General features: G+C 41.7%; 2 protein-coding genes and 1 pseudogene across 4 annotated transcripts; all 3 read right to left on the reverse strand.

Annotated features, from left to right (window-relative positions):
- Nucleotides 1-97,643: 97,643 nt before the first annotated feature.
- Nucleotides 97,644-447,523, reverse strand: agmo (alkylglycerol monooxygenase). Of its 3 annotated transcripts, none has more exons than XM_048549597.2 (13): nucleotides 447,245-447,521; nucleotides 411,401-411,531; nucleotides 372,522-372,673; nucleotides 250,223-250,326; nucleotides 244,783-244,878; nucleotides 233,336-233,402; nucleotides 221,453-221,518; nucleotides 211,225-211,304; nucleotides 201,171-201,305; nucleotides 195,438-195,554; nucleotides 192,702-192,784; nucleotides 189,644-189,737; nucleotides 97,644-99,461 (listed from the first exon to the last, which is right to left on the reverse strand). In XM_048549597.2, the coding sequence occupies exons 1-13, from the start codon at nucleotides 447,365-447,367 to the stop codon at nucleotides 99,405-99,407; spliced, it is 1,305 nt and encodes a 434-aa protein (XP_048405554.1). In that variant the 5' UTR covers nucleotides 447,368-447,521; the 3' UTR covers nucleotides 97,644-99,404. The 3 variants fall into 3 exon arrangements, with proteins under 3 accessions (XP_048405554.1, XP_048405547.1, XP_059510504.1); XM_048549590.2 differs by lacking the exon at nucleotides 97,644-99,461 and adding an exon at nucleotides 177,810-177,884; XM_059654521.1 differs by lacking the exons at nucleotides 97,644-99,461; nucleotides 211,225-211,304; nucleotides 233,336-233,402 and adding an exon at nucleotides 177,810-177,884 and having other exon boundaries at nucleotides 447,245-447,523.
- A 41,087-nt stretch (nucleotides 447,524-488,610) lies between these two features.
- meox2a (mesenchyme homeobox 2a) lies at nucleotides 488,611-533,179 on the reverse strand. The gene is made up of 3 exons (XM_048563491.2): nucleotides 532,466-533,179; nucleotides 527,424-527,602; nucleotides 488,611-491,691 (listed from the first exon to the last, which is right to left on the reverse strand). Exons 1-3 carry the CDS (start codon nucleotides 532,950-532,952, stop codon nucleotides 491,467-491,469), a joined length of 891 nt encoding a protein of 296 aa, XP_048419448.1. The 5' UTR covers nucleotides 532,953-533,179; the 3' UTR covers nucleotides 488,611-491,466.
- Nucleotides 533,180-574,545: 41,366 nt separating this feature from the next.
- Nucleotides 574,546-576,492, reverse strand: LOC132206637 (basic proline-rich protein-like; annotated as a pseudogene).
- Nucleotides 576,493-576,716: the final 224 nt, after the last annotated feature.

Genomic DNA, 576,716 nt, shown 5'->3' on the forward strand with positions numbered 1-576,716 from the left:
AGTCCCTGTTCATAGTACCATAATATAGCTTGGGTGGACCATATAGATATTGGAATGCAATTATTAAAATAGATGGATGAACATGAGTGTATCTTCTTAGCTCCATTGTGTTTTTTTTTGGAATTTGTTAAGTTGTTGTAGGTTTGCGGAAGTGTTTCAAACATATCATGAGTCAATGTAATATTTTTGAATTTTGCCAACTGATTCAAAGAAGTGTTTTCACTTCATCGGTCTGATGGGTAAATATTCTCATTGATTTAGTAACATGAAGCAGAATCTGTAAGTTAGTAACTGGAGACCCAGGAAATATTCCAGATGGGTAAAATAAAGTAAACAACTGCGGATACTGAATATCTGAAAAAAAAACAGAAATTGCGAGAGAAACTCACCCGTTCTGGCAGCATCTGTGCAGATAAAGAGTGGTGTCCCATAGGGCTCTGTTCTTGGGCCTCTGCTCTTTGTAGTTTTTATCAATGACTTGGATGAGGAGGTTCAGGGGTGGGTTAGTATGTTTGTTGATGACACAAAGGTTGGAGGTGCCGTTGATAGTATCGAGGGCTATTGCAGGCTTCAGCGAGACATTGACAGAATGCAGAGCTGGGCTGAGAAATGGCAGATGGAGTTCAACCTGGATAAATGTGAGGTGATGCATTTTGGAAGGTCAAACTTAAATGCTGAATATAGGAATAAGGGCAGGATTCTCGGTAGTGTGGAGGAATAGCGGGATCTTAGTGTTCAAGTGCATAGCTCCCTCAAAGTTGCCACCCAAGTGGATAAGGTTGTTAAGAAAGCATATGGTGTTTTGGCTTTCATTAACAGGGGGATCGAGTTTAAGAGCCGCGAGGTTATGCTGCAGCTCTACAAAACCCTGGTGAGACCACACTGGGAATATTGTGTCCAGTTCTGGTCGCCCTATTATAGGAAAGATGTGGAGGCTTTGGAGAGGGTGCAAAGGAGGTTTACAAGGATGCTGCCTGGACTGGAGGGCTTGTCTTACGAGGAGAGGTTGACTGAGCTTGGACTTTTCTCTCTGGAGAGAAGGAGAAAGAGAGGTGACCTGATCGTGGTGTACAAGGTAATGAGAGGCATGGATAGAGTCGATAGCCAGAGACTTTTCCCCAGGGCAGGATTGACTGCCACAAGGGGTCATAGTTTTAAGGTGTTAGGAGGAAGGTACAGAGGAGACATCAGAGGGAGGTTCTTCACCCAGAGAGTTGTGAGCATTTGGAATAGTTTGCCAGTGGTAGTCGTGGAAGCAGAGTCATTAGTGACATTTAAGCGACTGCTGGACATGCACATGAACAGCAGTGAATTGAGGGGAATGTAGGTTAGGTTATTTTATTTTTGGATTAGGATTATTCCACGGCACAACATCGTGGGCCGAAGGGCCTGTACTGTGCTGTACTTTTCTATGTTCTATGTTCTATGTTAACGTTTTGAGGCCAGTGACCCTTCTTCAGAACCCCTCAATTCAGAAGTCAGTTTTGAAGAAGGTTCACTCGATGTACTCCTAGCAATTTCAGTTTCTGTTTCAATATTCTGGATGGGGGATTCCAATTATTTCTTAATAAGTCGATTGTATCTATCTGTGAGATGGGGCAACAGGTTGGAGAGAGGCACTTACATTCTTAGTGGAGTACATCCTAATAAAAGGTAAAAGATTTGTGTTTGAAACTGTGTTCCAATGACCAAATCTGGGAATTCAAAAATTCAGAGAGAGGTGTCATGATAAATGTTATGAATATACATTTTTGTAAAAAAAAATGAGTTTCATTGGATATGAGAAATTAAAAAAGGCTGCTATAAGTCACCTAATTATACAGTTAGAACCTGGGTGCGGATCACAGAGAGGTATAGCCAGACTTACAAAGGCCCTTGAAATACTAGGCATTTGCAAAGTGAAATAGTATTGTCAGAATTCAACCTCTGGAAATAAAAACAGAAGAGAAGTAATTCAAAGAGAGTCGGCATAATTAATTTAATTGCTCTTCAAAATTTTTCGGAATTAAACATTCGATTGTTTTGAGTTTAAAACTGCATTTTAAAAAAAACCTGGCTAAAAGAAGTCGAAGTGAGAGGTTTAGAAGGCTTTTGCCCAAGGGAGGACAATGGCAAAAGGTACACAGAAACCAAATACTTTCTGATGAAGGTATGTCAGACTGTGTGGAAGTGCCAAAACCACGGGACTAATGAAGAACAAGAAACACCTCTGCACCTCAAAGCCATCTTTCCTGCTATTCCACCCATAGAAGAAACCAGCAACCATCCAACTCTATGTAAGCCATCACACCCACTGGATTTCAATTCAAGTATTAACTTTTTACTTCAACAACAAACTTCTCAAGCAATACGCCCCAATGGTATACTCCAGATGATTACTGAATTGTCCTTTTCATAAGATCTTTCCATCTTACCCGTACATGTTGCAATCTGAGTGCTGTAATTTATTGTCAACAACAATTCATTGTCTTTATCTTCCAAAGTCCTTAAGTATTAAATTTCAAAAACCTAATCTTTAACTTCTTTAAGTGAAAATTTGATTATAGGCCTGCACTAGTTTGAACCATTTGGATAATTGTAACTGGCAGAAATGGTCTAGCACTGAATCAATCAGCAAGTGAACAGAGTAGTAATCACATTTAGACAAACAAATAGATAAATTTCAGCATACGAAGTTGATAGTGATCTGGAAAAGCCAATATTTAGAGGGACTATGACCTGCATCCATCCTGTGAAAGGGACAGAAGGAAAGCAAATGGCAGTATAAACTTGCTTAGAGGAGATAACAAATTGTATTTGGAGGTGGCATTCCCAACTACAGTAGTCAAAAAAGGCAACCTTGGGTCAATGTAAATGGCCAGTATCCTTGTCCCAACCCCTTTGCTTTCTCTTCTCTGACATCTAAAGCCTTGAATCTGGCACAGTTCATGTAGCATCATTGGGTATGGAAGAAGGGGAGAAGCAGGTTAGTGTGGACATGAATAGAGTCAGATGGTGAACCTTTCATTCCTTTTTGATGTTGAGAAGGGACCACTTTCTTCAGTGAATCTGGGGTTTCCCTGCTGTGGAGGAGTAAAGTTGAAAGACATGAGATGAAGTGATTGTGGAGGAAGAAATGGAATTACCTGCTGTAAAGCACAAAAGGAAACTCTGAATTAGGGAAAGCATTTTGTAGATGAAGACATAAGTTAAATGGAACACAGAGCAAAAGTTAAACAACTCTGAGAAAGGAATCAAAGGCTTTTATTCATTTTAAAGGCAAATACTTTGGGTTCGGTCCTATGCATGAAAATGTTTTCTCATCTGTGAAGGATCTGCAAATGAAAGCCTTTTTATATTTGGGTTTTCTGTTTGTTTCCAAGGTGAGAATTGGTTGATTATCTGTTCAACTCATTACAGACCCTAGGGTAAGCTGTTTGAGTTTGTTATTACTTGGCTGATGCATGGATTGTGTTTTTTAGCAAATGAGTCCTGTTTGGAATTTTGAACACTTTAGGTTGTGTCTCTTGGCCTTGAGAACTGGAAATATAACATGTTTGACAATTTGTGTTCATAACACAAGGCAGTGATCTATATGTTAAAATTTTGAGGTTTTACTTTTAACTAAAAAGTGTAATCTTTCATTCCTTTCAATTCTGTTTTCTTAAAATATTTCAGAAATATAGCTGAAGAAAAGCAAGTTAAAGTTGAAGGAAGAGATAGTAAGAACTACCAATGCTGGAGTCAGAGATAACACAGCGTGGAGCTGGAGGAACATAGCATGCTGCCTGGCCTGCTGTGTTCCTCTGGCTCCTCACTGTGTTATTAAAGTTGAAGGAATGTACTTTGGGCTGAAACTTATGTCTCTTTGGCTAACTCCAAGTTGTGTCAGGCTTTTTGGAAATTTTCTCATTGTAGTGATTAGGACCAGGTGGCTCTCATTGATGACAAGGCTTTTGATTGGGGTTGTTAACCTGGGCCAATCATGAAAGCCTTGGCTGACCAATATAACCAGGAGATTAGAATTTCCTCAATTGAGGGCTGAGTGGGTCAGGGCTCTGGCCCTCTTTAACCTTGATTATTACCTACCATAATCCTATGTTGTTACTCACATCTAGTTTCTGCCCCATCTTCCCATTTGCTGTTTCTGAAACAGCTCACCATTGCCAGGATATCGGAGAGAACTTTTTGGGTAACTGAACAATGGAAGTGTCATCTTGTACAAAGGAACTGGAGATGAATAAATGCATGATTGAAAAACATCCACAAAAGCATCGAGGATTCAAATGCAATCTGAGAAAGGCAAGAGACTGGCCAAACACGAGCATTGAGTTGCAGGGCCTCATTAGCTACTGCAGTACTTGTAATGCATGTTAAACCATGTAAGCTGAAGTGCTGCTCATAATTCATGACATGCCAGACAGACAAACTCGGGACAGTCTAGAAAAGGGAATTTTTGGTTTGCATACAGAGATTTTCTTTATTGATCACGTACATGGATAGCTTGCACATGATGCCACCAAAATGTTACAACATATCGTCCAAAATCTACCCTTCCAAACCACATGAGCAGCAAGATATTGGCCAAGCTCAGAACTTCAAGCAGCAGCTTCCTTTAAAAACAGTTCAACTCAACAATGCACTATTACATTCTGAGTGCAGTTCTTAAAGAATAGTAGAACTTCCAAATTGCATACTTGCAAGTTATGAAAAACATTACACGAATTCTGTTAGTATTGTAAAGACGCAAGAAACAATAGCATGGGAATAATTTTACCCTTGGGTCCAATTAACGAACAAAGTTGATTGAACTTTACGTCTGTGTTTTATGTTATCACTCACTCCTTAATGAGACTTGTGACTCAGAACCACTCATTGCTGTTAATTGTTCTTCACAAACCTATTAAAGCCAACCCAATTAAAATGTGGACTCAGTAAAATCAGTTATCTCTCTTAAAAGAATTTTAAGTCATAAATACTGTTAACAATTATTGAATATTCCTTATCTTTGTCATGTGTGAATTTGTACAAAAGAAAATAAAATTAATTTCCCCAAAAAATTACAGAATTAATGACACATTATAGGACTAACATAGAACAGACTTTTTACATTTTTTGTCAAGCTTGCAAATTGCTTAATCGGTGCAAAAGAAATTGAGGAGCACAGTAGCCAGCAGATATGTACTCATGACGTCAAAGAAAGGCGCAACTTTTGATCTGGAAATTTTGCTGCAGCTGTTAAAAAGAGAATTAACAAGTGAATCCTTTGGGCTCACACTCCTCCATAATGTCTCATGCGTTATTCGTGCCAACCCACGCCCCACTTTTTTATTCCCATGTTTTTTTAGAACATGTCTGCAAATGTATTCCTTTCTACATACCTCCATGGTCCCTCATGTCCACCTAGAGCCCTCCAACCATGTCTCCGCTTGGTTCTATGTGCCATCTCAGTGCTAAATCATTTCAACTGATGCCTGCTACCCACCTTCTGGAGGTGTGTGCCCATGACCTGGCAGTTGCCATGATTTCTACAACCTGAAACACTCTTATGTGTTTGCTTTGTTTGAGGGTCCAGGTGCCTTAGAAAGCTTGTTACTGGGTGACAAGATCCACTTTTACCTTGGTTAGAAAACACCATTACTCAACCCCAACTGATGTGGAGCGCAGATACGTGATTTGATCAGGGTAACAGTAAAGCAGAAGATTGAGGTGCTGAAGATACATTTCCATTGCCTGGGTCAAATTAGATGGGAGAGGGTGCATGTGCCCCCTAGTACAGTCCATTCAGAATGTGCTATATTCTGGCATGCTGAGCGCTACACCATTAGAGGAGGTAACAAGTTGATATGCTGCATGCTAAGGAAATGGGAGAAGGTAAATGGTCTTCGCAGGATGAGGATACTGGGGAGCAGGAAGCTGTCTTTGTCCTGGATAGAGTTCAGTTGTATCAAGCACAACAAGCAAGACAGGGCCTGATTGATATCCAGTTGCTGTAGTTGAGTGTTAGGTTGAGCAGAACATCATGTAAAATACAATAGCCATTGGTCATGATGCCAGTAATTATTTTGCATTGTGGAAGTGAACCCCAGTCTTCGTTCCTTTTGACAGTTTTCCCTTTCCACAGCTGTAAATAAAAGCTCACTTTTGGAATTACCCAATTGTTGCCTGTATGTTATGTTCCTCTCCTGGACAAAATGACAAGATTCAGTCTATATTGGGCAGCTTAGTGGTGACCTAGAGAGAGTGTGTAGACGGAACATGGCCAAGGACAGGTTAATTGTATGGAATGGTGGTTAATCAGTGATTAGGGAGACAGAATCAAGTTGTACATTTAATTGAGTATCAGCTACTCCACAGCAATCCTGTGTGCTGTGAATACAGTGTCTTTGTGGCTGTTGTGCCATTACATTGTTGATGAGGCACAGCATCAGATTGTCAGTAAAAACTGAAAGAACTGTGGATGCTGTAAATCAGGAACAAAACCAAATTTGATGGAAAAGCACAGCAGGTCTGGCAGCATCTGTGAAGGAAAAAAAACAGAGTTAACGTTTCGGGCCCAGTGACCCTTCCTCAGAACTGATGGTGGCTGGGAAAACGACAGTTTACATGCAGAAAATAGGGAGGTGGGTGGGACAGGGAGTAAACAATAGGATAGAGCCCAAAGAGAGAGAAAGGCAGTTGGACAGATAAAGGAGTTGCTAATGATCAGGTTGGGATGCTAAATAGTTGTTAATGGAGACTATTAGTGACTAACAGGGGGTGTGTAATGGCAGGCTATGTGGTAGCAAGGCCTGTTGTGTGGGGTAGGATGCTGGGACATGGGAGAGTTTAGGCCCTAAAATTATTGAACTCAATATTGAGTCCGGAGAGCTGGAGGATCCCTAAGCGGAAACTGAGGTGTTGTTTCTCCAGCTTACTGGAACACTGCTGCAAGCCAGATACAAAGATGTTGGCCAGGGAGCAGGGTGGTGCGTTAAAGTGGCAGGCAACGGGTAGTTCAGGGTCTTTTTTGCAAGCAGAATGTAGATGTTCTGCAAAGCCGTCGCCAAGTCTACACTTTGTTTCTTGTGTCCAACTGTCTTTCTCTCTCTTTGGGCTCTATCCTATCATTTACTGCCTCCCCCCATTCCCCTCCCTACTTTCTACATTAAGACTGATGTTTTCACAGCCACCTTCAATTCTGAGGAAGGGTCACAGAACCCGAAAATTTAACTCTGTTTTTTTCCCTTCACACATGCTACCAGAACTGCTGAGCTTTTCCAGCAACTTTGTTTTTCTACCAGATTGCCAATGCTTGTCTGGGTGATTCGGGCCTTTCCAAGATGGTGGGGGCACAGCGAAGGCTGGTTATTCATGTGTGTTGAGTAATTCTTGGAATAGCTTGTGGTAAGAGGGAGGAAGTTTGGAACGTGAGTGACACTATGGAGAGGGCCAGATAGTTAATGAGGTAAAATATGGCGAGGAAACTCATTTGGCCTCATGCTGAGAAACCCTCCATAAAACTCAATGCACCTCACAAAAATGTAAGATTCAGGTCAATACACTAAAACATCAGTAAGAAGTAACTTTTCTTTACTTCTTTCGAAGTAGCAGGTTGTTCCTGACTCCGACAGTAAAAGCTCTCTTTTGGATAAATTAGACTGACCACACTGAGGTTTAGCATCTTCATGCAGAATTGAACTGCTTTGGAAATTCCTGCTGAATTTTTCTTCCATTTTAATTTTGACCTACTGCACCACTCTCTCCAAGAAACCTTGATGCATATCTGCCTTTTGTCTCAACCTTATATATGATGAGGAATCAGAATACTTCAGTGTTTCATTGACATTTTATTGTCCGTAACAATGTTGTGTGATTATTTGTTTATGCACATGGATGTGGTCTCCTGAATCTTGGAGTTTTATATCTGATCACCAAACTTTCACAGATTTCAGTCATGGCAAGCTTTTTGCCAGTGTTGAAAGAGTTGCTGTTTGTTGAGTTTAAATTCTGTTTTAAAACATATTAAAATTTTAAATCAATGGTTCATAATCTGCTTTGACTCTTTGACCTGACCTTCTGTTCTGTATATCTAATTTCTTGAATACTTTCCTTGAATGATTTCCATTTTGCTGGATACTTTCCCTTTGTAGAATCTTCTCTTTGAAGGAACCATTAACATACAAGTTTTCTTTCTCCTGTCCCAACAGATAAAATCCTTGGCAACGTCACATCCCTCGCACCAACTACTATATGGTTTCTAACTATTAAATTCTGCAAAGCTCAATACCTGCAGCATTCTGCTGGATATAAAACAATTCCCAATGCTTCTATTGATTCCCCCAAACACTCAGGACGACAAATAAATCTCTCCCATTCTTTAAATAAATATCTTCTGGACCTCAAAAATGTGTCGAATGCTTTAATATATTGTACTCTGCAGTAATTTCTTCTACACTTTTAAAAATCATGAAATATTGGACACACAATACATAAAACATGCTTTATTGAGAATAGAAAGCACTGGTGAAACTCAGCAGACCTGGCAGCAACTATGGAGACTGAAACAGAGTTAATGTCTCAAGTCTGATATGACTCTGTTTCAGGCCACACTGACTGAATGTGCTACTGTATTATATATGTAATCCTGAAGCTGTACTATACCAGTGCAATTACTACTTCTGGAACAGCTACTTCTGGTTTTGCGGTGGACATTATGTCACCTCTGTGGGTTATCATACCAGACTAATGTGGCTGAGTACCTAGTGTGGAGCTGGATGAACACAACAGGCCAAGCAACATCAGAGGAGCAGAAAAGCTCATGTTTCAGAATGCAGAAATGCATTTTCTGAAGAAGGGTCCAGACCCGAAACGTCAGCCTTCCTGCTCCTCTGATGCTGCTTGGCCTGCTGTGTTCATCCAGCTCTAAACCTTGTTATCTCAGATTCTCCAACATCGACAGTTCCTACTATCTCTGAGTATTTAGCGTTTCCCTGTACTGAAGTATTCAGATTCAGTATCTCTGCACTTCAGATTATGGCTGGTCTGCACAGTTCATTCTCCCTGTGGCCAGAAAATTTCTGCTTTTCAATCAACTCTACCTTCAAAGTCATCAGATGCCCTGTTCTGACTATGGAGATTTCTGTTTTCAGCTGTGTCTTTTAGACTGTGTCTTAACTTTAGATCCTGGTTGTAGATGTTTTATTTCCATAGCTGACCCTGTGCATTATCTTGTGCTTTAAGCCAATCCTGCCACCAGCACATTCAGATACTGGTCAGGAGTATGATTTGCTGTGAGTGCCTACATATACGCTGTCCCTGAACCTGCGTGGTGCTCAGCAACTCTTAAACTGCAACTCTTCTTAAGTTACATTTGCCCATCTTAGGTTATTAAATAAAACTCTCTCATTTAGATTTAGGACCTCTCTCTCTTGACTTGCTTCTTCTAGATTGGTGCCTTTTTTCCTACTCCTGATGTCAGAGTAATGGTGAGGTGCATCATCATGATTTATATGAATCACATTAAACCCCATGGCCCTGTCCAGTACAATGACAGTGGGGGATTCAGTGATGGCCATGCCATTAAATGTCAAGGGAAGTAATCAGACTATCTCTTGTTTTAGATGGTCACTGCCTAGTACTCGAGAGGCAGAATGTCACTTACTACTAATCAGCCAAAGCTCGAATATTGTCAACGTTTTGTTACATTTAGACATGAAATTCTTCAGTCTCTGAGGAGTCCTGAATGCTGCTAACATTAAGCAATCATCAGCACCTCTACATCTGATCTTATGATGGAGGAAAGGTTGCTGATAAAGGAGGTGAAGGTGGTGAAGGCTCAGACACTGCCCTGAGGAACACCTGCAGTGATGTTCTGGGACAGAGATGATTGACCTCCAGCACCCATTGACCATCTTGCTTTATGCCAGGTATGACTCCAACCAGGGGTGCTTATCCCCTGATTTTCATTGAGTTAAATTTTGCTAGGCTCTCAAACATTTTACTCAGTCACATGCTGTCTTGATAATTATGGGCTGTCACTCTCACATCTGGATTTCAGCTCTTTTGTCCATAGTTGGACCAAGGCCATAAAGAGCTCAGGAGCTGAGTGGCACCGATGGAACCAAACTGAGTGCCATTGAGCAAGCTATTACTTAGACTTTTGATGTTTACCTTACATTACTCCATCTCATTGCTGAATAACATCAAGATTGGGTTGATGATGTGGTAATTGCCTGGTTTGGATTTGTCCTGATTTTTGCACAGTGTTAAGTAGATGCCAGTGCCATAGCTTGCTCAGGGACATAGCTAGTTCTGGAGCACAAGTCTTCAGTATTATTGCCAGGATGTTTGCAGTATCCAATATCGTCAGCTGTTTCTTGCAGACAGTCTCCATCATTACAAAAGATTTAAGTGTCTAACTCCAACATCTGTATCTGGATCCATGCTAATTTCTACTTGCGTTCTTCCTTATTCACTTTACTTCCACCAGCAACTTGGCACACAGCCTATATCATTTAAGATTTTGGATTTCTCTACAAATATCTTAAATAGCTTTGTCCCACCATGTCTCCTCAACAGTCTACAAAAGTACGTGAACGCATTTATCTGAATGCCCTCTCACTCTGATCTCCATTGCAACTCTCCTTTTATCTTGCTCTTGCTGTCTTAGTGGTAGATGCCTCATTCATACTAGTTTCAGAAATTTCAGAATCTCCTCTTGACGTATACTACTTTTCTAGGCTTCTCAATAAACTTTGTACTTATCTACACTTGTTATCCTTCTTAATTCTCATGCCAATATTTGAAGTTAATTCTTTCCAATGTTAAGTGGCTTGGTTTGTTTTCTTTTATGTAAAATAATTGTTAATATGCAAATGAATTACATTTCATGAACCATGCTAGAAGAATGGAAGTGTAATTGTTGTGTGAGGATAGGATCAGTTTAAAACGCGATTCGCCTCAAATATTAATGGTCAAACGACAATTATTGTCGAGATTAACATTGGCTGGCCTGGGTTTGGGAACGCGGGAGATTGAGGAGCAATCTAGTAGAAGTTTATAAGATTGTGAATGGCATGGATAGTGTGGAAAGTATGAGGCTTCTTTCCCAAAGTTGAGGGGACAATTACTTGGGGACTCAGGATCAAGGTGCAAGGGGGAGTGCAGTTTAAAAGAGATGTACGAGGCAAGTTTTTCACAGAAAGGGTGGTGAGTGCCTAGGACATGCTGCCAGAGGAGGTGGTTGAAGCAGACACAACAGCAACATTCAAGAAACACCTGGCATGAATACATGAATAGGAAGGAAATAGAGGGGTACTGATGGTGTAAGTGAAGACAGTTTTAGTATGGAAGGGCAAAATGAGGTGGCACAGGCGAAGGCCCAAAGTCCTTTTCCAACGCTGTATTGTTCTTTATAATTTGTTCTATGTTAATTTGGAGGCAAGAATCAATTGTCCACCATAGAACCAATAAATGAAATGAGGATGTGAGAATATTGACAAGCATTTTTTTTTAGTAATTTGCCATGTCATATTAGATACGAAGAGATATTTACTGTAATTTTTGGATAAAACTGTTTGTATAACAAATTGTTACAAATAATTTTGAATATAACAGCAGAAATATATTATTCTATTCAGTAAGTATATTTATATAGAATTTAAGTAATAACTACATTGATATCAGTTTAACCTTGTAGCAAGTTATTTGTGAACTGCACCATCAGAAGATTGGCATTTTTAAGAAAGAAATGATTTTAGAAAACACTCCCAGGGATAAATTTAGATTTTCACAGGATTTGATGAGATTTCAAAGCAACAGCTTCGGTAAAAGCTTTAATGATTGGAGCTAAAGCTGCAATTATAATTAAAATTTGAAGTGCGAAAGAAAATCAGCAGGAAATGATATCCAATGAAGCATGTGCTTATCCAGTTACCTCATAAATGCTGGCAAACAACAAGGAATTAATTAATTCATCTTTTGTGTTTCAGACAAATTAAAAGTCCACATGTTGTAGACGATTATTATAGTTTCCAACTTTATATTATCATAATGATGCTTCCTAAGAAATGTCTTTAGTAATATTGCTTTACAGTTCATGCCTTTGCTTGTTATGCTGTTGTAGATAATCCAGCGTGAATCAACTATGTCGTTTAACCATAGAAGGAAACCATGTTACTCCTCTCACTTCAATTTAAATAATTCTTGATCTAAAGTGGCACAATGGCGTGCACCACTGCCTCACAGCGCTAAGGATCTGGGTTCGATTCTACCTAGAGGTGACTGTCTGTGTGAAGTTTGCACGTTTTCTCTGTGTCTGTGTGGGTTTTCTCCCACAGTCCAAAGATGTGCAGGCTAGTTGGATTGGCCATGCTAAATTACCCATAGTGTTCAGGGATGTGTAGATTAGGTTGGATATAGGGGATGGGCATGGGTGGGATGCTCTGAGGGTCGGTGTGGACTTGTTGGCCTGAAGGGCTTGTTTTCACACGGTAGGGGTTCTCTGATTATTTCATGAAATCTTTGGTTGCAATTACTATTCTTCAACAAAATATAAGGTTCCAGAAATTGCATTTGGTTTCTTTTCTTGGGGTGCCATGCAGACAGCTAAGTTCAGTGCTCATTACTTTGTATAGAACATTATCCCCAATTACAATCACAACTGTCTGTCACTTCACTTTTGTTAGTGTGTTGAAAATCTTTGTGGGAATCCCATTCACTATTAAAGGGAATAATAAAATGTGAGGCTGGATGAACACAGCAGGCCAAGCAGCATCTCAGGAGCATTACACAGAATGAATTCAATGATAAGAAACAACACCAGTTGTCTGGGTGAGATATTACAACCTGATTAGGTTTTTGCCAGAGTTTAACCAGATGTGTTGCTGGGTGCACGAATCAACAAAGAGATTTCCAGCATGAACCAAAACAGTGACCCTTCTTCTTATGAAATTTTAACTCTGCTTTGTCCCCACAAATGCTGCTAGACCTGCAGAGATTCTCCAGCAGTTTTTCTTTTGGCTTAGATCTTCAGTATTCACAGTTCTTTGTTTTATTATAATGAGATTTAAAATGCAGCCTAACTATTATTAAAATAATTGCATCTATCATGGGACATTGAGTATTGGTTTTAAATAGATTCAACTTTAATAGAAACTTCTGTTGGAGAAGTTGAAACAAAATATTTGGGTTTGAAAAGAATGTATTAAAACATGAATGTATATATGCTATTGGGAAAAAATGTAGCTGAAAGGATTGTGTTTAAACATTAAGGGTTGTAAATTTAGCTCCATAATTTAGGTCCATAAAATATTGTCTGCAATAAATGACATACTTGCAGTGCTAGCCACATCAAATGCTGTTTTGGACAGGTTGTTGATGTATGCAGAGGAACATGCACCATAATGATGCTGAGTAAGCAGATTGTGCTGTTAATCAGTGTGTAACCCTAATTTGATGGGATTCCATTCCCTCAATATCCAGTTTGTGTGTGACCACATCTAACCTATCAACTTGAGGGCCTAAATACTGATGGCATTCAGTGGGTCTGTGACAGACTGCTATCCACCTGCATTCTCACCACCATAACACACCACATGGTGGTTGCTGAGCAGGAAAGGGTCCATTTTTGACATCCACAGCTCACACGCGCATACACACACACACACACACACACACACACACACACACACACACACACACACACACACACACACACACACACACACAAAAGCCACACCGACACACTGAACGCGAGCCAGCAATTTATTTAGGTAAAACCGGACAATTTGGTGGTTCATTCATTTTAACATTTGTAATGATTCAGGGAATGATGGGGTTTGATTCCCACCACACTGTCCCCATTTAGTTATGATAAAGGAAATTTTAAATTCAAACCATGCCAGGTTACACACTAATACTATCTAATCATCCTTGTGCATTTCCTTAATGCCTGTCTTCAATTGTTTTTACTTATCCTTTGTGTCCTTTCATAGTAATGCCATGGTAGCTATAGCATGGTTAGTGGAAAGCTGCTTACTTGCAATGGAGGAGCCTGCAGGTTAGCCTGCTGATTGATTTCAATCTCTGGGCATTGTATCCTTCTCTTCGCACTTCACAGTCTCAATCTGGGTAATAGCACAATAGTAATCTTAGCTGCCTGGTTTACATGCAATAGCAAGAGCACTGATAGTGTAATGGGAGGACTAAGCTTGCGATAGGATAGCAAGCTCATGTGTCACAAGTGTAATGCCATAACTCTGGGATAGTGCCTCTGCAATCTTGTGATCACTTTGAAGTCAAAGTATTGGATATTACAGGCACTTTGAATGCTCGTGCTCACTCCTATCATGTTGGAACTCTGAATATTTGTGGCTGCAAGCTGAGCTTGTGCGACTTCATTCTGAGCTTCCACGATAGAATCCAAGCACTAGGGTAGTGCTGCAGTAGCTGAGAGTCAGCTGCTGCATCACAGTTCAGATGTTATTGTGTTATTGGAGCTTATACTGCTTCCATTGGAAGCTAAATGACATTGAATGCAGCTTCTGATCACTCTGTCAATGCACCAAATCATAGTAAATAGCCACCATCACCCTCCCTCATTTTAATTTAATGGGGCCCCTAATCATTTGTAGGAAATGTTGTATGTGACCTTATCTATCAATAGGTTTGTATTTCAGTTCCTGTCTGCCATGGCCTTACTGCAGGTATGTTACTTGCACCCATTCAGCTCACCACATTCAGCTTCCACTTCTGGATACTGTCTCTAAATTATAGGCTGAAACCGACAACTGCAAATGTGAGACCAAATGTCGCTTCTTCTTCACTGCCTTCCCGCTTTTCCAACTCATGCATTTCCATCACAATCTTGCCAGGATGAAGCTCATGGGTATCCGAAAGGAGAAAATTACAGGAAATGGTGGAGAGAGGCGTGGATCTGGCCTTGCTTGTACCATCTGTAGCTTGTAAGTCAAAACAGACTGAGCACTGAACGGGCAGTGGGATGTGAGAATGTGGGTTAGGTACAACCATGTCATCCTCTTTACTGGTTTCACTCCCAGCACTGGCCACATTTCTATCTGGGTGAGGACACGATTTTGTGCCTGCATCCTGCTGAGTCAGCCAGTGCTGCCTTTGTTAATGCCCTCACCTTACCCTGCACTACAGTACGTCAGCGAGTGTTGAGAAATGTGATTGAGTGACCTGGCTGTTATGGTAAATGCACTGGGATGAAGCTTACAGCTGAATTAATTTTATCAAAGGAAGGTGAAGATTTGATGGTTATGTATGAGTTGTAACCGATAGATGTCGTTGGTAGGTGAGTGATAGGGATGTGGTGCTTTGAGGTTAGCAGTATTGTTAGTAGCTTATGGGTTTGACAGTGTATTAACTGAGCTTGATTAGCATCAAAATTACTGGCCTTGTAGCACTGCATTGAAGGGGTTTGTATTACCCTCCATGAATTCTTGGCCCAGCTGACTCCAGAAGATTTGTCTGAAAAGCTTCCCGAGCCCCTGCATACAGATGGTGTCAGCCCTCCTCATAACATTCTACACCAAGCCTCCATTACATTTTTGTAACATTTTGAAGCTCAGTTTGTCATGTTGCGCCATTGTTGTGTCTTTCCTTCTGCAGTCTTCTAGGTCACATACTAGAATTAGCAAAATGATCACGTGGGTTCCTTATTTGAAGAAGACACAATGTAGAGATAACACAATGTGGAGCTGGAGGTGTATAGCAGGCCAGGTAGCATCACAGGAGCAGGAAAGCTGACGTTCTGGGACCCAAAACTTTCCTGCTCCTCTACTGCTGCCTGGCCTGCTGTGTTCCTCCAGCTCCACCCAGTGTTATCTCTGACTCCAGCATCAGCAGTTCTTACATTTGGCTTTGAACTGAATACAAGTAATGGGATGATTATATTATATCCTGCCGAGGTAGGTATCGATCAAGAGTCATTTAAAATACATTCATTTAAAAGATATTTGCACATTATATCACAACATTCTTCATATCAATATCTCACCATTAACTGCTTCATTTTAAAAAGATTCAGTTTACCTTCCTCGGGCTTGCCTCATAATTTTGCACACCGTGTACTCACTCAACAACTCACTTTGTGATGACTGCAATTCACATAAATTTAAATAAACAAGCACCATGCAATGCATCTATTGAAAGTAATAAGAACAAGTTGATCATGCATTGCAAATTCTGCACCTATTTTTGGAAGTTATTGAATAATGCCATCTATATTTCAGGCTTGAGCCATTTGAAATTAGCTTTCTTTAAATACGTAATCTTCTGAAAAGATGACATCTGAAAATGTAAAGGTCATCTTCCAGCTGCTCCACTGGCCACCTCAGGCACATACTATTTATACACAATGTTCATCAGCGGTCATCAAATAAATAGAGGTATAATTAAGTAAAGCCTTTTGATTTAAAATGTACTATGGACGCAGCTGGCTGGTTGCATTTAAAAGTTTATTGTAATGTCAAAAGCAGCAGGTGGTATTGTGACAGGTGGTTTTGCAAAGTTCTTTGACTTTTTCTAAGATGCAGAAATTCTCATTTTGTTTTTGAGATATCACCGTCTCATGGTATAAAGTTTTCATGGATTCTCTGTAGAGCAGCACAAGCATTTATTCCATATAAAACTTAGTTACTCAGCTAAACAAAGAGTTGAAACAGGCAGAATTGGCCAACTGACCTCCGTCTGGTGCCTGTGATTCTAAGAAATGCAATCCATCACTTTTGTACAGTCTGGGTACAAATGATTTCGTCATTCAAATTGTTCATCTAACTCGAAGATGGTCAATTCTTTTTATATAACAATATCATAAATCCTTTTATAAGGAGCACAAATGCACAGAACTGCTGCCAACCTTCTTCAAATATCCCAATAAAATAGAAATGTGTGATGCAAAAACATCTCCAGAATACTAGGAGAGGCCAGGAAAGAAATTTTATCTGTATTCTTGGCAGCACAGTGGAAAACTAAGATGATGGTGGGTCGGCAAAAGTTGAGTTGTTGCCCAATTCTTCTATCGCCCCTGCCATTTTTCCATCCAGTTTGGGATGAAATTACAAATTAAAATCCATCACCCTGTCTTGTAGCTTTGGCCAATCACTTGCCAGAAGCTGAATCCAAACGCAAAAGAATATGAGCCAATCATTTGTTCTCTCCTTCTGTCATTCTATAATGCAAAAGTGGCAAATATCTCCCATAAATTATAAGATTTACCAGCATTTCTTGATAAAGAGAAAAAGTGAGCTGTTTGTCAGCAACTACAAAGGTCAAACAACCAGATATTTCTGCAGTGACAAACCTTCTTTCTCAGGATCTGGGTATGTAAATGCTGATATGTACTCTATCTGGCAAGAAGATGTGCTGTGGTCATCCAAACGTACAAAAACAGGAAGGAAAGCAAGTACTGAGAATAACAGAGTCTGCAGATGAACAGCCAGGTTCAGTGAGTGGGCAAAAAATTTCCTACCCATCAACTACAGCCAATTAACTGATAGCTGTAATTTCCTTTTTTTTCATCATTTAACAGATAGAATACAATGTGGGAAAATATGAGGTAATGCACTTTGGCAGAAAGAATGGAGAAACTTAATATTATTTAAATGGAGAAAGACTGCAGAAGGTTACAGAATATAGGGATTTGAGAGTCCTTGTCCTTCCAAGTTCCATAAATAATATGGAAGCCAACTGGAATGCTGGTTGTTATTTCAAAAGGGATGCATCATAAATTTAGCTAGGTTTTACTAAAATTATACATGGTATAGGTCCTATGAACAATTTTGGGCCCCTTATCTAAGGAAAGGCATGCTGGTACTGGAGGCAATCCATAGAAGGTTCACTAGGCTGATACCAAGTATGGAGGAACCAGTTGCAAAGGAGAGATTGAGTAGGTTTGGCCTGTACTCATTGGAATTTAGAAAAATGGCAAGCAACCTTATTGAAACATGATGCAAAAAGTATACAAAGGGATATAGAGATTAAGTGAGCAGTCAAAAATTAGTGGTTAGAATGTAATGTGGGGAAATGTGAGATTGTACACATGAGCAGAAGTATAGAAGAGTTGAATATTATTTAGATAGGGATCGACTGCAGGAAGCTGTAGCACAGAGGGTTTTGGGGGTCCTCATTCATGAGTCATGAGTGCCTCATATCAACATGGTTAATTACCCTGTTAGCCCTTATTTCAAAGGTACTAGAGTATAAAAATAGGAAGGTCTTGCTAAAACTATACAAGGTACTCGTCAGACAACAGCTGGAATACTTTGTGAACCACACAGAGGGTGGTATGTGTTTTCTCTTTTTTCCATAAATGTCAATGGATGCTGGATCAATTTTTAAATTTAAATCTGAAATAGGCAAACTTTTGTTAAGCTAATGTATGAAGAGGTATGGGCCAAAGGAAGGTATATGGAGTTAAGTCACATATCTGCAATTCATAGAATCCCTACAGTGTGGAAACAGGCCATTCAGCCCATTCAGTCTACACCAAACTTCCCAAAGAGCATCTCACCCAGACCTACCCCCTACCCCATCCCTGCAATTCCCACCCTTGACACTGTGGGCAGTTTAGTATGGCCAATCCACCTAACCTGCACATCTTTGGACTGTGGGAAGAAACCAGAGCAGCCAGAAGAAACTCACAGAGACTCAGGGAGAACGTACAAACTCCACACATACAGTCACCCAAGACTAGAATTGAACTCAGGGTCCTGGTGCCGTGAAGCAGCAGTGCTAGCCACTGAGCCACCATGCTGCCCCAATTATCTCATCGAATGCTGGAACTAACTCAAGGGGCTGAATGGCTTACTCCTTTTCCTATGTTCCTACAAAACAGATTTGGTCCCCTTATCTAAAGGCAAGATATACTGGTATTGGAGGCACTTCAGGGTATGATTTAGGATTTGGAGGGATTTGCTTTTGAGGAGATGCTGAGTAGGGCCTGTGCTCATTGGAATTTAAAAGAATGAGAGATGACCTCAGTGAAGCATATAAGATTTTCAGGGCTCTTAGTGGGATAGATGCAGAAAGGTTATTTCCCCTGGCTGGAGAGGCTAGGACCAGAGGGCATTTTTCAGAATGTGGAGTCACACGGTCGGATGGCACCTGGATCTGGACTTTGGTGATCTGAGATTCCAAGAGCATTGGAGGTACCCCCAATGAGACCAGAGGAGATTGATCCAGTGTGGGGAAAATGTGTCAATACAGAGAAGCTTGAGCCCTTATCGGAAGTGTGGTTCCTGCATGGCTACTCAATTAAGAAAGACTGCAATGGTTGGACATTCAGCGTTTTTTTTTGCCTTAACTCTAAGCAAGAGTGCAATGTTGCTCTTTTAATGTTTTTTCACATGATACTAAGAGTGGCAGTAATGTTTAACTTTTTCTTTCTACCTTGTTCTTAAGTTTTTGTACCTAGGGGACTTGTACCTAAAGTGGCACTGTGTGTGCCAACATTGAAAACTCCTCACTGTACTCCTGTACTTTTGCACTTGAGCACACGTGACAATAAAGTCTGAATCTAAACAAAAAACTAAGATAGAGATGAGGAGGAATTTCTTCCCTCGGAGGGTAGCGAATGTGTGAAATTATTTACTGTGGAGCACTGCAAAGGCTAAATCATCAAGTCAATTCAAGGCTCAGGCAGGCAGATTTTTAATCAGTAAGGGAATCAAGGGTTATAGGGAAAAAGCAGGAAAGTGGAGTGAGGATGATCAGGTGAGCCACAATGTCATTCAATAACACAGCTGTCTTGGGCTGAGTGGACTACTTCCACTTCTATATCTTATTATCTTATGGTTTTATGGTTAACTGAAACCATTCACATATACAGTTAAATCAGCTGGGAACTGAAACTTGACTGAACCTTGGCAGTATGATGCTAAATCGATCTACTTGATTGTGCTTTGATATGGCAGAGTGTAATCCTTGCAACTTTCTTGTCTGGGATCACTTGAACTTCAATAACCTCCAAAGAGCCTACACCATTGCCAGTTTGCTGCGTGATATCTGAAACTTAACATTTTCCTTCCTTTTGGTCTTATATATATTTAATCCTCTGATGCTTAAGTCCCAGAAAAGGCTGTTGAGTTTGAATACCTTTCGTGCTGACCAGAAAGGTTTTGAATTTTTAATTCTCTCCTTGTGACACATTCAGTTAATTGTCTCCAGCCATTTAAACTTGATTTACATACCATTTCTTCACCAGTAATGCTCACCTTCAAACCATTTGAATTTGCACCTGGAGTTGTGAGTCATTATTCAAACAACTTTAAACTATACAATTAGGGACTATTAGCACTTAAGGCTCTGTTGAATCTTAAACCATTTTAAACCAATTTAGGACTGATTTACACCTTGAGATGAAAATTTGTCTCCAGATTTGTTACTATACTATACATGTGAAAGTACATTAATAATGATTCACACTTTCACATTATCTTCTAGTCATAATTACTGGTGATTTCCATGTTTCTTTTTCCCCAGTATCCAAAACCTGGAAATTCCAGTTTCATGTTCACTGAGACTTCCATGAATCTTTGGTAAAGTTCCAGCAGGGACTGTGATTCACTTGCAGGAATCTCATCCCATGACCATATTTCAACTCCAGCTTTGTAAGAACTGAGCATTACAATGTATTCTGACCAAAAGTACCTGAGTCCAAGAGCCCTGGAGGCCTTTGGCAAGGAAACAGGCCCTTCAGCCCAACTTGCCCATGTGGCTCAGTTTTAACAATCAAACGACACCCATTTGCCTGTGTTTGGTCCATATCCCTGAATACACATTCCATCTATGTGCCTATCTAAATGTTTCTTAAAATGATGAAATTGTGGTTGCTTCCACCACTACCTGTGGCAGACCTTTCTAGACATTCATCAGCCTTTGTGTGAAAAAATTGCCCTTCTGAGCTACTGCTGTGATGTGCCAAAATCTGAAAGATACTTGACTGGGAATTTACTCGTGTCTAGAACACTTTTCTGTAATTTTTTAAGATCTTGTCACTTCTACAATTTACCAATCATCCTCTTCTTCACAATTATTTTTGGTTCATGCAAGCTCAAAGCAATTCTTTCAACTCGGTAAATTGTGACTCTGTGTAAAAACATTCAGAGAGACAAATCCAAATTCTGCAGTAATTTTGGGATTCCCTTCAACTTCATAACTGTGTGTGCAAGGTATTTGCAATCACAATGTGTGTCACTATCAAAGTCCCAAAAATCCATCCCAGGATCCTTTTTCCTAGCCATAACAAAAAGGTATTGTGGACGGTGTCTACATTGTAATTGTTACAACTCTATAAATTTGACAATATTGGGCATGACAGAAGACCAATTGTCCAGGCATGTGACATATTTATTGTGGTTGGCATATTGTGTTGTGGAGGTCAGACAGAGTTTGTTATGACTTTGTCTGATAATTAACACTGACAGAAGAACCAGCAATCTAGGAGAGTTGAATTTATGTGCACAAAGTGTGCGAGCAGATTATTAATGATACATGTCGAATATTGACAATACGTGAAATAGATTAAAGACTGGAAGTTTTTAAAAGTGTCCGTTTAGAAGGGATGCAGTGAATTGTAAAAGTACTACGAAATGGTAAAGCTGGTAATGAGAAGAGCCAAATAAGACTGGGATCTGGGAGTTCAAAAGAGTTCAATATACTGGACAATACTTAAGGTGCTGCTGAAGAAAGTGTGAAATTAATGAAGCCATTGTGCAATCTAAGCGATAAAGAAGAGGCTAGAGGAATGAAACACAAATGAAAGAATAGGGAAATTAAAATAAACATTGAAATAATTATTGTTTAAAATATCCAAATGGTAACGCTTCATTTTTCTACATGTCAGGAAGCTTATATGTTGGATATTTACAACTGAAGTTTAGGTATTTGATACAAATGCCTTTATAATGCTCCACAATTAGGCTCCTTGAAAGAAATGCAAAATTCATGAAATGCCCTTATTTAGGGAAACTGAAAGCCTATGCTAATAATAGTAAGCCATCCTTGATAATATTTGCTCAGAGAATTAGGTTTATTATTTGTTGTGATAAAAACAAACAAAAACACTTGGAAGCTAGTGACAGGATTGGACAGAGTCAGCATGGATTTATGAAGGGGAAGTCAGGTTTTACAAATCTGGAAGGATTTTTTGAGATGTAACGGCCAGATTGGATAAGGAGAAGCCAGTGGATGCAGTTTACTTGGACTTTTCAAAAGCTTTCATTACAAAGCCACATAAAAGATTAACGTAAAATTAAAGAAGAGGGGATTGGAGCTTGTGTGCCAAAATGGATTAAGAACTGTTGGCAGACAGGAAACAAAGCGTCGAAACAGAGATAATGGGAACTGCAGATGCTGGAGAATCCAAGAAAACCAAGTGTGAAGCTGGCTGAACACAGTAGGCCCAGCAGCATCTCAGGAGCACAAAAGCTACTTGGCCTGCTGTGTTCATCCAGCTTCACACTTGGTTACTAAAGAGTAGAAACAATCTTCTTCTAAGTGGCAGGCAGCGACGAGGGATTTCCACAGGGATCGCGTTTAGAAATGAGCTGTTCATAATATATACCTATGATTTAGACAAGGAAAATATCTTTAAGTGTTGAGTGGCATTATCACATGCTAAATGGGACAGAATTTGAACAGATCTAACAAGTTAGACTAGGCATTCACAAGGCACTGTGGGTCAACAACAGCAGCAGAATTGCACTCCGACACAATCTACAAACTCATGGTCCAGCTTATCTGTCATTCAACTATTACCATCAAGTCAGGAGATCAGCCCTGATTCAATGAAAAGTGCAGGAGGGCATGCCAGGAGCAACACCAAGCATACCTAAATATGTGGTGTCAACTTGGTGAAGATACCAAAAAGGAATGCTTGCATGTCAAGTGATAATGGGAACTGCAGATGCTCCCCACCTATACTCTCCTCTCCGCCTATCTTCTTTTCTCTCCATCATCGGTCCGCCTCCCCTTCTCTCCCTATTTATTCCAGAACCCTCACCCCATCCACCTCTCTGATAAAGGGTCTAGACCCGAAACATAGCAGAGGTTCACCTGCACATCTGCCAATGTGGTATACTGCATCCACTGTACCCGGTGTGGCTTCCTCTACATTGGGGAAACCAAGTGGAGGCTTGGGGACCGCTTTGCAGAACACCTCCGCTCGGTTCGCAATAAATAACTGCACCTCCTAGTCGCAAACCATTTCCACTCCCCCTCCCATTCTTTAGATGACATGTCCATCATGGGCCTCCTGCAGTGCCACAATGATGCCACCCGAAGGTTGCAGGAACAGCAACTTATATTCCGCTTGGGAACCCTGCAGCCCAATGGTATCAATGTGGACTTCACCAGCTTCAAAATCTCCCCTTCCCCCACTGCATCCCAAAACCAGCCCAGTTCGTCCCCTCCCCCCACTGCACCACACAACCAGCCCAGCTCTTCCCCTCCACCCACTGCATCCCAAAACCAGTCCAATCTGTCTCTGCCTCCCTAACCTGTTCTTCCTCTCACCCATCCCTTCCTCCCACCCCAAGCCGCACCTCCATCTCCTACCTACTAACCTCATCCCACCTCCTTGACCTGTCTGTCTTCCCTGGACTGACCTATCCGCTCCCAACCTCCCCACCTATACTCTCCTCTCCACCTATCTTCTTTTCTCTCCATCTTCGGTCCGCCTCCCCCTCTCTCCCTATTTATTCCAGAACCCTCACCCCATCCCCCTCTCTGATGAAGGGTCTAGACCCAAAACGTCAGCTTCTGTGCTCCTGAGATGCTGCTGGGCCTGCTGTGTTCATCCAGCCTCACATTTCGTTGCTTGCATGTCAAATCAGCATAAGCAACAAGTGATAGAGCTAAGTGATCCCACAACCAAGCATCAGATCTAAGCTCTGTGGACCTGCAACATCTAATCATGAATGATCATGGTCAATTAAAAAACTCACTGGAGGAGGAGACTCAAAAACTGTCCAGTACTGGAAGACCCCAACACATCAGTGTAAAAGATAGGGCTTAAGCTTTCACAGCAATATTCAGCCTGAAGTGCCGAGTGGATGATCCATTTTGGTCTCCTCCAGTGATCTCCAACGTTACAGATATCAGTCTTCAGCCAATTCAATTCACTCCATGTGACATCAAGAAATGGTTGGAGGGATTGGATACTGCAAAGACTGTGGGTACTGACAACATACAAGCAATAGTGCTAAAGGCTTGTACTCCAGTCAATAAGAGACAATCTAACCATTGCCCCTTGATATTGAATGGTGTTATCATCGCTGATGCCCCTTCTATTGACATCTTTGGGGTTAACATTGACCGGAAACTCAACTGGACTCACTGTTGAAACAGTGGCTACAAAAGCAAGTCAGTGGCTGCAAATACTGTGAAAAATCTCTGCCTGAGACCTCCTGATTTGCGAGACCCTTTCCATCATCTCTAAGGCACAAGCGAGTGAATGATGGAATACTCCTCACTTGCCTGGGGAGTGCAGCTTCAATAATCTTTGTGATGTGACTGTGCCTTTAAGAGAGATATGTTCTGTGATGCTTCTTTTGCAGAAGGTGGTGACAAAATGTCTCCTTCAGACAGGCAGCTGGTAAACAGCCTCTGAGTTCGATTGCTGGCTGGCAACTGGAAATTAAATCTGCTCTAAGAGTGAAGTCACAAATAGTGAGACCTTCTCTTAAAAATCAAAGGAGCCACATTGTTTCTTTCGTCTGAACTGAAGAGAGACAGCATATGAGACTCATAACTATTTTGCTGAATTACATTGGAACAGTTGGTGATCAGCGATTAAATAATACATGATTTCTGGTATTTTAATAGAGGAAAGATATTCTGTTTGTATTTTCACTACATTTTAAGAATAAAGTGAGTTTTGATTAATGCCGAATGGCAGACTGACTGAATCGCATCTGGAACACAGTACCTTACACTTGCCTTTCATAAATAAAAATGTTAGGGTCTAGGCTCTGTCCTTGCAATACTTTGTGGGAAAGGAGACCTGGTTCATAACAAATTGGGAAAAAAATGGGAATCAATATTTGTTCACCATTTGGATATGTCCACTAGATTTTGAGAGACCATTCCATGATGCTATATCATCGCTAAAAGGATTATAGAAACGTTACTCAACTTTTTTTTTACTGGATACAGACTACCCACAGAAATACAATCGAATCAAGGATCAAATTTTACATCAAAGTTATTCAAGGAAATTATAGAGGCTCAGGAAGCAAATGATGTAAATCAGCTGTGTATCATCCAGAACCACAGGGAGCATCAAATTTTAAAGTCCATGTTGACGGCCACTAGCCATGACTGTCCAGAGGATTAGGATAATGGAATTCCATTTGTAAATTTTGGAAATTAGGGATGTATCTAATGAATCAACCAAATTCAGTCCATTTGAATTAGTTTATGGATATGAAGTAAGAGAACCACTTAAATTAATGAAAGAAAATTTGAAGACTTAGTGTTCAGACGATATCCGTCAGATTTTAAAGAGAGATTAGATGGAGTGGGTGAGTTGACTAGACAGCAGTTAAAAATAGCACAGCACGTGATAAAACAGGAAGCAGACAAGAGATCAAAAATCCATTGTTTCACTAGTGGAGATAAAGTGTCAGAATTATTACCGGCGTAGTTGAATCTTCAAAAGCAAGGTTTAGGAGACCTTACCAAATCGAAAGGAAATTGAGTGGGGTGAATTATTTGTTAAGAATTCCAGAAAGAAGAAAAACTCACAGAGTATGTCAGAATATGCTCAAATAGTATTTTGACAGGCAAGGAAAGTATAAGGTGAATATGTTAGATGCTGCAACTCAAAATGAAGAAGCAAAGCAAGTGGTTCAAGAAGGCAGCTCATCATCACCTTCAAGCACAAGTAGGGACAGGAAATAAACGCAGTATAATGTGGATGCATGTGAGGTTATTTACTTTGGTAGCTAAAACAGGAAAATAGATTACTATCTGAATGGCAACAGATTTGGAAAGGTGGAGGTGGAACGAAATGTCAGTGCCCTTGAACAGATTATCTCAGTTGGCTGGATTGTTGGTTTATAAAGTAGGGTGATGCCAACAAAGTTAATGTTTCGGGTCCGGTGACTCTACCTCAGAACAGATGGTGGCTGGGAAATGTCAGTTTATATGCAGAAAATAGGGAGGTGGGTGGGGTAGGGAGCAAACGATAGGATAGAGCCCAAAGAGAGAGAAAGACATTTGGACAGATAAAGGAGTTGGTAACAATCAGGCTGGGAGGATGAGTAGTTGTTAATGGGGACTGTTAGTGACGAACAACAGGGGGTGGGTAGTGCCAGGCTATGTGGTAATAGTGCCTGGTGTGTGGGCCGGGGAGCTGGGGTATGGGAGAGTTTAGGCCCTAAAATTATTGAACTCAATATTGAGTCCAGAGGGCTGGAAGGCCCCAAAGAGGAAAATGACATGTTGTTCCTCCAGCTTGCATTGGGCTTCACTAGAACACTGTAGCAAGCCGAAGACAGACATGTTGGCTAGGGAGCAAGGTGGTGCATCGAAGTGGCAGGCAATGGGCAGTTCACGGTCTTTGTTGCGAGCAGAACGTAGATGTTCTGCAAAGCGGTCACCAAGTCTATGTTTCATTTCCCCAATGTAGAGGGAATCACATTGTGAGCAGTGGATGCAGGAAACTAGATTCTTGGACATGCAGGTGAAATGTTTGGTCCCTTGGATACTGGGGAGGGAAGAGGTAAAATGCGCAGGTGTTACACCTTTACTGGTTACAGGGGAAGGTGCGGTAGTGCTGTGGGGAGGTGTTGGGGATGAAGGAAATGTGGACCAGGGTGTCCAAGAGAGAACGGTCCCTGCAGAAAGCAAACAACAGAGGGGAGGGAAATATGTGTCTGGTGGTGGCATCTTGCTGAAGGTGGCGGAAATGGCATCGGATGATCTTCTGGATGTGGATCCTGGTGGGATGGTAGATGAGGATAAGGGCTACCATATTGCTGTTGCCGGAGGGAACAGGAGGGGTGAGGGCCGAAGTGCAGGAGATGGGTTGGACCTGGTTGAAGGCCCTGTCGACAACAGAGTTGGGGAATCCTCGATTGAGGAAGAATGTGGACATTTCGGAGGCTCCCTTGTCGAAGTTGGCCTCATCTGAACATATACGACAGAGACTGAGGAACTGAGGGAATGGGATGGAGTCTTTGCAGGATGTGGGGTGTGAGGATGTACAGTCCAGACAGCGGTGGGAGTCAGTGGGTTTGTAATGGATATTAGTGGCCAGTCTATCCCCAGAAATGGAAACAGAAATGTTGAGGAAGGGAACGGAGGAGTCAAAGACAGGCCAGGTGAAAGTGAGGGCAGGGTGGAAATTGGAGGTAAAGTGAAATTGAGGCAACTAATTGAACGTCGACAGTTCTCAATGAAAAGAACCTCCCTCTCCTCCGCTTCCCGCTGACTCTATCCCCTCCCCCATACTCCCTACCTCCTGTCGGGTATTCACTATCCCTTCTAACCTTCTGCTCTCCGATGGTGAATGCGCTCTGCTCAGCAAAAGCCTCAGCTATTTCCCTCTGTATCCCACCTGAATGAATTTCAGGCACGACATGACGCCGAACTGTTCTTCCACCGTTTTCGCCTCTGTGCTCACTTCTTTGTACAAGAGTCCTCTCCCTGTTCCACACACCCCTTTGCCCAACTTTAACACTCTCCCTCCACCTGGACCCCTCCCTCCGGCCTTTTACCTGTACTCGATCTTTTCATTGAGAACTGTCAACGTGATGCTAGTCGCCTCAATTTCACTGCCCTCTCAACAAATCCAACCTATCTCCCTCCGAACTGACTGCACTCCATGCACTCAGATCTAGCCCTAGATTTGTCATCAAGCCTGCCGATAAGGGTGGTGCTGTTGTTGTCTGGCGTACTGACCTGTACCTTGCAGAAGCTGAGCGCCAGCTCTCAGATACCTCCTCCTACCTTCCCCTGGACCATGACTCCACTATGGCACATGGCGCCATTGCATCCACTATGGTTAGGGATCTCATTTCATCCGGTGATCTTCCCCCATCCGCTTCCAAGCTAATAGTCCCCCAACCCCGCACAGCTCATTTCTACCTTCTGCCAAAAATCCACAAACAGGACTGTCCAAGTAGACCCATTGTTTCAGCCTGCTCATGTCCCGCAGAACTCATCTCTTCCCACCTTGATTCAGTCTTCTCCCCCCGATCCAATCCCTACCCACATCCATCCACGATTCATCTGACGCCTTACACCAGTTTCAAAGCTTCCAGTTTACCGGCTCCAGCCACCTCCACTTTACCATGGACGTGCAATCCCTTTACACATCTATTCCCCACCAGGAGGGTCTTATGGATCTCCGCTTCTTCCTGGAACAAAGACCTGAACTATCCCCACCCAACACCATCCTCCTCCACTTGGTTGATCTTGTCCTCACCCTCAATAACTTCTCTTTCAACTCCTCTCATTTTCTTCAGGTAAGATGGGTTGCCATGGGTACCCACATGGGCCCTGGTTATGCCTGTCTCTCCGTGGGGTATGTGAAACATTCCTTGTTCCAGTCCTATTCCGGCCCCCACCCACAACTCTTTCTCCAGTACATCGATGATATCATCGGTGCTGCTTCCCTCTCTCATCTAGAATTGGAAAACTTCATCAACTTTGCCTTCGATTTCCACCCTGCCCTCACTTTCACCTGGTCTATCTCTGACTCTTCCCTTCCCTTCCTCGACATTTCTGTTTCCATTTCTGGGGATAGACTGGCCACTAATATCTATTACAAACCCACGGACTCCCACAGGTACCCGGACTGTACATCCTCACACCCCACTTCCTGTAAAGACTCCATCCCATTCTCTCAGTTCCTCCATCTCCATCGCATATGTTCAGATGAGGCCAACTTTGACAAGGGACCCTCCAAAATGTCTACATTCTTCCTCAAATGAGGATTTCCCAGTTCTGTTGTCAACAGGTCCTCAATCGGATCCGACCCATCTCCCGCACTTGCACCCTCGCCCCTTCTCTTCCCTCCCTCAATAGCGATAGGGTTCCCCTTATCGTCACCTACCAGCCCATCAACATCCACATCCAGAAGATCATCTGACATCATTTCTGCTGTAACCAGCAAAGGTGCAACACCTGCCCATTTACCTCCTCCCTCCCAAGTATCCAAGGGACCAAACATACCTTCCAGGTGAAGCAACACTTTCCCTGTACTTCCCAGAATCTGGTCCACTGCATTCGCTGCTCACAATGTGGTCTCCTCTACATTGGGGAAATGAAGTGTATATTTGGCGACCACTTCGCAGAACATCTGCGTTCTGCTCGCAAAGAAGACCCTGAACTACCTGCTGCCTGCCACTTCAATGCACCACCCTGCTCCCTGGCCAATATCTCTGTCTCCGGCTTGCTACATTGTTCCAGTGAAGCCCAATGCAAGCTGGAGGAACAACACCTCATTTTCCACTTGGGGACCCTACAGCTTTCCGGACTCAATATTGAGTTCAATAATTTTAGGGCCTAAACTGTACCATGTCCCCCCGCCCCACACACCAGGCCTTGTTACCACACAGTCTACCACTACACACCCCCTGTTGTAGGTCACTAACAGTCCCCATTAACAACTATTCACCCTCCCAGCCTGCTCGTTAGCAACTCCTTTGTTTGTCCAACTGTCTTTCTCTCTCTTTGGGCTCTATCCTATTGTTTACTCCCTACCCCACCCACCTCCCTATTTTCTGCATATAAACTGGCGTTTTCCCAGTCACCATCAGTTCTGAGGAAGGGTGACTGGACCCGAAACGTTAACTCTGTTTTCTCCTCCACAGATGCTGCCCGACCTGCCGAGCTTTTCCAGCAGCTTTGTTTTTGTTGCTGATTTACAGCATCTGCAGTTCTTTTAGTTTTTATTGATGCCAACAGTATAGGTTTAATCCCCATCATTCGTTGAGGTTACCATGAAGGACTCTCCTTCGCTTCCTCCCCTTACTTGAGGTGGTCCTCAAGTTAAATCCCCACCAGTCGTGTCTCACTAATGAGAGAGCAGGCCTACAGACCGGTAAGACTATGGTGACTTGGCTCTTTTATGTAGCAATTCTCTATGGCTTACTCGAAATTTCTCACTTTGATCAAGTTTAAAATGGTGGTTTCCTGCCTTCTGCAGCCACATTGGAAGTTTTCCCCATTTGTGGGGAAAGAAAGGAAGTTTTTCTGCCTTTCACCATCCAACACACAATTCACATACTCTTGCATAATTTTTGAAATAAATCTGAGATTGTGGTCTTCATAAACCTTCCTGACAAAATTGTGGTTTAAATTATGCAATCCAATACGTAAAGTCTAAATATGTTTCTAACTCTCTTCTTCTGTTAGGGTCTTTCTTGTGATCTTTTAAAATTTCCTTTTTGCCCTATTAAATAAACTCTGTGGGTTGATTGGCATTGTAGCGCTAGTGTTAATTAACGTTATGATCTGTCTGCTATAGCGATATCCTGCAGAACTTGTTGTAATGGCCATGATGTTTGTTTTGAAGATGCAGTCCTCCTTTTCAATTTATCCTTCGCAGCCCAATCTTTCGAGCATTTATTGTGAAGTATTCCCCTTTGCCTTCAAGGATTTTACAATTCATTCTTCTTTTCTCAGAACTCTATTTCATCCCAGTGTGACAAGTTTTTACTCTCTTCTTATTTTGCACTGTTTTTTTCCTCTGTACCTCTTACCAGTTCTGAAGTGAAGTTTACCCGCTGGGGTGCTGCTTTCACACTACTTCTACTCCTGTGAAATCTAATGGTTGCTTGTCAGTTTATATATTTTAGCTATTGACTGATTGTGTCTTCTTACAGTGATAATATTCTTGAAGTGGCAAACTACTTTACTTCAGAATTTTTTTTCCCCAAGAATAAATGGATTCCCAATCCTATTGTTTCCTTGATGTATTTCAGAAACTGCATCCAATGCTATTTCCCATGGCCTCTTGGGCTCCAGGTTATCATACACTAACAGGTTATGTTTGGGATATACTGCTCGCACAAATCCTCCTTACTATTATGTGTCTAAGGGGCTGTCTAATTATTAAAAACAAAGGATAGGTCATTCATGAGTGTTAACAAGTGAAGGTGCATGTTTAACATAACAAGACACAGTGTGTTGTTTGAAAGCAAAAAATGCATGTATATTGTGATCAGACTCTGATGAAGGGTCTAGGCCCGAAACGTCAGCTTTTGTGCTCCTGAGATGCTTACTGCTTGGCCTGCTGTGTTCATCCAGCTTCACACTTTGTTATCAATGCAAGTATATTCACTAGTTAGGCATAATTACCTAAGACACACAGGATGATGCATCTGTCTGCATCTGCACCTTCTGTTAGACTTCTCAATTCTCTACCAAAATACAATGTGATACCATCGGATTTGTTGGAGCTTAAGTAACTTCATATTAACACTTGCAGAACCATTACTTTATATAACACATGTTATGGTTGACTCGTTTATTGTAGAGGGTGTCTGCTGGAGAAGAAGCCCGAAAGGGATGACGCTACCAAAGAATAAAGAAATCATTGATGTTTCCTGCATGCCTAGTACAGAACTGATGATCTCCTTGTTCAGAGATGAATAAAAACTGCAGAAGCTGGAATCCAAGTAGACAAACAAGAGGCTGGAAGAACATGGCAAACCAGGCAGCATCTGGAGGAAAGGAGCAGTCAATGTTTCGGGTATTATTCCTCTACAGGACTGGATGTGGGTGAGGGGGAGCTGCAGATAAAGAGAGAAGTGAGGGGCCGGTAGCAAAATGGTGGTGATAGGTGCACACTGGTAGGAGGCATGACCTGTTTGGTCGATGGAAGAGATGAATCAGGTTGGTGGCTAGAACAGAGGGTCAGAAGGTGGAATTGAAGGGGAGAGGTGGGACTAGGAAGGGAGCTGGAGGATGGGTGGGAAGGTTACTTAAATTTAGAGAACAATTTTGAGTCCTCTGGGCTGGAGGGTGCCCAGGCAGAAGGTAAGGTGTTCAAATATCTGAGTCTCTGCGACACTAGAGGAGGCCGAGGATAGACCTGTTGGAGGAGAGTGGGGTGGACGGGGAGGTGAAGTGGGCAGTGACCGAGAGGTTAGGTTGGCCATTATGGGCCAGTGAAGATGCTCGGTGAAACGGTCACCTAATCAATGTTTGGTTTCACTGACATTAAGAAGACCGCGTTGGGAGCACTGAATGCAATAGGCTAGGCTAGAGGAGATGCAGATGAAGCTCTGTCTCACCTGGAAGTCTGTTGTATTTAGTGCTCCCAATGTGGTCTTCTCGACATCTCTGAGACCAAACGAAGAATAGATAACCGTTTCACCGAGCATTTTCCCGGTGACCGCCAATTTCAACTCCCCACCCCACCCCCCTCCGACATGTCTGTCCTCGGCCTCCTCTAGTTTGCAGCAATTCAGAACACAAATATGAAGAGCAACACCTTATCTTCTGCCTGGGCACACTACAATCTGGAGGACTCAACATTAAGTTCTCCAATTTCAAATAACCTTCCCACCCACCCTCTGGCTCGCTTTACAGCCCCACCTTTTCCCTCCTATTCCACCTTCTGAATCTGCCTTCCAGTCACCAACCAGATTCACCTTTCCCATCGACCAATCAGGTCATACCTACCACCAGTGTCCATCTATCACCAACATTCTGCTTCCACTTCTCCTCCACTTTATCTGCAGCTCATTCTATACCCACATCCAGTCCTGAAGAAGGGTAATACCCAAAATGATAACTGCTCCATTCCTCCAGATGCTGCCTGGCTTGTTGTGTTCTTCCAGCCTCCTGTTTATCAACCGTCTGATGGTCTTCATGTGCTGGCTACAGACTAGCTGCTTAGTAAGGGAATGGCACTTTTTGACTCATGAAAACTCCTCTCATATTTGGTTCAACTTTGCTACATGAATTTTAATCAAATAGCCCTGGATCTGGGGCAGTTGTTGCCTTGACACAAAGTTGGCAGGTTTTCAGTCATTCTATTCATGTCAAAGTGAACATAGTTTGAGTATTTGCAAGTATGGCATCTGTGACCAAAATGATGCCAATGTGAAGTGTAGATTTAGAAGTACTCCAGATATTACCATATACTGATCCCTGAAAGAAACTGGTTAAAAATAAATTGAAAGCTCTATGACTTTCACAGCTATTGATAGTGTGAGACCACCTGCTACTCATGGACAGAAGTCTATTTCCAGAAGTCACCACAATTGGCTGCACAACCAGTCACAGGAGACTTGTGAATTTAGGCTAAAATAATGAATCATTTTTAGTGTTAGCCTTTCGGTCTGGCTGTATTCCTAATTGAGACTGTTGAATCTTGGTGAGATATCAAAGCAGCATGGCACACTTGTTCTGACAAGAACATCAGAAGACAATGTTAAAGAAAGATGTAATGTGCAACTTGCATTTGCTAATGTGTTTCTAACAGCTAGATTAGGGCATTGCATTAGAACCACTTACATTAGAACATACTTCAGTGAAATCCAAATGAGATCGGAACCTTTACCCGATGCCACTTTTATGGGATTTAGCTAGATAGGGCATGCATACCCAACTTTCCTTCATTGGAAAGAATAACCCTACTGCTCACAAGCACGTAGAAAAATAAGACTTTCCTGGAAGGAGATTTCTGTTGGTTTACAATATCAATCAATTTAATTGGAAATTATTTTTTTCTGTATTACAACAACATAATTATCAAAACAATGGGGTGTCTCTGGCATTATTGTGCTCCTCACAACATAATGCTAAAGAAAGGGCTGGTGCTAGTAGAAGAGTTCAGAGGAGCATAACTGACATGTAGAAGGAAGACTCTGATTTCCTGACAATGTATGTAGCTGCATACCTAGCTGCTGGAGAAATTTGTAACAGATGCACCTGGGTAAGCTTCACTTGTAAATGTGTTTGCAATAATCCAAGCATTTTACCAAGACCCTGTACCAGTACCACTCCCCACTTTAATCATAAATGTAGCAAGTAGTTAATGGGAGGATACATTTCCCTTGACAACTGTCATAAATATACTATGTTTATTATAGCAGGCAATTAGCTTATTGCTTTCATTTGCTGGTTTTATTACTGTATTTGTGGCAATACATAGGTGTGGAATGAAAATTAGCATTTTTCAAATGTGTAGATGAGAATTTGATGCTTACAGCAAACGGCTTAAGCTATCTCAGTAATTACCAAGCATGTTTTGTAGATTTAAGAGTTCCAAAGCTTCTGTCCTGAATGCAACTCTTAATAGTGATTGTAATGAGGTCAGCCAGGTAAAATCTGAATTTCCTGATTGGGGCTGTCAGTCTGGTTCAATCAGGGAACCCTTTCTGACAGGTGTAAACAGGAGTGTCAGAGGTTCTGTTCATTCTGAGAGCAGGCTCTGAGGAAGCTGGATCAGTATCAAAGACTGTCCATGTGTAAATAAAGGGTTACCTGGTGACAGGATACCAGCCTCCGTGGATTTATTTCAATAACAGGCACAATCTTTCCTGTAGACAAACAGGAGGGTGAAAGAACACAACAGGCAACATCTGGAGGAAAGGAGAAGTCAACATTTCGGGTACTACCCTTCTTCAGGACACAGTTTAATAGTTCCAAAGCTTCAGTCCTGAATGCAACTTTTAGTATTGATTGTAATGAGGTCAGCCAGGTGGAACTTGCGAAGGATGAATTCCTCAATCCTGAAGAAGGGTAATACCTATAAGTTGACTTTTCCTTTCCTCCAGGTGCTGCCTGGCTTGCTGTGCTCTTCCAGCCTCCTGTTTGTTTAGCTTGGAATCCAGCATCTGCAATTTTTTTTAACAGTTTTTACTGCACTGAAAGACACTATTATGTGAGAGTCAGTGAAAGAAACAAGTAACAGGTAGGAGAATAGGCAATGTTAGCTAGTTAGTCAGTTTACCTCTGTATTCTCAATCATTGCATCACAGCTATAAAAACAAAACTACCTCTTTCAAATGAGTTATTTTAAATAAGCAAACAAGCTGCTACAAATGTTGAAGTCCAATATCTATCCTTCCAGTGAAACTAACTTTATCAAACAGTACCTGACGCATCTGCTATTATTACAAAGTAGTCATCATGTTCCCTCCTGAAATTTTCTATAGAGATCGAAATATTGCTTTAAAGCAGTTATTATATAATTTTATGGCATAATATCCTAAATATCCTTTGAGCTTAAGCCACTATTCCTATTGAAGCCACATATTGATGTTCTCTGATAGTTTTATACACATTTATGACAATGGAGAAAAAGATATATGTGATCCATAAAGTATCATTAGTTGAAAATGCACCTTATTCATTTAACAAAGCTATAAGAGTACAGAAAGTGGGCTTTTCAGGTATGTTATCATGAAGAGTGCACTTGATTGGCACTTTGCTGACAAAAAGGATTTTCACTCAGGTTATTTTAGTTTCAGTCTCCTCTCCTCACTAAAGCAGAGCTATTAATCTCCCGCATTGTTCTTGCTCCGTTAGCATTTCCTTTTTGCGTCAGAGATATGACTTTTTTTTATTTGTTACAAACACTTTCAACCAAGTTGTGAATAGATTTGATTCTGATTTAAGAATCATCATCTCCTTTATCTCAAATGATGTCGGGAGATTTTTTCTTTAAAATTCTATTCCACAAACCATGTTTGAACTAATTAAAATAATCAAGTGAAGGTCAATGAAGGATTAGTCCTTATATAACAGAAACAACTACATGAAGTTTACACAGATTAATTGGCTACAGTAATTTACTGAATGGTGTCAACATCTCCGCAGTGGCTTTATGAAAAGTATTTCATGTTGTTATACAATGAAGCCGATCCACGTGGCTGACTTGAATATATATAGATTTTATCACTGTGAATTTATTTAGGAATGTGCTGGCCTAGAAAAAGATTTTGTACTGGACTGCACTATGATCAAACCTCTGCCTGAATGCACCAGATACACCCAATACTGGACCCAGGACCTCATTTAATTGAAACCAAAAGAAATGCTGACACTGGAAGTTAGAAAGAAGAAGAGCAATTGCTAGAAAGGTTCAGCCGGTCTGACCGCATTTGTGGAGAGAAATCACAGTTAATGTTTTAAGTCCAGCGATCCTTCCTCAGAACGGTTTCCCTTTTGGAATATCTCCCTTAATGTGAATTAAACATTTTAGGAAGGAATCCCACTGGCTTCTCAATGTCTAACATGTTGTCGTGTCTGAGGCTATACTACAAAACAGGTCAAGAACATCAATTGCTGACGAAAACAGCAATTTGGGGCAGTCAACATTGGTCCATTGATGAGAATTCCTTCTCAAAAGATGTTTGACACTTCCCTGATCACAATACCTTGGTTTTCTTTTGTATAAATTTAATCAGTGGAGCAGTTATTATTTTCAAGTCTTATATAAACTTATGGTTGAAGCCAAACATCTCCAAAAATCTCAAGAATTCTAAATTGTTTTAGAGTCACAGTGCTCCACTAATGCTTGTACTTTTGCTGTTCTTGGTAGTAACTTGTCCTGCTCTATTACATGTCTTAGGTAGGTTACAATGCCTTTAAAGCTCAGTTTTGGCAAGGTTTATCACCAAATCAGCTGACTATAAGTTTCAGTTACAGTGCCACTGTATGTCAATTTGTCATCAAGATATACAACGAACAAAAGAACCGCAGATGCTGGAGATCTGAAACAAAAACTGAAATTGCTGGTGAAACTCAACAGGTCTGACAGCATCGATTGGAAGAAAGCGGAGTTAACATTTTGAGTCTGGTAATTCTTCATCAGAACTGTTAGCAGCTATGAAAATGTGGTATTTATTGTGAACACAAATTTCAGATGAGGATGGTAGATGGGGGGGATGAACGGATAGATGGAGACAGTGGTGGGGGGGGGCGGTATATAAAAAGGGAAAATAAATAAAGAGATTATGGATAACAGGTCAGCATAGGAGAAATCATAGCAGAGTTAACCGTAGGAGAGGATGAATGAGCTGTACTGAAAGCAATTCATCTAATGTGATAATAGGCCTAGGAGCAGATGAGAATGTGGCACCATTCAAGCAGGTTGTTTGTTCCTGGATGGTGCCAAGTGTTGTGGGAGCTGCACCATCCAGCAAGTGGGCAGTGTTCCATCACACTCCCAGCTTATTCCATCTAGATGGTGGACAGGCTTTGAAGAGTCAGGAGCTGAGATCCTTGGTCATTGCCTGGCATTTGTGTTGTGCGAATGTGTGAGTTATGTCTGCCTTCTTAGCCCCTGCAATTAACTCTGTCCAATTATCTAATTATTCATTTATTCTATCTCCAACTTTTCTGTCAATTATATCAACCTAACCTTGGTTACCTTTTGTAAGTTCATCAGGGATAAATCGCCCTCTTTAGAAAAAAAAATAACTGTTAACGTCACTTTGGTTTAAAAAGTTTTACTCTTTTATACAAGAAACCTGAGAATTGTCATTACCCCACTTCCAACTACATGGCTCCATCTTTGAGTTATCCTGCCCTGTACCAGCGAAATATAGAGCTGAACTCCAATGCAAAGATTCCAGCCAGGCTAATTTTGCCAGTAACCTCATTAACTCTCTCATTAATATCATCACAATAATTTATCAGTTCATTATCTCATATTAAGAGTATGAGATTTGTTACAAAGTCCACATTACTCTGAACACTGATATAATCTTTCACTTCCTTTAAAGATAATCCTCATTTCTACTCTCCCTGACCAATCTCAAACGTGACTAGATTTTCTTGCCCAATCACTTAACGAACTTATGTCCCTTTGTACTGTTTGTTGTGTTCTTATGAAAGCTTACTCTTCCACATAAATTTATGTACTTTTGTAAAGAAAAATCAAATTAACCAATAAAACTAAAACAAACCATACACACCTTTAAGTGTTTATTTTTCAAAATCAACAAAAACTATTTGGGCCAAGTGAAACAAAACAAACCATTAAAAGCACAGTAACTTCAAGTAAAGTTACAGTATTTAATAGAAAGGTCTTTGGTGAGGGAAATGATGCATAGTATCGAATTGCACCCTGAGACACTATGTGACCGATGAATACCCAGAGGGAAATGATACATTCTCAGCTGGGTACTCATCTGTCACGTAGATGTTCCAGTGTGCCAGTAGATACCATATACATTCTTTCCATGGACAAGTGACCACGTAACCATGATAGGGGGCAAAAGACAGGTTAGACTCAGGAATAGACATATCAGGAGGTCTACTAAGTTACCCAGCCCCCCTTGCACCATGCATCTATATAACTGTACCTTGTTAACAAACTGTGATGGATTACACTTCACTCCCTCATCCAAGTTATTGACTGTAAGTAGCTGAGGTCCAAGCAATGAGTTTTGAATCACTCCAACAGTTCTGTCCTTTAACCTCACCTAATTTCCAATCTCACGAGTGCTAAGTGTTAAAAGTGTTAAAAGAGTGCTGTATCTAATGATCAATGGACCAATTTCTTGATTTGTTGGGAACAGACTGCACACAACCTTTTCAAAGGGACACACACACTTGGTGAGCCATCTAAAATCATTATATCAACTAATCGATGTGATTTTTCCACTCTCATGAAATCTGCATTGTAGTGCTTCCCAATATATTCCTATTTCTGGGGCATTTTCCAAGATGACTCCTCATTCACACAACTAGAGGGCCACTAAGATGATTAAAGCTCCTATTATGGGAAACTCTGAGGCCTCACTGTCATTTTACTGTGGTTGAGTACTCCCAAGTGCATTTCAGTCATTTGCCTTCTGCTCCCAGAGCTTTGAAACTCTCTAGTTATTAAATTCATGAGGTTAATGTGACCTCACAGCCTCCTTCTTGCTGGCATTTTGCACACATGCAACAATTAAGACACTGTCATGTCTGCACTTTGTGTAAAGACTTATCTTGATATTATGTGGACAATGTAAAACAGTTGATTGCATAATTGATATGATATCCTTGATTCTGAAAACAACTTTCTCAAGATAAAGACAATGGCACCAGTTAGAAGTAAAGAATGTAACTTAATCATATCTCCAAATATCAAGCACTCAGTACTTTGTAGACACCCATTTTGCAGGTATCCCACAACAGGGAGATAGCTTCAGTGAGACGCCAAGCATTGGCGAAGCTCTAAACACTTAATAGACCTTCAAGCAGCAGGTGAAGCATTGACTGACATTGAAGGTGAATAAGTAACAACAGGAAGAAGAGTCCAGGATTATGGCGGCAGCTTTGGCCACAAATTCATACCTGACAGAGTGCGACTGTCAACACTATGAAGTTATCCTTTCAGAGGCTTGACTGCTCCATGAATGGAAGGTGAAGAATACGTAGTCATGTTGCTCTGACATTTCTGTATGTATGCAAAGTTTTGAGGAACAAACATAAAATGTATAGAACTTTACGAAATACTGCAGCTGGATTCCAAGGACGAAGAGTATAAGTAGTGAAAACAAGGACAGAAATTGCTGGAGAAACTCAGCAGATCTGGCAGCAGCAGTTGAGAGAAAGTGTTTTGCTCACCATCACCGTGGCCACATAGCCAAGGGTTTCAAACTCAGCAAATAGCAGACGTATATTGTGTTATAACTCTGTCAATGTGGATTATGGGAAATTCAGCCCTTTGTGTCTCAGTTGTGATATTTTGATGGATAATAGTGAATGAAATGGCACACCAAGATTTCAGGTTTAAGGCATTTATTGTAAGAAATAAATAAAATAACCATTAACTGAAAACAATCCTTGAGGACAATTTCCCTTTCAAAAAACACAATGAAGTAACCAGATTCATATTCTCAGGCTAAAAGGAAAAAAAAAATCCAAAGTTTGCTTTTCATTTGACTTTTGAGTAGACATTGAATGTTCCCAGAATCAATCCAAAGTGATTCTTAGCTCTTGAACGTGTACTGCTGTACTTTTCCTAATCTGGGGGCTTTTCATTTCAGAACTGTCCTTCACTGGGAGGTTTTCATTCTCATGGAGTCTCTTCCGCTAGCCCTCGTTAAACAGCTTTTCTAGCCTCACTTTAACTCTCCATAAATTTGGTCTTATCAATCTGAGCAAGAGATAATAACTGAATTTCTGCATAGCAGACAACATACACATGGCTTTGGCCTATCTAGGCATATGTAGAATAGTGCTTTGAGAAACATAGCAGATCTGGCAGCATCTGTGAAGAGAAAGCAGAGTTAGTGTTTCAGGACCTGAAATGTTAACTCTGTTTTCTCTCCTCAGATGCTCCCAGGCCTGCTGGGTTTCTCCAGCAATTTCAGTATTTGTTTCAGATTTTCAGCATCTGCGGTTCTTTATATTTTCTTTTTCAGAACAGTGTCTGTTCAATTCTGTGACAGTCTAGGAAAGGCTCTAATCTGATACTTCCTCTGTACAATCACCAGGAGAGTTCGAACTACATGAACCGCCTAGCCATATAGAAGTGCTGATTTGTCATGATCAAACTGTCTTTCATCTTAGAAATAGAACAGGCCAACTCTTCACAACCTGATACTTTCAACACTGTTCTGGGAAAGTCAGAACCTCCTGATTGTGAACACAGAGATTGCTGCCAGTGTCTCCAACTTTGAAAACCTTACCATTGCCTCAGAAAAAGCTGCACAGTGGCTCAGTGGTTTGCACTGCACCCTCACAGCAACAGGGACTCGGGTTCGATTCCAACCTCGGGCGACTGTCTGTGTGGAGTTTGCACATTATCCCCGTGTCTGCGTGGGTTCCCTCCCACAGTTCAAAGATGTGCAGGCGAGGTGGATTGGCCATGCTAAAGTGCCCATAGTGTTCAGGGGTGTGTGGATTGTGGGGAGATGGGTCAGGGTGGGATGCTTCAAGGTGGGGTGTGGACTTGTTGGGCCGAAGGGCCTGTTTCCACACTGTAAGGAATCTAATCTAAAAAAACCAATCTGTGCTGTTGTTTGATCTTTAACGATCTCAGGAGCAGTGTTGTCAAGTAGATTTCAGAAATAGTCAAGTGAGGTCCCTCTATTTCACATTAAATTTAAAGGCTGAGTTGCAAAACATAACAATCTGTGGATGTCAGTTTGCTCGCTGAGTAAGGTTAGTTTTCAGACGTTTTGTCACCATTCTGAGTAACATCATCAGTAAAGCGCTGGTGTTATGTCCCGCTTTCTATTTATGTGGTTAGGTTTCCTTGTGTTGGTGATGTCATTTCCTGCATTGGTGATGTCATTTCCTATTCTTTTTCTCAGGGGATGGTAGATTGGCTCCAAATCAATGTGTTTGTTGATGGAGTTCCAGTTGGAATGCCATGCTTCGAGGAATTCTTGTGCGTGTCTCTGTTTGGCTTGTCCTAGGATGGATGTGTTGTCCCAATCAAAGTGGTGTCCTTCCTCATCTGTATGTAAGGATACTTACAAAGATGTCATCCATGTAGCAGACCCAAAGTTTGGGTTGGATGACTGGCAGAGCTGTTTGTTCGAGTCTCTGCATTACTGCCTCTCCTAAGAACCCTGATATCGGAGATCCCATGGGTGTACCGTTGGTTTGTCTGTAGGTTTTGTTGTTGAAAGTGAAGTGGGTGGTAAGGCATAGGTCCACTAGCCTGATGATGTTGTCCTTGCTGATGAGGTTGGTGGTGTCTGGTGTATGTGTCTTCTGTTCTTCTAATAGTGTCATCAGTGTTTCTTTGGCCAGGTTGATGTTGATGGATGTGAACAGGGCTGTTACGTCAAAGGACACCATTATTTCATCCTCTTCTATCTTGGTGTCTTTGATGGTGTTCAGGAATTCTTGGGTGGAGCAGATGGAGTGGCGTGAGTCTTCTACTAGGTGTTTTAGTCTTTGGTGTAGTTCCTTGGCTAATCTGTAGGTTGGTGTTCCAGGTAGCGAGACTATGGGTCTGAGAGGGGCTCCTGGTTTGTGAATTTCTGGTAGTCCGTAGAAGCATGGTGTGTTGGATCCATCTGGTTTCAGTTTTTGGAAGTCTCTCTTGTTTAATTCTCCAGATTTTTGAAGTTTATTGAGTAAGGCTGTGATTCGGTTCTCTAGTTGTGAGGTCAGGTCTATCGCCACCTGTTGCTAAGTGTCAGTGTCTGCAAGCAGTGCGTTCGCTTTCTCAATGAAGTCTGTTCGGTTTAAAATGACTGTCAAGCGTCCTTTATCTGCAGGTAGGATAACGATGTTTTTATCTTTATTGAGTCCTTTTAGGGCTACCATCCTCTGAGAAAAAGAACCGGAAATGACATCATCAACACAGGAAATGACATCACCAACCCAAGGAAACCTAAACAGATAAATAGAAAGCGGGACATAACACCAGCGCTTCACCGGAGGCTTGCTGTTGATGTTACCTAGAATGGTGACTGATTCTCTGGGAACGAACCTTCCAGCTCAGTGAACCAGCTTACAGCTGGAACAAAATAAAGACCCACTCTTTTGTGGACCGAGAAAAGGAGAGCACGACTGTGTTGGCGGTGGAAAGAAGACGTCGTGTTGGCAATGCACCCTTGCAACCGGTGGATCTTAATGCTGCTTTGGCCTAACGCTGGTTCAGGGGAGCAGCCAACCTGCAACGATGGCTGCGGCAAGTGCTCATGCCCCAGGTCAGGGGGTCCGGAACACCATCCGTGTTTCCGTGAAGAAGGTGGATGAAGGTGCACCTGTGGACCGCACCTTCTTCGTGAAGAGGGTCCTGTTGGACTGTTGTGGGTTCGCTGCTACGGACATTTACTGCCTGCAGGATTTCCCCGGAGGAGGTTTTTACGATGTGACCTTCAGGAGTGCCAAGCTTTGCGAGCGCTTCCTGGAGGTTTTCAAGGAGAAAGGAGGTGAGGGCCCCCTCTCTGTATTGACCGCTTTCCCGCTGTTTGTGATGCCAGCGCAGAGGAGCCGTATGATGACTGTACACATGTACAACCTACATGTGCCAGCAGTTGATGTCCTGACCTTCCTCGGAAGGTACGTGAAGGTGGAAGGGGACCTAGCCGACATCATGGACCCCTTTGGCATCTGGACCAGTAAGAGGCAGGTCAAGGTGACACTGAGGACGGGCGTGGACGGGAACATTGTACACCCACCGTCCAGCTTCGCGATCGGCGGGAGCAAGGGCTACTTGACCTATGCAGGGCAACCTAAAGTCTGCCATGCCTGCGGTAGATCAGGTCACGTGGCGGCCAACTGCAAAGCCACCATCTGCAGGGAGGAGGGACACCTTGCAAAGGATTGCCCACAAGAAAAAAGCTGCAACCTTTGTGGGGAAGCGGGCCACCTCTATAGGGCATGCCCGCGACGGGGGACCACCTACGCCCAGGTCGCTGGCAGGGGCAATGCGGGGCAAGCCCCCCCCGGAGGAGAGGAAGGCACCAGGGCTCTGCAAGGACCACCCTAATGTGCAGGAGGACCAGGTCGTGCAGGAGGGCCCAGCCCCGCAAGATGGGCCCGAGGCCAGCAAAGCACCCCTGCAGGCTCCGCTCCCCCCCGACAACCCAGAGTCGATGGAGGCGGCGACAGGCGACCCAGGGGAGTGGACAACGGTCCAGAAAGTGAGGAGGAAGGCGCGCCGGCGGGCCCAGGCACCGCAACCATCAGGCGGGAAGAGGCAGCTACAGGGGGGGCTATAAGAGCTCCTCTGGCGAGGGAGATTCGGAGGACGCCCGCCCAAAACAGAAGCTAAAGATCTCCAGGGAGAAGGAAAGCAGCACCCTGCTTCCAGGTGACGGAGGGCGTCCTGAGGCTCCCTTCGACACCCAGCCACACACCGCTGGGGCCCTGGAGGGCCCCCCGGAACCTTCAGGCGGGAAGGAGGAAACAGCGTGTCCCCAGCCTGGCCCAGAGCCGGACTCTCCTGCTTCTGTACCTCAGACGGGGGGATGCCACCCGGAAGGCAGCACGGATGGTTTCCTGAGCCCGGAGAGCGTCCAGCAGTTAGCCTGGGCAATGGGCACGAAAGGACAGATGGAGGGGCTGGACCTTGGACTTGGGGAGGGTACTGCGGTCACTGCCCACAATGGGGCAATGTGGCCCGCTTCCCCACAAGCAAGCATTAATGTGCGCAGCGTCAAGTCCACCGCAAGATGTGTGTCCTCGTTGGCCTACGTGACCACCGTCAAGGCGGACCTCCTGTTTCTGCAGGAGTGCGGGATACCGCACCTCAGCAGGTACAGGAAATGGTCCTGCGCCTGGACCAGTGGGCCTTCGATCTGGTCGGGGGGTAACGACTGTCGCTCCTCGGGCCTGGCTATTCTGCTGCGGGGGCGCAACTTCACCATCTCTCAAGTTCAGGAGGTGGTGGGGGGCACCTCCTAGTGGCAGATGTCACCTACGGGAATGCTCCCGTGACACTGAGCAATGTGTACGCCCCAGTGGTACGGACTGAGCGGTTGGCAGTCCTGCAGCGGCTTCCACCCCTGCTGGCTACATCCAGGCCGGTCATCCTAGGCGGAGACTTCAACTGCAACATCGATGCAGATGGAAGATCCGGCGTGGGGACAGCAGGTGGGGGGAGTCAACTGGACGTCACGTGTAGATTCCTGATGGGCATGGTGAAGGACGCCAAGCTGCTCGACGTCTTCAGCACCCCTGCAGACGGTGCGCAGCGGAGATACACCTGGTCGCGGCCAGACGGGTCTATCCGCTCAAGGATAGACTTCCTGTTTGTGTCACGGGCATTCTCGGTCAGGTCCACTGGCATCGAGCTGGTGTTCTTCTCTGACCACTGCCTCCTGCTGGACGACTGTCACTTATAGGACGACCAGCAGGCCGGCAAGGGGACGTGGAAGCTCAACACGACTCTGTTGACCCCAGAGAACGTTGAGGAGCATAAGAGGGAGTACACTGGTTGGAGAACCGTGAAACCCCTCTTTGTGTCTCCAGGCGACTGGTGGGAGACGGTGAAGGAGAACATCAACAAGTTCTTTGTCCTCAAGGGTGTTCAGAAGGTGATAGAGATGGGGGGTGGGGAAGCTGTCGCGACTCCAGAAAAGGGTGCAGAACCTGCTCCTTCTGCAGTTGATGGGGGTCGATGTCACGGAGGACCTCCATGAGGTGAGGGGCCAGCAAGCCTCGCTGTTCGCCGCGGAGGCCTCCAGGATAATCTTCCAGTCCAGAGTCCGCTCCGTGGAGCAGGACAAGATGTGTTCGCGTTTCTCCTTTCAGAAGGTGCACAAAGAGAGCTCTGTGCTTAGCCGGCTGAAGGAGGACGACGGCTCGGTGACGTCATCTCGGCCTGACATTTTGAGGATCAGCAGATCCTTCTATGCTGGACTGTACGACGCGAAGCCCATGGACAGCACGGCCTCCGAGTCGTTCCTGTCGTCTATCACGGAGGTCTTAGACGACGGCACGAGGGAGTGACTGGACCGGCCGAGCTGACCAGAGCCCTCAAGTTCTTGGAGAAGTATAAGACTCCCGGGAGTGATGGCTTACCGGTTGAGCTGTATTCCGCTCTGTGGGACCTGTTCGGCCAGGACCTGCTGGAGGTGTACGATAGTGTGCTTCGGGCAGGGGAAATGTGCAAGTCTATGAGGAAGGGCATCATCACCCTCATTTACAAGGGGAAGGGGGAGAGGGAAGAAATTAAGAATTGGCATCCCATTTCACTATTGAACGTGGAATACAAAATCCTGGCCAAGGTCATTGCCAACCGGGTCAGGTCTGTCCTGGAGTCGGTGATTCACCCTGACCAAACTTGTGCTGTGCCGGGCAGGAAGATCGCTGAGAGCCTCGCGCTCATCAGGGATACGATCGCCTACGTGCAGGACAGGCGGGTGGACACCTGCCTCGTCAGCCTGGACCAGGAGAAGGCCTTTGACAGGGTCTCTCATGCTTACATGAGGGACGTCCTCTCCAAATTGGGGTTGGGCGAAGGCATCCGCAATTGGATCCGGCTGTTCTACACCAACATCGTTGGCGCAGTCTCCATCAGCGGGTGGGAATCGGACAGTTTTCCCGTCAGATCTGGAGTCAGGCAGGGCTGCCCGCTGTCTCCTGCTTTGTTCATGTGCTGTGTGGAGCCCTTCGCCGCATCCATCAGGAAGGACGTGAGCCTGAAGGGCGTGACTATCTCAGGCAGCGGAGGCCTTCAGGTCAAGACCTCCCTGTACATGGACGAAGTCGCCGTCTTCTGCACCGATCGTCGGTCGGTGAGTAGGCTGTCGGACATCTGTGGCCAGTTTGAACTGGCCTGGGGTGCCAAAGTCAATAGGGGTAAGAGCGTGGCCATGTTCTTCGGGAACTGGGACGACTGCTCCTTCATCCCCTTCACCGTCAGGACAGACTACCTGAAAATGCTGGGTGTTTGGTTCGGTGGGGCTGGGGCATGCACTAAGACTTGGGACGAGTGTATCACCAAACTGAAGCAGAAGCTGGGCAGGTGGACACTCCGGTCCTTCTCCATCGCGGGCAAGAACCTGGTTGTCAGGTGCGAGGGGCTTTCGGTACTGTTGTATGTGGTGCAGCCCTGGCCTATTCCCTGGACCTGCCCCGCTGCGGTCACCCGGGCCATTTTCCACTTCATTTGGGGATCGAGGATGGACCGGGTCCACAGGGACACCATGTACAAAGACCTGGAAAACAGGGGAAAGGGCGTACCGAACACCACCCTCGCCCTGATGGCTACCTTTGTGTGCGGCTGCATCAAGCTGTGCGTAGATCCTCAGTACGCAAACACCAAGTGTCACTACTTACTGAGGTTCTACCTGTCCCCGGTGTTGCGAAGGATGGGCCTGGCCTCGTTGCTGCGAAACGCTCCGAGTAGTTGGACCGTCCCGTACCACCTGTCCTTCGTGGAGAAATTTTTGAAAGGAAACACCTTTGACCACAAGGCAGTCAGGCAGTGGTCAGCACGTAGTACCCTTGAGACCCTTCGGGAAAAGGAGAGGGTGGATCCCGTCGTGTGGTTCCCCACGCAGACTGCCAAAGTCGTTTGGCAGAATGCCTCATCGCCAGAACTTTCAAACAAGCACAAGGACATTGCTTGGCTGGCGGTGAGAGGGGCTCTGCCAGTGAGATCCTTTATCCATGCCCAGGATCTCTGCGCCACCGCATGCTGCCCTCGAGGTGGCTGCGGGGGGGGACAAGACTGTCGATCACCTCCTTCTGGAATGTGCCTATGCGCAGGAGGTCTGGCGGGGGATGCAGTGGTATTTGTCGAACTTCGTCCAGAGCAGCTCCATGACATGGGACTCCGTGCTCTACGGGCTGTTTTCCTGGACACACACCGAGACCAACATCAACTGCGCCTGGAGGACCATCAATGCGGTGAAAGACGCTCTTTGGTCTGCCCGCAACTTGCTGGTCTGCCAGCTGAAAGAACTGACCCCGACCGAGTGTTGCAGACTGGCACACTCCAAGGTCCAGGACTACGTGCTGAGGGACGCACTAAAGCTTGGGGCAGCCACCACCAAGGCGCGGTGGGGAAAGACCACCGTACGAAACCCCTCGTCCAGAATAGAAAAAAGGGCCCTGTCTGGTAACTGGGCCCAGCTGGCACCTTCCCCAACTCGTCAGGGGGCCAACTGGGACTGTGCGGGGAGGCGACTGCCGGGGTATTTTCTTTGCTTTGTTTTTTTTTCTTCTTTGTTTTGTTTTTGCCTTTAGTTGGTGTATGTACCCCCTGGGTAACCCGGAGCGGCTTGCATGACTGGGTAGGTATATAAATGTTTTATTTTTTTGTACATTCTATGAATAAAGTATATTTTTTCAAATAAAAAATGTGACGAAACATCTGAAAACTAACCTTGCAGCTCAGCGAGCAAATTCACATCCAGAAACTCAACCTGAGCTACAAATCTTCTCAAAACTCACGTAACAATCTTATAAACTTCATAACTGTAATATTGCAAATTGTTCATAGTGACTTGAAAGTTGAAAATCAATGATAGAAATTACAAGTTTATTTCCTCTGTACCTCTACATTATCTCAATAAAAACTATAATCTATCCTAAAAATGCCTGACATAATACAATCGCATCTGTTCTGTTTCTTTTGATTTCTCATTAAATCCATCGGAACATTTTCAAAGCAATGTATTTCATCAGAATATCTTTGCATTCCCTCAGCTCACTAGCATTTCCATTGAGATTTTAAAGTTTGGACCATTATGATCGTACTATGGTCTGACAAAACGTGGCAGATGGTAGAAAATTAAAGCTCCTTAACTTTAATATTATGTGGTCAACAGTCTGTGTACAGCCCTAGACCAGCATTCCATCAAGGTAAATGATCTGATACTGTGCAGAATTGAGGAGGGTGGTAATTTTCAGGTGCAGTTAATGTTCCTGGGTTTTGCATCTTTGTAACTAACATAATCAGAAGAGTCATCAGTTGAAAAATCAAAATAGTTTAATGCCTTCTGCATTCCAATCCAGAATGAAAATGTTGCTGGAATGCAGAGAAAGAGCAAACAAGTAAGATTAATTGCTTCCTTCTTTCAAAGAATGAAGATACATGGTCGACCAAATGGCCTTGTTCAGTGCTGTAAGGTTCTATTTGCCTACCACAAAATATTTTATATGTATTTTGAAAAAAAAAGGCTATTACACCTCCTGGATTTTCAACATGAAGAAAATACCAATGTTTACTTCAATACGACCATTGCAGCATCAACGTTTCTCTGAAAATTGAATCAATAATGTACCATGGATTGCTGGAAAAGATTTCCTTTATTGACAATCACTCAACCATCATGCCTGAAATTGTTTTTTATTTGTATTTCTGTAATGATTCCAACCTAAATCCTTTATTTCTGACTGTTCATTTATTCAGCTTTTAAGGTCAGGCACCAACTGCTTCCGCCATTATATTTATCTTCCCCACATAAATAAATCTTCTGTTGCTAGGGTAAGTAACTCAAAACAGTCTGGTGCTGAAAATGTCAACAATGTACACAAAATGTAGTCTTTATCCACAGTATCTTCAAACTGAAACGAGGATTGCAATGAACACAGATCACAATTGAGAATAGAGTCCATGTAAATGACAGTATGAGCAAATCTAATACTAAAATTTATTTTGAAAATTTTTTATTATCGAGATCAATGTAAAAGTTATACATAATATCAATGGAAATTAAAGACTTATCCCTTCATTGGAAAAACTTCCTATTTTAAGCATTTATGCCAATTTGAGGTAATTTCTAAATTACCAAAGTACTGAAGTTAGATGTTATCATTCCTGGGACAGTTCTAAAGTTGTTGAGATAAAAAGAAAACAAAGAGATGCTGCAAACCTATCTGCCTTGCATTAAATCAGGCTCATATTTAAAGGAGTTGAAATTCTATCACAATACAGTTCAACATACAATTTGCTGAAAGCTGTTTAAAACTTAAGCTACTTGCATCAGGTAAAGTAGATAGTCTACATCCTATCTTCCACAGAGCAGGTCCAAGCCCAAATCTCCTCTATGATCATGCTGTTACACATAACAGAAGAGGGTGAAGAGTTGTAAAACGTCTTTGTTATTTTTTCCTCATGGTTACACAACATTGCACTGCCTAGTTGTCCTACTGACCTCTCCAAATGTCCACCCACCCCATCACTTCCAATCCTCGCCTAGAATCAACAAATCTTTCCTCTGTCAAGGGTCACACCTTCCCAGGGAGCAAGCAATCATTCATAATGCAAAACTAAACCCATCTGCTTTGTTGTGGACCAGTTAGGGATGTTTGCCTCACTGCACATCTCTCATCCCTCCAAAAATGTGGCCTGAGCTCCTTGAGGCTTTTCACTTAATTCCTCCTTGCAATTTCATTTTGAAATCTATTAGAATCCTGGATGACACTTTATATTAATTGGATTACATGTTTCATTGCAATGATGTCAATTAAGAGAATACGAGACAGATTGGATCTATCACATGCACTAGTTTGACAGATCATAACTTTTAGAGAATAGAATTTGTGAAGGTGAAGAAAATAAGTGTATAGTCCAAAAGGCCAGATGGCTGGTCCCTCATTAGAGGGAGATAACTGGTGGTAGTTTAACCTGGGAATCATCACACCTCAGGCATGGGGAGAGATTGATATTGAGGGACCCTTTAGGTAATGTCAGTCAATATAGGAGATAAACCTGCCTTGTTGGTATCACTCAGCATTGCAAACCAGCTAACAGACTGCTATAGCAAAGATATTATTCATTGGGCAGGGTTCAGAAAAGATTTACCAGGCTGTTCCCAGGGCTGGAGGGATTGAGTTACAAGGAGAGACTGGATAAACTGGAATTGTTTCACTGGAGTGCAGGAGATGGAGGGGTGACCATATCTAAGATTATAAAATCTTCAGAGGCATAGACAAGATGAACAGTAAAGATGTTTCCCTTAGGGTGGGGGGAGCTCCAAACAGGTGTTTCAGGTGAGAGGAGAAAGATTTAAAAGGGACCTGAGGGGTAGCTGTATCATGCAGAGGGTGATTCGTATCTGGAGAGAACTGCCAGAGGAAATGGCAGATGCATGCACAACAGTTGCAACATTTAAAAAGACATTTGGATGAGTACATGAATAGAGAGGTTTCAGAGAGATATGAACTAAATGCAGGTAAGTGGGATTTGTTGAATTTGGGAAATCTGGTCAGCATGGACAAGTTGGGCCAAAAGGCCTGTTTCAGTGAAGAATGACTCTTTGACTCTATAAAACCCCATTACATAGGAATTCTGTAAAAGTAAGACAATAACTTCAAACTATAACCATTAAATATATAATTTAGACTCTAACAATCTGGATTAACAGGAAGTAAGCACTATAAAATAAAAATAATGTGGTGGAACACACTGCAGATTCATTCCAAACGTTGATGACTCTGGGTCCCCAAATTAAATTCTTTCCAAGAGATTTCACTTTCAGAGATCCAGACTTGGAAACATTTTCAACTCTCTGACTGAAACTGTCTGAACAACTGCACATACCTTAGCACTTCAATCTATTGCATGAAGACTGTGTTCCCGAGGACATTTGAAACTGTACATGTCTAATTACTGTCACAATTTCTTCTTTTATCAAAGGGTTAGTTTCAGCAAACTGTGATCGAATCTCAGATAACAAAGTGTGAAGCTGGTGAACACAGCAGGCCAAGCAGCATCTCAGAAGCACAAAAGCTACGTTTCAGCCCTAGACCCTTCATCAGAGAGGGGGATGGGGTGAGGGTTCTGGAGTAAATAGGGAGAGAGGGGGACGCAGACAGAAGATGGAGAGAAAAGTAGATAGGTGGAGAGTATAGGTGGGGAGGTAGGGAGGGGATAGGTCAGTCCAGGGAAAATGGACAGGTCAAGGAGGCTGGTTGATGCAGTGGGGAATGGAACGAGCTGGGCTGGTTTTGTGATGCAGTGGGGGAGGGGATGAACTGGACTGGTTTTGGGATGCAGTGGGGGAATGGGAGATCTCCACTTCCCCCACTGCATTCCAAAACCAGCCCAGCTCGTTCCCTCCCCCAACTGCATCCAAAAACCAGCCCAGCCTGTCTCCGCCTCCCTAACCTGTTCTTCCTCTCACCCATCCCTTCCTCCCACCCCAAGCTGCACGTCCATCTCCTATCTACTAACCTCATCCCACCTCCTTGACCTGTCCGTCTTCCCTGGACTGACCTATCCGCTCCCAACCTCCCCACCTATACTCTCCTCTCCACCTATCTTCTTTTCTCTCCGTCTTCGGTCCGCCTCCCCCACTCTCCCTATTTATTCCAGAGCCCTCACCCCAACCCCCTCTCTGATGAAGGGTCTAGGCCCGAAACGTCAGCTTTTGTGCTCCTGAGATGCTGTTTGGCCTGCTGTGTTCATCCAGCTTCACACTTTGTTATCTTGGATTCTCCAGCATCTGCAGTTCCCATTATCAGTGATCGAATCTCTGTTAGCTACAACCTGCCGTGAACCTCCATCATCCCCCCCTCAGCTTCATTGAGCTATAAGTAGTTCCAATTGTTTTCCTTTAACTCCATTTCCATAGCATGGAGCCACCACTTCGTAGGTATCTTCCTGAAAGTAACTGCTGAGAGTTTCCTAAAAGCAGCGCTTGTGCTGCATGACTATGTGTTCTGCTTCGGCACTCTCCCAGTTCCAAACTGCTACTAACTTCTCTTCCAGCAAAAACAGAGACGACCTGAGACCAGAGAACATACTGAAACTCCACCTGTCTGTGTGACAACACAGCCTACTTTGAGATATCTTAATCTGGAATTTCAAATTGTGTGATATTACTGAAGAAGTTAAGATTCTGACCTATGACAACTGCAGAATAGTAATGATTTCTATTAAAAGTTAACGGAGGGTGATTTGGCTGAATTTGTTCAGGAGACAGGGCTACAAACTGTTTCCCCACATATTGTGAGATTATTAAATGGGCATGAAGAGACCAGATGGCTGGAACTACAGTGATGTAAATGATACATGGGAACCATCCAGTTATGGAAGAGTCAGATACTACTGCTGTTCTGGGCGATAATATTGTCTCTAGTACCTGCAGACACCTTCTCCGACTGCTCAGCAATGTGCCCAAATTCTGATTGCCATTAACAAATGAAGGCTAAGTTAACATGACTGTAACACGTGCATTAATAATATTCATCCATGCCAGTTTGCTGTAAGTTTCTCTGAATGAAACAATGATAAGTGACCACATTGTACGTATATAGTAGGAGCTGCCGATGCTGGAGAATCTGAGATAACAACGTGCAGAGCTGGATGAACACTGCAGGCCAAGGAGCATCAGAGGAGCTTCTTGTTATCTCACATTATATGTATGCGAGTTCTGCTGTGCTTGGATCATTCTTATGCTTCCATAAATTTCACACAACTCACCTCATTGTAAAAGAGACTGGGCTGTATTGAATGTAAGCTGTCAAAAATGTCACTGTTGGTTCGCTTTCTAAACCGTAACCCTCAGACTATACAATACATAACGTTCCTACCACCAGCACCCCAGTGCCTCTGCCAAACTGGAACACTCTGCTGTTCCATTGCAAATTTCTTTCATTTTCCTGTGGAAGGCAGCAGAAAAATAGCTAAACTTTCACCTGATAATACGAACTGCAGATGCTGGAGAATCCAAGATAATAAAAGGTGAGGCTGGATGAACACAGCAGGCCAAGCAGCATCTCACAGGCACAAAAGCTGACGTTTCGGGCCTAGACCCTTCATCAGAGAGGGGGATGGGGTGAGGGTTCTGGAATAAATAGGAAGAGAGGGGGAGGTGGACCAAAGATGGAGAGAAAAGAAGATAGGTGGAGAAGAGAGTATAGGTGGGGAGGTAGGGAGGGGATAGGTCAGTCCAGGGAAGACGGACAGGTCAAGGAGGCGGGATGAGGTTTGTAGGTAGGAGATGGAGGTGCAGCTTGGGGTGGGAGGAAGGGATGGGTGAGAGGAAGAACAGGTTAGGGAGGCAGAGTCAAGTTGGACTGGTTTTGGGATGCAGTGGGGGGAAAGGACGAACTGGGCTAGTTTTGGGATGCGGTGGGGGATGGGGAGATTTTGAAGCTGGTGAAGCCCACATTGATACCATTGGGCTGCAGGGTTCCCAAGCAGAATATGAGTTGCTGTTCCTGCAACCTTCGGGTGGCATCATTGTGGCACTGCAGGAGGTCCATGATGGACATTAAGCAGAGGTTCACCTGCACATCTGCCAATGTGGTATACTGCATCCACTGTACCCGGTGTGGCTCCCTCTACATTGGGGAAACCAAGCGGAGGCTTGGGGACTGCTTTGCAGAACATCTCCGCTCGGTTCGCAATAAACAACTACACCTCCCAGTTGCAAACCATTTCCACTCCCCCTCCCATTCTTGAGATGACATGTCCATCATGGGCCTCCTGCAGTGCCACAATGATGCCTCCCGAAGGTTGCAGGAACAGCAACTCATATTCTGCTTGGGAACCCTGCAGCCCAATGACATCAATGTGGACTTCACCAGCTTCAAAATCTCCCCTTCCCCCACTGCATCCCAACACCAGCCCAGCCTGCCTCTGCCTCCCTAACCTGTTCTTCCTCTCACCCATCCCTTCCTCCCACCCCAAGCCGCACCTCCATCTCCTACCTACTAACCTCATTCCGCCTCCTTGACCTGTCCGTCTTCCCTGGACGGACCTATCCCCTCCCTACCTCCCCACCTATACTCTCCTCTCCACCTATCTTCTTTTCTCTCCATCTTCGGTCCGCCTCCCCCTCTCTCCCTATTTATTCCAGAACCCTCACCCCATCCCCCTCTCTGATGAAGGGTCTAGGCCCGAAACGTCAGCTTTTGTGCTCCTGAGATGCTGCTTGGCCTGCTGTGTTCATCCAGCCTCACATTTCATTATCTCAAATAAAATGACTACTTGTTAACTCTATAATAAATTATTACTCATTGATTTGAGAATTGAAGTTCTGAAAGCCAGAAGCTATTTTTTTTTATCATGGATAAGCAGTGCTAGAAGATGAGATGGGGAAGGTATTCAAGCAATTTATGCAACGAGTCTTGTGACGCAGTGGTGGTGTTCTTATCTTTGAACCAGGAGATTTGGATTCAAGTCCTGCTTGATCCAGAGGTGTGTTGTAATTGTTTTGAATCTAAGTTTAAATGTAATCCATATGGGCACAAAATCAACAATAAAACTTTTGACCCCAGATTCAACTTCTACCAAATTCAAGCCACATTGTGCCAATCAGTGATCAATTCCAACAAACCAAAAGACCACGGACTGAATTTATTACAATCCACCACAACAGGTTTTACAGCCAGAAGAAGCATTCCTGCAGCAAGAAGAAGGGAAGCCAATTGGAATTGTTAACAAGGCAGTTAATGAAGTGGAATTAAATTTACCTCTGGTCATTAACTAAGTAGAGACTGGGAATAATGGCTTCTTAACCCAACGGGTGAAAGTTTACGACCCATTGTCTCAGCCTGTTCCTGCCCCACCGAACTCATCTCCACCTATCTGGATTCCATTTTCTCCCCTTTGGTCCAGGAACTCCCTATGTACATCCGTGACACCACCCATGCCCTCCACCTCCTCCAGAACTTCCGATTCCCTGGCCCCCAACACCTCATTTTCACCATGGACGTCCAGTCCCTATACACCTGTATTCCACACGCAGATGGCCTCAAGGCCCTCCGCTTCTTCCTGTCCTGCAGACCCGACAAGTCCCCCTCCACCAACACCCTCATCCACCTAGCCAAACTCGTCCTCGCCCTCAATAACTTCTCTTTCGATTCCTCCCACTTCCTACAGACAAAGGGGGTGGCCATGGGCACCCGTATGGGCCCCAACTATGCCTGCCTCTTTGTAGGTTATGTGGAACAGTCCCTCTTCCGCACCTACACAGGCCCCAAACCCCACCTCTTCCTCCGGTACATTGATGACTGTATCGGTGCCGCCTCTTGCTCCCCAGAGGAGCTCGAACAGTTCATCCACTTCACCAACACCTTCCACCCCAACCTTCAGTTCACCTGGGCCATCTCCAGCACATCCCTCACCTTCCTGGACCTCTCAGTCTCCATCTCAGGCAACCAGCTTGTAACTGATGTCCATTTCAAGCCCACCGACTCCCACAGCTACCTAGAATACACCTCCTCCCACCCACCCTCCTGCAAAAATTCCATCCCCTATTCCCAATTCCTCCGCCTCCACCGCATCTGCTCCCACGATGAGGCATTCCACTCCCGCACATCCCAGATGTCCAAGTTCTTCAAGGACCGCAACTTTCCCCCCACAGTGGTTGAGAATGCCCTTGACTGCGTCTCCCGCATTTCCCGCAACACATCCCTCACACCCCGTCCCCGCCACAACCGCCCAAAGAGGATCCCCCTCGTTCTCACACACCACCCCACCAACCTCCGGATACAACACACCATCCTCCGACACTTCCGCCATCTACAATCCGACCCCAGCACTCAAGACATTTATCCATCCCCACCCTTGTCTGCTTTCCGGAGAGACCACTCTCTCCATGACTCCCTTGTTCGCTCCTCACTGCCCTCCAACCCCACCACACCCGGCACCTTCCCCTGCAACAATAGGAAATGCTACACTTGCCCCCACACCTCCTCCCTCACCCCTGTCCCAGGCCCCAAGATGACTTTCCATATTAAGCAGAGGTTCACCTGCACATCTGCCAATGTGCTATACTGTATCCATTGTACCCGGTGTGGCTTCCTCTACATTGGGGAAACCAAGCGGAGGCTTGGGGACCGCTTTGCAGAACACTTCCGCTCGGTTCGCAAAAAACAACTGCACCTCCCAGTCGCAAACCATTTCCACTCCCCCTCCCATTCTTTAGATGACATGTCCATCGTGGGTGTCCTGCAGTGCCACAATGATGCCACCTGAAGGTTGCAGGAACAGCAACTCATATTCCGCTCGGGAACCCTGCAGCCCAATGGTATCAATGTGGACTTCACCAGCTTCAAAATCTCCCCTTCCCCCACCGCATCCCAAAACCAGCCCAGTTCGTCCCCTTCCCCCACTGCATTCTAAAACCAGCCCAGCCTGTCTCCGCCTCCCTAACCTGTTCTTCCTCTCACCCATCCCTTCCTCCCACCCCAAGCCACACCTCCATCTCCTACCTACTAACCTCATCCCACCTCCTTGACCTGTCCGTCTTCCCTGGACTGACCTATCCCCTCCCTACCTCCCCACCTATACTCTCTTCTCCACCTATCTTCTTTTCTCTCCATCTTTGGTCCGCCTCCCCCTCTCTTCCTATTTATTCCAGAACCCTCACCCCATCCCCCTCTCTGATGAAGGGTCTAGGCCCGAAACGTCAGCTTTTGTGCTCCTGAGATGCTGCTTGGCCTGCTGTGTTCATCCAGCCTCACCTTTTATTGTCTTGGATTCTCCAGCATCTGCAGTTCGCATTATCAGGTGAAAGTTTAGCTATTTTTCTGCTGCCTTCCACAGGAAAATGAAAGAAATTTGCAATGGAACAGCAGAGTGTTCCAGTTTGGCAGAGGCACTGGGGTGCTGGTGGTAGGAACGTTATGTATTGTATCGTCTGAGGGTGACGGTTTAGAAAGCGGACCAACAGTGACATTTTTGACAGCTTACATTCAATACAGCCCAGTCTCTTTTACATTCCCCTCTCTGATGAAGGGTCTAAGCCCGAAACGTCAGCTTTTGTGCTCCTGAGATGCTGCTGGGCCTGCTGTGTTCATCCAGCCTCACATTTCATTATCTTGGATTCTCCAGCGTCTGCAGTTCCCATTATCACTCACAGTCATTTTATTTGCATAGCTATTAAGCTGCAGTTCCTATATTATGTTTACAACATCAGTTTCTTCTTTTGTTTGCCATTTGCTGCAACATTCATATAGTAAGAGGCTTGTCGCTATGATATTTTCCTATAGCTGTTTCTTCTTTTGCAGTAATTTCAATGTGTCCAGCTGAGAGCTGTGTTGGATGTGGAGGCAGAAGATGGGTTCAGAAAGAAGAAATGTATGGGCATATAGTAGATGACACCTCGATTGAGGATCCAGAGAAATTTGCCTTTATCATCTCTAATTTGTGAGGGAGGCTATCATGGGATTAATGTCCAGTTACTCTGGCAAGTTCTGTTTTTGTTAATTCTCTCTACGTATGGCTGACGTCCAAATAATATCGAACAATTGAGTAAGCTGTAAACATAATCTGATCCTTCTGCCTCATCACAGATCTGTCGCAGTAATTGATAATAAGCTGCAGACTACAATGCAATGAAGATGGACCTTCTGTCCAATCTTGTGTTTAACAGCTACCTTAATGGAAGGGATAAGTGTGATGATGGCCTAATGCTCCTCAATGGAGATCACTTCACTTGATTGTGATGTTACGTATCATTGAACTGAGTCACAACATAAACCCTGTTATTAATTCAGTCATTTTGACTCCTACCCAGATATACAGCTGTTGCCCACTCTGTCCCAAATATAACTGCCATTCCCTGTCTCACAACTTTCAGCAGTGTGTCTGAAGGCTCATTGACACGGCTGCAACATCAGATTTACGAAATTTTTGCGTAAGCCTATCACTGACTTGGGTGGCTCATTCTGTAGTAACTTAAAACTCATCAGAAGATAGCCCCCTTGACTGGTTAATAATTTAACTGGTTTACATTGGGTGCACTGGATACTTGGCACCAACCTTCCCCACCTCAGCAAAATTCTGGCACGGCAGGACGCAGCAATTAATTGTCTACTCAAAAGCTTCAAATGGCCCCTGAGCAATCTCTTGACCTCACGCCCACTGCTGTTAAAAATTTCTGCAATAATTGCAGGTTTCAACCACCCCCAAGTTATTTTGCTTGTGTCTGAAAAGCAGCAGTCCTCTGGGCACAACTGCTATCAGTCTAAACTGTAACAATTTATGGTTCTTGGTGTTGAAAATGTAAAGAAAACACAGAGTGTCCTCCAACCCCTGCCAGCAGGAATGCATTGAGCTTCAGAAGCACCATCTTCAGTGGTGCTATGGATCCAAATTTCAAACTAACTGTTTCTCTCTCCACTGATGCCACCTAACCCACAGAAGACTTGCAAGGTTTTTTTTGTTGTATTTCCCATTTCCAGCATCCACAATAATTTACTTTTAGTTTACATGATATTTCTCTTTTAAATCAACCACCCTTGTGGACACTGTGGTTGGGGGTGAGGGTGGGTGCAGGGATGTTTAATGCCTAATAATAAAAAAGAAGGGTGGGGCATGGGTTTGGGGAAGGCGGGGTGTATTTGAAGGTGATAGGTTGAAATAACAGAATGCATACACCAAATGCATACAATAACAGAATGCATACACCAAATTTGAACTCTGGTTTGGGTTGATTTTTAACAAATAATATTAGCAAAGATAATATTAGCAAAACAGCAGCAGAGTGCAGGGAACTGCTGACAAACAAGAGTGAGGTAGACAACAGAGAAAGATGCAAAACAAAAAGTAAAATTTTCTGCTGCTCATATCCACTTTTGAGGGTTTATGGACGGGGAGGGGTCTCCTGATCTCTTGGTAAAGGAGTACCCTGGACTCTGTTTATTCAAGCAAGGTCGGACAACTACACTTCCGAGAGGATCCTGTGAAAGTAACCACTACCCTCAACCATTTGTCTCTGGCTACTGCTGAAAACCTATTGATGGTCTCTCAGTCAACAGTACATGATGCATGAGTTAGCAAATGGATGGATGGGCTGCCAGAGTTCGTAATTATACAGACTTCCTCTGTGATTACAATAAACACAATGAGCAGGCACTCAGATTTGTCTCTGACCAGTTTCACAAATGAATGTGCCACTTGCACACATACAGCAATCTGAGCACCTCCAGGTTAACAATCCCAAAGGAATCAATTCCATGAACATTAGCCAGTGTGTTTCCAAGCAAAAGATCCACACAGATCCATGCTACATTCCTCAACAGCGAGCAGGATGCTTTTTTGACTGAGTCATATTGCAGATTGGAGTACAGGGCGATCCAACAGCTTGAACCTTCAGAAAGTCAATCAAATAGAACCAGACAAATAGGCATTCCTGCTGACCCTCCATCAGCCCCACAACTTCCACTTGCAGAAAGCAATTCTTTCACAAACCTCCCACTCATTCATTTGTTCCTTTGCCGACTGTTCACATGTGTTTCGTCCCCTGTCACAAGAATAGACTGAGACCCAGGCAGCTGTCATCCTTGCTCCAGCTGCTGAGATTTTTTTGCTAATGATTACTGTGCTTTGAAACAGTACATGTACAAGGGAAGACTCAGCCATCCAGACACCTGATAATATGTTGCATGCTGACTGGAAGGAATGGGGAAGAAAATGAAGGAGAATTGATGTGTTTTGAATGAAGTTTGCTACTTACCTTCAGTATCACTCTCTTCAGGGTTGGCCAAATGTCACAATTAGCACTTAGTGGTAGGGAACAGCTTGGGACAGATCAATAATGTGGTACAAGGTCCATTTCTGAAGAAGGGTCTAGGCCCGAAACATCAGTTTTCCTGCTCCTCTGATGCTGCTTAGCCTGCTGTGTTCATCCAGCTCTACACCTTGTTGCCTTAGATCAAGGCCCGCATGTAGCCATTTGATTAAGTGATGCTCAATAGACTAGGCCAAGCTATCCATCAATGAAGGCATCCTCCAAATGTCTTGGAACATCAGCCCATGAAGGCTACAAATGGCCTTTTCCATCCTCTCTTCAGCCAATGCAATTCAATCCATGCGACATCAAGGGACTGTAGGAAGCACTGGATTCTGCAAAGGTTATGGACCTTGACAAATTTCCAGAAATTGTACTGAAGACTTGTACTCCAGAAAGTGCCACTCCCTTAGCTCCAGGCATGTAGTGGACACAAAAAGCAGATTAAATCCAACCCAGCCTATCACTCCCAATCATCAGAATGGTGTTGGAAGGTGTCATCAAGCAGCAGCTGCTCAGCAATAACCCGCTCAGTGATGCCCAGTTTGGGTTCTGCCAGGGTCACTCAGCTCCTGGCCTCTTTACAACCTTGGTTCAAACATGGAAAAATGAACTGAATTCCAGAGGTGAGGTGAGAGTGACAGCCCTTGACATCAAGTCTGTATTCGATCACGAGTGGCATCAAGGAGCCCTTGCAAAGCTGGTGCCAATGTGCATCAGGGAAAAACTCTCCTTGGTTAGAGTCATACCTGACACACAGGAAGATGATCATGATTGCTGGTGGCCAATCATCTCCTCTGCAGGACATTTCTGCAGGAGTTCCTCAGAATAGTGTCTTAGGCCCAACCATCTTCAGCTGCTTCATCAATGATAATCACTCCATCATCTGGTCAGAAGTGGGGATGTTCACTGATTATTGTACGATGTTCAGTGCCATTCATGACTCCTCAGATACTGAACCAGTCCATGTGCAACTGCAACAAGATCTGGGCAATATCAGGATTGGGTTGACAAGTGGCAAGTGACATTCATGCCACATAAATGCCAGGCAATGACCATCTCCAACAAAAGACAATATAACCACAGCACTTAACATCCAATCACGGCACCATCACTGAATCTCCCACTACCAATATTCTATGAGTTAAAATTGATGAGAAATTCAACTGGACTCACCACATAAACACACCTATTCAAAGAGTTTGTCAGAGGCTAGGAATAGTACGGTGAACAACTTACCTCATGACTCTCAAAAGCCTGTCCATAATCTGCAAGTCACAGGTTTGATGGAATACTCCCTATTTACTCAGATGTTTCACACTGGAGCATTACAAGTCATGAGTAGCTGTCTTCAAGATACATTATACAGTACCTTTCTTGGATCTATGTAAAGACACAACAAAGCATCAGGTAAGTCCTACAGCAGATGAATAGCTGTTTAGTGAATGGACATGGAAGTCCTGGGAGCAGTGTGGGAAGCTCAGGAGAAGCCATGTGCCTCAGGTAATTCAGGACAGCTGAAAGTGATGTTTAAAAAGCTCATAAGTAATATATACTGCATGCAACACAGCAAGAATGGAGCTCGAGGAAAGTCCATTTTAACATGGTGATGCTAGGTATCAGCGATAATTGGGAGATATACATGTACAAATGTACTGGAGTACAGTTTCAGACCATGCAAGAACGGTCATCAACCAATTGCTGAGGCAATTCACAATGGAACAGCTCACAAGAGAGAATTTCAAGATCAGTTTTGGTTAAATGTAGTACAATTTGTGAGGTTTAATGAGATTTGATGACTATTTGTATCATCTGGGGGAAGTTGCTGAGAAATCCATGGGATTTGTAGCGTTTACAATTATAGTCGATTCCCATTTTTACCTCATGTTAATTCTGGGACTCAGAAATAAGGTGTATGTTTTTGTAGATTAAAATACAGTTTTAGACCAGTAATACAAAGATTATTGTTGTTTGTTGAAATCAGGGAGACATTTATGGCTTCATTCTTAAAGACGTCCTCTGGATTTCAGTGTTGCCAACTTTAGAAATAAGTTACGGGTCCCTAACTAGATCATAGCATAAATTTGGCACTTTGGCCCATTATCAAAACAAGCTTCTGTTGTATATGTGATGTCAGGAAGAAATATGTAATTAAAGCTGTTGCTATCATTAAGATGATCAAGCAATCTGACTGTGACATATGATATGTGGGTCAGAGATAATTGATATTGTCACAAGACTGCTGGAAATCCCAAGTTCTTTATCTCTGATTGTTAACAATGAAGGTATGCCACTGATCTCAATGATTTAATCTGTTCATGGTGTCAGTAACACATTCTGTGTCAAACAAGCTTCACTCTTCTCACCCTCCTGTATACAATGCTCGCTAGTTCTCCAAGGAGCAGCCGAAGACTTATGAGGGTATTACAAGATGAGTGCCATATATTTGGTAAGGGCATTTATGTAGGGCATCAGTATCCTGGAGCGACATTTTGATGAGGTCATGGTGATGCACATCACTGAGCAGAAACAACACAGTGTGGGCAAAATTAAGACACTCACTCTAAAAGATTTGCATCAGCAATTGACATTAACATACAAAAAGGTTAGGTTAGTCCTTACCTGATGTAACTAGAAGTCAGATCCTAGTATATCTATGAGAGATAGTTGGAACTGCAGATGCTGGAGAATCCAAGATAACAAAGTGTGGAGCTGGATGAACACAGGAGGCCAAGCAGCACCTCAGGAGCACAAAAGCTGACGTTTCGGGCCTAGACCGTCAGTTCTTGTGCTCCTAAGATGCTGCTTGGCCTGCTGTCCTCATCCAGCTCCACACTTTGTTATCCTGGTATTTTTATATTTGTCACATCCAGCAGTGTTCAATATCAATATATAATGATGTTAAATTGAACTCTAAGCCTTAAGACAGTTCTTGACGTTGGCTTGTCCTTCACCAGTCAACTTCAAACCCAAATCCGTGATGCACCATTTAACCATATAATAAATCAAAGGTGACCATTCGGCAGATACATCACAATGTATAAGGATTTAAGTGAGTATAATGGAGATGAATGAATGTGGAGATAAGTGCATGGAAAGTGAATAATGGCTGCTCTTCAAATTCAGTGGGCAATAAAATGTGATGTCAAGGAATACACTGACAACACAAAATGCACAGATAGAGTACAAGATGTCGGTGAATTTGCACTTATTGACCTGCATAAGGTCAGCTCTTGCTGCACTGAATTTAGGCACAGGGCACAAGTATAATTGCTGCTGATCAGATCGAATTCATTCTCTTTGCAACAGCAGCAGCTATTTTTCTTCCTATTTCTGATGAAGAGTATTCCCTTTCTACTCCTATCATCCACTGCAGTGCATCACACGAGGTGTCATTAACGGAAGGCACAGGTCCTAAATGTCCTTAGTCTCTCTTGTAATCTTGCTCCCTTCTTTCAACATAAGCCAAATCATCCCAAATTTCTTGTCTGAATCACTCCTTCCATAGCTAAATTGAGACGGTGCCATGTAAGCTCATAGTTGTACATGTATGTAACATAAATGCTCATGATATCCAATTGCATGCAATGTCAATCTGAAGTACAGGAATGAAAAACATACTTATAACGAACTGCCTTCCAGGTTTTCAAACTACTAATGCCCAATCCTCAGAACCCACCTTTGCTTTATAGCTCTGCCTTCTGTTTAGGAACATTATTTTGATACTGAGCTAATATCTGTTTTGTATTTTTTTCGTTAGGAAATGCTCTGATATGTTGCAATCTAATTTCTTATGGCCAACAAATATACAACCAATGAGAAATGTACCAATAACATTAAACATACAAGGGTCAGGGAGAGAGTTTCAGTCAAATTCTCTTAGTAACCTTGGTGGGAGATCAATTGACAGGCAGAAAAATGGCACAAACAACTGTTAAAAAAAAATTCAGTACAAGAAGCATCCCGGCCCAAAATGTCAACTTTCCTGTTCTTCTGATGCTACCTGGGCTGCTGTGTTCCTCCAGCTCCACACTATGTTATCTCTGACTCCAGCATCGGCAATTCTTGCTTTCTCTCAGGACAAGACATTTGGCTTTGTTTGAATAGACGATTAAATCTATAGGCCAAAACAACCATACTGCATTATTATTCATTGCTATTGTTTTTTCAGGAGTTTGTTTGGCCAAAGTTACAGTGTAAAATCAAAACACACCCCACACAAATTTCAAGTGACTTCATATTTAAAAGAATCATAACATAATGCAGTGAAGAATGAGACTTTGTAGCTGTTATGCCTGTGCCAACTGTTTGAATGCATCCTGAAGAAGGGTCACTGGAATCAAAACATTAACTCAGCTTTCTCTCTGCCAATGTTGCCAGGCCTGCTGAGTTTCTCCAGGCATTTCTGTTTTTATTTCAGGTCTTCAGCATTGTGTTATTTCAGAGCAGGCCCTTTTCCCTATCCATTCTTCTTGATCTTCCAGTTTTATTTCTTCAGAGAAAGGAAACAAAAACAAGTTGCTGGTTTTAATAGAAGATAAAGGGCTTCAAGAGTTAAACAACCAAAAAAAATTGCAATCATTCATTTCTTTCTTTCTTGCTTACTTTCCTTCTCTCTTTCCTTCTTACCTTTTTTTTCTGTTTCTTCCTTTACATACCATTTTTAATGTTTCTTTTTGTGTTTGAACATGGCACCAGACAGTGGTGATGTCATACAATGCTTTTCATTGCATTTTGTAATAAAATACATGTACCAATGAATAAATCAAATAACTGGTCTCATTTGAAATCAAGTTGGAGTTCACAATCATTCAGTTGACACCCATGTCCCTTTATTGATCTCAAGTTGAACCAGTTGGAATTAAGAACCAGTTGTCATGTTGGCACCAACCACCAGAATGGTAACATTTATGTTGTATCATTCCAAATAAAGTTTGAATTCAAAAATGCATGTACAATACAAAACATTTTCTCCACTATCTTGTAAGTGTTTAAAATGACAAGAAAATATTTTTAATTCTCCCGTAATGCTATGCACAGGAGCTTCAATTTTAACTTGGGCTGAGTAGGACATAGGGCTGGTCAAGTGATTGTCAGGATCATTGGAACTTGTTGACATGAGGTTAGAGTAATTTTAGCTGACAGGTAATTGAGCATTGAAATCAGGGTCAGAAGGACAGGAAGACTGTGGTGTTAGGCTTCTATATGAGGTCATCTCTTCCTGCGCTGAATTCAGCCACAAGGCACAAATATATGCGCTGTTGATCAGTTCAACCTCATTCTCTTTGCCAGAGCAGCAGATATTTCTCCTTCCATTTCTGAGAAAGATCCTTCTATACTCGTCCATTTCTTCTACCCAAAAATACAGCATTTAAATGGAAAATTTCTGGCTTTTTCTAGGACTTTCTGGGTTGTTTTACCTCGTAATCTTGGTAAGGTCTGACCTGAGCATTTACTGCAGCGGCTGAGCACCAAAATATAGTTTGGTCTGAGTTACGACTTTTGATTTAAAGTGAGGCCTGTGCCTACACTGTGTGAGGGTCAAATAATTCAGCAGGACATTTCAGGAACTGAAAACTTCAATTCTCATCAAATGTAGTGGAGTCATATTTATATCAAGACCATGGGTTCACTTTTGTCATGGGAGGTATGTGAATATTTGCAGCTTTGTCCATGGATACTCATTGAGTCACTCCACTGTTATGCAGGCCTCCCGAGAAAGAGCACCTCACAACCACCTCTTCCTTCCCACCCATCTGCTGGCCCCCACTCCACCATTTTACTTGCTTCACCTACTCTCTCCTAATCTGAGGGGGCGCTCACCCATTATTTTCTTCTCTCTTTTTTTGATGCAGATCTAACACAGCAGCGAAACGCAGAAGAGGAGGAAACTGTTAGTGAACAGGATAATAAGACCCAACTCATTTAAAATCATATTTGCACAATATTAATTTCCTTCTGAACATGTCACACTCCTTAGAACATCATGCTGATGGAGCATGAGAAATGAGAGCAGGCCCTTCATGAGCACACTGCAGAGACGCAGCCAGGAGTAGATCCATACTGTGAGATATCTGGTCTGGGACAAAAGCCAACTTTTGTTCTCTGCAGCACAAGAAGCTAACTACTTCTCCTGAGCCTGGCTATCAGTTAGATGAGGCATGAGAACTGGTACCCACAGGTAATTCTGCACTTTTTTTCTGAGGCCCCATGACTGTCGTTCATAGAGGCTCCAAAACTCAGCCAGTGCTCTGACCCACAACACGGTAGTTCAGAATGCAGAGCACTTCAAAACAATGTTCCCTGACATCAGAAATCTTCACTGTAGGCTCTAAACCTTACCGTTTGAGAGCTCCTCACTTGCTTTTTAACTGCTGATTCTGATATTTACTGCACTTTGTCTCAGCAGATATATTTTGTTTTCTCAACTTACCAAATAGGAGCTTCGTTTATTGTGTAGGTGATAGATTTTGCCGTGCTAGAGAAGCTACTGTGGCATCACTGGGATTTGGGGTGGTCTGCTTACTGAACCTAGCCCTGAGTCTGGCATACACCATCTTTAGGTGCCCCATGCGATCTGTACCAGTTGTGTTTCTCCTTTTGGCCTTAAATGCAATGACAAGTTACTTCAAAACAGTCAGATACATACAGAGAATGAAGCTGGTAGTAACCAGCAGGAGAAATTCAATCTCTGAAAATATTGTGAGAACCTTTTAATGATGTGTGAGCGTCTGGGCAAATTTTACTCATTAGTCATATTTACAGTGCTCTTCCAGTGCCAATTAAGCACAGGACACAATGAAAAACTTCTGGGCAAAGATATGTTATTGATGTAGCCTTGGACAAAGCTTTGCCAATTAAAATTATTAAAATTCTCATCTAACATTAACATTTTGTAACCCATTAGAAGGAACACCTGAGCCTTAGTTTATCGGGATGGTTTGATAAGGCAGAGATGTGACAGGAAAAGAAATGTCACAGATTAACAGACCTTTGTAGGTATAAAGCCGATTACAATGCCTGGTATTATGATCCCAGCTGATATTGTTACGACATAAGTCAGATCTCAATCAGAAATCTGGTTTAGAGATAGTAAGAACTGTCGATGCTGGGGTCAGAGACAACACAGTGTGCAATTGGAGGAACACAGCAGGCCAGGCAGCACCAGAGGAACAGGAAAGCTGATGCTTCGGGTTGGGGCCCTTCCTCAGACATGGTCCTGACCCAAAACGTCAACTTTCCTGCTCTTTTGGGGCTGCCTGTCCTGCAGTGTTCTTCCAGAAATCTGGCTTGATAAGTTCTTCATTAAACCCATTCAAACACACAGAAAACCCATAGCCAGTAACTCAAAATTCATAAATCCAAAAAATAAATGACATTAAATGTATAAAAATCACATATTTTACGTCTGACTTAGCCACATTTTCATGTTAAAAATGAGCTTCCACCTTAGATCCCATCAAGAATCATGAATGACATTGGGAGCAGGATTGAATTGGAGCAGGAGTAAAATTTGGAGTTACAGCAGGAATTAAGCTGACAGTGATAACTGAATTGTAGCAGGGACTATGATAGGACATGGCCTGCATTAGGGATGGAATCGGAGTTTGGTAGGAAAGCTTAGGAGTTGAAAATTGGGATCAAAATGATCAGTTTCCAACTTTTTGTAGGGAATAAGGGGTGGAGGATGCAAAGTCAAAGCTGGGTCATGGGATAAAAAGCATCATTTTGGCAGAGAATTGAAAAGGAATTCATACTCTACCCAAAAAGAGCATCCCTCCTGTTCCAGGTCACCCAAGAATTCACCTAAAATTTCATGTTTGTATCACTGACAGCTTGGGTGTCACTAGTTTGAAAATGGAATACTTGAGATCTCCCACCTACAAGATATTCCAGTTAATTTGGTTGTTTGTTTACTTGGTGGCATTGGTGGTACTGAATGTGAATGACTGTTACCTGATTTTAAAAGTAAATGACAACATAGCTCCCTCATGACATGACTTTTTTAGAAGTTCAAAGTTATATTCAAGATAAGCTGTTTGGTCAAGTTGATTACACATCGTGTGTTGCGGGCTACCAATTATGAGATGTTGAGATAGTCATTGTGTTCTTTTGTTTCAGAATGACACATATAATTGGATGATACTCTTTTGGAATAGCATTGATTAATGTTATTCTGAAATTTTTTTTGTTACTTTTCAGACAGAGAAGTGTTTCTAAATCCATAAAAAAAGTCAGATCACACTGGCACTGGATGTCACAACTGTCCAAGACATAACCTGGATGTGAATTTTACATTTAATTTCCTGCACTGTTCCACCAGTACTAACTGGGAAATTTGTCTTCTCAGATGCTATCAACATGCAACAGTAACATAATTATGAAAAAAATACTACTGGGGCCAGAACTATGTTATTGTAATTTTTTTCTGGATTTGTTCTTGCAATTTACGATAGCCACACTTTCTTCAGTTTGCTGCAGCATTAAAACACATTCCAATCCACCTATTAACGAACACAATCAACTGTGAAAAAAACCTTACAAAGGTTATACAAATGATCCTACAATCCTTTAAATACTGGGTTAATAGATTAATAAAAATGCAGTCCACCAAGTGATAAATGTGTGATAATTTCAACACGAGCTAGGAAAGGTTCATCGTTCATTACCCTTTCAATCTTTTGCATGGCTATAAGTAACTTACACTGTGGAGAAGTGCATAATGGTTATGAGGCAATTAGCTGCAGTTAGGAATATCTACTGTCTAACTGCATGAGGCATCTATTATTCAATACAAGTTGGAAATTAAATGCTACATTTGAAATGTCAAATGCGAACACTAAACTGAAATATTTGGATGAGACATTATATGTTTGGAACACATTTTAAGAGCCTCTGTCATGGTTTGCTCATTACAGTCTTAACTCAAATTTTATTATTTGGGTTTCATGGTCTAGGAATATAATAAATGATGAAAGTAACACTTCTAGCAAATTGCAAGTTTGATGCTTACACCAGTTAAAATTATGGGAGAATCTCTAACAAATCCATACATTTTAAAATAAAAGCTATTCACTGCATCAAAACCACTTGATACATGTTGGAATTACAATGTCCAACTATTTCCACAACAGCCCAAGCACAAACATATATCTGCATGTTTATAACATACTGGATTAAAATGCTGGACATTGCTGAATAAATGATTTTTCAAATGGTTTTCATGGATAAAGATTTCTATTTGAAGAATCTGACCTTATTCCAGAGTATGACACCAACCAGTCACCTTTGCCATGACAAATTCACTCTTAACCAGATTGATAATCAAATTGGCTCTTTATGCTGATCAAGTTTGATTAAAAACAACATAACCAATGACATAAGGAAGTGTATCATAGGGCTGCATCGCTGCTTTTTTTGCCATTGAGTTTTGTGGAGGATTTTTCACTGCAATGATAAGTGAGCTTTCTCTTGTATCTTGGCCAACTGGCCTCATTAATTACCCACGCCAACTCAATGACACCCTCATTAAAGGACCAGTGATGTATTTCCAAGACAGGATGCTGAGTGATTTGGACAAAAGTGGTGTTCCCATGTAACTGCTGCCCTTGTCGTTACTAATGGCAATAGATGTGGATTTGGAAGATACCGTTTCAGGAGCATGGTGAATTTCTTCAACATATCTTGCAAATCATACAGAATGCTATAACTGTGTGCCAGTGGAGGAGAGAATGAAATATTTATGGATACAGTTCTAAACAAGTGGGCTGCTTTACTCTGGATGAAAGATAAAGCTTTTTGAGTGTCATTAGAGCTGCACGCATCTAGTCAATTGGGGACTATTTCATATACACCTAATTAGTGTCATGTAGATGATGAAAAAACAGTAGGGAATGAGGAGGTGAGTTACTCATTGCAGAATTCCTAGCTTCTGACCTGCTCTTGTAGCCATAGTTATTTATATTGTCAGTCTAGTGCAGTCTGGCCTGTGACAACCCCCAGAAATATCTATTGTCTGAGGTTCAATGAAAGGTATGCCATTGAATGTCAAGGTGCAATAGTTAGATGCTCTTTCCTTGGAGATGGTTGTTGCCTGGTGTTTGTGTGGCATCAATGTTACTTGCTATTTTTCAGCTAAACGCTGAATACCATCCAGATCTTGCTGCCTGTGAAGGTGGCTGCTTCAATATTTGCATTCCTCTTGCAATCAGTCAAATGTGGCCTTGATGTCAAGGGTCATCCCTTTCAACTCCCTTGTGAAGTTCAACTCTTCTGTTCATGTTTGAGTTGAAGCTACTATGAGCTCAGGTGCTGATTGGTCCTGCCAGAAGCCAAACTCCAAGCATCAATAAGCAGGTTATTACAAAGCAAATGCTTGTTAATTGACCACATACATGCTCTAATTGGCAGAAGATCTAGAAGGTCCACTATTAACCTCCTTATTAAACTTAATTTCTGATGTGGTGATAAGGGGGTGGCTATCTCCCTAGTGTCAACATGCCCATTGTCTGCCCTCCCAGCCACTTTCTTCTCTGCTTCTTGGAAGGAGAAACTCACGGACATAAAAAATTATAGCACAGGGTCTATATGCTTACATTATAAGCAAACCAGGAAGGCAGATTGATTCTAAAGTTGTATCAGATTCGAAAGATTCACTCTGTTTCTCTCTCCAAATATGCTGCTAGGCCTGCTATGTTTCTCCAGCACTCTCCGTTTTCATCTGAGAAAAATCCATAGCTTGCAGTTCAGAGAAAATAAGTCAAAGGAGCACCAGCTGTTCCCTGTTAGGATATGAGAAGAAATAGGAGGGGAAACGAGAGAAAATTCCAAGTTCAGTGCTTAGAAAAGTTAAACCTTGGAGGAAGATTGGTTTGGGAGAGGGCCAGACAGCTGAACGAACGCTTTTGATCTTCAAAACTAAGAAATCCTTGAAGTCAAATGTGGATAAATGTGAAGTATTGCATTTTGGTAAAACAAAAAAGGGCTGGGCTTATACAGTTAATGGTAGGGCTCTGGGTAATATCGTCAAACAGAGTGACCTAAGGGTTCAGGTACATAGCTCTTTGAAAGTAGCATCACAGGTAGACAGGATGGTTAAGAAGGCATTTAGCTCCCTTGCCTTCATTTCTCAGACCATTGAGTATAGGAGTTGGGACAGCATGTTGAGGTTGTATAGGGCATTAATGAGACTACTTCTGGAGCACTGTGTACAGTTTTTGTCACCCTACTGTAGAGATTATATTACTAAATTGGAGAGGTTTCAGAAAAGATTTACCAGGATGCTGCCAGGACTGGAAGGCGTGAGTTATAAAGATAGGCTGGGACCTTTTTCTCTGGAGTATAAGGGGTTGAAGGGTGACCTTGGGAGCATAGATAAGGTGAATAGCAAAAGCGTTTTCCCGAGGTTGGGTGAGCTCAAAACTAGGGGATATATTTTTATGGTGAGAGGAGAAAGATATAAAAGGGACCAGAGGGGCAAATGTTTCGCACAGAAGGTGGCTTGTATGTGGAATGACCTGACAGCTGATGTGATAAATGCAGGTACAGTTATGACATTTAAAAGACATTTGGACAGATACATGAACAGGAAAGTTTTGGAGGGATATGGGCCAAATGCAGGCAAATGGGACTAGTTTAGCTTGGGAAACAAAGTTGGCATGGACAAATTGGCATGAAAGGTCTGTTTCCATGTGATATGACTCCGTGACTCTACTTCTGTTGTAGGTGACAGTATATACTCATGGCATATTTTAAGTCAGGGATTGCATCAATGAATTCCTATTTAATCTTCAAAACTGGGCAGTAAGCCTCACCCACACACATTACTGTTGCCTTATCAAACTTTCAACAGGCAGACTGGTTTTAGCGATGATATTGCAGAAAATGCAAATAAAAGTTAAGATCTGCTATTGCTGAGACAGCAATTGAACATACAGAGAAACAGTTTTATTCAGCTTACTTTCTATAATGAATATCATTTTGTCCTTACAAAATTACTTTAAAGAGAAATGGCTCTCAAATAGATCATTTTGTTTGGTCGAAAAAATAACTTTGATCTCACTTAAAGCTTTTGACTATCTTTCTTAATATCTTTTAAGTGTAATGATATAAAATTTTGCTTTATGATTCTCCCCGTGATGTATTGGTGAATGTCTAATTGCATTAAAGACACTAATATAAATACAAGTTGTTGTTGGTATTATAGTCATGTGCAGCCAATGACATCTGTCTGTGAGGTTGTGTGACAACTGATTGACATGGCTCTCGACACTATAGTGCTCCTTTCCTTTATTAGGAGATTTGTGTCTTCTCGACTATGGAAATTTTGGCTAAGATACCTGCTGCACTCTCTCAAGGATCTCAGGGTCTAGTTGATAACATTGGATATCAGAGATAATGGGAACTGCAGATGCTGGAGAATCCAAGATAATAAAGTGTGAAGCTGAATGAGCACAGCAGGCCAAGCAGCATCTCAGGAGCACAAAAGCACAAAGGGCCTAGACCCTTCATCAGAGAGGGGGATGGGGAGAGGGTTCTGAAATAAATAGGGAGAGACAGGGAGGCGGACCAAAGATGGATAGAGGAGAAGATAGGTGGATAGGAGAGTATAGGTGGGGAGGGGATAGGTCAGTCCGGGGAGGACAGACAGGTCAAGGAGGCGGGATGAGGTTGGTACATGGGGAACGGAGGTGCAGCTTGAGGTGGGAGGAGGGAATAGGTGAGATGAAGAAAAGGATAGGGAGGCGGAGATGAGCTGGGATGGTTTTGGGATGCAGTGGGGGAGGGGGGGATTTTGAAGCTAGTGAAGTCCACATTGATTTCATTGGGCTGCAGGGTTCCCAAGCGGAATATGAGTTGCTGTTCCTGAAACCTTTGGGTGGCATCATTGTGGCAGTGCAGGAGGCCCATGATGGACATGTCGTCTAAGGAATGGGAGGGGGAGTTGAAATGGTTCGCGACTGGGAGGTGCAGTTGTTTGTTGTGAACCGAGCGGAGGTGTTCTGCAAAGCGGTCCCCAAGCCTCCGCTTGGTTTCCCCAATGTAGAGGAAACCACACCGGGTACAGTGGATGTGCAGGTGAACGTCTGCTTAATATGGAAAGTCATCTTGGGGCCTGGAATGGGGGTGAGGGAGGAGGTGTGGGGGCAAGTGTAGCACTTCCTGCGGTTGCAGGGGAAGGTGCCGGGTGTGGTAGGGTTGGAGGGGAGTGTGGAACGGAAAAGGTAGTCACGGAAGGAGTATTTTCTCTGGAAGGCAGACAAGGGTGGGGATGGAAAAATGTCTTGGGTGGTGGGGTCAGATTGTGGATGGTGGAAGTGTCGGAGGATGATGCGTTGTATCCGGAGGTTGGTGGGGCGGTACGTGAGGATGAGGGGGATTCTCTTAGGGCCGTTATTGCGGGGGCGGGGTGTGAGGGATGCGTTGCGGGAAATGCGGGAGACACGGTCAAGGGCGTTCTCGACCACTGCGGGGGTAGCGTGGGGGAAGTTGCGGTCATCAAAGAACGCAGACATCTGGGATGTGCGGGAGTGGAATGCCTCATCCTGGGAGCAGATGTGGCGGAGGCAAAGCAATTGGGAATAGGGGATGGAATTTTTGCAGGGGGGTGGATGGGAGGAGGTGTATTCTAGGTAGCTGTGGGAGTTGGTGGGCTTGAAATGGACATCAGTTTCTAGCTGGTTGCCTGAGATGGAGACTGAGAGGTCCAGGAAGGTGAGGGATGTGCTGGAGATGGCCCAGGTGAACTTGAGGTTGGGGTGGAAGGTGTTGGTGAAGTGGGTGAACTGTTCGATCTCCTCTTGGGAGCAAGAGGTGGCTCCGGTACAGTCATCAATGTAACGGAGGAAGAGGTGGGGTATAACATTGAATATGCCGTTTTACTGATCAAAAGCCATCCAGGGGCTTTAAAATCGAATCCCATGAAGCTGCAATTTCTGCAAATATTAGATGAAGCAAGTTACCCAGAATTCATCTGACGTCTCGATAATTATAGGAGGCAAAAACAAGCTCCAAACATTATTCCTTACTTAGACAGAATTATCATGAAAGGAGGATGACTTCAAATTCCATGAGTCTATTCTCTGAGATGAGCAGGACACTGCCTTCAGATGGAACATAGGGCCAGCACAACAGTTGAAAGGTAAATAGGTGTGACCCACAGTCTAAACATAATATGAAGTTACAGCATGCATAATGTTGATAAAAAATGGAATGATTAAAAACTCAGGGTCACAACTTTTTTTTTCACAGTTTTGTTGATTCTGTGGGTGCCATATTGAATATAAAATGGTGTCTATGCTGCAAGCTCAGACTTCTGGCCTATTTTAATTGTGATACCAGTGTACACAGTTCCAATTCCTAGTTAAAAACAGTATAACACAATACCAATTCTCTTAATAACTAGCTATCACAGTGCTTTCGTGATGACAATACTGAAATAAAAGCTTGTTACAAATGAACTTTCCAAACTAGTATCATAAATCAATTCATCTAATATTCCATATTAATGTCAATTAAGCCCTTTTGTTCATTTTGTCCATTCATAGTGCATATCATTTTGTACATTTGTCTGTCCTGGACTTGCTTTTGGGCAATGATACCTCAGTGGTTGTAACAAGGCTGATGCTGATTTTATGTGAGGAAAGCGGCAGATGGTCTTGTAGGATAGCCTCAGGCGTCACCATATTTGAAAGATAACAAAGTGTGGAGCTGGATAAACACAGCAGGCCAAGCAGCATCTCAGGAACACAAAAGCTGACGTTTTGGGCCTAGACCCTTCATCAGAGAGGGGGATGGGGAGAGGGTTCTGGAACAAATAGGGAGAGAGGGGGAGGCGGACCGAAGATGGAGAGAAAAGAAGATAGGTGGAGAGGAGAGTATAGGTGGGGAGGTAGGGAGGGGATAGGTCAGTCCAGGGAAGACGGACAGGTCAAGGAGGTGGGATGAGGTTAGTAGGTAGGAAATGGAGATGTGGCTTGAGGTGGGAGGAGGGGATAGGTGAGAGGAAGAACAGGTTAGGGAGGCAGAGACAGGCTGGGCTGGTTTTGGGAGTCATCCAGCTTCACACTTTATTATCTTGGATTCTCCAGCATCTGCAGTTCCCATTATCTCTGATACCATATTTGAAAGGCCTGACTTTATTCTTTGCCATCTTGGCAGTCTGTGCCATCTGGTTTCAGAAATGAGTGAAGTTGAATGCTGCTAATGTGACAGAAGTTAACAAAGTTGTACTCTGTTAAGTATGTAGTATATTGATACAGTACATTGCATGATGTTTCCGTTAGGTGGCGGTAGAAATAAAATTAGTTCAAGTGCTACAGGAGCACAATGTGGTCCCTCAGCAAAAATGATCAAATTGTAAAATTAGGCAACTCAAGGCTGAAATCAAGATAGAGGATAACTTGCATAAGGGGAAACCAAGCGGAGGCTTGGGGACCGCTTTGCAGTACACCTACGCTCAGTTCACAACAAACAACTGCACCTCCCAGTCATGAATCATTTCAACTTCCCCCGTCACTACTCCTCAGACGACATGTCCATCCTGGGCCTCCTGCAGTGCCACAATGGCACCACCCAAAAGATGCAGGAACAGCATCTCATATTCCGCTTGGGAACCCTGCAGCCCAAGGGTATCAGTGTGGACTTCACAAGCTTCAAAATCTCCCCTTCCCCCAACCACATCCCAAAACCAGCCCGCTAGACCCCGCCTCCCTAACCATTCCTCTCACCTTAAGCTCCACCCCAATCTCCCACCGACTAACCTCATCTGGTTTCCTTGACCTGTCTGTCCTCCCTGGACTGACCTATCCCCTCCCTAACTCGCCACCTACATTCACTTTCACTGGCTCCTACCCTGCCTCTTTGATCTGTCTGTCTCCTCTCACCCTAACTTCTCCTTTATCCATCTTCTGTCCGCCTCCTCCCTCTCCCTATTTATTTCAGAATCCCCTTCTCCTCCCCCATTTCTGAAGAAGGGTCTCGACCCGAAATGTCAGCTTTCCTGCTCCTCTGATGCTGCTTGGCCAGCTGTGCTCATCCAGCTTCACACCTTGTTATCTCAGATAACTTGCAGGGGATGTTTTTGGAAGGTTGGGACAGTGATTTTTATTTTACTGTTAGAAGCAGCAAGTAAACAGCTGCCCATTTAGAAAGACATAGTCAAGCAAAAGAAAACCAGTGTAGCACAAAGCAGCTCAGGGGTTGGCACTGCTGCCTCACAGTGCCAGAGACTTGGGTTCAATTCTGATTGTCCGTGTGGAGTTTGTACGTTCTCCCCGTCTCTGCATGGGTTTCCTCCGACAGTCTAAAGATGTGCAAGTTAGGCGGCACGGTGGCTCAGTGGTTAGCACTGCAGCCTCACAGCGCCAGGGACCCAGGTTCGATTCCAGCCTCGGGTAACTGTCTGTGCGGAGTTTGCACATTCTCCCCGCGTCTGCGAGGGTTTCCTCCAAGTGCTCTGGTTTCCTCCCACAGTCCAAAGATGTGCAGGCTAGGTGGACTGGCCATTCTAAATTGCCCATAGTGTTCAGGGGTGTGTGGGTTACAAGGGGAAGGGTCTGGGTGGGATGGTCCAAGGAGTGGTGTGGACTTGTTGGGCCGAAGGGCCTGTTTCCACACTGTAGGGAATCTAATCTAATCTTATCTAAAATTGCTCATGATGTTCAGGGATGTGTAGATTAGATTGGTTTATAGGGATGGGCCTGGGTGGGATGCTCTGTGGGTTGCTGTGGACTTGTTGGGCCAAAGGGCCTAGTTCCACACTAGGCATTCTATAAGGGTGGCGTAGCATGGGCAGGTGTAGCACAGAGTGGGCACTGTAGCAGCAGACAAGGAAAAATTGGACTCTCATTAAATTATATTTATTTTTAATTTTATTTTAAGTTAATGAGAATGGCACCTATGCATGGTGATAGTACACACTTTCCAGTGCATTTTATATTGAATACACATGACAATAAACAATTCAATTCAAATGATTCAATACATTTCAAACCATGGGAACTAGTACATGTTGATTTCTTTGAAGTAGAAAAGAAAGACCATCTTGTTTAGCTGAATAGCTGGTGGATAAATGTTGAGTCTGCAGCTAACATCATGATGTCCAAAACATTTGGGGTTTTGTGACGAGACAGTAGGAGCTGCCAATGCTGGAGTCTGAGATAACAAGGTGTAGGGCTGGATGAGCACATCTGGCCAGGCAGCATCAGAAGAGCAGGAAAGCTGATGTTTCAGGCTTGGGCCCTTCTTCAAAAATGGGGGAGGGGAAGGGGGCTCTGAAATAAATAGAGAGAGGGTGAGGTCATGATAAATGGTGGATAGAGGAGCTGATAGGTGGAGAGGAGACAGACAGGTCAAGGAGGCGGGGATGAAGCCAATACAGGTGAGTATAGGTGGGGAGTTGGGATGGGGTTGGTCAGTGAGGAGGGGGAGGCGGGTAGGTGGGAGGAAAGACGGACAGGTTGAGGAGGCAGGGATGAGGCTAGTAGGTAGGAAGTGGGGGTGGGGGGTGGTTGGTCAGTGAGTTGGGAGGAGAAGATATGTGGGAGAAAAGATGGACAGGTCAAAGAGGTGGGAACGAGATAGGCTGGTCTTGGGATGAGATTGGGGGTGGGGAGATTTTGAAACTTGTGAAGTTAGCTTGTGATTTTTGGGTTCCCAGAGGTGTTGGTGTCCATCAATGGCTGGTAGTTTGCGTCAGAAGACTTTGAAATACTTTGGAGTAAGAATGGAGTAAAACATACCCTCATGTCATGTATCATCCAGTACCAAAGAGAGAGATGGTGACATTGCACTCGCAATCCACGCCCATAGGGTGTGGGTTACCAGGGCAGTAATAAGGCCACTGTCTCACCATCTCTCTCTTTGGTACTGGATGATACATGATATCAGAATATGGTTCACTCCATTCTTACTCCAATGTATTTCAAAGTCTTCTGACACAATATTACGTTAAAATAGGCCAGAAGCCTGAGCATGTAGCATAAACATCATTTTATACTCTAATTGGCACCCACAGCATCAATCAAACTATGAAACCAAATTTTGTGACCCTGAGTTTCCAATCATTCCATTTTGTATCTACATTATGCATGCTCATACTGTGGTTTGCACTTATTTCCCTTTCTACTGTTGCGCTGGTCCTATGTTCCATCTGAAGGCAGTGTCCTATTCATCTCATATAACATATGCGCTGGAGACATCGCAGAATATTTAATGACTAAATGAGGACTGGTGCCAGTAATGGTAACTACAGTTGATTGTTATTAAAAAAAAAATCTGGTTCAGTAACAAAAACAAGAAGTTGCTGGAAAAGTCAGCGGGTCTGAGAAAAGGTCTCCGGACCCGAAACTTTAACTGCGATTTTTTTCTTCACAGATGCTGCCAGGCCTGCTGAGCATTTCCAGCAACTTCTCTTTTTGCTTCTGATTTACAGCATCCACAGTTCTTTTGGTTTTTATCTGGTTCAGTAATGTCCTTTAAGGAAGGAAATTTGCCATCCTTATACGGTCTAGTTTATTTTTGAAGCCAGAGCCATGACAATGTGTTTGCCTCGTAACTGTCTTCTAAAATGGTCTCGCAAGCTAGTCGATTCATGGGTAACTATGTATAGGCAATAAATTTGTCTTTGATGCTCACATCCCACATAAGAATTCATATTTTAAAATTTATTTGGGGCGGCACGGTGACTCAGTGGTTAGCACTGCACAGGGACCGGGTTCAATTCCAGCCTCGGGCGACTGTCTGTGTGAAGTTTGCACATTCTCCCCATGTCTGCGTGGGTTTCCTCCCGGTGCTCCGGTTTCCTCCCACAGTCCAAAGGTGTGCAGGCTAGGTCGATCGGCCATGCTAAATTGCCCGTAGCATTCAGGAGTGTGTGGGGTATAGGGAGATGGGTCTGGGTGGGATGCTTCAAGGGGCAATGTGGACTTGTTGGGCCAAAGGGCCTGCTTCCACTCTGTAGGGAATCTAATCTAATCTAATCTAATCTAAAATACAATTGCAGAAAGAAATGTACACAGTGTGAAAACTTATTTGCAAGGTGATGAGGCAGGGAATAATTTTATGTTTCTCTTAGGCATGGTTTGGACAAATTTCTGTTGTCTAACTGAATAGCTCAATGGTCTACTCTAGGTTACTCACCGTTAGGACAAGATTTAGTGTGCTTAAACCTGATGTAATAGCAAAGTAACAGCAGAGACAGGCAGAGTGAACATGAGTCATGATTCTTGATGCAGGAACCTTCAAGTGTTTAATGCCAGTTATAAGGTCATGATTAAGAAAAAGAAACAGAGCTGAGAAGAAGCATTCAGTTGAAGTTATTTTAAAAAATCTGGGTAAATTCATATGCCTCGTGGAGAATGTCGAGAATCTCCAACTGGGTCATTTTTTCAATGAGAAATTCTGACAAAAGGAAACAATGAGAAATTCCCTATTGTTCAAATTTCTACTATAGTTCCAAATCAAAACCACAAATAAATTGTGAATTTGTCCATATCACAAGACCCCGCAGCCCAGTGAGGTCAGATCTTTAAGATAATTTAATCAATGACATGAGCTGGAGATTGCAGTGAAGGTTTAACACAATCAAAATGGTTGAAGACCAAGCTCAAGCTAATTTGAAATGGAAGAAATGCTCAAACAGGAGAAAATAGATTAACTCCATTAATTCTTGTTAAATAATACTTTTGTTCAATACATACTTGTGTGAAAGAAAACCCAATGGTTAGCTATTGCAAATTATCCTGAAAGTATTGATCAAAGAATGTTTCAGTTGCGATTGCAACAGGAACAAATAGGCAGACCAACCAGTCAGTTTCCAGATAATATTAATGTTCATTTATTCATATTGTTTTCTGGAAATTTATACACATATATTTTTTAACTTTAATGTATTTTTTTAAGGAGGGAAGAAGTGCAATATATTGCAAGCGGGCTATATTAAGTTTGTTCTCAATCATAATTTATAATATGGTGAGTTCTTAATTGAGTTCCTGATGTATTGCAGGTTTCTATAGGTACAAACAGTTACAGCATCTAGTGAGGTCTTAAGTTATGTTCTGCATTGCCTTTAATGTTGGAGAATTGTCAGTTCGAACGGTAATGTGTAATGAGGTTTTAAGTTATGTCCTTCATTGTTTTTAATGTTGGAGAAATATACAATAGTGGTGGAGACAAGGGAGAAATTTAAGCAGACAAAAATGTAGCAGAGGTAATCTGTGTACAAATTTGCCTTCCAGCGGTGAGGATCTGCCTTCCAGGCTCATATTATAAGCTACGGTTACTTCCTCAAGATCTTCGTATCTATTCTTTTCTGAACTTTAGAATTATAAAGGGTAAGCTGCTACAATGAATGGGACTTGTTTAGGGAAAAAAAATTGTACTAATTATCCTGATATACCTTGACAGTAAAGATTACCCTTCAGGCTCCTCTTGATCTGTCAACGAATGCTCACATCATCTTTGTTGTGATGCCCTTCAGCTGATGTCCTTGCAGAGGAGTGGCCATAATCCATGTTAGGCAAAGAATAAACCTTTTGCTCAAAACACTGGATAAGGGAATAGATGAGCACCTACAGCCTGCAAATTTGGAAGTCACATGGAGAATGACATGTAGAATTTGCATTGCCCTAGGACTTTAAAAGGTAGGAACTTGCAGTGGCACGTAAACACCTTTTATTGAGCCCTATGCTTCAGGGAAACCAAAAACAAGGTAACATTGAGACAACAAGGTGTAGAGCTGGATGAACACAGCAGGCGAAGCAGCATCAGAGGAGCAGGAAAGCTGACGTTCCAAGCCTATGCCCTTCTTCAGAAAAGCAGTTCCTACTATCTCTGCAACAAGGTAACATTGCATGGCTCTAGCAATAAATTGCCCAGCTGTCGTTCATTAAAGATTATATATGTGTCCTGGAGACTACATATCCATTTGGTGGTGGGAGGTGGATGGGGGATAAGGGAATGGTAGGGAGGTATGTAATGAGTAATTATGCAAAGGATAATTCTGTTTCGAAGGAGCTTGTGGTAATTGTACCGAGAATCGTGACAACTTCTGGCTTTGAATTGAATTAAATTGCCTCTCCCTTCGGCCCATATTGCAAGGTGCCACTAGATGGTGCTGTAGTTGAAACAATTCAGTGACACGCTGGGGTGTGAATCCTGGAACTGCCATTACCTACTTCTTTAAGTACATAAAAGCAAGTTTTTAGCAAGATATTTAACCAAGATAAGCTTCTGTGACAGAAGTTCAATAATTAACGCTAATCTCACATGGCTGTCACCACCATATCTCTATGGCTGTCCTTAAGAAGTCGAAACTTTCTTCAAATTAATATGGGCAAACTAAAACTATCCCCTTCAAGTTTCTTTTAATCATGTTAGCCTTGTAGCCCTGAATGCATTAATGGTCCTTGTTGCTATTTTAGTCTTCGCCAGTGATGCACAACGTTACTAAGTCGTTCACAGCTTTCTCATCCACATTGCAGCTGATGCTTTGCAAACCTTGGCCACTTCAGTAACTCTGCCACCGCCTCCACCACCAGAGCACAGATGCGCATTTTTATTGCTGTGCTGCTGAACGTCTCTACAGATCCTCATCCCTATTCCAGCCATAACTACAAGTCATCAGGAATGCCATTCTCATATGCTCACCCATAATAAATCCTGCGCTTACCCAATTAAAGTCCATTCTGAACTTCACTGGTTTCTGTGTCTCAGGAAATCATAGAATTATTAAGATGTTGTGGCACGAGGTGACCATTTGGAGATAGGGTTGTATACTGGCAATGTCACTAGGCCAGTAATTCAGAGGCCAGCTTAATGCTCTAGGAACATCGAATTGAATTCCATCATGCCAGCTAGTGGAATTTAAGTTTTTAATAAGTCTGAATGTAAAGCTAAGTACAGTAATGATGACAATGACAAGTATTTTGAATTGACATTAACAGCCTATCTGATTCACCAATATCCTAACATTCAGTTTGGTCCATGTTTTGACTCCAGATTCTATGTTGACTCTTAAATGCAGAGGTGAATATTGAATTACACTGATGCATGATTCTAAACATACTTTGTATATAAATAGAAAGGTTCTGCATCACTAAATTAAGCAACTTACAGAAATAAAAATTATGGGTGTCTTTTCTCAAGTCTCAAAACCAAGTAAGGATTCCCAGTATTGGTTACTGAACCCAAGTCTAATGGCATACAGCAACTAGAGACATCCACTAAAAAAAATATACGAACAGTTGGAAAGTACAGCTTGCACAAAACCAAAGGCAAATATTGGCAGATGCCATTGGATGAGTAATTAATACTTCACAAGGTCTAGACAGCCCCATATTCCACATGGATGGCATATTGATATATGGGGAAATAGATTCGAAGATTAGAGAGTACATACAGTCTTAAAAGGCTAACAAACAGAAAGAATGGAATGGAATATAGAATATCCTTTTATTGTGACCGTAATGTTAGGATGCATTGTTCGTAGCACTAAGAAGATGGCTTAGATTTGAATATGGCTTAGAAGTTTGTTGAAAAGTTTTGGAAAAGAAATTTGTTTCAAGATTTGTAGACATACGTGGAGTTATTTCTTCAAAATAAGTGATTAACAATTCAATGTGGACATTGGAGAAATTTTTTAACAAGCAGTTCCTAAAATCCCATGGCAAGTGAAAACTGCTTGCTTTGCTGTCTACCCTGCTGAGTTTGTTTGTAAACAGTGACTAGCTTGGAGGGTTTCTTGTTTTATTTGGTTCCAGAGGGAAGCCTCTTGAGAACAAGATGCATTGGAGAAAAACATGCTAAGAACAAACTGCTCAAATGATTTTTTTTCTGATAATTAACTCTTTGCTTCAGTTCAAGGTGAAACCCATTTGTCCTCTTGGGAAAAAAAACTACCGAAAGAACATTTCAAGACTGACTTTCCTGAGCAAGCTATTTTTTCAAGGCTTCAGAGACAAAAGTGCATGATTAGTGACTTGATCACACGTGCTAAAATATCAGATATCAAGGCTCCTCGGTCATAATCATGTAGGAATCTAAAATAAGGTAAGCTATGGTAAGATGGGTGGCAAAACTGAATGAGAGGCAAGGCTCATTTCAAAGTGGGGAGCAACAAGTTTTATTTTTATGCTTTTTACAAGCAGTATGATGAGTTTCTCTCTCGGCTGCACAAATCACCAATTAAGGAGATTATGGGTCTAGACCCGAAACGTCAGCTTTTGCGCTCCTAAAATGCTGCTTGGTCTGCTGTGGTCATCCAGCTCTGCAATTTGTTATCTAAGGAGATTATTGCTTGTTCACCACCTTGTTTGCAGCTACCTCATTAATATGCAGCTTTCTATCTTGCCAAATAAACTAGGCATCAGGAAAACCCGACATAGAAACCAGAGTAGATGCTAAGTGATTTCAGCTCACCACTTGCTCCAAAGAGCCTCCAAGCTGTGCATCACCAACCTGCAGCTAAGGCACAGGTACCAGCCGAATGGACCCCTCATCGATGGACACTGACATTTAGCAAGCCTTCATGACCATTGTAGCATCTCTTCAATAAAACAGTTTCCATGCAATTAACAAGTAACAAGGAAATAACAAATCGATATAATGCTCGAGAATCTCAGCATGTATTGCAGCACCTGTGCAACGCAAAGAAATAGAGTTATCATTTCCTGTCCAGTATAACTCTTCCTCAGAGCGGTTAAGTTAACCGGACGCCTCTGAAGCCCCTGACTGCAATTCAGAGTGTGATTCGGTGGCATGGTGTCTCGGTGGTTAGCACTGGTGCCTCTCAGTGCCAGGGACCTGGGTTTGGTTCTACCCTCGGGCAAGTGTCTGTGTGGAGTTTGTACATTCTCCCCATGTCTGCATGGGTTTCCTCCAGGTGCTCCAGTTTCCTCCCACAGTCTAAAGATGTGCCGGTTAGGTGGATTGGTCATGTTAAATTGCCCCATACTGTTCAGGGATGTACAGCTTAGGTGGGTTTATAGGGGGAATGGGTCTGGATGGTCTGAGGGTCGGTGTTGACTTGTTGGGCTGAAGGGCCTGTTTCTACACTGTGGGGATTGTATGAATCTATGAATAAAATATCAGTGCATTCTGGAAGCATATATTTGATTGCAGGGTACAGCGCTACTAGCAGTGAAAGGCTACTGTAAGGACATGTAGTATGCAGCAAAAGACACCCAGATCATGATCTGGACCAGCCTGCATCTCAGGGTGGCTCACTTGTTCACTTAGCACTTGTTCACTTAATGCCTACTTGCATGCTCACAGCACCTAGGCCTTACCAGACCAGTTAGCACAGTCACACAACCAAGCTGCTTGATGTGCTGATCAGCAGTCCCCAGACAAGTGCAAGAACACCTTACTGTATGACAGCATATTTCATCAATCTTACATCTGCTCCATGTGTTTTATGTTGCAAAAACACTGCATTGCAGCAAGCAAGGAGCAATGTCTCCAAATCTTAACGGAGAGTTATGACTGAAATCCATGGAGAGACCCATTAGTTAGGGTGCTCTGCCTTAGTAAGTCAAAGGCAGCCTTCAATATCAGTCCATGGGATTGGCAACTGTCCAGAACCTGCTTGTGGCAGTTCTGGTCAGGTGGGGCTCTGTGCCTTTGCTGTCCAGGGAGTGGGATTCCATCATGACCAGCCTGGGCTATTGGTCTAGATACTTCTCATCTGGGACTGGTGTGTGTTTGTGCGGGTGTGCCTGTGTGTGTATGTAACATTTCAAGTTATTGAGCAGGAGCGGGCAGGAGTCTGAGGGTAAGGTTTTGAAGGTGGACAATGTTTTCTGCAAAAGGGAATGATCTAAATAATCATTCTGAAAAGGACTATGAGGGACCGGTGGATACTCGTAGTGAGGAGTACCCTATCTTCAAGGGGTTGGTAGGAGTGTCGGGGTCGGGGGTGCGGTGGATGAGGTAAGGGGTTTACAGTTAATGATTACACTTTACATGATCATCTCGTATGCCAGGTCTGTGTGGGCAGGTGGAAGCGCATGTTGATGGCTTGCGTGGATACCTGGGAAAGTGGAAACCTGAGTTTCCAGGAAGGGCTGTTAGGAAGAGGATCTTTGAGAAGTGTGACACAACATCTGGTCATCCTTAATATCTCTGTAACAGTGGCTGTCAGATTGATGTAACCTGTCACTAATTGCTAATAAGCAATAACAAGGACCTTGTTAAGTACAAGAAACTTTCCTACTTTGATCAGGAAGTAGTGTTCCCCTAACTACGCTAGGCTAAGCACGCCTGGACATTTCCCGGACTTAATCATGGTGGTAGAAAATTTCATTGTGAATTGGTGAGCCGTAACATGATACAACAAATGACATAGACATAGCGGCAATGAGTTGCTGTCAAGCCTCACCTCGGTGGAGGGGGAGCTGATCTGACATTGAACGAATCCCCCAAGCTTGCTCCCCACCTTGGTGCATAACTAACTCTATTTGTTTGCCACATTGTTCCACCCTCCGGCAAAATTTCTCAGACTTGGGAATTCATCAGGATGCTGCTTTGAAGTGCACTTTTCAAAACATGTTCCCTGCTCCACTTCTCGATTCATCTCAATGGGTCTGAGAAGATTCTGCCCACACAATACACACAGTCACCATTGGAACTTCAAAGGGACATTACCTACCTTTGCGTGAAATACTTTATTGATCCCTGGATAGGTATAACTTGTTGGATTATTGCTAAGTACACAGCTGCATTTTAGAGTTCATGCAAAACACAGCAGGCAGGAGAACATATTTTTCGGTCCAAGACCCCTGTGAGTGGGCTAATTGAGCACCAGGCTGAACAACTGATTCCTGTGCGGCAGCTGTCTTCAATCTATGCGCGAGAGAAGCTCACAACTAAGGAGAATTATAACCAGCACTAAAAAAAATCTGGTGAATGCCCAGGGCACGATTAGGAATGAGTTGAGAAATAGTTCCTGAGCTTGAATAATATAAACGCAGAAACAGCTGAACGTGCCTTAACCGATTCCGGGAGGATTTGCCTTTTGATTTGAATGATCCTTCAATAATGAAGATGTCAGAGTCAACACAAAGGCTGAGAAATTCTAATACAACATAAAATAAGTGTGCATAGGACAAGGCTGCAATTCACATGCTTGTCAGTGTCCCAGGCAGCCTGTAACATTCGTGCTGCGAGCTCATCATAATGAGACATGCACCACCCAGACACTGCCAGTGATATTCGATGGTCCGACACAAGATTATGCAGGATTTCAGGGAAGCCCAACTACGAGCAGGGATTTGGCGATTGATACTCATTTAATAAGAACGTAAAGGCCTTCAAAAGAACAAGCAAATTGGCTGGTGAACAGCAGCAGGAATTTAAGGCAAAGTATACTGGCTGCAATTTGGGAGGCTCAGACCATCATTTGGGATTGGGAGTGGTAGCAGCTAGGAGGATGTAGTCTGGAGGAGTACTCCTACATTCCCCAGGTCCACAAGCAAATCTGAAAAATAAATTATAACAGTATCCTTCGAGCCACTTCCAGCCCAGATTCTTCCCGAAGGACTTGTGCCTTGACAGTTGGTGCAGACATTAACGTCCAAATATCCCCACAGCTTCCGGTTCAGGACTCTTAAGATTCTGCTGACATAATTGGAGTGATCTGCATATTTAAAACAGAACTCTGCCTCCTTTCTAAGATAACAGGGTGTAGAGCTGGATGAACACAGCAGGACAAGCAAAATCAGAGGAGCAGGGAGGCTGACGTTTTGGGCCTAGGACCTTCTTCAGAAATGGTCTAGGGTCCAGGCCCAAAACATCAGCTTTCCTGCTCCTCTAATGCTGCTTGGCCTGCTGTGTTCATCCAACTCCACACCCTGTTATCTCAGATTCTCCAGCATCTGCAGTTCCCATTATCCTTGCCTCCTTTCTACATGTCTCCCATTCACTTGGAGGCAGCTCCATGATAATACTGTCGGTAACAGGCTTTGAAATTCCTTGAACCTCCCACAATAAGACCACCTGCTGGGCACCTGACATAATGCAGGGCCCTCTTTCACTTCCTTAAAATTGAATTGCTGCATACAAATAATGGCTACTTGGCCTTTTCACTACCTTAAACAGCTACCCACTCTGTAAGGATGTGTGATCGTTGATGCAGGAAACCCCCCCTGTGCAAAAATCACCACAGCCTGGGAATATTCAGTAGGGCTGCCATGGAATTGAAGTCCTGTCCTCTCCTATCCTGCTTGCCATTATCCATGGGGACTTTTGTTACTTCTGGTGTAGTCAATGAATTGATGATGTGGCTGGCACAGTGAAGGACTTTAAATAAGAAGTTCTCCATTTCTTTCCACAGCTGTCACCTAAAAATAGCCTGTGGAGTAAATGTTACTTTGAGCTTGCCAGCTGTTTTGAGGCCCTGTATGTGTGGTTGCTGCAGGTGGCATTGCTTGGTGACACCCTGTACTTCTCTTTCAAAATATTTGTGAAGAAGGCTAACTTACCTTTAGTTTCTGGCTTTCTGTCTCCCTCCTTTATTGAAGAAAGATTTTATAATTGCAGTACTCCAGCCTTTTGTGATCTTTTCAAAATGTAGGGAATCCACTATATTATAAACCTCCTTTTTAATCATTCGAGGGATGTGGTCATCACAGGCTAGGCCAGCATTCATTGCCAATTTCTAATTGCCCTTAAGAAGATGGTGAGCTGCCATCTTGTGATGCCACAATCCGTCTGGTTTGACTACACCCAAAGTGCTGTTAGGATAGGGGTGCCTGGAATTCTACCCAGCAACAAATGGTACTATATTTCCAAGTCAGGATGGTGCCTTGATTTCCACAGAAGTGAATCACCTTCAATGTATTACCTCCTAAAGAAATGGGCTTTGCCTTGCATGTGGTTGGATTTTTCAAATTCGAAGTCTGTCTTCCATTTTGGAAATGACACCAAGTTTCCACGACTCTGCAAAAATCTAGGCTCTTGAATAAAGTGAACTGCGGATGATTGACACTTTACCATTGTCACAATCGAACAGCCAGAGCCCAACATCTCCTACAGGAGGCTGCAAATGCCTCCTGCTATCTACGGAGAGAACCTGAACCTCTTCACAGGTGACCCCCTCTGAGCTCCTGCTAACTGATTCCGTGTCGAAAGAATTTAATTGGATGCAAGAATTTAACTCTTGTAGAAAACACTTCTCATGTGGTTGCTCTGAAGGCGTCTATTGTGCCTGCTGCTTTACTGTTGTTCCTTTGCCTCATCTGATCACAATTAAAACAGGCTCAGAACAATGAAAGATAACAAAGTGTGGAGCTGGATGAACACAGAAGGCCAAGCAGCATCTCAGGAGCACAAAAGCTGATGCTTCGGACCTAGAGAACAATAAAATCTCAGTTAAGTTGAGATCAATTTTCTGTCCTTATGCTTGCCCTTTCCACACAAAGATTGCACACTTATTGCTGGTATTTCTGTTTTGACAGAAACATAAATTGCGTTGGATACTTCAATGCAACATGGTCCCCCTACTGGCATAAGATCAGTTAGTACTGGTTGCTTTGGTAAGGACTGCCAGAAAATAACATTGACACCACTTTCAACAGAAGTAGGTAGAAACTTGTGATTGTAAGGCCCTACTGCTCTGTTTGCACCGGGACAGTGGCCTGTTATTTCAGTTCCTCACTGAAGGGGATAATCAACTCATAGAATCCGTATAGTACAGAAAGAGGCCACTCAGCCCATCAAGTTTGCGCCAATGCTCCAAACAGCATCCCACCCAGACCTAAATCCCTGACCTCGTCCTCATAACCCATGGCTTTTTATCTTGGTTAACCCACACATCGGTGGACACTACAGGGCAATTTTTAGTATGGCCGATCCACTTAACTTACACATCATCAGACTATGGGAGGGATCCCATGCAGACACAGAGAGAACGTGCAAACTCCACACAGACAGTCACCCAAGGCTGGAATTGAACCCTGGTCCCTGGCACTGTGAGGCTCACTCATAAACAGGCACCATAACAGACAACTGTCAGGTTCAAGTGACACACATATATCATCAGCTTTAAGGTCATAGATAAACAGCATTGGAAGGCAAACAGCAGAAACAAATCAAAGCTGAAGCTCAAATTCCTGCAGATTGCTTGATTCTTGGCAATGACCTCTTTATATTAGCTACTCTCTGTAACTCATTTCCAAATAATCCTTTTAAAAGTGTCTTATTTAAGAAATTAAAAATCCGATACACACACACACACACACACACACACACACACACACACACACACACACACAGGGTAAAAATAACAAAGGGACAAGAGAGCTTCTTTGGGAGAGAAGGGATCGAGGAAATCCATGAGGGTGTTATTGGCCAGCCTTGTTTCCTTCAACAACTTATTTCAATTGACCTATTGTATGCTTTCAGGGGTAGTTTGTGTTAGACAAGAAGTTTAATCTTATATTTGTAGCTTCCTTCCATTTCAACTTGCTTTAAAAATTTGAAAAGACACAGAGAAAAAAGGTACAAAACTATTGAATAAAATATTGCTGTAATGTTTCAGTTGTCCAGAAACCTGTATTTCATTTTCCCAATAAGCGTGATATGTGAGCAAAAAAGGGTTATTGTACATTTTCTTCAGATTTAGAAAACTGTTAAAAGAGCTGAACTCTCCCTCGAGAACGTGTGCCCAGCAGAAATTCATTTATGTCAATAAGTCAATACAATGAAAAGTCAAAGTGCAGCAGGAACTTTTCATGGCTCTAATGCCAAACAGTGGAAAGAGACAAAGGCAGGAACCACACACTAGGAGGCAAATCCAAAATAAACTCTCAAAATGCAGAAACCACTCAGTCTACACTGTTCCAATTTCATATCATCCAATACAACTCTTAACCACCCCTAATTTTTACATCCATTTGTGAGCTTTACTTCGAGTTCATAAGAATGTTCACACGATTGTGTCTAATTATCTCAAGGTGTCAGCTCAAGCAATTGCCAACGTCTTTGGTATCATGCCTGTATCTAAGGAAATTGATGTGTCTCTCCTAACTTTTTCTTTGAAAATATATCACGTTATACTTAGCACTGCACTTAATATTCTTGCATTAAATCTTATCAGCCATATGCATTCCCATTCCACTCACTTCTTTGGAACTTTCTCACAGTCAGTCATGTTGTCTGTTCTCTGCAAATTTTGAAATTGTGCCCTGCATACCTAAATCTAGGTCATTAACATAGATCACGAAAAGCAGTGGTCCTGTTCCTGACCACTGGGAAGCCCTAAGTATATCCCTTCTGCAATCTGAGAAACAATCACTCACAGCTACATTGTTTTTCAACACTAAGTCAGCTTTGCATTTATCCCACTAATGTCCGTTTTATTCCATGGGCATCACGACTATTTGCAGTCTATTATGTGGCACTTCATTAATGCCTTTGGAAGTCCATATACATCGAATCAACTATATTAATCTCATTAACCCTTCCGTTACTACATCGAAACATTCATTCAGATTGTTCAGACATGATTCGTCTGGATAAATGTAAGATTATACATTTTAGACAGAGGAATAAAAATATAACTTATTGTCTAATTGGAGAGAAGCTTCAGAGTACTTTGCTGCCAAGGAATTTAGATGTCCTCGTGTATGAACTGCACAAAACTAGTCTGCAGGTATAGCAGAGAACAAGGAAGGCAAATTGAATTTTGGCATTTATTGCTAAAGGAACAAAGTACAAAAGTAGGAAAGTACATGGCATTAGTGAGGTCACATACAGTTTTGGTTCCCTCACTTGAGGAAAGATGTATTTTGTATTGGAGACAATTCAGGGCAGGTTCACCAGATTGATTCTAGAGATGAGGGATTTGTCTTGTCAAAAGAGATGGAGAAGGTTAGGCCAATACTCTTTGAAGTTTAGCAAATTAATTGAGATATATCAGATATGAAAGGCAATTGGCAGATTAGACTTAGAAAGAGCGTAAAGCAATCTAGAGGTCATCTTTTTTAGAATAAGCATACTTAATATGAGGTAGGGTGAATTACTTTTCTTAAAGGATCATAAATCTGTGGAATTCACGATCTCAGAGTACAATGGATGTTGGGAAATTGCATAGGAAATGGATAGAATTAATGGGGTCAAAGGGTTATGGAGAGCAGGCAGGAAAGTGGAGTTTGGGCCGATATGAGATCGACCAAGATTGTGTTAAATAACAAAGCAGGCTTGAGGGACTGAATTGCTTACTCCAGCTTATGTCATTCTTTTGTCTTTAGAATAATCAATGCTGACTTTCTCTAATGACTCTATACTTGTCCAAGTAACTATTAATGTTTGACTTGGAAATTAATTGGTCATAAATTACACTTTTCTACTTCCAGTGTTACAATATTTGAAAATCCTGTTTGTCACTATTTGGTGGCAGATAAGAAAGAACAAGTAGTACACAGTTATCTTTTAATACTTTATTATAACATAATATTATAACATTTTATGACATAATAAAGTATAAGAAGCATATTTTAGATCCAAACTTTACAAAGCTGTGCAACTCATTTAAAAGAAAGCAGGACTTTACAATGATTAAAGTAAATTGTAAAGTGAAACTGGATTTAAATTTCACAGTGACAGTGACAGTGGTGCTTCCTCCTTTAGAAAAAAGTAATTTTCATATAGGGACAACATACAGTTAAGATTGTAGTTCGGGAATGCCAACTCATTTTGTCACATGAGCTGACGCTTGTGTTAAAAGTTACTGCCACCACCTGCTCTAAGCGGAAAAAAGTTGCAGGACCAGTTTGGATGAGTGTGATACAGGAAAGCCACTTCCTGGTCTAAACAGAAGAGTCTCATGATTAACAAATTCTAGTTTATTGCATGTTAGCAAATATTGGCAGGTTGTATTGACAAAATGGACACTTCCCCATTTTCCTTTAATCGTAGTCATAGTCATAGGGTCAGACAGCACAGAAACATACGCTCAGTTCAACCAATCTATGTCGAAAATAAGCCCAAACTAAGTTATTCCCATCTGCCTGCTCTTGGCCCATACTCCTACAAATTGTTCCTATTCATGTACCTATCCAAATGTCTTTTAAACATTGTAATTGTTCCCACATACACCACTTCCATTCGTCAAGTGAGATTCATAGTATTGGGTCTCTCATGGTTTGGAGTGACTTTTCTCAGGCTAGTTTTCACATTATGGCCAAACATTGCTCATCTGTCACAAGAAACCAACTCTGTCACTGCAGATAGCCTGAGAGGTTAGTGATCCTTGAAATGTAATATTGCAAGTAAGTTGTTGCACTTCAAAGTGGACAATGCTGAGGCGAATGCGCAGGGCATGTGAAAGGGCCTGCACACATCACTCCACACTTACACCCACCTTGTAAAAGTATGGAATTAGTGATGATTACATGCACCTCTATAGGGAAAGGTACAGTCTAAAGCTTTTGAGAAGATTTGTAGCTCAGGTTGTGGATGACATTGCAGACTCGCTTGCCGAGCCAGTGGGTTTGGTTTAAGACGTTTCGTCACTCTGCTAGGTAAAATTGGCAGTGCACCTCCAGGGAAGCGTTGGGGTCTCATTTGTTATTTATATGCCTCGGTTTTCTGGAGTGGTTGACATCACTTCTAGTTCAGTTTTTCAGTGATTTGTATGTTGGGTCCAGTTCAATGTGTTTGTTGATGGAGTTCCAGTAGGAATGCCAGGTCTCCAGGAGTTCCCAGGAATGTCTCTGTTTGGCTCTTGCTGTTAAGGGTTATGTTGTGCCAGCCGAACTTGTGTCCTTCTTTGTCCGTGTGTATTGAGACCAGTGAGAATTGGTTGCGTCTCTTGGTGGTTCCTTGGTGTTTGTGCATCGTTATAGACAGTTTTCTTCCACTTTGGCCTATGTAATGTTTCTCACAGTCCTTGCATGGTATTTTGAATGTTACGTTAGTTTTCTTGGGCATGGGATCCTTTACCTTCATCAGTAGCTGTTGCAGGGTGGTTGCTGGTTTGTGGGCTACCCTGATATCTAGGGGTCTGAGTAGTCTTGTGGTCATCTCTGATATGTTTCTGATGTACGCTGGGGTGACTACTGTGTCTGGCCATGTTGTGTCTTCTTGTGTGGTCTGTCACAGAAGTAACAGTGGATTGTGCTTTTTGTGTGTCCATTCCTTTTAAAATCTCCATGGAAGTGCTTCTGTTCTAGATTGCGTAATTCCAGGTTGCTGCAGTGTGTTGTGGCCTGTTTGAATAATGTTCTGATGCAGCTCCATTTATGGGTGTTGGGGAGGTTGCTGGAGTAATTAACTATCTGGTCTGTATGTGTGGTCTTTCTGTATATGCTAGTATTGAGTTTCCGTTGTTCTTACGTTCTACCATTATGTCTGGGAAGGGTTTCAGAGATAGTAGGAACTGCAGATGCTGGAGAATCTGAGATAACATGGTGTAGAGCTGGATGAACACAGCAGGCCAAGCAGCATCAGAGGAGCAGGAAAGCTGATGTTTCAGGCCTAGACCCTTCTTCAGAAATGGTTTATTCTGCAGGCAGGTACTAAGAAATGTAATGTGGCCATAGTACCTGGTTTGCTTCAGGATGTATTCGAGCAGTTTCAAGACCAAAGAGATTACGACAGAGTTGCAATGGGAGAGAGACCCACTAAGGTTTTTCGGGAGGGTAACTTCTTCAGGGTAGACATCCTTAGAAGCAGCTTTGCACTGGGGTTAAAATTGTTCCAGAGATAGTAGGAGCTGCAGATGCTGGAGGATCTGAGATAACAAGGTGTAGAGCTGGATGAACACAGCAGGCCAAGCAGCATCAGAGGAGCAGGAAGGCTGATGTTTCGGGCCTAGACGCTTCTTCAGAAATGGATTCTGAGGAAGGGTCTAAACCTGAAACATCAGCCTTCCTGCTCCTCTGATGCTGCTTGGCCTGCTGTGTTCATCCAGCTCCACACCTTGTTGTCTAGGAAGGGTAGTAGGTTATTGTTCTCTTTTATTTTGTGAACTTAATTCCTGTGCGGATGTTGTTTATGTATCAGTGGGTTTCTTCTAGTCTTGTGCATTTGATAATCAGAAATGTGTCATCTACATAGCGGATCTAGAGTTTGGGTTCATTCTAACCTTTACAATAACTGAAGAAGGGTCCTGAAACATCAGCTTTCCAGTTCCTCTGATACTGCCTGGGCTGTTTTTTCCCTCCATCCCCAAACATTGTTATCTCATTCATTCTGGAATTGCGTTTTAATTAGATGACCTCTTATGTCTCTGAATAAATGACGCATTATTTTGGTTTGCTCTGTTTATTAGGTCACCTAATCTATATCCTGATTCTCAGCCTCATCTTCAGGAAACTGTTGTCATTCCCTGAAATTTTATCTGAGCCAATGATGCCTACTCTTTGTTGATTCAAGTTGTGAGGGGCCAGAATGGTCCAATGGTGTGGGACACCCTTTCTGGACTATATTCTGCTGCAGTAGAGGTCCAGGCAATGAAACTTCATCTTGAGGAAGGCTTTGCCCTGCTCCACTACGGTCTTGTCAAAATGTGAGAAGTGATGTGTCTTCATTCTACCCCAGCCTGATAATTCTGTAAAGGTGTCATGAGCCATGTATGGAGGGGGTTATCCTTGTGTTCAAGGAATTATTCCCGCATGGATCAAGGACCTTGGAAGGAAGCAGGAACTTGTGAGTTCTCTGATACATATGAGTCATGACAGCTCACAAAATATCTTGGTCAGACTCCTGATTGTGGCATCAATAGTCACAAATCATTTGAGCTTTGATGGAGTGGAAGCATTTTCTGTTGACAAGCTCTTCAAGATGCTGATATGGCACTTTCAAGGCAACATCAGTCCTGTGGGAAGCCAGCAATAGTGGAGAATCCCACTCTCGAGGCAGTGCTCGTCTCTCCTCATCGCTGAAAAGGATAGGAAGAGCTGTGCTCTCGAGAAAATAGCAACATTAAAACAACAGCCCGGGTTACATTTCAGTGCGGAGGACTGGGAGATGCACAAAGGTCACCACCTTTCCTTGGCATGAATTTTCAGGGAAGCTGTGACCTTCATAGCCATGTTGTTGCAATTACCATGCAGTCTCCCTGAGTGCAAGTCCTGATCCAACAGATGAAGCAGTTCGGAAGTCACGTTCTGGGATATCATTAATTGCCACAGCTCATCATCAGTTGCAGAGTCATCGGCAGCAGGTAGATTGGTGATAATGAGGAAGCTTTTCCCTGTCGTTAGCTCCTACACCATACATTCACAGACCTTGTCCAGTAGCCATGGTATTTCGGACTCAGCCAGGTCAGTTAGCAGTAGAGCTACTGAGATTTTCTTGGTGAAATTCCCCTTTTCATTTTCTGTCCTTGCCAAACTAAGTGCATCCTCCCAGCGTTATTCAACATGGAGAAGCACAATTTCCTCAGCTAGAGGTTTACTTGCCCATGAGACTTCATGTTGTCCAAAATAAATATTGATGACTCCGAGGACAAATCCTTTGTGTCTCATTACCACTACGGAATCATTTTTGGTGGATATAGTGGAGAAAAACTTAGCTTTTGGCTTTATGGTAGCATTTTTATAGCAGAATAAGGAGGTTGAAAACCCATCCCACACAATCTGACTACTACTTTCAGCCTAAATTTTAGATTGTTATCCAGTGGGATGATTATGCCTGGGGGATGTGGGTAATTCCCCACAATTCCCTATTGGGCTATAGGAGCCCAGAGAACTGATAAAATGATAAAAGTCACGGAAGGTGCATTTCATCATAGAATCCCTACTGCATGGAAGCAGGCCATTCAGCCCACCAAGTCCACACTGCCCCTCTGAAGAGTATCCCACCCAGACTCATTCCCCAACCCTTTCCCCTGTAATCTGGCATTTCCCATGTCTAATCCACCTAACTTGCACGCCCCTGGACACTACAGGCCATTTACCAGGGCCAATCCACCTACCCTGTACATTTTTGGACAGTGGGAGGAAACCCACACACACACAGGGAGAATGTGCAAACTCCACACAGACAGGCGCCCGAGGGCAGAACTGAACCTGAGTGCCTGGTGCTGTGAGGCATTAGTGCTAACCGCTGAGCCACCGTGCCTCCCCTTATTTATTAGTAATCAGTCTGATCACATTGTTATGAGTGCTAAATGTTATTTTTTGAAACAGGTGCATTTTATACTTTTTTCTTTAATTCAAAGTAAAATGGAACAGTGAGGAATGTGACCTCCTATGAAATCTCCCAGGAGAAAAGCACATGTGACCTGTTTACCATTGAGAGAGACAGGCCCAAGAAAAGAAAATCTCTCTAAAATGAGGTGCGTAAAAGCAGGGGCAGCTGTTCTTATTGCATACAAACTTACAGACTGCCAATGTCAGCAAGGACAAGATGGAGAAGGCTCACACCAAATGATACTATGCTAGGCAGAAGAAGAGCTTTCAGATTAACCTCCGAGCAGAGGAATGGTGAAGGCGACTCACCTGTTTGAAGAAACAAACTGCGTGGAATGTTAAACACCAAAGAAACACCAGAGTGCCTGTAAGTCCATTCAAATGTGCTTTGTAAGTTTTGTTCAAAAGGACTGAAAGCAAAAAGGGGCTTGGATGTTTTACACACAGGACTACAGCTCTGCTGAGAATGCATGCAATAATAAATGCAGTGTGAGGTTTCACTTATGTTAAGAAGTTACTGAGGAAATCCTTTTTTGCAGTTTAGCGTGTTGGCTGCCTACTTAGTAATTTTCAGTCAATACTGATTTTAGTTCATTACAAAATTCTTAAAGTGTGAAATTTTATTATGCAATTCTATGAATTTTTTTAAATTAGCAGTTAGTGATCAATAAAATCTATTATCGAAGGAAAAAGAGTGAAAATACAACAAAAATGACTTGTAATGTTTTTAAGAAGGGCAGCACAGTAAACTATTCTGCTGCAAGATTATCTCTGTTTCAAAGAGAAATCCCATATGAAGTTTCAAATTTATTACTACAGTGAAGTCTAGTCATTAACAAGGCTATGTGAACTGGATTTATACAAGATGCTACTCGTTCAACCTTCAGGTTCAATTGACTCATTACTCATAGTCAGTATAGCATGACAGAACTGGATCCAATTTAAAACTTCAATACTAACATTGTTTGAGAGTGGGAATGATGTGACAGCTCCATTACCCTGGGTTTGAATTTTAGGTCCCAATGTGGGCAGGCGGGTGCAGAAGGCCATGCCACGTGCTGGCATGCCAGTTTATCTGGCTCCATTAGGCCGCTAGACCATTTTCGTGGAGATCGAGGCAGTGTATTGGCAGGTAAGCAATGCACCAAGTAGGACTTATTGTGGGCGACCAGGTCGGCTGCCTCAGAGCAACACTGAGCGGGCTTTAAGGCTCTTCATGTCTGGCTGGCTTAGCTGCAGCAGCAGTGCACAATAAAGCCCTGACTGTTGAAAGGATTTCTTTTTAAAGTTAATATTTTAAAATGTTTGAAACAGGCTAGCGCTGCCATCTTGAGGCACCCTCTGTCTTCATTAGTCCAAAGGGTAGCTGACTGTTTTTGCTTAGTTCAGCAATCACCTATTGGCTCTTCTGCTACAAGGATCCATCTGCTGTTGTGAATTGGCTAGTGGATTTGATCACTGGCTACTAATTAGTCACTTCAGGAAAATTCACTGATAGGTGACTTCCCTCCACAGCATGGGGTTGTGAGTCCTGATGTGAGGTCCTGAAGCAGGTGAGGAATATCCTGCCTCCTATTTCAATTACCAGGCTATAACCTATAGTCACAGCTTGGAAACCTGAAGTTAAAATTAGATTTTTGACAAATATACTAAAAGCTTGAAAAGAGGTTAGGATAGTCAATAAGTAAAAACCATAAAGTCAACTTAGAGAGTCACATTTCTAATAAAGGAACATTTTAATAATCCTTTGACTAGCATAAGCCAAAAAGGAGCAAAGAAAAAAGTACGTCTTTCTTAAAATACACTGAGGGCTGTTTCCTCAGCATGTTGAACATACAAAGTTGGAAGCTTACAATATAATTTTGAGCCTAAGTGGTATTCAGTTGCTCCAATCATCGTTCAGGGTCTCGCATTTGATAGTGAATTTAAAATGTCCCCACACTCAAAGGATTTACAGATCACTACTGGGGAGTGGAATGGTTCTGAGCAAAAAGGAGGCTAAGTAAGTGACATGAATGTGGGCTAACACATTGTAATTAGTGACCAAAACCTAATCAAATCCATATTAAAGTAGACAAAGAAAAGCAGCAGCTACGTCATGAAATATTGAACTAGAAATTAACTTGTGCCAGTAGGATGAAAGAAAATCTCACCCAGATTAACCACTGAAAAAAAATGCTTGTTAAAACAATAACCAGCAGTGTCATCAATTTAAATATGAGGTAGAGAATGTTAAATATATTCTGACCAGGTTATGATTAGATATTTTCTGATTAGGAGTAAATGGCAGCACTATAGCCAGGGGTCCATTGACACATATCGAAAGGTCTGATCAAAAATGAAATTTACGAAGAAGCATACGAGAAATACAAGTGAAATACCACAGAAACAAACTAAAGAAAGTTTTAAAAAATGAAAATAAGTTCTAAAAGATATATAGGATGCTTAAGGGCTATGAAAACACGTTGGCAATTACCATAAAAGACAATAGTGAGGTCCTTTACCCCAATGGAAGAAATAAAAGGATGTGTAATGGTGTTTAAAGGAGCCATGTCTTTCCTTGGAGATGAACGGATCAGCATGTATTTCAGTGTATAGCGATTGTTATAAATATTTTCTGTTTCTACAGAGAAAGGTGAAAGGTAAATACTATGATTATCTTCCAATGAATGATAAGTAAAAATCATAGTCCAAAACTCCAAAGTGAACTGGAAACATTACCAACTAGTCCTTTCATCAGTTTTCCTGATTTAGTTATTGCTAGAAAAGACAAAGAAAACATAATTTTGCAAAGTGGGATCGAAAAATAGTATGTAGATAGACACGCAGAGCTAAAATCAATCTCTGGATCTGAGATACAAGTGTAAACATCTTGCTACAGAGCTTCATCAAATGTTTACTTCCATCAAATTAGTTTTTAAAATTATGGATTTTTCTTTTGAAATATATTAAACAACATTTAAGGTTACTTTCAGCTTTTGTTAATTTTATGCAAACCTGTTAAGAAAGTCTGTGCAGAGGGTCAAGAACAAACTCAGGGAATGCACATTGGCAGTTCATTCGTATTGTTCTCAGTCATTAGCTTATTTTAAGCAAGTCAAAAATCTGAGCTTGTATAACCTCTGTTTAAATGTTGTAAACATTAGTACACTTGGAATTAAGTTCAAGAAAATTTGTAGTCAAAATATACTGGAACATGAACTACTTTAATCTTCTTATGCAAACTATCACAGATTATTATTCTTACTGATTTTTGATTCTAAGATACCAAAAGATTTTCGGCTCTATTACAATCAGAAAGCATATCTTTTCTCCAATAAAATGTTACTTTGTAAAATTATTTATTTTCCATTAGTTTGTATAGAGCCATGTCACATTGAATAGTCTGTCTGAGCGCTTTGTGAGTGACATTGCATGTTGCAGCTGCCCATGCTGCAGTGTTGTTTAGAAGCTGATTCATTCTCACACTGGTGTCCATTGGTATTTGTCAGATTTTCATTGCACCTCGCAAACCCCAGAAGGCCAAAGACAGAGAAAATCCAACCTGTAACAAAATATATAATTTAATCACCTTTACTCTGCTTCCTGCACATATATTTTAAGATCCAATTGTCAACGAGCTTCATCAAGTAATAGTTTACATTATTTCAATACCCCACTCATTCCATGACACCCTCTTTATGTAATATATTACAGCTCCTCTAGTTGACTTCTGACAGTATGTTATTGCAGAAATTAATAAATAAAATGTATCTCTTTCCTTACCAAAAGAGAAATAATAATTAATTCAAATACAAAACAAAGATTACTTCCAGAAAAAAAATTCTTATATCAATGAGCATTTTGAAACATGAAATGTAGTAATTGTCTTTCAATACTGGGGTTTCTTCATACTTATCTCAAAGGTCGCAGTCTGAGGGGTACCTTATAGAGGTTTATAAAATCATGAGGGGAAGTAGCCAAAGCACTTTTCCTAAGGTAGGGGTGTTCGAATCTAGAAGGTGTAGGTTTAAGGTGAAAGGAGAAAGATTTAAACGACAACTTTTTCATGCAGAGAGTGGAGCACGTATGGAACGAGCTGCCAGAGGAAGTGGTAGAGGTGGCTACAATCACAACATTTAAAAGGCATCGGGATGGGTACATGCATATGAAGGATTCAGAGGGATATTGGCCAAATGGCTGGCAAATGGGACTAGATCAGTTTAGGAAATTTGGTTGGCATGGATGAGTTGAACCGAAGGATCTGTGTCCGTGCTGTATGACTCTGACTAGATAACTACCATAGCGGAGTTGGAACTAAACAAGGTAAAATGGTTTACGTCACTCACCACCACTTCAGGTATAAAGAGACAGAAAAAAGCTGGAGGAAGCAGGAGGTATAGCCACTGTATGCCTCAGCAGGGGTTGATGCCAACAAGTGAATTTCTTTGTCATCCATACATACTTGAATCGATGCCATTCTGGTTTATTAACACTTGCATGAACTTTTATAACAAAGGTTTGGTATGGATGTGGAATTAAGTGAAGATAAATCGACATTAAGTTGGAATTGTGACATCAGCCTGTCCTTTTCCATGATTCAACGAGGCAAGAATGAAAGTGAGTAATGAACTCCTTCAATTTGTAGGTAAGTAATTAAACAACATGTAAAACCAATTAAGAACTGCATTAATCAGTGCACCAGTCTTCAAATCTGTCATCAACTCGCAAGGGTCATTGAGTGTGCAGCAGGGAGGATCTTCGTTGGTGAAGCTGTTCAGCTGGGAAAGCACTATCTGTGAAATGCAAGAGCTCCAGCCGTGGTTAAGTGAAGGTTATGAAACATCAGCATTCCTGCTCCTCTGACACTGCTTGGCTTGCTGTGTTCATCCAGCTCCATATCTTGTTATATCATTTCATGATCCTTTAGCTTGAATTTTCAGGATCGTTTATTTGCTGCATGTTTTGGATTTCATTTCATAATTGAAAGTTCGGAGATCTTTTCCATACAACCCAGGAATAATGAGCTTGAAGTGAAATCTGAGGTAAATTCAATTTCATTTACACTTACAGAAAATTCAGGTTTATTGCTAAAGTTTGAAGCACTCTGTTAAAACTTGGAATGGTTGTGACATAATTTCAGATTAAGGCAGTGAATTCAAAGGTGGCACCAATATTTTATACAAGTTACACTTTGATATGTCATCACAGAAAAACCAATTGTTCACAAATGTGGAGAGATGTGACCTTCTGCAATATGCACAAAATTAAACTCAGCTGACGTAGGCATTGTTAAAACAAAGACTCATCACAGTTCCCTACTCTAAACCACAATGCTCAAAACTTTCAAGGAGGCAGACAAGCAGCTGTTGACTTTTGCAAAGACCTGGATCAAAGATGGCAGCAGCAAATTTGATGGCTGGAAGAAAGCAGGGGAAGTATGGGAGGTGAGGTTGGTGATAGGGATTAAAAAACTGGAATATACTTGTACGAATAATGTGACCTCATAGTTAGAAAGAGGATATGGGAGAGGATTGGTGACATGCAGGGCAGGTCTCAACTTGTGGGTTCTAGTAGGCATTGCTGGGCCTCTTGCACAACAAAGAAAATTACAATATTTTAATACCTCATTCATTTCTTGGCATGTTCTGACTGCCCTTCACCCATCTGTCAAAGTAGTGACGGTTTGTGTTAAAATTGAAGGTCAGATATCAATATGATCTGCATGCCTACAGAAGGGCACTGCTGGCTTTTGAGCGTGTGAGCTAGCCACATGCCCAAAGGATCAAGTAAAATTCTCAGAAATAGCAAGAACTGCCAATGCTGGAGTCAGAGATAACGCAGTGTGGAGCTGGAGGAGCACAGCAGACCAGGCAGCATCAGAGGAGCAGGAAGGTTCACATTTCGGGTCAGGACCTTGCTTTAGAAATTGGGGGAGGAGGAAGGGAGCTCTGAAATAAACAGAGAGAGGAGGGATGTGGGTGGGGAAGGTAGGTAGGATGATGATAGGTGAAAGCAGGTAGGCAGTGGTGAGGATTGGTCAGTGAAGTGGGTGGGGTGGATAAGTGGGAGAGAAGACAGATAGGTTGTGTCAGGTCAAGGAGGTGGGGATAAGAGGGAGGGTTGGTCACAGAATGAGGCCAGGGGTGGGGAGGTTTTGAAGCTAGTAAAGTCTACATTGAGACCATTGGGTTGTAGGGTCCGAAGGCGGAATATGAAGTGCTGCTCCTCCAGTTTCAAGTAAAATTCTTGACTGTCAGGACCATTGATTTTCTGGCCCATAAATAACATGGGATACTATAATTGCCCAACTGATTGCTATTTACCAAGTGGTAGCAGTATGTCAAGCTTGGCAGTGCCTTATTTGTTTGATTTAGCTTCACTTTTAAATTTCAATTTTGCCTCAGATACATGCTGTGACCTTTCAATTAACTGGCTTTAGTCTGTCGTTTGTCACAAATCCTAAAGATAATGTACTGGCTGTTTGCAAACCTTATTACCTGTTGTTTTGAGTTTTAGTTACAGTTTTATACCACATTTATCATTGGACACTGACATTTAAGGACGGCATTCTCTCTCCAACAAAATGGTCATAGCTTGTTGTTTAAATTATTCAAACAGCTTTTTGTTCAAAAAATAGATTTTAATTCAAATTGACAAACAAGGTATCACTGCACACTTTTCACAATAACATTATATTGATTTGTTGAATTGTGTTTCTCGAATCTAATACCTCCATAAATGTTTTAACTTGAAGATGGGATATTAATTTCCAGAGCACTGACTCTTAACTGAAGACAGTTCCCTTGAGACCCAATTCAAGCAGGAAAAGAAAATGTTTATTCCACAAGCACAGTGAGAAAGGAAATCTTCTTGTCTCCCATTTTAGTCAGACAGTTGTAGTTTCAGTGTAGCATGTGAGAATTTGTAGCATACATCAGTAATGCCAGTGAGCAAGTTGAACACTGTATACTGATGTAAATGTAAAGCTGTGTTGCTGTTTACTGAAAAGGGTTATTGCAACATATTTTGCAGATTTCTGGAACCAATTTATTCCATAAACAGAGCTTAAATGTTACAAGGTGAGAAGTTGTTTTGCATGGATAGGTTTCCTATGTCTGCCAAATAAGCCATTTCCAGCAAGGTCACAGATGCAACCACTTTGACAACTGGAGCACTGGAATAATGGGACATGGGGATTTATCTGGCTAGGATTATAACCCTACTTAATTCTCCGCACCAGAAATCCTGAAATTGTCTTATTGTCCCTAAAGTCTTTAGTTAAAATCTGATGAACATCCCTCTTGTCTTCTTGCAGTCTTAATTTTAACCTGCTCTTCTGAGCAGACAGGGAAGATGTCAATTTGAAACCAGCACTGTCTCTTGTTAAATCTGAAGGTTGAGATCTGATAATGTTGGGACAGGATCCTTCTTAACCAGTAGTCAGATTGGTGAAGGAGAAGAAAAGGGTCTGAGCAACAAGAGAGTAAAAGTATACGCATTTTGAAACATTTTACAATACAACACAGAGGCAGGAGGACTGTTCCTTCTTTAAAGATGGTTGCAGTTTGGAAGCTGCCCTGAAAGAAGACACCAAGTGGATAAGGAAATGGATTCCCCAGTAAAACGATTATGAGAGCAGGGGCAGTCCAATTTGGTTTGGTTGCATCAACTGCAATTCAGGGTACTGAATGCATTCCATATCTCCCAAAACCCCATTCTCACAAATCAGTTCTTCAGCACAAATCTGCAACCACAAGGTCCAGGAGATGAAGCCTGCTCCACTGGAGCTTTTGCCACTTAGCAGGGCCTTTTGTAGGGGAATACCTTTGCACAAGCACAGGCTGGGCCACAAAAATCGGCCCAGAGCTTTCCAGAAGCAGAGAAAGAGGAGATATCAGGGAGGGCTGACAGTGTGCCCATGGATTGTGACTATTCAGAATCAGACAGCTTCCCAAAACTATGCAATTGCCTCATGTCTATTCCCCTCAATACTCCATTGGTGGCTGATGCAGGAGACAGTCTACAGTGCACAGTCAGATCACCAATTTCCTGTGGAAGTTACAGTGCTTGGAAGGGGGCATGAGGACCTAAGAATCATTTTTCTTTATTCTATTTGGCAGTGACGTTGGCAACACACTATCGTGGCATAGGTTATGATATTGCTATTGCAATTCTTTTCTTTCTTGTTGGTCATGTCTAAGTAATCGCCCTCAACAAATTTCCATCAACCACTGGGTATTGTATGACCTGGGCAGCTCCCCTTTCTAAGCATTAAACATTATTTCACCCTATTAGAATTACAAAGTTTCTGCTTTCCCTCTTGCCATTTGGCACTATGCTGTTGCCTGCCAGTTACAGGCACTCTCTGTTCATTTTGGACAAACAACTGACTGGGACAACGCACATGTGGCTTGGGAGTTAATTGCCAAGTGTCACTGCAGCACCAGACCTTCCACGATCAGAGCTTAAACGTGACCGAACAAGGGCTATTGCTTTTTGTCATGTCCAACGTCAAACCGGTTTCAGCTCAGGGTGAGCTTCAAACTGAAAGGCTGATGGCAGCCATTCTGTTTTCCCTAAACCATTCGTTTTAAAGGCGTAAAAAGTATGAAGACAATGGAAGTGACTTAAATATTGCACAATATATATTTTAAAGCCTTCTAATTCTTTTTAATCTGTTGTAAATCTACTGCCATCTAAGATATTATGTGCAGCTGCACACTGTCTTCCCAGCCCTAAATGCATGCCATTTTAGTAGTTTGATTCAGAGAAGTGTTTTACTTGTTTACAATCTGTTTAAATAATGGCCTTGACTTCAACTTCAGGGCATCCCCAGAGATCTGATTTGCTGAAATAAGTTAGAAGCTCAGAAGCTCTGAAATCATGAAGCGGGACTTCTAGATCATCCCTAAACAATTATTGTGTGAATATGGAGAAAGTGGAAAAAAAAGTGATTTAAATAAAAACCAAGATAGAATCAGTGGCAAAGAACAACCACAACCTCAAGTTTTATGTCAAAGTTTATGAAGAACAAGAGATCAGAATCTCTCCAGGGAAATGCAAGCAAGTCTTTAATGAATTAACTGATCAAACTGACACTGAACACAAATTTAAGTCGGCGGAAGTGAGAGGAACAGAGGAAGCTGCAGGCTGATTGGAGGATGGAAGACAGGTACAGTGAAGCTCAGCTGGAGTGAGATGCAGAATTTCAGGAGTCACATGGAAGTGGGGCATTCTGACCAATAGCAGGATTTATATACTTAAATGCCTCAGGCTGTTCATAACCTGGGGCAAAGAGCAGAGGAACTCACTCATGAGATTTGTTTAGCAATTTGAGAACATGTGAGCTCCTCCACTGAAAAAATGGCCTAGCTCAGGGAGAATTCTACATGCCATAACACTGAATGGATGCAAGAACATTACGTGACAGAAGCAAAATACATGTTACATTCTGTCCCAGGGATAGCCATGTTGTACTGCCAACTCCCCAGGCTGCTGATTTCCTTGGATATACCACGAAAGGGCTCAATGGTGGCGACAGTGTCATACCTGCCAGTGAATTTTCATCTTTGGCACCTCTGACTGAAGCACCATCTAAACAACAATGCTCATAATGTAAGCTGCCACAATATTGGCACTGGGCAGGCTGCCTATGGTTGTACCCTCATTGACACTGCAGTCCCAAGAATGGCACTGTAGGCATCTCAACCTCACACATAAGCCAGCAAGCAGCAGCTTCCACTCTTGCCTCACCCACAGTAGGTGAATCCCATTGGAACAAAGGTGTACCAATGGTGGCGGGCCAGTAATTTTACTCTGGATTCACTTGGGTGAACGGTTAGGCTTCCTGTTCACTGATTTACCCAAAATATAACAAGATGGTTCACAGTAATGGTGGGATTTGTTTTGTGCTTTCACTGAAGCACTAGAACGATGCAGTGGGTGTGTGACACGGTGCTGGGTAAGTGGTGCCACTCTGAGGCCGGTGGTGATGCATTTTCCAGGCATTGCAGGGGAACAGCAGATGTATCGGTGTGGCAGGCATGTCAGTTATGGCCACTCCTTGTGGGAGGGGGGGGGGGGTAGCGCTGAGCCAAATGCAGGCAAGGATGTGTTGTGCTTAGGAGAAATGTTAGGATCCATGAAGCCAAACCTTTCACTGACCTTTTAGACATCCCACTAGAAGATTTTGCAGAGCAGGATAATTGGGCTCCACAATATCTTCCTCCTCCTTGTCCTCCAAGTACCAGGTATATTTGACAACAAGGTGTCAACCTGGTGAAGCTTCAACACAGGACTCCGCCCCCAGACTGTGTCAAACAATATAAGCACCAAGTAAAAGGCAGGGTTAAATGATTCCACAACGAATGCATTGGAAAAAGCTCTGCAGTCCTGCTAGATCTTGTTGTGAATGGTGGTGGACAATTAAACAGCTAGCTGGAGGAGAAATCTTCACCAGTATTCCCATCCACAATGATGCGGATGGGCAGTGCATCAGCGCAAAAGACAAGGTGAAGCATTCACAGCAATATTCAGCATGAAGGGCCGAGAGGATGATCTATTCTGGCCTCCTCTGAGATCCCCAGTATCAAAAATGTTGGCCAGCAGCTAATCCTCTTTACTCTATATCAAGAATGATAATCAAGAAGTAGCTGAAAGCAATAGATACTGCAACAACTATGGGCCCAGACAATGTTCCAACAATAGTACTGCAGACTTGTGGCCCAGAATTTGGTGCACCCTGGGCCAAACTATTCCATTACAGTTACAATACAGTTACGATGTTATAGACAATTGTCCGGGTATGTCCTCTAAACAAAAAGCAAGATATACTTAACCTGCCCCAGCCAATTACTGTTCCATCAATCTACTCTTGACCATCAATAAAGTGATCGAAGAGGTCAAGAAGCAATACTTCCTCGAATATAATCTTTTCAATTATGTTCAGATGGGTTCTGCCAGGGCCACTCAGTTTTTAACCTCATTACGGCTTTGGATCATACATGGGCAAAAGAATTTAAATCCAGGGCTGAGTTGAGAGTAATGACTTTTTGAGATCAAAGCTGTTTTTGATAGAGTACGGCATGAAGGAGGCAGAGAAAAATGTGGGTAAATGGGAATCAGGAAGGGTTTACCACAGATAATAAAAGGGTTTACCACAGTTTTACATTTATAGAATCCCCACGGTGTGGAAACAGGCCATTTGCCTAACAAGTGCACACGAACTCCCTGAGGGGCATCCCATCCAGACCCATCCCCTATCCTGTAACTTTGCATTTCCCATGGCTGATAGCCCTAACCTACACATCCCTGAACACAGTGGGTAATTTGGCATGGCCAATCTACCTAATTTGCACATCTTTGGACTGTGGGAGGTAACCCACGCAGACAAGGGAAGAATGTGCAAACTGCACACAGACAGTTGCCTGAGGGTGGAATCGAACACAGATCCTCCATGCTGTGAGGTAGCAGTGCTAACCACTGAGCCACTGTGCTGCCTCTAGTTCTCTAATTTGGACTCATACCTTGCACATAGGAAGATGGTTGTGGTTATCGGAGGTCAGTCACCTCAGCTCTAGGACGTCTCTAAATGAGTTCATTAGGACAGTGTCCTGAGCCTAATCATCTTAGCTGCTTCATCAATGACTTTCCATCCATTAACAAGGTCAGAGTGGGATGTTTGCTGATGGCTGTAGAATATTCTGAACCGTTTATGACTCCTCAGATAGTTTCTGGCCAGCTCTGTTGTGTACAGTGCAGGAGATCACCGCCACAATATAAATTCTTGAGCAATAATACTGGAGGACACTGCCCAACTGGTCAAGGCACTAGAATTGTGCCTTCAGGAGTCTGGTGACTTACTCAGTGGTGTCTCAGACAGTGGTTGAATGGACCCTGAATCTCCACTGTCGGGTTATGCACATTATGAATAGTGACCTCATCCATGGTTAATCCTCATCTTCCAGCAACCATTCACACAGTCTCTCTGATCGCATGAACAACTGCTGCAATTACATTTGCCTCAGCTCAAATGTGTCATGGCATGTGACAAGCTGTATACCATCCAGATAATGACAGAATTAAATCCCTTCCTATTAATAAATGCAGATGACTTCTCTGCTGGGGCTTTCATAGCCAGGTGGCTACAGTAAATCACACCATATTTGAATGCATCCTGTCATGAAGTTAAAGGTCATGGCCTGAAAGGTCCCATCACTCAGGAACCCAATCTGCTCTGTGCCCTCTCGTACAGCTCATCTGTCACATTTCTGGCGCTGTGGTGGGTGGACACTTATTTAATGCCACTGAAACCACTGCCGCATCTTGAGATTACCCAGAGACAAAGAAGTTCAAGACTGCCATCACTTACAGGGCCACTGTTACATTCCTGGAGACATTAGAGAGCAACCCTGTAATGTTGCAAACTTAAACAAAAACACCTAACGCAGCGTATTCTAGTGACTTCAGTTCCTTTACGTATACTTGCACAAATGTCAACAAAATTAACAGTCAGCTAACTATCCTGTTGGCTCAGATAAGATGAAATGATTCAAAATATTAAAATATCTTAAAGGCTCCATCAGCTTTTTGTTTAAATGTTGCATTGAATTGGGATGGGCGCGAAGATGGAAGGTCAATTATGCTATGGGTGATGTGAAGGTCAAATGATCTGAAACTACCTGTGAGAGCAATTATTCTCAGGGTGGCTTTGATAAATATGAGATATATTTAGGGTACATTCTATGCAGGTATATGTATAATACTCAGCTATATAGACACAAAAACAAGTCAGACATATGATACAAATTAAATATATTTCTGCCATATTTAACAGACAAAATTATTTGTCATACAGTGAAACTTTTTGATGTAGTTCATAGGGTAGAACATAATCCCTCTTGAAAAGCATTCTTGTGAGGTCGGGACGGCTTCTTTGTCCTCTAGGGAACTTACTCGCTGTTTGTCGGGAATGGGATCATCTGAATGGTTTGTTTCAAATGGTTTGAGCTATCCTGCACAGCTAGTTGTGCCAAACCAGGCCCACTACTTTCCAAGTTATTGGGCTGATGGGAAGAAATAGCGTTTCCTCCAAAAACAGCTGTGTTCCTGAGAGAGTGCAGACGCCGAGACATTCCTCTGCTTACTGCCTTTCAACTACCTGTTCTGGTCACAGGCCTTTCGGTGGAGAGGGGAGCAATGAGGTTAACCACAGGCACCCAACTGTTTCAATTAGGTAGCACAAACGCTGCACAGTAAAAAAAGCCTTTGATCCACAACAGTTCAGCAAGAGAATGTCTACCATTCACTGCCTTTATCATTACATTCCGGTGTATAAAAATACTTTGTGACCCCCATTCAGCATCATTTGACAGGAGTCTAGTTGCAATTTGCAGCTACTTGAGCTACAAAGGACCATTACCCAGGGATGGCTTGACAGTATTAAAGAAGAACTCAAGATTATTTGTTCACATGAGGACATTCAGAAAAGAAATCGGAACATGATAAGAAGTAATTTTCAAGGCAAGTACCAAAATTAAAAGCGTTATGGCAGGATATTATGTCCATATTTTTCTCGTGACACACGGGTTGAAAAAGCACGTTAGTGCCTGAATCCTTGTACTGTATAGGAATGATATTCAATGACTCTAAATCCACACAGTGTTCCATCCACTCCTCGAACAGAAGTAGTAACAGACCCATTCACAATGTAGGGGGGAGATTGTATCTTTGTGAAGGATTACTTATCTAAATTTCCCACTGTTTGACAACTTAGCAACACGAGTGCAACTATCATTGACACAATGACAGCTATTTTCAGTTTATTCAATATCCCAAACAGATAGCATCTGGCAAAGGATCACAATTGACTCGTAAAACATTTGAAGACGTGTACACTAAGTCCAGAGTGACTCAAATCACATTGTCACCCCACAATCCTCGTCCAAATTGTCTAGAATACATGGTACATATTTATCAAATGTCCATCAACAAAACAAGATTGTCTCATTGCATTGCTACATTTTTGTGCAACATCAAAGGAGTACAGATTAGCATCCCAGAACAATTTAGCATCCCAGAACAGAGGGCAAGTGTGAATGACCTTACTCAGCAACCATTAATCTGAATATCCCAAGACAGAGGACCTTTTCCAGCAGATTTAGAGTAAAAAGAAAAAGATGAGCAATAGCAAACAGACAGATAACTAGGCTGTGCACTGGGTAGCGAGTACAAATTAAGAATACATATGCTTAAATACCAGCAAACATTTCCAGAGCCAGCCCAGAGTCATTACAAAGTCATTTGTTAACCTGGTGTGACATTGCAAAGGAACAGAAGCTAACTCAGATCAATGCATGACAACCAATCATGCATGAAGAGAGGGAGGAGAAACAACTCATGGTGATTGCTCAGTTACGTTGAGCGACAGTATCTAGCACCAAGAACACCAAGCTGTCAAACACATGGAAAGAACACTGCATACCTCTCCGGAGGAGTAGATGACAAGTATATTTGACTCATTTTGGAAGGCCAAATTTGAAAGCAGAATACATGGTTAGTGGCAAAATTCTCAGCAGTGTGGAGGAACAGAGGGATTTTGGGGCCCACATCCATAGATCCCTCGAAGTTGCTACCCAAGTTTATAGGGTTGTAAAGAAGGCGTATGGGGTGTTGGCTTTCATTGGTAGGGGGATTGAGTTTAAGAGCTGCGAGGTTACGCTGCAGCTCTATAAAACCCTGGTTAGACCACACTTGGAATATTGTGTTCAGTTCTGGTCACCTCACTATAGGAAGGACGTAGAAGCTTTAGAGAGGGTGCAGAGGAGATTTACCAGGATGCTGTCTGTACTACAGGACAGGTCATATGAGGAAAAGTTGAGGGAGCTAGGGCTTTTTTTATTGGAGCAAAGAAGGATGAGAGGTGATTTGATAGAGGTTCACAAGATGATGAGAGGCATAGAAAGCATGGATAGTCAGAGACTTTTTTCTCAGGCGGAAATAACTATTATAAGGGGCATAATTTTGAGGTGATTGAAGGAAGGTGTAGGGGAGATGTCAGAGGTAGATTCTTAACACAGAGAGCGGTGGGCGTGTGAAATGCACTGCCAGTGGTGGCAGTGGAGTCAGATACTTTAGAGATTTTTAAGCTATTCTTGGACAGGCACATGGAGGATAGTAAAATGCAGGGTAGATTGATCTTAGTAGGATAATAGGTCAGCACAACATTGTGGGTTGAAGGGCCTGTACCGTACTATGTTCTATGGCCCAGGTTCTATAACAGGATGAGTTCTCAAACGTCCAACGGGTTACATTAGAAGTTGAATTGTTATTGTCTATTCTGATTTTCCCTGTTGGCATCATTATCAAATTGACAACGTGTAAATATTCAACCAATTATATCTGAGACAAGAAGGAAATGTGAAATGTCTCACAGAGTATGTCAGTCTGCCTTTAAAGAGATATACTCATGATGTCATCATTACCTCATAACATGTACCCTGAGAACATAAAAGTCTCACATTCCATCTTAATTCAGGTTACTTGAAGCATGAAATGCTGAAAGAAGTATGTCACTCATTGTAACTGAATAGCTTGATGTTAGCCCAGGCATCGAAATGTCTGTGAATGTAATATTCATATATATTAGTGAGCTGTAATCCTATTGGCTTCTTCAATCCTGCATTATTCACAGCTACAGTGCTAAGTTATGGGGAGTAACATATGCTTCACCAAAGCAGGTAAAGGCACTCATCAGGATGAGATGAGATTTCTCAGCTTTCAGTTCCCATTGCTCCAATTTCCTCTCATTTTGGCTATCTAACTCCCTTATAGAGAGGTGCTCAAAGATCATCCAGTGATGAGGCTTGTAACTCAAACTTCCAATGACACAGTGATGTGCAAGGGGTTTACTAGGGAGAACCTAAAAATAGTTAAAAGAGAAAGGACATTCAAGTTTTTACAACTACCCCAATGTACAATCAGACTGCTATTGTTGAAATACAATCAATGGATACACCAAACATGCTCATTGTTGAACCAAAGATATGGGGGAGCAGAGGAATGGAGTTACCACCACCTTTAATTCACCAGAATGTTTTGCTGGCATTGAAGACCAGTTTACCTCAATGGCCTTTGTGTAGCAAAAGTCACCATATAGTTACACACTCCTCATTAACCACAATCTACCCTCAGCAGGGTCTGATTGACCTGGCAAAAATTCTATAAAGATAAGAACTAGCAGCCACAATCCTTTTTCAATACTATATCAGAATGCAAAAAATAACTTTCAATTTTATGCATTTTTAACATTTTGACATTAAAAGCACAGAATCATTCGTGCGACTGGCACCTACGCATATTTTGCTTCGGTGGGAATAAAGAAGATTTTAAAGCCAAATACTCTGTTGCTCATTTGAACAAGAAAACACTGCTTGTGGTAACTTTGGAAACAGTACTGTCCATTTATTTTCCTTTGACACCACAGTGGTACAGGCCTGTCAGAGCACAAGGCAGATCAGGCTTTAGATTATGGAAGTGACTGACCAGCAGAAACAATTTCAACAGTGACAGTGTAGACATGGAATATCATCATTTACAATGGTGGGTTTGTCAATTTTGCCACCTCAAAGCTGGGTCACAAGTTGAGATCTGCTGACTGAGCATCCAGAGGCTACGAGCTATTTGGTCAGGACATCTCAATTTCATGCTGGCTAGTGTATTTATAAGAATTCTGAAGGATTACTTCAACCGTTTAAATATATATTCTGAATTTACTTTAATTGAATGACAGGAACAGATCTTTGTAACAATTAAGGCATCAGTTAATTGTTTGGACCCATACATTTGCGCAATAACTGGACAACAAGTTAAACCTCTTGGAATTCTGAGTGTACAGAACGCTAGAGTTTCAACAGCATCCTCTCTGATTTACAAGGCAGTGATCTGTTGTTTGGAAATGTATCTGCAAAGAATGCAACAGTACTCAGAAAAGAACATTTTCCTATTTTAACCGTAGGCATTTTGAGATGATAAATATAAAATTAAAGAGACAATCTTGGATAGGAGAATTGTAAACCCCAGGCAAAATGGAAATAGCAGGTACGGTAATAACCACATTTAGCAATCTTACCAATTTAACAAGTGTAATAATAAAGTGCCATTAATTCAGTTTAGCAAGCATTCATCACCCTTAATAATAATGTAAAGTGTTTTCCATGCTTATCATGAAAGTTTATTACATAAATTGCATGTGTTACACCACTGACTTTTTCACTGGAACTTGTTTTCATTCATTACTTTTCACAAGTTTGGCTAACATAACCACCTAATTCAACTGGTTGGTGCAAGCAGGGCATTATGACAATGGAACATTTTCTATTGGAATCAATCATGAATGTGTGAAACTTTTGAATGCTAATATCCTTCCATGAGAAAGTGGTTTGCTAAGCTCAGGAAGAGAGAGCATTAAGAGAGTTTCAGTGGGGTGAGAAGACTGTCACCAGCTAGGAGTTATTTAAGAACACTGCTTCATCACTGAATTCATGCGAATCAACCTTCTCCTGCTCACTCTTAATCACATTAGTGACAAACTATATGCTGAAATATATTAATAGTAATGCTGCTTCTACTATTTGTTTCTTAAAAGTGGTGTGTCAAGTATGTTTGTTTCCAGAAGATTTCAAGCTTGCAAAAAAAATGTAGAGCATGTCAGCTCGTAAAACAGTACACCATGTGGAATACAGAGTTGTATGGACACTACATCCAGTCCAAAGTAAACATACTAAGCCTACCTTATCCTGAGTCCAAAGTCTGTGAGTAAGATAAAAATGATTGACAACCGCAGCAAAAGGAAAATTTTATCCCTAATTTTATACAGTGCCAAATAAAATGTTCTCAATACAACATGGGAGCAAAGCAGACTGCGGAAACTGAAGAAGGGTCTCGACCCGAAATGTCAAACTTTCCTGCTCCTCTGATGCTGCTTGGCCTGCTGTGTTCATCCAGCTTCACACCGTGTTATCTCAGGTTCTCCACAATTGGCAGTTCCTACTATCTCTGCAGAAACTGGACACTTGGTTTTCAAAAGGAGTTTTTATTTATTTTGTGGCATGGACATTGCTGCCTGGCCAGCATTTATTGCCTGTCCTGGTTGCTCTTCAGAAATTGGTGTGACAGTGAAGCACTTTAGCCATGGTCAACTGAAAGTCTATTGTCCATAGCACTTCTTCCCTGACTACTGTACTGCTTGACAGGAGACGGCCAACTTCTTGGAAGACACTTGACTTGGTCTGCACTTCATTCACCTTGTGCGGCACATCTCTGGCGCTGCCCAAAGCTGCAGTTCGACTTTGCACCTCTGAAGGCAACAGCATTACCAGTGCCAACCATATCAGCTGCCGGAACTCTAACAGGGTTCACGAGCTGCCTTCCGCTCAGCTGGGTTATCCCTTCTCAGGACAGTGAGCCAACTCAAAACAGTGAAAACTCCAACATCGAATCTACCAGCACAGAGACGGCTCTTGTGCGAACAACAAGGTCTCAAGCAGCTCAGGTTTTCACAGCAGATTGCTGCCGACATCTGCAGCCTCTTAGAACAGGACTTGCCTCTCAGTGGAACAGATGCACATGCACAGAGCAACATTTTTGGACAGTTAATTGTGAGGCATGGATGAAGATAGGCAGTGGGATGAGGATGATTATTGATTGTTCAGACAGGGATGTGAGGTGCTTGGAGAGAAATCAAAGCAAAAGAAAATTCTGAGAGATTCAGGCTGTGGGAGTTGAGAAAATGTCATGCCATTCATAAGACATGTCCCTCCTCAGGTCCTGGTGCACTGACTCCAAGTTGGGGAAACATCCCATCATCCCTTTTCTGATGAAGGGTCTAGGCTTTTGTGGAGCTTTTTAGGAGCTTTTGTGCTCCTAAGATGCTGCTTGGCCTGCTGTGTTCATCCAGCTCCACACTTTGTTATCTTGGATTCTCCAGCATCTGCAGTTCCCATTATCTCTGATCCCATTTCTGCTGCTGACTTCCTTAGCTATGTCTGTTTGATAGGAGAGGCTGCATTCTTCTTCCTTTCCTCACATCACTGCAGCCTCTCAGATAAGCAAGATATCCAAATGGGAGGAAGAAATTCAGGGATTCCAGGCCTTGTCTCCATTCCTGTGATGGCTATGTCCAGCTGAGCCTTTCTGACCTGCCATCCTTTAAATGGAGATCATCCTTTTGACAAAATTGCCACGGCAACTTGCTAACCTTTCCTGACCTGTTTCCAGGAACTGAACATAGTTTGACAATGCTGTGGCTCAATGAAATAGTGTTGGAAAAACCAAAATTTTGGATCTTGGCCTACCACCAGCCCCACTGTCTGGTGAGGGACTAAGGTGGGAGAAGTCCATTCTTGAGTGTGGTCAAGTTGAAGTTGACAATGGCTGCCCACTCCAAAAGTTGCCTGGAAGAAGAATATTTATAACTGTCAGGCAGTTGAAGCTAAAGTGAACTTTTGGAATAGTATAATTGTGCCTCTGAGGCCAAAGCTGGAAGATTTCAGCCCCATTCCAGAGTCGTCCAGCAAGTGGGGAGACCAGGAAATTGTCTCGAGATAATCAGTTGTCATCCAATACCCAGGATGGACACCAGCTCAGTGGAAGTAATTCAGAAGGTTTAGGTTTGCGCTCCAATCTAAAAAGTCCGCAATTTCGGCTCTCAATTTGGGATGACATATAAGGGGCCAAGTAAGTCTAAAAGGTGCCAGTAAATGTCTCCATTGTAATGGCACGTGATACCCTTTAGCCTTGGATGCAGACCAATGATAAGTTATACTGTGGAGATAAAAGCTACAAGGGGAGCACCTCAGCTAGTATTCCCTTGTAAATGGATAAACAATATGTTAAGGCTTGCTCAACAGCAGGAAGCATGGCCTTCATGAATTTTATGAATTCAATTCACAAATAAAATCAAGCAACCTGTGTTCCAACTGGCAGCCATGTCTCCCACATGAGAACAGTAGTCTACGGTTCAAATGCACTTCACTGGCTGTAAAGCAGTTCAGGACATGCTGAAGTCGTGGAGGTTGCTGTGTAAATGCATGTCTTTTACTTAAAGTTGTTGCAAAACTAAGTGTAGAGTCAAATTTGGCTGCAGCTCAATTCACACTGGGTGCTCAATTTAGTCATAATTTCTGCAAACCACAAACTTACCTTTGGAATTTAGTTGTGATACTAATAATGTGGAATAAAAATGGCCTTGACTTAATAACCACCACAAATGAATCTAATTATCAAGAACATAAATAAAAAGAACAAAATGGACCAGTCCAGTGCAAAACCTCCTTGCAGTCTTCAATTCGATCTCTTCAAAAAAAAATACGTTTGCATCAAAGGTACAAACACGGCTGGTATGGACAGCCAAAAAGGAATATTTCGTGGAAGTGCCATGAAAATGTCCAAAACTATCAATGTTTTACCGAGGCTCTAATTAACATATTTCACGTAACAGCCAGTAGAGGGAAGAAAATGAGATTGGAAGTGTTCGTGGGATATTAATGAATGGATTGAAAATAGCATACACAACATGAATAATCATCATTTCTTGTAGAAAATTTAGCTCCCATCACATTCTGTGATTTCGTCTATTTCTGTGCCCCAGACTTCTCATAAATATCCAGATATTTGGAACAAAGATCAAAGTGGCTGATCATAGCACTGGAGAAACCTGCAGCCATCTGTTTTACTAGATCATAAAAATTAAAATGTAGCCTGTAAACTTAATTTGTAAAGAAACCACGCAGAACATTTGTGCAGCACCGCATTTGTTAATAGTTCGAATCGGTTAAGCTCAACATTTTTTAAAAAGCTGTGCATTGGTAACAGAGCCTGGAAAAGCGTCAACCTTGGTTAACACCTGAATTAATATTATTCAGTTAAAGAAACATCTGTTTCAAAGCCATTCACCTTATAACTATTGCTTGTAATGACAGTAATAAATAAGTCAATTCTTTGAAAGGAATTTTGAAATAGCAACACAAAGGAAAATACATTGAAAGGAAAGAAGACCAAATTCATTTGTACTTCCCCAAAAAGTGAAGTTCTCACCATGATTTCAAGGCATATTGAACCCTTCGCCTTTTTGTTCAGAAATGATTTACTTAATTTTTATTCCTGGTTTAACTAGAAGTCAGAATCAGAATTAAACTACATCAAGGTTTATGAGACAGGAAATGCATATTGGGTTCAATATTCAGTGATGCAGGGAGGGAGTGGGATATTTGTCAGGAGCTGGTCAATCCTAATACTCTGACAAGGCATATCAAGGTAAATTTAATAGCATGATCTTTCACTACATTTCCCATTCACAGTTGTTATTTCCAGACTGACAATAAAATTTGATGCACATGGCCTTATTTAAATATCATAACCAGCACAGGGCCTCTCAGGAATCAGTTACTCATCCAAACCCATACTCGCCACCTCGGACGTGAAGTGGGTGCATTCCTGGAGATTAGGTCAGGCTTTCCATTTTTAAGCAGTTTAACAACCTCTTCCCCACATATTGTCAAGTCACATCTACCTGGTGGTGAAGTAATCTTGCTACATCAAGTTGTCAAAGCGAATCACTCTGGATTGAACACATCTATTAAAACTCTCCAGATTTGATTAGATACTCTCCAATCTGAGGGTTTTTAATTCTTTTGGTGTGGGAAACTATCTATCGATATTAATACCTGTATCAGAGCCCACGTGTTGAGAGCCATCAAAAAGAACACAATGCTTTCATTGCAGAAAACCTTCTTGAAATCAATGTACAGCAACAGAAACCAGATAATTTTGGTCATCTGTGTGTTAGCATGGATCTTTCAAATGCTCACATTATCAACTTTAAAACTAATGTTTTAAATAGAAAGAATTAACCATTAACATTTTGGTAGGGCGATTCTGCTAGTGGAGTGGTAAAGAAGATTTCAGGTTTGTTAGAGTGGGGAGACTGAGACCTTATTGTGCCATAAACAATAGGGAAGGAGTCATAAGTAGATGAAGGACTTGTGCACTGAAGCGGAAAGGCCACTCAAATGAGCCTTGAGGAAAATTAAAGCAAGATGGTCTGTACTGAAGAAGTCCATCTAAGAAGGATCTAATCGGTATAAGTATTAATGGTAAAGTAACTGGGTCATTCACTTCTGCAACTGATCACATAATGTTGCCTGACTGAAATCAATTGCCTTGTCATGGATATTATTAGGTGTTAAATAGTGTTCCTTCCTAGTGCTTCAGATGGATATTGGTATTCCCATAGCATTTTATGACAATCTGGCAATTTTTATTTTAATAGGGTTGCTAATTATTCAGGAGTCAGGTATCCAGGAATTACAAATAATTAACTGCTATGAGAAGCCCAGTGAGAAAAATCATAGATATTAAACACTGCATGTTTCTTGGTAATTTCCTTGTCTTCTCTTACTGCTCCTTCACTGTTACCTCTGATACCCGTAGATTCCCTTCAGATTCTCCTCTGCAGGCTGTACCTCAGCAACATCATCCAAAAACAAGACTGTTAATTTCCAGATTATCACCTGACACTGTGCCTGCCTCAGCTCAATTTCTGTTGAATTTCTTGTTCATGCTTTGTTATTTTCTGATTCAATTATTCAGCACACTAGTGGCTCTTCTTCCATTTTCTATCTGAAATGAACTTGCTTATAGAGCCATATGACACAATTTTAAAGTGTGGAGCTGGATGAACACAGCAGGCCAAACAGCATCTCAGGAGCACAAAAGCTGACTTTTTGGGCCTAGACCCTGAAGGGTCTAGGCCCGAAACGTCAGCTTTTGTGCTCCTGAGATGTCGTTTGGCCTGCTGTGTTCATCCAGCTCCACACTTTGTTATCTCGGATTCTCCAGCATCTGCAGTTCCCATTATCACTGACTCAATTTTCATCCCACTTCTTACTTAGCAATGCCTATTGATGCTGCTTTCATTTGGATGAGGTGGGGCAGCGTAAGATGGGGACAGAGGCAGATTACTGTTGAGGCAGATAGAACAAGGTGTAGAGCTGGATGAACACTTCAGGCCAAGCAGCATCAGAGGAGCAGGAAAGCTAATGTTTCGGGTCTAGACACTTCTTCAGAAAATGAATGACCTTGATGTTGAGGCAGCTTGGATAAAAGGTTCCCCTTTGTTCACTAAGACATCAGCCAAATCCTAGAGAAGAGTACAAAGCTCCCCAACTTTCATTCCTTAACTAATTGGTATCTCTCACCCACTCATACTTCTGACAAAATAACAGATATGACTCAAAAAGTCACTTACAATAAACACTTACATCATAAGTGCCATAAGGGAAGGAGTCATAAGTCATCACTCTTCGATAAATTCATAAACCTGTCAAAATAAACTGATTATTTCTTGAGCAGCAACTCATATAAAAGAGAAAGACAGCGATGTAGAGACAGCAGTATGTCAGCCCAACAATCTTGTTATCTGAAAATCGCCAGTGGCAGAAATGGGAATGAGGATCATGTTCAGATGCTGATTTCAGATTACTTGACTGGACAGGATGTCTCCCAAGTGAGAGTTCAAGGTGATGCCACCTCCAGGAACACATCCAATCAAAGGTGAAATTCACATGCCTTCAATAAAGAACTCAAGTTTTGTGGTCATTCATTTCATTACTGTTTGTGTTGCAGCATACTCAAACAGGCCAACATCCCCAGCAAAGGCACTGACCATTGTTGATCAACTACGAAGGGCTGGGCACATTGATTGCATGACCAACACGAGACTCCCCGAGCACATGCTCTACTCCCAGCTTTGATAAATGGCAGGCGTGACCCAGGTGGACAAAGAAAGTCTTTCTCCTCACCCTCAAGGTCTCACTGGCAAAGTGCGACATTCCCACAGACACCTGGGAATCATTCAAAGTGGAGCAGGAGAGTTGAGGAATGCATTGAGCACCTGGAGACTTGCTGTCAGGAAGAAATGGAAGCCAGGCGAAAATGGCAAAAGGAGCATGCTGCCACACCGATGCCCCACCCACCCCTTCCTGTGACCACAACTTGCCCCAAGTGTAACAGAGCCTGCAGTAGCTGCGTTGGTCTGTACTGCCACCTACAGACTCATCCTGAGAGTGGAAAACAGTCACCCTCATCTGTGAGGGCCTGCAGATGATGATGAAGATGGCTGATACTGGGCCCTATGTTTACAGATCCATACAATGACAGACATGCACGTCAAGGAAATTAGCTTTTTAGATTTAGATATAAATTTTTATTGGCGTACTCAAGTACAGAAGTACAGGAGTGCAGTAAAAAGTGAATAATATTCTCATTAGTCACACATGGCACCATCTTAGGTAAAAGGTACCTAAGTATAAAAAAAAGGTACAAGGTAGTAAAAGGGACAAGGTTAAGAAAAAAGTTAAGCATTACCTTAATGGAATAAGTAGAAAAATAAAGAAATAAGGTATGGTCAACATTAAAGCAGTTTTAAATATAAACTGGAAAAATAAAGGAATAACATTAAAGTTAGAAATTAATGGATTTTGAACTTCAGATATTTCTGATTGAAGTGAGAAGGTTCTGAAGAAATTTATTTGTCTTTAATCTGTCATGTTCAGAATGATAATGGTAAAAATCAGCCACTTAGAACAATGGCTAAATTCCCAAATTGTATCAGATTTACATTATAACCAATGCATTCATTTAAAATATGAGTATACCAGCAACAGCCAGCTCCAGGCAGCAAAATACTTCTCCTCTGTCCAAGTGTATCAACACTGTATGTGAGATACAACATGCAATTTCATGCTTGGAGACAGATAAAACTGGAAAGCACACTTTCCAAGATTAGTGTTGTTTTTAATTGCCTGATGGGATCATCAATAATACAGATTTTGATTGCTTATAAAGGGAGGAGAGAAAAAAAGGAAGAGAGATCAGTGTTTAATAAAAATCATCTGATACTTGACTATTTGGTCTGTAGCACAAAAGAAAATTGCAAATGCCATGGTAAGAGTGTGCATGTTTACCTCATAGGCAAATTAGTTGTGGCTGTAGTAGACATTTCTGCATCTAAATTGTATTTGGGAACATTTGAGTATTGTTCAATTTCCCCATGCAATGTTGCAGGAAATATACGTGTCCTCTCTGATGACATTATGATAATGAGGCACGATGAATCAGGAGTAGACACTTGAGTTTGAAGTCCTCCTCAGGTAAACTTATTCCTGGAGAAAACTCGTGGTCTAATTTTTGTGCAATTATTGTTCATTCTGGAGTGGAAGTGATTGCCTTGTTGAATAATAAGGAGGCTGATGAAAAGAAATTCAATGGTGGAAAGCAGAAATAAAAAGCAAAAAAACAAACAACCGCGTTTGTTAGCATCTGAAACGGTAATTCCAGGGTAAATTTTCAGATGCATTTCTCTTAAACTGGGATTTGCTTCTGTGAGCCACCTAAGATCAAATGGAGAAGGCAGAATAGGCAGTTCGTCCTATTGTGACATCAATCCCCAACTGGGATTTCCCATCTATCACTCCCACGGAGTCCAGGAATCCATTCACATGGCTTTCTGTGGTCCTCATCAGGAAGGTGGCAGTCAGACCCAGGAAATGTGCGTTTCATCCATGGACAGAGCAGACTTTGAAGCAACTCCTATCCTTCCAGTTGAGCCCTAAAAACAATAACCACGTAAAGGTTTTTAATGGTACAGCAATTTCATTTTCTTTTGGGAGGGGAAGTGGAGGCGAGTCCGTGCCTTTTAATGTGGCTCTTTTGGTGTTCAATCATTGATCTTTTCAGTTACTGGTTCAGTTCCAAAGAATTGGACTTAACTCTGTTTTTCTCTCATGACAAATGCTGCCTCATGTGCTCAGCTTTGCCAGCACTTTCTACTTTTATTTCAGATCTCCAGCTTCTGTAGTCTTTTGCTTTGCAAGTTCGCTCTATAATCAATGGCACTTCAATTACATTGCGTATATATGGTGCTACTACAATAAAATAATCTAAGGCAGTTGATTCTGTTGTTGATGAAGATACCACCCTGTTTTAAACTTAAAATCCAATATCTCTTTGAGAGCACTTAAGAAGAGTTTAAGAGGTAGTGCAAGGGGTTAATCTTTTTTTCTACACAGCCTGCTGAACAGCTGCATTGACAATTCAAATGAAAACAGCCCTAAATCTGACTTGTCACGCTGATGATATATCACTTGTAATGGGACGTTTCCAACACTTTTCTTCCATGTGGCTGCTCACAGTTATACAATACACAGCCTGCATCTGCACCTCATTTCTCTGATAACAACAGAGAAACCACCCACTTAATAAGAATGAATTGCAGAGAACCATGTCCCAAAATCTAATAAATAAAACAGATTTATTCACTGATAATGTCGCTGTATGAAACAATCGGAAATTGTAACCGGTCAGGATAGTCAAGATGATTAATGCAATGAGTGTAGTGCCTGCATTTCCCAGTGAAATGGTGAATTATTTTGGTCCACTTGAAAGATATATTTTTAAGTTGGTTGTCAAACCTAGTAGAGACAACTGTGATAAACATATAACCAGCTTGCCAAGAATGTTATTGTTAAATAAAAAAAATCTCTTTGAGCAGCAGATGTACAAAGAAAATTTGGTGTTCTTTGTCCCAGGGCTCAGTCGATGATTCATTATATAATTGAACAGAAATTAATCTTAATAAGAATGCAATATTTTACAAAATGCTCTCTGAGAGATGCTGCAGTCTCCAAGTAAAATGCTCTAGGATGGAATGCATTTGAGGCATGCAATATTAGGATTGCATCGATAGGCAGCCCTATGCTTAAGTACTTGTTACACTTTGGAATTCCAACATTGGTGTCAGGGTAGTACTTTAACATGTTAGAGTTCTATAATGAGGTCAGGATAACATGTATAATTGTAATATCCCATCATAAACCCTGACTAAGTATACAATTGATTGAATTATTTTGTTAAAAACATAACATATTAAAATAAAATTGACTCAGAATACTTGCAAAAGCAACATTTTGTGGTGTTAAAGTGATCACATAACCACTACATGAAGTGTGGCCCAAATATATGCAATCAAAAATCAGGGTGGATAAGCAAGAAAAATACAGCAGAAAGTAGTTCAATTGATACTCTCAATTTAAGGCAGGACAAGAGACCAGCACAAGTGTAGTTTAAGAGACAAGTCTGATGTAACTACAACGGTTTCAGCCAACATGCTGAGTAGACATGGCCTTCTCCCAAAATTTACCCAACATGGATGCCACCTCCAATCAATTTGGTTCATTTCACAACTTTTAGAAGTGGCTGAGGGTGCTGTATACAAGAATAGCAATGAACCCAAACAACGTTTTAGCTGTGACAGTGAAAATGTGCAGTTAAGTGCCAGGACTGTCCCTAGCCAAGTGGTGCTATTGCGTCCATGGTTATTTTAAACAACCTGTTCAGACAAGGTGTGATACAGCTCTACAGCAGATAGGTGTCAAACTGAGGTGTTCTGGCCCAGTGATAGGGACACTAACATGGCACATCAAGAGCTGCAGTGCATCCATAACATTGGCACTCAGTTGAACAGGTTGGAAACTGTTCAGCTGTTTCCTAACCACGATACCAGGACAAAATCTACTCCTTTGACTTTTGCCAAGTTATTGTCATACTAATAATTTGTAAAAATGATTGAAAGAATCTTCAATAGTGGCATGAGTTTATTTCAAAGACACTCGATTCAGATGTTGGAATTGACACACTCGAGCTACAGTATGTACAAATTTTTTTTAAAAAATGCATTGCAACAGCTCAAAATCATAAATGCCACTGGATTATTTCACAGTCCAGCTGGGACCATATAGCTTGTGAGTCACCCTGGAACACCAATATCACAAATGCATTGTTTCAATAGACTTGTGAATATATAAGAAAGTTTCACATGGTCAGGAAGGAGAGATCACATCTGGAGTGAGACAGTCTGAGTGAGTTTGGGGCATTTGAAAGCAACGTGGGAAGTTGCTGCAGGAGAAAGAGGTGCATTTTGCATGCTTTGCTTTTGGTTCATAACTTGTAAGATTTCTTTTAAAACAGGATAAAGAAAAGATCAGGGACCTAATGCGAAAAAATGACGTCACAAGTAAACCATAAGTTTGTTTGTTCGTGATAATTACTACTAATTTGACTATCTATTATAGGTTGCTCTCAGACTGAAGGTGAAGAGGGGACACATTTATAGGTACGAAGAATTAGGTCATTAAAACAGAGATGCCTGGCCAGACGATGTGTTGCAACTTCATGATGTGGGAGCTGGTGGACTCCTTTGTGGTTCATAGTGATCACATCTGCAGTTAGTGTTGGTTGCTTGACGAACACCAGCTCAGACTCGATGAGCTGGAGTCTGAGCTTCAACTGCTGAGATACATCGGAGAGGGGAACATTTACCTGGATGCTGTATTTCAGTAAGCAGTTCCACCTCTTAGAGTAACTGCCTCAAATTCGATCAGTGCTCAGGGAAAGGATGTGACACAAGCGAGGCAGGTAGAGAGATCCAGAAGGTAATGCTAAAGGAGACTCAGCCTTTGAGTATGTCTAACAGTCTTGAGATTCTTGCTTCCTGTGTAGGTGAGTGTGAGGGCTTTGGGGAGAATGAGCAAACTAATAAGTGCACTATGGAAGAGGGAGTGATTAAAGAGGAGAGGAAAAGAAATGTATTTGTAATTGGGGATAAAATAGTCAGGGGAATAGACACCCTTCTCTGTGGCCAGGATTGAGAGCCCTGAGGGTTGTCTTGCCTGCCTGATGCCCAGGATTAGAATTTCGGCTACAGAGAAACTTGGAGTGGGATGGGAAAGATTCAGGTGTCGTGGTCCAAGTAGGTACCAATGATATAGGCAGAGAAAGGAAAGGCATTCTGCTAAGGGAATATGAACAATTAGGGGCTAAATTGAAAAACAGCCCCAAAAAATATAATCATTGGTGGATTACTATCTGAAATACGAGCAAATTGACACAAGGTTAACAAAACTAAACAGGCAAACACATGGTTCAAAGATTGATGTGGGAGAAACTAGTTTGAATTCATGGAACATTGGCACTAGTCCTGGGGAAGAAGGGAGCTGTTCTAAACGGGTGGGTTCCATCTGAATCTTGCTCGGACTAGGTCACATAACTAAGGCTATGGACAGGGCATTAAATGAAATAGTGTTGTGGGGGGGAAGATGGTGTGGCAATTAATGAGAAGGGGAGCAGTTAATACCGGACTGAAGGTGTTATACTTAAATGCACAGAGTATATGCAACAAGGCACAGGTAGATCTCCCATAATGTGATAGTTGCATTCTTGCATGACCTCGCGCTGTAGAAAATCGCCTTAGAAAATCACATTATACGGAAATCGCTGTTGCTTATAGCAGAAAGTTTGCTTAATCCAAACTGTGTCCATTATTCATCAATCACGTTACAGCCAATTTGCGTTAACAAAACACGTGTTATGTTAGAACTACCTGTAAATAAGCTTGTGGCTCATGTTGAAACCAACAGGTATGATGCTGTAGGTATCATAGAAGCATGGCCACAAGGGAATGAGAACTAAATATTCAAGGACAATATCCTATCAAAAGGCCAGGCAGATGGACAGAGAGGTTGGGGTTACCTTGTTAGTAAGAAATGAAATTAAATCAATCGCAAGATTTGATACAGTCGGAAGGTGGAATCTATGTCGGTAGAGTTGAGGAACTGCAAGGAAAAGGCCATGGTAGAAGTAAATACAGTGTGGAGCTGGAGGAACACAGCAGGTCAGGCAGCATCAGAAGAGCAGGAGAGTCAATGTTTTGGGCCTAGACCCTTAATTGTGTACAGGCCTCCTAGCAGTAGTCAGGATGTAAGGCAGAAAATAAATCAAGCAAGAGAAAACAGGAACAAGAACAAAGTTGCTGGAAAAGCTCCCTGAGAAAGGGTCACCGGACCCGAAACATTAACTCTGTGTTCTCCTCCACAGATGCTGCCAGACCTGCTGAGGTTTCCAGCAACTTTGTTTTTGTTCTTGATTTACAACATCCACAGTTCTTCTGGTTTTTATTCAAGAGATAGAAAAGGCAGGGAAGAACGGCACTATTACAATAATCATGGGGGACTTCAATATGCAGGTGCACTGTGAAAATCAGGTTGGAAGTAGTTCTCAAGAAAAAGAATTTGTGTAATATCTGTAGGTTTTCTTTTTGGAACAGTTTGTGATAGAGCTCACGAGGGAACTGGCAATTCCGGATTTAGTGATTAGAATGAAGCATACATGATTATGGAGCTGAAGGTGGAAGAACCCTAAGGGGGTTGTGACCACAATCTTACCGAATTCACCATGTCGTATGACAGGGAGAAGCTGCACAGCAGAAATTCATCCCAAGGGAGATGAAACATCCTAAGGAGAGGATGAGGCAACCATGGCTGGTTCATTGAAGTCCCCCATGGTTATTGTAATAGTGCCGCTCTTCCCTGCCTCTTCTATCACTTGAATAAAAACCAAGTGGAGTCAAGGGCAGCATAAAAGCAAAAGAAAAAGCAAACAATAGTGGTGAAGACTGGGGGAAGCCTTTAAAAATCAACAGAAGATGACTAAAGAAGCAATAAGGGAAGAGAAGATGGCAGGTGAGAATAAGTTAGCTACTGATATAAAAGAAGATTGCAAGAATATTTTAGATATATAAAATGCTTTCGACATAGAAAAATATTTTAGATATATAAGGGAGAGATTAGAATGAAAATTGGATCACTGAAAAAAAAGCTGGAGATGTAGTAATGGGGGACAAAGAAATTGTGGAGGAATTGAATAGGGGTACTTTGCATCAGTCTTCACGTTGGGACATATCAGCAGCATACCAGAACTTCAAGAGAGTCAGGGGGAAAAGGTGAGTGTCGTGGCCAATAGTAAGGAGAAGGTACTGGGGAAGCTGAATGGTCTAAAAGTGGATAAACCACCTGGTTAGCTGAAGAGATTGTATAAACATTTGTGGTGATCGTTTAGGAATCATTGGAGTCAGGCAAAGCCCCTGAGGACTGGAAATTGGTTAATAAAGCAACTCAGTTTAAGAAGGGAGGGAGGCAGAAGACAGTAAACCATGGCTGGTTAACTGACCTCGATGGTTGCTAAGATTTTAGAGTCCCTCACTAAGGATGAAATTGCACAGTACATGCACGTGCATGATGCAATCAGGCTGAGTTAGCAAAGTTTCATCAAGAGGAGGTCATGCCTGACTATCTGTTAGAATTCTTTGAGGAGGTAAAGAGCAAGTTAGACAAAGGAGAACCAGCGGATATGATCTATTTAGATATCCAAAAGGTATCTGACAAAGTACTGCACAGGAGGCTGCCAAAAAAGATAACAGCCCATCGCGTTAGTGAAAAGGTATTGGAACAGTTCGAGGATTGGCTGACTAGCAGAAGGCAGTGAGTGGAGACAAAGGGGTCTTTTTCAGGATAGAAGCTGTAATTAATGGAGTTCCACCAGGGTCTGTGTTGAGATCACATTTATTCACGTTCTATACTAAGGATCTGGATAAAAGAACTGAGGGCATTGTTGCTAGGTTTGCAGGTGACAGAAAGGTAGATGGTGTGACAAGTCATGCTGTGGAAGTAAGGAGGCTGCAGAAGGACTTGAACAGGCAAAGAAGTGGCAGATGGAATAGAATGTGAGATGGTGTGAGGTTATGCACTTTGGCAGGAGGAAGAGCGTGTCAACTATTTTCTAAAAAGGTTCCAAAAATCTGAAGCAAAGGGACTTGGAAGTCTTAGTTTAGGATTCTCTTAAAGTTAACATGCATGTTCAGTTGACAGTTAGGAATATGTAACACAATATTCGCTTTCATTTCAAGAGGGCTAGAATACAAGAGCAGAGATGTACTGTGGAGGCTGTATCAGATTCTAGTCAAACCACATTTTGTATACATTAGCTTTTTTGGGCCCTGTATCTGAGGAAGGATGTCCTGGCATTGGTTGGGATCCAGAGGAGGTTTATAAGAATGATCTTGGGGATGGAGGCCTTGTCATATGAGGTGCCGTTAAGCACTCTCGGTCTACGCTTGATGGAGTGAGGGGGGATGTGTTTGAAACTTACGGAATACTGAGAGGTCTGAATAGAAGTTGTTTCCACTCAAAGGAGAGACCAGCAGCTGAAGGCACAGCCTCAGAGTGAAGGGATGACTTTAGAACAGAGATGAGTTATTTCTTCAGCTGGAGGCTGCGGAGTCTATGGAACTCATTGCCAGAGAGGGCTATGGAGGCCAAGACATCAATGTATTTAAGACAAAGGTAGATAAGTTATTGAGTGATAAAGGGATCAGGGACTATGGGAAGAAGGCAGGAGAATGCTGTTGAAAATCATTTCAGCCATGATAGAATGGCAGAGAAGGCTCAAAGGGCCAAGTGGTCTGCTTCTGCTCCTAAGTCTTAGAGTCTTTTATTACATTCAGCACTGTCATGTAACAAGCAGCTAGAGAAGCCAACACTTTGTTTACCATGCAATCCATATTAAAGTCCGTATACATCAGCACTTCAAAAACAAGAATGAACATCGAGAATGTTTATAATCACAAATTTGCATCCCACTGCAAAGAATGTTTTGGCAATCCAAACACTGATGCTATGATGACGCCCCTATGTATATCAGAGTGAAGCTTCATGGTAATACCACTCACTTACTAGAACATGTATAGCTCTGAAAAAAAACATTATAACAAATAAATTCTAATTGGCACTTCAGTTAATTTACCCAATCTTGCTGTGACTGAATTGAGTTAATTTGGGCAAAATACAGTTCCTGGCAATGCATTAAACCACGGAGAAGAAAATTAACAGCCATTTGACACATTCTTTGTGCACTATGGCTACTTTCAACCCCCAGCTGTATAAATATGCTGCAGTGCCCAAAACGTTGATGCTTTAGTAAATTTTTCAGGGGAGCAGTAAGTGAATCTGTCTAAAAATTCTTTTAGAATTAATTTATCCCTTTAGTAACAGTATTAATATTTTTAAACTGGATCCATGATAAGTAGTTGTCCTTGATAACTAATTTTTAAAATGTACCAGCCCATAAACTATGAATGTTAAAACAATGTAGCAATACATTAGAAATAATCATGCCATAAATTTCTTGAATATTGCCTCACAAAGCAATTAAAGTAAGCGCAAATATTTACAGTAACTGTAAACACACTATTGTTCCATGCTTCTTATCTTCTCCACCATTGTATCTTCCACTGATCCAATCTGCCATGTCATTGAACATGTGGTTTTGAGATTAAGCTGAATGAAAAAATAAATGGACCCGAATGCACAGACACTAAATACATTTTGAGAAAGTAGGTATCCTGCATAAACTCAGACTAAAGAATCCAAACGCATTTCAAAGAGGTACATCTTTCGGTCCCAGTTTAAATCTCCCTGAAAATTGAGGACATCGACTAAATAGTCAAATCAAGGAGATAAAAGACAAGTCAGTGGGAAAATTCACTCGTACTTTTGAGAAAAATTTTGTTGTTTACTGCATTCTGTTTGAAGCCTAATTTTAGGTGTTAGAAATTTTCATTGTTGAGAACAAAAATGGCATATGACAAAAAAGGATCTTGGGATTTTTTTTGAGAATCTGTTGGGTTGATTTTCTAATCAGTAACAAATTTACATGAATAAAACACATAAATGTGATGATACTAATTTGAAATATGAAGAAGAGACAAAATGTGTGACAAAGAAATGACAACAGGAAGCCTCGTTGTGCCGATAGTACGGTGCTTGGATCCCAGTGAATTGCCGTTAAACAATGTAATTTTAAATTCAAGAGCTTCTTTTATATTTCTGATGAATTTTATTTCAAGCAAAACACTGGAAACTAAAATCGTTACATGGCTAATATTTTGCGACTTTTCACAGAAAGACAACTGATAGATTGTCCGCAATTAATAGAAATTTAGTAAAGCTACTTCTAGGATTTTAAGAAAGATAGCAGTTTTAAGAAACTTAATTTTGTGAAAAGCAACTGCAAAAAATTGCAAGCAGAAGCGATTCAGACCTTTAAGCACATACTGATAATATCACAAGATATTTAATTTTGTGAAAAGACAAAATCATGAAACAAAATCATGAAGTAGTTATAAATATCACCAAGGGTAATATTTCCAAGGTTGGGAAATGGAATGAAGACCGATTCATATTCCTAGCTTACAAACTACAGCTCTTCAAATGTAATTCAATTTCCACAGACAGGGCTTATATTGCAGGGAATTGTTAATTTAGGATTATCAGTTGAATTACATGACTGTTAAGGGACAAAATATTTTCCCAAAGCAAGCATCAAGCATCAGCTAGGTCAACAACAGTGCAGCCAGATAAACAGTAAAACTCCCACTATTCTGGCTGAACAATGTGCAGTAACTTCCAAGCAAAAAAAAACACCCCTTTGCACTCTGTGTTTTACATTTCCCAGACCAGTAATATTTATGAGCTCTTCCAGCAAGGAACACTTGGTGCCAGATTTTGATCTGTGCTTCTGGCTTTAACAGCAACTGGACTAAAATGTTTCAATGACCTTGAGCCAAAAGTCACCAGCCAATTCCTGGTTTAGCAAGCTTTCCACCCTCTCAACCTGCAGCTGGAATAAAGAATCACAGTTTTACATAGTCACAGAATAATAGAATTATTATACTGTAGAACGAGACCATTGGCCCATTGTGTCTACACTTTTGCTCTTACCGAGATCAACTCTCAGCCTTTTCCCATGGTCTGGCAAAACTTTTCTCTTCACATAATTGTTTATTTCTCATTTGAAAGCCACAATTTCCATTTGCTTCCACCACATTCTCAGGAAGTACATTTAAGATCCGAACCACTCACATTTATATAAATGCTTTTCCTTGCATCACCATTCCTTCTATGCAAATCATCTTAAAATCAGTGCTCTCTGGTTTTAATCTATCAACAGGATTTTTTTTTGTTTTTCTATTTACTCTGTGTAGATCTTTCATGATGTTGTACACCTCTACCACCTCTCTTAAATCTTCTCATCTAAAAGAAGAATAGCCCTAGTATCTCTGATCCATTGAAATAGCTGAAGTTCCTTATGGTTGAAACCAACCTCATGATCATTTTCTGCACCCTCCCTTTGCTAGCTTACTAAAAAGTGATGACCAAAATGTGCAATAATCCACAACACCTAAACTGAAAACACAGGTTTATCTTAATTTATCTGACTTTTTTTACTCCATGTACCTATTTAGAAAACCCAATTCTGTATGATCTATTTTCTTGACCCGTCCTGCCACCCTTAATTATTTGCACGCATATACATCCAAGATCCTCTGCTCGATCACCCTCTTTTGCTAGTCTCCAATTCTCTGGCGCCACTTCTGTATCCATACAGGATTGAAAGATTAAGTTCAAGGCTTCCACAATTACTTACCTTAGTATCCTTAGACAACCTGTCTAATATTACTTCTTTATCCTATCCATTGTCTCAACAACCTATTTTCTAATAATGATTAGGGCAACAACATCAACTTCAATAAAAACAGATGCAACGTTTTCATTCAGTGCCTCAGCCATCCCCTACCTCAATCTTTGCATTTTGTTTATGCTCCCAAACCACACTGATTCTCCTTAAACTACTTATAGAACATAAAACATAGAAGAATACAGCACATTACAGGCCCTTCAGCCCACGGTGTTGTGCCGCCCTATTATTCTACAAAGATCAATCTACCCTGCATACCCAACATTTTACTATCTTCCATGTGCCCATCCAAGAGTCGTTTAAAAGTCTCTAAAGTATCTGACTTCACTAACACTGCCGGCAGCACATTCCACACACCCACCACTCTCAGTGTGAAGAACCTACCTCTGACATCTCCCCCATACCTTCTTCCAATCACCTTAAAATTATGTCCCCTCATAATAGCCATTTCCGCCCTGGGAAAAAGTTTCTATCTATGCCTCTATCTATGCCTCTCACCATCCTGTACACCTATATCAAGTCACCTCTCATCCTTCTTCGCTCCAATGATAAAAGCCCTAGCGCCCCCATCCTTTCCTCATAAGACCTGCCCTCCAATCCAAGCAACATCCTGGTAAATCTCCTCTACGCCCTCTCTAAAGCTTCCACATCCCTCTTGTTATGAGGTGACCAGAGCTGAACACAATATCGACTGACAGAATGCATTCCGCTTTGTGTTAACTGCCAGTCTCAATGCATACTCTCTTTTTGCTTTTCTGTTTTTTTCTCTCTAAATCCTGTCCCAACCTGCTACTTTCAGTCTGGTTCTCTATTATCTACACTTTAATATTGAGGTATTACTTAACCTAGAGTCAGTGTAGGTAATTGAACACAGGAAGAACATAAGAACTCACGGTTGCCTCTTTCAATTTTATGGCTCTTAGCACACAACCACTTAACAGCCCACTCAGCACCGCTGCAATCTAAGTGAGCACGTAGTACAAAGCTTAGGTACTGCCTCTGTCAAAATGAACAGGCATGGTCAATTGTGAATTACAATCCCCACACCCTGTTTTCAAGTCTGATCCTATTCACTGTCTATAGCAAATAGATCATAGAGGCCTCAGACTCCCAAGCATCAGGGAACCAATGCATCATATTTGTTAGGGCCTAGTGAGGACTTGTGATTGCCTCCTCTCTTCTGGGTCAGTGGAAACTATATTTTTATAGTACATAGCAATCACACTTCAATTACAACCTACTTAAAGAAATCAAAATTAAGAAGCCATATTCATAAGGCCCTCTCGAGGAGAAGAAATAAGCATTTATTTCATACCATCTCCAAAAATAATTAAAGTACAACCTCAAACATGGACACACAAAAAAAGCAATAAGTTTAAAAAGAAGGGTTAGGTGAGGGTACAAGTAACTGTGGTCCAAAATTCTGACAGTCCTCAAGGTATCAGATTTTAACCAGAGGCCCAACTGTTTGGCTGCTGTCTTGTTTCTATCAAAGTCATGACATTTGTAGAAGTTGAATCCTCAGTAAACAGTCTTTGATCCAAAGAATCTGACAGACACAAGTAGAAAGACTTTCTTCCAGTTCTTACTGACAAAACCATTTCTTGTTGTCTCCTGCTCAGAAATAACTGTTGATAAATGTTCATTTATGTACCACTGACTCTGCTCATTCTCCTTCAGAGCTGGCTAACTGGCAGCCGAGCTTTTCATGTCCCAATATAAGAAATAAATAAGAGACTCAGATGAGATTGTTGATATTTCACTGAGTTATTATCATTTGTTAAAAATGTTAAACTTGATACAGCTGACTTAGGGGTTCCCTGGATTTGCTCCCACGATCAGGTGATCACAGCATCCGTTACGGGTCAGTATTTGACCTGGAAAACATCATATTATTTTATGATAGTTTTCAGGGATAATGATTAGATGATAAAAGTTGGATATTGATATTACATTATTTACTACCACTGTAGCATATTACACCAATAAGATTTTCCAGCATATTTTGTTTTTATTGCAATGTATCACATTGCCAAATCCGGTTCAATGTAATCTCACTGCTGCTCAGAGATCTACGATCAGCCCGATCAGTGAGCATAGCGAGGCATAACCCGAACAACTTTGTTTGTAAATGTCTATTCACATACAGGCTCTAGAAAGCACTAAAACTAATAAGTCAGTACTAAGTGATCAACAAATTTTAATGAGTAACAGCTAACAAGGTATAGAGCTGGTGGAACACAGCAGGCCAGGCAGCATCAGCAGAGCAGGAAAGTTGATGTTTCGGGTTGGGACCCTTCTGCAGAAATCGGGGAGGGGAAGCGGTTCTGAAATAGAGATGGGGACAGTGATAAAAAGGTGGATAGTGGTCAGTGAGATGGGAGGAGTGAATCGATGGGAGCGAAGACAGACAGGTCAATGAGGCGTGGATGAGGGGATGGCTGATCTTGGGATGAGGTTGGGGTGGGGAAATTTTGAGCTAGTAAAGTCCACATTGAGATCATTGGGCTGTAGAGGTGGAATATGAGGTGCTGTTCCTCCAGTTTCTGAGTGGCATCATTGTGACACTGGAGGAGGCCCAGGATGGACATGTCGTCCAGGGAGTGGGAGGGGGAGTTGAAGTGGCTCGCAACCAGAAGGTTTTGTTGTTTGTCATGAACTGAGTGCAGGTGCTCCACAAAGCGGACTCCGAGCCTCTGCTTGGTCTCGCTGATATAGAGGAGGCCACATCGGTAACAGCGAATAAGTAGTTTATGGGAGATACCAGGATAAATGTAACTGAGTGCTTCAGACTACCACCAGCTGATGTTCCTGTTTGACTACATGATAATCAATCCAAGACATACAACACGAGGAACAAACACAAACAGACCTCCCACAATCAATGTTCCTTTTCTGATTCAAAGATGAGCCAATCCATGGGGACTATGCAATACAAGAAGCTATATATATAAAATAAAGTGACTATTTCTACCATCCAATGTTGTTATATGACAGTAATCATGGAAAAATCAGAGTTAAAACATTTGCATTTTATATACCCTTCTGAGGTGAGGGAAAGCACAATTTGTTCACGTGCCAAGCCTTGAAAATTTGTAAACATGGTAGCTGCAGTAAGAACGTCATCAACGCCACTTTTCGAAATTGAAAACTGGCCTTACTCTGCATTGTTTTAAAACAACTTTCCTCCAGAAAATAATAGCCTACCTGTCAACATATCACACTGACTTTTTCATCAGTAAGAAAAGCTAATACTATCTCTTTAAACATACTGGCAGCCATTTTTTTTTGCTGAAGGTTTTGCAGCCTCTGGAGGCTAATTTGAGACCGTGCTCTCACAGCCTGCAACAACTATCAATGACAGGAAACTTTCATTGTTAATTCTTGAAGTGGCTCTGAATCCTGGTTCCCAGAGGTAAAAGGTGTGTCGCTAGGGCCCTGAGAACAACAGTAAAGGAAAATCAAAAAGTTATGGAGAGGAAAAATAAGACATTCTGCATGCTTGAATTCCCATGTGTGTGCTATCCTCGACTGTTCACATAGCAACCCTAGTAAATAAGTACAGGAAGATTGCTTGATTCCAAAAACAACAGTAATTCAGGGCAGGAAGCAGGAAGATACCTCTACCTTTGTGAACAGCATGGAATATTTGAATGATTAGTCTGGTGAACCTGAAACACCCCACGTATTGTAAATTTAGTTAGCAGACTGGCTGCTTCCATCAAACATTCAGAAGCTAGACAAAAAAATGAACTGTCTCAACTACAATGTTGTATCTGAATTGAGGCATCAAAAATTTCAAAATGAAAGGACTTTCTTAATGCTATCTACTCAAAGGACCCTTTCTCAACTCTCCCATCAGAGGAAATAGGTTCTCTACCTATCCCATTAAATTGAAGCATGGAAGCCAAAAGCAGGTGTAGGCTATTCAGCCCTTTGAGCCTGCTCTTCTATTCAATATCATCATAACTGATTCTCTGTCTTAATGTTATTTTACCACTTTGTTTTATACCACTTTTTGCCTTTGAAAATCTTTCTCGGATCCGTTAATCATCTCAAAGACCACAATCGCACCTTTCCTTAGTTTTCAATGTTCAGTTGAATACTGGCCTGTGTAATACGGCATTGAAACAGGCCCTTCAGCCCAAACTGACTTTTGCACTGTCTTCATAATGCTCGCATACCTCTTTGATTCATCTGATGGTCCAGCACAAATTATTTTTCTCTCTCAAGCTGACAACTCCAACAGCCTTTTCCAATGTGAACCATTTAATTTCACCAGTGACTCTTCATGCTCCTTTCCTTTTTTAAGCTCACGTTGTTTGGTCAGAGCATATTTACCTCTTTATCTAATTTTTTGGCTACCTACCCTAATGTCAGATGTGGTTCTGTGTCATATTTTGTTTTTTTTTAATGCTGTTGTGAATTCCCTTGGAATGTTTTATTCTGTTAGAAGTACTATTGAATAAAAACTTGCTGCTGTGTTGCACAGAGCATTTTACTCGAGGAAAGTCCAATTGCTTGGTGATTTTTTTTGTGATCTGCTTCGCACTGCAATTGATCATGTTGAAATAGTTCACAAGTGAATAAATTAAACATAAACAGGAACCTTAAACAACTTTCCCATTGCCACTGTGCATTCACTAGTAAAAGTGAGGATCTCTTCGTTTATTGTAGTTTAGCAGAAATCCTGTCTGGCTGATCATTTTCCATTTGCATGGATGGTTGCAGATGGAAGCATAGATAAAGTCTAGGTGTATTTAAATTTGCTGTGTATCTTCTTTTATTCCATAAATCTATTCCACACACTGAGCACATTTTATGAACTTTTATAATCACGAACCCCAAGGCTCTCACTTTTCTTGGTCAGTTGCCTCTCCTAGAGGTCTTCTGGGCCAGCACTGACACTGGGTTTTTGTCATTTACACTACAAATTAAGTCGAAGGAGTTTATGGTGGATGAGGTAATGACTGGGGCTATGGAGAATGTTTGCTGCCCCAAATAACTCTTTATTACTTGATCCGAACATTTGAACAGTTTTCTGGATGCTCAACACAGATGATTTGCAGTTTCAAGCGAAAATAGATGAATGTGACTGAGGAGGCTGACTCTGTTGAAAAATAGACTACTGTCATAATTACCGGGTAAGCAAGAAAAATGGTAGATTCTTACTTGTGACAATGGAGGGTGCAGTTAGTAGTTTATGTCCTAGTGATGGTATTAGTAGGAGGGTGTGGCCATACATGCCCAGCTGTGGAAGTCTGGGGCATCATCCAAACCTTCAGACAGATGTGCATGATAGTTATACCTGATGTATTGTGCAGTGGATGAACAATGGGTACTTGGTAAAATAGTTAATGACGACAATGTAGTCATTTTCATGGACATGAAAACAGTCAGAAATTATTTTAGCCCAAAATAGGAAGGGATGTGGCATGCTCCTCAACTCTTAACAAACACTTTAATGTTACTGCTGATACCCAGCCAACATGCTGATGTTCTTGTGAGTCTTCTCATATAGTTTATGCCTAAGCGTGAATGGCTGAAGAATATAAGGCCGCAAAGATGATCTTTGTTCCCTTAAAAAGGTCTCCTCAGAGATGTCAAGCTTATTTCCACATCTCCCCCCCGCAAAAAAATGGCGCCATATGTTCACAGTCATACTGTATTGAACCAGGTCACCTTTCGATTATGCATTTTTAAAATTGTTCCTGTGGTGTGGAAGCATTTGCTGTTTCTTTTTGTAGCTACTGACATTTGGCTGCTGTGAAATGGCACAGGTCAATTTGGAGTGCATCTTCAAGTTCAATGTCAATGAAGTCAACTCGCAGATTCAAGAGGGTGTCTTCTGCATTCACCAGTATGGACAAGCTGCTAAATGCATCAATGTGACCATCTCTTTAACCGGCAAGTACTAATCACACAGTCATAACAGTGTATCTTTATCAGGAAATGCTGCAATTCTTGACCACATGCCGCTTTTCATCATGTCACTTCCAATGGCTTGTGGTCGATCTGTATCAAATCTTTTGATGAACAGATAAAAAAAAAAGCACGTGAGTCCAAAATGTAAAGTGAGTGTTTCTTGGTCAGTTTTTGAGTAGGTGGTCTAAGCTACAGAGACAGCTTTCAAAGCAAATGCCATCAGTTTGCCATTTTATAGTGTGCACACTTCCCAGACCCTTCTGTAAGGCATCTAGCTCCAGGGTAATTGTCTCCCTGATATAAAACATTACATGGCTGGACTGTTTGGCTGCTTCATAGAGACACTGATGTTCATCACATCATTGGAAAAATGCATCCATCCTAAATAATTCTCCTAGTGATTCAGACTTCTGAGCAAATCTGGGAACAAATAACAAAGAAATATAGGGACCAAGGCATCTTTAAAGATCATCCTTGTCTTGAAGAGTTGGCGCGACTTTCACATTCTTTATTTTACTTGGAACAAGAAATGTGCTCAAATGACTAGAAATTAAACCAAAAATGTTATAGGTGACACAGTGGTGCAATACTTCTAACAGTCGCATTCCAATCCTTCATTGCCTGTACTTTCTATCAATGAAGTGCAGATTGTGGTAATGCACTTCCTTTGCTCATCCAACCACAGGAATGTCATCGGTGATACAGATGGATCCTGGTCCGGTGGACATAATGCAGTCCGTCTGAACTTAAAAGAAATCCTGGCTAGCAAATAGCCTGAAGAGGAGTCGTTAAAAACAGCATTGTTGAGCTGAGTACAGAATATATTGTACTCTTGGGACTCCTCTGTAAGAAGTACTGACCAGTAACTGTGTTTGGCATTGAACTTCAAGAAGAGATTCCAAAATCTGACTTAGATCTCCTAAGCATAATAATTTGAAAAGGCATCATTTTAAAGTGATGCTTGGGTACTGACTCAAAGACACAATCTTCCTGATGATACATAATATTGAAGTACATCAGTCTATGTGTTGTTTGAATGATTCCAGGTCATTCCATCTTGTCTTGTTCAAATATTAGTTGATTTTTTAAGTGGTGTAAGGCATCACATATTTTTACTTATGGACTGTAAACTAAAATAGACATTGGATTCTGCCATATAACTGTGCACAATTGCATTTTTTGGAAGAGCAGAGGGGAAATTCTGAGGTAGAGATACCATGAGTCTTTGAGTTGCAGACAAAATGCCTGACAACAGCCCAGGGATTAGTCCGACTGCAGTTTTTTACAAGTCTATAAACAGGGTGGTCATAAAGATGTTAAATTAGTTAAATGTTATTGGAAAAGTGCATCCTCTCTCGGTCATCCCCTTAGTGATTCAGACCTTTGGGAAAAATTGGCAGTGGAGGATTCTGATCAGGAAGGTAGGTTATTTGAGTTTCCACAGCAAGTAATAGAAAAGGGAATAGAGAGAGGATCAGGAAGCTAACTTCAGGCACAGTAGATAAGGGGACACCTATGAGGGGGAGGGGGTGTCAATGCAAGACTTGGGATGATATACTTAAAAGCATGCAGTGTACAAAACAAGATAACACAGTAACACAGATTGAAACTGATGCTGTGGATATCACAGACACATGATTGCAAGGGAATCAGGGCTGGGACCTAAATATCCAGAGATATGTACCCAGTCAAAAAGACAGGAAGATGGGTGGGACAGCAGAATTGCCTTGTTTGTAGGAAATTAATTTAAATCAATAGCAAGAAGTGATATTGAGTCAAAACGTATAGAATCTATGTGGGTAGAGTTAAGGAACCGCACAGGAAAAAAAGACGCTGATAGGAACTATGTACAGGCATCTGAGTAGTGGCCAGGATGCAGGGCAAAAAATCAGGAGATAGAAAAGGCATGTAAAAAGGCACCTTTGTAATAATCATGGGGACCTCAAAGTGCAGGTGGACTGGGAAAATTGGGTTGGTAAAGGATCTCAAGAAAAGGAATTTGTGAATCTTTGGAGCAGCTTGTGATAGAGCTCGCCAGGGAACAGGTAATTCTGGATTCAGTGATTTTTCATGAGGCAGACTTAATTAGGGAGTTTAAGGTGAAGGAACCTCTAGAAGTCAATGACCACAATATGATAGAATTCACCCTGCAGCTTGAGAGGGTAGAAGCTTGAATCAGATGTAACCATATTACACTTCAGTACAGCTAACTACAAAGACTTGAAAGAAGAGCAGGCCAGAGCTGACTCGAAGGGTAATCTAGCAAGGAAGACATAAAATAATAATGCCAGGAGCTTTGGCAGGGAAGGTGGGGGTGAGGTAATTCACGAGGCTCAGCAGAAATTCATCCTAAAGAGGAGGAAACAAACGAAGGGGAGAATCAGGCAACCGTGGCTGAAAACTCAACAAGGAAAAGAAAAGCATTCTTTGTGGTGAAGATTAGAGGGAAGCCAAGGATTGTAACGCCTTCAAAAACCAGGAAAGGATAATTGAAAAAAATCATTAAATGTGGAGAAGATTAAATATGAGGGCAAACTAGCCAGTAAAATAAAGAAAGATTGCAAGGCATTTTTTAAAATAAATATCTAAAAGGTGAGAGAGAGGACACTGGGCTACTGGAAAATGAGGCTGGAGAATTAATAATGGGGAACAAAAAATGGCGGAGGAACTGAATAGATACTTTGCATCAGTTTTCACAGTTGAAAACATCAGCAACATATCAGAATTTCAAGAGAATCAGGGATTAGAGGTGAGTGTAGTGACCGTCATGAAGGAGAAGGTACTGGGGAAGCTGAAAGATCTGAAGGTGGATAAACCATCTGGATAAGATGGACTACATCCCAGATTACTGAAGGAGATAGTTGAGGAGACTGTGGAGGCATTGATGGTGGTCTTTCAGAAATCATTGGAGTCAGGGAGGGTCCAAGAGAACTGGAGAATGGATAATGTAACATCCCTGTTTAAGAAGGAAAGAAGTCAGAAGACAGGAAAGTATAGGTCGGTCAGCCTGATTTCAGTTGCTAGTATGATTTTCAAGTCGGCTGTTAAGGATGAGATTGTGGAGTACTTGGACGTGCATGGAAAGATAGGGTCGAGTCAGCACAATTTCATCAAGGTGTGGTTATGACTGACAAATCAGTTAGAATTCTTTGAGAAGATAATGAGCAAGTTAGACAAAAGACAGTCAGAGGATTTCCAGAAGGCCTTTGACAATGTGCTATACAGGAGGCTGCTGAATAAGGTAAGAACCTATGATGTAAGGGCCAAGGTGCTGGCATTGACAGAGGATTGGCTGACTGGCAGAAGGCAGCGAGCAGGGATAAAGGGATTTTTTTCAGGATGGCACCCGGTGATTAGTAGAGTTCTGCAGGAATCTGTGTTGGGATCACAATTATTCACATTACGCATTAATAATCTAGACAAAGAAACTGAGGCGTTGTCACAAAATTTGCAGATGACAGAAAGGTGGAAAGACAGGTAGTGTTGAATAAGTGGGGAGGCTGCAGAAGGATGTTAACAGGTGTGGAGAGTGGGCAAAAAGGATCCTTTATATGCTGATGTACCATCAGCTATTATATGCTTTTCCCTTAAGCCTTAATGCTTGCCTTATCTTTAGTCAACCACAGATGGTGTATCTTCCCCTTAGAATTTTCCTTTCACACAAATATACTTATTCAGTGAGTATTCTGAAATGTGCCCTTAAATACCTGCCACTGTTACTCTATTGATCTTTGTCCAAACCTCATAGCCCAATTCACTTAACTAGCTCAGTTTCATGCACACATGTTTGTTCTTAATTAAGTTTAAAAGACTAATCTCAGACCCATTCTTCTCACTTTCAATACAGGTACCTAGGATTAAATTTACTCTGAGGTTGTTAAATAAATAATACCAAATCTAATATAATATGCTGCTCTATGAAACTGCCTTGCAAACATTGAATAAACTCCTCCACCGGACTGCCATTGAGAATCTGATTTTTCCAGTTAATGTGTAAATTAAATTGAGCCATTGTTATAGCAATTTCTTTATCACAAGCCTCCAATAATCTTGTTGTATACTTTGTCCCCCATTGTGGATACTGTTAAGGGGCCTTTGCTTACTACCACTGATGACTTATTTTCCCTACAATTCCTCAGCTGAATTCTACCAAAACCAATTTTATATCCGGATCGCCCAAAACAAAGTCATCTTCGGCTATGTTTTTAATGCCATCTTTGATCAAGAGTGTAACGCCTCCATCTAGCTTTCTTTCCTTCTTGAAGGTCCTGTACACCTAATATTCAGGACTTCATCCTTGTAATCCAGTTGTGTCTCTATAATGCTATCACATCATATTAATTTATTTCAATGTACATCAATTCGTTTTCTTTGTTATGAATGTTACCAGATTTAGATAAAGAGCCTGAGATAGTAGGAACTGCAGATGCTGGAGAATTTGAGATAACAAGGTGTAGAGCTGGATGAACACAGCAGGCCAAGCAACATCAGAGGAGCAAGAAGGCTGACGTTTCTGGCCTAGACCCTTCTTCAGAAAAAGGGTCTAAGCCCGAAACATCAGCCTTTCTGCTCCTCTGATGTTGCTTGGCCTGCTGTGTTCATCCAGCTGTACACCTTGTTATCTTAGATATAGAACTTTCTGTTTTGTATTTTTTTAAATTACCTTTGTGATATGTTGTTTTCACTGCTGGTGTGTTCTTTAGGTTTTCTCTTTGTCTCTCAGTTCCATAAGAACTAGGAGCAGGATTCTCGAGCCTGCCCCACCATTTAATAAGATCATGGCTGATGTTTTTGAGACTCAGCTCCACTTACCTGCCTACTCACCCTAATCCCTAATCCTTCAGTGTTCAAAAATTTATCTAGCCTTGCCTTAAAAACATTCAGCGAGCTATCTTCAACTGCTTCACTGGGCAGGGAATTCCACAGATTTGCAACCCTTTGGGTGGAGAAGTTCCTCCTGACCTCAGTCCTACATCTGCTTCCCTTTATTTTGAGGCAATGCCCTCTATTCCTAGATTCACCTGCTAGCAGAAACAACCTCCCTGCCTCCACCTTATCTATTCCCTTCATAATCTTATATGTTTCTACAAGATCTCCTCTCATTCTTCTGAATTCCAATGAGTATAACCCCAGTCTACTCAGTGTCTCCTCATAATCCAACCCTTTCAACTCTCGAATCATCCATGTGAATCTCCTCTGCACCCCTTCCAGTCCCAGTATATCTCTTCTCAAGTAAGGAGACCAAAACTGCACACAGTACTCCAGGTGTGGCCTCACCAGGACCCGATAAAGCTGCAGTGTAGCCTCCCTGTTTTTCAACTCCATCCCTCTCGCAATGACAGACAAAATTCCATTTGCCTTTTTAATTACCTGCTGCACCTGCAATCCTACTTTTAGCGATTCATGCACAAGGACACCCAAGTCCCTCTGCACAGCAGCGTGTTGCAATTTTTTACTATTTAAAACATAATCCATTTTGCTGTTATTCCTATCAAAATGGATAACCTCACACTTGTCAACATTGTACTCCATCTGCCAGACCTTTGCCCACTCACTTAGACCATCTGTATCCCTCTGTAGACTTTCGGTGTCTTCTGCACACTTTGCTCTACCACTCATCTTAGTGTCATCTTCAAATGTTGACACACCACACTTAGTCCCTAACTCCAAATCATCAATGTAAATTATAAACAATTGCGGTCCCAACACTGATCCCTGAGGCACACCACGAGCCACTGACCTCCAACCAGAAAAACACCCATTTACCCCTGCACTTTGCTTTCTACCGGTCAACCAATCCTCTATCCATGCCAACACATTACCTGTAATACCGTGCAACTTTATCTTATGTAGCAGCCTTTGGTGTGGCACCTTGTCTAATGTCTTCTGGAAATCCAGATACACCACATCAACAGGTTCCCCATTGTCCACCATGCAAGTAATGTCCTCAAAGAATTCCACCAAATTAGTTAAACATGACCTACCCTTCATAAACCCATGCTGGGTGTTCCCAATGGGGCAATTTACATCCAGATGCCTTGTTATTTCTTCCTTAATGATAGATTCAAGCATCTTCCCCGCTACCGAGGTTAAGCTAACTGGCCTATAGTTACCTGCTTTTTGTTTACTTCCTTTTTTAAACAGTGGCGTCACATTGGCTATTTTCCAATCTGTGGGAACCACCCCAGAGTCCAGTGAATTTTGGTAAATAATTACTAGTGCATTTGCTATTACCCTCATCACCACTTTTAGTACCCTGCGATGCATTTCATTAGAACATAGAACATAGAAAAGTACAGCACAGTACAGGCCCTTCGGCCCACGATGTTGTGCCGTGGAATAATCCTAATCCAAAAATAAAATAACCTAACCTATACTCCCCTCAATTCACTGCTGTCCATGTGCATGTCCAGCAGTTGCTTAAATGTCACTAATGACTCCGCTTCCACGACCACCACTGGCAAACTATTCCAAATGCTCACAACTCTCTGGGTGAAGAGCCTCCCTCTGACGTCTCCTCTATACCTTCCTTCTAACACCTTAAAACTATGACTCCTCGTGGCAGTCAATCCTGCCCTGGGGAAAAGACTCTGGCTATCGACTCTATCCATGCCTCTCATTACCTTAGGGCCAGGAGACTTGTCTACCTTTAGCCCATTGTCTACCTTTAGCTTGCCCAGCGCTGCCTCCTTAGTGATAATGATAGTTTCTAGGTCCTCGCCCTCTATAACCTTCTTGCCATCATTTTTCGGCATGTTATTTGTGTCTTCCACTATGAAGACAGACACGAAATAACTGTTTAAAGCCTCGGCTATTTCCTAATTCCCAGTTATTAAATTGGCCTTCTCATCCTCTAAAGGACCAATGTTTACCTTTGCCACTCTTTAATGATTTAGATATTTATAGGAACGTTTGCTGCCTGTTTTTATATTCTGAGCTAGTTTACTCTCATAATCTATCTTACTTTCCTTTATAACTTTTTTTGTGGCTTTCTGTTGGCCTTTAAAGATCCCCCAGTCTACTAGTTTCCCACTCCTCTTTGCTTTTTTGTATGTGTTTTTTTTTCAGTCTGATACTTTATTTTCTTCGACATCCATGGCTGGCCCTCTCTTTTCCTACAGCTCTTCCTTATCATTGGAATATACTTCTGTTGAGCATTGTGAAACACTGTTTTGAAAGTCCTCCACTGTTCCTCAATTGACCCAGCATAAAGTTTTTGCGCCCAATCTACTTTATCTAACTCCTCCCTCATTCCCTCATAGTCTCCTTTGTTTAAGCACAGGACATAGGTACTGGATTTAACCCTCACACCCTCCATCTGTCCTTTAAATTCGACCATACTGTGATCACTCCTTCTGAAAAGATCCCTAACTGCGAGATCATTAATTATTCCTGTCTCATTGCACAGGATTAGATCTAGGATAGCTTGCTCCCTCATAGGTTCCATTATATATTGTTTGAGGAACTTATTGTGGATTTATTCCATGAACTTCTCCACAAGGCTGCCAATGACCGACCTGGTTTTCCCAATCGATATGTAGATCAAAATTCCCCAAGATAATTGCTGTACCATTTTTATGTGCGTTGCCTATCTCTATGCTTATTGCCCACCGCACTGTGACGTCATTCTTTGGTGTCCTATAGACCACACCTGTCAGTGACTTCTTCTTCCTGCTATTCCTAATTTCCACCAAAATGGATTCAACCTTTTGTTCAGTAAATCCTATGTGATCTCTCACTCCTGCCCTGATATCATCCTTAAAAATCAGAGCGACACCACCTTCAACATCTTCCTGTCCGTCCTTCTGAACACTTTGACACCCCTGGGTATTTAACTCCCAGTCATGACCATCCTGTAACCATGTCTCTGTAATGGCCACAAAATCATGCCCATTTGCCATGATTTGCACCGTCAACTTATCCACCTTGTTTCGATTGCTCTGAGCATTCAGATAAAGTGCCCTTATGCAGTTTTTGCACCTTCTTTTTGGGTCCTATCACCTGCATTACTAACAGCTCTTGAGTTCTCCTTCCCTTTAACTTTTTTCTTAATTTTCAATGGAGTTGAAGCTTCCTCATCACCTGCTAAGCTGTTGCTTTGCCTTACATTAATTATTGTTCTGCCTGTATGCTTAATCCCCCCCTTTCCCCTACTGAATATTTTAAAGACCTATTGACCACCCTATTTACTCTTTCCACAAGAACACTGGACCCGGCCCTGTTCAGGGCAGTCCATCCCACCGATATAGATCCCTCCTGTCCCAGAAGTGATGCCAGTGCCCCATGAAAAGGAACCCCCCTTTCCCACACCATTCTTTTAGCCACATGTTTACTTCCCTGATCCTCGCCTCCCTATGCCAATTTACACGTGGCTCGGGCAGTAATCCAGAGATTACGATCCTTGAAGATCTGCTTTTTAATTTTGTTCCTAGCTTTTCATAAGCCCGAAACAGGTCTTTATTCCTCATCCTGCCTATGTTGTTGGTACCTACTTGGGCCACAACAACTGGATCCTCTCCCTCCTTCTCCGATACTCCAATCTATATCCGGTCCATACTCCAACATTCATTTACAATGTTATTATCTTGTTCTCCTCACTCAACTCTACCCCTTGCTTTGCTGCATCTGTTCAAGCTTGATGCTTCAACCCCCCGGTTATTTAAAGTGCTCTCTACTTCCCTAGTTATGCAGCTGAATAGAACATTAGTCCCAGCACACTCAGGGGTAAACCAACCTTACGGCACAAATCACTATTTCCCCAGTACTGGATTTTTAAAGTGTTCAACTGTTCAATGTTTGGCTGTTACTTGTGTTGTGTTGGGTCTGTGCAGACCTTTATTCTTGAGTACAACATAAATTTTAACGGCCTGCTTTCCTGCATCAGACACACCCAAATCTTGAAACAATAGGTCTGTATGCGGTTCAAACATTTTAAATTTTCTTAAACATCTTAAATTGGATGCAGCAGAAATGGGTGTGGAGATCTTTGAACTGAGTTCCACTCACCAATTTAAACACCCCTTCTTTACCCTTATTCTGGTATGGTTGGAGGAATGAAAATCTGGGCCTAAATGGAAAGAAAATCTGGACACCTGAATGACAAATGTAAAAACTTTGGCTTGTTAAAAAAGGTTGACAGGCACCCATAAATTGAATAAACAGCAACAAGCCTGTTTAGTAAAAAAACAGAATAATCTGCGGATTTGTGCATATATAAGCTGGAAATATATCATATAGTTTTAAACTTTGAAACAAGAAGTTAGACTCATCCACTGCATGTGATATAACCATTTGAAGCAGACTTCTCATTTCCTGAATCAAACTAATTTCACATTGATGGTGCAAAAAAGGCAAGTTAAAGTAATCAGACCTTTGTCTCACTGGTTTGCTGTAAATAAATTCAATAAAGTTTCAAACAGCATACACATGGAGTTATTAATCCCAGGAGACCTGTAAACTGATTATTTTTCCCCCTTACTCACACTTCTAACCTCATAACAGGGATGAGCCAATGTAATTCTTTTCTATTTACTTTCATCTTGTAAGCAAATATTTGGATACAGTGTAGATAACAGTTCAAGTATCATTTACTACCAAAAAAATGGTTTTTCTTCTTTCTGCTGATTCTCTCCCTATATTCTAAATGTAGTGACTGTTGCAGTATAGTCGTATGGTACAGAATAGAATTCTGGAATTGTTGCATTCTATATAGCTGTGACATGCCTACAACCCAAATTATTCTCCACAAGTTTACCATCAGTGTATGTCTGGTGCATCATAACAGTTTAAAATGATGCAGATGACATAATATGATCTTTCCAATTAATTCCATTGAGACAACATGAGGGAAAGGAATGCATTCCAATCCCAGCACTCATTGTTGCAATTGACAGAATGCCAAGGCTCTGAAGTTTTTGTCAATTTTTGTCAAAATCTAGCATAAACAACAGGAAACTAGGCAGTAATATGTTTGTTTGTGTCAGTTTTCACGAGCAGCTCCTTTGCACATCCTAACCCTACATCTTCTGCACCGACCTGGAAAGAATGTATACTGCAATTCACTTACAATGGCACTTCCAAAATCCTACTTCGCCAGTCTCTGGTTGTCCAATTACCAAACATTTCGGCAGCTAACTGATTTCCTTATACATATGACTGTACATTTTAATCTGTACAGGCTAGGAGAGTGGCAAAGAAGTAGCAGATGGAAAACAATGTGGGAAAATGTGAGATTGTGCACTTTAGTAGGAAGAAGAGGAATAGACTATTCTCTAAATGAGAAAGATGTCCGAAGCACAAAGCAACTTAGGAGTCTTTTTTTAGCATTCTTTTAAGGTTAACATGCAGGATCATTTAGCAGTTAGGAAGACAAAAGCAATGTTAGCATTCCTTTCAAGAAGACATGAATACAAGAGCTGAGATGTACTGCTGAGACAGTTTAAGGCTTTGGTCACACTGCATTTGGAATATTGTAAGCAGTTTTGGGCCCTGTATCTAAGGGAGGACATGTTGGCCTTGGAAAGCGTCCAGAAGAGATTCAAAAGAACAATCCTGGAGTGAATGGCTTTTCACTCGAAAGCGTATGGACATTTTGACACCTCCAGTTCATTTGACAGAACTCCACCTGCTTGCTGTTCTACATGTTCTAACTAAATGTTGCGTGATGAGAATAGAAGACAGCATCACTGTCACTCTGTGAGCAGGGGGGACAGAATGCTGTTGTCTAATCCAATTATGCCAACACTCATTGGCTATGTATGCATGAGTGGTGCAGAAAATCTTGTGGTGGGGGAAGATAGGCAGGAAAGCATGGTTCCCAGAAACTTGACCTAGAACATACCAGATGTAATGGGCTGCTGAACAATTATTCATTCACCGCAGATCAGAAGTATCTCTCTGGGTCTCTGGTCACCAAGAATGAAGCCAACCGATCTGATCATTTCCCCTGGAGATGTATCACTGCCAAGAATGAATGGTCCTTGCTGAAGGTTGTCCTCCAGGGGAAGGGAGGGCAGTGGAATGTCCTTCTTCCTGATCAAGTCTGCCTGGGCAGCCATCACAATGAGGGTTACATCCGAACACTGTAGTGAATCTACTGCCCTTCAGAAAGTCAGTCGACTTCATATAGTTGCTGAAAACTCAAACTCATAAGCAGACCAGGTAGAGGAACTCTGCAAGGCCTATGGACATCAGATTGTGTGTGTTGTATGAGGTGATGGTTCTGAAAGGGTTCATGTCAGTGACTGCATTAAGGACCACCTATTTTTTGATGGCACACAAAACTGGGTGGAAGATGAAAAGTCTCGCATTTGGTCTTGATGGAAACTGGTATGTCTTCACGATAATTTTTGTGAATTATGCCTCATGAGTCAATGTAACTTGTACCTTGTGCTGTCAGGTACCAATCGCATTTTGTTGCTGGAACAAGTACCCTTTCTTATTACGGCTCAATAGTGGTTTATCCTCTACTGCTAGTAACCAACCTCAGCATAGGATAGGGGATTGACCTGGTTCAGAGAAGGGTGTGCAGATCAGAGGACTTTCACATGGGTTTTCTATGCTCTGGCCAATGACCCTATTAACCAGTGATAGTAGGATGCTGGAGAAAATGAGATAACAAGGTGTACAGCTGGATGAACACTGCAGGTCAAGCAGCATCAGAGGAGCAGGAAGGCTGATGTTTTGGGCCCAGACCCTTCTTCAGAAATGGGGGAGGGGAAGTGGGTTCTAAAATAAATAGGGAAAGAGGGGAAGGCAGATAGAACATGGATAAAGGAGCAAATAAGCGGTGAGGAGACAGACAGGTCAAAGAGGCGGGGGTGGAGCCAGTAAAGGTGAATGGAGGTGGTAAGTTAGGGAGAGGTGAGGTCAGCCCAGGGAGGATGGACAGGTCAAGGGGGTGGGATGAGGCTAGCAGGTAGGAGATGAGGGTGGGGCATGTGGTGGGAGGAGAGGTTAGGTGGGCTGGTTTTGGGATGCGGTGGGGGCTGGGGAGATTTTGAAGCTTGTGTAGTCCATATTGATACCATTGGGCTGCAGGGTTCCCAAGCGGAATATGAGTTGCTGTTCCTGCAACCTCCAGGTGGCATTGTTGTGGCACTGCAGGAGGCCCAGGATGGACATGTCATCTAAGGAATGGAAGGGGGAGCTGAAATGGTTCGCAACTGGGAGGTGCAGTTGTTTGGTGCGAACAAAGTCTAGGTGTTCTGCAAAGTGGTCCCCAAGCCTCCGTTTGATTTCCCTGATGTAGAGGAGGCCACAATGGGAGCAGCAGATACAGTATACCACATGAGCAGATGTGCAGGTGAACATCTCTTGACATGGAAGGTCATCTTGGAGCCTGAGATGGGGGTGAGGGGGGAGGCGTAGGGGCAGGTGTAGCACTTCCTGCGGGTGCAGGGAAAAGTGCTGGCTGTGGTGGGGTTGGAGGGGAATGTTGTGCGGACAAGGGAGTCACAGACAGAATGGTCCCTCCAGAAAGCAGACAAGGGTGGGATGGAAAAATGTCTTTGGTGGTGGGGTCAGATTGCAGATTGCAGAAGTGTCAGAGGATGATGCTTTAGATCCAGAGGTTGGAGGGGTGGTATGTGAGGACGAGGGGGAATTCTGTTTTGGTCATTACTGGGGGGAGGGGTGTGAGGGATGAGTTGCCGGAAATGCAGGGGACACATCAAGGACGTTCTCGGTCAATGAGGTGGGGAAGTTACGGTCCCTGAAAATTGAGGACATCTGAGAAGTTCAGACTAGAATGCCTCATCCTGGGAGCAGAAGTGGCAGAGGTGAAGGAATTGGGAATAGGAGATGGCATTTTTGCAGGAAGGTGTGTGGGAGCAGGTAAATTACAGGTAGCTGAGGGAGTCGGTGAGCATGAAACGGATATTGGTTTCCAGGGGGTTGCCAGAGATGGAAACAGAGAGGTCCAGGAAGGAGACAGAGGTATCAGAGATGGTCCAGGTGAACTTAAGGTTGGGGTGGAAGGTGTTGGTGAAGTGGATGAACTGTTTGAGCCCTTCATGGGAGCGAGAGGCGGCACCGATACAGTCATCGATATAACAGAGGAAGAGGTGGGGAATAGGGCCAGTGTATCTACAGAAGAGGGATTGTTCCACATATCCTACAAAGAGGCAGGCATAGCTTGGGCCCATGCGGATACCCATAGCCACCCCCATTGTCTGTAGGAGGTGGGAGGAATTGAAAGAGAAGTTGTTAAGGGTGAGGATGAGTTCAGCTAAGCAGATGAGGGTGTCAGTGGACGGGGGCTGGTTGGGCCTGTGGGACAGGAAGAAGCAGAGGGCTGTTAAGCCATCTGCATGGGGAATGCAGGTGTACAGGGACTGGACGTCCATGGTGAAGATGAGGTGTTGGGGACCAGGGAATTGGAAGTTTTGGACGAGATGGAGGGCGTGGATGGTGTCACACACATAGGTGGGGTGTTGCTGGACCAAGGAGGAGAAAATGCAGTCGAGATAAGTGGAGACACGTTCGGTGGGGCAGGAGCAGGCGGAGACAATGGGTTGACCAGGGAAGTCAGGTGTGTGGATTTTGGGAAGGAGATAGAAGAGGGCGGTGCGGGGATGGGGATCAGTGAGGTTGGAGGCTGTGAGTGGGAGGTTGCTTGAAGTGATGAGGTTATGAATGGTCTGGGAGATGATGTTTTGGTTGTTGAGGGTGAGGTCATGATCAAGGAGGTGGTAGAAGGAGGTGTCAGAGAGCTGGCGTCTGGCCTCAGCGATGTAGAGGTCAGTGCGCCACACTACAACTGTTCCTCCCTTGTCTGCGGGTTTTATGGTGAGGTTAGGATTGGAGCAGAGGGCTGCACGTTTTATGGGGGAGATGTTGGAGTGGGTGAGAGGGGTGGAGAGATTGAGGCGAGTGATGTTTTGACAGCAGTTGGAGATGAAGAGGTCGAGGGAGGGTAGGAGGCCTCTACATTGCCGAGGCCAGACACCAGCTCTCTGACACTTCCGCCTACCACCCACCTACGCTCACCTTTACTGACTCCATCCCCGCCTCTTTGACCTGTCTGTGTCCTCTCCACCTATTTTGTCCTCTTATCCACCTTCTATCCGCCTCCCCCTCTGTCCCTACTTATTTCAGTACCCCCTTCCCTACCCCATTTCTGAAGAAGGGTCTCGGCCCGAAACGTCAGCCTTCCTGCTCCACTGATGCTGCTTGGCCTGCTGTGTTCATCCAGCTCCAACACCGTGTTAGCCTTTTAACCAGTCCAGGAAGCAGGTGATGGAGGAGGTGACCGAATTTGACTGTTCACCACACTTTCACAGATATGTCAGTGTGTCCCTGGAGAGGAACACATGGGGTCCAATGTACACTTCATGCCTTCGTGTGACTGTTAGTTTTCCCAGGGACATGGACTGCATCATGTACTTTAAAAATATACTCAGAAGCTTCCTTTGACATTTTACTTCAGTTACAAAGCACCCTTAGAGGCTGTCAATTTCAAGTTCATCAGCATTTTAAAGAAATCAAAGGAGGGTTGGTGGCAGCAGTTTACTGCAACAACCAGCCAGCAACGACTGGTGTTGCAGTGTACATCAGGAGGGTCATGTACAAGCATTAGCAAATTTTGAGAAGATTTGTAGCTCAGGTTGAGGTTCTGGATGTGAGTTTGCTCGCTGAGCTGGAAGGTTAGTTTTCAGACGTTTCGTCACCATTCTAGGTAACATCATCAGTGAACCTCCGGCGAAGCGCTGGTGTTATGTCCCGCTTTCTATTGATGTGTTTAGATTTCCTCGGGTTGGTGATGTCATTTCCTGTGTTGGTGATGTTATTTCCTGTTTTTTTCTCAGAGGTTTTTCTTGTTGTCTGAGAAAAGAACTGGAATCGACATCACCAACACAGGAAATGACATCACCAACCCAAGGAACCCTAAACACATCAATAGAAAGCAGAACATAACACCAGCGCTTCACCGGAGGTTCACTGATGATGTTACCGAGAATGGTGACAAGACGTCTGGGAACGAACCTTCCTGCTCAGTGAACCAGCTTACATCCGGAACAAAATAAAGACCCACTCTTTTGTGGACCGAGAAGAGGAGAGCGCGACTGTGTTGGAGTTGGAAGGAAGACGTCGGGTTGGCTGTGCACCCTTGCAACTGGTGGATCTTAATGCTGGCTTCGGCCTAACGCTGGTTCAGGGGAGCAGCCAACCTGCAATGATGGCTGTGGTGAGTGCTCGTGCCCCCGGTCAGGGGGTCCGGAACACCATCTGCGTTTCCGTGAAGAAGGTGGATGAAGGTGCACATGTGGGCCGCACCTTCTTCGTGAAGAGAATCCTGTTGGACTGTTGTGGGTTCGCTGCTGCGGACATTTACTGCCTGCAGGATTGCCCTGGAGGAGGTTTTTATGATGTAACCTTCAGGAGTGCCAAGCTTTGCGAGCGCTTCCTGGAGGTTTTCAAGGAGAAAGGAGGTGAGGGCCCCCTCTCTGTATTGACCGCTGTCCCGCTGTTCGTGATGCCAGCGCAGAGGAGCCGTATGGTGACTGTACACATGTACAACCCGCATGTGCCAGCAGTTGATGTCCTGACCTTCCTTGGAAGGTACGTGAAGGTGGAAGGGGACCTAGCCAACATCATGGACCCCTTCGTGATCTGGACCAGTAAGAGGCAGGTCAAGGTGACGCTGAGGATGGGCGCGGACGGGAACATCGTACACCCACCGTCCAGCTTCGCGATCGGTGGGAGCAAAGGCTACCTGACCTACGCAGGGCAACCTAAAGTCTGCCATGCCTGTGGTAGGTCTGGTCACGTGGCGGCCGACTGCAAAGCCACCATCTGCAGGAGCTGCAGGGAGGAGGGACACCTTGCAAAGGATTGCCCACAAGAAAAAAGCTGCAACCTTAGCGGGGAAGCGGGCCACCTCAATAGGGCATGCCTGCGGCGGGGGACCACCTACGCCCAGGTCGCCGGCAGGGGCAATGCAGGGCAAGCACCCCCGGAGGAGAGGAAGGCACCAGGGCTCTGCAAGGATGGACCCGAGGGCAGCAAAGCGTCCCTGCAGGGTCCGCTCCCCGCCCCCGGCTGCCCCGACAACCCAGAGTCGATGGAGGAGGTGACAGGTGACACAGGGGAGTGGACGATGGTCCGGAAAGCAAGGAGGAAGGCACGCCGGCGGGCCCAGGCACCGCAACCGTCAGGCAGGAAGAGGCAGTTACAGGGGGGCAATAAGAGCTCCTCTGACGAGGGAGATTCGGAGGAGGCCCGCCCAAAGCAGAAGCTAAAGATCTCAAGGGAGAAGGAAAGCAGCACCCCGCTTCCAGGTGACAGGAGGCATCCTGAGGCTCCCTCCGACACCCAGCCATGCGCCGCTGGGCCGGAACAGTCAGGCGGGAAGGAGGAAACAGCGTGTCACCACCCTGACCCAGAGCTGTACTCTCCTGCCTCCATACCCCCGACAGGGTGATGCCACCCGGAAGGCAGCAGGGGCGGTTTCCTGAGCCCGGAGAGCGTCCATCAGTTAGCCTGGGCAATGGGCATGAAGGGACAGATGAAGGGGCTGGACCTTTGATTTGGGGAGGGTACTGCGGTCACTGCCCACAATAGGGGTACGAATTGCGAGCATTAATGTGCGCAGCGTCAAGTCCACCGCAATATGTGTGTCCACGTTGGCCTACCTGACCACCGTCAAGGCGGACCTCCTGTTTCTGCAGGAGTGCGGGATACCGCACCTCAGCAGGTACTGGAAATGGTCCAGCACCTGGACCTGTGGGCCTTTGATCTGGTTGGGGGGTAACGACTGTCGTTCCTCGGGCCTGGCTATTCTGCTGCGGGGGCGCAACTTCACCATCTCTCAAGTTCAGGAGGTGGTGGGGGGGCGCCTCCTAGTTGCTGATGTCACCTACAGGAACGTTCCCCTGAGGCTGATCAACGTGTACGCCCCAGCGGTACGGAGTGAGCGGTTGGCCGTCCTGCAGCGGCTTCCATCCCTGCTGGCTACGTCCAGGCCGGTCATCCTAGGCGGAGACTTCAACTGCATCATCGATGCAGATGGAAGGTCCGGTGTGGGGACAGCAGGTGGGGGGAGTCAACTGGACGTCACGTCCAGATTCCTGATGGGCACGGTGAAGGATGCCAAGATGCTCGACGTCTTCAGCACCCCTGCGGACAGAGCGCAGCGGAGATACACCTGGTCGCGACCAGACGGGTCTATCCACTCTAGAATAGACTTCCTGTTTGTGTCACGGGCGTTCTCAGTCAGGTCCACTGGCATCGAGCCGGTGTTCTTCTCTGACCACTGCCTCCTGCTGGACGACTGTCACTTACAGGACGACCAGCAGGCCGGCAAGGGGACGTGGAAGCTCAACATGACTCTGTTGACCCCAGAGAACGTCGAGGAGCTTAAGAGGGAGTACACTGGTTGGAGAACCGTGAAACCCCTCTTTGAGTCTCCCGGCGACTGGTGGGAGACGGTGAAGGAGAACATCAAGAGGTTCTTTGTCCTCAAGGGTGTTCGGAAGGCGAGAGAGAGGTGGGGAAAGCTGTCGCGACTCCAGAAACGGGTGCAGAACCTGCTCCTCCTGCAGTTGATGGGGGTCGATGTCACGGAGCACCTCCGCGAGGTGAGGGGCCAGCAAGCCTCGCTCTTCGCCGCGGAGACCTCCAGGATAATCTTCCGGTCCAGGGTCCGCTCCGTGGAGCAGGACAAGATGTGTTCGCGTTTCTTCTATCAAAAGGTGCACAAAGAGAGCTCTGTGCTTAGCCGGCTGAAGGAGGACGACGGCTCGGTGACGTCATCTCGGCCTGACATTTTGAGGATCAGCAGATCCTTCTATGCCGGACTGTACGACACGAAGCCCACGAACAGCACGGCCTCCGTGTCATTCCTGTCGTCTATCACGGAGGTCTTAGACGATGGCACGAGGGAGTGGCTGGACCGGCTGATATCCCTGGACGAGCTGATTAGAGCCCTCACCTCCTTGGAGAGGAACAAGACTCCCGGGAGAGACAGCTTACCGGTCGAGCTGTATTCCGCTTTGTGGGACTGGTCGGCCAGGACCTGCTGGAGGTGTACGATAGTGCGCTTCAGGCAGGGGAAATGTGCAAGTCCATGAGGAAGGGCATCATCACCCTCATTTACAAGAGGAAGGGGGAGAGGGACAAATTAAGAATTGGCGTCCCATTTCACTATTGAACGTGGACTAAAAAGTCCTGGTCAAGGTCATAGCCAAATGGGTCAGGTCTGTCCTGGAGTCGGTGATTCACCCTGACCAAACCTGTGCTGTGCCGGGCAGGAAGATCGCTGAAAGCCTCGCACTCATCAGGGATACGATCGCCTACGTGCAGGACAGGCAGGTAGACACCTGCCACGTCAGCCTGGACCAGGAGAAGGCCTTTGACAGGGTCTCTCATGCTTACATGAGGGACGTCCTCTCCAAATTGGGGTTCGGGGAGGGCATCCGCAATTGGATCCGGCTGCTCTACACCAACATCGTTAGCGTAGTCTCGATCAACGGGTGGGAATCGGACAGTTTTCCCGTCAGATCTGGAGTCAGGCAGGGCTGCCCGCTCTCTCCTGCCTTGTTCGTGTGCTGTGTGGAGCCCTTTGCCACATCCATCAGGAAGGACGTGAGCCTGAAGGGCGTGACTATCCCAGGCAGCGGAGGCCTTCAGGTCAAGACCTCCCTGTACATGGGCGATGTCGCCGTCTTCTGCACCGATCGTCGGTCAGTGAGTAGGCTGTCGGACATCTGTGGGCAGTTTGAACTGGCCTCGGATGCCGAAGTCAATAGGGGTAAGAGTGAGGCCATGTTCTTCGGGAACTGGGACGACCACTCCTTCATCCCCTTCACCGTCAGGACAGACTACCTGAAGGTGCTGGGTGTTTGGTTCGATGGAGCTGGGGCGTGCACTAAGATTTGGGAGGAGCGTATCACCAAACTGAAGCAGAAGCTGTGCAGGTGGACGCTCCGGTCCTTCTCCATCATGGGCAAGAACCTGGTTGTCAGGTGCTAGGGGCTTTCGGTACTGCTGTATGTGGCGCAGGCCTGGCCTATTCCCTGGACCTGCGCCGCTGCGGTCACCCGGGCCATCTTCCACTTCATTTAGGGGTCGAGGATGGACCGGGTCCACAGGGACACCATGTACAAAGACCTGGAAAACAGGGGAAAGGACGTACCAAACGCCACCCTCGCCCTGATGGCCACCTTTGTCTGCAGCTGCATCAAGGTGCGTAGATCCTCAGTACGCAAACACCAAGTGTCACTACTTACTGAGGTTCTACCTGTCCCCGGTGTTGCGAAGGATGGGCCTGGCCTCGTTGCCGCGGAACGCTCCGAGTAGTTGGACCGTTCCGTACCACCTGTCCTTCGTGGAGAAATTTTTGAAAGGAAACACCTTTGACCACAAGGCCGTCAGGCAGTGGTCAGCAAGTAGTATCCTCGCGACCCTTCGGGAAAAGGAGATGGCGGATCCCGTCGTGTGGTTCCCCACGCAGACTGCCAAAGTCATTTGGCAGAATGCCTCATTGCCAGAACTTTCAAACAAGCACAAGGACATTGCATGGCTGGCAGTGAGGGGCTCTGCCAGTGAGATCCTTTATGCATGCCCGGAATCTCTGTGCCACTGCACGCTGCCCTCGAGGTGGCTGCGGGGGGGACAAGACTGTCGATCACCTCCTTCTGGAGTGTGCTTATGCGCAGGAGGTCTGGAGGGGGATGCAGTGGTATTTGTCGAGCTTCGTCCCAAGCAGCTTCCGTGACATGGGATTCCGTTGCTCTACGGGCTGTTTTCCCGGACACACACCGAGACCAACATCAACTGCGCCTGGAGGACCATCAATGTGGTGAAAGACGCTCTTTGGTCTGCCTGCAACTTGCTGGTCTGCCGGCTGAAAGAAGTGACCCCGACCGAGTGTTGCAGACTGGCGCACTCCAAGGTCCAGGACTACGTGCTGAGGGACTCGCTGAAGCTTGGGGCAGCTGCCGCCAAGGAGTGGTGGGGAAAGACCACTGTATGAAACCCCTCATCCAGAATAGAAAAAAGGGCCCTATCTGGTAACTGGGCCCAGCTGGCGCCTTCCCCAGCTGGTCAGGGGGCCAACGGGGACTGTGCGAGCAGACGACTTCTGGGGATTTTCTTTGCTTTGTTTTTTTCTCCTTTGTTTTGTTTTTGCCTTTAGTTGGTGTACGTACCCCCTGGGTAACCAGGAGCAGCTTGCATGACTGGGTAGGTGTATAAATGTTTTATTTTTTGTACATTCTATGAATCAAGTATATTTTTTCAAATTTAAAAAAAAAGCAGCAAAACGTCTGAAAACGAACCTTCCACCTCAGCGAACAAACTCATCCAGAAGCATTAGCAACTGATGATGGAATATGTGCTTTGAGTGTGCGGTAGTCACTTCATGCTGTCAAAGGTGCTCATGTTGTTCATCACTTACTGGGGAGAGCACAGGAACTGTTTTATTCTGCAAGCTCAGAAAATGATTGTGTTCCCATTGGGAAAATACTTTTTATGCAGGAAGAAGTGTCCACATACTGATAGAGGAATCCCAGATATAAGGATTATCACCAGTTTGAACAGGAAATCATGGAAATTGCCAGAGGTCTGGGACCAAATGATTGAGAGACTGGTGTTACTGTGATATTGGATAGATTTCAGACGAGTAAGGCTTGTATCCTTGAGGCAGTCACTTAGCATCACAACATGATCTTCCAGTACAGAGCCATGTATCTCATTTTCCCTTCAATTCCTCTTTATTATGAAGTAACCGCCATCAGTCACATACGTGCATGTACTGTGTGGTAATATCGCTGAAACCAGAACATCTACCAGTGCACTGCCACTCACCTCTGTGGACACTCATTCCAGATTTAACTCAGCGTCAAAATCTGGTGAGCATATCATGAAAATTGTGATGAGAGGGATTTCAGAAATTGAAATGTCCAACAAAAGCTGTTGCTGTGTGAAAGGTTTTCTTTGGCATTGTTTGTTCATATCTAATATATTTTACACAAACCGAGTCATCAACCTCTCTCTCTAGTTGTGCCAAACTCCAACTCCATAGAAGCAATTGCATTCTTTGCAAATGAGAACAGAAGGAATAGGAGCAGGAGTCGGGATCTGGCCCATCAAGCCTATTCCACCATTCAATGAGATCATGGCTGATCTTCTGTGGGCTCAGCTCCACTTATCCACCCTCTCACCATAAGCCTTAGATTTTTGAACAATAAAAGAATTATCTTTGCCTTAAAAACATTCAACGAGGTAGCCTCAACTGTTTCACTGAACAGGGAATTCCACATATTCAAAACTCTTTGGGTGAAGAAGTTTCTCCTCAACTCAGTCCTAAATGCAACATTTTTGCTTCTATATCTAACAGCCTTGATTTTAAAAAGTATTATTTTCAAAAGGTTCAAGATATATGTATGTCCACCCAATGATACTGTAAATTAATATATCAAATAACACCTTCATCACGCTCATCGTACTCTGAGAATCATTTGCAATGGTTTGTCATCCTACACGCACATCATTATTGCTGGTATCCCTACGGATGTATCCTTGACCCCTCGGTGACTTCTTCAGCATGCACAGAGTTATTTTCCATATGTGGAATGACAATACTCAGCTCCAACTCACCACCATCTCTTGACTCCTCCACTCTTGCGCACATATCTGAATGCTTAAGCTTCCTCCAGTGTTTCTGGAGCAGAAATTTTCTTCAATTAATGATTGAGAGGAGTGGATTCATTAGGTGGAATTTTACAAGTACAATGAAGTAGGTTTGCGTTGATATAGGTGAGAGTGAAAACACCAACACTAGCAGCACCATCAGCATCTTCCTCTTCGCCACATGCTGCTTCACAAGGGAAAGGAAGTGGATATAGATCCAACTTTAAGGAAACGAAACACTACATACAGGGTTTTAATGTTAAAAAAACTTAATTGGTTTCGAAATCCTTTCTTTGACAGAGCCTCATCTCAGCAGATCTGCCCTCTCCAATTGGTCAAGGAACTTGCAAGTGGTAATCTAATACAGTGACTCAGTTACAGGAACCAGGGCAAAACCCATTCCAGCTATAAATGGGTACCTGAGCCCCAGAGGTCATTTTGTTTGGACAGGTGCTATCAACTTAGAATGCTGTCTTTGGCCTTTGAGCACTCATTGTTATAATTAACCCCTGCCCTGGCTGACGTCCCACATCCCACTTTCCATTAACTTGATGTCATCCAAAACGCTGTCGTCTGTGCCTTAAACTGTACAAGTTCTGTTTATTCAGTATCCCTGCATGTGCTGACCTACACTGGCTCTCAGTTAAGCAAGGACCAGTTTAAATTTCTTATCCTTGCAGTGATTTCTAAAGTTACTATGGCTTTACTCTTGCCTATCTTTGCAATCATCTGCAGTCTCACAACTCTTAAATAAAATACATTTTTCTAACTGTGACATCTCCCACTTTTAATCAGTCTACTCTTGGTAGCTGTGCCAACGTCTTCCTCGAACTAAGCTCTCGACTTCGGCCTTTCAACCTCTTCAGATTTCTTCCTTTCTTCCTTTCTTTCTTTCTGTCTTTCTTCAAGTAGGTCCTTCAAAACACTTCATTAGACATCCGTCCTAAAATCTCCTTAAGGTTTTGGTACTTTTTAAAAAAATTCCTGATCAAGTATCATTCTTATTACATTTCCTACATTCAATACAATTTCATTTTTTAATGATTAACAGGGTGAGGATTTTGCTGGCTAAGCAGCATTCATTGCCCATCCCTAATTGCCCAGTGGGCAGTTCAGAGTCAACCACAGGATGGCAGTTTCCTTCCCTAAAGGACATTAATGAGCCATATGGGATTTTCCCAATAATTGGCAATGGATTCATGGTCATCTGGGTCCCCAGAACATTATCCATTATCTGGATAAACAATCCAGTGATACCAGAGGGCCATTGCCTCCCCATCAAAATAAATACAACTTGTTGCTATTTATAGTCAATAGCAGTTTTGTGGCTCTCGCAACCTTAGCTCCATGATTTCAAGGCCATCTTGAGACTGGACGCATACATCATTACAGCAAGGTCAGACTCAGAAATGACTGCAGTTAAAAATTGTTCTCCTTCAGTCAAAGTGTTAAAAAGCACAACCAACTTGTTCTGATAGTCCAAATTACGAGGATGTTCTCCTCATCTTGTCCCTGTTGCTCTTTCTGCGAAAAACATAACAGCAATTTAACTGGTCTTTAATTTCATGCCTTTTTTGTGAGATTGTAGGAAGACCTTTTGTCTTACAACGCAAGTCTGCTTTCACTTTGGATCTTTACAAGACAGGCTTTACATCCTTACCTAAATATTAATTATGAGGCACCATCAAGGAGATTAGCTTAGCAAATTTTCAGGGTGCTTTTTATGGCTTCAAAGCAACCAGCTAAGATTGTTGTTTCTAGAAATTTGACCAGCAACCAAATAGTCAAAAGAATCAGTTTGGCAGCAGCGTTGTGAGGGGGAAAGAGGGAAAGTAATATTGTTTACTGCTGTTTGCAGAGGTCTGCGTGGACAACAGGAATTTACACCTAGAAATGTTATATGAAAGAGGATGATTAAGTGGAACAATTAGTTTGAGTGGAATCTGGACTTCTAAATGCCCAAATATTTAGAAGCCAATAACGGGCTAAGGCTGCAAAATTTAATGGGAAAGCAATGTGTGTAAACTGAGCTTACCAGATTGTTTCACTATTTAAACTCCAATCAAAGTTAATTAAATATATAAATTTAATGTGAAACAGTAACCTTGTTAATCTGGCTCAGAGGTATAAGCAAAAGGGAAACGGGGTTGATTCCAAGCCGCAGATAAAACTTTGTTGACTTAAAAACTACATTCTCAGGAGGAAATTGGAAAATTTGTAATCAGCTCAGCAAGTTTAATGGATGCACATTATTAAGTGAATGCAACTGAAAAAAATGAAAACAATTTGTATTTTTATGGCATTTCATGACCTTAGGGTGTCCCAAAGCAATCACATCCAATTATGTATCTTAACAGTGCAGTCACTGTTGTAATATAGGGAAATGTAGCAACTCATTTGCATGCACCATGGTCCCACACAGAGAAACAGCATAAATATCCACATAATCAGCAATGTTCTTTGAGAAACAAATACAGAGTAAATAAATAACAACTATTTGGATTTATATTGTTCATTCAACAACACCAACATACTTACACAGCACCCATGAAGCAATAAAATGTGCCAAGATTCTTCTCAAGGGCATCATAAATTAAAGTACAACTCTGAACTACATGAGGAGATGAAGATTGGAATCTTCCCCTCCCGGCTGCGGCAGAAGAAATGCACGCATGGTGACAAATTAGGGTGAAAATTGTAAAAATCAGACATTCAACGTGGAGAAAAAAAAAATCTCAGTTTCCTCCTCAAGCCTTAAATATCGAATTCAGGATCTCTTCTGCAGTGACATAAGCAGTGACTATATTATGTCCATGCATTTGCATCTCATTAAAGCCCCAATTCATCTTCTTTGCATCCCACTTCCAGTTCCCCTCTCCAGGAGTAACCACCAGACACATATTCCATCTCTCTCCCTTGTCAACATTTCGCAGAGACCATTCCCTCCAGGATACTCCGATCCACTCCTCCTTCACTCCTGACACCTCAGTACCTCCTAATGCAATTGCAGAAGGCTTAATACCTGCTCATTTACTTCCTATCTCCTCACCATCCAAGGCCCCAGATACATCTTCCAGGTGACGCAGCGATTTATCTGCACCTCACTCAATCTTGTCTTCTGTATTGGCTGCTTACAATGGGGTCTCCTCTACCCTGTGGAAATGAGCCATTAACTGGGCAGCTGCTTTGCAGAAAACCTAAATTCTGTCTGCCAAAATGACCACGAGGTTCTGATTGCCTACCACTTCAGCACACCGTATGCTCCCTGGCCAACATTTGTTTCAGGCTTGCTATAGTGCTCCACTGAAGCTCAGCACAAGCTGGAAAAATAGCACCTCATTTTCTGCTTGGGAGCACTGCAGACTTCAGAACTCAATGGCGAGTTCAATAATTTTAGAGACTGAGCACCATTTCTATATCCTTTACCTAAACCCACACCCCAGGCCCTGTCAGGGCATGGGCTGCTTTCAGCACAGCCCACCCATTTTCACCTGCTTCTTTCCCCCTGAATACTATCACCCATCCCTTTATCTGCCTCACTGTCTTTCTCTCTCTGCTCCATGTTCACCTATTGTTCACTCCTTACCCCCACCGTCCCTTATCTTCAGTACCTTGTACCACCTTTTCTTAGCTACCATCAGTTCTGAAGGTGGCTCACTGGACCCAAAAAAAACTCTGCTTTCTCTCCACAGACTCTGCTGGACTCAAATCAATCCTGCAATTCCTGCAGTTTTAGTCTCACAATAGCACTGTGACAATTCTCGCAACAACATGCACACCACTTCACACTTTTAACACTTGACATGGGAGCTAATGGACATCTACTCCTGCACACTTCTTCCAGGCTGCTTTATGAGCTGAGGCAGTCACACATCCCATGCATTTCTTTGTGTTGACATGGACACAAGCAGCTTATGGCTCTTCACTTTCTTCACTTAGCGCACACTCATTTTAGTGCTTACTCAGAGGCTGCCAGCCACCGTCTGCTCCACTTTTCTTATCCTTCTTGATTTTAGCACCAGTTACAGGCTGCCAGCCCCTGCAGATCAGTTTGCTTTTTAACAGAGAGAGAGAGAGAGAGAGAGAGAGAGAGAGAGAGGACACTCATTTGTGGGTTGAAGAGGAACAACAGTCAGCCCAGAGGTATAGTCATAGCTAATCAATGAGTTTGTCCAACTTCACTATATGTGTTGCCCAAGTGCAAGCTATTCAGGGATTACAGATCAGTCATTGAGGGCGCTGTTGTGAGGTATCAGTATGAGATGTGGGTGATGACAATTTTTCCTGTCATCAGATATGGGAGGGATGTAGTATGATGGAATTAAGAGCAATTAGAGGAGACGTGGGAGTAGGAAAGGTAGTGGTGTGGTGTCGCAGTGAGGGTGTAGCAAGTTCAGAAGACATGATGGGTTAGTATTTTGGGAAGATGAGATGGTTGCAGCCCTGGAGTGGACATAGCACATGTGAAACTGAGGTTTGTAGACCATAAGCCTCTGTGTGTGTTGGCAGAATTAGCAGTGCTGGCCCTTTGAGTGCGAGTTAGCAGAGAGAAAATGGTGACACCTATCTTTGTGGAGCACAGAAGATCACTGATTTTCTAATGGCATTGCTGTGCTCTTTTATTCAATGGGACATTCACTGAGCCATGCTGCACTTTCTTCCCACGCTGACTGGGCCTGCTTAGACAGGCTTCCTTTGGTGACAAGCAAGAACAAGGATGACCCTCCTCTCCACCACCCCATCCACCAGCACCTTCAGATCCCTATTTTGGAAGTTGAGGTTAGCTTATTTGTCCTCTGTGATGTCAACAAAATCAAGTACTTCAGTTTGAGAGATATCTTGGCTTTCACGGTCTGATGTACTGTGCAGCTAACTTCAAATATGGTGTCAGTGGCATATACGTTGGAATGGCCAGGCAGTGGCCAATGCTTCAACCTTATTCAGGGTGCGTGATTCAGCAAGAAACGTGTCCAACAACTTGGGTGTATAGTTAACATGGAGAAAATGTGCCAAGGCTAAAGCCGACTGGATGTCATAAAGCCATTCACCATCACACTCTAACAGCAAATGGGAAAATTCATCCATCGGGTCAGATGACCGAAGGAGTGACTCGTGAGAGGAAAGTGACACAGAGAAAGACACAGAGAAAGGCACAGAGACACAGGATGGGCCTCCAAGACTTTAAAGCCTAATCAACTGTTGGCATAGCTTCAATGGTGGAGCAACTAAATTTGGGATATGCAAGAGTCCAGGATACAGATACCTTTGAAGTTCAAGTGGAGACAGCAAAGCCAGATAGAATTTGAAGATAAAGATGAGAATTTTAAAACCAAGATGCTGCCTCAGCAGAAATCACGACAGGCCAGTAAGCACAGGGATGTGGGGAAATAGGATTCGGAGTATAGAATGGGAAACTAGCTGGGAGGGTATTAGAACACTTGCAACTGGATCAAGCTGTCATTCGAAGTGGTTACAGTCAAAATTCACTCCTCATAGGGAATGAGGAGCCAAAGTGATTGACAGCCTATCATCTTGTTTTTTGGATCCTAGATCATAGAATCCCTACTGTGTGAAAGAAGGCTCTTCAGCCCAACAAGTCCATACTGACCCTCAGAGTATCCCACCCAGACCCATTTCCCTATAACCCACCTAACTTACACATCCCTGAACACTACGGGCAATTTAGCATGGCCAATCCACTTAGCCTGCACATCTTTGGACTGTGGGAGGAAACCGTATCCTATCATGTGCTGTTTTCCTTCTGGATTGAGAGACAGGCAGATAGTAAGGGAGATGGAAATTGGTAACATTGCTGTTATTTTTGGTGGAGGTGGGGAGGTGTCCCATGTGAGGGGGTAGGCAGTGAAAAGGGCATGCATTACTGGTATTGGTGGTTGGGTGGATGAGAATGAGTGAGGGAAGATGTTGTGGACAATAGTGAGTGGGAGAGCATGGGCCTTGGTGGGATGTGAGTACAGGAGCAGTGATAGAGTAAGTGTGCCATGTTGAAAAGCAAATGGTGGCACAATGCAGGCAAAGTAGAGAAAGCCATTAACATTTTTTCCAAATTCCTGTAGGCATGCATGGTCTGATGTCATGACCTTCACTCTTGATCCTTGGGGAGGGAAAGCGAGATTCTGCACGTGAATCATCATGCCCAGCAAAGCTTCCAGGTCCCTCCCCTCAAAGTTGGCACCAAATTGCCCTTATCTACCATGTGTGGGTCCAATGTCAGGAACTGAGCAGGTCAGTTTTGGGCTGCCAGTCCACAATAACCTTTTAAAGATGGCACTGGTGCCAGGGATTCTGCTCAATTTTGGGATACCCTGGTAGTGTCATATTGTTGGCGCATAGTAAGGTGAGGATGCGGTTGGAGGTGAGGGATGCCATAGAGTTGGAGCAGATAATTAATGAGACAAGTTTGCTGATATTCAGTGAGAAAACTCAATCAACCGCATAGCAAAACGCCATCCAAATCTACTTGTCACAATTGGCACTTAGTCAAAAAATTGGCTGATTGAGCCCAAATCATCATATGTGGAAGTATGGTTCACACTTGAGAAAGGAAAGATACGAGTATACAATTCTAGCCTGAAAAATTACTGTTTAAGTCAAAACAGGAAACTAGTTTCAGTAGTTTAATTATTTACAACAAAACATTCAGGCATCCGTAAACATTTCAATTAGTTTGGCTAATAAATGAGTTCAAAAATTAGAAACCAAATGTGCTGGAGAAACTCAACAGGTCTGGGGAGAGAGAAGACAAACAGAGTTAATGAGCTAAATCTCCCCATTTTGAATTGGTATTTTGACGATTACGATTCATGGCATCCAGTCTTGGAACTCTATGGTTTGGGGCAACCTTTCTCTGGTAATTGTCCATTCTTTACTTCATTAACTCTTCCTGTGCTGCTATGCCTTACAATTTACCTGGGGCACAGCACGGACCTTGGCTGCTATTTCAGTCTAGGTTCTCTTGGGCTTCTCATGGAATTACGCAGCACAAAAGGCAAAAATGCTTGTCACTGCCAAGGCCTTCTGGCACTCATGCCATTGGTACTATATTTAAAGCCCAGCTGCACATGACTTCAGATGCTGCAATCCAGGACTGCCCTTCACAATGTGGCAATCAACCATCATGACCCAGAAAAGGAAGCTGGCACCCTGCTTGGTTGATGGGAATGTAAGTAAATAGAATGGTGGACCCTGAAGGAGGCTTTACCACTAGCAACAGCAAGTCTGAATGGAAGTAGCAGCTCAGGTCAGCGCTGTGTGAGACCTGGGTAAAATGCAACACACTGCAATGCAAGATGAAAGTCAACGATCTTCTGTGCTTCTACAAGGGCAAGCATCATCATTTTTTTCTCTGCACAAGTACAGAGTCAGCACTAATTCTTGTTCTACCACTGCTCACAGCTCTCACCAAGGCTTAATGGACTACAATCCCATTATTGCATGCATCTTATCCACTAAACAGTTCTTGCCCACCTCATCCTCTCAAATTGGGAACCCACCCTACCCTTTGTGCTTCCTCCTCACTCGCTAGGACACCCCACCACCTCTCCTATACCCGTATCACCACTAATTGTTTTCCATCACTTCCACCATAGTCATTCCTCCCTTATGTCTGATGTCAGGAAATATTGGCCCATGACCACGACAAGAGAGTCGAGCCTAATGGGCAGTGATGAACATAAGGCTTCTCGCTCCATATGAAGAGGAGATTATTAAACTGGCGGGTGAAGTACATGACTGCTTATTGCGGGGAGGCGGGGGATTGGGGACATTACAATGGACAACCAACCCAAGAAGTTTCATCATGCAGCACTGTGATGCCCTTCCATTACAACCAGTGCTAATTCACTGTATTCACTTTTATCCATCTTACACATCTCATTCCCTCTATTCTCCCATGCAGGCACTAGCAACACCAAGGGAACATCTGCCTGGAACCAGGACAGTGCTAAACAGCCTCAGCTTCACCTCTATCTCAGAGAAAGAAGCTAAAGAACCTTTCACTTGCGCCCTCCAGCAGCTCTGAGACTTCTATCTCAGTGGCTTCTCTTTCTAGATCTTTTGGTCACACCCAAGTTCAGGCCCTAAAACACTTTTGTCATCCCCAGTTTACCCCCAAAGCCCATGAATTTGTGCATTTCCTTGCTCTTGTTAGCCGTTCACTCTCCCCATAGACAGGCTACAGTGATTGGAACTTACAAAAATCTCTCCTCCTGGAGGTAGCCATCCTCTCCTGTACATTGAGATCCTATGCTTCTATCCAAACTGCCTCCTTTCATTGTAATTATTCCCTCAGTGTACCAGTCCAACAAAACCCATCCCCAGATTTGAATCGTCCCTTCTTCACAATGCTCCAAGGACTGCCCCCTTATAAACCCTCTGAATGTTATTGAGCAAGCACGCCAATGCTATTATGGGCAAGCATCTACAGTGGTTTCCACAGCTCCCCAGCCGACGTGTCTGCAATCCCTAGACCTGTAGAACTGACCATGGTGAAATCCCCAGACTGAAATGACATGGATCCTGGGACTCTGGTCAGACAAAGTGCCAGTCTGATTGTGGTCAATCTCCTTGACTGACTGTGACCATTATCCACACTCAGGATTGTTCTTCCACAGATTTCAGATGTGGAAATTTGTTTGAAATTCATGCTGCATGTTTGTTGTGTCAGTAGCTGGCACACGCTGTGGCTGTGATATTGACACAGCACGGTGTGGCACAGTTGTATGTCCATCCCCAAACATGACAATTTGCCTGCTTCTCACTATGCACTATCAATCAATGCAAGCCACAGCAGTTGACAGCACATAACTGAGCAGAAAGGGAGTAAGTTGTAAGAGTCATAATGTCCAACCAGCACAGATGCATGAGATGCATTTGTGTCCCTCCAATATAATGCAACCAGATAGAAGCATGTAAGTCATTGATGTCACTGATCTCCAAAATCCAATCCTGAAGGGCTGAAGTGGGGTGAGAGTCGAACTGATATCAAGCATGCTGACACGGTGAAGAGAAAACAGAGTTAACGTTTCAGGTCCGGTGACTGTTCCTCAGAACTGATGCTGCCAGACCTGCTGAGCTTGTCCAGCAACTTTGGTTTTGTTCCTGATTCACAGCATCCACAGTTCTTTTGGATTTTGTGCTGACATGGTGAGGCTGATGATTTTCCAATTGCGAGGATGAACAGTGGAGGAGAATGGTGCCCATGGAGCGTGCAGAAGCACTGAGACAAAGAGTTCAATAAAAGTTGGGAGAAATAATTGAGTTATGAGTTGCAGTCACTAGGTATGTGCTCTGACTGACATGTTGGGAATTGACACCATCTTATTTCTCATGGAGGAACCGGAGAATTGGAGACGTTTTAGGAATTAAGCAAGTAAAGGGCGAAATGTCTAGAAATAAGGTTTCTGCTTAATAGCCAAATTCTGAAATCAATATTTATAACTTCAGGACAATATTGGGCAATTTCTTTTTGAGGTTGAAATTCTGAACTTTTTATTCTTGCCATATTTTTCCAACTCTTTTGCAATTGTCCTTCATGATCCATGGCAGGGATATTCTGTGCAATGGCTTGAGTACATTAATACTGTTCCTCTACTGAAGGAGAGTCGCACTGGAGTCAAACAGTTAACTCCATGTCTCACTACAAATGTTAATAGAACCATTATGTTTCTCCAGTACTTTCTGTTTATATGTCAAAATTCGAGCCATGGAAATATTTTACTTTTGTTCCAGAACTTATAGTTCCAATAAGGAAGCCACAAATAGCAATTTGTAAAGTATTCAATACGGAATAGAAAACTCTCCGCCAAAACAATTAGGTGCGGAGTATCATATTGCAATTTAATCAGTCTTCAGAGAGCAATACAGATCTTTGCATCCAATACAATATCCCTACCTGGTCAGGAAAAAAAATTCTCACTGTGTTCGTAAATGTACAGAATCCATTGGATCCTTTCACATCTCCTGACTTGAAACTGACCCCACAGTACTCTCATCAATCATTAGTTGGGAAAGGTTTTTAAAAAAATGTTTCAAGTCATTGTTTTCACCAAAACTAATTGAGTTTTTATTAAACATGGCACAGCATTTTGCACTTTGGTTATGGAAGGGAAGATTTCCTCTATGTACTACTTGCATTAAAAAACCCTGCAAATTCCTTCTTCATTAGTTTTTTTTACTGTGAGTAGCACTATCATCTTTACAAGACACATTGTAAGCATGACTGAAGACAGGCACTAACTAATCCAATGTAAAAAAACTGAACAACCACAGTCCCAGGCAAGAAAAAATGTAAAAAAAAGGCAGAAATATTTTTAGCTTTCTTACAGCAAAGTACAGAGGATTCTTTTGACTACAGGAAAAGATTCACTTCTTCTACCTTTCCTCTCCTGCAACGAGACAGGCTAGAGCATATGTGAACTTCATTTACAGAAATTAGGTACAAATACCTGCATAATCTATACATGTATACAAACACCGAGAACTTGAAAACTCACTAATTCATGAAAAATCTTCTGCTTTTAAGGTCTTTAAAAGCTTTACATTAGATAAGGTCCACTTTAGTTATAACCGATGCAAGGAATGAACTGGTTTTGACACTGCTACTTCCTTGAGAAAGCACTTCATTCAATTCAAGTAGTTTACTTTTAAATATTTTTAATGAACCTATTAAAACATGTTATAATACATGTCTGGAGAAGCTGGGTCTTGAACACAGACTACCTTGTGCAGGGAAAAAGAAACCATCATTGTGTCGCATCATGTCTACTTCACTTTGTTATGATGCCAAGATTACAAGGAATCTTTGCTTAAGGGAAGTATTTGGCTCTAAATGGCATGAGCATGAGATAACAAGGTGTAAAGCTGGATGAACACAGCGGTTCAAGCAGCATCATAGGAGCAGGAAAACTGGAGAATCAGAGATAATAAGGTGTAGAGCTGGATGAACACAGCAGGTCAAGCAGCATCACAGGCATGAGTGTGGTTCAATGAGCTACTTACTCTTTTCAGGTCAATTCAGACAATTGTAGCCACTTATAAGCTCTTTTGATATCCAGGAATAATTACACCTGTTCGTGGGAAGCCCATGCTACGTGGGAAGCCTAGAAACGTTAGGTATATATGCTGATATCAAGCAAGCAGGGGGTGGGTTTATGTGGTGGTGACACCTCCCATCAGACCCACTGGGAAAATTGCCCTACAAGGTCATCCCTTCTTAAACCTTGGCCCTCTTATCTCTAAAACCCACCGACCCCCTCCCAACGGAGCTTGCCATCTAGGCCCGGTTGATAACCGAGAAGTTCACTCAGTCCAGCTACCCTAAGCTCTTTTTCTTCAGGCACAGCCATGTTGAAGCAATGACCTCCACTCGAACCTATGGCTGCAATGATGACTGAGCTGCTAACCATCCAATTGGCTGGCAGCTTTCAAAGGCAGGTTTCCTCTCCAGATGGAGACAGACATTTCACATGACACCCTTCCCCCCATTCTTCTCTTCTTTCATGTCACATCAGTACACAATGTCTTTCATAGAATAACACCATCTGTTCCTATTCCTGGCAATGGGGTGCTCTTGCCCTCATTCAAAGTGTGTCTCTATAAACTGGGAATCTTTGCTCACCACAATCTGATCTTGATAGAAGAAGTAATAAATTAATGAAAAGGCTAATTCTTTCACAGGAGTTCAACATGGTATGGATGGCCACTGAAAGAAGGCTATTTTGGATACGGGGGAATACAATACAAATTGACAGAATTGTGCTGAAGTTTAATAAATTAAACAATTTGGACAGATTGCTTCAATTAAGTTTGCATCCACTTGAGTTTAGGAGGTTAAGTAATAATCTAATTATTGTTTAAAGTTACAAAGAGAATCACAGAATCCCTACAGTGTGGAAAGAGGCCATTTGGCCCATCGAGTAGGCACTGACCGTCTGAAGAGCATCTCACCCAGACCCAACCCCCCACCCGATCTGTGTAAACCTGCATTTGCCTGCAATTTTCTAGTCATTTCAGACAATTCGGCATGAAAACTCCACTTCACCTGCATACCTTTGGACTGTGGAAGGAAATGGGGCACATAGTATAGAGTGCTAACCATGTGCCACCATGATATGGTTCATGCAGAAGAACTGATCACATTGATGGCTCAAAGAATAGCACTCTCTCCTCTGAACATGTGAACACAAATGTAATGTTGCCACTTCAGTGCACAACTGTGGGAGTGCTACGCTGTCAGAAGTAAGTTGAGACATAAATCAAGAACCAGTTTGCCCAATTTGTCATAAGAGATCCTATGATACTTTTTCAAAAAGGAGTACGGTAGTTCTTTTCAGTTTTCTGGGTGAAATCTGTCCTTAGCCCAACACTGTCAGAACAGATGATCAGGCAATTATCTCATTTCTTATGCCAAATACCAGCCACATTTCTTTGATTACAATGTTGGCCACAGAGCTATATGGGAAGTACTGAGGTCATGAAAAGCGTTATATAAATGTAATAATTGCATTCTGGTGGAAAAATCCAGGAGAAGAGGCACCAGCCTTAAAAAATAAGCATTTTTGGGTGTGAAATCAGAAATTACCTTTTGGCAAAATGATTAATGGTGATCTGCAATCCCTTGGCTGTGGATGGTGAGGGTCAATTACAATTTATAAGGCTGAAATTGATAAAATTTTGAATAGTATGGCTATCAAGGGATTTTGGTCTGTGTGAATTGTATTGGGCTGTAGATCAGTCATCAGTTCCCAGATTAAACCACGTCCTTTTACGGTCAACGGAAGAAAGTTTAATTTATAAGGCCTCAATGATGAATTGCTGTTAAGTAAACGTTTGTACATTTTTCCATAATGTACCTTCTTTTCAGGTAGTAGTAGCAGCAGCAGTGCTGGATCCTGGACTTTTTTGTCTTTTTCTTTCATTGTAAAGCTTAATTAAAAGGTTGCAATAAGTAGACTACGGTGTTTTCTATTCCTTGAAAGGTTTTCTGCACATTCAATTGGCATTATGTGTTTTTCGTCAAGAAGTCACAAAGAAATGTGAGTTTGACAGAGAGTAATGAGTTGTGCCTTCAATGGAAAGTGGAATGGGCCAGGGTATAAAACAGGCTGCTGATCTGACTCGGTGGAATTTACTGCCCCACACCTGTGTATTTGAAGGCAGCGTGGCTCATAAAATAAAACAGGTGGCCTTCCCACCCACACTGACCTGTCTCTAATGTTACAGCCGAGGGCAAGTTGTCAGACAGCCCACCCAACCATGGGCCTATTGTAGCTCCAAGTGCTCAAACAGTGGCCTTTTTAGGGCGTCTCAATCCACCCACCAACAAGGGTAGCTTCGCAGCTTTTGTTTGGTGACAATTAGAGAGTTTAACACTTTTTGTAGGGGGAGGGTGTAAAAAATCCATTGTGCCTCTCAGGGGAACCCCATACTGTAACTCTTCTGTCCTCACCAGTTCAGCCTGGCTCCCAATCTTTTCCCCTTGTTCACTGGACCTGGCCAGACAGGACTGTGTAACTCAGACTTACCTAACGTCCTGGCTCCACAGCCTAGACTTTCCAACTCCAGGCTAATAGCAAGATGTGGGAAAATTCCCAACTTGGACTGCCTATCACAGGGTGGAAGGTATTTCAGTGTGCAAACACAGGCTGCAATTGGACTGGTCTTGTTAGAATAATGTTTGGATGTTGCCACTGGGGTGGCTGATACAAAGATGGGCTGCTTAAAATTCTCACCTTTGTGTGCGAGATTTCATCTCAATACGGAAAGATACTTTGACCCTTCACCCTCAAACACACTATGGTCTATCTATACAATGTCTTGATCCTTAGACTGCCTATATCCATCCCACTCCCAAACCCCATGGCTCATCATATCACCCTCTGTCAAACTATCGCCCCCATTTATCTCCTTATGGCTCCTCACAACAACTTCACGCCAGATTGTTGGCGTTCGATCCCTATTCACCCACTATACATGTTATAGAAGCAATGAATGAAGTTCATCGCAATAGGATGTGTCAAAGTGTATATTTAAATGTGAAAATAAGTCATTCATTTATAATGTTCCATTAAAAAAAACTCCTTTTCACTACAGTCTAACCAATGTGCTAATTATTCAGGCCTTTTAAAATATCATGAGCTAAAACTGCAGGCACTTGAAACCTCAGAACTTTGTGAAAATCAATACTGTAATAATGACAGCAGAGATCAGAGCTAGATACACCAATAAAGCAGGGGTTCAGATGTTTCAACTGAATAATAGATTTCAAGGAGTGAAAGGGGGCATGACTGGCCATAAGTTTCATTTAGAATGAATAGCTTGGCATATGAGACATGAGGGACCAGTGTTTAAGAATGGATTCATATGGAGGCATCAGGAGGACCTTTTGAATTTACATTTCAAAATGTTCCCTCAGACAGATTCTCTTCATAGCACTCCTAAAGACTTTAAAAAGTTGTCCCAACTTAATGAGAATTGTGGAGGAGTGGAGCTAGGCAGCTGGACAGGGCGGGAGTTTTAGGTAAAAACTGAAAGAACTGTACATGCTGTAAATCAGGAACAAAAACAAAGTTGCTGTAAAAACTCAGTGGGTCTGGCAATGTCTGTGAAGATAAAAACAGAGTTAACGTTTTAGGTCTGGTGGCCCTTCCTCAGAACTGATGGCGGCTGGGAAAATGTTAGTTTATATGCAGAAAAATGGAGAGGGGGTTGGGGTGGGGAGTAAATGATAGGATAGAACCTCAAGGGAGAGAAGAACAGTTAGACAGAATAGAATAGAGGTTAAAGTACCATTTGTTTTTTGATTTATTCAATATTGCTGCATATTAGTAATTCTGTGATCTAAGTAAAAAGACAACAAAATCCTCCATACTTTAACATTTACCAATCACACCTCTCAACAAATATTCCGTTTTTTGTTTCTTTCTGTCAAAGTGGGTAATTTCATAGTTCCCTACATTATATTCCAACTGTCACCTTCACACTTCATCAGCTGTATATTCTTTTGCAGCATCTTTATATCATTCTCATAACTTCTATTCCGGGCGGCACGGTGGCTCAGTGGTTAGCACTGCTGCCTCACAGCACTGGGGACCTCGGTTGATTCCACCCTCGGGTGACCGTCTGTGTGGAGTTTGCACATTCTCCCTGTGTCTGTGCGGGTTTCCTCCGGGTGCTCCGGTTTCCTCCCACAGTCCAAAGATGTTCAGGCTAGGTCAACCGGCCATGCTAAATTCCCTATTATGTTCAGTGATGTGTAAATTAGGGGGGGTGGGTTTGAGTGGGTGCTCTGAGGGTTGGTGTGGACTTGCTGGGCCGAAGGGCCTGTTTCCACACTGTAGGGATACTATGATAATTTAACTCACATCAAATCTTAACATACGTAGCAAACTTGGATAGGTTACAATAGTTCATTTCTTTAAAACTATAGACAGATCGGATCATTTGAATGTTCGCATTCTTGAACTGGTCCCAGCAGTTGCAGAACAAAGGGCTTTGGTAATATGTCTATCTTATCAGCAGTACTGAATGAAATACTAATTTCCTCCTTAAAGCATCCTCAGCAGGCAGAGCTGATGTCCTGAAGTTGTGAATGATTGTCAGGAAATATGAACATCCATTTTCGTTCAGGCTCCCCAGCTCAAGGGTTTTCATACATCTGATTGTTATTGTATGGATTTGATAACTGGCCAATGTAAGTTGGCAGTCCAAATTGCCCTCATATTTCTCATCCCTGAAGTCTTTCGGCATTATGAACATATGAGGGGAAAGAAATAGAAGAATATGTGGGCTAGCAGTTACAGGCCAGAAATAAAGGTGATTGGTAAAGAACCAGAAATGACACAACAAATAGCTTTATTGAGCCATGAGCAACTTGTACTTGGAATGCACTGCCTGAGAGGTTGGTTGAAACAAGTTAATTAGGTAACTTTCAAAAGGGAATTGGATAAATGCACAAAGGATAAACTGCACAAAGGATAAACCTGCAACGGTTGTAGATTCACCAACTTTAGGTACATTTAAGTCGTCATTGGATAAGCATATGGACGTACGTGAAATAGTGTAGGTTAGATGGGCTTGAGATCGGTATGACAGGTCGGCACAACATCGAGGGCCGAAGGGCCTGTACCGTGCTGTAATATTCTATGAATCTTCTATGAATCTATTGCAAGGATGCGGGGAAACAGAGGAGAAAGCGGCCACCTGGACTTCTCTTCGAAAGAGCTAATGTTGACTTCATGGGCTAAAAGTTCACCTTTTCTCCTCTGGTATTCTGTGTGAATAGATGAGGACTATGTACCGAATCTTGCAACTTTGCACTAGTTACAACCTAGAAGCAGAAATTGGTGGGATGAATTTAACAGGAATCAAGGAACTGTCAGTTTGATGAGCTTCATGGAGTCTTCTCTCCTTAAGCTCTGTTGAGTTTTCTCCCACAATTATTTGCAGCTCATCTCATCAGCCATGCACCACATCTCAAATGAAACTTGTGCTATTGTTCCTCTCTCCAGAGGCAGTTGTACACATCAGTGCTGGGATCTCTAGGGATTCCAGACCCCACGGTCACCTTTTTTAAAACCCAGCCATGCACCAGGTCAAGCATTGTCAGCCAGGAGTTCCCCTTCACTGTGCATTTAATGGGAAAGGAAACCAAAAAGAAATGTGTCTCAAGTCACATGGATGGTACTGTAAAAATGCAGCACATTTGTAAACTTATTGCAATTTAAGAACTAAGAGAAAGCGTCATTTAAGGTCATCCAATCTTAGATCCCTGGTGAAGGGAGTGCCACACTTTACTCAATTTCCAAAATATGTTAACATCTTCACGTTGTTTAAAGTGAGACCATCACAGACTGGAAATCCTTCAAATTGTTGCAAATATTGACTTTCCTTCAGCAACAACAAAAGTGAAGAAATGTAAAAGCTGTATTTGCTTTTGGAAATAGACAGGTACTTGCTTAGCTTTGAAACTGCAACATATTTACACACAAGGAGTGATCACTGCACTTATTTTGAATATACTGGAACTGGATTTTAATTAAGTCCCATCTGGTTTGATGCGCTCAACGCTTCATTGTTTTATTATTTTCCAAAGATGAAGATGACGATATTGAGTAGAAGGAATATCACCTTCATGTTGATACAGTGGTACAGGGCTGGACACAACAAGCCAGGCTCTGTGGACATCCACTTCCAATAGATCAGAGTTGGGTGAAGGCACTATTCATGGTTGAAGGACAAGCAGCCCCTGTTTAAGCACAAAAGCAAATGCAGTTTGACATTTCTTAATTTTTTATTCAACAACAGGAAAAGAAAACTACAAATGTTAAGGAGTTTACAACATGAGACACTTCCACATTCAACAATAACAAAATGTTATGCTATCTTGATTATTAGGGAACAAGTAGTAGCATAAAGGATGAGTTGCCTCTGTTTATTAAACTACAAGACAACTGAACACATGCCATGATAAAGTGCTAATATATTGGCAAATTCCATATTCTATTCACAATGATGAGTCACTTATGTTACTTTTGTATCATCAGATGTTTCTTTTCCTTCCCTTGCACTCTGCCTACTTTAAAAAGCTGGCAAAATTTAACCTGGTGTGCAACTGGGCTTGAAATATGGCACCTGTGGTGGAAATCCTGGAAGGTCCAGCAGTAGTGAGCACTTCTATCACTGGTGAGTGCAAGATAATATGCACACAGTGTTGTAGAGTCATAATGAAAAAGCCAGCAAAAAAAATTGTGTGAGCCAACACACTAAAGTTGATGGAGAGATACCCTCCAATGAAATGCCCTGAAATTGACACTTAGCTGATTTTTGGGAAAATCCTGCCTACTGTATTTTATAGTTCTCCTGTTCCGCACAAAGTGAAACTGCTCAGATTGGTTAATATTTCCTAAACCATTTGGAATCCCAGAAACAGCAATCACCTCTGTGCCTTTTTTTTTCAAAAGGCTGTGCCCAGTTCAAATAACTGCTCTGCTTAATTCAATCCCTCTAATCCCTCTGTTTTTGTAACCCAAAAAGCTGCAGTATTCTTTTGGGACTATAGTAACCAGGACTGTACAATGTCTTTCAAGTGTGATCACACCAATGATTTATTGAAATTCTTTACTCACTGCATTGTTGTGATAGTTTCAAATTACTTTTCCATCAGGACCCCAGATATTGTCCAAAGAGGACAACACCTCCAGCCCTCACATTTTCCACAGATGTAATTCTTTTTCTTTTTAATCAAAACTTCCTACCAAATACTTTTTTCTCCATATAAACACCTTACAGTGCTCTGCACTGAACTGCATTTGCCATCATTTAGCCCAATTTTCATAACTTAAACCATAATGGCTGCCAAACTTACTGATCTATCATTTCCTGGACAATCTTTATTTAAATCAAATAGCGACATCTGCCTTTCTCCTTTCCCAAGACTCTTGGAGTATTTAAAGATTGCTAGAAGATTTGTGTCAGGATTTCTTCAATTTTAGCCTTGCCTCCCTTATGAATCCTCACATGCATCTTATTCAGATGTTGAGATTTACAGAGTTGTTCAGCAACCATCTTTTAGTAAAGCTAAAACTTTTGTTCCACAATATTCTTCAATCACCCTTTACAGATTAAACATTACCTGTTTGTAACACCGGAGTTCAAAATGATATTTGACATTTTGCCATGTTCAATTTGATTTTCTTTGCCATTGGGTTGTCTTCTTGTATACTCCTGATATGTAAACATTAGGTATCAAACTCTTCAGTCTGTAATTTCTTGTATCACGTTTGAAGCAAGACAAATATCATTCAATATTCGGGAATATTCACCATTTTTCACCAAATTTTATTGTTTTCCTGTTTTCCTATTGAATGGAAGTACTGAGCAGAGAGAGTTCTGACGACCTTTTCGCATTGACATATACATTATCCTATAAGACAAAACCATTTTTATAATCAGGGTGCACAGTTCATGCTTGTACAGGCAAAGGAGCAGTAGCCAATCACTGTCATTCGAACTTGCAGTGATATCCAACAGGCCGATGGCAGGAACACTAACATGCAGGAAGAGAGAAAGCAAGTAAGCCGATTCCTGTTCCTGTGAGATTTAAATTAAAATAATTACCTACAGAATCAATTTTAGACTTGCAGTCTCTACCCGGTCCACAAACATGCTGTCAACTGACCAATGTCCCACTGGATCTCAGGACAGTTTAACGGGAGGAATCTCAAATTTAGCTTGGAAGCTCTAGAGACATCCAGTAAGCGGCACACAGTAAAACAGGAGGGACATCACTATTCCCTTCCCTCCAAACTGGTATTTAGGTGACTTGTTTCATAGACTGGGAACCTGCTGTATCCGCAGCTTGCTCAAGTTGAGCCCATCCATTTTCTTTGGTCTCTCCCTGACTGTCTCTCTTTTGACACTGGCATGCAGTCCACCTTTTCTGCTCCTGACCTTTTGGGCAGTTTTATTTTAAGAAACAATGTAATCTTGTCACATCATGGTGAGAACTGATGCTTTGCATATTTAGAATATTGCATTAAATATGTTGGTCAGCTATATTGAAGATTTGTTTAAAAGTTACAAATTTTCTGGCATTAAAGAGAGAAAAGCATCTCCATTTTTGTTCAAACCCACTCTTTGATGTAAACAATGTACCCTTTGAACATTTTAAAAACAACTGGCTATATTTTCTTTTATCCACAGTAATGAGAACTTGTCATGTTTGTAAAATGGACCTTATACTCTTGTTGACTTTTTGTGACATGAATCAGTGGAAGGGAAAAAGCACTTATAATTATGATGATCAGATGTCTTATGTTGTTGGAAGCTACTTCATTAACAGTACTATCTTAAAGCAGTTACCATATCCGCTACCTTTTCCTAAACTGGCACGGGTTTATTCAATAGTAAAACAAATTATGAAATTGATTATTAGCTGGCTGAAAATTGAGTTTACCATTTGGTTAACCTTGTGAAAACAAAGTTAAAAGAAATTGACTTGATGTATTAATGCATTAACATCGAGTGGTAAAATGGCAAAGTAATACCAAACAAAGTGAAATCAAACCAAACATAATTGGAAAATTATACATCATTTATTCAAACAGAAATATAAGATTTAAGAATGAGCACTAGCCTTTCAATAGATGATGACTGTATAAGGCTTCAAGTGTGACTATATAGTTTAAAAATTTTCCTTTCCCACCAGAAACTAACTCACGTGCAAATCTCATCAATCTATTAAGTTAAAAGCAGACATACCTAATTGTTTCCAGAAGCTTTTACATTCACTGAAGGAGAAAAGGAAGCTGATAATGAGCAACTTTTTAACAGGAGGTGGCTGCAAGCAACAGCTAGTTATGTTGGTAGAAATAAAAAGCAATTTTACGGTCAATTGGTTAGAGCATCTGGAATTGTAACGTTCAGGGCAAGGTAATGGAAGGTTATGGAGCTCACACACAGTGCAAAGAACTCCACATTAACACATCTGAGGATGAACCATCGCAAATCTGGGGATTCTAAAAAAAATGCTAGCTCTGTTTTGGTGTGGTCTCATAGCCACTTTCAGTACATGTAAACATCGGCTAGTTGTAAATCCCTTCGAAAAGTCTTGTAGCACCTTTGAACATTTGGATAAATTTACTATGGATATGCATCCCTCCCACTGAGAATGGCCTTGCTTGAAATGTCAAATTACCGTGTTAAGTGCACCCCTAAGTGAACAAAGACAACTTTGAATTTATAAATAGTGGAATTTCTTTGACTTATCAGCATTATTTTCAAGACTGTAACATGCAGATAAAAGTAATTGTTTCTGTCACCAATTGCAGATGACTCACGGTAATGTAATTCTGAAGGTGCTGTAGAAATTACTATTTAGACCTGTTCAGTCTCTGCAAGAAATTCTATTCCTCTCTAGGCCTGGACACATCATGCTTGAAAGCAAACGTTAACATGGTATGAAAATTGGTCCTACCAGCATTCCACTGAGAATTGAATTGGGACTGGCAGTGGATGGCAGTCCACTCCAATCCAGTGTCAATGCAGCGTGAGTGGGGGACATTCCTGGCTTTAGGCAAATCTGCTTTCTCAACACAGCTCTACAATTACACACACTCTAACAATGGTTATGATCCAATTGCCACCAGTCGGGGCAGGATCATCATTCCCAAAAATCAGCAGACTTATGCCCCTGTCATCCAAAAGTTGTGCCAACAATGCAGGACTTTTTATATTTTGGTCACTTGGTCCTGAGGAGAAACAAGTAGCCACTTCAACAAACAACAACACAGCCGTTGGGAGAGATTCACATCCATCAGCTGCACTGCAAAATAAAGATGCACACGTTTGCCTATCAGTTCTGTCAGTAGAATGATTAAGCAAAGGAAACAATTTGGCAAAAGAGTCAGAATTAACTGCCCAGAGGTTGGCTCTTTATATTGAATACCTCGATACAGCAGTTCCAAACTTGCATAAATTAAACCTAATAATGAAAGTGCGTTTTGTTGGCCTTTTTCACCAACATTAAAATGCAGCCTAATTATAGAAATTATAAAAGTTAACCACCAGAAATTGTTCATAGCACAAATGGTTTTTAAACCAATGCGATCCTACGGTCGTGACTGTGGTAGGAAATGCAGTATGCTCACATTTCCAACACTAATCGGCTTATTGGCAATTTTTCTCATTTTTCTATAATTCATGGATGATTCATTCCTCCAGATTTGTTTTCTTCACTTTTAAGTCTTATATTTTTCAAACCACGGGTGGTTTCAAAAGTTCTTTATTAGTTCTGTTTGTTATTTGGTATTCACCCTCATTCTATCACTTAATGGATGACCACAGACCCAAAATTTCCCTGTTCCACCTGACAATCACTTTTCTCCTGAACCTTCAACCTCAATCAAACTAATTTCAACAGCACCTTTGAGCCGTGTAACCAATGCCATGAAGAACAGCAGAAAGATCAAAAAAACACAATAACCTCCACATTCCTCTCATTATCATGCTGTATTCCACCATTAACATTTCCTTTCATTCCTTCATAGCTGGAGTTCCCTATCTAACATCATTGAGGGAAAATCATTAGCACAAAGACTGAGGTACTACAAAGGAAAGGCCCACTTGTCATATTCAATAGTTTAAATTATTTTCTAATCAACCTGTTCAGAGATGATATTATACACCTTTGGAGCAGCTGGGACTTAAATCCAAGTACCTGGCTCAGAGGTAAGGATACTACCTGTGGGTCACAACAGACACCCCGTTTCAATGGTTTCACTGATAAGTATTTATGTTCATTTGTTGACTGATCTAAATCCACTCAGTTTAATTGATTACGCCTGGGTGTAATTTCCTAACAGCTAAAATAAGCAGAGCTCTCAGAAAAACTTGAGAAGTCAAAGCAGTGAACACGGGCGTAGAAATCATGCGACGGCTGAGATATTTCAAAGCACTGTAAACAAATGTATTATAGAATTTGAACTAGTATGATCTGCATTGCTCTGGGTTGATCAGATAAAGCACAGCGTTGAGTATACAACAGCATCATTACTCAACAAGTCAAGAGAAAAGATTGCACATACTGATAGGTGTGAGGAGGAAATCCAATGTTTCTTTATTTTGCTTTTGCAACATGGCATAATTTTGACTTTGAGTGATAATACAAAATGGGTGATATCAAACTGATCAAAAATAGAAGTTGCTGGAAAAGCTCAGCAGGCCTGGCAGCATCTGTAAAGAAAAAAAAAATCAAAGTTAACGTCTTGGGTTCAGTGACCCCTCCTCAGAACTTTGATTTTCTCTTCACAGATGTTGCCAGACCTGCTGAGCTTTTCCAGCAAACTTCTGCTTTTGTTCCTGATTTACAGCATCCATGGTTTTTTTGCTTTCAAACTGATGCCCTTCTACTTCCAAAATTTATTTCCATTGATTTCAAATGTATAATAGGATACAGATTTGCTGTTAGCAATTTTGTAAGAGTGCCAATAGTCAAAAACAGTCCTTCTATTTCAGGAATGTTATAATGTGGCAGATCTGCTTCAAGCTCTCCCATGATGTAAACTGGTGCAGTGTCTTCGTTTCACAGCTTCTAGAATCACTGCCTGATTCTCACTATGAGAACAGGAGCCATCATATATTCCCACAGCCAAATTTGGTGACAGAGAGATAAAAACAGAAAATTCTGGAGAAACTCTGCTGATCTGGCAGTATCCATAGAAAGAGAAACACAGAGTTAATGTTTCAAGCTCAAAATGTTTCTTCTTCAACATCTTCAGTTTTGAAGAAATGTCGCATTTGTCTCCCCACAGATGCAGCCAGACCTGCTCACTTTGTCCAGTATTTTCTGTCATCTTATTTCTGATTTTCAGCATCCACAATACCATGCTTCTATTCTGTGATAGGAAGATGTGGTTCTAAAGCACAAATATGGTCAGACAAATAGTTTGCATTGCAACAACACAGATATACGTTACTGGCATTGAATTCTTTTTTTTACAGTATTTTTATGCAGGAGGTCAAAACCTAAGAAAAGGTGAAAATTACTGCAGGCTGGAATGTCACAAGAAAGCAAGGTAAAAGAAAAGTTTGAAATAAAATGATGAGTTTTTTTAATGGTAATGTAATCAAAGTCTCTGGAGCCTTTGAGAACCACTTTTCTCTTGCTGAGCTGGTGAGAATAATGACAGCATGATCAATTAATCAAAAGCCAAAAATCATATTGGACAGGCCTTCCATTGATTATTCTTATTCACCAGTGGCTGCATGACTATTCCATCAAACCTTGGAACCCATTTGGCCTTTGTTGGAGCCACTGTTTTGGGAGACCAGCGCAGGTTGCGAGGTTCCAGACTTGCAGCATCTGAAATGGTTCCCAGCTGGCCTTAATACATGCACCCAGAGCCTTTAAACCAGGAAAGTCTTGACAATCATAAGAACATCTGTCTCACTTGCAGCAAGATACGCCAAGTAACTGACCTAACTTCTCATTTGCGTGGATAATCAAATGGAACGTGTGTGAATGCATGCAAAACTCACTCCAGCATATAGAAGACATCATGCCATCCGATGAACCCACTGCCTCACATCAACTTCAAATCGCAACATTTTGCATGGTTTTATTGTACATTAGGTTAACAGAATAAAATATTTAAGTGTATAAAATTTCCACAAGTTCTGATGAGCGTCGAAAATAATGTCAATGAACTGTTTGAAGAACGAAATTACAAGTCAAGATTATAACAAGTTATACTCTGAAAATTGAGTTAATCATCTATAATATAGAGGCATATATTATCATCTTTCAGGGTGGTGGAAAAGGATGACGTATAATCATCTTTGATTAAAATACATGAAGTGTTACCCTGGAAAATTCCAATCAAGTATTTATTCTGTATAACTGTGGCATGAATGTTAAATGATTACTGAAACACCCAGGGAACTTAAATGGCAGATTATTGTAATGATAACATTCACGACGGTCGTTGAAGTTTATTGTTTCTTCCTGGTGGAACTGTTTTTAGCTTATTTCCATCTGGTTTCTATATTTCTTCTACTTAGAAAAGAATGAAGAAGCACACAATTTTGTGAGCATAGTTCACGCAAAAATCTAACCATTCTTTTAATAACTTCAACCTAATGGCAAAACAGCTTCTAGTGTGTGAAAAATCCCACTTCTATCAGTTATCAGCGGTTAAATAAAAACAACAAAAGACTAATTCTGAAATAAACAAGCCTTCCGTTCTTTGGGGTTAAAGTCTTCACCACCACCCAATGGAACAGAAATATTACAAAAATGCATGATTTGAAAACCCAATCAGCTGATCATGTAAATACTGATTGAGCATCTCTTCTTCAAATCCAATAAATAGTCTGTGTTTTGTTGCTAGGTAACGCTCTGAAATGCCTTTAGCTAAACGTTGAAAACTAACAGCTCGACCTGCACTGACAATTCCAGGCTGCTTTGTTTTTCCCTCAATATTTACATAATACAGCAACCTGCAACATTGCTGTTTTCAAAATTTGTCAATACAACTGACAGTGGAGAGAATTCATTTCTATTAATATTTCTATTTATATGGTCTATGATACTAAACACAGAGGTGGTACTGAAATTGAAATTTGCTATAAGGTTGGTTCTGAGATGTTCCTGCTTTCACCAATTAGGTGACAGGTTTTCACTAAAGCTATTTCCTTATACATGTACCATGCTTGTAAGGGGCTGGCAAGATGATTCAAAGTTCAAAAGCAAAATACTGCAGATACTAGAAGGCCACGATAAAAGAAACAGGAAATGCTGGAGAAACTAGTTGTCATAAAAGGCCACTTACTCAAAGCATGGGTTGAATTTTTGCCACAGGGCTGGATGAGCAAAGGCAACTGGGGTCTGTTTTTAGGTTGGAATCTAGTGTCCAGCTAGCAATCAATCAAACTTAAGAGGTTAATGGAGGTGAGGCCTTAACTAATATGTGATGGGCTTTCTGGTCAATTTTAGCCACTTGGTATCGATCAGATTTAGACTCTCCATGGTAGCTTGTACCAACATTTGTTGGATGTATAGAGGGAGAAATCTGCTGACTTTGTCAAAGTCTTCCACAGAAGCAGAAAGAAGTGAGAACATTGCCATAAGGGAGTTGGAAATCTGGCACCCAGTGCAGGTTGCCCCTTACTTCACCAATGCCAATTTGTGTCAAATGTTGGAGGTGTCAGGGAGAGGATGGGAGTTGAAAGCGGTTTCATCAGGCAACAGGACCATCCTTTTGTTCAGCATTATATCCCTTTGCCACCTCCTCCTTCGATGAGTTGTCACTTTCCACAGCCACAATGGCTTCATCACACCTCACACCTCTCTGGGGGAACCAGTCTGATGGACAATGCAACAGACCATAATAATGACTGATACCCTTATAAAGGAGGTATTAGCAGACTCCAGGTAAATGCCAGAAGCTCAAATGGCTGCTCACTGGTTGCCCAAATGAGCAGGTGACATTTGTTTCATCACTTGTGTGCTTCTATCTGGAGCTCTCCTAACAGGGTCATATGTCTTTAGAGAATATCCCTTGTCCCTTTGGATCCAGCCACAGACTTGGGAGGACAGATTGAAGATCTGAGACAGCATGACTTGGTAAGTTAAAGGTAAAGTCACCATAGTTTTACTGGCCCATACGGCTTCTCTCTCATTGGAGAGGTACAACTGGTGGAGGTTTAACCTGAGAGTCACGATAGCTGAGGTAAGCGGGGAGGTTAGAAGGAGAGCCCTTCATGGTAACTTCAACTGGTGCCAGAACTGAACCCATCGTTGATCGCTGTCGACATCACGCTGTATCACAAGCCAACCATCCAGCCTGACTTGGAGAAGGATGACGGACACATGACAGCAAAGTAAGTGCACACATGGCAGAAATTCTTGCCGTGTTGCAGACTAACTGAATGTTGAGAGTGGAAACATGTCCTGCAGAAAACTTTTATTAGCTACTCACTCGGCACGTTGATGCCAACGTGGGTGCAACTGATAATTCCCCTGCACTGGCAGTGAGGGAGGGGGCAACTCAATGCCCTCTGTCCCTGCAGGGCCATGCCTGTTGAGGCATGAACCTGTTGTTTCTGAGGGAAAAGGCAGTGAGAAGTGGTGGTATGCAACAATTTGCATGATGCCACCAAGGTCCACAGCTGATATTTGCAAGGAGGCAGAAATGAAGATGTTAAAGGCTACAAGCAAGGCAGGTGAAATCTGAGGCCTCAGCAATCAGGAAACAGACTCTTGGCTGCAGGGTCAGGCCTCCTGGAATACCAGTTGTTGTGCATCTCCAGCTATCTTTATCTTAGGTATTCGCTCCTGTTTGGGTTTGACATCTCTTGCCTTCTTGCCCCTCCTACCTCTTCCATATCATCTGTTTCCAACACTTTCTTTAGAGATATTATCATTCATTATCACAGGATCTAATTTAGATAGTTGTATTCCCAATGCTAACTGCAGCCTTCCTGTTGGACTAGTGGTTCCTAGTTGCTAATCACAGGCTTGTTTCTGCTCTTCTTCCTCCAATAGCTCAGAAATTCATGGTCCAGCTGGAAGACAATGGTGATTGCCCTGGGCCAAGAACAACCCCCAACAAGTGCTACAGCACCCTGTTCCAGATCCTCTTATAAGCAGGTCTAATGTCCATTAGACTCTAATGGAGGAGCCCTGACTGGCTCCTTATTTTTTACCATTCTCCCATTCTGCTCATCTGAATAGAAAAGAATCTCTTGTGCCCCTTTCGAACTTTCATGCTTTAACTTCAGCAAACTCCTCACTTGCCTTTAAACTGCATGAAGTGTCCTCAATGCAGGAGAGTGTGGGACTCTATCCCACCCTGCTTAACAATGTGGATACCTGGGACAGCATTCTGTAACTAATACACTGGCTTGTGCTGGTCTTTCTCTGAACACCTATCCCATCCCCACCTCTATTTCTACTTTTGTGGGTGGAAGGAGAGGCTGAAAATGTAGTCTATTAGCTTGTTTATCTCACAGATATTCCCTGGCTTGAGTGTTCATACTGCATTCTATTTTCTGAAAAGTTCAAGTCATTCTCCAAATTCTGAAAATTGACAATCAACAATCTCAAAATTGTTTTAGTGCAGAAGAAAACTATTTGTCTCATCGTGTCTATGCCATCTCCCTGAATGAGCATTCCACTTAGTGCTATTCTCCACACTTTTCTCTTTAGTGTAGCACATTCTTCCTTTTCAGTCAGCAGTCTGATTCCCTACTGTAGGTCTTGATTAAACTTGCCTCCACCACATTCTCGGGCTCTGCTTTCCAGATATTAACAACTCACTGCATTAAAAATGTTTTCTTTCTTATTTCACTACTGCTTCTTTTGCCAATCACTTTAAATCTGTGCACCCTCATTCTCAATTCAGTTTCTCCTGATCTGTTCTGTCCAGCCTCCTCATGGTTTTGAATACCTGTATCAAATCTCCTCTCAACCTTTTCTCCTTGGAAAAGGAATGATGACTTTTCCAAACTATCTCCATAACTGAAGTTTCTCATCTCCAGAATTCTCATGAATCCCTTCTGAATTCTCTCTAGAATGAGTGGGACCCAAAACAGGATGCAATACTGAGACCAAACTAGTGCCCTTTGTTCCAACCATCTTGCTCTTGTACATAATTCCCTGAATAAATATAGCCTCGGATGCTATATGTTTTATTAACTGCACTCTCAACCTGTTGTGCCACTTTCAATGACTTCTACCCAAATATACGCTGGTCCTTCTGCGCCTGCACCCTCCTTTACAGTTCTACCTCTCCTTTCACATTTTTCCTTCATGTTCTTCCTACCGAAATGAATCATTTCACATTCCTCTGCACTGAGTATTATCTGGCATCTGTCCACCGACTCCACCAGCGTGCCTATATTATTTTGAAATTCTATGCTTCACCCTCACAGTTTAAAATGCTTCCGAGTTTCACACCAGCTACACTGGGGAACTCTATTCTGGCCCAAAAAACACTACTGCTTCCTCTCCCTTAGACAATTCGATCCCCAGGTTGTTACAATATCTTATGTCCCATGAGCTATACCTTTGGCATTTCTGCTGTGAGGCATTCTACTAAATGCCTTCTCGAAGTCCTTGCATACACATCAACAGCACTGCTTTCACCAACCCTTTCTGTTACGTCTTCTTTCTTGCTGAACAGGGAACACAATTGCCTTGAACACCTATACTGTGACTCTCTCCAAAGATGTTGCCAGACCGGGTGAGTGTCTCCAGCAGTTTCTGTTGTTGTTGTTTGTCCTGAACACATTTGAGGAACCCTTTCTGCTCTTTACACTGCAACTATTTCAGCTTACATTCAGATAATACCAAAATACAACTGCTCCATAACTTTTGCACTTACCTGTAAAAACTAAGAAAGAACACTCTGTCAAGCCTTCAAATGAAATGCATATATTTCCTAAACACTTGGGATTTAAAACATACTTAGGCAATTCATTAGAGTTTTGCTGGTATAATAATTTTTTATCGACTTTAGGCCAGCTTTTAAATTCAAATAAATGATATGAAAGAATATTAAAATATAGAAGTGTACCAAGTAGCCGAGGGAAAGCAAAGTTTGAATGATAGGTATTGTGATTGTTTAATCTGGGGGAATTCATTAATTCAGTAATCTTAAAACACAAATGATTAAGTCATCTCTGATTTGCAATGAAACCCTTGAGTTATAATGTTCTGACTCAGTATCCATTCTTTTGTTTAAATAATGTATGCTAAAATTTCATTTCGCCCATTTTCATGTGTAGGAGTCATGGCTCACGACCTGCCCATGCATGCTGCCATTAAGACTGGTAGAATACAGGCTTGGTGCTGCCTCCTCATTTCCCTGATTATATGGTTGGTCTGAACGATACTCATTTACTGGCTGCCTGTGTACTCAGCAGAGACTGAATATTGTGTGCTGATCTCATGTGGTACAATCAAGCTCTTAAAGACAATCATTCTATCTTAAATGGAAGAGAAATGACGCTGACCCCATGTGACTGACTGCATTTAGGGGCTGCAAAGAAATGGAGCACTGGGGAAGACTGAAGCTCCCAGGTTCACAGCTGCAGAACGAGGGATTTTGATCATGAAAGTGGATTGTGGGCCAGCAGTCACGTTTACTGGGTAGAGGTAGACAATGCTCAAGAGCCACTCACCAAAGGAACTGGAAACTGGTAGAGAGAGAGAGATCAATGCAAGAAATCTGGCCCGAAGAATTGGCCAGCAGTGCCTCAAGAAATCTGATTACGTCACGTTTGTAGTCAACCTCAATGAATGAGTCTTTAAAACACTTCATATTCCCTACGTGGTTATCATCATCCATTGCACCACCGCCCTGACACTCACCTATCAGGACTTCCTGACACTCAGGGTTCATGCCTAACACCCAGATATACCATGTTACTCTCACAAACATTTCAGAGTACAAACTTAACATTAGCTCTTTCTGTTTCTAAAGAGGTTCAGCTATTTAGCCATAGCAGACACATAACCCAAATACAGCACAGCAGAATCACTGAGATCTTTCCTTCATTAAAGCAGGATTTTAAAAAAATCTTCTATTCTGATTTTCTTCCACTGAAGTCCTTTTAGGCTCAGTACACTGCAGACAAACCTACTTCCAAGTACCAAAGCGAGGGCATTGTTGGAGGACCAACATGTCTCTATTAACACCTTCAGTTGCAATATTATTGGATCTTTCTTATCTTTTCCAGAGCCAGAATGCAAAATTCCATCATGATTATTGTTTTAAGGTTACAAAGGAAAATTGGGCTTGTGCTTGACGTTAGAGTGACATGCAGAAACATGGCTTGAATGAAAGTTCAGTACCACGCCCACTACTTTGCAATCCTTTGCAATCTCCCAGAAAAACTCCATTGCACTTAATTTCCGAGATAACAAAGTGTGGGGCTGGATGAACACAGCAGGCCAAGCAGCATCTTAGGAGCACAAAAGCTGACATTTCGGGCCTAGACCCTTCGTTCTTTTTACAGCCATTTCACAATGAGCTATTGAAGCTATGATACTGTGATCAGTAATTACTGGTGTGAAATAATTTCAATAGTAATGCAACTTTAAACATAAACACTACTTTCAGCAGTTTAACTTTTCCTTTCTACCACTGTATTTGGTTAAATGAAGAAAAAGTTGCTTACTTTAGTCACCAGCTTTAAAGGGCCAGTCAAGGAACCGAGCTCAAGAAAAAGAAAAATGCAGCATCGGACGATTTCCAAAATAGCCACTTCAGATCTGTTGACATTGGAAGAAACACAATTAGTGATTCGTGAACATTAACAAAACTAAACTGAAAAAATAAGCAGAACCATGCATCTTTACACATAACAGTAAAAATGAAGACACAAAAGTGATCTACCATAGCAAAATAGCAAAAGATACAAAGCATGTGAAAGTGAATGAGACTGATGTAATGGAAGGAAGTTTTAAATGACGGATTTGGACCATTTTCAAATTATTCAATTCTTGTACATATCACAACTGAAAAACAAATGATAATTATACCAACAGCTTCAGGCTGAGGTGATTTTCATACCATAAGATGCAAAGTCAAACTGCTTAAAAAGACATTATTTCCAGGAGAGGAAACTGGTGTCAGGCCATTTTGCGAGGGATGGATATTAACATAATGTCACTTTAGAAAGTCTATGGATTGTCTCAAGTGGTAAGTCAACTCATTAGGAATCTTTTCCTAGTTCAAATGGGAAAAAAATTGAGAAATGACAGACAAAAACAGAAATAGAACCCATGTGCAGGAATAAGATTGCAGATCAGACAGAACATGATAGCAATGCTTCATGTTTGCTATAGTCAAAGAGGTGCCTACACTATAGTATAGAACCGTCATATTCAAACACCAAAAACAATACACAATACACATTGTGATAACAAGGTGTAGAGCTCTACACCTTGTTATCTCAATTTTCCAGCATCTGCAGTTCCTACTATCTCTGAAACAACACATGTTGTCATCCTTTCAACTTAGCATTTAATTAGGAGATACAGAAGAAATTCATGTTACATCTGAGTGGAAATTTCCTTGCAACTGTAGCCCTGGGTTCCAGTGCTGCTGCAATTGTACTGACAGCATTTCCAGTGGATACTGTTCTGCATTTGCATCTTGGATGAGCCAGATTCTGAGAAACAGTTTGATGTGTCAGGTCTTTGAGAAATGGTCAGTGACATCTTGAGGCCGTATACGGTCTTCAATATCCTACTATGTCTTCTTTAATGCAATACACTAAAACATATGGCATGCTGTATTTGAAGTGATTTTAAACTGGGTATAAAGGTCAGTTATATATTTCTTTTGGAAACTGAAAGTGTACAAACAGGTGGTTTGATTCCTGTTAATGGATGTACTAGAAAGGAATTAATCAAAGCGTATGATGAAATTAGACATCATGCCTTTCTGGCATCACTCCATGATTCTTCCTTTCCTCAGGTATTGGCTTTGGCTCAATGTTTTGGCCCATTTCTGAAGAAGGGTCCCGACCCAAAACATTAGCTTTCCTGCTCCTCTGACGCTGCCTGGCCTGCAATGTTCATCCAGCTCCACGCCTTGTTATCTCAGACTCCAGCAGCGGCAGTTCTTACTATCTCGCAATGTTCCTGTTCTTGCCTTTGAGTCAGAAAGATATAGGTTCAAGGCACACTCCAGAGTTTTGAACATTTATTCTAGGCTGACTAAACAATACAATATATTCTGATCCCAACTGATGTTATTACAGGACACATCAGATGCCAGACAGTAATCTGGCTTGATCTATCATATTTTGATGTGTTTTGGTTTTAACAAAGTGGTTTCTGACTGAAACATGGGCAAGCAATGATGCCGATTCTGCTTCAACAATAAAACAAGCTTATCCACAAAAAGAAAGGTGGGCAAGATAAACTAAACCAATTCACCAACATATATCAGAAATTCAAATATTTTAAAGATGCAGTAAAAGTATAGTTCCATTAATCCTGAAGCACTCCTTTAGAAAGTGAAAGAAAAACCAACAGCTTTTGTATAGCGCCCGAGACGCATCCCTGGTACAGCAACTAAAATACCACTCATACAATATTCATGGTAGATTCCCTGTACCTACCACCTCAGTAGGTTTAAGGCATTTGCGGCTTTAACATTTAGATTGGAATTACAGTTAGCTTTTATCTGGAGCTACCATAAACCTGAATGTTAAAGTACTCAGCTTTAAGTAACATGTTTGGAGCTTTATCCCAACACTTCTGGTCTGGGGCGAACACTAAATCCTCATTCTAAGTTCCACTATATAAACTTCCCTTCTCAGGAGCATTGGTTCTCACAGACATCCTATTTCAAGGATATCACAGGACTACGCCACACAAACTAAAGAAGTGAAGGTAAAGGTCTCCCTTTCTAAGCTATGATACTTTCTTTAAGTTTAAAATATGGGTCCAGGCAGCTCTACCAAATTTTGAGGCCCCATTATTTACCTTCCTGGCTCACAAAACGATCTAAAATAAACATAAGTCCATTAATGGTGCATAAATCTCATTCATTCTAAAGTCACCTTGAACAGAAATCATCATTACTACATAAATACTTACAAGTTACTGATTATCTCTAGATACAAAGAAAAACCACCAGTTACTAATTCAAAACCCAGAATCGCAAAACCATGACAAATAATATTGAAGGAGCGTATCAAACCTACAGTTAGCATCACAAGTACTTCAATGATGCACCTACATAAGGCTGTAAACCCAAACCTAGATCAAGCTAAGAATTGTGATCAGAGATAATGGGAACTGGAGATGCTGGAGAATCCAAGATAACAAAGTGTGGGGCTGGATGAACACAGCAGGCCAAGCAGCATCTTAGGAGCACAAAAGCTGACGTTTCGGGGTCTAGGCCCGAAACGTCAGCTTTTGTGCTCCTAAGATGCTGCTTGGCCTGCTGTGTTCATCCAGCCCCACACTTTGTTATCAAGCTAAGAATCGGATAGGATTGGAATAGATGAAAATCAAGAAGAACAAATTTCCACCTAATTCCAATGAAAGCCATGTGCCTTCTGCATCTGCTTTTGGAATGCAGCTAAGAAGAAAATCAACCCCAACATAATGGAAATGAGAAATTAATAGGAAGAAAATCATAAAATAAGGCAATAAAGAGAGAAGGCCAGTAGGAAGGAAGACTGATTATTCTGGCAACAGCAAAAAAGTGTCTCTTGCCTGTTCTCCATCATCAATCCAATAGAACTCAACGTGAGTATTATATATCCAATTCCCAAGAGGATTGTGAACTCTGATAGAACCTATTTAAGCAAGCAAAAACAAATTCTCGTTTAAAAGGAAACAAAGGTTGACATCATTGGATTAAAAGTTTTAAACATATTTAGAAACAAGTCTGATTCAAAATTATATGGCAATTTAGAAATACACAGCATGTCTTCAGGGCATAACAGCACGGCATCCATTTAAAACACATAAGCTAAGTTACAATATGTTATTTCATTTGACAATCCTATTCATTGTTACATCTTAATTTTACTTTGTTTGCATTGGGAAGATAGGACCATTTCAGATCATATTCATTATGCTTCAAGGTGCTGAATGTTACTCAATGTACCACGAATAAGTTAAGCTAAATTTCTTAATGTCGCAATATAGAAATGGGAACCAATACATCAAAGAAATAGAAAAGAAGAAAGCTCACTGTATCTTACCAAATCCTCAGATAATTCCAAAACACTTTACAGCTAACAAATTACTATGATTTTATGCAGACAAATGCATTTTTAGCAGGGTAATGCCCAACACGAAGAAAAAGGACAATAACCGACCTGGTTAGTGCTGCAGAGACAAGTTGTCATCTTGCATCGGGACACACACAATTTCAAATTTCAAAAGATCACAACTTATTACACTACAAGGGAAAATGGTGATAATTGATTGGCAGGTCAATTATCATTGGCTGAGGCATTGCCATGAACTCTGGGCTCCCCAAATCTCCTGGACAATTTGAAAAAGCATAAACTGAAATAATTCCTTTTGCTGTGGTAACGATGTCAATTATGTAAGCTGTGTGTCCCAATGATTGGCTGACTGAATAGACAACAGGTTCTTTTGGTTCTGTGCGTTAAGCAGAACACAGATCATATTGAACTAGCCTACACTTGCAAACTCAAAGCAAAGATCTGTTTGCTGAAAAGATAGTAGGAACTGCCAATGCTGGAGAATTTGAGATAACAAGGTGTAGAGCTGGTTGAACACATCTGGCCAGGCAGCATCAGAGGAGCAGGAGAGCTGATGTTTCGGCTACAATCAACTTAAGATAGTGAAGTTTAGAATACAGATCACTCAAACTTGCTCAAGGTGGCATAGTTTATATGACAGAATGCGTTCTTTGAGATGAATTAACATGGGTTTTATCTTTAACAAAGCTCAGTTACACTCCTGTGCAGGACTCTAATCTGAGGAATAGAATCTGAGAGACTCTATTCAAACTGCCATTTGGAAAACAATAATTCATGCTTATATCCATCTTTTGTTTGCTTAAATCAACATATTGAGGTGCCCCTGTATCTGGATGCTCCATGGGTGTTATAATAAGTTATGAAGTTGGAAGGGCTGAGAACTTTCTATTTCTGCACAGGCCCAGGCAGCCAAGCTGCTTGAAAAAAATACCAGAAATCCGAGGATGAAATAACAGGGATGGTCACTCAGCTTCAGAGGTATTCATGAGTTCTCCTTTCTTTTGTGTTCAAAGAATGGGCATTTCCAGAATGTAAAGGGCATTAATATCAGCACCTAAATCTTTGAAAGTTAACTCTCATACAATTATGTAACTATTTCCAAACCTCTGGTCATTACAATGACATTTTTTTTGTTTTGAACATACCGTAATCATAAATTTGTACAAATGCTCATACGAATTAGGGACTGGAGTAGGCCACTCAATGCTTTGAACCTGTTTTGCCATTCACTAAGACCATGGCTGACTTGATTATTCCAAATTCCCTTCCGCAATGCAAGCTTTAACTTCCCCGCTTTTCAAGAATATATCTACCCCGCCTAAAAATTTTTAAGGGAACTGCTTCCACCCCCTTTTGAGTTTCAAAGATTCAGAATTCCCTTTGGGTAAAAAAGAATCTCTGTTTATTTCTTACATGGGGATGATTCCACATATTTAAACAGTAATGCCTAATTTTAGATTTTCCCACAAGAGAAAACATTCTTTCCATATCTGCCCTGCCAAGACCCCCTAAGAATCACACATGTGCAAATCAAGTCTTATTCTTCCAAGTGCCGGATGGATACGAGCTTAGCCTATCCAACCTCTTCTTACCAGACAAACTGCTCATTCCAATATTAGTCTAGCAAATCTTCCTTGAACTGTTTCCAGTGCATTTATATCCTTCCTTGAATAAGATGACCAATACTGTACACAGTGCTCCAGATGTGGTCGCACCAACATGCTGCATAGCTGAAGTATAGTTTCCCTACTTTAGTAATCAATCCCCCTTGCAAGGAACCACTATTATTTGTTTTCCTAGTTATGTGTTGTACTCACATACTAACACTGTGCAATTCATGCCCTAGGATATCTAGGTCCCTCTGTATCTCAGACAGCTGCAACTATTCACCTTTAGAAAGTTTACTTCTTAAATATCATTGCAGTCAAACTGAAAAATTTCACCTTTTCCCACATTGTACTCCATTTACCAGGTCTATGCCTACTTATTCAACCATTTATATCCCCTTGTGGCTTTCATATATCCTCTTCATAACTTTCTTACCTACCCATCTTTGTGTCCTCAGCCAATTTATAATTCTACCTTCGGTCTCTTTGTCCAAGTCATTAAATAAACTGAAAAAAGATAAAGCCTCAGCACTGATCCCCATGGCACCCAACTCATTGATGGCAGAGTGTTCCCTAAAGTATTATAATAAAGTAAAAATACTTACAGACTTATGAGCAAATATGTGTAGATAAATACCCAAAATGAGAATAAAATGCAGAACTGCATACAATTGAAGCCAAACAGGGATGTGGGGATTATGTGGAATTTCATTTCCACTAATCTGAAAAAAAACAAGAAATTATTTTAATTGAGAAAACATTTGTAAACGATGTTGATACTCACTGTTGTAGTCAGAGACATTGTTCCCTTATGAATTTTGCTTCATTCTATGTGACGTCAAGAAATGGCAACACTCTTGAACACCAAAGTCTATAGGTCACATTCATATCTCAGCTGCAGTATTAAGCACCAGAATTAAACAGCTCTGATGAATGTTCATTGACTTGAGTTAACAACTCTGCTTTTCTCTTCACAAATGTGACCTGCTTTCAGTTTCATTTTTTAAAAATTTCAGTTTTCCAGCATCCACATTATTTTACTCTTGTGCCATAATTTGCCAATAAAATATTTGATTTCCCAACTGATTCCCATTGTCTAAAAAAAGCCTACTTGAGAAAATTAGTACTGTTTCAGCCTCCTTTCAATAGTCAGCAGTGATAAAATGATCAATCAAGGATTCCCACTCACCAAAATCACTTGCTCCCAGGCACTCCAGCAGGAGTTCCTCAGGTCAATGTTATTTGACCAATCATCCACTTCATCATTGACAGATCAATTTACAATTGCTTCGAAAATGAAATAGCCTATTACAACTGTAGTAGGACCTAAGCAATATCAGGTATGGCCTCATAGCTGGCAGGTTGCCCTCATCCCATGCAAGTGCACAAGAATCGTTGGCTGGCTATCTCCAACTAGAAAATCCGAAACATGTCCTTCAGTCCTCAGGGATATATGCATTACTCGACCCACAAACACCAAAATTGTGAGTTCACTATTAACCAGATGCTTACCTGGATCCCCTCATATTCACACCACAGCTACGAGGGCTGGGCAAATGATGCAGCTCTTGACTCGTTACAGCATTGCCATCATTCACAAAGCTCATATTTGAATATAATGGACTACGTGTCACGATGAACTCAGATGCAAGAAGATCCAAGAATATCAAAAACATCCTCGGAAAAGTAGTCTGTTTCATCAGTGTCAGAATCATTGGACTTAATGGGCAACCTTCCATCCATTCTTGGGTGCTTTGCAGTGACTCTAGAAGGTCACCTTCACTCACACTTCCACTGATTGTGAACATCATCATCATGAACAATACAATGTTCAAGAACATCACCATCTCCAAATCTCACACAGCCTTGACTTGTAGCAAGATTATTAATATTTCACTGCCATATATCATTATGAGAGTTTCATAAGGACTAGTTGGTTTACGAAAGCCAATATCACTGACTGAAGACATTGTGGAATGGATAAGAAAAGCAGTCTTTCACACTTAGCCAAAGTTTTGACCTTTTTTCACATGGTAACGTTCCAGCAAAGATCAACAATTGGACTCATTTCAATTAAGTGTTTTCCTCACAACTTAAGTTTTAGTTTTATGATTTTGCACTGCAACATGTTTCTAGGTAGCCAATCCATGAAGTAGCAATCACTTTAGAAATCACAGTGGATACTGAAACAGCATTCTTTATTTTGGACTTCTTTCTTTGTATTGTGTATGTGTCCGAATGAGGGAGAAGAGACTCAAAAAAACTCAAAAATATCTCATACTGTGGTGAAAATATATTACATAACAATTCTGCGCAGATCTTCTTGTGCAAAATTACATGAAGCCAACAGTCAATATCTGCTGTACTTCTCAGTAATCTTTCACTTCAGTGTTTTCTCCACTTCCATGTGGAAGTCCTGTTTTATGAAAATTCTAACAATTCGGAGTTTTCAGCACTTCTAAACAAAGCTTTTGTAGGGCAGGGCTTCATCAAACTTGCGAGACCAATTTCCTCTGATTGTACTTTTTGGACTTTACATTGGTTCCTCTGTGGTTAGTTGTGAATGTTTTCTTAAAAGCATACTTAACCTTTGCCCTATTAAATAAATGGGAGCCAGTTCGTGATTACAGCAGTTTGAGGATTATTTGTCAAGCGCCTTCGAGATACAATGTTGCAAAATAACCACATGCTTCTACAGAATGCGCAATGACAAATTTACGATTATTTGTATATGAGCAGTCATCAAAAGAAGAGCTCTGTATTTTTGCAAACTTCCCAGTATATGGTATAGAATAACGAACAAAAGATTTTAAGTACTGTGTAGCTGTCAGTCTGTCTCAAGCCGGTCAAATTGTACAGGTGGTTGAAATCTTGAATCGGAGCAGTGGAAGGTTTGGATTAAGCGAGTACTATGTGGGCCCTGGAATGCAAAACAGGCAGAAAAGCAGGAGATAATGGGAACTGCAGATGCTGGAGAATCCAAGATAATAAAATGTGAGGCTGGATGAACACAGCAGGCCAAGCAGCATCTCAGGAGCACTAAAGCTGACGTTTCGGGCCTAGACCCTTCATCAGAGAGGGGGATGGTGTGAGGGTTCTGGAATAAATAGGGATACAGGGGGGGGGGCGGACAGAAGATGGAGAGAAAAGAAGATAGGTGGAGAGGAGAGTATAGGTGGGGAGGTAGGGGGGGATAGATCAGTTCAGGGAAGACGGACAGGTCAAGGAGGTGGAATGAGGTTAGTAGGGAGGAGATGGAGGTGCGGCTTGGGGTGGGAGGAAGGGATGGGTGAGAGGAAGAACAGGTTAGGGAGGCAGAGACAGGTTGAACTGGTTTTGGGATGCAGTGGGTGGAGGGGAAGAGCTGGGCTGGTTGTGTGGTGCAGTGGGTGGAGGGGATTATCTGGGCTGGTTTTGGGATGCGGTGGGGGAAGGGGAGATTTTGAAGCTGGTGAAGTCCACATTGATACCATTGGGCTGCAGGGTTCCCAAGCGGAATATGAGTTGCTGTTCCTGCAACCTTTGGGTGGCATCATTGTAGCACTGCAGGAGGCCCATCTAAAGAATGGGAGCGGGAGTGGAAATGGTTTGCGACTGGGAGGTGCAGGAGCTTTATTTGTTGTCAGCCTCAGAGGTAACACTACACCTCTATCAACATACTGGGGGTTACCATTGACCAGAAACTATCAGCTAGACCATCCATATAAATTCAATAACTACTGGAGCAGATTAAGGCTGGAAACAGTGCACAAAACAACTAACCTCCTGACTCTCAAAATCTTGTTCATCATCTACAGTGTATAAGTTAGGAATGTGATGGAATACTCCCCACTTGCCTGGTTGAGTGGAGCTCTAACAAACTCAAGAAATTTGACACCATCCTGTACAAATGAGCCTGCTTGTTTGGCATCCACAAATTTCAGTCCTTCCACCATCAACACTCGATAGTAGCAGTATATACCATCCATAGTACACACTACAGAAATTCACCAAGGTTTCTTATATAGCATCATTTGAACCCACAACTGTTTCTATCTAGAAGGACGAAGGCAGTAGATGTGTAGTAACACCAGCACCTACAAATTCCCTTCTAAATCACTCACCATCCTGACTTTGAGATATATTGTTCACAGTCGCTGGGTCAAAATCCTGGAATTCCCACCAGGGTTTGAGGGTTTACTTACAGCTCAAGGACTGCAGCAGTTTGAGAAGGCAGCTCAACACCACCTTTTTGAGAGCAACTAGGTATGGGGCAATAAATGCTAGCCCAGCCAGCGATGGCCAAGTTCCATGAAAAGATTTTTGAAAAGTCAATGTGTTTCAGTGACACCCACAGTGCCATTATGGAGTTGTTAAGCCAATAGTACAATCCTATCTTATTCAATATTTTTGTTATACAGTGATAGTAATACATTTATTACATGTTTACCTTTTATAATCACACAGCATCATTGCCAAACTTCTTTGTATATGTGTAATCTGAGGTTTTTAATTTGAAATTTGGAAGTACATAAGCAGTTAAACTCTGCAATAATGATATGAATTAATGTTGCTCTTGTCCATTTCTGTCATTTGTATGCCTGACACCAGAGTCCCAAAACAGCTGATCATTTCTGAGTTCAGCCAGAACAGGAGATTCCCAGGAGATGCTCTGGGGAGAACTTCAAAGCATCCTTAAAACTGGTCCAACATACACATTGACTCATGGGACATCTGGTTTCTGGCAACCAAAAATGTAAAAGCATCTTTCGGGAAGGCAGCAAATACATTGAGAGGTTTCATCAGCAATACACAGAGATGAAGTCAAGTTGACGGAGAAGACTTCAAACAACCTTTCTTCCCAACCATCCAAGCAGCACCTACCCCACATATGAAAAAGTCTGCAAACTTTACACTGGACTTCTTAGCATCCGAGAATGCACAAAACTGAAAGTTGAATCAAGTCATCCTTGATCCCAAGAGAAGACATAAGGGAGAAACAGACGTTGCATTGTTGTGTTGACTGTGCCATCTTTTGAAGGATATGTGGGTTGTGCCATGAAACAGTGACCACGCTTGTTCTTGTTAAGTACATGCACATGCTGCGCATTACTGTATGAAGATTTGTGCTGCAGTTCAACAGACTCAGAAACTCTCCCAAAGACATATCAGCAAGTCAGATCTCGCCATATAGAAGGATTTAGACTTTGATAATCAACCTGTATTTCTCTGTTATGATTACCAAGTCTATTAAGTCCTGATGTGGGGGACTTAAACCTGAAGTTCCTCGTCCAGGTGTTACCACTGTGCCGCAATTTTTCCTATTTGACAGGCAAGGCTTTATTGTTTCATAAATGCTGCTGGTTTAGTTTACAGCCACCTCGTTTTTTGTGAGAGATTCTTGCTTTGAAATTTAAGACAAATCATTAGAAACTACTTTTGTTACATTTTGTTCTAACTAATGCACAGGACCTCACTAGATTTTTAATCAATAACACTTCTAATGGGTTATGATATAAATATTTTCATTGAGGGTAGGAATTACTAGGTATTAATTGAACATCACCAATAGTACTGTTACCAGTCATTATGTCCCGATATGTATCTTTCCAAGTATGAGCAAAACAAAAAGAAAATCCTTTCAACATCTATTTCAAATCACCTACTTATGAATCTCCGAGACCGCATCATCATTATATGATTTCTCCTTATTTTGAAAACCTCTTTGTAATGTTTTCCGTCAGAAAATATCATCAAAGTTAAATGTGGACAGTTAATGACTGGAGTAATTTAAAGATATCATAGAGGCATATAGTCCTACAGCAGGGAGACAGGCCCTTCAGCCCAAATTGGTCCATGTCGACCAAAATGTCCATATGCACTAACCCCATTTCTCTGCACATGGCCCATAACCTTCCAAACCTTTCCAACCCACGTATTCATCCGAATGCCTTTTAAATGTTGCTAATGTACTCACCTTTAAATGTTGTTAGTGTATCCTCCAAAGTGTACACATAAACAAACACTTTTAAGAAGAATTGTGCAGACAGTGTTTCCAAAACGCCTTCTCCCTCTACCCCAAACCACGTGCTTTCTCTAGCTCGTAGCTACATTAAAGTCACTGGGGATTAAACAAGGCCCAACCTTCACATCAGCAGCTAGACCCATTCTCAAATATGTTAAGTAACCAGCAACAAGTTGACATATCATTAACATTTTAATATTGCAAATTTCTTGTTTCTGAAATACTTGAGTTGTGCTATAATAAGTGGCACAGCATGAACTAACTATCCTAGATTGAAATTCTATACCCAGTCCTTCCCCTTCCATTTACGTAAGTAATACTTTTCATTACATACTGCTGGAATGTCTTCAAGGCACCCAAGTCTGGGTTTGCCTGGTTGCCATCCTGGACCTTTGAAGAGGACAGAAATTTTGTTGCATATGCCAGGGGTTGCCCAAAATGTCTTCAAAATGTAAAGCAAGTGATGGCACTGGAGGAAAAAAAAATGAAATGTGAAAAATTAAATAAAATCGTAAGATATAGCCACTATTGTAATCAGTTCGGGAATGAAAGGTTGTGGGGGACAAAAAACAGTCATCAACACCACTTTCCTGTCAGGTCATCCATGATCTCATTGAATGGCAGAACAGACTCGATGGGACAAATGGCCTACTTCAGCTCCTTTGTCTTGAAGTCTTACTTGCCTCATTTTTCAAAATGCATATTCAAAGTTGTAAGTTAAGAAGCCTCATTGGTGAGTAGGAGAGGAATTTTAACCCCACAGCACTGGGGGTGCTGGAAGGGCAAGAGGTAGAATTACTTAAAAATTATCCAACCTAACACCATCATGCCCACTTCAAACTTTAAGAGAAGCAACTTGGGAACAGAGTTACCAGGTTCCCTCTCAGAATGTGAGTCAATCACTAAAATCTTTTAAGAAAGCAGAGTTCATCCATTTTGATTCCATTTTACTTTTAACACAGGAGGGACAATGAAGTATCTGATTAGATTTGATTAGATTTCCTACAGTGTGGAAACAGGCCTTTCGGCCCAACAAGTCCACACTGCTCCTTGAAGCATCTCAGCCAGACCCGCCCCCTATAACCCACACACCCCTGAACACTACATGCAATTTAGCATGGCCGATCCACCTAACCTGCACATCCTTGGACTGTGGGAGGAAACCGGAGCACCCGGAGGAAACCCACGCAGACATGGGGAGAATGTGCAAACTCCACACACAGGCGCCTGAGGTGGGAATCGAACCCGGGTCCCTGGCGCTGTGAGGCTGCAGTGCTAACTACTGAGCCACCGTGCTGCCTGTATCTTTTTGGAATTATTTGTGGATCATGAGGAGTAAAAGGATATGCCTCAGTCTCAACATTCTTGCTTTCATATTCACTGTAACTGGTTAGCCTACATTCCCTGCACAAGATTTGATCCAACTGCAAGCTCTACTGTATCCAAATCATCACCCCTCTCCAACATTATCAGACTTACCTAACATTTACTCCCTGGCCCTTTCCAGTTCGACAGACTGCCAACCTATTAATCAGGCTGGCTACATATGGGAAATTTTTTGAAAATATCTAAAATGTATCCAGCTGTTAAATTTGAAAAGACATGTGGGAAAGCCACACTTCTGGATTTCCCTCTGAAAACGTTCCCCGCTTTTGCAATTTTCAGCAGGGACTAAATATTAGCGTTAACAGTTTGGTTAATGTCAGAAATCATATCAAAGTCATTGTTATCAACATACTTATGGTCTATTAGTTTATTTTTATAAATTGTTGTCTTTTCTTGGAAAATACGTACAACATGCAACAATCCATCACTAATCTGAAAAAAACATGCTCTCAAAAAAAATTACACATTGAATAAGATTGTCTCCACTCACAATAAGACACTGATATATGCAAACGTACTGTGAGAATCAGTTCAGGAGAATAGATATAAAACAATGGTTTAGGTAGTACTATCATATTTTAAGCTGTGTTCTCCCTACTAGCAAAATTCTAGATGCGAAAATGTCAGTTGTAAGCTACATTCCTGAGGGTGGAAAGATCATTACCATTGCTAAAGTCAGTAACAAGAACAGAAACTGCTAGGAAAACTCATCAGGATTTTTCAAGAAATTTCTGTCTTTGTTTACAATTTCCAGCATCCGCAGTTCTTATGTTTTTGTTCCTAAGGTCAGCAAGATACCTTTCTTGAGATGTCAAGTCCCACAAATCTATTGGGAACTTGCAATATTACAAGGACCCTTGAATTATATGAAGGAGACTGGTAATACCATTAATAGATAATAAAATGTGAGGCTGGATGAACACAGCAGGCCAAGCAGCATCTCAGGAGCACAAAAGCTGACGTTTCGGGCCTAGACCCTTCATCAGAGAGGGGGATGGGGGGAGGGAACTGGAATAAATAGGGAGAGAGGGGGAGGCGGACCGAAGATGGAGAGTAAAGAAGATAGGTGGAGAGAGTGTAGGTGGGGAGGTAGGGAGGGGATAGGTCAGTCCAGGGAAGACGGACAGGTCAAGGAGGTGGGATGAGGTTAGTAGGTAGCGGGGGGTGCGGCTTGGGGTGGGAGGAAGGGATGGGTGAGAGGAAGAACCGGTTAGGGAGGCAGAGACAGGTTGGACTGGTTTTGGGATGCAGTGGGTCGGGGGGAAGAGCTGGGCTGGTTGTGTGGTGCAGTGGGGGGAGGGGACGAACTGGGCTGGTTGAGGGATGCAGTAGGGGAAGGGGAGATTTTGAAACTGGTGAAGTCCACATTGATACCATATGGCTGCAGGGTTCCCAAGCAAAATATGAGTTGCTGTTCCTGCAACCTTCGGGTGGCATCATTGTGGCAGTGCAGGAGGCCCATGATGGACATGTCATCAAGAGAATGGGAGGGGGAGTGGAAATGGTTTGCGACTGGGAGGTGCAGTTGTTTTTTGCGAACTGAGCGGAGGTGTTCTGCAAAGCGGTCCCCAAGCCTCCGCTTGGTTTCCCCAATGTAGAGGAAGCCGCACCGGGTACAGTGGATGTAGTATACCACATTGGCAGATGTGCAGGTGAACCTCTGCTTGATGTGGAATGTCATCTTGGGGCCTGGGATGGGGGTGAGGGAGGAGGTGTGGGGACAAGTGTAGCATTTCCTGCGGTTGCAGGGGAAGGTGCCGGGTGTGGTGGGGTTGGAGGGCAGTGTGGAGCGAACAAGGGAGTCACGGAGAGAGTGGTCTCTCCGGAAAGCAGTTCCAGTTCCCTCCCCCCATCCCCCTCTCTGATGAAGGGTCTAGGCCCGAAACGTCAGCTTTTGTGCTCCTGAGATGCTGCTTGGCCTGCTGTGTTCATCCAGCCTCACATTTTATTATCTTGGAATCTCCAGCATCTGCAGTTCCCATTATCTCTAATACCATTAATAGCATAACTCTACATTTTCTTGGAATTTTGCAACTCTCCCATTAATCTCAACAGAAACATACAAATAAGGAACAAGAGAAGGCCACTTGCTTTCTCAAGCCAGTTCACCATTCAATAAGACAATGACTGATCTGATTTTAACCTCAAATTGACTTTCTTCCATATGCCCAATAATCTTTCAATCCCTTGAAAACTAGCCCCACCCACATATCAAACACAATGGTGATCCTTATTTTATACATCTAAGTCAGTTTACGATTTGATGCTACTTAGATTTTATAACAATGCGTAGGTATTCTGGCAGTGATGAGATTTTAAGCCTGAGAGTTTGGGAAAAAAAATTCGACTGTCAAAATCAAACTGCATCTAACGGATGACTTGTATCCCTTACTAGGAAATGTGGTTATATATTAAAGACCTGGATGAAGGATCTGAGAGCATTGCTGCTAAGTTTGCAGATGACTCAATGATGGGTGGAGGCCAGGGAGTGCTGAGGAAGTGGAAAGGCTGCAGGATATGGACAGTCAAGGAGATCAGGCAAAGGAGTGGCAGATGGAATGCAATGTGGGAAAGTGTGAGGTTATGTAATTTGGTAGGAAGAATAGAAGCAGAAAATATTTTCTAAATGGGGAAAGGCTTTGGAAATCTGAAACACAAAGGAACTTGGGAATCCTAGTTCAGGATTCTTTTCAGGTTAATATGCAGGTTCAGTTGGCAGTTATCAGGCAAATGCAATGTCAGCATTCATTTCAAGAGGACTAGAATACAAGAACAGACATATATTACTGGGGCTGTACAAGGCTCTGGTCTGACTGTGTTTGGAAAATTACAAGTAGTTTTGGGCCCCTATGCCTAAAGAATGGCATTTGAGGGGGTCCAGAGAAGGTTTACAAGAATGACCCTAGGGATGAAGAGCTTGTTTTATGAGGAGTAGTGAAGAACTCTGGGTCTGTACTTGATCAAGTTTAGAAGAATGAGACATAATCTGATTGAAACTTATGGAATACTGTATTGAATGGAGGAGCGGGTATGGAGCAGATGTTCCCATGAGATGGAGGGACTAGGGCCTGAGGGTGCAGCCTCAGAGTGAAGGGATGACTCTTTAGAATGGAGAGGCTGAAGAATTTCCTCAGCCAGGGGGTGCTGAATCTGTGTAATGACTGAATCTCAGCCATGATCCAATGATGGAGCAAACTCAATGGGCTGAATGATCGAATTCTGCTCTGATGTCTTATGGTGCTGTAAATTTGTATACTGGGTGCATTTCAAATCATAAAGGAAAACGGCTATTTGAACTCACCTACTCAGTGCTTTGTTTATCTCAGTAAATTGTTTATCATCATGTCCCATGAGCATAGAGCTGTACTTGAGCAGCAAATTATTGTTTAATACAAAGCTCAATGGTCAATTAAATCCTATTGGGGAGATTGTACTTCTTTTTCTTGAAAAGGTCCTGCAGTTCTAGATGGTGAATGCGTCATCATTTTAACTCTCAGTCCACCAAGTGCCTCATGCTGTATTCTCATTAAAAAGTACAGAACTAAGTTGGCAATTGTGAAGTTGATGCACAAGGTAGGAAGATTTATATTGCAAATCATCAATTTTGCAATTTCAGGAAAATCTGCGCCTTTTTTCTACGTATGAGAATCTGAGATTTGGATACAGGCACAAAATGGCTGCTGGTGCAAGTTAGCAACAAAATGGCTTCTAGCCCAGGAACTGTAAATTCTGCGAGAGCTGCTCTTTTAAACTGGGAACTCTGAGTTTTGCTAGAACTGCATAAATAATGCAGTAATGATTAGAAAATGCAGTACTAGCCATTCTAGCTGACCTTCAGTAGCTAATATTATGGCGCTATATGGCAAGACAAAAAGTAACCAAAGCATTGTGACATAAGTTGTTTACCAGTTAATACTATTGTATTATGTAACTGTCAATGAAGCAATATCATGTATTGATTGGTCATTGTTTGAATACATTATGCAATCACGCCATGTGCCCTGCTTTAAGAAAAGTATAAAAATGTCTTTGTATTAAGTTGTGTGTGCAGCTCCTCCGAGGAATACAGAAGTGCTCAATTTCTGTGTTTTCCGGATGATCTGTACCCGGTCGATTGAAGAAATAAAGAGTAAAGTCTTAAACAGCCAGAGCGACTGTGAGTGTTCATTGAATGAGCACGGAATCGAGAGACCCCACCGGGGGTCTAGATTTACACCTAAGCTACTTAGGCTTTTGCCTGCCTCTTTGCACATCCTTGAGCGTGAAATTTAGAATGCTGTCTGAATTTTGAGTTCCAAGGGTCAACAGGACAGCAAACAAAACCAGCACAATCCATATTGTTTTGAAGTGCGTGGTGCAGTCTTGTGACTCAAACTAGGCTGCACCACTAAAAGTCATGTTTCTGAAACAGGAGGACATAACACCTCGTTCTCAAATAAGACTCCTTTTGCACTTTGGATTGTTGGTACTGCTAATTAGAATGTCAGCTTTATACATTCTAACGATTCCAAAGCATTACGTTATTCTGCAAAATGGAAACTTGATAAACAACAATCGGCAGCTTAAGGGCCTCAATTGTAGGGATAAGAGTGGGCAAACCTCATCTATCACTACCCTGCCTGGCATATTGCCAACATGTCAGCAAAAAGACTTCCTGGGAAATTGTACTGGGCAGTTACCTTTCACACACCTGCAGTCCTACTGATGGGGAACAGTAAAAGACTGAACCAATAACAGCCAAATAAATTGATTTTCTTGAACTTTAAACACAAAGCAGGTCTTTTAATGGGTTGCAACCTAATCAGAAATATGGCACATATCGCTGTTGGATCAAATACTCCACTGCAAAAGTATAATGTGCAAAACATGTTCAGACGGAAAGGGTGATGAAACAGGAGTGAGTGCAATCTCAGAGGGTGCTGTGGAGGGGGGGAAAGATGGCATCCACAACTCAATTCCAGTATCCCTAATCCATCCTCAGGGTCCAAAAGTTTTAGTTGCTCCTTTTAATGGTGCAGGTAGATTTGGGTCACAAAGCTTCATCCAGACTTGGCCAGTTCCATTGGAGAGACAGGCATGATTTGGACCTCTGCAATTTTAATGGAGTTGATCCAGCTTTTCAAACAGTTGTGGTTTACGCCACCTTAGAAGTGTCAACAATAGCCCTCATGCTAAGGATACGTCACCCACCCATCTCCTAAGGCCTGTTACACCCTCCATGTTAAGCTACATCATTTCCTACACTCTGTGTAGAACCAATGCATACTATAGTGAGAATAGGACGTGCTACAAAAGCTTTACAGTAGCAATAGTAGAAACGGTAAAAACTTGAAATGTCTTAATTGAATATAAATAGGGGCTATGCAGTTAACAGAAGAAACCAGAGAATGAAAAATGTCAAACAAACAATGTTTTCTCAGGAGTTCAGTTTTATTTTTAATAATCTAATAGATGTCTGGGCTTTCAGCCAAGCAACATAATGTGAATGGTCTGGAGTGGTCAGGACTGTATCGTTCAAAGTGCAGTTGGCAAACCTGAACAGTCTGGTGCATGTTAGCGTGCAGCTGTGGAGTTCAAAGTTCATTAAAAGCAATTTTTTTTATGAATTGAAAATGTGCAGGCCTTTACATACTGAGAAGGTTGGAAGTGGCTAACTGAACCTATTTGATATTGATGCAAGTTGTGCTGCCGATCTTTAACTCAGCAAAGATATTTGCAGCACACCTTTGGGATTCTCAACTGGAGAGAGCAGCTTGAATCACGCAAAAGCCTGGCAAAGAAAGGGTTTTCCTAGCAGAGGATGAAACTGATTTCTGAAACCTTGGGAACTGCAGAAATATAAAGGAAACTTATGAAAGATGTAACCCCCTCTCCACCCTTACCCTTGCTCCAAGCCCACAGGGTTTGGACTCTTAACTGAAGGACTTGCTGAGGGACAGCACAAATATGTACCTAGTACAGAGGAAAGAGACCCGCTTTTTACAATAACATTGATGCAAGTGAATAAGGAAGTGAGAAGCAGAAATTTAGTTCTTTTAATCTGGAGATTGTGCCCAAGACGTCTAAGGTCTCGGGGGATGAAAAGGTGAACAATTTAGCACAAACAGAGGATGAGGCTCACACTCCAGCATTCTCCTACACATCACTTCACAGGACACACACCTTACAGCACCAATCATTTAAAAACCGAAAGAACTGTGGATGTTGTAAATCAGGAACAAAAGCAGAAGTTGCTGGAAAAGCTCAGCAGGTTTGTGAAGAAAAAATCAGAGTTAATGTTTCGGGTCTGGTGACCTCAGAACTGATGGTGGTTGGGAAAATGTCACATAAAATGCAGAAAATAGGGAAGGGAATTCGATAGGGAGTAAACAGTAGGATAGAGCCCAAAGAGAGAAAACAGCAGTTAGATACACAAAGGAGGTGTTAACGATTTGACTGGGAGGGTGAATAGTTGTTAATGGGACTGTTCGTGACTAACAATAAATAGCGTGTAATGACAGGCTGTGTGATAACAAGGCCTGGGGTGTGGGGTAGGAGGCTAGGAAACGGCAGAGTTTAGGCCCTAAAATTATTGAACTTGATCTTGAGTCCAGGGTCCCCAAATGAAAAAATGAGCTGTTGTTCTTCCAGCTTGCGTTGAACTTCATTTTAACACACCACCCTGTTCCCTGGCCAGTATCTCTGACGCAAGCTTGCTGTAATGTTACAGGGAAGCTCAATGCAAGCTGGACAACACCACCTCATTTTCCACTTGGGGCCCCTGCAGCCCTCCGGACTAAATGTCAAGTTCAATAACTTTAGAGCCTCATCTCTCCCATGTCCTAGCCTCCTAACCCACACACCAGGCCTTGTTAGCACATAGCCTGCCATTACAGAGTACCTATTGTTAGTGACTAACAGACCCCTTTAACAACTATTCACCCTCCTAAATAGATAGCTATCACCACCTTTGTCTATCCAACTGCTCTTCTCTCTCTTTGGGCACCATCCTATGGTTTACTCGCTACCACACATACCCCTCCCTGTTTTATGCAGCTAAACCAATGTTTTCCCAGCTACCATTATTTCTGAGGAAGGGTCACCCGACCCGAAATGTTAACTCTGATTTTTTTCATCACAAATGCTGCCAGATCTGCTGATCTTTTCCAGTAGCTTCCGTCTTAGCTCCAATCATTCCTCTTTCTTTGGTTATCTCCGCACATAACCTCTTGTGAACAGCCAATACTTGTCCTCAGAAATACGCCCCTTGCCATCCTACTGAAATATTGCACTTCCTTACTTCACATCATCACTTTGCCATACTCACAATTCTGCTTTTGGAGAGTCCACAACTTCAGGTTAAAGGTAGAGAACTGGGGAGGAGTAGTGCAAAGTGGGAGCCTCCTAAGACAACATGCTTGACAACCACTAACAAAGCATGGCAACCCCTGATCTACTCAGAAGGAGTTGTTGCTCCAAGAGTTCCTGCAAATGCCAGCCAGGATTTGCTGAGAAAACATGAACATTTTGAGGCACCAAAACTCAAAAAAGAGCCATTCTCCTGCTTACAAGCAGAGTACTGGGGAACTCATTCCTTCAAGTTAGACCTCTGGGTCAATGCCCTCTGTCCATGAAGCAGCATGTGGTAGAGAAGAAGGCAACTGGTGTTGCTATTGGAGCTGCTATTCCTTTTGTTCTTCAAAAGTTGCAGGAGATTTTTCAAAATCATAGTGAAAGCTGACAGCAGTGAAATGAAGATCAATGTACAAAGACCCGCAAACTGGTAAATTGATTTCTGACAGGTTGAATAACACCAGACAAGAAAGGAGATGGCTCTTTCAAATGAAGTGCTTACCTAGTGGAGAGGCAGCTATGAGGGTTCACTATTTGAAGGCTTCCCACTCTGGTAGTTTCATTGAACAGGCAATGCTGTGCATATACTAGCCTGTCCCTGTTTAGTTGCAGATACCACTGAACCAGTGAGTTTTTATTAACGTTAGAATAATGAGTTAAATCTTCAGTTATTTATATCAGTGACTATTTCAATTGTTTACCCTGTCAGTTGTAGTGTGTTTTAGCATTTTCCTGCAAACCTGATGGGTTAAGCCTGGTACTGGGTCATTTCATTGGCTGTCTGACCCAGGGTTACCTTTCAGGCAACACCCTAAATTCTCCACCAGACCTGTACCCACCTTCCCTTGACAGCTCAATCTCTGCTCAGTGTCTATTGGCCAAAGGATACAAATGTCACATTAGATTGAAGGGAGTAAGCATTTTAAAGAATGAACTTTTTAGGCATCACTAACTAGGACAGTGTTTGATACCCATCCTTAATTGCTTTTGAACTGAGTAGATTACTAATTACAGAGAGAAGTTATGGGTCTTGTAGTCTAGTATAGGCCCCATGAGGTAAGGCCATTTGATTTTGTTACCTTAAAGAAATCAGTGAACTAAATAGGTTTTTACACCAATGTTAGTAGCCAATGTTACTAAGTCCAGTTTTATATCTAAGGTTCGTTAGCTGAATTTAAATTTCTGCATCTATGATGGGATTTGAAACCTATTTCCCACAGCTTTGGCATGCATTTCTGGTTTCTCATCCAGCAATATTATTTCTATGTTTTCATTATGTCTCATTGAATCAAAACTTATTTAGCATTTGGTGCAACCAAAAAAAATTGAAAATGGTAGAAAATTCATTCAGAAATTACAGAAAACGTATAGATTGTCAATAAGGCTGCTCACTGGGTCAAATATATGATACTGCTTCAGTTTTTAAAAATAAATGCTGAATCTATTAGCAGTCTTTGTGTGAAAACTAGTTTGCATTATCTTTTTCAACTTTAGCCCTCATTTTAAATTTGCATTCTGTTAAATTATCTCAAGGGAATAATTTTAGCCTCCAACATGAAAAGCAATTTCTGATACAATACTGTAACAGAAGAGTATGATCTTGAATCAAACTATACAGATAATTTTAATAATACAGTAAAATATTTGTGTTAAATTAAGAAAATATGCACCTGCACCCAGAGAGGTTCAAATGCGTTGATTGGGTGAGTCAAGCCAAAGATCACTTTCTCATTCTCTGGCGCAAAGGTACCTGTTTCACCAAAGAGAAATAGATACAGCCATGCATTATTCTGCTCGATTCCCTATTTACTAAAATAATGGAACGTTAATAACTTTAAGGATTCATTTTGCTGCAATGTATTTGCTGCAGGTTATAAGCCAGTGAAGAAGTCTGTTACTTCTTATGTTTGATAGTTAAACATTGGAAGAAACTCTTAAAATCACTTGTTGTTCATTAAGTTAATTGCAGTGCAAAAACTAAACATTTTTTAAAAACATTTAATAAAAATTAAAATTTTACTTGCTTTAGTTCACCCAAATAAACTGTGAAGTTGGCTTTCTTGAAGCCCTTCCTGTAGGAATGGGTTTGAGCTAATAACGTCATTTATTATCAGCCATTAATGAACAACAAATGTTGTTCATTAAGTTAATTGCAGTGCAAAATAAGAATTTGCAGGAATCTATCAGAACATTTTCAAAATGCTTAATGCTTTTGAAATGTAAGAACTGCACTGAAGTGATGGGCTCAGCCAGTTTTCATACAACCGGATTCAAATAATTCAGTCCGTGAAAATTTGGTGAAATCAGCAATTATGTACCATTTATGTTATTGTGTTTAACTTGATGAATCACTATCACATAAACACGAATGAGGCTATTTTCATACATTTCATGTTTACTTTGACATCTGATTCTGGAGCTCTACTGTCGGTGCTAAATGAAAATTTTCTTGAGGCCACTGTTCCAGAAAATAATCCTGTCACTCACTCATCCTCTTCTTTTTTTCTGATGAAGGGTCTAGGCCCAAAACGTCAGCTTTTGTGCTCCTAAGATGCTGCTTGGCCTACTGTGTTCATCCAGCTCCACACTTCGTTATCTTGGATTCTCCAGCATCTGCAGTTCCCATTATCTCGGATCACTCATCCTATTCTGTTTGTTTAGTCATATCACTTTGTTTCCTCTTTTCTGCCCCTTTCTTCCTCCATTGCCTTGATCCCATTGTCTCCCCTGCATTTTTGTTTTCTCACTAGTGCTTATCATCTGCACACACCTATCCCCTCTCTTATGGTTTGCCAAGCATTACATCCTCTGACACACATTCTCCCGTTCATCTCTTGCATCAACATTCTCCTTCCTATATCCTCCCATGCTTTGATCTTCTCCTCAATTTGACCCCATTCCTTGCGTCTGTCTTCCCTCCATCTTCCTCTTCTCTTCCCCTCATTCCTTTCCATCTCCTCTCTTGTTGGTCCTCACTTCTATCAATGGCCAATAATGAATCATCTTATTAGCTCAAACCCATTCCTACAGGAAGGGCTTCAAGAAAGCCAACTTCACAGTTTATTTGGGTGAACTAAAGCAAGTAAAATTTTAATTTTTATTAAATGTTTTTTAAAAATGTTTTGTTTAAATTAATATATGTCTGATCTGTATTCCTAGCTTCAAATGCAGGATTTGAATTCTTGGTTTAAAATGTTAAATACACTCCAAACAAAATAAATCTACAGAAATTCTCAGTCTTGAATCCTTCATCCTCTTCTGACATCACCTCTCAATGTGGTCCAGTCTTTTCACATTCTTGTACTCATGTATTCCTGATCCCCTTACCCTCTATTGGGAAGGTCACATATTTACTTCTGTACTTTCTGTTGTACTCCTTTTCTGAACGTATCTGTTGTTGCTAAAATTCTCACACACCCCTTGTCACCTCTTGAACCAGCTATTCCAATGTTCGGGATCTTCTTGTCCTGCACCCTCAATAGGAGCAGATGGGAGCTATTCACCCAGGCAAGCCTGCTTCATCATTTAATACAATCATTCTGATCAAACATCCCGATGCCTTTTACAAACCCATAACATTTTACACCATTGGTGGGCAGAAATCTTTCAATCTCTACTTTAAGCATGCTCAAAAACTGAGCTTCCATAGCCTTCTAGGGTAGAAAATTCTAACAATTCACAGCTGTCTGAGTAAAAGAATTTATCCTCATCTTGGTCCTAACTGGCAACCCCTCTATTTTTAATTACTCCCCCCAGTTAACCCTTAAGTTCCCATCCCATTGACAAGCTAGTTTAAACCCAATTCCAACAATACTAGATACCTCCTTGTATGAATATCAGTTCTGTTCATATGTTTGTACACACTTCGCCTGCCTCAGAACCTGTCCCAATTCTTCAGAAATCTTCTACAGCAGTTCTCCAGCTACATAGTCGATCAACCAAATCTCCTGTTCTTATGTATATGACACTGGGATTAATCCTGAAATGACTACACTTGAGCTCGAATTGCTTAAATTTCTTTCCTAACTCTGTGGATTCTGCTTTCACGATCAGATCCCTATTCTGATCTATGTCATTGGTACAAATCTGGATAAAACAAAAAATCTGTCTGATTCTCCTCCCCAAAACAATATCCTGCACTTGCTACACATGTTGGCACTAGAACCAGGGAGACAACACATCCTCTTGCAGTCACATTCCATGCCACAGATAAGCTTGTCTGATCCCCTGATTATGGAATCCCCTATCACTATTGCACTATTGCTCTTCCGTTCTTCATCCTCCCTCAAGTACAACCAAGACACCTTGTGGTGCCACAGTCTTGGCTCTGCCTGCACTCCCCTAAGGAACGTTGTTGGTCTTCCATTTTTGGAAACTGACTACAGCAATCAGCGAGCACAGCTAACTTAGTGGACTTCTGGACTATGTGCCTAGTTCTTCTACATTGCCTGATGGTCACCCCTGCCTTCTTTGCCTGCAACCTGTAACTCGTGGTGTGATAACCTTCCGACACATGCAAGGTACATAGCCCTCTACCTTGTGGATGCACAACAGAGACTGTAGCCATTGCTGAAGTTCCAAAGCCCAGAGCTCAAGTTTGTGCAGCCACTCGCATTCCTGCAGATGCATTTGTCTAAGACATATTTTATGTTTATGACTTCACACATTCAGCAAGATGTACACTGCATTTGGGCAAGATGACCTACCATCCTATAACAGTAAAAACTATTTGTTACCATAAGTGTAAATTTATGATAAAACCATAATGGAAATCTGACTTCATTTATGTTAACATTATTATTTTTGTGTTACTTTATGATTTTAGTTTATTTTGGCTTGACTTGACTTTGATTCACTTTTGTCATGTTCCTTAATGTAATCTAAGACATTATTCTTCATAAATAACTTTTTTTTCAGTTTTAAGCAATTTAAACTCACTGGCTAACAGAACCTCTCACCAAACAATGCTTTTCAAGTTGACTTATGATGTTATTATTCAATCTTTGGTCAAGTCAGTGTAGCTGCTCCTAGGTCACCTTTGATAAAGGTGTCTCCCATAGGTCAGGCTGTGTCTGCTCCTGAAGGTCCTGAGCCAAGCCCTCATTTTAACTGCTGCCTCAGTAAAGGCGTACTCTGCAGGTCCTACTGTTTTCACTCCTACAGGTTTTGTAGTCTCCTGGTTTTCATCTCTCTCATTCTTCCCATAAATTTCAACAGATACAAAACATTAGTGCATGTAACATATACTGCAAGAGATCTAACTCATGCACTAACTTAAGTGGCAAATGAGGTTTTTTACATGAAACAACTTCAAGTTAAACAATTATAGTGAGACAAAACTGCACAAATGGGAGAACAATGGAGGCTAGGTCAGTGAGAAACATTCAAGAAAGAGTTTGTTTTTGATATTAAAGGCTTCAAGTTGGGGAGAAAATGGAAATATGCATTGAGATACAGGATCAACCATGATCATATTGAATAGCAGAGGAGGTTTGAAGGGTCTATCCCTGGTCCAAATTTCTATGTTATCAAATTAGCTGGGAAAAAAATCACCTAATTACAGGACAGGAAGTAATCTTTTTAATAATAGAATTTGTGTGACAGCTGTGTAAGAGAAATGGTGGCAGAACTAAATTCCTTGAAGTACATCAGTTGGGTGTTGTTTTCAAGATTTTTAATGCCTATTTTCTACATTAAGTGAATTGTTCACCCAAATGGCACAAAGAAAGATGTCCGCAGGAAACTAGGCTTTTGAGTAAAGAAGTGAATTTTAATGGCGCAGATTATTATGACTTGTATGAGTCACAAAAGTTAGTGTACAGGTGGAGATTTTCCAGATAGCTTCATGCAGAGTCTGGCTAATCATTCATATTGGCAAAAAGTAACATAAATGTGGCGCAGGCAATTGCTTTGCATGGGTTTCAACAATAGCCTATTTGTAAGTAGTATCTGGCCATACTCAGGATGTTAACACCCCCGTGTCAACATTTTTAAAAGATGTTTTGCAGCTAAGGAGCCAAAGACTTTTCAAAAACACAAAGGACACAAAAATGCCTGTCAAGAGCAAAGGGCAAAAAAAAAGAATAGTGCTTTTCCATCATGTAAAAGTCCCACCCAATGGACAGAAACACACATGTTCTTTATTTCAGCAACAGTACATGAACCGAAAATTAACTGATAAATGGAATTCATCATACTCAATTTTTTTTATGTTTCGTCTGCTTGGAATAAAACAACTTTTGCACCAAATCAAACAATGTCTTGCCTTATGTTAGCTCCATCAGCTGCATAAAACCCAAAGGATTAGAGGACTAAAAGATTTGTTGCTACATACCGATGCTTGCAGATGCAGGGCATTGTGAATCAACAAATGAAAGATAGCTAGGCAGTTTCAGGGAGTGACTGGCCCCAGTGAGTATTACAGGCAGGGAATGAGGACAAAGTTTTCAAAGTTTCAGTGCAAGTAAGATTAGAAATTTGGTGCTAATTAGTACAGGATTTCATCGAGTTACCACTTTTCACCCTTATTTTAATATTTCCATCTCCAAATTGTCCAGAAATGAGGTCAATGGAAAACTTCAAAACTGAGATTGATGGACTTTTGATACACAAGGGCCAGAATACTTTCAGGCTAATGAAAAGTTTCCCAAAAAGGGAACCAATTGGGACATGCCCATCAATTCCATGAGGGAGGCCTGATGAAATGAAATGCAAATCAGATATTTAATTGGGCACTCTCAGGCCATCCTATCCACCAATTAGAAATCAGCAGATCACCAGTACCCTGGGTGCCAGAGGAATAAGTTGTCCTGGTGGCACTACATTAGTCTGATGTTCAGATCATGGAGGCATCCAATGCAAAGGTAAATGAAGGTGGAAGTGAGTCATATTATTAGGGTCATGGGGTAGAATTGTACACTGGGTCAATGGAAGGCCAATGGGATGTTACTAACTCTTCTAAACTATAATGGAAGATAAGATAACCCATTTATTCCAGGTATTAATCTGCTAAACATCTTCTAAACTGCCCATAAGACATTTGCAATCTTCTCTAAATAAAGAGGCCAAAACTACGTATATTCAAGACCTAGTCTCACCAGTGCTCTATGTACCTGAGGAATAACATATTCACTTCTATGTTCAGTATCTCTCATATTAAGGATACATTCCATTAGTCTTCTTGATTGGTTGCTGTAACTGTACACTAACTTTTGTGACTCATGCTGCAAAACAATTAGAATGCTCTACACCTTGAGTTTTTGGCATCATTAGCCATTCTAGTAATACTCCGCATATTTTTCCTTCCTATCAAACTTCATGTTATATATCATCTGCCATATTTCTGTCCACTCACTCAACAAATGGGGAGAGTAATTAAATACCACCATGTTCACTAGAGAAGTAGTATTAGACAAACTAATAAGAGTTAAAGACAGGTAAGTCCCCTGCCCCGATGACTTGCATCCTGGCATCCTAAAAGAGGTAGCTACAGCAATGGTGCTTTCTTTAGTTGTAATTTTTCCAAAAACAGTTCGATTCTGGAGAAGTACCAGAGGATTGGAAAACTGCTAATGTGACACTCTGTTTAAAAAGGGAGGGAGGACAAAGCAGGTGATTACCAAAAAGTATTGGAGTCATTTATTGAGGAAGTAATAGCAGAACATTTGGAAAATCATAATCTAACCAAGTAGAGCCAGCATGGCTCCATCAAAGCTAAATCAGATCTAACTAATTTATTCAGAGATAGTAGGAACTGCAGATGCTGGAGAATCTGAGATAACAAGGTGTGGAGCTGGACAAACATTGCAGGTTAAGCAGCATCAGAGGAGCAGGAAGGTCACATGTCACCAACCTGCAAAAGAAGCACCTTATTTACACTCACTATTTTCTGCTCATGAGGCAATTCTCTGTCCATGCTAACATAATACTTGCAACATTGTGGGCTGTTATGAATTAGCCTGAAGAAGGCCCGCAATTTCTGAAGAAATTAGGCCCGAAACGTCAGCCTTCCTGCTCCTCTGATGCTGCTTGGCCTGCTGTGTTCACCCATCTCTACACCTTGTTATTTCTAACTAATTTATAACAGCTTTTTGTTAGAAGTCTTAACAAAAGTGGATAAAGAGAAAACAATAACTGTGTTGTACTTGAACTTGTAGAAGGCATTCAACAAGATACCTCACCAAAGGCTAATTCATAAGAGCCCACAATGTTGGAAGTATTATGTTAGCATGGATAGAGAATTGGCTTATGGGCAGGAAATAGTGAGTGTAAATAAGGTGTTTCTTTTGCAGGTTGGTGACCTGTGACCAGTGGGGTTCCACAGGGATCAGTGCCAGGACCACAACTGTTTCCAAAATATATAATGAGATGGATGAAGGAAATGAATGTAATGTCACCAGTTTTGGAGATGACTTGAAATGAAGTGGATAGGCAGGCTGTGAGAGGGATACAAATAGTTTACAGAGAGATATTGATGGGTCAAGTAGGTAGGCAAAAAGTTGGCAAATGGAGTATAACGAGACAGTATAAAATTGTTCATTCTAGAAGGGAGAACAAAAAGGCAGGCGATTTTTTCAGTGGAGAAAAATTTGTAGGAAGCTGTAAGTCAAAGGGACTTTGGTGTAATTCTGCATGAAACGCAGAAAGCTAGCACCCTGATGCAGCATGTAATCAGGAAGGCTAATGGAATATTGGCCCTTATTTCATGGGGATTAAATTATAAGAGTAAGGAAGTCTTATTGTAACTGCGCAAGGAGGTGGAGAGATCATACATGGAGTACTGTGAGCAGTTTTGGTAACATCATTTAAAGAAAGCTATCATTTCGTTGAAGGAAGTTTACAGAAAGTTCACTAGGATCACTCCTTGTCTCGAGGGATTATCTTATGAGCAAAGGCTAGACAGGCTGGGAGTGTAATCATTGAAGTTTATAAGAATGAGAGGTGATCTCATTAAATCATTTAGGATCAACATGGGGCTTGACAGGGTAAATGCTGAAAGGATATTTTTCCTCACGAGCGAGTCCAGGACCAGAGGACATAGTCTCACAATAAAGGCGAGCCAATTTAAGATGGAAATGAGGAGGAATTTCTGCTCCTAGAGGGTTGAGAGTCATTGCTATAGGCAGCTGTGGGTGCAGAATACTTGTATATATTTAAGTTTGAGATGGTAGATTTTTGACCAATAGGAGAATCAAGGGATATAGGGAAAGGGCAGGAGAGTAAACGTGAGGAATATTGAAACAGCCATGATCCGATTGCATGATGGAGCAGGCTTGAGAGTGGTAGAATGACCTACTGCTCTTCTTATTTTTTAAAGTTGATCTGATCAACTTATTTCTTTATTTTTCTAATTTATTCCTATGTCTGTAATGCTGGATTTTATATTTCTTGATTTTTCATTTTTTCCCCTCAGAATTTGTACTAAATAATCTGTACCTAGGTAGCTTTGTACTAAGATAGCCCCATAAGTGGTGACTGGTAGTGTACTCATTCGAGTACACATGACAATAAAGTTAATTCTAATTCTAATTCTTTAACTCAGTGCAAACTTGCTATGTTCTCTTCACCACATACTTTCTTACATAGCTTTCTCTTATCTATAAGTTTAGCCAACAGGTCTTTCTTTCCACATCTAGGTCCTGGTTGTAAATTGTAAAAAGCTGAGGGCCCAGACCAGATATGTGCAGAACCCCATTTGTTACGTCCTGTTAATCAGAAAGAGATGCATTCATACATAATTTGTTTTCTGGCAGTCAGCCAACTTTCTATCTCTACTAATATGTTATTCCCTACACCTCCAATTTATGCAATAAATGTCCATGTTTCTACTTGTATTATACCTTTCAGAAACCCAAGTATAGTATGTCTCCAGTACTTAGGGGTACTGTAGTCCTTTATCCAAAGCACATGTTAATCCTTCTAAGAACTCCTTCAAATTGCTTATATATGATTTCCCTTTCACAAAACTAACCTGAATCTTCTCCATTAAGTTCAGTTTTGTTGGGATTTCCTAGGCCTTTTCTAAGATATACCTCCTTAATGACAAACCCTACCCACAACAAATGTTAAGTGTATTGTATTTTCTTGCTTCTGCCTCTCAAAATTCTTGAGTAGTGGGTTTATATTTGCTGTTTTTCAGTCACATGGAACCATTCCAGTATCTAGCAGATTTTGGAAAATCAACACCAACGTATCTACTACCTCAATCGCTACTAATTTTACAATTCTAGGATGAAATCCATCAGGATCTGAGAGTTTATCCTTCCCACACCTTCAATAGTTTACTCAGTACTATTTCCCTTGTGACTGTAATTTCATTAAGTTCCTCTCTTCCTTACCACCTCCTGAAATGAGGCTATTACAGGTAGTTCTCTTATAACACCATAGTTGTGTTCTTGTGAGACCTCGCACTGTAGAAAATCATGCTTATAGAAGATCACGTTATTGGGCAATTGCTATAGCTGTACAGCACAAAATTCACATTAACCAAACACTGTCCACTTTTCATCAATCATATTACAGCCAATTTGCATTGATGAAACACACATTATAGTAGAACTACCTGTATTGGAACTTTTTTTGTACCCTCTATGGCGAGGACAGAAGCAAAATGTTTATTCATCTCATTTGCAACTTCCTTGTCATGGACTATTAAACTCCCCTGTCTCAAGGACCATCACTCTACTTACATTTTTCTGTTTTACATACTTACTCAAACGCTTGCTGTCCAGTTTTAAATTTTGAGCTAGCTTCCTCTCTTCCTTTCTCCTGAAAAATCTTGAAGCAATTTTGTTGTTCTTTACATTCTATCCAATCATCTGGCCTGCCACTCATCTTTGAACAGTTATATGTTTTTTCCTTCAGTGTGATATCTTCCTTAACTTATTTATCTAACCACAAACGGCAGGACCTCCACTTAGATTTTTCTTCATTACAGTAAGAATATTCTTTGAGTTTTCCAAAATTTCCTCTCAAGTGTTTGCTATTGCCTTTCAGCTGATCTCTCCTTAGCTGAGTACGCTTGCTTCAGTTCACTTCAGCTGGTTCAGATTTCATGCCCACATAGATGCCTTTATTCAAGATTAAAATACTAATCTTAAATGAACACTCCTCCCTTTCAAAATGAATGTAGACTTCAATCATATTGTGGTTGCTGCTAACTAGGGGTGTCTTCATTTGGAGATCATCGATTAATTCTGTCATATTGTAATACTAAGTCTAGTATAACCTGCTACTGTAACTGAAACTGCTGGCAAAATTCAGCAGCTCTGCCAGTGTCTTTAGGAAGAAAGCAGAGTTAACAAATTCAGTCTGGTGCCTGTCCATCAGAACTGACAGCTAAAGAAAAGTGGCATTTACGTTAAGATGAGGTTGATGGGAAATGTGAAAAGATAGGTGGAGATGGAGCTCAGAGTGACAGAGACAGAGACAAAGAAAGAGATGAAAGGCAGAGGCAGACAAGGGATTATTGACAGTAGGCCAGGACAGAACAGAAGCTGAATAAGCGATAACAAGAGCTGAAAGTAGGAGAGAATGGGTTGGTTGTGCTGAAAGCAACCATGTCATGACAGGACCTTGTTGTGGGAGTAGGTAAAAAGCATCCAGGTTGTACAGTTATTGAAAATGAGGTTGAATGCTAGAGGCCACAGGAACTCTAAATGGAAAATGAGATACTGTTCTTTGAGTCTCCTATGGTAGGGAAAGAACCAAGCCATTTGACTTGTCTTTCTAGTTATTGTGCATTTATGAAAACTTTCTTGGTTTCAATTTGTTCAATCTGAAGGATACGTGTAATGTAGAGCTTTTAACTAGACAATATTATGTCTTGCACACTGTCCCAATGAATAGTCTTTTAGAGAACTGAATTTCTACTAAAACAGACTAGTCGGTTCTACTTACCGAAAATCCTGTCCCAAATGATAAGAGTTCCAGCATAATTCTTGTCGATGCAGTAATGGTTCCGTCCTAAAGGAATGGTTTTGCAGAAACACACAAGTTAGTTTAACAATTAAACGTGTGAAGTGTGCCACTCAGTTATACAAGCAAACCAAATAAGAATTAAAATACCAAGGTCACGCCACAAAACAATTTTACCACAGACTCTTTGCAGTTTATATTCAACGTGCAACTATACAATGTATATTTCAAATGAGCACTTGATCTTCTAAATCACTTGGATCTGCAGTTACTGCCAATGAGGAATTTACTGCAGCAAGGGTATGTGACAGATAGCAGTTTCAGGAAGGTGGAGATGCTGCAGATACAGTCAGGTAGATGGTTGACCGCTAGGACTGGCAGAAGGTGCAGGAGTCTTCTGCAGCTATCCCCATCCCAAATGCCATTTTGGATACAGTTAGGGGTGGTGAGGGGAGGGGTGGGGGTACTCTTAGGGGAATATCATATTGTTAGTTGGATTTCTGTTACTGTTACTGGCTCTACTGGAATGAGAGGTATGTCAGGTTCCAAGTCAAAGATTGTAATGGGGCTCTCGAGAATGGGGTACAGCCAGCTGTTTCATCAGCTGTCAGCAAGACAAATGGTGGATGGTTCAGTGAGTCAGCAGTACTAACCACTGAGCCACCGTGCCATCCCAATCACTTACTTATTTTATCAGTTGGCAAAGCAAGTTCTGTGATGGCTCAGTGACCAAGCTGTGTAAGTGGGTAATGGAACTAGTTTTCACAGGCCTTTGAGAAAGGTCTTTTGGAGAAAGAGAACATCACGATGTTGAGACCAATGGTCCATCTACACTTGTGCTCAGTGATCACTGGCAACATGCGATAGTGGCATTGCATTCCAGTTCCAACGTTATTTTGTTCCAAAGTTAGAGGGAATGCTGGTTCAGACAGAAAACATCTGAACTGGGTGTGGCTTCCAGTATTGGTGCAGAAGTCAAGATCACAGAAAGCAAGGACATTGCATGGAAACTGTGTTCTGTTGCTCAAACCTCAGAGGTTTAATGTGTTTTCAGATCTTTATAAGTCATGTGGTGTGCATGGACACTCAGCCCAGCTGAGCAAGAAAGCTAATCCCAGAGGCCATAATACAAAGAGAAAGCATGTTGGTAGAAACCATGTAGTGTGCCCCAGAAAACAGCAATGAAAGCACAAAAAACATAGTTAGCAGCAAAACAATCCAAGGTGAGGCTCCAGAGTGGAAGAACATTAAACCAAAAGGTGAGTAGGCGTTTTCACATTGTACACACAATGTGCCACATTTACAAAGTCAAATAGTTAACTTCTTTTGCCAACACTAGTGTCATATGCCCAAAGAAAATGAACAAACACAGGCTCAAAACCAATGTCAACACAGGAACTGGTGTAAACATCCTACCAGTTGGAATCGTGAAGGATGTGTAGCTAAACTGTTGGAAATCCTGTGTTGATTTTGGTCTTAAGCCCGTCTTTGCTAATTTTCTTTTGCCATATGATAGCGATAGTGCCAAAATATTTTAACAGTTTGAGCTTGCCCACACAGACAGCAAAATCAGAGAACATGGACGATGATGGGATTTGTTACAGAATTGGACAAGAAACCTACTGAGTGCTTTATTGTACTGGGAGCATTTTTGCTGCATCTTTTATGCTTTTGCCAACTGACATCGTGGGGTTCTTTCAGTGAGTTGCCAATTAAGGGAAATTATAGCTAGTTAAACACCTTATTTGTCATATCATTAATATTCTGCATCCTATGTTACCAAATTTACTGAATAAGCTGAACATCGCAAATTCTCATCACTAAAGTCAGAGCAGGTAGCCGTTGACTTCAGCTCACCACTGGCAGCAACCAACACCCATCCTCATTCTGCTCAGCGCCAACTAGTATCTTAAGGTACTGTGCACCCTTCAACTGTGGACATTGGCACTTGACACTTGCTAACACCTCATGACCATCATGGTACCTCTCTGATCCACTTGCAGGAAGTATAGAGTTGCATTGCAGGGTGCACTTGGAACTGGCATTGAAAGGCTGCTGCAAGGGCAGTTTGCGCAGATGAAGAGGCACCAAACCTCAAGGATTAGACCTTGCTGCTAACTATGTTTTTTGTGCTTTCATTGATGCTTTTTTCTGGGGCATATTACATCACAAGGCTGCACATTTGGTTTTTGGGCATTTGCTAGCATAGGGCTACCTGCGGGCTCACACTCTCCATGAAAATTGTTGCAGTCAAAAAACCAGGCAGCTAAGGGAAGGATACAGTAGAATATGGATGGTAATGGTGCCATATGACAGTGGGTGGATATGTGGGGAGTGGTCTTCCATGGATGTTTGTACTTTGACTTTAAAACGGGATAGTGCATGACCACACCAGGCATGGCCAACACATAGTCCAGGAACTGGGGACAGGGCTAGGGGGCAGTGCAGGCTCATGCAAACGGGTTGTCTGGGGACCAGGAGAATTATGAAGCCTTTGCGGATCTGGATGTCCTGTGCCTCACTGCCACATGGAGACTTGAAGCTACTGGCTGAAGAATGCTCAATGTCAGATTCCAATTTACTGCAAAATGGCAAGCGCATAATGGGAACAAAAATGGTGACAAACATACAGAGAGTGGGGTAAATATTTTGACCTGTGAAAGAAGGGGTTGGAGGCCCTTGGCATGGAACCAACATTATATGTGCACCCATATGCTACACAGGACTCTGGCCTACAGGGTCCCTAATTCCTGACCATCCTAATGTATTGGCTCCATGATTGCTGACCACATCATTCAGACCAACATGCTTGGATGCAGAGCACAGGGAAAGGATAAGGCTGTTGTAGGTCAAAGGACAATGGTGTCAACAGAAGCCATGGCACTCTACTTGCCATATTCGTTCCCTGTCTTATGAAGACAAGACGTCCAGAGTTCCCGCCAGGTTCCACATCTCTCTCTCGCCATGTCTTCAGTCCCAAAGATCAATGGCTGACATGTATGCACCTCTCCTACAGACCCTGAGAGGACTGGGCCTAGCTCCTCATGGCAGCTATTACCTTGTCTATGGCAGCTGCCAGACAATTGCATGAGTCACTGCACTCTTGCAGCTTCTGTGCAATGCAGGACATTGCATTCCACTTACCTGTGTGCTGTTCCTGTTTTCTGGCATTACCAAGGTTTTATATGTAGCTATTTTTTGGTAAGCAATTCAATGTGGAAGTCAATGACAAACAAATGGAACTGATATGGCAAAAGTAAGAGAAAGGCACAAAACATGGAGTACAAGGACTTCTGCTAAAAGGTCAGGGGCACAACTTCAATGTCTACTCCAATTTGGTCTCAAATGATCATTTCAGATAGACAGATTATAGGAATCGGGAATGCAGAAATTCCATTATACAACATAGGTATTGAAGTGGAAGCTGTGCTCAATGTCAGTTGATTGGTTTTGGTCAACCCAAAGGCAACCAACTTTAGAAAGAAATGATGAATGGTCTTTGGTTGAAGATATTGCAGAAGTTTGAAGAGAACGATGGATTGATATGACACTTGAGATTCCAGACAGTTTCAAGGTTTTGGTCAACAGAGATGAACTAACTATCTTTGGCAGTGCAATATTTCTAAGGAAACACGTAATTCTGCACAAGCCTCTTTGACATGACATATCACACAGTTACATCAGGACCATACAGGCACAGAGCAAACAAGATACCTGACATGGAATAATGTGTATTGTTCAAGTATCAAAAATGACATTGAGGAAATAATGAAAATATGCAAAGGATGCCAGACCCACCAGCACGTTAACATTATTAACTCAACATCCTCAATATACCATCATTTCCTTGGTTCAAACTAACACGATATATTGACCATACATAGTGATGATTTCCTCCTCATCACAGACTACCTTTCCACATTTCTACTCGTCAGACAATTAAAGGATACTTCAGTGAGTACCATATTCAGTACAATCATGATTACTTTAGGGGTCATGGCCAGTTTGGACAACAGGCAACAGCACACTGGCAGGTCTTTTAGATAAGTTTTGTCGATTGGAGCATAAACCATGTGATAACCTCACAACATTATAATAGATCCAAAGGTCTCGCCAAACAAATAACATATATCATTAAAGTGCTAATCATGAGTTGCAGATAAACTAGACAGGATCCGTATAATTCTGAGCCAATCCTAACAGCAACACTTCTGGATATAAGCTTAGCAATCATCAGCTGAGATTTTATTTGGGGAAGGTACGATTGGTCAACCTGTCCAATTTTTCAGAGATATTTTTTGAAATTATTGACAAACAAGGGAGAATGAAAATAGTACAGGACAGACATAGAGGTACAAAACTGTCTAATCTGTGCAGTGGACAGAAATGTATAGGTCACTCATCCTGCGCGGGGAACCCGGTTACCTGCAAAGTTACCTAGAATGTTTGGTATGAGGTTACAATGTCTAACTGAGCAACATTGAATAGGAACAGAATTTAACTCGAGGCACTTTACTGTAGCAGAATTGTGCATTGAACACAGAAAAAGGAAAGCTCAGAAAGTGAAAATGTGGAAGTCCCTCATGACAATAATCAAATCGAACAACAGACAAAATATGCACATAGAAGTCTGAAAAGTCCAGAGCTCAGGAAGGTTAAACCATCATGAGACTTGGAAGGATTGTGAACCCACCAAAATGTTAAACAACCTCAGACTTTTAAAATCTTAAATTCTTTACGTCTTCATTTCCAGTGAACAAATTTTTTTGCAACGATCCTAATGTACATATTCTTTCACTCCTGATGCACATCGGAGAAAAAAGGGATATTGTGATATCATTTTAAGAATTGAGCATGGTAATGAGCCAGGAACCAGAATGTACACCATCTCACAGGCAACCACTGCCACTCCAGTTTGCACATTGTAAATGAAATGGCGTGTAGCTATGTATTGCTGTAATTAATCGGTCAAATGAGGACACCTACATTAAGCCTTTGAAAAAAAACTGAACCTTAGATTATTTACTAGTCCTGCTTCATTTAAGTACACTGAACCAGCATTGATCTTCAGTGTTTTGTAGTTAAAGGAATCCAACAGTCTTTTAAAGCTCTACGCCCTGTTTGCCAATTTTCCTACTTCAGCATCCTCAGCAAACAATAAGATTGTAAATCGACACAATGAACTGAATTGCCTCAACTTCAAGAGTAAATCACCTGCTTCTATATAATGATGAATTTACGCAAAACATTGATGCACCTCCCATGAGATAATTGCATACACTCTTGGATGCTCTTTTACATAGAGGGCATCAGCACTGTAGTGTGTGCACAATGACAGCCACCAGCATGGTGCTAGGGTTGGGAGAATAATATTTATAAAGATACACTCGAGGAAGACTTTTGGAAGTGTTCAAATCCTGAACAGTTTTAGTCAGAATAAATAAGGAGAACCTGTTTGGACTGGCAGAAGTAATGGGAACTGCAGAGGCCCGAAACGTCAGCTTTTGTGCTCCTGAGATGCTGCTTGGCCTGCTGTGTTCATCCAGCCTCACATTTTATTATCTTGGACTGGCAGAAGGGTTGGTTACTAAAGGGGACATGTTTAATAAAATTATCAGAAGAAGCAAAGGAGAGATGAGTTTTTTTTTATGCATCATGTTATGGTTTGGAATGTACAGTCCACAAAGGTGGAAGGAGATTCAATCATGACTTTTAAAAGAATTGGATCAATAATTTAAGGAGAACTAAACTGCAGGACAATAAGGAAACTGCCAGAGAATGGGACTAATTGAATAGGTATTTCAAGAGCTGGTGTGGGCTTGATGGGCCAAATGCTTTCCTTCTGTGCCCTATAATTCTGTATCCACTAGAGTATTGTAAGCTAACAGCGCACTTGATTGAGTTTCATGAAACGATGTGGATTTGATACTCAACAGGGAGAAGTTATTTCCCTTGATCAGGGGTCAGCGACAAGGGGATCCTCAATTTAAAATAGTTACTTAGACAGCAAAAAATAACTCGTTTACAGTGAGTTACTGAAACATGGAGCATTTCGACACAGGAAGGCAGAGACCATTGCTCCTTTTCAAGGTAGATTGGATTATGACTTGAAAGGGAAGCTACAGGACTATGCAGAAAAATCAAGTCAATAGGATTAGATAGGGATTGCTTGAGCAAAATGCATTGAGATGAAAGCCTTGCTTCTGTGTTGGAAATCTTATTGTTTCAGTGTGAAATTGCTCCACATATTACTTCTGAAATATCACAGTATACTTCTAAATAGCTATAAATCAACTGGACAGCAGACTTCAGCCCAAGCCTATATCCAGACTGATACAAATCAATACGTGAAATCTTGAACTAGGCAGTTCTACATAATGTGGATGGAGTTTCTGCCAGCTAAATTATGCTATCCATGGGAGGGAGGAGACTGAATAATGAAACGTCTGGAGTTTGCAAGAAAGCAACGATTGAAGCTGAGTTTATCAGCCCCCTGAGATCAAGTAATGCAAATTGAATTGTGGTTTGTTTCTCTTCTGAAACTCAACAAGTGTGGAAAATATCCACGGAATATAGTTTTGTGACCGTGTCCAAAATCCAGACGTGTCTTTCTTCCTCCCTTTGGATGCTGTCATGACCTACCTCCAAGTTTCATCTTATGTGTACAAAGAAAAGCAACGGAAAAGCCAAAACAGATTTCGGCATTTCATTTTTCACATTGATCTTGGTGGAGGAAACATCACTCCACAAAACCATTGCTACCAAAATCCCACAGACTGAGAGACAGGCGAGACTACTCCACAGCTCTCCATTTCTCCTTACAAGAAATACAGATGTGGGGGGCTGCGGGAGAAAGACAGTTTCTTAAATAACCCGCACATTTGAAAAACAATCCTCCCTGCTGAGGTAGTGGTTGTCTTTCTTCACTTGGTTCCATCCCCAAGCAGCTGTAACCCATCCCCCTCTCCACTGCTACTCCTCTCTTCCCAGTTCTTCACATCTGGTCTCCATCCAGCCCATTTTTGTCAAATCATAGAATCCCTACAGAATGAAATCAGGCTATTCAGCCCATCAAGTCTACACTGACCGTCCAATTAATATCCAACCCAGACCCTATCTCTGTAACTCTGCATTTACCATGGCTAGTCCACCGAACCTGCATGCCCCTAGATACCGTGGGCAATTCGGCATGGCCAATCCACCTAGCCTGCACATCTTTGTATAGTGGGAGAAAAGTACAGCACCTGGAGGAATCCCATGCAGAAATGGGGAGAATATGCAAACTCCATTCAGTCACCCAAACTTGGAATCGGTCAGGTTGGTTCAAGATAGCATTCTTCCCTCCCTGTAGGCCATTACTGAACCAGACAGAGGAGTGATAACAGGGTGACAGAGACTAATTTTATATTTCAGATTTATTTTTGAAATGTAAATTCCATCAGGCACTACCATGGAATTTACATCCACCTTCACACAGTTTCAGCATGAACCTCTCAATCTCCAGGCCAATGACAATACTATTACCATAGCATAAATGAGGAGACATTAGTATAAATAGGAAATTTATCCCCACCACGACTGTGCGTTAATCACTCTTATTGATAATGCAAGGATGTACTTACCTGCAACAGGTAGACTGATGATCATGAGGTCAAGTAGTGACTTATTTTTCCCTCTTGTGAGTTTCCTCACCACTTGTTACTGACCCAATCTAGCAGTTGTGTACATTAGGGCTCAGCCAACTCAGTCACACATGGAAGTACAGCGCCACTCTTGGGCATGGATATTGAAGCTCTGCATCTAGAGTGCATTCTGCACCTTTTCCACCCTCTGTGCTATCTCTAGTGGTGTTTAACATGGAAGAACACAGACTTATCAACTGACGGAGAAGGGCAGTAGGTGGTAATCAGCAGGAGGTTTCCATGCCCATGTTTGGTCTGATGCTGTGAGACATGTTGGGTCCTGGAGTAAATATTATGGACCCCCAGAACAATCTCTTCCAGACTGTACACTATTATGCTGCCACCTCGACTGGGTCTGTCCTGCCACTGGGATAGGAAATACAGGGGTATTGACGGCATTATCTGAAATATTATCTATACAGGTCTGATTTTTCATGACTATTTGTGACTATATTACACTGTTGCTTGACAATGTATTGTGCTGTATCTCTCAGAGATAAAGTGAATGTAACTGCCCTTGATGTTAAGGTCACAATTGACTGAGTGTGGAATCAAAAAACTCCAACAAAATTGGAATCAATGGGAATGGGGGAAACTCTCCTCTGGTTGTCATAACTGGGACAAAATATGGTTTGTAGGACCAGTCTAAAGGCAATGCTATTGTGCCACCATCTCCTACAGTCATTGAGTCAATCAGCATGGAAACAAACCCCTTGGTCCATCCAATCACAAACTAAACTAATCCTCTGAATTAATCTATGGTTGTCACTACTCTTCTTCTAAACTAATTTAATCTGATTACTGATTTTCTTTGTTTTGAGCTATATTTTTAAAGGGGTTCAGATCCCACAATCCAGATAACTTTTGAATTTCAAACAGGCATGGCTGGGCTACGGACTGCACTGCCCAGTTTTCCCATTTGATTGGCTAGTCAATGGCCAGAAAATGCATTGACCTTTGAATAAATGAGGACAGGTGGACTCTGGGAAGCCAGAGGGACAATAACATGATTTTCAGCACTGGATGAAGCTGCCGATCCAGTAAGGAAAGAAGAAACAGGATGCTTTAAAGTGCAGGCTTTTCAGATTCTAGGTTCAGGTTCGATAATATTAATGTATTCCAAAACTTTGCATTTTAACCTAATGCATATTTTTACAATAGTATAATTATTTTAAAGCCTGGATCAAAAAACAAAATATAAAACAATATCTTTTCCATCACTCAATTTAGAACATTACTTCTTTACTTGCATTGCAATATATAAATCTCATCATATAAACAAGGCTAGTATTTATGGAATTTTATTTGAAAGAAAAGTCAGATTACCCCGCGTGGCCCGTTTCTATCTCCTTACCAAAATCCACAAACATGCCTGCCCTGGTCGACCCACTGTCTCAGCCTGTTCCTGCCCCACCGAACTCATCTCCACCTATCTGGACTCCATTTTCTCCCCTTTGGTCCAGGAACTCCCTACCTACGTCCGTGACACCACCCACGCCCTCCACCTCCTCCAAGATTTCCAATTCCCTGGCCCCCAACACCTCATTTTCACTATGGGCGTCCGGTCCCTATACACCTGTATTCCGCATGCAGATGGCCTCAAGGCCCTCCGCTTCTTCCTGCCCCCAGGCCCGATCAGTCCTCCTACACCGATACCCTCATCCGCCTAGCCGAACTCGTCCTCACCCTCAACAACTTCTCTTTCGATTCCTCCCACTTCCTACAGACTAAGGGGGTGACCATCGGCACCCGCATGGGCCCCAGCTATGCCTGCCTCACGTGGAACAGTCCCTCTTCCGCACCTACACAGGCCCCAAACCCCATCTCTTCCTCCGGTACATTGATGATGGTATCGGCGCCGCCACTTGCTCCCCAGAGGAGCTCGAACATTTAATCCGCTTCACCAACACCTTCCACCCCAACCTTCAGTTCACCTGGGCCATCTCCAGCACATCCCTCACCTTCCTGGACCTCTCAGTCTCCATCTCAGGCAACCAGCTTGTAACTGATGTCCATTTCAAGCCCACCGACTCCCACAGCTACCTAGAATACACCGCGTCCCACCCACCCTCCTGCAAAAATACCATCCCCTATTCCTAATTCCTCCGCCTCCGCCGCATCTGCTCCCACGATGAGGCATTCCACTCCCGCACATCTCAGATGTCCAAGTTTTTCAAGGACCGCAGCTTTCCCCCCACAGTGGTCAAGAATGCCCTTGACCGCGTCTCCCGTATTTCCCGCAACACATCCCTCACACCCCGCCCCCGCCACAACCGCCCTAAGAGGATCCCCCTCGTTCACACCACCCCACCAACCTCCAGATACAACGCATCATCCTCCGACACGTCCGCCACCTACAATCTGACCCCACCACCCAAGACATTTTTCCATCCCCACCCTTGTCTGCTTTCCGGAGAGACCACTCTCTCCATGACTCCGTTGTTCGCTCCACACTGCCCTCCAACCCCACCACACCCGGCACCTTCCCCTGCAACTGCAGGAAATGCTACACTTGCCCCCACACCTCCTCCCTCACCCCTATCCCAGGCCCCAAGATGACTTTCCATATTAAGCAGACGTTCACCTGCACATCTGTCAATGTGGTATACTGCATCCACTGTACCCGGTGTGGCTTCCTCTACATTGGGGAAACCAAGCGGAGGCTTGGGGACCGCTTTGCAGAACACCTCTGCTCGGTTCGCAATAAACAACTGCACCTCCCAGTCGCAAACCATTTCCACTCCCGCTCCCATTCTTTAGATGACATGTCCATCATGGGCCTCCTGCAGTGCCACAATGATGCCACCCGAAGGTTGCAGGAACAGCAACTCATATTTTGCTTGGGAACCCTGCAGCCCAATGGTATCAATGTGCACTTCACCAGCTTCAAAATCTCCCCTTCCCCCACTGCATCCCAAAACCAGCCCAGTTCGTCCCCTCCCCCCACTGCACCACACAACCAGCCCAGGTCTTCCCCTCCACCCATGCATCCCAAAACCAGTCCAACCTGTCTCTGCCTCCCTAACCTGTTCTTCCTCTCACCCATCCCTTCCTCCCACCCCAAGCCGCACCTCCATCTCCTACCTACTAACCTCATCCCACCTCCTTGACCTGTCCGTCTTCCCTGGACTGACCTATCCCCTCCCTACCTCCCCACCTATACTCTCCTCTCCACCTATCTTCTTTTCTCTCCATCTTCGGTCCTCCTCCACCTCCCTCCCTATTTATTCCAGAACCCTCACCCATCCCACTCTCTGATGAAGGGTCTAGGCCCAAAATGTCAGCTTTTATGCTCCTGAGATGCTGCTGGGCCTGCTGTGTTCATCCAGCCTCACATTTTATTATCTTGGATTCTCCAGCATCTGCAGTTCCCATTATCACTTATGTTTTCCAAAGTTGTGTTATGGATGAATATCCAAACTGGAGGCCTACCATGGGAAACAGCATCCGCATAGGGCATTTTGTGAAAGAATGTAGAAAATATTCATTTTGGATACATGAACAGGAGAAGCAGAGGTTATTTTGGTCATGGTAATATTGAATAATTATCTTACTAGTTGTAAGTATTTAAATTGGAACCAGTTTGTACTGTTTTACCATCAGTTGTCCAAGTCTTAGTTTGGAACACAGAACGATGGTAAGATATGCTGAATTGAAGGTTCTGGTAACCAGCTACTTAATTGAGACCAAATTCATACCCATTTTTATAATTCCTGAATTAAGGTAGAATGTTACTCAACAAATTTTTTTTTAAACACACCACATTATCAGTGTAGTAAATATTGCCAGTACAATGATGAATCTCACTGGGGCAATAGCTAATTGCTTTTAGACTTTAAAAATAATTAAATTAATTTCTCTGTCATGTTTTGTGTGATTGTTATTCAATTGAGTATCTGGATAAATATTTCTGGGAAAATTTTGTAAACTGCCTGCTTTTGGCATATGGTTAACAACATCCTGATCCAAATACAATCCTTGTTTTAAACGTAGAATTCCTGCTAAATATAATTATTCGGTTGGAATTTAATTCTTTCAATACAGTGCATTTCTGAAATCATTCCAAAACTGTTCAATAAAATAAAAAGTATAACCTGGAAGATGTTTGCTGACAGATTTCCAGACAGCCGGAAAAATTACACGTTTTACAAGACAGAAGTCCATTCTATGAGGACAGACTCACCATGGTGGACCCTGTGGTGACTGGGTGTGTTGAGGATCAGTTCCAGAGGCCCAAGGTTACCAATTATCTGCAACAGAGTCAGGAAACGATTTAACACTGTGCTTTAATGCCAAAATCGAAAAATAACTACCCACAGCCAGCTCAAGGGATTAAGAAACAATTTTATTTTTAAACTCAAAATGACAGAAAAGCAGATGTTAAAATAATAACATCACATTGTAATAGCTACCATAAGGACTATTTTGAGTTTTATTTAAACTGAATACCCTTGAACAGCCTGCTAATTAAAATTGTTTTATTTCAGAGGAAATACCCAGGTAGAAGGTAAGTTTAGTCTGTGGTTTCAATAGGCTATGATATTCTCAATGTGTGGAAGTCCCAGAGCAACTCAACATTTTCTCAGATGGAAGGTCCAGTTGCTTTTAAGCAATCTGAACCTAGTGGTTCTGTTCATTTATTCTTCATAATATTTTGATACTTGTACAAGAACAAAGAGGCTATTTAGAAACCAAGGTATCTAAAGTGTCATTAAAATCGCTACCTGCCTGAAGAAAATTGATGGTTCAAGAATAATGACTGATGAAAACTGGTTGTGCTCATTCCAACATCTTCAGGATTCCATTTTGAACATTTGAGATTGTCAAGTAGGGCAGATATCCCATCAGGCACAAATCAAAGCCGCTATTTTTCAATTCAAATCAATTATATTAATAAACATTATTTTAATGGGCAAAGACCATAACTTTTTTTTTATTTTTGGATGTGTCTACTTGCATTTGATGCATATGGATCTTCTAATTTGTTGAATTTCACATATCTCATTTAATTTGCATTTTTTAAGTCCCAAAAGATAATGATTTTTCATAATACCTCATTTTAGCTATTGGTTTAAAAGTCATCTCATGTCTAGGCATTAACTATAAATGCTACTGCATGCTGCTGTTCTGAGATTCTTTTCTCTACTGCCCCAGAGAATCCTATCAAAACTGAATTGTGCACTCCCAACTTATGAGTGTGCATGTAAACATGCAAATAATGCAGCTGACTTCTGGACCTCAGTAAATGGATACTGCCAGTTTTTCATCATTGCACAAAGTTGGAATCACCTCCAGCGCATTATGTTAGTCATTCTTTCTCAAAAACAATCTAAATACAAAACTGAGGCACCACACCTCAACTCATACCTAAAAATTGTGTAAAATTAAGTTCTGGCTTAGCTGTATGCTACTGGTGTTCACTGTTTCAGAATTGGTGCAGGTTCTTCAAAATGAGCTTTAATTCTTGATTTTACTTTTGTTTTATATCAACAGAAGCAGTTGTAGTTAGAAGTGAATTTGCATTTATAATCTTCAGAGAGATCTTGATAACCATATAGCTAGAATGTTAAGATGTGTGCTTGAGAGAACATCTGATTTGTAAAACTCTATAGCACAGTTTCATGATTAGAAAATGAATGGGAGGAGATTCCCTTTCTTAAAAAAAGCTCTACTCATTGCAGTATCGTAGTTACTTTCAGTCCAACTCGCCCAGCACTTCAGTGCTTTACTTTGGATCTTAGGATCACCTATGGCTTGCATGCTTCTGCCAAGTCTCTTTGTGCATAGGGACACACGCACATTTCACGCGCCAACATTTTATGGGGTGGAGGAGAAAGGGCTGTGCTTTATCCTGTGGACTCACGGTGGCTTTCTGACCGGACAGAGCCAGCCTGGACTCAGCAGCCTAGATCAGTGCTATACACTGCGTAAAATGTAACACAGAGTAATGCAGGAAAAATGTCAATGATATTCTATGCTCCACAAGGGAAAGCGCCATTACTTTTTCTTTGCTACCTCAACGGCACAGGGCCATCACTAACTACCACAGAACACACCTCTCACCAAGGTTTGTTGACTTTAGGGCTGTCTGTGTCTGGTGGTGTGCCTTCTGCAATGGCCAGCAACAGAAAGAACAGCCCTCCTCCCCACCATCAGCACAGTGGAGTCCTCTGCAAGAAGGAGGCTTCAAACATTTCTTCCTGAATCATGTGCTGAGTGATAATGTTCCACCACCATAGTGTGACAGGCAGTCCTTGGCTTGCAGTGTCAAAAGTGAAGTGCAGCTGGGGTTTCAAGATGATGCCAGCAGGGTGAAGGACAGTGCCAAGAGCTTCCATCTGTCATGTGATCCATGAGATAAGGCGCCAAAGCACTGGTATGCACAATTCATGAAGTGAAGAACAGGAAATCGTGTCAGTAAAGTCTCCATCACTGGGCGCCATGAATTTCATTCAACGCAAGATTAATTCACAGCTTAAGATACCAGCCGTCAACTTCTGCATATTTAATATTCTGACTGAAGTAATGCAGGTAAGCTTGCTGCTTCCCAAATGTTACTAAACAAGACTTTAGGAACATTTGACTCACAAGTTAGTTTTTACATTTACTGTGAAACATGGATCGTGGATTGCACACAATGGTAGTGAAGCAAGAGCAGTTCAGTCCCTGAAAATTTACCACTGAGGAGAGTGTAGCTTTGCTGCTGTCAGTTGACATTGACTGTGTGCACAAGGGGCAGTCTAAATGAGATTCACAGTCATTCCCCATTCTTGCCACACTCAGTTAAATGAGCTAATTCAGTCTTTCAAAAAAGTGATTCTCAGTCCAGTCAAGAAATATATGTTTAAGATTCTTCCTGGAATTTAAGTTTATACAACAGCAGCCTTTGAGTGTAGGGAACTTATGCAACTAATCTTTTCAAAAGATTTATATGTTTTTTCAGACATTTACAGAATCAACATTCATTTTTAATAAAATCTAACATCATAGTAAGAACAATATTAATACCAGGGAAGTGCTGCTGCAGTGCCAAAAAAAATCTTTTGATCATAGAAGAATTTGAAAACTGCTGAAACCTGATTTTTTATCCCCACCAAGGTAGCTTGGAAACTATTAAAGCACAAGTGAGATTTCAAAGAAAATTCCTTCATACATGCCATGAAAAGCAACAGAAAATTAACTGGTGAATGTTGTTAGTCTTACATCTCTTTATCAATATAATATTTTATTTAATTAGTACAGTAAATTAGCTCTAGCTATAGTGTCAATGTTTGACATTGAAATTTATATTTACACAGATGGATTTTCTGTGTGTGCTCTCAATGGGGGAGACTGTAAGGAAAGAATAATCCATAGGAGACTTGAAAGCCTACACAGTTTCACACTTTGAAATTCATTCCGAAGTCTAACTTATATTAAGCCAGCTGTTTTTTTATCTGATGAGGCATTTTTAATATTTAAATAAACATAAAATAGCCAAATTTTCCAAATAGAGAGAGGCAGAAGCAACAATATTTGTAGACTGTAACAACAACAGGGACAATCAGAAGGTGTCTCGCCCAACTAGCCATCGGAACCATAAAACACCCACTGGGTACAAAACTAGCAGCAGAGCTTGTCGCATGCCCCCAATAAAGATAATATTAATCTGAAGTTTTTCCACTATGAAATGGAAAATATATCAACTAAACATTGTTTGTGGACTTGAAGTATACTGGCAAGTACAATAAGTGAGGTTGCTTAGCTCAGCTGAGTGGAAGGCTGGTTTGCAATACAGAAAGTGATGCCAATACAGTGTTGGGTTCAATTCTCACACTGGCTGCAGTTACCAGGAAGGAGTCTCCTTCTCAACCTCTCCGCTCACCTGAGGTACAGCAATCCTGAGGTTAAACCATGACCAATCATCCCTCTCTAACAAAAGAGTAGCCCTATAGTCCAGTAGGACTACAGCAACATTTATTTTTAATGTATAATAATTTCACCATTATCATCATATTCAAATATGTTGTGTCTGGTGTATCAAAGCATTGTCACCATGCTAAGAGAAATCTTGAAAATGATTTCTTTAATTACGTGGCACTGGGATAGATTTTGAATTTTTTTTTCCAAGAAGTAGTACTGGTCAACTATGAAGACATTGAGTGAAAGTAGTGTGTATGGGTTTTTTTCATCTGTGCTAGCATCAGGCCTGATACCTCACTATAAAGGAAAGCTTACTGTTGTGTAACACATTGTTAGAGAAAAGATTGAAGCAGTGAAAAGGAATGCTCTCTCATTTAGGAGAGCTTTCATTTCTTATGTTGAACATCATTACATTCACTTTAACCCTTAGCTCAATTTTGTTCAGCTTTGTGCCTCACAAAAATATCAAGAGCAGAGAATGTACTATATTCCAATTTTCTATTCTGCTGAGATCCACAGTGACATGACATACCTGTCTGCACTAAGGCTATCCATTTGCAGATTCATAACATTGCCTGGCTTTGTCACTTGCATTTACTGTTGTAATCATATTCCATGTTGTTGTGATCTCCAGCTATGAGCTTTTTTTCTCATGAACTGGCCAGCTTCTATCCTCTGTAAATTTAAGGCCATTGATATCTCAAGCCCATTTACTCATCACCCAGCATGTGCTGATCTACATTAATGCACAGTTAGCCAATGTCTTAATTTGAAAAGTTTCATCCTTATTTTCAAAATCTGTGATCTGACATTTCTCTGTAACCTCCTCCATCTGCACAGCTGTCTGCGATGTCTGTACTCTAATTCAACCATCTTGAAGAAGTATTCAATCTATACTGATTCACAAAATATATGAAATATTCACTGATAGCCAGTTCAACTTGTATGACACTAGTACCAAACACAGGCTACATACTGTTCCATTACCATTCAATCCTTTGTACCAGATAATGAAAAGTAAATAGGGACCAAGATCCAGAGTTAAACACTATTGTGTACATGTGCTCAAGGTGAAGGACAGCATATTGTCCAATCTGCATTTTTTGATATGTAGAAGACTTGACAAATGCTCTTCAAATTCTCATTCGTTTAATTTCTACCAAGTTTAAGAAAGACAAACAAGATTAGAATCTCAGAATTGTAAAGCACAGAAAGAACGAATAACAATGCTGCAATGCCTATGCTGACACATTGAAAGAAAGAGCTGCCCAATTTCAATCCACACCTAATATTTTCTTCCTAAACCTGAAATTAAGTCCATTCAAGTAAATATTCACTTGCCTCTTGAAGCTTCCTGTGAAATCTTTGTCCTCCATCACTTCAACAAGTTAATTTCAAGCTTGAAAAAGCCACTGTGTGGAAATGTTCCTCTTCATTTCTTCTTTAGATCTTTTATCAATAATTTTAAAGCTATGACCTCTGGCTGCTGACTTTGCAGAGGAAAGAGATTTTCTCAGCTCACTCTATTAAAACACTTGAGCATTTTTGAATGCTGTTTTTTTTTCCTTACTCACTAACAGGATGCATGGCTGGCTAGACCAGCATTCAGTGTCCAGAAAATCAACCACATTGCTGTGGATCTGGAGTCACATGTAGGCCAGACCAGATAAGCATAGCAGTTTCCTTCCCTAAAAGGCACTGGTGAAGCAGATGAGTTTTTCCAAAGATCGGCAACAGTTTTATGATCATCAGAATTTTAATTCCAGACTTTTTTACTGAATTGAAATTCCACCATCTGCTAAGGCAATATTCGAACCCACGTCTCTAGAACATTAATTGGATCCCTAAATTGGTAGGCAATCAATAATACCATCAGGTCATCGCCTCCCTCTATTACATCTCCACATCCCAGTCTCTCCAGTGTCTCTCCATAACTGAGGTCCCTTTTCCCAGAAGCTTCCTACAAGATAAGCCCAAATGTGTAGTTTTGGTAGTCTCTAACAGCTCATTGTGTATCTTCTCCATTCTCACTTGTCTTTGAAATGTAATATCCTTTGGCTCAGAATGATTAGACAATTGATTGCTGAGCAAGATTCACACATACTTCCAAACATAAGTCTTGCTGGGAAGAGTAAACAATCTCCATTGCTATATTTTCGTGCAACACCAAACCAATGCAGAAATCTAGTTTTGCTGCTCTACTTCTAATGATCACTGGTTTGATATTGATTAATTCCAGACATTTTTATCGAATTGAAATTCCACCATCTGTCAAGGCAATATTTGAACCCAAGTCTCCAGAACATTGATTGGGTCTCTAAATTAGTAGTCAATCAATAATACCATCAGGTCATCGCCTCCCTCTATTACATCTCCACATCCCAGTCTCTCCAGTGTCTTCCCATAACTGAGGTCCCTTTTCCCAGAACCTTCCTCTACAACATGCTATATGGGTCACTGCCCACTTAGTACACTTGTCCTGAAATGGCTTGCCAGTGCATGCAGTCTGTTATCATCAGATGTGACCCATTCGAATAAATTGAAAATAGTATGCATCACGCTGGTGTTGTCCATGCTCATTGTTTTGCTAAATTGTTGAACATTGGGAAATGTAGAGAAGTAATCCTTCAAAAGGATATAATCATCCCAGTGTAATATAGATAGTTGTTACTTTCACTTAAAGAACGAATGGAAGATTATGTGGTTTTAGAGGCCTCCTCCACTGCTGAGGTTGATACCTTTAGCATGCCTTGTGTACATTTACAAATCATTGAATATCCTGATTCATCCCTGGCAATGACACAGATTCACATGTATGTGTCATATCATGTATTCAAAGCTAATGTGCCTCTAGTGTTAGATGGACATGATATCTTGGGTAATACTTTTATCAAGAAGAGTTGTTTATTTGTCCTTGAAGTGACTTTTTTGTATTTACCGAGTTCATCCCTGCAGGCAAAATTAACAAATCTTATCAGCTACCTCATTAATTCTGCCAGGCCATCCATTCATGGTGTAGACCATTAATGTGTAAGTCAAGGCGAATAGTTTGGTCTTTGTATGGTTTGAATAATCCAATCAATGTGAAAAACATAATTGTCATGGTTTCTGGCTTATATCTCACTTCAATGTTATTGCAGTGCATTTATTAGCAATTTATGCCATTTCATGTCTAACGACTAATAATTTATTCTAACGTTAATTTCTTGCCAAAAATGTGTGTGAACCCACATGATACCGAATACCACTTTTATAATAATATTTCACATTTTATACCACAGTAGTTCACTTGTGCAGATGGCAGCACTTTTGAGCCAAAGATAACAGGTTTTAGGTTATACAAAAGACATGTGCCTGGGTATTTTTGCAATGCATGTATTTCAAAAATCATGACTTTGCTGATGTTATAGTATTGTAATAAGCAATGGTTTCCCGACAAATTTGCTTAATAGAACAGAAGACATATCGGTGATGAGCTTGCGGCACATAAGGGACATCCTTCTCGAGCAAATCTCTCCAGGGCAGAATTATCAAGAAATGTGATTGCATCATCCTTAAAAATACAATACTGCATATATCCTAAAATTTTGATTACATCGAAATCATGTGGGCACAGGCATTTGAGATTAATGACGTAGTTGGTTGTGTCAAGTGTGATCTGTTTCGCCACTGTGGGTGAGGTTTCACTCTCATGAATTTTGTCCATACCAAGATCTGTGCATATTGGTAGTTCTGCCACTGCTGAAAAATTAGAATCTACCAAGTCGAATATCTTGGGAATGAGCTTTCGTATTGGCATTACAGTGCAATTTTGCAAATGCCTAGAATTTGGGATCCATTTTACACTATAACTATCCATTATCAGAAATTCATAGAGTCATGCAGCATGGAAACAGACCCTTTGATCCAACCATTCCATGCTGAACATAATCCCAAGCCAAACTAGTCCCAGTTGCCTGCTCCTAGCCCACATCCCTCCAAATATTTCCTATTCATATACTTTCTAAATGACGTTTAAATTGACATTTTAAAGCATAACTGCAGTTTCCACAGTATTTTCCACATGGTATAATAGGCTGGTCTTGGTATCTATCTCTTGTAGGCTTTACTATGGCAGCATCATTTGCTGAGGTACATATTTTTCAGGATGCATAGCTGTAATATGTTGGCACTAGGTCCGTTGATTCTGGCTTTTTTTGTGTTTTGTCCTTTTTTTTCGGGACATGTGTTGATAGTTATAAAAGATTACCGTCACCTTATGCTATTGACATGGTGTGTAAAGCTAACAATATAAAAATCTGAGATAATAAAATGTGAGGCTGGATGAACACAGTAGGCCCAGCAGCATCTCAGGAGCACAAAAGCTGACCTTTCGGGCCTAGACCCTTCATCAGAGAGGGGGATGGGTTGAGGGTTCTGGAAAAAATAGGGAGAGAGGGGGAGGCGGACCGAAGATGGAGAGAAAAGAAGATAGGTGGAGAGGAGAGTTTAGGTGGGGAGTAGGGAGGGAATAGGTCAGTCCAGTGAAGACGGACAGGTCAAGGAGGTGGGATGAGGTTAGTAGGTAGGAGATGGAGGTGCGGCTTGGGGTGGGAGGAAGGGATGGGTGAGAGGAAGAACAGGTTAGGGAAGCAGAGACAGGTTGGACTGGTTTTGGGATGCAGTGGGTGGAGTGGAAGAGCTGAGCTGGTTGTGTGGTGCAGTGGGGGGACGGGACGAACTGGGCTGGTTTTGGGATGCGGTGGGGGAAGGGGAGATTTTGAAGCTGGTGAAGTCCACATTGATACCATTGGGCTGCAGGGTTCCCAAGCGGAATATGAGCTTCAAAATCTCCCCTTAAGTTATGTTTTGGCAACCTGATGTGAACCCAATCATGGAAGATAGGGGACTTTCAATTCAATAAACGTTTGGAATTAAGAGGTAAATAATGATCGTAAAACCATAATCACAACATCCAACCTGTATGCCGCCTGTGTTCATAGAAACTGATGTTGCTGAAAGGTGAGAAAACTGTACTATTGTTCTGAATTCTCTGTTGCCCAAAACTGTTGGCTCTTTTCTCCTCAAGTAGTTTTCCAAATGTCTGATTCTATGGTATTCGAGTATTTTCTGTTTGGCAAGCACTGTTATCATGATGTGTGAATTTGCTCCAGTAGGGTGTTTGCCTAATGTGGAATGCTCACATTATCTGTCATAAGAAACTAGGTCTTGATGTTATGATATTGAAGAAGCCAACAAACTTTTTTTTTCCAAAGTAACCTTCACACACAAGTATTACATTCACAGGTTAATAGTGGTCTGGGCAAATTTTAAGCTACTAATTTAAAACAGGAAAGCACTGAATAATATCGGCAGTTGAGCACTTGTCAGTAATTTTCAGAACGTTCATTAAATTTATTTAAGAAGCAGCAGTTTAGATACAATAAATTATTCAATTAGATATTGTCTCTCTCTCTCTCTCTCTCTCTCTCTCTCCTGTGGCAATCACTTGCCGTTTTGGCCTTTGACACGAGCAGTTACTCATGACATTAAGATGATGATTTTGCCCTTTCCCACATCATTGGTGGCTTGGTTTACAATTCTAAGAACAAAACTATTATTTTCCCAAATAATTTGTTGATAATAGAGTTTGTATGGCACTTGCTAAATTATTGACATTACTTCCATGGGACATTATCACCTCAGTGACCCTTACTACCTTTCCTTTCATTTTCATATGCTAGAGGTCTGTTTATGCCACGATAAGAGAGTTACAGCTGTAACATTAATGCTGCATAGAAAATACTAAGTATGAAATAGTATAAGAATTCAGTTTTAAAGATTACCCAATATCCAACACCAGCATGCTTCTAGTAACCTGTCATGTTTCAAATGTTTGTGGGGTAAGATGACACATGAGCCTTTATAGTCACAGGTCTCTCAAGTGACATGCTGTGATATAATGCTGATATGAACATACCTTCTCAAAGATATACTGGTATATTGACCATGAGACATGCCACAAAATATAACCTATGCAAATGATATATTGACAAAAATGATTAATGGTTTTGCTGGCTTATGAGCAAAAATATGTATATTACCCTCTTCTGTATTAAGACTGCATCACATTGACAAACAATGCATTGTCCAAGGGGTCAGGAAAAGCCTCCGAGATATTGAGAAGCACTGCATTCAGGTTTAAGTTTCTCGGTCAATTCTCACAAATTCATAAATAATTAATACTAAGAGTGAGGGGCATTAGGGAATCACTTGACCACGGAACTCTGTATCAGTGAGGAAGATTATTTCTTTAGGACATGTGAGAGTTGGATAGAAATATATTAGTTGGGGGAAAGAATGTATACTTTCAATTCTACAAACATCAGAACAACAGGAGATCATTCAAACACTCAAGCCAATTCCCCATTCAATGAGATGATGACACATCTGTACTTTAGCTCCTAGGAGATGCCATGGTTCTATATCCTTTTGTAGACTTGTCTACCAAAAATGTTTCACTACTACCTGGCTTAAAATGTTAACTTTTTGAGCACCTTCTGTTTTTCTCAGGATGGAGCACCACACTACCACTATGAGATAGTAGGAACTGCTGATGCTGGAGAATCTGAGATAACAAGGTGTAGAGCTGGATGAACACAGCAGGCCAAACAACATCAGAGAAGCAGGAAAGCAGACATTTCTGAAGATGGGTCCAGACCCAAAACTTCAGCTTTCCTGCATCTCTGATGCTGCCTGCCTACTGTGTTCGTCCAGCTCTACACCTTGTTATTTAACTTCTACTATGTTGAGCATGAATAATTTTTTCCTAAATTTAGCCCTGAAAAGTTATGCCTCTGCTTTGTTCTTTACTTTCTGGGGACCACACAGTTTCATTTACCCTATGCTATCAATCTCTTCCAAAGCTTAAAAACATCAGTCAGTTCATTGCTTAAACTTCTATCTCTACCCATAATCCAAAACTGGGAGTTAGCAGCAGTCTAAGGAGTCTGCTCTGGACTCCTTGTAATAGATAAGATGCGGTGCCGAGAAATGTACATTGAATTGTAGATGTGATCCAAACAGTTTTGTAAAGCTACAGCAAAACTTCATCCCACTTATTCCCCAGATCCCCTGATTATAAAAAAATAACATTCCACTTTAATAAACTCTGTACTTCCAATCTTAGATCTTTTCTCAAAGTGTTAACAGTTAATTATCAGTCACATTTTAAGTTGAATGTGTATTTACATTTTGTCAAAATTTGAAACACCATAAATCTCAGCTGCTCTCTCTCCCATTCTCCCAGCATCATCTAGATTATTATTAACTCATTGAAGTGTTCTGTGATCTCAGTTCTGGTTAGACAGTCCACAACTTCCACTAAAAGGCTTATTTTGTCAACAGTGCATTTTGTCTTAAATTCACGTTAACTGCCCAAACTTATAAAGACCACACTCAAGAGTTTAAAGGAAACAAAAATGCATTTTCTTTTAAATAGTTAAACTCTTCAAATCTTCAAGAAAGCATTTTTTTGATTTATTAAACCATTTATAACTTGCAATAATAAATACATTCATTGCAAAGTATATTTGTACGCTGAAATGTTGAAACATTTCATTCCATTCAGAAGTCCATTCTATAGAACCTGTACCATGACACAGCACAGATGCAGTTATAAAATGATACCAGATTAATGAAAAACATTAATTATAAATGTATTTTAAATGTTAATGAAAAAAGAGTTACCTCTGTATGAATCCAGAACTGATACAGCAAGTTAAATTGAAGATGCACTGCAAAAACTGAGGGAGGGATGAAGAGAGCCATTGGAAGGTTAAAGACCTAGAACAAAACAATTAATGTATCAATTAAATTACTTCTTTAAAAAAAAACTCTAATGATATACGCTGAGACTCTTCAAACAGTTACTAGATCACATCTGTGTTCATTCTTTTTTTAGAAATTGGCAGATCACCTAAAGTATTACTCACTGATTGAGAAAATGGTTGTGGTGGATTAAGATGACGATGCACAAGATAGTGTATTTCTGTGTGACAGGGCAGGGAGGTAACAAACTGGAGATAGGATCCAAGGCTGTCAGAGATCAGGAAGCCTGGGCTGAGGGTTAGGGAAGGAAAAAGGGAGAATAAGCCAGCTGGCTGGTACTTTGGAAATAGAGTTAAGAACAGCCTTTATTCAAGTTTGGCTGGGCTGGCTCAGAATTGGCAATGGCATTTGCACTTTAACATAATCTAGGGATAAATAGAATCTGTGAAGCTTAATTTCAGTCGTAGAGACTTCCATTTCATGTGAAAGTCACCATATCTCCACTTGCCCTGTTTGTGAGTGGCAAAGAAGGTACAATTAGACTTGAGCTAATGGGAACTGCAGATGCTGGAGAATCCAAGATAACAAAGTGTGGGGCTGGATGAACACAGCAGGCCAAGCAGCATCTCAGGAGCACAAAAGCTGACGTACCGGGCCTAGACCCTTCATCAGGGTTTGTTATCTTACAATTAGACTTGACCTTCATCCTAAAATTCTAATCTGTGTTCAGGAGTGAGGCAGGTGACTGAGTTTTTATGGGCCTGCTGTAAATCATCTTTTGCCTCAGTTGTCATCTCAGAAGGGTGGGGTGTGAACTGAGGGATGCCTGTCCCTTTCCCAAGCTCTGGCTCTCTGTTCAATTGGGGTAGAATAAGGACATGTTGACTCATCCAGTGTTCCGATACATTTCGTGTAAAAAGCTGGGGAGAATGGTAAGGCATTGTGTTATGGCCAGAATAGACATGCTGACAGTAATATTATAGTGCCTTTTGCTGTTTCAATGTGCCTACACTTACAAAGGGAAAGTGTGTAGTGAATTAAGTTCACACTGAAAACAATAAATGCTGGTGATCACAGCGGGTCAGGCAGCATCCTTGGTAAGAGTGTAACGTTTCAAGTCTGGACAACTCTTCATCAGTTTTAAAACCTGTGTCTTGGAAAATGCAATGGAAAATGCACCCTTTTTGTGAAATTGAGATGACAAGACACATTGTCTCTGGAGACACAAAGGACCGATCAAAGAATGGATCAGAAATCTAAAGTGAATCACTTGTAAAATTACAACCCAGCTTATAATGGCAACAGAGTGAGTCTGCCTCCTGTATTGTGTCTTATGTCTGAATATTCACAGAAACCAAAGAACTCCACCCTTTAGCCAAATGACAATGAACCCCAGTTCTGAAAGTCCTGCCACTGAACTCGGCATCCATTGATTTTGGCAGGGTGGGGTAGGAGTGTATCATATGGATGTAGGATGTTTGTAATACACAAAAGTAGTAGCAATTTTGTGTGCCTACAAACAGAAGCAATTTTGGTTACCCAGGTTTCTGAAATCTGAAATGTGACATTTGGGGGAAATAATTTTCAGGATGGACAGATTACACCTTTTGGAAGGATTTGGTTTCCCTTTGGGCAAAGTCAGGTACCCTTGTGGGGATTCAGGTAATCCACTGGAAGGGATCACATACCTCTGTGGGTGTGTTAAGAATAGATTTGGATGCCATTTTATAAATGATGATTGATACAAGCTTCAGGGATTCACACTGTTTGACTGCTTCTGCAATCGCTCAGTATCTCAGTGAGCTTGTAAATTTGCAGTTTGACTACTCTGAGATTTGAAGGGATTAGCTGTGATTGATGTGGGGCTTTGAAGACAAGTATTTGTTTTTGTACATGATTACGTACTTAAGAGAAATGTTTGGTTTTATTAGGGATTAAATTTTGGAAGGAATTTAAATAATTCCATGGGCCCTTATCAATGAAAGTTTTTTTAGGTTTAAAACTATGAAGTCTACAATCAATGTTTCAAACTTTATTTTCTTTCATCTCAGCAATGGCACCTGAGGTCTGCCCTAGTGGATGCTGTGTGAGTTTACTTGAGAATATGAAGCCAAAAGGAGGTGAATGGAGGTAAGAGTTAGACTGAGTTAGCACCGAGTTGACACAGAGCAATAAAACATTGGAGGATTAGGTGGAGGATTGTGCATTTAATTCTATGGAAGATGCAAGGGGCCATGGGAGTGAGATAGAGAGCAATAGGTTACCATGAGGAGAATGACAATCTTCAAGAGGTGGTGACCTAATGAGCTGACACTGATGAGGCATGTGTGGGGTCGAGAGGGGTGACCGATAAAGGGCTGCTTTTTGTTCTACAATTTTTGCTGAAACTGGTACAAAGACCAGAGCACTGGGGTCAGACTTTTAAAACAGTTTGCCCCATTCCTAATCAGTTGCGTCAGTGGCTGCCTCTGAACTCCTTCTACGGGTGGCATGCCTGATTCCAGTGCACTCCCAACTCCTGTCATCCACTTCTTCCTACCCTGGAACAAAAATTAAATTGTTTGGCACTTTCTTCTCAGTTGGGTTCGTGGATTTAAGAACTTTCCTACTTCTGTATAATTCAGTTTCAAACATCTAGCCGTTACACTTAACAGTTCCAGTCATTGATTGAGGCCTGACGCCAGTTCATGCAACATTGACAATAGGTATACATTGCTAAGGGGCTCAATGCCGCCATCCAGATTTGTATGCCATAAGAAGTATTAAAGAAATTGTAGGCTGTTCCCTTCATCATTCCATTGCTTGGAATTAGAAAGTCAAAGTTCTGCTGAAGGCTTGGGTAGTTCTCTAGCGTAATGCCAAACGTTTTCCAAAACATGAAAAAAAGTCAAATAAAAGGCTGTGAATGTTTGTTGTGAAGGCAAAGGAAGATTCCATGCAAGGTGGACATATTTGTAGGAATTCCCGAGCATCCATTCAATATCCAATTAATCCATCCTTTACAGGCCTCAACTGCTGAGCTTAGTCCTAGTAAGGTCCAAAAGAAGGTTCCACAACTACTGTTGTCACTGACAACTTATCTCTGACAGTTCACTGATGAGCAGAAGACTTGAAAAACAAGTGAGCTAACTTCCCACCCCCGGTCATTTCAGGCCTTTTATCTGTATGTAAGAGCGGCACTAATCCCACAATCTTAATGTTACAAGTTCCCCAAACATACAAATAATCCCAACTTTTGAATTTAAAATAGAACCCAGGTCTCCACATTTGCAAACTTCTGCTAGTGAAAATAGGAGATTCTTGCTCCACACATCTATCTCTAAGTAACAAGAATTAGACAATCCCAATCTCCTAAAGATTGGACGACAATGGCTCAATACCTTCTCAAATATTCACAATGATTAGATCTAATCCTGTAAAGAAACAAGTGTCTAACACAGCCCATATTTTTTGGATTACAATAATCCAACAAATTTAGAATTAATCATATTCTCAAAGCCAACTGTATTTGGTTCATTCAACCACAGTGCATAAAATGAAATGGGATCAAAAGGATCTGACATTTAAGTATATCATTTGATACTTAACACTTGGATTAAGAAGATACAATTACAGATCAATTATTAAACTAACACTTAAAACAATTTAAATAAATTAATGCCTTAAACAGTGATTTTTAAGGGCACATAAATAATACTGTCTGTGAAGAACTTTGCAAAATTGAAATGCAGTCCACTCTATTTTCAAATATGGTGCTTTTAATTTTCTCTTATTATATCTGGACTACTTACTGTATTGATCATCTGATATCAGCATCAAATCATCTTATATGGTGTCTAATGCAGTTTGATTCAAATTCTAGCTCACTAATTCTTCCTTAGAAATATTCATCAACTCCAACCATTGGAAAGAAGGACATTCACTAATTACCCAGTGATTTTCCACTATGAGCTGGATTTAATGGCCTCCTATGTGGTCTCTTTTTTGTAGGCTTGCAAGTTGATATAAGGCCTACAAAGTATAATATGTGGTCAGCTTACCCCTTTCCTACTCACCCCATTCCCTATAATATGATGTGGAGATGCCAATGTTGGACTAGAGAAGACAAAAGTCAAAAGTCACACAATGCCAAGTTATAGTAGAACAGATTTATTTAAAATCACAAGCTTTCCGAGCACTGCTACTTTGTTCACCTGACAAAGGAACAATGTTCCGAAAGCTTGTGATTTGAAATAAACCTGTTCGACTATAACTTGGTGTCATGTGACTTTTGACCCTATAATATGAACACTGCATAGAGTGCCCACAAGGCCAAATATAAAATAGCCCTATTGGAGCCCTTAACTGTCCAATGAAATGGCAGTTAAGGGCCTCAATCTAGATCCTTTGCCAAAAAACAAGGGACACTGGCAGTGTCTATGGAGAGATAAACAGAGTTAATGTTTTAAACTCAATATGACTCATTATTGGCTGAAGAGGAGAAATGCCATGAAAAACAAAATTTTCAATAATTAGTCTGGAGAAGTTTTTTTAAAAAATGCTCTGTGTTGCCTGACATGGATGAAGCATCAGCCAGTTTGATATGATTTTGAAATCCCTTCTGCAATTCAGGGCACAGTCAGCCCTAACACCACAAAATGGTTTTGAGTAAAGTCAATTTGCTTCCCCAAAGAAATGACAGGATTAAATGTTCAATTTTACAGTCAATTTAAATGTGACATTGACAGATGGCTTGCAGCAAGTTTCCTGCCACCCATTATAGTCATTTAGTAGTGCAAAGGGGCAAGGACAAACTAACAAAGGTAAGGAAATGCAACAAGAAATCACTTTAAACAGGACTTTTATTAAACAAAGGAGATTTTGTTGGGGAAACTTTTAGTCTGCTTTCTATAAAATCTAAAAAGAAAAGCATGGCTGAATATTCATCCCACTGGTAAGGTCTTCCTACTCCAAAATAATGTCTCAACACAATATAGCTACACTGAAGAGAAAATGAGAGCTTCAATGACCAAGTGAAACTAAAACTGCATTTACATTTTACCCAAATACTTACATCCATAGTGCGACATGAAATACAAAAGCTGACAAACAGCAATTTAAAATAATTACATAAATGGATCAACTGTACATAATTAGTGATGTTTATAACATATCCTACGCGTCAAGCTATTGCACTTCAAGACGGTTGATATGACCTTGGCAGACAATGTCCTGAAAAATTTGGCATTGCTCCATCACAGGATTCAGAAATTCATGCTGCTTTCCAACTGACTGAACAGGCCACTGGTTTCATCAGTTAATGGGAACAGTGGACTTTGCTTCTAAATATTTCCAGTGTAATATTTCACAATTAACTTACCCAGGAAAAATATTTCTGTAATACGGACTGCCGGAGGGCTGTAGACAGATTGTAGTCCTCAGAGCTATGATGAACTTGGTGTGCTGCCCACAACATATTCACTTCTGCAATATAAAGCAAAACAAGAAATTTCATAAAATTGCACTATGTAGAGCAAGGCATTGGCTGTATAATTTAGCTCCTTAGCATTGGCTCGTCAGTGCTATAAGTGTATTTCACCTTCAGTATGGTGGTGACTTGGTGGATTTCACTTCTGGTGCTCGGTGCCATTTTGATGAGTACATGAGCACACACAGTAATCTCAAATGGAAGCATGCAGAGTACACGGATTGCATAACTTATTTGACACCAGTACTATCAGCGAGTTTTGAGAAGATTTGTAGCTCAGGTTGAGGTTCTGGATGTGAGTTTGCTCGCTGAGCTGGAAGGTTAGTTTTCAGACGTTTCGTCACCATCCTAGGTAACATCATCAGTGAGCCTCCGACGAAGCGCTGGTGTTATGTCCCGCTTTCTATTTATCCGGTTAGGTTTCCTTGGGTTGGTGATGTCATTTCCTGTTCTTTTTCTCAGGGGATGGTAGATTGGCTCCAAGTCAATGTGTTTGTTGATGGAATTCCGGTCAGAATGCCATGCTTCTAGGTGGACTTTACTTGTGGACTACACTGATATTTTCCCTAGTCTGCATCCCAGTATTTTCTTATGGCGCCTTTTTGTTCTCCTCACTGGTTTCTTGAGCTTCCCCCTGCTCTTCCCATACCATTTAGGGCCTTTGCTGTTTTGCTTTCATTGTCCAAGTTAAAGGTCTCTCTTTTCCTTTTTATTCAGCTCTGAATATTCTGAGACATCCATGGTTCTCTGAGTTTGTTGCTCTTACCTTTCACCCTAAAAGGAACACACTGGGCCAGTACCGGCTACCTGCTTCCCCACCCTGTACCTTTTTTGAACAACTCCCACTGTTCTGCTGTACATTTACCCTCAGGCAGCTGTTCCCAGTCTACTTTGGCCAGATCCAACCTTATTTTATAAAACTGGCTTTACACCAATCCATGACTGTTTTTTGCAACCGTTCCTGTGACAAACTTTAAACATATAGTAAATAAAAACCAAAAGAACTGAGGATGCTATTTTCGGTTGAGAAAACATTGTTAACATAGTCTCCATTAATAGCTGTTCACCCTCCTAGCCAGATCATTATCCACTTCATTGTCTGTCCAATTGTTCTTCTCTCTTTTTGGATTCTATCCCGATCTATTGTTTACTCTTCACAACCCCACCCCTCCCCCCACCACCCTATCTTCTGCAAATAATGTGACATTTTCCTAGCTACCATCAGTTCTAGGGAAGGGTCACTTGACCCAAAACTTAATGCTGATTTTTCTCCATAGGAGGTGCCAGAACTGTTGAACTTTTCGGGCAATTTTTGTTTTTGTTGAAACATATGGTGCTGTGGTCAATGTCACTAAAATGCTCCACCACTGTCCCTTCGAACATCGGTCTGCTTTCATTCCCCGGACTTCGCGGCACGGTGGCTCAGTGGTTAGCACTATTGCCTCCACAGCTCCAGGGACCTGGGTTGGGTTCCACCCTCGGGCGACTGTCTTCATAGAGTTTGCACATTCTCCTTGTGTCTGCGTGGGTTTCCTCCGGGTGCTCCATTTTCCTCCCACAATCCAAAGATGTGCAGGCTAGGTGGATGGCCTTGCTAAATTGCCCATGGTGTTCAGGGATGCGTAGACTGGGCACATGAAAGGAGGATTGGTCTTGGTGGGATGCTTTCCGGGTCAGTGTGGACTTGTTGGACCAAAGGGCCTGTTTCCACACCATAGGGATTCTATGAATTAGGCCCAGCACTGTGCTGTTCCTGGAGCACTGTCCACATGTTGAAATAAAAAGCTTTTCTCTTGAAATCTACCCTCTCTAAACCCTTAATACTAATGATTATCCCAATTAATATTGGGGTCATTGAAATCCTGTAATATAATTATTCAATTGTTATTTTTATTATCCTTACAAATTGAGAACATATCTGCTCTTCTTTCCTCATCAAATGCCTACTGACCATTTGGGGGCCTATAATACACTGCTAAAAATGTGACTGTTGCTTTTTTTATTCCTAAATTCTACCCACAAAGCCACATTTGATGACCTTTCCAAGATATCATCCCTCCTAACTGCAGTAACTGATTCCCCAACTCATAATGTGACACCATCTTCACTTTTGCACTCTCCCTGTGCTGCCTGAAGGCCCTATATCCCAGAATGTTAAATTAGCCTTGTCCCTCCCTCAACCACACCTCTGTGATGGCAACAACATTACAGATCCATGTGTCAATCCATACCTTAACTCATCTGTCTTACTGCAATACTCCTGACATTAATGTAGATGCCATTGATTCTCACCCTACTCCCTTGAGAAACCACATAGCTGAGCTTGCTCTGCCTAGATGCCCTTTCTGATTAATCAGTGTTGCACAGTGACTCCTATCCCTGCTGAATTGGTTTAAAATTCCTCCCAACAGCACTAGCAAACTCTTCTGCAAGGAGGTAGCTAATACCATCTCTTAACCTTACACTTGAAAATTCATTCAGCTGCATAAGAAATAAAATTAAAAATCAGAGCAGGAATAGGGCATTCAGCAGGAGGGTTCCTCAGCAGCACTCCTTGAAGCAGTGCTTTCCAAAATGTTTCTCATTGTGATCCCATCCTGGTGCATGAGGTTTACCTCGATTCCAGGGCTCTGGTTTTTGTGTGCGGTATTGGGTGGGGAGGGGAGGGGATATGGGTGGTGGCATAGACTGATGACTAGTGTCCCAGGAAGAAGCCTGTTTTATTTTGGACCCCTTGAAAGAACCAAGGGGGCTTTTATTTTTACCTTGTGTTGTCCCTGTCCCAGAAGGGATGTCGGTGTAAGGGGAATTTTTACTGCAACGAGCAGAGGAATTTTTCCTCTGTCTTTTAGACCATTGTTACCCCAGTTGCGGGAGCATATAATGGGGACAGGAGTGAGGGAGTTTGATTTTTAGTTTCCTTTTTGTTTGACTGAGTCAAGGAACTTTCATTCCACATTTCGATTCCTCATTTCCCCTATCCTAAGAGTGGTGGGGGTGGGGTACAGTGTCAAGACCCATTTCTGAAGAAGCGTCTAGGCCCGAAGTGTCAGCTCCTCTGATGCTGCTTGGCTTGCTGTGTGCGTCCAGCTCTACACCTTGTTCTCTCAATGTCAAGGAAAGCCAGGTTTTGTTTGTTGATGTGTTTTCTTTGTTCTGACCCCTGCAGAGAATCACTGAAACTTTCTTTCAGTTTAAGACTTGGGAAAACTTTTATTTTTCTGTTTAAAGACGACAGATTGGTGATTTGGGTTGGAGTTTGGGATAGATATTAGAAGAGGGGGGCATGACATATGTGACAGCAGCGAGAGAAAGCTGTTTCATTAACAGCGTCTGTAAGTTAAAATCACCCACTTTCCCAACTAAATCTAGACCGAAGGAAAATCTGCTGTTTGGCAATACCCAGCATTTTTTAAAACCTCTGATTTAAAGGGGACTCACAACTGTTAGCACATGGACAGAGCTCCACAACAGATACTGCTGCATTAGTGCCTGTGTCTCCAAATTAAGTTTCCAAAACCCGGCATTAATGGGACCGTAAAATATATTGCAATGTATTCAGGACCACTCACAACTTCTTAGATTTTGAAGTTTTAGTTATTAGAATGCTGAAACCCACATTTGGTAAGATGGTGGACCATGGTAATGTCAGTGGACTAGTAATCCAGGGGCCCAAGCTAATATTCTGAAGACATGGATTAAAATCCCATCGTGCCCAATTGTTAAATTTGAATCTTAAAATCAAGAACTGAAAAGCTAGTTTGGTGAAAATCATTGAGCCATTGTTGTACAAGCCCATCTGATTCACTCATTTTCTTTAGGAAAGGAAATGGCCATTTTAACCTGATCTGGACTACATGTGACTCCAGGCAACAGCAATATGTTGGACTCTTAACTATCCTCTAGCAATCTACTTAGTTGCAGACAATTAGGGATGGTCAATAAATACTGGCCAAGCCCACATCTATGCAAGAGTTAAGAAGATAAAAACCATGCAGCGAAGTGTAGGCAATATTCAGACTGAAGCTGATAATTTCTGCTGCACAAATGCCAGGAAATAACCATGCACAGCAAGAGAAAACCACGCCTTCCTGATGCTCAATGCTACTATCATCACTAGATGCCTCACTGCAAACATCCTCAGGTCCAGGAAGTTAAGTGAACCAGCTGTGAGTACTTTACCCAATCTTTGAGTCTACATTTATTTTACATCTATAAGATCAGGTCAGATGCGAAGAATTTGGCAGCAAGTAACTCATTTCCAATCTTCCCAAAGTCTGTCCATCATCTACAAGTCTCAAGTTAGAAGAGTAACGGAAAATGCTCCAGGGGTCTGCTGGTTTCAGTTTGCTTGATTAGTACTGTTCTATAAGAGAGTTAGTCACTGAATGGGTTAACAGACATGACGAGGTGAGTGCCGATCATCAGGTTGTAAACGGTTATTCCTGGGAAGAGATAACTTGCTCTCTGCCCTAATTTCTAGTTCCAGTTGCACATTTAGTTCTGTGTTCAATGTTGCTAAACAGTGGTGTATACTTCATCTTGAACCTAGCCTACAGTCACATAAGATGCTCAGCTATAATATAACTCAGATAGTTTCTATGTTATATACATACTCTACTGAATCGATTGAACCTCTAGAGCCAAATAGTTTGCTTGGACATTCTTCCCCACTTGATCATAGTTACTCAGACCAATACCAAGGAGGAAGATTGATGGTACTGAATCTACCCAAAGCATCTCAGATGGTACTGGTAGACATTACCACAACATGTGCCAGACACCTAATCCACCACTTTAAACATTCCCTCAACCTCCAGTGCTCAGTAATGGTTGTATGCAGCCTTTACAAACAGTAAAACAGCACTCACTAAGGTTATTTCAACAGCATCTTCCAATTTAAGAACTGCACCAACTAGAAGAGCAGAAATACATGAGTCTGTCTCATACACTACTGTGGCTTTGAATCTGACCACCATTCCTTCACTATTGCTGGAACTCCCTCCCTAACAACACTGTAGGAGCACCTATAACCCAGGGACTGTAGTGGTTTGAAAAAGTGGCACATCAAATTTTCACTGGAGCTGGGCAGTAAATACTCTTGTCCACAGCATCCATATTCTACAAATGAAGTTGAAAATGCTTTCTGGTTACTTGTTGATTAACTTTTCCCAGTTTTAAGTCCAGTGTATAAGTTTTTGAATGTTTAATGATGTTGATATCTCCAGGCAGTGGTGGGAACATGCTAAGAGATTTGGTTTGCACTTCATGGATTATGCTCATTCCCCTTGCTCTCAGCAATGGGTGCACTAGTCATATTTCCCCTGAAACACAACACGATGTGGAGAACGAATAGAAGTCATACAGAAGGGAGTCTGGGAATTTGGTGGAGAGGGAAGGCTCTCAGCAAGAGGGTATATGTACCAAGATGCTTAGGAAGAAATTCTCTGACCTCAACTTCAGCAAGAGATATAAAAGGAGCCCTAACTAAAATGTACCACTTACTACAACCTCAGAGCAAGGTGAAGACAGCATTCCCAGTGGCTGTAAAGCTAAGTCTGACCATGAACTTTTATATGTCTGATTTGTCCTGGTATGTTTGAGTGCTGCTGGCACAATTTAGCAAAGCCATAAAATGCAAATAAAACACTATGATCCATTCCCGAGTAAAGGAACTCAAAAGCAGAGAAGTTACGTTCAACTCACACAAAACATTCATTAGAACACACTTGGAACGTTCTGTTGAGTTCTTATCTGATTACAGAAAAGGTAAAGGAGTTCCAGAAAAGGCGAAAAATAAGCATGATCAGGAAAGAATGAACAGGCTGGGGTTCTTTACGTTAGAAGAGGCAAGACTCTGAAGTGACTTGCTCGAGTTCTATAAAATCCGGAAGTGAAAAGTGAATATTTCCATTGAGAAAGTGTCTGAAACTAGGGAACACAAAATTAAACAGTCGTGATTAAATAAGGATTAAGCAGAGAGATGAAAACATAAAATTCAAGGCCACTGGAATGGTTATTAAAAATTGTTACATGGAACTGTGTTCCCCGACTTTGTGTTCAAGTGTTTTGTCAAATGAGGTTTCTGACCAGTCCCTTGTCCACTGTGGCTGACAAAGACATTTCTCGCTCAATCTGCTGTTCTTCAACTCATTCATTACACATCTGGGCTGCATAGCTCCCATCTCGTGGAATTGTGTGGCAGGACCTTTTGGCATTGGCACACTGGCTCAATATTTCAAGCTGAACTGCACACACCTTCAAATGCTGCAAACTAGGAACTACCCTTCTTACTGCGGCATTCAACTATCATCACTTAGGACAAGGCCCAGGAAGGAAGGCTGGTCACCTACTTTACTATTAGTGACACAAGGGTGCTGGAAATAGGGTGGGGAAGAAGAAGACAGTGGTTTATCCTGAGGACTGCTAAAGGAAGCCAAGCCACTAGATCTGCCAGCATGGACTCAGATACACACTTAGGTCAGAGTTATGCCCTGGAGGAAGGTCAATGAATTTATATGCTCAGCAAGGGTAAGTCCCACCACCTTCTCTCTGGTATCTCACACTTACAGGGCTGCCAGTAGCTCCGACTCTGGCACTACACACAACTCTCTGCGGGCTCGTGGACTACCATTCTCAGTACTCCATGCATTATGTCTAATCAATGGCTCTTACCCATCTCATTTTTACCAACTTATTAATCCTCCTTTCCTACCTTGCCAGTTCTCCTGCTGTTTCATTTTCCATTAGCTCCCATCATACTCCACCGGTTTCACACAATAACCTCTCCTGATGTCTCATCCTCCCACTACCCCTTATCCTATTGCAGGAAATTTTAGGCTGGCTGTTCTGTCACTAACACTGAGTATATACTTTTAGCTGTTCTGCAGCACCCTGCAAGAGCTGTCCAGGAATTGAAATCTCATATTATGGAGGTCATTGGTCTGCAAAAATAGCAGTGAGGTTTGTATATGCGGACTGAATCTTCTCCTCCACCTCGCTGAATGAACCTCACCTGTTGCTCCACTGTGTGGAACTATATAGCTCCTGCAGGAGGTTGCTGCTGTTGCTCACAGCATTCTACGTGTTCTCCGTTCTTTGCTGTCATCTCCTGCCTTAGGTTGTATGACCAAATTGCTTCATGTCACTTTGAGGGAGTGGAGACCTGGCAGCAAATCACACGATAGCTCTACCAATACCACTCTGGCAGAAAAGGCACCCTTGCACATCACAGACCGTGTCTTTGCATTCTTACATTTCAGTGCTCAAATGTGGCAGCTCTGAAGCACCTGATGGACCATGTCCAACTGCTTGCAGTGCAACTGCAGGTGCCCCTGGGCAAACTATAGTTGCACACCCGACTTAAGGGGTTCAGGGACGGGGTGTATATGCTAGGGTAAGAACAACTTCCTTGACTTTCAGATATGCTAATTTACTTGAAGAACATGCAGTGTGATTGCCACATGAGCTTCTGAAAAATGCTGTCAGCGTAACATTGACTAAGCAGACTGTTATAAAGCAATACATCTACCCAGTTGATCTCTCAAAGCTCCAAACTATGACAAGCTAACTGCCTCTTTTCTCTGTGCCAGCATTTCAAAGTAAACGAGTATGAAAGAATGAAGCTCAGAACCATAAGGTGTATTCTGTGTGGATGAATGAGATGCATGTTTCCTTACAAAGCAACTGGGCAGAAGCCTGCAAGTTCTAGGTTTCCATGAGCTCCAAAGTCAGGAGTTGAAGAGTGGAAGTGGTGTCAGAGTCGGGCTGTGGTGATGTGGTGAGTTTGGTGGTTTGCTGATGCCAACTTGCATGGATGAAGGATGGAGGAAAATGTTACCCAGTGAGCACACAGGTATGTTACGGAGAATATTGAATTGAATGAAAGCCAGGACAAGCAGATTGCAAGCTGCATTCTCAAGGTATCCATTCTCATCTCCCTGTTAAGAATTGGTACCACATGGTTTCATGGGATGGAGAGGAAAATTGAAACTGGCATTGAGATGGGTTGCTTCGGGCTGTTAATCAGATGCTTATGTACAGAAATTAGGTAATTGCTGCTTAATAATGAGATTCTGAATTTGTTGCTTAAAATTCAATCAGGAAATAGTTTCTTAATATCACAATTCCGTTTTCTTCATTCTTGTCATATTTTACTAACTTCTTGGCATTGCCCAAGCCACCCCAAGAAGGGAAGCTTCTGCCCTGTGGTATCTACATTACCCAAAAGGTCATTTATGACCAACATGAAACTTCTTGCACCATTCTTCAACTAACGCCATTAACATGTCCTGCAATTTCATTCACTTGAATATGTTTGCATAGTTTCCTTAAAATGCATCTTTGCTGGTATTCTGATATAGCATTGGCACAATTAAGACAAGTTGGAATTGTATTTCCCCTTAGTGGAAGCGGACTGCTATGCTTTTGGTGAATTGGAAGCTAAAAGCAATGCTTTGGCTGACTGAAAGGCAGCATCAATTGTGGCTGACTGAAAGGCAGCATCAATTGTGGAGTTGAAAACACGAGGACGATTAGAGCATGAAAATGTCTCTGTGAATGATGAATAAGATGAAATCTAGGGTGGAGCAACAGGTGGGGCTGTAATGATCTGTGGGAAGAAGAGCTTGCATATAAGATCAAGAACTGAAAAAGGAGAGTGCCAACATTAATTTACATAAGAACAGAAGGAATAGGGACATGAGGAAGCCATTCAGCTCCTGAAGCCTGCCAAACCATTCTATAAAATCATGGCTAACCTGCCCCAGGCTCCTGTTCTGCCAGTTCCTCAATACTTAAAAAAAACTATCTACTTTCTCTGTAAATACATGAAGTGATCTGATCTCTGCATCTCGCAGGTAGAAAATTCCAGATATTCACTTCTCAGAGAAAAATAAATCCTTCACATCTTTCTTTTAAATGAATGTCCCTTTGTACGCTAGTTTGGGATTCCCCCAATAGTGGAAACATATCTCAATATCTACCCCGTCAAAGGCCCTCAGAATCTTGCAATGTTTTTATTAGATCACCCCTCATTCCACTGAATTTTAATGAATAAAGGGCTAGCAGGTTTACCGTTCTCAATAAGTCTAGTGGTTTTTTGTTTTAAACTACCTCTAACATCATTACATCCCCTCCTAAATACTGGAACCATTTCACTCAGTATTCCAGGTGCGGGATCACCAACACACTGTACAGTCATAACAAGAATTCCTTCTTCTTAAACTCCAATCTTCTATTAACAAAGGAAACACTTCATTTACCTTCTTAATCACTTGCTGCACTTGCATGCTAACTTTTTTTTAATGTTTCATGCACAAGGATGCCCAAATCCCTTCATGCTACACATTTTTTTAAAGAGTTTTTCATCATTTAAGTTATAGTCAGCCTCTTGTATCTTGCTACTAAAGTGCATGACTTCAAACTTGTACCAGGAGGCAGTTGCACCTCTTAGGATAGATTGTTCTGATATAGTTAGTAATCAGAAAAAAACAGGATATGACTGCAAGTGAGGTAGGTAAAGGGAACTAGAGGAAAGGAGCACAGAATTATCAGCTTCTGCATTTGTCCAACAAGTTTTAGATTCTCTCAGCTTGTTTGGATGAGATGGCAGCTGTGGAATGAATGAGTGAAATGACCATGGAACCCTTGTACAGGAAGCTATCGAAGTGGATGAACCAAAAGGCATGTAGTGTTAGTAGGGGATTGTAAAGTCAGCGGGGATTGACAGTGGTGTCTGCAGCAAAGAACAAGAGTCCAGATGGCTTTGCTGTCTGCCCTGTACCAGAATTCAGGAAGTCACCTCTGGGCTAGAGAAGAACTTGAAGTGTGAGGAGAAGGATCCAATTATTATGCTCCATGTAGGCCCCAGTGACATAGGTTAAACTAAGAAAGAGTTTTGTATAATCAGTATGAGGAGCTCAGCACTCAAACGAGAATCAGAATCTCAAAGCTAATAATATCTGGGTTATTAGCTAAACCATATACAAATTGGTATATGATAAACATGGCGAGAGAATTTAATGTGTGGCTTAAAGAATGGTGTGAAAGGAGTAAGTTCTAGTTTGTGGGACACTGGCACCAATACTGGAGAATGTGGGATTTGAACCACTGAGGTAGTTCTGTTTGAACAGTACTGAGACCGTTGCTGTTGCGATCTATGTTACTAGGAAACTCATGCGGATGGGTAAATGAAATATTGGAGATAAGAGCCCAAAGTTAGGAAGTTGTAGTGAATCAAAGAGTGGCAAAAATGCAGAGGAAGGAATTAATGTGGCAATTGATAAACACACAATATCAGCAAGGAACAGAGAATATAGATTCAACAGTAAATTGGCAAGCGAAGAGATCACAAAAATAATGAGAGGACAACACTTAAGGCACTGCATTTGAAACAAGACATGTATGAAATACAGTGATAATGGGAACTGCAGATGCTGGAAAATCCAAGATAATGAAATGTGAGGCTGGATGAACACAGCAGGCCCAACAGCATCTCAGGAGCACAAAAGCTGACGTTTCAGGCCTAGACCCTTCATCAGAGAGGGGGATGGGGTGAGGGTTCTGGAATAAATAGGGAGAGAGGGGGAGGAGGACCGAAGATGGAGAGTAAAGAAGATAGGTGGAGAGGAGAGTATAGGTAGGGAGGTAGGGAGGGGATAGGTCAGTCCAGGGAAGACGGACAGGTCAAGGAGGTGGGATGAGGTTAGTAGGTAGGAGATGGAGGTGCAGCATGGGGTGGGAGGAAGGGATGGGTGAGAGGAAGAACAGGTTAGGGAGGCAGAGACAGGTTGGACTGGTTTTGGGATGCAGTGGGTGGAGGGGAAGAGCTGGGCTGGTTGTGTGGTGCAGTGAGGGGAGGGGACGAACTGGGCTGGTTTTGGGATGTGGGGGGGGGGAAGGGGAGATTTTGAAGCTGGTGAAGTCCACATTGATAACATTGGGCTGCAGGGTTCCCGAGCGGAATATGAGTTGCTGTTCCTGCAACCTTCAGGTGGCATCATTGTGGCACTGCAGGAGGCCCATGATGGACATGTCATCTAAAGAATGGGAGGGGGAGTGGAAATGGTTTGCGACTGGGAGGTGCAGTTGTTTACTGCGAACCGAGCAGAGGTGTTCTGCAAAGCGGTCCCCAAGCCACCGCTTGGTTTCCCCAATGCAGAGGAAGCCACACCGGGTACAGTGGATACAGTATACCACATTGACAGATGTGCAGGTGAACATCTGCTTAATGTGGAAAGTCATCTTGGGGTCTGGGATAGGGGTGAGGGAGGAGGTGTGGGGGCAAGTGTAGCATTTCCTGCGGTTGCAGGGGAAGGTGCCGGGTGTGGTGGGGTTGGAGGGCAGTGTGGAGCGAACAAGGGAGTCACGGAAAGAGTGGTCTCTCCAGAAAGCAGACAGGGGTGGGGATGGAAAAATGTCCAACCTGTCTCTGCCTCCCTAACCTGTTCTTCCTCTCACCCATCCCTTCCTCCCACCCCAAGCCTCACCTCCATCTCCTACCTACTAACCTCATCCCACCTCCTTGACCTGTCCGTCTTCCCTGGACTGACCTATCCCCTCCCTACCTCCCCACCTATACTCTCCTCTCCACCTATCTTCTTTTCTCTCCATCTTCGGTCCGCCTCCCCCTCTCTCCCTATTTATTCCAGAACCCTCACCCCATCCCCCTCTCTGATGAAGGTTCTAGGCCTGAAACATCAGCTTTTGTGATCCTGAGATGCTGCTGGGCCTGCTGTGTTCATCCAGCCTCACATTTCATTATTATGTATGAAATACATGAATGAATTGAGACAAATAAGGATATCAAGTGGCCAATTTTGAGATGTGGAATGCAGGATGACCTAAATTGAATAGAACGCCTGAATAATGAAAGGTATACAATATTATGAAAGACAGGAAGCTAGGAAAGGATAGAGGAGTGGTTCTGTGAATTAAAAATGATATTAGCACAAGAAGGAGGGATGACCTAAATTCAGGGAGTCAGGATATAGAAGCAGTCTAGTTAGAGATGAAAAATAATCAATGCAAGAAACCACTTGAGAGTTGTGTACTGACCCCTAATATTAACCACAGGACAGAAAAATTATTAAGGAAGGAATAATAAGATCTTTTCGAAAGGGTACAGTGATTATCATGGGGGGATGGAGTTTAACATACATGTGGAGTGGAAAAATCAATTGAGAAAAAGTAGCCAAGATGAATACTTAATTGAAATATTTTCACAACAATATCTCAGATTAGTGTTATGACACCAGGGAGCAGGCTGTACCAGGCCTGGTTTTAACCAATAAGATTAATGTCTGGTCTCATCAGGAAAGCACCCCTGTGTAACGGTGACCATAATATGATTGAATTGTACACACAGTTTAAGACGGAGATGTGGGACAAATATTTTAAATTCAAAGAAGAGCAATTTGAGGGCACGAAAGCAAGGCTAGCGAAAGTGAACGAGTGATTTAGGTTGACAGATAGATCAATAGAGACACAGTAGCAAACACTTAAGATGTTCTACCAGAAAGCACAAAACAGCTACATTCCAAGAAAGAAAAACTTGAGGGGACAACTCACCATCTGGCTCACTGAATAAAAGTGAAAGACGGTATCCACATCAGAGAGAAAAACCATATAAACGCAAAGAAATGTGGCAGGTCAGAAGATTGGACAAAATCTAAAATAAAAGTAATCACTAAAAGATCAGTCTGAATGGGAAAAAAAATAGAGTGCAAGAGAAAGTTAGTCAAAAATATAAAAGTCATTAGGAAAAGTTTCTTCAGATATTGAAAAAATAGAAAGCTAACGATGGCCCGATAGAAAATGAGCCTGGGAATTACTAATGGAGTATAAAGAGATATCAGATGAATTGAACGATAATTTGCGCTAGTCTTCACTAAAGAGAATACATGTAGCATCTCGGAAATAGCTGTGAATTAGGGATTGGAAGGGATGCAGAACTCAAGAAAAGTACAATTACCAGGGAAGTCATTCTGAATAAATTGTTGGAACTGCAAGTTGACAAGTCCACAGGTCCTGGTGGTTTTCATGCTAGAGTCTTAAAAGGAGTAGCGAGTGAGACGGTTGACACATTGTTTTTAATTTTCCAAAACTCATTAAAATTGAGGAAGCTTCCTTTAGATTGGAAACTGGCTAATGTAACTCCTTCATTCAAAAAGGGAGGGAGGCAGAAAGCAGGAAACTACAGAGCTGTTAGCTACACATTCACCACAGGGGAAAATGTTAGAAGCTATTAATAATAATATTATAATAGGGCATTTAGATAAGTTCACCATAATCAGACAGAGCCAATCCGTATTTGGCAAAGTGAAATTATGTTTAACTAATTTATTGGAGTTTTTATGAAGTAAATTGTGTTTTGGATAAAGAGGAACGAGTGAATGTAAGCCATAGGGGTTAGTCCTGGAGCCACAACATTTTATAATTTATATAAATAATTTGGATGAAGGGACTGAAAGTGTCGTCACTAAATTTACTGGTGACACGCAAATAGGTCGAAAAGTGAGTTTTGAGGAGGAGATAAGGACCTTACAAAGGGATGTATACGTTAAGTGAGTGTGCAGGGACCTGGCAAATGCAAAGCAATGAGGGAAAGTGTGAATTTGTCCAATTTGGTGAAAAGTATTAAGACATTTAAATGGTGAGAGGTTGCAGATCTTTAAGATGCAGAGAGATTCGAGTGTCCTAATGCACGAATCACAGAAGGTTAGTGCGCAGGTACGACAAGTAATCAGGAAAACTAACAGAATGTTTTGTTTTATCGAAAAGGGAATTGAGGTCAAGAATAGGGAGGTTAGTTGCACAGAGCATTGGTGAGACCACATTTGGAGTAATGTACACTGTATTGGTCACCATATTTACAGCAGGATGTTAGCACATTAGAAGCAGTTCAGAGAAGGTTTACCAGACCAGTGCTTGGAGTGAATCAATTGCCTTATGAGGAAAGGTCAGACAGGTTACGTCTGTGACCTCAAGTTTAGACAGTCAGAAGTAACTTATCTGAAACGCATGAAATCCAGAGTGGACATGACCAGGTGGATATGGAAATAATGTCTCCTGTTGTGGGAGAATCTAGAAATAGGGATCGGAGTTTAAAAATAAAGGTTCACCTACTTAAGACAGAAATGAGGGAAAAAGAGTGTCAGAGGGTTGAGTGTTTTTGAAATTCCCCTCAACAAAAGGCAGTGGATGCTTTAAAACAGAAGTAGATAGAATCTTGATAATCAAGAGGACAAAAGATTACTGGGGAAAATTCAGGAATGTAAAGTTGGGATTAGATCCAGATCAGCCACAATCTTGCTTAATTGTGAAGCAGACTTGAAGGGCTGAGAGGTTTTCTCTTATTCCTTGCTTGTATGTTCATTCTTTAAATTTCATTTGCTAAGCTTTTTGTCCAATTTTAATGGAGTCTCCAACAGCACAAGGTGAGAAAGAAAAATGCAAATTATGTATTTCAATTGTATTATAATCAGACAAATAAAGAGCTGTAGGTGGCATTTCGACCCTTTTAGCCTGTCCCACCACTCAATAAGATCATAGCTAATCTGATTGAGATTTCAAATCGGCATTTCCACCTATGCCATTGGCACCGGCTCTGGTCTGCAAAGCAATAAACTGTTGCATAAGCAATAAGTGACTGACAATATCTTCAGGATTTGCATGCTAACTGTGAAGGCATTACTTCCTGAAGTTGTAGAGGAGAGATAATGGGAACTGCAGATGCTGGAGAATTCCAAGATAATAAAATGTGAGGCTGGATGAACACAGCAGGCCAAGCAGCATCACAGGAGCACAAAAGCTGACGTTTCGGGCCTAGACCCATCATCAGAGAGGGGGATGGGGAGAGGGAACTGGAATAAATAGGGAGAGAGGGGGAGGCGGACCGAAGATGGAGAGTAAAGAAGATAGGTGGAAAGAGTATAGGTGGGGAGGTAGGGAGGGGATAGGTCAGTCCAGGGAAGACGGACAGGTCAAGGAGGTGGGATGAGGTTAGTAGGTAGCTGGAGGTGCGGCTTGGGGTGGGAGGAAGGGATGGGTGAGAGGAAGAACAGGTTAGGGAGGCAGAGACAGGTTGGACTGGTTTTGGGATGCAGTGGGTGGGGAGGAAGAACTGGGCTGGTTGTGTGGTGCAGTGGGGGGAGGGGATGAACTGGGCTGGTTTAGGGATGCAGTAGGGGAAGGGGAGATTTTGAAACTGGTGAAGTCCACATTGATACCATTGGGCTGCAGGGTTCCCAGGCGGAATATGAGTTGCTGTTCCTGCAACCTTCGGGTGGCATCATTGTGGCAGTGCAGGAGGCCCATGATGGACATGTCATCTAGAGAATGGGAGGGGGAGTGGAAATGGTTTGCGACTGGGAGGTGCAGTTGTTTGTTGCGAACTGAGCGGAGGTGTTCTGCAAAGCGGTCCCCAAGCCTCCGCTTGGTTTCCCCAATGTGGAGGAAGCCGCACCGGGTACAGTGGATGCAGTATACCACATTGGCAGATGTGCAGGTGAACCTCTGCTTAATGTGGAATGTCATCTTGGGGCCTGGGATAGGGGTGAGGGAGGAGGTGTGGGGACAAATGTAGCATTTCCTGCGGTTGCAGGGGAAGGTGCCGGGTGTGGTGGGGTTGGAGGGCAGTGTGGAGTGAACAAGGGAGTCACGGAGAGAGTGGTCTCTCCAGAAAGCAGACAGGGGAGGGGATGGAAAAATGTCTTGGGTTGTGGGGTCGGATTGTAAATGGCGGAAGTGTCGGAGGATGATGCGTTGTATCCGGAGGTTGGTAGGGTGGTGTGTGAGAACGAGGGGGATCCTCTTAGGGTGGCTGTGGCGGGGGCGGGGTGTGAGGGATGTGTTGCGGGAAATACGGGAGACGCGGTCAAGGGCGTTCTCGATCACTGTGGGGGGAAAGTTGCGGTCCTTAAAGAACTTGGACATCTGGGATGTGCGGGAGTGGAATGTCTTATCGTGGGAGCAGATGCGGCGGAGGCGGAGGAATTGGGAATAGGGGATGGAATTTTTGCAGGAGGGTGGGTGGGAGGAGGTGTATTCTAGGTAGCTGTGGGAGTCGGTGGGCTTGAAATGGACATCAGTTACAAGCTGGTTGCCTGAGATGGAGACTGAGAGGTCCAGGAAGGTGAGGGATGTGCTGGAGATGGCCCAGGTGAACTGAAGGTTGGGGTGGAAGGTGTTGGTGAAGTGGATGAACTGTTCGAGCTCCTCTGGGGAGCAAGTGGCGGCGCCGATATAGTCATCAATGTACCGGAGGAAGAGGTGGGGTTTGGGGCCTGTGTAGGTGCGGAAGAGGGACTGTTCCACGTAACCTACAAAGAGGCAGGCATAGCTGGGGCCCATGCGGGTGCCCATGGCCACCCCCTTAGTCTGTAGGAAGTGGGAGGAGTCAAAAGAGAAGTTGTTGAGGGTGAGGACGAGTTCAGCTAGGCGGATGAGAGTGTCGGTGGAGGGGGACTGGTCGGGCCTGCGGGACAGGAAGAAGCGGAGGGCCTTGAGGCCATCTCCATGCGGAATGCAGGTGTACAGGGACTGGACGTCCATGGTGAATATGAGGTGTTGGGGGCCAGGGAATTGGAAGTCCTGGAGGAGGTGGAGGGTGTGGGTGGTGTCACGGACGTAGGTGGGGAGTTCCTGGACCAAAGGGGAGAAAATGGAGTCCAGATAGGTGGAGATGAGTTCGGTGGGGCAGGAGCAGGCATTCCACATTGACATTCCACATTAAGCAGAGGTTCACCTGCACATCTGCCAATGTGGTATACTGCATCCACTGTACCCGATGCGGCTTCCTCTACATTGGGGAAACCAAGCGGAGGCTTGGGGACCGCTTTGCAGAACACCTCCGCTCAGTTCGCAACAAACAACTGCACCTCCCAGTCGCAAACCATTTCCACTCCCCCTCCCATTCTCTAGATGACATGTCCATCATGGGCCTCCTGCACTGCCACAATGATGCCACCCAAAGGTTGCAGGAACAGCAACTCATATTCCGCCTGGGAACCCTGCAGCCCAATGGTATCAATGTGGACTTCACCAGTTTCAAAATCTCCCCTTCCCCTACTGCATCCCTGAACCAGCCCAGTTCGTCCCCTCCCCCCACTGCACCACACAACCAGCCCAGCTCTTCCCCTCCACCCACTGCATCCCAAAACCAGTCCAACCTGTCTCTGCCTCCCTAACCTGTTCTTCCTCTCACCCATCCCTTCCTCCCACCCCAAGCCGCACCTTCAGCTACCTACTAACCTCATCCCACCTCCTTGACCTGTCCGTCTTCCCTGGACTGACCTATCCCCTCCCTACCTCCCCACCTATACTCTCTCCACCTATCTTCTTTACTCTCCATCTTCGGTCCGCCTCCCCCTCTCTCCCTATTTATTCCAGTTCCCTCTCCCCATCCCCCTCTCTGATGAAGGGTCTAGGCCCGAAACGTCAGCTTTTGTGCTCCTGAGATGCTGCTTGGCCTGCTGTGTTCATCCAGCCTCACATTTTACTTCCTGGAGTTGTGATCAGTTTCAGATGGCAAACACTGCAACATTGCTCAACTGCACCCTGCAGACATCTCCCTACATCTTGACAAAATCTAGTATAACATGTCTCAGCTTCAAGCTCAGAAAATATTTGTGATCCCACAGTAAACCTAATCAAATAGTTTAAAAATTGTCGATTGCCAAATCCAACTGCAGCATAGTTGATACTGTATTGACAAGGATTGACGTGAACAAAATCCAAATTTCAGTGCAGCATTTGAGTACAAAAATCTACTTTCTACTCATTGCCAATCCAATCATGAATGCAAACAAAAAGAAAATTCACAAGATATTTATCTTGCTACATTTTTCTATTAATCAACAAAGTAAACAGTCAACATTCAGCCTAAATCTAACTTAAATGAGCAGTAAGCATCAATTTATATTAGCTTTTTATAACCATATAATATTTACAAGCACCTGAACAGGTTTCACAAGAATTATGATTCTAATTATATTGAAAGTTATCAAAGGTTGTACTTCACTGTGGTGGAAATCAGAGATGCCAACAATGTAGATTAGGAAAATATTAATAAAGAAATCATAATGATAACCACAATTACATAAAAAAAGTTTCCTTTTACTTTGAACGATAAAGTGTCTTTGTCCCATGATTTTTGTGAAAACAACTTTAAAATATATTTCTGTTTTTCATTCTCAATGCTTTTCACTGATTGTTGCTGAGAGGGGACCAGAATTTTGTCCTAAACAAAAAGTGTTGGCATAGTGGTAATGTTACTGGATGAGAGATCCACAGACATAGATTCATGTTTTAGCTGAGCTTGAATTTCACCATGTCAGATGGTAAAATTTGATTCCAATGAAAATATGGATCATAAAATAACTGCAATTTGAATACACTGTAACAAACAATTCATTTGAGTGACAGAAGATGTCTTTAACAGGGCTCATAAGCAGCACTTGCTTAGCAATACCCTACTTACCGGTATTCTGCCTGACTTCATTCCAGCTTTTGTGCAAACATGGATAAAGGAGCTGAAGTCCAGAGGTAAGATGAGATGCCTTAAACATCAAGGCCACATTTGACTGAATGCTGCATCAGGAGCTGTAGCAAAACTGCAATGAATTGGGAATCAAGGTAAACTTTCGACTGGTCAGAGCTATACCAGGCACAAAGGAAGATGGTTGTGGTTGTTGGATTTCAGTCATCTCAGTTCAGGACATCTCTGCAGGAGTTCCTCAGAATAGTGTCCTTGGCCCAACCATCCTCAGCTGCTTTATTAATGACTTTCCTTCCATCATAAGGTCAGAAGCGGGGATGTTCACTGATGAATGCACAACGTCCAGCACCATTCGCTACTCCTTAGACACTGAAGCAATCCATGTTCAAATGCAAAATGTTCTGGACAATAACCAGGCTTGGCCTGACAAGTGGCAAGTAATCGTCATGCCACATAAATGCCAGGCAATGAGCATTTCTATTTAGAGAAAATCTAACAATTGCCACTTGACATGCAAGGGTATCTCCAATACCAAATCCCCCAATATCAACATGCTGGGGATTACCATTGACACAAAACTGAACTCAACTAATCACATAAAACAAATCAATGGAGAAACACTGGTAACATCTTTGGAGTGAAAACAGTCAATGTTTTGAGTTCAGTGTTTATTCTTCACAACTGGTTAACACCAAGAAAAAATTGGTACTTATTGGTTTGGGGTTCTTTTAACAGATTATAAGGTGAGGCACACCTCTCTGGGTGTTTCCCTTTTAGTTATCAGAGGGTTGGGGGTTGGTCAACATCCACTTTATAACAGTAGCTTAACGGTGAGCAACCCTGCAGTGAGTAACTCACCTCCAAACCAATGACCACTAACATCTAGAGAAACAAGGGTAGCAGATAAATGGGAACACCGCCACCCGCAAGTTCCACTCCAAGCAACTCACCATCCTTACTTGAAAACTATCACTGCTCCTTCAGAGTTGCTGGCTCAAAATCTTTAACTTCCTCCCTAATGGCACTGTGGGTGTATAGCACCAAATAGATTGCAGTTGTTCAAGAAAGCAGGTCACCACTATCTTCTCAAAGGCAATGAGTGATCAGCATTAAAAGCTGGCCCAACCAGCAACACCCATATCCCCTCAGTGAATAAAAGAAAATTTGTCCGGTATTTCCCTTTTGGGAAAGAAATCTGCAATTACCTGGTCTGTAGGCCCATAACAAAATGGTTTACTCTTAACTATGCTTACAAATGGCTTAGCAAGCCACTCAGATGTTCCAAAATGCTACAAAGTTTAAAGAAAGAAATGAAACTAGACCAAACACCTGCCACTGATCCAGGCAATGAAATTGACAATGGCAAACCCGACCATGTAAAATCCTCCTTACACACATGAGGGCCATGAGACAAAACTGGGACAGCTTTTCCACAGACTAGTCAAGCAACAGCCTGGCAAAATCATACGCTCGGAATCATACCTTGCAGACAATGTCAAAGACACTACCATCAACATCCCTGGTTCTGTCCCCTGACTTATTGAGTTGACTGAGTCACAAAAACATAGCTCCTAAACTGTGTCTTTCCGTATGAAGAAACAAACAAAGGGATAAACACCTACTTGACCTTGTCCTCAACAACCTACCTGTCACAGATGAACCTGTCAAATGATAATATTTCTCAGAGTGAGTGACCACCACACACACAGTCATTGTGGAGACAAGATCCCATCATTGAGGATGGCCCCTCCCAATCATATGTTATGGGACTACCATTGAGGTACATGGGTCAGACTCGAAGCTGGGCATCCATGAGGCACTACAGGCTAAATAAATCAATCATTTCAGAACCAACCACATTTCTTTGGATCCAAAGTCACAGGAAATTTAGGAATGATAGATATTCCTTCCCGAAAGGATACTCCGAAACCAGATGGACTGTTACAACATAATCAATAGTTTCATAATCACTTTTAAATTAACTTTTAATTCCAGAATTACAACTGAATTCAAATTTCACCATCTGCCATGATGGGATAGTTACATGTGTACTCAGAACTTTAGTCTCAGGTTTCTGTACTATTGGTCCAGAGACAATGTCATAACGTCACATCTCTTAGTATCCTCAGTTGCTTCACAGGAGCATGATCAAACAGAGTTTTACATTCAAGGAGTTATTAGGACAGGTATGGGCAAAGGCATGAGTTTTAAAAGAATGAATAGAAAGATTGAGCTGTTTTGGGATAGAATCAGGATTGCAGGCCTTGGCAGCTGAAAGAAGTCGCCAAAAGTAGAATAATGGAAATCAAGCACAGGCAGGAGACCAGAATTTGAGAAATGCAGTAAATTTGAACTGTTGTGAGTCTGGAAGAACTTACAGAGATAGGACAGGAAAAGACCACGGAGTATTTCAAAACAAGGATGTAAATTTTAAAAGTGAGGCTTTGTTTAAATTTGAGCCAAAGTACCTCTGGACACATGACCAGATTTGCGTTAGAAATTACACAACAGAATCTTGGATGAAGTCAAGTTTGCAGAGCTTGCAAGATAGAGGACAGCCAATAAAGTACCAAGAAAGTCAAAACTAGTGATAAAAAAAGAAATTGAGTTGAATCGAGGGTCACACAGGCAGCATTATGGACTTTTAAACAGAGGGCATTGGAATGAGTGCAGGATTGGAAACTCAAGCTAGGCTGAAATAATACTCCAAGGTTGGAGTCAATGGATAAGGAACAAAGTTCACTGTGGGAACTGAGACAGTACCTTTATCTTCCTGATATTTAATTAGAAGAAATTTCTGTTTAACCATTACTGGGCTTTGGACAAAACAATATTAAAAAGTCAAAAACAGTGAACACATCAAGTGATGTACTGAAACAGTGTGTTGTTATTAGCATATACAAGAAAACAGACTGTGTTTCTAATGATGAGGCATGTGTCAAAACTGTAGGAACCTAATGATAAATTATTCAAGGATTCTACAGCTAAAAGTGTAGAAGCATTAGGTGTGGAACAAAATCATCAGTTTTTACTGAAGATGAGTGAAACAAATCAAATGCTTGCATCACTAGTGTTTCCTGGAATCATCTTTGTGTTTGTGATTTGAATGTGATTATAGTCTCAGAAGTACACTGCTGTAGAGCTCTGCTGAACAATTAGAATCAACAAGCTAAGTCAATTGGAATGCCAGCAAATTTCTACTTCTTCTATGCCATTACAAAAATGTGCTTTTCAAAATAGGGCAGAGAGAGGGCTGTTATGAAAAAATGGGTAATCATGCAGATTGCATTTGCCTGCCATCTAGTGATAGGTTTCATCATGGAAAAGACTTGAGAATGAGCTGCCTATTTACTTTCTCCATTAGATTTATCACTTGGTACTTGTCAAAATTCTCAGATAGGAAATGCCTTGTTAACAGTAAAATGAGAATATCGGAATTTAATTTTTTTTTCTGAACCAGAACCTTGAAATTACAGAAAGTTTAAATGAACAGATTAGGGAAATGAGTTGAAGTGGAATTCTTGCAAATTTAAAGAAGATTACAACTCACCACACTGAATTACCGAAAGAAAATAAATGTGAAAACATAAGAAACTAGTCTGAAAATAATTCAAGATTTGAATATTGATAATATTAAACCTTTGGAATAATTGAGGCACTTTGAAGTGAATAAAAGCAGCAGACTGTTTTCCCAATAAAACTGACAAAGCTGTTATTGTATACAAGGGGAAGATTTCCTTTGTGTGTTATGTGTAATGGAATCATAAACTTGTTTACAAAGAACATGTTGTGATTTGCTATGTATAGTACCCAAAGGTATTCTTTCCTAAAATTATTCCAAAGCAGACAGGGTTAGTGTACATTAAAAGATGCTCGGTAATGTTTTCCTGCTGAACAATAAACAGTATGTAAGTCATCATTGAAATTGAAGTAGTGAACCTATGCTCCCAGCCAAATAAGAAAATAGGGGTTATAGTGTTCCCATTATTTTACTCAATCATGCCCCTTGCAAATGTAGCTTTACCATGGGAGGATCAGACCATAGACTCATGTTTATTATTACAGCTTGTGGCTGCTTTTGAGCTATTACTATTGTGTCAACAGTTTATCTTCCTACCTGCCTCTATTCACTCATGCTGAAGAAAAATAGGTTCAAATATCTTGTAATGAAGAGAGTATTGCTTTAAATACCTGTTAAATTCTGAACAATCAACAATTATTCAGTGGTGTTCCATTAGAAAACATCAGTAAATATAAATGGTTTGAAGCAAAGCTCCCACTAGAAATGTTTACAGAGACTTTGATGTTGAAGGGATGCTAGGGAGTTACGATGCACAGCAACTTGAAAATTTAGCTGAAAGGTCCCTTTTCCAATAAATCATAGTCATCAAGTCACACAGCACAGAAGAGGCCCGTTAGCTCATTGGGTCCATGCCAACTTATCTGTACTAATCCCAGTTTCTGGCACTTGGCCCATAGCCTTGAATGTTATGACATTTCAAGCGCTCATCCATGTACACTTTAAAGGTCATAAGGTTTCCGCCTCTACTACCCTTCCAAACAGTGCATTCCCACCAGCCTCTGTGTCAAAAAAACTACCTCAAAACACCTGTAAGCCTCCTGTCCTTCACCTTAAAGTTATACTCCCTTCTTTTAAAAAAAAATCTATTTTTCTAATCAACCTGTTCAGAAATCATATTACACACTTATGAAGCAGGTGAGACTTCAACACACGCCCCTCGCAGCAGGGGAAGTGACACTGCCACTGTGCCACAAGAGGGCCCTAGGCTCCTTGGTTATGACCATCAACTAAGAGGAACAGCTGCTTTTTATCAACTCTGTCTATGCCCCTCATAACCTTCCGCACATCAGTCAGGTCGCCTCAGCCTTCTCCACTGTGAAGAAAACACAGCCTAGCCAGCCTATCTTCATAGCTGAAATGCTCCAAATCAGGCAACATCTGGGTGAATCCCCTCTCCAGTGCTATTAAAATCATTTAAAATTATTCGCAAGTAAATACCTTTATTTAATTCATATTAAGATTGATATCCCAGGTGGTCAGATGAATTTTGAAGTACCTTCTCACTCTATCTATATAGTTCATGAATGAGGCACAGGGATTATTTTATTTCAAGATCTTTTATGGCTTTATTCACTGTGAAGCTCATACATATAGTACAGAACAATCTCTAGACAGATCCACGACCTAGGGTGCTACAATGCAGAATGGTCATTGTCTTGGTTGTGTAATGACATCCAGCTATTTCGTTTGAGTATCACCCTTAAAGTGATAACATGACATCCCCTGTTTCTCAAAGATAGCTCTATGCGTCATCAATGAAAACACAAATAATGGCTATAGCACGATTAGTTACACAGAAATAGGGATTGTAAAATTTATGAGTACACAGGTAATTATTATAAAATATGTAAGTGTAGCAATCCCAGTACATCTATCACTTTGGTGGCGCCCTCTTCCAAATGTTATTCTGGTGTAGCTGTCTGGAAATTTGGATTTTTCCTTTGACTATTCTGAAGTGGCAGTCAGCATACTGATTGCTGTTGTAGCGTTCCAAGACACTATTGTCACCTGGGCGTGTTCTTTCAAACCCAATGTGCATGATTGGCATGTGGTGCATTTTCCTTAGCTGGCTTCCTCCTTAACATTATCCCATGTATGTTATGACTTTATAAGATCTGGACTTACTGCATAATTTAGATACTTCTTTCGGCAACAATATGCCATTATGGGTTGCACGATTCTGACATTTTGTCATCCACACGGCTGAGGTAGTTCCATACTTGAAAGCTGATCATGCACCATCATCGTCCTCTCTTGTTTGTTGAAAAGTGTGCCCTACATCTCAGAGAATTTGGACACTTGGTGGCTTACCAGGATTGCTCTTGCTTTCCTTTCGAATGTGATCTCTGCTGGCAAAGGTAATCCTATATCCAGAGATGTAGCTCTGACGTATAACATGACACCAAAATCTACACTTAAAGGTAATAGATTGAATGGTGAAACATCATTTGATCTGGGGTAATCTCTCATGTTCAAATCCTATTTGTTGCACACATCTCCAAACACTGTGTGTCATCGTCAGAAAGGATTACTTCAGGTGCACTGAAAACTGAACAAGGCAGTGTGTTCACAACAGAGGGGCCTGAAAAGTTCTTCACCTGCCTACTAATTAGAAATATGAAGACATATTTGGTGCCAAAAGAAAAGCAGCTCCTTTGATGCTAAATAGATCAGTGTCAAAATAGACCAAGGACCCTGACAGAATCTCATGAGCAGTAAAGTTTACCTATGCTGCTCTGACTGGAGGCTCTGGCATGCCTCAAACATTCTCACAAACCTTTTGATGTCACTACTGATCCATGGTCAAAAGTCTGTATCATTTGCTAGCTCATGCTTGCTCTATACCCGTGTATCCTTGGTGCAGTACCAAAAAGGCCTGACAGGGAGCTTCAGATTCAAGTACTTGCTTTATTTTAGAAATTAAGTATCTAGAGATGCCAAGCTCACCTCTGTAAGGCCCCAAACATCTGAAAGTATCTGACATCTCTGCCATTTCAGGAAGCTCCTCAATAATAATTTTCCACAGTGCCTTCCATTGTAGGTCCTTTGCTGCTTCTGATTGAGGTTGATCACATTTATTCAGACCTAAATGTGACAGATTGATCTTGAGTACACCTTAAACCTTGATGTCTATGAAGTCTACTTGCAGATCCAGTAGAATATTTCTAACCCTTTTCAGGTTTGGTGATTTGTTCAACATGTCCAAGGTGCCAGGATTGTGACAGATGTCATGAAGCAGGGTCTAGGCCCAAAACGTCAGCTCTTCTGCTCCTAAGATGCTGCTTGGCCTGCTGTGTTCATCCAGCTCTACACTTTGTTATCTCATGAAACATATCCCTGTTTTAGTCGCGGTGGCACACTTGTCAACAGTTTGCATCATAGCATTTCCAGGAATGACCTATATTTGACAATATTAACCTAATTGGATATGTGAAAGATTTGTTACATTTGCTGGTCACCTTAGATACATTCAGAATATCAGGTAGTCTTATGTCAGTGGCTTATAATCAGTTTCTACAATGAACTGCCTATCAAAGACAGGCATGTAATGTTACAAATACAAATGCCACAGAAAGCATTTCACATTCCATATTGGAGTAATTCAACTGAGTCTGAGATAGGCCTTTAAATTTGAATGCAATTGGTTTGTAAACAATGAATGTTCCGCACTGTGAAGGACTGACTTCCAGGATTGTTTTCTCCCTTGGGTGGTAGTACCAGGGTTTTCTGTTGACAACCCTTATTTGAGAGACTCAAACTTAAACTGATGCCATATATATGCAGCATATCTTTCCTTAGGCGTTCTATCAGTAATGATACTTTGTTGGAAAAGTCAATAGAAAATTGCCCTACAAGTTCCAAGCACAAACTGAGCAAAGAAATCTCCTGAGGGCCATGCACTGCCACACCTCGGTTGATGAATCAGTGCTCCTACATGTTGAAGGATATTTGGAGAAAACCTTGTGGGTGAAATGAGCACAGAATCTACTATGGATGGGGGATTTTAATGTCCCCTACAAAGAGGGGCTCAACAATACTATTAACAATCAAACTGGTCAAGTCCTAAAGGTCTTGGGCAGGTGGTGGATAAAATCAAGAAGAAAAACTTATTCAGACTCATCCTCACCATTCTGCCTGTCACACCTGCTTCTGTTCATGGCAGGATTGCTAATACTAACCACGACACAGTCCTCGTGAAGACAATATCTTATAGTCACATTGAGTATGACCGCCATCATGTTGTATGGCACTGTCATCATGCTAAACGGAACAGATATCAACACATCTAGCATCTTCATGCTCACAACTTGCCTGGATGAGGTAGTTCCAATAACAATCAAGAAGCTAGATACCATTCAGGACAAAGCAGCCCACTTGAATGGCATCACATCCTCAGATATTCACTTGCTCCACCACCAACTCAAGAGCTGTAACACGTAGAATCTACAAGATGAAATGCAGAAATTTACCAAAGCTCCTTAGACAGCACCTTCCAAATCTACAGCTGCTAGCGTTAACAAAAACTAAGGCAGCAGATACATGGGATTGACACCACCTGAAAGTTCCTGTCTGAATCACTCACCAACTTGGCTTAGAAATATGTCACCATTCCTGTCACTGGATCAAAATAGTACATCTTCTTCCCTTATGGTGTAAGAAGGCAGCTCAGTACTTTGAAGGCATCCATTAATGGGCAACAAATGCTGATCCAACCAGCAATGCCCACCACTCATGAAAGTACAGAAAAGTTCTTGTGCACATTTCTTGCGGTTGTCAGATGTCTGTGAATGTTTTCCATTTGGTTTTTAAAGATTATAGAATCTCGCTACATCTTTGGGCCAGATAGCGTACACAGGTAACCCCAATGTCCTTTTGTCCCAGGTGCCTTGGAATGCAGGACTACTTTGTGGTGAGTGTGGTAAATCATAGTTTTACAAAAATTGCTTGCTTTTTCTGACCTGATTGCCATCTAATTAATTACAGCTACGGTTAGATGCTGTTGCCCAGTTACAATATTTTTGTATGTTTTCCCCTCTATGAGCACTGAATCAATGTGTTGACCTTTCTTTTTCTAAGAGGTCATTTTGGCTTTGATAAGTGTTTATATAATTACTGTCTCCAATATCCACTCTGGCATTTCAGTCTCTGACAAATTGCATTCATTGTTCTAGTTTTAGCATCTGGTGAGAAATTTGTTGATTTCTGTGGTAATTGCCTTGAGGATAGCTATTCTAAGTAACAAATTCTAAAACTGACTTTTACATGCAGCTGAGCTTCAAGCACTTTCCATATCTTGCGAGATCTCCCTAACTCTGTTCAGATAAGCTGAAGACATTGATTACTTTCACTCTTCATTTCCATCACAACCAACATTTTTGTCACTTGTTTAATCTGTTCACCAACTGCTTGGTCTAGGAATCACAACTTCATTCTTAGTTTAAATGTTTTAAACTGTGATAGTCACCTGTGGCCTTCCAGTTAATGCTCAAGGATTTGGCATTCATTCCCCTGTTGTTCTTTTGCACTAGTTCAGACATTGTTATCAAAGACACTTTAAGTGATCTTATTACCATTGGGTAACTCCACAACTGCCTTCTGCAGTGTTTCAGCTGTGCTCTTTACTCTTACTTTGTCCACCAAGTGGTAACTGGTTTAAAAAATATGTTTTACCGCATGTTCTGTTGACTGTGTGCTATTGCTAATTGCAGCCTTTTTTCTCCTTTAAATTTAGTACACTTATCCTTTGTTCAGTGCAGGTCTGATACCCGAAAACCCCTTAAAATTTTAAATCACCATTAGACAGCATAGTTTTGGATCAATTGACTGCCTGCCTGGCTTTGCCAAGTTCAAAGGTACTCACAGATTGTGAAGTAAGGCTTGTTCCCTACTTTCTCTACTGTGGGAACTTCTGGCTTCTGGAATACTATTGAATCTTGTCTGCAGTTTTGCCCTGTGGTTTTCAAGCTATATTGCTGCCTCCCTTGTTCCGCATTTTATTTTCCAAAAACAATCACTACTACGCAACATGCAGTAATTCTTTGTGCTATATGCAACACAACTTAGAGACATGAATTCCGCTGGAGATCTCCTGTGGGTGTATTGATAGTTAAACCAGCACAGACAGTACAAAGAAGTCTCCAGACACATCTGTTGTCTAGGTTACTATCAAGAGTGGTCATGACCTCTAATCATTTTAGTAACATCCAGGTAATTAGCTTATTAGCATGTTCAGCTTTGTAATAGGTGTTCTCTAGTAAAGTGATAATTTCACAATCCTCACAATACATAAGTCCTGAAAAATAGTGTTTCTTTACCTAGACATGACTCTAATTAGGTCATTCTTATCAAATGGCTTCTAACAGAACAGAAGGGTTGAAAGGTTAAGGTAAATAATTCTGTGGAGTTCGTACTAGAGACCAGAACAAATGCTGAGTTTCGTAAGCATTCTTTTCTCACAAAATAAAGTTCTGTTTAATTCTTCTAAATTGAAAATTGGTGAGAAGTGTTGTTGCATGTAAATCCCACATTTGCAAATGCAGCCTTTGTAAGGATTATGCTGTTGCATACATAAGTATGATAAAATTAAAGTGTCTCCTGCAATCCTCGATAGTATAAGAACCTGCATGTTATTATGCAAAGCCCTTAACAAAATCAGTACCAGTTTATTTTTGAATCACAGAATCCCTACAGTGGGGAAACAGGCCCTTTGGCCCAACAAGTCCACACTGACTGTCACAGCATCCCACCCAGAGCCAATCCCCATAACCCACCTAATCTACACATCCCTGAATACAACGGGCAACTTAGCACGGCCATTTCACCTAACCTGCACATCTTTGGTCTGTGGGAGGAAACCGAAGCAAATCCAAGCAGACAGGGGGAGAATGTGCAAACTCTACACAGACAGTAGGCCGAGAATGAGATTGAACCCGGATCCTTGATGCTGTGAGGCAGCAGTGCTAACTACTGAGCCACCATGCCAACTTATGTCTGTGTGTTAGAAATACAATGAACACGTCACAATCCTTTTTCAAAGTGGATAGAAAATAAATTCTGTAAAGGAAACCCTAACAGCTTTGGAAGCTGGCTGTTACTTCTTCAGTCACTCAATGATATGTCTTTTACCTCCTTCTATTTTTCAAGTGCATGCTGCCCCTCAGTGATACCATCCAAAGGAACAGTGTGACAACACCCAATTTTACTTCGCCAGCACCTCTCTAGGATCCTCCAATGTTGTTAGATTAGCAGACAGTTTACTGGGAAGACTAAAGTAGCTGTTTTCAGTCCCAACTATAAACTCCATTCCTAGTATCCACTCCATTCCTCACCCCAGCGTTCCAACCACATGGGGTTGGGTTGAATGGCTTTCTTTTATCTTTCTCTCCTCATGTGACTGCAATATGCTCTACCTTTGTGCAAGCACACTCTCAAAGATCACACACACATAAACATAGGTTATGGAGTGAGGAAGGATAGATATATCAACTTGGAGGTAGTAGGAACTGCCGACGCTGGAGAATCTGAGATAACAAGGTGTAGAGCTGGATGCACACAGCAGGCTAGGCAGCATCAGAGGAGCAGGAAAGCTGATGTTTCAGGTCTGAACCCTTCTTCAGAAATGGGGGAGGGGAAGGGGGCTCAAATAAATAGAGAGGGGGGGATAATAGAAGGTGGATAGAGAAACATATAGTTGGAGAGATGAAGGGACAGGTCAAGGAGGTGGAGATGGAGCCAGTAAAGGTGAGTGTAGATCGAAAGTTGGGATGGGTGTTGGTCAGTGAAGGGGGAGGGGCAGGTAGGTAGGAGGGAAGACGGACAGGTCAAGGAGGCAGGGATGACACTAGTAGGTAGGAAGTGGGGGTGGGGGTTAGTCAGTGAGGTGGGAGAAGTGGACAGGTAGGAGAAAAGACAGGCAGGACGAGAAGGCGGGGACGAGATAGGCTGGTCTTGGGATGAGGTCGGGGGTGGGGTGATCTTGAAGCTTGTAAAATCCACATTGAGACCACTGGGCTGCAGGGTTCCCAGGCAAAATATGAGGTGCTGTTCCTCTAGCCTTAAGGTAGCATCATTGTAGCACTAGAGGAGGCTCAGAATGGACTTGTTATCCAAGGAGTAGGAGGGGGAGTTGAAGAGGTTCGTGACTGGGAGGTGTTATTATTTGTCACGATCCAAGTGTAGGTGTTCCACAAAGCAGTTTCCAAGCCTCTGCTTGGTTTCCCCAATGTAGAGGAGGCCAAATAGGGAACAGCAGATACAATGTACCACATTAGTGGATATGCAGGTGAACATCTGTTGAATGTGGGAGGTTTTCTTGGGGCCTGGGATGGAGGTGAATGGGGAGGTGTAGGGGCAGGTGTAGCACTTCCTGTGGTTGCAGGGAAAAGTGCCAGGGGTGGGGGGGCTAGTGGGGAGTGTGGAATGGACAAGGAGTGACGGAGAGAGCGGTCACTCCGGAAAGCAGATAAGGGTGGGTAGGAAAAAATGTCTTTGGTAGTGAGGTCAGATTGCAGGTGATGGAAGTGGTGGAGGATGATGCATTGGATCCGGAGGTTGACGGGGTGGTAGGTGGCGACAAAGGGGATTCTGTCTTTGTTGTTATTGCAAGGAGGGAGTGTGAGGGCTGGGTTGTGGGAAACACAAGAGATGTGGTCAAGGGTGTTTTCGACCACTGTTGGGGGGAAATTGCGATCCTTGAAAAACGAGGACATCTGGAGATGGCCCAGGTGAACCTAAGGTTGGGGTGGAAGGTATTAGTAAAGTGGATAAACTGTTCGAACTCCTCGTGAAAGCACGAGGCAGCGCCAAAACGATTATCGATGAAACAGAGGACGAGGTGGAGGATGAGGCCAGTGTAGTTGCGGAAGAGGGATTGTCCAGGAGTGGGATGCCTCATCTTGGGATCAGATGTGGTGGAGGCAAAGGAATTGGGAATAGGGATAGCATTTTTGCAGGAAAGTGGGTGAGGGGAGGTGTATTCTAGGTAGCTGTGGGAGTTGGTCGGCTTGAAATGGATATCGGTTTCCAGGTGGCTACCAGAAATGGAAACAGAAAGATCCAGGAAGGAGAGTGAGAGGTATCGGAGATGGCCCAGGTGAACCTAAGGTTGGGCTGGAAGGTATTAGTAAAGTGGATAAACTGTTCGAACTCCTCGTGAGAGCACGAGGCGGCGCCAAAACGATTATCGATGAAACGGAGGACGAGGTGGAGGATGAGGCCAGTGTAGTTGCGGAAGAGGGATTGTTCCACGTAACCTACAAAGAGGCAGGCATAGCAGATACCCATGGCCACCCCCTTTTGTCGGTAGGAAGTGGGAGGAGTTGAAGGAGAAGTTGTTAAGGGTAAGGACGAGTTTGGTTAGGCGGATAAGGGTGTCGACGGAGGGGGACTGGTCGGCCCTGCAGGAGAGGAAGAAGTGGAGGGCTTTCAGGCCATCTGCATGGGGAATACAATATACAGAGACTGGACGTCCATGGTGAAGATGAGGAGTTGAGGGCCAGGGAATCGGAACTTTTGGACCAGGTGGAGGGAATGGGTGATGTCACAGACATATGTGGCAGGGGTTCCTGGACAGGGGGCGGGGGGGGTGGAGAGAAAATGGGGTCGGGATAAGTGGAGATAAGTTCTGTGGGGCAGGAGCAGGCAGAGACAATGGGTCGACCGGGGCAGTCGGGTTTATGAATTTTGGCTGGGGGTTGGGGAACGATCACGTTGGATGCTGTGGGTGGGAGGTCACCTGAGGTGATGAGGTTATGGATGGTCCGGGAGGTGATGTTTTGGTGGTCAGGGATGGGGTCATGATCAAGGGGGTGGTAGGAGGAAGCGTCAGGGAATTTGTACCTGGCCTCAGCAATATAGAGGTCAGTGCGCACTTAAAAGTCTTGAAAACTGAATGGGAAATGCAGCTTATAGTTTGGGAACTTGACTGGCTTCAGGCTGAATTCAGTTGACATGTGTCCTTCCTTCAGTGGTCCCAATGCTTCAAATTTAAATCTGTAGTTGGATTATTTGACTGTTCTTTTAGGGATGGTAGTGCTGGGTTGAATTACTTTGAGAAGTTTCTGTCTCCAACAGAGAAATTCCTGCATAGTCATGATCAACAAGGATTAAAACTGACAAGGTGGTTTAGATAACAATAAGAGGGAGCACTTGCTTTCTCAAGATGTATATAGACCAAAGAAACCTTTCATTTTAAAAGCACAGGAAAGACAGAAGTGGGTGTTTTTCACTGTTTATGGATCTCCAAAAGCCACTGTCCCTTACACCTCAATACCATTTTGGACAATATTTATCTCCATGTTAGCTCACCTGCTTGACAAATCAAATACCAGAAGGAATTTAGTAGCCAATCCACCAAAGGTCCACTTGAAAGAATGGAGTTGAGATAAACATAATGATTTGTGCCATCACATCTAATTCTGGAAGTCACCCATTAACCCCTTCAGGTGCACACAAAAGGTTTCTGAGATGAACTATTTAATCTTTGCCTTTTGTCTTCTGGATTTTTTCCAGATTTACGAAGTGTTGCAATATTGTGTTTTTTTTAAAATTGGTAGAATGATAGACTCAGCGCCAGTTTAAGTGCATTCACAGCATTGATCATACATGCTACATCTCTGCCCTTTCCCTGCAGTTCACATTTCAGCTCATCTAACTTTGACTTTATGCCTGTAAGGCATCTGAAGTCAAGAAATCACATTTTGTCTCACAGGTCACTGCTCACTTCACAACTTTGAATGGTGCATATACCTTTTGAATCCATTGTAGATGCCATTACTTGTTCTCTCTTTAAGAGGCAAAGGGTGAGAAGATCCTTGTTACATCTTTAAAAACCATGCAGATAAAAACAGTTAGCAGCTGTTGGTCATGTCGATGGATTGATCGAACTGCAGTGAGAAGCATTCACAGTCCTTCAGGTCCCACCATAGTTGCTGAAATACATTTTCCAGACAAAAGATTCAACTCATCTGGTTACTGTGGAAGCACCAAGTGACATGCTGTAACTTTCTGTCATTATTTCTTCTTTTGCTATTATAGTCTTTGAATAAAAGTCAGCAACCACATCCATTGTTTCCTTAATTATTTCACCATCTCTGAATGTTTGCCTTAAAATGGTAAATGTGAAAAGATGCTTCAGTATAGGTCTTATCTTTTGCTCTGTTTTAGAAAAAAGAATTGTTGAGCTTTCAAAAAAGTTCACCAAATTTCTTTGTCTAAAGGCTACCGTTCACGGGAAAGGTATCCTTGAACTAACTGTCCATCATTGTGTAGCGACATTGCAAATTCCCCTTTTTAATCAATATACTTTGATGATATAAAAGTCAGACACTGGTGTGTCACACCTGTGAACCGAAATTCATTTTCCCACTCTGCGTGGATATTGTACGTTTTTGGTTTCACCCATCATTATTGCTTTGCCACATAGTTTGTGGTGTCACTCTGCCACTGGTCACACTGCCGAGAGACTTCTGGATCCACATCTATGGCTTATCCAGAGTGTTGCTGACTGTTTTCAAGTGTGGAGGCACGGGAGAATACTTCTGTGGTTGTGATTTGTTCCCATGGCACCTGGTCAGCTTGTCTTGCTCAAAAAGTGGATGTGAGGCACACCAAAATTCCTTGCCATTTTTCTTCAACAATTATTCAATAACAGACTGGAAAAAAATTGCATGTTTACAGAGAATGAACAGAGGTCCAGGACTAGCTGAGAAGCCCTTGCAGTTAGTCTGCATGGAGCCTGTTCAGCTGATCATGTCCAATGTTTCTATGTAATATAATGGCTTCACACATCAATTCCCAGTATATTTCTTCTTCACTTATTTATCTTGCCCTCAAAAACTTACTTTACCCTGCACTGCAAGTCCATCTGGACCAAACTAAAACGCAGTAGAGCAGGCTGGCAAAGTCTGTTCAGAGTATGCATTTTTCTCTAGCAGCGCATCATCCGGAAACAGATAGTAGCAGTATGATAATAGACATGCTGCCACAAGGGAATGCTAGTCAATCGTAATCCATGTTTTGGAGACCATCAGCAACATGGTCAAATCTCTTACACCCAAGATCCCTAACTCACTGCTGACGGTGTCAACAATGATACAGTTTGCCACCTAGTGGGACAGTAACAGGCCAACAGTTTTGATCGTGTAAGATATGAGAACATGAATTCCTTTCAACACATTGTAGTGGCAAATGCAAGAACTCATTGTAAAAGAACTTTGACATAGTTCATGGCCCAATATCTCATTCAATGCAACCCCGCAAAACAACAATGTAATTCATAAATTACTGAAGATTCAGTAAGGCTGTGAAAACAGAATTGCAGATATGAAACGTTACTTTGACATTTCAGATTATGAGCTACACTTTAATGTAACAAGGTAAATTCTAAAATATGTGGTAATTAAGAAGTTTATTTGGAAAGGAAAATATTTGAACTAAAATTTCATACAAGTCATTCTTAATGTTGAGTAATTTACCCCGTGGGTAGGAGTATCTTCCAGCATGCATGTGAACATATGAGGTATTTGTTGTACTTTCCTGCCAGTTTTCTCCCACTACTGCTAAAGATACTATGTCACATCAGAGTGCAGCTCCATGGACTCGAGCCAATCCTGATTATTTTGGCCAAATGGTTATTTTTCGAGAGAGTGCCCAGATAGTGAGTGTCAGAACATATTTGATCATGGGAACCATCTCAACCCAGTCTGAGTCTCTTTCTTCTCATTGTCAGCACATAGAAAATTCCTTTCTAGCATGGATTGCTTGTGAAGACTTGCAGTCGCAGCTGCGTCTGCCTTGAGTTTGACAGTGCCAAGATCAGTTGGGGTACTGTTAACTGCTGTCTAACAGATCAGTTAACTCAGCACTGACTAGACAGTGAATTCAGGGTCTTTTGGTCTCTTAAGCTCAATTCTACATGAAGCGATATATTTATAAATGAGTCATTGAGGGAAGCATCTGTGCGTGATTGTGAGATTGTACATCTGAAGTTTATGTGGGAGTGTTTGGAAGCAGCAAAACTATGACCTGTCTACAAGAATTAACATAAACATTGCTATTGCAGTTATGGGATTCAGGTTTAATTATCCTGTTGAATTTCCAATATGCAATGTTGTCCAAGACAAATCTAGTTTTCAATGAGCAGTACAATTATTTTGTCAATATATACAGAGAGGACAATTTCTTTGCAAGATCAACCTCTTCAGCACAGTTCAAGATGCTAAGGATAATTATGAAATAATGATTGATTTTGAAGGTTAGCACAGAAGAAAAATGATGCCAGTCTTTTGTTACCTATTCTTTGCACACAGGCTTGGTGCAGGTTTCTGCACACTGACTTGCTATGATTGGAAGTCACTTTCAGTGAAGCACCCTCTGCAGTGGTTCTGGGATCTGTGTGAAGAAGGCAAGCAACCAAATACCTCTTTAGACAAGTGTCAGCAAGGAGGTTTGGCAGTAATTAAGACCTACCAAGTCTCAAAGATTTCACATTATTGGAATAGACAAGACCTAACTTTTTCGGGACAAGTCGTGGGTATCAATCATGTTGACTACTGTTACATCATGTCTTTCCACAGGTTTGAATATCAGGTCTCTCAAGTCACTGGAAACCGCTGGTCAGGTTTATTATAAGGGAGCTCCAATAATCTTGCTGATACTTCAACCACATTATTATTTTGCCATTATGTTATTGTTATTTTGCTTGCAACTTCACTTGTAAACGCATAAGCCAAATCAAAAATCAAGTAGCTTCCAAGCTTTCAGGAGTCACTGTAAATGAAACTGCACAGCTAACACGTTTTTGATTTCACGGAGGAAAAACGGGTCACAATTAATGAGATTCAATTTCAATATCACAACAATGCAAACCTTTGCTAAAACAGGAACACAGGTTTAAAAATAGGTCTGAACTCTAAACTTCCAATTTTTTTTAACTTGAGCTCTCCCCAGCACGTTTAAAGTTAAAATTACAACTCTAAAATAAAGTAAGATAGCTTTTAATCTGTGGTTTGAGGGTTTATCTTTTCTCCTGTTTTAAACACACTTCTAAACACTTCAACCTTCGTTAAAGATGCAGAAAAACAAAGGAAGATTCTAAAGTTATTTATAACCCTCAGTTTTTTTTAAAAAAGTGCTTGTGGAGAGATGTCGTTTTATTTACAATGCAGAAAATTTAGTGCCTGAATGGTTAATAGTCAACCGCGTAACACATTTTATTCATTACATGGTTTAGTAATTTCTGTCTTCGCAATTTACTTCAAACATTTGGTAGCAAAGGAAACAAAGTAAAACCTGCTTGAGTACAAGGAGAAAATTGATGGCAGTGCATTCCTTTTGTAGTTGTAATTCTCCAAAGAATATAAGAATAGCGTGTCAACTGTTTCCTAATGCATTCCCCTACCAGCAGGCAGTACATTGTCGGTTAGACGTCCAGAGTAGTACCTGAGGATGGATGAATGATGTAACCTGTTAAACATAAATGCACACACTCGGCTGTTACTCCCCACTGAGGAAATGTGGCTGGGCTTTCCACGCAAAGTTTTCAGTGTGCTTTTAAAGAACTATGCTTCATTTAAACTGCTCTTCATTTATAGCCAAGTCCAATGCAATCCAGAAGGTTTATATTAGAGAAACAAAGCCTCTCAAAATTTCAAGTCATCTGATACAACCGATAGTTTCTGTCTTTTACTAATTAAAACAAAACTACGAAAGTAGGATCTCTGAAGAAATCCTGTGTAACATTTCCCGAACGGCTTCCAACGACCAAGTGATGGCTCAAGGTTATTTTAACCTTTCTCCCTTAAATACAGTCTTGCAACAAAAATAAACAAAAATAAACTGGTAATTCCCATGGCAAAAACTAGAAATGTGGGAACAGAGTAAGTTTTTTTTACATGCACAATTATTATCAGTGGTACCAGCGCTCAGCCAAATTATACAATTTTATCACAAAACGATCTAGTTACCAAAGGGAAAAAGAAATGATTGCTGTGGAGGACTAAAGAATTTTGCAATCATTATTTTCAAATGGGTTGACGGACTTGAAGATGCAACCTGACACCTTAACTGTCTGGCACACGGAATGAGTCGGCGTCGCTCAGCGATTGAGCATTTGAAAACAATACAAATTCTGCATTGCCTCAATGGAGCAATGTTGCTATTTACTTATCAATCTTAAAGTTGCTATCATGGATGATCATTGAGGGCATTTTGTAATTTACTTTTTTCAAAATAAATCGTTTAGCTAGGATTACCATTTGATAGCGTAAAAAGATCACTTTGGCTTAGGCACTCAGGTTACAGTTTATTTGCACAAAACCGCAAAAAGAGGCTGTCGAGCAAATAATCCGTCGATTAAAAAAAGACAAATGTTAAAACTCATTCTTTTTCCGGGCATATAGCTTCACTAAAATAAATAGCAGTCTGAAATAGCTAATAGTTCCAAAGGAATCTCTAACAATTGCGATGAAGGTGTGATGAAGATGTGTATATAACATGTATACAGTTATATATGCAATAAATATACATTTTTTCTTTCAAAATAGTGTCATATAAGTATCTGTTACTTTATAAAGAGCCTAAACAAAAGTCAGAGACTGCATCTACAACAGGATATGTCAGGTGACTTAAAGCCACATGAAGTGTTAATGGAAGATGGTTGATATTGTACTGCATACCACAGGGAAGAAACATTCAAAGACGTTGACAAGGCAGTGTGGTGCTGGAGGGACATAGCGGGCCAGGCAGCATCACAGGAACAAGAAAGTTGACGTTGCGGGTCGGGACCCTTTTTCAGAAAGCAACACACTGTGTTGTCTCTGATTCCAACATCTGCAGTTCTCGCTATCACTGATTGAAAGACATTGCTTGTTTTTGGTTTGGAATCATTGAAGATTGATTTTAGCTCAGAAAACACAGAGATTGAAAGCTTTAAGGACAATTTTAAAGGTGAACTGATTGGGGTCAGATGTAAATGCAGTTTCTCTCTAGTTCAGGAAAAGCTCAGTTACCTTGGTGTAAAAGTTTTGTTTGTAAGACTTGCAGACCTCTAATGTTTGGCAAGAAGTCTGGAGATTATTAAAACGAAAAACTGTAAGCCTTCAGTTCTGTGAATATTCATGCAAAAAGATTCATAGGGTAGAACTGGGGAGAAGCTGTTGTCATTTTTTTTTGTTACTAGATGTGAATCACTATAAAGCTACAGGGTTGGGAAACCGATGACACTTTGTTTTGATGTGTTTTATGATCCTTCAGACTGTCTTCTATATTTAGATAGCTTGGTTTGTTTGTTTAAAGTCTTTTTTTCTGTAATAAACAATTGTTCTTTGTTAAAATAAACTTGCAGCTTACAGCTCTCTGCTTCTTCCTGGAGCAAAGACCTGAACCATCCCCAACCACCACCAGCCCCCTCTGCTTGTCTGATCTTGTCCTCACCCTCAACAACTTCTCTTTCAACTCCTCTCATTTTCTTCAGGTAAGAGGGGTGGCCATAGGTACCCACATGGGCCCGAGTTATGCCTGTTTCTTTGTGGGGTATATGGAACATTCCTTGTTCCAGTCCTATTCCGGCCCCCACCCACAACTCTTTCTCCAGTACATTGATGATATCATCGGTACTGCTTCCCTCTCTCATCTAGAATTGGAAAACTTCATCAATTTCGCCTCCAATTTCCACCCTGCCCTCACTTTCACCTGGTCTGTCTCTGACTCCTCCCTTCCCTTTCTCAACATTTCTGTTTCCATTTCTGGGGATAGACTGGCCACTAATATCCATTACAAACCCACTGACTCCCGCAGATACCCGGACTGTAAATTCTCACACCCCACTTCCTGTAAAGACTCCATCCCATTCTCTCAGTTCCTCCGTCTCCGTCGCATATGAGGCCAACTTTGACAAGGGAGCCTTCAACATGTCCACATTCTTCCTCAACCAAGGATTCCCCAGCTCCGGTGTTGACAGGGCCCTCAATCGGGTCCGACCCATGTCCCGCACTTCTGCCCTCACCCGTTCTCTTCCCTCTCACAACAGCCATAGGGTCCCCCTTATCATCACCAACCACCCCACCAGCATCCACATCCAGAAGATTGCCAGATGCCATTTCCACCACCTCCAGCAGGATGCCACCACCAGAAACATATTCCCCATCCCTCCCTCCCTTGTCCACCTTCTGCAGGGACCGTTCCCTCCGGGACACCCTGGTCCATACCTTCTTCACCCCCAAAACCTCCCCACAGCCCTCCGGCATCTTCCCCTGTAACCGGTGAAGGTGTAACACCTGCCCATTTTCCTCCTCCCTCCCCAGTATCCAAGGGCCCAAACATACCTTCCAGGTGAAGCAACATTTCACCTGCACTTCCAAGATTCGAGTCTACTGCATTAGCTGCTCCTCGATGGACAATGTGGTCTCCTTGACATTGGGGAAATGAAGTGTAGACTTGGCGACCACTTCACAGAACATCTACGTTCTGCTCACAACAAAGACCCTGAACTACCTGTTGCCTGCCACTTCGATGCACCACCCTGCTCCCTGGCCAATATCTGTGTCTCCGGCTTGTTAGTGTTCCAGTGAAGCCCAACGCAAGCTGGAGGAACAACACCTCATTTTCCACTTGGGGACCCTACAGCCTTCCGGACTCAATATTGAGTTCAATTATTTTAGGGCCTAAACTCTCCCATGTTCCAGCCCCCCAGCCCACACACCAGGCCTTGTTACCACATAGCCTGCCACTACACACCCCCTGTTGTTAGTCACTAACATTCCCCATTAAAAACTATTCACCCCACCCACCTCCCTGTTTTCTGCATATAAACTGACATTTTCCCAGCCACCATCAATTCTGAGGAAGGGTCACTGGACCTGAAGCGTTAACTCTGTTTCTCCTCCACAGATGCTGCCAGACCTGTTGAGCTTTTCCAGCAACTTTGGTTTTGTTCCTGATTCACAGCATCCACAGTTCTTTTGGTTTTTAAACTTGTAGCTTTTTTACTTCTATTTTATTGGATGACTGTGACATTAAATTTTTCAAAAAGAATGTAATTTACCAAGTCACAATTCATTCTTGGATTGGATCTGTCTAGAAGCATCATCAGCTGAGATCATCAGAGAATCTAGTGTGATATTCTTTTTTGACCTTCAAGTAATTATATCTTCAATATCCTTCAATACAAATCACAATTTGAACAGAATATCATTAACTAATAGATGCATCATATTTCAATGCATGACAAAATATTTAAGGCCCAATATTCCATCTAATGTTCCTTCCTCCTGTACAGAAACTTCCAAAAGCAGACGTCATGTAATTCATTACAATTGACAGGTGTGGGGCTTTGCAGCCTAGAGAGAACATTGTTTAGGCTTTGAATCATTTTGACTTTCCAACGGTGTAAAACAAACAACTGGCAAACTTAAAGTTTCACAGGTATCTAATCGAGTTGTTTCAGTTATTGAAAGAAACAAAATCAGAATTTGCTGCAGAAACTCAGCGGGATGGGCAGCATCCATGGAGAGAAAACAGACGCTGCCAAACCTGTTGAGTTTCTCTAGCCATTTCTGTTCTTCATTTGTTTCAGATCTACAGTATCTGCATTCTTTGTTTTATTTAAGTTACTGATATTTGCAAAGACCAAAAAGGAGACTTAGAAACAATTTTCCATCATTCAGATGTTGGTGCATAGAATCTACAAATAGAATAGCTTTTACTGTCATGTGTACTTGAGTGAGCATAGTGAAAAGTTTGTAATATCACCTCGCAGCTCCATCTCATGTACCTGGTACCTGGGTACAGGTACTTTAAATGTTGTCACAGAATTGAATTGTTTCTAAAAAAAAATTGGAACAAAAAGTATCTTTATACTACTCAAGTTATGGTCCTTTTCCACTGAGTCCATGCCCCCACCCACTGAGCTTCAGAACACTGTCCCAGACTCACCCACGCTCACTTTGCTCCCGTTCCAGGGCTCAGCCCGCACTCGCTCTGCTCCCTGCTCCAGTCTCCGGTCACGACCCGTCTGGCTTTGTCTCACCTTCGTTAGGGTTGTTTAAGAAATTAAAAGTTCGGGGGTGGGGAGAAAACTGCTGAAAAGAGGTTAAAAAAAACAAAGAAAAAGGAAAAGGAGCTGGCAAGCAGAGGAGTTCCCGCTGGAGCGTCTTACTCTGCCACCATCTTGCCCCAGTGACAATTCACTGGCATCTATATGTAAATGATTTCCCATAAGACTGATCTTACAAATTCAAAATTCTGGTACAGATACAGTTGCACCGCAGTTGTTGGAATGAGTCTCATGGCTTTTGAAGCCCCTATATTCCTCAAAACATTTGAAAAACAAACATCCTAAAATATACTGCTTTAGGCCACTGTTGAAAATGAATAAAAATGGAACATATTAAATCAAAATAATTGTAATTATTTCTTCCTTTCTCCCTTCAAAACATTGACACTAGAAACATTATTTCAGCATGCCATCTTTCAAATGAGATCTAAACCACTGAAGAGATTGTAAAAGCTCTCATTGTAATATTTCAGAGTACATTCTGGTTGTTGCAGATATCTTGTCGAAGCCACGTTCCTCCCTCTTTGGTTACTCAAAGCCATTTATGAATATTTCTATCACTTAAGGGGGGCACAGTGGCTCAATGGTTAAACTGCTCTCTCACAGCACTAGGGTCCAGGGCTCAATTCCACCCTTGGGCAGCTGACTGTGTGGAGTTTGCATGGTCTCCCTGTGTCTGCATGGATTTCCTCCTAATGTTCTGGTTTCCTTCCACAGTCCAAATATGTGCAAGTTAGTTGGATTGGCCGCGCTAAATTGCCCATAGTGTTCGGGGACATGTAGGTAAGATGTGTTAGCCATGGGAAATGCTGGCTTATAGGAAAGCATAGGGGGATGAGTCAGGTGGAGATGCTCTTTAGAGGGTCGGTGTGGACTTATTGGGCTGAATTGAGCTGTTTCCAAAACGTAGGGATTCTATGGAATCTCCTGTTAACTTCTGTACATGAAGGAAAACAAGTCTCACAAAACAGAAGTCCATCCTCACTGATTCCTGATTTCTCTATAAATCTTTTTCATACCAATCCAAGGTCAGAACAACCCAAGTAAAATGTGCTGCCCAGAACTGAGCACAATTCTCCTATTGAGGTCTAACTAGTGACTTACAAAGGTTTGGTGTAATTTCATCGCTGTAACACAACATACCAACTTTAATAAAACCAAGAATCCCATAACAGCATTCTCAACATGTTCAGCCACCTTCAAATATGTTATGTATGTAAGCTGTCAGGCACAGCCCTCCCCCTCCCCATTTGAAGATAAAACAAATTAACTGGCGCTGCTTTTTCTCTTCTTCCCATCTCAATGCATCTCTCGACACTTCGCATAAAATTTCAACAACCATTGTCACATTTCACCAATTTCCTTCTGTTCCTATCCTGCTATTCTTTGCTGTTGGTAACATTTTTGGAATTTCGTATTATCTGCAAACTTTACAATAATGCCCTGAAAACCAAGTTCACATCACTAATATACATCAAAAAGAGCAGTGGTAGCACAATTATATTCTCCCATCTAGACTGAAAAAAATTTGCTCACCACCATTCAAAACCGAAAGAACTGCAGAAGCTGTAAGTCAGAGACAAAGATAGAAATTGCTGGAAAAGCTCAGCAGGTCTGAGAACATCGGTGGACAGAAATCAAAGTTAATGCTTCAGGTCAAGGGACCCTTCCTCAGAACTAGTCACTCAGCCCAAAACGTTAGCTCTGATTTCTTTCCGCAATTGCTGTCTGATCTGCTGAGCTTTTCCGGCAATCTCGATTTTGGTGCCTGTTCACAAGGATTCTGTTTTCTGCCTCGTTACCAATTTTGGATCTGCCATCTATTTTCATTTAACATCCGTGCCTTTAATGTGACTCACAAGTCTGTAATGTGGCAACAAGGTTTGCCTTGAATACAATTTGCCAAAATTTGGCCACATTTCAAGTAGCAACCTGCACTTTTCGAATTACCAATTAATTATACCTTTGATTAGCTTGACTAGATGTTAATGTTAAGCTGACTGGCCTGTGGTTGACAGACTTATCCATATGCTTTTTTAAACAGGGGTATAAGATGCCCGATTTTCACAGGCTTGGACTGATTGTGGCGGCTTCAAAAATGGTGGCCAAGACCCTGTTCTGGGACACCCGGCCTCTTTCCTAGCACAGGCTAAGGATGTGTATAGTAAGTCTGCAGTGTTCACATCCAATGTGGTCACTTCTAATGTATACTTAGACAACTCATAACTCACCAGTGTTTTCATGAAGTTGAGCCAGTCACTCAGAAACCTTTCAAAAGGTAAATTTTAACAATCCTGCAACACCCATTCTATTCCACCCATTCAAACTCACCCAGTGTACACTCTACAGAGAATCAATGCGCCATACAATAAAAGTGGCAAAAGTTAAAGTGCTCATAAAAATATACCCATTCAAAAATTAGCTTTGCCAAAAAGCTGCTCTTACCACTTTATAAAAAATTGTCTGACATTGCCGTTCACAGTTTCAAGAACAGAAGCTTTATCCTACTTAATATCTCTTAATTTCGTCCAACTAAATTTACAGACCATTGAAAAAATAATTAAACAACTAACAACATGTTAAGCTCTCATGAAGATATCAATTAAAATGAACACCCAACCCAAATTGTGTAAACACATTCACACTGAACAAGGGGAGGGAGCACTTATCAGTGGAGCAAGATTTCCAGGTGCCTCTCTCATCATATCCTCCTGCATCAAAGGCTCCATGCACTCTGGCATGCCCGGATTTCCTACTAATCCAATAAACTGCATTTACTTTTGCGTTTTGCTCTGATCCTTTGTTCATGGAGAGATAGAAATAGTCAAATTGAGAGACTTTGAAAATGTGTCTATCCTTACAGTTGAAGATTGCGCATTTTTGCAGGTAGATTTCAGGCATGAAAGCTTTTGATCCTTCTCCATAACCTCAGTAACTGTGACGTTTATAAGCAATCAGTTTGGCTGAAAAAGAAAGTGGGTGTGCCATGAAATTGAATGCCTCATTGACGTGTGCCTCGATATTGAAAAGGTTGGGAACCAATGGACGAGGCCTTCGGCACCACTCCCACAACCAAGGGAGTTTGAAAATCCTGTCATAGCCTTCACAATTTCCATTCTTATTTCCTCCTAGTAAACTTGGATACATCCCATCACCAGACGATTTTTCAACTTTGAGGACTTCAACTTTGTAAGTATGTAACCTTTATGTTTACAACTTGCTTGGTAGCATTCTGTATTATAGTGAAAGCAGGTTTACAGCAGTCATTTAGTACCTCAGTCATAGGGTCTATCTTCACCACCTTTTGGTCCTTAATCAAACCTACCCTTGCAATGATTACCTTTTTCCCCATTTATATTTTAGAACATAGAACATAGAACAGTACAGCACAGTACAGGCCCTTTGGCCCACGATATTGTGCCAAATTTCGACCGTAAATCTAAGGTCTATCTAACCTCCATGCCGACCATATGCTATCATCCATATGCCTACTTATTTGCCACATAAATGCCCCGAATGAGGCCGACTCCACTACCCTCTCCGGCAATGCATTCCACGCCCTGATCACTCTCTGAGTAAAGTACCTACCTTTGATGTCTCCCCTGTATCATCTCCCACTCACTTTAAAATTATGCTCCCTCGTAATAGCTACAGCCACCCTAGGATAAAGTCTCCGGCTGTCCACTCTATCTATACCTCTGATCATTTTGTACACCTCTATCAAGTCACCTCTCATCCTTCATCATTCTGAAGAGAAAAGCCCTAGCTCTCTCAACCTTTCTTCGTAAGATCTTCCCTCCATTCCAGGCAGCATCCTGGTAAATCTCCTCTGCACCTTTTCCAACGCTTCCACATATTTCCTGTATTTTGACCATAGACCTTTTGTTTCCTTCCTTGTTAGTCTCGAATCAACTCTCATTTTATCTCTTTGCCTCTCTTATTTGGTTTTTGACCCACCCTGTGCTTTCTATATTCAAGTTGGTTCTCAACAGCATTATACACTGCACAGTTGCGACAAACCTGTTTTTTTTTTCTCTCCCGTTTTAGTTGTATGTTTAGTTAAAGAAATAGTTTGATCTTGGGATGCTCTTTATTTTGCATTTATGGGGATGTGTTGATCCTCTGCTGTATAAGGATTAGGGTTAAAAAAGGACATTATTGACGAGTTAGGGCTTGGGTTAACCTGGAGCACTGCCCATGATGATGATGTCAACATGAACGTGGAAGGACAACAGCTTAGGATTTTAAAGGAGCAAGAACTAACATCAAGATCCTCTTCATTGTCTCTGTAACAATGTCTCCATTTCAGCGCTGTAACTCCAATTTTTTTGAGAATAGAGCCTTTTCTAGCAAGTGGATATCATCTAACATACCAGACCAGCTCTGTCAAATACTAACCTAAAAAATAATAGTAGCAGCAAACACCATGGTGGGCAATTGCACAGACAGACAACCCCATACAACAGGGTGCTCAGCAAAAAGGATTAGTAACACAACAACTTGTAATTGCAATGTAGTGGGCTATTTGGCACTTTGAGTTTGACCCTCCATTCAGTAATATCACTGGTGATCTGATTATCCTCTGTGCCACTTGCCTGCCTTTTCCCCATAATTCTGGATTTCCTCAGCCTTGAATATACTACTTCAGCCTCCACATCCCTCTGTGGTAAAGAATTCCACAGATTTAATAACCTCAAAGGAGGAATTCCTTCTCATCAATGTCTTAACTAGATTACTCCTTGATCTGACATTATGCCCCCTGATCTGAGAGTGCCCCAGAAAGGGAACCGATCCTTTTGCTTCCACCCTTTCAAGCTTCCTGAAAATCTTTTACGTCTCAATAAGGTCACCTCTCATTCTTCAAATTTCAATGAGTGCAAGCCCAACCTACTCAACGTCTCGTAAGAAAATCCCTGATACCAAGGATCAATCTCGTAAACCTGCTCTGGATTGTCTCCAATAACAGTATGTCTTCACTTATAGAAGGGAACCAAAACTGTTCGCAATATTCTACGTGTTGTCTGGCTAGTGTCTTTTTGTTTTAGCAAGACCACTCCATTTTTATGCTCAATTCCTCTTGAAATAACGGCCAAAATTCCATTTTCTTTCCTATTACCTACTGAGCCTATATATTAGCTTTTAGTGATTGACACACAACCATCCCAAAATTACATTGTGCTGCACTTTCTGCAGTCTTTTTCCATTTAAATAATATTCAGCTCCTCTATTCTTCCTCCTAAAATGTATACTGTCACATTTTTTTCCCAAATTCTAACTATCCACTCACTGAATCTCAATATCCAATTGTCAAATCTGCCATCCTCACCACTTGCCTTCTTACCGATTTTTGGGGCATCGGCAAGGTTGGTTGATATTACGTACATTTCCCTAATCCAAATCATTCATGTGTATTCTAAATAATTATGGCCAAGCACTGATCCTCATGGCACTCTACTAGTTCTATGTTGCCATCCAGAAAATACCCTCAGCATCGCAACTCTGTCTTCTTTTTATTAGCAAACCCTCTATCCATGCTAAATACACTCATCTCTAACACCATGGGCTCTTCTCTTATTAAGTAGTCTACAGTGCTATACCTGATGGAATGCCTCTTTAAAATACACATATATTACAGCTACTGGCTCCTTGCTATTCTCCTAAGTGTTTTTATAAGCGGGCAGCACCACAGTACTACACTAAAGAAACAGTATCTATCCATGCTTTAATCCTGCAATACAACTCAAACTCACAACTTTCTCACTCAGAGTGTACAGGGCAACCTATCAAGATCAATAGCTGGTCAGTTTGAGTAAATGTCAGAAAAATGAGAAAGGACATTAAGATCTAGTAAAATGCAATTAAGATGAAAAAGGAGAAAATGGTAAAAAGAAAGAAGGAAATTATTTTTTAAAAAGACAAGATACCAATCAAGGGGAAAAATACTACAAAGGATCTGATGTTGCAGTCATTGTGATTTATTTTGTTTTGGTTCCTTTGCTATCTTACCACCTTTGCTATCTCAAACATTGGCCATAGGGTCTGTTCCCCATCCTCTACTCAAATATGACAAAGCCAGTCAAATGTTTGAGCATTTCAGGGCGATTGGTAATAAGCAGAGTTTTTTGTTCTCTCCTCTAAGATAATGCATCCAATTGAAGTTAATTTGAGATCAAGTGCTCATTCCAAGGGAAAGATGGTCCAGACTTTTATCAGTTGACTATGTGTTGACACTTATTTGAATACACCAGAACTCAAAACTCCCAGGTGCAGCTGGTGAATTTGCCCTTAGAAGAACCCAAAACACATGGGAACATTCAATCCATGGAGCAACTAATGACAGAAAAGTTGCCTTCTTACTTGAAAGTGACGTGATACAGACTTGCTCCTCCAATCACAAGCTGTTTCTCTCCCACATTTTCTGAGAGAGGGGAAGATGGACAAAGGATTGCAAATCCATCTGAACAGATGACTGCAACCAAGGCTGAAACCAAACAACTTTAATGTGGACAGAAATGAAGCTAGTCACAATGCACAGGGGTTGTGTTGGGAGTTGGCACACATCAGTCCACATTTACCCCCACACTGTGATTGGGAGTTGGCATACATCAGTCCACATTTACCCCCACACTGTGATTGAGAGCGTAGAATCCCTAAATTGTCACATCTCTAGAGACAAAGCTTCTCTCGATTAAGAAGCTTCTTAAGAGAGTGCATTGCTATTCAAGCTGGAAGATGTGCAATGGATGGTTCACATATCCATTCTCCCTCATAGTGCAGAGCACTGCTGGGAAAAAGCTGCACAAAGCAAATGCTCTGGATCGGTCAATGGCGTGTTGTAATTGCTCTCTCCTTGAAAATTGTCTTTACGTTTGAAGCAACGCTGCACGGACTCCAGCCAATGTTTTGACCTTGATTGTTTTCTGCAGTTGTGCATTCCAATGGTTCATCACTCTCTGGGTGAAGAAACATTTCCTCATTTCAGTCCTAAATGATTTACCCCATATCCTTATACTGCGGCGCCAGGTTCTGGACTCACTCGACGCCACGTACATTCCTCCTGCATCTACCCTGTCTAGTCCTGCTCTCTCATTCTTCTAAACTCCAAAAAAAAATATAATCCTAACCAATTCACACTCTCCTCACAGGTGAGTCCTGTCATCCCAGGTATCAGTCTGGTGAGCCTTCACTCCACTCCCTCTTACTGTAGACTCCCTCTACAGTAAGAGCTTCCTTTCTCAGATAAAGGGACAAAACTACCCACAATGTTCCAGGGGTGATGTCATCTAGGCTCTATATAATTGTAACAAGGCATCCCTGCTCCTGGACTCGAATTCTCTTGCTATGAAGGCCAACATACCATTGGCCTTCTTTAAACCCATGCTCTACTTGCTAGCTTACCTTCAATGACTGGTGCGTGAGGGCATCTTGATCTCACTGCACATTGCCCTCTCTCAATTTATAGCAATTCAGAAAATAACCTGCCTTGCTGTTTTTGCTAAGGTGGATAACATAAGATTGAAATCAACATTACACTGCATCTGCCGTGCATTTGTCCACTCAATGAGTTTGCCCAAATCACATTAAAGTGTCAGTGCACCTCCCTCACAGCTCACCCTTCCACCCAGCTTTGTCATCTGCAAATTTAGAAAGATTGTATTTAGCCCCCTCATCTAAATTATTAACAATATATTGCAAATAACTGGGATCCTAGCACAAATTCCTCCACTAGTAACTGCCTGTAAAAAAAGCTATTTATTCCTACTCTACATTTCCTGCCTCCCAAACAATTTTCTATCCATCGCAATACACTATCCCTAAAACCCTGTAAAGCACAATTTATATCCTAATCTCTGATGTGAGACTTTGTCAAAAGCCTGCTGAAAGTCCCAACAAACCACATTCACTGGCTTCGCACAGTAAAGTTGAACAGACTGATTCCTGTAATGACAGGATCATTGTATGAAGACAGGTTGAATTGGTTTGGATTATACTTGCTCAAATTTAGCAGAATGAGAGGATATCTCATAAAATTTGCTCGTTACCTCCTCAAAGAATTCCAGCAGATTTCCCTAGCATGATTTCCCTTTCATTAAATCCATACTTTGTCCGATCCTGCCATTGTTTTCCAATTGCAGTGCTATTAAATCTTTTATACTGCACTGTGCCATTTTCCCCATGACCAATGTCAGGCTGGTCTATAATTCCCAGTTCGGGAACCCATTTAGCTTAGTCTCCGCTTACAATTGCTCAGCTGACACAACAAGGATGCAGTTAGTGTGAACAATGTAATGATCGTGGCTGCTTCTGGCCATAGTTTCTAATTTGCATCCTTGGACAAGGTCAATGTTGTGCAATTTAATGAATCAGTGAGTGATTTTTTCCATGATTAATACATATTAATGCCAATTGGGACCTCACATTCAAACAATTTTACTCCATCCACAAACAGAAAAAGAGTAACTTACTCAACTCACTTTGCACGCAATGGAAGCCATTTTGTATCATTATTATATAGTACAATTTGGATTGAAGATAGCAAGGGTCCAACTTGGTATTTGTGGGAGAATTGCTGGCTCCAAGAAAGATGCATGATGCCTTTGTCTATGCCTGTGGTCCTGATGATATTTCAGACTCCCCCCCCGGTTCAATCCAGCCCACTGTCCCCAATTTTTTTGAATTGCCAACAGGCGGCTTATCAAGGATCACATTTTTTCAGTATTTACTTCATGATTGAAATTTGCAGTGTTTTTTGTGACACAGATGCCCACATTAAATTCACTATTGAGAACTACTGGCAGCAGCAGAGACAGTTACAGCATTTAATCGCCAACAAATATACACCCCCCGTGACATTTCACACTTGTTTATCTACAGTTTAAGAATACGCTTGATGAAATGGGCAGTGGAATTTGATCATGTTGCTGGCTGATTTCACCAATACATAGCTTGTATACTTTGAACTATGTATTTTAGATTCCAGCACTTTTTATGGCTTTATATGTAGATTATCTGTATGTAAACACCTGAATCACAGAATTTGGAGGAATTGCACGAGTGTCTTAGGATGAGCAGCTTTTAGGTGTGAATAATAGTACATCTTCTTTTCTGGATCTTTCTGTACTTTTTCATGTATTCTAATCGTAGATTGCGTTGATAAGTTCGTTGATCTTGATCGACTCTCGTTAAGTGTAAAGACCTTATGAAGCAACTTGTTACCATCTAAATTTTTAGTTGATTGACAAAATTGCATGCCATGCAGGAGACTGCCTTCATGATTCATGTTTATCTCAATTGCTTATCCTTCTACATTAATTTAGATGGGATATCTTCTCATTTATAACTCTGTAAATGCATCACATCCAATCCTTTTCCATTCACCCATGGCACTTGAAGGAATCCTGAGATCCAGGTTTCTCATGCCTGTCTGACGTACCTTTTCAGGTGGCTCAGGTAAGTAAAAAGCAAGATATGGTGTTCAACTAAGTAGAAAACTTACAAACAAGAATCAGAATGAGGCCTTTCAGCCTGTCAAGCCTTTTTGTCATTTAATGAGATCATAGCTGATCTGAATTCAGCATCAAACACCACATTCCCTCCTCCTCCTGATAACATTTCAATCCTTTGCTTAACAATAATCCATCAACCTCCACCTTAAAAATAGACAATGACTCTGCTTACATCAGCTTTTCAAGAAAGAAAAGTTCCAAAGATTCTCCTCTCAAGAGAAAGAAAATTGTCTTAACTCTGTCTTCCTTTAATTTCAAAACAGTGACTCTACTTCTAAATGCTTCTATAGAGGAAACATACTTTCCACAACCACCCTGTCAAAAACTCTCAAAATCTTGTGTGTTTCAAACTTGGTCACTTCTTGCTTTTCTAAAATCTAACAGATACAAGTCAAACCTGACCAACCTTTCTAAGATAACCCTCAAATTCCAGGTTTTAGTCTGGCAGATCTTCCTTAAACCACGTGCAATACAGTCACAACCTTTTTCACATAAGGTGACCAATATTATGCTCTGTATTCCAGATATAGTGTCAACTGTGCCCTGTGTAACTGAAGCAGAACCTCCCTATTTTTGTATTCAATTCCTCTTGCAATAAATGATAACATTCTTTAAGCTTTCCAAATTACTTGCTGTGTTTGCATAATGACCATCCATGCACAAGCATACCCTGATCTTTCGGCATCTCAGCTCTGTGACCTCTCACAGTTTAGATAATATACTTTGTTTTGAATATTCTTGCTAGGGTGGACAATTTTATATTTAACAGCTTTCTCGTGTTATCTTCGGGATTACTTTCATTTCCATCTTCTTGTCAACAAATTTGGCAATCATATCTCTATTCCTCTATTCAAAAATGCAATCCAGAGGGTAATTTAGCTCTGCCTAAATGTAATGAGTAATCTTAATCCCAGAGGCCAGTATGCCCTAACCAAGTCAGCCTTTATTTATAGGTAGCGAGTCCATGACACTGATCCAGCTTCCTCAGAGCCAGCTCTCAGAATGAGTAGAACCTCTGACACCCCTGTTTATGAGTCAGGCAGGCGTCCCTGTTTGGGACAGTCAGTCTGGTCCAATCAGGCAACTGATATTCTTTGAGGTCCGCCTAACTGACCTCATTACAATGACTGCACAGTACAATGCTGATTTTCAGGTACTTTAAAGTTTGTAATGATTTGTCAAATCCACTGAAAATAAATCCCCAGTACACATTCCCACTAAAAGTTCTGAATTTGTCTGCTCCCTCGACAAAACGCATACCAACAATTCAGTTTACCAGGAAAATTCTACCATGGATTTGTTCCTTTCTCAGTCATGTCCTACTTGAAATCAAATCTAGTTCCCAGTATAACAGCTGTGTGCTGCGAGGGTCAGTGTTGCTTATTGTCATTTACCTAAATGGTTGTGAACATAGGAAGTATGGTTAGTAAGTCTGCAGATGACACCAAATTGGAAGCGTAGTGGACAGTGAAGAAGGTTACCTGAGTGTACAATGCGATCTTGATCATACGGGCCAATGGGCCGAGGAGTGGCAGATGGAATTTAATTTAGATAAATGTGAGGTGCTACATTTTGAAAAGGTAAATCAGGGCAGGACTTATACACTTAATGGTAAGGTCTTAGGGAGTGTTGCTCAACAAAGAGACCTTGGGGTGCAGGTTCATTGTTCCTTGAAAGTGGAGTCACAGGTAGACAGGATAGCGAATGAGGTGTTTGGTATGCTTGCTTTATTGGTCAGTGTACTGAGTATAGGAGTTGGATAGTCATGTTGTGGCTGTACAGGACATGGTTAGCCCAATATTGGAATACTGCATGCAATTCTGGTCAGCCTGCTATAGGGAGGATGTTGTGACACTTGAAAGGGTTCAGAAAAGATTTACAAGGATCTTGCCAGCTTTGGGATGTTTGCACTATAGGGAAAGGCTGAATCGACTGAGGCTATCTTCCCTGGAGCAGCAGAGGCTGAGAGGCGACCTTATGGCCTCCCTGATTTTTAAGCTGCAGGACAGTTGCTTTGAGCAAAATTCCATGTATAATGCAAATTTTAAATTCCTCCCACTAAATATTGGAAAAACTGGGACTATTCTACTTGTCGCCATCACAACCTCTGTGCCCTCACCAATGTTTCTCGGCATCTCCATAGCAACTGCTTTCTTCTTAATAAAAACATTGGGGGGGCGATGTTATTGATCAGTTCCTTTCTACTCCAATTTCAGCATCTTGCAAATTCCCAATTTTAATTGCTCTACCATTGACAACCATACCGTTAGCTGCCTTGGCTCTAAACTCTAGGATTTTGCCTCAAATTCTCTCTATTCTTGCTTTAAGGCATTCTTTAAAAGTCCCTTAATTATAAAGATCATCTGTCCCAATATTTCCATCTATGTCAATTTTCAAAAAAATCATGCTTTGGGACAACATTCTTTTTAGCAACTTAGTTCATTCTGCAGTATTAAAGGTGGCGTAGATAAATACAACATATTGTTGCTGCAGGATTGTGAGATAAATTTGATGGCAGCACCAAATTTATCCAGAAATTTTCTTTGCTAGAAATGGGGGAAGCTAAGTTGTGGACGCAGAGGATATTGGGTAAAAGTGGACACAGTGAATCTTGTAGAATTGTGATTTTGTAAAGAAATATTTATCAAGTATATATCTGATATTGAACTGCCCAATTAATGTTGATCTTCCTGTATTACAATGGCTCTATTGTTCTCAGGTTACAATTCCTGAACAAGAATTAAGAAAGTAGTATGCTATGGAACTTCCAAAATATCTTAACTGAAAGATTATTCTGTACTTGGAACACACCTTGAGCTTTATAAGTTTTCATTAGTATCGGAATAAGGTAGGAAGCAAGCAAAATTGTGACGAATGTCCAGAGAGAGATTAAAAAGAAGGCAGTCCCGTCAGATACTGATCATGAGGTATCCATATGTACTTATATAGTTTGGTTAAACATGAAAAGCAGAGTGGTTTCTGTCCTTGAAGGAAAAAAATGCATCCCCTCTCTTCAACTGACTGCAGGTTGCTCTGTGGGAATGGACATGAGGGAATATTGCAGCTTTAGTAATAAATCAACTGAGAGTTGCTGCATTTAAAAGGAAATTTTCAAACAGTTACAAAAGGTGCTGGTGAAAGTGGCCTCAGTTTCTCTTTAATGATCCTAGCAGCTTAGTTAAAACTGTAAAGCCTTTGGCAGAATGTAACACACACAGGTCCAGCTCTCAATCGCATTAGGTTCTCTTTCCTGTGGAGTTCTGATAGTCACATGCCATTAAACAACGAATAAACCAAGCTTTACATCACAGAACTTATTTCCTGTGATCCAAAGCCATTATGCCCCATAAATCAACCAACACCATTTTAAGTTCTAAAAATGAAAAGGGCTGACAAACTGAAAATCCCATTTGGACCAATATCTGCAAATTTTTTTTTCCTCTATCTCTGAAGGTGATGTTGAAAACTGAGAACAATGTCCAACAACTTTCATAGTTAAATCAATTTCTGAGATATGAGATTCTGGCTTTTATTTTTGTTTCATTAATATTGTAAAATATGCAGACATAAATTTCCAAATGCTTACCAAAAGTGTCACTCAGATTCAACAACTTCCTTTGCCTCTCAACTTTCTTCACTTAACTGCTCCAAATTGGATTTGTTTTATTTTCTTTTACTGTGAAAATTGTCTGTACTCTCATTTTCCAATTCATGTTTGCATTATCTAAAATTTTGGAGTCACGTCATTTGGATCTGGGAAGGAAGTATTCTGCTAAAGAGCTTTGTATCGCTCACAGCCAATCTGGGGATTTTCCACACTCTAGGCAATGTTCAGTCACTTAAATGTGCTTGAATTAACAGATTTCAGGAAATCAACCTACACAAATCTGAACAGTGTATAAATCTACAGAGAGAGAAGAAAAAGTGTTAAAATATTAAAATGCATTTCTTTGAACATCTGTAATCATGAATGTGGAGGATGTCAGAGTTGAAAAATGATTTTCATTTTCCAACTTTCCATTGTCACACTGAGGCATTCCCATGGCAGGTATTGCACAGTTGTGTTCTTCTTCATGTTACATTTTTCTCATACGTTTCCCATTGGATTTCAGCATAGAATCCCAGATGACATTTCAGAGAGAAAGAATTTGAATTCATTAGGCAACTTCCACATCCTCCGGATGTTCACAATGTTTCAAGGCCAACAAATTGCCTAATGAATGCCTTTGTTCTTGTGTAGACAACGAGCAGCATTGGAAGAATGTTACGTTATTGGAGATTCAATTAAATATATCATTTTCAAAATGTGAATATAGAATGATGCAGTGCAGAAGAGGCCATCTGGCCCATTGTGCCTGTACTACTTCTATGAAAGAACAATCCAAATTGTCTCATTCCCTTGTTCTTGCCACTTAACCGGATAAATCTTTTCACTTCCATTACTTACTCCATTCATTTTTGAATGGCGAATATATTTCAACCATCCTTTCTGTCAGTATATTCCACACCATCATGACTTGCTGTGTAAAATTACTATTTCCTTATGTCATATCTGCTAATTTTGTCACTAATCTTAAATCTTTTCTCTTCTAATCACCAATTTTTCTGCCAATAAAATGTATGTTTACATCCTTTATTTAAAAAAAATCATGATTATGAACCTATCCTATCAAATCTTCTCTGAATGCTCTCCACTTTGGGAAGAAACAAGCCCAGGCCCTACGGTCTCACTACACAATTCAAATGTACCTTTCTGGAGTCTGTAGAAGTAAAACTCATCTGCAATCACTCACACTCCTCCCCACAACGCTGAAATGCCCGTTCTACTCTCCTCACCTTTACAAAAGCCGGAACATCCGAAATAAATTGTGATGTCCAGAACTAAATGCAATACTCTTGCTATAGGTGAATCATAAATTGCGAAAGTTGAGCATAATTTTGTTTGTCTTCATACCCTATTCCTCTATTAATATAACTAAGATTTCTTTGCAACTTTTTTAATTGTTTAAAGCATCAGTCTTTGGCTCAGAACTACCACTAGAAAAGTAGAGCAGGATTTTGTCAATGCACATGTGGAACCCAAACTAATGTCTGTATATGCAATAAAAGGGCAGCATACAGATAAGAAAGTGGATGGTGCAAAAATTAATCTCGACGCGATACTGTGATGTAAACATGTTCTAGCCATGATTGGATAAGTGAACAGCATAATATAATGAATTAGGGCAGAAGATCATATGGCATGCTTTTCCCTTTAATATGATCATATTGACTTTGGGTTTCAAACATTTTTTGCATCTTTTCCAATATCACTTCATACTATGATTGTTGAAAGGTTTGATTTCCCCTCAGGATGGAGTTTGGCAAACCACACTCCCAATTTTTTTTTTGTGACTTTGTCCCAGATATTTGCCTTTTCCCGCAGGGTTGAAGTCCACAGTGCTGTTCAGTAATCAGCGCAGGAGGAATGCTGATTCAGAGGCGGAATGGAAGAAACCTTAGCTCAATTCTCAGCAACAGCAGGTGGCTTGTAAATTCTAAAGGACCCTAATCCTCACCTAACATTCCCCTACCACTGCCTGCTACCCAGGCCCCCTCCATGAATGCTCTATAACTCTCTGTTGATATTCATTCAGTTATGCAGCATGTACAGCTCTCAGGTTCCATGTAATATTAATGGAAAACAGTTTACCTTCCTTGCAGGAAAATAAATGCATGTCTCACCATGTAAAATCACATCCAGCAAAAATAATGTTGTTGAGTATGAAAAAATAATGGATTATGCCCCTTGAACAACAGTTGCAAATAATTTTAGTCCTACTAGCTTGTGTAAATACATCAGAAACCACATCAAATTCTGTGATTATAATCTTTTGCTTTGTCACATCTCTATACGAGTTCCTCAGGGTAGTGTCGCTTCACGAACAAGCCTCCGTCATGAGGTCAGAAGTGGGGATGTTCCCTGATGATTGCACAATATATAGCACCACTCATGATTCCTCCGCTGTTGAAACAGCCCATACAATATGCAGCAAGACCCGGATAATTTCCAGGTTTGGGTGAAAAAGTGGCAAGTAACGTTTGTGCCACACAATATTCCAAGCAATGACTATCTCCCATAAAAGATAATATAACCATCACTTCTTGATATTCAATGGTGTTGCTATCACTGAATACCCCACTATTGACTTCCTAGGGGTTATCTTTAACCAGAAACTCAACTGGATTCACCATATAAATACAGTGGCTAATAGTACAGGTCACAGGCTAGGAATCCTGCAGTCAGTAATTCAACTACTGAATCTCTGAAGCCTGTCCACCATCCACATGGTATAAGTCAGGAGATTTATGGAATACTCCCCAATTGCCTGAATGAGTGAAGCTCCAACAACACTCAAGAAGTTCAACACGATCCAGGATAAAGTAGCCTGCTTAATTAGCACCACAACCATAAACATCCACTCCCTCCATCACCAAAACTCAACAGCAGCAGTGTGTACCACCTGCATGAAACCTGCAGGAATTCACCAAAGCTCCTTAGATAGAACCACCCAAACTCACAACCACATCAATCTGGAAGGAAAAGAGCAGCAATTAAATGGGAAAACCATAACCAGCAAGTTCTGTTCTAAGCCACTCACCATCCTGACTTGGAAATATATTGCCATTCTTTCAATGTCATTGGTCAAAATTCTAGAACACCTTCCCTAACGGCATTTTGGAAATGACTACAGCACATGGATTGCAGTTGCTCATGGTGGCAGCTCACCGATTAGGAATGGCTAATCAATGCAGGCCCAGTCAATAGTGCCCACATGCATGGGTATGCTAAAAATGTAATTCTCTATTGAATGGCATGCTGAAACACATCTGTATTTGAAACTCAACAGAACATTTAGAAAAACAACAGCAGTGTAAAACAACAAAGTGTTCTGAGATAGACAGAACAGAAGGTGCTCATTTCAAATTCAAAGCAAAGTGCTCATCAATCAATGGACAGGAGTCAGTGGTAGAGCTATTAGGCACTGCAGATGCTGGAGAATCTGAGATAACAAGGTGTAGAGCTGGATAAAAACAGCAGGCCAAGCAGCATCAGAGGGGCAGCAGTCAGTGGTAAATTGGTTTTGTTTTGTAATCAGCCAGAGCTGTGACTCAATTTAAATCATAGCATAATGACAGTGCATTTTGTGATATTCTTCGCAGCATTAAATCATTGTCAGATTACTGTAATGCACGTGAACAATTATGTAATGCTGGACAGTGCAATGGTCAACATACTTTTGCAGAAAAAAATCCTTACGATGAATCACTGCATTAAAAACACATCTTCAATACAACTGATCATCAAAAAGTGGTACTTGAAAGAGTGAAAAAAAATCACATTCGCCTTTCAGAATGTTTTTGACTTCTTAGTAACTATTTCAGTTTAACGACACAACTCAAAATCTGTTTTTAATTAATCAATGATAACTAACACTAGCAAACAAAAATGGCATGTGGGATAACATCTGATTATCATCTCCTGGTTAAAATGGGGAGCCTGGTCTCTGCAGGGGCAGGTACACATTTTGCACACTAGCCACTCCCAATCTACAGAGAAGGCCCAGTGATAAATAGCAAGGGAGTGAGAATGCAGATGAAAATTGGATTTCCGCCAAAAGACAGCCAGGAGTGGCCATTTGCACAATGAAACCTGGCTCCAGGCTTAGAGGATAATTTGTCCCCAAAGGTCTGTCTATTTCAGCCTTAAATATATACAATGTTGAGTTTTCCACAAGAGTCCCAGGCAGAGAATTGCAAAGATTCGCAACCGTCTGTCAGAAGCAATTTCTCATCCTTTGGCTCCTACCTGATCAGTCCTCATTCTGAGACATTGCTGCCTTATTCTAAATTCCCCAGCCAGGGGAGACTACATCAGTGTTTACTGCTGCCAAATGCCTTCATACCCTTGTTCTTGGCAATGAAATGACTTCTAAATGTTCTAAATTTGAGAGATTATGGATTCAATTCATACAGCCTCTCAAGAGAGGGCAGCACTCTCATTCCAGGTAAGAATGGAACCAGAGAAGGCTGCTTGGCCTGTGTGTTCATCCAGCTTCACACTTTATTATCTTGGATTCTCCAGCATCTGCAAATCCCATTATCTCTAATTCCACTAAGCTGGGTATTGAATGAAAGTTGCTGGACAACAATGATTTGGTCAACTGTACTAAAGATTGTAAAGGCATTGAGAAGGATGAAGAAAGATAATGAGTTTGATGACTTTGATTTGGGATCTTTCCTGGGTGTGACAGCACAAACCTTATTAGCCATGGAGTTTTGAGAAAGCTGGGCATGTATTTAGGGGGTGACAATATATTCAAGCTCTTCAGAGAGGATGAGAAGAAAGAAGATGGGAATGTTTTCTGTGACACACCAGTCAAAGGTCGAAGGCTGTTGAGATGTGTTGGTAGGGGAGTATTATTGATGGCAGTTTTGAAAGGCAGAGAGAATACAGACAAAATGATGGAAGTGTGGTTAAGGGACAGAGTCACACCATTTTAGACTCAATTGCCAAAAGCATCATCACAGCAAAACAATATTTCCTGCTCTCTCTTCTCTATAACAGGCTTGTGTTTATAAAGAAATAAATTAATCTTACCATGTGTGAAAAATGCAGGCTTGAAATTAAAATTGAGGATATTCCTGGTGAAGCAGCCCTTGCTGTTGTTGGGCCCTACATTGGGCACAGGGTGCCTGCTCGGGAAGTTCCCCACCATGCCCCAGACATCCCCAAGCAAGCGCCTGACTGTCATCTCACCTAACATGGATCTTCCTCCTATTGACTGACATAATATCAGTGGCAGTGGGAAGAGGCCCTTAAGGAGCCATTAACTGGGCTAGAAGGTGAGAAGGTCACCCTCAACCTTGCCCACTGCTGACTTTATCTTGGTGAGTCGGCAAAGCAACAGATTCTTGACCCGGAGCCAACTCATCTGGTGAGATACAATCATCCTGCCTCCTGGATGGGGGAACTGCTGGATGGGGAATTAAAATCCACCCACTTGCTCGAAGACAAATTTTGTACACCTGACTGCAATTTTTGTTTAACAAGAACATTTCCATTAGGTAATGATATTGCCTGAAACACCTCAGGCAAAACTTTGTAATTACTAGTACGTCTAATGCAGATTCAATTTCACTCTAGCATGAATGTACCACATCTTAAAGCAGCTTCTGAGCAAGCGTGAAAACTTGCAAGGAATTATCTTTTCCCCTTAATGCTTCCAGTCCACAAATTCTGATGGGGGTAAAACCTCCCCTTCGTAGTTATAGAGCAAGTCACATAGTGCTGTGGATATTCTTTTTATTCCTTTATTGGACATGGACATCATTGGCTGGGCCAATATTTGTTACCTATTTCTTGTCACACTTTAACTGTATGGCTTGCTCAGACATTTCTGAACTCAGCTGAGAGGCAAACACGTTGGGCTTAATCTTATTTTTTTTTGGTTTAGTGTGTGATTGGCATGCACCCTAGGGCAACATGGAATTATAACCACATTTTACCATGTACCATTCCCAGAATAAGTCACCTCAATGGATCAGATCTAAGCTCTGCAGTCCTGCCACATCCAGTCATAAATGGAGGTGGACAATTAAACAACTCACTCGAGGAGAAGTCTCCACAAATCTCCCCATCCTCAATGATGTAAGAGACGAACACATTTGTGCAAAAGATAAGGCTGAAACGGTCACAGCATTCAGATATCAAGTAATGAACGGAGGTACTGGATAGTGCAAAGGCAATGTGCCCTAACAACATTCCAGCAATAGTACTGAAGGCTTGGTCTCCATAACTTGCCACTTTTCTAGTCAAGCTCTTCCAGTATAGCTTCAACATTGGCATCTGCCCAGTAGTGTGGAAAATTGCCCAAGTATGTCCTGTGCATCAAAAACAGGACAAATCCAACCTGGTCAACTACTGCCACATCAATCTGCTCTTGATCAACAGTAAAGCTATGAAGGTGTCATCAACAGTGCTATCAAACTACACCTGATCAGTGACACCTATATTTAGTTCTGTCAGGGCCACTCAACTCCTGACCTAATTACAGCCTCGATTCAAACATGGACAAAAAAGCTGAATTCCAAATGTGAGGTGAGAGTGACAGCCTTTGACATCAAAGCCTCATTCAACTGAATGTGGCATCAAGGAGCTCCAGCAGAACTGGAATAAATGAGTATCAGGGGCAAACTCTCCACTGGTTTGAGTCATTCCCAACACTTGAGAAAATGGTTGTCATTGTTGGAGATCAGGCATCTCAGCACAATCCCTGCAGGAGTTCCTCAGGATAGTGTCCTAGGCCCAACCATTTTCAGCTTCTTCATCAATGACCTTCCCTCCATAAGGTCAGAAGTGGAAATTATTGCACAATGTTCAGCCTGCTGGTGACTCCTCAGATACCGAAGCAGTCCATGTTCAAATGCAAAAAAAATCTAGAAAATATCCAGGCATGTGTTGATAAGTGACAAGTAACTTTTGTGCCATGCAAATGCCAGGCAATGGCTATCTCCAACAAGAGATAATCTAACCACCGCCCCTTGACATGCAACTGTGTCACTAAATCTCCCAAAATCAACATCCTGGGGGTTACCGGAGATAATGGGAACTGCAGATGCTGGAGAATTCCAAGATAAAATGTGAGGCTGGATGAACACAGCAGGCCAAGCAGCATCTCAGGAGCACAAAAGCTGACGTTTCGGGCCTAGACCCTTCATCCTGGGGGTTACCATTGACCAGAAACTCAACTTCAACAAAATGTCTACAAGAGTGAGTAAGACACTAGAAATACTGCAGTGATTAACTCAAAGCCTGTCTATCATCTGCAAAACACAAGTCAGGAGTGTGATGGAACTCACACTCTCCACTCATCTGGATGTGTACAGCTCCAAAAACACTCAAGAATCTTGAAACCACCTCACAGAAAACTGCCACTTGGTCGGCACCACATCCAAACATCCACTTCCTCCATCACCGACACTCAATAGCAGCCGTGTGTACTGTGTACAAAGATGCACTGCATTAATTCACCAAAGATCCTTAAACAGCACCTTCCAAACACATGACCACTTCCTACTAAAAGGATAGGTTCTGCAGATACATAGCAACACCGCCACCTGCAAGTTCCCCTCCAAGCCACTCACCATCCTGACTTTGAAATATATCAGTGTACCCCAGTGACAGTGAAGAAAATGTCCGGGAATCCCCTCCCTAAGGGCATTGTGGGTCTATATGCAGCATGTGAACTGTGACCATTCAAAAAGGCAGCTCACTGCCACCATCTCAAGGTCAATTAGGGATGGTCATAAATGCTGGCCCAGTCAGCAACACCCATGTCCCACAAATGAATAAAAAAGCTCTTATCCCTCTTACATCACATTTGTTCTCTGCTAATGCTCCCATGTCCCACCAAGGTTCATGTTCTGCCATTCTCATGATTGCATGCAAAATCTTCCCTCACCCAATCTCAAACTCCCTCCCTCCCACGCCATGAAGCCTACATGACCTCTGTGCACCTCCCTTCTCACTTCCAAAGAACACCTCACCACCATATGCATCAATACAACCATGCTGACCAAGTTCTGCTCAGTCAATTGCTCCTTTCTCTCAATCCAGGAGAAAACAGCCCACAACAGGGTACAAGACTCTGAACAGGTGGAGGGGTCCTCAACGTCAGACTCCACAGCCTCTACTGAGAGACAATCCTGGCCCTTGCGGGAGAAAACCAGAACCACTGCTATGGGGCTACCATGATGCCACGGTCGCACCAACTGAGTAAGTACCATTTCTCATTCCATTGCACCTCTCACAGTTGCCTGCTATTACTGTCATTCATTGCATGCCATTTTAAACCATTGGTCACCACAACACCATCTCTCTCCTTTGCCTCACAGGTACCATAGGAAGTACTGAACATCAGTTGAGAAATGTCTGAAACCACTTCACAACCTCTGAAGACAGAAGCCTCAGAGAAAGCACAAGCAAGACTTCCATTTACCCAATCCAGCAACTCAGATACTGATAGCTCAGTGGGATATTAGCCTCAGAAGGCTTGGTGCTGAGCCTCATGGAGGCTCCTCATAGCTTGCAGCATGCTACAGATGACAGGTACCCACTCTGATAACTCTCAACGTCAGGTTTGTCCAGCACATTTGGAAAGATAGGAGGCTGAATATTAATGAAGTAAGTTATAGTGTCAATGATGTGTTTAAAAAAATCTATAATCCTCCTTAATCAGCAGCTCACCACTACCAAGCGAGAAATTCACCTCGGCACTCAGAAAATAATAACAGATGTAACAAGTTGCTCACATCATCATGACAAATCTCATAATTGTCCATCTCATTCTAACCTATATGTGATTGTTATGGATCTGGAAACAAATGTAAGCCAAACCAGGTTAAGCATGCTGAGGTAACAACACAGCAGGCCAAACAGCATCAGAGGAACAGGAAGACTGATGTTTCGGGCCTAGACCCTTCTTCAGCTGAAATATATCAGTGTACCCCGGTGACAGTGAAGAAAATGTCCGGGAATCCCCTCCCTAAGGGCATTGTGGGTCTATATGCAGCACGTGAACTTCCAAGACATTTCTTGAGTCTTTGGTTTTCATGGAGGTGGGACATTCTGGCATTGTTGCTGGCCAGGAATCAAAACAGGACAGCAAAGAAGTTTGAAACCAAATCAAAGATAATAAAGTGTGAAGCTGGATGAACACAGCAGGCCAAGCAGCATCTCAGGAGCACAAAAGCTGACGTTTCGGGCCTAGACCCCAAACCTCTGATGAAGAGTCTGGGCCGAAACGTCAGCTTTTGTGCTCCTGAGATGCTGCTTGGCCTGCTGTGTTCATCCAGCTTCACACTTTATTATCTTGGATTCTCCAGCATCTGCAGTTCCCATTATCAATGAAACCAAATCAATATCATTTTTTTAAGTTTACAGATAGAAGTAAATCCACAAGAGAGCCTCAAAGAATAGAACACAATGCCCTTCCTTTTAAACATAATTTGAAAAACGTGTTTATTTCTTTGCATTAATAATGGCAAAGTCAACCCCTGTGCATTCAAAGCTAGATTCAAAGAACACTTTTACCTTGAGCAAGTTGCATATTTTGAATTTAAATACGTACTTGTTGCCAAGTGTACTTAATTCTGTTTATCTTCTTTAAGAATGATCTAAATTGCTTTCTTATGATCATTTTGCTTTTCAAAGAAAACCTTATTACTTTGGATCTTTTGCAATGATAAATATAGTGCAGTGTTTGGTGTTTTTGGCTGTGGAATCATCTGCCACAGGCCACATATCCCCTTTAGTGAGTGTGCAAGCTGGAATATAAATGCAAAAGCACTGATGAAACTTTATTGAAGTATTGTGAAATGTGCCAAGGAGATGAAAATGTACAGGTTAAAGATGAGCCTTCCATTTTATAAACATTTACTTATCATAAATTGTGCATAATACAACCTTGCAGCAAATGACCCCTGGCCGCAATAGGCTCTGCTATATAAATAATACCCTCGCCGTTCTTCACTTCTCCATTATTGCTATTTCCAGCACAACACAAATATCATTCAGGCACCATAAAGCAAGGGTAATTGTGTCACTCAGGAGTAAATTCTGACTCGAGTACTTAGAGGACATAACTGGGACTCCGAAAAAGTTGCATGAATTAAAAAGCTCAAAGTAGGACGTAAATATAACTGAAGCACGAAGGGTATGCAAAAATTTTAGGAAATAATGGCTGTTAAAGATAAATGCATAATATGCAATACTGACAGAACAGTAATAACTAATGTATTAAAAGTCAAAGTAGAATTGTCTGATTAAAATCACACATAGATTGATGAATTTCCTAAGACAATTTCATCACATTAATCATTGTTGACATTAAGCTTAAAACAAAATTTTCAAAGACCTGTGAATACAACGTGGAACTTGTGCAAGCTCTGTGACATTTAGCAACTCATTTTTATGAAGAAGCTGCCAGTAACTAATCTGGGAAGCAGAGTTTAGAAGATGCTGAATCAGTTCTCTGTCAATAAAACTGAGGGCTTAGCCAACAGTGTGACTGAATAGAGAGTAGGCAGAGATTTCTGCAAATCAGTGCCTCTTAGAGAGTAACTCCATGTACTGGAGTTAAAAAGGAGTTGCATTTTTGAGGTACCGCAGCAACTAATAATTGCCTCTTCCAGAGGCTGAACAAGTCAGCTCCAGAAAAATCTTACCAGCAAAATTTTGTCTTGTAAAATTACCAATGATATCTGAATTAGCATGCTGTCGAAAGTGCAATCAAGGACAATGACTGCCTTTGGAGCAGCAAGTATCCAAATGCGGAGGCAGTTATGCAAGTTACATGTAAACCATTTAAGGAATAGGTTTTCTAGAATTTAGATAGATGCCAATGTACATTCACCTAGTGCATCAGGGATTACAACATGGATTGGACTGCAATAGATCAATTTTCAAATAGAAACTGCTATAGTTACACCACTGACCTTGCAATCACTGGCCATGATTCATATTACTTTGAAAAGTGGTCTCAAGAACATGTAAACAAACAGATATTGCCAATCCACGAATAATATCATGGAACACTGACATACAATATGGTCAGATAACTTGCGCAGAGAAGTACATTGCCTGGATAGTGATAATTACTGCTGTAACTCCAAAAATGACCTTAGGCTAAATAATAATTTTAATTTGACTACAGTTGTGAAATAATACAGATGCTTACCAATTATAACAATAATTTATGAGGGAGCATTAAACTTTCTGCCCACCACTTTAAACATTTGCTTTTATTGGTGGTAGAAAACTCAAAGCAGAAATAAACAAGGACAAATAATTTCTTGGCTCTTACTAATGCACCAATTTTTAACTCATTTCCTTTTGAAATAAAATGAGGAAACATGATAAATTCATACATTTTAGAGCAGAAATAAGCTACTTGTGTTAACATTCTTGTCAATAGAGAAAGACAGTTCTAGCCATAAAATATGAAAGTGTTTTTATCACTATTTATTGATATCTCACCCCAAGACTGGGATGAAACTGGCAGTATTTTTTAGATTTCCGAAGGATGGTGACCCTGCCAAATGCAACAGACAAAAAAAAATCAGTGGCTGAACTGCATGACTGACTTGCAGGAAATTAGCACTGTTTCCATTCCTCACTAATCAGCAGCTTAACATTGAAACAAATGTGTCACTACTGTCAGGAATGTGAGACAGTGCCTATATTCTACCTTTCTCTATCGGTTACAAAATTTCTGTTTTCGGATTTATTTTACATATAGCTCAAGACAGAAACTAGTTGAGATGTGTTCAGTCAATTTGGCCTTGATACCAACAAATCAAGTGTAAACGACGTGCTCAATATTGCCGCGCTCGAGCAGTATTTGATGCACATATCTTGCTGAAATGATATTGCTGGAGACCTTCTAGCAAAAATGCTGAAACTTTTAAAGATGAGTAGCTGCTCACTTCTTTTGCACACAATGAGGATTGTAAAGCTAAATCTGAAGCTGCCATCGTTGCAGAGGACAATAGGGTTGCTCTCTCACTACAGGGAGTTAACTGGTGATGATTAAACCGAAGGGTTTGCCTCAGGCAAGGGGAGAGGGTGACAGGACTTGTATTTGGTCACAACAGAAAGGATAGCCCTGGAGTTAGGTAGTAAACAAGAAGTCCAGTCAAATCTTAAAATTTTGATCCACAATAAGCTGAATTACACTGACCCCGAAGGAGACTGTGATTTGGAACAGAAGCAGGGCACAGAGCACCGTTTCCTTCAGCAAGGCCAATGAACATGTTATAGTTTTATGAAACTACTGTGACTGTGGAAGTCCTCCTAACCTTCTGCTTTTTGCTTTGGAATCCTTCTGTGCTAGCATCGTCAACAATGCCAGCCTGTTTATTATCATATACAAATCAGGAAAACCACAGATTTGTTACTTGGTTGGGGTCAATAACTTCTTCAGTATTTTCCTTAACCAACAGTTAACAGTTCCATCATCTCCAGGTGGCATCAACTGAATTGCTACTGGTATTTGAGTCTTCTGCATAATACTAAGTAGCAAAAGAATCAGTGCTGCATTTCTTTCATGCAAAATGCTAAGTTAGAAGATTTCTCTAAAAGACAAGTCCAAGGTTACTGACTTCAGTTTAAGCACACTACATGAACATCCAAGGACAGAAGCAGATACAAAAAACTTCCAGTCACATTTTTAATGGAAGGCCCAATGCTTCCTGAAGCAGTGAACTGGATATCTGGTCAACCTCAATGTACCACCACCAGACCTCATACTCATTTCCACCAAAGATTTCCAGATTACTTGCTGCTTCGGCACTTTCCATACCTTTCCTTCAGCAATAATCCTGAGCATGGTGTTTAAAAACCAGTCGGCCAAGCCCACGACAAACCATGAGGGTGAAAATATAATGGAGGCATTAGCAGCAATAGAGCCAAGAAGAGTTATGCACAAAGCATTAATTCTAGATGCCTTCAAATGCTTTACATACCCCAAAGGCCGCAACCTATGTCATGAGTGAATGACATCTGTGAAGGAACTGTCAAAATTATCTTGTCCTACATTGTCACTCTGAGCTCTCCAAGCAAAATGTATTGCTGTTTAATATCGGACTCACTACACTGAGAACATACGAGAAATGCTTAGCATAGGCCTCATATCAGATACACAGAATTTATTTTTCATGTAAAGAACGAGGAGTTCACATTCCGTGAGTCCTGTGGAAGGAGTGACAGTGCTTTCTGACTTACTATGCAAGTAAATAAAATTTGCATTTATGTAGTGGCTTTCACATTTCAGAATATCTCAGTTAACATGAAATACCGTGGATGCTAGAACTCTGGAATAAAGACAGAAAGTACTTCAATAGTCACTAGATCTGACAGCATCTTTTGAAAGAACAATGGAGTTAACAGCCTTGACTATCTCTCCTGAGACAAATGAGTAGAGACAAGAAATTTTCTGACTAGCTGAACCTGTCACGCAAAAAGGTGCTCCACATGATGGAATATACTTGCTGGGAGCTGGTGCAATTTGAAGTTGAGAATGCCAACTTTAGAAACACTGCCAAAATAAGGTGTTCAAAAAACTTGCTTCAGTGCTTTGTGACTTCTTTCCAGTTGAGTTCGGTTATCATTAATACTCCTCACACTTCCACCTACTCCCCTATCCATGCTAACTCACGGTGGCTCAATGGTTAGCACTGCAGCCTCACAGCTCCAGGCACCCGGGTTCGATTCCCGCCTCGGGCGACTGTCTGTGTGGAGTTTGCACATTCTCCCCGTGTCTGCGTGGGTTTCCTCCGGGTGCTCCAGTTTCCTCCCACAGTCCAAAGATGTGCAGGCTAGGTGGATTGGCCATGCTAAGTTGCCGTAGTGTTCAGGGGTGTGTGGATTATAGGTGAGTGGGTCTGGGTGGAATGCTTCAAGGGGTGGTGTGGACTTGTTGGGCTGAATGGCCTGTTTCCACACTGTAGGGAATCTAATCTAATCTAATCAAACTCATATGTCTCTATCCACTCCCAGTGGCCCTTCATGTGTTTTTTTAAGTAAATCTAGACCCACCGCCACAACCATGTCCACTCACTTATCCTCATGGCCTCTTATAACTGTTATACTAGCTCAGTGTCAACTCACACCAGCAAGTGATTCTCCCCAACAAACAACCTTTACCCTTGCACCCTCCATGCTAATTCTCCTCATGTTCACCATCAACATGTCATTAACCATGCTGTAATGACATAAAAATGTAGTTCTAAGTATGCTGTCAAAAACATCACTGTAATAAAGAGTTTAATTGATAAAAAGCCACAATAATGAAATACTTCCCGAGTAAATAATTCAATTATAAAACAAATATATTCTTCGACCTGCACAAATGATACCTAATTTATTAAGAAGCACTTGCAGTTGTCAAACAAGTTCTGAACTTACAGGTCCCCACCGAGATGATAACTTATAGAAACAATCAGGTATTAATGATATTATTATGATAATGCTTAATGTTATGCCAATGAACAACCTTTGAAGCTGCATTTATTTTTCAACTTAAGAGTCACAGCAGGCTGTTTTACCTTAAATTTAAAGGTCAGAGGATTTAAATAATTTGACAGCTGACAGGTCCTGGGATATTGTACGCCTTTTACAAATATCTACATCAATTATTGAAAGTCATTGTGACAAAGGATAGGATATGGACCTCACCCCTGTGAAAAATGGCGTCTGTTTGAATTTAGCTCTCACCTTAAATGGGCCTGCTGAGATTGGCTTTCCCTCATGTGTATGCTATCATGCTCCCTTTCTCATACTGAGAAAGATGTGAGGATTTCATAATTAAGGTGGAACTTCCAGGTCCAGGTCCCTGTTACCTTTGTGGACAAGGCAAAGTTTCATGGTGACTCCGTGGTAGTCCAGACCTGAGCGCCAGCAAATTAGTAATAGAGATAACAAGGTTTAGAGCTGGATGAACACAGCTGGCCAAATGGCATTAGAGGAGCAGGAAGGCTGACGTTTCAGGCCTAGACCCTTCTCTAGTTCCTACTACCTATGAACCAAATTAGTAATTCCTCCTTTTCTTAGCCTGTTTTCATCTGCTCAGTTGTAGCATTTTTGTACTTTTGTACTTTCCTTTTGCTCTTGTTTTCTCAATTTAAATTAAAGAATTTAACGAGACAGTACAGAACAACCTGGTAAAGTTGTGTTCACCATAATTAACAATAAAGATCTTACTTAATCTCTTTTTCTCCAAACTGATTGCATACAATAGTTAACCAACTGATACACTTTCAATAAAATTAACTTTGTTGTGTCAAATTGTAGCGATTACAATGAAGTCAGCCAGGTAGACCTCATAGAATATGAGTTTGCTGATTAGGGCTGTTTACCTGGTACAATCAGAGAGCGCTGGCTGACAGACACAAACAGGAGAGTTGGAGGTTCTGTTCACTCTATGAACTGGCTCTGAGGAAGGAAGCCAAATCAGTATCAAGTACTGTGCACATGTAAATAAAGGGTGACTTAGTAACAGGATACTGGCCTCTGTTATTACACAAGTGAGATTACATGTTTTAAAGGATTCCCCTTAACAACTCTGTATTGGGCAAAATTAGACATTTTTGTTGCATCCAGATACCCCTAAATATTTTCAAAGCAGATAAGCAGGGTCTATGGAGTATCCTTCTATTTAAAATACCTCACTTCATGTTCATTCATTTTAATAGGGATCAGAAATTAAAACTAGCTTAGAAGCTAGTCCTGGGCACATTATCCCAAGATAAACATTCTTAAATGCAGCAATGATTCTGGTCAATTTCCTCTGGCTGTCTGTTTACCATGTGAATTGTGATATCAGATTGGAGGCAAAAGCTCATTCTGTGTATATAATATGTAACGTAAGTGGATGGAAACTATAACAGCAAAGAACGTGGTATAGCAAACAGAATGGAGGAAAATAATTCAGATAGTGTGGGCACAACATGGGGAAGACAATAGTGACACTGCACTTTTAAAGCTCCATGCCATCTCAACCATCATGAATCTTTCATTAACACTTTTTTATTTTTGATCATTTATCACAGGTTGATTTCTTTTTCCTATTAATCCTAGCTTCCCAAATTCATGGTTAAAGCCAAGTGAAATGTATAATTTATATTACAGTTTGCTATGGCAGTGTGCACTGAGTGTAACTGAATCAGCTTTAGTTCCCGTGTATTTGCTCACACCAAGTAGAAAAAATAGCATTAAAATCTTTTCTTCTGGGATCGAATGCCAACAAATGCAAACAGAAAATCTTAACAAAATCACGTATTTCAATACCAATGAAGCAACTTTACACTTTAGATCTTGGATACTTGACAATGTTGGCTAATAGGCGTAAACAGGTCATGGGCACATCAAGCAGTGAGGTGCAGATTACAAGAAATGGGTGTAAACAGAGACTAGAAGTAAAGAATACAGAATCATATTATACTTTTTGCTTTTATTGCTGCAACCATTGCAGTATAGTCTAAACAATATCCAGGGTATGACCATTAAAATAGTAGTTACTTCCTATTAACTTATTAGTTAAGATTAGTTTTGTGTTGCAACAGAAATGCATTTAATATCCATACTATGATATCATAATGCAAATTCCAAGTCATGTTCCTATATTTATCATAATACATTAAATTTGCAGCATGCCCATTAAAGAGAGCATGGAAAGAAGCACTCCCGCCACACTGGCACTTTATGTGATGTATTTCTCATAATCATTATGAAGCTGAATGGTGTACATGTGATGAAACATCACCATTCTTTACATTTTGCCTGATTGATTTTAAACTACTCACTTCCTCTTGTACATAGCAGTCACTCATAAATGAGAAAGATGTTTGCTTTCTTAACTTTCAGATTTTACTCCTTGCTTCTCTCCACAGGATGTGTTTAATGTGTCATTTGAGTTAATTTACAAAGGATTTCACTTGCTTCAAATGGAAAGAAACAGAGAAATTTCGTGAATATGGACAAAATGGAATTTCGTGTTGCCAGACAATTCAATTCTCCAAGCCAGTGGCAGCCATAGGGATTAACACACTTATTCATCAAAGCCAGCATAAAATCAAGGAAGAGAATTTATGAAGTCAAGTAAAAAAAGAGTTCTGAAGCATCAGTCTTCTTTCATTGCATTTTCAAACTAAACTTGCAGATGATGCAATAACTTGGATTTATGCACAAAGGACTAACCTAAATTTAAGTATTGTAATGATTGCACTATCTTGATGTCATTTCTCAGCAGGAAATTCAAGTCTACTTTTAAACATCTGCAGTAAAATCAAACCATAAAAAGTAACTTTTATGCATGACATTTTCACACATTACAGCTCGTGTTTCTCGAGAAGTGAAAATAAAGGGCGACTTGTTGATCTCATCTACTGACAATCCTTCTATGTATGTAAGTTATTATTAATGAGGGAGGAGAATGATGAAAAATGACTCAATAATTAACCAGGTTTGATGCAGTTTGACACGTCCTTCCCAGTCATTTGCTGATGGTGATTCATAACGTGAAACCTTGTTCCTTCCTCTAATACCACTACTTCAAATGTTTACTCCCTTACTGAACCATTGACATGTTCGTTCAGATATTGACCATATATTAAACCTATATATACAAATAATGTGAATGAACTGCGAGTGGACACTGCATTATATGCTCTTAAAAACGAGAGAGTTATAGGGCCATCTGCTACAATAGTAAACAATCTTTAGGTCGTTATGCTTTAGGCAGCACTGGTTGCATGTGTCTGTTACAACAAGCAATTTGCTTGAGCTGTTTTCCCAAGGAGCAGTGATTTACAAATTGGTTTAACACAGAGCTGAAAATAATGGACACTGTGTTGAAGTTAATTTTTTGTGTTTTATCACTATGCAGCATTTTCTGACAGAGGTTTAACACAGCAGTAAACGCTTATTGCGAAAGAACAATACAGGCAAGACAGAATTATTTAAAGGAACTGAAATATTGTAGAATTTATAACAGACTAGAAATCTAATTGAAATTCTTCTAAGGCTGTAAAGGGGGCTTATAGCGGTATGGTAATGCATTTACCTCTGAGCCAGGAGGCCCAGGTACAAGTCCCATCTGCTCCAGAGGTGCAGAATAACACCTCTGGACAGGATGATTAGAAAAAAATGATAAAGAGGGCTGACAGAACTCAACTAGAAACAATGGCTAAATAATGTGAAATGGATCTTCCTTAAGGGAATGGGGTCAGGGCCAAGTTATATAGTTGTGTTCAACTAACTGTGACCTGGGTTCACCTCTAATGCCTCATATGGTAAGTTGACTTCAGTGCAATTCACATCAAATTGGGTTGTCATTCAGTCTGGGATTTCCTATTTGCCAAATCTGCTTTGTGGATCCATGAAGGAAGAGAAAGGATGAATGTGCATCTGGCTCAGGCTCAGGGTCGCTCACACACCCACCCCCATTCACCAAACACACATTCACTCACACACCCTCATGTACCCACACATTCACACCCAAACAATCACACCCACCTACCTACCTATTCACTCACTCAGGCCTGCTGACCATCAGCCGATTACTATGGCTAAGGAGTGGGATGTGGTGCATTTGAAGGTACCAAACTGTGCTCTCTCCTGCTCAATCCAACAGCCCAGCTATCCCTGGCAGGGGTGGTGCTGCAATTCTAACTCCTCATCAATGTTCCATCTACTCCCTCGCTCCGTTCCATTGACAGACAGACCCTCCACCTAGCCCTAGCATAAAAGCTTTCTCCCCTGAAACAAAAAGAGAAATTGTTAGCAAAACTCAGTAGGTGTGGCCACACCTAACGGAGAAACAGAGTTAACATTTTGAGTCCTGTTATTCTTCGTCAGATGACAAGCAAATGGATCCGATCCATTAGTTCTGTTTTCTCCCCACAGATGCTGCCAGACCTGCTGAGTTTCACCAGCAATTTTGGTTTCTGTTTCAGATCTTCAACATCTGCAGTCCTTTGTTTTATCTTTCTAACCCTTACCCCAACTTCCTAAGCAGTGACCTGACTCTCATTTCTGTCTGAATCCTCAGGAACCTGACTCTCATATCCCTCCTACCTCAGCCAATGTCTCCATAAAACCTTCCAAATTCCCTTTCTATAGACTCACCACTGTGGCTCCAAGGATTGGGTGGATTAAAACCATTCATGTTGCATTGTGCTTTGCTCCTCCCATCACAGACTGTTTCCCTCCAGCATTCACCACTGATAACATGAAAGAGAAACAGCCACTAATTGGAGAAGTAACTTGAAAAGTCTTCCAGTTCCACTTACCAGCAGTTTACAAAATGGTTTGGTGAACCACATCAAATCTCTCCATGTTATGAAGTCCAAATCTCCTGTTATATCAATTCACAACCCTGTCCTATCAATTCCATTAAACGTATGGGAGAGCATACCAGGAGTAGCATCAAACATGCAAATAAAGAGACGGAAACTTGGTGAAACAATGGTACAGGAGGGCTTGCTCTGCCACATGCCGTCATGAACTATAATTGGCAATTAAACCACAAACCGGAGGAACAAGGTGTATAAACATCCCTTCAAATGATGGCGAAACCCAGGATGGGAAAGGACGCCCGCACAAAGTGTCCACTGGCAAACACTTTATGTCGTACGAATTGGCCAGCTACAATATATCACAGATACATAGTTGTCTCTTCAGAGACATCAGGGTCAATTTAAGGCTACGTTCATATCATTGTTAAAACACTCCAGTTCACACAAGGCTACATTGGACATTGGTACAACACCGTTCAGGAACAGTCCTTCACATCCAAATGGCTGGAGCTTCTCTGGCACAGTGTATCCTTTCAGATACTAACTACATTTGACAACTACCAGCTTCAAATCTCCACTCTTTCAATCTGTACATCACAGCTAAAGAATAGTTATTCTTGTTTAAACAATATATATTAAACTGAAATAAATCAAATGCACTGCATATGACAATACCATGAGCAAGGGAAACTTCTTGTGTCATTGGACCATTGTCTACACAGAAGTGTTGCACCTGATTTTTCTTTCTGAGAAGAAGCATCATCCATTTGATGGATTTTATAAATCTGTGCATTTAGCATGAAGCTTCATGTACTAGGGATAATCAGGAATTCAGGCAAGGCAATCAAAGAGGCTGAAAAAATGTATGCCTGATAATTTGTAAAGATACATAATCATAAGGGATTGGACAGGCACCCTTTCCGAATTACTGACATGAGCTCTTTACCTGTAAAACTCTACACCTCAAGAGCTATAAGACAAATCTACGCAATCTGGTCAGAAACAGTATTTGAAGGTTAACTTTGTCATTCACAGTGGTTGCTGTTTCATACTTAAAAACATATTCAGACTGAGTGATAGACTGCTATTCAACTCAGGCAGGATGTAACCAAGCTTGACATTTGGAGAATGTTGGCCCTACCCAAATGATATTCTTCACAAAACATAGACTCATGTTGAACTGCAGTTTTAAAAGGCTGTATCGCAATCACTTTTAGATCTCACTAACCTTCCTTAGCTTACCTGTATACAGGAGATAGATCAGAATGCAAGACAAAAAATTCATGGGGAAAAGCATGAGGCATTTTGATGCAATAATCATTGAACTTGTTGATAGTTTCCACAATGTTGCTATTGAATATGTTTAAAGGGATGAGAATATAAGTCTTTGCAAACATTGGAAAGCAAAATTATACATCATGTTTCACAGAACAATGAAAAAATGCAAGCTATTTTTTAAGTGGCACATAAAATCACACATGTTGAAGATGATAGTTCAATTACCACTTTTTTCTACAATCTATTATGTTCTTCTAAATAAACTGGTGGTGTAACGGTGATAACACGCTTGCGTAACTGCCTGTAAGTATTCCAGAGCATTTAACAACAATTCGTGTTGTATGAAAAAAACTTAGAGACAACTTAGCTTATATAAACTCCAGAGCTAACAGTAAAGGTGACACCAAACCATGGTCTGAGATTGCCACACAGGTTACAGCAGTCCCAGCCCCATCTGGAGCATTGTCCAACACTGTAAGAAACCAAATCGTAACTCATATAGAACCTTATATCCTAGCTCAATGGTTCCTATTATTCCCAAAGAAAACTCTGAAAGAACTGCAGATGCTGGAAATCAGAAACTAAAACAGAAATTGCAGGAAAGCCACAGGAGGTCTGTGGAGAGAAATCAGAAATAACTTTTTGGATCCAGGGACCCTGTCTCAGAACTGACGATATCTAGAAAAACTTTTGTCTTTAATCTCTTCTTCAGAACCCATCATTCCCAGCATTTCAACAAATGCAAGACTTAATAATTAATGTATGGTCCTACGCAAGGTTTTCAGTGAATGAAAAACAACGATCCTTGCTGCTGATGCACACTATCCCACACCATGCAAAACCAAGCAACTGAGTTAATGGTGTAAAAGGGTATACCTTAATGGAAAAGAAAGCATCAAGCAGAGTTCGCTTGCAAGTATTGGAAAAAACATTTGGCCAAAGGCCTCAAGTCAACAGAAAGCAAATGCAAATTTTCTCTCTGAGAATAGGTGGAATAAATGTGAATTCTCCAGATGAGTATGGCATCCTACAGAATAGATAAGGTTAAGATTGAGGTGCCTCTTAGCAGAATATTGAGGGAAGGTGGGAAGTTAATCTGAGTGAAATAATATATTGTTACACCCCATATTCGTGTTAATAGTATTTGTTTTGTTAAATCTTTTATATACAATATATATTTTGTTTTTAACACCGTGAAATATCACGGCCTAGTTCAATATTTTCTAAACATTAATAATCCCGAAGCAGACTATAACAAAATATCATAGGCAATCATGAATGATCTCACAGAACAATCTGAAAAGACACAAGGATGAATCTTACTTTCTTGGGGGGGGGGGGGGGGTCTTGGAAGGTTTGTCACCAAACGGCCTAACAAGTACTAAACTCGCCTTATTTATTATCAACCACACGCTGTGGCTTCTCTCACATCTGATTTCTGCCTCGTGTTACCAAGCATAAGTCCCAGAATAATTTCTTATGCAGTGGGTATCTACGAAAAGAATGGCATCCCTAAATCTTTAAAAGCCTGTGGTGTACCTGAAGAAGCATGGTCAGTCCAGAGCTGCCCTGCACAATTTCTGACATTTGCCCCAGAATTTAACACCCCCACTTTGCAAACAGGTTCCTGAAGACCCTGCTGTACACGATTGTGCCAATGTAGGATCTCCTCCTCCTCCAGAACTAACAGTAGAGGCGACAGCAAACCATGGTCTGAGATTGCCACACAGATTACAGCAGCTCTAGCCCCATCTGGAGCATTGTCCAACACTGTAAGAAAGTAAATGATCTTCCAGGATAAGTTACACTATGTTATCTCTGATACTTCACACTATCTGTATAACTGCAACTACCTCCCACTAAGTCTTATGCTTTACGACTCTCACTATTGCCGGCAACATTACCCTCACTCACTGTCACTCACCTCAAGCCCAACAAGCTAACCCTGCGCACCCAGTTACACTGCCAACTCACTCACTTGGGACACCTTTACACCTGCACCTGGTGTAAATCTCAGAAAAAAAAGTTCAATCTTTTCAACACCAGGTGTATCCCTCCTTCAGCCACAATCCAACTGATCAGTCAATTTTGCTATGCAAGCTCACTTATCAAACTGATCAAACCAACCAAGGAGTATGGACTTGATGGTTGCAGTGATGGTAATGCTAGTGATTGTCAGCTAGGTGGAACTCAAAGAAGTGAGTTCTCTGACTGAGGCTGTTCATCTGGTCCAATCAGGGAGTTCTGGCTGACAGATAAGAACAGGAGTGTCTGAAATCCTGTTCAATCTGATAACTTGCTCAGAGGGAACTGGATCAATGTCTTGGACTTTCCATGTGTAAACAGAGAGTGACTTGGTGACAGGAGACCAGCCATGTGTGGAGTTATTTCAATGCTAAATGTTCAGCACAATATTTTTCATTTTGAAATCACTTTGACCCAAAAGAGATTCCCTCAACATGATGCTAGCTGTTCAGGATTGAGCCCTCACTACACAGAAGGCAAACAGTAAAACTCCTCACAAGCAGTATTATGATCCACATAATTTGACACACAATATATGACTGTGCTAATTCCTCCATCTTCTTGGCTACAGAGATGATGGAATTTTATGGCCATGTCCTGGATTTCCCCATTGAGATTATCCCTGAAACGGGAGATCACTGGCTGCTGTCAAAATTCCTAACTCACTGGAAGGCTGGTGGCCAAGCCAAGGCCAACAGCTCTTTAATACCCAGCAGATACCATCAGGAGCATTGGCCACTGCCTGTACTACCTTGCAGCAGTATTTATCTGGAGTTTGTTCGGATGGCATAGTCCCTGCCTACTGTGAGCTGAATAATAATATGAGCATGATGAAATCCTTAGGTGCCTACCTAAGATGAATTTCTTCAGGGTTCGTCGCCATGAGGCCCAGCAAGTTCTAAACTCATCTTATTATTATTTGCCATCTTTCATCTTACTTTTGCCCCATCTTACCAAGCATTAGTCCCAGAATAATTTGTTACGCAGTGGATATATGGATCTCAACTAACCTCCGGGGCCTGTCATGTCCACGATTAATAGAAAAATGTCGGAAAGATGACAGGTCTCATCCTGCACCTTCTCACCCCCTCACCACCAATGCCCAGCCCACACCATAGCGAGGAGCATTAACTTCAATCCAAAAGCTTCAACTAAGTTGTGGAACTACAAGCTACAGGTGAAGAGTTTTGACGTGTTCGGGCATATTTAGCCTGCTCTGAACGATATTGTTTACCTCTCATGGCAGCACTCTTACCTTTTTCAGTAACAATTAACTTAATCTTTTCAGTGTTTGTGTTCAGTCTCGTCAGTTTTCAATAACAGCAAGTCCCTAATATTAAAATTGAATTCAAATGACAGAAGAATGGTTCTTGTTGGCATTGCCCACATTTGATATGCACTCCTAATTGCTCTTGATCTGTATGACTTCCTGGGTCTTTTTGGAGGACAGTTCAGAGTCAACCAGACCAGGTAAAGACATCAGATCACCATCCTGAAAGAATATTAAAAAATCAAATGAGTTTTTACAACAATCGACCACAGTTGTTTTGATCTGTAATAATGAGATTAGCTTTGTATTCCAGGTTTATTAATTAAATTTAAGTTCTACCCGCTATTGGTGAGATTTGCACCCGAACTCCAGAGCCTAGGCCTCTGGATTGCTAATTAACAGGTATTATTACTACACCACCATCTCCTCCAAAAGGCAAATATTTCTGCGTCAGTCCCTTATATGACTATACACTTAGATGATACACTTGGGATAAAGAACATAGAACATAGAACATAGAACATTACAGCACAGTACAGGCCCTTTGGCCCTCGATGTTGTGCCGACCTGTCATACCGATCTCAAGCCCATCTAACCTACACTATTCCATGTACGTCCATATGCTTATCCAGTGACGACTTAAATGTACCTAAAGTTGGTGAATCTACTACTGAAAGGAAGTGATAAGATCAAAGTAGCCCATTGGCCAATTAGTTTAAGAGGTGGCTCTTAAAGAAGCATGGCAACAAAAACTAAATTGCAGATGAAACCGAGCAAATTTAGAACAGCTGCAGGCTCCCTCTCTACAGACACTCAGGGCTGGGCATAACCAATGGAAAAGAGACAGGCAGTCAGGGTTGAAAGATCCTTCCATGGCCAATTGCCTGGATCTGTTCATGGCACTGTGACAGATCCAGGAGAAGACCCATGAAGAGGCCTTCTGGTCTACCCATCTTCCTCGGTAGAGTGGTCAAAACTCAAAGTATGGGGCTGAGGTGCAAATAGAAATACGGGAGCCGATTCTTTAAACAAGATAAAGGCTAAAATGTATCACATCCTGTGTATGCATGAAACACAGACTCACCCAGGTCACAAGAGAGACTGGCAGACTTGTAAACCACAAACCACGTTAGCCATCTGTTTATCAGAACAACCTCCATGCCAAATCGCCAAAGGCAAAAGGGAGTTCGCCCAATTAAAGAGCATCCCACTGGGTGCCCCTGTCTGGAGCACAACACGGAATGCCACAGTGCCTGAGTTGTTGACTTGGATAATGAAGTGGATAGTGTGCGGGAATAACTCATCCTGAAAACCTCTCATGAAGAACAGATTGGCACAGTGGGAAGTTCCGCAGGGGCTGAGGTCCCTCAGTATGTTTTTCAGACCTGGAGAGTACAATGTGCCATGGAGTTTCTTTGTCTCAGAATTGTGCCACATGATTGAAATTTTTAATTTCCATTCAGAACAGTGGGGTGGATGAGCTGATAATGTTCTGCACTTAACCAAAATCCCGAAAGTTCACCATTACTTTCTGCCTTAAAATCATGACAGGAATTTAGAATGATCCATCCATAATGTGTGGACACACATTGAAAAACTCTGATTAAATAACTCCAACTACACTGTTAACAAGGTGGATGCACTGCTGTCTAACAATCTCAAGGGATTAATTGAATGTTGAGAGAATGTCTTATGAAGGAAACTCTCTGCATTGACAAACGCTGGATAGTTAGACTGTCATTCCTGCTGTGGAGATGTTCCAGTATAGACTCTGAAAGAAGACTTTTGTAAACCTGATAAGAGAGGGATCAGTCTTACGATCCATATCTAAAACAACAGTACAAATAAAAGTTAAATAGAATGTCCTGTCATGTATGATGCACAAAATGACTCGTGGACTTCTGATGGAAATAAGAGAAACTAGCTTGAATGTCTGATCCTTGCTAATGGACAACTGAATGTGTGATTAGTGTAAGACATGCACCCCACCCCTCCTCACTGCACTCAAAATAAACCGCCAAAGAAAAAGTGGCATATGAATGGGCTGTCAAAAAGGAAAAAAAAAATCACTTCTGGTGTAAAAGAGTTTGCCAAACTGAGCAAATGCTGGATCCAGCCAAATGTCTTGGTTAGATCAAAAATGCATCTGAGAGGTAAGAGATTCTTGAGATAGTTCCAAGCTGACTTCAGTCCAATACTTTTGTGAGCTCAAGAAGACCGAAAACAAAGGACCCTCGAAGTTAAAGCATCCATGCATCTAATCTATGACTAGTCAACCATTCTGAGGAGACTGCTGTTACCAGCTACAGAATTAGGCATCATCTCTCTGCTTCCCACATCTGTCCATCCGATCCAGAACCAGTAAACTCTTCTCAGCTGTTACAGGTCATATGTCTTTTCTGTCTATTCACCTTATGAGTCATATGAAATCTCATACAAGTCCCACACTGCACCCCCACCCTGGAGGTAATTTGTGACTTCCAGGCCAAAACATCACACTACATTCCATGAAATGATAATACATTAGCCATTGCTGAGTCTACAAAAAATGATTTTGGTGTTTTAGTATCAGTTGTCCAATATTGAAGTCAGAGTTTAAGAATATTTACTATTTCTTAATTACAATATGCTAATTTAAATGTTACCTTAGCAGTTAATCATTTCCCGTACGATCCATTGGTAAATACTGTACATGCTTTTAATAGCGAATAAAAAGCTTATCAAAATTTTGTGAATACACATGAGTTAAAATTATGATTTAATACATTAAATGTGACATTTTCAGGCCATATGTTAATAAGAACTTTGAGGTGAACCATAATTTAATGTCAATTATCAGATGGACTAACTAACAACACAGAACAACTTGAAAACTGTTTGGCTCTCAGCTTGTAATAAATTGGGGACCTCAAATAACATTGTGTTGGAATGGGCCAGTTCCGTGAAGTGTTTTACTGTGAATTAATTGTAAAGTTGAAATCCTTCCAGAGCTTCCTGATTTCCATATGGGCTAAGCATGTTGAAATAAGTTAAATCTTTAACATATGGTCTGGACAGAGATGAATACACCACAAAACCATGTGTTAAAAGCATGATTTATTTCAGCAAGTTAAACAAACAAAAATACATTGAATTGCAAATCTAAGCCAATAAAAAAAGGCAATCTGTATACTCTACTTCTTGTTTCTTAATTGATGCTTGTAGAAGTATGAAGAAATGACATCATTTTGGGGCTAAGGGGTGAAAATAGGTGGGAATAATTACCTTGGTTGCATCGTAGAATGTCTGTAAGTGCTTTCATGAAAAGTCCATTCCCACGATATTTCTCACTGAAAACCCATTCAACAACTTTTTAGAAAAACTGATCTGTAGGCTTCATTAACACATTAACACAATGGCTGGGACAAAGGCCTGGATTTTCAAGTCACTGTGGCCCCCATCCTTAGAAGTCCCAATGAAACCCAAACGCACCATCGTTCCTAATAGCTGCACACCAGCAATTTAACATTGGTCTACTTAGATAGCTGTAATATCCCCATGGGGAGAGGGGGGTGGTAGTGAGAGGGATGGGAGGTTGGTTTTGAAAAGCTAAAGAGTGGGTTTAAGAGCTGTATGACCTTCTGTAGGGGGGAACGCTTGTACCGGACCTGGAGTGCCGAAAGTTCTGCTCTGGTCTGAAAGCAACCCACTTAGCTAAAACTGCAGGTTTCTCTACTACTCCCACTGCAGGTAAAATACGACAGCAAGATGAGGTCATTACATGGTCCATAATTAGTAGCTGAAGTGCCTCAAAATCCAAGATCTGGCAGGCTACCCATCAACTGCCCCATCCCAGTTTGAATTTCAGGCAGGTTATGTGTGGCAGTGGGGCATAACATTGGTTATCTGATATATTTTGTTAGCCTCCACTGCCTAAAAACCTAATGGTTGGGAGCATAAAATTCTGGCCAAAATCTAAAAGCTGTCTGGCCTAGTAAATTCTCCTCAAATCAGGCCTCACACAGACTATTCACCTCCTTGTGCTACAATTCAGGCATAAGCTGTTTTTTGTATGTAGATAAACAAGATGACTCAGACAAATTAGAAGTCCTAAAATACATCAAAATTCACTACAATTAATTTAGTACTTTACAGTATGGACACTGGTGTAATGTACAGGAGATGTTAGCCAAGCACAGCAAGTTCCCACAAATGACAAAGTAATGTTCAACTAGTGGCATATTTTAGATGTTGCTCAAGAGATAAACATTGATCTGGAAACCAGAGAGCAGAAAGATCCTTGTGTTAACACTGCAGCCAGAAGGCAGCACCTCCAGCACTTCCTTTCAGGCTACTGGAGCGTCAGCCTTCCTCTGTACTGTACTGGAGTGTTGGCCTATCTTTTACATTCCCATCCTGCAATAGCTTTATTCAATAGGGGAGGCGAAGGCCCAGTGGTATTATCACCTGAAATTTAATCCAGAGACCCAGATAATGTTCTGGGGACCCGGGTTCAAATCCTACCAATGCCAGAATTCAATAAGTATCTGGAATTAAGAATCCATTGTTGATTATCGGAAAAATCCATCTAGCTCACTAATATCCTTTAGGGAAGGAAACTGTCATCCTTACCTGGACTGGCCTATATATGACTCCAGACCTAGAGCAATATGGTGACTCTTAACTGCCCTCTGGGCAATTAGGGATGGGCAATAAATGATGCCCAGCCAGCAATGCCCTCATCCCGTCAGTGAGTAAAAAAAAATCCAATTTGAAGAGGCACAAAATTCATAGCATTCCTACTTGGTGCCAACATGAATATAAGTTTGTCTCAAGGAGAGAAATGATGCAGAAAAGGCGACTTTAGATTCCTAAAGCATTGGGACTGTTTCTGTTGAAGGTGAGATTTACACAAGCAGGTTATCTGAAAAGGAATGGGACCAACTTCCTCATGGGGGTGTTTGCTAGTGCTGTTGGGATGGATTTAAACTAGATTGGCGGGGCTTTTTTTAAATAAAGCAAGTAGTTCTGAGTGGAGAGAAACTGAGATGGAATCAGAAGGTAAAACATGAGTAAGTCAATCTGGTAGGCACAGCGAATGCAGGCTACATAAGAAAAAAGTGAGTTCATCAAGACTATGTCTATTATATTCTGATGCAAGGAGCCCAAGGAATAAGGCAGATGAGCTGTGCACACAGATACACATGAGGAATAATATTACAGCTATGAATGGAAACTTGGCTAAAAGATGAGCAGGGTTGGTAGCTCAACATTCCTGTTTAGAGGTTGCTTTGATGGAGATGGGGTGGGAGGGAGTGGCGGGAGATGTGGAGATTGAAGAGGCAAGCAAGGGATGCAACAACAAAGAAAGAATCAATCGTAGCAAAGGCAGGATGATATCTTCAAAGGATAATTAAATGAGACTACGGGGAGAAATAATAAACATAAAAGGGTAAACGCTATAGGATGTATACTATAGGATCCAAACAGTCAGTAAGAGATACAGGATCAAATATGTAATTACATTTTAGAAGAGTGTACAAATAATAAGACAGAAATAGAAGGGCATTTCAACTACTCATATATTAATGGAGATAGTTTAAGGGTCCAAGGCAAGGTGAAAGCAAAATTCTCACATTGAATGCAGGAGGAGTTGTCTTTTTAACCAATATATAGAAAGCCCAAAAAAGGTGGTTGAGAAGCGCAGTTCCAGACCTAATATTCAGAAATAAGCCCCAGCAGGTAGGAGACGTATGGGGGTGGGGGATGGTATTGGATTTGAGGTTGTAACTGTAACTCAGATTTAGTGTAATTATGGAAAAGGATAACATGGCTGGGAATAAAAGTTCTAAACTATCTCAAGGCTAATTTTACTCTGAACTATGATTTATTACCAATTTGGTCCAAGCAGACAAGAAGCAACTATTTGCAGACAAAACTATGTCAGAGCAGTGGGAGACATCCGAGGAGGAATTAGCAAGAGTCCAGGGCAAATATGTTCCCATAACGACAAAAATATGGGACCAAAACTGGAGAACTCCAGATGTCAAGGGTCATAAAGTTTAGAAATAGGGAGAAAAAAATTCTATGACAGATACCAACGGCTCGATGTGGCAGACTCTTTAAGGGAGCATAAAAAGTCCCGGGAAAATTAAAACACATTTTAGGAAAGCTAAGGAAGTGTATAGGAAAGCATTGACATGCCAAATAAAAGGAAAATCCAAAGGGTTTGTTTCAAAGAAGGAAAAAAGAGAAACACTTGGGGGGGAAAAGCAGGGCCTATTACAGATCACAAAGGTGATCTGTGTTGGACCTGGAAGACTCGAGCACTATCGTCAAGAAATACACTGTGGGAGTGTCCACAATAGAAAAGGATGTGCAGACATACACATCAGGGAGTATGTTAAATATTAGAAGAAATTAACATAAAGAGTGAGGACAAACCAATGGTTAGCAGCAGTATAAATGGAAAGATCCAGAGGTTCAGATGAGCTATAAACCCAGGCTGTTGAGAGAAGCAAGAAAGAGATATCGCAGGCCCCAGCAGTAATTTTCAATTTTCTGTAGCCACATGAGAGCTGTCAGAGGACTGATAATATTGATAATGTTGTCCCATTATTAAAGCAGGGAGGAAGAGATAGACCAGGCAATTAGAGACGAGTGAGTCTAACCACAGTGATGGGAGGTGTTTCAAAAGAATTCTGTAAGATAGAATGTATAAGCACTGAAATCAATGATTGTCAGCATGGATTTGTTCGGGAAAGGTACGTTTGGGAAATTTGATCAAATATTTAGAGGAGATAACTAGGACTGTTGATGAGATGTACATGGATATATATAGATGTATATGGATACCTTTTGATAAGGTCCTTAACAGTAGAAAGTAGGAGCCTGGAAAATACTGAAGATCTTGGCTTGCATACTCACAGATTCCTGAAGGGAGCAGGGCAGGTAGATAAGGGGTTATAAAGGCAATATGGTGTGCTTGTCTTTATTAGATGAGACATAGAATACAAGAGCAGGGAGTTTATTATAGAACTGCATGAAAGGTTATATAGGAAGAATGTCCTTGCTCTAGAGAAGCTGCAGGAGATTTATCAGGATGCTGCCTCAGCTGGAGGATCTGAGATATGAGGAATGACTGGATAGGCTGGAGTTATTTTCCTTTGAGTAGCAAAGATTAAGAGGGGACATGGTAGAGGTGTGTAATGTTATGACAGAAATAAATTGGGGAAATTGGAAGCCACTTCCTCCATTCAGAGAGAGGTCAATAACCAGGGGCCATAGGTTCAAAGTGAGAAACAGAAGGAAGGGAGAATTTTTTTTCCCACTAGATGGTGGTGGAATTCTGGAACTCATTGTCCATGAGAGTAGTTGAGTCATAAATTCTTGTTAACATTTGAGCAGCATATAGATATTCACTCGCATTGCCATTGTCTTTCAGGCTATAGCGAAAAGCTGAAAAATGAGATTAGTGTACTCAGATTTTTGTTGACTGGGGCAGACACTATGGGTCAAATGATCTCCTGTGCTGTGAGTATCTATGAATCTATCAGTCAATGCTGCTATTAACAGAAATAGTGTTATGTGAATGAATTTTTGCCATCCTCTTTTTTTTTCCAGCCTCATGCAAGTCAGTGATATGCATAAAATTCAGCCTTGCATTCAGTGCCAGAGCTGTCTGTTGTGTTATTGCATAGATCCCAGGCCAGACAGATAGTGAAATTTTAAGACAGTTATATGGCATTACAACATGTGGCCTTCCAGTATAAATGTATCTGCCTCACTTTCAATAAAGAGGGATTAATAGGATTAATCTGCTTTCACTTCACCAGCTTCAAAATCTCCCTTCCCCCCACTGCATCCCAAAACCAGCCCAGCTCGTCCCTGCCTCCCAAACTGTTTTTCCTCTCACCTATCTCCACCTCCCACCTCAAGCTGCACCACCATTTCCTACCTACTAACCTCAACCCACCCCCTTGACCTGTCCGTCCTCCCTGGACTGACCTATCCCCTCCCTACCTCCCCACCCATACTCTCCTCTCCCCCTATCTTCTCCTCCATCCATCTTCAGTCCACCTTCCCTTCTCTCCCTATTTATTTCAGAATCCTCTCCCCATCCCCCTTTTCTGTTGAAGGGTCTAGGCCCGAAACGTCAGCTTTTGTGCTGCTAAGATGCTGCTTGGCCTGCTGTGTTCATCCAGCCCCACACTTTGTTATCTTCAGTTCATGAATCTTTATTTACTCAGTATGCATAAGACCACCGTAAGTCTGAGAACTTACATCCATGCAACTAGTTTGTGTTGATAATAAGCTTCAAGACATCTGTCTCAAAAAGAACCCCAGTTTTGGGCAGATATGACAAGGGATAACTTTTAGGAAACACTCACAACATAGCATACTCACAGTGGATGAAAACATACTGAATGAAAACATATTCTGTGACTAGCAATTTTCTGTTCAGTTTTATGTGCCTTACAATGGAATGTATTTTCACTATCCTAAACTGCTGAATCAGTTCTTTGTTGGAGAATTCCATAGTGACAGAGCACATGGTCCAAGGACATATGTTTATAATTCTCTCTTAAAATCACAGAAGTCAGCGCTCCAGTATCCAGGTAAGGAGATGTTAAGATCAGACAAATCCTTCCTGTTAGCTACATTTATGCCCTACTGCCTGTTACCTTTGCTTGTCTCACATGAATGTAATAAAACTTTGTGCACAAGCAGAAAAGCTGAATTCTAGTGTTTTATTAAGTGAATTGGCAGATTACATGTAGCAAACAGTGAGCTGCAGTACCAAGAACTAACAATTAAAAACAAATGGCTGGAGATTTTGATGGCTTTACTAATATTGGAAAACTGGAAGAAAACAAATTAATAGCCAAAAGAGACTGATACATAATGGCAAGAAAGATCTCAAAGCAAAATTAAAATAAGAATACTCAGGGCTGGATCTACCTGATCCTGATAAGGATGGGCAGGGGAGATCCAGGAAAATATCGGGGAGCTACTGCCTCTAGGAATTTCCCCAAGATAAGGCTGGGAACAAAATAGGCTGCCTGTTGCATGGAAACAGGTAGCCAATTAGACCAACTAATGTCCCTCTCAGGTGCCACTTCAAGACAGTACTTGACTCACTTTAAGGCATTCCCCACAATGTTCTCTCCCACCAGCTCAATCAAGGCAGCCTCTTGGCAGCCGTACATAAAACCTGGAAGTTTCATTCCTCATTGGCATTGGAATAAGAAGCTATAGGCCAGTAAGCAACTAGGCCTGGAAAGGGCTTTCTCTTCCCAATCAATTGCTCCACTGGCTTTTGGGGTCCTCAGAGGAAGCATCTAATCTGGGCCAACAGGCATGACTCCATGTTGACCTCAGTGCCCCTGACCAGTCCCAGCAGCATCTGCCTCTCCTGATTTGGTGACCAAGGCTCTGGAACTGCTGGACGTCTACAACTGGAGAGACAACCAATTACAAAAGGGCGCCACAAAGAAAATTGTGCCATGGGTATCACTACCAATCAGTGCAGCAGCTGAACTACCATTTATTGCCAATATCAGGGTCTCAAAGCCTGGCAAAAAAAAAGCCATCCTAAAATCCTAAGGAGTGGTGCGGTGGGTGGCTCAGTGGTTAGCACTGCTGCCTCACAGCAACAGGGACCCAGGTTCGATTCCACCCTTGGGTGACTGTCTGTGTGGAGTTTGCTCATTCTCACGGTGCCTGCGTGGGTTTCCTCTGGGTGCTCCGGTTTCATCCCACGGTCGAAAGATGCGCAGGCTAGGAGAATTGGCCATGCTAAATTTCCTGTAGTGTTCAGGGATGTGTAGAATAGGTGGGTTATAGTGGTATGCATCTGGGTGAGATGTTCTGAGGGTCAGTGTGGACTTGTTGGGCCAAAAGACCTGTTCCCACACTGTAGGTGTTCTATGAAGACAAGAAAGGAATATGTAAATTAATGACTCTTCTCAATGAAAATACACAAAATAAAATTTGCATTATTTGCAGTATTGTAAAAATTGCCACTAAAAATGTGCACCCAGGTTAGACGAAACGAAATGGTCACTTTATACTTAATTACATGATTTTTTTTTCATTAAACTGCCATTGGAAGAAAAATAGTCACTGTTTTAGGCACATCGAGCCCATATAATTAGGTAAGTGTTGTGTTTGGTAATTTCCTAGGCAAAGAGGTGGCTGCCCTATAGTCACATTCATTTTAAAATTATCTGATGTACCTGCCTTAGTACACATTACATAGCTCAGTACGGCAATCTGTGTTAAAAAAAAACAGACCGTTGCCATTCATGCCGTAGTCCAAATCATGACAACGAATTCTAACACCCAAAGTCCATAGAAGGGTCTCGAACATTCAATTATACAAACCAGTAGGCTGGGTAGGCCCTCTACCCTGCTCCTTTATTCAATAAGATCATGGCTGATTTGATTGTGGCCTTGACTCCAATTTCTTCCCCATCCTCAACAATCGTTGACTCCCTTGGATTAAGATCCAAAAAATCAGTGGCGTTGTCAGGTCTGGAGAGGTCGAACCAGCATGGGATTGGGAGGTGCAGTTAAGTCTGTGACCTAACTCTGTGATGAAAATATGTTCTGGAAAGTACCATACATCCCTTTATCTACATTATTTGTTACTTCCTCAAAGAATGCAAATAAAGCAGTTTAACATGAGATTCAAACATTTGGGTAGCCCGGAGATCATGAAGAAGAAATGCTTCATTCTACTACAGTCAGGGCATTACAAACAATTTAAGGAAATTACGGATAAGTAAGGAAGACACAATAAAAACCGAAAGAACTGCGGATGTTGTAAATCAGGAGCAAAATCAGAGGTTGCTGGAAAAGGTCAGCAGGTCTGGCAGCATCTATGAAGAAAAAGTCAGAGTTAACGTTTTGGATAGAAAACTGGAAGGAGGGTACAATGCTTAACTTGGATTAAGCCTGTGGTTTACAGAGTTGAGAAAGCCCATTGACTTTCTCATTTGACTTCCCTCCCAAAGATACCCTTTCCTCCAGGGAGGGTCCAGTCTCTCACCCTTGTGCCCTATTTTATGTCCTCCCTCACCATCACCACCTGCTGGCATACTAGCATGCTGTTTCCTGCTTTCACCCTTCCTCATTCCTTGACTTCAGGAGTGACATATACTATTTTGAAATCTGATTGAACTTATCCAAAATCCAGGGAATTCTGAAAAATCAAAATCAATTTATGCATCATCTGAGCCTCCACATCTTTTTATACCCAAGGATGAAGCTTCTCTGGGCCAGAAGATTGAACAGATTGTAATGCTAATAACTTTCTCAATATTGTTACCATGGTAATTGTTATTTGTTTTGTATAAGTCACTATGTCCCATTCCTGATTCTCAATTATTTCCGGTTTGTTATTTGCACCCTCTACAGTAAAGACAGATGCAAAATTTAGATCCAAAAGTTTAGTCTCGCCTTTAACAGTAAGGTTACTCAGTGATCCCTCCAAGAAGTCAACACCTCAGATTTTCTTTAAATTGTCTACATGTGAGGGTAAAAGGCTAAAAGTATTAGAGATTGTGTTGAATTGGCAGCAAATGTGTTCCCAAAATTAAAATCTGACATTAATATGGCCTTTGTTTCCTGCATGTTGGAAACAATGTGGTTTTGGCAATGTGACAGGACAGCATCATTTGGTAAACTGCTTTGTGTTTTATTGAGATTTTGTGCTTTCTGATTCTTACTTTAAACATGATGTCACTATCAAGACCGTACAGCTTTTTTTATTTAAAAACCAAAAGAACTGCAGATGCCGTAATCAGAGATAATGGGAACTGCAGATGCTGCAGAATCTGAGATAACAAAGTGTGGAGCTGGATGAACACAGCAGGCCCAGCAGCATCTTAGGAGCACAAAAGCTGACGTTTCGGGCCTAGACCCTTCATCAGAGAGGGGGATGGGGAGAGGGAACTGGAATAAATAGGGAGAGAGGGGGAGGCGGATCGAAGATGGATAGAGGAGAAGATAGGTGGGAAGGAGAGTATAGGTGGGGAGGTAGGGAGGGGATAGGTCAGTCCGGGGAGGACGGACAGGTCAAGGGGGTGGGAAGAGGTTAGTAGGTAGGAAATGGAGGTGCGGCTTGAGGTAGGAGGAGGGAAGAGGTGAGAGGAAGAATAGGTTAGGGAGGTGGGGTCGGGCTGGGCTGGTTTTGGGATGCAGTGGGGGGAGGGGAGATTTTGAAGCTTGTGAAATCCACATTGATACCATTGGGCTGCAGGGTTCCCAAGTGGAATGAGTTGATATTCCTGCAACCTTCAGGTCATCATTATGGCACTGCAGGAGGCCCATGATGGACATGTCGTCTGCAGAATGTGAGGGGGAGTTGAAATGGTTTGCGACTGGGAGGTGCAGTTGTTCATTGCTAACCGAGCGTAGGTGTGCTGCAAAGAGGTCGCAAAGCCTCTGCTTGGTTTCCCTGATGTAGAGGAGGCCACAGCCGGTACAGTATACTACATTAGCAGATGTGCAGGTGAACATCTGCTTGATGTGGAAAGTCATCTTGGGGCCTGGGATGGGGGTGAGGGAGGAGGTATGGGGCCAAGCGTAGCACTTCCTGCTCCAACTGTTCCGCCATCTATAATCCGATGCCACCTCCAAAGACATTTTTCCATCCCCATCTTTGTCTGCCTTCTGGAGAGACCACGCTCTCCGGGACTCCCTTGTCTGCTCCACACTCTCCTCCAGCCCCACCACACCCGGCACTTTCCCCTGCAACCGCAGGAAGTGCTACACTTGCCCCCACACCTCCTCCCTTACCCACCTCCCAGGCCTCAAGATGACTTTCCACATCAAGCAGATGTTCACCTGCACATCTGCCAATGTGGTATACTGCATCCACTGTACCCGGTGTGGCTTCCTCTACTTTGGGGAAACCAAGCGGAGGATTGGGGACTGCTTTGCAGAACACCTCCGCTCGGCTCGCAACAAACAACTGCACCTCCCAGTCACAAACCATTTCAACTCCCCCTCACATTCCACAGACGAAATGTCCTTCCCGGGCCTCCTGCAGTGCCATAACAATGCCGCCTAAAGGTTGCAGGAATAGCAACTCTTATTCCACTTGGGAACGCTGCAACCCAATGGTATCAACGTGGATTTCACAAGGTTCAAAATCTCCCTGCCCACCAGTGCATCCCAAAACCAGCCCAGCTAGTCCCCGCCTCCCTAACCTGTTCTTCCTCTCACCTATCCTTTCCTCCTACCTCAAGCCACACCTCCATTTCCTACCTACTAACCTCATCCCACCCCCTTGACCTGTCCATCCTCACCGGACTAACCTATCCCCTCCCTACATCCCCACCTATACTTTCCTCCCCACCTTTCTTCTCCTCTATCCATCTTTTATCCGCCTCCCCCTCTCTCCCTATTTATTTCAGAACCCTCTCCCCATCCCCCTTTTCTGATGAAGGGTCTAGGCCCCAAACGTCAGCTTTTGTGAGCCTAAAATGCTGCTTGGCCTGCTGTGTTCATCCAGTCCCACATTTTGTTATCTTCAGTTCTTGTATCTTTATTTACTCAATATGCATGAGACCACTGTAAGTCTGCGACAATCTGGTACTCAAACCATAACTTGCAAATCAAGGTAGCGTTAATTTGGGACAAACGGTATACATAGAACATAGAACATTTTATCACAGTACAGGCCCTTCGGCCCTCGATGTTGTGCCGACCCGTCATGCCGATCTCAAGCCCATCTAACCTACACTATTCCATGTACGTCCATATGCTTGTCCAATGATGACTTAAATGTACCTAAAGTTGGCGAATCTACTACCATTGCAGGCAAAGCGTTCCATTCCCTTACTACTCTCTGAGTAAAGAAACTACCTCTGACATCTCTCCTATATCTTTCACCCCTCAATTTAAAGCTATGCCCCCTCGTGCTCGCCGTCACCATCCGAGGAAAAAGGCTCTCCCTATCCACCCTATCTAACCCTCTGATTATTTTATATGTTTCAATTAAGTCACCTCTCAACCTTCTTCTCTCTAATGAAAACAGCCTCAAGTCCCTCAGCCTTTCTCGTAAGACGTTCCCTCCATTCCAGGCAACATCCTAGTAAATCTCCTCTGCACCCTTTCCAAAGCTTCCACATTCTTCTTATAATGTGGTAACCAGAACTGCACACAATACTCCAAGTGCGGCCGCACCAGAGTTTTGTACAGCTTCACCATAACCTCTTGGTTCCGGAACTCGATCCCTCTATTAATAAAAGCTAAAACACTGTATGCCTTCTTAACAGCCCTGTCAACCTGGGTGGCAACTTTCAAGGATCTGTGTACATGGGCACCGAGATCTCTCTGCTCATCTACACTGCTAAGAATCTTACCGTTAGCCCTGTACTTTGCCTTCCAGTTACTCCTACTGAAGTGCATCACCTCACACTTGTCTGCATTAAACTCCATTTGCCACCTGTCAGCCCAGCTCTGCAGCTTATCTATGTCTCTCTGCAACCTACAGCATTCTTCGTCACTATCCACTGACCTTAGTGTCGTCTGCAAATTTACTCAGCCATCCTTCTACGCCCTCATCCAGGTCATTTATAAAAATGACAAACAGCAGTGGACCCAACACCGACCCTTGCGGTACACCCCTCCTAACTGGTCTCCACGATGAACATTTCCCATCAACTACCACCCTCTGTCTTCTTTCAGCAAGCCAATTTCTGATCCAAACTGCTATATCTCCCACAATTCCATTCCTCCGCATTTTGTACATGTACATGTGTCACATTAATAGGAACAGGCTCCTTTTCTCGTCACATACACTACTGCTTTTATATCCTATATCATAGGGAGAAAATAGCAGATATCTAGCTCAGCCTACCTAACATTGTTATTCTTCACCCATATTTCAGGTTTGCAGTTACTGCTAGTTATTAGCCAATAGATAACTACAATATTAAGCATGTTGCCCACCTTCTGGGGCCTATTGTATTTTTTCCCAAAAAAATTCATAGACTCATTGGTGATTGTGAAAAAAGTAAATAACACACCCTCGCACTTTTACCTCTGCTGCAATTAAGAGATCGGAGCTGAATTGCATCTGAAATTCTAAGGGATAAACTTCCCAACTTTACGGTCTAAAAAACACTACCAATCTCATGCAGAATACAGGAGATTCCATTCACCTCATTGTGTTCTCCCAATATTAATATAATCAAGTCTTTTCTTCTCATTTCCTGCTTAGCTTTAGCTCCCAGTATGATTTCTATTTCTGTGAGAAGTACTTCTCTAGTTACAAGAGGAAATGCATTAGTCATTTTCTCCCAAAGATCTCTTTTGTTCATCTCTCAGATGACTAATACAGTCTTGATGCATGGAGCAACCATCCAATCGTGTTTGCAATTTCATGATTTTAACAGAGTCTACTCAGAAGGGTCAGTTGTACAAATTATAATGTTTTTACAACACTTACAGGGCGCAATCTACAATCATGCAATGAAAGTCTGGCTTTGGGTGTGCAAGTGAGCGTCCCTTCCTTTCAGGGGCAACTCAGCTTATCCTGTGCAATGACATATTTCTCAGCATGTTACATATGCACATACGAGTAGCTCGGTGAATCTTGCAGTCTGGGCTGGCAGGAAGGCTTCACCTTTACTGCTGCCTCAGCTGAAGATATTGGCACTTTAGTTAAAGGGCACCCAGACAACCATTCACTCAGTCCAAGGCTGGAGTATCAGCTAAGCCTATAAGAATGCTACCCCAGGACAGAAAGTGGCCCTGAATTCTTACCTCACGTGTATGAAGTGTGAGCTTCGTTTGTTCCAACCTCACGAACATATGGTGTGATGGATATGGATCCGTATCGGATCAGCATTTTCTTTAAACTGCTACCATCGCTCTATCATCCAACAACAATTGCCCTTCAGCTCAAACTTCATTGCAGCTCCCAACTTTACTGGAATGCTAATGTTATGAAACCCTTAGTCATTTTTTTTTGGCTTCTACATAGAGAAGGCAACACACCTGAGGATGGTTTTCACGCATTGCCTTTTGTTATACATGTTCACTTTGAGAAATCTCACAGAGTACTATAGTAAATCCTCCCAATTTGACTGTTCACAATTTGTGAGGAACTAAATACTGAGATAAAGGCACATATTTTGCTTCACTTTCAGAAGAAAATCCACTACAACTATCCTCCCCCTATCACCACCAACTTCTCCCTATTGGCATTGAGCATCCCCAAGCTCCTGTCTGTCACCGTTGAGCATTTTTTCTGAAGTTTGTTCATGGGATGTGATATCACTGGCTAGGCCAACATTTATTGCCTATTCCTATTGCCCAGAGGGCAGTTAGAGTCAACCATATTGCTGAGAGTCTGGAGTCATGTGTGGGCCAGACCAGGTAAGGATGGCAGGTTTGCTTCCCTAAGTGTACGTCAATGAACCAAAAGGAGTAGATGACGTTATACCAGACTCCATTAATACAGTCATCTCTATGTCTGCTCCCCTCTCCAAGCCCACATCTATTGCTGTCCCTATGCCTACACAGATCCTTAGTACCCCTATTATCAAATCCAAATATTCCACCACCTATAAAAAGACACCCTCAGGAGAACATCCACCTGCCACCTAAGAGTCAGGATTTCCTCTCCTCCAACAATGTATGCCACTCCCAACTATTGTTTCACTATCCAAATAATTTCTCAGTATTATTGCCCAGGATTCCACTGTTGACATACTCCCCACCCCACCCCCAACCCAACTCTTCCCTTTAGGTACAGTATCTACCATTATTAGTGCCTGTAAGTCTCTCCCATCTGTAGCTTCCCATTCACATTCACATATAATCCTTGCCCATTCCCTGGCAAACCTTCCAATCTTGGCCAGATAGAAATTGCGCTTTGGCCAGCTTCTTTGCCTCATGTTCCATTACACTTTGAATCCTACTTCAGTCATCCACTATGCCCGATGTAACTTAGACGACCAACATTCAGTCTCACATCAATGCATGGCATAGATGAACATTGCCCAGAACAATAGCTGTTCATTCCAAAGTCCTGGAAAATGACTGCCTTGTTTGGTGTTTGACTCTATTATGCAGCTGTAACTCTGAAAGCACATATTGCTTGCTTGTGCAGAACATAATTGGGAAGGAGTACTTAATTCTGGCAAGCTAGCCTTTTAATGAGCATATGCACATGCTTGCCATCGGGAAGCTCAAACTACCCTTAAAAGTTCTTAGAACTTAATTACTAATTCATCCTGATGTCAAGATTCTGAACTTTGGCAGTTCAGTTCCCCTGCCATCTTGCTTCCAACTACCACAAGAATGTTGACTAAGTATTTCTTTACTTTAATGTCAGACAGCATCATTTAATAAAGACCTGCTTTTTTTTTGTTTTACCTTGGCACTGCGTCCTCCGGTTCAAAATCAAGTAAAATATTCCGTGTGCATTTCATTGTTTGTGTTGTGAATAAAAATTCAGTTCTTTAAATCTTTCTGGAAAATTTAAATATTTATTTTATTTTTAATAATTATGACTATACTCTTCCTTTACATCCTTGCCAGTATCAATTGACAATGGGATGAACTTGGATGCAGAATTATTTGCCTTCACTAGCCATGTCATGTATATATCACAAAAACATAGTATCCAAATTCAACAGGTAATAGAGAAGGCAAATAAAATGTTGGTCTTTATTTTAAAGGGAATGGAGTATAAAAATAGGGAAGTCCTGTTGAAACTTTACAAGGTACTAGTTATGCTACAGCTGAAATGCTGGGAAATGTTCTGGCTGACTTAGCTAAAGAAAGATGCTCTAGTATTGGAGGTTATACAGAGAAGGTTCACTAGGTTAATATCAGGCATGAAAGGATTATCTTGAAGACAGACTGAGCAGATTGGGCCTGCAATCACCAGAGTGTAGAGGTGATCTTATCAAAACACAAAATATACTTAAAGGGTTTGACAGATCACTTGCTGAGAGGTTGTTTCACCTTGTGGGAGAGTCTAGGACAACGGGCATCATCTCACAATAAGGGATCGCCCGTTTAAGACAAAGATGAAGAAGAATTTATTTTCACAGAGTATGGTGAATCTGTTGAATTCTTCACCACAGATCGCATCTGAAATTCTACAGTATATTCATGCCTGAGATGGACAGAGATTTTCATCAGGAAGGGAGTCAGGATTACAGCAGAAAAAAGCAGGAAAATGGAGTAGATGATTATCATTGAATGGTGAAGCAGATTTGAGGGACCACTTCTGCTCTTATTTCTTACAGTCTTATGATCCTACTTGTTGCAAGAAAACTGAATTATGGGGATGGTGCATGCATCAGTCTGCTGCTTTTTTCCCAACCAAAAGGGACTGCTCAACAATTTGAAGAAGCTAATTGGAGGCTACTGTTTATGGAGGTTTGATGAGGGAAGGCGGGTTATCATGGAGGACACCCAAAAGAAAGAGTGGTTTCTCCTCAAGTCCTAATAAACTTAACAACAGAAGCCAACCATCATTTTTGCTTTCTGTTAACTATCCACCACCAGCCAGATTGAGAAAATGATTGACTGGCAGGTAGGCAGACAGTAAGAACTAAGGAGGAGGAGGATAAAATAGAAAAATCAAGGGGGTAGGGGAAAGGATACCAAGTGATCCACAAAGGAGTCCTTGGATCACAACAATGGTGAAATTAACAATGAAACTTTCAGGGACCAAGCAGAAACAATTCTTTTCTTCCTGGTCCACAATCACTTCCATCAAATCATTTCTCTGTTCCATCCAGCAAGGCTTGATTTTATTAAGTTTTCAATGATCTGAGAATTCCCAGTATCAAAGCTAGAACAGACAGACTCCTTAAGCACACAACTTCAGAAAACATTTTAATGACAGACCCATGGCAGATTACTCATCCACACCATGTCCTTTTTTAAAAATTCATTCACAGGACGTGGGCAATGCTGGGTAGACCAGCACTTATTGTCCATCGCTAATTTCCCAGAGGGCAGTTAAGAGTCAATCACATTGCTGTGGGCCTGGAGTCACATGTAAGCCAGACCACAGAAAGATGGCAGTTTGGAGACAGAAAGAACTCCAGATGCTAGAGTAAGAGTCAATACAGTGCAGAGCTGGAGGAACACAGCAGGTCAGAGAGCATCAGGGGGGCAGGAGTCCTGATGATGGTTCCAAACCAAAACGCCAACTCTCATCCTCCTAGTCCAGATGAAGGGTCCTGACTCAAAAAGCCGACTCTCCCCCTAGTTCTAATGAAGGATCCTGACCCACAATGTTGACTCTCCTGCTCCCCGACCTGCTGTGCTCGTCCAACTCCAGACTGTATTGAAGGATGGCAGTTTCCTTCCTTGAAAGGCATTAGTGAACTAAATGGGTATCTCCAACACTTGGCAATGGATTCATGGTGATCATTAGACTCTTAAATCCAGATTTTTATTGAATGTAAATTCCATTATCTTCTGTGGTGGAATTTGAACCCAAGTCCCAGAACATTATCTGAGTCTCTAGATTACCAGCTCAGCAGCACTACCACTAGGCCATAGCAGCCCTTCTCCAGCAAAAGTTGAAAGGGGGAAGATCAAGGTTTGGGGTTCAGGTTAGAAATGTTTAAGTTTAAATCCACTATACAGCTTATTTCACCCATTATTAAATGTTAAAATTGCCTCCACAGCAACATAACGTGAGTTTTTTTTAATTCAGGTTTGGTCATGGGATGAGAGTACCACTAGCACTTATTGCCCATCCACTACTGCCCTTAAGAAGGTGATTGCAATCTGCCTTCTTGAATTACTACAGTAATTGACACAAGAACACTAACAGTGCTGTAAAGGAAGGGAAGTTCAAGATTTTGACCCAGTGTCACTGAAGGAATGGTGATGTAGTTCCAAGCCAGGATGGTGTGTGACTTGGAGGGGATCTTGAAGGTGGTAGTGTTCCCCTGAATCTACTTCACTTGTCCTTTTAGTGGTAGAGGTTGTATTTGAGATATTGCTGTTGCAGGAGCCTTGGTGAGTTAGTACAGTGCATCTTTTAAATGGTACACGCTGCTGCCATCGTGCAATCATGGCAAAGGAAGTGAACTTTGAAATTGGTGCACAGCATGCTGATCAAAAGGGTTGTTTTTCCCTGGATGATGTTAAGCTTCTTGTGTAGTATCGGAGCTAAAAATTCATCCTGCATTTGGACAGTATTCCATTACATTCCTGATTTGTGCCTTTTAGATGATGGACAGGCAATGGGTTCACAGGTGGCGAGTTACTTGCCACAGAATTCCTAGCCTCTGATAAAGTCTTGTAGCCACAGTAGGGTCAACATGACTGATCCAGTCAGTTTTAGTCTAGAGGGAACCCTAGGCTGTTGATAGTGGTGAGATTCAGTGATGGTAATGCCAGTGAATTTAAAGAGAAGGTGGTTAGATGATCTCTTGTTCGAGATGGTCATTGTCTGGCACTTGTGATGCAACAGTCACTTGACACTTATCAGCCAAAGCTTAGACTTTTTTTTACGTCTTAATATTTTTAGACATGAACTGCTTCAATACGTGTGTAATTGTGGATGCAGAACATTGAACAACCAACGGTAAATATCCCCACTTCTAATTTCATGTTGGTGGGAGATTCATACATGCAGCAGTTGAAGATGATTATGCATAGGACACTATCAGAGGAATGAACGAAGCTCAGAAAGGAGATGATTGACTTAGAAATTATTCCAACGAACAGGGAGTTATTCCATGTTTAGACTCCAGCTTAGCGTGAAATCTTTAGTGCTACATTTGGTCAAATGCTGACTTGACGGCAAAGACACTCACACTCAACTAACCTCCAGAGTTCAGCTCTTTTGATCATGTTTGAATCAAGGCTGTAATGAGGTCAGGAGCTGAATGACCCTCGTAGAACCCAAATGAGTGTCAGTGAGCAGGTTATTTAGTCAGCCCTAGTTGATTGTATTGTCAATGAACCCTTTCATCACTGTGCTGATGTTGGACATTAGACTGGGAGGGCGGTAATTGACTGGGTTGGATTCTTCCTGCTTTTTTGACAGGACAAATCTTGGCAATTTTCCACATTGCCTAATAGATGCCAGTATAGTTATACACAGACAGTTTCAGTGAGGGTGTGCCAGCCCTGCAGCAGGAATGCTGTCAAGACCCACAGACTTTGCAGTATCAGCCATTTCCTGATATCACACGGGGTATGTAGAATTGGCTGAAGACTGGCATCTGTGATGTTGAAGTTTTCAGGAGGAGCAGAGATAGATCATCCGCTTAGCACTTCTGGCTGAAGATAGTGCACCTACTTCGGCCGTGTTATTTGCATGTAGATGCTGGACTCACCCATTGTTGAGAATGGAGATGTTTGAGGAGCATCCTCTGCAATGTGTTGTTTAATTGTCTATCACAATTCACTCTATGAGGTGGCTGGTAGGCAGAGCTTACATCTGATCCATTGGTGGTGCAATTGCTTAAGTATATTATATGCTGCTTCCATAGTTTTGCGTGCAAATAATCCTCTGTTGCAGCTTCACCAGTGTGTTCCCGCATTTTTAATTTGGTTGGAGCTGTCCCTGGCATGTTGTCCAGTACTCTTCATTGAATCAATGTTTAGTCCCCTAGCTTGATGATAATGGTGGAATTGGGATATGACAAGTCACAGAGTTGCATCCTTTAGTTGAACATACTTCTCTGCTGCTGATAGCCCACATAGTTCATCAACATCCAGTCTTGAGCTGCTTGCAAATTCCATCCCATTCAGCATGGTTATACTGCCACGCAAAACAATGGAGCATGCCCTCTACACGAAGATAGGATTTTGTTTCCATCAGGGCTGCTTAGTTGTGTTCCTGCCAATACTGTCACAGACAGAGGTATCTGCGACAGGTAGTTTGGCAACAAGGTCAAGTAGGTGTTTGAAATTTAGAAGAATTATCTGTGGAGAAACCAGTTCAATATAGAGAGCTGATATGTTAAGTGGTCAAAGTGATGAAGTTTTGACAAGGAAATAGGAAACACCTGCTTCTGCTTTGTCACAAAAAGCATCTAAAAGCCACAGAGACAATGGTGCAAATAAAATCTCAAAACAGTTTTAAAAGGAGGGAAAAATGTACTGTTTTTTTTAAGTTGGAAGGATACAGGGAAGAGCAAATACACTGAACGAAATGAATAACCATTTGAGAACTGACGTGTACAATGGGCAGAATGGGCTCCTGTACGTAGAAATTCTATGATTTCATTTTAAATGTAAATTGAAAACTGGAAAAATAAGACATTTTCTAAGGTGTGGAATTGCATCACTCGAAAACAGAATTGTCAGCCATTCACTAGAACTATACTTGGCAACAAACAGTCTTTCTTTACATTAGTGCAGTGACATGGCACTTCAATGTGTAGTTTTGCACTTATGATGTTCAATACACAATTTTACTGATCTCAGCCATAAAATTCTGGGAAAGTCTGGCCAGAGAGATCAGAGGCTTTACAACAAGGAAAGTGGCTCCTGGACACCTGAGAAATCACTTACCCATTTTCTGGCACCAAGAGCCAATAAACAGTGGCAGATACCAAGAAAACATTAAAAAAAACACAGACAACTTGGACTTAATACATAGCCAGGCTATTTCCAAAGTCTTGATGGAATATTCTGCAAAGTCCAATTGATAACCAGAAAGTATAAAAACATTCCTTAGATTTTTGGAATAGGATATTAGGAAACTTGTGTTTCCTTTTCCATGTTAGAGCAATAATTGCAGCACAATTTGCCTGGTTATCAATCATCAATAAACTTTAAAAAAGAACTGTACACAATATCATACCAATAGGTGTGAAAGTGTATTCATATTGGGCATTTAACATTAGCTTAATCATGAAAATCCCTGCAATAAACACACACTTCTTTCTACTTTCATCCTGTTTCAAATATCACTAAACATGGCAACTTTCAGTCACAGTCTATGTGCAATGTTAGGTTGGTCAGATATTATATAAGCTGTCATATTAGCACAAAGAGACAAACAGGTTAAACTCTAATATTGAGCTACAAACTTGGCAACTGCTGTGTTATTTTAGAGTCCCAGATATAATTCTCACATGTACAGTAGAGACTTCACTTCCTGAACTCTTTGATTGTTTTGTACATGCTCCAATCTGTGGGTTTTCAAAATTTCAGACAAAGAAAACAGAAGTTATTAGGTGCTTGCCAGTAAGGCTAAGACTGTTTTATCATTACAGACATCTTCTCAAAACAATAACATCCTTCTATTTCCACACAAAACAACTTTTTCACCATTTACAGAAGCGACTTCTCTTTTTCCAAGCCACAAAACACTGAGATTTACGAACTAGCCTTCAACCCCTGCTTGACTCTATAGCTATAATCTTTGGCATCTATCAGCTTCTGTCATCTGATACAGCCACTGGGTCGAGCAGCTGTTAGCTGGAGAGTGATTTAGGAGTGTCCTCTGTTCAGCTTTCATGATAGCAGCTTTCAAGAAGTCAGCTCTACTCCTTCAATCATTCACAGTGGCAGAAGTCCAAACCCCTGGATGTAACTACACCTCCCCCACTGCCACCCCCAACAGTGAAAGTATGCAGTGGACAGCAAGTAACAGTCCCAGATGGACTCAGATTTCAGGACCTGTGTTCATGTGGAATTACGTGTTAAGTTTTCCATGAAAATACCAAGAGACTACCATGAATAGATGGCTTTCATTCAGCTTTCAAATGATAGGAAGAAACGAGGGTTCCTAGTGAATTGCGTGCTGACGCAAATGTCAAGACAAAGCAAGACCTCTGGAAAATATTTCCTTGAAGTTTCAGCTAACCTGTTTCCCATAATCCTATCTAATTGCACAAAAGGTGCCAAGTCTTATATAAGATGAGAAAAGTTTTTGTTCCCAAAAATAAGTTAAAAGCATTTTATATTTTAGGGTTAGCAAAAGAAAATGAATGCACTAAATCCTAATACTTCCTCTCAGAGGACAAAATTATGATGCTTAAACCCTCAAGAATATCTGTCAAAGAATGCCAAGAGTGCATCTGGATTTTAATCATCTTTCATCATTTCCTTCACTTGGTCCAAAAGCCTCAGTTATTTCAGCTGAGGTCTGACCAAACCGACTTTGCTTTGTGCCCTTATAAAGAAAACAGGTTTCATTGGTTGAAAATTGTTACTCTCTCAGATTTTCTGTATCATAGATAAATGTAAGCAGAATGTATTGTATACGGAACAAAGCAATGTTGCATTGCTAAACTACAAATCTTGGCTCAGGTACACTATTCCAACAAGGGTCAAAAGAAGCTTAGCCTTTCGACCAAGGGTGCAATTGGTAAAATAAGCACAGAATGATCTAGGCACTGCACTGCTTTTGTTGAGTTGAAGTTACGTTGATCTTTCCACGCAAAGCCATTAACACAAACTCAAACATACAGGCCCTGGATGAACTGGTAGCTGGTGAATGAAAATGATCAAAGAATTTTGGTGTAGCCAAATTTAACAGCATAATCTGTTTGATTGTTTTCTAACCATCAACGGGGAGTGGTCCCCAAAACTGAGATCGGTGAGGGCTCAGCCTTTAGAGTTAGTGTGTGGCAGCCCCCGGAACAGATTTGATTGCTGGCTCATGGCAAGAAACAACATGTGGAATCCTTTAGCAGTTTTTGCACTACATCGTTTTGCCCAATCAGGAAACTTTTCCTCACTTACAATCAGCTGTAGGAATTTTGGAAGAATTCAGTGATTGATAATAGCCTGTCTGGCCATGTCATGTTGGATCTTCTTTGGCCATCAAGTCCTGAGGTTGGACTTGAATCCAGAGCTTCTGGCCCAGAGACTGGGACTCCAATGACAATCACAAGGCTGCCATTTATTGCAGCTTATAGTGTAAAGCATTACCATCTGGATTAGCAGGAGAAGGAGGCTATCAAACCAGGAGATGGGGTGCATTTAACTACAGAAGTGATGAAGTGGATGAGGTAGCATTTTTGAATACCTCTATGGCACTTTCCAAAACAAAGGCAGGGCTACATGTACAGTTTGTTGAAAATGTGTTCACTTTTTTAAACTTTAAATTAAAGTCACAATCTGCCTTGAATCAGTACAATCTATCAAGAATAATCAATTATTGAGTGGAACGGGACCATACGGCCCACAAATGTGGCGGGTGTGTTTATATGAAGGGCGAAGGAAGAACATTCCCTGCAGCGCGAGGCTGAAGATTACAAGATAAAACACTTCCTCACTGTCCTGTGGCTCCAGTTGTCTGCTTTCAATTAACTAATGACAGCAGCAGGGCAGGACACACCTTTACAGCTTCAACTGGCTGCTGGGTGCAGGTCTCGCACACAAAGCTCAGATTAAATGACTGACTTTCGATTAATTTTAAATGAATTTGAAGTAATTTTAAGTAATTGCAGCATCAGCATGAGAAATGACGTGAGTCAGTCGTTCCAACTGACTGCTGGACACTATAGGTTAGTGATGAATACTGAAGCCACACTTTGCCAGGCACCTTTGGGAATGTGTTTGGCTCCGAAGTAAGTATAATTAGCAGGAATTCCCGAATGCGAACTGCAGGGACAATCGATTTTGTGGGCAAGGCTGTTTCAGGCAAATTGACTTTTTAACCATGGTCAAAATATAAAAAAATCTTTGTATGTAGTGAAATCTGCTTTGTGTGTTTTGCACTCAAAACACTATCATCTTTAACGTTATTTCATTTGATTCATGTCAGATTATCCTGATATCCAATAGGGCATTCTATAGAAATTGAAGAGTATCATATATCTGCCAGGCATTTTACAAAGTTCTTGCCTTAAAATTAAGCTTAAAATATTTCAGCTGTTGGTTACAGACCATCTCCCACATAAAAAATGCTATTGACATGAGACAAGAGTGTTAACGGGAAGAACAGGTTAGTGCACGGGATAACAAGCCTCACACCATGCTAACAGCAGTCCACACTTTAGTGTCAACTTGTTTTTATCTTCTGTCTATCTCCTAATCTGCTAGCACCTTTTCTGATTTTCCACTTTTAAGGCACCTCTAACTCTACCTTCCATACAACACCTAAATTTTTCCTACTGTCTCAAAATTGCTTAATTGACATGTTATACCTTTCCTTGGTGCATGCCAGCGGTAATTCAGTTCCTGATAATGGTGTCTATTTAAGCAGTTAAGTAGATGGCAGTCCAATTATCCTCCATTTGTTTTCTTCCTCCTTAAGCATACTGTTTATTTGCAATTTCTTCAGGTCTGAGGAAAAGTCTGCACCTGAGTCACTGGTGCAACTGTGATTCACATTGTTGTTGAATGGTTTGCTAAATGTTTCCAATATTTTTTATGTTTCTGCTGTTTCCAGGTTCGGCAAATTTTGCGGAGCTTCTAAAATAAGGGAGAAACTTTTCAAAGCTTGAATTGATGAAAAATATAATTAATTTTTGATGGGAGATGCTAAAAACAACTTTCAGCAATTCAAATCAATGTGACCTCTGCAAAGTCCAACAATTAAACAACAGAATCTCACTACAAAATATTAATTTCTTAAATGTGAAGTGTGCTCCAAGTTGTTTTTACAGAAATGTGAGCAGACTAAAAGCAATTGTCACAGTTCGAAAGTTCTTTCAATGCCTTTTCCCTGTTGAGACAGGGCTAAAGAGACCTCAAACACAAAATAATAAAAAAGAAACAGACACACAATGTCAGGTAAAGAAAATTTGATGTTGGTATAACAAAAGTACTATGGATTCTGGACAGCTGAAATAAAAATACAAAGTGCTGCAGAAACGTAATAGCTCTAGCAGCCTCTGTGGACATAGAAACAATGCAAAGAAGAATCTTCTTCAGAATTGAAGACAGTAGGTAGCTTGAAAGACGGAGGGATCCTGAGTGCACTTCTTTTGTATTCATTACGCAGACACATATTGCACGTACCTCCAAACTCAACCACCTCAGTTTCAGCCAATGCATATTTATAGAAGGCAATAATGAATCCCCAGTTATGTTTACGTAAGTGGTAAAAACGTTGTTACACAATTAACAGATTTCTCTCTTTAAATAAAATTCGAGTTTACGGGTGGAGTCTAGTGAAATTCCCAGAAACAGGAAATGAGTTGGGTGAGGATAGTTAATTGAGTGGTTAGCAAAATGTCATCTTTCCAGCTGTGGGATGAAAGGTGGGAAATATATTGACAGCAGATTAAAGTCAGATCATCATTTTCAATGGCAATCAGTAGAAAATTATTTTTATAAAACAAGGAACTATGGGTGCTAAAGATCTAAAACAAAACTAGAATTTACTGGAGAAACTCAGCAGATCTGGTAGCATCTGTGGAGAGAAAGCAAAGCTATCATTTAGAACTGTGTTCTGAACAGTCACCAGACTCTAAATGTTACATCAATTTTTTTGTCCACAGATGGAGCCAGGCCTGCTGAGTTTCTCCAGCAACCTTTGCTTTTTTAATAAGGAAATTATTTTTAATGCTTTAGCTTGTCAGACATACATTAAGACACAAAGCCTGCAGATTAAATGTTACATTTACAATTACATCAGCAAAAAATGAGAAATATGTGCCTTCAGATTAATAACTGGTTAAAGATGGCGTGCAGCAAGCAATCAGAGATAATGGGAACTGCAGATGCTGGAGATTCCAAGTTAATAAAATGTGAGGCTGGATGAACAGAGCAGGCCAAGCAGCATCTCAGGAGCACAAAAGCTGGTGATTGTGCTCCTGAGATGCTGCTTGGCCTGCTGTGTTCATCCAGCCTCACATTTTATTATCGTGCAGCAAGCAATGTTGTCTCTCTGGTAAATTCAGAGAGACTATAAGTTGTTTGATAGCTTGTTTAGGGCACAATGTAAAACTAGACAGACAAGTCAAGCTGTTTTCTAGAGGTATGGTGGTGGCTATCCAGGTTAGCTAAGGTGTAGTGATCCAATGATGGGAAACTGTCAGCTATCCAATAAGCTTGAGACATAGATGTTCAAAAAAGAGATGGAGAAGCTGCTCCAGGGTAGATGCTGATGGTGATGAGATGCAGGATTTGCAGCTACCCATAAAAATTTGATCAAGAGTAATGGTGGGTTGGTTAAATGGTGAGAGAAAGCAGGGCTAGAGTTGAAGGTCAACGCATAAAAGGTAAAAAGGGGACTGAGCGAGAATGCAGGATGACAGCACGAAGTATCCTGCTGTGGCTGGTGGAAAAGGAGTGGCATCACTTTCATGTTCCAAGTTGCCATTGCAGACAGGCAGAACAATGCTGCCTGCTTACAGCAGGTCGATATCTGTCTGGTTACAAGTTTGAGTATGGCACCCTGTCTTGCAACCACTCTGAGGTAAAGGCAGGCTCAGCATCTTCCTACTTGGCCCCCACAACACAACTGGCTCGGTCTCTTGACCATGCGTATCAGATTGGCCAATGGCCATGTGTTTGTGTGTGGCTAACTGTCCCTCCTCCGAGTAGAAATCTCACTCACTTCCAATCTTGCCTCTGTGATGCTCACGACTACAACACAGATCAGCCCCATATCTGCAAGTAAAACTTCAGAACAAATTGAACAAAAAATCCTCCATGGCGTAGAATCAATCATTAGGTTGTGAGATACCATGACTCTACAACTGCTGACAAATTTCACTGAACCTCAATTTCATCTTTTAATTTCATATGACGGTTGAAGAGTTGCATCCGTCCATTTAATTTTATAGATTTACTTTCTCTCCAGCATTTGTTTTAAGCTAGCAAGACCAATCCATAATCCCTTCACACTTCTCATGGTCTGCATGTAATAGAGTAAGGAACAATTCTCAATATAATATTAAACAGGTATACTATCTTGAGTTCATTCATTGTTTGGAATCTCATTTCAAAATTTTTACAAAGAATCCCAAATCCCCAACTCCAAAAAAAGATCATTTTCAGGAGCTGAAGTACGTTAAACAATCCTTTTTTTTAGCTTTCTGAGCAAAAGAACAAAGTTTCCTATTTTAACCCTTCAAGGAATGATATGACATTAACTGCACCCCCAGGAACAGTAGAAAGTGGAGAATCATTAGAATAGGTTACGTGGAACAGTCCCTCTTCCGCACCTACACAGGCCCCAAACCCCACCTCTTCCTCCGGTACATTGATGACTGTATCGGCGCCGCCTCTTGCTCCCCAGAGGAGCTCGAACAGTTCATCCACTTCACCAACACCTTCCACCCCAACCTTCAGTTCACCTGGGCCATCTCCAGCACATCCCTCACCTTCCTGGACCTCTCAGTCTCCATCTCAGGCAACCAGCTTGTAACTGATGTCCATTTCAAGCCTACCGACTCCCACAGCTACCTAGAATACACCTCCTCCCACCCACCCTCCTGCAAAAATTCCATCCCCTATTCCCAATTCCTCCGCCTCCGCCGCATCTGCTCCCACGACAAGACATTCCACTCCCGCACATCCCAGATGTCCAAGTTCTTTAAGGACCGCAACTTTCCCCCCACGGTGATCGAGAACGCCCTTGACCGCGTCTCCCGCATTTCCCGCGACACATCCCTCACACCCCGCCCCCGCCACAACCGCCCCAAGAGGATCCCCCTCGTTCTCACACACCACCCTACCAACCTCCGGATACAACGCATTATCCTCCGACACTTCCGCCATTTACAATCCGACCCCACCACCCAAGACATTTTTCCATCCCCTCCCCTGTCTGCTTTCCGGAGAGACCACTCTCTCCGTGACTCCCTTGTTCGCTCCACACTGCCCTCCAACCCCACCACACCCGGCACCTTCCCCTGCAACCGCAGGAAATGCTACACTTGTCCCCACACCTCCTCCCTCACCCCCATCCCAGGCCCCAAAATGACATTCCACATCAAGCAGAGGTTCACCTGCACATCTGCCAATGTGGTATACTGCATCCACTGTACCCGGTGCGGCTTCCTCTACATTGGGGAAACCAAGCGGAGGCTTGGGGACCGCTTTGCAGAACACCTCCGCTCAGTTCGCAAAAAACAACTGCACCTCCCAGTCGCAAACCATTTCCACTCCCCCTCCCATTCTCTTGATGACATGTCCATCATGGGCCTCCTGCACTGCCACAATGATGCCACCCGAAGGTTGCAGGAACAGCAACTCATATTCCGCCTGGGAACCCTGCAGCCATATGGTATTAATGTGGACTTCACCAGTTTCACAATCTCCCCTTCCCCTACTGCATCCCTCAACCAGCCCAGTTCGTCCCCTCCCCCCACTGCACCACACAACCAGCCCAGCTCTTCCCCCCCACCCACTGCATCCCAAAACCAGTCCAACCTGTCTCTGCCTCCCTAACCGGTTCTTCCTCTCACCCATCCCTTCCTCCCACCCCAAGCCGCACCCCCCGCCACCCACTAACCTCATCCCACCTCCTTGACCTGTCCGTCTTCCCTGGACTGACCTATCCCCTCCCTACCTCCCCATCTACACTCTCTCCACCTATCTTCTTTACTCTCCATCCTCGGTCCGCCTCCCCCTCTCTCCCTATTTATTCCAGTTCCCTCCCCCCATCCCCCTCTCTGATGAAGGGTCTAGGCCCGAAACGTCAGCTTTTGTGCTCCTGAGATGCTGCTTGGCCTGCTGTGTTCATCCAGCCTCACATTTTATTATCTTGGAATCTCCAGCATCTGCAGTCCCCATTATCTCCAATCATTAGACACAATGAGTTTCATGTTCTTTGAGTCACCCGGGCATGGCAATTTAAATTAAGTACCAGAACAGTTCTGAGGAAGGGTCACTGGACCTGAGATTCTCATTTCTCTCTTCAGATGCTGCCAAGGCCAGCAGAAATTTTCCAGCAATTTCTGTCTTTGTTTCTGATTTCCACATCTCTTTTAATTTTTATTTTGTTGACATTTTTAAATGTTTCATTTGCTCTTCAGGTTGAATTTAGGGTATTACATCATAGACCTTAACTCCCACACATCAAAACCAATAACTGATCCAGTTTGAGAGTCAAACCATTCAAATAAGTGGCTAATGTTCACAAACTTTCTATCTCTTCTTTAGTTGCAATATCATAATTCCCTGAGAAACTAGCACAAGTAGTTAGGATTGGGATAACACTCTTAAGAGGATAAAAAGTAAAATACTGCAGATCTGAAACACAAACAGAAGAAAGTCAGCAGGTAAAGCAGCAATTTTGGAGGAGAATTTTCATTGAATGACTCAATGGAAAGTCGCAGCTATCTCCATGCTGTTGTAATGGAATTAATCTATAAAGATAATATTAAATGTGAAAAATATTACTAATCAGATCTGAGGAAATGTTCAAATTGAGGTTCAGGCTTGAGGTTTTAAATACATTGGTTTAGATACTCAACAGACTAAACCTGGAATAACTTAACATCAACAATCCTCTTTCAAAGCATAACAATGTTGGAGAAAGTCTACAGATCTAACATCAACTGCTGTAGCCAGAGAAAGGAGAAGTTACCATTTTGAATCTCGTTACTCTTTTCAAAACTGAAACAATATCTGAAGAGAATAATGATTAGACATCAAAAAAGCCACCTTAAAGAGGCATAAGGACCCTAATTTTAGGTTATGAAATCTCAATGAAGCTTTTTTGTTCAAACAATGGATTAAGGCAAGACTGGAGGGAGAGAAGGTTGCTCCAAATAGTGATCTGGTGGCACATACATTACTTTAGCCTCTCCCACAGCTGGAAAATCAATCTCCCATCTTTTTGTCATAATCACTGGGGTGCAGGCCAATCAACAAAAAGCCAATTTCTGTGCACTGTCATTTTTTAGAGTTCATTGTTTCTGTAACTGTCCACAGAGCAGCAGATGTAGAAGCACAACTACCGGGATGGAGTTTACAGGAGGAAATCTAGCTTGCAGCTCTCCCAGGAAGAAACGCAAAAGAGAAGAGCCTCGAATAGAACAACATTTTTTTTAAAAAGCCTCTTGGGAATGTCTAAAAACCAGCCTGGTGTTGGTCTTATAAATGGATCAGCAAAGACATTTTCAGTACAAAATCCACTGTCACAAAAGGTTTCCTCTTTTCTGATACATCAGAAGAAACCAAATTCTGTCCAGCTCATTCCTTTTGATTTTACTCTACTCTTCATTGTTTTCCAAATTTCTCATCAGTCACTAAGACCTCGTGATTATGAGGGCTTCTGCTTCCAGTTCTGTTACTGTTCTGTAACCTGTAATTCATTGTCTAATGCTTTCAAGTAATTAACATCTACATATACTTTTCTATCTATGCAATCTCCAATTTGTAATATCAGAGAGATTTCTCTGTTACGAGATCATCTTCTGATGTCAAAGTCACTTGGGATCCACGGTCAGAACATGTTTCTTATTCTCCAGTCTTTCACTTCATGCTACCATTCCTTTAATCTAACTTCTTAATTTGAATCATCAACCAATATCTAAACTTTCCAGTCGCTTCTCCTGCATTCCCCACAATTGTAACATCCTTCCAATTACTTTTTCCTGACTCAACTATCAGTGTAACAAATATCCATTCTGGGTTGTTGGTCTTTGGGTGTGATAATTTTGTCATGTGTGTTATTAGCACTCACATTACCAACAATCAGACTTTGATGTACTATGGTCTATTCCTCAAGGTCTTCATTGCAAAACACGTGAGCATTGGAGGTCATGAGTATCTCATCCGTTCTATCAACTCAAGAGTTCAGGATTTTGCAAATAATTTTGATTAGTTGTGACAAATGAGTATCAGGAATTTGACTGTCAAAGTTGATAAATTTCATAACACTACCACCATAACCTAACAAGGCTTTTTTTCCATTCCCTGACATTCTCTTTTATAACACAATACATCTCATGTAAGTCCCATTTCAGATGGTCTTGTACAATGCTCCAGTGTTGTTATAATTTTCTCTGAGTTAGTTTTCATGCCAGTGTATTGCCCTGCATGCAAAGCATTCAATGTGCAGACAAAAATGGAACTAATTTTAGTACCTTTTATCCCAAGAGGGCCAATCATAGAAACAGAAGGTAATTTGGGATTTTTCCCATTAACTCATTGATAGGGATTATATCGTTTAACCATATGGAATCAATTTTTCGCATGACCAACTCACAGTTCAACTGATCAGCCAAAATTTTATGCAGTATTTCATTGACCACCACTTGATTCCTTTTACAGAGTTCACTGCTGAAAGGACATTCAGTAAATTCCACCTCCTTTATCGAACAAAAACTTCAGTGATTCTTGATATCCAGTCCTATCCGATATTATGATTTTGTCAAACCCTTTTTTCCTCTGTTACTAATACAGAGACAAGCACAGATCTACAAAATGTAGAATGAAATTGTTTCTCCATTCCATGGCATCTAAAATTGTATTCACATGTTAAATTCACATAAATAAAAAGATTACAGTAGGCTTTGGTTCCCTGTTCCGTTACATTAGGCAGATTTGGCACTTATCAATACACTCCTTTTCCTGTCACACTGTTCAGCAACCACAACTTCAGAAGAATTTTAGATGATGGATAAGTAGGGTGAGCAAATTGCTTGACTAATTTTATACTACTTGCTTTATTCTGTCAGATTCTTAAATCACCTGATATCATTATTGCTCTGATGAGAAACATCAGGTTTTGTGAAGGTTATTGTTACAACTTGGAGGAAGGGTGAATCAGCTCAGCTCTTCTTAATCCCTTAGGATTATCACAACAAATATATTAATGTTTTTCTTTAAAGTATGCAGCTATGTCACAATTTCATTAACATGTAGAGCTGTACTTTACCAAACAAACTGGTAAAATGTCATTTTCTAAAAGTGGAACAGTGAGTTATCTCAGTCGCCCACCTGAATAAGTATGTGCCATGTCTCCACAACACTGCATTCACACTATCTTGTGCTCAGCAACAGCAAAGTGGGTTTCTGTGCTGAGATTGTTCACGATGCTGTGAGTGCCATATTTAAACACTAAAAATGCACCATTCCAAACGCTGACAGCCTGGACTGAAGCAATCACCCAGATCTGTGAGATGTTCAAAGTCTGGAGGAACATGCAGTAGTGCCACAAGAAGGTTAATGATCTTCTGCGTGCTACAAGCTTAAAATGTCAGGACACTGTCTCTCTGTCACCTCACACTCAACGTAACTGTGCCATTCCACCCGTAAAGGTTCATGGTCTATAAATCTCAATTTTACATGCAGCATCCTCCCTCATTTGATCTCATTTACCACATTCCAATAAACTATTAACTTTTGCTGACCTCTGCACTTCCTGTTCACTCACCAAAAATGCCTCGCCATCTTTCACATTGGACGGTGGAGCAGGTCCCTGACTAACCAAAGTCCTCCTGAACTGTTCGCTACGGCAAGCACTACAAGCTGTCTCCCTATCTTGCTGCATTGAAAGGCAAGACAGACGCTGTGAGCATCCAAGTGCAAAGTGAGTGAGCACTGAAAAAGGAAGTGTTATTGGTCAGTGCATTCAGTTTCGGAGTTAGGGTGTCATATTGCATCTTTACACGAAGTTGGCGAGCACATATTTGGAAAACTGCATTCTGTTCTGGTCTCCCTGCTATAGGAAAGATGTTGTTAAACTTGAAAGAGTTAAGAAAAGATTAACAAGGATGTTGTCAGGGTTGGAGGGTTTGAACAACAGGGAGAGGCTAAATAGGCTGGGGCTATTTTCCCTGGAGCATGGGAAGCTAAGGGGTGACTTATAGATGTTTATTAAATCATGACAGGCATGGATAAGGTGAATAGCCAAGATCTTTTTGCCATCGTAGGGGAGGCCAAAACTAGAGTTCATAGGTTTAAGGTGGCAGTGGAAAGATTTAAAAAGGATGGAAAGGGCAACATTTTCACACAAGTGGGCAGCGCATGTATGGAATGAGCTGCTAGAAAAAGTGGTAGAGGCTGGTACAATTACAAGGAGGCAGTGAAGACTGCTGACGCCAGAAGCCAGAGTCAATAAACGTGGAGTTAGACAAGCACAGCAGGTCAGACAACATCAGAGGAGTAGGTATGTCAACGATTTGGCCCAAAACATTGACTTTCCTGCACTTCTGATGTTGTCTGACCTGCTGTAGTTTTCCAGCTGCACGTTTATTGATGCTGGTACGATAACAACATGTAAAAGGCATCAGGATGGGTGCATGAACAGGAAGAGTTTAGAAGGATGCAGGCCAAATGCTAGCTAATAGGACTAGATTAACTTAGGATAGCTGATCAGCATGGATGAGTTGGAACGAAGGGTGTGTTTCTGTGCTGTTTAAATCTGCGACTCAATGACTCCAAGAACCCTGTTACAATGCATGAGATCGGGATCTGTTCTTAAATGCAAAGCAGAATAGCAGAAAATTTCAATTTAAGGTGTCTGTGAGCTCCAAAGTGCAGTACTGTAGAGTTGAACTATATTAAAGATAAGTCCCATATGTGCCCAGATGATGTGGTGTGTACAGTTCTTTGCCATTGCCAGTTTCCCTCAGTGGAGGGAACAAGTGGGTTGCTGCCCTTAAAGCACACCCAAAAATGTCTGGAATACTGACCAAGACAGATCCCAAAGAAAAGGCCTGCAAGCTGCAGCAGTCAAGCTGAGAATTATCATGATCTACATGGCTTGGGAAAGCAGAAAACTGCAAAACATTACACAATAATAAAGGACAATGCATGCCAATCGATCGCTCGCTGCTCACTAGCAAGATTCTCATCTTGCTGCTGAAGCCGTGGATGGAAATTGAACTTTTCTTTCTTTGACATTGAGAACTTCACTGTTGCATTATCATCATATTTTATCAACTAATTTGTTCATTGCCCATCAGGGTCTGAGTTGATTTGATCACTTGTGCTAGTCAAAATTAATAAGCCAGTTCCAAGTGAAAGAAGGAGGAATTTAGACACTTTCTAACCCTGTGAAAAATAAAGATGAAATGCAACATCAAACAAAGTCACACAAAACAGGAATGAACTTTGAAAAGGAGACTGTGTCGAGCAGAAAGACAAGAGAAAGAACATTAAGAACTTTTTAAACATCTTAGATGTCCTTAAGTTGTTATACTTGGACCTGAGAATGCAGCGTTTGATTGAGGATTTGTATCCTCGGCAGCAAAATCCTTGTTTTTTCAGTGAATGGATGTTTCTCCCATTTTCTTCCCCCACTGGTGTTGGCTTTCAAGATGAAGGAAGATTTGTCCACCTTTGTTGTTACAAATCCATTGTTATTTTTTGTAAATCTGTTACTCCATCAAAGAGACACTGAAATCAGACACAAATAGAGAATGCTGGAAAAACTCAGCAGCATCTGTGGGAGACAGAAACTGAATTAACATTCCAAGTCCTGTCTGATTCTTCTTCATAACTGAAAAGGTACTGGAAAATGTGTCCTTTATATACTTTTGACAGAGACAGAGGAAGGACAAGGGGAAGATGGAGGAGAGGCCCAGTGCAGAAGACAATGGTGTTGTTGATGGTAATGCAAGAGATTGTGTGAAATAGAGAGAATGGATTCTGTCTGCTAAGAGCAAAGTAAACAAGACACAGACAAGATAAGCCAGTGAGGGGGTGAGGGCTGCAGAAAGAATGGAAGAAAAAGATAATTTGGTCAGCTTCTGAACTTATGGAATTCAATGAATATTGAAACGTCAAGCTGTAAGTGCTGAAGCCTAAAAAAATGCTGTTTCTCAAGCTTGCATTGTGCTTCATTGCAAAATTGCAGCAAGCCCAGGGCACAGTTAGCATGAGAGCGCCATGTTTTATTGAAAATGACAAGCAACTGGGAGATCAGAGTCATTCCTACAGATAGAGCGGAGGTGTTCCACTATGCAGTCACCCAGTCTAAATTTGGTCTCATAATGTAAAGGAAACCTGGTTGTGAGCAGCAAATTAAATAGACTTTGAAGTATGGTTCCTTTATGTATTCTTGAGTCTGACTTTATCATCTTTCCAAGGTAGAGAGCTGTAAGCACCATTAATATCCAATATATGTAACCTATCATATTAGAGAAAATTAAAACTGAAGCTCCAAGTTTCTTGACACCTGACAGGTTTCAAAGCTTTTGGTAAAATGTTAATTTCATTTCAGATAATTTTGTTTTTTCTACTACTAACCACCATGTAGTTGAATGATTGAAACCATTTAGGTCCATGTTTCATCCTTTAAAAATAAAATTTTAATCCATGAAGATTTCAGGTACTAAAATCAGATGATAGAAGTTGAAGATTGGCCATCCACATTTTAAAGAAGTTTTACACAATAGCACAAATATTTAATTAAAGTCATCAGTATTTAGGAAATGACTTAGCCTAATTATTTTACATGAAATGACAACTTCACTAAGTTTATTGATGACAAGTCAAAGCAACAAGTACTTATATATGTCTTAATCTGGTATCGAACCCACTATGGAGTGACTCAAGATAGCATTTCAACCAGTCGATTCCACACATTGTCAAAGTGAGACATTCCACAGTTAGATAAGTCTGCAACCAACACATTCATTAAAGGACTAAAATTCCTTGTGGCTTGTACCATTCATTCATACACATCATTATCTTCATCCTCTTCGTCAGAATTCTTTTTTATGTGTCAATTCAAGGGGTCTGCCTCATTTTTTGGGATATTCATCACAGCTTGATGCCAGTTTATCCTTAAGCATGTACTTAACCACTTCTCAGGCATTTCATCATGTATTATTGCTGCTCCAATTCTGTCTTCCTCTGTATCAGCCAAATCTAGAAAAATGCTTTCATCTTCATTTGGCTCATCTTTAAAACCTTCTGTGATGCCGTATCTTGATCATTTTATAGTCTGGAAATCATTGAGCTTTTATTGCATGTCATGGCAGAGTGCCCCCATTCGTCCCACTGAAGGTGAAGGAAGTGATTGCTTTCCCAAGAGATTTTACGACAGCAGACATTTGGTCTAACAAGAAAGTCTCTCTCTTGAGTCCCAAACACCAGTGCAGTAGTGCTTGCTATCTGTATGGAGCACATTTGCACAATCCAGCAAATTCTACAGAGTGTTGAACCAGAGATTCCTGAATTTCTTTCATCCTTTGTGCAATTGTCCGCATCATATTCTTCAAAGGAGTGATTGTCTATTCCTGAAATTAATTAACACTTTTCATACATCAAAAGATTTTACCAGATCTATTTTCTTGTCATTTTCACTGAAGAACTCAAATGAATGTCGTTGACAGTGTAGAGGGCTGTTGTAGGCTGCAGCGGGACATTGACAGGATGCAGAGATGGGCTGAGAGGTGGCAGATGGAGTTCAACCTGGATAAATGCGAGGTGATGCATTTTGGAAGGTCGAATTTGAAAACTGAGTACAGGATTAAGGATAGGATTCTTGGCAGCGTGGAGGAACAGAGGGATCTTGGTGTGCAGATACATAGATCCCTTAAAATGGCCACCCAAGTGGACAGGGTTGTTAAGAAAGCATATGGTGTTTTGGCTTTCATTAACAGGGGGATTGAGTTTAAGAGTCGTGAGATCTTGTTGCAGCTCTATAAAACTTTGGTTAGACCGCACTTGGAATACTGCGTCCAGTTCTGGGCGCCCTATTATAGGAAAGATGTGGATGCTTTGGAGAGGGTTCAGAGGAGGTTTACCAGGATGCTGCCTGGACTGGAGGGCTTATCTTATGAAGAGAGGTTGACTGAGCTCGGTCTCTTTTCATTGGAGAAAAGGAGGAGGAGAGGGGACCTAATTGAGGTATACAAGATAATGAGAGGCATAGATAGAGTCGATAGCCAGAGACTATTTCCCAGGGCAGAAATGGCTAGCACGAGGGGTCATAGTTTTAAGCTGGTTGGTGGAAAGTATAGAGGGGATGTCAGAGGCAGGTTCTTTACGCCGAGAGTTGTGAGAGCATGGAATGCGTTGCCAGCAGCAGTTGTGGAAGCAAGGTCATTGGGGTCATTTAAGAGACTGCTGGACATGCATATGGTCACAGAAATTTGAGGGTGCATCCATGAGGATCAATGGTCGGCACAACATTGTGGGCTGAAGGGCCTGTTCTGTGCTGTACTGTTCTATGTTCTATGTTCTATGTTCTAAGGCCTCATATCTTCATCACTATCCAACTATTGTGCATTCACCTCCACATAAATTATACTTCTGAATTTACTTCTGGTCAGAAGTCACAATGCTAAGGCCATACTTTTTTCTCTCTTCAGTAGACATAAAACTTCTGGCCACATATCCACTTCATTCTTCTATTGGCCGTATGATTCAGAGTGAGAGAGAATTAGATTGTAATCATATCCCAACATTTTAGACTTTGGTTTATGCCACTTCCCATGATGACTATTAGAATTGTCATGTTCTGTTTGAAAGTGTTTTTCCTTAACTTCTAACCTTCACCTCAAGTAACCATCCTGCACCCTTATGGTGTATTTCAGAAATCCCAACTGGTGAAAGGTACAATTGGAATCACTTGCACAAACATTTATTTATGAACACAGTTACAAGCAAGCACCACTTGACCCAAAAATCAGACCAACTATTTAGAGGGGCTCAAGTGTACTCCCATTTAATGCCACCATCTGCTGGCAATTAAAAGCAATATATAATTAACAACCAGAATATTAAAAACAACTTGGGATCTTCTAAGACAAGATGAGGTCACAGCAAGGAGGAGATGAAAGAGCTACTTTAAAAAAGTGTGGGTTCAGGTCCAGAACAGGGGAGAATAATAGTGAGAGTTGGCTTCATCCACAAGCAGAATAGGGCAATGCAGAAGCAGCACAAGTCTTCTAATCTTAGTGTGAAGAGATTCATGAGTTCTCTACTGGCGATCTTACTTTATTTTTGGCATGGAATGAACATATCCCAAAGCTCCCCTAAAAAAGATATTTTATTGCCAGATCAAGATTTCATCAAGATTTCTCAACATACTCCAAAAATTTACCCTGCTGTGTGTTATATAAATAAAAAAATTCAAGTACAGAGACAGATTGCAGCATAAGTTGCAACAAAATCATGTCACATTACATTTCCTGTGTCACTAACTATTTTCATAATAAGTGAAAGGCTAATGTATGTCTGATTTTACAGGGAAAATAATTGAATTACAGAAATTGATACCAAAACATCTCTACAAATACCGAAATAGAATGCAATAAAAATGAATTTAACATACCCAACTATCATAAAACTGCGGCCTTGTCTAGTTGCATCTTTTTAAGATGTACACGTTTTCTGAGTTGTTTCAGCTTCTTTTGAAGTAGTTTTATGCTTTTCCAATTTCTGTCAGTTCGTATATCATTTCACCACTTCTGTACTCCGAACTCACTCCAGAACTTCTTTTCCAATACTCTGAGACCCGTAGACTCTCTTTCTAAATATTCTCAAGCCACCATCTCCTCAATGTATTTTCAGTTCACTGCATTATGATTTCTGACATGCAACTTAGTGCTACTTATGTCAACATTCAATGTTTTTGAAATAGTGTCATTCAATCTTATGCTGGTCCATTGTATAGCTATTTGCTGCAATATGTTCCTACGCTTCACTATTATCAGTATTCCATCACCTTTTCAATCTTAAAACTCAACCTAATTGCCCAAGTTTCATTCTTAGTGAGGTCCAGACCACCGTTGCTTAGTTTTGGTTCCCTGTACTTTTGTGCACCATTCAGCAAACTACAAAGTGTGCAAAAGTTCTGATCAATCTCCTAACCCTTCAGGAATAATGTCAAAAGAAATCAACAGGAACGGAAATCAAAAGTTGCAAAATGTATGCTCCATTTGCTTGAAAAAAATTAATTAGAATTTACATATGTTTATAACAGTTTAAAAATAGCACACTTCAATGCTTAAGAGTTTGATTCTTTCAGATGTTCGGTTCGTTTTCTAAAATAATCCTATTCATCCAAACAACAAGGGATAAGAAACAACTAAAAACACAACTTAGGACCAGCAGACACCAAAAATAATCTAGAGATTGCAAGAGAGGCACATTTTCTGAGTTCCATTCACAAACCTGCTGCATTACATTATTTTGAATTTTATTACATAGATGTTATTCACTAATGAAGAATTCAATGCTTATTTCACTGAAAATTCTGTGCATATGTGAAGTGGATATTTTTGAATATAAAATTACATTGTAATTTATTCCATCCAGGATTATCTGTCATTAAAGTCACTTTAACTATTTAAATGGAAAAACTTAAAGTTTGGTATGTTCATACATTTTAACATATTTAGGTTTTCCAGTGCAACATATTGAGAATTTATGAACATGGTAGCAAATACATTTGTGCATAAGATTTGAGATGAGCTGATTGCCCTCATAGATGGCAAAATTAAATTAACATGGTTAAAATTCCCCTAAAGAATTTACAGGCAGTGAATTATTCAGGCATGAACCCATGTTTATTATGTAGGCAAATTTACATAGCAAGTTCCCACAAATAGTGAGTGAAATAAATGCCCAGGCTATAGAGCTGAATAGTTATTCTGCATGCCATGCACATCACATTAAAACAGGTTATGCTAAACAGAGTGCTATACATATTTGATCCACTATTCAAAATTTGGCTTAGAAAGTCTTACATTCTTGCCAACCATTCAGATTATCTTTGAACAATACAAAACCTAATGATTTGCCAGGACTCCAGACCTACTGTAGCTTTGTCCAAAATTTTATGGATGCACATCAAATTTCTTTTTGGCAAGAGGAGTTTGAAGTATGCTGGAGAATTATCAACACATGATTTAGTGTATTACATAAATATTGAAAAAGACAGTGAGTAATATCTCATTGCATTATGTGGGGAGGCAGACAAATTGACCTGATCAATCCATAGTTCTTAGTATATCAATGCTTCGCAGTGTAATAGAGTAGGTATGGGAAATATTAATGCTCAATGCTTAAGTTGTTATTTTAAAGGATCACTGCTTTTCTAATAAAGTGCATTGCAACTAAGTGTTTAGCGACCCATTTGGCTTAAGTAAAAAGTCCTTCAAAGAAGTCAGATATCTTCTCTCTCACAATGATGCATCTGAAACTGTTATAATTTGTACTTCTCTCCATAACCTGTAATTCAAGAGGTGATTAACTCTCTTGTTGGAGATGCCATTGCTGAACATTTCCAACTTAATTGTCAAAGCTTGCATGTTTTCCAGATCTTATTACATGCATCATTAACAGAAAAGTTGCAAATGGAACTGAATGCTGTGCAATCATCATTAATTATTCCTGCTCTTGGCCTTTTGGTAGAGGGAAAATCATTGGTGAAGAGGCTGAAACTGATTAGGTTCAATACTGTGGTTAGTTTCACATCCTTAAACCAATGTCTATCAAACCAATTTTGTCCATGGCGAAGGCAAAAGGCTCAACGGACCATTTGCCTGTCCTACCCTACCCACTTTTTCTGAAAATAAATCTCAGACTTAATGAGAACATGGGGAAGTGGAAATATTTTGCTGTGTTTTCATTAAAACATACAATAACTATTGGTGCACTCTTAAATGTACTCCAGCAAGTAAATGAACTCATATCAAAACTGAAGTACAGAATGTAAAGTTTTACAAACAAAAGTACAAAAGAACACATTTATTTGAAACATTCTTACACCTGCTACACTATTCATAATAATTCTCTTCTGAGAAAAGCATACTTATTTTAAATGTCCCCACTGGACTTGAAATGTTAACTCCGCTTTCTCTCCACAGATGCTGTCAGACCTGCTGAGTTTCTCCAGCAGTTACAGGTTTCTGTTTTAAGTCATCAGCATCTCCAGTTCTGTGTTTCATTTTATGATACTGTTTTGTTGTTCAGTTCCACAGGACTCAAAACATTAACTGTTTTCTTTCCACAGATTCTGTCAGACCTTTAGAGTTTCTCCAGTACTTCTGTTTTTGATCATACAGTTGCTCCTGCTCAAGAAGCCCCTACCACACACCCAAGATCCAGCATGGTTGGATGACATTAGACAAACTATGGGGACTGGATTTTACATGTCACCGAGAGATGTGTTTTCAGTGGAAAGCCATGTAAATTCGAACAAGCAAAATTAACCAAATCAAATAGAAGCATAGTCTTCAATTAACTGTACGCCATAAAACCCAAAGTAACAAACATACAAAAGTACACCTAAAGCATCTTGCAATGTAGTCAGATGAAAGTCTTCATGGGCCCCAATAGTCTTCATACTAATGTCTAACTTACTAATGTAATTTGTACCTGACTGAATCACACAATAAACTCTAGCTTGTTATACCCAAGGTGCCTTCTTGGTAAGACTCGCGAGTGGGATTCTTCTACCATTGAAAACCAAGTATGCTCCCAAACCTAGCCATAGAAAAGGTGCGGTAGCAACAAACTATCCCAACCATAACCCGGTACTGATTGGCACCATAACACATGCAACATCAATATAACCTAATGCTCAGTGAAACGCTGCAGATACACATATCAATTTTTATAACATTTTATTTAAAACTTTATGTTTAAGCATTGTCAACTAAATATCATAATGTATCATCTTGATCTGTTGGTTTCTATTCCAGCAATGTCTCTATTTTAATATTCCTATCACTGATTACAAATAGCCTCACCTAAAGCAATCCAAGATTTCAGTGTTCCCCCATTCTGGTTTCCTGGGCATTCATGAATTTAATTGCTCCATACCTTCAACTACCAAGCACCAAGCTCTAGAATTCCATCTGTTATACATAGCTGCTTGGAACTTCTCTTTTTGGGCAAGTTGTTTCTTTTGCCTAAGCTAATATCTCTTTATTTCACTCAGTGTAAAATTTTGTTTCATAACTCTCCTGGGAAGGACTATAGACTGCCTTTCCACATTAAAGGAATTGTATAAATGCGATGTTTTTTTGAACAACTGGTCCATCTAAAAACACTATTTCACTGTTAGCTCTTTTCTGTTCCTTACCAAAAAGGAGGTAAGCAAATGTTATAAGAAAATACCAGCACAGTCATCATGGCCCAATAGATTTATATTGACATATAATATCCTATCATTATACCATACCAGGAAATAACCATTTTTCACTCAGTCTTGAAGAAATAGTCTCAATTAAAAAGTTGAAATGCCTTATGTGAAAAGCTAAGCATTCACTAATCTTTATTAACATACAAACATTGGCAAACTATTGTTTTCAAAATGTCCTACCATGTGACATTCGATGGAGCCAATAGTAAGCAAAGTCAACTCCTAATAATGCCAACCACCATGTCCAGGCAGAATTCCATGGGAGTTCAAACAGCCTAAAATTCCTCCAGATGTAAATGTAACCAGTCAGCTCAATGCCTCGGCCCAGTAGCCTAAACAAATAAAATAAAGGTAAATTTGATACAATGTTACTCTTTTCCAAAATTAAAACTACGTACACATTTCAAAACTGAGCAGTGTCTGATTGACCAATATATTTATTTAAAACAGCCAGAGGTGGAAAAATATTAGATACATTTTTAGTCACTACCCTGTTTCCAAAAGATATTTACAATCAAAAAGAAACACCTGTATAGATAAGAAGGCAAGAAGTTGCACATGTCAAATGGAATGCAAGGAATAAATTAAATGTTGCTAACTTATGATTTTCAGATTTTCCCTGCAGTTCTTTTTTTAAAACTATTTGAGTCTTTTTTTTATACATTTTGTTTTCTCAGATGCCTATCTAACTGAAAAGAATTATTGAACTCAATACGGGAGTGAGGGAAAATAAGTCAAAATTTAAAGATAGAATATCCAAAGTAAAGTAAAAAGTTTCTATGAATGTTGGCAATGTTCTATTCCACAACAATCTTAGGCTTCTTCTTAATAGCATCCTAATTGCACTGGGGGTGGGGGTGGGGGGAGTACGCTTACACCTCAAGGACTTCAACAATTTGGGAAGGCAGCTCACCATAACCTTCTGAAAAGCATTTAAAGATGAGTAATAAGTGTCACTTCAGTCAGCGACCCTCACATACTATTGAAGAAGAAAACACCGGTTTTTTTTTAATCAGCATGTTGCATTCCATGAGAACACGAGTTCATCATCTACAGTTCAAGATCCTCATTGATTGAAGAAGAGTCTGTAAACATTGAAGTATTTCATTTTAAAACATAGGTTGCTGCCAAATAATTCCAGCTTCTCTTCTTCCCAAAAACTAAACTTAAAAAAAGACCATGAGTATGCACTGTCTATAACTCATTCGTCTGACTTCATGCAATTTGTCATAGACAAATTTTGCTCCTGAGATTAATGCATTTCATGGGTGTTTGCTGACATTTGTAGAATAACAATAGTTGGGCCTGAGACAATTTTTTTTTAAAAAGTCAAAGTAGCTTAAATTAAATCTTCTAAAAGAAGTTAAATCCAAAAATTACACTATCCATTTTATCTTCCAAGAGAAGATTATTTCACGGCCCATCCTGCAGTACTACAGCAAAGTTTTATGTGGAATTATCCAAAACAATGTAAAATATCACAAATGTTGAAAATCTGAAATAAAAACAGAATATTCGGCACGTATAACAGCACCTATCGAGATTCTCCTTGCTTTAACTGACTCCAGTCCTGCTCTTCCAACACTCCTGTGGCTGTTGATCTACATTGGCTCTTGGCCAAACAATACCTTGATTTTGAAATATTCACCTTCCATCTGTGCTCACCTAATTCTGGTCTCTTAAGCATTGCTGACTTTAATTGCTCCACCTTGAGTGGTCACACCCTCAGTTGCCTGGGCTTTAATCTCTGGAATACGTTCGTTATTTCCCTCCACTGCTCTACCTCACGTTCCTCTATTAAGATATCCATTATAATTTATCCTTTGACCGAACTATTGGTTATTTCATCTGATGTCTCCTTTCACCCCTTGGTGTCATATTTTGTTTTATATTGCTGCTGAGACTGTCTTGGGGCACATAAAATTAAAACAATACTGAAGAAACTCAACAGGTCTGGCAGCATCTGTGCAGAGAGAAACAGAGTTAATACTTCAGGTCTCTAGTAATCCATAAAACCTGACTGGATAGAGACGTTTACTGTCGAATGCCAAAATTTAGTCACTACTCACAGTACACATAGGCGAGTTCCAGCCCAGGGCAGCCTATTCTGCAGACGCCTTCTTTAATCTGTTGTTTTTTTGTTTCTTCATAGCCAGATATGCCTTACACACAACTGAATAGAACATAGAATAGTACACAACAGTGCAGGCCCTTCGGCCCACAACATTGTACCGAACTTCTACCCGAATCCTAAAGGTCTATCTAACCTCAACCCCTACCTTATACTATCATCCATATGTCTATCTAATAGCCGCTTATATATCCCTAATGAGGCCGACTCCACTACTCTCTTCAGAAAAGCATTCCACTTCCTGACCACTCTCTGAGTGAAGAACCTACCTCTGTCATCTCCCCTATATCTACCTCCATCCACTTTAAAACTATGCCTCCTTGATACAGCTACCTCCACACTAGGAAAACGTCTCTGGCTGTCCACTCTATCTATACCTCTGATCATTTTGTACTCCTCTCATCCTCGTTGTTCTAAAGAGAAAATCCCAAGCTCTCTCAACCTTTCCTCATAAGACCGTCCCTCCATTCCAGGTAACATCCTTTATCCAGTGCTAATACACCCGCAGGTTCAAGTGACAGCAGAGTTTCTGGCGCCATAATGACATTGGAGGCATTATCTGAATTACACTGTGGGTTTTGCCTCAGATTGAAGTGCTGAATGGTTTTAACACTAACAATCCACTGTATTTTTATTCCCCTCAACGTTTTTAAGGATGAACCACTGATGCTAGGCACACCTTTTTTTTAACCTATTTTCACATCAACCTGCTCAGCAATATTATTTCACACTTCTGGTAAATGTGGAACTTGAATCAGGGCCTCCTGGCTCAAAGGTAGAGGCGCAACCACTGAACGGCATTCCCACCACCAAAATCATAGCAACTTTTTAATTATTTTTCTTTTCAGCCGCTACAAACCAACAGTAAAAATGCCCGTGTAGCCTGGGTCCACTTTATGAAATTTTTAACCTGTTTTCCTAATCACCTTGTTCAGAGAAGTTATTATACACATCTGGAGTAAGTGGGACTTGAACCTGGACCTCAAAGAGCTCAGGTGCTGAATTCCAACTGGGAGGGCCATTTTCTGCTCCCAAGGGAACCCATAATCAATGAGCTCCATGACGAGATTGATCAATGATTCGCCATGTGACTTATAGCAGTCATCACATCCCTTCCAAATCTGAAGGTTCATCTCACTCCTGTAACGATGGGTTCTCTTGCATTGTTTTGCCCATGGCCCAATTTCAGTCGCCTTCTGGATTTGGTCAAGGGTGAGGGCTGGCAAGCATCTTCCCATTGTTGGACACTGACAATCTCCATTAATAGCTATTCATCCACTTAGCTAGATCATTATCCTCTCCTTTTTCTGTCCAACTGCTCTGCTTTCTGTTTGGGCACCATTCTCAAAGACACGAACCATATTTTTTAGTTTAAACATCTTTGTCTGACCTATGTGCATCATGGCCCCATTTTTTTTTGGGGGGGGGCTCCTGTTTAATTCTTGCTGCCCAAGTTTTAGAAATTCAGGATAAGCCCAGTCTGCAGGCATCAACGTATCAATAGTTCCACGAGAGTTACTTCCGTCACCATATGCAGTGCTGTCCTGTAGTTGAAGAGGAAATGCACAAGCTTCATTTCCAAAGATCCTGTAGTTTGCTTTCACATGTGACTTTGAATACCTGGACCACTCAGCCAGATAGAGGGGAGGTGGGGGGGTAGAGTGCCATGTATACGTGCCTTACTCTTTTTGTTTTCATGAAGGTCTGAAATACTAAAGAATCGGAGGAGGTTTTTCTCTGGTGTTGTAAGAGGTGGTAGAGGTGCCATTCAGTGCACATTGATCCATTTTGAATGAGTGCAAATAAAGATGAGAACGTAGACCCCATAAATGGGGCCTGCAAAATCCGCAAGTATTTATACTCACGGTCACCTGGCCATTCCCATGGGTACAATGAGGCTGCCCATAGAGACTTCCTGGCAAGTTTTGCACAGTTTGACAAGGTTTTTGCTATCTGTGTATATGCAGGCAGGCAAACATATCTCCTTGCATTCATTCACATTTTAGAAATTCCTCGGTAGCCATTGTGCAATTATTGAAGTATTGCTTAGTAACCTGGATATGGGACAACCATCAAAACTCCTCACAAGATGATACCAGCTGCTATGTTCAACTCCTGATACTTTAAGACATAGGTTTCAACTCTTCCGTAGTATATGCCTGTGGTTTACCATTTAGTTTGATATGACATAACTGCACCAACATTGGATCCTGAATTTGCTAGACAGATACTGGTAGAGTGACCATGAAAGTTCAAAGTCCTGATGACTTCATTTAGCTTCGGAGGTGACAGCAGTCTGGTGGGTAGCAGAGGTAACTCGAGGCATCCTCATTGGCTGTGTGTCTCCCTGAATGATGTTCCATGATATATTCATCGGCACCTAATAACAGTGCACAGCTTGGATCTGAGCTGATGTGAAGGGAAGAATCAACTTGTCTTCCTTGAAGAGGCCCAGCAGAGGATTGTGAGGAGTTACACTAGTGAAATGCTAACCACAGACATACTGGTAAAACATTCCTACTGTAAATAATATGGTCAAACCTTCTTTCTCGATCTGGGCATACTTCCTTCCTCCTCTTCCAGATTCATGATTGCAAGGAGCTACGTTTGGCTTCTCGACACATACTCTGATATCAAAAACCTTACCAAACGGTGCAAAACCTGTCCAGAAGGTTCTATTAGCATTCTGCTCCATCATCCTAATGGTCCAATAATACCAGCTGCTATCCTGAACAGAAATCATAATGAGCTAATATATTTGTCAACACCTGAGCTCTTTGAGGTCCAGGTTCAAGTCCCACTTACTCCAGATGTGTATAATAACATCTCTGAACAAGGTGATGAGGAAAACAGGTGAAAAATTTCATAAAGTGGACCCAGGCTACACGGGCATTTTTACTGTTGGTTTTCAGCAGCTAGCATTTCCTTTGGCTTTTTCTCGTGGCATTTGTCACAACCATTTCTGATTTTATTTAGTGAGACAGGGAGGATTGTCAGCAGGATTGCCAGGTTGAGTATGAATTTCCCATAGTAAATTATAAGACTTAGAAAAGACGTCAACTTCATTGTGTTCCTTGAAGTTGGAGCCTTACGTATGGTCTTCACCTTCTCTTTGTCCACCCTGTACCTAAGGTACGTTACCTTGCTCACCTGGAACACCATATATTTCCCTTATTAGCAGGATGCCAGCTACAGAGAAATGTCAGAAAACCCTCCCAAACTCTCCAAATGGTCCTCTGCAGTAGCTTCTGTGATTAACACATCTTCCACATAGACTGCCACTCTGGGCATCCCATGGAGGATGTTTTCCATTAATGCTTGAAAGATGGCACAATTCAAAGAGATTGTTGAATACAAGAAAGTCTACTTACGCAGATCTTCATGAGTTATTTACAGTGATGGATTTCTTGGATGATGCCTCAAGCTCCTGTTGGAGGTAAGTATGGCTCATAGCCAGTTTGAAAAAGATGTGACTCTCAGCCAACTACTGTGCATGTCATAGGGTACCTGCCTCAGCAAGAAGCTCTGTTGCCTGTCAGTTTATAATCCTCACAGAGTCGGACTGAGTTGTCAGGTTTTACAAAAAATGTGACTACTGGTACGGCCCTCTCAGCAAATTGCACTGGGTGGATCATGCCAAGTTCCTCCAGATGTGCCACTTCAGCATTTACTTTGGCATGTAGAGCATAGAGGATTGGTCATACCTTGAAGTATTTACGTTGGGCTTCTGGGACTAATTAGATCTTGGCCCTGGCATCTTTTATCTTCCCAAGGCCTTCTTGGAACACTTTGGGATACTTCCCAATGGCTTATAGATCACCAGTACCCATTTTAACGATCAATTTCTAATCCTAGCAAATTTTCTGCGGTCAGTCTCTTCCCAAAGTGTTGGGGCCTGACCTTTGTACCATTAATAAGGGCAGTCAGACTGCCTGCTATCTGTGCATAAACAGAATTACGGTGGTCCCAATGAGACATAAAGGCTTCTCAGTGTACGCAGCCAATCTAGCCTTGGTTTCCTGTAGGCATAAAGGCAAGATACCCCTTCAGAGTTTGCAAAAGGTCTCTCCCGATAACAGATACAGCAGCCCATATGTCTACCTGCATGTCAGTGGGACAGTCATTGATTGGGGCAAATTTGGAAGCAGAGATACAATTCAGCTGTATTAATTCCTCATCCTCAGACTGATTTATTTGCAAAGCTCTATCGTGCGGTGGCTTCACCCTTTAACCTGGTTGGTATGCACCATTCAGTCTTGTAGTTTGCCTATTATTTCAGTAGCCTTAACTAGTACGAAATTATGACAACAAGTGTGGCATGGACATTCTTACAGCTCTGGAACCCTTGCTGCCTACAACTCCAAACACCCTCCCTTTGCAACAAATGGGGAGCTACCAGTATTACCCACAGGGGACCTGGCTCTGCGTTACGGGAAATCCCAAGGTTGAGGACGATGCTGTTCATGTGTCCCTGAAACTCCCAAGCCCATTTTCCATGTCTTTGCAGCAAAGAGCCAGTTCTAAGGCTTTCTTTAAGTCCAGATCTGGATCAGACTGTAGCTTCCTTTTAGGCGCAATATTATTAGTTCCATAAACTAAGCAATCCCTTAACTTTTCCCAAAATCTGTGATCTGTGTTCCAACAATTTTGAAAATCTCACCAAGAATTCAGTAACTGGTTCTTCATGAAGTCTGTAAGCCATGGTAAACCTATGACAGTGCAATTTAACTGATGGTTCGGGGGTCATAGTGGTCTGGTACCATATTTATCAGATCGTCAAAGAATTTTGATTTTGCAGTTGCTGGGTAGCTTAAATTTTTTCTGAATATTAAAGTCAGGGGCCCACAAGCGGTAGGGAAAATGACTGTTTGTTGGTGATCTCTTTCTATCCAACTCTCATTGCTAATGTAATAACTCAGGAAGCCCAACTGGAAAGGAAAATCATTTATTGTTGGACATCAAAACAGAGTCACTACTCACAGCATTCATAGGTTTGTCCCAACCCAGGACAGATAGTTCTTTAGTATTTTTTATATATCCAGAAGTGTTATCACACAGGACTATTTTTTTCCCCCATCATCAAATCACCATAGTGTTTTTATTTCATCTGTTAACCACCATCAATAAATGATTGGTGTTTCCAATTGAATAATTTACTTGCAAAACCCATTACGGTCAATGCAAAGTGAGGGAGAGGTAGGGCTGGTCTGCTTTTTTTTAAATTGGCAGGAACATAATTAATTCCATGTGGCACCAAGCATAGCACTTCAAACATTATTAAAATCTTTCACATAAAAGCAACGTGACATCAGTATAGAATGAGCTTTTTTCAAAAAAAAAGGAACAGTCTCTTCAAGCATACCAAACTTAAATCATTTTAAAGTTTCTTTCTCTAAATATTCAATTCACTTTTTCCTGAAATTTAATCCTAACAAGTAATTATCTTTGAAATAATATTTTAACAAAAGTGGGTACAGAAAGAAAGAATTTGGAATGTGTTCTCAAAAATAGATGTAAACATGTAAGTGCCATTGTCTGTCAACATGTAAACTGGGTTAACTTCTGGGTCAGCTTTGTTTATTTTTTATTTTTTTTACATATCCAGAGGTGCTCTAACATGCAACTGATTTATTTTTTCCCCAGCACCAAATCACTTTTTTCTTGTTTTTAGCTATTAACTGTTACCAGTAAATCAATTAGATATTTACATGCAAAGCTCATTAAGGGCAATAAAAACCATCAAAAGTGAGGGAAAGATTGGGAAGGTGAGGAGGTTTAATCAAATGGATGTGTCTATTTTATAAAGGGCTCAGGTGATGTGTTCCAAATGGGTAGGCCATTGCCTGTTACCAAGAAACTCATATGCATCGAGCTCCATGGGAAGATTAATTAGTGATTCCCCATGGGTCTTGCAAGGGTTATCATAGAGTCAAATATGGCTCTTCTTCTGAACAATGTTTTTAAGCATTTCACTACACTAAAGATGTTATATAAATATAGATGTTCCCATCTTGCAGAAATGCAAAAGCTGCTGTTTCAACAGTGACAATGATAACTCAAGATAATCACCAAATCCAAATGAACCACAAAAAAGGGTTCTACAGTTCGAATCGAAGGGCTTAAATCACAGGACAAATGATTGCTCACCTGGGATATACAATTAAGTCACTTTTATTAGCACTGTTGCCTCATAGCACCAGGGACCCAGGTTCAATTCCACCCTTGGGTAACTGTCTGTGTGGAGTTTGCACATTCTCTCCATGTCTGCATGGGTTTCCTCCGGGAGCTCCAGTTTCCTCCGACAAGTCCAAAGGTCTGCAGGCTAGATGAATTGGTCATACTAAATTGTCCATAGTGTTCAGGGATGTACAGATTAGGTGGGTTACAGGTGGATGTGTCTGGGTGGGATGCTCTGAGGGTCACTGTGGCCTTGTTGGGCCAAAGGGCCTGTTACCACACTGTAGGGATTCTATGGTGATGATTCTATGATGATCTAATCTGATTTGTTTCAACACGCTGTAACCTCAAGGCATCATGTAAGCATTCATGACATTGGTACAAGATCAGGTTGAGACTTGGAGTCACCTGCATGAATAAAGACTTGAAATCGGATACCATTTTGAGCGAAGAAATTCATTAAGGCTCCTTTATTCGAGTACTAGGACAATGGAAGAAACCAAGATACCAAAACTTCATCCTCTAGCATTTACGGTCTGCAAGTGTGGATCGATAATCCAGGCAAGGGCCAACATAATCAGCAACAAAAGAGGTGTGGGTCTGTACCTGTGTGTGAATGCACTAAGTGGGGTGGGGGATGTGGCCTAGTCGAGTTGCATGTGCAGGATTTAAGACGCAGAGATATAATCTGTACAAGATTCAATCCTAACTTTCATTCTCAGTTAAATTAATCAAATGTTTTATGTTCATTTTTCCCAGTATTCTTGCATTATTTCAATGATCTTCACATTTCTGCTCGTCTTCTGATCTCCAAGTGTAGTATTATTCCTGTTCCTCCTGCTCTCAAAATAAGCACTCTGTTGAAATTGTATTCCACTTATATTCTCTTATACCCAGAATTGTTGGTTGCCTGAGGCTTTTACATCTCACACAATCTTTTGACTTTAGTCAAAACTTGATATTCCCTAATAACTACTTCTTGCTTTATCCATTCTATTTTGATGATATTCTTGGTGGCTTCTTGTATTACATGCCTTGGCCCTTCATTTGATTTCTCAATACATCTCATAAACAAGTGTACACATCAAGCATAACAATCATGCTGGAAGACTGATACTGCACTGGAGGCTACCAAGTGAAGAGATAGCTACCAGGGGTCTTCAAGAAGAAAGTGAAAATTCATTTTGTTTTTAACAAGAGGATATTCACAAAATCTTTACAGGCTCCATCTTTGACAGTCTCTTGCAGGCCTTAATTTTAAATAGTCACTGAACTGAGAAGTAACCATTTCAAATTGACACACAGAATCACATGATCTTGTCTGAACTTCCGTGTTTTTAGATGTCATCTCTCTTTTGAAGGAAAACATATTTTAGAAATACAAGAATAGAGCTGTAGTAATGTGTATTTTGGCTGGATAGTGATGGTAACTACTGTCCTCACTGTCCACTGGAGATGATTGGAGGGTGGCAATTGCTATTCCCTTGTTCAAGAAAGGGATTAGGGATAATCCTGGAAATTACAGACCTGTCAGTCTTACTTTTGCAGTGGGCAAATTATTGGAGAGGATTCTGAGAGATAGTATTTATGATTATTTGGAAACGCACAGTTTGATTAGAAATAGTCACCATGGCTTTGTGAGGGAGAGGTCATGCCTCACGAGCCTTATTGAATTCTTTCAGGATTTGACAAAACACATTGATGAAGGTAGAGCACTGAATGTGGTGTACATGGATTTTAGCAAGGCATTTGCTAAGGCTCCCAATGGCAGGCTCATTCAGAAAGTAAGGAGACATGGGATTCAGGGAAATTTGGATGTCTAGGTGCAGAATTGACTGTCCAATAGAAGCCTGGAGCTCGATGACCAGTGGTGTTCTCCAGGGATCTGTTCTGGGACCTCTACTCTTTGTGACCTTTATACATGACTTGGAAGAGGAAATGGAAGGGTGGGTTAGTAAGTTTGCCGATGACACAAAGGTTGGTGGAGTTGTGGATAGTGTGGAGGGCAGTTGTAGGTTGTAACAGGACATTGACAGGATGCAGAACTGGGCAATGAAGTGGCAGATGGAATTCAACCCAAAAAAGTGTGAAGTGATTCATTTTGGAAGATCAAATTTGAATGTAGAATACTGGATTAATGGCAGGATTCTTGGCAGTGTGGAGGAACAGAGGGAACTTGGGGTCCATGTTCATAAATCCCTCAAAGTTACCTCCAAAGTTGATAGGATTATTAAGAAGACATATGGTGTGTTGGCTTTCATTGGCAGGGGTATTGAGTATAAGAGCCGTGAGGTTATGCTGCAGCTCTAAGGTGGGTCTTGGTGGGATGCTGTGAGGGTCGATATTTCCATACTGTAGGAACTCTACAATCTATGACTGTCCATCCCCAATTGCCCAGAACGCAGTTAAGAGTCAACCACATTGCTGTGGGTCTGGAATCACTTGTAGGTCAGACCAGATAAGGCAGTTTCCTTCCCTAAAGACCATTAGTGAACCAGATGGGTTTTTCATGACAATCGACAATGGATTCACAGTCATTGTTAGATTCATAATTACAGATATTTATTGAATTTAAATTCCACCATTTGCCACGGCAGGATTCAAACCCAGATCTCCAGAACTTTATCTGGGTCTCTGGATTACCAGTCTGCTGATAATACCACTAAGCCATCACCCCTCCAATCCCTTGTCATCCTTCTTCAAGAAAGGTCCCAACCCGAAACATTAACTTTCATGCCTCTCTGATGCTGCCTGGCCTGCTGTGATCCTCCGGCTCCACACTGTGTTGTCTTGAATCCAGCATCTGCAGTTCTTGCTCTTCCTAGTTGTATCAAACCACCATTCTATGGCCAGAGCCAATGTAGGGTTCAAGAACTCAGTACAAGGCAATAATTCCAATGCAGCTAAATGTAAAGGAACTGCCTAGTCAATGTTAAATTTAAAATAGCAACTACCTTGAATCTGGTATCCTTCAAAACAGCCTTTAAAGTTGGAAATTTTAGGGGGTACTAACTCATTAAAACATAATTGTTACTAAGGAAGTTATAAGTTGAAAACCTACTGACTCCTAGGTAGCTACTAAACTGAGCCCCTGACTCACCAGTGAACGCTTCAACTACATCCACCACACCATCAGTCCCAACTGCCCAAAACCACAACCACAATGGACCAAACTCTGTCTCCCAACCCAGCTTCACTGGACCAGATAAAAACATGAACATGGCCCTCCTGAAATGACACTTGCAGACCCTTCTCACAGAAATAACACCATCAGATCAAACATTCTCTGTTCTCATCCACTTTAATGGCATCCTAACCTTTTAGCCACCTTCCCTCTACTGCCTTCATGTAGATCCTGACCCTACGCTTACCTTATGGATAGTTTTAATCAATCCGACCAAACATGTTATGACTCACGTCTGGAACGGGTGAGACTTGAAATCACAGAGGCAGTAGCACTACCATCGCACCACAAGAGCCCTTGCTCTTACCTTACATATTACCTTTTCACAGTCACTGACAATGCCTGGGTATGGTAATGGACATTTCAATGGAAGAATACAGCGCACTAATTGCTGCATAATGGAAGCATGGGTTCAGCTGCTGCTGGCTGGACCCATTGGGAATCAATGTTGTAGTTGCTGGAGGTCAATCATCTGAGGACATCTCTGCAAAAGGTCATCAGAGAAGTCTCCTTCGTCCACCCATCTTCAACAGAGTGTTCTGGAAGCTGATAAGGAAACTGTTGACCTCAGAAGACAGTGAAGAACACTAAAGGGATTTGTATGTTTGGAGAACCGTGGAACTCCTCTGTGATTCACAGACAGTGGTGACAAGTGATCAAACATCAAAAGCTCTATAGGACATAGAACATTATAGCTCAGTACAGGCCCTTCGGCCCTCGATGTTGTGCCGGCCTGTGAAACCAATGTGAAGCCCATCTAACCTACACTATTCCATTGTCATCCATAGGTTTATCCAATGATATCTTTCTACATCATTCTCACCTGAACATATCTCAACTCCAGAAAATCATGCTGTTATGATCCCAGTTGATGGTATTACTGGACAAGTCAAATCTCCAAATAAAATATGACTTGATGGATTGTAATTTTTAGATATTTAATGCAGTGCATAGTCACTAGGCATATTCATGTAGGACTGCAGATTTTCATTAAGAACAGAAATGTGAAAGATGAAACAAAAAAAGCAAGCTAAGTATAAAATACTGTTAACAAGCTCTAAGTAAGAGGGCAAAGCAATTTTTTAACGTGTTTCCCAACACTATCTGTTACAGAGAGTATGTTTCTAGCCAGTGGCATGTCAGAATCCACAGGTAAAGACATTATCAACCTCACTGACAAGCAGGAGGGGGAAAGGAGATACTCAGAAATTGATGGCCCATTCCTTCTTACCATAGTCAACAAAACTTTGGCCAAGGCCATCACTAGTTCAATCCAGTCTGCTCTGGAGTTGATGGTCCACCCTGAACAGGTCTCTATGCCTATCAGGAAGATGTTTGACAGCTTCACACTGCTCAGGATTACATGGAATAGGGAAGTGAATAATTGCTCATCCAAGCTGATGGGACAGAAACCACCGACAGCATACCATTCACTTGATTGGCAAATGTGTTGTCCATAATAAGTTTAGGCAGGGAATCCATAGTTGGATCCAACTAATATTACATCACCATTAATTATGAATAGCATTCGACAGATGGAAACCAAAATATTTTCCAATCTGATCTGAAGTCAGGCAAGCAGGCTTCTCTCTTCTGTCTAGCTTGTGTGTTATATCAAACCTTTCACCAGGTCCATCAGGATGAAGACAGGTGCAAGGAAGATGGCAATACTAGGCAGCAGATCATCCTTACAGTACATCAAAGTGACTGTGTTCTGCTCGGATATATTGTCGATTTACAGAGTAATGATCTTCTTGCACAAATTGTTGCACCATTTTCTATGAGAACCAGGGATTTGAATATAGTGAGAATATGATCCAGATGAGCAAAGCTATTTGCCAAACTGGAAGGAGTGTGCACCCAATGTAGTATAGGACATAGATGTTTGGGAGTAATGTTCCATTTCCACTCTGGATGAGGATCTGGTCATCAGGGGTAAGGCTGTCTCTCTGCTGCTGCATATGGTTCAGGCCTGGACCATATCATCATCCTGAGAACAGCGGTGAGAGGTGGTCACCTGAGCCATCATCTGTTTTTTTCTGGAGGTTGAAAATGCATCATCTCCCCAAGAACATAATCTTCAAACTTCCATATAACAGGAAAGAAATGTCTCTAATGTCACCCTGATCCTAATGGCCTCCTTTATCTGCTGCTGCATCAGCCTGTGCAAAGACTGAGAGTCACTATGTCCTGAGATTCTTTATTTCCAGTGTTACAATGGTTAGGTCTGGTCACGTAGCTGCAGCATGCTCCATTCAATTCAACAGAACCACACCACCTATCCCTCATGCAGAAAAACAGCTCTGACCACAAGTCCATTGGGTAGTGGTTTCTAGGTGATGGTCATGAGGTGCTTAGTGAAATGGAAGAAGTTATTATTGGATAGTCTCCTCAGGAGACCATCAAAGTGATTTGGCAGAATGCTGCATAGCAAGGTCTCTCAAACAAGTACCAGAATGTAGCTTGGTTAATGCTAAGAAAGATTATTGTCATCAGATCCTTTGTGGCGCTTAACTGTAGCTTCTTGGGCACACAGCCCTTGAAGCAGAATGGTGGGGTAAAGGTCATTGACAACCTCCTCTTGGAATGGAAAGGGATGCAGTCATTTTTGTCAAGGATATTCCTGAGTTGCTCCATAATACAGGATTCTGTTTTCTACAAGTTTTTCTCAGGAATGCACAGCATTGAGGACCATCAAGTTGAAGTAAGATTCTATCTGAACCAAAATTCGCAGCTCATGCGGTACAAATAGCTGTCACTGATAAAGGGTTTCAGACTGACATATTCCAGGTCCAGGACTACATGTTGAGGAATACACAAAGGCTTGGGACAGTCATCTCAAAAGGATCAATGGGGAAAGACGACTGTCTAATAGTACATTGAGGAACTCGAAACCATGTAAATCCCTCAGGGCTGTGTGCACCCAAGAACATTTGGCATGCAATGCGTATGCAAATTATAAAAAAGCACAAATTGGTATGTGAGAGATAATGGGAACTGCAGATGCTGGAGATTCCAAGATAATAAAATGTGAGGCTGGATGAACACAGCAGGCCAAGCAGCATCTCAGGAGCACAAAAGCTGACGTTTCGGGCCTAGACCCTTCATCAGAGGCTCTCTGATGAAGGGTCTAGGCCCGAAAAGTCAGCTTTTGTGCTCCTGAGATGCTGCTTGGCCTGCTGTGTTCATCCAGCCTCACATTTTATTATCTACAAATTGGTATGTGATGTGAAATACCTCAACTACTGTTTAAATGTTGATCTATACAACACCTTGTCATATCAAACTTGAACTGTTGGGTAACAAACTTACAAATTTTATGAATGAAGTGTAGTTTTGAAAAGAAAGTCTCATTGCTACATTGTAATGTTCTATGCTTTATGCTTAAAGAAAGCATATTGTAAAAATGGTGGGAAGGCTTCAGTTGTTGAAGAGCAAAAAAAAGCTTTCAAACAATGAAGAGGCTTCGATCTAATTCTGCTCCGCCAAAAACCAAATTGCTCTTGAAGCTAAAATCCAAGGTGTTCTTTGGTAGATAGCCTTAAGAAAATGCAGCTTTCTGGGAAAGGGTTCTGTGTGTTTATTCACCTGCCCAAGCATTTTGCATTTTCTCGGTGTCATGTAAAAAAATTGAGGTATTGTTATTATTCATACTTTTTTTCTAAGGTAGAATGTGCTTTGCATTGTCTGGCACAGCAGACAAAATATTGTTTCATTCCCCCTCACTAGCAGATATATAAACCGCCTTCACTGAAGAACCCAAATCATTGATTTAATAAAAACAAATCAAACACGTCTCATTTTAATGTATGAACCCACGGAATGTTACACAGGTTTCATGAACTGGCCATGTTACAATGCACAATTTTTCTGCATGTTTCTTTCTTAACATGTTATGTTTTCAAATGGTTTATTTTAACTTGTGTATCTGAGTAGAATGCCTCTGTTTGAAACAGCCAGGTTTCAAACAAGGAACTCTTGATTACATGGTTTTAATAAAATGAGGGAAACCGAGATCTTTAAAAACAAATCTCCCAGCTGCAAAATAGAGTTAACCTGAAGCTGTTTTAATTTCACTTTTATATCCTGTCAGGTGCAAGGATTTAGCACAGACTTCCAATTTATTACCCAGCCGACCAGCTTCAAAACATTAGCACAGATGTTTTAAACAATTACCCTGCAAGGTAACTGGTGACTATAATATAATGTAGTAAAACATGATTGTGCTTAATTTACATGAAACAAATAGCTGAACTCTGATCACAAACAGCAATAATAATAAAAAGACCTGACAAACCTGCTTCTCACATGTGCAGACCTCATTTTCTTGTCTACCGCTTACTTACAATGCAGAATGCTTGTTTTCCTTTGCTTATAATACTGGTTAAATCTACACCATTGTATTGATTCTTGCACTGCCTGAAAAATGTTCTGCATAAAGTACAGCATAAAACTTAGTGAGTCAAATTCCTTCTGTTAGCAATTTTAATGAAACAGCCCAAGAACAAAATGAAAAATCCCAGCTTTTTCCCTAAAGTTATTGACAGGAGGAATTTCAATCTGAAGCAGCCTCCAAGATCTGCACTCAAAACAGTTTATAGGACCAGATGGACTTCACCTTCAGTGAGATCTCTTACTAATTACTAATTTAATACAGATGTACAAATAGCGGGCTGCATTTGTGTTTAACGGAAAGAATGCTCTGATTTCAATACCATGGCAAATTAAACTTGAGTGCTTGCAAAGACATGCAGGCAACTCTGATTGGGAGATAAAACAACCTCACATACCATACAAAAGCAAAATACTGCAGATGCTGGACGAATAAAAGAAACACCGACAACGCTGGAGAAGATCAGCAGGTCTGACAGCATTCATTGGAAGAGAAACAAAGTTAATGGTTCGAGTCTGGTACAATTATTCTTCAGTTCGGAAGAGTCTTAAAACTCATCTCCTCTTGCAATGTGTTCCAGGCACTCACCACCCTTTGGGTGAAAAACTCACCTTGCACATGTCTTCTAAACTTCCCCCACTCCTACTCCCCGACTCTTCGCCAGCACCATACATTCCACTCTATCCATGCCATTCACAATCTTATAAACTTCTATCAGGTCACGCCTCAACTGTTCCAATCCAGTGAAAACCCAATCTATCCAACCTTTCTCCATAGCTAAAATCATCCATACCAGACAACATCTTGGTAAACTTTTTCTGTACCCTCTCCAAAGCAGCCACATCCTTCTGGTAGTGTGGTGACCAGAACTGTAGGCAATATTCCAAGTGTGGCCTAACTAAAGTCCTATCAAGCTGCAGCATAACTTGCCTACCCTCTTATTTAATGCCCCTTTAAATGAAGGCAAGCATGCCATAAGCCTTTTTTAATATCTTCTCGACCTGCACTGCCACCTTCAGTGATCTGTGGACCTACACACCCAGATCACTCTGCATAACAAATGCTCCTAAGCATTCTGCCATTCACCATATAATTTCCAGCTGTCTGCGGCCTTCTAAAATGCATCATCTCACACTTGCCTGGGATTAAACTCCATCTGCCATTTTTCTGCCCATCCGTCCAACAGATTAATAACTTGCTGTATCCTCTGACAATCTTCCTCACTATCCACCAACTGTTGTATTGTCCACAAATTTACAAATTAGACCAACTACATTTTCCTCCACATCATTTACATGGAAGCAAACACAATAGTAGCATTCAAGAAGTATTTGGACGAATTCACGAATAGGGAGTGAATAGAGGAATATGGATCCTGATAAGTGAAAACAGTTTTAGTACGGAAACACAAAATGTGGTGGTGTAGGCTTGGACAGCTGAAGGACCAGTTCCTATGCTGTATTGTTCTTTGTAAAATGTTCACTCTGTTTCTTCCTCCATGGATGCTGTGAGATCTGCTGAGTTTCTCCGGCACTGTCGACGTTTCTTACATTATTATAGCACTATATAGTGTGCAAGAAATTTTGTGCTTTAACAACTGTAAACTGAAGGAGAAAGAGCTGCTTTAAAAAAAAAACAGATATGTACTATGATTCCACTGCAAGGAATTCAATTGTTGTTGTGAACTCTGTTTTTTATTGCATTCTAGCAATGAATAATCAGGAGCCAAGGCCAAGGAGTTGCTTACAAGTGAAGTTGATTGGTTCTCAACTAACTGAGCAGATTGGAATTAGAAACAAGTTACAGAGAGACAGAGACAGAAGGTTGTGGTGCTGTTCTTCTCAACAGAAGCTGTCTGTTCTCTGCAGTAATACTCAGTTTAAACCTGAAGAAAAGGAATACCTTTCTTGCAGCAGTTGCTGCAAGCTGTGACATTTTCGTGGATAAATCAGAGACATTTTTGAAATGATAAAGCCACTGTGTACCTTGAATAGATAATCAGAAACTTCCAAAGAAAGATAACTGAACACCAAGGGCCTGGCAAGCCAAAGTAGAATCATCTCAACATCATAATCAAAGACCACTGAACTGTCTTTCCGATCTTTTCTACCTATTTCTATGATCTACTTTCATGATTTGATTGTGTGTATGGGTGGGGTGTTCATAAGAGGATTAGGGTTTTAATTGATAGTGTTATCATGGTTTAAAGTGTTTATTTGTAGCAACAATCAATTTAATTGTAAGGAAGATTGAGCTGTTCAGTTCAGAAACTTCATTCATAGTTTATACCAAACTTGGTCTGAAAGTAAGGTACATTGGGGTACTGTGCATACTTTCAAAACAAAACTTTCATATTCGGTCCAATTCTGGAATAGTTGGGCTTGATTTATGACACACCACCCCAGGGGATTGTAACAATCACAAGGACACATCTTCCCGCCCCTACAGCATGCAGAAATATTACTTCTATTCGCTTGTGCAGTGGCAGAGACTGAAAGACAACATCATCCAGTTCAAACCTACCAATTTGTAGATGTTGATCATCCTAGAATGAATAAACTGCAAAAGGTATGCATTTCAATAGATGGGCTACCTCAGTGAATATATTCACCACATGAATTGAGGCATAGGAAACAGGAAGGTCCTAAGTTCAGACCTTGATTTGTCAAAGTCTTGGCAATGACAGTGGGGGAAGGGCTATAATTGACATCAAAATCTCTAAGGTAGGAAGTGCAATGCATTCAGGAAATGTTGACCGTCCGCTGTATCTGCTGCAAAGCACATTTATATGAATGATTCGAGAGGATTTTTTCAAACTCTGAAATGATTTTCACAGTTAAAAATTCTCCCATGAATTACACATGAGGGTGGCCCCTTGGATGAAGTCCTGGGAAACTGCTTGTTGGACTGTGTCTGAGCATGACTCACTACTTTTTCATTATAGGGAAAGAGAAAAGGAAATAAAATTGTCGGGGTTTGTGATATTGTGTGAACTACCATCTTTGTCACTGGAGGAACTCTCACCTATCTGGATGAATAGGAGCAGTGCAGAAAATAAAACATTGACTTAGGGTGTCACATTTGTGAAATCCAGTTTGAAAGGGATGCAGAGATAAGCCAAATAATCATAAATTGGTTAATCTTACATTAATTCTCAATAATCAAAAACTACATAATAAAATGTCAAGAACTTAGCAGCTAATCAATACTAATATGGATTGTGGAACAAGAAATGTTTGACCAACTCTTCTGAAGAAACAACTGGAAAGTAACATTCATGGCACACAGATTCGTGGGCAAGAAAATCTTCTGCTCATTATGACTTACCAGATCTCACTCCCCTCCCTCCCTGTGAAATGAGATAGATTTTGAACAGAACAGAACTCACAACTCAAAGCTGGAAATCCACGAAATGAGCCATCACCAGCATCAGAACTATAACCCAACATAATCTGCAACCTCATGACCCAGCATATCCCCCACTCTATCACTACCATCAAGACAGGGAATCAAGCCTGGATTAAAGAAGAGTGCAGGATTGCATGACAGGAGCTGTACCAAGCGAACTAAAAAATGAGGGAGTCAACCTTGCAAAGCTACAGAATAGGACAAGTTGCAAATCAAACAGCAGCAGCAATAAGTTATAGAAAAGGCAAAGCAATTCCACAACCTACACACCAGATCTAAGCTCCAAAATTTTGCTTCATTCGGTGTTCATCAATTCAACAACTCACTGGTGCATAAGGCTCTATTAGTAACCCCACCCCAAGTTCAGGGGAACCCAGGGCATCAGTGCAAAACACAATGTTGAAGTATTACAACAAACTTCAGCCAGTTGTACCATCCAATCAACCTTAGCTTTCTGGGATGTCCCAGCCTCTCAGATGCCAGTATTCAGCCAATTGATTAATTTCATGTGATATCAAGGAATGGTTGAAGGCACCGAATACTATATAGGCTATGGGACCTAACAACATTCTGGCAATAGTATTGAAGGCTTGCGCTCCAGAGCTTCCCACTCCCCAAACCAAGCTCTTTCAGCATACAGTTAGTACACTGGCATCTACCCAACAATATCAAAAATTGCCCATGTATGTCCTGTACACAGAAAGTCGGGCAAAGTCCAATGGTCACATAATGCCCCATCAGTCTACTCTCGATCATCAGTAAAGTGAAGGAAGGTGCCATCAGTATGGTGCTACCTACAAGCACCTGCACAGTAATCTCCTGCATGCTGTCGCCCAATTTGAGTTCTGCCAGGCCCACTCAGCTCTTGACTTAATTACAGCCTTGGGTCAAACACAGGCAAAAGGAGTCTAGAGGTTAGTTACCTGCTGCAGCCTCTGACCTGCCTTTGTAAATATTATGCGTATTTGGCAAATCCAGTTGAATTTCTGGTTGATGGTAACTCCCAGGATTTTGATAGTGGGACATTCAATGATAGTAACACAACAGTATTATAAGAGGCGGTAGTTAGATTATCTTTTGTTGGAGGTGATCATTGTTTGGTAAAACTGGTAAATTTTCCTGGTAATTATTGCCTCCTGAATAAGAATTGCAAATGCTTGGGTACCCTCTACCCTCTCGAGTTGTTCAACTCTAACTGCCTTCACAAAGATTATTGATAAGCATCTTCCTGAATTACAGTACTCTATATGGGCTGGGTAAACTCAAGTGCTCTCAGAGAGGGAGTTCTAGGATTTTGACCCAGTGACACTGAATGAACAATAATATCATTCCAAATCAGAATGCTGTGTGATTAGGTGGGCAACTTGCAAGTGGCAGTGTTCCCATGAATCTATTGCCCTGCCCTGCCAGGCAGCAGTGACTTGCTTTTCAGGTAATAATCAAATCAGCATATCAGTTTTCTACTTCGCATTTCTATACACCTAATTTAGGGTCATCATTTCCACCCATATTTCTGCCAGCTGGAGAAATGGATTGTCAAAGCGAGTTAGAAGGAAGTATTTTGGCCTCTGGGTTTTGGTTCAAACCAAAACTAGACTGAATGGGATTTCATGTTCCTGCCAGCTGGTTTGAATCCAATCTGAGTCTGGGCAGTCTTAACCCAGTTTCCATTGGACACATGTCAACATTCTGAAGCTGCTTCTAATTTGCCACAATTGGCTCACATTCTGAAGCCCTAATCAGATATGTAATGTGGAGGGAAAATAAGAAGCATGTTGATGGTAGAGCAAGAGCCCAGATGGAATGATTTATGAAGTTTTCTCCAGTAACAGCTCGACATTGTAACTAAACTCTGTCCTACCAGTCTATGGAGTAGGTAGAAACAATAGGCTTGGCATTTAGGGCTGCTGCAGCCAGGATCAGCGGGCTGAAGGCACCACCAGCACTGCCTGTTCTTTCGTCCAGTCCCACCATTGACCTGAGCAGTGAGCCCTGGGCTCCCGTAATATGGCCCTTATGTACCGCACCCCCTCCAGCTCCCATGTCTCCAATAGAAATTATGCAGATGGTGCTCGGCTACACAGGCAAGGGGTTGATTCTAAGGAATAACCTCCTGCCTAATGATAGATGCTTCGATAAGGTACTCACTGTCTTTGAATAGGGAAACATACCACTGCAAACATCCTTTGGAACTGCTCAAGTGTGTTCACCTGGATTTGTTTGCCTGCTGCAATGTCAGCGTCAGTGGTGGCAGGATGGGGCCTTTATCTAAACTGACAATCCAATAAAACAGTGATTGTTCCATCATCACAGAATTGCATGCGGCATATTAGGAGTAGTAATTACTATTTTATAAATGGTTGCATTGTTTTGGAACTTTGGGGAAAAGAAATGATCAAAACAACGGCGCTGCAAAAAAGGAGGAAGACAGGCAAAAGGTAGTGGCCATACGGGGAGTGATTCAAATGGAGAAAGAAACCAACATGCTGGGTGACCTAGCAGTAACCTTACACAACTGCAGCCTCTATCATTAGATTTCAAGTATCTCTGGACATCGGAGTTTATCTAAGAAGTATTACAACAAACAGTGAAATTCACACCTGACCTGGGAGAATCTTGTGTGGCAGAGCTCAGAGCAGGGGGGCAGCTATGGGGCTTTTTAAAACTGCAACCTTATCATTTATTTTGTAAAGCTATAACAGTGGTAGACTGGGTTCGTTTTTAATTAAATGCTTTATTGAGATCTGTCTCGTGAGCAAACGTTAAAACATAAAACAGAGGTGCTAAGTTAGCCCGCAGCAGTGATTTTTAGAGCACTAAGACTATAATTTTCTGGGTCTGTAGATAGTTAAGGTGCAAATATGCCTTTTGGTGGAGTGATGTGCTTGGCCTGTCAGGTGTGGGGGATTAGTGAGTGTATCCATGTTATTTATGATTATGTCTGCAGGAAGTGTGTTTGGTTGAGAATCCTATCGGATCACATGGATAGATTAGAGCAGCAGTTAAAGACAATGAGGAATTTACAGAAGCTAGGGGATGTGATGGAAGGCAGCTGAAGGACGGGAGATAAACCACTGATACAGTCAGATCATAGATAATAAAATGAGGCTGGATGAACACAGCAGGCCCAGCAGCATCTCAGGAGCACAAAAGCTGACATTTCGGGAAGGGTCTAGGCCCGAAATGTCAGCTTTTGTGCTCCTGAGATGCTGCTGGGCCTGCTGTGTTCATCCAGCCTCACATTTTATTATCTTGGATTCTCCAGCATCTGCAGTTCCCATTATCTCTGATACAATCAGATCGATGGGTTGCTGGCAAGAAAGGCAGAAGACGGTGGCAGGTAGTGCAGGAATCTCCTGCGGCTATCCTCATCTCAAACAAGTGTGCTGTTATGGAAAATGTAAGGGATGATGGACTCCCAGGGGAATGTTGCACAGAGAGCCAGGTTTCTGGTACTGAGGCTGGCTCAAAAGTATTCCAAGTGAGCGATTGCGATAGGGGATTCATTAGTCATAGGAACAGAGGGATGGTTCTGGAGCTGACGGTGCGAAATCAGAATGGTGTATTGCCTCCCTGGTGCCAGGATATGTTGGAGAGGGTGCAGAATATTCTCTGCAGGAGAGGGACTTGCAGGAGATCATTGTACACGCTGTAACTAATAGCATAGGAAGAGAAAAAGATGAGATTCTGAGGAAAGAATAGAGGAAGTTAGGCAGGAATTTTAAAAAATAGGTCCTCGAGGATAGTAATATCTGGATTACTCCTAGTGTCACACACGAATGAGACTAGGAATAGGAGGATGGAGCAGATGAATGTGTGGCTAAGGAACTAGTGCAGGGGAGAAGGGTCCACATTTTTGGATCATTGGAATGTCTTCTGGGATAGTAGAGATCTGTATAAGAAGGATGGACTGCACCTGCTTTGGATGGGGACTAAATTATAAGCAGGGAGATTTGCTGGAACTCCTCAGGAAGGTCTAAATTAGTAATAGTGGTGGGGGCGGTCAAAGGGAGGTGGCATTGGTGGTAATGGTGGTTCCCTGGGAGATTGTGAGGAAAGTGATCAATCTGAGGCTGGTACAGTTGGTGAAAGGGGCCAGTCAAACAGTCAGGACAAGCAGGAACAAAGCAGAGAACGAGGTAGGACTAATATATTGAACTGCATTTCTTTCATTGCAAAAGACCTAATAGGTAAGGCAGATAAACTCAGAGTATGGTTGGGAATATGGGGCTGGGATATCATAGCAATTGCAGATTTGTGGCTCAAGGATGGACAGGACTGGCAGCTTAATATACCAGGTATAGATGCTACAGGAAGGATAGAAAAGGGGCTATAAAGGTGGAGGAGTGGCATTTTTGATGACGGATAACATCACAGCTGTACTTAGGGACGATATTCTTGGGAATACATCTAAGGGAATTATCTGTGTGGAACTGAGAAATAAGAAAGGGATGATCATCTTATTGGGACTGTACAATTGACTCCTCCCCCTCCAATATTCAGTGGGAAATTGAGAAACAAATTTGTAAGAAGATCTCAGTTATTTATAAGAATAATAGAGTGGTTATGGTAAGGGATTTTGACTTTCCAAACATAGACTAGGACAGCTCTAGTGTTAAAGGCTTGGATGGAGAGGAATTTGTTAAGTGTGTACCAGAAAATTTTCTGATTCAGTATGTGGATATACCTACTAGAGAAGGAGCAAGACTGGACCTACTCTTGGGAAATAAGGCAGGGAAGGTGACTGAGGTGTCAGTGGGGACCACTTTGGGGCCAGTGACCATAATTCCGTTTGTTTTAAAATAGTGGTCGAAAAGGACACACCGGATCTAAAAGTTAAAGTTCTAAATTGGAGGAAGGCCAATTTTGATGGTATTAGGCAAGAACTGTCAAAGTTGATTGGAAGTAGATGTTTGCAGGTAAAGAGATGCTAGAAATTGGGGATCCTTCAAAATGAGAAAACGAGAGTCCAGAGGCAGTGTGGTCCTGCTGGGATAAAGGACAAGGCTGGTACATGCAAGCAAGGCAGAAGCAAGGAGAAATCAAGGTTTTGGTCAAGAAAATGAAGGCTTCATATGTCAGGTATAGACAGCAGAGATCGAATGAATCCATAGAAGAGTACAAAAGAAATCGGCGTATACTTAAGAGGGAAATCATGAGGGCAAAAAGGCGACATGAGATAGCCTTAGTAAATGGTTTTGAGGAGAATCTAAACGGATTTTATTAATACATTAAGGACAAAAAGGATAACTAGGGAGAGAACAGGGCCCCTTTAAGATCAGCAGGAATGCCAATGTGTGGAATTGTAGGAGATGGAAGAGATATTAAGCAACCATATTGCATCTGTGTTTACTGTGGAGAAGGATGTGGAAGATATAGAATGCAGGGAAATGGATAGTGACATCTTGAAAAATGTCCATATCACAGAAGTGGAGGTGCTGGATGTCTTAAAACACAAAGGTGGATAAATTACTGGGACCTGATCAGGTGTAAGTTAAAAAATCTTTGGGAAGCTAGCGAAGTGATTGCTGGGCCCTGAGCTGAGATATTTATATCATCAATAGCCACAGGTGTGATGTTGGAAAACTAGAAGTTGATTAATGTGGTGCCTCTATTTAAGAAAACTGTTAAGGAAAAGCCAGGGAACTATAAACCCATGAGCCTAACATCAGCGATGGGCAAGTTGTTCCAGGAAATCCTGAGGGATAGAATTTACATGTATTTGGAAAGGGAAGGACTGATTAGGGATAGTCAACATGGCTTTGTGAGTGGGAAGTCATGTCTCACTAACTTGATCGGGTTTTCGAAGAAGTAATGAAGAGGATTGATGACGGCAAAGTGCTGAACAAGATCTATATGGGCTTCAGTGAGGCATTCAACAAAGTTTCTCACAGTTAGCAAGGTTAGATTACATAGAGTACAGGGAGAACTATCCATTTGGATGCAGAACTGGCTTGAAGGTAGAAGGCAGAGGGTGGTGGTGGAGGGTTACTTTTCAAACTAGAGGCCTGTGACCGGGCTGTGCCACAAGGTTCAGTGTTGGGACTGCTGCTTTTCATTATTTATATAAATGAATTGGATGTGAACATAGGGAGTGTGGCTAGTAAGTTTGCAGGTGGCACCAAAATTGGAGATGTAGTGGACAGTGAGGAAGGTTACCTCAGAATACAATGGGATCTTGATCAAATGGGCCAATGGGCTGAGGAGTGGCAGATGGAGTTTAATTTAGATAAATGCAAAGTGTTGCATTTTGGAAAGGCAAATCAGGACAGGACTTAGATACTTCATGGTAAGGTCCTGGAAAGTGTTGCAGAACAAATAGACCTTGGAGCATAGGTTCATAGTTCCTTGAAAGTAGAGCCACAGGTAGACAGGATAGTGAAGGCGGCATTTGGTATGCTTACCTTTATTGGACAGTGCACTGAGTAGGAGTTGGGAGGTCATGTTGCAGCTGTACAGGACATTGGTTCGGCCACTTTTGAAATACTGCATGCAATTCTGGTCTCCCTGCTATAGGAGGGATGCTGTAAAACTTGGAAGGGTTCAGAATAGATTTACAAGGATGTTGCTGGGATTAGAAAGTTTGAACTATAGGGACAGGCTGAATAGGCTAGAGGTATTTTCCCTAGAGGGTCAGAGGCTGAGGGATGACCTACAGAGGTTTGTAAAATCATGAGAGACATGGGTAGGGTAAAGAGAAGGCCTCTTCCCTTGGGTTGGGGAGTCAAAAACTAGGGGGCATAGATTTTAGGTGAAAGGAGAAATATTTAAAAAAGGACCTAAGGGGCAAATTTTTCATACAGACAGCGGGGCATATATGGAATGAGCTGCCAGAGGAAGTAGTGGAGGTTTGTACAATTACAACATTTAAAAGACATCTGGATGAGTATATGAATAGGAAAGGGTTAGAGGGATATGGGCCAAATGCTGGCAAATGGGACCAGTAAATTTAGGTGATCTGGACGGCATGGATGAGTTGGGCTGAAGGGTCTTTTTCCATGCTGTATAATTCTGTGACTCTGTGACGTATTTGGGTTCAATTAGGAATTAAGCCAGAACTTAAGTACCAATAAATGTTTCCCCCAATGTTAAACAGTCATTTAATAATTATTTGTTTTACAAATACAATATGTTGAATGAAGAATAGAAAAATTCTTGCAATTGGTTTTCAAAGCCAAACTGTTAAGAAAACCATTAGAATTAGGAACAGGAGTAAACCACTCAGCCCTCTAAGCTGACTCCACCATTAAATAGGATCATGGCTGAGCCAACATTCCTCACGTTCACTTTCCTGCCTTCCCTATAATCCTGGATTCCCTGACTGATCAAGAATTTATCTATCTATCTATCTCAGCCTACACCCACAGCTCTCTGTGGCAAGGAGCTCCAAAGGCTCTCAATCTTCAGAGAGGAAATTCCTCCTCATCTTGGTCTTAAATTGGTGCCTCTTTATTCTGAGACCTTGTCCTCTGGTTCTAGACTGTCCCATGAAGACAAACATCCTTTTGGCATTTGGCCTGTCAAATTCATTCAAAATCCTACATGTTTCCATGAGATCACCTTTTATTCCTCTAAATTCCAACACATAGAGTCCCAACCTGCTTAGCCTTTAGTCATTAGATAATCCCTCCATAATGGGGATCATCCCTGTGAGCATTCACTAAAAGGCCTCCAATGAAATATCTTTTCTCAAATAAGGGGACCAAAACTGCTCACAGTACTCCAGATGTGGTCTCAGCAGGACCTTGATCAGTTGCAGTAAATCTTCACCACTCTTATCCTCTAATCCTTTGAAATAAGGGCCAATATTCCATCCAGAGCACAAGTACCCCAAGTCCTTTTGTGTTGTGGTATTCTGCAGTTAGTCCAATTCAAATAATATTTTGGCCTTTTGTTCCCCCTTCCAAAATGAGCAATTTCACACTTTCCCACATTATACTCCATTTGCCAACTTTCCACTTACATATCTGCATAATTAGCAGCAGTACATTCGCTTCCTTCCTCCGAGCCATTAATACATATTGTAGCCAGTCACAATCCCAGCACAGATAACAAAGTGTGGAGCTGGATGAACGCAGCAGGCCCAGCAGCATCTCAGGAGCACAATCCCAGCACTGATCCCTGTGGAACCCTACTGGTTAGAGGTCACCAACCTGTAAAAGTTGCTGTTTCCTGCCTATTAGTCAATTCTTTATCCATGCAACGATACTACCTCCAGCGCCATGGGTTCTTATCTAATGACAGAACCTTTTATGAGGTACTTTGTCAAGCATCTTTTTGAAGTCCAAATACAACACATCTACCAGTTCTGAAGAAGTGTCCGGACCTGAAACATCAAACTTTCCTGCTCCTCTGATGCTGCTTGGTCTGCTGTGTTCATCCAGCTTCACACCATGTTACATCTACCAGTTCCCCGCGATCCACTGTGGCTCAGACTTCCTCATAAAACTCTTAAAATTGATCTGGCATATTTTGCTACACTGACACTGCTTGATTCAACTGTTATTTTCCCAAACATAGTAGTACTTCCTTAATAATTGATTCTATCATTTTTCCAACAACAGATGTTAGGCTAATTAGCCTAAAGTCACCCAGTTTTTGTTTCCCTCCATTTTTGAAAAGAGGTGTCACATTGGAAGGAGTTGCAGGATTGGAAAATTGTCAGACTCCAAGGATTTGTGGAAAATTACAATCAATTTATCCACTATCTCTGTAGCTACTTCCTTTAGGTTCATAGGGTTCAAGCTGTCAGGGCCAGGGGACTTATCTGGCTTTCACATCATCAGTTTGTCTACTACTACTTCTCTAGTGATGGTGATGGTACTTAATTCCTTCTCCACACAAGTGATATTAATGGGATGTTCTAAGTATCTTCCACCATAAAGATTGATGCAAACCTTTGTTACACTCTTTCAGAACACATGCTTTTGGAATCCAATGTAGCTATACTAAACATACAAAGGGCTCTAATTGTTCAGAGTTTTTCATATTACTATAGAATGTACTGTAGTTATGAACAAGTCCTCTTAAATCTTTCATGGAAAATGGAAAGGGCTGAAGAAAGTCAATTGGTCTGGCAACCTCTGTGGAGAGAGAGACAGAGATAAGATTGCATTTGACATGAGTCTTCTTCAGAGATTCTTAAATCTGTATCTTCAAAAAAATGACAATGATTTACAAAATTTAACATTACAAATAATAACTATTGTGGCTTTAAAAAAGTGAAAAGAAATCTTCACGCATAAAAGAAACTGTAAAATATTAGTGACCATTTTAATAGCTTGGCTGCGACACATGCTGAAGTATAAGCATGTTAAAAATGTTGATAACAATACTCTTTTCATCATCATATAATTAAAAATAATACATTTTTGAATAATCTCCTTCTAACTTGAATAGTTGATGGGCTAACAACATCATTTTTGAAGCCACACATATTCAGGATGGGATATGTGGACAAATTGAGTGTTCAGCTTTGCTAACAATTACATTGAAAGTGATATCAGTAATGGGTCCTAAACAGCACCTTCTAAACTGGTGAACTCTGCCACCCAGAATGACAAAGGTATCAAGCGCACAGCTGCACCATGTGCTGGTTTTCTCCGAGCAACGTATCACCTTGACTTAGAACTGTACAGTTTTAACTGTTGCTGAGTCAAATCCTGGCATTTCCTTGCCAAAATCCCTAAGAGTGTACCTGAACAGGATAGACTGGAGTGGTTCAGACAGACAGCTCACCACTGCATCCTCAAAGGCAATTAGGGACGGGTAACAAATGCTGGCCTTGCCAGAGATGCCCACATCCCAAGGAAGAATAAAAGAAAGTTAATGTCTGCATTGTAACGAGGTTTTAAATGTTTCCTTAAATTTAATGACTAAAATTGGAGCAGAAGTGTCTAAAATAATAAAAGCCCCCTTGACGAAATAAACACAATTATTCATTTATGAATCTGCATGCAGAATGAACTAAATAAATAAGCACACAGAATTAGGCTTTAGTTGCAATTAGTGAGAATGCATTGTAGTTATACTTCTTGTGAAACTGTAATTCTGTACATTTGTCCTACAGATGTCTTTACGTCTGGTAAAAATCAGACTCTGAGGAAATGATAATATTTCACAATTACAATTTTTTTCTATCACAGTCACTGATTGGGGCTCTGATCATCTGCAATTATTTCCACACTCTAAGCACCAAAGCCAATTAATTCAGAAATGGCAGAGCCACTCAAGCTGTTCCAATAACCATAAAAAGGAACAGTGGATCAATGAGAATCTTGCTACCTTGTCAAGCTGGAAAGTTAACAATCAGTGTAAATATCTTGCCTTTCAGTTTGGGATGAAGTCATAGCATTTTGTTAGAATAGAATGAGATATATAAGCAAAATGATAATGGGAATGATAATTGGCAACTTTTTTTTACAAGAACGTAATCCCTTTTAAGACTAATGCAAAACAGCTATTCTGATGCATCACCGAATGTGATCTTGTTGTATTTCATTCATTATAAATGTACAGACAACACATTTGAACGTTGAAACTATTTGGAATTATAATAGAGAGAATGTGAGTTATAGAGGCATAGAGTTATGAGCATGGAAAAAGACGCTTTGGTCCAAATTATCCGTGCCAACCACACATCCCAATCGGGACCCAGTCGCATTTGCCAGCATGTGGCCCATATCCCTTAAACCCTTCCTGTTCATGTACCCATCCAGACGCCTTTTAAAAGTTGTAATTATACCAGCCCTCACCACTTGCCCTGATGGCTCATTCGATATGTGCACCGCCCTCTGTGTGGAAAAAGTTACCCCTCAAGTCTTTTTAAAATCTTTCCCCTCACACCTTAAGCGTACACCTTCTAGTTTTTGACTCCCTCCCTCTGGGAAAAAGATCCAGGCAATTCACCTCATCCATGCACCTCATGATTTTATAAACCTCTATAAGATTACGCCTCTGCCTCGATTTTATCCAACACTCTATGTTCTTGCACCAGTTAACCTGCACAGAATTAATTTATCAAAAAGAATTAAATGGCAACTGAAAACTAAGCACTTCCTTCTGCATACGTTGTACTGAGCAGTACACAGAGCCAGAACTGTAAGTAAGTTGTCTGTCTGCATTTTTGGGTATAAAGTCTATGGAAAGGAAAATGAAACAGTTTTCTGCAAAATAATGAGTAGCCAAAATTGTCAAATTAGCAATAGCAACACAAATAGAAATTGAGGGTCTTTTATAATAGAATCACACACCATACTACTCTATGATGGATTTCCATGGATGTTCTACTGATCACCCATTTTAATTTCACCATGAGATGAAAGGAAACCTGGCAGTCTTACAATATTTCATGAATGTTTTGGCACCTTTTCTTGCTGAAGTTGCAGCAGAAGATCAGATTAGCCTCTGATGAAATATCAGGCAAAGGGTTTGAAGAAGAAACTTCCAAATAGTGCTCCATCAACACTGCTGATTTTATAGTTGATGTATGCCCAACACATTCATTAATTCACTCCTTGTTCCTTTCTCCTGAGATTGCTGCACTCTCTTTTTAAATTATATGTAAATCAAAATGATTTATGAACATCTCCAGAACCCTGGCATTAATTTTAAAGGAATGCTGTGGGATTTTTTTTAAATGTTTTATTTATTTTAAAGACGTACTTTTTTTCTCAATGCTTTAACATTTGAAAGTTTTAACTTCTCGCTAAGATTTGGTTCAGTGAAATAATAAAGAAAACATAAACGGAGTGAAAAAGCCGTTTGGAAAATTTTAGGAAAATCTCAGTTATGCAACAGGCCATGAGGGCACCTGAACTAAAAGTTAGGCCAGAACTTTTGCTCCCAGATCAGGAGCACAGTGTCGAGATAATTCCCAGCTCGGCAAATCCAACCCGGAAAAAAGTCCCCGAGAAGTTAAGACTTGTTTTTATGGATTAAGGTTGTAGGGGGTGCGGGTGCTGTTACGGGCACTACGGCCTTGCTAACGTGGTAGAAATAAAGTTAATACTTGAAAATTAACCTCATGATCATGTGACGATACTATGGCTTTAAGAGGTACAATGCTCACTTCTCGCAATGGGCTTCCAGCCTGATAGTACTGTGAGGTCACTGACTTGAGCTTCTAGCCTCAAATATAAACTTACACTCCTTAATCTGCTGGTGAGCACAGAGGCAACTCATTATGTGACTGCTTCCGTGCAGGTTATGCCAGAAAAGCTAGTGACAACTAAAGAGTCCTGCAAGACTGAGACCAGAAGACCAGAAAATTCATCCCTATGTATCTGATTGGTCTAAAGGATTGTCTGATTTCTTTTGTCATGATCTAATCAACTTGGAGTATTTATGTGGAATGTTTTCAACTGATTCATTCTAGCTTCCTATCTCAATTACACTGTTGCGTTTTCATTAATTTGTGTTTCAAATTTCAGTGGTCTGAATCCAAACCTGAAATCCAAAAACATTTGGCCACTTTTTGTTAACTGTACATAATAATTAATGGGTACATTTTCAATTAGCACAAAACATCAAGGGAGCAAGAAGTAGTAGGAAAATCTCGTTATGCAATGGATCGGCAATGCATTTGAACTAAACTCTGGCAGAACTTTATTTACTCTCATGCTTTAGATTAAATTTTTTTTCATTTGAATGGGGAAAAAAGAATCATTCCTTGTCAATGCTGCGATTGGATCAATGATTAGATTGTCAGATCTGATCCCACTGTAAATTATATGTGCAGTGGGAAGAGGAGGAAATACACAAAGACAGATGTTGTGTTATGCCAAAAGTACAAAGTAGCCTGAAGAGAACAGTATTTGTTGTGTGAAAACAAAAAAGGTGAAAAATTTGCAAAAGTAGGGAAATGTTCTTCCTTTTGAAAATGCTGGGTTTTTCATCCCCCAGTTTCGATTTCTGAGGCAAAATGTGGATTATTCCATATTTCAACAAACTTACATGCAACCAGATTGTCGTACCTGAGAACAGGAGTCCACATGCATTGACAACTACTGTTTCTTCATTAAAAGGGATTTAAACCATTACGAATTCAGCAATTAAATTAAATCTAAACAATGAAAAACTGGAAAGACTAGCAACACACCCTAAGCATGCTTCGAAGAAAGAGACAGAAACACCCGGGAAATTAAGGGGAATAATTTAGCAATTTATTGTATGCATTTATTACCCATATGTACTTCGATCTGAAGCAATCATATGAGATTTATACATCTGATAATTACATTAGTTGACATGTAGGGAATCCTGAATAGCTTAGTCATATCAGATAAAGTACAACAATAAGTCACTCACCATGCCACACAAGAGATTCGTACCTAAGAAAGCCAGATAGGACTTTGTTCACAACACTTCCTGTTAATAATTTTCTACTTACCAGATACTGAAGTTATCCTCCACAAAAATACCCAAGAGCAGGGTGTTGCCAGGCATTGTCAAGCCAACTGGCAGGACTGTTATTGGCTCTGTCTATTCCAGTCCTGGTCCCAGAGATGGGGCAAAATTCAAGCCCAAGATTTCTGGACTAGATTCCATTCTATCACCATCTTCTCTTTATTCTACTGTTATTAAGGTGCATGGGCAGAATTCCACATTTTCCTGAAGTGAATTCCACTCTCCCTGGTTCTCGGTTTGTTTCAAATTATATTTTACCACTGCTTTCTGAAGAGAATGTACAGACTGCTTCTATTGGATTCCATAGGCTCTTTCTGCACCCCGAATGGAATTCATGCTTCATTTGGTCCATTCCATTTAATTTCTATTTTCTCTGATACTTTTTCCATGTCTCTAATCTGCTGCCATACACTTGGATCTGGTGGACATTGAAACTAGTCTTCTGTAAAGCCTGTTGTACCATCCATTACCAGAATGAGTTAAAGCAGCTTAAAGTACCTTGCTATTTCTAATTTTGCGTAGTGATCATCATTTTTCGGCTGCTGTTCAAACCAGCTCAGTTCAACTGTTTTGGTCCATTGGTTTCATCATTACCATTTCCCTCTGCATCTGCTGATCCACTAATACAACACTAGAAGCTCATAGCTCCACTGAAAATCACGATCAATTTCTGTTGGGTCGTGGTGGGCTTTCTACATCTCTTCATTCCAATGACTTCATTACTCACTTACATGATATCCTGCCTGTCAAATGGTCCTTAGAAAGCGACCCTTTTCACAAATGACTCTGTTCTGGCCATGAATCCAAACAGTTTATAAGCCAACTCTGACAAACTGCAGGGATCAAATTTTGACATATTTTAACTGTCCTCTACTTGTAATTATCATTCTTTCTCATAAACAAAGGCTTGGTGATTGTGGGCACGCACTGAATTGGCACCAATTTCCGACACATTAGAAATGTCCAAGTTTTGAAGCCAATTGCAAATCGAGATCGAAGCTATCAAAAACTATTTCATATCGAGGGGGAGCGCTTTCAGTTTATCAGCCAAGAAACCTGTGTTTTTTTAAATCCAAACCAAATGTAAATACCTCTCCCTGATTAAAGGGCAAAACTTTGGAAAACTCTGTTGTCATGTATCTGAAATGGTACGTTAGCTTTTCGACGAGTAAATACTTTTATATACATAAATTTTATTTAATATATTTAAGCAAATTATAACAAGCTCTGTAGACAGCTCTGGAAAAACAACTGGGCACTGAGTTTCCTAAATGAAAGTAGTATTCTTGATTCAATTTAGAAAAAGTGCATTCCAATCTTCCCTTTAAACTGCATGGCTGTGCAGTACCCCAAAATTTCCTGTGCAAGTCAAGATCAAATTGGCACATTAATGCATTTCTCATGCAGTTCCAAATGCTCAAAGTTAAAGGTGCCATGTACACAATGAAATGCTTTGCATATCAAAAACAATCAGATTGGTTGTTACACTGGGAGACAAAATGATGCTTTAGCTAATGGTGGAAAAGCTCACCACTGGCCTGAGCTTCAGGTCAGTGATAATGGGAACTGCAGATGCTGGAGAATCCAAGATAATGAAATGTGAGGCTGGATGAACACAGCAGGCCCAGCAGCATCTCAGGAGCACAAAAGCTGACGTTTCGGGCCTAGACCCTCTGATGAAGGGTCTAGGTCCGAAACGTCAGCTTTTGTGCTCCTGAGATGCTGCTGGGCCTGCTGTGTTCATCTAGCCTCACATTTCATTATCTGAGCTTCAGGTCAGTTTGCCACCAAGATCCTGACACTGAACAATTTTGAGAATATTGAACTGTCATTAATTATCTGTAATTATGTGGCATATTAAGGCCCATTCCCACACCAATTGGAGTTTCCAGTCACCAATGTGGACAGCTCATAGTGGCCTGGACCAGGATCATACTATAGCCTTACTGTTACCTGCACTTTTGTCTTGCTGTTAATATGTTCATTTTGGCAGCTCCCATCTTGGAAGGTTGTGTTGCCAATCCCGAAGTACTGGGCAGTACCCTCCAGTAATGAATGTCAATTGACAACCTCGATTTGAGGGCAAGCCCATTCCCTGGCTTTTAATTGGCTGGAGTGTTGAAGATTTCGTTGAATAGATCAAATGTATGCTGTGTGAGGTCAAATCCTGGAACTATCCCACATTTTTAGTTCATGATCACAGATTTAAAATCCAGCTTGTGAAGTGTGAATGCACTTCAAAAATGTATACTTCATGTAAAAGAACAGATTGATTAAATCAGGCAAAATAGTGGGGTGGGGAATTAGATTACTGGTAATCCACATGATCACTATTCAAATGTAACCAATTGCCCCAGCATTCACTAAATGACACTAGACCATAACTGGTTTGACTATTGAAAGAAACTGAGGTGAATAGACAATTAGTAAAGAACTTATCTCTAAATAAGTTTCATATCACGTGCCATGAGGATCCCCAAATTCACATTCAGATTTGTCATTTGGTATGCTTAATCCAAAAGAAATTTCAAGGCTCGTCAGAAATTTTCCTTAAATCTACTCCGAATGCATTTTTACTGCAAAAAACACACTTAGCAAGGTCTTCCTCAGGTGTTTCCATCCATAATTCAAATATAATAAATCTTGCATATGTATTGAATTAATGCTCTTTTGTCCCACAAAAACTTGGTTATTTTCTTTCAACTCAAATAACAGTACTCATTCAAATAGTCATATGACAAAGACAGGACAAAAAAATGTTCAGCCTTCACCAATAAAATTTCTAATAAAACACAATATAAGAATGATTAATTAAGTGAAACATAGCAAAAAGCAGCTGCTTTGGCATCCACATTGATTAATTCAGGCCTTACCTATTACTTTAGTATGCAAAATGGAGCAGATTATGTTTGTATTAAGCTTGGACTGTAAAATCAAGCTGAAAGATCATGTGTTCATAATGAAGTTAGTACATTTCTCAATTAATTTAAATTGCACAAGTGAACTCGTCCCTGCCTAATCTTTCTCCGCATCCTACACTTGTAAGATCTAATGAGAAGTAAATCGTCTGCGACAAGTCCAAACAAAAAATTCACACTTCATAATCAGCATGTGAGCTGCAATTTAAGTTACTGACTTGGAGATTAGGATACAAATCAGATACGACAATCAAGCCAACATCCAAATGTTAAATCAATTGACACATTCTAACTGTAAATTAAAAAGTCATTGTCCATAGTTACAAACTTGGTCAATCTTCTCAATTCTGCAAGCTACAACAGTTATTATTGGCTGAGATGTGAACTATTTCAATACGACCCTGGCCCACTCCTCGGACGACATATCCATCCTGGGCCTCCTGCATTGCCACGATGATGCCACCTGAAAGATGCAGGAACAGCATCTCATATATCACTTGGGAACTCTGCAGCCCAAGGGTATCAACGTGGATTTCACAAGCTTCAAAATCTCCCCTCCCCCTACCACATGCCAAAACCAGCCCAGCTAGTCCCCGCCTCCCTAACCATTCGTCCTATCTCAAGCCCCACCCCCATCCCCATACCACTAACCTCGTCCCGCTCCCCCCCAGCTCCCACGACCTGTCCGCCCTCCCTGGACTGACCTATCCCCACCAACTCCCCACCTACATTCACCTTCACTGGCTCTAACCCTGCCTCTTTAACCTGTGTCACCTCTCACCCTATCTTCTCCTTTATCCATCTTCTATCCGCCTCTCCCTGTCTCTCTATTTATTTCAGAATCCCCTTCCCCTCCCCCATTTCTGAAGAAGGGTCCCGGCCCAAAATGTCAAACTTTCCTGCTCCTCTGATGCTGCTTGGCCCGCTGTGTTCATCCAACTTCACACCGTGTTACCTCAGATTCTCCAGCATCGGCAGTTCCTACTAACTCAGTGGCGGAGTAATTTGGTTCCTATTTGCCACTAATTCCTCTCCCATCTGTTTTTGATGTCGCTGCTTTAAATACGTCACAATGATTTTGTCAGGCAGATCGTGCATTTAAATTTTTCAAAGATCAGTAATGAAATTAATCCCTCATTTAATCCTTATCTTTTCTCGTGTATTAAGGCAATAATATTCATTCAATTGAGAAATCTTAACACGGAAGAAAATTCTTCTTATTTAGAAAGTGGATTTTATGGTGTGATGTATCATATTTTTACACAGATACACAGAGAAAAACACATTGGAAACACTGATGTTGAAAGATGTATACTTTTAAATTTATGGTGTCGAGTTACATTATGTGTGGAGTTGCTGATGATTAATTTCTGGGGAACTTGCTTATGTTGGCCGAACAGTTCAACTGGCTCAATCCTGAGTTCTAGATTATTCACTTCACTAAAGTTGATGAACACAAGTTCAGTCACGATAAAGAATGCAAAAAATTGAATTCTTGCGTCAGCTATCATTTTATCTTAAGCATCTTCAGCTTTGCTCAAAATTATCTTTATCTCTTATCTTTATTTTTAGCTCTTAAAATTGTTCCCTTTTGCTCACCTTCTTTATAAGTTAAGACCCCTGTAGAGCACCATATTTTATGAAAGACACAGTTGTTTCAATCTCATCTGAGTTATGTGAAGTAAATAACTCTTCTTAGTTAACTTCCGAGATCCAAGAATTTGTTCTATGGTATCATGAGTTATATTAAATAAATGGCAGCAAACATATAGTTCCAAAAAGAAAAAGACAAACCAGTTCCCCAAATTACAGCAGCATCTTTGGAGTCACAATGACCAGAGGTCAAATTGAACCAGTAATTTCAGCAACACAAGCAAAGCAATGATCTATAGGGCATTTTGAAGTGACTGGCTCATCTCCTAACCATGTTCATTAACTACAAGGCTTAAGTCAGCCATGTAATGCATGGTTGCATCCGTTATAACATTCAAGAAGCGCAGCATCATTCAAGACCAGCTTGATCAGCAGAGCCTAAGAATGAACCCGATCGTCCACAAGCAGTCCAATGGTATTGTTATAGTTGCAATGTATAGCACCTACAGGATGCACTGAAACAAATCATCAAGCTAACTTAAAGGCATTGTTAAGCCCCAGAAAGAATGTTTTAAAAAATAAGACTATGGAAAGAGCAACATTTTCACATTCGTATCAAGAAGCGCAAGAAGCGCACAACTCTAGTTTGGTAATAACACACATAAGTGTCACTAAATCAAAATCTTGTGATTCCCAACTTAGTGCCACTGATAGCATGTTGTGATGATGCACTACAACACATCAAGGCTAGGGGCCACCTTCATGTTCACATGATGCTGAGAGATGGACAGTAAATGCACCCTTGTCAATGTCAACTTTGCTTTTAAGGATAGTAGAAATCTAATAAAAAACATGGATCAATAGACTACAAAATAACCTACAGTGCTCGGGAATTCATGAATCCCAGAAATATATTCCTATCCAAGTTAATACAGGTACATCTCTTGCAGCAGTTTTTAATTGTCTGACACAATTGGTAAACTCACCTTTAAAGTACGGGCACAATGATACTCATAAATTCACAAAATTTGTCTTTTCAAATCACTAATGAATTTCCTCATGGTTTTCTTGTAATGATTATGACTGCAATTGCAAAAAAATGGTGGATATGTTGTTGCATCTTCTCAAAGTGATTGCCTAACTGTAGCAGTTATTTTCAATGTCTATTTTACGACGGAAATAACTTTATATCTATCATTTCATGGCCCTGTAAGTCTTATCTCATGGATATTTTGACGCTCATTACCCGCAGTCAAGCATGAGGAGCTTTTGGAGCACTGCTCATTCAGCTGGTGAAGAAGCCTGATGAAGGAGCTGTGCTATGAAAGCTTGTGATTTCAAATAAAACAGTTGGACTGTCACCTGGTGTCGACAGACTTCTGACCTTGCCTACCCCAGTCCAGCATCAGCACCATGAGGAGGACATTCTGGGACGATCTGCTCATAGATTTTTTTAAAAACCAGCTAAATTCAGGTGTCTAATAAATCAGATAAATTATATAACAGTATCATGTATCGACCTGACTAGAGGTAAGACTGATTTAAATTTTATTTGATTGCCTGAGATGTTCTGCTATTACAAGTTTCAGCTTTAACCTGCATCACAAGTGCATATTTAAATATTTTTAAAATGTTACGAGGGCTTCTGCCTCTACAATCCTTACAGGAAGTGAATTCCAAACTCCCATCACCCTTTCTTCACACAAATAATAACCATCAAAATCAAAATTTCCACTTTAAAGTTGTGTGACCTTTCATATCTCAACCAGCACACAAAATTTAGCTGAGAAATCAGTATTTTAAATTTACTCCCAAGAGGATAACAAGATGACAATTTACAATACTTACTCTGGCGTTCTTGACAAGATGCCTGCACTGATGGAAGTCAGTGCATCATTTATTCGAAACACAGTTTTGCCCTTCTGAAACCAGGTGACAACCAGCTCAATGATCATCAGACCCACAAAATACGGTGTTGCCTACAAAACATAACCCAGAATTTTTATTAATTTATCTTTGACTCAAACAACATATGTGCATCACCGAGCTGCTAATGAGTGATTTACAGTAGCAAAAAAACTACATTTCAGGCATTCAACAATTTCCAGCGTTCTACTCTTTGGAGACTAGGAGCTACAGTGGAGCGTACAGTAGAGATGATGTTTCAGTGTTTGATAGTTTAGGGCGACAATAAGACAATGCATATAAATTGGTACTTCTACAATTCATTTCACATATTTTGAAATACAATAATAAGCTAGATACAACATGCAGGACCCAACAAGCATTAATAGAGGAAGCGAGAAATAAGTGAATACACAGTAATTAGACAATGTTGAGCTTGAGTTTTAAATGGTAAAAGGAGAAAGGTAAGGCTAACGAAGTTTCAGGGTTTTGAGATCCAGAAGTAGAACAGTTTAGATTTGAAGATCGAGGGGCAAGTCCAAATTGAAACAAAAGAGAAAAGATTGTACATGTCCCACGTAATATTGAGATACAAAGATGAAAAATTGAGCTGTAATCTTCGTTAATTTTAAAATAAATGGGTTCAAGCTCCTGCCAAACAAGTTGATCTAGAAATTTTAGTCACAATTAATAAGTATGTTTATGCCAATACAGGCTAGAGTTTAGAAGAATGAGAGGAGACCTAATTGAGGAAATAGGAGCAGGAGTAGGCCATCTGGCCCATTGAGCCTGCTTCACCATTCAAGAAGATCATGGCTGATCTTTTTGCAGACGCAGAGCCACTTACCTGCCCACTCAAAATTACCCTTAATTCCCTTACGGTTCAAAAATCTATCCATCTTTGCCCTAAAAGATAGAAAGTATGGACGATACTGAGGGGATTGACAAATGTGATGGAGAAAAGATGTTTCCTAATGCAGGGGATTCTAGAACGAGAGGTTATAATTTTAAGACGAGGGGTGGCAGATTTAAAACTTAGAGGAGGAGAAATTACTTCTCTCAGGGTTGTAAATCTGTGGAATTCACTACTCCAAAGTGTGGCAGATGCTGAGTAAATTTAAGGAAGAGATAGAGAGGTGTTTAATTAGTAATGAGTTAAAAGGTTATGGAGAGTGGGCAGGAAAATGGAGTTGAGGTCACGATAAGATCAGCCATGGTCGCATTAAATGGCAGAACAGGTTCAAGGGATTGAATTGCCTTCTCTTGCTCCTAGTTCTTACATTCTAAGTAGATTACACACTTGAGCTCCAATCTTCAAAATGATGGAGAAGGTCCCTGGCTTAAGGGCTTAGCCAAAAGAGCACCCAAGCCCTAAATGTGGAATTTTCATTACTGAACCCAATGGTTGCCATTTTGACCGGGATGGGAACTAAGGTGAGTGGTACTGTAAGTATTCAAGTTCAGGAGAGGTCTAAAGCTGCAAGAATTCTTTAAAGTTAGGGCTGAAGAAAGATGCCATTTTGGATAGGTCCGGGAACATCTTAGGGAAAGGCATGGTGTCCTTTGAGATTTTTACAAATAGATATGAATATACATTAAAAAGTAGACAAACTAACTGGAACTGTCAAACTGACAAAGGGTCCATCAAAAGAGCTATCAAAGGAACTGTCAAACTCAACATCATGGGAACTATGAAGCCATTAAGGAAACTCAGCAGATTAGCCAGGCCATCATTTAAATTATTTCAAAGACCTGCTTTTAATTTTTTGAGTATTAACAAAATCAGAAATTGCTGTCTCACTTGTTGACATGTCTTTGGGATATCATTAAAGGATCTGTGTGATATGACTGATTTCAGAACCCATCATTATCAACGTGCGCCTATCAAGTTACAATTTGATTGACAGTCCAAGTGCATACAAAAGCTTTGAAGAATGCTTTTAATTTGTTGCTACAAGGCATTATGTCAACATAGATAGTTAAATATAGCAAATTAATTCTCAACAATGCAATTTTTCTTAGTGTATGGTTATGAAAAAGTCACTTACAGATTTATCTTATTTCATCTGAACACAAGGTCCTCCATGGTAAATAGTGAGATGAGTTAGTATGAAGGGTGTAAGCAAAAAGCATGGTGTGTGAGTGGCATGGGCCTGCATTCATCAATGCAGCAATAAAGTACCAAGAGGGTGATAGAGGTGTAACAGTTGGGACAGGAAATCTAATAGGACATGGAGTTGGTAGAGGGCACAGGATGACATAGATTGGGCAGAGGGTGTGTGTGGGGATGAAGGGTGCGAGGGATGACAATGAGAGGGATGCTTTTAAGCTTATTCATTTTTTAGAAAGCAACTATGACAGTGGCAGATCACAAAAACAGTCCTTTCCCATAGCTTTTCTTTGGCTATCTCTGAAATGTTTCTGGGGATGCCAGACCTGGCTTCAATTTACCCCACTTGACCCCTCCCTGCCAAAACCTCCAATTACAAGTTTTTCCCACAACTTCATTTACCATATTTCTGGGTCCTGAGTGACATGTAGGCCAGATCAAGTAATAATGGTTGATTTCCTTCCCTAAGGAACATCACTGAACAAATCAATGCTTGTATTAGGTTATTGCTGGTTTTGTACCACCAGGAACTGAGTTTTCAGCTTATTTTAACTGATTTCAGATTACAAATACCACCACAGAGCTAAGATGCGCACCTCAAATGCCTCAAATTAATAAAAGTATATATTTTACCATACACACCATTCATGGATTATAAACCAAGGTACTACCTGTCCCACATTTACCACGCAGTATAAAACTGGTGGATCAGAGCGCTGCCATTTTCATTGTCAGTATGTCTTTCTTGAGGTTCAGTGCTCAAAAAAAAATTTCAGAAGTGTTTTTTTTCATTCATGGAATGTGGGTGTCATTGGCTGGGTCAACATTTATTGCCCAGAGGTCAGTTAAGAGTCAACCACAATGCTGTGGGTCTGGAGTCACACATTTTCCAAATCAGGTATGCATCACAAAATTGTGTCACAGACTTTCTTTTCATGGTTGCAACTGGTTTTCAGAAGAAGTGAAAGTTTTTCAGCGATCTGGTTAGAAAGGTACCTTTATTGAAGCATCACCAAAATATGTGCCTTCCCTGATGGTTATTGGAGGGTTTTCCCAATAATCAATTCATTGTCACCATTAGACTCACAATTGATTTATTATTGAATTCAGATTGCACCATCTGCCATGATGGGATTCAAACCTAGATCGCAAGATATTACCTTGGATTTTAGGATTAATAGTCTGGTGATAATACCAATAGGCCATCACATTCCCGACTAAGCAAAGCTGGAATAGAAACATTCAATTCCTAATCAAGATTCTAATTGTGTCGAATTAATTTAACATGCTTTCTTAATCTGCTTAAATCAGGTTACTATTTCATTCTTTATCCCACAAAAAGATACAGAATCTAATATCAGAGATGATGGGAACTGCAGATGCTGGAGATTCCAAGATAATAAAATGTGAGGCTGGACGAACACAGCAGGCCAAGCAGCATCTCAGGAGCACAAAAGCTGACGTTTCGGGCCTAGACCCTTCATCAGAGAGGGGGATGGGGGGAGGGAACTGGAATAAATAGGGAGAGAGGGGGAGGCGGACCGAAGATGGAGAGTAAAGAAGATAGGTGGAGAGAGTGTAGGTGGGGAGGTAGGGAGGGGATAGGTCAGTCCAGGGAAGACGGACAGGTCAAGGAGGTGGGATGAGGTTAGTAGGTAGCTGGGGGTGCGGCTTGGGGTGGGAGGAAGGGATGGGTGAGAGGAAGAACCGGTTAGGGAGGCAGAGACAGGTTGGACTGGTTTTGGGATGCAATGGGTGGGGGGGAAGAGCTGGGCTGGTTGTGTGGTGCAGTGGGGGGAGGGGACGAACTGGGCTGGTTGAGGGATGCGGTGGGGGAAGGGGAGATTTTGAAGCTGGTGAAGTCCACATTGATACCATATGGCTGCAGGGTTCCCAGGCGGAATATGAGTTGCTGTTCCTGCAACCTTCGGGTGGCATCATTGTGGCAGTGCAGGAGGCCCATGATGGACATGTCATCAAGAGAATGGGAGGGGGAGTGGAAATGGTTTGCGACTGGGAGGTGCAGTTGTTTTTTGCGAACTGAGCGGAGGTGTTCTGCAAAGCGGTCCCCAAGCCTCCGCTTGGTTTCCCCAATGTAGAGGAAGCCGCACCGGGTACAGTGGATGCAGTATACCACATTGGCAGATGTGCAGGTGAACCTCTGCTTGATGTGGAATGTCATCTTGGGGCCTGGGATGGGGGTGAGGGAGGAGGTGTGGGGACAAGTGTAGCATTTCCTGCGGTTGCAGGGGAAGGTGCCGGGTGTGGTGGGGTTGGAGGGCAGTGTGGAGCGAACAAGGGAGTCACGGAGAGAGTGGTCTCTCCGTAAAGCAGACAGGGGAGGGGATGGAAAAATGTCTTGGGTGGTGGGGTCGGATTGTAAATGGCGGAAGTGTCGGAGGATAATGCGTTGTATCCGGAGGTTGGTAGGGTGGTGTGTGAGAACGAGGGGGATCCTCTTGGGGCGGTTGTGGCGGGGGCGGGGTGTGAGGGATGTGTCGCGGGAAATGCGGGAGACGCGGTCAAGGGCGTTCTCGATCACCGTGGGGGGAAAGTTGCGGTCCTTAAAGAACTTGGACATCTGGGATGTGCAGGAGTGGAATGTCTTGTCGTGGGAGCAGATGCGGCGGAGGCGGAGGAATTGGGAATAGGGGATGGAATTTTTGCAGGAGGGTGGGTGGGAGGAGGTGTATTCTAGGTAGCTGTGGGAGTCGGTGGGCTTGAAATGGACATCAGTTACAAGCTGGTTGCCTGAGATGGAGACTGAGAGGTCCAGGAAAGTGAGGGATGTGCTGGAGATGGCCCAGGCGAACTGAAGGTTGGGGTGGAAGGTGTTGGTGAAGTGGATGAACTGTTCGAGCTCCTCTGGGGAGCAAGAGGCGGCGCCGATACAGTCATCAATGTACCGGAGGAAGAGGTGGGGTTTGGGGCCTGTGTAGGTGCGGAAGAGGGACTGTTCCACGTAACCTACAAAGAGGCAGGCATAGCTGGGGCCCATGCGGGTGCCCATGGCCACCCCCTTAGTCTGTAGGAAGTGGGAGGAGTCAAAAGAGAAGTTGTTGAGTGTGAGGACGAGTTCAGCTAGGCGGATGAGAGTGTCGGTGGAGGGGGACTGGTCGGGCCTGCGGGACAGGAAGAAGCGGAGGGCCTTGAGGCCATCTCCATGCGGAATGCAGGTGTATAAGATAGACAACGGCACCTTCTCCACAATAACCCTCAATGCTGAAGGCCTTCCAAGGATGCATTCTCAGCCCCCAACTGTACTCTCTCTACACCCATGACTGCGTTGCTGAATTCTGAACGAACGTTATCTACAAGTTTGCTGACAACACGACCGTGGTAGGGAAGGTATCAAACAACACAGAAAACAGGAAGGAGGGGTCACTGATGTGGTGCAACGATAACAATCTCTTTCTCTCAATGTCGGCAAAGCAAAAGAACTGATCATTAACTTCCAGAAGAAAGGAGGTGGACACATCCCCGAGTTCATCAACTGAGCTGAAGTGGAGAGGGTTGAGAGCATCAAGTTCCTTGGAGCGATGATAACTGACAATCTGTCCTGGGCTTCTCCTGTAGATGCGACAGTCAAGAAAGCACAATGATGCCTCTTCTCCCTCAGGCAGCTTAAAATTCACATATCCATAAGGACCCTCCCTAAATTTTACAGATGCACCAAAGAAAGCATACTATCCTGGTAATAACAGCTTGGTACGGCAACTGCCCTGCCCAGGACCATAAGAAACTACAACAGTTGTGTGCACAGCCCAGACCATCACAGAAGCTAACCTCCCATCCATGGATCCCCTACACATCAAGCAGCTTTTCACCTACACATCTGCTAATGTGGTATACTGCATCTGCTATTCCCAATGTGCCTTCCTCTACATCAGGGAAACCAAGCGGATGCTTGGGGACCGCTTTGCAGAACATCTACGCTCAGTTCGCATCAAACAATTGCGCCTCCCAACTGTAACCATTTCAACTCGCCCTCCCACTCCTTAGAGGACATGTCCATGCTGGGCCTCCTCCAGTGCCACAACGATGCCACCATAAGGTTGCAGAAACAGCAGCTCATATTGTGTTTGGGAACCCTGCAGCCCAATTGTGTCAATGTGGACTTCACAAGCTTCAAAATCTTTGCTCCCCCAACTGCATCCCAAAACCAGCCCAGCTTGTCCCCACCTCCCTCACCTGTCCTTCCTCCCACCTATCCCCTCCTCCCACCTCAAGCCCCACCCCCATCTCTACCTACTAGCTTCATCCCACCCCCTTGACCTGTCCATCCTCCGTGGGCTTTCCTATCCCCTCCCTTAATCCCCACCTACACTCACCTTTAATGGCTCTTTGACCTATCTGTCTCCACTCCACCTATCTTCTCTTTTATCCATCTTCTATCTGCTCCCCCTCTCTCCCTATTTATTTCAGAATCCCCTTCCCCTCCCCCATTTCTGAGGATCGGTTAGGCCCAAAACGCCAGCTTTCCTGCTCCTCTGATACTGCTTGGCCCGCTGTGTTCATCCAGCTCTACACCTTGTTATCTTTCTGTCCCATCCATGGACTCCATCTACACTTCTCATTGCTGCAGAAAGGTTGCCAACATCATCAAAGACCCCTCTACACCGGTATTGCTCTCCTACAACTTCTTCCGTCAGGTAGATGATACAGAAACTTGAACGCATGGGTCAACAGATTCAAGAAGAGTTTCTTCCCTGCTGTTATTAGGCTGCTGAATTGAGTCTCTAACTTCAAATAATATTGATCTTGCTTTGTGCACCTCCTGTGCAGCTGTTAGCTTGTATGCCTCACTCCTCTAAACTCCTTATAATCTATATGTCCTTGCTTGCTAGGACCTCCTTATACTTCTTGCAAAACAAAGCTTTTTTACTGTATTTAGGTACAATAAATCAAGTCAAATCCAGTCAGAGTCTGATATGATCAGTGTCTTTATTCCAGCTCGATACATTCAGATAGTGTGCCTCATGATAGAGACCATATGACAATAGCAGAACAAGAAGGATATTCACACCTGATTGCATATCAATCCAAAAAGGTTTAATACAAAAAAGTGTATTTATCATCATAAATGTTTTGAGTTATTCAAGTGGCCCAGCACACACACAACTGTTCTCATGCCTTGGCCTTTTGTCATTCTCAACAACTTCTGCTTATCATTTGCTCACAAACGCTTGAAATCACACTGGTCTCTTAATGATGTAACTGTTATTGTTAGTGATTTGTCATCTGGAAGATATTCCTTTCCTGGAGTACACTGTTGCAGGATCATATTTTGCAGCCGTGATATCTGCTGTTGTTCTATGTTGTTGGGTTGCTGCGGACCTCTGGGTCAGATGGTTGATCCATGGATCGTGCACATGACGGGTTTATATCTTCCTGCTCTCCTGTCCGCAAGCGAGCGAACGGCTTTTCCAGTTGCGTATCTGTGGCTGTATTTGTGACAGGTCATTCACTTTTGCTGTGTATGTTTGAGGTGACAGCTCTGTAATCAAGTTGCCACTTGAGCTGACTTTTGCTGAAAGCACTGAAGTTTGTAAGACCATGAATCTACATAGGATCTCAGAACTGAAACCGGCTTTTCAGCTCATTAAGTCTGCTTCACCATTCAAGATCATGGCTGAAATTATAGCCCTCAACTCCACATTGCAGCTTTGTCTCCACAATCCTGGATTCCCTCACTTTTTAAAAATCCAGCTTACCAATTACAAATCTGTCTATCTACTTAAATTCATTCAGTGTCTCAGAATCCACTGCACTCTGGGGTAGCAGATTCAGAGATTCGTGCCTGTTTGAGAGAAGTAATTCTTCCTCATCTCTGTTTAGATCTGCTGTCATTTAGCCTAATACTATGACCTAAAATACTGATCCACAAGAACTGCCGCATGGAATTGCATTGCGACATTGCGACAAATTCAAAATGCAATGGACAATATTTCAGCCATGACACAGTAGCTTTGAGTTGTAGTCAGTAGGATGGCTGCAATGATGTGAGTGATCTCATTTATTCCGTCAAATCTTCTCTGTTGGCATTCATCCCAGTAGCAGATGTGGTCCTCCTTAAACAACTGACATTGTGGTTTGCTATTGTATGCTACATTGGACAGGAATTTTCCCCATTGTCCAAAAATATCCATTAAATGTTGGAGTTCTGTATAAATGAGATAGTGGTAAGTCCTAGATGGCTCTGCTTCGTAGGGGTCAGCTTTGATGCCATCTGGCTGAAGAACAGGGTCTAAAATATCGATACTGAGTTTAGAGACCTTGCATTTAGGCTTAAATTGTGACACCACAGCCTTTGCGATACTTTTGAGAGTCTGGCACCATACACTAACATGTTGGATCAGTGAATGAGGGTGTCATCCATATGTGAGATGGCCGCATTTGAGCTCTTCCAAAATGCTGGCTATAGTACGCTGAAAAGTCTCAGGCACTGAGCCAATTCCAAATTTTAGTTGATGGAAACAAAACACCAAAGGGGAGTGATAAACATTCAGGAGTTTTGATTCCTCGGGAGTTAGCACCTAGCTTGCTGAAAACTGCTTTCTTTGCCAGCTTGACAAAGCTGTTGTCCACAGCTACCATGGGGTAGACCCATATTTCCACAGCCTTGCTCAACTTTGTGTGGTCCATATACAGATGATTAGTCAGTTATCAATTTGGTAAAGGAACCATGCCTGAGCATTCTTCTATCACTGGCAATGCTTTGTCCAGGGAAACAGAGTCTATTCCTTCTCTCTCCTTTTTCAAACATTGATCTGGAGCCTTTCTTGGGGCAAGCAAACATAGCTGCTTGGCATTTAATGCTAATGGACTATAACAGGTCACTTTCAGCTGCCCCATGTCTATGAACAGCTTTGGTAATTGGCTGAAAAGGTTAAGTAAGCAGGTAAAAATCTGGCAAATGTAGTATAATGTGGGAAAAAGTAAAATTGTTCACTTTGACTGAACAAATTTAAAGAAAAGCAACGTATTATGTAAACGGAGAATAAACTGCAGAATTCTGAAGTATGGAGGGATTTAAGGGCACTCATACATGAGTCACAAAAATTTAGTATGCAGGCGCAGCAAGTGATTCAGAAGACCAATCAAATTTTATACTGCATTCTGAGAGGAATTCAAGATAAAAGTATAGATGTTACGCTTCAGTTAAACAGGTTATTGATAAGACCATATCTTGCCTAGTGTGTGCAGTTCTGTTTTCCTTATATAAGGAAGGAAATTAATGTGTTGGAGGCAACTCAAAGGAGTTTTACTAGATTAATACATGGAATAAGTGGCTTATCTTATTAGAATTTAGAATTAGGCTTATTGTAACGTGTATTCAAGTACAGGGGCAGAGCAGTACACTGAAAAGTGAACAAAGTCACCATTCCTGGCACCGTCCTAGGCACAAAAGGTACTTTAGGTACAAAAAAAGCAGAAAAGTAAAGAAATAAAAGTTAAAAGTTAAAAACCACAGTCCTTCTTAAACCATGGGCCTGCAGATGCTCCACACTGGGCTCACTGTCCCCCAACCTAGGCATGCTTTCCTCAGCACTCGCCGAAATCCCACCCAGGCTACCTGCTATGCCATCAACCACTGCCACGCCACCAACCGCTATCTGGGATTGCCAGGCTTTGGCAACAACCAGCACTTTGCTGCTGGCAGACATCTGGGATCACCAGGCTTCACTGGCCACTGTTGCTAACTGCTGCTTCACCGCCAACAACCACCTGGGCTTGCATTGACCGTGTGAGCCTCACTCCAGGCCCTCAACCGTTGCCACACATTCTGTCACCGCCACTGCTTCCACAACCGAGCTCTCTCCAAAACAGAGTTTAATACAAAAATCTAAAAAGAAAATGAACAGGAAAACAAAAGACTAAATAAAAGCAGGCAGAATGGACAAGACCCGGGCTCCGGAGCCAGGACACGGCCTACTCCACTGTCGCCATCTTCAAAGTCACTTGCAGAAAGACACACTGGGATTATTTCCACTAGAGTTTAGATGAGTTCAGGGAAATTTATAGACATTCTTATGTTTCCTCTGGTGGGTGAGTCAAGAACAGGGGACACTTTTAAATCTGGAAGTCACCTATTCAGGGCAGAGGGCGAGGAGAATGTTGTGCAACATAGGGGCTCACTGCCTCAGAAGACAATGGAGGCAGGGTTATTGACTATTTTTAAGGCAAATGATGAATTATTGTTAGACGTGGAAATGAAAGGTTATTGGTAGCAAATAGGAAAGTGGAATTCAGAACACAGCAGATCAGCCATGGTCTTATTGAATGGCAAAGCAGTCTTGATAGCCCAGACAACCTACTTCCTAATTTGTGCATACCTACTTTGTCCCATTTTTTAAAAAACTTCCTCTGTCTTACGGTTAAGTTGCAAACAGTTGCACACCGTCTAGTTTCTGATTCTGAAGAGCAAAGCTTAAATTTCTCTCCTGCTATATTGAAGTGTGGTGATCAGCTGTCCCTTCATTTTCAGTTGAGTGCCCCACAGCCCATCAAATTGTTTGTAGATTGCTGAAGAAAAGCAGGCTTTAGCCACTGTACTGCATCAGAAAAGGGGAGGGGGGGTAGAAAGAGTTATCCCAGTTGGCTGAACAGCTGTGTATTGAGCAAGGGTCACCGGACACGAAACGTTAACTGTTTTCTCCTCCACAGATGCTGCCAGACCTGCTGAGCTTTTCCAGCAACTTTGTTTGTGTGGCTGAACAGCTGGTGCACCAACCGCATGGGTTCAATTCCCACACCAGCTGAGGGTATCATAAATGGATCCTCTCTCTCAAGCTTTCCCCTCACCTGAGGTTAAAACATCACCAGATCTCTCTCTCTAATGGGACAGTGGGCCCTGTGGTCTGGCATGACAAATGGCAACTTGACCTTATCGAGGTTGGGGTAAGAAAAAAAAACTTTCCTTGCACAATGTTTAAGTTGAATTTTGTTCAGTAGCCACCATTCATAATGTCAGCATTCCAAACCCACCCATGGTTATCCATTCCTTTCATGCTTGGAGTACTGTTTGACCCCTGACTGGTGAGCCTTTGTATTGTTGAGTAGAAGCTATAAGTTGTCTGCTATGGCATGCCACTTTAAGGTGTCCTCTCCACTTGCTGGAGCTGCAGCCTATATTAATGACTGTACAAACTTGTCACCAGTCAGGCTTTTCTCAGCCATAATGCGAGGCCGAAACAACGGCAGTAACTGTGCCCTTTCTATTTTTGCTCTGAATCCCGGCAAGTATAGCTGGCATTCAGAGATCGTGAGCAAAACAATTAAAACACACTGCTTCTATTCATAAATTAGCTGTACGAGTTGAGAGCTATGAGTAAATATGTAGCAGTAGTTCATAATTGAAATGCAGATCATCAAGTTTACAGTTGGGTTTCATTACTTTGTTTATTTTGTGAGCAGCTATCATAATTACCCTGAAATGTTAACGGTTTAATTATGAAATGCTAGGTTTTACTCATCTGCACATTCTACTTTGAAAAGCAAGCAATTCCTACTAGATTTACAATGAGTGACAGCAAAAACAGAAACAAAAGAAATATTGCCTTTCTTCATTTGATAGCTAGATTTTGGCAGCTTTAAGTATTATTGCAGAAAAAAAAATTGGTCTGAAATATTTCCCACCTCCCCCCCCCCCGACCTTTTAAGCAACAAAAGTGTATTTTTGGGAAATTTCAAGGTAGTGGGCAGGTCATGGACTATATATTGGCTTCTCCCACACAAAGAGCTGAAGGGCAGACGGTTATTATGTGACGGCCTTTTCTGTGCCCAGATCTTGCACTAATTTGGAAGCACTTGTTGCAGCCAGGATGTTGTGACAAATACACCACCAGCTTCATATTCAAAGCCCAGTTCCACATGCACTTTAGACGTTGCAAGTCAGGAACTATCTGTCATGCTGTGGTGCTTGATCATTATAACTGATGATATGACCCAGATGAAAGCTTGCACCCGAAGTTTTGGACAGGGACCTGGAGGGGCTTACAGATGGAGTGGTGAAAAGGTGGCTTGTTGTCGATATTCAGACCCTCCCTCTACTGCACATTAAGAGCACCAGGGCTAATGGTTACAGCTGTCACCACTGCTTGCACGATCTCCGTTAACCTGCCCTCACCCACCTCATGCTCCCGAACTACTAACTCTTTCTGCCCATGCACTTCCGAATTGCCCACTGGGAATACCTCAGCACCACAACTAATAGACCTTCCACCCACACTCATCTCACTGAACCAGTCGTTTGTCTCATTGCAAAAATCACACAACTAGAATTAGCATAAAGCTGGGCAGCAGCCAACATCCAACTCCTCATCCTGTATGAGGTGATGATCCTGGAGATAGTCAGAAAGAACCAAGATTGCTCATGTTGAGATGCCAAAACTTCAATGCCTTGCTAGCCCAGTAAACTTCATGATGCTGTGCTGTGCTGTTCTGTCACTACCAAGTATGTTAACTCATCCTTAAGGTGCTCATGTTTCTAACTCTATTGGACAACCAATGGCCCTTTATGCATGCACTAGCAATACCCACATATCCATAACCTGAAATAGCCTGTGCCTGAATGCAAGAATTCCCCCTCCATCTCTTTGGATGCACTAGCAAGGCTTCTACTAGCACCCTGCCCCTACTTATTTTGGTGAGTACATTTTCTAGTTTAGACTTGGGGCACAACCTAGTGAGTATATATTGACACATCTCTGCACACATCTCGCTGGAGAAGGCAAAAATAAAACACCCAAAGTTGTTGGGACTCAGAACTATCGGAGGCCAGGCACCCGAACAGGTCCAGACTGAAGACCATCAATTGCGCAGATAGGTACAGGAACAGGAGGGAGGCTTGTTAGAAACACTCAATATACTAGATCTGAGATTTGTGAAGCTTAAAAGTTACTATAACCATGCTATCTCCTCATGCATTGCTGTCACAGCCCTGTACAGACAACGATTGCACCAACTGTCACTTCATCTGTTTAGAATGGGTACGCTGATATTATGTGGAAAATGTCTGAACAAGAGCTGCTTTTTTATGATGTGATCCCTGAGCAGCCATAGCAAACAATTAGACTTCATCGTAGACCATGATGCAGAGAATGAAGGCCTGCCAAAATGAGGGCAACAGTGAAATAACTCCACAGAGGGCAGAATCCTGTCACCAAGTCACCATGAATTTACACATGGAGAGCCCTTAACACAGATCCAGCTACCTCAGAGGCAGCTCTGAGTGAGCTGGATGTCTGACATCCTTGTTCTTATCTGTCATTCAGGGCTCCCTGATGGATGAAATTAACAGAGCCTAATCAGAGAACTCAAATTCTATGAGATTGATCTGACTGACCTCATTACAATTACTACCAATGGAATATCTTGATATCGATCTGAGCTATTTCCCGCTACGCAGACCTAAGTACCATAAGTAATTTCATCAAACAACTTTGAGGTTGTCAGTCTGGCAGGACTAATCCTTAATTTCAACCAACAACCGCACACCACTCCCCGACTCCACCCCAGCCCCCTACACTATATAGACAAGAAAATGCACCGACAGCTATTACAAACTATTAACTATATACTTAGTTTATTGTTTCAAGATAGCCATTGTGCAGCATTGAGACCTGTAGAATGTATTTGTGAGTGGAAAATACAATTTGAAGTGTGCCTGTGATCATGTCAGCTTCACAGAGGTTACAAGGATATAATTCTTATAAGATGTAGAACCATCACCACTGCTTGAAACCAAGAATTGCACTGTTCATTGTTGATCAATGAATGAGCTGCAAATGAAGTGCCATTTGATGGCAGATGTGTGGCATCACTGAAACTATGGATGCCTGAAAAATGCAATTGCCCCTCGACAAACCTAACTATCCACCCCGCCTCAGCAGATCAAAAATAAACTTACTCAAACTGTTTTAAATGTGTTAGCATCTAGTTTTCATCCTTATCACACTGTTGAGGTTTGGTCAAAGATGGCACATTATCCAGTTTACATAGTTGTGAATGTATTACAGGCTCCACTGGGTAATCACAATTTCTCTCTACTACACTTTCTGTTCCAATCTGTGTTGCTGTCCCTGTTAACTACATAAACTTTCCAAGCTCCCCACCTTGACACATCATTTTATTTGACCAGAAATATCTCCAATTTCCCCATACTTGGTTTGCCATATTACCATGCCCACCGTAGTGAACAACTGATTTGCATTGAAACCAGGGTGATGGTGCCTTGCAAAACCAAACTAACCTCTGGGATAGTAACTCATGCTTTGCTATGAGATTCTACCCTCTTATTTGGAGGTGCCTTCTTCACTGAAATTTTACTCTCAGCACCGCAGAAATAATTCATCCCTTCCCCAGACTTGAGTTTCCTATTCTGCCAAACTCTCCGTGGACTGCCAGTTCATTAAACACATTGTTGGCTAAATCCCAGAACTGACACTGGTCCATTCCCCCAGCCTGCCTTATGAGGACAGTCCTGATTGAGCATGGGAAAGCCCCAGGGCCATGTCTCTACAGCTGCTCGACTGATATTTAACGTCCCTGAATTAGTTGGACTGGTCCTTCAGGACTGACTGTAGCCCAGACTCAGGCAAACAAAGGCAATGATCCTTGGACAGTGGCTGGACCCAGCAACTGACTCAACATTACCAACACTCTGTAGCACGGCAGAAAGAGGGAACTGGAAACCACAGAGAAATGAGACAACTTTAGCTATTAATAAGGTGCAAATTTACAGATAGAAAGGTATTCATCACCCATTAGTGAGATTTAGAATTCTTCGCTTAAACCACAAGGAAAAGTAAAATCAGAAACATTTTTTCTCCCAATGTATGGAATCTGATTTTTTTTTCATTCTCACTCTATTTTCTCAGAATTGTTGCCATTGGCCACAGTGCTCAGGACAGCTGAAAATTCTATCTTTCTTTAATATAAAAGATTTCACAGAGTTTCACCATAGCCTCTCCAGCAGAAGCAATTAGGCAGTGGTAAAGATTCAAAAATCTAAGTTACCTGCAGATCCAAGATATAAACAAAAATTATCCAATTAATAATAGAAACTATACAATTGCAACAGTAAGCAACCCTTTGACTGTCTGAATTATTGTTTCAATTTCAAAAAGGAGCCTACTGCAAATGGAATTCAAAAAGATAAGCATATTACTGGTTGTTATAGCATGGCCTCTGTCACCAAATTAGAAACACTTCATTTAAGCAAATTCCCCCATTGGCAGTATCTTGGAAATCAAACTGTGACTGGACCCTGATCTTTTCAGAATTAAGTTTCAATAAAATGAGAAATGCTATTTTGTTTCTTCAAAGACAGTGTTATGGATGTAGATTTGACCACAATACTACTGTATTGTCTTATAGTTACCGTCAACAAATAAGGCTGTTCAAATATCACTTACTGTTCCAAACTTCCCCAATGGAAAGCATGTGCCAAATGAATTATTAAATTAAAGAAAGAATATTACTTCATTTTCCCAGTTTTGTACACTATTTCTTGAAGATCCAGGAATCTGATCAATACACAACCTGTATGCACTTTAATCAACTGAAGTATTTTTTTAACAACTAGCCAATGACAGATGTTGGTTATTTTCTGCAGTCATGCTGCCAATTATAAACAAAGCATCCGTATCCTAACAAAATAAGGATTCTTTAACATGCCACTACCAATTTATTTTTAAAAAATAAACCTGACACGTAATAGATTGTTCAATTATACACCCATTGGCTAACGGGTTTCAGGAAATAAACCAAGCTGTTACATAATGTAAATGATGCATCAACGATCACTTGGAAAAATCTGTTTTTTGACCTCTCTGTTGCAGGTCAAAAACAAATTCTCGTGCAAGATTGCATTTCTGAGTCTTTCTCATCTCTTTTCTCTCATGGGAGAGAGAAATTAGAAGCAGTATCATTCGAATAAACGTACAAATGCAAAGAAAACAAACTGATTGCATGCGGTATTAGGCTAGGGCTCAGGAGAGATAAAGAAAATATCTACCATAATTAGCCAAGCATCGCACTTAAAAATACAAAGCTATAAACTAGTGGTCATAATGGAATCAAAAGATCAATCAGATGCACAAAAATCTCATTCAAATCTGGCTACACATCATGTCAAAATTTTCTAGAGAGCTACGTTTTTGACTGACACAGCACATGATGATCTAAATTATCAGCATCAAGACCATACCTGCTGTCAATAGAAATACACTCATATGTGGAGGTGCTGGTGCTGGTCAAAGTCAGAAGTCAGACGCCACCAAGTTATAGAACATAGAAAAGTACAACATAGTACAAGCCCTTCGTCCCACTATGTTCTGCCGTGGAATAATCCTTGTCCAAAAATAATCTAATCAAATCTACATTCCCCTCAATCCACTGCTGTCCATGTGCATGTCCAGCAGTCACTTAAATGTCACTAATGACTCCGCTTCCATGACTACCACTGGTAAACTATTCCATGCGCATATATAGTCCATTTTATAATCCAACAGGTTTGTTTGAAAGCACAATGCACTTCACTTAGAAGTATAGTATTCGTTTATAGTGATGTACATTGAAACTACAACTAAGAGACATACCTTTCACATCCAATCCATTTAACTATTTGGCCTCCACCAAGCAGTAGTCAGAAGACCACGAGTCTTCCCCTGATCCCTTTATCTGCTCTTCAATAATTGAGCACTATGTAATAAAATGCAAAAAACATCTTCATTTGAAGAGTAAAAAGCTATCAAGCATTTGAGGGGGCCAACTTAATCATCCTGAAATAGCAAATTTTTACAATTAATGAAATGTCTTATTGTATTGTTGATATGGGTTCACAATGCAATATGCACTACTTCATGGCTTCGCCTTTTGCAGTGACAGTTTCCAAAAAGAAACTAATTGGCAATTCAGTGTCTTGAGGGCATGCATTTTAAACAAGAGTATGCAACAATCCATGTCGCTTTCATGATCCTACGATAGATTATTGTACCATGAATTGTGTAACTATTTATATGATCTCACTGTAATCCTCAGCCAGAACAGCCAAGTAGGGATCCAGTTCATCCCTTTCCAGTGGTCCCCAGCATCACAGATACCAGTCTTCAGCCAATTCAGTTAATTCCATGTGATATCAAGTAACAGTTGGAGGCACTGAATATTGCAAAGGCTATGGGCCTTGACAACATTTGGGTAATGGTACTGAAGACTGGTGTTCTAGAACTTGCTGCTCCTCTAGCCAAGCTGTTCCTGTACAATTACAACACGAGCTGCTACACAACAATGTAGAAAATTGCTTAGAGATAATGGGAACTGCAGATGCTGGAGAATTCCAAGATAATAAAATGGGAGGCTGGATGAACACAGCAGGCCAAGCAGCATCTCAGGAGCACAAAAGCTGACGTTTCGGGCCTAGACCCTTCATCAGAGAGGGGGATGGGGAGAGGGAACTGGAATAAATAGGGAGAGAGAGGGAGGCGGACCGAAGATGGAGAGTAAAGAAGATAGGTGGAGAGAGTATAGGTGGGGAGGTAGGGAGGGGATAGGTCAGTCCAGGGAAGACGGACAGGTCAAGGAGGTGGGATGAGGTTAGTAGGTAGCTGGGGGTGCGGCTTGGGGTGGGAGGAAGGGATGGGTGAGAGGAAGAGCCGGTTAGGGAGGCAGAGACAGGTTGGACTGGTTTTGGGATGCAGTGGGTGGGGGGGAAGAGCTGGGCTGGTTGTGTGGTGCAGTGGGGGGAGGGGACGAACTAGGCTGGTTTAGGGATGCAGTAGGGGAAGGGGAGATTTTGAAACTGGTGAAGTCCACATTGATACCATATGGCTGCAGGGTTCCCAGGCGGAATATGAGTTGCTGTTCCTGCAACCTTCGGGTGGCATCATTGTGGCAGTGCAGGAGGCCCATGATGGACATGTCATGAATACACCTCCTCCCACCCACCCTCCTGCAAAAATTCCATCCCCTATTCCCAATTCCTCCGCCTCCGCCGCATCTGCTCCCACGATAAGACATTCCACTCCCGCACATCCCAGATGTCCAAGTTCTTTAAGGACCGCAACTTTCCCCCCACAGTGATCGAGAACGCCCTTGACCGCGTCTCCCGTATTTCCCGCAACACATCCCTCACACCCCGCCCCCGCCACAACCGCCCTAAGAGGATCCCCCTCGTTCTCACACACCACCCTACCAACCTCCGGATACAACGCATCATCCTCCGACACTTCCGCCATTTACAATCTGACCCCACAACCCAAGACATTTTTCCATCCCCACCCCTGTCTGCTTTCCTGAGAGACCACTCTCTCCGTGACTCCCTTGTTCGCTCCACACTGCCCTCCAACCCCACCACACCCGGCACCTTCCCCTGCAACCGCAGGAAATGCTACACTTGTCCCCACACCTCCTCCCTCACCCCTATCCCAGGCCCCAAGATGACATTCCACATTAAGCAGAGGTTCACCTGCACATCTGCCAATGTGGTATACTGCATCCACTGGACCCGGTGCGGCTTCCTCTACATTGGGGAAACCAAGCGGAGGCTTGGGGACCGCTTTGCAGAACACCTCCGCTCAGTTCGCAACAAACAACTGCACCTCCCAGTCGCAGACCATTTCCACTCCCCCTCCCATTCTCTAGATGACATGTCCATCATGGGCCTCCTGCACTGCCACAATGATGCCACCCGAAGGTTGCAGGAACAGCAACTCATATTCCACCTGGGAACCCTGCAGCCATATGGTATCAATGTGGACTTCACCAGTTTCAAAATCTCCCCTTCCCCTACTGCATCCCTAAACCAGCCTAGTTCATCCCCTCCCCCCACTGCACCACACAACCAGCCCAGCTCTTCCCCCCCACCCACTGCATCCCAAAACCAGTCCAACCTGTCTCTGCCTCCCTAACCGGCTCTTCCTCTCACCCATCCCTTCCTCCCACCCCAAGCCGCACCCCCAGCTACCTACTATCCTCATCCCACCTCCTTGACCTGTCCGTCTTCCCTGGACTGACCTATCCCCTCCCTACCTCCCCACCTATACTCTCTCCACCTATCTTCTTTACTCTCCATCTTCGGTCCGCCTCCCCCTCTCTCCCTATTTATTCCAGTTCCCTCTCCCCATCCCCCTCTCTGATGAAGGGTCTAGGCCCGAAACGTCAGCTTTTGTGCTCCTGAGATGCTGCTTGGCCTGCTGTGTTCATCCAGCCTCACATTTTATTATCTTAGAAAGTTGCTTATGTTTGGCCTGTACACAAAAAGCAAGACAAATTCAAATCCGCCAATTACTAGCCCATCTACTGTCAAAATGATGGAAGGTGTCAGTAACAGCGCTATCCAGCAGTGCCTACTCAGCAATAACCTGCTCAGTGATGCCCAGTTTGGGTTCTGCCAGGGCCACTCAGCTCCTGATCTCATTACAGCCTTTGTTCAAACATGGACAATAGCCTTGAATTCCAGAGCTGATGGAGGTGAAAGTCCTTAAAATCAAGACATTTGACTGAGTGTGACATCAAGGAGCCCTGGAAAATCTGGAATCAACGGGTATCAAGTGGCAAACTCTCTGCTAGTTGGAGTCATACCTGACACATAGGAAGATGGTCATGATTGTTGGCGGTCAGTCATCTGAGCTCCAGGACATCTCTGCAGGAGTTCCACAGGGTAGTATTTTAGGCCCAAATATCTTCAGCTTCTTCATCAAAGACCTTCCCACCGTCATGTGGTCTGAAGTGGAAATGTTCGCTGATGACTGCACAATATTCATCAGCATTCGCAATTCCTCAAATACCGAAGCAGTCCATATTCAAATGCTACAAGATCTGGATAATATCCAGGCTTGGGCTAACAAGTGGCAAGTAATATTCAGGAAACACAAATGCCAGACTACGACCATCTCAAATAAGAGGGAACCTCACCACCAGCCCTTGACATTCAACTGTCTTACCATTGATGAATCTCCACTATCAATACCCTGGAGGCTACCATTGACCAGAATCTCAACTTGACTTACCGTATAAATACCGTGGCTGCAACAAGCAGGTCAGGGGCTAGCAATACTGCAGTGAATAACTCACCACATGAGTCTTCAAAACCTGTCCACCATGTACATGGCACAAGTCAGAAGTGTGACAGAATACTGCCCACTTGCCTGGATGAGCGCAGCTCCAACAACACTCAAAAAGCTTGACAGCATTAAGTACAAAGCAGCCCGCTTGATAGGCACCATATCCACAATCACCCATGCCTCCACCACTGACGCTCAGTACACACTGCTGCTACTATCTACAAGATGCACCACAGAATTTCACCAAGGCTCCTTTAGCAACACTTTACAATAATTTTTCAATCTAGAAGAACCAGGGCAGCAGACATGTCGGACACTGCCACTTGAGAGATCCCACTCAAGTCACTCACTATCCTGACTTGGGAATATATCCCACTCTCTCTGGGACTTCCTTGTCCGCTCCATATTCCCCTCCAACCCCACCACACCCTGCACCTTCCCACGCAACCGCAGGAAGTGCTACACTTGCCCCCACAGCTCCTCCCTCACCCCCATCCCAGGCCCCAAGATGACTTTCCATATCAAGCAGATGTCTACCTGCAGATCTGTCAATATAGTATACTGTATCACTGTACCTGTTGTGGCTTCCTCTACATTGGGGAAACCAAGCCTCTTGCTCCCAAGAGGATCTCGAACAGTTCATCCACTTCACCAACACCTTCCACCCCAACCTCAAGTTCACCTGGGCCATCTCCAACACATCCCTCACCTTCCTGGACCTCTCTGTCTCCATCTCAGGCAACCAGCTAGAAACTGATGTCCATTTCAAGCCCACCAACTCCCACAGCTACCTAGAATACACCTCCACCCACCCACCCTCCTGCAAAAACTCCATCCCCTATTCCCAATTCCTTGACCTCTGCTGCATCTGCTCCCAGGATGAGGCATTCCACTCCTGCGCATCCCAGATGTCTGCATTCTTCAAGGACCGCAACCTCCCCCCCGCAGTGATCGAGAACACCCTTGAACGTGTCTCCCGCATTTCCTGCAACACATTCCTCACGCCCACCCCCGCAATAACTACCCTAAGAGAATCCCCCTCGTCCTCACATACCACCCCACCAACCTCCGGATACAATGCATCATTCTCTGACACTTGCGCCATCTACAATCCGACCCCACCACCCAAGACATTTTTCCATCCATACCCTTGTCTGCCTTCCAGAGAGACCACTCTCTCTGGGACTGCCTTGTCTGCTCCACACTCCCCTCCAACCCCACCACACCTGACACCTTCCCACGCAACCACCGGAAGTGCTACGTTTGCCCCCACACCTCCTCCCTCACCCCCATCCCAGGCCCCAAGATGACTTTCCATATCAAGCAGATGTTCACCTGCACATCTGCCAATTTGGTATACTGCATCCACTGTACCCATTGTGGCTTGCTCTACATTGGGGAAACCAAGCGGAAGCTTGGGGGCCGCTTTGCAGAACACCTCCACTCGGTTCGCAATAAACAACTGCACCTCCCAGTCGCGAACCATTTCAACTCCCCCTCCCAATCTTTAGATGACATGTCCATCATGGGCCTCCTGCAGTGCCACAATGATGCCACCCGAAGGTTGCAGGAACAGCAACTCATATTTCGCTTGGGAACCCTGCAGCCCATTGGTATCAATGTGGACTTCACCCGCTTCACAATCTCCCCTTCCCCCACCGCATCCCAAAACCAGCCCAGTTCGTCTCCTCCCCCAACTGCACCACACAACCAGCCCAGCTCTTCCCCTCCACCCACTGCATCCCAAAACCAGTCCAGCCTGTCTCTGCCTCCCTAACCTGTTCTTCCTCTCACCCATCCCTTCCTCCCACCCCAGGCCGCACCTCCATCTCCTACGTACTAACCTCATCCCACATTCTTGACCTTTCCGTCTTCCCTGGACTGACCTATCCCCTCCCTACCTCCCCACCTGTACTCTCCTCTCCACCTATCTTCTTTTCTCTCCATCTTCGGTCCTCCTCCCCCTCTCTCCCTATTTATTCCAGAACCCTCACCCCATCTCCCTCTCTGATGAAGGGTCTAGGCCCGAAACGTCAGCTTTTGTGCTCCTGAGATGCTGCTGGGCCTGCTGTGTTCATCCAGCCTCACATTTTATTCTCTTGGATTCTCCAGCATCTGCAGTTCCCATTATCACGGAACGGAGAATGGGGCTTGATTGAGTTGTATAAAATTGTGGAGGGGCATTATCCAAGATATTCCCCTGGTTAGAGGGATCAATGACTGGGGGCATAGATTTAAGCAAAGGAAAGAAGGTTTAGAGTGATAGTGAAGAAAAATATTTTCATGGAGAGAGTGCTGGAAAATTGGTTTAGAATAGTTAGTGACAGTCAAAACCGCCGATGCTGGAGTCAGAGATAACACAGAGTGGAGCTGGAGGAACACAGCAGGCCACACACTCCCAGAGGAACAGGAAAGCTGACGTTTTGGGTTGGGACCCTTCTTAGTGGAAGGGTGCCTGGCCTGCTGTGCTCCTCCAGCTCCACACTGTGTTACCTTAGAATAGTTAGTTGCTTATTTTTGACCAATACAGACTCAATGGTCCAAAGGGTCTTTTGTACACTATAGACTTCTATGGCTAAGACTAGAAATTGTTTTAGTAAGACAGAACTATTATGAGAAGATCAGTGAATTGGCAGGTTTATTTTAAAAAGCAAGCAGGTTATTCAGAAAAGAAAGGCCCATAAGGTCAGCAGTGTAAGTTAACAGTCTCCAAAACAATGAGGCAGAAGAAAAGAAATTCTAAGTCATTTAGAAATTAGTAAGTGGAAAGCTCCAGAAACAGAACATGTCAAAGTGTCAGGGAAGACATTCTACAAAACTGTTTAAAGCACGAGTTTAGGCAATATACGCAAATGAGGAAGTGAGCTGTGTAAGAAATGTGTTAAGGGGTCTCATGAAGAGAGAAAAATTGAATAAATTAGCATCGAGTGAATGCAGAACTTTTGCCTGAAAGGAACCAAGTGCAGCCGTGGCAACAAGAAACTTTAGAAGTACAAATATATTTCACTGTAGCTTGAGTAGTTGCCCTGTTTCATTAAAAAAGACAGAATTTATTTCTGATATTTCTAATTTTAAAAAAAATTGAGTAATTCTTATGTATAATGTGTTCACATTTTTTATTTTCTGGGATATAATACACTCTGATGATCTTTTGTTAAAAGGTTCATTGGTAGTGTTTTGTTTTGAATATGTTCATTGATTGATCATCCCAACAAGCAAATTTCAAAAGTAAAACTATCTAGCCATCTTTCATGCTGGTTTTTGAGTTGTCCCATATACGACCAGCTGGGATAAAAACAGTGTATAAGACTGATGGAATTTTTTTAGGAAATGCTTTCATTTCAGGCTTCTATTTAAATATATCACTTACACATCCTCTGGTCAGCTAAATATTTACTGTTAAAACTAGGACAATGCCTAGTTTTCTATTTTGTTTATGCATCTCATTCCTTTTCTCTTATTAATCACTCCATTCTTTTTCTTCATTTGACACTTAACCTTGCCTCTCACTTACTCTTAATTGCAATCACAATGCTTTGCCGCTTCATTTTAGTTTCTGAAATATTAAAATTACCAAAGAAGAATAATATTAGACTTGAAATATTAGCATTATTTTTCTATCTACAAGTGAGCCAGGCCTACTGTATTCCAATACTTTTTATATCAGCTTGTAATAGGCTTTGCACAGGAAGTGGATCCATTGTTTCAGGACATCAATGGTCTGCTCCATCACTCCTTGGTGCCACATGCTTCTCACTGGAGTTGTGTGTTCCATATCTGGTAGGGTAAAGTGATCAGTCTGCTGTACAGCCAGTAGCCCAAGTGATAATGCAGCCATCTCTAGACCAACACAATGGCTCAATGATGGCTGGAATAGCTGACTGCTGCAGGATGACAGCATTGTGACTGATGCTCAAAATAGTAGGAATTCACCAACACAATGGCCTCGTCATGATCACACATCAGCTGCATGGGCAAACCGAGGTACATTTGTAATGGCATCTGTTCCAGAATTCACAAGAAGCTGAGGACAATGGAGATCTGTACAATCACTGGCAGTACCATCCTCATTCTTCCCTGTGGTTTCAGGAGATCACGCAGTACAGTTACAACAACTTTGGTGGAGCAGATGTCATGACACCAGATCACAATCCCGAATTACTTATGGAGGCATTGAACATTTAAAGACATGTGCAGAATCTTCCCAGCCACGCGCAATCTGGACATTGGTAAGTCAATTGGGAAGTTGATGAATGAGAAGCAGGAGAAGGTCAGCAAGCAGGAGGGGAGTACAAACAGTAGTAAGTAGTAATAAGAGAGTTTGAAGGAAAATATTACTTTGACATTATTGCATAATTATTTAGAATGCACATAAATCTTTCTGGTATCTTACATTCTACTCAAATTATAATGAACAGTTTGATCTTTTCATGAGTGACAAAAATGCTTTATATCGTAGATGTTATCACTGCTATATAAAGGAAATCAGAAAAACAATCAACATAAATATAAAAAGACAGTATTATAACACGACTGCATCACTTAAGAAAGGAGTTACTTAGAATGAAAAAGAGGAATCCTGAAAACCATAGCGTAATCCAGAAAATAAATAAAGCCTTAAAGCAAACTAAGCCGGCAGTTCTTTTTCCTTGAAGGGCCACTGGAAAAGAAAACATATTTTTGTGTGTTCTCATCATTGCATTTATGTAACATATCCACACATCCAGTGCATTCATTATAGGTTTACAGCAAAATCAAAGAAACCAGGCTTGCGTAAAGGGGGGAGTTAATTTCTATTAAATAATGATCACCTCCCACTCAAAGCCTTGCATGAGACTACAAAGTGGGACAGTCACATCAGAATGGTATAAATGTGCTGTAAATTTCTTGTGAACGTAAACTAGAATTTAACCACTGGTCCTGTCAGGCAGCAATACAAATAAATTAGTAGATGCCTGTGTCTGCGTTTTAAATGTCAGAAGAAAATCTCAAACAGAACTCTTCTTCATAACCCAAATTGAATATAATCCTGTGATAATGGGAACTGCAGATGCTGGAGAATCCAAGATAATAAAATGTGAGGCTGGATGAACACAGCAGGCCCAGCAACATCTCAGGAGCACAAAAGCTGACGTTTCGGGCCTAGACCCTTCATCAGAAAAGTGCTCCCGAGATGCTGCTTGGCCTGCTGTGTTCATCCAGCCTCACATTTTATTATCGTGAATATAATCCTAATGAGCACAAATATTTAGGTAGACTAAAATTGTATCTGCTGTTTTGTCAAAGGGAAGCTTAAAAAGTCACATGAATGAATCATAAGTGATTATGTAGTGGAAGGAATATAAATACAGAAATGAGATTTTCATGAATGTCTGTGTTTATTATAGTGAAGTCTGCAAGAGACATTTAGAACATTATGTTGGAGAACTTTGCTGTATCTCATCTCTGCAAGGATCTTAGGTCTGCCTGTGGCAGATAATAGGTGAGCTAGCATGATAGATGCATGGGAATGATGGGCAGATAGACAGTATGGGTTGACTTAAATGTAACTATCTTGGCATAAAACCTGAAAAGAGCTAGGAGTGGTAGACAGGCTGAGATTGGCATGAAGGCTACGAGGAGACATGGTGGTAGGTCGGTAGTGGGGTATTATTTGGCATGGTAGGCATGAGGTGGTATGCATGAGGTATGGCAAGCATGTGACAGGAAGGCTTGTGGCAGGTGAGAAGTGGAGGGAAGTCTTCCACTTTATTCTTCCTTTGTTACACTTCAACATAATGTTAATGCTCTAGATCAGGGCTTCTGTAAACTCAGCATTCTCTGATTTCTTTTCTTGCCCCTGGCCCACCTGCCAGACAACCTATCACCGTAGAATGAAAATCCAAACTTCCAGGCCACTTTTCTTCCAAGTTCAGTTAGCGAAAGTTTGGGAAATGACGTGCCGGAAAATGCCAGGCCCAAAGATCATATATGAGAGTGAAGTACTTACATTAGTTATCATTAGTAAACAAAAATTGCCAAAAAAGATTAATGATTCTAAACGTCAACAATATCCTTTTGATTCATTGTCTGCATCTTCAGATTTTCAAAGTTACTGAGGTGCTCTGATGCAGAACAAGGCCATTTGGCCCACTGTGTCTACACCAATTTTCCCAAATGAGCATCATGACTTGGTGCTATTCTCCTCTCTTTTCATAATATCTTTACCCTTTAAGGTTCTGTCCTATAAGTCTTTGAAATTCTACTTAGATAATGATCTGATGTCACCTTTAATGCTTCAATTGTAAACCTGCCTCTACCATTTCCAGGTAACACATTTCCAGAACTGAAGGAATCATTGTGTGGAAAAAAGAACTTTTCTTGCAGCACATTTGCTTCTTTTGCAAATCACTTTAAAATCTGTGATCTCTCATTCTTGATTGCTCTTTGAATGAGGTTAGTTTGTCTATATTTACTCTCTGCTTCCCCTTCATAATTTTGAAATCTTTAATCAGACTCTTCATAGCCTTCTCTAAGGAAAACAGTCCCAACTTCTCCAGTCTAATCTCATTATTGAAGTTTCTCATCTGAGTGCATTTTTGTTCATCTCATCTGCACTCTTTCATTTTCCCTGTGGTGCACAGAACGATATACAATACTCTCTCTAAGGTCTAATAAGTGTTTGTGGAAGTTCAGCACCACCTTTTGTACAAATAAAGCCCATGATACTATATTCTTTATTAACCATTTTCTCCACTGTTTGTGCTTTCAATGATCTGTACATATGTACACCCAGACTCCACTGCTCCTGCACCCCCTTTCGAACTGTGTGCCTATTTTACGTTGTCTGTCTATGCTCTTTCTCCCAAAGTGCGTCACCTCACACTTTGCTGCATTGAACATCAACTACTACTTATCTTCTCACTCCACAAACATGCCTATGACCTTTTTGGTATTCTAAAAATGCCTTCCACACAGTTCATGATGATAGTAAATATCACATAATTTCTGTCTTTGAAATTGTCTCCCATATACTAAGATCTGTCAACTCTCTCAAGTAAAGGTGAAAAATTCCACGCCACCATTTTAAAGTTGATCAACAGAATTATCCCTATTGTCCTGGCCAATGTTCACCTTTTAAACAACACCACAATAAAATTATCTGACCATTGTCACACAAGTTATTGTGGGTTTGCTATTAAGAAATTGGTAGTCACAAAAACAATTCCTACACTTCAGAAGTAATTTGGGTGTTGTTAAGTGTTTTGAAACATCCCAACAGTCAGTTGGTTATTCATTTGTTTGCTCAAATCACTCTGTGTTTCTTGATTTCCCCACAGAGGTCAGAAATCCATCTATCTGAGCTTTGAGTTTATTCAATGACTCGGCATCTTTGGCCTACTGATGTAGAAATTTCTGATAATTCACAACTCTCCAGCTAAAAAATAAAATTTGCATCTCAGTCCGCAATAGCCAGCCACTGCTCCTGAAATGATCTCCTCTACTTTTAGGTCTCTAGTAAGGGAAACAGCCTCTCACAGCTATCCTGTCAAGCCCATGTGACAGCATCATAGGTTTTAATCGCATCATATTTTTCTAAGCTCTAGAAAGTGCAGTCGCATTCTCTTAAGACCATAAGACATAGGAGCGGAAGTAAGGCCATTCGGCCCATGAAGTCCACTCTGCCATTTAAATCATGGCTGATGGGCATTTCAACTCCACTTCCCTACACTCTCCCCGTAGCCCTTGATTCCTTCTGAGATCAAGAATTTGTCAATCTCTGCCCTGAAGGCATCAAATCTCTCCTCAAAAGACATCCGTCTTCTCCCAGTAAAAAGCTCAATGAACCTTCTCTGCACCCATCTAAGTCTGGTACATATTACCTTACGTATGGAGACCAACACTGCACGCAGAATCTAGTTACAGTCTCACCAAAGGTCTGTACAATTGAAGCAAAACTACATACTTCAGTAGAACAAAGAACTGTGGATGCTGAAAATCTGAATCAAAACACAGAAATTGCTGGAGAAACTCGGCAAGTCTGGCACCACCTGAGGAGAGAGGTTCTGATGAAGGGTCACTGGACTTGAAACATTAACTTTGCTTTCTCTCCACAGATGCTGCCAGACCTGCTGAGTTTCTCCAGCCATTTCTGATTTTGTTACTCATTTTTTGTACTCCAATTGTACTGTATTCACTGGAGTTTCAAAGAACAAAAGATAATCTCAATGCAACATGTCAAAACACTGAGTAGATGCTGAGGTGAAACTATGAGTGGCAGTCTCAGGTTGCTTGTTTCTTATCGTTGGGCTATAGGTGAATACTAAGATGGACGACCCCACTTACTCTGCCACTTGATGCAAATGAATAATGAATCATACTGTGAGACATCAAGAGAAACCATAATTTATTGCATCACTCATCTCAGCTGCAATACTGAGATGCAATGATGTACTCAGATTTACACAATCTCAGAAATCACAGCGGTTACCATCTTCTGGACCCCTCTCCTTCCTATCATTAATGCACACCCCCCATTTCTATATTCTGAAAAGTACGTGCAAGTGAACCTGTAATTGGGATTATTATTGTTGTACTGGAATATTTGCTGGGGCTCTGCAGAAAATTTCCTCAGAGGATTATGAATATTTGGATATATCCCTACAAAAGTTACTAGAGGTTTAGTCACTGAGTGTATTGAAAACCAAGACTCAAAGATTTTTGAACACTAATAGACTCCAGGATATGCCATGAGCAGGAAAGTAGAGTTGCTGCAGAAAATATCAAAAATCTTATTGAATGGTCAAGCAAGCTTGAGGATTTAAATGGCCTGCTCCTATTTCTTACATTCTCTATGTAGTTTGTTTGCATTGATCCCAGAATCCTCAGTAGAAAGTTGCACAATCTACTGGTTTTCCAATTATAGTCAAGTTGCTACTCCAACCCCAGGAAATAAACAGAACAGTTGTAAGAAAAATGAACAGCAAGCTTCCTTCCTTCACTATTGGCTGCATTATCTGGAAGTTCATTTTGTTTCAGATTTGACAGAAAATCTCTGCAGGTAAGTGATTGTTTCTTATGCAAGGTAATAGCCTTCTTTCCCAGTGGCTCGAAAATTGGTTGATTTATTGGTTAATTGGACGCATACATTAACAAATGGAATGCTTTGACACATTTTGGACTTGAGTTTAATTGTTTGAAAGCATTTGTCCAGAAATTCCATCCATACCACATGATACATAAATTAGCAATGCTGTATTGAAGAAAGCTGCTCCAATAGCCATCATTAGATTGATTTGCTGAATCCTTTTTTCAAGCAAAGAAAAATAAATAGCCACTGAAACACTAAGATTTTATTGTTACAGCAGAATGTGTAGAATCCCTACAGTGCGGAAACAGGCCATTTGGCACAAGTCTACACTGAGCCTCTGAAGGGCAGCCATCACAGACCCACCCCGCTCTCCTGTGATGCCACATTTCCCATGGCTAATGCACATAACCTACACATCCCTGATACTGTGGGCAATTTAGCATGGCCAATCCACCTATAGAGGAGGTGATGGCCTAATGGTCTTATCACTGGACTGTTAATCCAGAGACCGAGACAATATTCTGGTTCAAATTCCATCACAACAGATGGTGGAATCTGAATTCAATAAGATAGCTGGAATTAAGAACCTAGAGACGGCCAGGAATCCATTGTCGATTGTCGGAAAAACCCGTCTGGTTCACTGACATCCTTCAGGGAAGAAAACTGCCATCCTTACCTGGTCTGGCCTACATGTGACTCCAGGCCCACAGCAATGTGGTTGACTCTGAACTGCCCTGGGGCAATCAGGGACAGGCAATAAATACTGCCTAGCCAGCTACGCCTTCAATGAATACATTTTTTAAAAGATTAACTTTAGACTGTGGGAGAAACCGGAGCACCTGGTGGAAACCCACACATAGACACGTAGAACGTGCAAACTTCACACGCACAGTTGTGAGGCTGGCATTAAACCCAGGTGTCGACACTAAGGCAACAGTGCTAACCGCTGAGCCACTGTACCACATGTTTGTTCTTTGATACTCTACTGGAGCTACTAAATGTTGGAAAATAATACTTCAGAGGAATGGTCATTGGACCCGAAACATTAACTCTGATATTTTCTTCACAGATACTGCCAGACCTGCTGAGCTTTTCCGGCAACTTCTGTTTTTTATTCCTGATTTACAGCATCTGCAATTCTTCATCTAAATGTTGCAAAATGCTGCATTTTCAGATTGCAAATTTGATCTGATCACATGCGAAGTGAAATGCAGAAAATGTAACCTGAATAGCTGTTGTGCATTTCTACTCACTGAAAGATAAGGATACATTCCAACTCCACTGAGCTCTCCCAATACCAATCACCACTGAGCAAACTCAATTATACTTATTTTCCGATTTCCAAACACTTACCCTAATCCTCTCAACAGCAACATGCATTTTTATATTTCCCCCTTACAAAAAATTCCTGTAAAAAGCTTTACTTCAGAGTATTATAAACTGACAACAAACCACATAAAGATGTTTAGACAGATGATCACAAACTTGCTCAAAATGAAAATTTTAACAACCACCTTAAAGTGAAAAGGACAGGTAGAGAGGCTCTTTTAGGAAATGAATTCCAGATTTTAGGACCTTGACACAGTTTAGCTGAAAGGAAGGCTGCCGACTGTGGAGTGATTAAAATCAGAAATGCTCAAGTGGTCAGGACTGAATGAACATAGGTCTAACAAAGTTGCAAGTTGCAGGGCTATAGGCAATCACAGTGCTGAGGGTGGGCTGGGGGTGGTGGTGGTGCAGGGTGTCAAGGCAACGGAGGTACATGTGAACAAAAATGAGAAGTTTAAAACTGAGATACTACCAATGTCAATCAGCAAACACAGCAAAGATAAGAAACAAAAACAGAAGTTGCTGGAAAAGCTCAGCAGGTCTGGCAGCATCTGTGAACAACAAAAATCAATGTTTCGACTCCAGTGATCTTTCCTGAGAATTCAGATTTCAGATCACAGTTCTAACGAAGGGTCACCAGTCCCAAAATGTCACTTGGATACTTTTTTCTTCTTCGCGAATGCTGCCAGACCGGTTGAGCTTTTACAGCAACTTCTGCTTTTGTTTCTGATTTACAGCATTTGCAGTTATTTCGGGGTTTGTTTTGCAGGGATAAGTAAGCTGGATTCAGTTGGACACAAACGATTACATTTTCAATAACCTCAAATTTGTGAAGGATATAGTTAGATAGGCTAGCCAGTGAGACATGCCTTAGACTAGCAAGTCGAGAGATAGCAAAAGAGATGGGGATTTCAGCAACAGATAGGCTAAAGCAAGGGCAGAATTAATAATTAATAAGTAATAATTAAGTAATATTATGGGGTTAAAAACAAGTCTTAGGAATGGTGCAGATTTGTGATAGGATGTACATCTCAGCGTCAAATGTGACATCAAAATTTCCGACAACCTGGTCCAAGCTCAGGCAATTGCCAGGTAGAGGGATGGAGGTGCTGATTCTCGAGTGAAGTTTGCAACAAAAGACTAACCAATGGCTTTGAAATTCCAAACATTTAACTGGAGGCAACATACACTCGTCTAGCATTTTGATCATTCAGAGACAGTGAAACAGTCAAACCACGTGGTGATAAAGCAGAAGTGGATTTTTCCTGGGGTACATGTGAAAACTGACACTGCCTGGAGCCACTTAAAAGGTGAAACTAGGAGCAGACAAAAGAATAAAGTTAATGGCATGGGAACAAGAAGAAAAGCTTTTGCAGATGATTTGTCTGTTAAAAATAGACAGATAAAAAGGCAAACAGGCAAAAAAGTGCAAACTCATCCAGCAGAACAATTGATCAACAAATATTGCAACAAAATTTCATGGTTAATTCTGTGAAAGATTGCAGAGATGGATAAAGACAGATAATATATATTTGTCATTGTGATATGGAAGGTCATTTGTGACTTCACTTCAGTGCTGTGACACGGAGAAAGCCTGATTTGCAAGATTCAAATGTGCAGTTCTAGGGCACCGATTTGTTATTGTCTCTGCAAAACCCCAGCAAATATTTTGTTACAGCAATAATAATGCCATCTAGAATTTACTTGCATATACTTTTCAATATACAGAAATTGGAGTGTGCAATGATAGAAAGGAGACAGAGGGTTCAGAAGATGGTAACTACTTTTGCAATATTGTACGCAATTCTGGTCTCCCTCCTATAGGGAGGATTTTAGAACATAGAACATAGAACAGTACAGCACAGAACAGGCCCTTCAGCCCACGATGTTGTGCCAACCATTGATCCTCATGAATGCACCCTCAAATTTCTGTGACCATATGCATGTCCAGCAGTCTCTTAAATGTCCCCAATGACCTTGCTTCCACAACTGCTGCTGGCAACGCATTCCATGCTCTCACAACTCTCTGTGTAAAGAACCCGCCTCTGACATCCCCTCTATACTTTCCTCCAACCAGCTTAAAACTATGATCCCTCGTGTTAGCCATTTCTGCCCTGGGAAATAGTCTCTGGCTATCAACTCTATCTATGCCTCTCATTATCTTGTATACCTCAATTAGGTCCCCTCTCCTCCTCCTTTTCTACAATGAAAAAAGTCCGAGCTCAGTCAACCTCTCTTCATAAGTTAAGCCCTCCAGTCCAGGCAGCATCCTGGTAAACCTCCTCTGAACCCTCTCCAAAGCATCCACATCTTTCCTATAATAGGGCGACCAGAACTGGATGCAGTCTTCCAAGTGCGGTCTAACCAAAGTTTTATAGAGCTGCAACAAGATCTCATGACTCTTAAACTCAATCCCCCTGCTAATGAAAGCCAAAACACCATATGCTTTCTTAACAACCCTGTCCACTTGGGTGGCCATTTTAAGGGATCTATGTATCTGCACACCAAGATCCCTCTGTTCCTCCACACTGCCAAGAATCCTATCCTTAATCCTGTACTCAGCTTTCAAATTCGATCTTCCAAAATGCATCACCTCGCATTTATCCAGGTTGAGCCCTGTGGAACACCACTCACCATTTTGTGTAACTTGAAAAGGTTCAGAAAAGATTTGCAAGGCTCTTACCAGAGTTGGAGGGTTTGAGCAATAGGGAGAGGCTGAATAGGCTGGGGCTATTTTCCCTGGAGTGTCAGAGACTGAAAAGTGACCTGATAATATCATGAGGGGCACGGATAGAGTAAATAGACAAGGTCTTTTCCCTGGGGTGGTGGGTCCAAAACTACAGGGCCGAGATTTAAGGTGAGAGGGGTAGGATTTAAAAGGGACCTTAGGGGTAACTTTTTCCACAAAGAGGGTAGTGTGTGCTGGAATGAGCTGTGGGAGGTAGTGCTGGAGACTGGTACAATTGCAACATTTAAGATGAATTTGGATGGGTATATGAATGGGAAGGGTTTACAGCGATAAGGGCCAAATGCTGGCAAATGGGACTAGATTTATTTCTGAAATCTGGTTTGCATGGATAAATCAGAACAAAGGGTCATTTTCCATGCCATACACCTCTGTGACTCAATGACACTGTGGTTTATGTAATTGTGTAAACTTGAGTACTGCATCTCAGTATTGCAACTGAAACAAGTAATGCAATAAATTATGGTTTCACTTGAAATCTAACAATGTGATTCAGTATTCAATGGCATCATACAGAGCTGTCCATCTCAGTAGTCACCTGTAGCCCACAGCAAAAAACCAAGTCAATACAATGTGGAGCTGGAGGAACACAGCAGGTCAGACAACATCAGATGAGCAGGAAAGTCAATGCTTCATCACGACTGGACAGGGGGCAGAGAGCTTGGAAATAAACAGAGGGTGAAGGGGTGGGGTTGCAGGAAGGTCGGTGGAATGGTAATAAGTGGATGCAGGGAGGGGTGGTGGGTATTGGTCAGTGGGAATGGTGGGGTGAATCGGTTGGAAAGACGATGGACAGATTGTGTCAGCTCAAGGAGGCAGGGATGAGAAGGAGGGTTAGACATGGGATGAGACCGGGAGTGGGGAATTTTAAAACTGGTGAATTCTATATTGAGGCCATCGGGCTGTAGGCTCCTGAGGCAGAATATGAGGTGCTGTTCCTCCAGTTTGTGAGTGGTGTCATTGTGACACTGGAGGAGACCCAGAATGGACATGCCACCCAGGGAGTGGACCAGTGACTTGAAATGGTTAGCGACGAGAAGGTGTTGTTGATTATAGAATACAGAGTGCAGACCTTCTGCAAATCTGTCACCGAATCTACACTTGGTCCCACTGATGTAGAGGAGGCCACATCTGGAGCAACAGATACAGTAGGGCAGGTTGGTGGATGTACAGGAGACCCCTGTCTGCTTTGGGAAGAATGAATGGAGGTGGAGGGGCAGGTATAGTACTTCCTGCGGTTGCAGGGAAAGGTGCTGAGTGTGACAGGTTGGTGGGAGTGTGGAGTGAGCAGTCCCTACAAAAGGCAGATAGGGTTGGGGAGGGAAATATCTCCTTGGTGAACCAGGTGGAGGAGGATGATACGCTGGATGCAGAGGTTGGTGGGGTGGTATGCGAGGTATGCATTTCCTCACTCCACAATTTCCTCGTCCACTCCACACTCCCCACCACGTTTCCTGGCAATCGCAGGAAGTGTTACACCTGCTCCTACACCTCTATTCAAGGCCCCAGACAATCTTTCCAAATTGGACAGGGATTCACCTGTAAAGATTCCAACCTGGTCTACTGTCTCCAGTCCTCTGATGTGGCCTCCTCTACGTCAGTGGGACCAAGTGCAGTCTCGGTGACAGATTTGCAGAGCTTCTGCACTCTGTACGCTATAATCAACAACACCTTCTAGTTGCTCACCATTTCAAGTCCCCTGTCCAATCCCTGGGTGACATGTCCATCCTGGGCATCCTCCAATGCCACAATGACACCACTCACAAACTGGAGGAGCAGCACCTCATGTTCTGTCTTGGGAGCCTACAGCCTGTTGGCCTATACAGAATTCACCAGTATCCAAATCTTCCCACCGCTGGCCTCCTCCCACATCCAACTCTCCCTCTCATCCGCGCCTCCTTGACCTGACCCTACCTGTCCATCTCCTTCACCATCTGCCTGCCCCATCATTCCCATTGACCAATTACCACTATCCCCTATCCGCATCTACGTCCCAACATCGTACCTACCCACCCTTTGCCCCATCCCTCCTCCCTCTATTATTTTCGTGCTCCTCTGATGCTGCCTGGCCTGCTGTGTTCCTCCAGCTCCACACTCTCGCTGACTCCAGCAGCCGCAGTTCTTGCTATCTTCCGCAAAGATGGAAATGGTAAAGTGACAGATATCACGAGGCATCGGTATATATCCAGGCGCATTGGCAAAAAAAAAACATTTGAGCTGCTTCCACGTTTCAGTTCAACCTGTTATTGGCTTGTCACAGGTACATGTCATCGAGCACTATTACAAGCACAGTCCGGTACATCAGGCCTGTCATTTAATTTACCCCCATCCAGATCAGATATCCGGCAGTCTACACTCAGAAGGGAACTATACAGCCAACTGTTGGCGGAGTAGTAGTTCCTTTGGTGAAAACTGACGGCCGCAGGATCAGAGCTACTGACGGGGTGAAACAAACAGGGCAGCTCACCTGCTGGACATAGTCGTATACTTGGTCCACTTCTCTGAATGTGGTTTCGCTGGGAGTTAAGGCGTAAAACATCAGCCTGACCCCCTGCGAAAGGGTGAGGTTGGATTGCAGATGCAGCACCATGCCCAGGGGTGAAATACACAAGGTGAGGAAGTCCGGAAACGCAGAACTACTGCTCACAAATGTTTGTAACGAATCCCGGTCAGCAGGCGAGAAGCAGTACCTAGTCCCTGGGCGAAGTGAAGCAGGGAGGAGGCGGGCCGGACTTTGGCTATTTGTAATCTGTAAACAGGGAAGTGGCTGGCCCGCTGAAACATTGACGTGCCTGGACTCGCGAATAAACACGAGTTGCATCACTACCAAGAGGAAACATTAATAACTTTTAACCGAGATAATTAGCCAATTGCTAAAGATGTATGCCAGTTTCTTCGAAGCAGTTTTTTTTAAATTTGAGTTTCAGTTAAGTGGCCCGTGCCTTTACTTTTTAAAAATCCGCATTCTGTCATATAGATAACATGGTGTGGAGCAGGATGAACACAGGTCAAGCAGGATCAGAGGAGCAGGAAAGCTGGCGTTTCCGGCCTAGACCCTTCTTCACATAGAACTGGGGAAGATGCAAAATGTTTTATGAGGATGGTACCAGAACTCAAGAGAGTTCATCAGGGCACACTGAACGGGCTACAGCTCTAGATAGAGGACAAGGCTGAGTGGAGCCCTAATAAAGACGGTTTTTTAAAAATTGTTTGTGGGACAGTACCATAATTATGTTCACCAGAAATAAAGCTGGGAATTCGAAGTAGCACCACTACCCTGAGAGTGCTTAAAACGTGAAACTTGCGACCACGTTGTGATGGAAGGAATAGAATTATATCAATGGGCTTTGGGTGGTTAGAGCATAAATGTTCGTATGAACCAGATGGATCTAACGGCCAGCCATTGTGTTGTAAATTCTTTTATAACACATTTATCTTAAATTAAGGCAGTAAATATATTACTCTCTCAACAAAAACAAAGTTGCTGGAAAAGCTCAGCAGGTCTAGCAGCATCTGTGAAGGAGAAAACAGAGTTAACGTTTCGGGTCCATTGACCCTTCCTCAGAACATGTATCTCTGATTCCCTGTAATCTCTCCCAGCTACTTTAGCTCCAATTTTATCTCATTTTTCATGCTTTCTCATTTCTTTTATAGTCTTCAAATTCTCTTTAATGTCATCCACCTTCAGCTTTTCTTCTCGTGCCTATCAATGATATTTAACTTCCCCACCGAAAAATCACAAAGAAGTGATTTTTTTTAACGGTTTAAGGGTCACCGGGCCCAAAACATTGTCTGGTTTTTCCTTCACAGATGCTGCCAGACCTGCTGAGCTTTTCCAGCAACTTTGTTTTTGTTCCTGACTTACAGCATCCGTAGTTCTTTTGGTTTTTGATTAATATATTACACTTCATTTTCAGATTTAGGGTTTAATGTTTTCTCAGGTTTAATGTTTTCTCAGGTGATATGAATGTGCTGCCAATAATCGCTATTTGGATATGTTACCCTCAAGCACCCTGAGCATCCTCACTGAAAGTCTGAACTCTCACTCCCATTACAGAGTCTTGTGCACTTCATCTATGCTGGCATTTATGTGGAGAATTGAAGGAATTATCCATTATCTATTATTAGACTGATTGACTAATATAAATGACTTAATGAGCATAGGTTTCCTCCAATTAAACACTGAAGTCATTACGTTTTGGTCCAGAGACTATGCAATGAGATGTTGCTCTTTGACTCACAATCCACATACATTAGATCCATTGCAGTGAATTATAACCAAGAATTCTCTACTTTGCTCCTGAACTACTGAATGCATATACCTCCCTGAAAACTGTTCTGAGGTTGAGCCAAACTGTTTATAACCTTTGCTAACAACTTAACAAGTGACTCTGAGATGAATTTCCAACCATATGTTCTTGCCATCAATGTAACCATTTATTTCCACATCTGTATCATTGCTGATATCACTCCTACCTCAGCTGATCTGCTAGAAGCCTTGTTTATATCTTTGACGTTTCTGGATTTGCTTATTCTAACACAATCTACACCCCACTTCTCACATTCTACCCCTTGTGAGATTGATACTGCACCTACATCCTATCCTACATGAAAAGCAGTCAATCGTGACCCCTATGTTTGCTGAATAATACCGGCTCCTGTTTTAGTAATGCCTATATTTCAAAATTCCCACGCTTGTTTTCAAATTCCTCCATGCCTCACCTTTATCTGTCTTTGCAATTTACTCCAGCCCAACAATCTCCATAGTTTTGCAGTCCTTTTATTCTTAAATTAGTCCAATTTCAGTTGCTTCACTTTGGATGCTATAACTTCAACCTGCAATATCTTCAGCTCTGGAATGGTCTTTATATATCTCCCATCATTTCTGCTTTTACTCTCCCTTAGTTCACTCCCTAAAACCTGATTCGAGCTCTTGGTCATTTCATATGTGGTGTACTAATAGCTTTTGCTTTCCAACGCTGCTGTGAAGTGCCTTAAAATATTTTGTGTTCAGGGTGCTAAATATATGCAAGGCTTAAGACGGTGAAGTTTTTAGCTAGGACAATGGTTAAGTCAACATGGTCAGTACACAAGTTTATTTACAGCAGCTAGGTATGGATTCCCAGATAGAACTAAGAGGCAAAGAGCAAATTTAGAAAGAGTAAATTCAGTGTCAGTCAGGCCCACACTGCAAGTCCTCATTATGTAATGAAAGTAACTGTGGCGAAATTAAATTGTTATAAGTGCCAGGTACAGAGTGACGTTTATACAGGATGAGCTAAAGTTGATGATGATCTTTGACAGCTGTATGACCTTCAATGAATCCTGTGAACATTCCTGATGCCAAAGCCAGCACAATCAACTTGCTTCGTTTCTGTACTTGCTGTTCATTACACTATAAGTGAGAGAGTTTCGTTCCTTCACCTCAGACTGGGATTGTGAACGGTGCCAGGAATGAACCTGAGCCTCCAGAGCAGCCATCATTTGTGGGGTCCCTGATAGGTAGAAGGGCATGAGGCTTATTGCATCTTTTCCTTCCTTTTTCATCTTTTATTATTACTTAAATGTTCATATTCAAGCAAATTTCTATTGTTGAGTCATCTCTTAACTCTACATTTAACAGAATCCAAAAGAACAGGTTGGATACACTTTGTGATCTAAGACAGTGTTCTGGTTTCTACACAATCCATGAATTTCAGAAATCACGAAGTGTATTCAGAAATCACATAGAAGCCTGAACACAGGCTTCATAAAACAGACAGGGAGTTTTTTTTAAAAACCAAGGGATGTGACAAAAACTGAGATTTGGGAGTAAAGTATTATGAGATAGGTATAAAAGGTGTAAAAAGAGCATCAGGGAAAGAGAGAGAGAAAGGTGTTCAACAAGCCTAGTTATTGGCTTGCTGTAATCAACCAGGCTACCTGGGGCCACTGCTGCAGTACAATAGAAGCATCAAGTTAAGACCATAAGACATAGGAGTGGAAGTGAGGCCGTTCGGCCCATCGAGCCCACTCTGCCATTTAATCATGGCTGATGGGCATTTCAACTCCACTTCCCTACACTCTCCCCGTAGCCCTTGATTCCTTGTGAGATCAAGAATTTATCGCTCTCTGCCTTGAAGACATTTAACGTCCCGGCCTCCACTGCGCTCCGTGGCAATGAATTCCACAGGCCCACCACTCTCTGACTGAAGAAATGTCTCCTCATTTCCATTCTAAATTTACCCCCTCTAATTCTAAGGCTGTGCCCACGGGTCCTAGTCTCCCCGCCAACTTCCCAGCGTCCCATTTTCTCAGCCACAATTATCTTGTAAGTTTCTATTAGATCTCCCCTCAACATTCTAAACTCTAATGAATACAATCCCAGGATCCTTAGCCGTTCATCATACATTAAACCTACCATTCCAGGGATCATCCGTGTGAATCTCTGCTGGACATGCTCCAGTGCCAGTATGTCCTTCCTGAGGTGTGGGGCCCAAAATTGGGCAGAGTGTTCTAAATGGGGCCTAACTAGAGCTTTAGAAAATCTCAGAAGCACATCACTGCTTTTACATTCCAACCCTCTTGAGATAAACGACAACATTACATTCACTTTCTTAATCACGGACTCTACCTGCAAGTTAACCTTTAGAGAATCCTGGGCCAACATTGTCAGATCCCTTTGTATTTCTGCTTTACAAATTTTCTCACCGTTTAGAAAATAGTCCATGCCTGTATTCTTTTTTTCCAAAATGCAAAACCTCGCATTTGCTCACGTTGAATTTCATCAGCTATTTCCTGGACCACTCTCCTAAACTGTCTAAATCTTACTGCAGCTTCCCCACCTCCCCAGTACTACCTGCCTGTCCACCTATCTTTGTACCATTGGCAAACTTCGCCAGAATGCCCCCAGTCCCTTCACCCAGATCATTAATATATATAAAGTGAACAGCTGCGGTCCCAACCTTGAACCCTGCGACACCACTTGTCACTGGTTGCCATTCCGAAAAACAGCTTTTATCCCAACTCTCTGCCTTCTGTCTGACAGCCAATCCTCAATCCAAACCAGTAGCTCACCTCAAACACCATGGGCCCTCACCTTACTGAGCAGCCTCCCATGAGGCACCTTATCAAGTTGGGCTATTGTCTCTTGCCTGCCTCTCTCCATCAGTGAGCCACCTTTGAAAACAATCTCTGGCAGATCAGCTGTAGAAGCCATCACAGCTGCTGAGATACTTATCATTCCAAAGTCTCCACTCAAGATAATATAATAACTCAACAATAGACTTACATCAAATAGAGAATGGTTATGAATCAGTTTTTTATGTACTGTTGTTAATTTTCATCTATAATTCATTTTTATGTGTTTCTGTGAGCTTAAAAGTGGCATATTTTCTTTAACTTGCACAGCAAGCATATGAAACAAACTAACCGTGCTTTTTAAGTACTAAAGGCTTTGCCACAAAGCTATTTACAATGGACTCACTCCAAAGGTAATTAATCCACACTTCCGTATATAAATACATTGATCACAAACATCTTTCATCTTTCAAGAAATACTTTAAAACTGTCCATCACAATAGTCCATCAAAAACCTTTAATGTTTTGAACACTGCTATGAGGTCCCATTTTAATTTTCTTGGATTTAAAGTCAGCGACTGCACTTTCTCCAATTCCCTCATGTATCTGAACTCTCTTATCCCTGGTCTCATTCTGGGAAAACTCTTCTGTAACCCCAAAAGGCTTTGACATTATTCCAAATGTATGGTACCCAGAGTGGAACATAATATTTCAGTATAGACCTAACAAGTGGTTTATAGACAGTTAGCATACTTTGTGGTTTTTATACTTTATTCCTCAATTGATAAAATCAAGCTCCTCATAAGCCATTTTAACAGTTTCCTCAACTGTCCTGTCATCTTCAAAGATTAGAGTATATAAAATCCTTTATATGTCTGTTCCTACAACCTCTATATAATTTAGGTTATATTGCCACTGTCCTTATTTCCTGGGAAGAAATGGATCACTTTATAATTCTCTATGGTAAATTTAATCTATCATATGTCTACCCATTTCACCAAACTAAAGACTTTTTAACTTTGGTATTTTCTTCTTCAATGTTTTCTACATTTTCAAGTTTAAGAAAATCAGCAAACTTTGATTCTGTAGTCTGTGTACACGAATACTGATCATGAATATGTAACAAAGAGAGTAGCAGGCTTAATACTGACAGTTTGGGGACATCACCACATGCTGTCCTCGTGTCTGTAACAAAAAGTTACTGATCATCAATACCTCTACTTATTGTCCTTGAATAATATCATATCCATGTTGCCCCTGCCCCTAAAAACCCATATGCTTCAATCTTTTATATTGCACTTCTTTTTGAAGTTATTTAAAAGCCCAAATGAACATCAGCATTCTCAGAAACCCTCTTGTTACTTCATTAAAGAACTCAAGACAATGAATCACAATTTGTCTGTAACAATTCAGTGCAGTCTTTCATTCTGGAATTCTTCTTTGGACAGGGTCGTGATGCTTGGAATCCTCCAGGCCTCTGCCTTAATCTCACATCCAAATAGAAATAGAGGACTGTTAATTGAAACTGTACAATTTCTGGCATGAAAACCAAGCATGCATCTCAGTAAGGTCATGTTAATGTTAAAAGCCTAATGCTCAGTGGCTCAGCAGGGATAGTTTAACTCCAGTGATTACTTTATTTAAAACAATAAGCACAGTATAAGTTAAGAACCACACTGATTCTGTGTTGTGAAAATCTTGAAAACCCACAGCAGCCTAACAATCAGGTAGAATCGTAACCTGGGTATGCACACAGCACGTGGAGTTCCCCAACGTGAGCTCTACTAAAGACATGACATGCATACAACATTGGACAGCTGAATTTTCATGACTAGTACAACCAACTTGTTTTATCCTGTTTTGGTTCTGTCTAACAACATGGGCTGCCTCCACCTTTACTGCTACATTGGCAACAACGGTGCAGACAGATGCAACATACTCATCTAATACCTTAGTTATGTCTTCTACTTCCACCAGAATACACTGTTTTTGGTCCCTAATTGTCAAATCTTTCCTTCAGTTATCCTTTTGCTATTCCTATTTTAACACAATATACACATAACAAGTTCTAGTAGCCATTGCACTGTGTTGGAGTTATCCAACATAATTTCTATGTATTCCTACAAATCACCTGGATATTGAACCACAAGAAAGCCCACTCCAGAATACAAGGAGAGCAGCACCTACTTACAAAAGTAATAAATGATACTGAAGCCAAGAAATTATCGAGGATCATAACAAAACAACACAGTGGGTTGAATGTGTAGAAAGAGGAGCTCTGGCCCAGCATTTCTTGTGAAGTAAATAATGTGGAAGAATAGATACTTCCAAATAGATTTAAATCAAAGAAGTGGGGATTAAAAGTTGTCCCAAAGTTATCCAAAGTGTAGAATTTTGAATTGCCCAGTTTTTTTTAAAAATGTATTCAAATCTCAAGTAAATTCAGCTATGATGGATTTTCACTGTACTTTGACCTTGCGAAAAGTGACTCAGAGGTTTAGGATGTTCTGGATTGCAGCGATCCTTTCTTCTAACATCAGTTTGAATCTGGAGCTGTCATTGGAGATTTGCATATCCAAACACGTAGCAAGTAGTCCAAAAGGCAATCAGATTGAACATTCTCACAGACAACAAAGCAGGAAATAAGAAGCGGGAGCTTTAAATCATATTTAGATTTTGATATATAAGACAAGTAACTATTGAGGGATATATTTGAGACTAAATGAAAAACTTGAATAGCAAAACAGATACTTTTAAACAATATAATAAAATGTGAGGCTGGATGAACACAGCAGGCCAAGCAGCATCTCAGGAGCACAAAAGCTGACGTTTCGGGCCTAGACCCTTCATCAGATAATTGTTTCTTGCTTACATTTTTCCATGTCAGAGCATGCAAAGACAGCATTATCTTCTATATATATCTATATTTGACTGTGAAATGGTTAAAAAAAAGCACTGTTTTAAAGACGAAGGAAAAGATTATTGCACTTTTTAAAAAAACAATTTACCCTAGACTCATTATGTGTGCTGCTAACACTGGTGTTTAATCAATCAGCAGGGAAGTTCAGTCTGATGATCTGGACTCACAGGTGTGTATAATGGATATTTGGCAGGCAATAAATAGCTGATTGATCTGGGGATTGCTGACCAGTTTTAAATGGAAAAGGCTTGCTGCCTGCCAACAACTATTGGATTGGCTCCCAGGTTGCTGAACAGGTTGTGGGTGTGAATAATTGGGAGAAGCCATCAGACTTCTGCAGTGAAAACACCTCAAACCTGAAGATACCCATTTTCCTTTCCCTCATCAGTTGCTGTAAGCTTTGTTGTTAAAAAAACAAATCTGAGATGTTGTAAGTGTGAGCCATTGATCCTGTGCCCCCTGCAAGCAAGTGAAGGAAGTAAGACTGAAGAACAACTGGATATGACAAGCAAGAAACAATTATCTCCAGTCACCTAATCTGGGGAAAAAAGAACTTGGCACCCTCTTCATGCCTCTCATGACTTTTTAAACCTCTATAAAGTCACCCCTCAACCTCCGATACTCCAGGGAAAATAGCTCCAGCTTATTCAGCTGTCCCTATAGCTCGAACTCTCTAATCATTTCTAAACTGTTTCAAGTTTAACAACATCTTCCCAATAGCAGGGAGACCAGAGTTGAATGCAGTACTCTAAAAGTGGCCTCACTAATGTCATATAGAGCCAAACATGATGTCCCAATTCCTATACTCAATGCACGAACCAATGAAAGCAAGTTTTTCCTTCCAGTCAAGGCAACCTTTCTTTATGTATCTGTCTGCATGTGGGTAGTGGCATTTTTATAAATGGAGTTAAGAGTTTTAGCTGGTAGAGCTATGTGGCACGGTTCATAATTGTTTACCTGTACTTACTATTTATTCCAGATAAATAGTAACTCTTGCTAAGTATAGAGAACTGGTCCATGCTTTCTGTAACCCTGGGTGTAAAAGACATTGGGGAATTTTGCACACTTTTAATCAAAATCTTTGATTTTTTTTTGTAATGACACCCTTTTCCCCATAAGCTTTGGTTCTGCTGCTGATTATGAATCTGTCCATCTTAGCCTAGCAACTCTACAAACTCTGGTTAGCTCTTCCCAGGAAGAGTTTTTATATTCTGATGGGCAGAGCTAATGCATGATGTTTGATAACCCTTTCAAGTACTATTGGGCTTATACAACAAAGAACAAATATCTCGTAACAGTTTCAGAGAAGTGAAAGCAAGGGCAGCAATGGAACAAGAACAAAGACAATAATGGAAGGGAGAAGGATTTCACAATGGGATGAACATGTAGTCTCATAAACTCTAGGGTAATGACGGACTTTGTTTCCAGTACTATCCACTCTCCCTTAACAGATAAACCATAAGATGTTAATATTTGATTGTAGTATAATGAATAAAAAGACCATCTATTTCTGTCATGTGAGCAATGTCATTTGTATAATAAGTCACTTAATTAGATAAATTATTTTACTTCAGCAGGGCAAGTAAAACATTTGTAGCATAGCACAATTTTTCCAATGAATTGGAAGGAAGACAACATCAATTCTTGGAAGCATCTCCCTTTTCACTAGGAAAAAAACTAATGAAAAAAATGTCATGGTTGTTTTTAAAACTAAAACATGTTGATTTTCTTCTTGCCATGTCAGTATTGTAATAAATTCCTTATGATCTGCAGCCAATAAGAATGCCATCGTAATTTGGATCAACTAAACAAAAAAAACCTCAAAGTTTAGATTGTTTTTTCAATCTCATCTTCTCTCATTGTTCAGACTCCCATTTAGCAGAAGCTGGCTGAACAATCCCAGTTTTTTATCCCTTTTTTTTAAAATCTGACGATTTCTATAATTCACAACTGTGCTTTAAAGAAATTAAAGGTTAACCAAAATGTGTTTTGACATGATCAGAAATTTCATTAATGCACACTGTGTTTTAGCCACTAATATTTATTTCTTCTCATCACTAAAATAGATTACCCTGGTCGTTATAACATGATCCATTTGTGGGACATCCCTATTTACAAATTGTACAATGCTTCCTACATTCCAACAGTGACTACACTTCAAAAAGTTGACCACAAAGCACTTTAGATATGGAAGGCACTATATGAATGCAAATCTTCCTGCACTACATTTCTCTTAATTTTGTTTGTTTCAAGCAAGTCATTTTAACAGAATACATTGTCTGCCAACAGAAGTAATTGACTAGTGGCCACTTCCTCAACCAGTACAGTGACGTGATTATCCAATGAGTTACAATGTAGGCGGAACAGAGGAAATAATGTAACGTTTCTTCTTCCTTATTCTTTCAATGATCCACTCTTTGAATTGCAATATTTCCCTGTCAGTTTGCCACTCCATCTTGGAGGCAGTTCAATATTTGATCGTATTTATCTAAGCAAGACAAAACAAATATGATTGAAGGGAGACTTTCAGTTCACTACTGGGCCATTGTATTGTCTTCAGTTCACACGGTTACAATTTTAGTTTAGTTAACTCCTCAAAATAACTTTTATTCATGCGTTATGTGGGTCTCTTTGATTGATAACAGATGTCTTTGGATTATTGAGTTATAACTTGAGCAGTTGAAGGCAAAATACTTCCATTTTACTGAGCATTTGCAAAGCTCTGAAATGACCTGAACCTATTTTGATTTTTTTTTAAATTCGGATTCTGTATCAAGCTTTACAACTGTAGCAGAAGAAGATATAAGTATTTCCTTCTTATGAACTACAAGTACATAACCTCAAAATATTGTCATATTGGGGATCCCTAGATTGTCTATTACAAACCTGCCAGTGACTACACTTCAAAAGTATTTCATAGCTCATAAACCACTTTACAATTTTCTGAGCTTATGGAAAAGAGTAAACAAATGCAAATATTTCTCTCATTTTTTTTCAGTTATAAAGTGGAACTGGGTCTGCTGAAGAGCAGGAGGGCTAACAAACACTCATCTTCCATCAGTCATTAACAATCTCTACCACAGTGGAGTAGGAGCTGAAGCCCATGATGGTGCCTGGTGTCCAGATCTCAGAGGGCTACCAAGCCAGAGACCAGAACCCAGTTCTGAGCTGCTCACCAGCGCAAGCTCCTGTGGCAACAAGTTAAGTATCAAGTCAAGATGGTGCAGAGTGAGCTGGGGAGGCTGGCCTGCTGGAGTTCCCAGATGTGTAGCTGCAGATTTGTCTTGAGCTGACCTTGCCTGACGACTGTGCCACACCCAGGCGACGTGCAGTAACAATTCAGTAGGCAGTTAATGGCTCAACTGTTCTTCAATAATATGAGGTCAAGCCCAGAGAAATGTATTTGTAGCTATTTCTTCTTATCCTTGAGGCTGTTATTTTTAAAACTCAATAAACACAGAGCAGTGCACATGCTTGAACTAATATAAGTCACCAGTTTACAGCAAATACCTCAAATCCCTACAGAACTATCGCCAGTGCTGCCTTCACAAAAGTCTAAAAGTCCGTTGGGATGGTAAGCGTACCAACGTGAATGTCCTTTCCCAGGCTAATATCCTCAGTACCAAGGCATTGGTCATGCACATCAATGGCCATGGGAAGGCCGTATTGTCTGCATGCCTGACATGAGACTCCCTGAGCAAATGCTCAACTCCAACTTCTGCGGTGATAAGCGATCATCAGGACAGAGCAAATGTTTCAAGGACGCCCTGAAACCCTCCCTCGACAAAAGCAATGTCAGCGCACTGGGAAACAATTGCTCTAGAAATCACAAACTGGAGAAGAAGCATCCACAAAGGCACCAACCATTTTGACAGTCACCAAGTGGGGCATGTGGATGCCAAGTGCAAGCAGAGGTAAGAGTGTTCCACCCACCTGCCTCCTCAAACACCATATGTCCTATCTGTAGCATTGTCTACAGCTCTAGCATTGATATATTCAGCCACTGCAGAACACACACCCCACCGCCCCAAGCCCCACTCCCGGAATGGATATCTTCAATCTTGAGGAACTGCCAAAGAAGAAGAAAATGAAAAAATAACCATTCAACTTAACCAACACACTACAATGCACATTTCACAGTCAATACATACATAATCAGTAGGATTATGCATCTGTTTTAATTGGGCATTTTAATTACAAAACCAGCAAAGTGTTGCCTTACCAAATAATGATTCAAGAGATTTTATTCTGAGTGCCTACAATTTATTCGAGGCACTCTTAGCCATAGTTTTTCAATGGTGTTTTGTGCAGGAAGTTTCTGTCAACATCCAAATGATGTTTCAGCCAGCATCGGGTAGCTGGGATCTTTATGAAGAATAAGCAATTGTTTACCTCCATAACTAATTGGGAGAAAAATAAGATAATTATTGAAGAGAGCAGATCCTGAATCAAGGGTGTCAATTAGAATTGTGAAATTAATCTGATATGGAAAGCAAGCCAAAAAGAGAGAAAATTGGATTAAGAAAGAGAAATTAAAATAACATTAGAAGTTAAACAAAACAAAGAGCTGTGGATGCTAGAGATCTGAAACAAGCATAAACAGCCATTCCTGCCACCTCCAGCGGGTAGCCACCATGAGTCATATATTCCCCTCCCATCACTTGTCATCATTCTGCAGAGCCCATTCCCCCCGGGACACTCTGGTCCACTGTATTCCACTGCCAATACATTTTGTCCTAGAACATTTGCATGCATTCACAGAAAGTGCAGCACTTCCCAGTTTACCTTCTCCCTTCGCATCACCCAAGGCCTCAGACATAAGTTCTAGATGAAGCAGTGATTTACCTGCATTTTGTTCCATCTAGTCTACTGTATTTGCTGCTCACAAAATGTGGTCTCGACAACGGGGAGATTAAACGCAGACCTGCATTCTGCTTGTAAAAATGGCCCCTAAGCTTCCAGTTGTCTGCCACTTCAACACACCACTATGTTCCCTGGCCAATATTTTAGTCTCAGGCCTGTTGGAGTGCTCCAGCAAGACTCAATGCAGATTAGAGAAACATCACATCTTCCAGTTGGGACCTTACAATGTTCATAACTCAACATTGAGTTTAACAATTTTCAGGAATGAAAGCATCCTTCCATTTCTATTATCTACTCCCACGCGCAAGTCCTGTTGCTTTAAACATGGCCAAACTATTCTCACCTACATATTAGCCCCATTCCAGCTTCTATTCATCTCTTGCTTACTATCAACCATTCTTTTGTCAGCCTACATTTTTTTCTCTCTCTGTGGACTCCATCTATATGCTCACTCCTTCATCTCCAAGTTATCAGCATAAATACTATCTTTTCCTCAGCCCTGTCAATTCTAACGAAGGGTCACTGAATCAGAAACATTGGCTTTTTTAACTCTATCTCCTGACGATGCCAGACCGGTTGAGTTTCTTCAGTAAATTCTGCTTAAATAGGATTAAAAAAAAGTTTTTAATATTTGAAAGAATGGAACATCACACTTGATGGTGTTAATTTTCAGTGCAACAGAGATTAGTTGTCAATATTCAAGTTTACAGCACCTTTAAAGGGATTAATTATACTGTTCTGAAGAAGGGTCACTGGACCCAAAAACGTTAACTCTGATTTCTCTCCACAGATACTGCCAGACCTGCTGAGATATTCCAGTAATTTCTGTTTTTGTTTCTGATCTCCAGCATCTGCAGTTCATTCAGTTTTTAATTATACTGTATTGGGCAATCTCTGCCTTGTTATTGCATGTCTGGGTGAACTCAGGAATCTCGAGCAACTAATTATATTTGAATCGTAGTCAGATGGTGGGATACCATTTCTATTTAAACTTTGGAGAAGCAAGTCATCCCAGATATAGCCTTTGAATTTCTCTGCTTAACAATACAGTCAGCGTTGGCTTCTGTCTTTAATATTTGTCCATAAATTATACTCACGGCTTTTAACCTCATCAAATTTTTACGGGAAAATCCAGCCAAAATTATAACAACATGGTGCCATGCACAGCAGCATAAATCATTTGTGGTACATTGTGGTAGGTTATTGATTGAAAGTGATAATGCTCCATGAAATAATTCTTCAGTTCAAGGGAGAGTTGCTAATTGGAGGCCAGGAGTGGAAAATAAAACTGGAGGACACATTATTTGCTGATCACTCTGACGTCTCTTCTAAGATTGATATGGAAAGAAATCAGTTGAGAAAATGCATAACATCCATTTATATGCCAGATTAAACAAATTCAGGGAATCTTAGACTTAATGAAGTGCTTTTGAACTACAGCTGTTATTGTAATGGAGGGAAATGCAGCATTGAATTTGTACACAGAATGGTCAAAGAAAAAGCAATAAGTAAATGACCAGGTAATCAGTTTGAAATGAGAACAGGAAGAACCGTGAATGCTAGAAATCTGGGGTGACACAGTGGCTCAGTGGTTAGCACTGCAGCCTCACAGCACCAGGGACCTGGGTTCGATTCCAGCCTCGGGTAACTGTCTGTGCAGAGTTTGCACATTCTCCCCGTGTCTGCGTGGGTTTCCTTCCATAGTCCACAGATGTGCAGGCTAGGTCGATTGGCCATGCTAAAATTGCCTGTAGTGGCAATTCAAATCAGGGGTGTGTGGGTTGTAGGGAGATAGGTCTGGGTGGGATGCTCCAAGGGGCGGTGTGGACTTGTTGGGCTGAAGGGCCTGTTTCCACACTGTAGGGAATCTAATCTAATCTAAAAAAAACATAAATAGCTGGAGAAACTCAGCAGGTCTGGCACAGCATCTGTTTTAAATAATGTTTTTTTAAGGGATTTATCTTGTTGAAGACATCAAGAATCCCCTGGGAGATAGTAGGAACTGCCAATGCTGGAGTCTGAGATAATGAGGTGTACAGCTGGATGAACATAGCAGGCAGCAGAGGAGCAGCTTTCTCCTTCGCCTCCACTGCACCTGCTCCCGAGATGAGACGTTCCACTCCTGAATGTCCCATATGTTCTCGTTTTTTGAGGACCACAATATCCCCCCCACAGTGGTCAAAAACACCCTCAACCGCATCTTTCACATTTCCTGCACCTCAGGCCTCACACTCCCTCCCCGTAATAACAACAAAGACAGGATTCCCCTTGTCTTCACGTATCATCCCATCACCCTCTGGATTCAACACATCATTGTCCGCCATCTGTAATCTCACCCCAACACCAAGGATATTTTTCCCTCCCCACCCTTATCTGCTTTGCGGAGGGATCGCTCTCTCCGTGACTCCCTCATCCACTCCACACTACCCACTAGCCCCAGCACTCCAGCACCTTTTCTTGCAATCACAGGAAGTCTTACACCTTACACCTACACACCTCCCCCCTCACCTCCATCCCAGGCCCCAAGAAAACCTTCCACATTAAACAGATGTTCACCTGCACATCCAGTAATGTGGTACATTGTATCCACTGTTCCCGATGTGGCCTCCTCTACATCAGAGAGACCAAACAGAGACTTGGAGACCGCTTTGTGAAGCATCTACACTCGGTTCATGCAAACAACAACACCTCCCAGTTGTGAATCCCATCAACTCCCCATCCCACTCCTTGGATGACATGTCCATTCTGGGACTCCTGCAGTGCCACAATGATGCCACCAGAAGGCTGAAGGAACAGCACCTCATATTTCACTTGGGATCCTTGCAGCCCAATGGTCTCAATGTGGACTTCACAGGCTTCAAAATCTTCCCACCCCAACCTCATCTCAAGACCATCCCAGTTCATCCCCGCCTCCTTGACCTGTACATCTTTTATTCCACCTCTCCACTCCTCCCACCTCACTGACCAAGCCCCATCCCAACTCCTTACCTACACTCACCTGTACTGGCTTCACCCCCACCTCTTTGACTTGTCCATCTTCTCTCCACCGATCTGTTCCTCTATCCACCTTCTATCATTGCCTCCACCTCTCTTTAATTATCTCAGAGCCCCTTTCCCCTCTCCCATTTCTGAAGAAGGGTCCAGACCCAAAACATCAGCTTTCCTGATGCTGCCTGGCCTGCTGTGTTTATCCAGCTCTACACCTTGTCATTAAGAAGAATCCCCAGCTCTTCAAGAAATCATGGCATCAAATTACTTGTATTCCACCTGAGATGGCAGATAGAGCCTTGTTTGAAGATTTCACCTGAAAGATAGCCCAGCCAACAGAACAACGCTCCATTAAAATGTCAGCATTAGTGTACGCTCAAAACTCTGGATGGTGAGGTGCTCCGAAAGCCTGAGGAGCCAGGGCAGAGTGCATGCAGAATGTGAGGCTGAGAGGGAACAGGAGGTGAGGGAATATGTTTCAGGCAATGGTGAAGGTGTTGGGACATTAGCCTTGGTATGAGCCAAGGCACTTGAGCACACAGCCTTCTGACTCATCGGGGGATCAGCACGGAGCCAAGGGCTGGAATTCCAGGACATAAATAGATGGACCATAACTTTGGATATATAAATACAATAACTTACAAAATTGGTGATTAAGATATTGGGCTGAATTTTAGGGCTTTTTTGGGTTCACTCCAAATTATGTTGTTTCTCTGGAGGGTTTTGTTTCGTTGTGCAGCCTCATGTGTTTTCACTCCCTATCTTACCAAATCCCCTCATTAATTACATGCCTACACTGTGTCTCTCACATCTAATTTCTATCCCAACTTCCCCCTTCCCAGAACAACTCAGCGGATATCCAGTGAAACTTTGGTATCACTCCCGTTTGTGCCATCTCTATTATGCTGTTGTGCACCCAGACAAGCATTGGCACTCTGAAGCTGCCCTGTTCATTAATGGATAGAATTGGAATATGTCAGAGAAGGGATGTTCTGATAGATGGTACAGTGCAAAGGAGCGGCGTACTTTTTCTGAAGGACCGGAAGAGGACACTATGCCACCAGACCTTGGCAGTCTGGTCTGAGGTCACCACTCAGGTAAATGCCATCTCCAGTGTGCAAAGAAATGGCCAGTAATGCAAAAAGTAGGACAGTGGCCTTCTCCACCCTTAAGGGTAAGTGCTACTCTCTTCCCTTTGCTATCTCACTCTCAGTCCGTCAGTCCATGGCACACAGCTCATACCAAGGCTAATGTCCCAACACCTTCACCATTGTCTGCAACATATTCCCTCACCTCCTGTTCCTCTCAGCCTCACATTCTGCATGCACTCTGCCCTGGTTCCTCAGGCTTTCGAAGCACCTCACCATCTTCACCCCACTTGTGCCAGGACAAACAGCCATGCCACCCATTGTCATCTCACTTATTTCTTCCCGTTTTCTCATTACCAGAAAAGAATGCCCATAACTTGGCAGACAGAGCTTGGACAGGTTGGGCTGAAGGTGGGAGGGATGGTGGTGGAGCTGGGGTGTTGGTGACAAAGGGAGTGCCTGACATCTGTGTCCTCACTCTCTTTGAGGGGAGAAGTCTGGTCCTTTTATGAAAAGACCAGAGAGTGCAGTTCTGACTGTAACATTGCCTGTCTTTGCAAAGGATATGAAAACCTTAGTGAACATTTACTCACAGTTTTAAATTGATTTTGAAATAATATTTGCAAACGTGGTTATGCTAAAAATACACATAGTAGTTCAAACAAAGCAGAAAACCACACACTCTTTATTAATCTATCCCTGACTATAAATATTAAATGAGGAGTGTGCAGTACCCTGTTACACTGTACATTCTGAGTCACACGATACAAGTGAACATTAATTCAAAACCAATTCAGAACCACAAGGACTTTTACTATAAGTCTTTGACAAATGCAGCTGTACATAACCATTGTTATTTGTTTTACAAATGAGTTCTGTGATTAAATTGGTTTAGTGTGCATGCTGGTTATAATTAGCAATGAAGGATGAATAGCAACGTAACTCACAGGTTTATATCAATGTGTACCCAGATTATTTAACATGAAACTCTAATTCAGTTTTTTTTAATTGATATTATAGCTTTCCCCCATGACGAATGCTCAGGGAATTCAGTCTCTGTTAATCAGATTTTCACACGCTAAAAAGTCGATTCAGCTTTTACACATCAGTATTTTTGTTGGAACGAAGCCAGACTGTCTGCAAAAGCTGACAGAAATTTGAGCCTGAGAGCTGGGAAACAGGCAAATATCAATATCATAATTAAGAAATTAATCTTCATCAGTGGACCTTGGAAATATTACATTTTTTATTGAATATTTCCGAGTTCCAGCAACGGTAGACCGATTGAAATTAAGCGTATTAGGGAAAACTTGGGTTGATAATAGCGTCGGACATTTTGGAAACCATCGTAAGATGATGAGGCAACAGGGGAATTACACTGAAAATGATCTGCACAGCTCTAAATATTACAGTGTGAGACATTTGAAATAACAACGATTTAAAGCAGTAAATTAATGTAAGTGACTTTTTAATGCTATCACCCTGGGCAGTATTGACATGAATGCTGTCAAGTGATAATTTTGCCCAGATTTGTTCCACATGAGAAAATTATTCCTGAGGCGTGAAGTATATGATCAATATTGCAGTGCTGAAGAAATGAGCCAGAGTTCACAGCATGTTGCATGGTTTGTGTAGTATTTTAGTAGCTTTTCTCACTTTGTATGTATATTACTGTAGGAATGGGTCATTTATCACTGGCATTTCTGAGACTTCATTCGAGTTTCAACAGATGCCCAACAAAAACACAACAGTACTTTGGCAGTGTATGAACCATTCATATTTCAATTGATTGAAGAGAGCCAGCAGAGGGCAGCATGTGATATCATGCCACAGAAATTGCATTGGTATTGTTAGGTACTGCGAACATTTAGCCCCACTGCTTCCAGAGCAGGAAGGAGAGAACCATGATCTTCAAAAAAATGGTAAACTTATTCTCAAACCCAACTCCAAATTACCTAAAAAGGCAGAAACAGAGTTAACATTTCAAGCGCACAGAAGTGGACTCAAAACGTTAGTACTTTCTCTCTCCACAGAAGCTGCCAGACCTGCTGAGTTTTTGGCAGGACTTTCTGATTGTATTTCAGATCTCTGGCATTTTCAGTTGTTTGCTTTTATTCTAATGTGCTTAGTTCCTATCTTAACAAAGGGAGTCAGTGAGGTGCGGGGGGGGGGGGGTGGGGGGGAGGGAGGTTGGATTGGTGATGTGGGGAGATAAGGTAGGTGAGTCTTGAAAGTACTTTAAAATGGTTACAATCCTTATGTTTTAAGGCAGTTTAGAATTTAATTGTTGACATGACATTTCCACGAAATACAGCAACAGAGGAAACATGAGCACAGATGGATCGATCAGATGAACATCAACATCATTGTTCATAGAATACACAGTGTGGAAACAGGCCCTTTGGCCCAACAAGCCCACACTGACCCTCAGAGCATTCCATCCAGACTCATCCCCGTATAATCCACTCTATCTACACATCCCTGGATAATATGAGAAATTTAACATGGCCAATCCACCTAACCTGCACATCTTTGTACTGTGGGAGGAACCAGAGCACCTAGAGAAAACCTACGCAAACACAGGGTGAATGTGCGAACTCCACACAGACAGTCACCCGAGGGTGGAATCAGACCCGGGTTTCCTGGTGCTGAGAAGCAGCAGTGCTGACCACTGAGCCACCGTGCCACCCTGCATTTTTCCATAGCTTGTTGCAGCAAAGAAATACAAGTTTTTCACTTCAGCACACCCCAACACTGAACCCCAAGTTAATTCCCACAACTGATTCACAGTCTGTGGTGTTCTCTTTGATGTTCCTGTCCTCAGCACCATACCGCTGTGTCCTCTCCAGCCTTTAAATCACACAGAGACAAGGTTCTCTCTCTCCCTTTTCACTGCTCCTTGTCTGCATCAAGGGTTTATCACGTATCATCAAGAAAGAGGGGAAGTTTTAAACAGCGCATTGTTACTAGATTTCACAGGACCTCTGCAAAACCTTCAGCTTTCCAGCAGGCTTGTTTGTAATTAAGGCCCATGCATCCATTATAACCAGTGCTGCCTGGAATCCATGGAGAATTGGTGTCTCGGGAGGCTACCATTAAACTGTGTTATCATTATATTGTGCTAACTGTTGAAAAAAGACATGGATTTAAGGCAAGAGCGACAGCCAGTAGCATGGAAGATCACCAGAACTTTGTGCTTCTGTATCCCCATGCTGTTCCAGGCAAAAGAAAATAGAATTAAAGGTAAAGCAAGAAGTATGCATCAGGTCAGACAGCATGTATAGAAAATCATAAGTCTATTGACCTTTCAGGTCTTTTCCTCAGATCTTATTCTCTGCAATTGACATCACTTAGGTAACACATTTTGCCATGTCAACCACTGTACACTGTTTCATATAGAACATCAGCAGCAAAATAAGACAAAACATTTAGGCAATACTGATAGTTTTCCCAGTGTTCAAAGACACCCGTGCTAATGTTCTCATTGCGATATACAATGATTTCCTTTTCTATGAAACATGGATGTTTTACAATAAATATCCAGCATTTTGTGTCATTCTTTGAGTGGAAAGAATGAGGCCTTTTCCCAAGGTCGAGGGGTCAATTACTAGGAGACACAGGTTCAAAGTGCGAAGAGGGGGAAGTTTAGAAGAGATGCCCGAGGCAAGTTTTCACACAAGGGGTGGTGAGTGCCTGGGACACGTTGCCAGAGGAGGTGGTGGAAACAGACACAACAGCAGAATTCAAGAAACACCTGGATGAATACATAAATAGGAAGGGAAATGTGAAATGTAGAAAGGGAAAATGTGAAAATAGATAAGTGCCCTGGGCCGAATAGGATCTATCCTAGGATTCTCTGGGAAGTTAGGGAAGAGATTGCAGAGCCTTTGGCTTTGATCTTTATGTCACCATTGTCTACAGGAATAGTGCCAGAAGACTGGAGGATAGCAAACGTTGTTCCCTTGTTCAAGAGGGGGAGTACAGACAACCCTGGTAATTATAGGCCAGTGAGCCTTACTTCAGTTGTTGGTAAAGTGTTGGAAAGAATTATAAGAGATAGGATTTATAATCATCTAGAAAGGAATAATTTGATTAGGGATAGTCAACATGATTTTGTGAGGAGAGACAATGGGAACTGCAGATGCTGGAGAATCCAAGATAACAAAGTGTGGAGCTGGATGAACACAGCAGGCCCAGCAGCATCTCAGGAGCACTTTTCTGATGAAGGGTGTGGCCCGAAACATCAGCTTTTGTGCTCCTGAGATGCTGCTTGGCCTGCTGTGTTCATCCAGCCCCACAATTTGTTATAGATAATAGAATGTGAGGCTGGATGAACACAGCAGGCCAAGCAGCATCTCAGGAGCACAAAAGCTGACGTTTCGGGCCTAGACCCTTCATCAGAGAGGGGGATGGGGTGAGGTTCTGGAATAAATTGGGAGAGAGGGGGAGGCGGACCGAAGATGGAGAGAAAAGAAGATAGGTGGAGAGAGTATAGGTGGGGAGGTGGGGAGGGGATAGGTCAGTCCAGGGAAGACAACTTGTTATCATGGTTTTATGCGGGGTAGGTCGTGTCTCACAAACCTTACTGAGTTCTTTGAGAAGGTGACCAAACAGGTGGATGAGGGTAAAGTGGTTGATGTGGTGTATATGGATTTCAGCAAAGCATCTGATAAGGTTCCCCACGGTAGGCTATTGCAGAAAATTCGGAGGCACGGGATTGAGGGCGATTTAGCAGTTTGGATCAGAAATTGGATAGCTGTAAGAAGACAGAGCGTGGTGGCTGATGGGAAATGTTCATCCTGGAGTTCAGTTACTGGTGGTGTACCGCAAGGATCTGTTTTGGGGCCATTGCTGTTTGTCATCTTTAAAAATGACCCAATGAGGGCTTAGAAGGATGGGTTAGTAAGTTTGTGGATGATACTAAAGTCAGTGGAGTTGTGGATAGTGTGGAAGGATGTTGCAGGTTACAGAGAGACATAGATAAGCTGCAGAGCTGGGCTGAGAGGAGGCAAATGGAGTTTAATGCGGAAAAGTGTGAGGTGATTCACTTTGGAAGGAGTAACAGAAATACAGAGAACTGGGCTAATAGTAAGGTTCTTGGTAGTGTGGATGAGCAGAGAGATCTCGGTGTCCATGTGCATAGATCCCTGAAAGTTGCCAGCCAGGTTGATAGGGTTGTTCAGAAAGTGTACGGTGTGTTAGGTTTCATTGGTCGAGGGATTGAGTTTCGGAACATGAGGTCATGTTGCAGCTGTACAAAACTGTGGTGCGGCTGCACTTGGAGTATTATGTACAGTTCTGATTGCCGTATTATAAGAGGGATTTGGAAGCTTTGGAAAGGGTGCAGAGGAGATTTACCAGGATATTGCCCGGTATGGAGGGAAGGTCTTATGAGGAAAGGCTGAGGGACTTGAGGCTAATTTCGTCAGAGAGAAGAAGTTTGAGAGGTGAATTAATAGAGACATACAAGATGATCAGAGGATTAGATAGGGTGGACAGTCAGAGCCTTTTTCCTGGCTAACACAAGGAGACATAGCTTTAAATTGAGGGGTGATAGATACAGGACAGATGTCAGAGGTAGATTCTTTACTCAGAGAGTAGTAAGAGCGTGAAATGCCCTGCCTGCAACAGTAGTAGGCTCGACAACTTTAAGGCCATTTAAATGGTCGTTGGATAAACATATGGATGGTAAAGGAACAGTGTAGCTTAGATGGGCTTCAGATTGGTTTCACAGGTCAGCACAAGTTTGAGGGCCAAAGGGCCTGTACTGTGCTGTAATGTTCTATGTTCTATGCATAGAGAGATATGGATCCTGTAACTGAAGACAGTTTTAGTATGGAAGGGAAAAATGTGTCAGTGCAGGCTTAGAGGGCTGAAGGGCCTGTTCCTGTGCTGTATTGCTCTTTGGTCTTTGTTCTTACATTGTTTGCAACATTGAGTTTGTGCTTCAGCTCAGCATGTGGCAACCAGGTAGGAAGAGAATATTAATATTTCTCATTACGCTGGCTTACCATTAGATGTTGCCATGTCATATGACTTCACTTTTGGTTACCTACTCTCCATGATTGCCTGTGTTAATCATTTTATGAACTTCTGTTCACATTTCTCATTGAATCTGTCTTTTTGTCCGGAATAAATTTTTGCTGAGTATCTCCTTAAGTATCGGCTCAGGCTCTTCCTTCAAAATTCAACAGCATGGGACAGTATAGAACATTATTTTTGAGTTGTGGTATCTAATATGAAGTTAACTTACCCAGGGATAATGAGGTCAAAACTTTTCTGAAATTAGAGATTTCAGAGAAAGTTTGTTAGGACTTTTATTTTATTCATTCACAGGATGAGGATGTCACTTGCTATGAACAACGTTATTCAGTGTCGTCTTATTTTTTTTTATGGCAGCTCTGCCCGCCAGTTCTCTGTCTCCCTCTTTTTTTGTCTTTCCTTCCTTGCTTCTGTCTTCTCTCTCTCTCTCTCTCTCTCTCTATAGTAGTTCAAAAACAACCCCCGCCCCACTGCTTGTAATTCCTTACCTAAGGAGTCGGGAAGGAGCCAGGTCACAATCGGGAATCGGGGAGCTGAACCTGTGGGCTTCATCCAGCAGCAATGGCGGGTCGAGCCTGGGCCGGAGCAACGATGGCGGATCAAGAGTGATGTGGTGAGAGCGGGCCGGTGAGGCAGTGCCAGCAAGATTGGGCCAGTCAGACAGCTCACAGCAGGACACCAGCAGAGACATGGTGAGGGCCGAAAAGCCCTGAGTGTGAATGCGGCAGTGGAAAGGAAGTTGGACTCTCTTAAGTTAGTTTTGTTTTCTCTTCTTCTCTTATTCTAAGTTAATGTGAATGGTGCCATATATGCACAGCAAAGGTGCACACAGTTCACTGTATTTCTTTACATTTTTTTAACATTAAATCTTTACATTTTTCACCTTGAATTGCTAAGAGACGGAAAACTCTGATTTTAAACCTCCGCTGCCTTGCGGCCGTACCCAACCACAGGAAAGGCTTCGGGAGTAAACCCTGAGGATGAATCCGGAGCCGGAGTCCCTAAGGCAGCCCAATGTTACATCCAACCTCGTTCTGTCAACTCCTGCGGCGACGCCAGTGCCAAGCTGTATTGGCCCCTGCCCTTCCCTTGGACAACACTGGCGGCGTGGAGAGGGGAGATGCACTGCATGGGCAACTGCCGATCTCTGATAAAACCCTGCCCAGGCCTGCGCCCCGGAGAGGACACTCCAGCATCGCCTCACCGTGGCGGCAAAACACAGAAAGCAACAGTGTACCGGTTATAAGCCTCGCTCGATTGGTGTAGAGCAAGGCGCCAGGGGTTGCTTTTGACAGAGGGAGAGGCCATCGCGCCTCACTGGACAGCTACTGCCCACCTCAAGCTGTGATGCCCCTAACCAATTAGGTGCTGTCCCGCCACAGTCCACCCGCTCCACAGGGTGCATGGGGCTTAGGGATACAGGTACCCTGAGTCACGGACTGTAAACACTGCACCAAGCAAAACAACAAGGAAACAAGGAAAGAAGCCAGCATTCAGACTTGGATGCTGAAACGTACGGACCATGACAACTGGGCTGTCAGACAACCTTCGAGAGGTCAGCGACACCCACAAGGCAGCAGTGATTAACAATGAACTGCCATGACTGCAAGCGGACACTGCAGCACTCCAAGAGACAAGGCTCCCAGAATCGGGGACCTTAGGTGAGAGAGACTATATCTTCTTCTGGCAGAGGAAAGGCATAGTCGAGACCAGAAAGCATGGCGTTGGTTTTGCCGTGAAGAACTTGCTATTGAAGTTGGTGGGACCCTGCAAGGATGGATTGGAGCGGATCCTCTCACTTCGACTGCACACCCCTGATGGACCTGTCAACCTTATCAGCACTTTTGCCCCAACACTCTATTCCACACAAGGTGGAAAGAATGAGCTTTACGACCAGCTTTCAAGGAAAGTACAGACAATCCCGAATCAGGAACAGTTGCTGCTACTTGGCGACTTCAACGCCAGAGTGAGCGCCGACCAGGACTCCCGGCCAGGCTGTCTGGGATGGTACGGGATTCGCAACATGAATGAAAATGGACAACGACTGCTCGAGCTTTGCATGCTCCACGAACTGTGCGTCACCAACACCTACTTCCAGGCCAGTGCTCAGCACAAAGTCTCAAGATGACATCCCCGCTCCAAACACTGGCACCAGCTAGACCTGATCCTCACAAGACGCAGCCACCTGAAAAACGTGCTCATGACTCAGTCCTTTCAGAGTGCTGACTGTGACACGTGGGATCACTCCCTGGTTTGCTGCAAACTCAGACTCCAACCAAAGAAGATGCACTACGCCAAGCCTGCAGGCAAGCAGCGTATCAATGCTACTACGACCCAACATTCAGACAAAGTGGCAGTATTCATCAAGTCACTGGAGGACACCCTCCTTGCAGACCCACCAGAAAGAGCTGCTCAGCAGAGATGGGACTCTCTAAGGGACACTATCCACAGCACCGTGTTGAAGACCTTCGGGAAGAAGCGGAGCAAGACTCAAGACTGGTTCAAAGCAAACACGAATGAGCGCAACACGACTATTGAGGCGAAGCGTGCTGCACTGTTGAAACACAAACACCAACCTATCCAGGTAACACTGCAAGTGCTGAGGACAGCAAGAAACAATGCACGGAAGACAGCCAGATGCTGTGCAAATGCCTACTGGCTATAACTATGCAAAAGCATCCAGTTATCATTTGACACAGGCAACATACATAGAACATAGAACATAGAAAAGTACAGCACAGTACAGGCCCTTCGGCCCACGATGTTGTGCCGTGGAATAATCCTAATCCAAAAATAAAATAACCTAACCTACATTCCCCTCAATTCACTGCTGTCCATGTGCATGTCTAGCAGTCGCTTAAATGTCACTAATGACTCTGTTTCCACGACTACCACTGGCAAAGTATTCCATGCGCTCACAACTTTCTGGGTGAAGAACCTCCCTCTGATGTCTCCTCTATACCTTCCTCTGAACACCTTAAAACTATGACCCTTCGTGGCAGTCAATCCTGCCCTGGGGAAAAGTCTCTGGCTATCGACTCTATCCATGCCTCTCATTACCTTGTACACCTCGATCAGGTCACCTCTCTTCCTCCTTCTTTCCAGAGAGAAAAGTCCAAGTTCAGTCAACCTCTCCTCGTAAGACAAGCCCTCCAGTCCAGGCAGCATCCTTGTAAACCTCCTTTGCACCCTCTCCAAAGCCTCCACATCTTTCCTATAATAGGGTGACCAGAACTGAGCACAATATTCCAAGTGTGGTCTCACCAGGGTTTTGTAGAGCTGCAGCATAACCCTGTGGCTCTTAAACTCGATCCCCCTGTTAATGAAAGCCAAAACACCATATGCTTTCTTAACAACCTTATCCTCTTGGGTGGCAACTTTGAGGGAGCTATGCACTTGAAAACCAAGATCTCGCTGTTCCTCCACACTGCCGAGAATTCTGCCTTTAATCCTATATTCAGCATTTAAGTTCAACTTTCCAAAATGCATCACTTCACATTTATCCAGGTTGAACTCCATCTGCCATTTCTCAGCCCTGCTCTGCATTCTGTCAATGTTTCGCTGAAGCCTGCAATAGCCCTCGATACTATCAACGGCACCTCCAACCTTTGTGTCATCAGCAAACATACTAACCCACCCCTCAACCTCTTCATCCAAGTCATTGATAAAAACTACAAAGAGCAGAGGCCCAAGAACAGAGCCCTGCGGGACACCACTCAGCACTGACCTCCAGGCAGAATACTTACCATCTACAATCACTCTCTGCCTCCTGTCAGCCAACCAATTCTGAATCCAGACAGCCAAATCACCCTGTATCCCATACCTCCTGACTTTTTGATTGAGCCTGCGTGGGGAACCTTATCAAATGCCTTGCTGAAGTTCATGTACACCACATCGACTGCTCAACCCTCGTCAACCTGTCTTGTGACCTCCTCAAAGAACTCAATAAGGTTTGTGAGGCATGACCTGCCCCTCACAAAGCCATGCTGACTCCCTTTAATCACGCTCTGCTTTTCCAAATAGTCATAAATCCTTTCCCTCAGAATTTTTTCCAAAACCATGCTGACCACAGACGTAAGACTGACTGGTCTGTAATTTCCAGGGATTTCCCTATTCCCTTTCTTGAAAAGAGGAACAACATTTGCCTCTCTCCAATCTTCCGGTACGACTCCCGTGGAGAGTGAGGAAGCAAAGATCTTCGCCAGCGGCTTCGCAACCTCCTTTCTCACTTCCCAGAGCAATCTAGGATAAATCTGGTCTGGCCCTGGGGACTTATCAATCTTAATGTTGGCTAAAATTTCCAGCACATCAACTTCGTCAATCTTGATCTGTTCAAGCCTGTTTCCCTGCTCCTCAAAGTTCTCATTCACAACAAGGTCCCTTTCCTGAGTGAAAACCAAAGCAACAAATTTATTTAGGGCTTCCCCTACCAGCTCAGACTCCACGCACAAGTTCCCTACGCTATCCCTGATTGGCCCTACCTTCTCCCTGATCATTCTCTTATTCCTCACATATGAGTAAAATGCCTTCGGGTTCTCCCTAATCCTTCTTGCCAAGCCTTTATCGTGCCCCCTCCTGGCCCCCCTGAGTCCACTTTTGAGCTCCTTCCGAGCAAGCCTGTAATCCTCTAAAGCTGTGCTAGACCCTAGCTTCCTCCAACTTATGTAAGCTGCCTTTTTCTTTTTGACCAGAAGCACCTCTGTTCCTGTCATCCAAGGCTCCTTCATCTTACCCCTTCTTACCTGTCTCAGAGGAAAAGATTTATGCATCACTCGCAATAACTGCTCCTTAAACAGTCTCCACATGTCTGTTGTGCCTTTTCTGTGGAACAATTGCTCCCAAGCTGTACTTCCCAACCCCTGCCTGATGGCGTCATAGTTTCCTTTACCCCAGTTAAATATCTTCCTCTGGTAACTGCTCCTTTCCCTTTCCATGGCTATGGTAAATGTGAGGCTGTTGTGGTCACTGTCGCCAAAGTGTTCTCCCACCGCGACATCTGACACCTGTCCTGGCTCATTGCCGAGCACCAAATCCAAAATGGCCTCCCCCCTCGTTGGCATGTCCACATACCGAGTAAGGAAACCCTCCTGAACACACCTGACAAAAATGGCTCCATCCAAACCATTTGCACTAAGGAGGTTCCAATCAATATTGGGAAAGTTGAAGTCACCCATAACAGCAACCCTGCTACGTTTGCACTTTTCAACAATCTGCGGCCTATGAGTTATTTGATCTCCCTGCTGCTATTTGGGGGTCTGTAGAAAACCTCCAATGAGGTGACTGCTCCCTTGCTGTTCCTAACTTCCGCCCATACTGACTCAGTCAACAAACCCTCCTTGGCAACCTCAGTAGACGCGTCCTCATCAAAAGATCTTTCAGCCACTGTAATACTGTCCTTGACTAACAAAGCCACGCCTCCCCCTCTTTTACCACCTTCCCTGACCTTAATGAAAGATCTAAACCCTGGAACCTGCAACATCCATTCGTGACCCTGCTCTATCCATGTCTCCAAAATGGCCACAACATCGAAGTCCCAGGTACCTATCCAAGCTGCAAGCTCACCTACCTTATTCTGGATACTCCTTGCATTAAAGTAGAAACACTTCAACCCAGCTTGCTGTCTGCCAGCACACTCCTGTGACAGTGAGGTCCTGTCCATGTCCTCCCTACTCTCATCCTCCTGTGTACTAGGACTACACCTCAGTTTCCCATCCCCCTTCTGAGCTACGTGGAATGTATAAGGGGATCAAGAAAGCCATCGGTCCAACCCAGAGCAAGACAGCGCCACTAAAATCCAGGACAGGCGAGATCATCAAAGACAAAAGTAAGCAGATGGAGAGATGGGTGGAGGATTACTCCGAACTCTACTCCATCTCGGACAACGCGTTAGACACCGTGGAATGCCTACTGGTCATGGAGGAGCTGGACACGTTGCCGACTGCTGATGAGCTGAGCAGAGCCATCGACAGCTTACCCACTGGGAAGGCACCAGGGTTGGATGGCATCCCACCAGAGGTCATCAAGTGTGCAAAAGGAGTTCTGCTTAGCCATCTGTTGGAACTACTGTGCCAGTGCTGGGAGGAGGGAACGGTGCCGCAAGACATGACAGACTGCAACATTGTCACTCTCTATAAGAACAAAGAGGACAGAAGCGACTGTAACAACTACAGACGAATCTCGCTGCTGAGCATCGTTGGGAAGGTCTTCGCCCGCATGGTCCTGAACAGAATACAGAAAATCGCCGAAACGGTATACCCCAAATCTCAATGCGGTTTCAGGTCAGAATGCTCCACATCGACATGATCTTCTCCCTCTGACAGCTACAAGAGAAATGCCCTGAGCAAAGACAACCGCTCTGTGTCGCTTTCATTGACTTCACGAAAGCATTCGACCTGTGAGCAGAGAAGGCTTATTCAAAATCCTCGCCAGGATTGGCTGTCCTCCGAGACTCCTTAGAATAGTCCAATCGTTTCACGCAGATATGAAAGGCGTCGTTCAATTTGACGGCTCTTCTTCGGAGGCTTTCAATACAGCGGTGTGAAGCAGGGCTGTGTGCTTGCCCCCACCCAGTTCGGCATCTTCTCCGCAGTCATGCTGAAACATGCGTTTGGAACATCAACTGATGGTGTCTACCTCCACACCGGATCGGATGGAAGGCTGTTTAGTCTGTCCCGGCTGAGGGCAAAATCCAGGGTTCGTGAAGTACTCATTAGAGACATGTTGTTTGCAAACGATGCAGCGTTGGCAGCACACTCTGAAGAGCAACTGCAGCGCCTCTTGGACAACCTCTCAAGAGCCTGCCAGGAATTCAGCATGACCATTAGCCTGAAGAAGACCAACGTGCTCGGTCAAGGCGTTGAACACCCCCCTGTCATCACCAGCAATAACTCCGAGCTGGAGGTAGTCCACAAATTCACATACCTCGGCCCCACCATCACAGACAGCCTCTCCCTACACTTCGAGATCAACAGGCGGATCGGACAAGCAGCCTCCACATTCGCCAGGCTGGTAGAACAAAAAGCTGACTACGAACACCAAGATTGCAGTTTACAGGGCGTGTGTCCTCAGCACACTGCTTTACGGCAGCGAAACCTGGAGCCTCTAATCCAGACAAGAGCGGCATCTCAACGCTTTCCACCTTTGCAGCCTGAGACGCATACTGGACATCAAGTGGACCGACTGAGTCACCAACACCGAAGTCCTCACCCATGCCCAGGTACCCAGCCTCTTCACCCTTCTCCAACAATGCCGCCTCAGCTGGTTGGGTCGCGTACATCCTATGCTGGACGGGAGGATCCCGAAAGATGTGCTGTACGGGGAATTGGCCATCGGCAAGAGAGCACGAGGACGACTTCATCTTCGCTTCATGGACATCTGCAAAAAGGACATGAAGTCAATGGCCCTGGACATTGAGAAATGGGAAGACATCGCAAAAGATTGTTCACACTAGAGACGGGAACTACGCAGAGGACTGGAGCAAGGAGAGAAGAAACTGAGGCTCGCTGCTGAGGAAAAGCGCGCTCGATGGAAAGAAAGCAACACGGCAACACTGGAGGAGAGTGTCTTCAAATGCAGTTGCTGCAACCGAAATGGTCACTCCCGTGTGAGCCTGTACAGCCACAACAGATACTGCACTATCACCAGCAGCTGAATCAAAACTCTTCAGGTGCAGATCCATGGTCTCTCGAGACTGACAGATGCCACACACTTTTGCAAATGAACAACTGTGTTTATCCTCAGTGAAGGCTGTACAAAGAGCCAGTGACATGATGGAGAAGTTGTTAACTCTGATGTAACTGATGTGCCAATGGAACCTTAGCACCATCAGCATTCCCTTGACAGTATTAAATTCTTATGATATAAGATATAATTCTTGGATATGCCTCAGTCCACTCTCTGTTTAAAAGTCAAGATATTAAAAGGTGTTGTTAGTGCTGCTTTCCACACTCCAAAATAACGAAGACTCCTTTAGGTATGACTTTAAATTTCAGTAATAATGGCACATTTACAATTTCAAAGAATGCACCATAAATCATAGACACATAAAGATCAATTTTCAAATTAACCATATGGGTGATAACCAAGCAGAGTAGGTCACATTGCAGACATTAATTGTAGACATTATCTTTTCCATCCAATGTGTAGCAGAGCCTTCATTAGCAGGTGCCAATGAGAGGAGAAAGCACATCCATTTATCTGGGCTCTTTCCTAAAGGGAGCAGCATCTTTGGGCAGCTGAAGAAGGTGGAGTAAGAGGGCATCGAGTTATTGAGTTTCACAGCATAGAAAAGTCCTTTCGGCCTATTGTAAGCATACTGGTAATCAAGCATCTATCTACTAGCATGGCAAGGTGGCTCAGTGGTTAGCACTACTGTCTCATAGCACGAGGGACCCAGTCTGTGTGGAGTTTACACAATCTCCCTGTGTCTGTGTGGGCTTCCACTGGGTGCTCCAGTTTCCTCCCACAGTCCAAAGACGTGCAGGTTAAGTGGATTGACCATGCTAACTGCAGGGTTATGGGGACTGGTTGGGATGTAGTTTGAAGAGTTTGTGCAGACTTGATGGGCCAAATGGCCTCTTTCTACACTGTTAGAATTCTATAGTTCTACTTTAGTCCCATTTTCCAGAGCTTGGCCCATGGTATTGTATGCTATAGTCCTTCAAGTGCTCAATGAAAAACTTTTAAAATGCCATGAGGTTTTCTACCCTCACAACACTTTGAGGCAGTAATTTCCAGATACATACCACTCTCTGTGTAAAATCTTCCTGAAATCCCCTTTCAATCTCTGGCCCTTCATTTTCAATCTTTGCCCCCAGTTATTGATCCCAGTGCAAAAAAGGAAACTTTCTTTTTATCTACCTAAGCTATGCTTCTAATAATTTTGTATACCTCAATCAAATCCCCTTCAGTTCTCTCTGCTAAGTAAAGCACCTCAGCTGTCTAGTTTCTCTTCATAGATGAAACAAATGGGCAAGGGACAAAGAATGAAGGAGCAGAAAGCCAGAACTTGTGAGCAATGCTCCCTGTAAGGCATGTAACTGTGTGCCAGCACACAGCCACCCCAATATCCTATCCACGGTGAGTAGCATCAGCACATCAACCACAGAATTGACTTCAGGTTCTGGAAGTCACTGTCATGCACAGATGCCCACAGAGCCGGAAAGAAAATTAGCCGGAACAGTCTTTGTGTGTGGGAACACTTTGATGGTAGCTGGAGAATGAAGAAGGGGAGTTGAGAAGATAGCATTCAACAATTCCTTGTCAAACTGACTGAGAGTACCCATTCACTCAAGAAGCCTCAGTGAAGCAGTGAGACAGAAGTTTATGGAGCAGAGTTCCAGACTGATGGGTCACCATTGAAGAGTCAGGGTCCCAAATAGTTTGGACTGTGGCCATTGGTAGTGATTAGAAAATCGTGAAGTGCCAGTCGAGTAAGCCAACAGCCGCAGGAGGCCGAGGCAGACAATCTAAGAAAAATCCCAGAGATCCAGAGGCCACAAAGAGAGAATAATGTTTTTCTTATCTGGAAAGCAAGATCATCAGAATCCTCTGAGCTTTGTTTTTCCATAATGATTATAAAGGTTTGTTACCAGTGGAATACAGAATGAAAAAAGTTTTTTTTTAAAAAAATGATTTTGTTTGTAACCCACATGCAATGAGTTTAAATTATCCATTACAATTTGACAAAGTTAAGGAAATGGAATAAGTTTCTACAACAGGCAGGCAATCAGCCCTATGGTTTATGGCCCAGATAGAGAAGTTGAAATTACAAATAAAAGAAAATTCCCACAATTAGAACAGACACAATGTGTGAGATGCTGCCGGCTGCAAAATATAAAAACGGTACTTGCCAAACAATTCACAGACTGCTACGAAGAATTTTTGGGGGTATCCTGGGGTAGAATCATCTGCTTCTGATGCTGGTGCGACTAGAGGTAGGAATGGATCTTCACTAGGTGGGATGATGGTCGACTCAAACCCTGCTCCCTTCTTGCCACCACCAGATTTATATTCTAGGAGGGACTTGCCATGGTCGTTCTGCCTCCCCCTGCCACCTCAATCTCTGACTGTGCCTCTGAAATGACCGATTAATGACCATTTTAAGTCCTCATCCCACCACTGCTGGAATTAACATAGTGGCTATTCTGCCGGGGCAGTGGAATTGAATTCAAAGAAGAAACATAAAATCTGGAATAAGAATCTGCTGGTGATGATGAATCCATTGTTGATTGTCAGAAAAACCCATCTGGCTCACTGATATCCTTCAGGAAAGGAGATCTGCCATCATCTCCTGGCTTGGCCCACATGTGACTCCAGACCCACAGCAATGTGATTAACTCTCAATTGCCCCTCTGAAATGGCCTAGCAAGCCCCTCAGTTTTGCCACTCGCTACAACCTCAAAGAAATGAATCCAGACACATCACCTGGCATCGACCTAGACACCAGCGGACAATGACAGAAACATCCCTGTCGACACTGCAAAGTCCTCTTCACTAACATCTGGGGGCTAGTGACAATATTGGGAGAGCTGTCTCACAGACTAGTCAAGCAACAGGTGGACATAGTCATACTGACAGAGTCATACCTTATAGACAATGTCCCAGACACCACCGTCACCATCTCTGGATATGTCCTGTCCCACCAACAGGACAGACCCAGCAGAGGTGGCAGCTCAGTGGTATACAGTCAGGAGGGAGCTGCCCTGGGAGAGCTCAACATTGATTCTGGACCCCATGAAGTCTCATGGCTTCAGGTTAAACATGGGCAAGGAAACTTCCTGCTGATTACCACATACTGCCCTCCCTCAGCAGATGATTCAGTACTTCTTCATATTGAACAACTTAGAGGAAGCACTAGGATGACAAGGGCACACAGTGTACTCTGAGTGGAGAATTTCAATGTCCACCACCAAGAGTGGCTCAGCAGCAGTACTACTGATCGAGGTGTTTGGGTCCTAAAGGACATTGCTGCGAGACGGGGTCTGTGGCAGGTGGTGAGGGAACCAACAAGAAGGAAAAACAAACTTGACCTCATCCTTACCTATCTGCCAGGCACAGTTGCATCTGCCCATGATATCTTCGGTAAGAGTGACCGCAGCACAGTCTGTGTGGAGATGAAATCCTGCACATTGAGAATAACCTTCATCATGTTGTGTGGCACTACCACCATGCTAAATAGGACAGACTTTGTACAGATCTAGCAATTCAAGACTGGCATCAATGAGGCACTATGGGCCATCAATAAAAGCAGAATTGTACTCCAGCACAATCTGTAACCTCATGGTCTGGCATATCTCCCACTCAACCATTACTACCAAACAAGGGCATCAGCCCTGGTTCAATGGAGAGTGCAGGAGGGCATGCCGGAGTGACACCAGATGAACCTGCAGATGAGCTATCAACCTGGTGAAGACACCAAACAGGACTATTTGCATGGCAAACAGTGAAAGCAGTGAGTGATAGACAGAGCTAAGTGATCCCTCAACCAATGGATCAGATCTAAGCTCTGCAGTCCTGCCACATTCAGTTGTGAATGATGGTGGACAATTAAACAATGGGCATCAAGGGGAAGCTCTCTGTTGGTTGGAGTCATACCTGACACACAGGCAGATGGTCGTGGTTGTTGATCAGTCATCTCAGCTCCCAGAACATCTCTGCAGGAATGAGACTCCATGCATCTGAACTTATTTTTTTGGTGGCAGAAATGTTGATTGACTGTCATTAGAACTTAGCACACTGTTAATAATTTACTTACACAGAAATCAGCAACCCTATCTTTTTCTTGTTGCTTTTATTGTGTATCTGCTAGGTAAGTACAGCATTTTTATGACAGCTCACACCTTTTTGCATGATCTACCAATGTAGTGAAGTCTCTGGCAGACATAGTAGGAACTGCCAATGCTGGAGAATCTGAGATAACAAGGTGTAGAGCTGGATGAACCAGCAGGCCAAGCAGCATCAGAGAAGCAGGAAGGCTGACATTTTGGGCCGAGACCCTTCTTCCTTACTGAAGAAGGGTCTCGGCCCAAAACATCAGCTTTCCTGCTCCTCTGATGCAGCTTGGCCTGCTGTGTTCATCCAGCTCTACACCTTGTTATCTTTACGTCTCCGACAGAGCAGAGTAACTTCCTGATTTCTCCATTCACCTGGCTGTATATGGTTGCTGGAAATAGTTGAATAAATAATTTTTAAAAAGTCAGATCTATCACCCTCCCTTGTGCCCAACAAAGCCAGCTTTCTCCTTAGAGGGGTAGCCCTTGATCAAAGGCGATCTGTGTTTAATGAAGGAAGCAGACCGCAGGCAGAGCAATGCCGCTAGTAGCTATCCTCCTTACCTTGCTTCTGACGCCCGAAACCATCTTCTCCCTGTGATACCCAAACCAAGAACCCCTTTAAATAATTTTTGCCCTGGGTCCTTCATTGGTAACTGTCTGATTCGCATGTGGCTTGGAAGTCTTTCCTTGGAAGAGGCAGTGCGGGTTTCTCTGCAGTTTCCAGCCAGGTGATGAGACAAATGCCTGAAAAAAGTTCCTGAATACAGATTTCCTCGAATCTCGCATGGCATCCAGCAGAGTGGATTTTTGATGTCTGTAAGAAGGGCAAGAAACAACAAGATTCTTCAATCAGGTTGCAGGATCTTTCCTCAGATATGAAGTGTCCAAACAGTATGAAGCAGGCAAATCATGTAAGTAATGTATCGAAATCAAATGAAGGATTGAGAAGTACAAGAGTGACTAAGAAATATAAAAGATAAAGTTAAAAAAAGTAAAACAAAAATTGTTTGCGCTTTTACCTGTCTCTATTACCTTTGTTATTTACAAAGCCAGTCTTTTTGAAAGAGAACAGGAAGTTTTAAATTGCATGTGAAGTGAACTCAGGTTGCATTGCAACTGACATATTTATTGAATGATCACATGCAACATGGACAAATAGAAATGTGACTGCAGAAAGAAATTTATCATCCGTGTTACAATTTAGAAGTGCCTCAATAGTTGAAGATAATTGAATCCATTTCCCAATAATTGGATTAATTGGTCTTGTTAAGTTAACAATTGCCAGATGTTATAACCCTATGAAACCTATTGGGAAATTGAAAATCTCAGGAATTTGGGCTATGCCCAAGTAATCTTTGAGACAAAATTGGGTAGTTTGTAGCTGGTATTAAAATCAGCAGCAGGTGGATTATGAAATTGACAATTATTTAACTGTGAACACATTTTTTTCCTAAAGTCCACTGAGGGAATTGAGGCTCCATAGCCTACACAATAACTAAAATGATAAAATTCCCAACGAAAATGTATTGATGGTCAATAGGTATTGCAATATCACTCATAATCATTGTACTGACATGTTAGACAAAGATAGAGGTCATGGCTGAAAATGTTTTCCAATAGGCAATTGATATTGGTGCATTAGAAACCAGTTTATGGCAAACATAAGGAAGATTTCAACTGTTTACTCAGGCTTGATTTTAAAAGAAACATAATGAGCCAGAATTTACTTTAAGCCATTTGTTATCCTTCAATTGCCCCAGATTTTCAATGGGGATTTTCCACTTGAGGTTGACAAATTAGAATTCAACCTCTCTCTCTCTCTCTCTCTCTCTCTCTCTCTTCCCCCCCCTCCCCCCCCCCCCAAACACACACACACATTCACTCTCACAAGCTATGGAGTGTGTGTGTGTGTATGTGTATTTGCAGACACATTCTGTTTTGTTCAAAAAGCACAGCATTTGTAGACAGTCAGTCACTGTGGCATTTTAAAAATTTCTATTTTAGAAGTAAAAACAGTGTGACTCCAAGCCAAAACACAAACAGATTCTAAACAAGGCCTGACACCTCACATGCGGCGTCTGACCTAAAATATCACTTTTTCTTTACACTGATAAAACCTTTAGTTCTCTCAGGACCGGGGCTTCGAAGGTATCCGGGGATTTACATTTACATATTAATCAATTAAAACCTTTTATCTGATTAAAGATTTAACAGCATCTTAGATTTGTTTGGTACATACTCATCGGTGGTGTGAACCTTTGATCTTTTACTTATAAGCTCTGTGTCGGATACTAACCTCTCTCACTAACACCTGACAAAGGAGTAAGGCTCCAAAAGCTTGTGGTTTCAAATAAACCTGTTGGACTACAACCTGGTGTCATGTGACTTCTGACCTTGTCCACCCCAGTCCAACACCGGCACCTCTACATCATCAATTCTACCACAACACTCTTTACCAAGACAACACGGCAACCAATAGTGCTCTGCTTAATCAACTGATTGAATAATTGTTCATAAGTTATCCAATCTGACTCAGGAAGCAACTGTCGGAATAGACAATTCAATGTCAAAACAGGTACAGAAAGCAAAATAAAGAGAAGCAAAGAAAGATAGATTAACAGAAATATTTGAGAGAAAAATAATAAGATGACTAAACAAATTTTAAACAGAGTTAAAATGAGACTCCATGCTTCTGAGTTGTTTTTTGGTTGCAGAAATATTGATTGACTATCATTAAAACTTACCACACCATTAGTAATTTATTTCCACAGAAAGCAGCAATCTTGTCTTTTTCCTATTATTTTTTAATGTGCAACTGCTAGGTAAGTGCAACAACTTTGAGTATTTCCAGTATTTCGTATCTCCTGCATCCATAGAATTTTGCTATCGTACAGTTTTTCTAATGCTGGTGTCAGAGTGTCAGTGTTAGAGTGAACACAGGGAACAGGTGTCCAAATATTTTAGTAAAGGTATCCTCCCTCTAGTGTTCACCTCAAATAAATGTTTTGCGCTGCTCGGCAACTTCATATGTATAATTTTGTGGGAAGGTCATTGTAAATACAACTAAAAGGCCTAATGACCATTGTACACAAATTGAATTTTTTTTTGCTCACTGTCTCCATCAGTCACTGCTTGTTGATATTTGTGATTTATGCTTCAAGTGTTTCAATGAAAACATTTAATCATTCATAAAATATGAAACAGTCACCAGGAATTAGCACAGTTATCATCGATTGCCAGTATATTACTTAACCTTCGAAACCGTGAAAAATCCTTCCAAAAACATGGTCAACATATACTCTGAATTAAAAACTGTGAACCATTGCTGCTGGTGAATGTCAACACCATTTGGAAATGTTAAAAGATTCTGTTCATTGTTTTGTAATGTCCGGTCTGCTGTGTGTGAGCCTGTCTTAAAATTCAAACCATTTTCACGTTAGGACAGTCGGTACTGCCTCACTCACCACATGCACTGATTTTTAGTAAATTCCTAAATATGTATTTCAAAGTTAGGGTCCAGCTTTTGCGCTTAGTGTGCCCAAACATACATTTTGGATGTGCAAAATCCTTTTAGCAAAGACAGAAAGGCAGACACCCTTTCATGGTCATTAGCACTGAACAGCTAAGGTGGAAGACATGTTCCTGTATGGCACCATACCAACATCAATCTCACACCTATAGTGCCTGCTGAGAGCCACACCACTGCCCTTGCTAACAACCACCTTGCACACATATATGCAAAACTTACGAGTGGCCTGAGTGGCTGTGAGCGTACGAGGATTCCAATGGGTGTTCATTACATAGTAGCCATGGTCTCCCCTGTTGGATTACTGATCAAAAGAGCTGTCAGTCTCCCATTATTTCGTGGCTGGTAGCAATTTCTCTGCCCTTGATTTGAGGGGATAGGTTGTCAGTCACCCTGCCACTCTATAATTGCTTTGTGACTCAACATATCTTCCCAACAGAAGGAAGTGAGCTCTTCAGCACGCAGGCAAGATCCCTACACCTCAACAACATTCTATCAATTCATTCTGTTGATCTCATCGCAAGCCACTACCACACCTGCTGAGCACTTTCAACATTTTCTGTTTGCATTTCAATTTTGAGAAGGACTGTGGATTTATAAATGTCCTATCACAATTCCCTTTATTATTTTCAACAGTCAAATCTCAGGAAGACACTACATTTGAATAGCCAAATGAGCCAACATCATAAATGTATATAAGACTAATCGTCGCTCAATTGAAGTATTTCCTGTTTTGCATTTGATAACTCCACAAGGCATAACTGTGAATATATCAGAAATTAAGAACAGCATCTTATACAGCCTTTAACATAATGAAACATCCATGGCACTTCACAACAGCATTATAAAACAAAGTATGAGACTGAGCTACAGAAGGAGAAAGGAAAAGTTTGGTTATAAAGGTAGATTTTTGGTAAGTACTGCAATTAATACAGAACTTCAACATGGCTAAAAGGAGATGAAAAGTCAACAATTTCCATCTTGCGGTCATCAGGAATGGGATGCAAGAAACAAGATAAAAAAGGTGAGCGTAGTTGTTTCCTATAAATGTTTGAGTGGTTTTCTCCACTAACAGGTTGCTGCCAGGAAGCCAAAAAGCATCTTTGCCTCTCACATGAATAAGTGATGTGATATACGATATTCAGTGTTGGCATAGCGCCCAATATTTAGGCCAAGCATTCCAATAGCTCACAGGCCGTATCAAATACCATATTCCATTGACCAATCACAGTGGGCACATACTGATCATGCTCAATCAGCCTGTGCTTCCAAGCTTCAGAGCAGCTGTTAGATGTGATTCTGCTATTGGAAATCATTAATTAAATAATCAGGACTGTACTAAGCATTATACTGGAAAACCAATTTAAGATCATCAGGAAGACTTGCAGCTTAAGGAATGCGCGTGTGCTGGAAGCTACATATATTAACAGACAGGACCCTGCTTTATATGGACAAAAGGAATTTTCACATGTATCACACTTTTCTCCCAAAAGACTAAAGTAGCCATGGAAACTGCTAAACTCTGCGGTAACTCCATGGGAATACCTGGCTGTACAAGTCTATAAGTCTGGTCTGAGAACTAAAATAGACAGTTAATTATTCTTCTTATCTGTTCTTCTCCAGGACCCGAAATGTCTTGAGAAATCTTTTAAAGGATGGAAGTGATGTACATAAGTGGAGCAGTATTGGGAGGATATTCCAGAGATTAGGGTCTCTACCACTGAAGGCGCAGCCATCAAAAGTGAAATGATTATAAGTATGAATGCACAAGAGACCAAATTTAGAGAAGTATAGATATTCCAGAGGGTTTACAGAGATAAAAAGGGGCAAAGTCTTGGTGTCATACACGATAAATATTCTGTCATTGACATTGATGTATCAATGTAGTTAAAGCGATCAAAAGAAAGATTGCGTTTAGGTGATGATATTAAGCACGAATTAGAGTGCAAATCATGTGCTAAGCTCCAACTCATAATCTAACCATTTGTTTCTTCCATTCAAACGGGCAGAGTGTAAAACAGACTGCTGATTTACTGTTTTGATCTCCTACAGGAGAATTGCAATGGGCTGGAATTATAATTCAAATGACTCTGTCCAACTCAATGTTCTTGAATCCTAGCTTTTATCTCCCATCTTCTGTTTAGTATATTGACCCAGGTTGTATAGCAGGCTGCTATCTCATCATCTGGCTGGAGAAGGCATGAATATGACATTAAGCAAATTGCAAAAGTGGGAAGTGTTCAACTGAGAATATATAGTGCACTATAACATTTTCAAACAATCCCCTTCCAAAATGTATGTTAAAATGATATATTTCTGAGTGTAAGTATAATGCATAAGATCCTGTATATGATAGTCCAAGATATTCAAACAGTTAAATAATGGAGTGGAAGTGCCAGTGTTGGACTGGGGTGGACAAGGTCAGAAATCACATGACACCAGATTATAGTTCAAGAGGTTTACTTGAAAACACAAGCTTTTGGACTTCTCATGTTGTATGATTTCTGACCTTAAATAGTGAAGATTACTATCACTGCTGAAGAACTGTGAACTCTACATATGTTGCAACTAAAGTCCAGTTGCAAGTGACATTGCTCCAAGATGCTACTGTAATTGGGACAATTTTACAGTTGATATTCAGTACATATATTGAACATTGTGAAGGTTGTAGCCAATTTTTAATTTGATCTTACACCTGTCCATCACATTATTGGCCTTTGTATTCAACAGGTTAACAGTGGTGGTCCTGTTACTGTGAGTCAACTGGCTCCTCTGAAGCTATGTGTTTTGCATCAAGTCAGCATTTGATTGTTGGAGGCTTGGAACTGTGATATATTTCCATAGATGTTACATCTATCAGACTACTGGTTTGACTGTTTGTACTCTGAATAATAAAAATGAAATTCTTTTATAATGAAAGTTCACCTATTGCTAGTGCTTAGAGATCATAGAATCCCTACAATGGAAACAGGCCCTTTGGCCCAAGTCCACTCTGACCCTCGGAGTATCCCACCCGGACTTATCCTCCCATAACCCACCTAATCTACACATCCCTGGACACTATGGGGCAATTTCACATGGCAAATCCACCTAGCCTGCACATCCTTAGACTGTGGGAGGAACCTGGAGCTCCTGGCAGAAATCCTCACAGACCCAGGGGGGAATGTGCAAACTCCACACAGGCAGTTGCCCAAGGATGGAATTGAACCCAGGTTCCTGGTACTGTGAGACTGCAGTGCCAACCACTGAGCCACTGTGATGTTTCCGTACAGCAGAAAATATAAGCCTTTGTATTTTGATTTCTGAAAGGAACATTGAAATGTAAATAGTGCAAAATTATAGAAAACACATGAAGCATATTCCCTTTCTGCAGGGTTTTTCATACTTTTTTTCAAAAGCCAACAACATTGAGGCTGTGAAATGCAATTTATGTGGTTCTACAGGTAACTAAAGTTGCCCACAATAAATGAAATCAATTGTGATTTTGGTATGGAGAAAATACCCACATGAGAGTTCTCTAAGTAATATATTCCCTCATGATTACTATTACAATGTAAATTTATTAGGGGCACATTTCAAATTTATTTTTAAAATATTTCAGTAAACATAGGAAACAAATACAATGAATAATATTTGTTTCACAAGACACACCAAAACAATAAGACACTTTTTTTTAATGTTGTGTGCAAGTATTGTGCAAAGGCATCATAAACAAAATGCTGCCACAGGTTTGACTGAATTCTACCAATAGGAAACCATTATGTTTCTCAGGTGATTACTGTCAATGCAGTATATTTCAATTTTCTTCAAGTGTGTTAAGAAAATTGCATAATTATCATTCCTAGGAGATAACAAATTGAACTTATTTGCTTTGATACCAGCAGGATTTGTTTATATATTATTTCAAAACCCATTGAAAATTTATCATTTACTCATAACTTAGGAACTGTGATATAAACAGAATTACCTGAGAGACACTACCAAAGGGTTTAAGTTTCATATCCTGAAAGGGACAACAGAAAAAAGATTTCCACAACTCTTTCATCCATTTCTTCTCTAACATGTTGTGTCATGTAATTGCAATCACATATATATCAGAATATCAAACTTTTTTGCTGAAGTGAATCCAATTTATTACGTTCTTCCAATTTTTACGCCAGAGCCTTGAATGTAAAAACAGAAATAGCAATAATGTGTTTGTTTTCTCATTCATCATCAGTTACTTTAAATACTGTAGGCTGTTGGGGCAAAATCTTTATCTGGGATTGCATATCCAGATAAATGAAAACATATTTCAGTCATTTACAAATGTTATATTTTAGAACGCTAAAGTGCAGCATTACTACAATGCTGAACACACGGTGAATTAGACTTTGAGAGTTAAGACATAATCATTGACACAAAGCATTTAGAGTCATATTTACTAAGCAATTAATGAAGCCCTATATAAAAACTTTATTTACAACTATTTATATATATTGATTGATGTATGAAGCATGTTGGCACTACAGATGCTATGATAACATATACCGTGTATGAAATTTTCCTGAAATTCAGAAATTGTAAGTTATTTGCCTGTAACCCTGTGAAGGAATGCATAACCATAACAGGAACACATTCAAATTGTCAATTTGACAATTCAACAAAATATCATACACACTAATAAAACATACTGGCTGGAGTGAGGTGAAAAAAACTAACCTAATCTTTGAATCAGACATCATTTGTAAACCCCTCTGCATGTTATTTTTATTCTTGATATATGTTATAGGAATGAAAAAAAAATTCAGCCATCTCGTTCACTCTGCCATTAAGCATTACACAGAAAATCCACAGTTTTGTTAACTCAACCTTATTCAGCAAACTCATACTTCTCTCCTTCCAGGTCAGGTAGGTCAGGAATTATATGCTCAATTTTTAAGGGGCAACCTTGCATTTTATTCCATTATACCATATACAATATCATAGAGAAGATGCCAATTGGAAGTTGGTTTGGTTAGACGTGCATATTACTTAATAATTTATCACATGTTAACAGAATGTGAGAGATTTGGTTTATACATCTATCCTTTGTATTGAAAATGACTCCTAAACAATTCCAAGCATGGGAGGGCCATAGGGAATTCCAGATTGCTACTAGATAATCATGTTTACATCATCTAAATCTGACAGAAGTTAAACATCAGTGCATAAAATTGCATTATCAACATTATACATTGTTGAGTTACTGGAAAAGCTCTTCATATATTAGAGAATGCTGGTAGAATATTTTGATAACATTGAATGAAACTGTCTTTATCGTACTGGCTAAGACTGATGACTCAACAGTAAAACTAATGAGATAATAGGAACTGCAGATGCTGGAGATTCTGAGAGAACAAGGTATAGAGCTGGATGAACACAGCAGGCCAAGTAGCATCTTAGCAGCAGGAAGGCTTTTCTGCTGCTAAGATGCCGCTTGGCCTGTTGCATTCATCCAGCTCCACACCTTGTTATCTCAGTAAAACTAATGATCTTGATTGGATGGTATCAATATTCCAACTACACCTTATATTTAACACATTTGTTTGAATGATTAATTACTGAAGAAAAGCAATTTGACCAAACAGAATGAAAATAGGAGTTTCTATTTGATGTTTGAATAAGAAAAGTGAAAAAAGGAACATTAGTTGAAATATTTACTGCACTGCTTGTTTAACATATGTTAATAGTAATTATGTAACTTGTATTCACTGATAGAATTTTACATTTACCCATAGGAGATAATATTGGGATTTCCAACACTCAGTGGACTGTTGATTAGGAACGCTGAAATGCATGAAATAAACTGTTGACTGGACAACTATTCAGCCTTTACTTTAAACTGCATAACTTTGGCATCATTCACTGGGGTAGCAGCCTAGGAATTTCAAGCTGTTGTTGATCTGACTGAATAGTTGCTAACTTCATCAGGTTTTAAAACACATGCACCTATGAGTAAGAAGACTGGTGAAAGTGACTGCATTCTCTACTGGTCTCTTTTAGAGCACTATTTTAACATTTCAATCATACTGAATTGCTACATTTCCTATTTCTGGCTGAGGGTTTCTTCTGTGGAAAGATTAAATAGTCATTCTTTATAAATTTGTTAATTATTTTGCTTCATCAATTACACAAAAGAAATCTTCCCTGCTATTCTCTGTTGAATTTCTGTTAATATTTATTTTGTATTTTTGCATCAATTCCTGTTTTATTTACAGTGGAAGTTAAGGCATAAACTTGCAAACTGTCCAATTTGTCATTTCAAATATGGAATGTTCAGAGGCTGTGATGTTTGCATCATGTCCATAAGGAGTCATTCACACAAAGACTTTAAGACAAAGTTGTTTGCATTCTCCTCATGCCATTTCTTTCCTGAGAATCTGTTGAGACGTTCCCTTTCTTTGTACATCACAAATGGCCAAGTTCAGTGCTGTGATCACTGTCCTGGCTTTCATCGTTTGAGAGAATGTCTCCAGCATGATGAGCTCCTGACGTGGAGATGCCAGACAGCTCAGAGGGCAGTAATGTCCCTTTCTTCACATTCACTAGTTCTTTCTCCCTTGCAACAGCTCCTTGTTGGCCTCCTTTAACACGTTTCCATTTCATTCTCCGGTTCTGGAACCACACCTTGACCTAAAATAATTCAGAGTTGATTACCATGTGAAGGAACATAGCAATTTTGCCTTTGTACTACAACAGTGACATGTTAAGGTGGCATTATCTTAATGACTACATTTTTAATAATTCAGTATCAACATATCGAATAGGATGGCATTACTATCAGATAAAAAATTATAAATAATAATTCAGACTCTTCTTGATTTTCCCTGTTCCCGCAACAAAACAGCATATTGTGCCAAGCATCTTCATGAAGATGCTGCTTGTTTAAAGATAAATATCTAAGGATAGATTGTGACACAAAAACAGATAGTGCTGGTGAAAACTCAGCAGATCTAGCGCATCTGTAGAGAGAATAATAGAATTAATGTTTCGAGTCCAGGGACCCTTCATCAGAACATGGAGTGAATAGACAATGCACAGAGAGAGAGAAAGAACGAATAAAAAAATAAACCTTCCACAATCCTACAGTTTTTTTTAAATTAACTGGATTTAAATTCCTCTAGCAGCCATGGTTGGATTACAAGCATTAGTTTGGGTTTCTGGATTACTCATACAGTGATAGGGTGAACAGCCAAGGTGTTTTCCCCCTATAGGATAGTCCAAAACTAAAGGACATGGGTTTAAAGTGAGAGGAGAAAGATTTAAAAAAAGACCTTCAGGGGCAACTTTTCCACAAGTAGTGTATGGAATGAGCTGCCAGAGGAAGTGGTGGAGGCTGCTACAATTACAACATTTAAAAGGCATTTAAACATTTCTGAAGAAGGGTCTAGGCCCGAAATGTCAGCTTTCCTGCTCCAATGATGCTGCTTGGCCTGCTATGTTCATCCAGCTCCACACCTTGTTATCTCTATTTACAAGGCATCTGGATGGATATGTGAACAGGAAGGTTCTAGAGGGACATGGACAAATGCTGACAAATAGAATAATTTAATTTAGGGAGTCTGGTCGGCATGGGCGAGTTGGACCGAAGGGTCTGTTTCCATGCCGTATGTCTCTGTGACTCTATGTCACCATTGCCCCTAGCTTCTACTCTCAGGAAGCAGATCCCAATCCTAAGTTGGCTGGAATGGAAATCAGACTGGTACTGTTGGTGTTCCACAATAAAATGGTTAACATTTACCTCGAGTAAGTCACTCAGTTCAAGGAATCTGTCGTGTGCCATTGATGTTATTTTGCTAACCAATATCTCGTGGTGTTGTATGTAGAGTTGGAACTTGTTTTTTCCCCTCTTAGACATGTTTTCAAACCCAGCACAGGCTGATCATACCAGAAGTCTCCATTCCAAAGAACCCACATCGCAGGTTTTTAAGTCTCAGTCCAGTATTGTCATGTGGTTGGAGCAGAGTAGTGATATCTTATGATGTTTATACCAACTTGATGATTCTTAATATTATTTGTGGATATCAACACCGGCAAATGTTCCAGGGCTAGTCTAAATTGTTTCGATTCAAAGAGTTTAAAAGAAATAACAAAAACAGATACAACACAAATCAGGGAAGTTATGCTAACGCATTATAAACCTCAGCCAGTGTTTTGTAGCACAATTTAGGTAGAGTGTCTTGGCCTTGGAGAGAATGGAGAGTAGATTTGCTAGAATTGCATCCAAATTAAGGGACTGCAGCTCTGTGGCAAGTTTAGAGAAGCTACAATAAAAGCGAAATACTGCTGATAGACTACTGTCAGTTTTTCCGGTATTTTCCATTTTTATGCACATAACAGAAGCTGGGATTGTTCTTCTCAGAGCACTGAAGGATAAGGGAAAATTTAACATTTAAGTATGACTAAAATTATAGGTTTTCATGGACGAAATGAGGAGAAGCTGTTTCCACTTGCTGGTGCATCAGAAACTAGAGGACATAAATTTAAGATCATTCACAAAAGGGGAGAATTCATTTTCATGCAGCAAATTCTGACAATCATGGACATATTGCTTGAAAAAATGGTGAAAGAAGATGCAATGATAAATTTCAGGTCAAAATTAGATATAAACTTGTCAAGGAAGTGTTTTCAGAGCTTTGGGAAAGAATAGAAGAGCAGTTAGAATCAAATAGCTCTTTCAAAGAATACTGTTGAAGGTGATTGCATTCTCAACTGGTCTCATTTTGAGCATTGTTTTAATACGAATTAACATTTAACATGAATAGCCTGCTCCGTAGTTGAAAGATTCTAAGATTCTGTGGACAGTGAGTTATCAGTGAGGAAATTTGCATTCATGGAGCAGTTATTGTCAGGAACATTTCCCTTCCAGAGAAACATTCACCAATGTTTACTGCTTGTTCCCTTTAATCAGTGATAACAGTTTCATCAATTTATTATTGCATTGACTGTAAACAAGAAGCTGCACCAAGCAGCACATGAACAAATAAAAAAAGCTCTGTAATATGACCTTCAGTGTTTTCCTTCAAAAATGAAAGAAGGACGATCTCTTTTACTGAAGGAACTCTAAGTTAAAGGAATAATCAAATTACATGTTTGTTGCAATGTGTTTCATTTTGTAAATTCTTGCAATTTCCTACCACATTCTTTATCAGAAAAATATGATCCACTTAGATACTAACAGATACGTTTTGTTAGAAAATCCTGAAGGATTACATGAGCTAACAAAGTGTAGTTGTCAGGTATTTCTAAACTGCAAGCCAGAAATTCCTGATGTAAAATAAACTGCCTGCTCTGCATTATCCAACATGGCACCAGTCTAGACATCTGCTGTGATCATCAGTTCCAATGACATTTCTACTGTCGGAGAGAAAGAAATATATCTTCATGCCTCAGATCACTGAGGTCACTCAGATCTGAAGACCTTCATCTGAAGGCACTGCTGATCACACTTCTAAAGCTACACTGATTTTTCTCTTTACTTTCCCACACATTTTGGAAAGGGCTTATTACAACTTATTAAGCTGATCTAAAAAGTTGAAATAATCATTTATTTTGTCAGCCTGACAAGTGGGTTACAAACATCCCTAAGTATACTCAGGGACTGGAGGTGAATTACTTGCTGTAATATTCCTAGCCTCTGATTGGCTACAAGAGCCAATCTACTTACATGAGAGCTTCAGTTACTAGGCAAAGGTAATCCCCAGAATATTGATTGTGAGGGACACTGAACGTCAAGGGACAATGGTTAAATTCTATCTTGTTGGAGATGGTCATTGACATTTGTGTGGCATGAATAATGTTTGGCCATTTTTCAGCCCAAGTCTGGGTATTGTCAAGATCTTGGAAATTCCTGAGCACCTGCCATTTTAAAAAGAGAGACAAAATGAGAAAGATGGGCAAAGGTAGCCTTAATAATAAAAGGACACCATGGACAGTATCAAGTAAGAAGCATTTTTCATAAAAACAGGAAATAGAATTACTATTCCTGGAGGTGAAAAACAGCATGGAGCACAAAACTCTGATAGGACTAGTTTTCGTGTCCCTCGATTGTAGTGATACCGTTGGACATTAATATTATATGATGTTAATCAAGAAACAAAATGGATTTCAAACAAATTTGATGTGGCTGTTAGGTGGAACTAAAATCTTTATATAAACTAGACAAACCAAATTGGCAGAATATAGTTTGGAATATGTTCAAGATTGAAATTAACCTTTATACTCTAAGACAATCGATGGACGTGGAGATCAAACAGAAAAATAAAATCAAAATCAAAGATCTTCCACCATTTTATTGAAAGTTGATGCAGGCAAGGGAGGACAGAAGATTTGCTGCGTCCTGTTTCTTGTGTTATTCTAGTGTACATGTTGGGAATTTCCTCAGGTATTCTTTTGATTGATCACCTTATTTTCTTTGAGAGATCAGTGGAACTTCACCATATGCAGTGTAAACAGAGCTTCTAATCATCTTCTATGAATTCATGCCAACTGATTATGACGATTCCCAAAAAGGTCTAGAAATAATTAATGTTAGATGCTGAAAATTCCAATGGTTCTGGCTGTAGAATTACAGGTTTTAATTTAATAATGATCAGGCATTTGATTAAATTTTATTAATTTTACTAAATAAAATGAAATTGCTACTAAAAGAATCACATTTCATGCCATAACAAAGCACATTTTTAATATACTAATTTAATTTATTCTTGAGGGTATTCTGTGCATTACTGACCCAATTCTGGTTTCACCGTACCCAACAAGATTAAAGCAGGCAGCAAATTTCAAGAGATCGCAGATGTACAGTTCCCTAATCTTTTCATCCATTAATTTTACCAAATAGAAACCATGGGTTGTACCTAATTTCACTTCTCATGATCTGGTCCATGCCAGCAGCATTGTCTGCTGAAGATTCATTACTTAGGTGTAAATTACAAACAAAAGTTAAGAACATGTGCACAATTTCTCTGCATATAATTAACAAGCAAAATAATTCCCTACTTGTAGAACTGAATGCCATTCCTATAAAATATTTGCTGCTCTTGAATTAGGTGCAATCTAAACAGTAACAAGAAAAGCATTCCGTTTTGACACAATGTGAGGACTGAAGTAAGTCGCAGTTGTTAGGTTACTGTTCGAATGTTTATCATTTTGCATTGCAGAATCAAAAAGATAAAATCTTTCATAAATTAACACAAGAGCACAATCATTGTTTCTTCAGTATTAGAAGTGAAATTCTGCGAAAATGTTTAAGAGTTGTAACCTTCTACAGTTCTATTAATACAGCTGAAATTTTGTTTATCACAAATGTTAAATATTCTTACTTGCACCCAGCACTCCAACTGTAATTAAACTATTTTAAGTCAATGACTTTAAAACCTTACTGAATCATTTAAATAGTGTTAAATTGGTGTACACTGATCAGTTTGTTTATGACGATGCTTTTAATTGGCCACATTTTTTTGAAATATACCTAAAAATAATGATTCTTTGCTTAAACATAGAATCCCGACTGTGTGGAAGCAGGCCATTTGAACACACCAATCCTCCAAAGACCATCCCACCCAGACCCACCTCCCTACTATATCCCTGTAACCCTGCATTTCCCATGGCTAATCCAACTATCCTTCGCATCCATGGACTCTATGGGCAATTTAGCATGGCCAATCCACCTAACTTGCACATCTTTGGACTGTGGTAGGAAGCTGGAGCACCCAGAGGAAACCCACGTAGACACAGGGAGAATGTGCAAACTCCACACAGACAATCACCCGAGGCAGGAAGTGAACAGCAATGCTAATCACTGAGTCACTGTGCTGCCCCAAAAATATCCAAACTATCACCATCATCTTTTCTCGATTTTTTCTGTAATCACCCTATTCAGAGATATTATTACTTGTCTTTGGAGCAGGTGGGACTTGAATCCAGTATTCCTGGCTCAGAGGTAGGGTTAGGGTTAAAGATTACAACACACAAAAGAGCTTTTAGATCTTCTGCATAAGCTATTCCTTTTTCCATCCAAGCATCATTTCTTATAGTCAGTTTCAGAGGTTTAGAATTCACCCCATGAATTCCAGCAATACTCATTGGATACTCATGTAGGATTAACATACCAATTGAGACAAGGACTAGACAGTAGCATCTGCAGGGTCAGATTAGAACAAGTATTGTTCTATACTGAAACATATAAAATAATCAGAGGGTTAGATAGGGTGGATAGGCAGAGCCTTTTTCCTAGGATGGTGACGGCGAGCACGAGGGGGCATAGCTTTAAATTGAGGGGTGAAAGATATAGGACAGATGTCAGAGGTAGTTTCTTTACTCAGAGAGTAGTAAGGGAATGGAATGCTTTGCCTGCAATGGTAGTAGATTCGCCAACTTTAGGTACATTTAAGTCATCATTGGATAAGCATATGGACGTACATGGAATAGTGCAGGTTAGATGGGCTTCAGATTGGTATGACAGGTCGGCACAACATCGAGGGCCGAAGGGCCTGTACTGTGCTGTAATGTTCTATGTTCTATGTAAGTCAGAGGTCGTGCCTGACAAACCTGTTAGAATTCTTTGAAGAGGTAACAAGTAGGTTAGACCAGGGAAACCCAGTGGATGTTATCTATCCAGATTTCCAAACTGCCTTTGATAAGGTGCCTCACGTGAGGCTGCTGTGTAAGGTGAGGGCCCAAGGTGTTCGAGGTGAGCTACTGGCTTGGATTGAGGATTGGCTGTCTGAGAGAAGGCAGAGAGTTGGAATAAAAGGCTCTTTTTCGGAATGGCAACTGGTGACAAGTGGTGTCCCACAGGGTTCAAGGTTGGGGCCGCAGCTGTTCACTTTACATATATTAATGATCTGGATGAAGAGACTGGGGGCATCCTGGCTAAGTTTGCCAATGATACGAAGTTAGGTGGACAGGCAGGTAGTGCCGGGGAGGTGGGGAGGCTGCAGTAAGATTTAGAGAGTTTAGGAGAAAGTTTAGGAGAGTGGTCTAGGAAATGGCTGATGAAATTTAACGTGGGCAAATGTGAGGTCTTGCACTTTGGAAAAAAAGAATACAGGCATGGACTGTTTTCTAAACGGTGAGAAAATTCATAAAGTAGAAGTACAAAGGGATCTGGAAGTGCTGGGCCAGGGTTCTCTAAAGGTTAACTTGCAGGTAGAGTCTGTGATTAAGAAAGTGAATGTAAGGTTGTCGTTTAACTCAAGAGGGTTGGAATATAAAAGCAGTGATGTGCTTCTGAGACTTTATAAGGCTCTAGTTAGGTCCCATTTAGAATACTGTGTCCAATTTTGGGCCCCACACCTCAGGAAGGACATACTGGCACTGGAGCGTGGTCCAGCGGAAATTCACACAGATGATCCCTGGAATAGTAGGCCTAACATACGATGAATGGCTGAGGATCCTGGGATTGTATTCATTAGAGGTTAGAAGGTTGAGGGCAGATCTAATAGAAACTTACAAGATAATGCATGGCTTAGAAAGGGTGGACGCTGGGAGGTTGTTTCTGTTAGGCAGGGAGACTAGGACCCGTGGGCACAGCCTTAGAATTAGAGGGGGTAAATTTAGAATGGAAATGAGAAGACATTTCTTCAGCCAGAGAGTGGTGGGCCTGTGGAATTCATTGCCACGGAGTGCAGTGGAGGCCGGGACATTAAATGTCTTCAAGGCAGAGATTGATAATTTCTTGATCTTGCAAGGAATTAAGGCCACGGGGAGAGTGCGGGTAAGTGGAGTTGAAATGCCCATCAGCCATGATTAAATGGTGGAGTGGACTCGATGGGCTGAATGGCCTCACTTCCACTCCTATGTCTTATGGTCGAAAACTGGTGTTAAGATCAACTGCTAGTATGACCAACTCTCAGGTTGTGATTGGTTACCACGCAGATCTGCTGGGGTATGGCTTTCACTGCTTTTTGGTATAATCTACAAGAAGTGCAATTATCAAAAAGAATGCCATCTTCATCAGAGATAGTAGGAACTGCAGATGCTGGAGAATCTGAGATAACAAGGTGTACAGCTGGATGAACACAGCAGGCCAAGCAGCAAAGGTTTCAGGCCTAACACTATTTCCTGCTCCTCTGATGCTGCTTGGCCTGCAGCATTCATTCAGCTATACACCTTGCCATCTTCACCATTTGATTTTGGCCAATTTTGTGGGCAGAGTCAGATTCTGGTGAAATGATTTTTTTTTAAACGATAGGAAAAATTGCAGAAAATCAATATATGTTTGATACAAGCTAGCTTTAAAATTTCACAATCTTTGCATTGGTTCAGTCAATTTAAACCAAATTGCACCAAAAACAGTTTGGAAGTTCTACCACATTTTCCTGAAGAGGTAAACAATTATACCCATAAAACAGATTTTCCTGGCAGTAGGTTTTGCATGGCCACACTCTGTATTGTGTCTCCAACTGCAACACGTCAGGATTTTGTCTCTTATGACTTATTAGTCATATTGATTCATCCTAATGAATAATGCTGAAGCTCTCGGTAAGTTTTAAACCTCCTCAACCAAATATATTATACCACTGGTGGGATAAAAAAAAATCAGCTCAAACAAAGGCTCTAGGAAAGTTGGCTGTGACAGTATGCCCATGTGTTGAGAATAAAAACAGCTGGAATACAGGGCTGCATGGACCAAGAAGTCAAAAAAGGCCAAGGAAGCACTTGATAGACAGTACAAAGTGACTTGTTATAGAAAGGGTCACAGATGACCCAAAAGACCAGGGCTTGTTAGCACAGAGGCAATTATGGTAAAGTGATCTCATTCAGTCCCACCATTGCTACTGAGCTGAGAATAGGGCATTTAGTCACTAATGTGTCCAGTGGCTCATCCTTACAGATCTGAAAGGGTACATCCGATAGACAGCCATTGCCGATTTTAACCAGGACTGTGGAGGAGAGGTTGCAGAACCAGAGTGCTTTGAGGAAAGAAGAAACAAGTAAGAAGGGAGTAAAGTTTTAAAAACAAAATAAAGGACTGAAAAATGTAAGTTGGTATGTTATTGCGAACAATGCTATTGTTTATATACGTAATGTACTTAGACAAAATACCTCTGACATTTTTTATAAACACATGACCCTAATCATAGGTTTGCCATTCAGTTAAACAGCAATGAAATAAATTTGATATACACTTATGGATTTTTGAAACGAACATTGTTCAACATTATTTCAAAGCCATAATATTTAATCATTTTTATTGATTGTGGAAATAAGGTATAATATCAACTTACAGATATTTCTCCTGTCCACAAGCTAATCAAAGACAAGAACAATGGTGACACTCATATAATGTTTGTACAGTTTTCTTGTAGTGTGCTTTAATGAAGAGTGTCCTGATTAGCTACAATTTCTACACCAGTATAATATGAAAGATTGATGTATTAATACACCTGTTGCAGAATGTCAAAAGCTTCTTCTATTTCCTTAGTCGACAAGTTGCTTCGTATTTATGTCTTACAGAATGATGAATAAGCTGTTACTTAAAAAGGTCGCCAAATAAATAGCCATAGCTGAGACTTCTACTGTCCCTTTGGGATCAGACTTTGACAACTTGATTTGCAACTTTCAGATACAAATCTACTGTTTGGGTTATGGCCTGAAGAATAGCTCAATAGTCAGAATGCTAGTTTTTATGTGATTCAATCATTCTGATGTAAAAATGTTCTAATGACAGCTTGTTTAAATAACCCTATCCAGATGAATGTATTTATATTTAATTTCTCAACATTCTTTCTTATTTTTGAACAATATGGGGAAAGTTAAGTAAATAGGGGATTTTTTTTGATGTATGGCAACAGTTTATGAAACTTGACCTTTCTGTTTTGACTTGAATATTGTTGCTGATTGTAACCACTCATGCCAGGAATTCTGCTGTCAATGTACACCATGCTTGTCAGTCTTATACTATCCTCTCAACTGCAATCGTTCCATGACATCCAACATCCAACTATACTTAGGTTCATCCTTCTTTTGGCTGCCTCTTGCCGTCTAGCAGAGTTTCTGTAGCTTTTCAGCTCTGATCAAGTGGCCGAAATACTGACAATTTGTTTTCCGGTCATCACTTCTCAAGTGCTTTATGTTCGTGCAATTTTAGATACTTCTTCATTTGGCTTATGGTCTGTATGTGGAACTTTTGGCACACATCTTAGCCTCTATATTTCAAAGGCCTCTAATTTCTTCCAGCTTTCTTTACCTATTGCCAGGCCCCTGACACCGACAGGAGAGTGGATAGAACCATCTGATGAAGTTTCTCTTTGCTACAAGCTTGAGTTGAAAGCTTTGAGAACACATCCCTCAACGTCTGTAAATCACTTTTGGCCATACGTATCAATCTTCAAACTCCTGCATCATCTGACATCCTCTATAATCATTTGTCCTAAATAAACAAACTTATACACTTGTTCTCGTTTCTTATAACATACGACTTCTAACTCCACTTTTTAGTGTTCACACTCAATTTACATTCTAAATTCAAGTTTACATGATTTGCAATGTTTTGTAGCACCTTTGATTCTTCACATAGTGCTGTATTATCAACATGCTGCAAGTTTATGTTCTTGCTTCCAATTTTTACCCATGGAACTAATGAAAGTAAACCTAATTCTCAGAATATTTGTTCTCTGTAGAGGTGGCATGATTTGGGTAAAGGTACACAGCCATGTCAAACTCATCTCTTGACATAAAACATACTTGGTTGGATTTCTACTGGCCTGATGCTCATGAAAATTGGTGAAATGAATATCAATCAATACGGCCTTAGGTTGAGAAATGAAAGCAGAGAGAAACTGGTGTAATTTCCTCAAGAAGATGATCTTACACTGGTGAACACCTTTTAAACAATTTAAAAAATGATTGTACACATGGGAAAAGCCAGGCAGCATCCATAGAAATCAAATCGATTATGGGATGTCGAAATGAAGTTTTTTAAAAATCACTATTAGTATTAAATTTATATATAACCTGTGTCAGAAAATTCTAAGATATGGACTATTAACCTTTACTCCCATCTATGTGTCACAGTCATCTGAAAGAAAAGTTTGGATAAGCCAGGATATTGTGTTTTACAATGGCTGCAGAACTCACCTGACCTGCAGAAGTGGCCAAGTTCCCAAAAAATTCTAAAATTGAATTAGCAGTGAATATGGTTAGGGAGGCAGAGACAGGTTGGACTGGTTTTGGGATGCAGTGGGTGGGGGGGAAGAGCTGGGCTGGTTGTGTGGTGCAGTGGGGGGAGGGGATGAACTGGGCTGGTTTAGGGATGCAGTGGGGGAAGGGGAGATTTTGAAACTGGTGAAGTCCACATTGATACCATATGGCTGCAGGGTTCCCAGGCGGAATATGAGTTGCTGTATTAAGCAGAGGTTCACCTGCACATCTGCCAATGTGGTATACTGCATCCACTGTACCCGGTGCGGCTTTCTCTACATTGGGGAAACCAAGCGGAGGCTTGGGGACCGCTTTGCAGAACACCTCCGCTCAGTTCGCAACAAACAACTGCACCTCCCAGTCGCAAACCATTTCCACTCCCCCTCCCATTCTCTTGATGACATGTCCATCATGGGCCTCCTGCACTGCCACAATGATGCCACCCGAAGGTTGCAGGAACAGCAACTCATATTCCGCCTGGGAACCCTGCAGCCATATGGTATCAATGTGGACTTCACCAGTTTCAAAATCTCCCCTTCCCCCACTGCATCCCTAAACCAGCCCAGTTCATCCCCTCCCCCCACTGCACCACACAACCAGCCCAGCTCTTCCCCCCCACCCACTGCATCCCAAAACCAGTCCAACCTGTCTCTGCCTCCCTAACCGGTTCTTCCTCTCACCCATCCCTTCCTCCCACCCCCAGCCGCACCCCCAGCTACCTACTAACCTCATCCCACCTCCTTGACCTGTCCGTCTTCCCTGGACTGACCTACCCCCTCCCTACCTCCCCACCTACACCCTCTCCACCTATCTTCTTTGCTCTCCATCTTCGGTCCGCCTCCCCCTCTCTCCCTATTTATTCCAGTTCCCTCCCCCCATCCCCCTCTCTGATGAAGGGTCTAGGCCCGAAACGTCAGCTTTTGTGCTCCTGAGATGCTGCTTGGCCTGCTGTGTTCATCCAGCCTCACATTTTATTATCTAGCAGTGAATATGTCTGGATACTACCCTGCAGAATTTCCCATATGCCACCTTGAGAGCTCACTGGGGAAAAGAATACTTCGAATAATAGGAACAGATACTTGGTTGACAGCAAGTGCCAGAGACCCAGGAAATTCTACCAAAATCCATAATGCAGGAAAGAGCGCTAAAGGCCCCCTAATTGGTTCCCATAACATCTTGACAGATTTGACATAGAGAGACCTTCATTAATATGGATGGAAAAGTAACATGAATTCTCTATTAGTTTTTTCCTTCAATCTCAGACCATAGTTATTTTACGAGTTAGAATATAGCACAGAAATGGAGAATTTTAAAATAAAAAGGAACTTCAAGTGCTAAACACACATTACTGTTTAAAAGATATTGTTTTCAGAAGAACAACCAGCTTTCATCAGCAGAACACCAAGGAAGCTTCAAAATGTGTGTGTGTGTGTGTGTGTGTGTGTGTGTGTGTGTGTGTGTGTGTGTGTGTGTGTGTGTGTGTGTGTGTACGTGTGTGTGTGTGCGCGCGTTGCAAGATGACAATGGATTTTGCTTTTTTAAAGTAAGTTTTATACCCTACTTGAATGATTTTTTTGATAACAGCTAATAACTAATGATTGTTAACTCAAGATCTGTCTGGCTGATATTTTCAATTAGCTTTGTTTAAATTAAAGAAACCTTCCACAAATTACCCTGTTATAGTCAACCTCAGAGGTGGGAAAAAAGAACTTATTCACTTCTCGCGACTTGGTTGTAATGCTTAGCATAGATATCCATTGAGGACATTGTCTATTTGTGGCAAAATCAAGATGAAACTGAAAATACCAAACAAAGGCAAAAGATGTGCAAGCATTGAGAACATGACAACATGGAGAGGCAACCACTCACCACTTTAAGAAAAAGGAAATTTGAACGTCCAAGGTTTAAGGAATAAGAAATAGGAGAAGTCAGAAAACAAGGAGCAGAAAGCAAATGGAAAAACGTGAAAGCTGGCATTTAACTTGCTGCAAAGTAAGTATTAACAAAACGGAAAAGAAAAAGATTGGATGACAGCCGAGATACTAACAATGATGATGAAAAGAAGAAAGAAAAGAAATACACATGTGTATGGTGAAACTGAAACAAAAATAAAGAATACATTTAGGGAGGCTAAAGGGAACTGGCGTAATGAGATTTGTGTTGAAGTATTGGAGCTGGAAATAAATCACAGAATAAGAGTTCTATACCAAAAAGCTTTGACAAATGAAAAGAAAGGGATAACAAAAGAGAGTGGGTGCATAAATGTCAAGGACGGCAAAATATTAATTAAAATGGATGCAGTAGAAAACTATTGACAGAACATAAGTATGTTATAGAGGAAAACAATAGCTGAAACTTTATATCTAATTCAAAAATGTTTTGAAACTGATAAGCATAGGAAAAGCTCCAGACATAGATGAAGTAACACAAGAACATCCATAGGACCTTCGAAAAAAATTGAATTAGCAGTGATGGCAGAAATTTGTGATCAGACATATATTAAAAGATACATTCCAAATGACTTGTGACATTCATTATTTGCTGATACCTAAGTAACCGAAAACAATGGAATGAAATCATTTTACAACTATTAACAAAATGGGCCCTCTCATAAATAGATACTCAAAATCAAAATTGAAATACATAATCGCATATTTGAAACAGAAATTGGGGAAGTCTGAATTTAGATCTGACATAGGAACAAACCAGGCATTACTTAACCAAACAGCAATCTTTGATGAATATCTACAAGTAAAGCAGAACGTTTAACATAGGCTTCATAACTTGAAACTGTTACACTTAAAATGTATGACTAACATACCTTTGAAATGTATTCTTGTACATGTACTATGTTGTTTGGCTTCTATGGGGTAGGTTGCCATGACCAGCTTGTATCTTGCTTGGTACAAAGTCCAATGTGCCCTTCTTAACCACAGTTCATCCTGCCTCCGAATTATATAAGTTAGAACGGGCAAAATAAACTGACCTACAAAATCTGTTAGATTAAATACAGGTAGCAATGATTGCATATTTGTTATTTCTGTGACCAATACCAAAAGGGGTCTCTGACCCACTCCAAAACATTACCCTGGCTATCCTAACAAATCTACGCAGTTTAGGTTTACTCATACCAAGTCTCAATCATGGACCTCATGTTTCACACACCTACGTCACCAAAACCAGACATGAGTGGAGGCAGCTGCTGAATGCTATGGGCAGCTGCCTCCATGAAATACAATATGCGTATCATGACCTGCCCCCACCCCTTGCCCTTGAAAAAATGGTGGGAACTGTGTTTGCGCCAGGACTTCCCAGATTTTGGCCTCCCCCACAATTCTCTGCCATTGTGAAAAGTGAGACCTAGTTGTTAATTACTGTGCATGCAAACCAGCTGACCAGTTCTGTTTAGTGTGTTTCTAAAGGGCATAAGTTAGAGAGCTATTGGCAAAAGCATAATGTTAACTACTGTAAGCCCATTAAACAGAATTAAACAATGGGAATTTGGTAACAGTAGTGATTTGGAGCAAGTGGGAATTTTATGTCAAGCGGAAAGGATATGCTAAGCAAGTTATAGCAAGGCATGACAAGACTGAAACACAGAATTATAGAAACAAGGAGCAGAAATAGGTCATTTGTCCCTTTCAGCCTGCTCCACCATTCAATATGGTCATGGCTAATCCTTTATCTCAATGCCATATTCCTGCTTTCTCCCCATACCCTCTGTAAACTTTTAAATACATAAAACTTAGACTAATTAATTAGATCAAGTAGATCAAGTTCAATTTCATTCAGTAAAGGATATCAACTTTACAGGATCCAAATTTCATTTAAAAATCTGATGTATAAATGAAACATAAATTGGAGTAAGATAATACTGAACTAAAAACATTAAATAAGTTACCTATACAGAAAACATTGCAAGCAAACTGATAGGACAATTGTTCCCTGTAATTCTTGGGTCATATGGGAACTCCAGGATCCTTTATTTTCTCTGGATAACCCTGGGGCAGAAACTTCATGGCTAAGTGGACTCTCCGGTTTTGAAATCATTTAATGTGGGTGGGAACAAAGAAGGAAATAAGAGTACACTTGTCTGTTACCAGCAAGCATTGCCGACCACCAGGCATTTACCAAGCTTTAGCTTCTTTGGAGGGTATTAGGTGCCATCAAGAAAATCCTGTCAACATCACCAACTTGTGTGCATTTGGTCCCTTAATTGCAACTAATTGGTTTCCCACTGCTGCTACTGGATAGCCAGTGCCAGTCAGTCCCCACCTCTGACTAATCATTTGCAAGTTAAACACTTCCAGCAGCTGCCTGAATATGAGATTTTATCATTTTTCTTGCAATGCTGCAAATTGGAAATATAAACAGAAAGTGCTGGAGAAACTCAGCAGGTCTGGCAGCATCTGTAGAGAGAGAAACAAAGGGAATGGTTTGAGTCTAACCTGACTCTTCTTAATATCATCACAATAACTAAGACTAGCAGAAAATTATTTACATCATTTTTTTTAGAGTCAAAGCTGTCTCGTATCCTTAATGCTGCTTTAAAGTGAAGACAATATTTCCCAGTACATACCAATTAGCTTGGTTGTGCCAGGCATTTCAAATGCTGGCTGGTGTCCTGTTGGGTTTAGATACTGCTGCTGCAATTGACTTTAAACTGGGCCTCAAACCTGAGGCTTTCATTGGGAGTCTCCACTGCTGCTATTCACTCCCTACTGTTCTCATCAACACCAATTATTTGTCTCTGGGTCCTCATTTCGCCCGCTCCTCTCAGTGATGCTGACCGCCTGCCTCTGGGTCCTCGCTTTGCCCGCTCCTCTCGGTGATGCTGACTGCCTGTCTCTGGGTCCTCGCTTCACCCGCTCCTCTCGGTGATGCTGACCGCCTGTCTCTGGGTCCTCACTTCGCCCGCTCCTCTCACTGATGCTGACTGCCTGTATCTGGGTCCTCACTTCGCCCGCTCCTCTCGGTGATGCTGACTGCTTGTCTCTGGGTCCTAACCTCACCTGCTCCATTCAAGTTGGTTTAGGAGTAATTGTTTACTGTTAACAAAAGTTGACCAGAATGCAGCTTCCAAATGGCTTCAATCTGTTGTGTGCTGTTCCATAAAAATGTTGCTTAGTAAACTAGAATTGTGTCATTTTTCTTTACAGGAAACATCAGCAGTAAAAAATTATGGTTTACCATCTGCCAAACCCTAACTCTTTGGTAGATTACTGTCTAATTAATGTATCCTTATTCCAGGAATCCCCAACCTCAGTCAAGACATATCAGCAGCAGAATAGCAAAGCAAAGTGCAGCATGAATGAATTTCCCATGCTGTGCTAATAAGTAACCAGATTTGCTCCCTGCCCTTGCTTAGTTAGCTCATCTCAGCAGAGCCTCGGATACTAAGCTATGAATCAACCAGAGTCTTCTTTTTGCTGCTCAATCTTTCAGTGATTGCCATGGAACATCCATGTTGACTATCTCCAATCAAATTGTTGCTTGCTAGATGATTATAACTCCTATCCCTTATAATCCTTTCCAAAACTATGTTGGTGAACAATAACACAGAGTAGGAACAAATTCAGCATTTTCCAGCTTATTGAATCAGTTCTACATTGTCTTCTTATTGTCTGTGAATAGGATTACCGTCATAGTCAATGCTCCATCAATGTTAACTGCATTGTGTTGCCTGTGGCTTAATTAGCAGCATCCTTGTCCCCTAAACAGAAGTTTCTGGGTTTTAGGCCCAGTCCAGAATTTGAGCACAAAAATCAGGGCTGACATTCCTGTGTAATGCTGAAGGTTTACTGCACCGATGAAATGTCTTCTGAAATAATCTGTTAAATATAAATGCTGCTAATGTCTCAAATTGTGCAGTTATGGACGCTGAACTGATCATATTATGAGAAGTCAAAGTTTTGGACTGACTAGGAATATTGGCAAAAAGTCAGTACAAGTTTGGAACACCAGTAGTTTCCATCTTGGGTCATGATAGGTATAATCTCTATAAACAATTTGCCAAGAAATGTTTTGCTGGAATCTAGATTTTTATGGGTTACAACTAAAGTTACTAATACCTAAGCTATTTTAGTATAGCCTATTTAAGCATTAACATAAGAATGTCAACAAAATCTTGTGAAATGTTGAGTAAATGTATGTTTCCATATTGGTCCAGTTGCAGTCAGCAGCAGGAGCCAGCCATTAGGCTAAATTGAATGGGCTAACCACCAAATTTTATGTATGGGGCAATGTGCATGATTACTACTGTGGAAATTGAGCCTGCCTTTGTTTGGCTGGTTCACATTATGGCATCTGACTATCATTGCACTGTTAATTGACGAGAAGCAGGCCTTCAGTCACCATTAAGCTCCACTTAAGCTTTTTCCCAGAGTGGGGGACTCAATTACTAGGGGTCATGAGTTCAAAGTGAGAAGAGGAAAGTTTAAGGGAGATATGCGTGGAAAGTTCTTTACACAGAGGGTGGTGGGTGCCTGGGAGGCGTTGCCAGCGGAGGTGGTAGACACAGACACGTTAGCGTCTCTTAAGACATATTTGGACAGGTACATGGATGGGCAGGGAGCAAATGGACACAGACCGTTAGAAAATAGATGACAGGTTAGACAGAGGATCTTGATCGGCGCAGGCTTGGAGGGCTGAAGGGCCTGTTCCTGTGCTGTAGGTTTCTTTGTTCTTTGTTCAATGAGGCAGTTGTTTGGTACTGCAGCACCACCAGGTGATGTGGCCATTAGTGGACTTGCAGTGAGTCCCTGAAAAACATGCTCATCAACGGAGCCTGACTTAGGTGAGTTTGAATAGTCATTGGGGGCAATCTCGGACAAGGGGCTATTGGGAGAGTTGATGTGGGCAGGATAAGAGTAAAGGGAAACATGGAGGCCTGCACCTTGATTGGATGAGGGTGAGGGAGGAATGGGGAGGACAGCTTCAATTGACTGTGGGAACCCAAAAAGAAGGCATCCTTTTTCAAGGTCTCACCCAGTGGATTAGTCACTTCCGCCAAGCTCCTCCACTTTGGTTAAAATCCAAAAAAGCATTTGGAGAAGGCTATTAAGTGGCCCTCATTTAGCACATGTGAGCAGACTGAGTAATGGCAATGGCACTACTTGCAAAACTGCAGCATGGTTGCGTACGTGATTAGAATGATGCTGCTGGCCTGACTTTCAATTTGACACCCCCTTCTCTTCCCTCCCACTTCCCAGGAGGCTATAAAATGTAACTCGTGTATGGAACATTAGAAATGTTGTAATATAAACTTATCATAGAATGGTGAGAATTGCAGCTAAGATGGTGCTGTAGTTGTCTGTAATGGAAGATAAGGTTGTATTAAGCAATGATGATTTGGGTTTATTTCAGGGGAATTGGTATTTGAGGCTGTGAATGTTCCAGCTGCCTCTCCTCTTGCTCCTCCAGGATAGCTCTCCTTGTATGAGTGCTAGATACATGTTTGGTTTCAGATTGGTGTTATTAACCATCTGCTTTGGGAAAAGTCTATGAAATCCTCTCTGCTGGAATGCAAGGACATTTTTGCCTCCAGATGCAGAGATGGTGAGCTGTTTTATGCTGCCTAAGTTAGGTTGCCCCTGCCAGAAAAGATGCACTGAGTACAACTTTGCTGAGCTGTACGTGTTTAAAAATAATGCATGAACAGAAGCAGTGAGGTCTGGAATAGCAGAATAGGTGCCAAGTCCAACCCTCGACACTGACAGAAGTCACTCTACTTAATTGTGGTCCACGCACAGGATACCCACAATCTCATTCTCAACATCAAGACAATTGGCAAGAGCTACATTGGATGTAACTGGAGATACCCTGACAATCCCTTCCTCAAATGACATTCACGGTGCCAGAACCCACGAGTGCATGCGGAATCCGATAAAATTGTATTGTAATCTTTTGATAAGATTTTTGCTTGCTAAATATTACGAGGTTTTGTTTGACTTCTAAACAAAATTTTCTGAGAACTATTCGAAAAACCTGGCGCTATCACCATCTTTGATGTCAGCCTTTATGGTTTCCAATTTATTGCCAATTTTACTGCAATTTTTGCAGATGTTCCATTAAATTACATCGATAAACCAGATAAATTTCCATAAGGTGGGGGAGACAATTCTTGACATCAGAAAGAGGACACAGTATTTAAAAGAAAATAAAAATCACAAAACTATGGCATTATAGTTTTTGATTTTTCTGGGTCTGCACCCAGGTGAGTATCATAAGACTGGACAAGTCAAAGATCATAGCTGTAAAGAAATATGACCCTTTTCCTTCATACAAATTAACCGAGAGAAAGGTGAGTACTCGCTCTTGACTGTTTGATTTTTCATTACTTGCTGCTCTCAGCTGCAGATCCAGCACAATTTCCTCTTCTTAGTTCCAAAGTCATTATGAATCTACTGAGAAGAATGTAGACACAAAAAAAACTGCAGTAAAAAGTAAAGGGATGGTTTTCTCGGTAATTTTTTAATTGAATGGTAATTGTATTGATTTTGGTGCTGAATGAATTCAGCTTCATTCAGTTGGTAAAGTTCTCATCTGGGGAAAGATCTGTGAGTTCAAACCCATGACAGTATCCAAACACATAAATTCCACAATCACAGGGATTGTTACACTGTTGGAGGTGTGGTCCTTCAAAGTGGATTGTTAAAGCAAGATTACGACTGTTCTAGAGATTTGGGTCGATGATAAAGACCTCACAATATTATTTGAAGAAAAGCAGAAGGCTTTCTTGATAGCATGATCAATATTGCACTCTAAACTCACACTGCCAAAACAATCTGACTAACTGGTTATTTATCCTATTGCTTCTTGTGGGGTATTACTGTTCAGCATGTTTATCAAACAACAGGAGGCTAAAACTGGATTCTAAAAACATTGGTTCACAGTATGATGTGCTTCAAGATATTTCCATGGTGTGGATGGCAATTAAATTATTTCTTTTACTTGTAAGCAAATATTTTGTTTTAAAGCTCATTTCCATTCTGGAATGTAACAAGGAAAGTTTCCACAGTGAAAATGAAATAGTATTCACTGTTCAAGTGCCGATCCAATACTTTTGAAGTTAGGTCCTTAAGACAGAAAGCATAAAATAACTTAATTCCATTTTATATTGTCATACATATAGTGCAAACTTATCCTATTAGACTACATAGACCTGATGCTTTTATATCAAGTGTTTTGTCAACTTAATGAAACAAAAGTGGATTAAAATTTGAACACTGGAACAGCAAGTCACTAAAGGGATTTTCTCATTTGACTACATAAATGTGCATCATGACATTCTCCCTCCCACCTTCACTTATGTTGTTAGTTTTACGGTATACTGTACACAAACATGATTGTTGCATGTTCTTTGAAATGTATGGTGTGAATAAACTGTGATTTGAAAGCTCTGAAGTGAATATAGGTGGGTTTGTGAGGTCGTGCTATTATTATTCAGCCTGGCGCATAGTTCTATTGACAAAGCAAGAGTATCGAGGAAAGAGAAATAAGCAACCTATCCAAATCAAACAAAAATGAAATCTACAAAAATTCAGAATTGCCTACATGTAGAAAATATTTCCAAGTTTTCACTTTACATGTCAGTTTTCCAAATGAATCATTTGAAACAAGATTTTTTTTAAAATTATACTTGCTTCATTCTTTCTGAACACATTTATGTGGAAGAGTATATTTGAACACCTCAAAAGAAATATATTGAGAACTAAACATCCTTGAATGGCAAACAATGTCCTCAGAGATGACCATCTTTGTGGATTGTGAGCATTCTTCTAAATTAACAGAATTGTTGGAAACTTGTATTTATTTGAGACTGACTCTCAGTTTACTCATAGCTGTTGAGAACAGAGAATCACAAAGTAGAACTGACATAAAGAAGAAATATTGACAACTTGACCTGTACTCTTTTTTTATTGTTAACAGGGTTGAACATTAAGGATTTTAATGGATTCAGACACGCTATGATGATATAGCTAAGAAGATTTCCTTGAAATTATGGACCTGGAGGAACACCACAGGCCAGGCAGCATCAGAGAAGTAGAATGGTCCTGAAGAAGAGTCCCGACCCGAAACATCAACTTTCCTATACCTCTGATGCCTGGCCTTTTGTGTTCACCCAGCTCCACACTGTGCTATCTCTGACTCCAGAATCAGCAGTTCCTACTATCTCTTTCCTTGAAATTGGTTGGGTTTCTACTACTGTTGTCAATAATTTCAGTCATCTTTAAGCCTGAGTTTGAGCCATCATCCTTTTATTTTTCTCTCAGTGTGTATGAATTCTTGATAATGTTCTCAACTAGTCAGAATACAAGTCAGCATAAATGAAAGTCAGAAAAAAAAGTAAGTTTACAATTAAGTTTAAAAACAGATCAAGTTTATAATAGCCATCAATTCTGGGAAGTTGCTATGATCCAAAGGGATTTCCTTTGGCTGGTATCAACTCAGTGTATCAATTCCATTACTTCCCTGAGGAAAATTAGACTAGCAGGTCAATAATGAAAACACTGATAAAAAAAAGATTATTTCAACTAACACAGTTGATAAAAGTGCTAAAAAAGTTCTTTGTTAACAGTCTCCCCTGATCTACCAGCACCTTTTAACCCTCAATACTATTAGACGAGATAAAATCATACAGTTTTTGTTGCCGTAAAACTTTGTTGCAAAGAAAATGTGGAAAAGTATGAATCACTAATAAAGATTCCAAAATCAGGTTATTAATTTAAAAAACTGGAGTCAAAATTTATGGAACAGACCTGTAAATATTGGGCATTCTCTGTGCTAACCATCTCAGAAATAAATAGCATAAATTATTATTATTATTAAAAACCCGCACAAAATCATAGAAATGCTGTGGCACAGAAAGAGGCCATTCAGCCCATTGTGTCTGTACCAAGTGAATAAGCTAGCCACCCCTTCTAGCCCTACTTACCAACTACAGCCTCTAACCTTGCAATTTACAAGGCTTCTGGTGCAGATCCAGGTTCCTTGTAAATGAGTTGAGGGGTTCTGCCTCAACCACTTTCTAAAAGCACATTTAAAGCACTGTCAGCCACAAATAGGATCCCACTGAGGATTCTAACAGGAATATTTACACTTCACAGTTTTCCAGCAATTGGATGTACCCGTCAGAAATTGAAAACATAGTTTACTGTACTGCAGTTATTCCAGTTAGACAAATGGGAAACTTCAGCTTCTGGAACTTGAGTTTTGAAATGAGAATCTTAACCACAGAAAGCACACATTAAAATTAATTTTACATTTCAGCCATTGTTCAAAGATTTTGTACATAGGATTTGAACATCAATTTATTCTTTGTTACTGACTTCCCACAACTCCAATGAGTGCAATATTTAACTCATAATATTACGGAAAATGATTCATGTTGTTCAATATGAGCCCTTTGAATGATTAGTAATGTTTTATGCTTGTTGTGTTCAGTCATGCCTCTCTTAAGAAATTGCATTTCATGAAGTGCAGCATTAGCTAACTTAAGAGTGGTTGCAATCCATGCTTTCAACTTCAATTTGCATCAGAAGTAGAACTAAAATTAGATTTTATTGTCATGCATACTCAAGTAAAGATATATGAGTAAAGCGAAAAGTGTACAAAGTCGCCATTCCCAGCGCCATCTCTGGTACAAAATCTTAGGTAAAAAGTAGAAAAGAAAAGAAATAATGTTAAAATTTCAACGTTATAGTCCTTATGAAGTAGAAAAAAATAAAGAAATAAAGTTACAAGTTCAACACAACAGTCCTTCTTAAGTGCTTATCGTTGCCAGCCTCACAATCCCCAGAAGGATTCAATCCTCTCTGTGCTGAGCTCCTCTACAGCAATGGGCGCACCTCTCCCCGCACTGGCTCGATCAACCCGACACCCAAGATCACCGCAGATGCTAGGAGATCTCTGGTTGCTGGTTTAGTAGTGCTTCATATTAAAACTGTGGTTTTATTTTAAAATCCATTGTTTACATACACTTTTCCAAATAGGTTGATTTTGCTTTAAGAGGCATGTGTTTTATTTATTTGCCCAGGCTAACAGCAAAGTTCTCAAAGCAGTCCCAAATGCATGTATTTTCCAAAACTAAACAGTTAAAGACCTAATTTCATTTCAATTTTCTCCCCCTTAAATCAATGGCACTTTCTTTTAGCACCAGTTGCTATGAAGCTTATATCTAATACATCACCCTAGATGATGATTGAGGTTTAAATGAGGTAATGCTTTAAAAGATAGGAATTAACTCTGAAGTCACAGAAAATGTCAGCAATAGTGCAAGAAGAGCATAATTAATATTTCTTTTAAAAACAGTTCAATGCTTTATTAACACTCCTAAAGCTATTAATCGAGGATATTTTTCATGCCATTGATGTATGAATCAGAGTTTGAACTAGAATTTAAAGTCTTCAGATTCTTGGTAGCAATGTTTATGTGACATTCTTTTCAATACTTAACAGAAATAACTTACTTTATTCTGTTTGGTTTAATTATTTTTGTTAGCAAAGATTTGAAGATAAATAAACCTGTAATCCGACTTATAAACAAAATGGCCCATGAAGAGGATTGATTGTGCACACATAACTGTATATTTGCACCTAGATGTGTAAGTTTCTGTAGCTATTTAATATGAGATGAACTCATGCATTCTAAAAGTAATTGAAGATAAACTGGACAATTCAAAATCATTTGTGTGAAGTTGGTTCACTGCCACACAAATACACATTTAAATTTTTTGACATATTATTACATTATTTTCTAGCTTGCTTAACCAAAGTGTCAGTGTATACTGTGCTGTTAACTTCTTCATAATTGTATATGTGTGAGGAGGGGTGGTTTGGCAGAGAAGGGTTGAGGTGGATGGATGTAAATGGAAATATGTGCAGCATAGAATGTTCAATGTCTGTCTCACTTAGCTCTTAAGATTTGGCAATGTGTTGGAGCCCCGCTGAGTCAGTAATATGTGAAAATATAAGCAATAAGGTCAAAAGAGCAATATCCAACAACTGTCAAACGGGTTACAAAACTTTCAACATACATAGCTCAACATTTAGACCATATTCTACTGGGATTTATTAATTATTTATAATGAATACTGAGAATGTAAAATGAATTTTCCAAACAATATCGGACAAAATTACAAGAAGGTGAAAGAACAGGTTTTCTTTTGTCTTTATATCGACCAACAGTAATTATTTTGCTTATATCTATCAAAGCTAGTATGTTTCAAATGAACTTCATTTATCTGTTTAACAGTTGGGAAATAGTGCACACTATGACTAGAGGCTCATTGTCTTCGTTTATAGTTTGGATTCTGTGGATAAATACATGAAAATGTTTGTGGTTTTAACAACATTCATTGGAAAGATTCTGCAAATATTTGAAATCAAGTTTGTGGTAAAATAATTAAATAGAATATCAAGGTTTAAATTAGGTATTGCTTAAAAAGATAGGAATTTACTCTGAAGTCTTAGAAACTGTCAGCAATAGTGTAAGAAGAGCACAGTTAATATTTCTTTTAAAATGCAGTTCAATGCTTTATGAACACTCTTAAAGCTATTAATCGAGGATATTTTTCATGCCATTAATGTATGAATCAGAGGTTGAATTAGAACTTAAAGTTTTCAAAATCTTTTGTGACATTATTTTCAATACTTAACAGAAAAAACTTACTTTATTCTGCTCAGTTTAATGATTTTTGTTATCAAAGATTTGAAGATAAATAAACCTAAAAGCTGACTTAATAAAATGATTAGTGGTAAACTTTCATTTAGTACATTTTTTGATCATCTGATTAATACTCAAAGATTTTATGGAAATAATTGTGTTATGGTTCTATGTTTGGCACTGAGGAATTACAGGGTTGACAAAAGATTGCTTTGACGACAGTCTTGTTACTCATCAAAGTACTACAGGGCATCTGTCAGGTTTGTAAAGTGCTCTACCATAACTCAGTTAAAATTCCAGACAGCATTGCTATTGAAATTGTTTTCATCGAACCCAGCCAGTTTTATACAACGAAGGATAAAATTGTCAAAGCCTTTTGTGTGAAATTTGGGGATCAGCCGTGAAAGGTTTCATCTATTACTTTGCTTCTGTCATGTTGGCAGCAATAGCCAGCTGTTAAAGGAAAAAGAGACTAAACAAAATGTGCTAGTTAGTGAAATCATTACCATGAGTGGGACTGACTTCATTGTTCATAAAGGGTGAACGACAAGTAGAATAAACAGGATGGTCCTAGTCATACAATAAATACAGCATGATCCCCGATCCCATCAAATAATCAATGTACATTTGCATGTCTTTTTCCAAGAATTTTCAATTTGTTCTGTTTTCCATTGCATATTTTTGGGAGTATTTTGTAATAATTTGTAGATAGTGGCAACATGAGGGTTTGATGTACTTTTCCCTCTAAGTTGCAGCAAGAAGCAGTCATGTGAGTACAGTGTGGATCACTCACAAACTGCCCCCTTTAAGAAATTGCAATGCTGCAGCTGCACAAACAAAGTTGTACAGTGTACTTAATAAAACAAGCCATGCATGACAAAACGTTTGGAAGAATCTTTAGTTTGCCAGTGATTTTGTTCTGGAGCAGCAGGTTGAGCGTTCTTTTTGTACCTCAAGCACCATCCTCAGTATTGGCTCCTTCAACCCGCGTATGTAGCTACAGTGTGTAATATCTATACAATGAACTGTAGCAATTTCCCAAGACTTCTCCCAACCTTGCAAGTTTGAATGATATGAAGAACATGAGCAATAGGTGCAAGAGAGCACCTGAGCTTTTCCCTCTAATTCACACACCGTCTTAATGTCATCATTGGTAAGCCAAAATACTGGAAGCCTGCACCTGGTACCTCTAATAACATTATGGCTGTACCTACGCCACACACACTCCAGCAGTTCAAGGAAGTGCCTTATGACCATATACTCAATGGCACTTGGGAATAAGTGATAACTGTGCCCTATAAATTAATAAAATTAATACATTATCACCTTTTTTTAAATTTAATAAATGTTTTCCAAAAAAATTTATACTTTTATCACATTCTGCATATTATACCAGTTATCGAAAATGATTTCTTTCAGGATCTATCAGGCAACTTAAATTGCTCACAATCATTAAACCTATGGTGCTATGTAGTTTTGAAAATAATTGGTTGCTTAATTTAAGATGTGTAATTTTATCACTCTTTTAGGACTAATAATTTAATTATTTCAAGGAATAGATGATGACAATAGAGGCACGTTTCTTGTGCCTTGATTTACAAAGAGTGCTATGATAGTTTTATGCAGCTGTGACTTCAATTAGGTGCATAAGAAATCATATACAGTAATCCAGGATGTTTTCGGGACTTTGTTTAAAGAGTAATCAAATTAAAAACGGATTCACTTGCGCATATTCTAAAATTTTTTTTGTCAACTAATTTTATTCCGTAAAAAGCTTAATCTCTTTGAAATGAGTTAATTTATTTCCCTCATATTTAACAATATCCAAAACCATGTATTTATTTTGAAAATAGTTATCAATTACAGAAATAGATCAAATTGTATTGAGTTTTGCATGTAATTGTATTGTAGAATATTTTTAGAATGTATGCATTTGCGTAGAGTTGCATGTTCACGATTTTTTTATAATTTATGCATTTAATTTAGAATATTTTGGAATTGTATCTATGATTACTGCTGCTTTTTATAATTGTGAAAATATTGACCAAAATTGCAGTGGAAATCACAATTTTGTACTTATTTTTTGTAAAGTGTGTTTAGTTTATACAAATAGTGAACACTCTATAGATACTCACTCCCTGAGTTGCCTCCAAGTGTTTGCCTTTAAAACAAAATCAGTCCACTTAAACATGTCTAACTTTTGCTGAAGCAAATACATAAAAATCCATTTGAGTAAACAATGTTTTTTATAACATCACAGATTAATAGTCAAATGTCGTTAGTTTAACAGTGGATGACTTAAAATCATTCAAACATCTCAATACAGATTTTTGAGCAGTTACACTGCAATGATCTCGAGCCTTTCACTGTCTCCATTTTAGTAAATTAGTAAAAATCAGACTATGTTCTTTTACAAATATTTTTTAAAAGACCAGGATTGCATCTTACATTAAAAAGCCAGCAAAAGAGAGTAGCCATTGTTCACTTATGCCTATGGTACTTGTGAGTTATAGTGTTTGTGTTTCAGTTATGCCTATTTATATATTGCTCCCAGCTAGGATTCTGTATTCAGTTCATAATTTCCAAATTAAATGAAACTGAAATCTTTCGCCTTTTGTCACTGCTTTTTATTGCTTCTCAGCATCACATTTTATACCCATCCGTTGCACTCATTATAGATTTACAGCGCAATCAAAGAAACTAGTCTCGTATAAACAGCAGGGAGTTAATTTCTAAGATCAAATTTCATGGCAAATAATGCTCACCTCCTGTTCCAAGTCTTGAGTGTGGCTACAAAACAAGACATTCATACCAGAATGATATAAATATTTTGTAAATTTCCTGTAAATTTAAACTGGAATTCAACCTTTGAGCATTTTACAAAACAATACAAATAATGTAATAGATGCCTGTGCCTTCATTATAATGTCTCGGAGGTATCTCAACTGGGCTGCTTTTATCATAATCCATTGTGAATGCAAGCTCAATGGATATGAACATTTAACTAGACATTCAGCAAGGAAAAGTTGGAAAAGTCTCATGTCATAAACAAAACATCCTAAAAGGCACTAAATTATTGTGATCTGACAATAAATACTTATCATTATTCATATTGGAAAGTACAAAAAAAGTTGGAAAATATGGGAACCAAAGATCTAGAGATGGATTTTACTGGACACCACAGTTGGTCACAAAGAAGTGGATGTATAAAATAGAATGTCATGCTCTCCAACAGGCCACCCACTCCAACTGCGAATTTGTGAGCATGGAGTTGGCGTCTGGTGAAATATCTGAATATGGCTCAATTAAAATCCATTAATGGCCATTTGGTGATCAATTAGGGCTTCTAATGGTTTCCACTCTGATTTAATAAATGGTGGGCAAGGCTTACATCCAACATGTGGCCCAGCAGACACAATACTGTGGCTATTCACCAATGAAAAAGAGAGGGTGTCTCTCTTCTATGCCCCTGGTGTCAATAGGAGGTGTCTCCACATTCCCATTTGAGTTTTCCTTGCCGACATCCACCCCTCCCACCAGTAACCTGTTTAACGTTCTCACCACAACCTTCACCCCTCTTGTCAGAACCACCCAGCCTGGCCCCAGGGAGAACGCCGGGTTAACTGAAGGTCCAGGTTCATTACTCAATGTCTTCTCTTTGTCCAAGCTTCAGTATTGGTAGTGAATAACATACCTAATGGCACCTGCTGATGGAACTACAGACCTGTTCGCCTCCAATTGGTATCATGGATATTAAAGGCCATTGCCTGAAAAATTAAAGTGTGCCAAGGTAGCCATCAGGGACAGTCTCATCCCAAAGATTTAAACTGTGATGCAGGGCAGCCTACTGTCACATATCATCCAGTGTTTTAGTGAGAGTGAAGAACTTTAAGTGATTTATATTAGTATAGTAAAGGTATAAAAAAATTAATAGAACTAAAACAAACATATCCCTGGTATCTGAGATAATGGGAACTGCAGATGCTGGAGAATTCCAAGATAATGTGTTCATCCAGCCTCACATTTTAATATCCCTGGTATCTGCTAGCCAACATACTAGGATTTTAATGAGAGATAGCTGCAGAGATAGTAGACGTATTGGCTCTGATCTTTCAGATTTATCAAGATTTTGGAGTGGTTCCTAGAGATATGACAAAAACAGATGTAATTTGCTATTTTAGAGAAAAAAAAGAGGAACACTACAAGACTATAGGTCAGTTAGCTTGACTGCAGTAGTGACAGATGGAAATTATTATTAACAGTGTGTCAGCACAGGGCTGGAAAATCACATGATAATTAAGCATAGTTTTATGAAAGTGAACTAGTGTTTAATGTGCCACTTGTGCTTTTTTGAAGGTATAACTAGCAAGGTGGTTAACTACTCTCCTAGTCAAGCCCTCAGAATCAGTGTGCAGGGGGTAACCAACTTACAAATGTCAGACTTAGAAACACTCGTACTTACAATTGTGATATCCTATAGGGTGTAATTTTAAAGAGTTCATATATAAGTATTTTATGCAATTATAAATGTCTCCTTAACATTGTCCTGAATTATGTCCCAACTTGCACACAAAGCGACTTACAGACTCCGAACAGAACCCATCTGCAATCTGGGGAATACCTGTAGTATATTTTGATCTACAGAAAGCATTCGATAAAGTGCTCCACAGTAGTGCATTGTTGAAGGATAGGCCTCATGGAATTGAGTTTAATAATGACAATGGGATAAACCAGAAAACACAGTGTGGAGCTGAAGGAACACAGCAGGCCAGGCAGCATTCAAGGAGCAGGAAAGCTGACATTTTGGTTCAGGGCCCTTCTTCAGAAATGCCTGTCCTGCTGTGTTCTTCCGTCTCCATACTATGTTATCTCTGACTCCAGCATCGGCAGTTCTTCCTATCGCTGAGTCGGATGAACTAGGTCATTTTGACATTGGCAGAGTATTACTGCTAAAGTAGAGAATGATCAGGACTTAGAACTCAACTCTTCAAAACTGGATCAATGACTAGGATGAGAATCAAGTATAACAGCAAAATTTGGAGATGACAAAAAGGTAAATGTGTAAGTGAACATATAAAGGAATTTAAAGCAGTTAACTGATAGGGCAGGAAGAAGACCAGTAAATGTTAGAATAATGAGGATTTAGGTATCCTTATGCATGAATCACAGCAAGCCATTGTGAAGGTAAAGTGGATATCAATCTATATTACAAGTTGACAAAATGAAGGAGGTCATGCTACAATTATACAGAGCCTTAATGGGAATGCTATCTCCATTTTTAGTTTCCTTAATAATGGCACATTTTCACAAAGAGACTGCAGCAAAACTTCACTAGTCTGATTCCTGAAATGAGAGGGTTGAATACTGAGGATAGCTTGATAGAATGGATTTTGATTCCTGTTTAGAAAAATGAAAGGTGATCTTATTGAGTACATAATTCTTAGATGGAGAAGCTGTTTCACATAGTTGAGCAATCTTAAACCAGCAGTCATATTCTCAAAGAAAGGAGTTGGTCATTTCAGGAGATAGGAAGGAATTTCTTCACTTGGAGGACATAAGCCTTTGGAATTTTCTTTCCTGCAAAGGGCAGTGGATGTTTAATTAAGATGAGATTTGAAGACATGGACAACCTAAAAATCATGAAGCAAGGGTATTTTATTCCACTGGCATCTGGTCATTACAAACAGGAGGGAAAGTTAAGCATAAACCAGGAAATATTTACATTTTGAACATGGAATAATCATGAGGGTTACAACACATGGAGGAATTACTTCATCAGTCTGCCCTCTCCATCAATCAGCCCTCTTCCTGCCAAAGGCGCTCTTTATTTTCAAGCATAAGTCATTGAACATAGAACATAGAACATTACAGCACAGTACAGGCCCTTCCGCCCTCGATGTTGTGCCGACCTGTCATACCGATCTCAAGTCCATCTAACCTACACTATTCCATGTACGTCCATATGCTTATCCAAAGACGACTTAAATGTACCTAAATTTGGCGAATCTACTACCGTTGCAGGCTAAGCGTTCCATTCCCTTACTAATCTCTGAGTAAAGAAACTACCTCTGACATCTGTCCTATATCCTTCACCCCTCAATTTAAAGCTATGCCCCGTTGTGCTCGCCGTCACCATCCTAGGAAAAAAGCTCTCCCTATCCACCCTATCTAACCCTCTGATTATTTTATATCTTTCAATTAAGTCACCACTCAACCTTCTTCTCTCTAATGAAAACAGCCTCAAGTCCCTCAGCCTTTCTCGTAAGACCTTCCCTCCAGACCAGGCAACATCCTAGTAAATCTCCTCTGCACCCTTTCCAAAGCTTCCACATCCTTCTTATAATGCGGTGACCAGAACTGTACACAATACTCCAAGTGCGGCCACACCAGAGTTTTGTACAGCGTCACCATAACCTCTTGGTTCCGGAACTCGATCCCTCTATTAATAAAAGCTAAAACACTGTATGCCTTCTTAACAGCCCTGTCAACCTGGGTGGCAACTTTCAAGGATCTGTGTACATGGACACTGAGATCTCTCTGCTCATCTACACTGCTAAGAATGTTACCATTAGCCCTGTACTTTGCCTTCTGGTTACTCCTACCAAAGTGCATCACCTCACACTTGTCTGCATTAAACTCCATTTGCCACCTCTCAGCCCAGCTCTGCAGCTTATCTATGTCTGTCTGCAACCTACAGCATCCTTCGTCACTATCCACAACTCCACCGACCTTAATGTCATCTGCAAATTTACTAACCCATCCTTCTACGCCCTCATCCTGGTCATTTATAAAAATGACAAACAGCAGTGGACCCAACACCGACCCTTGCGGTACACCACTAGTAACTGGTCTCCAGGATGAACATTTCCCATCAACTACCACCCTCTTGTCTTCTTTCAGCAAGCCAATTTCTGATCCAAACTGCTATATCTCCCACATCCCATTCGTCCGCATTTTGTACAATAGCCTACTGTGGGGAACCTTATCGAATGCCTTGCTGAAATCCATATACACCACATCAACCGGTTTACTCTCATCTACCTGTTTGGTCACCTTCTCAAAGAAGTCAATAAGGTTTGTGAGGCACGACCTTCCCTTCACAAAACCGTGCTTACTATCCCTAATCAATTTATTCTTTTCTATATAATTATAAATCCTATCCCTTATAACCTTTTCCAACACTTGATCAACAACTGAGGTAAGGCTCACTGGTCTATAATTACCAGGGTTATCTCTACTCCCCTTCTTGAACAGGGGAACCACATTTGCCATCCTCCAGTCATCTGGCACTATTCCTGTAGACAATGACGAGTTAAAGATCAATGCCAAAGGCTCCGCAATCTCCTCCCTGGCTTCCCAGAGGATCCTAGGATAGATCCCATCCGGTCCAGGGGACTTATCTATCTTCACCCGCTGTAGGATTTCTAATACCTCTTCCTTGTGAACAGCAATCCCACCTAGTCTAGTAGCCTCTATCTCAGTATTCTCCTCGACAACATTGTCGTTTTCTAGAGTGAATACTGTTGAAAAATATTCATTTAGCGCTTCCCCTATCTCATCTGACTCCACACACAACTAACCACTACTATCCTTGATTGGCCCTAATCTTACTTTCGCCATTCTTTTATTCCTTAAATACCTATAGAAAGCCTTAGCGTTTACCCTGATCCTATCCACCAACAACAACTTCTCATGTCTAAGTCCATGCAATTACTCCTGTGGCCCTCCCTCATTATTACCACCTACTAGGTTCTGAAGACCTGCTCAGCTTTCTCACGCAGTGCTCTCCATCACTGTCATCACCTGCTGCTGAGGTCCCATCACAGTTATTCAGTAGCTATGTTCAAGTATGAGATTGTGAGTTTTTTGGCATTAGAGGAATCAAGAGGATATGGATAAGGTGGGGAAGTGAAACTGATGTTGAAGTTCAGTCACGACTTAAAGAATTTTGCTGCAAGCTTGAAGGGCTGGATTGCCAATTCCTTATCTGAATTTTCATTCGGTGTTTATGAATTACATTATCAACATCAGTTATAGTGCTGTACTGTGCATTTTTGTTTGGATGAGCAAGGTTGTCTAACAACTTAATTGGAAAAATTATGTCTCCAAAGATTTCCAATTCATCAAGGAGCACACATTGAATGGATCATCAGGTTCCATATTGTTTACGAACACAAGCATATCAAAATGAGATTGAACAAACTTAGGGAATACTTAAAAAAAATTCTGCAACAAAAAGACAAACAGAAACAAAAAGAGGGGGATAAGTTTTAAAAGAATGAAATGATTCAGAGATGGATGAGATGAAAAGAGAAATGCAACAATGTAAGGAGCAACAGATTGACAAAGCATGCATGCAATCCTATCTAACATAATTCTCTATCTCTGGTCACAACATGAGCTTGAATTTACTTTGTGCTCATCAGACTCATGATAGTAGACCTTATTAAATTTCAATGCAAAATCTAACTCATGGTGAATGAATGATAACCAAAACCTTGGTTGACAGTTATATTTTTACTTGCTAATGTGCACTGGTACTCAGAATGAATGTGCATGCATACAGTCTGTTTCAATGAAGTCCTAAGTGCCTCTTTTCTCTTTCTCAAGCATATTTAAAATCTGTGGCTGCAACTTATGCAAGACTCAGACATAGCATGAGATCACAATGTTCACTACCAAGCCCCTGTTGTTTGTCGATGTAGGAAGCATACAAATGTTGTACTGCTGATTCATTTATAGATATTTTTAAACTAATTGTTCATAAATGCAATGACATAACTCTGGAGCAGGTGGCACTTGAACATGCGAGTCATCTAACCCAAGAAGGAGGAACACTATCAGTCCGCAACAACAGTCCATTCATGTGATTGTAAAATCACAACAGTCTGGAAATGACCATCAATTGACCAATTAATTGTCTTAATTGGCCAAAGCCGTTCCAGAGGATGCTGTCATTCTCACCCCTGACAATGTTCCCTGATGGTAAAAACATACCAAATTTCCTACCAATGTCATTTTAAGACCATACTGTCTCCTAGCCTATCTCCAAATAGCTGGTAAAATTCCAGCCACTGACACCGCAGGTAACTTGAATTGGCATGTAATTGGCATGTGGTTGTACACTGGTACAAGTGGACTGCAACCATTACAGGAGATGATGGTGATACAAGTGCCTGCACAGCAGTGGACGATGTCACACATGAATGTTGGAATAATGGTCTCATCTGAGCACTCTTATGGAGCTCCTTACTGTAAAAAGTTTGAAGAATATGTACAACGAAAAGCTTGAAACGTTTCAAGCTTTCCAAAATGTCTGTGGTCACTGTCAAGAAGCATGGAGGGGTCTACACCAGAGGTTTGCACATGTTTCAGGCCTGTCCTCTCAAGGGATGGAAATGTGGTCAATCCAAACATGATGCAGTGTTTGATTATACATGTTTCAGCACAAACAGAAGCCCCTCAACATCTAAGTGCTGCTGTGGAAGTTGACTGAAGTCACACAACTTTAGGGTGGCTGCCACAAACATTCAGATCATTGCCATCAGTGTTCAGCTTGCATTGTGCCCAGCTATCTGTCCTCCTACATGTCATAAGGTTGCTGAGGCATCTTGATCCAGGGAGAGTGACAGCTGTACCTTGGAACTCAAGCCTGTGGTTGTCTCTCAAGATGCTATAGCCATTCCACTACTCCCCCTGCTGTTACCCATCAGCGAGCCTAAATTTCTGCTTCCCATGCTGAGATGATGTTTTTTGAAACTGGACATTCTTTGGGAAGAACTGGTTTTGATATGGCCAACTGCACCTTTCCCTGCTGGAAATTAGCAGCTACCATGAGCCATTCTGTAGCCACTGGGGTAGAACAGAGGTGGAGACTAGGGCAGGCAAAGGCTTAATTTCATCAGACAGAAGGTTAACTTCTGGATGCATTTTAGCAATATTTGTCCTTTAAATCTGGATTAAAATGATTGTGCAGAATGGCTTTTATTTTGGGATTAAAGCCGAGATGGTTAATATCTGAGAGTATGTAAGGTGTCGATGAATGGTGAATGGAATTTTTGTTAACTAGTATTAGAGTCAGATGATTCAATATCTTGACCTGCCTGGTTAGACAGGGACTATGTTAGTCACCTTCTGCCTAGTTCCTCTATCTCCCCTCTTCTTCCTCCTTCTCAACTGCTCACCATATAACTGGTGGAAAAAGATGTGCTTCATGGTAATGCAGCATCAAGCAGATAAGGACAAATTTTAACATAGAAATGTATTGCTTAAGCTCCACAGTGGTCAGTTTGATTGCATTTTGTGTGGCAACATGGTTTTCATTATATAGATGCTTCCTGGCATTCCAAAGACATGAGTTGAGTGGTCCTTGTCACCTGGAATCACCTGATGTGATTCCTGAAGATCAAAGCCATCATAATTGTTGCCAGGATACTGGGTAATATCTGGATGTCTTATCAAATATTGGCACAAACCAGTTGGATGTTGAGGGAGTGGAATCCCTGTCAGCTGGGGCACGTCTCAGAACTGACATGTGGTGCCTGCAAAGAGTTATACAATCATTTGATGGCACTGTGTAGCATATACTACTAAAGCAGTACACTTGCTTCACCTGATTCTTTCAGGTAAGGAAGATTGAAATGTATTCAGCCCTCTTATAATGCAGAGCCTCAGTGCCTTTTCTTAGACAACGGTGGATGGCAAACTGAGAAAAGTGGCAGACATTGCATTTTGTGGACTGGGAACAGCCAGGAACATTAGAACTCGTGACCACAAATGACAATGAGAACCACAAGCAATGCTGTCCTATCACTTTTCTCAGCTTCAGTTGTGGCATATTTCAGTGATGACATCCAACGTAAATTGGAGAAGCAACACAAGATGTTAATTGCTAATTTTCAGGTAGGAAATGGTTCCTGAAACACAATGGGAGGGAAGGACCTCCTACGAACTTTCCTTCGTCCTTCTGCCATACCTTTTCCAGCAGCTTATGTTGCTTCTTCTGTCATGTTCAATTAAAAGTGTTGAAAATCGCTGCACCCAAATTTGGGAGAAACTGCACGGCACAGAATCTTTGAATTGAAGGTAAAGTTCTGCAGCACGGGCCACAAAACATCCGATCAACTTCAGCAACTTTAAGCAATTTTGGAACCAATGAAGCATTCTATACTCTCAACAAGATCCAGGAGTTATCCATCAGCAACTAACCTGAAAGTAGGTGATGCCACCCTCAATAGTGCTGGTCAGGAGATCCTCCCAGCTACCAAACATATGTTCAGCTGTGTGAGCTTACAGGATTGTTAGCTGCAGTGTTGAGTTCAAAAATGGCAGTTTCCCATCAAATTAATGTTAAATACTGACTGACGTCACAGTCTGTCTAGTCTACATACTTTGGGCAGACATTGCAAATGCTTTCACCAATGTAGAATCTAGTGTGATCAGCAGAAGAAATGTGTGCTGTCATCATGGATGCTGGTTTGGGGAATAAACAGCATCTACAGTGCTGAAAAAGAGACACCGGACATCTAATTTTATAAGCCAGTATGTTTTCCTACCTGTCTTTCAGTCAGATCCAAATTCACCGCTATTTCGTATCTTCTCAGTCTGGTCAGGTAGTTGTGGTGAGCAAACTCAGCTTCCAATTCCCGAATTTGTTCTTTAGTGAAGGCTGTTCTTTCCTTTCTGGGTTTGCTGTTCATCTCTCCTTTGTAACTGCATTCTTGTGTCTCTAAACCTAGGATCACAATAATTTTGATTTAAATTTCTCGTAATTGTTAAAAAGGTAAAAAAAAATGCACTTTAATTTTCAGGTGATAATCTGCATTTTTATAATACCCTTTGCAAACTCATGACCTCATCTCAAGTGCTTTACAAAAAATTAAATATTTCAAAAGTAGTCACTGTTGTAATTTGGGAAACAGAACATTGTGCGCAGTAATATCCCATAAGGGTAATGAGTTAATGTTCAGACAATCTGTGATGATATTGTTTGAAAGATGAAAGTGGGCATAGTTGATGAGGACAGCATTTGTTTCCCGAGCCAAAATGACCTTCAGATGAACAGCAGTTTAGCTAATTTCCGAGCAAATATATTGCTTTAGGCCAGAGTTATGTGTAAGGTAGAAAAGGTAATGGCACAGATTTCCTTCATAAAAGATATTAATGAAGCAGATGAGTTTTTCCAATAATCAGTGATAATCATCATGGCAATATTACTTAAAGTAGTTTATACTTTGTTTCTTTTTAATTATTTGAATTCAAATTCCATTGGTTATCACTTTGGGATTTAAACTTATGTCCACAGGACATGTGACCGTGCCTTTCTGTTACTATTCCAGTACTATTACCATTCCACCCAAAAAGGATAGAAGAGGCTCAGTTTATTTTATACAAATAATTGGCCTGTTACATTTTTGAAAGGCAGACATTGAAGGGTATAATTTTTGCAACAAAAAGTTAGATGCCTATAATGCAAGAAAAATGAATTGCATGTGCTGTTTTGTATACACCTTCAATTACATCACTTTATATTTCTAATGTCACTAGGCATTATGTAAATAACTGATTCTGAATGATAACTATTTTCCTTTCTCAGTGAGCTTCTCAGTTAAGTACATATTGTTATCTTTTCCTTGGTATCCAAACATTAACACCAGGAGATGTCCTTCAATTCACTGTACCTATTGTCATAAAATTGTTGTCACATTTACAGATTAATAAAATAGCGCTTCATTAGTTAAAATATTGACATTAAAAAAGAGCCATTTTTATATGATTACAAAAGATGCAACACCTTGCTTAATCTGTTTTTACCCTTACCGGCATTATTAACTCCACATGTTGTCAGACAGATAGTTAAAATTAAATCTTATCCAAGAAGTAAAGTCACAAATATGGGAATTAATCATATATTGTACCGCAACAATATCAAATATTGAAGTTAAAATGAAATTATTCAAATGAATTATTCATCATCAATAAATTCCCTTAATGACAGAATTCTATGCACATGCACAGACAGACATACAAATTTGGAGTAGGAGTAGGTCACCCAAGCGAACCCGCCATTCAGTAATGATTATCATGGTTAATTTGATTATTCCATAATCCGATCAACCCCAATAATGTTTCACCTCTTAGCAGTCAAATATCTAACTAATCCTGCCTTAAAATGTTCAAAGACTCTGCTTCCATTGAGTTTTGAGGGAGACAGTTCTGAAGACTCACAAATTTATGCAGGAATAAATTTTGTTGCATCTCGGTCTCAACTGGACCATCCCTTATTTTTTAAACAGTGACCCCTTGTTTTAGATTCTTCCATAACACGAAACATCTTCTCCAAATTCAATCTATTAAAACCCCTCACAATCTTGTATATTTCAACCAGATTGCCTCCTATTCTAGTAAACTCCAATAGTTATAATTCTGATCTGTCCAAATTTCCTCATGAGGCAACATGCCCTTTCCAGGTGTCAGTCAAATATACCTTCTCTGAATGGCTTAATAATACCAGTAAATGTAAAATGAGTTGCATCTTTATTAATCATATGAAAATGGCTTTTTCCCAAAATAAATACATTTTGATTGTTAATTTAGGAACTACTATTTTACTCATCCATTTTAATTGAACATGTCCTTCTTTAAATAAAGTGGCCAATGCTGTATACTATACTTTGGCTGTAGCCTCATCAAGGCCCTGTTTAACTCAACATAATCTCCTTATTAGATAACACGGTTTGAAGCTGGATGAACACAATGGGCCAAGCAGCATCAGAGGCGTAGGAAAGCTTGACGTTTCGGGTCAAAACCCTTCTTCAGAAAAATCTGTTATCTCAGATTCTCCAGCATCGGCAGTTCCTGCTACCTCCATAATCTCCTTATTTCTGTCTTCAAATCTCTCACAATCTAAAATATCATTCTGTTAGCTTTCCTCATTACTTTCTGTACTTGTGTATTAACCTTTGTGAGCATTCACTAGGATGACAGCTCCTGCTGCATCTTAGAGGTTTCCAGAGCTCAACATTTACATATATAGCTTTTTAGATTCTTCCTGTCAAAATAGATAATTTCATATGTTATACTCAATTTGCAAAATCTTTTCTCATCACTTAATCTATCTGTATTCCTTTATCGCCTCTTTATGTTCACTTCACAATTTACTTTCTACTTGTGTGTCATCAGGAAAGTAGGAAGCATGCTTTGGGCCCTTCATCCGAGTCATTTATTAAACTATAAAAGGTTGAGGCCCCCATATAGAACCCTGTGACACATCACTCATTGCATCTTACCAAATGGAAAATGAATTTTTTATGCCTTTTCTCTGTTTCGTGTTGATTAGTCAATCTGCTGTGCAAGCCAATATGTTACCCTCTGCAGCATTAACTTTTTTTTTGCAATTATTGATGTGCCACCTTATCAATAACCTTCTCGAAATCTATGTTCAATACTGGTACCGCTTTAGTCACAGCTCAAAGAATTCCAATGAACTGGTTAAATATGATTTCCTTTCTCATAATGCAGACTGAGTATAACTAGTTTGCACATATATTAATAGAGAACAATTCTATCATCCTCATTTGAGGCAATTGAGGTTATTTTTTTCATAACATTTTGCAGATACTCTAAAAAATTCTCTCTCTGCATAAGTATATAATTTATATCATAAAGGGTTGAAATTCATGTTTAATTTTATTGTTCACCGTTCAATATGACAGTTAACTATTTGATTTAAGTTTCTACAAGTAACACAGAAAATGGATTTTTGCAACCTTTGAAAACAGTTCCTGATATAAAAAATAAGATTTCAAATCGTCTTATATAGCATTATACTTACTTTGTGTTTTATAATCACTAGGGCTTTATTATGAAAGTGCTATTAGAAAGAAACATCTTTAAAAAGGTTGGTCTGTATTTTTTTAATATGTTTTCTGGTAGAGTGAGGAGAAGATACTTTAGCTGAGAAATTTCTACATAAATCACATATCTGGATTTCTTAAAACGGGACTTGCCTTTTGTACTTTAGTCTATTCCACGGAACATTAATTCACTACTTACAGTTCCCACTTCATAAAGGTTACAATGTTATTTTGTACGGCGAGTTCTGAGCTATCTCCCGAAACCGGTTCACCAGGGCGTGCGCCCTGACTAGAAGCGATCTCTGAGAGTAAAACGTTTTCTGTGTGACTCAGTAAGGACTTGCATCTTTGTTTACACCACGAAATGAACATAAATAATCGAAGGACTGAAATGGTGCTGGCAGCAGGTGTAAAAACAGTAATACGGAGTCTGGTTCTTTGCAGTTTAAACTTTCAGACTTTGTAGTGAAACTGAAAAGGACTTTTCTATTTCCTGCCTATGCTTTATTTTCGTAAGGTTTGGTGATGTATGTGTGAATCAGAGGAAATGCAGCCCATTAACCGACAAAAGATTTATTGTCGCAAAGTATATTTTAGCATAAATCTTCGGGGGAAGACGATGCTTTCGTCAAGTAGAAATGTCATACAGCGTTAGGTTCAATCTCTTTGAATTTAAAACGAAAATAATTTTTAAAAAGGGACTCTCCATTTTAGCTGCAGAATGTTTGAGCTTTCCACTAAACTATCGAAAGGCTTTTTAACATAGATCTTGACGTAAACTATTTATTGGCTTCAAGTCGGATGCAATGTATACAATGCGCTTTTGTCGAGGAATCGAGCCTCTACTGCAATGCAGTTCTGGTTTCTAACTTTTTTTGAATAGCACGAGACATATTCTATTACTTACACTTACCCATTGCTTGAACAATTTATTGTTTTAATTTCTTAGAGCAGCTAACGACAGCAAAGCCTACCAAATACACAATTTAAAGTCTGCGGGATGCAAAATGAGGGCAACGCGAGTCAGTAAACTCGATGTCGAGACACAAGAAGAGAGATGGAAAGGGGAAAATATTCCGAACTATATGGAAACTATAAAAATCAAAGCCGTTTAATCAGTGGAATGTGTTAGGAAAGAATTTCACAGAACTGTTTTGTTTTAGATGGAGACTATTGGAGAGAGATATGAATTTACAGGCGATCACGTATTCGGTGCTTCATTGTAATTGGATTTAAAAGATAAATATGTGAAATATGATTGCGTTCGATGTCGATGTTTTCTTGTCCAGCATTTATTCCATAATTTCAGACAGCGGCATTGCAATGGAACGCTGATGGCAATTCCTTACCATTTAAAGTACCCTTAATGATTTGCCATTCAGTATTGGCCCGTGACTGAATTTTGACGGCTCCCGGTTTCATATGGGATGTGACCAAGAATCGGGTTAAAACTCTGCCTTCTTTTAACAAAAGTGTTTGGAGGTTGCAAAACAAAAAAAAAGCAAGAGCAGCCCAGAACCAATCAGTTAAGGGCTATGGGGAAATATAGATGTCTGTTTTTGAAGGTGAGCGTTAACTGAACGAATGAATCAGACCAACGCCAGGTTTGTTACATCAGTTTACGCCAGTCAATTTGGAGTGATTTTGAACAATTTGAGTACAGCTTGAATCTGCACAAAGTTGATGCGCGAAATAGTTGGTTGCGTCCGCTGCTCAGAAACGACTGAAGCCGGGTCGCTTACCTGAGCCGTCACTTTTCCTTTTGGAATTCCTTTTCTCTGTCTCCACTGGAGTGACCGCCGGCCTCCCGTAATCCCCCGACACACAGGACAGCGGGTTATTGGGGTTCAAGCTGGGACTGCTGTCCGCCAGGCTGGAGCCCAGTTCCGGGCCCCCGGATTCCGACTGGAGACAGAGTGTGTTCCGCGCCAGGGGAGGGGGTGAGGAGATCTGAGGGATGTGCCATGTTGCCTGGCCAGCGCCCGGTGCCTGGGGTTGCTGCTGGGGATGACCTCGGTGGTGATGATGTAGGTGATGATGATGACGCTGAGCTGTAAACATGCTTTCTTCATTAGGAAATCCCGTTATGATACAAGAAGAAGAAGACAGGTCTGGAAAAGCCACATGGTCTGATCTTCCATGGAGAGCTAGTGGAGACTGAGAGAAGTGGTGCAGGCTCTGCGCTGGAGCATGTGAGCCGCGCAGGCAGCTAAATATTGTATGATCCATGGGAGCGGGGTTTCAGATTCCAAGCGGCTGGAATTATATCCAAAGCACCTTCGATTTCAAAGTAAACAGCTTCCAGGAAAGCAGGGTTCTTTAAAAGAGATCTGGATCAATCGCTGTTTAACAGCCGGGAGCCCTTTGAATAAACAGGCACACACACAAACACACACACACACACACACACTGACACACACAAGCAGAGCTAATTTTCGGGTGACAAGTGGAGCCAATCGCACGTTGTCCCAGGGAGCTGCTTTCAGGGGGAAATCGTGGAAGATATATAAATAGTTTGTAATGTGAGAGGGGGGCTGGATCTAAGGCAAGGTCCCAGCCACATGCGAAGCTACCTCCAAAAAAACATCAGCCCTATAAATCATGGCAATTAATGACCGGAAATTCGCAGGCGCAGAGAAAGAGAAACAAGGTTTTGTACCAGTTTAAGGGCAGGCTTTATTCCTTATTGCGTATAGCTGTGACCTGCTATTGTCGATGTGAGAATTGTGTGTTTGCAGATGACGGGTGATGCTGAAGAAATGGAAGTGGGTAGGTGTGTTTGGGGGGGGGGGGGGTGAGGTGGATGTGGGAGCAAACTATTCCTCCCACCCCCCCACAAAAAAAACCTCTAGGAGCTCTGGGGTGTCAGATGTCTCTAACGTGCCGCAACTTAGGGGGTAGTGAACCTGTGTCTGTCAGTCAGTGCCACTAGAGCCGTCTGTACAACTCAGCCCAAAAGCAAGGCGTCCCGCAAAGCAGCGAACAATGAGAGCGAAAGGGAACGATTGATCCTCTCATCAGAGTCCTCAAAGCAAACACAACCGCACATCTTCAGATGACAGAATAAATTCCTAACCGATGAAGTCACGTTTAGGTGTTTGGGTTAGGGTTAAAAAGAAACTTGTGAAACAAAATACGCCGGACACTTCCCTTCCCCAATCGATCTTCCTGTCTATCAGTTACTCCGTCCTCATGATGGACGTTTTGATTTGCAAGTGAATGTTTTCATTTGTTAATAGAAAAAAAATCCTGTTCAATAATCGCATTTAATTCCCGGGATTAGCTGCCCTTTCCCGTGCTCCTTTTCTGTTAAATCTGAAACAGAGTCAAAACGGAGAGAAATCCTTTAAAAAACAGATCATCTAAGAAATAGACAAAATGGATTTAAACAGAGTAAAATTCTTTTGAAACCTAATGTGAAATCTAATTAGTCATGCAAATCCCCACCACCTCCCAACCAGAAAAAAGGTCCCTCAAAATAATTCTTCGAAAATTCGTCGCCAGAATTAATATTAAGGAGTTTGTCAGCGTCCGTAGTCAATTCAAATGTTTAAACCAGAAGGGGAAGGGGGATGGCCGGGAATTATATAACAGAAGGCTCCCAGTGGATGAAAACGCGTGAAAAATCGCTTCTGCCTTGATATTCCCATCGAAGGACAGAATTAAGTTGGAGCTGTGTTTTCCTGGAATCACATCGCTTGTCCGAGTGTTACCAATCCTGTGGTTAAAAGTTGTCGATGTGAAACGATGTTTTCCTTCATTGACAAACCATTGGGCGAAAATAAAGATATTTGTTATTGGTAAAATTGCAAAACAAATCTGAATGCTAGCAACTAATCATTTCTGTAAACAATTTGATTTTCCCGAAACAAAAGCAGAAATTGAAAAGAAACTCGTTTGAGACGAATGTCAGAAAGTTTATTGTTGGCACGAATGTAACGTGATTTGTGCTATCGCTCGTTTCTTAGAAAGGAAGCCCTGTGTTGCTTTTCGCAGACATCGATTTGTACACATTTTCTTAGAGACTCCGAACATCTTCAACGACTGGAGCTGATTAGGTGGTAGTTGAGCTTCCTGCCGGAGCGGTTCAGGTTGTACGGCGAGGCACCAGCGAAGTTTCGGCGGATTTCTGTCTCCGTTCCACAGATGTGACCAGGAATTGTCACCCAGGCATCTCATTGCGCAATGTTTCACGCAAATCAGTCGGGGCTCAATTAATTTCGGAAACTCGGGACAGCAAAATAGTGTATTCCAGAGAAGTGCCTCCCCTCTGAGAGTGTGTCCATCGACAATGAAAACGGCACCTCTATACAATAGTGAAAAAGACTGGGATCAATATCATCTTCAACACAACCAACTTTTAAACAGTCTCCATCTCCTTACAGGTAATTGCGGCACTATTTCAGAACAATCTCACACAGTGGAAGGGCCGAACAGCCTCTTTTCCGCAGTTAGGAATCAATAAGTAACGAGATCGCTGGCAAATTCTAAACTGTTCCTGAACCCCGTTTGGCGCTACTGGTAATTTGAGAATTTTATTGAAAAATAAATGAAATCAAGTTTCTTCAAATCCCTCCAGCTGAAAGGCTCCCTCAGTGTTCGAGAGCTGTTCTTTGTTGAGACAAGTACATGTCATAGTGTTTTGAGTGAAATAACATCAAACGTGCTGAATCAGGGACTCTGTTCCTCACATGTTCCCATCCGGAGCAAGATCCTCACCGCAAGAGCTGAACTCAGCTGAATGTCACTTTGGTGATAGCTTCATAAAAACTTTTATTTTAATAAGGGGGTTACTGATTTCTGCGATAATGTTGATGTGCAGTGGATTTTGGAGTCATTCACTGTCTAGGAGCGAATTTTTCCGTCCTGAATGTTGTGATACTGCGCTTTTCAGGTAAAATCAGAGTTTTTTTAACCTCGGACGAGGGATTGTGGAACGAGTCAAAAGCTGCTGTACAGTGCCAAATTTGCCCTTCAGTATGAGTTTGCTGTGATAGATGTTACCCTGGTCGTATAACACGCTGGAGTGGTTGGCCCGCATTTAACAAAATGTAAAACACGACAACAGAAATGAAAAACCGCCGAAGTTGAAAGTATGAAAGAAAACAAAATAAATGGTGAAAATACTCAGTCTAGAAGCATGGTGAAGAGATTTTTTTTATCAACTGGGCAGAAGTGAGCTGAAACGTGAACTCTACCCGAATAACGTACTCATTGGGTCCTCTCTTAATGACATGCTCACTGTGTATTTTAAAAGGGACCGAAACAGAAATTGCTGGAAAAGCTCAGCAGGTCTGGCAGCATCTGTGAGGAGAAATCAGAGTTAACGTTTCGGGTCCGGTGACCTTTCCTCCCCTAGACCTGTTTCTGATTCACAGCACCTGCGGATCGTTCTGTTTGTTTTTGTTTTGAAAGCGAATCAACTTGTCTAAAATGGACTTTGTCCCTGCCTCTCCATTTGGGAAATAAAGTGATAGCGGCTACATTTTGCAAAACTCGCTTTAATTTCTGGCACAGCGTGCGACCTGCAAACATTTTCCCCCCCGAACTCCAAACATGGAATTCTTTCCCTTCAGTTCATGATCGAGATACTTGGCACCATGCTTTTGAGAATGCAAACAAAAATAAAACTTGAAATAATTCGAGGCAAAATTCTTGACAGCTACTTATTTATCTAAGATATAAAAATGTGGGGTGGGAAGGCGAAAGCCAAATAATTGGTACAGTTACAAAAGCACAGCATTGTTGATGCTGGAGATCCGACATGCAAATAGCAAATGCCAGACAAACTCAGCGGATCTGGCGATACCTGGGCAAAGAGAAACAAATATTAACATCTGGAGTCCAATCTGACTCTTCATCGGAACAAGAGGCTGAAGGGATTTGTATATTCAGTTTGCTGGCACCCGGTTTCAGGATCGGGGATCTGACAGAAAACACTGCGCGTTCAACACAACGATTCAGATTTCAGAAGATGGCACAACTCAAGTAACGGGAACCAGATGCCGCTAGACTGATGTCCTTACAATCTCCTCACCAAGCTTTCAAGAGATTTCACTTAATCTTCATCGGTCTGATACTTAGAAAAATGCCGGGCCCCGGGTGTTCCGAAAGGCCCTTTAACTTAGAACTCCTGACGGGGAAACCGACCGGGCCCCAGTTACTGAGCCTCCAGATCTCCGCATTATTAGAGTTCAGATAGTTTCAGGGGATTCGGCGACAGGAGGTCATTTGGAGGGGTGGATAAAGGATTGAAACTTCTCATTTTCAACAGATCACCGTAAACAGGAGGCGTAAATCTGAACGCGGACATCAGTGTAGACTTGGTTCAGATTAATTGAAGTTGCCTGTTGATTGCAACATTCTGCAGATCTGCAGCATCTGTAACTCCAGGAGTTACACTGCGTTTTGATGAAGGGCGTACACCCGAAACACTAACACATCTGTTTTATTTTTGTTTTATTTTACAATAACAAACATATTCTCTTCAAAATGCCAACCACCTATTCAGTGTGTCCAACATTTTCTCTGTGAAATACGTGTTGTTATGATTGCTAAAACAAAAAGTTGTGACATGTTCCAGGCCTTCCTTTCCTACACAATACTTCAGACTGATTTTATCGCATGCAGCGAGACGCTGAAATAATCTCACCGTTTAGAAATAACTTCTGAAGATTCACTGGACCCGAAACATTAACTCCGATTTCTCTCCACACATGCTGTCAGACCTGCTGAGTTTTTCCAGCAACTTCTGATTCTTTTGTTAAAAATGAGACGACTCCCTTTCAAGAGAGATTTTATTTCTTTCTCTCATTAGTTTGTGGAATTGTTTTATTCAAAAAGCAGTGAAAATGAGTTAAAGGCCCCACTCATCCTGCTTTGGCTTCTTGATGTCCTGCAGGAGGACTGGGCCTCCATGTTTATTCTGGAATGCCATCTGTTGAAGGTTGAGTTTTGATGAACAAGGGGTTCAGAGGTTTTGGGGGTAAAGGGGAAGGTGAATTTGAGACCACAATCAAATGGAACTCCAAAGCGGGATTTGAGGGTGGCTCAACCTTTTAAAATGAACCACTGCACACAATCCTTTCAAAGTCCTCAGGAAAAGGTGCATCTTTGTAACAAATGTGAGATCCACTCTGCCTAAATGCCTCAGAATGACCATTTCTAACAAGTGAGAATCTCGTCTCCACTTGACACTCAGGAGCATCATCATTAACAGTAAGCTGGCTGTTTATGTTTTCCTTTTCACATTTATTATTGGGATTGGGAGGGTTGCTGGTTATAATAATTGCCCTTGAGAAAGTGGTGGCTCGTTGCCTTTTTGACCCATCGCAGTCCAAATGGTATTTGCACAATGCTGATGGGGCTAGATTTTGACTCAGTGACTGTAAAAGAACAGTAACATCATTCCAAGTCAGGACAGTGTGCAACTTGGAGGGTAAGTTGCAGGTTGTGCTGTTCCCATGAGTCTGCTGTCTTTGCCCAAGTGGGAAAGATCACAGGTTTGTAAGGTACTGTCTAAGAATTCTAGGAAAATTTTTGCAGAGGCTCTTGCTGAGGATACTTATTGCAAACTATGCAAGAGTTGTGGAGGGAGTCAATGTTTATGGTGCCGGAAGGTCTATCAATCAAATGGCCTGCTATGTTTTGAGCGATGTTGACTTTCTTTATGTTGTTGGAACTGCAGCCATCCAGATTAGTGCAGAGCATTTCATCATACTCAAACTTATACAAACCTGTCATAAGCTGTATACCTCTCTCAAATAACCTTCAAGTTTACCCTGGTTAAAGGAAAACAATTCTAAATTCTCCAAACCGAATCTTATTGCAAAAATGTCTCAACTTTGGAACCATTCTTGTAAAACTAATCACATTCTCTCAAGCACTCTCACATCTTCCCTGGTGTGTGACTGCAGAACTGTAGCTACAGTATTATTATGACTGGTTCAGTAAAGTTTCTCATCAACAGTGACCTCCAGGATGTTAATGATGACGCTCCTGAGTGTCAAGTGGAGATTAGATTCTCAGTTGTCAGAAATGGTCATTCTGTGGCATTTGGGCAGAGTGGATCTCACATTTGTTACAAAGATGTACCTTTTTCTGAGAACTTTGAAAGGATTGTGTGCAGTGGTTCATTTGAAAAGGTTGAGAAGAGATATTTAAAATGTTCTTTTTAAAGGGATTGCTAAAATGACATGGGGGCTGTATTTTAAGACACTTCTTGTGATTCACATGTCTCAAACTAACTGCTAGGCCCTATTTAATGAAAATCACATGCCTGGGTTTATGCCTTTTTTTTATATTGCTTGGACTTCAACTGGGGTACAGCCTGCTGAGAAAGAAAAAAAATTCAGCTCCTTCTCTGCTTTTCTGAGAAAATTATTTTGCAGAGTTCAATTTGAGAGCTGAAAAAGTGGCATGGCAGTTCTACTGAAAAGATTTGGAGTTCTGGAGGATTCCTGAATAAACTGCATTTACAAGTCCTAGTTGCAACTGCCTGTGTAAAGTGATACCCAGAAGGCTGACTTAAAATCATCTTTAATGTTTCACAGCTTTTCTTCAAGGACTAATCATTATTTGACTAAAGTATTTGCTTTTCGAAATTACTGTCTGCAGAGAAAGCTTTATTAACTTTTGTTCTTAATATCTGGTTGGGTTTTTATGAAGAAGGGAAAACATACTTTTCTTTTTTAAAACAGTGTTAATCAACATCATAGCTTTGCCAAATGAGTCCTGTTCTCACAATAAATCACTAACTTTGTTGTTTATTAAAGAAGTTTTGTTGATGGGTTTTTAAAATTCAGTTGGCTGTATCAGTAACTGTGTAAAGCATTTAAATTTACGTTGTCACTGTCGGGTAGTGGGACGAGAGGGCTGCCATGTACTCCTTCAGTCCCTAGTTGCAACTTATCAATCCAAGCATAAATGTTGTCTAGTTCTGCTAGCAAGGGAACACTGCTCCCATATCTGGGAAATTGCAAATAGGACTGAACATCATGCAATTATTAGTGAATATCTCCATTATCACTTCATGGTGGAAGGAATGTTCTTATATAGACAATTAGTGGTTGGACTGAGGACGCACAAAACATAGAAATTAGGAGCAAGAGTAGATCTTTTAGCCATTCAAGCTGTTCCACCATTCAATATGATCATAGCTGATCATCCAACATAGTACCCTGTTCCCATACCTTCTGATCCCTTTAGACCTAAGAACTATATGTAATTCTTTCATGAAAAACATTCAATGTTTTAACCTCAGCTGCTTTCTGTGGTAGAGAATTCCACAGGCTCACCACTCTCTGGGTGAAGAAATTTCCTTGAGAAACTACCCTGAGGATCTCCTATCTAGAAGGCTGAGTGGATTGACCTCCAATAACCACAACCATCCTCATTTGTGCTAGATATGACTCTAATCAGTTGAAAGTTTTCCCTGATTCAAATTGACTTGAATTTTGAATTTTTAACCTACAAAATACTTTATGCTGAATTTCTGGAATACCCCAGACATTCTGACAGGGACAGATACACAACACTCCTGAAAGAACTGACATTTTGAAGGCAGTGTTCTCTCTTTGGTGGCAATAATCATCAAGGCAGGGATGATGGTAGAACAAGAATCCTGATTTCTCTCCTATTCAGATCAATTAAAACAGATCTTTTGATGGGTGACAGCTAATTTTTAAGAACTAGGCATAGGCTGACCATCTGAAAGCAGGCACGTACAGAGTGGAAATTCAGTATGGCTGCCTCAGGACGCTACCCTGGCCTCATAAGAGGGTTGACAGGAAAGAAACAAATGTAAAGGTGGTAGGAAACGCTCAGTACCTAGGCTTTAAACAGGGTCAGCAACTCCATGGCAACACTTGGTAGAAGGTCAGGGCTTAAGGCTGCCAGGGGTCATTAGACAGCTCACGATCGAGACCGGAGCCTTCATCTGTCAATGGGGAGATAATTATCAGTGTTTGGACCCACGTTGACAGAGGCAGGTCAGAAGACTGGGCATCGGGTAGCTAAGGAGATAGAAGATAAATAAAAGGCAGTAATTAAATGAATGTCTAATGTCATCACTAAGATAAAGCCACTTTCAGATAACCAAGAACCACTTTCACAGGAGATTGACTCCCCAGCCAGATGGTCACAGCCATCTGTGACCTCGTCGCCAAAGACATCTATTATGTTTCTGTTGAGACCAATAATGTTTAGCACGAATGTCAAATTTCCAGTTAATAAGTGAAAGAATGACAAGCCAAGATGACAATTTCATTTGACAGGGTAAAATGTTCCCATAATAAACAGATCGCACTTAAGATCTGCAGACCTACCAAATCCAGTCGTGAATAGTGGTGGATGAAAGAGTGAGTCTTAATCTTTATTTACTCTTAGACCAGATGAGACTGAGGTTTCTATGTTTAAATATTCATTCATGCACACATGGGAGTTCTAATTTTAGTGCAATAGCAAAGATTGTTTATATATAACAAAATTTCAATCAACTGTTTCTGAAAGTATTAGCTTTCAATTACACCTTATTCATCCCTATCTCTACTCAATTATATACATATGGCTCACATTCCAAGTAGTACAAATATTATCTAGTCATAATAAAACTAGTACACATGATTACATTATTCAATCATATTACATGCTCACATCTCAGACCTGTAGCATGTACTTTGTAATTACCAGAGAATCTATACTGTCTAATTTTTCTCTTTCTGTTCCTCTTGCTGTATGTACTGCCTCTTTTCCCTTTTAGTGGGCAATTAAACACTGACAAGAGATTGAGACTCCACAAAATATCTTCATGCTCAGCAAAGAGGAAGCTCAAGACATTAGTCAAAAAAAGACAAGACTGAAGGCTTTGCAACAAGATAACAATGTGTGAAGCTGGATGAACACAGCAGGCCAAGCAGCATCTCAGGAGTGCAAAAGCTGACGTTTTGGGCCTAGACCCTTCATCAGAGAGGGGGATGGGGAGACGGTTCTGAAATAAACAGGGAGAGAGGGGGAGGCGGACCGAAGATGGAGAGAAAAGAAGATAGGTGGAGAGGAGAATATAGGTGGTGAGGTGGGGAGGGGATAGGTCAGTCCAGGGAGGACGGACAGGTCAAGGAGGCGGGATGAGGTTAGTAGGAAGGAAATGGAGGTGCAGCTTGAGGTAGGAGGAGGGGATAGGTGAGAGGAAGAACAGATTAGGGAGGCAGGGACAAGCTGGGCTGGTTTGGGGATGTAGTGGGGGGAGGGGACGAGCTGGGCTGGTTTTGGGATGCAGTGGGAGAAGGGGAGATTTTGAAGCTTGTGAAGTCCACATTAACACCATTGGGCCACAGGGTTCCCAAGCGGAATATGAGTTGCTGTTCCTGCAACCTTCGGGTGGCATCATTCTGGCACTGCAGGAGGCCCATGATGGACATGTCATCCAAGAAATGGGAGGGGGAGTTAAAATGGGTCACGACTGGGAGGTGCAGTTGTTTATTGCGAACCGAACGGAGGTGCTCAGCAAAGTGGTCCCCAAGCCTCCATTTGGTTTCCCCAATGTAGAGGAAGCCACACCGGGTACAATGGATACAGTATACCACATTGGCAGATGTGCAGGTGAACCTCTACTTAATATGGAAAGTCATCTTGGGGCCTGAGATGGGGGTGAGGGAGGAGGTGTGGGGGCAAGTGTAGCATTTCCTGCGTTTGCAGGGGAACGTGGGGTGTGGTGGGGTTGGAGGGGAGTGTGGAGCGGACAAGGGAGTCTCAGAGAGAGTGGTCTCTCCGGAAGGCTTTGCCACAATCTTCATTTAGAACTGCTGAGCGCATGATACATTCCACCTTCTCCTGAGGTGCCCAGCATCAAGAAATGCCTGATGATACTGGATACTGCAAATTCAATGAGTCCAGTCTACATTCCAGCAACAGTACTAAAACTTGTGTTCCAGAGGAAGACATGTTGGTACCCAGTATACTTCCATACAGTTATGACACTGGCATCTACCCAACAATACAGAAAGTTGCTCAAGTATGTCTTATCCACAAAAAAGGGGCAAGTATTAACTGATTCCACCCTACCAGTTTACTCTTGATCACCAATGTAGTAATGGAAGTCATTGACATTGCCATCAAATTAACTTGCAAAGGAATAACTTCTTTATTGATGCTCTGTTTGGGTGCTACAAGGCTGTACAGTCTTTCCCTCATCGTAGCTTTTGTTCTAATATGGTTTAAAGAGCTGAACTCCAGACGTGAGGTGAGAGCAACTGTCTTTGACATCAAACTACATTTGACTAAGTCTGGCATAAACAGCTCAACCAAAACTGGAATCAATGGAATCAGGGTGAAAACCCTCTGCTAGGTAGAGTCATACATAGCACAGAAGATGATGATTGTGGCACTGGAGGTCAATCATTTGCAATCACAGGTGATTATGTGGGTCTGGAGAATAGACAATCCTTAAATCAAACTCAGGTTGATTAAGAAGCTCTGAAGCAGAAGGAACTTGATACGTGGACATTCTGACTCAAAATTGGGAACATCACCACTGTGCCATAAAAGCCCTTTGAAGGCACTAAAACATCTGGATGACAATCTCCAAGGAACAAACATCCTTAGCTGCTTCATCAATAGCCTTTCCTCCATCATAAAGTGTGAAGTTGGAGATATTTGTGGATTGCACAATGTTCAGCTTCATTTGTGACTCCTCAGGAATTGAAGCCATCCCGGTCCTAATGTGGCAAGACTTGAATGACATCCAAGTTTGAACTGATAAGTGGTAAGTGACATTTGAACTAATTAAGTATGAGGCAATGACAATCACCAGCAAGCGGTAATATAACTATCACCCTTTGACATTTAAGGCTGAATGGGTTTTCTCACTACATCTTACCAGAAGCACCCCTGTGGTGGTTCTTTTCATGAATTCAAGCCAAATTCTATCACATGCTGTTTCCGGAAGAACATACCACTCACTGGAAATCCCCAAAAGGGCCAAAACCCTGGCTCCTGTTCAATTTTTTAAAGTTTGCTGTGAATCTAAATAAGCATTTATAACGTGGCATTATGTCTCACTGGAAAAATAACAGCACAGCAGCCACAAAGCTATGGTAGTCATGGCACAGAGCATGCATGGCTGACACTCCCTTACGCATACAACTCCCTTCTCTTAGGTAATCACTGTTTAACTACCAGGCCACACAGCTTTCCTGTCCTTAATTATATTCCTTCTAAACACCTCCAAGTCACTGCTACTTTGTCCCAAAAGCCCACTGTAGATCAGCATCTTATCATTGTCCAGCAGGGAAACATCACAAAAAGAGAGAATAGCTCCAGCAAAGGAAGAAGAAAAAGGAAAGAATGGCCCTAGCAGAAGATAGGGAGAAAGGGACAGAAGAAAGGGAGAAAGAGAGAGTTTATGAACTTCGGAGATTGGAACTGAAAATTCAAAGTCAATTCAATATAAAATAGTGGATGTAGAAGTGAAAGGTCAGAGAAGTGATGAGGAGAGCGATCCCATCATAGCCAAAAGCCCCTTGAGGATCTGTTTAAATATGTCCAAGTGTTGCCAATGTATGACAAGAAAGATACAGAGATAATGGGAACTGCAGATGCTGGAGAATCTGAGGTAACAAAGTGTGGAGCTGGATGAACACAGCAGGCTGTGCTCCTAAGATGCTGCTTGGCCTGTTGTGTTCATCCTACTCCACACTTTGTCATTAAGAAAGATACAGGAGCCTTTTTCATTTCATTTGACAAAGTGGCTAAACAAATGAAATGGCTAATGACCATGTGGATATTGTTGATTCAAACGAAGCTGGTAGATAGACCGAGTGAAGCATTTGCATCACTATCAGAGGATGTATCTGGGGAGTATGAGGAGGTGAATAAAACCATTTTAAGTGCACATGAGGCAGAGCCAGAGGCCCACAATGTTTCAGGAATCTAAGGAGGGAAGTTGGATTAAAATGCAGCGTTTGGAAGGATCAAATAAAGCAATTTTGATAGGTGAATAAGGGCATTGAAAATAGATGAAGCATATGACATTCTCAGACAGACAATTATTCTGGACGAGTTTAAAAATTCACTTCCTGAAGTAATAAGAACTCACATGGAAGAGCAGAGAGTTAAGACTGCAAGATGAACAGTGGAAATGGAAGATTATTATGATTTGGTTCCTAAATCAGTTCTCAGGAAGGGTAATAAAGTGTGAAGCTGGATGAACACAGCAGGCCAAGCAGCATCTCAGGAGCACAAAAGCTGACGGTTCGGGCCTAGACCCTTCATCAGAGAGGGGGATGGGGTGAGGGTTCTGGAATAAATAGGGAGAGAGGGGGAGGTGGACCGAAGATGGAGAGAAAAGAAGATAGGTGGAGAGGAGAGTATAGGTGGGGAGGTAGGGAGGGGATAGGTCAGTCCAGGGAAGACGGACAGGTCAAGGAGGTGGGATGAGGTTAGTAGGTAGGAAATGGAGGTGCAGTTTGGGGTGGGAGGAAGGGATGGGTGAGAGGAAGAACAGGTTAGGGAGGCAGAGACAGGCTGGGCTGGTTTTGGGATGCAGTGTGGGGAGGGTATTTCAAGCCCACCGACTCCCACAGCTACCTAGAATACACCTCCTCCCACCCACCCTCCTGCAAAAATTACATCCCCTATTCCCAATTCCTCCGCCGCATCTGCTCCCAGGATGAGGCATTCCACTGCCGCACATCCCAGATGTCCAAGTTCTTAAAGGACCGCATCTTTCCCCGCACAGTGGTTGAGAATGCCCTTGACCGCGTATCCCGCATTTCCCGCAACACATCCCTCACACCCCGCTACACCACAACCGCCCAAAAGGATCCCCCTCGTTCTCACACACCACCCCACCAACCTCCGGATACAACGCATCATCCTCCGACACTTCCGCCATCTACAATCCGACCCCACCACCCAAGACATTTTTCCATCCCCAGCCTTGTCTTCTTTCCAGAGAGACCACTCTCTCCGTGCCTCCCTTGTTCGCTCCACACTGCCCTCCAACCCCACCACACCTGGCACCTTCCCCTGCACCCGCAGGAAATGCTACACTTGCCCCCACACCTCCTCCCTCACCACCATCCCAGGCCCCAAGATGACTTTCCATATTAAGCAGAGGTTCACCTGCACATCTGCCAATGTGGTATACTGTATCCATTGTACCCGGTGTGGCTTCCTCTACATTGGGGAAACCAAGCGGAGGCTTGGGGGCCGCTTTGCAGAACACCTCCGCTCAGTTCGCAATAAACAACTGCACCTCCCAGTCGCAAACCATTTCAACTCCCCCTCCCATTCTTTAGATATGCCCATCATGGGTCTCCTGCAGTGCCAGAATGATGCCACCCGAAGGTTGCAGGAACAGCAACTCATATTCTGCTTGGGAACCCTGCAGCCCAATGGTATCAATGTGGACTTCACCAGCTTCAAAATCTCCCCTTTCCCCACTGCATCCCAAAACCAGCCCAGCTCATTCCCTCCCCCCACTGCATCCCAAAACCAGCCCAGCCTGTCTCTGCCTCCCTAATCTCTTCTTCCTCTCACTCATCCCTTCCTCCCACCCCAAGCCACACCTCCATTTCCTACCTTCTAACCTCATCCCACCTCCTTGACCTGTCCGTCTTCCCCGGACTGACCTATGCCCTCCCCACCTCCCCACCTATACTCTCCTCTCCACCTATCTTCTTTTCTCTCCATCTTCGGTCCGCCTCCCCCTGTCTTCCTATTTATTCCAGAACACTCACCCCATCCCCCTCTCTGATGAAGGGTCTAGGCCCGAAACATCAGCTTTTGTGCTCCTGAGATGCTGCTTGGCCTGCTGTGTTCATCCAGCTCCACACTTTATTATCTTGGATTCTCCAGCATCTGCAGTACCCATTATCTCAGGAAGGGTCACTAGACCTGAAATGTCAACATTGACTTTTCTCCACAGATGCTGCCAGACCTGCTGAGCCTTTCCAGCAATTTCTGTTTCCATTTCTGATTTCCAGAGTCCAAAGTTCTTTCAGTTTTTATGCATAAATCAAAGTTTGTCTTCTGAAATCAATTTCAATCTGTGAGGGATAGATCTTGGCAAAAAGAGAAATTCTCAGATGGTAAGGGAAATGAAGATTTCATTGAAGATAATAAAGACAATTTACTACAGGGTGAAAATTAAACCCTTGAAGTCTCCCTGCTTCAGGAAAGATGTTGTGAAACTTGAAAGGATTCAGAAAAGATTTACAAGGACGTTGCCAGGCTTGGAGGGTTTGAGCTATAGGGAGAGATTGAATAGACAGGGGCTATTTTCCTTGGAGCGCTGGGGGCCGAGGGTAACCTTACAGAAGTTTATAAAATCATGAATGGCATGGATATGGCGGAATAGACAAGATCTTTTCCCCGGGATGCGGGAGTCAAAAGCTAGAGGGCATATACTTAAGGCGAGAGGGGAAAGATTGAAATGGGACCTAAGGAACAAATTTTTGGCAAAGAAGGTGGTGCATGTATGGAATGAGCTGCCACAAGAAGTGGTGGAAGATACAATTATAACATTTAAACACATCTGGATGGGCACATGAATAGGAAGGGTTTAGGTGGATTTAGGTCAAATGCTGGCAAAATGGACTAGATTTATTTGAGATATCTGGTCAGCATGAAAGAGTTGAACCAAAGGGCCTGTTTCTGTGCTGCACATCTCTCTGAGTCTATGACTGTCTGAGAGGGAAAGAGAAGTAAAGTAGCTCAGGTGTTTTTAAAGTAATAAAGTAGGCCAGATGAAGTCACATTGTTCGTGGCTTAGAAAAAGCACTGGGAAGATGGATGTGGGAAATCAGGAAAAGTCATTGAGTTTTGTTGAAGTGGTAAAGGAAAGTACAGTGGAAGCTAACAAGCTGCAAAAAGAATATGTAACCTGATCAAGAGTTAGAACATAGAACATAGAACATAGAACATAGAACAGAACAGCACAGAACAGGCCCTTCAGCCCACGATGTTGTGCCGACCATTGATCCTCATGTATGCACCCTCAAATTTCTGTGACCACATGCATGTCCAGCAGTCTCTTAAATGTCCCCAATGACCTTGCTTCCACAACTGCTGCTGGCAACGCATTCCATGCTCTCACAACTCTCTGTGTAAAGAACCCGCCTCTGACATCCCCTCTAGCTGGAGATTTTTTTTAAAAAATCATTCATGGGACAAGAGTGCCACTGGCTAGGCCAGCATTTAGTACCCATCCCTAATTGCTAAGAGTCAACCACATTGCTGTGGGTCTGGAGTCAGACATACGTCAGACCAGGTAAGGATGGCAGTTCCCTTCCCTTAAGGACACGAGTGAGCCAGATGGGTTTTTCCAACAATCAATCAAAACGGATGTATGGCCATCATGAAAATCTTCAAATTTTTGTCATTGTCAGCACTCTGAGTATTGCCCCAACACGGCTATATTTGAATTCAATCCTGGCCATCATCATTTTTGAAAAACTTAAAATGATTCTGGCGAAGTTCAGACTGTACCTTGCAGCAACCTTTGCTTGGGACAATCACTCTTGCTGCCATAATAATATGCTGTCCTTGTGGGTGGCACGGTGGCTCAGTGGTTAGCACTGCAGCCTCTTGTTTGAGAAGAAAGTGCCAGATCTCTTTAAAGAATTTACTTACGTGGGTAAGGTTTACTCAAGTATTCTGGGGAGCAGGTACACTATTTAAGATAATCTTTGATGGGGAGGGATGAGGAGATATGAAATTCAGAAGGAATTTGCTGGAAAAAGTGGTAGTAAGTGGAATTCATGGTGAGAAGTGTTCCATTATATGAAGTGAGGTTGGAGAGTCTGGTGAAAAGTGGCGAAGTGGCTGAAGGGGTAATAGAGAAATGTTTGGTTCTGGAGGTAGACTTTATCTTTGGTAACGATATAGCTGGATTACAGGTGGGAGTAATATCTACTGTGGTTGAAAAACCGTGGAAAATCAGGCAACTGAGGTGTTACGAGAAGTATGTCTTGGGATTTTACCTGACTGCGTGGTAACAAGGTCACAAAGTCACATGTGGAAACAGGGGGAATAAATCAGAGAATGAAGGTAAGGAAGTTGGAGTTCAATTATCGAAATATGTGTGATCAAAGGTTGAGACAAAACAAGAACAGAACAAAGTGGGTATTGTTAGTTCAGAGAAATTAGCTGAATTACAACGGAAAGGTGACAAACTAAAACAGTTGGATCAAAAAGCACGCAGTGAAGAATAATCTGTGTATATTCCAGAATGTCATACCTTAATAATGAAGCCTTGATGAGGAAATGGAGACCATCTTATATTCAGGTGGATGAAAAATGGGCAGAGGTTCATCAAGTTGTAGTACCGGTTGGTTATAGAAAGTGAGTGTTGCGGGTAGCACATGAATTGCTAGTAGGAGGCCATTTGGGACTAAAGAAAACTCAAGTCAAAATACAAAACATCTTTTTTGGCATGGATGGCATACATGTCAGGTAATTGGAAAACCTCAGGCAGTAATAAAACCAGCACCTTTAACATCCATTCCCTCATTTGAGGATCCGTTTAGAAGAGTCTTAACTGATTGTACAGGATCCCCTACCTAAAACAAAAAGTGGGAATCAGTATTTATTGACGACAATGCATTTGTCTACAAGATTTCAAGAGGCCATTCCATCATGCAGTATCACAGCTAATAGGATTTTTACTAGATATGGACTATCACAGAAATACAACCAGATCAAGGGTCAAACTTTACATCAAAAATTTTCAAAGAATTTATAGACAGCTTAGGAATAAAACAATTTGAATCCACTGCATACCGCCCAGAATCTCTGGAAACGTTAGAACACTGGCATCAAACTTTAAAGTTTATGTTAGGCCTGATAGTCAAGACGACCCAGAGATAGAGGAATTCCACTTGTACTTTTTGCGATTAGGCAGACATCTAACGAATAAACTTAATGCAGTCTGCTTGAATTAGTTTTTGGGCATGGGGTGAGGGGATTACCAGAATTAATTAATTCAGAGATCACATATTAGCATCATGTGTCAAATTTTTGGGAAAGATTAAATAGAGCTGGCAAGTTGACTTGACAGCATTTAAAAGTAGCACAGCATGTAATGGAACAAGAAACAGACAAGAAATCAAGCTTTATTTTGCAAGCACACACTTCGGCATCCTAGCAGCCAGCAGATGTAGAGGCTATGATTTTTCTCATTAACTGACCATGACTCTGCCATTCTAGGCATTGTCCTAGACAATGTCCAAATACCGTTAGTGTCTAGTGAACAATAACAGATGGCAGAGATGCAGCTGATAGTGCACACTCTCAGCACCGGGCTCTATCTGTTTGCCATGTTAACCCTCCAAACTGGGTCTGTGTATCCATTATCCTGCATGACCTGGAGAGGTAGTTTCCAGAGCAAAACTTTGTTGATCCATCCAGGGTTCAGCTTCGTTTGGATCTGGTGATGCTTAATGCAGTAGATTTAATAACTGATGTCAGAGTAAAATATTCTCTAGGAAACAGAGAATTTAGCATTTATTTTGAGAGGAAGAAACCCGTGTTGGAAACAACTGTGCTAAGCTAAATGTAGGTAATTCAGAAGGAATGAAAGCCAAGATATTTGCAGTAGACTAGAGAAGGAGATGAACAGCAAAGGCTGTTGAGGAACAATGGCAGACACTTGAGAAAATAGTTCATGGCCCATGGCAAATATATATTCCAGCGAGGAAGCAGGATTCTAGGAAGGGGATAAGATTTTGCCACAACAGACAAATTTACTAAAATTCTTTGCGGAGGCAACAAGCAGGGTAAGTGAATGTGGAAATACTGGATATAACATTATTGGATTTTCAGAAGTTGTTTGATGAGGTACCACGCATTAAGCTACTTAATAAGATAAGAACCTATGCTGCTGTAGGTAATTCATTAGCATGGATGGAGGTTTGCAACCCAATAAAAATCATAGAATTGGGATAAGCAAGGGATTTTCAGGATGGCAACCTATAACTAGTGGAGTGCCACAGGAATTATATAATAATGACTTGGAAAATGTAGGTATGCCCTTTGGCAGGATGAAGAGTAGCTGAATATTATTTTCGTGGAAGTAAACTTCAGAAAGCTGTAATATGGAGGGATTCGGATGTCTTCATCCAGGAATCACAAAAATCTAACATGCAAGTTCAGCAGGTAATAGGGAAAACAAATGGAAAATTGGCCTTTATTTCAAAGGGAATAAAAGTATGGAGCTTTTGCTTAACCTACGCATGGCACTACCCAGACCACAGCTGGAATACACTCAAAATACAGAAAATAGGAACAGGAGCAGACCATTTGGCCCTTTAAGTCTGCTCCACCATTCAATGTGATCATGGCTGATATCTAACTCAATACCTCTTACCCCTTTCTCTCCATATTATTTGATCCCTTTAGCACTAAGAACTATGTTTAACCCATTGTTGAAAACATTCAATATTTTGGCCTCTCTGCAGCAGAGAATCCCATAGGTACAACTCTGAATGGGTCAAGAAATTTCTCCTCATCTCAGTCCTAGAATGGTGTATAACATATCCTAAAACTGTGATTCCTGGGTTTGGACTTCTCACTCACTGGTCATATCCTTCCTGCATTTACTGTGAACAGCTTTGTGCCCCTTATCTAAGGAAAGATATTCTAGCATTGTAAGCAGTCTAGAGTAAATTTGCTAGGCTGATATCAGGTAAGGAAGGGCTGTCTGATGAGGAGAGGTTGAGTAGATTGTGCCTGTACTAATTGGAATTGAGAAGAATAGAGGTGCTATGAGGATTCTGAAGGGTTGAATTATCAGGTGCCAATGTCTATGAAGGTGTGTGGTGCCCAGGAATTGTGCCCTGAGATGCTGTAGTGTGGGGACCAACATAGAGACTCTTCACAGCCAGCAGTGAGCTGAATTTGCCAGGTACTAGCTCTGACTTCCATTTCTAGTTTCACAGCAGCTAGTTTCCTCACAGCAGATGGCTTGATAGAAAACTGCATATTAAGAAGGTGAGATCTGAATTTAATAATGTCATTAAAAAGCAATAATCCTCCCTAATAGGCAAGTCACTGTTATCAAGCAAAAAATTCACTTTGATTCCCAGGGCTAAAAGAAGCGGTGAGGTGTTTCCACCTCAGTGTCTAGAGCTGTTGGACTTTGGATATAATTCTGCCACATTTTGTGCCATCGCCTATGTCATTCAAACCTCTACAAGATTCAACCCAGTGTAGTCAAAGATGGATTGGTGGCAGGAAGCTACCTTAATCACTATCAGTGCAGTGCCACATACTGGCCGTATTGGCAGTTCCACAATCCTTACACTCTTATACAACAATAGTGATCATAGAGATGACTGGATTGTTTTGAAAGGCTTTTTGCCACTCCATAAGTAATAGACATTCATTCCTTCTGTTTTACATCAATGGGCAATGCCTATCTTCAACAAACTTGTAAATTAGGCTTTGTGCCTCAAGTTTCTTTTAAACTGACAACTACACAGATTTCCTTGCTATTACAAATCAATTTTGGCAGTTTTGAATCCAAAGTTGGCAGTTTTTAGTCACATCACTTTCAAAATTTTCAAATTGCATAGATCTCATGAGATTGGTGTCTCCTGCAGAAGAACATGGGGTGCTTTTGGCAAGGTTTTCAATGAAACCTTGGAGCTCCTTTTCAAACTATTTATGAAATGTCAACATGCAGACTTGAATATAAAAGTACCAAGTAACATTTACATCACGCACGTAACAAATTGTGAGTATCTCCAACAAGAAATAAACTAACATCTGCCCTTGAAATTCAATGGAATGAACATTGTTGCATACCTCACTCTCAACATCCTGGGAGTTATCATGAATAAAGAACTTAGCTAGACTGGCCATATAAGCCTGGTATAATATTTGCGGTTATAACAGACCAGAAGCTGCAAGTCCTGTGTCAAGTAACTCACCAGCTGATTTCTCTGATCCTCCCGAGTATCTACAAAGCACAATTGAAGAGGGTGATGGAATACTCTCCACTTGCTTGGATGACCACACCAGTAGCTTGACATCATCCAAGTTTCCCTCCAAGCCCACATCACCTTGATTTGATATTACATTGTTATTCCTTCACTGTTTCTGGTTCAAACTCCTGGTAATCCTATACTTATAGTACTGTTGGTATAGCTACACCAGATGGATTGTGGCAGTTCAAGTGGATAGCTCACCACCACATGCTCAAGGGAACTCAGGGCTGTGGTCAAACCAGTGTCACACACATCCTGTGAAAGCATACAAACATATATACAAAGTGAATGAAGTAAAGCTATATTTAAATTATGAATGCTTAACCAGTAAAAGTCACTACTTAATGAAAGGGTATCAAAGTTTCTCCTAATGATTTTTGTAGATCTAATTTTTGCTCAAGAATACGACTTTTTTTACATTTGCTTTAAAAATCAGTTGGAAAAAGCTAGAAACAAGAAATCAATTTTTGTCTTATTTTATAATGTTTTGCATAGTTTGAAACATATCGTTCTATTATATCTTTTGAATTTAATTTTTTCATTGGGTTTTCTTCCTTCACTGAAACAAAATTTCTTTGAATTTTGAGAGTGAAAAGGTAAATGATTTTGTTGTGTTGTTAAGACAACTTCTGACTACTGGAACTTACATTATTACACTCTATAGAAATCTTCCAATGATTATAACAACTATAAGTTACAACAAGTTATAACAATTGGAGGATATCATGCAAAAATGTACACAAACTACTGAACAAATTAATTAATAGAGGTAAATTTTCAGTTGATCAGTTTAAAATATATTTGCTTTCCTTGCCTGTCCCAATCAACACATAGAGAAAGGATAAAGTGCTTTAATAATCGGTTGAAATTTTGTTAATTTTTTTTCCAGAAGCAGAACCTCAGAAGTATTTATTGGTATGGGAATGGTTCCCCTTCCTCTCTTAGCAGGAGTTTGGGGTGGAGATTGGAAGGGAAGGATAGGATTTTATTCCAGGATCCTCTACATTCCCCAGAGCTCCATTAAGGAAGGGGGAAGGGCTTCCTGCTGAGGCTGACATCTGCAGCTCTTAGTGAGCAACAGGATCTTCCTACAGCTTGTATCTATAGTATGTTGGTTTAATAGTTTCTGATTTCTAAAAGTTGCTGTCCATCGAAGTTCTGCCTTAATTGTGTACATTTAGTACACAACTAAATGTTGTGATTATTCACTTATTCATACCATCTAGTAACTTTTAAGTGGTGCATTCACTGAAAAAGCCTTTTGCCCCTTAGGTAAAACAATATGTGTTTTTTTTATGATTCAGTAAATTTCTTCTTCATTTATTTGATGTCACAATACATATTGTATTACCATGTTTTCCTTACCTGGTTTCATTGAATCTCTACAGTGTGGAAGCAGGCCATTCAACCCATTGAGTTCACACTGGCCTCCAAACAGCATCCCACCCAGACCCACTCCACTACACTACCCTTGTAACTGTGCAATTCCCGTGGTCAATCCACCTAACCTGCACATCTTTGGACTGTGGGAGGAAACCTTCTCAGGCATGGGGAGAATGTGCAAACTCCAAACAGACATTCGCTTGAGGGTGGAATCAAACTCAGGTACCTGGCACTGTGGGGCAGCAGTGCTAACCACTGAGCCATCGTAACACCCCTATCATAGTATCGATGATATCAATCCCCCCAGATTGCATTATTTGTACAAAGAATATCGAAACATTCCATCAACTTCAAATGTGACTGAACAGATTGTGGTTAAGTCTTCCATTGTAAGAGATTCCTGGCTTTTACTGATTTTGGCCCTGTTAACAAAAAAGTTACATGCCTTTGAAATGATATAAGCACCATTTAGTTCAATTGTAACATTTGTTTCTTTGGAATCTGCTTGACAATTGTGGAGACATTAATTCAATTTCTAAGAAATCAATGGTCAGAACTTTTTGGTAGTCAGTTATAAGAACACATTTATAGTTTTTCTGAAAAATGTCAGACTTTGTCAAAATTCCTGTCTGCATCAGTTCAATTTGCAAATATGGCAACTTGATGAGAAAACTAACATTAGTGCCATTTCAAAGAAGAATACTGATTGGTTTTCAAGTGAGTTATGGCTGGTAAAGGCGTTGCTGTGAGAAATGCACCAGTTTATGGTGATTTGCTGTTAACTGCAAGATTTCGCTGAAGTTTTAAACCAGGCATGTTGACTCAGATTTGTTAAGGAATTGCCCAGAGAAAAGAACCAGTGAACATCTGTCACCAATTTTGTCAGGTGAAACAGGCACAGTGCGTGTGCATGTTCTTTCTGTCTGTAAGGAACAGGGCTTTGTTTATTAATGCATGTAGCTTCCAATACAGACAGGGGCACTACATTGCAAGAGTAACTGACAGTTCTAAATTGGTTGTTAGTGCAATTCTTGTCACACTCAGAATTATCCAACAAATATTAGTCAGGCTTGCAGCAAAAGTAACATCAATGCAAAATTAAAAAAACAATTAAATTAGGACATTATAGTAAAATCAAAATCAGCAAAATGTTTCTGACATTATTCGAAAAGATTTTTTCAAAATGAATGTGAATGCCACCTTCGTGAAAACTAGAATGTGGACTGAGATATTTGGCTTTCATCCAAAATCAGCTATTGTGCTCCTGAGATGCTGCTTGGTCTGCTGTGTTCATCCAGCTTCACACTTTGTTATCTTGAATTCTCCAGCATCTGCAGTTCCCATTATCTCTGGGGAAGAATTCAGTAGGTTTTACCATTGAATACTAGCCACTTGGCCTCATGAGTGCTGGTCCTACCATGCTCAAGAAGTTCAAAGCTAGCCTGGACAAAGCACATCACCTGATTGACAACCCCAAGACCATGTTAGGCCATGTTCATCACGATTGTACAATAGCAGCAGTTTGCACCATCTCTAAGGTGCACTGAAGCAACTCACCAAGCCACCCTCAATAGTGACTTCCAAGCACATGACTGCTACCACATCAAAAGACAAGGACAGCAAGTGAATGGAAATAACACCCCATACAAGTCTCCCTCTAAGCCACACAGCATCTTGACTAGAATCTTCATTGTTGCTGGGTCAAAATCCTGAGACTTTTTTCCTAACAACGATGTGGGTGCACCAACATCCTATGCATTCCAGCAGTTCAAAAAGGGAGCTCACAATCAACTTCCTAGGTGGAATTAGGGATGGGAGCAAATCCTGACCTAGCCAATGCTGTCGCATCCTATGAAAGAATTGAAAAGAAAAGCTGTACCATCGATCAGTGTGCTTTCAATTGTCTGATCCTAAACTCAAGAACTTTCTGCACCTCTATTTATTTTAAGATGTTCCTTAAAATCTGCTTTTTTGATGGATTTCTGACTTGTCACTTTTTGTACTCAGTGTCAAATTCTTGCTGATAACTGCGGTGAAGCAAATTGAGTGACTTTTCCAAATGAAAGACATTATATAAATGCAAGAGGATATTGTTATTATTAAATGCACATTTAGTTTTTAGTTTCTCAAACATATAGAAGGCCAACATGGTTAAAATACAGCTGCCACCCAGATAGCCAAACATATATCTAGTGTCCCTTTAAGTGGCAAAGCGGTGTTCAAAAAGCAACACAACTTGAGATTTATTTTCATAATATTTAGCACTCCTGTTTGCAGAACTGAGATACCAAATGAATAAATGAACAGTTCTCAGACTGAAACATTTCTTCTGAAGAGAAGTATCCAAGTGGAAAATACTGTTGTTTAATTTTTCTTTCAATTGCAGTTCCAAAATTTTGGTAATCTGAGTAAATTCACTGAATCGTTGAAAGGCTTTGGTATTACAAAGGTGCATTGGCATGTGTGTTTCCACAAATTAATGAGGTCTTTTCGAATTAAACTCTGAAAAAATGTTCTTTAAAAAAACATCCACTCAAGTTAAGTGTAAAATATATGTTTGAAATTGTGCAGCTGCATTAAGAGAAATTATTTTATTCATTAGGATTAACATTCGGTCGTTTGGTTAGACTAAATAAAACCTATCCACTATTCCTCAAATGCTGTATTGAATGGGCTTCTTTGAAGCTAGTTTGGCAACATAATATTGTGCCACTTTAAGACTAGCACATGTCTGACTCTGAACAACAAACATATTCTTGCAACGCTGCTCCATCCATTATGACAAACCTCCTACAATAAGTGTTGACTTCTTAACCCTGATGCCCTGTAGCATTGAGGTTATTAGTGGCCCTTTGTATGAAAATTTGTTAAAGACCTCATTACAGTTTTAATGTGCCGTTTTGTCATTCCAATCACAACAGTCATGTTTTTTCCAGCTTCTATTCCTTAACCCTTGTTGAGCTCCCACACCCTCTACCCCCAAAAAGTCCTACACAAACACATACATCAAATGCTGTACTTACAGGCCAGAAATATGACCTAATACGGGACCTGCAATTTAATAAATTTATCACAATGTAAGCCACAATTCTTTTCGTTATATTTTTAAACTGGTGTTGAACAGACAGAAATTTGCCTTGGACTGAGTCCAAGTGACTTAGTGTGACAATTCTTAAGATTAAAAACTGTAAATATACTGCTTATTCAGTCATGGGCTGTCCCTGTCAGGTTGATTCTTCCACTGTCTCTTCCATCCAATATCCATTTTCTGGGCTTTTTTTTAAACATCAAAGTCGATTTGTTTTCCAATACTTTTGGCTGCAAACCAGAACATAACCTGCATTGGTAATCTTCAAAGCTTTCTCAATCCCAACTAATCTGTACAGCCATCAAGAACATAACTTTAGTATCACGATATTATTCTACAAGAGCTCAAGTGAAGGCAAAGTTTTAATTGCATTCCTCTTTGTCCCACAATTCCAATAGAACCCAGTGAGCCATCCAGTGGGACACCCATGGTCTGCTCTGCTGCTCTATAGGTGATTGGGTGGCACAGGAGAAATGGAATAAATTAAAGAATTGAAGATGTGGGTGATCTGAAACAGTAACAGAAATTACTGGTGAAACAGAGAGGTCTAGTTGCATCTGTTGGGAGAAAACAGAGTCAACATTTTGAGTCCAGTGACAGTTCATCAGATTTTGCTTTCAATTGCTATAGAAAGAGTACCAAAAGAGCAAATGAATTAAATGGAAACAGCAGCAAATAGTGTTGACCAAAAAAACCAAAAGAATTGCTTTACCGTACTTTTTTTAAAAAATGAGAAGCAGCACTCAAATAAAATTTTCAATAAGATATTGAGTGAATAGATGCTAAGTGGCATATTTCATCATTGGGCAATTTACAGGCCTTCCAATGTCTATTTCACATTGAAGTTCAGTAATTCTACGCTGCAAAGATTTTGGAGCCAAAGCGATAGTAAGAGAAGAGAAAAGGCTGAGGCTGGTACAGTGGAGAAGGGGAGCAAGTCAAATAGTTAAGGCTGACACAAGCTCAGCAGAGAAAAAGGTAAGACTGATAAATCAAATTGCCTTTACTTCAATGCAAAGGCCTGACAGATAAGGCAAATGAACTTAGGGCATGATTGGTAACACAGGAGTGGGATAACATAGCTATTGCAGAAATGTGGCTCAGGGATGGACAGGACGGGCAGCTTAATGTTTTAGGGTATAAATGCTATAGGAAAGGGAAGCAAGAGAGGAGGGGGGTGTCATTTTTGATTAGGGACAACATTACAGCTCTATGTAGGGAGGATATTCCTGGGAGATGATCCAGTAAAGTCATATTGGTGGAGCTGAGAAAAAGAAAGGGATGATCATCTTGTTGGTATTGTGTTATAGGTCCCCCAATAGTCAATGGGAAATTGTAAAGCAAATATATAAGGAGATCTGAGATATCTGTCAGAATAATAGGGTTTTAATTGTAGGGGGTTTTAACATTCTAAATATAGACTGGACTGTCATAATGTTAAGGGCTTGGATGGGGGGAAATTTGTTAAGCATATTCAAGAAAACCTTCTTATTCACCTTTCACCATCCATTTGTCATTTCTCGGCCCACTTCCCCAGCTGATCAAGATCCTGCTGCAATTTCTGATAACCTACCTCACTGTCAACGATACAACCTATTTTAGTGTCACCCACAAACTTACTAATCATGCCTTGTACATTCTCATCCATGTCATTGATATAGATAGCATGCAGCAATGGGCCCAGCACTGATCCCTGAGGCACACTACTAAACACAGACATCCAATCCGACAAGCATCCTTCCACTATTACTCCCTGCTTCCTACCATCGAGCCAATTGTGTATCCAATTTGCTAACTCCTCCTGGATTCCATGCAATCTAACCTTCCAGAACAGCCTACCATGTGGAACCTTATGAAAGGCCTTACTAAGATTCATATAGACTACTTCTACTGTCCTGTCCTCATCAACCTTTCTGGTCACTTCATCAAAGAAATCTAACAAATTTGTCAGGCATAATCTCCCACGCATAAAGCCATGCTGACTACTCCTAATCTAATCCTGTCTTTCTAAATGCATTTATAGTTTATCCCTCAGAATCTTCTCAAGTTACTTGCCTACCACAGATGTTAAGCTTAGTGGTCCATAATTCAAGGGGTTTTCTTTGCAGCCCTACTTGAATAAGGGCACAACATTCGCTACCATCCAGTCTTCCAGGACCTCACGTGTGGCTAACAATGATGCAAATATATTAGCTTCAGCCCCCACAATTTCTTCCCAAGCCTCTTGCAAGGTTCTTGGACATATCTGATCAGGACCAGGAGACTTAACCACCTTCATACATTCTAATTCTTCCAGCATCTCCTCTACTGTGATATAGAATTTCCCTAAGATAGTGTCACTATTTTCCCCACGCTCCTAAATCTTCATGTCTTTCTCCATGGTAAACACAGGGAAGGAGTATTCATATTGGTATTGAGTATTCATCTCCCCGGTTACACACATAAGTGTCCACTTTGGTCCTTGAGGGGTTCTATTCTCTCTCTAGTTATTCTTTTTCCTTTAAGGTATTTAAAGAATCTCTTTGGATTCACCCTAATCTTCTCAGCCAAAGCTATCTTGTGCCCCCTTTTCATCCTAAGATAATTAAATGTGAGGCTGGATGAACACAGCAGGCCAAGCAGTATCTCAGGAGCACAAAAGCTGACGCTTCGGGCCTAGAGCCTTCATCAGAGAGGGGGATGGGGTGATGGTTCTGGAATAAATAGGGAGAGAGGGGGAGGCGGACCGAAGATGGAGAGAAAAGAAGATAGGTGGAGAGGAGAGTATAGGTGGGGAGGTAGGGAGGGGATAGGTCAGTCCAGGGAAGACGGACAGGTCAAGGAGGTGAGATTTCATCCTCCTGATTTCCTTCTTCAGTAAACTCCTGTCTCCCCTATATACTTCCAGGGATTCCTGAGCCATACCTCTTTCTTTTTTCTGGTCAAAGCCTCAATATCTCTTATCACCCAGTGTTCCCTGCTCCTGCCGACCTTGCCTGTCACACTCACAGGAACGTATAGACCTTGAACTCTAACTATCACACTTTTAAAGGCCTCCCATTTGCCAGAGGTCCCTTGTCCTGTAAACAAACTCCTCCAATCAACCCCTGCAAGCTCCTGTCTAATTCCTTCAAAATTCGCCTTGGCCCAATTTAGAACTTGAACGTGTCCTTCTCCATAAGTATGTTAAAATTAGTAGAACTATGGCCACTGGTCCCAACATGTTCCCCCACTGTCACCTCAGTCACCTGTCCTGCCCTAATTCCCAACATTAGGTTGAGTTTTGTTCCTTCCTGAGTAGGAACCTCTATATACAGCTTGAGGAAAATTTCCTGAACACATTTAACAAATTCCACACTTTCCAAGCCCTTAACACTATGGCAGTCCCAGTCTCTGTTAGGAAAGTTAAAACCCCATTACCACAACTCTATTTGTCCTGCAAATTTCCATGATCTCCCTGCATATTTGACTGCCTAAAGCACCTGTACCCTGACACATTAAGTTGCCAGTCCTGTCTCTCCCTTAGCCACTTTCTGTAATAGCTATAATGGCCCAACCTCACGTATCTATAAATGCCCTGAGTTCATCAGCTTTGCCTGTCAGCCATCTTGCATTGAAATAGATGCAATTTAATCCAACAGGCATTCCTCACTCCCTGTCCTGTTCCAGCCTGACCTGTCTCTTCAACTTGCTATTTCTGATTACAGTATATCCTTCCAGATTCACACTTGGCTTCCTGCTGTTGGAGAATCCCACCCCCCCTCCTACCAGTCTCGTTTTAACCCTCTGTCATAGCACTAGCAAATCTGCCTGCCAGCATATTGGTCTCCTCCTGTTCACATGCAACCCATCCCTCTTGAACAGGTTACCTCTGCCCCAGAAAAGATCCCAAAGATGCAGAAATCTGAATCCATGCCCCTGTACCAATTCTTTAGCCACACATTCATCTGCCATATCCTTCTGTTCTTACCCTCACCAGCATGTGCCACTGGAAGTAACCTGATGATTACTGCCAAGGTCCTGGTTTTTAACTTGTTTTCTAGCTCTCTATAATCACTCCGCAGGACCTTATCCCTGTTTCTGCCCATGTCATTTGTGCCAATGTGCTCAACAATTTCTGGCTGGCCACCCTCCCCCACTTTCTACCTACTTCCTTTGCCTTTCCTGGTGGGTCACCCAGTTACTCTCTGCCTGCACCTTAGGTGTGAAAACCTGACTAAAACTGTTATTTATGATGAGCTCAGCATCTCGGATGATCCTGAATATAGCCCGCTCCAACTTCCTAACATGATCTCACAGGAGCTGCAGCACACAGGTGTAGTCATCATGGATGATGGAAGTCTCCCTGAGCTCCCATATCCTGCCCTAACTACCATCTCAAATGCTCTAATACTAAAGAGGAAAGTTAAAAGGACTTTACCTGAATTAACCTATACTTTCAGCTGAGTTCTCAAGTCAACGCCTTACTTCTCACTCTGCTACCAACAAATTTTGATACTCTTTGAATACTGGCCTACAACAATCTGCACGTCAGTGCAAGTGACTGCTTCCGGGCTCTAATGTATGTGCCAATGTGATGCTCCTCCCTCTCAGATGCCCTCTACTGGACCCTCTTCCTCCTGCTGATCTCAGGGGCTTTTGTCTTTGAACGTTACCTGCCTTTTGAACTACAGTCCATTTAGTGTAGGCACACCCACAGTGCTCTTAGAATCATAAAATCCATACAGTGTAGAAGCAGACCATTTGGCCCACTGAGTCCACACCTTCCCTCCAAATGGCAGTTCACCCTATCCCTGTAACCCAGCATTTCCCATGGCCAATTCACCTGGTCTGCACATCCCTGGATGATGGGAGGAAACTGGATTACCCAAAGGAAAACTACGCAGACACAAGAACTGCATGCAAACTCCACAGAGACAGTCGCCTGAGGGTGAAGGGAGTTTCAGGATTTCAGGACCCAGCGGCACCAAAGGAATGGAGGTGTATTTCCAAGTCAGAATGGTGACTGGCTTTGAGGGGAAATTGCAGGTAGTGGTTTTCCTTTGCTGCCCTTATCCTTCTAGATGGTAATGGTTCTCAGTTTGCAAAGCACTGTGCAAAGAACCTTTATGAAGTTTTGCACTGCATCTTGGCATATACTACTGCTACAATGTGATGGTCATGGAAGGAGTGAATGTTTGTGGATATGATGTTAATCAAGCAGGCTGCTTTGCCTCGGATGATGTGAAGCTTTCTGAGTGGCGGAGCAGCAGTCATCCAGGCAAGCAGATCACACTTCTGACCTTTGCCTTGTTAATGGTGAACAAGCTTTGGGGTGCGTCTGGAGGTTGGTTACTTATTGCAGGATTCCTACACTTTGACCTGCTCTTGCAACAACATGGCTTGGCATGATTGGTCCAATGTAGCTTCTGGTCAGTGGTAAACCTGAGGATATTGATAGTAGAGGATTCAGTAAAGATGAATCTCTCTTGTTAGAGATGATCATTGCCTGGCACTTCTATGGCATGAATCTTACTCACCACTCGTCCACTCAAAACTGGAAGTTGGCCACATCGTACTGCAAATAGACATAGACTGCTTCAGTGTCCGAGGAGTCATAAACTAATAAAGTCTTAGAAATAAGCAACACAGAAACAAACCCTTCGGTCCAACTCGTCTATCCCAACCAGATACTCTAAATAAATCTAGTTCCATCTTCTAGCATTTGACCCATATCCCTCTAAACCATTCCTACATCCTTCCAGATGCCTTTTAAATGTAAATGTACCAGCCTCTATTGCTTCCACTGGCAGCTCATTTCATACACACACCACTGTGTGAAAAAGTTACCCCTTAGGTCCCTTTTAAATCTTTCCCCTCTCACTTTAGATTAGATTAGATTCCCTACAGTGTGGAAACAGGCCCTTCGGCCCAACAGGAACACACTGCCCCTTGAAGCATCCCACCCAGACCCATCCCCCTATAACCCACACACCCCTGAACACTACGGGCAATTTAGCATGGCCGATCCACCTAGCCTGCACATGTTTGGACTGTGGGAGGAAACTGGAGCACCCGGAGGAAACCCACGCAGACACGGGGAGAATGTGCAAACTCCACACAGACAGTCGCCTGAGACTGGAATTGAACCTGGGTCCCTGGTGCTGTGAGGCTGCAGTGCTAACCACTGAGCCACCGTGCCGCCCCTTTAAACCTATGCCCTCTAGTTTTGGACTCCCCCTGCCATCCCTGGAAAAAGACTTCAGCTATCTATATTATCAATGCCCCACATGATTTTATGAACCTCGATAAGGTCACTCCTCCAACGCTCCAGGTAATATAGCCTCAGTCTATTCAGCCTCTCCCTTTAGCTCAAACTCTCCAACCCTGGCAGCAACCTTGTAAATCTTTTCTGAACCCTTTCAAGTTTCACAACATGCTTCCTATAGCAGGGAGACCAGAATTGCATGCAATTTTCTAATAGTGGCCTAACAAATGTCCTGTACAGCCACAACATGACCTCCCAACTCCTATGCGCAATGCTTTGGCCAATAAAGGCAAGCATATCAAATGCCTTCTTCACTGTCCTGTCTACCTGCAACTCCACTTTCAAGGAACTATAAATCTGCATGCCAAAGTCTCTTTGCAACAACAAAGAGACCTTGCAAATTGTATAAATATTGTCCAGTAAATAAACGATTGCAGATGTACTGGAACAGCATGGCTAGGGTGTAACAAGCTCTTGAACACAAATATTTAGTATTATTGCAGGAACATTGCCAGGCCACCATAGCCTTTGTATAACCCAGTCCCTTCAGCTATTTCTCCATGTCACATGGAGTGAATTGAATTAGTCAAAGATTAAAAGATAGTAGGAACTGCAGATGCTGGAGAATATGAGATAACAAGGTGTAGGGCTGGATGAACACAGCAGGCCAAGCAGCATCAGAGGAGCAGGAAGGCTGACGTTTCAGGCCTAACCCTTCTTCAGAAATTTCTGAAGAAATGTTAGGCCCGAAACGTCAGCCTTCCTGGTCCTCTGATGCTGCTTGGCCTGCTGTGTTCATCCAGCTCTACACCTTGTTATCTTTAGTCAAAGGTTAACATTTGTGATGCTATGAATTTCCAGCGGAGTCCATTATAGATCAATCACTCCGTCCTTCTGGTTGAGGATTTTTGCAAATGTTTATCTTTTGCTTTGCTGTGCTGGTCGTGTCCATCACTGAGAATGGGGAAGGTTCTGAGAAAGGGTCACTGACTCAAATCACTCACTCTGATTTTCTCTTCACAGATGCTGCAAGACCCGCTGAGCTTTTCCAGCAACTTCTGTTTTTGTTGTTGCAATTGAGAATGTGGATATTGACATGGTCTCCAATTGTTGTTAGTTGTTTATGTGTCCACACCAGTCATGAATATGGCAGGGAGGGCTAATCTGATTTGACAGCTGTGGAATTGCTTAGCCCTGCCTACAAATGCTGCTTCTGCTGTTTGGCACACAAGCAGTCCTGAATTGCAGCTTCACCAAGTTGCCACTTCATCTTTAGACCTGCCTAGCGCTGCTCCTAGCCTGCTCTTCACTGAATATCATCTTTGAGAGTAATGAGAGAATGAAAATTATGCCAAATTAAAGGGTATGGCTGATTACAAATTTGCCACTGATTATAGCCACAATGTTTCATAATGTCCTAGTTTAAGCTGCCAAATATATTCTGAATATATCAATTTAGCACAGTAGTAGTGCCACGCAACAGGGTGGAGCACAGTTAAACTGGACTTCATCTGCACAATGACTGTGCATTGGTCATTCCCGCCATTTACCAAATCATTTCTCACCCTCTGTTTCAGCCCCTCTACTAACATGAACAGATGCATCTAGAACAGCTAAATTAGTGAGGATCAGATCTAATATTTGTATAAGATCCATTTCAGTTTTGGCTTTTCAGTCCAAAGCTGAGTGCCATTGAATTCCAACCAACAGGACACAAAATCCAATAAATAGTTTTTTTACAATAAAGTCATGGAAACAGTGTTCATTGATCAAGCTTGATTTTACTGACCGTTTTCAGTGTGTTTAATTCATTTTATTCAAAGAACAAGTAACTCATTAATTTTTTTCCTAGTGCACAGGATTCAAGTTTTCTTTCATGTAGTGCAACAGAGGTCAGAAGCAGAAAAAATACAGGCAGGGAATAGGGATATAATTATCATGAGTAAGCATGATTTACGGGCAATTTACTTTCAAAAGTAAGAAGTGTTGCTCAGTTTGGATGGGTCACTAGAATAATTACAATGTTGCCAATACAAACATAAATATTTTGAAATGTGGCTATGTTAATAATATTGTTTGATCAATGCCAAATAGTCAGCAACAGTTTTTGTGATCTATATAGGTTACACATTGCTTGGAATCAGAGGTTATTTATGTATATACACTACAAATTAAAATCTTTACGCCTTGCCTTTCCTTTCAAAACAAGTGCAAACATACGATGGTGAGTCGAGCCAGAAATGCTGTTTTGGGAAAGAGAAAAGCAAGATGTCTGTAAATTAATTTCAGATCCCACTGAAATCAAATCAAAGAAAAGTTGGCACCATTTATCTGCCTCTAGTGGTTGGCTACATTTTGCCAGAGGTCATATTGTGATTGTTCTGCTGCATTGCAGACTTACAGAAATAAAATGGGCTATGAGCTGTCCAGTTTAAAAACCTAGAAATGGTCTCCAATTGACAGGATGTTAGCATTTGAGCTATCCGAACAAATACAAATTACTTCCCATTAGCTCAGTATCACTATCTATTCAATTGGGGAAAATATCAGCTTCATGCAACATTTTCATATATTTTAGAAATGATAACTAATTTGTGGGAGTCACACTCTGAAGTTAGCAGCAGAACAGTATATTGGGAGCCACTTAGCAATCTATCAATACATCAGGACTCAGCCCTTGAACTCTGTTTCCAAGCTGCATGCGAAACAAACTGCACCGAACCAATTTATAGGTGGCAAGCACTCCCCCTGTTGGTGAGAGTTGAAAAGTACATACCATCACATATTAGACCACATCTTCCAGATTGCAATTTGTTGAAAACTGGGGCATTCAACTGAAAGTGCATGCTGTGACTCTCTGGAAGTTCTTTCATGTGGAACTAAATGCAATTGCCCAGGCATGTAACCATCTAATAGGCAAGCCCCCCCGTTCCCAAAAACTCATTATAAACGTCTCTGACCAAGCACTAGAATCAGAGATGTTTTCAGTTCCATGGTGCTTACATTCATAGTTACCCAAGAAATATTAGACAGATTTAAACCTTATCTAGAACCTGGATAGCTACTCCCAGTCACATAGTCAATTCATGAACACCCCGTCTACACACACAACTACCATTTCAAATTGACTATCTCAGCAACCAATATGCTGACCACTTGACTACAACAGTGAACATCCAATTACTTCCTCCCTCCCTCCAACCTGAACCAACAAGCCCTAAGCAATGATATGAACAAATTGCCAAACCCCCTGACAGATTAAACATTCCACAATATACCTGACATGATTACCCTTGACCTGACTACACTCTTGACACAAGAATCCCCATAACATAATTGAGCACCAAACCGGCTACTAACTCATCCAATTACTTACCTAACCACCGACCAATCATTCACTCACTTACATATCCACTTAGCTGCCTCACCCACTCAACGACCTATCTTATTCACTCGCACACTCACACACCCATTTACTCATCAATTCACTAACATTCAAACGCCAGACCTTTAAACTTACCACATGACAGCTGGTGCAGTAAAAAAACAGCTTTGTTTTGTCCTCTCCCAACTCTATTCTGCACAGAAGGAATTCTCTGAGGGGTGCTGTACTGAGAGTTTTCTCAAACAGCCAAGATCGTAAGATCCAGTGAGAAATGTGCAGCTGCATTGGTCAGGAGAATCTTTGAGAGCAGTGGCAATCCATTCATTAATGCCACTGATTTGATGATTCATGCCAATGTATTGCTTTTCATAAAGGTTAATCTGAAACCATAGGCTATTTAAGGGTATGTTTGATGAGGGAATTAATATTTTATCCTCATAGCTCTTCAGCAGAAGAATTTTATAATTCAAGATTATTTTACTTTAGATTGGAATTTCTCATATTGGTCTGAACCTTGAAAATCTAACACTGATAGACAATCTGTTTTATCACTGATTAATATCATATGTGGATATGGAAGTTCATTCATACCTATATCATCATAAATGCACATTTATCAGAGATTTCTATAGTAGGCATATACTTGTATGGAATTCTTAGCCATTAATGAATTTTTTGTCAGGTATTAACCTCTGATAAAAATATAAACATGTCTTAAAGAAGCCATTCCATCCATAATGCAAATATGAAGAATCAATGGCCTAGCAGTAAGAGTAGTATCCAGCGAGTGTTATGTATCCAAAAAGCCACAACCCTAGAAATTCCTACACTTGTAGTTTTCTGTTCCAGAAGGCATCTGGCAGGATGTGGCTGTTTTTGTCAGCTTTCTGTGTTCACAGTTTGAAAAGGGTCATGATTGAGTGTGAGAATTACCTCTGCCAAACAGACTATGTCCAAATGGAGTAAGACATGAATAATATCCAAGCTTGTGATGACAAGCAGCAAGTAATATTTGCACCACATAAGTACCAGGCAATGACAATCTCCCACAAGAGAGAATCTAACAATCACCCCAGACGTTCAATGGCATTACCATCACTGAATCCTCACTATCAATGTCCTGCAAGTTACTATTAATGAGAAATTAGCTGCATAAACACTGTAGCTACAGAGTAATTCAACGGCAAGGAATTCCATAGAGAATCACTCTCTACCTGACTCCCCAAAGCAGAGATCAGTTTAAAAAGGTAGTGCAGCTCCAAAATCCAAAGGTCAATTTGGGGTAGAAAATAAATGTTGGCCTTGCCAGAGATGGACACAAAATGATGAATTAATGGATTTAAAAATAAACTATAAACACAGAGGGACACAACTTGGTTGAATGAGGAGGTCCAGTTGCTCTGAATAATATCAGCAAACACAGAGATACTGACTAGACAGTCAAAGCAGTGTCTGTGTGAAATAGTGGTGATGCTTTGAACTACCGCATCTATTCTTCCACTGTAATTCATCTGTGTTTGTTAACTTTGAGAGTATGCACGTGAAAGTTGGAGTTTTTAAAATTATTTCACACAAGACCAGGATAAGTACAATACATACTACTTTCTTTGCATTTTTTTTCCAGTCAAGGAAAAATATCTGTGTGTGCTTTTCATAGTTGGGACACATGTAAACAGTTAAATAGTCATTGAATTGGTGTGCATATTCCTTTTTCTGACCAAGACAACATTTTTGCACTAAGGCAAGGAGTGAGAAAGACAGAAGCCACCCTATCACTTCTCACATAGTTATAACAGATGGCTGATGTGTCCAATGCATGATTTCAGTTTGAGGACAGCACGGAGATCAGAGCTAAGGGCTGAGCTAATTAAGTCTTCCCATTTGATCCATAAAGTTGATGCAGAAAAGGTAGATATCTTTGTTGATACATTAACACAAGTTAAAAAGTGACCAGTGCACATAGACTCCAATTTAAAACTGAGTTAGCTGGATCAAAAAGAAAGTCACAATTCATGAGATTTTCTTTATTGAAAGGAATTTGATTACCTACCTCTCTGAAAAGATAATAAAAATGCTGCATCAAATATACACTCAAACAGATAATACGCTTAAAAATTAGAATTGGAAGGATGACTAAATAGATAAGATGATAAAGGGAGTGCAGTTTACAGTTTTGAGGATCTTTTGAGTCGCACGAGTGAAACCTGAGACCCAACTGTTTAACTGTTGTAACAAGGTGTGGAGCTAGATGAACACAGCAGGCCAAGCAGCATCTTAGAAGCAGGAAAGCTGAGGTTTCAGGCTTAGATCCTTCATCTGATGAAGGGTCTAGGCCCGAAACGTTAGCCTTCCTGCTCCTCTGATGCTGCTTGCCCTGCTGTGTTCATCCAGCTCCACACCTTGTTATCTCAGATTCTGCAGTTCCTATTATCTGTTTAGCTGTTGTCCTGTTTTTGCAAAGATTGCAAATAATGTTGATTTCTGCTTAAGTGGTAGTTTTACAGCTGAATTTTTTCAGCGACACAGGTTTCTGGCATTGAAGAAGTAAAGAGCTTTCAGTTATTTTTTGTAATCAATATACGTTGTTTTCTCTCCTTGCTGCTCTAAAGCAAGCTACAGAAGTATGGCACATTTGAATATGCCAAGAATAGGTCTATTGTCTTTTTCAAACTGAATACTCCACAGGTTACCTTAGATCTGCTGCAATGTGCATTGATAATACCGGTGTAATTATAAGAATGGATATGAATTTGACACCTGAGTTTCAATATTTCTTTACTAAAATGGTAATTCCAGTGTAGATGAGCTCACATATTGCATGAGTTGCCTTGGTTTGCCAGGTGACCACATCAAACATTTTAGGTTAGTACTGCCCTTTTATTCCACAAAATCCTCATGTATTAAAGTCAAACAATGGAAGTTGAATATTGATAGTCCATTTCACTGTCGCACATTGACTGTTGCAATAAATGACAGTTGGCAACCTTGATTTACTCTTTAGTTGATAGATATTAGTTAACTTTTACATGGACCACAAGTGTAAGAGAATACATCATGCATTTCCATACCTTTCAACTTCAAAGGACCACAATAAGGCAGTAGGTCAAAAGCTGTACTCAGTCAATGAGTGCAAATTGAATGAAATATAGGGGCATAGATAATGGCAACAAGAATAGGCCATTCAGCCTCTCAAGCCTCCTCTACAATTCAACAAGGTCGTGGCTGTTCTTTGACCAGAACACAATTTTCCTGCACTAGCCCCATATTTGTTGTCATTTTTAACATCCAGAAATCTATTAATCTTGAACATACTTAATGATTGACCTGGGGAAATTCTATGGATGGTGTCTCTCCATGAGCTTGACCAAGTGATCTCACAATATTCTCTGCCACTCATCTAATAGCTGTTGCATGCTTACTAGTGGCAGAAGTACTCCTCGCTACCAGTACCTTGCACAATTCATAATCTCCAGTGGCATGTTTAAAGTCCAACTATGCATTCAGTCAAACACTGTTGCTTCATTGCACATATAGTGAGAGGGAAAGGAAAAAGAAGATTCAACATAAAATGGCATAAGTGACACTTAAGAAATAGAATCGCACATAAACAAACATTGAATAGTTTTAATCATCAACTGTCTAATCAATTATCATTGTAACTGCAACTACAGGTATGAAACTGCAGAGGCTACCCACCCCAAGTGCCATTTTCTGTTAACAGCCTGAAGGACTGTTACTCTTTTCCTAATGCCCAGCACAGCCAAATGTGTTGTTTGTTAAATGTAAGAGGATCACATGTAGAAAAACTTTCAAACAGTTGTTAATGTTAACTTTTATTCAACAGCAGAATTAGTGAAGAAACAAAGAAAAATGTCACTACTTTGTTTCCAAGAACAAACAGGGACCACTTGCCTTTTAAACAACAAATGTTTTGTCAAGAAATGATCACTGCACTCAGCTCACATTCATTGGAAGGGCATGTAGGTTAAGTCTTGTTTGGCTTGTTGCTCCCGAGGCTGCATTGTTTTATCATGCTGAAGGTCATTCTTCCTCCTATACCATGTTCTTATCCTCTTCCTCCAAAGACTGCTGCACTCTGCCCAGAATATCCTCGAAGGTCCATTCAGACCAAACCATGCAGCTGAACCTTATCTTTAGCAGGCCTACAATTGGCTGCATAATGGCCTTGATGGTAGAATGGGTTGCAATGTATCTAAACTTGGCCTCAATCGGGGAGGGTTGTATGAACAGAATCATCAGCTATGATTAGAGGCCAGTCCTTGTCTCCCATCAGCCATTCTTGTAAGGCATGTAGCCGTCCAAATGAAGCAGGAATCTGAGAGTTACTGAGTATAAGCATCAAGGAATGTTGCACAGACTTCTAAGATGCATTTCAGATGATCACAGGTGACTTGTACACTGAACAAATGGAACCCTTTTCAGTTGATGAAGCCAGGCACACTATGATACAATGCTTTCAACCTGACTGTGGCCTATAGCACACTGCACCTGGGAAAATTCACCTATGTTGGTAAAGCCTATTGCCTGGCCCATAGCATTGGCTTTGTCACAGAGAAACATGAACTGTGGCACAAAATGCTTCAGTAATAGCCTTGAAGCATTTGTAGGTTGAAGATTGAGTGACCTCACACTGGTTCCCAGTGGATCCTTGGAAGCAGCCAATTGCATAAAATAATCAGTACAGTTACCTCTGTTGGTAATCAGGATATGATGGCCATGCATACCTTCAGGTCACAAGTCATGTTCCAGCATATGTTCATGGTTCTGAGATGGTATCACTGGCCATCTTGCAGTAGCAGTGTGCCTGATTCATTTGGAGGAAATGGCATTGATAACAAATACATCTTCTGCACCCTTCGATTGTGGTTTCTTCATTTGGAGGCTCTTTTACAGCCATTGGTGATTAATCCTGAGCCTGGGCTTACTCATTCATTTCTACTTGAAATCTGAATCTTTGTTTTGTAGCAGCCAGCCACAATAACACCTGCTATGACTGGTCCAGTCATGGTTCCAAAGAATCTATGTGGCAAATGAGAAACAAAACTGGTCCGTAATAATATTAGCATTCAGTGTTAATGGTTTAGCATCAGAGTCCCTACTGTTAGATATGGAGGACTTGGAGAAGGTGGGCTATGGCATGGCTCTATTTAGACCTTTAACTTTGTAGGCCTTTATTAAATATATGCAGCACAATCAATGTCATATAGAGAGACTTTAAGTGCAATGTGATCACTGAAAATTTGTCCACCACCTCATTCCACACCATGCCCCTCACCTGCCCCCCAGCCTCCATATCATCCAAGAAATGCAACATAACATTTTGACAAATACTTACAGTTCAAGCTCAAAGTAGAGACCATAAGACCATGAGACAGAGTGGCAGTAAGACCATTTGGCCCATCGAGTCCACTCCGCCATTTAAATCATGGCTGATGGGCATTTCAACTCCACTTCCCTGCACTCTCCCCGTAGCACTTGATTCCGTGAAATCAACAATTTATCGACCTCTGCCTTGAAGGCATCTAACATCCCAGCCTCCACTGCACTCCGTGGCAATGAATTTCACAGGCCCACCACACTCCAGCTGAAGAAATGTCTCCTCATTTCCGTTTTAAATTTACCCCTCTAATTCTAAGGCTATGCCCACAGATCCTAGTCTCCCCGCCTAATGGAAACAACTTCCCAGCATCCACCCGTTCTAAGCCATACATTATCTTGTAAGTTTCTATTAGATCTCCGCTCAACCTTCTGAACTCTAATGAATACAGTCCCAGGATCCTTAGCCGTTCATCGTACATTAAACCTACCATTCCAGGGATCATCTGTGAGAATCGCCGCTGGACATGCTCCAGGGCCAGTATGTCCTTCCTGAGGTGTGGGGCCCAGAATTGGACACAGTATTCTAAATGGGGCCTAATGGGGGCTTTATAAAGCCCACATCCTCAGACAGGAAAAACCTAACTCCACCCATTCCAGATGTGGTGGCAGCCATTTATCATTTCCATCTGCATATTGATTTGCATGCTGATGAAGCCAGCACAGATAACATTGTGAAATCAGGCTCAACCTGTTACTCTAGGTGTCCTTAAAATTTCATGTTCTTTTCTTACTTGCACTCCCTGTTGAGTTCCGCTTCCCTATATTCCCAACCAACATTCTCATTCAAGTCTTCACCTACCCATGTTAATTTTAAAGCCCACTGCTTCGTTGTACACACCTCCCTGTCAAGTCTATGGTGGTGGTGACTGTCATAAGATGATTTCACACTCAAGCTGTAATTTACTCAGTTAGAGGAGGCACCAAGGCTCAATCTCTTCTCATCGATAATCATGCATTTCTACAACTTCCATTGCACTCATTTGTGGCAAGAATATCCTCCAATAAGGAGGTCACAACTGCATGCAACATCCAGTTGCAGTCTGACTTTACTCCTGTGCTCAAATCCCTTTATAACATTAATCTCAGCCATCATAAATGCCTGTTAGCTTGCAGAAAGTAATGAATATAGCCGCCAAATGTCTCTTTGGACATCTATACATTTGCAGTCATACAACATGGAAACAGACCCTTCAGTGTACCTTGTCCATTCTGGCCAAATTCCCTAAACTAACCTAGTCCCATTTGCCTGTGTTTGGCCCATATCTCTCTAAGTCTTTTCTACTCATGAACATGTCCAAATGTTTTCTCGATATTGTAGCTATACCCACACCTACCATTTCTAGCAGCTCATTCCTTATGCCACAGTCTGAAAAAATTGCCCCTTAGATCACTTTTAAAATATTTCCCGAATCAATATTTGAGAAATGCTGTGCATTTCTATTTTTCATGCCAAAGTGGGGTGACTTCACAATTATCAACATATTGCATCTGCCACATTCTTGCTCACACACCTAGACTAAGTCTCCTTGAAGCCTTTATATATTCCTCACAATGTAGATTCCTGCCTATTTTTGTGCCACATTCAGATCATTGTAGATTGTGATTAGCCAGTGCCCAAACATTGCTCCTTATGGTGCCACACCAACCATATGTTGCCACACCAACCATATGTTGCTAATCTGAGAACATTTGTTCTTGTCCTTATTCTGTTTTGTGCATTAACCAATGCTCAATCAATCCCATATGCTGTAATTTTGTTTATTAGCCTCTTGTTTGGAAACTTAAGCCTTCTGAAAAACAAAAATCAAAAGCACCACATCTACCAATGTTCCTTACATATTATTTTCTTGGTACATCAAGAAAATTCCAACAGGTTTGACAGACATTTTTATAAGTCTATGCTGTCTTTGCCTAATCCTATCCTTATTTTCTAGGGACAGTAGTCTTTTCCCCCTCACCCTAAAGCAATGATGCAGGTGAGAGGAATGCAATTATTCAAGTGGGTTGGCATGGCTAAAGTAATGATCTCTTCCCAATAACTCAGCAATCACTCTGGGTGGGAAGGTTCATGGGTGATTTTCTCATTCCATCACCAGATAAGACCCTTAGATTGTTCATTAACAGACAAGTAAGGGCCTCTACTCATGACTAACTTGACTGTCTGGCTTCCTAGCAGGTGAAAAAAAAATCAGGGTTCCATGCCTGATAGATTATTGGAAAAAGGAGAGAGTCAACATTGTCCCAAACTGGAAGGAACTGGGGACACAGGTGGCAGGCAGGTTGGCTACTGAAAGCCTGTACCCCAGTTTCCTAAAACTATCAAACTTACCTACTTGCTCCTACAAACAGGCCCATCATGGCAGCGGGAGGGGGGTGGGGGTGGGGGGGTGGGGGGTGGGGGTGGGGGTGGGGGGTGGGGGTGGGGGTGGGGGAGTGGGGGGTGGGGGGGGGTGGGGGGGGGGGGGAGTGGGGGGGTGGGGGGGGTGGGGGGGGTGGGAGTGGGGGGGTGGGGGGGGTGGGAGTGGGGGGGTGGGGGGGTGGGGGGGTGGGGGGGGTGGGGGTGGGGGGGATGGGGGGGTGGGGGGGGTGGGGGTGGGGGGGGTGGGGGGGGTGGGAGTGGGGGGGTGGGGGGGGTGGGAGTGGGGGGGTGGGGGGGTGGGAGTGGGGGGGTGGGGGGGTGGGGGGGTGGGAGTGGGGGGGTGGGGGGGTGGGAGTGGGGGGGGTGGGGGGGGGTGGGAGTGGGGGGGGTGGGGGGGGTGGGGGGGGTGGGAGTGGGGGGGGTGGGGGGAGTGGGGGGGGTGGGGGAGTGGGGGGGGTGGGGGGAGTGGGGGGGGGTGGGGGGGTGGGGGGGTGGGAGTGGGGGGGGTGGGGGGGTGGGGGGGGTGAGGGGTGGGTGAGGGGGGTGGGGGGGGTGGGGGGGTGGGTGAAGGGGGGTGGGGGGGGTGGGGGGGGGTGAGGGGGGGTGGGGGGGTGGGAGTGGGGGGGTGGGGGGGTAGGGGGGGTGGGGGGAGTGGGGGGAGTGGGGGGAGTGGGGGGGGTGGGGGGAGTGGGGGGTGGGGGGGAGTGGGGGGGGTGAGGGGTGGGTGAGGGGGGGTGGGGGGTGGGGGGTGGGGCGGTGGAGGGGGTGGGGGGGGTGGGAGTGGGGGGGTGGGGGGGGGTGGGGTGGGGGGGGGTGGGAGTGGGGGGGGGTGGGGGGGGGTGGGAGTGGGGGTGTGGGGGGGTGGGGGGGTGGGAGTGGGGGGGGTGGGGGGAGTGGGGGGGGTGAGGGGTGGGAGGGGGGGTGGGGGGGGTGGGGGGGTGGGAGTGGGGGGGGTGGGGGGAGTGGGGGGGGAGGGGGGTGAGGGGTGGGTGAGGGGGGGTGGGGGGTGGGGGGTGAGGGGTGAGGGGGTGGTGGGGAGTGGGGGGGGTGTGGGTGGGGGGTGGGGGGGGTGAGGGGTGGGTGAGGGGGGTGGGGGGGTGGGGGGGTGGGTGAAGGGGGGTGGGGGGGTGGGTGAGGGGGGTGGGGGGGGTGGGTGAGGGGGGGTGGGGGGGTGGGGGGGGTGGGGGGAATGGGGGGGTGGGGGGGGAGTGGGGGGGGTGAGGGGTGGGTGAGGGGTGGGGGGTGAGGGGGGGTGGGGGGGTGGGTGAGGGGTGGGGGGTGAGGGGGGGTGGGGGGGTGGGGGGGTGGGGGGTGAGGGGGGGTGGGGGGGTGGGGGGGGGTGGGGGGTGAGGGGGGGTGGGGGGGTGGAGGGGGTGGGGGGGGTGGGAGTGGGGGGGGTGGGGGGGTGGGGGGGGTGGGAGTGGGGGGGGTGGGGGGGTTGGGAGTGGGGGGGGTGGGGGGGTGGGGGGTGGAGTGGGGGGGGGTGGGGGGGTGTGGGGGGGGTGAGGGGTGGGAGAGGGGGGGTGGGGGGGTGGGGGGGTGGGAGTGGGGGGGGTGGGGGGAGTGGGGGGGGTGAGGGGTGGGAGAGGGGGGGTGGGGGGGTGGGGGGGTGGGAGTGGGGGGGGTGGGGGGGAGTGGGGGGGGTGGGGGGGTTGGGGGGGGAGGGGGGGTGAGGGGTGGGTGAGGGGGGGTGGGGGGTGGGGGGTGAGGGGTGAGGGGGGGGTGGGGAGTGGGGGGGGTGTGGGGTGGGGGTGGGGGGGGTGGGTGGGGGTGGGGGGGGTTGGGGGGGGTGGGGGGGGTGGGGGGGGTGGGGTGGGGTGAGGGGTGGGTGGGGGGGGGTGAGGGGTGGGTGGGGGGGGGTGAGGGGTGGGTGAGGGGGGGGTGGGGGGGTGGTGGGGGGTGGGGAGGGTGGGGAGGGGGGTGGGGGTGTGGGGTGGGGGGGTGGGGGGGGGTGTGGGGGGTGTGTGTGGGGGGGTGTGTGTGGGGGGGGTGTGGGGGGGGTGGGGAGGGGTTGGGGGGGTGGGGGGGTGGGTGTATGAGGGGTGTGTGTGTGAGGGGGGTGTGTGTGAGGGGGGTGTGTGTGAGGGGGGTGTGTGTGGGGTGGTGTGGGTGGGGGGGGTGTGGGTGGGGGGGTGTGGGTGTGGGGAGTGTGGGGGGTGGGGTGTG

This window comes from Stegostoma tigrinum, chromosome 2 (assembly GCF_030684315.1).
Source record: "Stegostoma tigrinum isolate sSteTig4 chromosome 2, sSteTig4.hap1, whole genome shotgun sequence".
NCBI lineage: Eukaryota > Metazoa > Chordata > Chondrichthyes > Orectolobiformes > Stegostomatidae > Stegostoma > Stegostoma tigrinum.

Excerpts from the sequence above, each read along its gene's own strand:
- agmo (XM_048549590.2), bottom strand. The coding sequence starts at position 447,367 with ATGGTGCTGCATCTGCAATCCAACCTCACCCTTTCGCAGGGGGTCAGG. Across the intron at positions 201,306-211,224 it reads TTGAACCTCTCTGGGTGCAG|TGCCATCACTTGCTTTACAT; the intron begins GTGCATATTTTC and ends TTTTTCCTCCAG. Across the intron at positions 192,785-195,437 it reads ACATATTTGCTCATAAGTCT|GTTCTATCAGAGTTCACAAT; the intron begins GTAAGTATTTTT and ends TTGCTTAAATAG.
- meox2a (XM_048563491.2), bottom strand. The coding sequence starts at position 532,952 with ATGGATCATACAATATTTAGCTGCCTGCGCGGCTCACATGCTCCAGCG. Across the intron at positions 527,603-532,465 it reads AAGGAAAAGTGACGGCTCAG|GTTTAGAGACACAAGAATGC; the intron begins GTAAGCGACCCG and ends TTGTGATCCTAG. Across the intron at positions 491,692-527,423 it reads TGGATCTGACTGAAAGACAG|GTCAAGGTGTGGTTCCAGAA; the intron begins GTAGGAAAACAT and ends GAATTATTTTAG.